This window comes from Phyllobates terribilis, unplaced genomic scaffold (genome assembly GCF_046119375.1).
Source record: "Phyllobates terribilis strain yellow unplaced genomic scaffold, ASM4611937v1 Scaffold_9__5_contigs__length_417890890, whole genome shotgun sequence".
In the NCBI taxonomy this organism is placed as follows: domain Eukaryota; kingdom Metazoa; phylum Chordata; class Amphibia; order Anura; family Dendrobatidae; genus Phyllobates; species Phyllobates terribilis.
The window spans coordinates 69,574,368-69,994,423 of NW_027362769.1; the positions used below are offsets into that span (position 1 = coordinate 69,574,368).

The 420,056-nt window shown below is 44.5% G+C and overlaps 1 protein-coding gene across 13 annotated transcripts; it reads left to right on the forward strand.

The window, feature by feature from the left end:
* The first annotated feature begins 22,590 nt into the window (after positions 1-22,590).
* On the forward strand, positions 22,591-327,353 carry MAP2 (microtubule associated protein 2). 13 transcript variants are annotated; one of them, XM_073646562.1, is made up of 18 exons: positions 22,591-22,703; positions 71,664-71,706; positions 167,325-167,387; positions 205,130-205,205; positions 216,574-216,854; positions 247,250-247,363; positions 261,509-261,586; positions 269,353-269,586; positions 276,507-279,929; positions 282,155-282,361; positions 282,509-282,643; positions 292,884-292,939; positions 300,702-300,840; positions 302,229-302,572; positions 307,058-307,150; positions 308,759-308,840; positions 318,775-318,887; positions 321,693-327,353. In XM_073646562.1, the coding sequence occupies exons 5-18, from the start codon at positions 216,593-216,595 to the stop codon at positions 321,906-321,908; spliced, it is 5,496 nt and encodes a 1,831-aa protein (XP_073502663.1). In that variant the 5' UTR covers positions 22,591-22,703; positions 71,664-71,706; positions 167,325-167,387; positions 205,130-205,205; positions 216,574-216,592; the 3' UTR covers positions 321,909-327,353. The 13 variants fall into 13 exon arrangements, with proteins under 13 accessions (XP_073502663.1, XP_073502667.1, XP_073502670.1 ...); XM_073646566.1 differs by having other exon boundaries at positions 276,519-279,929; XM_073646569.1 differs by having other exon boundaries at positions 321,697-321,903.
* The last annotated feature ends 92,703 nt before the right edge of the window (positions 327,354-420,056 follow it).

Consider the following 420,056-nt stretch of genomic DNA (forward strand, 5'->3'; position numbering starts at 1 on the left):
ACCAGTGTGTCCCTATAGCTGCAGTCTCCTGCTCCTGCTGTGTGCAGAGACCAGTGTGTCCCTATAGCTGCAGTCTCCTGCTCCTGCTGTGTGCACAGACCAGTGTGTCTCTATAGCTGCAGTCTCCTGCTCCTGCTGTGTGCACAGACCAGTGTGTCCCTATAGCTGCAATCTCCTGCTCCTGCTGTGTGCTCAGACCAGTGTGTCCCTATAGCTGCAGTCTCCTGCTGTGTGCACAGACCAGTGTGTCCCGATAGCTGCAGTCTCCTGCTCCTGCTGTGTGCACAGACCAGTGTGTCCCTATAGCTGCAGTCTCCTGCTCCTGCTGTGTGCACAGACCGGTGTGTCCCTATAGCTGCAGTCTCCTGCTCCTGCTGTGTGCACAGACCGGTGTGTCCCTATAGCTGCAGTCTCCTGCTCCTGCTGTGTGCACAGACCAGTGTGTCTCTATAGCTGCAGTCTCCTGCTCCTGCTGTGTGCACAGACCAGTGTGTCCCTATAGCTGCAGTCTCCTGCTGTGTGCACAGACCAGTGTGTCCCTATAGCTGCAGTCTCCTGCTCCTGCTGTGTGCACAGACCAGTGTGTCTCTATAGCTGCAGTCTCCTGCTCCTGCTGTGTGCACAGACCAGTGTGTCCCTATAGCTGCAATCTCCTGCTCCTGCTGTGTGCACAGACCAGTGTGTCCCTATAGCTGCAGTCTCCTGCTCCTGCTGTGTGCACAGACTAGTGTGTCCCTATAGCTGCAGTCTCCTGCTCCTGCTGTGTGCAGAGACCAGTGTGTCCCTATAGCTGCAGTCTCCTGCTCCTGCTGTGTGCACAGACCAGTGTGTCCCTATAGCTGCAGTCTCCTGCTCCTGCTGTGTGCACAGACCAGTGTGTCCCTATAGCTGCAGTCTTCTGCTCCGGCTGTGTGCACAGACCAGTGTGTCCCTATAGCTGCAGTCTCCTGCTCCTGCTGTGTGCACAGACCAGTGTGTCCCTATAGCTGCAGTCTCCTGCTCCTGCTGTGTGCACAGACCAGTGTGTCCCTATAGCTGCAGTCTCCTGCTCCTGCTGTGTGCAGAGACCAGTGTGTCCCTATAGCTGCAGTCTCCTGCTCCTGCTGTGTGCACAGACCAGTGTGTCCCTATAGCTGCAGTCCCCTGCTCCTGCTGTGTGCACAGACCAGTGTGTCCCTATAGCTGCAGTCTTCTGCGCCTGCTGTGTGCACAGACCAGTGTGTCCCTATAGCTGCAGTCTCCTGCTCCTGCTTTGTGCACAGATCAGTGTGTCCCTATAGCTGCAGTCTCCTGCTCCTGCTGTGTGCACAGACCAGTGTGTCCCTATAGCTGCAGTCTCCTGCTCCGGCTGTGTGCTCAGACCAGTGTGTCCCTATAGCTGCAGTCTCCTGCTCCTGCTGTGTGCACAGACCAGTGTGTCCCTATAGCTGCAGTCTCCTGCTCCTGCTGTGTGCACAGACCAGTGTGTCCCTATAGCTGCAGTCTCCTGCTCCTGCTGTGTGCACAGACCAGTGTGTCTCTATAGCTGCAGTCTCCTGCTCCTGCTGTGTGCACAGACCAGTGTGTCTCTATAGCTGCAGTCTCCTGCTCCTGCTGTGTGCACAGACCAGTGGGTCCCTATAGCTGCAGTCTCCTGCTCCTGCTGTGTGCACAGACCAGTGTGTCCCTATAGCTGCAGTCTCCTGCTCCGGCTGTGTGCTCAGACCAGTGTGTCCCTATAGCTGCAGTCTCCTGCTCCTGCTGTGTGCACAGACCAGTGTGTCCCTATAGCTGCAGTCTCCTGCTCCTGCTGTGTGCACAGACAGGTGTGTCCCTATAGCTGCAGTCTCCTGCTCCTGCTGTGTGCACAGACCAGTGTGTCTCTATAGCTACAGTCTCCTGCTCCTGCTGTGTGCACAGACCAGTGTGTCTCTATAGCTGCAGTCTCCTGCTCCTGCTTTGTGCACAGACCAGTGTGTCTCTATAGCTTCAGTCTCCTGCTCATGCTGTGTGCACAGACCAGTGTGTCTCTATAGCTGCAGTCTCCTGCTGTGTGCACAGACCAGTGTGTCCCTATAGCTGCAGTCTCCTGCTCCTGCTGTGTGCACAGACCAGTGTGTCCCTATAGCTGCAGTCTCCTGCTCCTGCTGTGTGCACAGACCAGTGTATATCTATAGCTGCAGTCTTCTGCTCCTGCTGTGGGCACAGACCAGTGTGTCTCTATAGCTGCAGTCTCCTGCTGTGTGCACAGACCAGTGTATATCTATAGCTGCAGTCTCCTGCTCCTGCTGTGTGCACAGACCAGTGTGTCCCTATAGCTGCAGTCTCCTGCTCCTGCTGTGTGCACAGACCAGTGTGTTCCTATAGCTGCAGTCTCCTGCTCCTGCTGTGTGCACAGACCAGTGTGTCTCTATAGCTGCAGTCTCCTGCTCCTGCTGTGTGCACAGACCAGTGTGTCCCTATAGCTGCAGTCTCCTGCTCCTGCTGTGTGCACAGACCAGTGTGTCCCTATAGCTGCAGTCTTCTGCTCCTGCTGTGTGCACAGACCAGTGTGTACCTATAGCTGCAGTCTCCTGCTCCTGCTGTGTGCACAGACCAGTGTGTCCCTATAGCTGAAGTCTCCTGCTCCTGCTGTGTGCACAGACCAGTGTGTCCCTATAGCTGCAGTCTCCTGCTCCGTGCACAGACCAGTGTGTCCCTATAGCTAGAGTCTCCTGCTCCTGCTGTGTGCTCAGACCAGTGTGTCCCTATAGCTGCAGTTTCCTGCTCCTGCTGTGTGCACAGACCAGTGTGTCCCTATAGCTGCAGTCTCCTGCTCCTGCTGTGTGCACAGACCAGTGTGTCCCTATAGCTGCAGTCTCCTGCTCCTGCTGTGAGCACAGACCAGTGTGTCCCTATAGCTGCAGTGTCCTGCTCCTGCTGTGTGCTCAGACCAGTGTGACCCTATAGCTGCAGTCTCCTGCTGTGTGCACAGACCAGTGTGTCCCGATAGCTGCAGTCTCCTGCTCCTGCTGTGTGCACAGATCAGTGTGTCCCTATAGCTGCAGTCTCCTGCTCCTGCTGTGTGCTCAGACCGGTGTGTCCCTATAGCTGCAGTCTCCTGCTCCTGCTGTGTGCACAGACCAGTGTGTCCCTATAGCTGCAGTCTCCTGCTCCTGCTGTGTGAACAGACCAGTGTGTCCCTATAGCTGCAGTCTCCTGGTCCTGCTGTGTGCACAGACCAGTGTGTCCCTATAGCTGCAGTCTCCTGCTCCTGCTGTGTGCACAGACCAGTGTATATCTATAGCTGCAATCTCCTGCTCCTGCTGTGTGCACAGACCAGTGTGTCCCTATAGCTGCAGTCTTCTGCTCCTGCTGTGTGCACAGACCAGTGTGTCTCTATAGCTGCAGTCTTCTGCTCCTACTGTGGGCACAGACCAGTGTGTCTCTATAGCTGCAGTCACCTGCTCCTGCTGTGTGCACAGACCAGTGTGTCCCTATAGCTGCAGTCTCCTGCTCCTGGTGTGTGCACAGACCAGTGTGTCCCTATAGCTGCAGTCTCCTGCTCCTGCTGTGTGCACAGACCAGTGTGTCTCTATAGCTGCCGTCTCCTGCTCCTGCTGTGTGCACAGACCAGTGTGTCCCTATAGCTGCAGTCTTCTGCTCCTGCTGTGTGCACAGACCAGTGTATATCTATAGCTGCAGTCTCCTGCTCCTGCTGTGTGCACAGACCAGTGTGTCCCTATAGCTGCAGTCTCCTGCTCCTGCTGTGTGCACAGACCAGTGTGTCCCTATAGCTGAAGTCTCCTTCTCCTGCTGTGTGCACAGACCAGTGTGTCCCTATAGCTGCAGTCTCCTGCTCCGTGCACAGACCAGTGTGTCCCTATAGCTAGAGTCTCCTGCTCCGTGCACAGACCAGTGTGTCCCTATAGCTGCAGTCTCCTGCTCCTGCTGTGTGCACAGACCAGTGTGTCCCTATAGCTTCAGTCTCCTGCTCCTGCTGTGTGCACAGACCAGTGTGTCCCTATAGCTGCAGTCTCCTGCTCCTGCTGTGTGCACAGACCAGTGTGTCCCTATAGCTGCAGTCTCCTGCTCCTGCTGTGTGCTCAGACCAGTGTGTCCCTATAGCTGCAGTCTCCTGCTGTGTGCACAGACCAGTGTGTCCCGATAGCTGCAGTCTCCTGCTCCTGCTGTGTGCACAGACCAGTGTGTCCCTATAGCTGCAGTCTCCTGCTCCTGCTGTGTGCTCAGACCGGTGTGTCCCTATAGCTGCAGTCTCCTGCTCCTGCTGTGTGCACAGACCGGTGTGTCCCTATAGCTGCAGTCTCCTGCTCCTGCTGTGTGCACAGACCAGTGTGTCCCTATAGCTGCAGTCTCCTGCTCCTGCTGTGTGCACAGACCAGTGTGTCTCTATAGCTGCAGTCTCCTGCTCCTGCTGTGTGCACAGACCAGTGTGTCCCTATAGCTGCAGTCTCCTGCTCCTGCTGTGTGCACAGACCAGTGTGTCTCTATAGCTGCAGTCTCCTGCTCCTGCTGTGTGCCCAGACCAGTGTGTCCCTATAGCTGCAGTCTCCTGCTCCTGCTGTGTGCAGAAACCAGTGTGTCCCTATAGCTGAAGTCTCCTGCTCCTGCTGTGTGCACAGACCAGTGTGTCTCTATAGCTGCAGTCTCCTGCTCCTGCTGTGTGCACAGACCAGTGTGTCCCTCTAGCTGCAATCTCCTGCTCCTGCTGTGTGCTCAGACCAGTGTGTCCCGATAGCTGCAGTCTCCTGCTCCTGCTGTGTGCACAGACCAGTGTGTCCCTATAGCTGCAGTCTCCTGCTCCTGCTGTGTGCTCAGACCGGTGTGTCACTATAGCTGCAGTCTCCTGCTCCTGCTGTGTGCACAGACCAGTGTGTCCCTATAGCTGCAGTCTCCTGCTCCTGCTGTGTGCACAGACCAGTGTGTCCCTATAGCTGCAGTCTCCTGTTCCTGCTGTGTGCACAGACCAGTGTGTCTCTATAGCTGCAGTCTCCTGCTCCTGCTGTGTGCACAGACCAGTGTGTCTCTATAGCTGCAGTCTCCTGCTCCTGCTGTGTGCACAGACCAGTGTGTCTCTATAGCTGCAGTCTCCTGCTCCTGCTTTGTGCACAGATCAGTGTGTCCCTATAGCTGCAGTCTCCTGCTCCTGCTGTGTGCACAGACCAGTGTGTCCCTATAGCTGCAGTCTCCTGCTCCGGCTGTGTGCTCAGACCAGTGTGTCCCTATAGCTGCAATCTCCTGCTCCTGCTGTGTGCACAGACCAGTGTGTCCCTATCGCTGCAGTCTCCTGCTCCTGCTGTGTGCACAGACCAGTGTGTCCCTATAGCTGCAGTCTCCTGCTCCTGCTGTGTGCACAGACCAGTGTGTCTCTATAGCTGCAGTCTCCTGCTCCTGCTGTGTGCACAGACCAGTGTGTCTCTATAGCTGCAGTCTCCTGCTCCTGCTGTGTGCACAGACCAGTGTGTCTCTATAGCTGCAGTCTCCTGCTCCTGCTGTGTGCACAGACCAGTGTGTCTCTATAGCTGCAGTCTCCTGCTGTGTGCACAGACCAGTGTGTCCCTATAGCTGCAGTCTCCTGCTCCTGCTGTGTGCAGAGACCAGTGTGTCCCTATAGCTGCAGTCTCCTGCTCCTGCTGTGTGCAGAGACCAGTGTGTCTCTATAGCTGCAGTCTCCTGCTCCTGCTGTGTGCACAGACCAGTGTGTCTCTATAGCTGCAGTCTCCTGCTCCTGCTGTGTGCACAGACCAGTGTGTCTCTATACCTGCAGTCTCCTGCTGTGTGCACAGACCAGTGTGTCCCTATAGCTGCAGTCTCCTGCTCCTGCTGTGTGCACAGACCAGTGTGTCCCTATAGCTGCAGTCTTCTGCTCCTGCTGTGTGCACAGACCAGTGTGTCCCTATAGCTGCAGTCTCCTGCTCCTGCTGTGTGCACAGACCAGTGTATATCTATAGCTGCAGTCTTCTGCTCCTGCTGTGGGCACAGACCAGTGTGTCTCTATAGCTGCAGTCTCCTGCTGTGTGCACAGACCAGTGTATATCTATAGCTGCAGTCTTCTGCTCCTGCTGTGTGCAGTGACCAGTGTGTCTCTATAGCTGCAGTCTCCTGCTACTGCTGTGTGCACAGACCAGTGTGTCTCTATAGCTGTAGTCTTCTGCTCCTGCTGTGTGCACAGACAAGTGTGTCTCTATAGCTGCAGTCTTCTGCTCCTGCTGTGTGCACAGACCAGTGTGTTCCTATAGCTGCAGTCTTCTGCTCCTGCTGTGTGCACAGACCAGTGTGTCCCTATAGCTGCAGTCTTCTGCTCCTGCTGTGTGCACAGACCAGTGTGTCTCTATAGCTGCAGTCTCCTGCTCCTGCTGTGTGCACAGACCAGTGTGTCCCTATAGCTGCAGTCTCCTGCTCCTGCTGTGTGCACAGACCAGTGTGTCCCTATAGCTGCAGTCTTCTGCTCCTGCTGTGTGCACAGACCAGTGTGCCTCTATAGCTGCAGTCTCCTGCTCCTGCTGTGTGCACAGACCAGTGTGTCCCTATAGCTGCAGTCTCCTGCTCCTGCTGTGTGCACAGACCAGTGTGTCTCTATAGCTGCAGTCTTCTGCTCCTGCTGTGTGCACAGACCAGTGTGTCTCTATAGCTGCAGTCTTCTGCTCCTGCTGTGTGAACAGACCAGTGTGTCCCTATAGCTGCAGTCTTCTGCTCCTGCTGTGTGCACAGACCAGTGTGTCCCTATAGCTGCATTCTTCTGCTCCTGCTGTGTGCACAGACCAGTGTGTCCCTATAGCTGCAGTCTTCTGCTCCTGCTGTGTGCACAGACCAGTGTGTCCCTATAGCTGCAGTCTTCTGCTCCTGCTGTGTGCACAGACCAGTGTGTCCCTATAGCTGCAGTCTTCTGCTCCTGCTGTGTGCACAGACCAGTGTGTCTCTATAGCTGCAGTCTCCTGCTCCTGCTGTGTGCACAGACCAGTGTGTCCCTATAGCTGCAGTCTCCTGCTCCTGCTGTGTGCACAGACCAGTGTGTCCCTATAGCTGCAGTCTCCTGCTCCTGCTGTGTGCACAGACCAGTGTGTCTCTATAGCTGCAGTCTTCTGCTCCTGCTGTGTGCACAGACCAGTGTGTCTCTATAGCTGCAGTCTTCTGCTCCTGCTGTGTGCACAGACCAGTGTGTCCCTATAGCTGCAGTCTTCTGCTCCTGCTGTGTGCACAGACCAGTGTGTCCCTATAGCTGCAGTCTTCTGCTCCTGCTGTGTGCACAGACCAGTGTGTCCCTATAGCTGCAGTCTTCTGCTCCTGCTGTGTGCACAGACCAGTGTGTCCCTATAGCTGCAGTCTTCTGCTCCTGCTGTGTGCACAGACCAGTGTGTCTCTATAGCTGCAGTCTCCTGCTCCTGCTGTGTGCACAGACCAGTGTGTCTCTATAGCTGCAGTCTCCTGCTCCTGCTGTGTGCACAGACCAGTGTGTCTCTATAGCTGCAGTCTCCTGCTCCTGCTGTGTGCACAGACCAGTGTGTCTCTATAGCTGCAGTCTCCTGCTGTGTGCACAGACCAGTGTGTCCCTATAGCTGCAGTCTCCTGCTCCTGCTGTGTGCAGAGACCAGTGTGTCCCTATAGCTGCAGTCTCCTGCTCCTGCTGTGTGCAGAGACCAGTGTGTCTCTATAGCTGCAGTCTCCTGCTCCTGCTGTGTGCACAGACCAGTGTGTCTCTATAGCTGCAGTCTCCTGCTCCTGCTGTGTGCACAGACCAGTGTGTCTCTATACCTGCAGTCTCCTGCTGTGTGCACAGACCAGTGTGTCCCTATAGCTGCAGTCTCCTGCTCCTGCTGTGTGCACAGACCAGTGTGTCCCTATAGCTGCAGTCTTCTGCTCCTGCTGTGTGCACAGACCAGTGTGTCCCTATAGCTGCAGTCTCCTGCTCCTGCTGTGTGCACAGACCAGTGTATATCTATAGCTGCAGTCTTCTGCTCCTGCTGTGGGCACAGACCAGTGTGTCTCTATAGCTGCAGTCTCCTGCTACTGCTGTGTGCACAGACCAGTGTGTCTCTATAGCTGTAGTCTTCTGCTCCTGCTGTGTGCACAGACAAGTGTGTCTCTATAGCTGCAGTCTTCTGCTCCTGCTGTGTGCACAGACCAGTGTGTTCCTATAGCTGCAGTCTTCTGCTCCTGCTGTGTGCACAGACCAGTGTGTCCCTATAGCTGCAGTCTTCTGCTCCTGCTGTGTGCACAGACCAGTGTGTCTCTATAGCTGCAGTCTCCTGCTCCTGCTGTGTGCACAGACCAGTGTGTCCCTATAGCTGCAGTCTCCTGCTCCTGCTGTGCGCACAGACCAGTGTGTCCCTATAGCTGCAGTCTTCTGCTCCTGCTGTGTGCACAGACCAGTGTGTCTCTATAGCTGCAGTCTCCTGCTCCTGCTGTGTGCACAGACCAGTGTGTCCCTATAGCTGCAGTCTCCTGCTCCTGCTGTGTGCACAGACCAGTGTGTCTCTATAGCTGCAGTCTTCTGCTCCTGCTGTGTGCACAGACCAGTGTGTCTCTATAGCTGCAGTCTTCTGCTCCTGCTGTGTGAACAGACCAGTGTGTCCCTATAGCTGCAGTCTTCTGCTCCTGCTGTGTGCACAGACCAGTGTGTCCCTATAGCTGCATTCTTCTGCTCCTGCTGTGTGCACAGACCAGTGTGTCCCTATAGATGTAGTCTCCTGCTCCTGCTGTGTGCACAGACCAGTGTGTCCCTATAGCTGCAGTCTTCTGCTCCGGCTGTGTGCACAGACCAGTGTGTCCCTATAGCTGCAGTCTCCTGCTCCTGCTGTGTGCACAGACCAGTGTGTCCCTATAGCTGCAGTCTCCTGCTCCTGCTGTGTGCACAGACCAGTGTGTCCCTATAGCTGCAGTCTCCTGCTCCTGCTGTGTGCAGAGACCAGTGTGTCCCTATAGCTGCAGTCACCTGCTCCTGCTGTGTGCACAGACCAGTGTGTCCCTATAGCTGCAGTCTCCTGCTCCTGCTGTGTGCACAGACCAGTGTGTCCCTATAGCTGCAGTCTTCTGCGCCTGCTGTGTGCACAGACCAGTGTGTCCCTATAGCTGCAGTCTCCTGCTCCTGCTTTGTGCACAGATCAGTGTGTCCCTATAGCTGCAGTCTCCTGCTCCTGCTGTGTGCTCAGACCAGTGTGTCCCTATAGCTGCAGTCTCCTGCTCGTGCTGTGTGCACAGACCAGTGTGTCCCTATAGCTGCAGTCTCCTGCTCCTGCTGTGTGCACAGACCAGTGTGTCTCTATAGCTGCAGTCTCCTGCTCCTGCTGTGTGCACAGACCAGTGTGTCTCTATAGCTGCAGTCTCCTGCTCCTGCTGTGTGCACAGACCAGTGTGTCTCTATAGCTGCAGTCTCCTGCTCCTGCTTTGTGCACAGATCAGTGTGTCCCTATAGCTGCAGTCTCCTGCTCCTGCTGTGTGCACAGACCAGTGTGTCCCTATAGCTGCAGTCTCCTGCTCCGGCTGTGTGCTCAGACCAGTGTGTCCCTATAGCTGCAATCTCCTGCTCGTGCTGTGTGCACAGACCAGTGTGTCCCTATCGCTGCAGTCTCCTGCTCCTGCTGTGTGCACAGACCAGTGTGTCCCTATAGCTGCAGTCTCCTGCTCCTGCTGTGTGCACAGACCAGTGTGTCTCTATAGCTGCAGTCTCCTGCTCCTGCTGTGTGCACAGACCAGTGTGTCTCTATAGCTGCAGTCTCCTGCTCCTGCTGTGTGCACAGACCAGTGTGTCTCTATAGCTGCAGTCTCCTGCTCCTGCTGTGTGCACAGACCAGTGTGTCTCTATAGCTGCAGTCTCCTGCTGTGTGCACAGACCAGTGTGTCCCTATAGCTGCAGTCTCCTGCTCCTGCTGTGTGCAGAGACCAGTGTGTCCCTATAGCTGCAGTCTCCTGCTCCTGCTGTGTGCAGAGACCAGTGTGTCTCTATAGCTGCAGTCTCCTGCTCCTGCTGTGTGCACAGACCAGTGTGTCTCTATAGCTGCAGTCTCCTGCTCCTGCTGTGTGCACAGACCAGTGTGTCTCTATACCTGCAGTCTCCTGCTGTGTGCACAGACCAGTGTGTCCCTATAGCTGCAGTCTCCTGCTCCTGCTGTGTGCACAGACCAGTGTGTCCCTATAGCTGCAGTCTTCTGCTCCTGCTGTGTGCACAGACCAGTGTGTCCCTATAGCTGCAGTCTCCTGCTCCTGCTGTGTGCACAGACCAGTGTATATCTATAGCTGCAGTCTTCTGCTCCTGCTGTGGGCACAGACCAGTGTGTCTCTATAGCTGCAGTCTCCTGCTGTGTGCACAGACCAGTGTATATCTATAGCTGCAGTCTTCTGCTCCTGCTGTGTGCAGTGACCAGTGTGTCTCTATAGCTGCAGTCTCCTGCTACTGCTGTGTGCACAGACCAGTGTGTCTCTATAGCTGTAGTCTTCTGCTCCTGCTGTGTGCACAGACAAGTGTGTCTCTATAGCTGCAGTCTTCTGCTCCTGCTGTGTGCACAGACCAGTGTGTTCCTATAGCTGCAGTCTTCTGCTCCTGCTGTGTGCACAGACCAGTGTGTCCCTATAGCTGCAGTCTTCTGCTCCTGCTGTGTGCACAGACCAGTGTGTCTCTATAGCTGCAGTCTCCTGCTCCTGCTGTGTGCACAGACCAGTGTGTCCCTATAGCTGCAGTCTCCTGCTCCTGCTGTGTGCACAGACCAGTGTGTCCCTATAGCTGCAGTCTTCTGCTCCTGCTGTGTGCACAGACCAGTGTGTCTCTATAGCTGCAGTCTCCTGCTCCTGCTGTGTGCACAGACCAGTGTGTCCCTATAGCTGCAGTCTCCTGCTCCTGCTGTGTGCACAGACCAGTGTGTCTCTATAGCTGCAGTCTTCTGCTCCTGCTGTGTGCACAGACCAGTGTGTCTCTATAGCTGCAGTCTTCTGCTCCTGCTGTGTGACAGACCAGTGTGTCCCTATAGCTGCAGTCTTCTGCTCCTGCTGTGTGCACAGACCAGTGTGTCCCTATAGCTGCATTCTTCTGCTCCTGCTGTGTGCACAGACCAGTGTGTCCCTATAGCTGCAGTCTTCTGCTCCTGCTGTGTGCACAGACCAGTGTGTCCCTATAGCTGCAGTCTTCTGCTCCTGCTGTGTGCACATACCAGTGTGTCCCTATAGCTGCAGTCTTCTGCTCCTGCTGTGTGCACAGACCAGTGTGTCTCTATAGCTGCAGTCTCCTGCTCCTGCTGTGTGCACAGACCAGTGTGTCCCTATAGCTGCAGTCTCCTGCTCCTGCTGTGTGCACAGACCAGTGTGTCCCTATAGCTGCAGTCTCCTGCTCCTGCTGTGTGCACAGACCAGTGTGTCTCTATAGCTGCAGTCTTCTGCTCCTGCTGTGTGCACAGACCAGTGTGTCTCTATAGCTGCAGTCTTCTGCTCCTGCTGTGTGCACAGACCAGTGTGTCCCTATAGCTGCAGTCTTCTGCTCCTGCTGTGTGCACAGACCAGTGTGTCCCTATAGCTGCAGTCTTCTGCTCCTGCTGTGTGCACAGACCAGTGTGTCCCTATAGCTGCAGTCTTCTGCTCCTGCTGTGTGCACAGACCAGTGTGTCCCTATAGCTGCAGTCTTCTGCTCCTGCTGTGTGCACAGACCAGTGTGTCTCTATAGCTGCAGTCTCCTGCTCCTGCTGTGTGCACAGACCAGTGTGTCTCTATAGCTGCAGTCTCCTGCTCCTGCTGTGTGCACAGACCAGTGTGTCTCTATAGCTGCAGTCTCCTGCTCCTGCTGTGTGCACAGACCAGTGTGTCTCTATAGCTGCAGTCTCCTGCTGTGTGCACAGACCAGTGTGTCCCTATAGCTGCAGTCTCCTGCTCCTGCTGTGTGCAGAGACCAGTGTGTCCCTATAGCTGCAGTCTCCTGCTCCTGCTGTGTGCAGAGACCAGTGTGTCTCTATAGCTGCAGTCTCCTGCTCCTGCTGTGTGCACAGACCAGTGTGTCTCTATAGCTGCAGTCTCCTGCTCCTGCTGTGTGCACAGACCAGTGTGTCTCTATACCTGCAGTCTCCTGCTGTGTGCACAGACCAGTGTGTCCCTATAGCTGCAGTCTCCTGCTCCTGCTGTGTGCACAGACCAGTGTGTCCCTATAGCTGCAGTCTTCTGCTCCTGCTGTGTGCACAGACCAGTGTGTCCCTATAGCTGCAGTCTCCTGCTCCTGCTGTGTGCACAGACCAGTGTATATCTATAGCTGCAGTCTTCTGCTCCTGCTGTGGGCACAGACCAGTGTGTCTCTATAGCTGCAGTCTCCTGCTACTGCTGTGTGCACAGACCAGTGTGTCTCTATAGCTGTAGTCTTCTGCTCCTGCTGTGTGCACAGACAAGTGTGTCTCTATAGCTGCAGTCTTCTGCTCCTGCTGTGTGCACAGACCAGTGTGTTCCTATAGCTGCAGTCTTCTGCTCCTGCTGTGTGCACAGACCAGTGTGTCCCTATAGCTGCAGTCTTCTGCTCCTGCTGTGTGCACAGACCAGTGTGTCTCTATAGCTGCAGTCTCCTGCTCCTGCTGTGTGCACAGACCAGTGTGTCCCTATAGCTGCAGTCTCCTGCTCCTGCTGTGCGCACAGACCAGTGTGTCCCTATAGCTGCAGTCTTCTGCTCCTGCTGTGTGCACAGACCAGTGTGTCTCTATAGCTGCAGTCTCCTGCTCCTGCTGTGTGCACAGACCAGTGTGTCCCTATAGCTGCAGTCTCCTGCTCCTGCTGTGTGCACAGACCAGTGTGTCTCTATAGCTGCAGTCTTCTGCTCCTGCTGTGTGCACAGACCAGTGTGTCTCTATAGCTGCAGTCTTCTGCTCCTGCTGTGTGAACAGACCAGTGTGTCCCTATAGCTGCAGTCTTCTGCTCCTGCTGTGTGCACAGACCAGTGTGTCCCTATAGCTGCATTCTTCTGCTCCTGCTGTGTGCACAGACCAGTGTGTCCCTATAGCTGCAGTCTTCTGCTCCTGCTGTGTGCACAGACCAGTGTGTCCCTATAGCTGCAGTCTTCTGCTCCTGCTGTGTGCACAGACCAGTGTGTCTCTATAGCTGCAGTCTCCTGCTCCTGCTGTGTGCACAGACCAGTGTGTCTCTATAGCTGCAGTCTCCTGCTCCTGCTGTGTGCACAGACCAGTGTGTCCCTATAGCTGCAGTCTCCTGCTCCTGCTGTGTGCACAGACCAGTGTGTCCCTATAGCTGCAGTCTCCTGCTCCTGCTGTGTGCACAGACCAGTGTGTCCCTATAGCTGCAGTCTTCTGCTCCTGCTGTGTGCACAGACCAGTGTGTCTCTATACCTGCAGTCTCCTGCTGTGTGCACAGACCAGTGTGTCCCTATAGCTGCAGTCTCCTGCTCCTGCTGTGTGCACAGACCAGTGTGTCCCTATAGCTGCAGTCTTCTGCTCCTGCTGTGTGCACAGACCAGTGTGTCTCTATAGCTGCAGTCTCCTGCTCCTGCTGTGTGCACAGACCAGTGTGTCCCTATAGCTGCAGTCTCCTGCTCCTGCTGTGTGCACAGACCAGTGTGTCTCTATAGCTGCAGTCTTCTGCTCCTGCTGTGTGCACAGACCAGTGTGTCTCTATAGCTGCAGTCTTCTGCTCCTGCTGTGTGAACAGACCAGTGTGTCCCTATAGCTGCAGTCTTCTGCTCCTGCTGTGTGCACAGACCAGTGTGTCCCTATAGCTGCATTCTTCTGCTCCTGCTGTGTGCACAGACCAGTGTGTCCCTATAGATGTAGTCTCCTGCTCCTGCTGTGTGCACAGACCAGTGTGTCCCTATAGCTGCAGTCTTCTGCTCCGGCTGAGTGCACAGACCAGTGTGTCCCTATAGCTGCAGTCTCCTGCTCCTGCTGTGTGCACAGACCAGTGTGTCCCTATAGCTGCAGTCTCCTGCTCCTGCTGTGTGCACAGACCAGTGTGTCCCTATAGCTGCAGTCTCCTGCTCCTGCTGTGTGCAGAGACCAGTGTGTCCCTATAGCTGCAGTCACCTGCTCCTGCTGTGTGCACAGACCAGTGTGTCCCTATAGCTGCAGTCTCCTGCTCCTGCTGTGTGCACAGACCAGTGTGTCCCTATAGCTGCAGTCTTCTGCGCCTGCTGTGTGCACAGACCAGTGTGTCCCTATAGCTGCAGTCTCCTGCTCCTGCTTTGTGCACAGATCAGTGTGTCCCTATAGCTGCAGTCTCCTGCTCCTGCTGTGTGCTCAGACCAGTGTGTCCCTATAGCTGCAGTCTCCTGCTCGTGCTGTGTGCACAGACCAGTGTGTCCCTATAGCTGCAGTCTCCTGCTCCTGCTGTGTGCACAGACCAGTGTGTCTCTATAGCTGCAGTCTCCTGCTCCTGCTGTGTGCACAGACCAGTGTGTCTCTATAGCTGCAGTCTCCTGCTCCTGCTGTGTGCACAGACCAGTGTGTCTCTATAGCTGCAGTCTCCTGCTCCTGCTTTGTGCACAGATCAGTGTGTCCCTATAGCTGCAGTCTCCTGCTCCTGCTGTGTGCACAGACCAGTGTGTCCCTATAGCTGCAGTCTCCTGCTCCGGCTGTGTGCTCAGACCAGTGTGTCCCTATAGCTGCAATCTCCTGCTCCTGCTGTGTGCACAGACCAGTGTGTCCCTATCGCTGCAGTCTCCTGCTCCTGCTGTGTGCACAGACCAGTGTGTCCCTATAGCTGCAGTCTCCTGCTCCTGCTGTGTGCACAGACCAGTGTGTCTCTATAGCTGCAGTCTCCTGCTCCTGCTGTGTGCACAGACCAGTGTGTCTCTATAGCTGCAGTCTCCTGCTCCTGCTGTGTGCACAGACCAGTGTGTCTCTATAGCTGCAGTCTCCTGCTCCTGCTGTGTGCACAGACCAGTGTGTCTCTATAGCTGCAGTCTCCTGCTGTGTGCACAGACCAGTGTGTCCCTATAGCTGCAGTCTCCTGCTCCTGCTGTGTGCAGAGACCAGTGTGTCCCTATAGCTGCAGTCTCCTGCTCCTGCTGTGTGCAGAGACCAGTGTGTCTCTATAGCTGCAGTCTCCTGCTCCTGCTGTGTGCACAGACCAGTGTGTCTCTATAGCTGCAGTCTCCTGCTCCTGCTGTGTGCACAGACCAGTGTGTCTCTATACCTGCAGTCTCCTGCTGTGTGCACAGACCAGTGTGTCCCTATAGCTGCAGTCTCCTGCTCCTGCTGTGTGCACAGACCAGTGTGTCCCTATAGCTGCAGTCTTCTGCTCCTGCTGTGTGCACAGACCAGTGTGTCCCTATAGCTGCAGTCTCCTGCTCCTGCTGTGTGCACAGACCAGTGTATATCTATAGCTGCAGTCTTCTGCTCCTGCTGTGGGCACAGACCAGTGTGTCTCTATAGCTGCAGTCTCCTGCTGTGTGCACAGACCAGTGTATATCTATAGCTGCAGTCTTCTGCTCCTGCTGTGTGCAGTGACCAGTGTGTCTCTATAGCTGCAGTCTCCTGCTACTGCTGTGTGCACAGACCAGTGTGTCTCTATAGCTGTAGTCTTCTGCTCCTGCTGTGTGCACAGACAAGTGTGTCTCTATAGCTGCAGTCTTCTGCTCCTGCTGTGTGCACAGACCAGTGTGTTCCTATAGCTGCAGTCTTCTGCTCCTGCTGTGTGCACAGACCAGTGTGTCCCTATAGCTGCAGTCTTCTGCTCCTGCTGTGTGCACAGACCAGTGTGTCTCTATAGCTGCAGTCTCCTGCTCCTGCTGTGTGCACAGACCAGTGTGTCCCTATAGCTGCAGTCTCCTGCTCCTGCTGTGTGCACAGACCAGTGTGTCCCTATAGCTGCAGTCTTCTGCTCCTGCTGTGTGCACAGACCAGTGTGTCTCTATAGCTGCAGTCTCCTGCTCCTGCTGTGTGCACAGACCAGTGTGTCCCTATAGCTGCAGTCTCCTGCTCCTGCTGTGTGCACAGACCAGTGTGTCTCTATAGCTGCAGTCTTCTGCTCCTGCTGTGTGCACAGACCAGTGTGTCTCTATAGCTGCAGTCTTCTGCTCCTGCTGTGTGAACAGACCAGTGTGTCCCTATAGCTGCAGTCTTCTGCTCCTGCTGTGTGCACAGACCAGTGTGTCCCTATAGCTGCATTCTTCTGCTCCTGCTGTGTGCACAGACCAGTGTGTCCCTATAGCTGCAGTCTTCTGCTCCTGCTGTGTGCACAGACCAGTGTGTCCCTATAGCTGCAGTCTTCTGCTCCTGCTGTGTGCACAGACCAGTGTGTCCCTATAGCTGCAGTCTTCTGCTCCTGCTGTGTGCACAGACCAGTGTGTCTCTATAGCTGCAGTCTCCTGCTCCTGCTGTGTGCACAGACCAGTGTGTCCCTATAGCTGCAGTCTCCTGCTCCTGCTGTGTGCACAGACCAGTGTGTCCCTATAGCTGCAGTCTCCTGCTCCTGCTGTGTGCACAGACCAGTGTGTCTCTATAGCTGCAGTCTTCTGCTCCTGCTGTGTGCACAGACCAGTGTGTCTCTATAGCTGCAGTCTTCTGCTCCTGCTGTGTGCACAGACCAGTGTGTCCCTATAGCTGCAGTCTTCTGCTCCTGCTGTGTGCACAGACCAGTGTGTCCCTATAGCTGCAGTCTTCTGCTCCTGCTGTGTGCACAGACCAGTGTGTCCCTATAGCTGCAGTCTTCTGCTCCTGCTGTGTGCACAGACCAGTGTGTCCCTATAGCTGCAGTCTTCTGCTCCTGCTGTGTGCACAGACCAGTGTGTCTCTATAGCTGCAGTCTCCTGCTCCTGCTGTGTGCACAGACCAGTGTGTCTCTATAGCTGCAGTCTCCTGCTCCTGCTGTGTGCACAGACCAGTGTGTCTCTATAGCTGCAGTCTCCTGCTCCTGCTGTGTGCACAGACCAGTGTGTCTCTATAGCTGCAGTCTCCTGCTGTGTGCACAGACCAGTGTGTCCCTATAGCTGCAGTCTCCTGCTCCTGCTGTGTGCAGAGACCAGTGTGTCCCTATAGCTGCAGTCTCCTGCTCCTGCTGTGTGCAGAGACCAGTGTGTCTCTATAGCTGCAGTCTCCTGCTCCTGCTGTGTGCACAGACCAGTGTGTCTCTATAGCTGCAGTCTCCTGCTCCTGCTGTGTGCACAGACCAGTGTGTCTCTATACCTGCAGTCTCCTGCTGTGTGCACAGACCAGTGTGTCCCTATAGCTGCAGTCTCCTGCTCCTGCTGTGTGCACAGACCAGTGTATATCTATAGCTGCAGTCTTCTGCTCCTGCTGTGGGCACAGACCAGTGTGTCTCTATAGCTGCAGTCTCCTGCTACTGCTGTGTGCACAGACCAGTGTGTCTCTATAGCTGTAGTCTTCTGCTCCTGCTGTGTGCACAGACAAGTGTGTCTCTATAGCTGCAGTCTTCTGCTCCTGCTGTGTGCACAGACCAGTGTGTTCCTATAGCTGCAGTCTTCTGCTCCTGCTGTGTGCACAGACCAGTGTGTCCCTATAGCTGCAGTCTTCTGCTCCTGCTGTGTGCACAGACCAGTGTGTCTCTATAGCTGCAGTCTCCTGCTCCTGCTGTGTGCACAGACCAGTGTGTCCCTATAGCTGCAGTCTCCTGCTCCTGCTGTGCGCACAGACCAGTGTGTCCCTATAGCTGCAGTCTTCTGCTCCTGCTGTGTGCACAGACCAGTGTGTCTCTATAGCTGCAGTCTCCTGCTCCTGCTGTGTGCACAGACCAGTGTGTCCCTATAGCTGCAGTCTCCTGCTCCTGCTGTGTGCACAGACCAGTGTGTCTCTATAGCTGCAGTCTTCTGCTCCTGCTGTGTGCACAGACCAGTGTGTCTCTATAGCTGCAGTCTTCTGCTCCTGCTGTGTGAACAGACCAGTGTGTCCCTATAGCTGCAGTCTTCTGCTCCTGCTGTGTGCACAGACCAGTGTGTCCCTATAGCTGCATTCTTCTGCTCCTGCTGTGTGCACAGACCAGTGTGTCCCTATAGCTGCAGTCTTCTGCTCCTGCTGTGTGCACAGACCAGTGTGTCCCTATAGCTGCAGTCTTCTGCTCCTGCTGTGTGCACAGACCAGTGTGTCTCTATAGCTGCAGTCTCCTGCTCCTGCTGTGTGCACAGACCAGTGTGTCTCTATAGCTGCAGTCTCCTGCTCCTGCTGTGTGCACAGACCAGTGTGTCCCTATAGCTGCAGTCTCCTGCTCCTGCTGTGTGCACAGACCAGTGTGTCCCTATAGCTGCAGTCTCCTGCTCCTGCTGTGTGCACAGACCAGTGTGTCCCTATAGCTGCAGTCTTCTGCTCCTGCTGTGTGCACAGACCAGTGTGTCTCTATACCTGCAGTCTCCTGCTGTGTGCACAGACCAGTGTGTCCCTATAGCTGCAGTCTCCTGCTCCTGCTGTGTGCACAGACCAGTGTGTCCCTATAGCTGCAGTCTTCTGCTCCTGCTGTGTGCACAGACCAGTGTGTCTCTATAGCTGCAGTCTCCTGCTCCTGCTGTGTGCACAGACCAGTGTGTCTCTATACCTGCAGTCTCCTGCTGTGTGCACAGACCAGTGTGTCCCTATAGCTGCAGTCTCCTGCTCCTGCTGTGTGCACAGACCAGTGTGTCCCTATAGCTGCAGTCTTCTGCTCCTGCTGTGTGCACAGACCAGTGTGTCCCTATAGCTGCAGTCTCCTGCTCCTGCTGTGTGCACAGACCAGTGTATATCTATAGCTGCAGTCTTCTGCTCCTGCTGTGGGCACAGACCAGTGTGTCTCTATAGCTGCAGTCTCCTGCTGTGTGCACAGACCAGTGTATATCTATAGCTGCAGTCTTCTGCTCCTGCTGTGTGCAGTGACCAGTGTGTCTCTATAGCTGCAGTCTCCTGCTACTGCTGTGTGCACAGACCAGTGTGTCTCTATAGCTGTAGTCTTCTGCTCCTGCTGTGTGCACAGACAAGTGTGTCTCTATAGCTGCAGTCTTCTGCTCCTGCTGTGTGCACAGACCAGTGTGTTCCTATAGCTGCAGTCTTCTGCTCCTGCTGTGTGCACAGACCAGTGTGTCCCTATAGCTGCAGTCTTCTGCTCCTGCTGTGTGCACAGACCAGTGTGTCTCTATAGCTGCAGTCTCCTGCTCCTGCTGTGTGCACAGACCAGTGTGTCCCTATAGCTGCAGTCTCCTGCTCCTGCTGTGTGCACAGACCAGTGTGTCCCTATAGCTGCAGTCTTCTGCTCCTGCTGTGTGCACAGACCAGTGTGTCTCTATAGCTGCAGTCTCCTGCTCCTGCTGTGTGCACAGACCAGTGTGTCCCTATAGCTGCAGTCTCCTGCTCCTGCTGTGTGCACAGACCAGTGTGTCTCTATAGCTGCAGTCTTCTGCTCCTGCTGTGTGCACAGACCAGTGTGTCTCTATAGCTGCAGTCTTCTGCTCCTGCTGTGTGAACAGACCAGTGTGTCCCTATAGCTGCAGTCTTCTGCTCCTGCTGTGTGCACAGACCAGTGTGTCCCTATAGCTGCATTCTTCTGCTCCTGCTGTGTGCACAGACCAGTGTGTCCCTATAGCTGCAGTCTTCTGCTCCTGCTGTGTGCACAGACCAGTGTGTCCCTATAGCTGCAGTCTTCTGCTCCTGCTGTGTGCACAGACCAGTGTGTCCCTATAGCTGCAGTCTTCTGCTCCTGCTGTGTGCACAGACCAGTGTGTCTCTATAGCTGCAGTCTCCTGCTCCTGCTGTGTGCACAGACCAGTGTGTCCCTATAGCTGCAGTCTCCTGCTCCTGCTGTGTGCACAGACCAGTGTGTCCCTATAGCTGCAGTCTCCTGCTCCTGCTGTGTGCACAGACCAGTGTGTCTCTATAGCTGCAGTCTTCTGCTCCTGCTGTGTGCACAGACCAGTGTGTCTCTATAGCTGCAGTCTTCTGCTCCTGCTGTGTGCACAGACCAGTGTGTCCCTATAGCTGCAGTCTTCTGCTCCTGCTGTGTGCACAGACCAGTGTGTCCCTATAGCTGCAGTCTTCTGCTCCTGCTGTGTGCACAGACCAGTGTGTCCCTATAGCTGCAGTCTTCTGCTCCTGCTGTGTGCACAGACCAGTGTGTCCCTATAGCTGCAGTCTTCTGCTCCTGCTGTGTGCACAGACCAGTGTGTCTCTATAGCTGCAGTCTCCTGCTCCTGCTGTGTGCACAGACCAGTGTGTCTCTATAGCTGCAGTCTCCTGCTCCTGCTGTGTGCACAGACCAGTGTGTCTCTATAGCTGCAGTCTCCTGCTCCTGCTGTGTGCACAGACCAGTGTGTCTCTATAGCTGCAGTCTCCTGCTGTGTGCACAGACCAGTGTGTCCCTATAGCTGCAGTCTCCTGCTCCTGCTGTGTGCAGAGACCAGTGTGTCCCTATAGCTGCAGTCTCCTGCTCCTGCTGTGTGCAGAGACCAGTGTGTCTCTATAGCTGCAGTCTCCTGCTCCTGCTGTGTGCACAGACCAGTGTGTCTCTATAGCTGCAGTCTCCTGCTCCTGCTGTGTGCACAGACCAGTGTGTCTCTATACCTGCAGTCTCCTGCTGTGTGCACAGACCAGTGTGTCCCTATAGCTGCAGTCTCCTGCTCCTGCTGTGTGCACAGACCAGTGTGTCCCTATAGCTGCAGTCTTCTGCTCCTGCTGTGTGCACAGACCAGTGTGTCCCTATAGCTGCAGTCTCCTGCTCCTGCTGTGTGCACAGACCAGTGTATATCTATAGCTGCAGTCTTCTGCTCCTGCTGTGGGCACAGACCAGTGTGTCTCTATAGCTGCAGTCTCCTGCTGTGTGCACAGACCAGTGTATATCTATAGCTGCAGTCTTCTGCTCCTGCTGTGTGCACTGACCAGTGTGTCTCTATAGCTGCAGTCTCCTGCTACTGCTGTGTGCACAGACCAGTGTGTCTCTATAGCTGTAGTCTTCTGCTCCTGCTGTGTGCACAGACAAGTGTGTCTCTATAGCTGCAGTCTTCTGCTCCTGCTGTGTGCACAGACCAGTGTGTTCCTATAGCTGCAGTCTTCTGCTCCTGCTGTGTGCACAGACCAGTGTGTCCCTATAGCTGCAGTCTTCTGCTCCTGCTGTGTGCACAGACCAGTGTGTCTCTATAGCTGCAGTCTCCTGCTCCTGCTGTGTGCACAGACCAGTGTGTCCCTATAGCTGCAGTCTCCTGCTCCTGCTGTGTGCACAGACCAGTGTGTCCCTATAGCTGCAGTCTTCTGCTCCTGCTGTGTGCACAGACCAGTGTGTCTCTATAGCTGCAGTCTCCTGCTCCTGCTGTGTGCACAGACCAGTGTGTCCCTATAGCTGCAGTCTCCTGCTCCTGCTGTGTGCACAGACCAGTGTGTCTCTATAGCTGCAGTCTTCTGCTCCTGCTGTGTGCACAGACCAGTGTGTCTCTATAGCTGCAGTCTTCTGCTCCTGCTGTGTGAACAGACCAGTGTGTCCCTATAGCTGCAGTCTTCTGCTCCTGCTGTGTGCACAGACCAGTGTGTCCCTATAGCTGCATTCTTCTGCTCCTGCTGTGTGCACAGACCAGTGTGTCCCTATAGCTGCAGTCTCCTGCTCCTGCTGTGTGCACAGACCAGTGTGTCTCTATAGCTGCAGTCTCCTGCTCCTGCTGTGTGCACAGACCAGTGTGTCTCTATAGCTGCAGTCTCCTGCTCCTGCTGTGTGCACAGACCAGTGTGTCTCTATAGCTGCAGTCTCCTGCTCCTGCTGTGTGCACAGACCAGTGTGTCCCTATAGCTGCAGTCTCCTGCTCCTGCTGTGTGCACAGACCAGTGTGTCCCTATAGCTGCAGTCTCCTGCTCCTGCTGTGTGCACAGACCAGTGTGTCCCTATAGCTGCAGTCTCCTGCTCCTGCTGTGTGCACAGACCAGTGTGTCTCTATAGCTGCAGTCTTCTGCTCCTGCTGTGTGCACAGACCAGTGTGTCTCTATAGCTGCAGTCTTCTGCTCCTGCTGTGTGAACAGACCAGTGTGTCCCTATAGCTGCAGTCTTCTGCTCCTGCTGTGTGCACAGACCAGTGTGTCCCTATAGCTGCATTCTTCTGCTCCTGCTGTGTGCACAGACCAGTGTGTCCCTATAGCTGCAGTCTTCTGCTCCTGCTGTGTGCACAGACCAGTGTGTCCCTATAGCTGCAGTCTTCTGCTCCTGCTGTGTGCACAGACCAGTGTGTCTCTATAGCTGCAGTCTCCTGCTCCTGCTGTGTGCACAGACCAGTGTGTCTCTATAGCTGCAGTCTCCTGCTCCTGCTGTGTGCACAGACCAGTGTGTCCCTATAGCTGCAGTCTCCTGCTCCTGCTGTGTGCACAGACCAGTGTGTCCCTATAGCTGCAGTCTCCTGCTCCTGCTGTGTGCACAGACCAGTGTGTCCCTATAGCTGCAGTCTTCTGCTCCTGCTGTGTGCACAGACCAGTGTGTCTCTATAGCTGCAGTCTTCTGCTCCTGCTGTGTGCACAGACCAGTGTGTCCCTATAGCTGCAGTCTTCTGCTCCTGCTGTGTGCACAGACCAGTGTGTCCCTATAGCTGCAGTCTTCTGCTCCTGCTGTGTGCAGAGACCAGTGTTTCTCTATGAGTGTCATCTTCCTGCTGCTTGTAGATGACAGTTCTGTCAGCTCTCGTTCTTTCTTTGGGGACATGGGCGGGGACTATGTGCCGACGTCAGGCTGGTGACACGCTCTACTTTATACCAGCGGGTGGGGTTATGCTGATAGTAGGCGGGGCCTGCTCTGTCCCCAGCTTCTCCAAAGCAGCAGCTGATCAGAGCGATCAGAGCATCACAAGTGCTGCAGCCGGAGACAGCGAGCAGGTGAGTGCTGTGTACTGAGGCTGCTGCCGCCCGGTGTCATCAGCCACATGGTCGTGTATTGTGTGCAGGGGGCTGTGCATTATTGGCTTATACAGCTGTGCAAGGCTGCAGCTGGGCTGTGCTGCACCAGGAGCAACTGCTCTGCCTTCTCCATGTATCTAAATACCCAGGCCTGGGCAATGTGGATGACTGGCCCCCCCTCTCACACCAGCACCCAGGGCGAATGCCTCAGTCACCCACCCTAATCTGCACCCCTGAACCTGTATGAGAGCATAAGGCAGCACCAGAAATACAGCTTCACTCACACAAGCACACTATTATTTATCATCTATCTATCATCTATTTATCAATAATCTTTGTATATATTTTTTTACTATGTAGTATGTATCTCTTAGCTATCTATTTATCATCTATCCACATATCTATCATCTATTAATCATCTAATAATTATCTGTTTATATCTATCTATCTCTTTATCCCATATCAATCTATCGATCTATATCTATCTCTCTATATATCTCTTTATCTATCGATCTATATCCATCTCTCTATATATCTCTTTATCTATCGATCTATATCCATCTCTTTATTTATCCCATATCTATCTTTCTCTATCAATCATCTATGGTTCCTTCTGTCTATCTTATACACACACTTACGATTCTGAATCCTTAACCCTTTCCCACACAGGCTTCACACACGTCTCAATCCTCATCCTGCATCATTTATAAGTCATTTGTTACTGGCTATATGAATGGGCAATGATCTCTCCACACATCACTCTAGGTGCATTTCTAAGCTCCTCTGCACATGATTCTGGATCTCTGGTTCCCACATGCTTTGTGGTACCTACACATTGGCTTTGCATTATGGAAATTACCCTTTTTTAGGACAGTACTCCCCAGTACTCTGAACACCTCCGTTGGCCGATTCCCTGGGCATTGGCTGTCTGCATTGCAGTGCCTAGCATTCCTTTTCCACTATAAATGACTATTGCTGAAATCCGTCCTGATATAGGAGACATCTGTGTGATTTAGAGATTGTGAGTTGTTACACTGCACATACAGATACTTTTATGTCTAACATCCCTGCAATGCATCTACATATCCACCCCAGCCCGGGGCGCATTATGCCTGCAGTGCACCAGTGCTACACACTGACAGGCTTGAGAAATAGTCACAGTACATTGTGCAGAGGAAGGTAATGGGGGCTCTGGGAACAAGTGCAAGTCTTACAGCAGGAGAGTCCAGAATGGCACCTGTAGAAGGAGGCACTGCATGCATGATGGGAAATAACATAGAAGAAAGGATGGCTAAGACCTATGTAGGTGGCACCATTTGCATCTGCCCTCACCCATCTTGGCATACATGCAGGCCGCTATTGCAGGACTCTAGTATTTAATGCCCATCTAATTTAAAGCCCTGAATTTGGGTCCTGCTTAATATCAGCCCCACTGTGTCTAGGTCCTGGAGATGAATTGTTCTCCATGAACCATTTTTTATAAGATTTATTGGCATTAGCGCATAAAGCCAGAGGTTACCTTTAAAACAGATTTCTTTTCATTAGTCCTGTGACTATAAAGGCAGCGATCCATGATAGCGATTCTGGTCTGATTCTTCAGTAAGAAGGAAATGCAGCCTAGATGGTCTGTGCCCATGTGTGACTATACTCTGCCGGTGCCAGCCTGTGCATGGCGTATGTGCCAGTATAATACACAATAACAGGTAATCACACTCTTTTCACCGGTCAGCCACCACAAGCACTTGTTAATTATTAGCTATTGGTACAACTGTAAGTGTGATTCATCCAAAGAAATCTGGGACCTAACAGAGGTATGGGATTGGGAAGAGGCTACAGAATATTCTAGATCAGATAATGATGTTTGGAGAAATACAAGCAGCAGACAAAGGAAGGCTAAGCATCATCTCATGCCTGAACAAAGGCGCATGCTCAGAAAAAAGAAGCTTCATAATCCCTTAGTTAGATGCACATAGAGCCCAGCCCTGCCTTTATGATGGCACCTGCTGGTGTGGGGGTGTCCACATAGCCACTCTGTATACCCTGCAGCATGTATGACACTGACTATGCATGTCATGTGTTGTGTCTGTCTATCTATCATCTGTCTTTCTTTTTTTTCTTTCATCCTTTCTTTTCTTCCTTTCTTTCTTTTTTTTCTTCCTTCCTTTCTGTATTTCTTCCTTCCTTTCTTCCTTGTTTTTCTTCCTTCCTTTCTGTATTTCTTCCTTCCTTTCTTCCTTTTTTCTCTTCCTTCCTTTCTTTTTACTTCCTTTCTTTTTCCTTCCTTCCTTCCTTTCTTTCTTTTTCTTTCCTTTCTTTCTTTTTCCTTCCTTTCTTTCTTTTTCCTTCCATACTTCCTTCCTTTGGTCCCCTCTTTCCTTTGCATCACTTTTTTGTGTTCACCCTTCCACATCCCACCCTTATTAGCTGATGACATCACAAGGCTCCATTAATTTACTATTATGATGAACTGTAATAAAGTGATATTTCATTTACAAGACGTATTTCCAATCTTCCAATTCCCTGATTACGTTTTTATTCTTTGCTCTCCCTATTGTTTCTTCACACCCATAGAATGACACAAATCCTATTACAATGCATAGGATTTAATTAGGAAAAAAATTAGGATTGAAAACTTGATTGTTACTACTGTGTATTATTACAGGGCTTATTTTCTAACAATATACGAAATTTAACTCTTGCCTCCCTGGAAAGAGCATCCTATAATATTTCCATCAGCAATTTAGCACTTTAAAGTCCTTCTAAACCATTCAGTCATGTTATTTTATATTATTCAGATGCAGAAGGCTTTGTATTTGAATTCTTTGTTGCCGTGTATGTGATATGGGAAAAGCATTAGGTCAGGCCTGGAAAGGGTTAGTGTATAGATCCGTAACACTGCCTTGTCTGACAGCTGTAGAGAAGTGATGGTAGATAGTGTGCCCAATCGGAGTGTCATCTGTCCTCTTTTACCTGTGATAAAAACAGAATTATTAAACTGAATGTCAGATAAATATCATCAGTTGAATATGGAGTCCCCGGGGGTTAGCATGTGTGAGATGGCTTGTGCATCTGGCATGGAGTTCTGCTTTGTCATGTTCTAGTAGCAGGAAAGGGTTTATACCGTCAGTGTTGTAGATAGAGAAGGGGATGAAATGAAGAATAAAACGTGAAGAATGATTCACTCACAGAGCATCAGTCCTGTAATACTAACAACAATAATAAAAATAATTATTACATTATTATAACTATTATTATTAGGCAGAACAGCAGTACCATATTGGTAATGCTCAATGCTCTTCCAAAGTGCAGGCTCCATGTAAAAATATTTAGCATTTTATATGAAGAATTTGGTGTCTTAAAATGGTGATAATGCCTATTTTCAGGATATTCGCTTTCGGGCTTTAAAGGGGTTTTCAGGCTTCCATGCTTCATTTCTGGTATTCTGCTGTTGGCACAGTGTAAATCCATCTATGAACTGCAGAATACACTTCCTAACATCTACATCCTATTAGATAAGGTTGCCATGCTACTCATGCTAGTGATACTTCAGATCTGCATCATATTGGTTAAGTCTTTACCTTAACGAAAATAAACACTGATCTAAAGGGTGAAGAAGAACAATTGGCAGCTTCCTTAGCCACACCCCATTGGGATTTTGGAAAGGTCATTCATTGAATACTATTACACTCAGAAGCAGTGGTGTAACTAGAGTCCAATCGGCCCCGATGCAGAATTTGGACCTGGCCCCCCCCTGCATGTTCGTCAGATGTATGGGCCCTTATTGCGTTCTAGATCCTGTGAAGACATACGTGTTTGCTCTCTCATGTAATAGTGTCCCTCTTCCTGTAATAATGTCTCCCATCCTGAGCCTCTCCATCCTGACCCCTTATTGTAATAATGTCCCCCATCCTGGGCCTCTTACAGGTATAATGTCCTCCATCCTGGACCTTTTCCTGGTATAATGTCCCCCATCCTGGGCCATTTCCACTAATACAGTGGTGTGAAAAAGTGTTAAAAGTATTATTAAGGGAAAAAGAAATCCAAACCTACAGGGCCCTGTGTGAAAAAAGTGATTGCTCCCCCCCTTAAAACATAAATTAACTGTGGTTTATCATATCTTTGGGAAGCTGAGTTCAATTTCCCTAGCCACACACAGGCCTGATTACTGTCACACCTGTTCTCAATCAAGAAATCACTTAAATAGGACCTGCTTTACAAATTGAAGTAGACCAAAAGATCCTCAAGCTAGACGTCATGCTGCAATCCAAATACATTCAGGAACAAATGAGAAACAAAGTAATTGAGATCTATCAGTCTGGAAAAGGTTATAAAGCCACTTCTAAAGCTTTGTGACTCCAGTGAACTACAGTGAGAGCCATTATCCACAAATGGCGAAAACATGGAACAGTGGTGAACCTTCCCAGGAGTGGCTGGCCCACCAAAATTACCCCAAGAGCGCAGCGACTACTCATCCAAGAGGTCACAAAAGACCCTAAAACAACATCCAAAGAACTGCAGGCCTCACTTGCCTCAGTTAAGGTCTGTGTTCATTACTCCACCATAGAAAGAGACTGGGCAAAAATGGCATGTATGGCAGACTTCCAAGATGAAAACCACTGCTGAGCAAAAAGAACATAAATGCTCATCTCAGTTTTGCCAGAAAACATCTTGATGATCACCAAGACTTTGGGGAGAATACTCAGTGGACTGACAAAACAAAAATTGAACTTTTTGGAAGGTATATGGCCCATGACATCTGGCATAGAAGTAACACAGCATTTCAGAAAAGGAACACAAAATGGAACTATGAATTCTGCCTACCAAAAAATCCTGAAGGCGAATGTCCGGCCATCTGTTCGTGACCTCAAACTGAAGCGCACTTGGGTTACGCAGCAGGACAATGATCCAAAACACACCAGCAAGTCCACCTCTGAACAGCTTAAGAAAAACAAAATTAAAACTTTGGAGTGGTCTAGTAAAAGTCCTGACCTAAATCTAATTGAGATGCCGTGGCATGACTTTAAAAAGGCCCTTCATGCTGAGAAACCCTCCAATGTGGCTGAATTACAACAATTTTGCAAAGATGAGTGGGCAAAGTTCCTCCAGAGCGTTGTAAAAGACTCATTGACAGTTATCGCAAACGCTTGACTGCAGTTGTCGCTGCTAAGGATGGCCCAACCAGTTATTAGGTTTAGGGGGCAATCACTTTTTCACACAGGGCCCTGTAGGTTTGGATTTCTTCTTCCCTTAATAATAAAGATCTTCATTTAAAAACTGCATTCTGTGTTTACTTGTGTTATCTTTGTCTAATATTTACATTTGTTTTGTGATCTGAAACATTTCATTGTGACAAACATGCAAAAGAATAAGAAATCAGAAAAGGGGCAAACACTTTTTCACACCACTGTATATGTCCCCCATCCTAGTATAATGTCCCTGCTCCTTGGCCCCTTCCAGTAATATATGTCCCCCATCCTGGGCCTTTTCCAATAATATATGTCCCCCATCCTGGTATAATGTCTCCCATTCTGGGCCCCTTCCAGTAATTTTATGTGTTCCATGCTGGGCTTCTTCCAGTAATAATGTCCCTGTTCTGCTGCTCTTCTCCAACACATATAAAAAAATAAACGATACTACTCACCTTCTTCTTGTGCACTGCATTGTGGTAACTGTAGTCTGCTATCCACGTGGTCAATATTATAACTAAAAAGGTAAATGACAACTGTAGTAGTGTAAAGCCTCATTCAGATGTCCATGTAACATAGTTTGTGTAATGCATGGACTGGCCACGGGACTCCTGACCTGATATATGTGGCTGTCAAGTTCAGGTCGCGAGACCTGCGGCTGGTCCAACCTTTACTCAAGTATTTTCACCTATTTCTATACATATGGCCGTCTGGACAGACATATAGGCGTTCAAGAAATCTGAATACTAAGAATTTGTTTTCTGAGGCTATGTGCCCACGATGCGGAAATGCTCCCGATTTTTCCTGAGCGTTTCTGCATCTCCCTGGCAGAAAAAACACATGCGGATTGTACATGCGGATTGTACATGCGGATTGTACATGCGTTTTCCTGCCAGGGACATGCGGATGTGAAGCGTTCTTCACTTGCATTTCCGCATGCGGGTTGACAAGCGCTTTCCAAGCGATTTTAGCATCACTTGGAAAGTGCTTGACAACTTGGTCACACTATATAAATCCATGCAAAAGACATGGATTCATATACAGTAGTGTGACCCCAAAGAATGGTTAAAAATAAAAAAATAAATATATACTTACCTTCCGATGGCCCCCGCCGTCTTGCTTCACCGTCCTGGCTGCCGGCTGCTCGCGGTACACTGAAGGACTTGCCGACGTCAGCATCGCGTGACCCGTCACATGACTATTACGTCAGCGCAGGTCCTTCAGTCCATCGCGATCTGCCGGCATGGGAAGACGAGCGCAGCGGGGGCCATCAGAAGGTAAATATAACATATATTTTTTATTTTATTCTTTTTTTTACAGTTTCTATGGTACCCGGGTCCGGAGGAGAGTCTCCTGTCCTCCACACCCGGGTACCATCCGCACATTGAACGCTTGGATTCCGCATGTGCTTATCTAGTGAAGCGGAATGCATGCGTTCCAATGCAAGTCAATGGCGGCGAAAACGCAGCGCTTCCGCAAAATAATTGGTAGTGCTGCGTTTTATTCCGCAATGATAATCTGCAGCGGAAATTTCCGCAGCATGTGCACAGCACATGCGGATTATCATTGGGGAACATGGCCGACCTTCTACCATGCGTTTTTTAAGCGTTTCTGCAGCGTTTTTGCCGCTGCGGAAACGCTTAAAAAACGCATCGTGGGCACACAGCCTTAAGCTGCGTTACGCCCCAGGGCCATTAATTAGAGCAGTGTGCCATATCATTTCTCCTTTATTGCATATAGTTTATAGACAGGACTTTGTTGTTTTTATTGTAAGTTTGTCAATTAAGCAAACAAATATATGTCACATTGTAAATTGAAATTAATGGAATATAATTCTGTAATGATTTCTCTGGAATTTTCCACAAATGTTTTATACAATTACTAGTCATCCAAGTGTAGGATTGTGATGTCTTGTGCTCCTGTGTAAGCAGGAGGAGGCAGGACCAGTGTCTAGACAGAGATGCCTGCTGGCAGCACCGCTCCGCCACTACCCATAGCTGCAGTGTCGGCTGCCAGCTGGATAGCTTAATTGCCGACTTAGTGGCTGACCTGACGGCTCTGCGGTCTCATTGAACGCTTAGATGGATGTTGTGTACAGCACTTGTTTCACGTGAACTCTGCGTCTTTATCATATGTGGCTTCTAATGTAGAGGTATAATTATGTAGGAGGAGAACATGGGACCTCAGAATCAATTACACGTACATGACGTTTGAATATTTACAAATAACCAGCAAAAGGAAAGAAATGTTCAGAAAAATAATAGATGCAAAATAGTGTAAATGTATGCAGCTCCTCAATGACATGCACAACACAACAATCACAGTATTAGTAACGTTACTGTTTGCCTTTGTTTGTAGTCATCTTCAAACCCTACAGTCTGTAAGAACGCCTTAGCTTCTCGGCCAATGAATTGTACAGTTGGCTATTAGCCAAACAATATCCAGGAGTAGCCGGGCTGAATAGATGATCCCGTTGCTTAGTCTTCAGTTTTGAGTGGCAGATCATCGGAGGGCTTCATCAGATGCTGCCGTCATGCTTTATGTTTTATCACAAGGATACAAATTCATCATGTGAAATGATTTTTAGCGAGGGTCTGCATTTACCAGGCATGCCATAGGCATCTACATCTCCTTAGATGGCTATGGAAATCAGCATGTGCATCTCTGTCATTATGTGATTTAGATTGAGGGGGTGTTTGATGGATCTGACAACAGCGCTTAAAGCTGAGATCTGAGTCAGAGCTGCACAGGCAGATATGGCAATACGTATATTCTCTATGCTCGGGGGTATGCGCTGGGAACTTTATTACACTTCAGGAAAGTGTCTTGTCTTCAAGTGGAGCATAATCTGGGGATATATTGAGACTATTATTAATGGGGTTCTCCGCTCAAACAATATTGATGACTTATATTTAGGGCTTGTGCAGATGCCATAAAAATCGGACAAGTGCTATTTATCTTTTTGATGGATAGCACTTGTCACCATGTTATTCTATGGGGCCGTGCACATGTCCAATTTTTTTTCTTTGGACCGAGGAGTCCGGGGAAAAAAAATAAGTGTGCTCAAGTTGCATCCAATTGGGTCGCACTTGGCCATTCATGTCTATTTGTACATGGAAATAATCTGATGACATCTGAGTGCAGTCTGATTTTTTTACAGACTGACAGAATGGAGAAGATGGAGAACTTTTTTTTTTTATTCTTCACATCCGAGAAAATCGGATCACTGTGATCAGCGTTCGATCAGAGTGTGATTAGCATAATCAGACCGATATTCTCAGATGAGAGATAAACGGTCGTATGGCTCTGGCCACAGGGTCCACCACTCTGTAACCCCACGATCAGCTGTTATTAGCTCCAGCCGGATGTAAACATTGTACAGAACTGCACTGCGTAGCTCCAATCAACGCCTGGCAGCTGCTGCTCTGTACGACATAACAGCTCCTAATCAAGACCGATCCGGTATTGATGGCCCATGGTAAGGATAAGTGATGAATATATGAGTAAAGAATCCCTTTAATGACTCCGAGAGCTCAGTCTCAATCTGTGCCATCGTGCACGAGGGGGCAAATAGGCACTTGTGCCACATAAGTAGTCACCTGTGTTATAAATGATGCATGTGTAGTAGAGGCAAGAGAGCCTTTAAGACAATTCTTACAGGATGCTTCAAAGATGGAGAGAAATTGCCATCTGCTGGTCAGGCACAGTCAAGCGGAACCAAGATGTGCAAGGGAAGTTGAAGGGGGAGCAGATTTAGAAGCTGGACCCAGTCAGGTGACTTCCAGGAAGGAGTTCCTGGGTATAAGAGGCCAGCGCGCCAAGCCTGAGCTGGTTTTGGCGCCAAGCAGCAGAGAGGAGCAGACGTGCTCCCTACGTGCTGAGAAGCCCCTCATGGCAGACCTAATCCAGAGGCCTGCGAGGTGCCACAGTCGGACACTGGTGGCTGAGCTCTGGATCCCTCACAGATGTGTCCCGAGTGCTGTGCCTACTGAGGAGAGTTTGAACCTGCTTGCGGTGCTGAGTGAGTTCGCGGAATCCGACGTCGCTGGACACCCTCTATACACGGCTTGAGAGATTGCCTCCAACAGCCAGGAAGAGAGGAGTTGGGAGACGGCTGCACCAGGAAAGTCACGCCAGTGAAAGCAGAGGAGCTGCATACGTGAACAGGGCCGTCACTTCTACTGTTCACTCACAGTATCGGGGCCAGTTGGGTTTAAGTACTCTGGTTGGGAGGGGAACGGTTGGGGCGGAAGAAGCTAAACGTGATTTAATTGACTTTGGCCGGAAAAGACTTTCAGCCTAGCGGGAATAACCGGTGACCCCCGCTAGGGCCATATACAGAGTAAAAGAACTGATGTGGTGACTCCCATGATTGGGTGCATCACACTACATTGAGAGACTTCGTATTTTATTAATATTTCAAATTACCGTTCATTACCCCTGTTGCCATTCCCTTGTTTAGAATGCCTGTTATATCTATATATAAACTGTTTATATTCTTCTCTGACTGTCCTCGCCTTGTGTCTCTGTGTGTTGCATTCTTGCACCTGCATTACACATGCTTGGTAGGAGGCCTTGTTGCAGACTTTGCTTTAAATTAAAGGCATTTCTGATCATAAGTGTCTTAAAGGGATTGTCTGGTTAAACAAGTTATTACCTACCAGGTGTCTGACCGCTGGGATCTGCACTGATCTGCAGAACGGGGATCTTTTATCCCTTTTGGAATGGAGCGGCGGTGCACATGTTCAACCACTGCTCCATTCATTCCATATTGGGCTCCCAAGCGCTGTATTCAGCTTTTTTTTTACAGCACCATAGAGAATAAACGAAGATATAATTAAGCATCCGACCTGCCGTACCATCTTGTAAAGAGGAAAAAAGTTCCCAGTTGGGGATGAAAATTCCCTGATCTGCTAATCGGTCTGGATCCCAGCAGTGGGACTTCCACCGATCAGCAAGTTACCATCTACCTTGTGGATAGGTAATAACTTGTTTTAACCGGACAACCCCTTTTATGCCTATCGGCTTGTGCTAGGTTAAAATGATAAAAAAAGAGCTATTATGTATCCTCCCTGGGTCCAGCACTGCTTCTCTGCCACTGCTTCGGTCTTTGTTTACAGGCTGCAGTAGTGGCGTCATGACTACAGAGCGCATCACCGCTGCAGCCTATTACTGAGTTCATCAGCGTGTGCTGTCTACATAACTGATTGGCTGCAGCAGTGATGTATGCTGTAGTTGTGACGACACCGCTGCAGCCTATAAACAAAAACCGTAGCAGCAATGGAAAAGCAGAAAATGTGAAACAGCTCTTTTATTATTTTAACCTCGTCTAAACCACTAGGCTTTAGAAACTTATTCACAGAAAAACCCCTTAAGCCTTAACAGACTTTTTTTTTACTAAAATATAAAAAAAATACCATAATATATCCACCTTTATTTGTCACTTAAGCGTGAAGAAAACAATCAATGTACTTTATTTAGGTTTTAATCCCCATAATTCTACAAAGGATGTATCTGTCACAAGACAATCCTGATGGGTTTCTATTAATAATAGCGACATGGAGGTTGACTTTCTACAATATCCCGCACAGGGGCCTACCGTGAAATCCACCTGTTTACCTGTGGGCCAGTCCGAGCCCGGGGATATATACCTTTGAACCTTTGTTAAAAGAAAAACTCTGCTAAAGTAGGATGGGACACACATTTTAAAAATACTGTATTAAGTAAATTATGGTCAGAGTGAAGAACAGATACCGAGAGCATCCGATTCTGTGGAGGGCCTTTCCAGTCCTGCACTTTTAAGAAATGGGTAAAATTGTAAAGTCCGCTTAGTAAACATCCAATCTGTAACTGGTCACCTCTGAGTTTTGTAAGTAAAGAGCGTGTGCTTGCAAGCTGTTTGTTATACAGATTGCAAGCGCTTCTCTGAAGTTGGCCTGATCACTGGATGCGGCCAGATTCAGTGCTTCAGTGCTCCTCTGATACTGAAGAAGTAAAGCTGACTCTGACTGCAGCAATGGAGGCTGGGCAGTTCATGCCAGCAGCTTAGCCATTCCGCCTGCCTGAGCTGCCAATCTTCGGGAGTCTACTGCCCCCCCAGCAAACAGTAAGCTGAGAAGTTTGGGAGCAGTGTGCTCCTGAAAATATGCATTGCACAGTGTATTCGTTTTGCCCAGATGTTGCTGTTCGTTTATATATAAGGAGATGGACATATTGCCTGCGTTTTTGAAGAACAAGTATAATGTTGTATTGTGGAATGTGAACTGTGACATGCGTTAATGGTGTTAATGTTGTATGTTGCCCGACTGTAGGGAGCGTTAAAGTTAAGTTTAGGACTAGCCTAGACTGGGAGGGGATAAGCTGAAGGGACAGAGAAAGGTCCCTCTCAGGATGTCAGATAGGGCCCAGTATGCGGAGAAAGCAGACCGAAGGTCTGGTCAGTGAGCAGTGCCGCATGTCGTGGGTGTCCCTGATGTGAGGAGACCATCACAGAGGATAGTGACTCGCCCCCTGGGCCTGTGCTGTGCAGGGGGATACCCGGAGCCAGATCGCTGGGGGTTGTAGTCCTCCGTGGCGGTGACCCGGTCCGTGCCCAGGGCGGTCAAACCAGTGGCAGTCTTAGGTAATAGCAATGTCCGACTACGCCATCCGTGGATTGCGGTCAGTGGGGACCGCCGCTGCGCTGCAGACCGCTGAGGCTGATGTAATTTGCGCAGCCGAGTATGGAATAACTCCCCACGGGAGAAGTATTGCCTCAGGGCAGCTAGAGTGGATGATGGGAGTGATGGTGTGAGCGTCCCAGTACTGATGGTGCTGGTGCGGCGATGAAACACAGAGACGTGTGGTGCAGTTCAGGGTCTTTACTGATGGTATAACGCAGACCCTCCCGGGAGTACTGGTTAGCAGTAGGGGTCTGGTCAGTCTGTGAGCAAGCAGGATCTCCCCTGGCCAGGTGGAGTTGTAGGCCTCCCCGACTATCTGCACTCTTTCCTGGCTACCTTGCTCTATGCGGGTAGAAGTAGCCCACGTCCCTGAGTATACCGTGTGGTGCTCACCCGTATAGCCGGTGACTTGGGGCCTTCTGTTAGCCTCCGCTTCACGATGGCGGTGCTGGTCCCTTGCTTGTGACCGTGCCTCCGGGCTTCTAAGGCCAGAGGACATGGAATCGCCTGCCGGTTGGATTCTGCTGCTGGACCTGGATGTCCCCACAGCCTCGGACTCCGTGTCCGGGTTAGTGTCTTCAGCCAAGGCGAGCTATCTAGCTTCCAGCCTCTGGCACTCACTCCTGCTCCTACAGAGCTCCTGTTGTCACTTTCCCGGTGTCTGCTGTCCTCCAGACCTGACTGCGTCTCTGTCTGGGACTTCACTCTCTAATCCCGCCCCAGACCCAGTTTATAAGGGCAGATTCCTCCCCTCCCAGGTCTGGGTGGGCCGTGTTGCATGCTTAGGGCTCCTGACGAGAGAAACCTCCCACTTGCTCTCAGACATAATATTCCTATTACTGTGGTAACCAGACCCCTGGGGTGCCACAATAGCAAGATTCTGGTGGAAAGAAGCAGAGAAGTAACCAAAAGATAGAGTGAAAGGTTGGAGACTGGTCCTTGGAGAGGACGCCTAGCGGTACGGCCCAGAGTTTATAACTCAGATAGATAACAGGCCAAGATGAGACAGGATGCGTGAGTCGAAGGGAGTGCCCCGGCCCTACTGGCAATATAGTTCCTTAGAGGGGAAAGATGACGCGGAGCCGTGGGTTGAGAACAGGATTCTTACTAACTGGACTATAGTACTGAGTTGGGTTGTGGTGAAGTAGACTGAAAAAGCGAAGATATTAAAACAAGCGAGTAAAGAGGAAAGAAAAGAAATTGTATGTGAAAAATGCTCCGTATTGTGAAGCAAACGTTCATATAGATGTGTGCCCGCTACCTACTGTATATAATTTGCACAAAGTTATCGTTAAGTAAAGAGTTTATTTTGGACTCGTGGTCTCCCTCATTGAATTCCTCAACATCTGGTCCTGGCCTACCAAAGTCATCGGTTTCATGCGGCCTGTAAGGGGCATAGCGCTCTCATAGTGTAGCGCCCCGAGGGTTCGGCCGCTACAGGGGTATTGCACCTCTGCCAGAGGTGTGATATTCCACTCCCGGGTAAGGATGGGGTATGGACCAGGGCCCAGTTAGCTGCATGCATCACACACACCCCATTTCCGGGGGACAGCTCAACGGTGCTCCCATTAGACAGTAATGCAGGCACGACAGAATCTGTCCCTGGCTGGAGTGGGGAGGGGGGAGGAAAACGCAGTGATGTAGGAGCAGAAGGGGACGGTTTCTGAGCATAGATAGGAGCTCATTGGTTGCTGGTCACCTGGGCTCATACACTAGGGAAGGGTATATAAGGTGGGCACCATCTTAGTTCTGGGAGAAGGTCAGTCAGAGAAGTGAGAGCAGGAGTTCAGTCAGAGAGGGCTGACAGGGAGCTGTGGCTCAGTCTGGGCTCAGCTCCACAAGGCAGGCCTAGAGTGAAGGCCGGAGCCAGAAGAAAGGAACAGAAAGGAACAGAAACAGAAAGGAACAGCAAAGAAAAGAGAAGTACCCAAAGTGCAGAAGGGCTCAGAAACAAGAAGGCAGAAGGGACCCTAAGAGCCCATGAGAATACCGGGTGAAGGGTCAGGCAGATTAAGGGTACCGGATCCCAAGTTGGTGGAGGAGAAACTACCCTCAGCGAAAAACCGGAGGTCGTGATCATTTATTGGTGCGACACCTCACCAAACCTGCTAGTAAGGCACCATATAGGACAGCGGGGAACGGGGCCCACGTTTACCCGCGCAGATCCGCGGTAGCTGGACAAAAGTTGGTCACTGGTGGGGCAGGCCAGAGAAAGGATAGAAGGGGGTCCTGTGCCATATTCCTGAACTGCCTGGGGGTTGACCGAGCCCCTCACCTGGTGGACGCAGCACGGCTCGGGCGGTCATTGCTGACAGAAGTCAGATCAAAGAGCCTCGGCACTCAATCGTCCTTTTGCAAGAGAAAATTTATTGACTTTGTGAAATAAATCTGTACACAGAAATAACACCAAAACGTTTCGGTCTTAGCCACCTTCTTCAGTTGACGGGTAATTCTGCGAGAGATGTGAGCAACAAGTGGGTCCCAATAGGGCTGCCTGCTGAGAAGCGCGTGGGGGCATGGACATCACAACGCGGTCTCCGCGGTGGAGACCGCGTTGTGATGTCCATGCCCCCACGCGCTTCTCAGCAGGCAGCCCTATTGGGACCCACTTGTTGCTCACATCTCTCGCAGAATTACCCGTCAACTGAAGAAGGTCGCTAAGACCGAAACGTTTTGGTGTTATTTCTGTGTACAGATTTATTTCACAAAGTCAATAAATTTTCTCTTGCAAAAGGACGATTGAGTGCCGAGGCTCTTTGATCTGATATACCAGGGTTCGGCCCCTACTCGTGCACACTCATAGGGAGTGCAGTGATTTATATCTTTAATTGCTGACAGAAGTGACTGGGAATATACGAACTGTGAGTAAAAGACCCTGGACTGCAACACGTTGTCTTTGTGCTTTTTGCTTCGCCAGCACTAACGGTACTGGGACTCCCTGCACCATCACCCCCACCATCCACTACATTGCCCTGAGGCTACACTCTTCCCGTGGGGAGTTATACTAACTCAGCTGCACACACCATCAGCCTCAGCGGTCTGCCTTGCAGCGGCGGTTCATAATAGCCGCAATCCACGGGTGGCGTGGTCGGAAATTACCTACAGCACCTAGCGGACTACCACTGGTCTGACCACACTGAGCCACGGAACCGGGTCGCCACCACTACCCCCCATGCGTCTCCCTACTGCCCGTCTCCGAGTGCCCCACAGCCGAGGGGGCGAGTCAATAGGACAAGCCCACACACCCAGCCAGGACCCCCACTCTCATGTAACCTGCCAGGGCATAGAAAACAAGTACTTCGCCCTCAGTTACCGCCCCATGCCACATTACATACAGTTATATGAAAAAGTTTGGGCACCCCTATTAATCTTAAGCTTAATGTTTTATAAAAATTGGTGTTTTTGCAAAAGCTATTTCAGTTTGATATATGTAATAACTGTTGGACACAGTAATGTTTCTGCCTTGAAATGAGGTTTATTGTACTAACAGAAAATGTGCAATCTGCATTCAAACAAAATTTGACAGGTGCATAAGTATGGGCACCTCACCAGAAAAGTGACATTAATATTTAGTAGATCCTCCTTTTGCAAAAATAACAGCCTCTAGTCGCTTCCTGTAGCTTTTAATGAGTTCCTGGATACTGGATGAAGGTATTTTTGACCATTACTCTTTACAAAACAATTCCAGTTCAGTTAAGTTTGATGGTTGCCGAGCATGGACAGCCTTCTTCAAATGATCCCACAGATGTTCAATGATATTCAGGTCTGGGGACTGGGATGGCCATTCCAGAACATTGTAATTGTTCCTCTGCATGAATGCCTGAGTAGATTTGGAGCGGTGTTTTGGATCATTGTCTTGCTGAAAGATCCATCCCCTGCGTAACTTCAACTTTATCACTGATTCTTGAACATTATTGTCAAGAATCTGCTGATACTGAGTGGAATCCATGCGTCCCTCAACTTTAACAAGATTCCCGGTGCCGGCATTGGCCACACAGCCCCAAAGCATGATGGAACCTCCACCAAATTTTACTGTGGGTAGCAAGTGTTTTTCTTGGAATGCTGTGTTTTTTTGCCGCCATGCATAACACCTTTTTGTATGACCAAACAACTCAATATTGGTTTCATCAGTCCACAGGACCTTCTTCCAACAAGAAATTGGCTTCCCCAAATGTGCTTTTGCATACCTCAGCCGACTCTGTTTGTGGCGTGCTTGCAGAAACGGCTTCTTTCGCATCACTCTCCCATACAGCTTCTCCTTGTGCAAAGTGCGTTGTATAGTTGACCGATGCACAGTGACACCATCTGCAGCAAGTTGATGCTGCAGCTCTCTGGAGGTGGTCTGAGGATTGTCCTTGACTGATCTCACCATTCTTCTTCTCTGCCTTTCTGATGTTTTTCTTGGCCTGCCACTTCTGGCCTTAACAAGAACTGTCCCTGTGTTCTTCCATTTCCTTACTATGTTCCTCTCAGTGGAAACTGACAGGTTAAATCTCTGAGACAGCTTTTTGTATCGTTCCCCTGAACAACTATGTTGAATAATCTTTGTTTTTAGATCATTTGACAGTTGTTTTGAGGAGCCCATGATGCCACTCTACAGAGGAGATTCAAACAGGAGAACAACTTGCAAGTGGCCACTTGAAGTAGCTTTTCTCATGATTGCATACACCTGGCTATGAAGTTCAAAGCTCAATGAGGTTACAAAACCAAAAAAAGTGCTTTAGTAAGTCAGTAAAAAGTAGGTAGGAGTATTTAAAACAAGAAAATGATAAGGGTGCCCATACTTATGCACCTGTCAAATTTTGTTTGAATGCAGATTGCACATTTTCTGTTAGTACAATAAACCTCATTTCAAGGCAGAAACATTACTGTGTCCAACAGTTATTACATATATCAAACTGAAATAGCTGTTGCAAAAACACCAATTTTTATAAAACATTAAGCTTAAGATTAATAGGGGTGCCCAAACTTTTTCATATAACTGTATATATGGGAACACATTACCAGTGGTGTGAACTCAGGGAGCCCTAATATCAAACTCCCTGATAATCAATTCAGGTAATGCAATCCGCACTATGATGTGCTTTCAGGCAAAGGGAATCAATTTTATAAAAAAGGTACATACTGTATAGAATTTGATTAACTTGGATATGTGCAATAATGAGTCACCAAGCGATCACAAACTTTCATTGATGTTGGGTTGCCAGGAACTGCTTGAGAGCGAAGGCTCATCATAGTGCAGCAAGTCTTTCTTTTTTATTTGATGTAGATTTTTTTTTATAATATTTAGATATTTTCTAACATGAAAGCTGCATTTTGCCATTGTATATGTCATGCACAACTCGAACTGGGCTTTTTTTTAAAATAAAATTAAAGAGCAGCGGTAACTAAATTGCAGTAGGTAGAGGTGACTGCATCTTTCCCAATGTGTTCTCTGCTACATTTTATTTAGCCAATGGTCATATTTCTTTATGACAATTACCGTACATTATTATTAAAAAAATAAAGTTTCCTTAGGCAATGTTCACATGGAATAAGTGATCCAATGCAACGGTTATGGAAATAGAAGCAGAAGGGCCCATTGGTTATTATGGGATACTTTTGATCAGGATTTTCTTAGGGTAGGGTCACACGACCATTTTCTCAGCATCTGAGAAAAAAGGTCTGATTACTCTGATCAGACTTTGATGAGAGCTTGATCTGAGTGTCCTCAGTTTTTCAGTCCGTGAAAATAGGACCAAGTGCGGTCCAATTTTTTTTGTAGACCCATAGACTTGCATTGCCGATTTTGATCCGACACTTGCACAGCCCCATAGAATGTTATAGGTATAAGATCTATCCGTGAAAACTACATATAGCACTCATCTGTGAAAATCAGTCATGTGCACAAGGTCTACCAATGGAAAAAAAACGTCCCTCATGCAAAACTTCAAAAAAAATTGAACCCTTAATAATCAATGGACCCTCTGCCCACATTTCCATACCTGATGCAATGGATCACTTATTCCATTTGTTTGTTTCTAAATCTGAATAGACAAACTGAAATCCTGAATGGACATGTGACGAGAGTCCTATAGTTGTAGTGCACCATGGACCCTTGCTCCTAAATCAGGTCAACACATGATGTAATAGATAACGGTTTTGGTCAGTTCGGGAGTGATTTATATCTTCAAGTGCTAATCACACTGTACAAATGAACCATAAAACGCTGAACGGTTGGCATAATTTGCTGACACCCTCATGCCACCTAAACTGAAAATGATTAGCCCCTTTGATGTTAATAATTTAATTCAATATTAATGCTTAGTCATTTTAATCATCATCATTTTGTGTGTTTAGCTTCAATACTTATTATGCAATTTATTATGAAGGTTGTAGGTTGCATATTCTACAAAGGCAAACATGTAATTTTCATAGCTTTAACTCTGACACCTCGCTTGTTCTTAGAAGTACATTTTAAGAATCTGCTGGAAGTCTATCCGTATCGTATATGCACACCACGTCTTTTACAGACATATTTAGTCTGAAATCCGCCTGAAAAAGAACTCAGAAAAAGCTCAAAAGAACGAACATATACATTTTTATGTAACAATGACTTACTATTCATGTGTTCAGGTTTTGAGCATCTTTTAACTGCTTCAAAAGATGCCAAGCGGTTAAAAGAAGTGACCAGTCCATTCTTCAGGCACTTTCCGCTCTGAAGATGACCTATACTTAGCAACATAAGTCAATGGGAAGACTCAGAAGACACCTGAATATCTGTTTGAGCATTCTCCCTGTGACCTGTGATTTTGGCTTCAGAAACTGCTAAATTTGAAAACACCAGTAAAAAGACTACCCAAAAACTATGAAAAAACGCTTGTAAAGACCACTGGCGATCAAAAACGTTCAAGCAAGGTCTCGGCAAGCTATCAAAATGTGGTGAATAAAGATGCTTTAGGACAAAATTCCCGACGTGTCCTGAAGTGGCTTCTCCTTGTAAATCCCTGCGGATTTCCTGAGTTTTAACGACATCATGTACAATAGGGATGTGTTAGATGCATTGTATCATGTTACTTCTCCACAAACATGCACGCTTGGTCCATGTACACTTGTATGTTTCTTCAATACGTAGGGGGTGACAAGCCACTGCCAGACCCCTGTGAAATTCAACATGCAAGATTGTTCTTTCCCCAAACATCTGCCATCTTGGTAGAGTTAGGATCCCTGATACACATTTGATGGTCGATCGATCACTTCGGAGTTCAGCCAACATTTATGTAATGTATATGGGCATCCGTAGACAATAGATTGTGGACTTATATTGCTGTGTTTGCACATAGTATAGTAATAGGATATACAGTGGGTACGGAAAGTATTCAGACCCCTTTACATTTTTAACTCTTTGTTTCATTGCAGCCATTTGGTAAATTCTAAAAAGTTCATTTTTTTTCTCATTTTTCTGGAAAAAAAAACTGAAATGTAGAAATTGTTGCAAATATATATATATATATAAAAAAAAACTGAAATATCACATGGTCATAAGTATTCAGACCCTTTGCTCAGACACTCTTATTTAAGTCACATGCTGTCCATTTCCTTGTGATCCTCCTTGAGATGGTTCTACTCCTTCATTAGAGTCCAGCTGTGTTTAATTAAACTGATATGACTTGATTTGGAAAGGCACACACCTGTCTATATAAGACCTCACAGCTCACAGTGCATGTCAGACCAAATGAGAAATATGAGCTCAAAGGAACTGCCCAAGGAGCTCAGAGACAGAATTGTGGCAAGGCACAGATTTGGCCAAGGGTACAAAATAATTTCTGTATTACGCAAGATTCCTAGGAGCACAGTGGCCTCCATAATCCTTAAATGGAAGAAGTTTGGGACCACCAGAAGTCTTCCTAGACCTGGCCGTCCAGCCAAACTGAGCAATCGTGGGAGAAGAGCCTTGGTGAGAGAGGTAAAGAACCCCAAGATCACTGTGGCTGATGCAGTAGGGAGATAGGAGAAAGTTCCACAAAGTCAACCATCACTGCAGCTCTCCACCAGTTGGACCTTTATGGCAGTGTCACCCGACGGAAACCTCTCCTCAGTGCAAGACATATGAGTTTGCTCAAAAACACATGAAGGACTCCCAGACTATGAGAATTAAGATTCTCTGGTCTGATGAGACGAAGGTAGAACTTTTTGGTGATAATTTTAAGCGGTATGTGTGGGGAAAACCAGGCACTGCTCATCACCTGCCCAATACAATCCCAACAGTGAAACATGGTGGTGGCAGCATCATGCTATGGGGGTGTTTTTCATCTGCAGGGACAGGACAACTGATTGCAATTGAAGGAAACATGAATGTGGCCAAGTACAGAGATATCCTGGATGAAAACCTCTTCCAGAGTGCTCTGGACCTCAGACTTGGCCGAAGGTTCACCTTCCAACAAGACAATGACCCTACGCACACAGCTAAAATAACAAAGGAGTGGCTTCAGAACAACTCTGTGACCATTCTTGACTGGCCCAGCCAGAGCCCTGACCTAAACCCAATTAAGCATCTCTGGAGAGACCTGAAAATGGCTGCCCACCAACGTTCACCATCCAACCTGACGGAACTGGAGAAGATCTGCAAGGAAGAATGGCAGAGGATCCCCAAATCCATGTGTGAAAAACTTGTTGCATCATTCCCAAGAAGACTCATGGCTGTACTAGCTCAAAAGGGTGCTTCTACTCAATATTAAGCAAAGGGTCTGAATACTTATGACCATGTGATATTTCAGTTTTTTTTAATAAACTTGCAAAAATTTCTAAATTTCTGTTTTTTTTCAGTCAAGATGGGGTGCAGAGTATACTTTAATGAGAAAAAAATGAACTTTTTATAATTTACCAAATGGCTGCAATGAAACAAAGAGGGAAAAAATTAAAGGGGTCTGAATACTTTCCATACCCACTGTACATATCTGAGGGGGCATAGGTACTTTTTCACTCACTTAGACGTCCTCCTAAAGATTTTAGGGTTTGTTTAGATATCCAAGAATTGGCTCATTAGAGAAACCTCAACCTTTAGAAAAAAATGCTGTGGTATTCTTTAGAGCGGCATGCCCCCTCCCTAACGCTGCTCCTTCCGGAGAGATACAAGACCAATTACAGTATGGTCTTTTCATTCTGGTAATCAATGGATGTCTCAGCATTGATTATATCTTCCATCTTGTCTGGAAGATACAATTTTATGCACAAAGGTTCAAATTTACTTTAAATGCCCTAGAATTATTTTTCAGGTACTGACAATGGGGGCTGTGGCTGTTTTGAGGATTTGAGGAGGGTTACTGTTTGTTGGCATATCCTCACCCTATGGATTCTGTAATTCCTATGAATATGTCTCATTTCTATTGAGAACTCTATTTTGTGTATACATATGTAATATTAAAAGGGTTGTCTGGAACATTTACATTGATGGCCTACCTGTTGGATAGCTCATCAATATCTGATCGGTGGGACTGCAACAGTCTGCACTCCAGCTGATCAGTCATTCCTGGTGCCGACGTCGGCCAGAAGTGCTCAATTTCGGATCAGTATTGTTTGGATATGCAGTACCCAACCTCTATACTGTTGATTTGGCTGTTCAATGCTGCTCCACAACCGAGCACTTCCAGCTGCCGCCAACATCGGGGACAACTGATCGATGGAGGTGCCATGTGTTGCACCCACTGTGATCAGATATTGATGACCTATCCTAAGGGAAGAGATAGATGGCCATGTAACTTGTATGAGGATCAAAATGCAAGGCTCAGACTGACCGGCGGCTCTCCTGACCCAAGCATGACGGCCGCATAGAAATACATGCTGTCACACTCATGCTGTCACACGGGAGAGCCGACGGCCAGTCCAAGCATTGCGTTGCGATCCCCATCCGAGTTATACGGCTTTCTGACTCTTCCCTAAGGATAGGCTATCAATGTAACCCCTTTAAAGTTAATTTGATGTTCTATCAAAATTCTACTTGGTAATAGTCTGGGTATTTAAATAAATAAACTAATTTTGCAGCAGGACCTGTTACCAGCCAGTTACTTATACACATATACACATGTATACACACCCAGAAACTAAGACTGTCTAATGTAACTGTGTCATGTTTGTTTCTCTGTCTGATTAGTGTGAGATAATTAGAGTTGATATAACATTTATAGGGCACAGAATGTGTTTGCAGGTTAACACATGATGCAATGTTTTGTCTTTGTATATTTTCTGATTTCAACAATAGTCTATCTTCAATATGGACATAAATACATTTACCTTTGGCCCATGAAAACTGGCCACATTACCATTCTAGTGAAAATTTGTATTTGCTATGATATTTATTATGCAATGTAGTGAAAGCAAGCAAGTACCTTCCTTCATATACAGTATAAAAACAGGTGGCTGCTTGAGTTGTACCTAAAATATAGCTGTTATTTTAGGTGATAGTTCAAAAGAGTTGTCATGTATATGTGTATGAGGGGTAATATTTCTATGTGCTATATGACTTGTATCCTGGATTAGTTTTCCCGACTGCAGGCTCTACCTCTAATCTTCAGTTATCTCGGAGCTAGTGAGTGGAAACCAGCAGATATGAGGTCCCATATACAGTACAGACCAAAAGTTTGGACACACCTTCTCATTTAAAGATTTTTCTGTATTTTCATGACTTTGAAAATTGTACATTCACACTGAAGGCATCAAAACTATGAATTAACACATGTGGAATTATATACTTAACAAAAAAAGTGTGAAACAACTGAAAATATGTCTTATATTCTAGGTTCTTCAAAGGAGCCACCTTTTGCTTTGATGACTGCTTTGCACACTTTTGGCATTCTCTTGATGAGCTTCAAAAGGTAGTCACCGGAAATGGCTTTCACTTCACAGGTGTGCCCTGTCAGGTTTAATAAATGGGATTTCTTGCCTTATTAATGGGGTTGGGACCATCAGTTGTGTTGTGCAGAAGTCAGGTGGATACACAGCTGATAGTCCTACTGAATAGACTGTTAGAATTTGCATTATGGCAAGAAGAAAGCAGCTAAGTAAAGAAAAACAAGTGGCCATCATTACTTTAAGAAATGAAGGTCAGTCAGTGTGAAAAATTGGGCAAACTTTGAAAGTGTCCCCAAGTGCAGTTGCAAAAACCATCAAGCGCTACAAAGAAACTGGCTCACATGAGGACCGCCCCAGGAAAGGAAGACCAAGAGTCACCTCTGCTTCTGAGGATAAGTTTATCCAAGTCAGCAGCCTCAGAAATCGCAGGTTAACAGCAGCTCAGATTAGAGACCAGGTCAATGCCACATAGAGTTCTAGCAGCAGACACATCTCTTCAACAACTGTTAAGAGGAGGCTTTGTGCAGCAGGCCTTCATGGTAAAATAGCTGCTAGGAAACCACTGCTAAGGACAGGCAACAAGCAGAAGAGACTTGTTTGGGCTAAAGAACACAAGGAATGGACATTAGACCAGTGGAAATCTGTGCTTTGGTCTGATGAGTCCAAATTTGAGATCTTTGGTTCCAACCACCGTGTCTTTGTGCGACGCAGAAAAGGTGAACGGATGGACTCTACATGCCTGGTTCCCACCATGAAGCATGGAGGAGGAGGTGTGATGGTGTGGGGGTGCTTTGCTGGTGACACTGTTGGGGATTTATTCAAAATTGAAGGCATACTGAACCAGCATGGCTACCACAGCATCTTGCAGCGGCATTAGATTCCATCCGGTTTGCGTCTATTTGGACCATCATTTATTTTTCAACAGGACAATGACCCCAAACACACCTCCAGGCTGTGTAAGGGCTATTTGACCAAGAAGGACAGTGATAGGGTGCTACGCCAGATGACCTGGCCTCCACAGTCACCAGACCTGAACTCAATCGAGATGGTTTGGGGTGAGCTGGACCGCAGAGTGAAGGCAAAAGGGCCAACAAGTGCTAAGCATCTCTGGGAACTCCTTCAAGATTGTTGGAAGACCATTTCCGGTGACTACCTCTTGAAGCTCATCAAGAGAATGCCAAGAGTGTGCAAAGCAGTCATCAAAGCAAAAGGTGGCTACTTTGAAGAACCTAGAATATAAGACATATTTTCAGTTGTTTCACACTTTTTTCTTAAGTATATAATTCCACATGTGTTAATTCATGGTTTTGATGCCTTCAGTGTGAATGTAAAATTTTCAAAGTCATGAAAATACAGAAAAATCTTTAAATGAGAAGGTGTGTCCAAACTTTTGGTCTGTACTGTACACAGCACACATAGACATGAGAGATTCCTGCTCTCCTGTTTTTTCTCTTTGTAGAACGGGTTCAAAAGCAGCTGCAGAAAGGTCATCATTAAATAACAGTACTGAGCAGTGTTGCTGTGCATCTAGTTCTTGGGTGAGAAAAACACTTAGGCCGGTTTCACAGTCCAAATATGGACCGCAATGTTAGAACTGGCCACATGGGCCTTCTGGCATAAATTCAGCCTCCTATATGAGGCTATCGATTCAAGATTCGGAGACATGTGACCAATCCAAACATTATGGCCTGTACTCGGATCGTGAATGTCTGATGTGTGAAGCCAGCTTTACTAGAAAGCAGAAACAAGAACGGTCTCTCAGCCTCTCTGTTTCACTCTACTTCTCTTCTGCTTCTCCCTCTACTTCCTCCCTCTTTTCTCCATAGGCTTCAATAGGCTGCTGTAATGTGACACCTCAGTGAGCTGATATTCTATGGATTTTAGATGCTCAGGAAACTTGAGGAAAGAAATGAGAAGTGATTGATAAGTTGAGAAAGAAGCAGATATCTCTGACATGATATATTATAAAGTTTCTTAGATTTATTTATACTATTACTGTATGAAAAGGTTTATTGAAACAGCAGTGGCCAATTAAAGGGAGGGGGGCTTTGCCACCATTTAAATGTATGGCGTATTAATATAATATAGGTATATGTATGACTGACTGCTGGACCACCATGATTTGTAAAATGAAGGTGATGATTTTTGAGGAAACGTCAGGTGGATTATCAATTCTTATGTTGTTGTCCTTTTGTACTAGGGTAAAGGGGGAAGGTTTGATTATAAAGCCCTTCGGAGCGGGTCCCTGCTCTAGGGACTATTTTCCTCCATATAAAGTGAAGGTGCAGATAGGGCCAGTGGTGCATATCAATCATTGCCACCGGCCCTTTTACTTTAACATTTTTAGATATGACCCCATCATCCCCTGGTGTCAGGGTCTGTTAATAGTTACCCTTACTTGTTGAGGTTGTAATGATTAATTATATATGACGCGCCCCTGGGCCTGTGTCGCACTGCGTTGCGCACGCGGGAGCTTACCCGGAGCCGGATCTCTTGAGGGTTGTAGTCTCGTGGCGGCCACCCGGTCCGTGCCCAGGGAGTCAAACTGAGCGGCGATGTACTAGCAGTAGATGGTTGGTGACTACGCCACCCGTTGAATGCAGCTATGGAGCTGCCGCTGCAGGGCAGACCGCTGAGGCCGGTGGAAGGATGGTGCAGCGTGGATGGTATAACCCCCAACGGGAGGGGTATGGCCTCAGGGCAGCCGCCGTGGATGATGGGGGTAGCAGGAACCACTCAGAGACGGTGCGGTGTAGTTCAGGGTCTTTACTGGTGACAAAGAAAGACCCTCCCGGAGTACTTGCTAGTGATAGGGGCCTGGTCAGTCCTTGAGCAGATGGGATTTCCCCTGGCCAGGCGGAGTTGTAGGCCTTCCCAACTAACTGTACTCTTCTGGCTACCTTGCTAGAGGCGGGAATAAGTAGCCCACGTCCCTGAGTGTACCGTGTGGTGCTCACCCGTATGGCCGGTGACTCGGGGCCTTCTAATGGCTTCCGCTCCACGATGGCGGTGCTGGTCCCACGCGTGTGACCGTGCCTTCGGGCTTCTGGGCCAGAGGACCTGAAATCCTCTGCCGGACGGTTTCTGCTGCTGGGTAGGAGTTAGTCCCCACAGCCTCGGACTCCGGGTCCGGTTAGAAATCTTCTCAGTCAGGGCGGGCTCTGCAGCTGCCAGCCCCTGACTCGTTGTAACACTGCTCCCCACAGAGCTCCTGATGTTTCTTGCTATGCTGCTTCTCTTCTCTACTCTTGTTCTGTCTTCTTTCTCACTCACTCTGCCTCAGCCCCGGGTTTATATAGGGGAAGTCCTTCCCCTCCCAAGACTGGGCAGGAGGTGTGGCATGCACAAGATCCCTGACCAAAGGACCTCCCACCTGCTCTCAGACGTAATATCTCTATCACTGTGGCAACCAGACCCCTGGGGTGTCACATTCCCCCCTAGTGAAATTTAGTACTCCAGGACTAAACATATTTTTTTAGAAAAACATAACAAGGTATAGCAATAACAATACAACAAGAAAAACACATAAGATGGTTACGGCGTGTCCGCAACCGGGTGCAGTTTTGAAAAGCAAGGTGTCCATTTCACCAAAACAGGGAGACGTAACCAGGTAGGGGCCTGTCCTGCCCCGAGTCCTTAACAGTCTTTAGTCCATCCTGGGTTACGCTCCAACTATGTAAAAGGATTCCCGGTAAATCCACCAAGGACTCCTAAAAAGAACTAGAAACACAAAATTATACACAAGCAACTATAAACAAGTAAACAGTATAAGATAGCTTAAACATTTAGATCCTCCAACGTGCGGGTAGCTGGCCTCTAGTGGCCCTAGTGGACCTACGGAGCTGACTGTCTGGCCCTGAACTACAGGGTGTAGGAGCTGTCAAGGGTAAACTGGGCAGCTGTCTATGGGCCCTCTGGCTCACTAGGGGTATGGCAGGCTCACTATAAGCAGAGGGTTGACTTTCCGGGTCTGCTTGTGTAGAGTCTTCTGCCTCCTGGACCGGCTGTTCTTCCAGCTCTACCGGTTGCTCCGTAGGTTCTTGGGATGATGGTTGGAGGAAGGTGAGTACGGGTACCACAACTGCACCATTGACTTGAGTCCAAGACCGAGGGAAGTCCCCGAGCACGGTACTAACCATATCTTCCCTTTCCTCTACGGGTCGATGGTCTTCTTGTTCCTCTTCAGGGTTCCTCAGTTGTTCGGGACACTTCTTCAGGTGGTCCCGGGATACAATGGCTGTGGTTTCCCCTCCGTCTTTACTGATGGTACAGACCTTCGGGTTTTCGTGGCTTGAGGGCAGTACGGTGTACGGGTCCTTCTCCCACTGGTCGTCCAACTTGTGGAGCCGTCTCTTCCTCTTCAAGACCTGCTCTCCGGGTACCAGGGGAACAGCGGGAGCATACTGGTTGTAAGTTTTCTCTTGTCTTTCCCTAGCCTGACAGAGACTTCGCTCCACGCTCTCCTGTACTCTCCGGTACTGCTGCTGCCTCTCTGTGTCCCAGTCTGTTTCTGGTGAAGTGTCCTCGGGTGTCAGGACTCCCATTTCCAGGTCAACAGGTAACTTACCAGGTCTTGCCCTCATTAGGTAAGCCGGGGTACAGTTGGTGGAACCTACCGGAATGTGGTTGTATAGGTCCACCAGATCGGGCAACTTTTCAGGCCACAGACTGCGTTCTTCCAGGGGCAACGTTTTTAGAAGATCCATTACCACCTGGTTCATTTTTTCACAAAGTCCATTAGTCTGCGGATGGTAGGGTGTCGTCCTTATCTTCCGGCAGCCATACAGATTGCAGAATTCCTGGAAGACCTCCGCTTCAAAGGCAGGTCCCTGGTCCGTCAGCACTTGGTCCGGGTACCCGTGTGGACGGCAAAAGTGCTGCTGGAAGGCTCTAGCTGCTGTTTGAGCCGTTAAGTCCTTGACGGGGACGACAACCAGAAACCGGGAGTAATGATCCACGATGGTTAACGCGTAGACGTAGCCACTTCTGCTTGGGGTCAGTTTTACATGATCCAAGGCTACCAGTTCCAACGGTTGCCGGGTGACGATGGACTGCAGGGGAGTCTTCTGGCTGGCGCGGTCCTTCCTTCTCAGGTTGCACGGGCCACAGTCTCTGCACCACTTCTCAATGGTTCCCCTCATGCCTACCCAGTGGAATCGCTCGCGCAGCAGGAACTCCAGCTTCTTCCACCCGAAGTGTCCAGCTCCGTCGTGGTATGCCTCCATCACCATAGCTGCGTCTCTTCGTGGCACCACTACTTGCCAGAGTAATTCATGCGTCCGGGAGTTAACCATTCTGCGGCACAACTTCCCTTTGTAAAGGAACAGTCGACTCTTCTCTGCCCATAGTTGTTTGGCTTCCTCCGGAGCGTCTGGTTCAAGGCGAGCCTCCGGCCGAGTCAGCATCTCCTTCACCAGTCGGACGGCAGGGTCGCTGTCTTGCGTTTCCGCCCAGTTGTAGTGAGGTAAGGGGTTCAACGTAGCAGCCTGCTTACTCCTTACCCGGTGGGAATACTGGATAGTCCCATGACGGTGGAACGCAGGGAGTTCAATTTCTTCTAGTCCCTCCGGATCTTCTCCTTCGTCCGGCAGGTTGGGCATCCTGGACAGGGCGTCCGCGTTAGTATTGGAGCGCCCTGCCCGATATTTGATTATGAACTCGTAGTTGGACAGACGGGCCATCCACCTCTGCTCCAGGGCACCGAGTCTTGCCGTGTCCAGGTGTGTCAACGGGTTGTTATCCGTGTACACGGTGAACCGGGAAGAAGCAAGGTAATGCTTAAAGCGCTCAGTGACTGCCCATACCACGGCCAGGAACTCTAGCTTAAATGAGCTATAATTCTCGGGGTTCCTTTCGGTGGGTCGCAGTTTTCGGCTGGCGTAGGCGATTACTCGTTCTTTCCCCTGCTGGATCTGGGACAGTACGGCTCCTAGCCCGATGTTACTGGCGTCGGTGTAGAGGATGAAGGGCTGGCTATAATCCGGGTACGCCAAGATTTCATCCCCCGTGAGGGCCATCTTCAGCTGGCGGAAGGACTCTTCTTCTAGCTCTTCCCATTTGAAGGGCGGCTTCTGGTTCTTGGCCTTCCGGGACTGGCCTATCAGGAGGTCCTGCATAGGCGCTGCCTTTTTGGTGAAACCGGGAATAAACCTTCGGTAGTAGCCTACCAGCCCGAGGAACTGCCGCACTTCTTTTACGCTGGAGGGGCTTGGCCATCCCTTAATTGCGGTGATCTTATCGGGGTCGGGAGCCACTCCGTCAGCGCTCACCACGTGTCCCAGGTACTGCACCTTTGGTTTCAGGAGGTGACACTTGGAGGGTTTCACCTTTAGGCCGTAACTCGCCAGAGCTTCGAACACCTCCGCCAGGTGTTTCAGGTGGTCCTCATAAGTTTTGGAGTATACGATGACATCGTCCAGGTACAACAGGACCGTCTCGAAGTTTCTGTGGCCCAGACAGCACTCCATTAATCGTTGGAAGGTTCCTGGGGCGTTGCAGAGTCCGAACGGCATGCAGGTGAACTCGCTAAGTCCCATCGGGGTGGTGAATGCGGTCTTCTCCCGGTCCGCCTCTGCTACAGGAACCTGCCAGTACCCGCTAGTGAGATCCAAGGTAGAGAAGAAGTTAGCAGACCTTAAAGCAGCCAATGACTCCTCTATCCTTGGTAAGGGGTACGCATCCTTGTGTGTGATACGGTTGATTTTCCGGTAATCTACACACATCCTCATGGTGTTGTCTTTCTTTTTGACTAAAACTAGCGGGGCTGCCCAGGGGCTACAGCTATCCCGGATTACCCCAGCCTCCTTCATGTCTCTAAGCATCCCCTTGGCATGTTGGTAATGTGCAGGGGGTACGGGTCGATACCTCTCTTTTATGGGAGGATGATCTCCCGTGGGGATGCGGTGTTCTACCCCCTTGACTCGCCCGAAGTCTAACGGGTGTTTACTAAACACTCTCTCATACTCTTGAACCACCCGGTAGACTCCCTGTTTCTGGTGGGAGGGAGTGGAGTCAGTTCCCAAGTGTAGTTGCTGACACCAATCCTCCATTACTTTCTTAGAGCCGTTACCTTCCTCCGGGTGAGATGGAGGCAAGGGTTCCACAGACTGTATAGAGTTTTGGTTGATGGTATATAATTTTGCTAGCGTGGCATACCGGGGCAGGTACACTTCCCTCTCCCCGATATTGATTATGCGAACGGGCACCCTCCCATGGCGTACATTGACCACCCCCCGTGCTGTCAAAATGGTGGGTCTACTGTCTGAGTAAACTGGTTCTACCATTGCCTGGTAATCTCTACCTCTCAGACCAATAGCTGCCCGGCACCAAATCATCATTTCACTTTTTGGGGGCATGGCAATAGGGAAAGGGTCACACATTCTTACGCTACCAATCTCACCGCCGGAGAGTTCCACCTGTTGCCGTCGCATCAGTGCCCGGATCTCTTTCTGGAGCACTCGCTGCTCGCCGGAGCTGGCGTTCTTGGCAACCTGCTGTAGAAGGAAAATCACCTCTGCAAGACAATTTTCAATTACATTAGTTCCTAGAGTTATTTTTGGGTGGCTCTCATGTTTGTCAATGTCTACAATGATCAGTCCCTGTGCTGCCAGTTCGACTCTACCGATTTTGATGGTCACCTCTTTAAATCCGATCTGTGGCACGGGCTGGCCATTGCTGGCGATGATACTCAAGTCGTCGTCAGGGTAGCGGGTAATATCCGAGTCATTCCAGTACTGCTTAAAGAGCACGTACGGGATGGTGGTGACCTGTGACCCGGTGTCCAGTAGGGCACTCATGGGAATGCCATCCAGTACCACAGGCAAGACTGGACGTCCTCCCACATATCTGTCGCGCCAGTTCGATGGGCCTGGTGATCTTTTTCCTGGGGGTTGGCCCTCTACCCCAGGTTGTGCCCGTTTAAAGAACAGTACCTTTCCATATGTCCGGGTTGATTGCAGCGGCGGCAGATGGGTCGTCCGTCCTCGCTGTATCGGTCACTGGGTCTTCCTCTGGCCGGTGGGGTCCTCCTTGGTCGACGCCACGGGCTGTCCTCCGGTCCGGATGCCAGCTGGATCTTCCCTGGGGTGGAAACCTGTAAAGACTGCACAGTTCGGGTTAGCGCAGCAACGCTCTTAGCTAGCTCTTGGACCTGATGGCGTAGGTCTGGAGCCGGGTCATTGTCCAAAGCCTGCGCATCAGCTCCCACAGGCCCTGCCGACAAGGGCGCCGCCTCCTGGTGGTAAGTGATAGCTGGGCGCCTGTGGGTCACAACGCCACCCGGTGCCGGTTCTCGGAGCACCCGGATGGCTCTGTCCTTGAACTGTGCAAAGTCCAGATGGGGATCCTGTAAGGCCATTGCCCGCAACTGGGTTCGGTGGGCATTGCAATATAAACCCTCTATAAATTGTTCAGTCAACAGCCTGTCCTCGTTTCCCACCCCATCAGGGTCGGTCTGCTTTATGGCCCTCAGGGCCTCTTGTAGGTTTAGTGCATAGTCCCTTATACTCTCATGCGCTCTCTGCTTGCACCCGTAGAATCTAAGCTTAATCTCGGCTGAGGTGCGGGTATCAAAGGTGTCCTTCAGCCGGGTTAGTATCCCTGCGACAGTCTTCCTCCCAGGTGGCCAGGATTTTACTTCCCTTTTGGCTGCCCCAGTTAGTTGGGCCACCAGGATGCTCACTTTTTGCTCTTCTGTGAGGGGGTACACCTGGAAGAGGCTATCCAGCTTTTCTCTAAAGTCATGCAGGGTATGTGACTCCCCTGAGTACTGGGGTAGCCAAGCTGCTCCCGGGATATAGGGCATGGTGAAGGGCATAACTGCAGCAGCGGTGGCGCTGGCGGGGGTTGAGGCAGTGAAGCTCTCCTCCGTATCCGACATCTTCCTCCCCCCTAGTGGACCGTGGCCTACCTTGCGATGATCCTGTTCCGTAGGCCGCGGCTCCGCAGTGGATCGTCAGGGTTGAGGACCTTCCGTCGCGCTCCGGTGACGTCGGCGTCTGTTGGGCTCCTTCCAGGACCTTACGCAACGTCCGGACGTGAGGCGGGGCTTCAGTTCTCGCGCGCTTTCGGAGTCCACGCCCCTCTTCTTCCCGCGCGGCGTCCTCAAGATGGCGTCCAATGGCGGGAAAACTCCACGGATGGCGGGAAGAAGGTCGAAGATGGCGCCGGATGGCGGGAAAACTTCGCGGATGGCGGGAAGAAGGTAGAAGATGGCGCCGGATGGCGGGAAACCTCCCCGGATAGCGGGAATCTTCACCACTGGTAAGTTTGAACAGTCTTTGCTTTTCAGGCACGCAGTACCCGGTGGTTGCGGGCACGATATCCTGCCGACTACGCCAAATTTGACGCGCCCCTGGGCCTGTGTCGCGCTGCGTTGCGCACGCGGGAGCTTACCCGGAGCCGGATCTCTTGAGGGTTGTAGTCTCGTGGCGGCCACCCGGTCCGTGCCCAGGGAGTCAAACTGAGCGGCGATGTACTAGCAGTAGATGGTTGGTGACTACGCCACCCGTTGAATGCAGCTATGGAGCTGCCGCTGCAGGGCAGACCGCTGAGGCCGGTGGAAGGATGGTGCAGCGTGGATGGTATAACCCCCAACGGGAGGGGTATGGCCTCAGGGCAGCCGCCGTGGATGATGGGGGTAGCAGGAACCACTCAGAGACGGTGCGGTGTAGTTCAGGGTCTTTACTGGTGACAAAGAAAGACCCTCCCGGAGTACTTGCTAGTGATAGGGGCCTGGTCAGTCCTTGAGCAGATGGGATTTCCCCTGGCCAGGCGGAGTTGTAGGCCTTCCCAACTAACTGTACTCTTCTGGCTACCTTGCTAGAGGCGGGAATAAGTAGCCCACGTCCCTGAGTGTACCGTGTGGTGCTCACCCGTATGGCCGGTGACTCGGGGCCTTCTAATGGCTTCCGCTCCACGATGGCGGTGCTGGTCCCACGCGTGTGACCGTGCCTTCGGGCTTCTGGGCCAGAGGACCTGAAATCCTCTGCCGGACGGTTTCTGCTGCTGGGTAGGAGTTAGTCCCCACAGCCTCGGACTCCGGGTCCGGTTAGAAATCTTCTCAGTCAGGGCGAGCTCTGCAGCTGCCAGCCCCTGACTCGTTGTAACACTGCTCCCCACAGAGCTCCTGATGTTTCTTGCTATGCTGCTTCTCTTCTCTACTCTTGTTCTGTCTTCTTTCTCACTCACTCTGCCTCAGCCCCGGGTTTATATAGGGGAAGTCCTTCCCCTCCCAAGACTGGGCAGGAGGTGTGGCATGCACAAGATCCCTGACCAAAGGACCTCCCACCTGCTCTCAGACGTAATATCTCTATCACTGTGGCAACCAGACCCCTGGGGTGTCACATATATTTCGCTAGTTCCTTATAAAGCTTAATTCAGTCAGAAGAAGATCAATAATCCAGACTGCATTGCAGTTCGGCCTGACATGTCTTTAATTAGCAGAGTGATATAAAGAAATGGCTTCTTCAGTGCTGTCCAATGAGCGTCTCCATGCTGCCCTGCATATGGCCGTGCTGGGTACAGGCTGTGTAGGATAAAGCGTCTCTCTCGGGGTGGATGCTGTGAACAGTGTGATTCACGCCTCTGAATCATCCCTTGTCCTCAGGGCTTTCAGTGGAGGCTGATCATGGAGTATGGTGCTCAGCTCAATATATCCCTCCAATGTAGAGCTAAACACCATACAGTTAATAGAAATAATATGCAGCTTCATTTCTCCCCATATAATGCTCTTATTAACACCCCATACATAAAAAAAAACTGTAAATGTATTTTTGTTTTATCTTCATTTTTTAATTAATTGACCAGCAATTCTATGCTAATGATGTACAAATATACCAGGCGTGTATTCTGTCAGGCAGACGGAGCACAGATCCTATGTATACCAGAGCTGACATAGCTAATTCACTTCAGTATTCAGCTCCATAACATACATCAGAACAAGACATTTTAACCAGTCTTACCAGGTCACACCTGATAGTCCTAGCCCAAATTGCTAGACCACGCCATGAATGCATAGGCAGCACCCACAGTTGTCATAGCAACCTAGGCTGATTTATACAAACCTAGAGCTTTTATGTGTGCATAATGCAGAATATAATCCTCCACCATCACAAGCTTCACCATATCTCACTTGTAGCTTCCAGATAATTATAAAGAGAATTAAACTAAAACCGTTTTACCATACAATCGTCTTGTAGTGTTTGCGTTACAGCCAGACCCCTTTAGTGTTCAGCTGAGCCAGCTTTAGATGTTTATAGGGTACTTTGGTGGTCCACATTTGGCCATATTACAGCTTTTAAGATCTAAATAGAATTATGGGGCTTTCGGATGACTACTGCCATAGGCGTCATTAATATTTGGGTATATTAGCTTTGTATTTTATACATATTCCTATAGCCTTTTAAAGGGAATCTGTCACCAGGGTTTTGCTGTTTTTCTGACAGCAGCATGATGTAGGGTTGAGACACTGATTCCAGTTATGTGTCACATACTGGGCTACTTGCTGCAGTTTTGATAAAATCCCTGTTTTCTCTGCTGCAGATCTAGCAGTTCTCTAAATGCTGAGCTCTGTATAGCTCCGCCCACAGCACTGATTGGCAGCTTTCTGTGTACACTGTGCATAGGCAGGAGGACTACATGGCACAAAAAAATAGTCCTCTAGTGATAATCTCCTGCTGATATAACAATGATTTCATTTAAATAACAAGCTGCCTAGCAAGTGATACATCGCTGGAATCAGGGTCTCTGCACCTACATGCTGCTCTTGGATTACATAGCAAAAAAAATATTGACAGATTCTCTTTAAGCTAACCAATATGTTTACCTATGTAGTTTAATTTACTGGTCTAGCTCATATAATCGTGTAATAGAATTTAATGGTTATGAGTCAAATATTAACTGTTGTCACGAGATGTTGCTGATGTTCCTGGAACTATGGAGCTTATATAAAGAGCTGCTGGCTGGAAATGAGTTAGTGCGTGGTCGCATCAGATGCCCAACAGACCTGTGATTGGCATGTGTACTAGTTAGGCCTGGGTTTGTCAGAGAGCTGGTTGTTTATCAATGAGTGTCGTGGACTGGGACATGCAATGGGCTTCTTCATGCTTTTCGAGGTCCATACTTTTTTATTTTTTATTTATCTATTTTGCTCACTTATATAGTGTCATTAATTCCATAGTGCTTTACAGACATTATGGGCACTGTCCCCATGGGGCTCACAATCTAGATTCTCTATTAGTATGTCTTTGGAGTGTTGGAGGAAACTGGAGAACCCAGAGGAAATCCAAGCAAACATGGGGAGAACATACAAACTCCTTGCAGATGATGTCCTTGGTGGGATTCAAACCCAGGACTCCAGTGCTGCAAGGCTGTAGTGCTAACCACTGAGCCACCATGCTGCCCCATATGTGTTTCATTAAAGAGGTTGTCCACTACTTTAGCATTGATCACCTATCCTTAGGATAGGTCTTCAATGTCTGATCGGTCAGGATCTGACACACGAGACCCCCACTGATCAGCTGCTCTCAGTGTCGGCGGCCACCGGCTGGAAATGCTCACTTGCGGAGCTGGCCGTCTTCTGATAGTGGCAGCGGCTGGGTACTACATATCCGTTCCCATTGATTTGAATAGAAGGTGGATGTGTGGTACCCAGCCACGGCCACTATAAGAAGACGGAGCAGTTCCGCAAGTGAGAACTTCTGACACTGAGAACAGCTGATTGGTGGGGGTGCTGGGTGTCAGACCCCGACCGATCAGACATTGATGACCTATCCTGAGGATAGGTCATTAATGTCAAAAGTAGTTGACAACCTCTTTAAGTGTTTCCTTGCAAGATGAATAAGCAGAAGATGAGCTGACCTGGGGAAGAGTTTCTGCTTTAAAATAGGCCAGTGGTTGTGGGTGATTTGTTTGGGCTATCGTGTAGCAGTGTTGAGTGGGTCTTCAGCCAGAGGGAGGATTCACTTCTCGTGGAGCTTGACAGGGTTATTAGAGACCTTAACATGGAAGTGAACCAACGTGGCTGCTTATGGATTGTGGAAGGCAGCAACCATAGAGAGGTTACCGCTAAATCTAGCAGGAAATGTGGGATGTCTTACAGGGAAGGTCTGGTAACCAGTGTACAGAGGGGGGTTGGCTCCTCTAAGACATTTCGTGTGGACAGTTCTGTACTGAAACGCCAATGGCCTGAATGGTTGGATTGATGAGGTTGACTCTAGTGGCTCTAATAATATAGATACAGGCTCTTCTCCTGAGTGTTGTGTTAAATGGTGGATTAAAAGCTAAAATTAAAGGGTTTTACCAAAATTGAAAAGTATTCCCTATCCATAAGAACTGGGCTCTTCTGAGGCCCATCTGAATGGAGCAGAGGTCAAGCATGCACATATCCACTCCATGCATTGTCTATGGAACCACCGGAGATAGCCGAGTACATCTCTTGGTTATTTCCTGCAGCCTCATAGACAATGAATGGAGAGGATGTGCGCATGCTCCAGTGATGCTAAATTGATTTTTGTTAGTTTATATGTGTGTAATCCTTGGACTACATGACTTTGGTCATTCAGCATTAAAGAAGCACTCCTCCTCCTCCCATCAAAGTTTTTATCCTTTTAATATATTGCAGTCATTATATTATATAACACCGTGTACTTACTATTGCTCATTTTGCCTTTCTACCCAGCTAATTCTTCTCTTTTCTCTGGTATATGCAGAAACAGGAAGTCTATTTTCCCTGCATTTATCATCCCCTTCTTCAACTACTGACCCAGCTGGTCCCTCTCCCTATGCCATAGGCTTTTGCAGTGACTTATGACTCATACAGAGAAAATTTACCTCTTGTTTCTACATAGCGCTTAGAAGGATTCTTCTAGTCAGTTTTTAATCACGTGATGTCATAGATCTAATGGAAAACAGAGGAATTACCTGGGTAGAAAGGCAAAATGAGCTATTGTAAGTTCACAGTGCTATATAATGTGATGATTGTAATATCTTAACAGGATAAACATTTTGATGGGAGGAGTGCTTCCTTAATATCACAAGGTCACATTGCACATCTTGTCAATGTGATCATATTGGACATGTAACATAATGCACACCAAAAACCAAACCTGACAGATTTGTGGTCGCAAGTCACATGCAACTTTGCCATAGTAAACTGCACTGTAAATCACGTGCAACTGCATCTCACTTGCAATTTCATTCTAATTAAACTACAAAATCTCAGCTCTAGAATAGTAGCAAATGTTTAAAAAGAATCTGTCACCAAGTTTTTGCCAGCTAATCTGAGAACAGCATAATGTAGAGACAGAGACCCTGATTACAGTTTTGCATCACTTACTGGGCTGCTTAAGGTCGTTTTGATAAAATCATAGTTTTATCAGCAGGAGATTATCAATAGAGTAGAGACTTTTAAACCTACTGCCATGTAGTCAAGTGTATTCATGAGCTCTAGATAACTCTGCCCCACCACTGATTGGCAGCTTTCTGCCTATGCACAGTGTACACAGAAAATTGCCAATCAGCGGTGTGGGCGGGGTTATACAGAGCTCAGCGTTCAGAGAACTAGTTGATCTGCAGCAGATAAAACCGTGATTTTATCAAAATGACAGTGAGCAGCCCAGTAAGTGATACATCACTGGAATCCGGGTCTCTCCCTCTACATTATGCTGCTCTTAGATTGGGTAGCAAAAACCCCAACATTTTTTGCTGTATAGGGGGGCACCTTGTTTTAATGCTCATGCTTATGTAAAGAAGATTACAAGCGAGAACTGAGTAATGAAAATAACTAGAAAATAAAATAACACAGAAGTGGAGCTGGATGGAGATTATGGAGAAGGTTACTTTGTGATAAATTATTGTAATCATTTCCATGAAAACACGTATTGTGCTTTTTGTCAGGCGATAGTTACCTACAAGAAATCCAAGGAATATTCACATTATTGCAGAATGGGGAAATATAGTCTAAATTTAAACCAAGTTGGTAGAGATATCCTGGAATTTCTCTGTAATGCCCGGCAATTCCCAGTGTGGTTTGGGGTTAGCTGAGAATAGTCGTGTTCTCAGGACCTCCAGACGACTTTGTAACCCAGTTTAGCTTCCAGAATAATTACGCTGCACTACAATAAGTCGTCGCTTCTCTTTTGTAATTCACTATTAGTATATGTGCATTGTACTGATCAGTGAATCTGTCCTTATTTTCATATGAAATAAACATGACATGGTATGCAGGTTATTTACTAGGGATGATAATGCCTAAAATCATTTCTGCCATCTATATCATTTAGCCAGGCAGGAGGTCAAGTAGAGATTAGTCCTTGCAGGGGTTGTCCAAGACTATATTATTTTTTAATTTTTTTTTTTACTATGGGCCTGAAAGCTATCAGAGGCAACTACCTGCCTGTTCTTCCTGGCGCTGGCTCAGAGCAGTCACGGGCCGCTCCTGCTGGTGCTTCAGCTGCTTCACGTCAACAGAGCAACTCTTATGGGTTGCTCTGTTGACGGGACGTGACTGTTGACGTCGTGCATATTGACAGCCGGCTCCTCGCAGTTAGGCAGCGGGGAGCCGGCTGTCAGTCAGTATGATGTCGGCAGTCATGCCCCATCAACAGAGCAGAGTGGAAGAGAATCCACTGCCCTGTCGACATAACGTCAGTGGAAGCCACAGAATTGCCAGCAGGAGCGATGTGTGACCGCTCTGTGCCGGCAGGATCTGGCTGGTATCTAACAACTACATGCCTGTAAGTCATTAGGCCCATAGTAAAAAAAACCAAAAAAAACGCCATGGTTAACACCCTTAATCCGTTTGCCATGACACTTGCTTGCTTTCTTGCCTACAATGTTGTGCACTTGAAGAATAGGCAGGACTGTTCTTGGCCAGGGATTGTCCTGTACCCACGCCTGAATGCCTAATTTTCACAGATTTCAGGAGAAGTCTCAAACCAAATACCAGTTTAGAAAAGAACATAAGAATATCTAACAGGATCTGCACAATAGCCGAAGATAATTCATGCAGGAGAAAGGTGACAAATTCAGAGAGTAGAAATAATAATGTTCGTATTAATTCAGCACTATATGATATTATCGTTAGGTGCATTACTGCTACTCTGGGGGGCACAGTCTCAGGGTCCTGGGATGCTTGGCACCCTGTCAACTTTATTTACATCGCTGCCTTTGAAGGATGCAACTTCATGACTTCATTGCACAAGCCTGGCCCTAATGCTGCCTGTAGGGACAATGATGGGACATCGTCACCATGTGAAGCATCATTACTGTGTAGTGAACAATCAGGTGCCATTATTGCCATGTGGGCATCCTTCCTATGAATGGGGTATTCTTACTATGTGAGGGGTACTAAGAAGCTTTTTTACTGTTAGAAAGGAACTAAGCGGGGCTCTGCTTTTTCTACTTACACCCCTTATTGGCCAACACATGGCACACTATGATATGTTTATCTGTACACCACGAGGGATATATATTTTTCTTTTGAGCCTCAGTGAGCTCATAAAAAAGGTTTTAGACCTCTGCCATATGGTGTGCAAATAACCACGTCATTCACCTTCATTTACTTATATGGGACTGACAGAGATAGCCTCTTCATCTGTCCCATGGAAGTGCAGGTCGAGGTAGTTGAGCATGTGCACCAGTGCTTCATTTAAAGAGTGGACTTAGACTTCTGCTCTCACGATTGCTGAAGAACCCAACAGTGGGACACCGGCAATCACAATCATAATCTATCTTGTGGCTAGTAAGAAAACCCCATTAAATGTGAAAATCACCAGGGTATAACAAGTAGCAGGATTTTCATAGGATTTTTTTTATTGCTACATTTGAAGTTCTTTTCCATCCTAATATGAAAAACAAGCAACTGTCTCACATAGAAGGTTTTTTTTTCTCTGGATCAATAATAGGTTAAACAGGGATGTCTGAATGAAACTTTAGATGGTAAGACGCTGCTTTTCAGAAGGACCACAGGACCCTTTTCCTCTTGGCTCCCTTTTTACACAAAGCATCCTCTATCCTTTTTTTTTGCATGGTCTCCATATAGAATTGTACCTTGGAAAATCTGAACTAAGAAACTTTTTTAAGCTTGTCCGATGCATTTTCTGGCCATTTCACCAGATTCCAACAGGGTGGAAAAAATCATCACTAGGGATGCGTAAGTCGAGTTTGTAGAACACTGGTCCAATGACCACAGTTGACGAGAGGCTGCAAACTGCTTCCTAACTGCCGGCATCCCTGGCACCTCTTCTAATTTGTAGGCTTGACGCCATTGTTGCGGAGTGACACAAACATGACGTTGCCCTGGAACTATTACTTAGAAAAGATGCCGGAAGGTAGGAGGCAATTCACTGGATTCCCATCCATTGGCTACGAACAAGGCCACTGGACCAGGGTTCTGCAAACCGATTTGCTCATCTCTGAACTCATTTCATTACCATAGGTGATCAGGTTGTGTGTATGACCGGTAAATATCATTCATAAAGGCCAAAATATCTCCAAGTCTACAGTAGTATTGGACATAAATAAACTGGGGTGAAGGATTGAAGGAAGAAACATGATATGAACATCTTCTTAGTGGTTTGTATTATTCTGTGGCTCCTCAGTGTGAACATTCCTAGTAGCCTACGAACTGAATGTATTATTAACCCAGCATTCTCACTGTTATCTTTCTACATTCATTATGTGTTTGTTTTCCTGATGAAAATTTTTTTCTTGGCCTGCTCACCATAGCTGCTCTTTTTTTTTTTTTTTTTTTTTATAAATCCCTGCAGCTAGCTGCTGCATTGTGGTTGGCAAGATGAGCGGCAATGCTTACAGCATGCATAGTATTGTTCCAGCTCTCAGACTAAATAACAGACATGGCTTATAGAAAGAAGAAATAATAAACTCCTGCAGCGACGAGAACTGGAAGAAAAACAAACTATATCTAATGGTAAGAATAAGAAGAGGTATAACCCGTACAATACAAGGAAAAATATTGCTTCCTGGCACCAGACAGGATGGTATGACATTTCACCATTAGTGAAATTAATGAAGATCATTATCGGTCACCATGAATAAAACTTGTAAAATGGGTAGTAGTAAAAAAAACGGACAGAGCTGCCTATGAAGTTTTTTATTTATTTTTTTGGTTGGATGGTTGGTTGGTACTAATGTTTTTTACCTAGACAGCTGATGTGGGTTGGTCCCATGTTTTGTCGGCCGCTATGCTATCCAAATAACTAACAAATAAAGTAGCACTCTGTAACACTATAGCATGCAAACATGAAATATATGAAATTGGAATTGCATTACTGCTCTAGAAAATAGATTAAAATTAAGATACTTAGCACATAAAATGGGCAATTCATGTGTAACTAGCAACCATGACAAGGCGATCTTCTTTGCTGGGAACCTAACCTAATGTGATTCCTCTCCTGGGCTGATAGCAGGATCCTACCTTCCCATATAAATGTAGGCTGTGATTAAAACCGCCATAGGCTGATGGGTGCAGTGCTCGGTCAGAGAGCCTATATATACAATCATCAAAGACTGACCGTCACTTCCAGAGAACAGGTGTGTACAGGTGCTTACTAAGGGTAGCCACCTCCATATGTATAACTAACAAAGTTGCACTCTGTAACACTATAGCATGCAAACATGAAATATATGAAATTGGAACTGCATTACTGCTCTAGAAAATAGGAAAAAACAAAGATACTTAGTACATGAATTGACCAATTCATGTATGCCCAAGAGCCATGACAAGGCGATCCTCAGCAGTGCAGTTCCAATTTCATATACTCTTAGTAAGCACCTGTTCACACCTGTTCTCTGTTTGGAAGTGATGGTCAGTCTCTGATAATTGAATACAAATGCTCTTCATATAGGCATCATTCACACGTCCAATTTTTTTCACGTACGAGTAAAACGGACCAAGTATTCTGATCAGAGTTTAATCACAGTGTTGTCCGGGTATCATCCGATTTTCTCGTACGCGGAGAAAGGAAGAAAAAAAATTCTCCACCTTCTCCATTCTGTCAGTTCGTAATGTTTTCTGAGTGTGGTACGATTATTTTTTCACAGACCTATTGACTTGCATTACCGGTTTTGATTTCGACCCTCAGATCAAATTCGGACATGTCTCTGATATTTTCTGCAGATCGCTTGGTCCGAGGAAAAAATCAGACATGTGAATTGCCCCATAGACTATCACAGGTACGAGTCCTATCCGTGAAAAACAAAGATTGGACAGCTGAAATGAGGCCTACGTGAAAATCGGACATCTGAATGAGGCCTTAGGGTTGATGCTACAGCCCTATCTGTGCAGAAAGAATGCTGCAGATGAACATGAACATCATTGTCTCGCCTGCATTTATTTGTAGGACGATGCTGTTTTACAACACTGCAGGCTGTATGCAGTCATCTTCTAGCACAAGATAATGGTAGTAATAATAATCTCACGTCTATAGTGCAATAGATTCCGCAGCGCTTTACATATCAGAAGGTAGATGAATAAACCCGGATCAGACAGGAAACAAATAAGATTATAGGAGTGGGGGTCCGGATCACAAGAGCTTAAAGCGTTAGTTTTGTAGCCATAAAATAGCAGCATCGTATGTATAAAGCTGAACAAGTCGCCATCCACTATCTGTGTGTGCATCATGGTGCGTTATGGGGCAACAACCAGGAGGATACTGTTCCATGAGGAATGCTCACACATCTGAAACTGAAGAGACCTGTATGTTTCTTGTGTCCAGACAAGAGCATTAAAGCATCGCTCATGGGACAACCACCCCTTTTAGTCACAACCCTGAATTAAATTGTAAAGATTTGGAACTGTTAATTGTTGCATTTTACACTTTAAATTGAATCTTTCACCAGGTTTTTGTTACCCCATGATGTAGAGTCAGAGACCCGGATTCCAACAATTTATCACTTACTGAGCTGCTTGCTGCAATTGTGATAATAGTGCTGTTTTATCTGCTGCAGATCTACCAGTGCCTGAATGCTGAGCTCTGTATAACCCCGTCCACATCACTGATTGGCAGCTTCCTATGTACACTGTACATCGGCAGAAAGCTGCCAATCAGTGGTAGGGGCGGGGTTATACAGAGCTCATGAATATAGAGGACTACATGGCAGGAGGTCTACTAGTCCCCTAGTGATAATCTTCTGCGAATAAAACAATGATTCCTTCAAGACTACAGCAAGCAGCCCAGTAAATGACACATAACTGGAATCGGAGTATCTACCCTTAAATAATGCTTCTCTCAAATTATGTGGCAAAACCTAGTGACAAATTCCCTTTAAGGAGTGGATAAAAAATAAAGGACCTTTTTCTCTCGATTTTATCAATTGTTTTGTTTGGCTCATCAATTTGCATGTGTGATTTCAATCTAAATGGAACCTGTCATCAGCTTTTGGCTTAGGAAGCCGATGCCATGCTGCTGCAGGTTGTTAAATACTAAATTCCATCATTTTCTTGTAAAAGCATTCCCTTTTGCTATTTTCCCTCATTTAATTTTTAAATGTAAGTCATCGGGGTGTTGCAGTAGCATGGTGGAGTCATTGATCCAAACTCGACCAGTCCATGCCCTTGAGAAAGCAATAGCGAAACACGAATCTGCCAATTATCGGGGGCATCTTTGGTCTTCGTGTACTACTGCACTTTTGATATGTTTTCTCTTCTAATGTTATCATGTTTTTGATGACTACTACTAGTTATCACGAATTGATTCTGTTTTTAGATGATAATATACGTTATGTATTATTATGTATATTGACTCCTTAATTTACTTATTTATTGTTAATTGTGTATTATATCATATGCATCAGCATTTAATGATTGCTGGTATATTAAGAATTTATGGTTATTTATTCCTCATGGATAGCATTAGGGTCTAGATAATGGTTATTTATAATTTTTTGTCATTATTATAATTCCTATATGTATTATTGCACTTGTGCTTCACTATTTTCTTATATATTCTGTGATGGTATGATGATATGAATAATTGATTTACATCTGATAATGGTTTACTTAGAACCAGTTATACCATGCATTTTTTATTAACTTATATGGCGACCAGTTTATTTGTTCAAAATGTTTTTATGATACTTGCATGTATATTCAAAAATAAAGTGATTTTTTTTATAAGCCTCATAGAGCATTTTTTTATGCTCACTTATATAGCGCCATCATATTCAGCAGCGCTTTACAGATATTGTCATCACTGTCCCCATTGGGGCTCACCTAAATTCCCTATCAAAATTACAAACAAGAAGAAAAAACGATCATAAAGCCTATAACTTCGTATATAAAGTATCAAAATTTATTAGAAGTCATACAAAAAACAGACATAGGGGGGAATATAGAAATAGCTACTGTGAACCAGATAGATCCAGCTACACGCAGTACAGCATAATAATCATTTTATGTAGAATAGTCACAAATTTGTGCAGGAACATATACTATATTCCAGTATTAAGTACCAAAGCCACAACATCATCATCAGGTGCCCCTAGATAGTAAGTCCCACTACCAAATAATAATATTTGTGCCCTCCTTCCTGTTGCCCTGTCCTCCTGCCTTTACCTGATGTTGTGGGTCTCACTGGTATGTATATTACTATATTATTATTTGGTAGTGGGACTTACTATCTAGGGGCACCTGATGATGATGTTGTGGCTTTGGTACTTAATACTGGAATATAGTATATGTTCCTGCACAAATTTGTGACTATTCTACATAAAATGATTATTATGCTGTACTGCGTGTAGCTGGATCTATCTGGTTCACAGTAGCTATTTCTATATTCCCCCCTATGTCTGTTTTTTGTATGACTTCTAATAAATTTTGATACTTTATATACGAAGTTATAGGCTTTATGATTGTTTTTTCTTCTTGTTTGTAATTTTGTTGATGTTTGCGATTTAGCCTTTATTGTCTGTAATTTGGTAGTCTTAAATGCAACAATATTGTTATATACATATAAAACCCAGTTAGGGTGTAATATACTACTGTTTCCATGAACTGTATCTGTAAATTCCCTATCAGTATGTCTTTAGAATGTGAGAGGAAGCCGGAGAAAACCCACGCAAACATGGGGAGAACATACAAACTCCTTGCAGATGTTGTCCCTGGTGGGATTTGAACCCAGAACCCCAGAGCTGCAAAGCAACAATGCTAACCACTGAGCCACCATGAGGGCATGAGAGGGATTTCATACAGGTTAGGGCTGACCTATTCATGCTAGGAGGATACAATAACTCTGGACTGGGTGTGTTTGCAGACAATGACTCCACCTTGTTGCCGCAATTCTCCGATGACTTAGGGTAGCTGATTAACATACATGGCACTAAAGTGTTAAAAACGTACCAATGAAATCGGCAAAAGGGTCAGTTTTTACAGGAACACTATAGCATTCAGTATTTAATAACCCGCAGCAGCTTCATATGCTGATGACAGTTTCCCTTTAAAGCAAATCTGTCACCAAATGTCACAATACAAACAGCATCCATTATTAAATAAATCCATGTCTGGTTATATAATCCTTCTATTACAATGAACTTTTTATGAGTCCAACTATAGAATGAGAGCGCTCATGAGTCCAAGTGTATTCAGTCTCTATCCACCCAGCCTCACTATTAGCTGCAGCTTGAACAGAGCAGTGTGAGATCTCAGCAGCAGGGGAGTCACTGAAGAAATGTCGATCAGGCTAGGAGGGAGGAAATTTAGTTAACTTTTCATAAAGAATTATAGAACCATTCTGACATCGATTGTGAAGCACCAACCTCATCAGCTGTTTGAGATTTATTTTTTATATATATTTACAGTACAGACCAAAAGTTTGGACACACCTTCTCATTTAAAGATTTTTCTGTATTTTCATGACTATAAAAATTGTACATTCACACTGAAGGCATCAAAACTATGAATTAACACATGTGGAATTATATACTTAACAAAAAAGTGTGAAACAATTGAAAATATGTCTCATATTCTAGGTTCTTCAAAGTAGCCACCTTTTGCTTTGATGACTGTTTGCACACTCTTGGCATTCTCTTGATGAGCTTCAAGAGGTAGTCACCGGAAATGGTTTTCCAACAATCTTGAAGGAGTTCCCAGAGATGCTTAGCACTTGTTGGACCTTTTGCCTTTACTCTGCGGTCCAGCTCACCCCAAACCATCTCGATTGGGTTCAGGTCTGGTGACTGTGGAGGCCAGGTCATCTGGTGTAGCACCACATCACTCTCCTTCTTGGTCAAATAGCCCTTACACAGCCTGGGGGTGTGTTTTGGGTCATTATCCTGTTGAAAAATAAATGATGGTCCAACTAAACCCAAACCGGATGGAATAGCATGCCGCTGCAAGATTCTGTGGTAGCCATGCTGGTTCAGTATGCCTTCAATTTTGAATAAATCCCCAACAGTGTCACGACCAAAGCACCCCCACACCATCACACCTCCTCCTCCATGCTTCACGGTGGGAACCAGGCATGTAGAGTCCATCCGTTCACCTTTTTTGTGTCACACAAAGGCACGGTGGTTGGAACCAAAGATCTCAAATTTGGACACATCAGACCAAAGTACAGATTTCCACTGGTCTAATGTCCTTTCCTTGTGTTCTTTAGCCCAAACAAGTCTCTTCTGCTTGTTGCCTGTCCTTAGCTGTGGTTTCCTAGCAGCTATTTTACCATGAAGGCCTGCTGCACAAAGTCTCCTCTTAACAGTTGTTGTAAGTGTCTGCTGCTAGAACTCTGTGTGGCATTGACCTGGTCTCTAATCTGAGTTGCTATTAACCTGCGATTTCTGAGGCTGGTGACTCGGATAAACTTATCCTCAGAAGCAGAGGTGACTCTTGGTCTTCCTTTCCTGGGGCGGTCCTCATGTGAGCCAGTTTCTTTGTAGCTCTTGATGGTTTTTGCCACTGCACTTGGGGACACTTTCAAAGTTTTCCCAATTTTTCGGACTGACTGACCTTCATTTCTTAAAGTAATGATGGCCACTCGTTTTTCTTTCCTTAGCTACTTTTTTCTTGCCATAATACAAATTCTAACAGTCTATTCAGTAGAACTATCAGCTGTGTATCCACCTGACTTCTGCACAACACAACTGATGGTCCCAACCCCATTTATAAGGCAAGAAATCCCACTTATTAAACCTGACAGGGCACACCTGTGAAGTGAAAACCATTTCCGGTGACTACCTCTTGAAGCTCATCAAGAGAATGCCAAGCGTGTGCAAAGCAGGTCATCAAAGCAAAAGGTGGCTATTTTGAAGAACCTAGAATATAAGACATATTTTCAGTTGTTTCACACTTTTTTGTTAAGTATATAATTCCACATGTGTTAATTCATAGTTTTGATGCCTTCAGTGTGAATGTACAATTTTCATAGTCATGAAAATACAGAAAAATCTTTAAATGAGAAAGTGTGACCAAACTTTTGGTCTGTACTGTATATATATACCGTATATATATTAGGTTCATTTAAAAAAATATCAAATACAAGCGAAAGAAAAAGATTGTAGCAGCAATTGTTTTCATAGAGCATAATTTAGGAGTACCAGGTAAGACGAGGGGTAGGAAAAATAAAAAGGAACAACAATTACATAAAAAACATAATAGTAAGGTGCTTATGTAAATTACCAAGCTTTTCATATAGAACATATGCCTATAAAAGTAAAGGGAATCTGTGAGTATGAATAACCTCCCCAAACCACATATATGAGCACAAAGGTCTTTGAAATGTAAATCCATCAGCATCTTTATATCTTCTATCTGTTGCTTTTGAGAAATTAGCATTTTCATCCAAATGCAAATGAGGCATTAAGTGCTCTGGACATGACGGAGCACTTAACAAACCGCTGCCTCCTGAGGTTGTTCCCTTCCAGCACCAGCCTCTTTAGCTTGCTTGATAGCTCATTGTCTCATTTCCTTGCCTGATGTCACACAGTGAGTTATCAATCAAGTCGTCATGAGTGAGGGTGGTTCGCGAGACATTCTAAGGGGCCCAGAACTTGTCATTTTTTATGACTATTTCATTTAGTACATATGACTTTTTCATTCCATTGATTCATTTTATCCCTGGAGAACAGGGAGGTGTAGAAGGAGCCTTCCATCTCTACAAATACCTGTGGAAAGCCATGAATAAAGATTCTCGGAGCAAGATTAAGTGGTGGTGTGACCACCGATCAATGTCCTCAACAATGCCAAGTAGACACAGCTTGGGATCTAAAAAACCTGAAGGTGTGAACTGGAACATAAATTGATGTGCATGCAAAATGTAACTGCATGTTCACACAAGGCCATTAGACAAAGAGAAACCAAAGACAAGAAAAATACCCAAATGATTAAAAGTAAATGTAAAAATCGCACAGTGCAAAAATAATAATAAATAATAAAGGGTATTTAGTTAACATAATTTTGATCAAAATAATGTAAAAGCTGTCCCGCCACGTCACGGCATCCCTTGTGGGACAGTCCTAACTATAATATTAAAAACCTTACCATTTGTCAAGTGACATACATATGGACAAGGACAGAGAAACTGGATCCCTAGTGCAAGCATAAAACCGAGGCAGGATCAGCGTCCCAGCCCAGACAAAGGGCGGCCACACCCTTTTATATGCACTCAAGCATACTAACTGCAAAGAAAAAACCTGAAGGTGTGAACTGGAACATAAATTGATGTGCATGCAAAATGTAACTGCATGTTCACACAAGGCCATTAGACAAAGAGAAACCAAAGACAAGCAAAATACCCAAATGATTAAAAGTAAGCTTGGGATCTAGTAGGTGAGCAAAACACATTCCCCAACACACCAACCTCTAGAATGACAGGATTGGAGTACAAGCCCAAATCTGATGTCTGAATTCGCCATGAGGAGATCCATAATCGATGCAGTCGGCCTAGTGAAAACTTTAATTCAGAAGGACCACAAATGATGTTCCTTCTAGGATCCTCATATTTTTAGAACTTCCTATGATTCCTGGTGTCATCTGCAACTTCCGATTTAGTGTCAGAACAGAGAGGACCATGCACCACGTCTATGTTGTTCTTCAGGTTACATCATATCTGTGTGGTTTTGGATTTTCATTTAATCATTTTTAATTGGAGCTTACAGAGATTAGTACTGCGTTGTGTTTGATCATTCTCATCATTACAGCTCTGTCCCCTTTATTGTCCCTGGGGTATCACTCGCTTCCCTAATTACAAAAGGGTAAATTCTGCAGTGTATCTGATGTGTGAGTAATGACTGCATTGTTTTCTCTCTGGTTTCAGATAACTCTCCTGGTCTCAGCGCTGGATGCCTGATTGAACCCTGGTAAGCTCTCCGAGAAGCTTTCTATTGTTATAATTCATACAAAAATTAGGACAATTTCATGTATTCATTAGATGAAAATCAAGCAGAAGAAACATTTTGAACTAATAAAATTAAGCAATTAACAGGGACTCCCTCAATTGATCACAGGATAGCCTGTTAATACAGTGATATTAGTGACAGATAAGGAAAATACTAAAGCATAGTCCTGCTACCCTGATTCTGCCAGAACTATATTATATACCTCACTTCCCGGGATTGCATTGCTCCTACCATTGTTAAAATGGGTTACCAGTAATGATGAGCGAGTATGTTCTGTTAACCCTTTCGGCGACCACACTCGGGTGCTCACCGAGTATCTTCAGTGTGCTCGGCCGTTATGTTTCAGTCATTTCGTGCTCATGATTTGCGACTGTTTGACAGCTTTAATACTTGTGAGCAATGCCTAAGAAACAGGCTTTCCTCACGTGTATTAAAGCTGTCGAACAGTCGCAAATCATGGGCATGGAGTGACTCAAACATAACACCCGAGCATGCTGAAGATACTCAGAAAACACCAGAGCATGCTCGTAAATATCGAGTAACGAGCATGCTCGCTCTTCACTAGTTGCCAGTCCTTAATCTAAACGGGTAATCTCCTTTCAAAAACCTTTTTCCCCATAGGCTCAGCTACCTGTATAAAAACAAACTATGCATTACTCACCCTCACCAAGTCCAGATATTTGTCTCTGCTGCTGCCTCATTCTCTGTTGTTTGGTTTTATAGCACTGCATGCTATAATCACCGAGTTCAGCGGCTCTTCCGATGTAGACTGCATGAACCACTGAGCTCAGTAATTGGCTGTAGCAATGTCAACTTGACATCACCACTGCATCCAATCAACCAACACCAGGACAGCAGGGGAGACACAGTGCTGGACCCCAGGAGGGTGAGTAAAGCTCAGTTTGTTTTATTTACAGATAGCTAAGTCTATGGGACAATGTTTTTTGGAAGGGGACAACACCTTTGAGGCCTGCTTTCTGTTACGTTTGTATGCAGTTTTGAAACACGAGAGAAGAGGAGCAAAGAGACGAAGACCCATTCGATTCAGAGTCTTTGCTGATAGATACGGATTACACTTGACAACAGGCAGTGTTCACCAACTTATCCAGAAAGGAGACCCCTAGTTGCTGAAAATTGGGAGTGATATTTGCATGACAAAATAATGTGAATGCCTAATAAGCACAAGTACAGTTGTCAATTTATCTTCCGAAAGAAAAGCTGTTGGTCTGAAAGTCAAAGGTGACACGTAGATTGAGGGAAAGATATCCACCACCAATAGTGATAATATGCTTCATTTGTCCCCCATTTTACATGTTGGAGGCCTGTTTAATTGATTGCCCACACTAAGGCTATGTGCACATGCAGCATTTTTGCAGTGTTTTTTTTCTGCAGCCAAAACCTCCTCTCTTGTCAGTAAAAACGCTGTGTTCAAAATGCAGGTTTTGCTGCATTTTTGCAATGCTTTTTTATCTTTTGTTTTTTTTCTCTACAGTAAATGTCTAGTAAAGTTAGTTTTGCTAATGAAAAACGCAGCAAAAAAAGCACTGCAAAAACACAGCAAAACAGTTTTTGCAGCAGTTTTGCACTTTCGTACTTTCGTATTGTTTTCTATGGGTAAAAAAATGCTGCAGAAACGCTGAAAGAATTGACGTGCTGGAGATTTAAAAAAACGCTGAAGTTCTGAAATTCAGTTAGGAAAAAAAAAGCGGGTGCATGAGATTTCGGACATTCATAGCGTTTGCTGACAGTAGATAAAAATGCCGCTTCTTATTTGCATAAAAAAGCAGTAAAAAGATGCAGCAAAAAGACTACATGTGAACATAGCCTAATATAGCTTTAGGAGAACACCCTATATGTGCCCTGTGTCTCTTTTGTGACAAAACTTACAACTTCTCTACCATCCACCATTTCCAACCATAAACATTAAATAGGTTTTTGATGCGGATGTCCTACCTACTTCCTCCATACCATAAAGCCATCATGATGTCATAATATGTCATCTGTATGAAAGAATTCCCAGACATTACAGGACCCACAACAGGGAGTATTTATTTCCACAGGCAATTGGGCAGCCCATGAGGGTGAATAAACTAGACATGTAGAAGAGCCCTCTATATCTCACATGTTTAAAGGGGCTGTCCACTACTCAGACAACTCCTTCTAAATCTCTGTTTCCTCCAATAAAATAATAACACCTATACTCACCTCCTGTGGCAATGCTGATCCAGGTGTATCTGCACTGGCTCTCCCAGGGATTGCATGACACTGTTATGTCACACGATCTCTGCGGCCAATCAGCTCTGACTTTACTCTCCTTTGGGTGTAATTAACATCTGGAGGAAGTGAGAGAACAGCAGCAGCTCTGACTTCCTCTGGATGTTTGATTTCTTTTGTCCTAAGGTGGAGAGAGTGAAGCCAGTGTTGATTGGTTCCAGGGATTGTGTGACTTAATAATGTCATGCAATCCCAAGAATAGTTACAGCACCGTAGGTGTGTATAGTTGTTATTATTTTACAGGGAGTAAACATAGTTATTGAGAAAGAGTTGTCCGAGTAGTGGACAACTCCTTTAAATCCCAGATCACGGTTGATCTGGATAATGGCAGGTAGACAATTAGACGTGCAGCTTAGGACACTACATATGTATAATCTTATAGTAGAATTTTTTTCACTAACCTCCCTATATATTCTATGTAATACGTATATTGCAGCGACTGTCTGTATTTGTTACATCAGTAAATAGTAGAAGACGCTGTTCTGGACTGATCTGTATCTGTGACTTGAAGATATGATCTCATTACTGCGCTGTCCACCTCTTGTCCTGATGAGAGTGGAGCGCCTTTGTGACTGCTCGCTGCCAGAATTGATTACTTGTCTTAGACATTGAATTTACTTTGATCCCAGTCTTGTACCTGTGGAGCAGTGAGAAGTGTATGCAACTTGATTCTGTCATCTGATTTCCAGAGGAGATTAATGCTATTCACCTACCTTCTACCCCTATGATATGTCTCCGAGTACAGACTGAGCCGCTGTGTGATTCTGTGTCTGTACTGACCACAATATGTGCAATGCTAGGCTATATTGGTTTGTTATGGAGACATTATATGGCCATTTACTGGCTTTGGGGAAACAATCTGATGACTACAGCGTCACTGTGATTTGACATTTTGCACTGTTCTGATACTAAAATGACACATTGGAATAAAGTCCTCTGTCCACACTGATCTATATCTCTGTGCGTGAATATATTTCTATGTCATATGATGCGATGGAGAATGACATACCATGATGGCACTGTGGCCTTTTTAGTAGCAGTACATTAGTACATTGAGTAAAGGTCTGACAGCGGCTCCGACATAGAGCTGGAAGCACTCAAGAACTAAGTAATGTGTAGGTAATGGAATGGGGCTATTATTTGAATTGTGTTTGTAAGTACTGTAACTGTTGTGTTGTTCCTCTGTTAGCGCATGATCTCACGTTGCATTTTTGCTGTGATTTTCCCTTGCATTTTAGTGCCACGTTTTACAGTAGCAGAAAAATAAATGAGATTTCTATAATCTCATCAACACGGTGCATTTTTCTTATTCTGTTTATTTTTTAGCGTATTTCAAAACACAGCTTGTCCATTCTTCCATCATTTTTGCTGTTTTTTTACCCATAAAAAAGAATAAAAAATGCATGTAATGTGCGCAGCTTTATTCCTGCTAAAAATCTGTGCTTTCCATGCAAAAAAAAAATGCTGCCAAATGCAAATGCCACCCCTGGAATTAGCTCCAAACCTTTTACCTGCTTAACTGATGATGGATTAACTAGGGAATAGCCCATGCAACCTATTAAAGAGCTTTTTAGATAATTGTCCAATTACTTTTGGTCCCTTGAAAAAGAGGCAGCTACATATTAAAGACCTGTAATACCTAAACCCTTACTCCAATTAGGACATGAATACCCTCAATTTAAAGCTGAGAATCTGCACTTTAAGGCCATATTGATTATATAAATGTATATTGAATATGTTTTGGTAAACAGCTAAAATGCCAAAACTTGTGTCTCTGTCCAAATATTTCTGGACCTAACTGTATATATACACATATACTGCAAACTGATAAAATGATGTTCAAGGAGAACATAAGACAAGCTTAATGTGCTTTCAGTGCAGCAGCCAATGACCGAACGGCAGTTTATCTGAATAACAGAGGTATTCAGGCATTGGGATCAGTGATCTGAATCTTATTAAGATCAATGGCTCAGATCCTTGTGTAGTATAGAGTTGCACTTGAGAGCATCCGTCTGACTTTGAAAGCCACCATATTGCTTGTCTATTGCTTCCAACTATGTTATCAAGGGTAACACGTTTATTTCCTATTTTGAGGGTTTATTTCTTGCAGATAGATTAATAGATATACATTTTTTTTTATTTCTAAGCATTCTGAAATCTGTCCACGACTCTTCCATGTCCTGGATAAAAACCTCTTCTGTAATGTTCTGTGAACCAGATGCACACATTAGCGCTATAAATCTGCCCCCCTGAAAGGAGGAATTAATAAGCAGAAGGCGGCATCTTGTTGGTGGCACATTGGCACTCTCATTGAGCTTCTTTGCCCATGTTTCCGCTTTTACCTGAGACAGTATACGTTACTTGAAAGATGTTGTGAATCTTGCTGAGTTGGTTTTCCTACTGTGCTCACATAAATATCTCCCAAGCTGTGCTGAAAATGCAGGTGCCGTGGGGCTCGCTGGGTTGCAATTAATGAGGATGGAAAGGTATTTATTAGAAGAAGAAAGGTAAAGGCGGCAAATCATTAGTCTTGTAGGGAGATCATCCATTTGTGCTCATTACTTCTTTTCCAAACTTTGAAAGATTATTTTGTGAAGTGATGTTATGACATTGTAGCCAAGAAATGCAAAGCGGCAGATAAAGATTTAAAGTCAAAACTTGTATTGTTTAAAGTGTTTAGGCAACAGGGTTAATTGTTTCTGCAACAAAAACAAAAAACATCCCATCTGTCATAAAGCTCGGTGATGTCACCAGCCAAAGGGTGGAGCTGTTTTTTTTGTGAAAGCCAAGAAATGGGGCGAGGCTCTCTTTAATGAAGCATTGCAGACATACATGTCACCTTAGCTTTTGTATTGTGTGCAGAGATTGTATACACCTAGTAAAACCCACTCCTTCTTCATTCTGTAAATATTTTTTGGCAGACACGCCTCAGGGTTATTCACACTTAATAATACCTGCCAAAATGCATGGCTGCATGTCACCTGTTTGTTTCTTCTGGATTATATGTGACGCGCCCCCTGGGACATATTCCTTTTTGAGGGGAATACCCGGCACCGGATCAGATGGGGGGTTGTAGTCTCCGAGCGGCTGTGACCCGGCCCCGTGCCCAGGGCGTCAAGCTCAGTGTTATGTGGCAGTCCTACAGATGTTATTAAGAGTTCTTTTGTGTCGACTACGCCACCCGTTGTGATGCGGTCACTGTGGCCGCCGCTGCAGCAGGGTCCGCTGAGGCTGATGGTGCAGGTGCAGCTTGTGATGATAACCCCCAACGGGAGGGGTATAGCCTCAGGGGGAACAGGTGCAGAGGATGGGGGTTGTGGTGGTGCAGTGCAGACGGCAGTGAAGACAGAGTCGGGTTATGCAGTTAAGGGTGTTTACTTACTGCAGATGTTGTACTGGTCACTCCAGCTCCGAGTGACCACCCGAGCCGTGCTGCGTCCACCAGGTCCTGGATCCAGCCAACCCCCAAACAAGTCCGGAGCGTGGCCCTGAGCTCTCCTTCTGTCCCGTTCTCTGGCCGTCCCCACCAGTGATCCACCTAGGTCCAGCTCCCTCGGGCCTTCTGTTGGGACACCCTTGGCCTTGGGTTCCCTGACCCTTCATGTGGTGTGCCTTCGGGGTGGATGTAGTGGGTGACCGTGGCAAACGCTGCCCACGGTCTCCGGTCTCTGGCTGGGGAATGTTTTTACCCCCACCAGCTTGGGTTCCGGTACCCTGATGCCGACTCTTCACCCGGGGTTTTAATTTGGGATCTTAGAGTCCTGTTCTTCTGTGCCTCTGGGTCTCTCTCTCTCCTCTCTCACTCTGGGTCTTTCCTTCTCCTCTGCTCCTGACTTGTTCTCTGCATCTGACCCTGTTCTTAGTTGGTGCCCACCTTATATACACCCTCTATGTGTGAGCTCAGGTGACCAGCACCCAATGAGCTCCTAACTTTACCCAGGCTGCTCCCCCTATCTGCCCCTACACTACTTAGGATGTACCACCCCCCTCCCACTCCAGCCAGGAACAGACTCGGTCGTACCTGCACATTTCTAAGTGGGAGTACCGTCGGTCTGCTCCTCGGAAATGGGATGTGTGTAGTGCATGCAGCCTACCGAGCTCAGTTCCACACTCCATCCTTACCCGGGAGTGGAATATCACACCTCTGGATTGAGGTGCAATACCCCTGTAGCAGCCGAATCCTCAGGGTGCTACATTCCCCCCTGGTAAATCACAGCACGTCCTCGGGCTGTAAGACAAAAACAACACCAAAACATACAAATTTTTATAAACATATAAAACATATAAAACATTATATATATATAAAACTTTTCATATAACATTCTCGTCGTCTCTTGTTTCTGGTTCCTCCTCCGGACACTGTGCAACGTGTGTCCGGGAAAAGTGCGACAGTCTCTTAGAAAAACAGGTTTTCTATAAAACCGGTAGGGGCGCTTTAGGACGCGCAACTATATACAGCGGAAGTTGGCCGCTCTCAGTCCTCGGCCAGGTAAGGAGGGAAAGGGAATGGCTGCTCACAGTCCTCAGCCTGTGGGATTAAGGGGTAAACGGGTAAACAGTTCACTCAGCTGGTCCCAACGGGGACTATATATATGTAGCAACAGTTTCAGTTTCTTTATACCCCGATTGGGTAACTTATTTACAGCACCTGCTCTGCCGCACTCAACGGCGTCTTCCTCCTGCTCTTTGCTTATAGCTGGTGGTAACTTCAGACCCGTCCGGGTACGTATGCTGGGCAAACAGATCTTCTCCCAGATGCGGCACTTTAGGTTTTATGGGCGCGGTGGTGTTAGCGCCCGGGTTGCCCGGGCCTTGCGGCCAGGCCTGGGGTATCTGGAAGGTGAAGGGCACCGTAAGGACAGCGGCGCCCTGGGCTACTTGGCCCTGCGACCAGGCCGGGGGCTCCGCGGAGGTAGGGGGCGCTGTTGGTATTGCGGCGCCCGGGGGTACTAGGCCTTGCGACCAGGCTGGTGGTACTTCCTGCTTGGTCACGCTCGGGGTCGAGGCGTGTGACGTCACAGGGGTCGCGGCGGCGGCTTCCGGTTGGGGCCTAGTCTGCGTCGGTGACATGGCGTTTTCGGGCACAGCAGGGGGACTTTCGGGCTCTGCGACGGGGAGCTGGGGCAGGTAAGCGGTGTCCCGGCTTGGGGTGTAGACGTCCCCTTTACCTGCCTCCATGCGTTCGGCTCCCTTCTCGGCGCCGTCTCCGGCCTTTGGTCCTCCCGCGCCATCCTCAGAGGCAGTCTGTTTCCTCATCTTGGCTGGCGTGCTCCGGGTCTTGGTTTCAGCTTGCTGGGCCATCTCCCGGCTCCATTCCGCCAATATCTCTCGCTGTACCCGGGCCATCCTCCGTGCGAGGCCCTCCAGGGCAGTTTGTGCACACTCCCGGTCTCGGGGGAGCTGTGCAAGGACCTCCACTAGGCCTAGCGGGGTCGTGGTGTCTAGCAGGCTCCTGACCAACGGGTCGGTGCTGCTCTGCTCTTCTTCCAGCAGGCTCCTGGCCAGCGGGCCGGTGCTGCTCTGCTCTCTGGACATCTCCGGGTGAGCTTCTTTGCTGCTCCTCTCCAGGCTTCTTGCCTCCGGGTGCGCTCGCTCTAGACTGCTCCAGGCGGCACCCATCTTTGTTCTCTCCTTTCGTCTCCTCCCACTTCGAGGGCGGTCCCGGGGCAACTCGGTGACTGTCAGCTCCAGGGGTAGTTCTTTCACGCTGACAGACACCTCCAGCATCACAGTCTCTGTTGGTGGGGGCGGTTTCCACTTTTGGCGCCATTTTCTGTCCCGGCCCACGATGGGAGGCAGCCTCTTGCCCTCCTTTGGCACGCCCATAATGGCGTCCGCTGCTCTTCCAAGGCGGGAAATCTTCGGATTTGGCGGGAAGCGTCGCCCAGTGGCGGGAAACTCTGCAGATGGCGGGAACAAGCTGGAAATGGCGGACAATCGGCGGGACACGACCTGTGATGGGGTCCGATGGTGTGGACCCTCCGGAACCGGCGGGAGACTTCTTTCTAAGGTAAACTTGCACTTTTCTTCAGGCACGCAGTACCCGGGTGTTGCGGGCACGTAATCCTGCCGACTACGCCAAAGTTGACGCGCCCCCTGGGACATATTCCTTTTTGAGGGGAATACCCGGCACCGGATCAGATGGGGGGTTGTAGTCTCCGAGCGGCTGTGACCCGGCCCCGTGCCCAGGGCGTCAAGCTCAGTGTTATGTGGCAGTCCTACAGATGTTATTAAGAGTTCTTTTGTGTCGACTACGCCACCCGTTGTGATGCGGTCACTGTGGCCGCCGCTGCAGCAGGGTCCGCTGAGGCTGATGGTGCAGGTGCAGCTTGTGATGATAACCCCCAACGGGAGGGGTATAGCCTCAGGGGGAACAGGTGCAGAGGATGGGGGTTGTGGTGGTGCAGTGCAGACGGCAGTGAAGACAGAGTCGGGTTATGCAGTTAAGGGTGTTTACTTACTGCAGATGTTGTACTGGTCACTCCAGCTCCGAGTGACCACCCGAGCCGTGCTGCGTCCACCAGGTCCTGGATCCAGCCAACCCCCAAACAAGTCCGGAGCGTGGCCCTGAGCTCTCCTTCTGTCCCGTTCTCTGGCCGTCCCCACCAGTGATCCACCTAGGTCCAGCTCCCTCGGGCCTTCTGTTGGGACACCCTTGGCCTTGGGTTCCCTGACCCTTCATGTGGTGTGCCTTCGGGGTGGATGTAGTGGGTGACCGTGGCAAACGCTGCCCACGGTCTCCGGTCTCTGGCTGGGGAATGTTTTTACCCCCACCAGCTTGGGTTCCGGTACCCTGATGCCGACTCTTCACCCGGGGTTTTAATTTGGGATCTTAGAGTCCTGTTCTTCTGTGCCTCTGGGTCTCTCTCTCTCCTCTCTCACTCTGGGTCTTTCCTTCTCCTCTGCTCCTGACTTGTTCTCTGCATCTGACCCTGTTCTTAGTTGGTGCCCACCTTATATACACCCTCTATGTGTGAGCTCAGGTGACCAGCACCCAATGAGCTCCTAACTTTACCCAGGCTGCTCCCCCTATCTGCCCCTACACTACTTGGGATGTACCACCCCCCTCCCACTCCAGCCAGGAACAGACTCGGTCGTACCTGCACATTTCTAAGTGGGAGTACCGTCGGTCTGCTCCTCGGAAATGGGATGTGTGTAGTGCATGCAGCCTACCGAGCTCAGTTCCACACTCCATCCTTACCCGGGAGTGGAATATCACACCTCTGGATTGAGGTGCAATACCCCTGTAGCAGCCGAATCCTCAGGGTGCTACATATGTGTTATATTTTACTAACAATCAGTGATATTGAAAAACACCATATTGCAGAACCGGCAACCTGCAGCACTATACATAGACGAGTGCTGCTGGTTGCTGACCCTGAAATGTATAACACTATCATAGCAATAGTTATACCTGCCAGCATCGCCAGAGCCTCTTCTGATTAGCAGGCCTGGCGCTATGTCGTGTCCACTTTAAAAAATCCAGCAATTTAAATAGCATTGTGTTGCCGAAATGCAACACAGACTTGTAATAATATCTGAATATGACAGCTATGGTTAATGTTACTCCAGTATTTGCTGTCATTTAATTAAAATATTTCATCATTTTGTTTAAAAAAAGTCGTGACTTTAAGTTGAGAATTCAAGTTAATTCTATCTTCCAAATAGCATTATGTTAATGATCAATGCTTAATTTAGGCTGTTCTCTCATAAAGACATAGGGGGGGGGGTTCTCCTGCCCAGGACTCCCCACTATGAGCCAGAAATGGCACTGGTAGACTGAGCCCTTTAATGTAATAAATGGTCATAAATTCATTGTATCACTAATGGCTTTTCTGTGCATAACTGCTGACCACTGGGAGTTAGAAAACCAGACCTGCAACAAATAACTAATTACTGTGCCAGATCTATATAAAAAGCAGTTGTCATTCTAAAGCACCACTCCAGCTTTTTATTTTATGTGAAATTGGTACTGGAGTGGTGTCATTAATGTAAGTTCCTGACCCTAGTATTATACGTACCAGGCGCCGTCTTCAGCTCTCCCCAGAGCCGCTCTCTTCCCACTCTGCTACTTTGTACTGCAACTTCTGACTGACCGTAAGTCAGAGGTAATGGTCACAAACCCTCAGTGTAAGTCTACGAGAACCTCCTTCTGACCTCATACTGGCTCTCATAGACTTACATTGAATAGTGACCTCTGGCTCGTCCAGCAAACACTGGAGCGATCCGGCCGGTCACCACCTGCAAAAGGTGACCGGAGTGGCGCAGAGAACAGATGAAGATGGCGGCTTATAAGTATGACACTAGGGGCAAGGAACTTAAATTAGTGATACCATTCCAACGCTGAAATACAAAAACTGCTGGAGTGGAGCCTTAAGAAGTCAAAATGTATAGAATTAACAAGTCAGTCTACTCATGCAAATACATTTTGTTAGTGTGTCACGCCATCATATTTTTACAACCATAATGCTTATCCCCCAGCAATAGTCTAGCTGTGTAAGTTTCATTCCAGCTCACTTGCATTCATACATTTTACACCCATCACATCATGAGCAGCTGTGTAATGTGATTTTCAGTCTGACCACCCGCCCAGTACATGCTCTCCTGTTGAGAGAGGATGTTAGTTTCTGACTTCCTGTGAAGTAGAGGATGACATCATCACCTATTAAATCCTTTGTGGGAGCACTCATACACCCAGTTCCACCCTCCGTGATCCTTCTATATTATGTTTGCCTTGCAGCTGAAGATATAATTTCTGCCGTCTATGACAGAGAGGTGATATAGTACATCAGTCTATACGATGATTAGCTGCAGAGGTAAAATATAAAGAAAAAAAGCTATTTGAGCTTGGTTGAAGATGGTATACATGCAGCACATAACTGCATGTTTCACAATGGCCATGAATCAGAAAAACCTACAGGAAGCAAAATGAACAAAAAACCCTGCTGTAATTAAATAAAAAACAAGTGCATTTAAATAAAATAGGGTTCACTTCTTAGTAATACTGTCTTTGATCAAAAGCTATCCCACCAACGACAAGGTGAACCCATTTGGGATAGAACCTACTCTGTCTAATATTAAAAACCTTACCATGTGTCAAAGTTGACCTCAGTGTGAATAAGGGCAAACAAAGTCCAAGGCCTCAAACTGTGAACACCAGCCAAGGGAAGCTTTTTAAGGCTATGTGCCCACGATTCGGAAATGCTCCGGATTTTTCCTGAGCGTTTCTGCATCTTCCTGGCAGAAAAAAACACATGCAGATTGTACATGCAGATTGTACATGCGGATTGTACATGCGGATTGTACATGCGTTTTCTTGCCAGGGAAATGCAGCAGTGAAGTGTTCTTCACATGCATTTCCGCATGCGGGTTGACAAGCGCTTTCAAAGCGATTTTAGCATCACTTGGAAAGTGCTTGACAACTTGGTCACACTATATAAATCCATGCAAACAGCATGGATTTATATAGTGTGACTGTAAAAGAATGGTAAAAAATAAAAAAATAAATATCATACCTACCTTCTGATGGCCCCCGGTGTCTTTATCTGATTCGTCTTGGCTTGCCGGCAGCTCGCGGTAGACTAAAGGACCTGCCGACATCAGCGGTCACGTGACCTGTCACATGACCTGTCACATGACTAAATGACGTCATGGCAGGTCCTTTAGTCCACCGCGATCTGCCAGCAAGCCAAGACGAGGACACCGGGGGCCATCAGAAGGTAAGTATAATATTTATTTTATTTTTTTTTTTACAGGTACTATGGTACCCGGGTCCGGAGGAGAGTCTCCTATCCTCCACACCCGGGTACCATCCGCACATGGAATCCGCATGTACAGATGCAGTGATGCATAATCCATGCATTCCAATGCAAGTCAATGGCGGCGAAAACGCAGCACTTCCGCAAAATAATTGGTAGTGCTGCGTATTTTTCCGCAATGATAATCCGCAGCGGATTATCATTGGGGAACATGGCAGACCTTCTACCAAGCGTTTTTTAAGCGTTTCTGCAGCGGAATGCCATACCCAGGTTTGCACAGAATGCAAAAAAATACAAAGAAAAAAAAACACAATTTGAGCTTGGTTGAAGATGGTATACATGCAGCCAGGGGTGGATTAAGAGTAGCAAGGGCCCCGGGCAGTTTAGAAGCCGCGGCCCCCCCCCCCACACACACACACACCTGATTTATCATGTGACATGTCACATGATCCCCTGTGATAGATCATGTGATAGTTCACGTGAAATTAATTTGGCACAATATTAATTATAATATTTTTTTTTAGGCTGTGTGCCCACTATGCGTTTTTTAAGCATTTCCGCAGTGGCAATTCCGCTGCAGAAACGCTTAAAAAACGCTTGGTAGAAGGCCTGCCATGTTCCCCAATGATAATCCGCATGTGCTGTGCACATGCTGCGGAAATTTCCGCTGCGGATTATCATTGGCGAAAAATCCGCAGCATTACCAATTATTTTGCGGAAGCGCGGCGTTTTCTCCGCCATTGACTTGCATTAGAACGCATGGAATCCGCATCCCTGCATCTGTAGATCCATGCGTTTCAATGTGCGGATGGTACCCGGGTGTGGAGGACAGGGGACTCTCCTCCGGACCCGGGTACCATAGAACCTGTAAAAAAAGATTAAACTAAAAAATAAATATTATACTTACCTTCTGATGGCCCCCGGTGTCTTTATCCGATGCGTCCTGGCTTGCCGGCAGCTCGCGATGGTCTGAAAAGGACCTGCCGTGACGTCATTTAGTCATGTGACAGGTCACGTGACCGCTGACGTCGGCAGGCCATCAGAAGGTAAGTATATATTTTTTATTTTTTACCATTCTTTTACGGTCACACTATATAAATCCATGCTGTTTGCATGGATTTATATAGAGTGACCAAGTTGTCAAGCACTTTCCAAGTGATGCTAATCGCTTGGAAAGCGCTTGACAACCCGCATGCAGAAATGCATGTGAAGAACGCTTCACATCCGCATGTCCCTGGTAGGAAAACGCATGTACAATCCGCATGTACAATCCGCATGTAAAATCCGCATGTACAATCCGCATGTAAAATCCGCATGCGTTTTTTCTGCCAGGGAGATGCAGAAACGGTCAAAAAAAAATCCGGAACATTTCTGTATCGTGGGCACATAGCCTTAAATTAATTGTATGACTCAATATTGAGCACACGTAGCCATCTATACACAGCGGGAGGTTGCACGGTGCCATCTATACACAGCGGGAGGCCGCACGTAGCCATCTATACAAAGCGGGAGGCCGCATGGCGCCATCTATACACAGCGGGAGGCCTCACGGCGCCTCCCCCAGAGACAGCAGGAGGCCGCACGGCGCCATCTATACACATCAGGAGGCCGCACGTAGCCATCTATACACAGCAGGAGGCCGCACGGCGCCATCTATACACAGCGGGAGGCTGCACGGCGCCCCCCCAGAGACAGCAGGAGGCCACACGGCGCCATCTATACTCAGCAGGAGGCCGCACATAGCCATCTATACACAGCAGGTGGCCACACGGCGCCATCTATACACAGCAGGGGGCCGCACGGCGCCATCTATACACAGCAGGGGGGCGCACGGCGCCATCTATACACAGCAGGGGGCCACACGGCGCCATCTATACACAGCAGGGGTCCACACGGCGCCATCTATACACAGCAGGGGGCCGCACGACGCCATCTATACACAGCAGGGGGCCGCACGGCGCCATCTATACACAGCAGGGGGCCGCACGGCGCCATCTATACACAGCAGGGGGCCGCACGGCGCCATCTATACACAGCGGGGGGGCGCACGGCGCCATCTATACACAGCGGGGGGCCGCACGGCACCATCTATACACAGCGCACGGCACCATCTATACACAGCGGGGGGCCGCACGGCACCATCTATACACAGCGGGGGGCCGCACGGCGCCATCTATACACAGCGGGGGGCCGCACGGCACCATCTATACATAGTGGGAGGCCGCACGGCGCCCACCCCCAGAGACAGCAGGAGGCTGCACGGCGCCAACTATACTCAGCAGGAGGCCGCACGCAGTCACGCATGCAGTCACGCACACACACAAACATATACAGACATATACATACACGCATAAACACATTTGAAACACAAAAATACATATAAACAGACATCACACAATGATATCTGCCTACACACACATACATACATACACACACACACACAGACTCACCATCCCCCAGCTCCATTCCTCCTGCCTGCTCTGACTTCTCCGGTGAAGCACTGCAGGCCGGGCGCGCACTGCGTGACGTCACAGCTAGGAGACACGGCCACGCACAAGGCTGTGTCTCCTAGCAGTGACGCGGCCGGGCCAGCACAGGGAAGTTAACTGCTGCAGTGCTGGCCCGGCCGATGAAGAAGTAGTGGCGGCCGCTGCTGGGGGAGCGGGCCGGGGCCCCCCATCCCGCCACTGCTACCGGTATGTGCCGCGGCGGTCCGCACATATAATGAGGGCAATCCGGCATTAGACACCCCGCCCGGAGCCGCGGGCCCCCTGCAGGCTAGGGGCCCCGAGCGGTAGCCCGGATTGCCCTCATTATAATCCGCTTATGCATGCAGAACATAAATGCATGTTTCACAATGGCCATGAATCAGAAAAATCTGTTTTCTGTATTGCTGCCCTTTGATAGTTTTCAGAGCAGAACAAGTGCAGTGTGATGAAAACTAGAGATGAGCGTTGTTCTACTCGAACTGTTCGCCAATCTCAAATTCGAGCTGTTTTGGGCGGTGTTCGAGCCGTTCGGCGAACACGAACGATTTGAGAAAAATTCGGCTGTTCGAGGTTATGTTCGATAACTGTTCGTGCACCAAAATCATAACTGGATTTTTTCTCAGTAATGATGAAAATTAATGTTAATACGCAGTTTGAGTGTACAGCGGGGTGGGGGGAGGGGCAGGGGATGGATCTCTGCAGGAATAATGAAGATCTCCATTTTTTTTTCTCTTTCCCGCATTTGCAGTGGGGAGGTGCAGTCTGTCAGCCTATCAGCAGCGCACACACGGAGCGAACTGCTGATTTTCACACAAGCAAGGGCATGTGTCATTGGCAGTGTATGTCACATGTCCTTGCCCTATAAGACCAAGCCATTTTCCCCGTCGCCACCATTTTCTCACTGCTGCAGCTGCGTGTTAGACGGCACCGCTGTTGCTGTGTGCGCTATACCTTGTTAATTTCAAGCCAATTTTCGCACAAATCTACAGATAGCTTGGGAGTAGGGAATAGTTGTGATTGCAGTCCTTTTAAGGACTAGGTTACAGCATTTCCTACGACTTTTATCAGGCAGGTCTGTGCTCTTAAATAGATAGATTGTGGGAGTAAAGACTAATTGTAATTGCAGTCCTTTTCAGGACTAGGTTACATCAGTTCCTATCAGTTTTTGCCAGGCAGGTCTGTGCCAGTGCTGTGCAAGTTTTTTTCACAGCATTTGGCTGAATCTAGCAAAGCTAATCCTTTTTGGCCTATTGCAGAGTGTGTTAGTCAGTGGAGTAGCCTATCCGTGTTGCAAGATATACCACCTGTGTATAGAATACCAATTTTTTTACTGCACCTAGTGAAGTAAAATCTTTTGGGCATAGCATCATTCTATTAGTCCATCTATACTGACCTCCATCAGGTTGCAAATTGAATATAATTTTTTTCTGCATCTAGCTCTGAAAAAATATTTGGGCTTCTAGCAGTGTGTGGGACTTGTTCTATTAGTCCATCTATACTGACCTCCATCAGGTTGCAAACTGAATATAATTTTTTTCTGCATCTAGCTCTGAAAAAATATTTGGCCTTCTAGCAGTGTGTGGGACTTTCTCTATTAGTCCATCTATACTGACCTCCATCAGGTTGCAAATTAAAAATAATTTTTATCTGCATCTAGATCTGAAAAAATATTTGGCCTTCTAGCAGTGTGTGGGACTTTCTCTATTAGTCCATCTATACTGACCTCCATCAGGTTGCAAATTAAAAATAATTTTTATCTGCATCTACCTCTGAAAAAATATTTGGGCTTCTAGCTGTGTGTGGGACTTGTTCTATTAGTCCATCTATACTGACCTCCATCAGGTTGCAAACTGAATATAATTTTTTTCTGCATCTAGCTCTGAAAAAATATTTGGCCTTCTAGCAGTGTGTGGGACTTTCTCTATTAGTCCATCCATACTGACCTCCATCAGGTTGCAAACTGAATATATTTTTTTTCTGCATCTACCTCTGAAAAAATATTGGGCTTCTAGCTGTGTGTGGGACTTGTTCTATTAATCCATCTATACAGACCTCCATCAGGTTGCAAACTGAATATAATTTTTTTCTGCATCTAGCTCTGAAAAAATAGTTGGCCTTCTAGCAGTGTGTGGGACTTTCTCTATTAGTCCATCTATACTGACCTCCATCAGGTTGCAAATTAAAAATAATTTTTATCTGCATCTACCTCTGAAAAAATATTTGGGCTTCTAGCTGTGTGTGGGACTTGTTCTATTAGTCCATCTATACTGACCTCCATCAGGTTGCAAACTGAATATAATTTTTTTCTGCATCTAGCTCTGAAAAAATATTTGGCCTTCTAGTAGTGTGTGGGACTTTCTCTATTAGTCCATCTATACTGACCTCCATCAGGTTGCAAATTAAAAATAATTTTTATCTGCATCTAGCTCTGAAAAAATATTTGGCCTTCTAGCAGTGTGTGGGACTTTCTCTATTAGTCCATCTATACTGACCTCCATCAGGTTGCAAATTAAAAATAATTTTTATCTGCATCTACCTCTGAAAAAATATTTGGCCTTCTAGCTGTGTGTGGGACTTGTTCTATTAGTCCATCTATACTGACCTCCATCAGGTTGCAAACTGAATATAATTTTTTTTCTGCATCTAGCTCTGAAAAAATATTTGGCCTTCTAGCAGTGTGTGGGACGTTCTCTATTAGTCCATCTATACTGACCTCCATCAGGTTGCAAATTAAAAATAATTTTTATCTGCATCTAGCTCTGAAAAAATATTTGGCCTTCTAGCAGTGTGTGGGACTTTCTCTATTAGTCCATCTATACTGACCTCCATCAGGTTGCAAATTAAAAATAATTTTTATCTGCATCTAGCTCTGAAAAAATATTTGGCCTTCTAGCAGTGTGTGGGACTTTCTCTATTAGTCCATCTATACTGACCTCCATCAGGTTGCAAATTAAAAATAATTTTTATCTGCATCTACCTCTGAAAAAATATTTGGGCTTCTAGCTGTGTGTGGGACTTGTTCTATTAGTCCATCTATACTGACCTCCATCAGGTTGCAAACTGAATAAAAAATTTTTCTGCATCTAGCTCTGAAAAAATATTTGGCCTTCTAGCAGTGTGTGGGACTTTCTCTATTAGTCCATCTATACTGACCTTCATCAGGTTGCAAATTAAAAATAATTTTTTTTCTGAATCTACCTCTGAAAAAATATTGGGCTTCTAGCTGTGTGTGGGACTTGTTCTATTAATCCATCTATACAGACCTCCATCAGGTTGCAAACTGAATATAATTTTTTTCTGCATCTACCTCTGAAAAAATATTTGGGCTTCTAGCTGTGTGTGGGACTTGTTCTATTAGTCCATCTATACTGACCTCCATCAGGTTGCAAACTGAATATAATTTTTTTCTGCATCTAGCTCTGAAAAAATATTTGGCCTTCTAGCAGTGTGTGGGACTTGTTCTATTAGTCCACCTATACTGACCTCCATCAGGTTGCAAATTCAAAATAATTTTTTGTCTGCATCTAGCTCTGAAAAAATATTTGGCCTTCTAGCAGTGTGTGGGACTTTCTCTATTAGTCCATCTATACTGACCTCCATCAGGTTGCAAACTGAATATATTTTTTTTCTGCATCTACCTCTGAAAAAATATTTGGGCTTCTAGCTGTGTGTGGGACTTGTTCTATTAGTCCATCTATACTGACCTCCATCAGGTTGCAAATCGAATATAATTTTTTTCTCCATCTAACTCAGCCAATAGTTTTGGCCTAATACCACAGTTTGGCCACTCAGCTCTGCTCGGTTCCCATCCATTGTTTTTTTGTGCAAACAACTCCAGAGTTGTGAATTAGTTAACCACCAAAATGAGTGGAAAAAGGCCTGCTGCTGGTGGAAAGGGGAATAGGCGTGTTGGGAAGGGGAAAAAAGGTTGTGTCCGTGGGGTAGGTGTTAAAGCAACAGTAACATCTGCAGAAGAAAGACCATCTTCCAGCCAAACTAAAATATCTACTTCTTTTAGCGGACAATGTGATAAGATCCCTTTCTTATGGCCACGCCAATCGCTACAAATTCCAGATGAGGCACAAAAACAGCAGGTGCTTCAACGGATATCAAGTGCTCCTTTAAGTGGGCTCTCCTCCACATCAACTTCAACATCACAAATACTCCAGTCCTCAAAGGTGTCACCCCAATCGCACTTGCTTCCTCACAGCTCCCAAATCTCCAGCTGCCCGTCTGAGTATGAGGTAGAACAGATGGTTGAGTCTGCAGAGCTGTTTACTCATACTATAGCCTGGGAATCAGAGGTCGACTCCAGCGCTTCTGTGAATCCAGACGAGGAAATGATCTGCACTGATGCCCAGAATCTTTATGAGTCGGATCCAGGACCAGACGCAGAAGGTTCTGACCATAATGTAGACCCTCATTCCCAAACTGTAACTCCTGTTGGTGGAGACAATGAGGAAGACGATGATGAGACTCAAATACCTGATTGGAGCGACAACTTTAGTTTTTTGTCAGGGCAGGAACAGGTTGGCTCTGAGGACGACGGGTGTGATAACGCACAGGGTGATGATGATGAGGTTGGAGATCCCACTTACTGTCAACCCACAGTCAGCCAAGAGATGAGGTCAGCAGAGGAGGTGGAGGAAGATGCTAGTGACGACGAGGTCAGGTTGCGCCTTCCTGGACAGAGACGTAGTACTGGAAGCACGTCAACAACTGCATCCTCAAACACAACTCTGCCTCTCACCACAAGTCGTGGTGGCTCTTCAGGTCGCATGGGTGCTAAGCCTTGCATAGCCTGGGCATTTTTTCAGATCGATAAAGATGACCCAACTCGTGTTATCTGTAACATTTGTCAGCAAAAGCTAAGTAGAGGCCAAAAAATACATAGTTTGAGTACTTCATGCATGAACCGGCACATGGACATGAAGCATAAGTTGCAGTGGGAAGCTCAGTGTGCTACAATGCGGCCTAGCCGGCCGGGTCAACCACCGTCTGCCATATCTTGTGCATCCGCGGCCTCTTCATCCTCTGTGACTGGGGGGACAGCAGTCACACCTGTTTTGGGGCGCAGACCTGCCACCTCTTTACCCGCAACAGCCAGCGTGATTGGCAGGTCATCATTTTCTTTGGAGGTGGTAACACCAGCTGGTGTTGAGCGCTGTCCGACATCGATAGCACCACCTTTGGATCAAGGCAACCTAACATGTCCGCCTGCATCTTCCTCACAGACCGGCAGTTTGCCGGGGACACCCTTATCAACCCCGTCTAAGCACAATAGCCAGCCCTCGGTCCCTCAGATGTGGACAAGTATAAGACCATTTCCTCCTAGCCATGAGAAAGCTAAGAGGTTGAATTTCACCATCTGCAAGCTCTTGGCTACAGAAATGCTGCCTTTCCGCCTGGTGGACACAGAGGATTTTCGAGACCTTATGTCCGTCGCAGTGCCCCAGTACCAGATGCCCAGTCGGCACTACTTCTCAAAGAAAGGTGTGCCTGCGCTCCACCAGCATGTCGCACACAACATCACCGCTTCTTTGAGAAACTCTGTGTGTGACAGGGTGCATTTCACCACAGACACTTGGACGAGTAGGCATGGACAGGGGCGTTACATGTCGCTGACTGGGCACTGGGTAACTATGGTGACAGCAGGACAAGGGACTGCTGTCCAAGTCTTGCCGTCCCCACGAGTTGTGCGTCAATCCTCTTTATGTCAAAGTTCCTCCACTGCTTCTGCCTCCTCAACCTCCTCTCGGTCTTCCACCTGCACCCAAAGCCTGTCTGGTCATGCCACAAGCTTTCTAACTGTGCAGAAGGGATCCTGCACACCTCCTTACTATGCTGGCAGTAGGGCTCAACGTCATCAGGCGGTTTTTACTTTAAAATGTCTGGGAAATGTGAGTCACACAGCTGAGGAGTTGTGGTCAGCTCTGGAGAACCAATTTCATGAATGGTTGTCTCCACTGGACCTGAAACCAGGGAAGGCCGTGTGCGACAATGCTGCAAACCTGGGTGCGGCCCTTCGCTGGGGCAATGTCACACACGTGCCTTGTATGGCTCACGTGTTGAACCTGGTTGTCCAGCAATTTTTAGCCCACTATCCCAGACTAGATGGCCTTCTGCAGAGGGCACGGTCGCTGTGTGCTCACTTCCGCCGTTCGCATCCCGCAGCTCAGCGACTTACATCTCTACAGAAGTCGGCAGCACCAAGGCGGCAGGCATGTGAGGGTGGGGGAGATGGTTTTACCAGGGCGCATGGTAGCAGCCAAACTAGTGAGGAAGGTGCAGGAGCCCAGGAAGAAGTGGAGGACGAACTGATGGAAGACTCATCAGATGAGGGAGACCTTGATCACATTTCTGTTGTGCGAGGTTGGGGGGAGAGGACAGAGGAAGGAAGCATGATTGTTACCTCGCCACCAACACAACAGGGACTTGGTGCTCCTGGATGCGCAACACACATGAGTGCCTTCTTGCTGCACTACCTGCAACATGACCCTCGAATTGTGAGAATTAGAAATAATCCTGACTACTGGGTTGCCACACTGTTAGATCCCCGGTACAAAAGTAAATTTGCCGAAATTATTCCTGCCATAGAAAGGGATGCACGCATGCAGGAGTATCAGCAGAGACTGTTGCAGAATCTTACATGTGCTTTTCCACAAAACACCAGTGTTGCACGTAGTGAATCTCACAGTTCCAACTTGCCAACCGTGGGACCGTCAAGTGTTCAGCACTCAAACCGTAACAGAACCACAGTATCTGCTGGTAACATCAATTTTGCGGAATCATTTCACCACTTTTTTAGCCCATCCTTTGCAAGGCCACAGGAGACAAGAAGTCTGACACATAGTCAACGCCTAGAGACGATGGTACAAGAGTATCTCCAAGTAAACATTGAAGCCATGACTGTGTCACTGGACCCTTGCTCTTTTTGGGCTTCCAATCTGGATAAATGGCCGGAGCTAGCCACTTACGCCTTGGAGATCTTGTCATGCCCCGCAGCCAGCGTTCTGTCTGAACGTGTGTTCAGCGCTGCTGGTGGTGTGCTGACAGATAAGCGCACGCGGCTCTCCACTGATAATGTAGACAGACTCACGTTCATAAAGATGAACAAATCATGGATCCGAAACGACTTTTCTACCCCTGTGTCATCCTGGGGAGAGTAAAAGCTTGATGATTGGTTAAAATCACCCTACCAACCGTTTTAAGCTTTCAAATTACTAATCATGTTTATCTGTATCTTGGCTGGAAAATAATTTGGGCTTTGTAGCAGTGTGCAGCACTGATTCTATTAGGCCATCTATAATAAGCTCCACCAGATTTAAAATTACTAATCATGTTTATCTGTATCTTGGCTGGAAAATAATTTGGGCTTTGTAGCAGTGTGCAGCACTGATCCTATTAGGCCATCTATACTAAGCTCCACCAGATTTAAAATTAATAATAATTTTTAGCTGCATCTAGCCCGGAAAATAATTTTGGGGCTCCGAGATGCGCAAGGCACATAAGTGCCTTCTTGCTGCACTACCTGCAACATGACCCTCATATTGTCAGAATTCGAAGTAATCATGACTACTGGGTTGCCACACTCTTAGATCCCCCAAACTTTTCGATCAACCTTTTCATTTTAATAAAGACCAAAAAAATGGTAATTTTTGAAATTATAAGCATTAGCAGGTTATTAGAAACTGAAATCAAACAGTTTTCAACTCCAAACTTTATTCTAGGTGATGTTACATTTTCACATAGGACCCCTTGTTCGAAAGGAGCTTCTGAACTCTCTCGTCCATTGAATTTGTCAGGTTTTGGATGGTTTCTGCTTCAATTGTTTTGCATGAGGACAGAATACCCTCCCAGAGGTGTTTCTTAGATGTGAACTGCCTCCCGCCATCATAGACACTCCTTTTGATGATGCTCCAGAGGTTCTGAATGGGGTAGAGGTCAGGGGAGCATGGGGGTCACACCATAAGTTTGTCCCCTTTTATGCCCATATCAGCCAGAGATGCAGATGTTTTATGTGCAGCATGAGATGGTGCATTATCATGCAAAAAAATGATCTTGCTGTGAAATACACGGTTCTTCTTCTTGAACCATGGCAGGAAGTGCTGTTTGAGAAAATCCACATACATTATGGAGTTCTTCTTTAGCGCCTTCAGGGATCCTAAAGGGGCCGACAATCTCTCTCCCCATGATTCCAGCCCAAAACATTACTCCACCTCCTCCTTGTTGGCGCTGTAGCCGTGTTTGCGTGGGGTGTCCATCAACCAGCCATCCTCCACTCCATCCATCTGGACCATCGAGCGTTGCACGGCACTCATACGTGAACAAAACAGTTTTGAAATCAGTCTTCATGTAATGTTTGGCCCACTGGAGCTGTTTCTGCTTGTGTGAAGTGGATAGAGGAGGTCTACAGGATGGCGTATGCACAGCTGCAAACCTCTGAAGAACCCTGCATCTTGTTGTTCGGGGGACGTTGGAGGCACCAGCAGCTTCAAAAACTTGTCTGCTGCTATGACAAGGCTTTTTTGCCGCTGCTCTTTTAACCTGACGTAATTGCCTGTAGGAAAGAGTCCTCAATTTGCCTTTATCAGCACGCACACGTGTGTACTGTGAATCAGCTACATACTTCTTGATTGCCAAGACACTTCATCCTGATCATCGCACAATGTTGATTGTAGTCATGCCTTGACCTAAACACTCCACAATTTGTTGCTTCTCAGCAGCCGACACATCCTTTTTCTTTCCCATTTTGGCAGAAAATGTAGGCTGCTTAATAATGTGAGACAGCCTTCTTAAGTAGTCTTGCCTTTCATTGGACACACCTGCCAAACTAATTAGCACAGGTGTCTGCAATTGCTTACAGTGATATAAAGAGCCCTGACACACATCACCATCAATGAGTTTAACTGACAAACAAACAAATTCTTCCCTTATCACTCCTAAACACTTTTTGCATAATAATTTGGAACACAGTGTACATGTGCTTTTCCACAAAACACCAGTGGTTCACGTAGTGAATCTTACAGTTCTAACTTGCCAACCGTGGTCTGTATGGAGTTGTTCAATAAAGGGCCCAAAATTAAGATAACATAGATGGGAGAGGTCTCTATGAATAGGAATTCCTAAGTATTTGATACCCTGTGAGGGCCAGGCAAAGGGAAAGTTGGACTGGATGGAATCCTATATGGATTTGGGGAGGGAGACATCGAGGGCCTCAGACTTCGCTGCATTGATTTTAAAATTTGACCATGTAACAAAGTGATCTATTTCAGCCATAACAGCATGGATGGATATATGTGATTGAGTGATATATACTAGGACATCATCAGCAAATAGAGAGCACTTGTACTCGGTGCCTCCCACCTCAATCCACCTAATATTGGGGTTATGGCGAATTGATGAGAGCAGGTGCTCCGTCACTAGGATGTATAAGAGAGGGGACAGAGGACATCCCTGCCTTGTCCCATTGGTGATTGTGAAAGGTGATGAAAATGTTCTGATGCACCCCCTGGGCCTTGGGACACCCGGAGCCGGACCCTTTTTGGTGGATGCTGGTGGTTGTAGTCTTCGTGGCGGCGACCCGGTTCCGTGGCTCAGGGTGGTCAAACCAGTGGCGGAACTATTTATGTGGTTTTGATGTTTAAATGTCCGACTACGCCACCCGTGGATTGCGGTCAGAGTGAACCGCCGCTGCAGGGCAGACCACTGAGGCTGGTGTTTTGGGTGCAGCAGAGCGTAGCATAACTCCCCACGGGAGGAGTATAGCCTCAGAGCAGTGTATGTGGAGGATGGGGGTGATGGTGCAGGGCAGCAGCAGTAACGACACGGAGTCAGTGATGCAGTCCAGGGCCTTTACTCACAGTTCTTATTATCCAGACCACGTCTGCAGGTAACGGCTGCCCACGTCGTACTGTGCTCACCAGGTGAGGGGCTCAGACAACTCCCAGATAACTTTGGAGTGCTTCACAGGACCCCCTTTGTGTGTCCTTTGTCTGGCCTTTCTTACCAACCCTTCTGTCCGGCTGCCTCGGGCCTCCTCTTGGTAAACTTGGCGCCAGTTTCCCTGACCCTATGTGGTGCCTTCCTAGCGGGTGTAGCGAGGGGCTGCGCCACATAAAATGTCAGAGCCTCCGGTTTCTAGCTGAGGGTCGTTTCCTGCCTCCACTAGTTTCGGGGACCGGTCTCCCCCTTTGGCCTGACCCCTCCACGCAGGTGGATTCGGGCGTGCGGTGGCGACTCGCCCGTCCGCACCCCTGGGATCCCTTCATTCCTCATTCCTGGAGCCTTCTCCACTCCTCTTCCTTCCTTCTCCCTCTTCCAGGCCTGGGCCTCTGTTACTAGGCCCGCCTCTGGAGCAGAGCTCATGCAGAGCCCCTGCTCCCTGCCACTTCTGCTCAGACTTCTCTGCACTGAACTAAGATGGTGCCCACCTTTTATACTCCCTTCTCAATGCACCCAGGAACTGCTTCCTCCCTGCTCCTGCACTACAGGGTTCCCCTTCCTCAGTGTTCCCTCCCCCCACTCCAGCCAGGGACAGGGACTGTCGTGCCCATCTGAGAGGCATATTGGTCGCCCTGCCCCAAGGCAATGTGGTGTAATGCATGCAGGTGTCGGGTCCTGATCCACACTCCATCCTTACCTGAGAGTGAGATATCACACCTCTGGGTGAGGTGCAATACCTCTGTAGCAACCGAGCCCTCAGGGTGCTACAGTTCCATTTATCTTCAGCCTAGGTGACGTATTGTGATACAGGGCCGTGATTTTGGCTATAAAAGGGTCCCCTAGACCCCTACCCCAAGCTTTTTAAGAGAATCATATATGGCGTGCCAGGAGACTCTATGGAATGCTTTCTCAGCATCCAACGAGAGTATCTAATTACAAATTTTTAACTGCATCTAGCCCAGGAAATACTTTGTGCCTAGTAGCAGTGTCTGCTAGTCAGCGGATTATCCCGGCTGTTAAGCAAGCTACACCACCTGTAGTTTGGACACTTAATTTTTTCAAAGGAAATGCTTCGGGACCACGGGATACTCAGTGAAGAGCATCAGGAGGCACCCCAAGGCATAGGGGCTGGGACTGGCAGTAGGATGCCTTGCGGTGGACAGCCGAGCTCGATCCTTATAAAAGCTTTTTAACTGTAGCAGCTTTAGTGGACGCTACTGGAGCTGGAATTACGCGGCTGCTGGCATGAGACTTGACCTCCAATAGATCCTTGTAAATGGATTTAAAGTGTATTCATTCAAATTAGAGAGACAATTTAAATTAAAAAGCTTAGAGCTGCCTCCACCACAGGGGGGCTCGCTCGACCCACCAGCGGACAGGCACCAGTATTGGGAGAGGGGGGCTGGCCGTCAGGGTTCACCGCGGCTCCGGCACAAACCCGGCGACACGGAGGTGGCACGGGCAGGAGCGGACTGAACGTGTCGGCTTCTCACTTTTTGGATTTTAGAAGGGCATGACATGCCTATATTTGTGTCTCCCCCTCCTTTTACTCCTCCACCTCTTTTCTTTTCGCATGACTATATGTACTTGTCACTTTTCCATGTGTTAGTTGTGTCTTCTGAGCAGTTTGTCAGCTTTTGGACACCTTTGAAGGTGTTTTCTATGTGTTTCTATGTGTTTTTGTTTGCCTGCCATTGGTTTTAACGGTGTTCGAAGGTGTTCGACGAACAGTTCGACGAACAGTTCGGCGAACACACGGGTGTTCGACGAACCGAACCGAACTCGAACACTACGGGGGTGGCTCAACACTAATGAAAGCCCATCTCCTTCTGCAAAGCCACAGGAATGACGGAAGTGTACTCAAGGGGGAACCATATCGGAGCGCAAAAAGGGGCAAGGTGGCAGACAACCCAGACAAGGCAATAAATTAAAATTAGTATAGGCAAGACCCTCTACATTATTTTTTAAATGCTGCTATAGGCAAGAAAATAAATTGGTAGAGTCCTGCTTTAAAGTCATAACTAGAGACATATGCAATATGTGTGATTACACTCTAACTATAAATGAGGGGACATAATTTTAAAAGCGAGCCCTGGAAACAGCTCTAAATATGAGCTCTTTCTTGTAGATGGCTTTTATTTGTTTAATGGAATTGGTTAAATAGTATTTTGTTATGAAGCTTGTTTTCGCAGAGATATTTTCACTCGGCTTCCATGGACTCGTTGTATGACGCCCCCACCTCCTGCCTCTTTTCTTAGGGAGCTTTTAGGTTCTCAAAGTCAGCTAAGTGGTAAGCGGTTCCATGGAAACTAGAAGAGAAGCAATTTCGATGCAAGCAAGTCAGTCTTTTTTACCCTTTCATTTCCTATTCTACCTCTTTCTATAAATTGTATTATGATATGGAATAGTTTAACACGCGACAAAATATCCACATGTTCTGATACGTGGCACACCGGCTCAAAAACAAGAGTAATATCTACCTCAGACACCTAAATTAGTTATGTTATGAAAGAACTAGCCATAATTAAGTTTTATGTTATCATTCGAGTCAGAAGATGGACTCACAAATGAAAGATTGCTATATGTGGTCACATTTATGAACAAACTCAGGGAATAGTAAATCTACTCATAATTTTCTATATGAGTAATCAAAGTGTTCAATAAATCGGTTTTGCCTTTCTCTGGCCAACACTTTAGCATAGTAGGTTGAACATGAGGCACCTGTCTTTTTGTCCTATATTCTGGTACTTTAATATGATATTGGTTGAAAAATGGGAAATTCAGTCAGCGGACAATGAAAAAGTATTCTAAAATGTAACAAAAGCACTAGAACTGTTTCTGATTTTAAAACATTTCTAGGTCTACCCCAAATTAGTTCAGTGCAAAGCAATTCCTTACTTTAATACCAGGTGAATATGTTGTGAGCTTATGTAGCTTCATGAGATAGATTGCTCCAGATCCAGCATTGGGAGTAATCATTTTGACCACATTAATAAGGAGCAAAGTCAATGGTTCATGACCACCAAAAACATTTCAAAAGAAGCAAATGTATTCTTTAAATTCATTTTAAAATATCAAATCACAAATACTGCAATATGGATATTTCATCATGACACAGTTCTTTAAATTCAGTAATACACAGTGTGAGGATGCACAACCTTTGTGTTTGAGTAGACTGGGGGTAATGAACTGCTTTGAGCGGAACTAATTCTGAATTGACATATTGATCTTTTGTAATGAGAAACTGTTGTATTGTTTCAGTTAAAGGGGTTACGCACTTTCAAAATAAATCAAGAAATAAACTGCAGCAAATGCTATAAAAAAAAAGATCTCTGTAGTTTGTCCTGAGTAAGAATCAGGTGTGCTTCGAAACGCGTTGAATAAAAAGCGCATTTGAATTTCTACGTTCTCTTTCTGCATTTGATACAGTTGGCAGCGCGGATTTACCTCCACTTTTCTCCAACTTCTACATAAAAAAGAGAACTGTACTCACCTATTTAAGAGGTAGTCCACTACTCGGACAACACCTTCTCAATCCTCATGTCTCCTCCTTGTAAAATAATAAAACTTATATTCACCGCTGGCGCAGTTCCAGATGTGTCGGCACTGGCTCTCCCAAGGATTGCGTGACACTATGTCACGCGATCCCTGCTGCCAATCGGCGCTGGATTCATTCTTCCTGCCTTCAGACAAATCACATGCATCGGGAGGAAGTGAGCTGACAGAACAATGTTATGCAACCTCTGAGAGAGCCAGTGCCAACATTGCTGGAATGGCGCCCGCATCGGAGGTGAGTATAGGTGTTATTATTTTACAAGGGGGTAACATAGGGATTGTCAAAGTAGTGGACAACCCCTTTAAATATCACACATAGGTTGCAGACATTTGCAGCATCCCTCCTAGTGTTGTTTATAAGGGGCCAGCACTTGACTGCTGCAGTCAATCAGTGACAACGGTACAGTACTTACTGGTAGCTGGCTCAGTGCCGAGCAGTGATACCAGTTCTACGGCATGTGACAACGTCAGCCACTGGTTCGCCTCTTGAGAATGAGGGTCTTTTTTTTATAAAGGTGTGTGTATATATATATTTTGTGGTCAGGGTACTGGAATCCTTACTAATGCCATAATCTATGTGTAGTCCCAACATTTGTTACAGCCAAACCTTTTAACCTTTTTGTATTGTTCAGTTATGAACCGCTCATTGCATATTGGCTTGTTATTATGTAGAGTTCACATTTAAGGTACTGCATGATAGGGAATCTTGAATCTGTGTTGTTGCTCCATATTCCTGGGACTATGATTATTTTCTACCCTAAGTAATGAAAAAATATTATTCAGTGCAAATAGCAGCTAACAATAATAATTATTACTGCAATTACACAAAGTACGGTTTAGAAAACCATGTCTGGCGGTTAGGATTTAATCAGTTTAAATCAATGTTTTAGAAGAGCATTTTAGTTTTTTTTTTGCAATTATAAATTAGTTCCAGATTCTTCAACATAATTACTCCAACAACCTTGTCCAGAAATACTATGTATGTTTTATTACTATTCTGACTGCTTACATATCTCATAATTCAATTGGCACGCCTTTCTTTTAGTTGTAGATTATGGGGTACATTTAAAGGGAATCTGTCAGCAGGTTTTTGCTACCTCGCCCGAGAGCAGCATAATATAGGAAAAGAGACCCTGATTCCAATGATGTATCACTTAGTTTATTGGGTCTCAATTCCCAAGTAAAATCTGTATTCAGTGAATACAAATTGTTACATTACTGAAATAGAAGATGGAAGGTGCTAATGGTATGATTCTATAAAACAAAATGACAATGGAGAACGAGACCTCATGGGTAACAAGGGGCATACCACTAAATATCAATTAAGCAAAACAAGGACAGGCATAAGTGTTTTAACAACCCCAGAATATAACATAATTAGGACACAATGTGATAACTAAAAAGACTTCATAATTTATTAAATATATTCAAAAAGACACACATTGTATAAGTTCCATATAATACGAGACATAACATGGGTAGGTGAGGCATCAGAGGGTAGATAGAGACACAGTTGGTATCAATTATAAACCAAGGCTACAATATATGAAGTCATATAGCTTAGCCAATACAATTCTTTGGTAACAGTAACATGTGTGTTGAAAAAGTCACAATAACATTAGTCATATGACCTATGTAAAGTCAGTACAAACGACCAAAGGTCATACACTTCAACACGCAATAATGCAAATATCACATAGGTTAAGCTGAATAGGACATACTTAGTAATGGTAGGAGATAACCAACAGTGTCAGGGAGGCCCCGACACGTGTTTCCATACTTCCTCAGGGGGCAGTATGGAACTTATACAATGTGTGTCTTTTTGAATATATTTAATAACTTATGAAGTCTTTTTAGTCATCACATTGTGTCCTAATTATGTTATATTCTGGGGTGGTTAAAACACTTATGGCTGTCCTTGTTTTGCTTATTTAGTATGATTCTATGTTGAAGAGAGGGGGAAGGAGGAGGGAGGAGCTAGAAGCAGAGCGCCTCCTTCCTTCTCCATCTTCCACCTACATAGAAACTTATCAGTAACAACTGCCATCTTCTATCTCAGTAATGTAACAATCTGTCTTCACTGAATACACATTTTGTCTGTGAACTGAGAATTTTGAGAATGAATGATCAGTCCTGGAGGAGAAAGAAGATAAATTGTCTTTAAGGTGTTGGGAAATAGCATATGAGGTTACAATGTGAAGTTCAAATCTCTGAGTGAGCAAGATTTAAAGCGGAACCATCATTTAGATTTTTATGCCCTAAATAAATAGTTCACATGAAAACAAGCAACTTTATAACATATCTTATCAGAGAAATCTGCTTCTTTCTCCTCTTGTGCTATTTCCCAACATCTTAAAGAGAATTTATCATCTATGTTATTTCTAATAACTATAACCATCTTCTGAGAAACATATTCTCAATTGTTTTTGTTTTTATAGTAGAATTTGTATTGTTTTTTTTTGTACAAGGAAATGGTGACTCCCGTCGCTCCTGAGCTTCTGTCAGCGGCATTTAAAATTCTGTTTTATAGTAGCCACATGGACCATAGATGGCTATAGGCAGGCACTATCTCATTGACTTCTATGGGCATGTTTTCTATCATCTGTACAGAGTTCATTGTGAAGGACAGTCCATAAAAATATGCCACTTTTTTGCCCTGTCTGTAAAAAAAATTGTAAGGTGGCCGTAATTTTTTGAAGCTAAAGAACCTTATACAGATTATTTTGATTGTAATTTTCAACATTTTACAGTGAATGCAGCTGATGTTCTCATATCAGAATTATGGCCTGTAGACAAATATCACTTATCATAATGATTTATTATGGTTTTCCAAAATGTGCGTAAAAAAAGTATTGTCCATCTGATTTTTTGTTAAGTTGCCCAGAAAAATAATAAGTCAAGTTGGCATCCATGGTGAGCTGTGACCATCGCCTAACGAGAAATAGTGTGATCCAGTGTTATCTATATATATAGTTGCTGTCTTCTGTTATACTCCTGCCTGTAATAATAATAATGAGACTACAAAAAAGTGATCAGTGAAAATTGCATGCATATATAAAAGTGTAAGTTAAATTTAAAAAAATGTTAAAACTGGTAAATATTGTTAAAACTGTGTTAAATATAGAACTTGATTTAAAGAATTTAATAACTTTATGATGCCCATTCCCCATTGGTAAGATTCAGTAACACAGGTACTGACAGTTATTTAGATAGCGCCACCTATAGGTGTCAGCCAATGACTCTTCTTAGCCACCACTGTATGATATTATTCCATTCTGCATTATACTTAGGTTTCCAGTTTTGCATTTGTCCCTCGCTTTCTCTAAGGCTCTTCCTTGCAGCTACAGTGGGATATTATGTGATTCAGCATATAAAATTCTGCTTCAAACAGCAAAAGTATAAATTTTTCAGATCATTGGATGGCAGCCCATTGTCACGTCTAGTTAATGCAGCATTAGGTTTATTTTTACATCAAAAATGAACCTAAACAGAAAGCCACCACCACAACAGAGATTCTGTCCTGTGCAGAAATATTTCATAATTTTAACTTTTTTTTATGCAAAATTCTAATTTCAACTTTCTGAACATCTATTAAAAAAGGTTATCTTCTTTAGGAGATTTTTATTTGTGAGAAGGGTCACTCAATATTAAGATGATCAAAGAAGACTCCAATGAATTGGATATAAACTGTACTGAAACTTGGCAGCAAAGTTTCAATGTTCCACACAGGGTAAATGATGTATGTCTGTTCCTAATGTAAGCCTTCCTCATCCTTGTATAGAACTCTAAACTCTTTAGCCAAGAAGGCAGGATCCTCAAGAGGAAGTTCAAAGAGAAGAGTTGATGGTGATGCCTCCTTGGCTAACAAGACTAGATGCCCTATCTTAGGAATGAGGAGGCGCAGGAAAGAAAAAACACCAGATTCAGGAGAACAGTGCCATTTTGGTAAAAAAAAATAATTGCATATTAATGGAAAGTGACAGGTTCTCTTCAAAGGCGTTACCAAATCAGCTCAACACGCCACCCGGCTATTCCCATCATGGAAAGTTATGGCATATTACTAAGAAAGTCCATAACATCTTGATCAGCAGGGAAGGGAGCCAATGTATATAATTCTGAGTTTTATTAAACTCATTATTTCTTTGGCACAAGCCATACGAGTCACGAGCCATTCTTTTTAAGGATGTATATTTCTAGAAATCGAACATAAACAGTAGACACATAAACACAATAAGAAAATAAAATGATCATCTTTCTTTTTCTTCATGTCCTCCTCCCTTTAAACCCGCTCTAATCCCAACCCACATACTAAAAAGAAAAAACATGAATCAATTAGAAATTTCTGCCCATTTTTCAAAGACTCTTTACTCTTTGCTTATATGTATTTTTCTGGTTATTAATATATTGAAACCTATAATTTAGATTATTACCAGTGTTTGGTCAATGTTTCAGTGATTTAAAAAAAAAAAATAATTAGAAAAAGTTCTTGTACCCTTTAGGGCACATTCATACATCCGATTTTTTCATGTATGCATCTGATTGAGGCTTTACAATGTTAAAAATGGACATCACACGTACTTCACTCTGATGCCATCCGTGTGCTGTCTGATTTTCTTGGAACAATAGACTTGTATTGGTAATTTTGATCCATGACATGGACCAAAAACAGATATCCTTGTGACTTTTTTTTTTTTGGGCCACAAAAGAGAAAAGCTATGTGAACACCGCCACAAATTATAATAGGTATGTGTTAAACCACAGATAGAAAATATACATGAGAAACTGATGTCTGAATGAACCCTAACCCGTTGTTTCCGTGTAATAAAAGAGGGTATTTCTAGATGTTATTCAGTTCTTAGCCATAAATAGTAACAGCAAAGAAATAAGATCCTTAGCAGGAGAATCCATCTTCACCCCACCATCACTAAAAAAAACCATAGAATTAAATGACAAAGCTATATTCAGCCTCTCAGCCACAAATGAAATTACCTGTTCTCAAAATTCTATAACAAATGGTCAATCCCAATACATATGGAAGAGATCTGCTGCCTTTGACTTGCAGTTCGGTTATTTAGGGTATGATCACACTTTGCGTTTTTGCTAGTTTTTGCTTACGGGGTTTTTTTTTGCGCGTTCTATTGTCCCAGCAAAGTAAATACGTTTTCTGAAATCTCATGCACATGCTGATTGTTTTTATCCTGCAGATTCGAAGCAGTTTTTGCAGTTTATCAATTCTTTCAGCATTTTTGCAGTGTTTTTTATCCACGACTGCAGTATTGTAGAGGCTTCCCTTCAAATGTCCCCTTACTACCACCCAACCATTTCATATCACCACCCTACTCCCACGGATCCCAACCCAATAAACACTCGTACCACCTTCTTCTTTGGATTAATTGGCCAAATCGGCCTTTTATTATACAATAAATAACTTATCGGTATGGAGGTTCTTGTAGCTCCAAAACCTGGCGGAAACCAATAAATAATAATGAACCATCCAGCATTACGCCCAGCTGCGACCAAAAAACCTTTTCTATAACATTGACTTCCAGGGAACCCACCCTGAAGAGTCACAAAAAACCATCAGGCAATCAACCAAAATCCAAACATAAAGGGGAGGTTACCATCCACTCGATGTGCAACCCCCCCCACCACCCTACCACAATTTTGCCACCAACTCCAAGAACCCCCTCACCACCGCTTACCGAAATGACCCAATGATGCCCCCATCCCCCATTCTAGATAATTCAACCTTACTTGAACCCCCAAATTAAAGGACTGGACTTTACTCTTGTTGCCTCGTGCCGATTGATAGCCCCCACCCCCTCTCAGATTATATATAGGTCTGCTCTATTGTCAACCCCCCCCTCCTTTACCAACCGCCGTAAACTTTTGAGCCCACCTGTTTTTTCTACCTTTATTAATTTAACCCCTGCTTGCCTTACAAAGCTGTGTCATGGCTCACTGCACCCATGGCTCTGCTGTGGGCTTCGTTTTTCCTTTCTGATTAATGGAAAAAAGGCGTGAAAAAGCATCAAAAATACATTTTTTCCAGCCGAAAGATACATTTTTGATGCAGAAATGTTTGCATCAATAAAATAACGTGTACATATACCCTTTGGATTTTTAATTTATCCAATCGTATGCATAAAAGCAGCGGAGCGATGTAACCCCCGGATGTCCTTTGCTATATAAACTGTAGCCGTATATGTGAGAGAGTGACAGAATATTGGAGATGTGTCTGCTGCTGAGAGCGGAGCTCAAGCAACATGTTTTGTATGAGCTGGTGTCTATTTAAGTGGTGAATTTTGGCACAGATCTCGTGAACATATGTACTTGTTCTCTACCACGTGTTGCTGTTGTGCCATATGCTCCTAGAATTTATTCAGTGTATTTAAACAATACAAAAGTTTCTGAATAGGAAATTGTAGAGTTTATGCACAAGGTTAAACACCCACTTCTTCAGGAATGGACTGGATGCCGTCGTATATCCACATGTCCTCATAATAAAGATGATCAAACTGGGAAAGCAATGTATTTACTGTTGGTACTAGGTGTACTATGTTTGTTTTACCCCTCCATAATTATTGCTTATGGCTTTTTTGAGTGTTATTTTTTAATCTCTGGAACTCAAATTTTTTGTGGGTAAGAAAAGAAATTATAACTTTTGCATTGATAAAGAAAATAAAAATGGAGGACTGTTGTGTTAACAATGACACAACTAAAGAGGTTGTAAGCAATCAACATCTTTTTTATGCTTATTTATTATTCCAGAGGGACTGTGGATGGCTTTGAGGGTGACACAGCTTGTCCAACCTTAGGCTAGCAGAAAACTGTCACATCTAATTGACATTTCCATGTAAAATAATGAAGTTGAAAGTGATTGCAAATCTTGTGCGCAAGAAAAAAAAAAGAGAAAAACATTACTGAAGCCTTGTTCATGAAAAACAAAGATACCGCTGTAACGTCATAAAGTATTTTACCTTCGATTACTTTTTTTAGTTGGGAACTATGGCATAATCACGGCCTTATGATTGTACGTTTTCATGTTGGCGGAGGTCTATGTATCACTATGGCAACTGCAGTTGAGAATCGAGTTTTAGGATTTTAAGAGTCAGGACTAACAATTTATCTTAAAAATCAGCGGCTGGACCTTAAATCTAAAGATTAGCCATCAGGAAATCAAGCCGAATTTTAACCCCTTAATGACCACCAATACACCTATTTACTGCGGTCACCGATGGGCTTTATTCTGCAGCACTTTTTTTTACACCGGTGCTTCAGAATAAGGCCACGTTCATACATCCATGTGTTATCTTACAGCCGGGGCATGGGCGAAGGCTGTGATAGACATATCATAGCTATCATTGTTGTGATAAGCCTATCGCAGCGGTCACAGCATGGCTAACAGGCCGAACCCGAGCTGTGCTCGCCCGCAGCCCCCCACCTTTCCTTTCACCAGGCCAGGGACTTGCTGGCTCAAAAGTAAAAAAAAAAAAAAGTGTCCTCTGGAAAAAATATATATATACAGTGGTATGTAAAAGTGTTTGCCCGCTTCCTGATTTCGTGTTCTTTTGCATGTTTGTTGCACTTAAGTGTTTCAGGTCACAAAAAAAAATTAAATATTAGACAAAGATAATTACAAGTAACCACAAAATGCAGTTTTTAAATTAAGGTCTTTATTATTAAGGGAAAAAGAAATCCAAACCTACAGGGCCCTGTGTGAAAAAGTTATTGCCCCCCCCCCCCTTAAAACATAAATTAACTGTGGGTTATCACATATTTGGGAAGCTGAGTTCAATTTCCATAGCCACAGACAGACCTGATTACTACCACACCTGTTTTCAATCAAGAAATCACTTAAATAGGACCTGCCTGACAAAGTGAAGTAGCCCAAAAGATCCTGAAAAGCTAGACATCATGCTGCGATCCAAAGAAATTCAGAAAGAAATGAGAGACAAAGTAATTGAGATCTATCAGTCTGGAAAAGGTTCTAAAACTATTTCTAAAGCTTTGGGACTCCAGCAAACCACAGTTAGAGCCATTATCCACAAATGGTGCAAACATGGAACAGTGGTGAACCTTCCCAGGAGTGGCTGGCTGACCAAAATTACCCCAAGAGCGCAGAGATTACTCATTCAAGAGGTAAAAAAAAACCACAACAGCATCAAAAGAACTGCAGGCCTTACTTGCCTCTGTTAAGGTCTCTGTTCATGACTCCACCATAAGAAAGAGACTGGACAAAAATGGCATGCACAGCAGAGTTCCAAGACGAAAACCACTGCTGAACAAAAAGAACACAAAGGCTCGTCTCAGTTTTGCCAGAAAACATCTTGATGATCGCCAAGACTTTTGGGAGAATACTCTGTGGACTGACAAGACAAAAGTTGAAGTTTTTGGAAGGTATATGTCCCATTACATCTGGCATCGAAGTAACACAGCATTTCAGAAAAGAAACATCATACCAACAGTAAAATATGGTGGTGGTAGTGTGATGGTCTGGGGCTGTTTTGCTGCTTCAGGACCTGGAAGACTTGCTGTGGTAAATGGAACCATGAATTCTGCTGTCTACCAAAAAATCCTGAAGGAGAATGTCCAGCCATCTTATCGTGACCTCAAGCTGAAGCGCACTTGGGTCATACAGCAGGATAATGATCCAAAACACACCAGCAAGTCCACCACTGAATGGCTTAAGAAAAACAAAATTAAGACTTTGGAGTGGCCTAGTCAAAGTCCTGACCTTAATCCGATTGAGATGCTGTGGCATGACCTTAAAAAGGCGGGTTCATGTTCAGAAACCCTCCAATGTGGCTGAATTACAACAATTCTGCAAGGATGAATGGCCAAAATTCCTCAGAGCGTTTTAAAAGACTCATTGCCAGTTATCGCAAATGCTTGTTGCTGCTAAGGGTGGCCCAACCAGTTATTAGGTTTAGGGGGCAATCAATTTTTCACACAGGGCCCTGTAGATTTGGATTTCTTTTTCCCTTAATAATAAAGACCTTCATTTAAAAACTGCATTTTGTGGTTACTTGTGTTATCTTTGTGTAATATTTAAATTTGTTTTGTGATCTGAAACATTTAAGCGCGACAAACATGCAAAAGAATAAGAAATCAGGAAGGGGGCAAACACTTTTTCACACCACTGTATACAAGATTTCCCCCTTGTAATAAATATTTAAAATGTTGACTCTTTTTCTACCCCTAAGTTGATTAAAAGGTAAAGTTAGGGTTAGGTCTAGGGTTAAGTGGAATCTGTCAGCAGATTTTTGCTGTGTGATATGAGAACAGCATGATATAGGGGCAGAGACACTGATTCCAACGATGCTTCACCTACTGGGCTGCTTGCTGTCTTTTTAATAAATTTGGTGTTGCTAAGCTTGGTGTCAGATTGTTGAATTCATATGAATAATCCATGCTGTAACAATAATTTTGATATATTAGAATAAGTATTGGTATTTTTATGTAATTCCTCGATAATAGAGTAAGTTGAAAAGTACAGTCTTGTGCTACAAAGATCCATTTTATGGAGCTCATGCCTTAAAGTAGGCTTATGCTACTCCTCACATGCATCTGTAGCAATACAGGTGCTGTATCACAGGTATTCGTCCCTAGAAATTTTGCCTATATAGAGGGCCCATACAATGGAAAATAAAGGGCTTAAAGGGAATCTATCAGCAGACTTTTGCTATTTAACCTGAGGGCAGTATGAGGTAGGGCCTGGGACACTTATTTCAGTGGAATCAGGGTCTCTTTTCCTACATTATGATGCTCTCAGATGAGGTAGCAAAAACCCAGTAATTGATTCCATTTAAAGGTCCATAATCTTCTATCCCCTGTGCCGCCTTACTGACTATGTTGTGTGTATAAACCCTACAAGAAAATGATCTCTAGTGCAATTATATCTCTTACCTGGTGTTTTTTTTCTAAAGATATTGGATCTTTTTTGCATGCGTGCTGCACACAATGGATTACTATGTATACTTGGTGATTGACTTTAGTGTGTACATTTCCAAGCTTGCATGGTACAATCTGTATCCAGCAATGTACATGGGTTATACAAGGGTAGCTGTGTAACCCCTTCCATTATCCATACAGTAGTAGCATTATTTGCTTTCAGATGAGGACACAGAGATAAACTTTTTAATTAGACATAACAATGTTGGTTGGGTTAACCACTGTGTCTTGGGGATTAGAGAATAACACATTAGACCACAGCCCTTACAGTGACATAGGATTAGTATGGTAATAATATTATTCCGCTTTGTTACTAATTCTAAGACAGCAGCATGTCGTCCTGGCACACGCCAGCAAGTAAGCAGGAGGCAGGTGGTGTTCAGGAATTCGACATCATTGCAGCGTTACTGCACCGTGCTTATAAATAGGAAAGAAAGGGTTATTCTGGAGTATTGGATTTTAAATCGGCAAATTTTGTGCACTACTTCCAATATTCCAAAATAATACAATAGTGTGTGCTACTTCTAATAATACAACATTGGCATCTCTACTGTGCAGTCACAAGTGTAGGAAATGTTCTACCTAGTGTTACGCACCTGTCTCGACTTCAGTACCGGACATTGTTTTTTTTCCCAATAATACAATAGTGTGTGCTACTTCTAATAATACAACATTGGCATCTCTACTGTGCAGTCACAAGTGTAGGAAATGTTCTACCTAGTGTTACGCACCTGTCTCGACTTCAGTACCGGACATTGTTTTTTTTCCCAACTTTTTTCAGAGCTACCACTTTAAGATCAGCACCTTCATAAGTTCTGTCATTTGTTTGGAACTCCATCTGTTCATTTTAAAAGCGGTCATCAAGTTCCCTCTCTCTGAGGCTAATATAGCAACCTGGGCTTCCATAACACCTCAGCAGTGCCACAGGCTGATCGCCTCCATGCCACGCCACATTGATGCAGTAATTGATGCAAAAGGAGCCCCGACCAAGTATTGAGTGCATTTACTGAACATACATTTTGGATTTTAAAAACATTTTTCAAGCTGTTGTTATAAAGTATTCTACTTTACTGAGATAATGACTTTTGTGTTTTCATTGGCTGTAAGCCATAAACATCAACATTAACCGAAATAAACACATGAAATAGATCATTCTGTTTGTAATGACTCTATATAATACAGTTATATGAAAAAGTTTGGGCACCCCTATTAATCTTAAGCTTAATGTTTTATAAAAATTGGTGTTTTTGCAACAGCTTTTTCAGTTTGATACATGTAATAACTGTTGGACACAGTAATGTTTCTGCCTTGAAATGAGGTTTATTGTACTAACAGAAAATGTGCAATCGGCATTCAAACAAAATTTGACAGGTGCATAAGTATGGGCACCTCACCAGAAAAGTGACATTAATATTTAGTAGATCCTCCTTTTGCAAAAATAACAGCCTCTAGTCGCTTCCTGTAGCTTTTAATGAGTTCCTGGATCCTGGATGAAGGTATTTTTGACCATTCCTCTTTACAAAACAATTCCAGTTCAGTTAAGTTTGATGGTCGCCGAGCATGGACAGCCCTCTTCAAATGATCTCACAGATGTTCAATGATATTCAGGTCTGGGGACTGGGATGGCCATTCCAGAACATTGTAATTGTTCCTCTGCATGAATGCCTGAGTAGATTTGGAGTGGTGTTTTGGATCATTGTCTTGCTGAAAGATCCATCCCCTGCTTAACTTCAACTTTGTCACTGATTCTTGAACTTTACTGTCAAGAATCTGCTGATACTGAGTGGAATCCATGCGTCCCTCAACTTTAACAAGATTCCCGGTGCCGGCATTGGCCACACAGCCCCAAAGCATGATGGAACCTCCACCAAATTTTACTGTGGGTAGCAAGTGTTTTTCTTGGAATGCTGTGTTTTTTTGCCCCCATGCATAACGCCTTCTTGTGTGACCAAACAACTCAATCTTGGTTTCATCAGTCCACAGGACCTTCTTGCAAAAAGAAATTGGCTTCTCCAAATGTGCTTTTGCATACGTCAGCCGACTCTGTTTGTGGCGTGCTTGCAGAAACGGCTTCTTTCGCATCACTCTCCCATACAGCTTCTCCTTGTGCAAAGTGCGCTGTATAGTTGACCGATGCACAGTAACACCATCTGCAACAAGTTGATGCTGCAGCTCTCTTGAGGTGGTCTGAGGATTGTCCTTGACTGATCTCACCATTCTTCTTCTCTGCCTTTTTGATGTTTTTCTTGGCCTGCCACTTCTGGCCTTAACAAGAACTGTCCCTGTGTTCTTCCATTTCCTTACTATGTTCCTCACAGTGGAAACTGACAGGTTAAATCTCTGAGACAGCTTTTGGTATCGTTCCCCTGAACAACTATGTTGAATAATCTTTGTTTTCAGATCATTTGACAGTTGTTTTGAGGAGCCCATGATGCCACTCTTCAGAGGAGATTCAAACAGGAGAACAACTTGCAAGTGGCCACTTTAAGTAGCTTTTCTCATGATTGCATACACCTGGCTATGAAGTTCAAAGCTCAATGAGGTTAAAAAAACAAAAAAAGTGCTTTAGTAAGTCAGTAAAAAGTAGGTAGGAGTATTTAAAACAAGAAAATGATAAGAGTGCCCATACTTATGCACCTGTCAAATTTTGTTTGAATGCAGATTGCACATTTTCTGTTAGTACAATAAACCTCATTTCAAAGCAGAAACATTACTGTGTCCAACAGTTATTACATATATCAAACTGAAATAGCTGTTGCAAAAACACCAATTTTTATAAAACATTAAGCTTAAGATTAATAGGGGTGCCCAAACTTTTTCATATAACTGTATATGAGTTTCACTTTTTGTATTGAAGAACTGAAATAAATTAACTTTTTGATGATATTCTAATTTAGTGAGATGCACCTGTACATCGGTTTGTGTGCGGCATATACTTTTCTGTTTCACATAGTTGCTTGGTGGTTATAGTTTCATTGCAATGAAAACCATCTTTCTACACTCAGCTTGTGGTGGGCTTGTGCTTAAAGGAAATCTCTCAGCATGTTTTTGCTACGTAGTCTGAGAGCAGCATGATGCAGGGGCAGAGACCTTGATTCCAGTCATGTGCCACTTATTAGACTGTGTGTTGCTGTTTCAATAAAATCAGTGTTTTATCAGCAGGAGATAATCATTACAGGACTAGGTGTCTCGTGCCTCCTAGTCAACTGCTCTGTTTAACCCCACCCCCACCACGGATTAGTAACTTTCTGCCTATGCACAGTATTATTGCTAGTACTAATGTTGCTTTCACGGGCTGCATTCTCATGACTGCCTACCTACAATTGGCTGATCAGTATTAGGGCTTGTGCACATGACCGATTTGTATCGGACAAGTGCTATCTGTGGTTTTACAGATAGCACTCGTACCCATGATATTCTAAGGGCGGTTTTACATGTTCGATTTCTTCCTCGGATCGAGTGGTCCAAGGAAAAATTGGAGACATGTTCGATTTTGATTTTGAACCGAATGTCGGATCAAAATCGGCAATGTAAGTCCATGGATTCTTGAAAAACATCGGACCGGACTCTGATGAAATTCCAGTGCGGTCTGATTTTGACGGACTGCCAGAATGGAGAAAGTGGAGAAACTTTTTTTTTTCCCTCTCCACTTCCAAGAAAAACTGATGCCACTCAGATCAAACTCTGATCAAACTCTGATCTGACTGTGATCAGAATAATCGGACCATTTTTTTTGGAAGGAGAGGAATCGGTCATGTGCTCCTATCCTGTATCATTTCTCATAAAGACAATGACAGTATTCCAAGTGTTTCTTCTGTTTCCAAATAAGCAAAAAAAAATGTAAAAAAAGTAACATTTTCTCAGTTCATAGGTTGCCAAACAACGTCACACATGCAAATAACAATGAATAAAGGATTAATGAAGTAGTGAAAAGCATTTAGCAGTTCATAGTTTGTCCATATTACAGTTTTCCTGCTACTCTGGCTTTTTTGTAGCATATTACCGTGTGATAAGATTGACTCATAGCATTGCCTGTCACGTGACGTATTAATTTAGGCGCTTCTGCGGGAGAATTGCTGACAATTCGGTCATGATGCTCTCAGCCATTCGCACTCTTCAGGCACAGTGTATTAATCCTAAGAATCACTTGTATAGTGTCTGCTACAGAAGAGGAAGGAATAGACCAGGTTAAAAGATGCCCTGAGGATTTGGGAAATTATAATTGCAGTAGCTAAAGCGTTTATTGCATGTTTCAGCCGATGCGATGAAATCAACACAATGGAAAGTAACTCTGAATATCAGCTCACCCTCGGCTTACCTAAGCAGCCCACGCACCAGGGATCCATTTGACTCCACTTGCCTTTTTTTTCCATCACGAATTAAATTAAAATGCCAGATACAGTCAGAAACCTGTATGCCCACACACAGAGAACCTAAGATAATGCCTGTGAAGCTGCAACAATCGTGTAGATGCTGCTATGTTTGCCAGCACAGCCTTTTCTTCAGTTCTTCTTGAAACAAAGCTACAATTTCTTTGCTCCCCTTCCCGCAGCCATACAGATAAAAGGGGCTGTCCACTACTGGACAACCCCTGCCTAACCAAACTGGACAACCCCTGCTTAATAAAACTGGACAACCCCTGCAAAAGGAAACTGGACAACCCCTGGGTAAGCAAACTGGACAATCCCTGCCTAACCAAACTGGACAATCCCTGCCTAACCAAACTGGACAACCCCTGCTTAAAAAACTGGACGACCCCTGTCTAACCAAACAGGACTACCCCTGCTTAACCAAACTGGACAACCCCTGCTTAATTAAACTGGTCAACCTCTGCCTAACCAAACTGGACAACCCCTGCCTAACCAAACTGGATTACCTCTGCTTAATCAAACTGGACAACCCCTGCTTAACCAAACTGGACAACCCCTTCCTAACCAAATTGGACAATCCCTGCTTAATCAAACTGGACAACCCCTGCTTAACCAAACTGGACAACCCCTGCCGTTCCAGAAATGTCAGTGCCCCTGTTCCCAGAAGGTGACATGACATTGCTGTGTTACGTGCCTGCTGCAGCTTTTACTATTTTGTCAGAGCAGAGGTCGCCCTGATGGAATTTTGATAAGCTGCAGCCAAACATATTATTCATATTGCAAGATGAACACCATAAAAAAAGAAAACCCCAAAAAATAATGGAAGAAAAACTCCTTATATGTTTAAAAAAATGTAAACCTTATGACTTTCAGAATGTGGAGATGAAAATGCAAAAAAATCCTGCCTACTTATACCCATACATAATATAATTGCTCACAAAGAACATGAAAAAAGTACATCCTGACCAAACATTGAGTAGTCTAGAGCCTAGGAAAAGCAATTCTACCATTCCTTCTTTCAACGGGATTTTGAAAAGTGACCTAAAGGCTAATGAAGGTTAAAGGAGTTTTATCAAGTAATTAAAGGGGTTGTTCCTTTTCAATTAATTTTCTCCTTTGGCTGCAATTTGCTATAAAAAACAAACAAACAAACTGCGCTGTACTCACTTTCCCTAGATCCAGCGGGACTCTCCAACGTGGTTCCTGTTGTCTGTCATTGGCTCGACACCAGCGTGGAAACCAATCAGTGAGCACAGCAGCTCTGAATGGGGTTTTTTGTCTACACTGTCAGAGCCGCTGAGCTCACTGATTTGCAACTGCGCTGTCTAATTGATGTCTGCACCGCAAACCATGCCCAAAACTGGGAACAGCGGCGGAGACTCAAGGAAGCGCAGTTTGTTTGTTTTTTTAATAGCAAACTGCAGTTGAGGGAGAAATTAAATTGAAAGGGAAATATCCCTTAAAGTTTTTCCGCTATCGAAAAAACTTACTACCAATATGTCTGGAGTGTGGGAGGAAACCGGAGAACCCGAAGGAGGAAACACTAATCTGATTAGTGTTCATGATTGTGGGACAACCAGAATAGGATTTTAAAATTTGAAATTCCCTAACATTCAAAACATTACATTATTGGGTTGGTTCAACAGTTAAAAATATTACCGATATTTTAGGGAATTACTGTGTAAGCAATTATATTTTCTGAACAGTACAGTAGGTAAAACCTGCACTTAAGAGAGAATTATTTATCATGTTGCCATTTACAACTCCTGCGTGAATCACCTTAAAAAGTGGTTTTACTGTGTACACATTCGGAAAACTCATTTCATGAAGTGCCACAGTGCTGATGTCTCGTGATGCTCTTGGCAGGTAGTTATTAGAATAATTAGTCAGGGATGGTGGTACCCTATAGAAAACCCTACTCAGAATAGCATCAAACATTCAAGTTCACTAATCATTGGTTTTCTCTTTTCCTATCGCAGATTATGTCCTCCAGGTCTGATGTTGTTTTGCTAATCTCTTACAATGACCATTTCATGCATATGAAGACCATGAAAGAGTCCCAATTAGCGATGAGCGAGTGTATTCTGTTAACCATTTAGGCGAGCATGTTCGGGTGTTTTCCGAGTATCTTCGGCGTGCTCGAATGTTATGTATAACATACCTGGCGGCGTCCTTGCATAGTGGTCCATCTCCCACTGTGCAAGAGCGCGCACTTGATTTCCAGTCCAGACTATCACTTTGGCTTCTTTCCATATTGTCTGCTCTGCTCTGTCTGCTTAGGGCGACGCCCGCTGAACTTCCTGTTTCTTGTAGCTGCTGCAGACACACCCCTAATGCGTCCTCAGCCTATTGCTGTCTGTCACCTGGTATTTAACGCAGCTCCTCCCTGGAATCCTTGCCTGAGCATCTTGTTCTGTCAGTTGGCTTCTTGTCACTGATGTGCCTGGTCCTGTCTATGTTTCCTGCCTTGCGGTATCAGTTCCCGTGTCTGAACTGAGTCCTGTCTGTGTACTCTAGCCAGCTGCCTTTCCTGGAGGCTGTATTTCCAGGCCCGTGTGAACACGCTCTTAGCCTGTTCCTTCTGCCCTCTAGGGGCCGTATACCTAGATCTGTTGTCTGTGTCTTTTCCAGTGTCTGTTCCTGCCCTAACCATCTTCCAGCCTGTTTCCCGTTTCTCTCTACGCCCATATCTTCCCTTTTTCTGCAGAGTCTGTACTCGTACCTAACTCCTGCTCGTTGTCACTGTACTTCCGTTTGTGAGTTTGTGGTCCACTCGCTACTTCACTGCAAGTACCCTGTGGGTATCTGGTTCTGCCTTTCCCTTCCTGTCTGTTCCGTCTGAATAGAGCCCTGTCCCCTCTGCGCTGCCTTGCTCGCCGCTCCGGCGGTTTCTGCCTGCTCTGCCTTGTTCACCGCTCTGGCGGTTCTTGCCTGCTCTGACCCTTTGCTCACTGCTCTGGCAGTCTCGCTCTGCTCTGACCCTTTGCTCACTGCTCTGGCAGTCTCACTCTGCTCTGACCCTTTGCTCACTGCTCCGGCAGTCTCGCTCTGCTCTGATCCTTTGCTCACTGCTCCGGCAGTCTCGCTCTGCTCTGACCCTTTGCTCACTGCTCAGGCAGTCTCGCTCTGCTCTGACCCTTTGCTCACTGCTCCGGCAGTCTCGCTCTGCTCTGACCCTTTGCTCACTGCTCCGGCAGTCTCGCTCTGCTCTGATCCTTTGCTCACTGCTCCGGCAGTCTCGCTCTGCTCTGACCCTTTGCTCACTGCTCCGGCAGTCTCGCTCTGCTCTGACCCTTTGCTCACTGCTCCGGCAGTCTCGCTCTGCTCTGACCCCGTGCTCACTTCTCCGGCAGTCTCGCTCTGCTCTGACCCTTTGCTCACTGCTCCGGCAGTCTCGCTCCGCTCTGACCCTTTGCTCACAGCTCCAGGCGGCCTCGTCCTGCTCTACTCTCGCTCACTGTTCCAGGCGGTCTCGTCTAGCTCTGCTCGCCGCTCCGGGCGGCCTCACTCTGCTGTGTTTGTCCACCGCATCTGCGGTTCTGTTCCTGAGTCCCAGTCTGTGCTGGGACCTATCCACTCTGTGCTCCAACCTGTCATACCTGCCAGTACCTCCCTGCCTGCATACCAGTCGTGCTTACCAACATCCACCTGCTTGCATACCGGCCGTACCTGCCAGTACCTCCCTGTTTGCATACCAGTCGTGCTTGCCAGCATCCACCCGTCTGCATAACAGCCGTGTCTGCCTGTACCCACCTTGGTCGGATCGGGTGGATACTTATTTACGCCCCTCCAGGCATTCACTCTCCGGTACGGTCCAGTGGAATCACTACATATATACGCACACGCCAGTCAGTCCAGGCGTGTGCATTACATTATGTTTGAGTCACTTCGTGTACATCATTTGCGACTGTTTGACAGCTTTAATACATGTGAGGAATGCCTAACAAACAGGCATTCCTCACATGTATTAAAGCTGTCAAACTGCTCAGTCATCCAATCTAGTGCAGGGCCGTGCTGAGCTGTCAGTATTTTGATAGACAGTTCAGCCATCCAATCTGAGACTGAGAGGTGCTGAACTTCCTTCAGGTGTTCCCTGTTCTAAGTGTTTACCGGTTACTTAGCTAAGCTGTCAGTCCCAGATCTCTGCCAGTCATAGCATTTACTTGGTGGTGTATTTTTGTCTTGTATTTCTGTGCTCTCTTTGTTGATCTATTGCTGCCTGACCTTGGACCTTGTTCTGAACATCCGTTTGACTAGCCCCTTTGCTTTGATCCGCTATCTCCCTGGTATTCTAACCTCGGATCATTGTCTTTTCCATTTAGTGTATGACATGCTCTCTTAGTATCTTACATTTGACTATCTTACCTCACGGCTTGTCCATGAGTAGTGACTAGCGTCACACAATACATTTCTCTTTAGGAATATGGCTGCAGGGATAGAGGGATACAGCGAATAATGATTGCTTACATACATTGCTTACATACTCTATAAGATTACTTAAGTTATGGAACATAAGAAACTTCTGTTTTCTTCCTTGTCCATGATTCCAGAGTTTTCAAGAGGTTTCTGGTAGGTGTTTATCACTATCATTTTTAAGATATAACATGCAAGCTCAGCCTAACTGGCATGTGAAAGTATACCTGTCGTTTCAGAATAAGCTGTCATGTGTGTGTACAAAAGGAATAATACAATTTCTGGTCACATGAATTGTGTCCTACATTTTTAACCAGTTTTCTCTTCTGCAGGCTCAATCTCTAATTTTCACTTTTTCTGATCTAGTGGGTGTAGACTATCTGCTATGATGTCTTTCATGCACAGTAAACACAGATAAATAGATTCCTGCTCCTCTTTCTCTGTGGCACACCTTATACAGCAGTAATGAGCAGTGTGGCTGTGAATCCAGCTCTGATTTGAAATACATTTGCTTCAAGCTGCAGCAGGATCTGGTTGAGTCTGCTTGGACTCTGATTGTGCTTAGTGTTTCTCCTTCCTCCTCCTTCAACTCTCCCCTGCCGATCAGCTGTTCCTGTTGTCAGTAGCATTCAGAGCTGCTCAGTTTTGGAGCTGCACAGCACAGCTCCGTCAACTATATAGTGGCCAAGGCTGGGTCCTTCACATCCCCCCCTTTTTAAATCAATAGGTGGAAGATGTGCAGTACCCGCCCGCTGCCACTATTTCGTCGAAGGACCTGTCCTTTGTAGCTCAGCAGTACCAGCGGACACCGGGAACAGCTGATAGCTGGGCATGTCGAATGTCACATCCTGAATGATCAGATGTTAGATGAGGTATATCATCACACACACATATTAAACCACTTTAACCCCTTTAATGGCTGCTGATTTACCTCTTTACAGTGTCATTAATTGGCCTTATTCTAAAGCACAATGTGATTTACAATGCTCCACAACTCCAGTCGCACCGGTATTTGCAACAAAATTGTCATAACTTTAGAGGTAACTAAAGGTAAGAATGCTTACATGGGAAAGTGATTAAAAAATTCCGTATTAATAAGAGCCCTTGAAGAGAACACTAGGAATCCACTAAAAATAATTGGATGAGTATTGATTGAAAAATGCACTATTCCAGCAGTAATGAAAAGTGGGCTGTTTTTATAATCATAAAAGGTCAAAATTGCAAAGTGTTTGACAAAAACAAGGAACATTGCAATTTACTTGTTATTAAAATCCTCTCTGTTCTCAACCTTGGAAGGTTTTTTAATTTTATTGTTTACTTATTGCCTAGATTAATGGCCTCCTCTGGAGTCTATTAATGGTGGTTGGTCTCCTAGGCAATGTGCTCAGCACGGTTGTTTAAGAGCTGTGCTCGGCCATTCTCAATGAGTCCTAATTTCTGTTCTGTACAGTGAAGTGGTGGCACAATACTTTTTGGGGAGAATATCTTAGTAGGAACATGCCGCAACTTAAAAAATCTCCGTATGAAATCAAAGGCAAATGGAAATACAGGTAGGGCCCATAGACTTGGGATATGTTGGTGCACTGGCGGACACAGTGTCGGGCTGGGCTGCCAAGGGCCCACCAGTAACCAACTCCAGAGCCCCACTTTTCAGCTACATGCAAATGTGACATTATTCTCAATCACAAATGTATATAACAATGATCTGGGTAGATTGTTAAATGAATAAGATGCTGCCTTTGTCTGTACATAGTATATTGTGCCAAGTACTGCTCATATAAGAGGATCGTGGCCCACCGGAGGATTCTCCTGTTCTCCTGTGGGCCAGTCCAAGCCTGACAGACAAAGAAGGGCCCCAGAGCAAGAACAGTATATGGGCACTTTCCAGTTCAATAGCTCATCATAAATGACCCCAAATTGTTCCTAACAACCAGAGTAGGGTATTGATTCTTTATTTACAAATTGCCATAAGGCAAATAAGCCCTAACTAAAGGTTCTGTGATTATTAAAAAGCTAATCTTTATTATTTATTTATCACCTTATCGACTTGTGTAATATTAAAAACACTAGTTTGTGTTGGTTCTTCCTTGGAACAATTTTCAATTACTGAGTTAGAGCTTTAGATAATACTACCAATACCAATGAAAGGGGAGGCAGCTGATCAATTTTATTAGCAATGTTTTATAGTTGGTCCACACTATTCAATGAGGTGTTGGTCCGTGGCCACACCAATCACTGAGTTGCTTTGTGATACCATAATCATAGTGAGTTATATAGAATAGGGGAAACTATTGACCAGCCAGTTGTCACTTGGCCAGATTATTTATGTCACTTCTTTATGCTGGTTGAGGAATTATATAGGATCAAAAAGTCAGTATGATTGAGATTGCTATTGAGGTTTAGACTCAACTACTAAAGGGAGCCAAATCTTTGTGGGACATTTGTACGTTAGGAGTTATCCCACACCAGTAATATCTCTCTCTCTCTTCCTGGTGGTGAGTTTCCCCATTGTCATTGGTATTGGTAGTATTATCTAAAGCTCTAACTCAGTACTTGAAAATAGTTCCGAGGAAGAACCAACACAAAGTAGTGTTTTTATTATTGCACATAAGTCGATAAGGTGATAAATAAATAATAAAGATTACCTTTTTAATAATCACAGAACCTTTAGTTAGGGCTTATTTGCCTTATAGCTCATCATAATTCACAATTCCTCCTGCGCTGGAGGTGGAAATGGATCCCCTTACCTATTAGACCCCTCTGCGGCTGCACAGGTTGCACCAATGATATGTATATGCTATATAAAGATTATAATAGACTTCTGTGGGTGCCATATTACAGCTCTACACAACAGTGAACGTGTACTGAACAATAATACGGCCATGTTCATGAAGCCTTAGTATCCAGAAAATTGGATAATTAATTTACCAATAACACGGTCGTATCTAATGCTGGAATTGCAGAATTTTCCCATGACTAAGCAGCATAACATTGTCTAGTTGATTGTCCATAGAGCTTCCAGGCCGTGTCATATTAGCTGTCCTCCCATGCCAGGAGCTGTTCTGAGATTTCAGCTGTCTGACATGATCTCTCATGGACAGCAGACCTGGACGGACCATCTTAGGTCCCTGCTTTCTTCCCTACGTTATTGAAGCTGCCCAAGCTCATTTAAATGCTATTACACAGCCATCTGCTTCTTTAGCATGACTATGCACTGGGCCATGTGACATCAATTAATATAATTGTGAGCTTTTCATCAGCTCAGCCACAGTGTCACACAGACAGAGCAGCATCTGCTCCACTTTACCCTCAGCCTTCTCCATAATGCTCCCCTTTGACCAGTATAGTTTGCTTTGCAGTTGCTTTTATAGTTGGCGTAAAATATCCTGGAACAATGACATAGACTTGCTGTATGCTGCAGATCTTGATGTTTTCCATATCTGAGAAATGTATAGTATAATAAAAGAACTAGAGGATTTGAATTTGAAGGTATAAAAAGCAAATAACATTGGGGCAGATTTACACATTTTTAGTGAGTGTAAACTTAGACTATAAAGCCTTAAAGGGAACCTGTCATGTAAAACAAAGCTATAAACCTGCAGATATGGGATTAATCTGTAGGATAATATCGTTCTGAACCTGTCCATTGCCCACACTGAGAGCCCTGCTGCCGGGAGGAAATTAACTTTATTCCTTCCGGCAGGCTCGAGCTTTCAGTCATAGGGGAGGCGCCGGCGCTGGTTCAGTCACCGCTCAGTGTATAAAGAGCAGCTTCTGTAACCGTGCCACCAGCACTGACTGATAGCAGCTCATCATTAGGGCGAGCTGTCAGTCAGTGCTGGAGGTGAGGTTACAGCTGCTACTCTCTATGCACATAGTGGTGACTGAACCAGGGTCAGCGCCACCTCATATAACTGAAAGCTCATGCTTACCGGTAGGAATAAAGTTTATTTTCTCCTGGCGGTGGGGCTCTAAGTTTGCGCACCGTACGGTATCAGAACGATATTAGCCTGCAGATTACCCCATATCTGCATGTTAATGACATTTTTTACATGACAGGTTCTCTTTAAAACACGACATACTTATCACAATGACTCATGCTGGGAGATAAATATGACACATCTGTACACGCTTTCGCCCCGATTCATCAAGACCAGTGATTTTCTCGCCGGTATTGATGAGGGGGTGTATAGGAGTCAGACGCTCCTGATTCATTAAGAGGCATACGTCTCCATAAGACATGCCACAGCTTGTCATGAATTAAATTTACTGTGCCGTCGTGCCCCCGTCCGTCCCACCCCGGCTCCTCCAATTTTGGTGGAATTGGTAGAAACTAGCATAAGAACGCCAAAAGTCACTAAATTTTTGCGCAACTTCAAATTGCGCAATAGTTTTGCTAATTTTTAAAGCGATTTAAGCCAGAATTCAGGCAAAATTGCTTTGATGAATCAAGTATTTTGTCTAATTTTACACAGCCTATTGGTTGGCCTATGTTGCACCAATATTTTTTGCTAAAATTTTGCATGTCAACTTTTGTAGTGGTATTGCGATTTGATTGACTTTTCTGCTCTGATTACCTGTTGTGCTGCAGTCCTATAGTGGAGTTCACATGGTAAACCATTGTACTCATCGTTGAATGGTCTTTTGTATCTTTTGTTTGCTCAATTCTAATAGTATTTGTATGTGCGGCTTCATCATTTTTATACTACATTGCACAGCACCCATAGTTACCAACATCAGTGTGGGCAAAGTAGAGACGGTTTAGTTACGCACTTGATCCCAATCCGGATTACACCAACACGGGACAGAAACGATCATTTGATCTGAAGTTTGTATAAACCTTCCATGATAAATACAGTTCTTTGCCATAAAGTAACTTGTCCGTGGATGGTCTACATAGACCTGTAGACCTATAACGTCCCGGATGTGTTCATTTGGAAATAATCAGCACTGCCTTAATTAATTAACATAAATCATAAAGTAGAAGCAAATTCTTTGGTATTTTTTTTAAATAAACGTTATTTCAAAACACCTTGACAACACCATTTACAATAAGTAGAAGCATTAGTTTGCTATTCCATTTAAAAGCCTTGTCCTTCAGTTGCTCACCCTTACATGATGCCATTAAATTATTGGATCAGCACAATCAGTTGATCTCATTAGTGCGTGTATTTAGTTGTCTACTGCTTGTGTACTACTTTGCAGATGTAAGGAATTATTTTTGGTATCTTTTTGATTTATGACGTGTTAATTAATACACTGTGTACACAATTATTAGGCAATTTGTATTTTTGATGATTAATTTTATTATTGAACAACTCCAGTGCTGTCTGTCAATCCAAAACCTAAAACCTGAATATTTAAGAAAGTAAAAGTGAGGTTTTGTCTTTCTTCGGGGAATTTCTTTGGGTGCAGAATTATTGGGCACAATTATTATTCAATTAAATTAAAAACATAATTTTCTCATCTCAATTGTTTATTTTCATCTGTTACAGCGAGAATAATAACCAAAGAACTCAAAATGTACAAAAATATATTCCTGACACTTAAAAAAAATGATCAGTGAGCAATATAGTTGACCTTCTTTACAATACCAGTCATAAGTCTTCCACCCATGAAGTTTGTCACTTTCTTAATCTGTTGACGATCAACTTTTTGGGCAGCACCAACCACAGCCTCCCAGACACTGATCAGAGAGGTGACTGCTTTCCTTCACCTTACATTTCCCTTTTAACAAGGGCCCACAATTTCTCAATAGGGTTTAGGTCAGGTGATGATGGGGCCATGTCATTATTCTTTCATCTTTAAGGCGTTTATTGGCAGCCAAACTGTGGATGCTGCGATAGAGCATTGCCCTGCATAAAAACTATGGTTTACTTGATAGATGCAGACTCTTTCCTGTATCACTGCTTGAAGAAAGTGTCTTCTAAAAACTGGGAGTAGGTTTGGGAATTGATTTTGAGTCCATCTTCAACGTAAAAAGGCCCAACTAGCTCATCTTTAATAATATCAGCCCATAGCAGTAGCCCACCTTCATCTTGCTGGGGTCAGAGTCAAAAAGGGGGTCTCTGCCCGTTACTGATCCAGCCACGGGCCTATCCATCTGGTACGTCAACAGTCACTTTCAACTCATCAGTCCATAAATCCTTTCAAAAATCTGTCTTGAGATATTTCTTGGCCAAGTCTTGGTGTTTCCACTACTGTGCCTTACTCAGTGGTGGTCGGGTTTCAGCCTTCCTTACCTCGGCCATGTCTCTGATCACTGAGCACCATGCAGCTCTGGAATATGATAGCACTGGAGGATAATGAGTTCCTGGTCGCTTCACATTTGATTCTTCTCAAATCTTTAGCAGTTAATCTGCTTCTTTTTTTCTCAACACGTTTTTTGCGACCCTGTTAATTATTTGCATCTAAACTTTTGATGGTTCTTTGATCACGTCACAATATTTTAGCAATTTCAAGAGTGCTGCATCCCTCTTTAAGACTAGTAAGAATCTCTGCCTAATAATTCTGCATACCATGATGAAGGGTGTTGTATCCTTAGGCCTCATCCTACCTCATTACATAAATACACATCATCTGACCAGCTTCATCCAATAAGCATTCACGTTTATACAGAGCGGAGTTGGAAAATCTGCAAAAAAAATGATGATATGGTCAAAATACTCACCTAATAATTCTACACACAGTGTAACTATAATTTACATGAATTAAAACCACACTTCATACAAGTTAAGAAATCTATTGATTGCAAGTTACCAAGGAAATAGCATTTGTGTAAACTATCACCTATCCACAATATAGATGATAACTTAAAGATTGGTGCAGGTCCGACCAAATGGACCCACAACGACAGGCAGAATGGGGCACTTTTATCCCTGTTAAAATGGAGCAGCAGTGCACATGCTCGACCGTTGCTCCATTTATTCCCTATGGAGCTGCCAAGCGCTGCACTTGGCTATATCTGGCTGCCCCTGTTTTCTGGGACTCCCACCGCTCCATACCAATAGGGAGCTATATAATCGCAATGTCAAGGAAAAGGGAGTCCACGGCCTTATTTGCACAGAGCGCTAAAAAACTGGAACAAAAACCTAGAGATGAACTAGAACATAAGTTGGTGTGCATGCAGTGTGTACGCGCATGTTCACATTGGCCACTAAACAGACGAAACCTAAGATAAAAACAAAATAAGCAAACTTTATAGGAGAGGAAGCAAGAGAGGACCCTGCTGACCATAAGAGCTTACACTCTACAGGAGAGAGAGAGAGGACAGCGGACACCGCTGACCAAAAGAGCTTGCACTCTACAAGAGAGAGAGAATGCGTGAGGCCCTTGCTGACTATACCAGCTTACACTCTATAGGAGAAAGCGAGAGACTACACCGCGGACCATAAGAACTTACACTCTGCAGGAGAGAGAGAGAGGACCCTGCTGACCATAAGAGCTTACACTCTACAGGAGAGAGAGAGGACCCCACTGACCATAAGAGCTAACACTCTACAGGAGAGAAAGGACCCCACTGACCATAAGAGCTTACACTCTACAGGAGAGAGAAGACCCCACTGACCATAAGAGCTTACACTCTACAGGAGAGAGAGGACCCCACTGACCATAAGAGCTTACACACTACAGGAGTGAGAGAGGACCCTGCTGATCATAAGAGCTTACACTCCTACAGGAGAGAGAGAGTATCCTGCTTATCATAAGAGCTTACACTCTGCAGCAGAGAGAGAGGACCCCACTGACCATAAGAGCTTACACTCTACAGGAGAGAAAGGACCCCACTGACCATAAGAGCTTACACTCTACAGGAGAGAGAAGACCCCACTGACCATAAGAGCTTACACTCTGCAGGAGAGAAAGGACCCCACTGACCATAAGAGCTTACACTCTACAGGAGAGAGAATACCCCACTGACCATAAGAGCTTACACTCTGCAGCAGAGAGAGAGGACCCCACTGACCATAAGAGCTTACACTCTACAGGAGAGAGAGGACCATACTGACCATAAGAGCTTACACACTACAGGAGTGAGAGAGGACCCTGTTGAGCATAAGAGCTTACACTCTACAGGAGAGAGGTAGAGGACCCCACTGACCATAAGAGCTTACACTCTACAGGAGAGAGAGGACCCTGCTGACAATAAGAGCTTACACTGTGCAGCAGAGAGAGAGGACCCCACTGACCATAAGAGCTTATACTCTGTAGGAGAGAAAGGACCCCACTGACCATAAGAGCTTACACTCTAGCGGAGAGAGAAGACCCCACTGACCATAATAGCTTACACTCTGCAGGAGAGAAAGGACCCCACTGACCATAAGAGCTTACACTCTACCGGAGAGAGAGGACCCCACTGACCATAAGAGCTTACACATAACAGGAGTGAGAGAGGACCCTGCTGATCATAAGAGCTTACACTCCTACAGGAGAGAGAGAGTATCCTGCTGATCATAAGAGCTTACACTCTGCAGCAGAGAGAGAGGATCATACTGATCACAGGAGCTTACACTCTACAGAAGAGAGAGAGGACTCCGCTGACCATAAGAGCTTACACTCTACAGGAGAGGGAGAGGACCCTGCTGACCATAAGAGCTTACACTCTACAGGAGTGAGAGAAGACCCTGCTGATCATAAGAACTTACACTCTACAGGAGAGAGAAAGAGAGAAGACCCTGCTTATCATAAGTGCTTACACTTTAAAGGGGAGGGAGAGAGAGAGGATTCTGCTGACCATAAGAGCTTACACTCTACAGAAGAGAAAGGACCCCACCCACTGACCATAAGAGCTTACACTCTACAGGAGAGAGAAGACCCCACTGACCATAAGAGCTTACACTCTACAGGAGAGAGAGGACCCCATTGACCATAAGAGCTGGCACTCTACATGAGAGAGAGAGAACTCCACTGATAATAAGAGCTTAAACTTTAAAGGGGATAGAGAGGATTCTGCTGACCATTAGGCTGCGTGCACACGATGCGTTTTTCATGTGTTTATGCTGCGGAATTTTCGCAGCGGACACGCATCAAAAACACATGGTAATCCGCACCCCATGGTCCCCAATGGCATTCCGCAATGTCAATGCACATGCTGCGGATTTTTCCGCAGCGTTTCTGCAGCGCAAATAAATCCGCAGCATGTTCATTAATTTTGCGGAAGCGCCGCCATTGACTTGCATTGAGACGCATAGAATCCGTGTCTGTACATTTGTACAAGCGGATTATATGCGTCTCTATGTGCGGATGGTACCCAGTTCTGGAGGAGAGGAGACTCTCATCCAGACCTGGGTACCATTGTACCTGTAAAAAAAGGAATAAAATAATAAATAAAGTTTATATTCACCTGTCCGGCGGCCCCTGCAGCGCTTACCTTCCCGGACCTGAGATCACGTCGCGGTCATGTGACCGCAGGCTGTCTCGCGAGATGCCGGCAACCCGGAAGAAGCCAGGACGAGCGCGACAGCACACGCGGCGGGGGATCGGAGGTAAGTATAGCTTTTATTTTTTTATTTTTACGGTCACACTATATAAATCCATGCCTTTTGCATGGATTTATATAGTGTGACCTAGTTGTCAAGCACTTTCCAAGTGATGTTATCGCCTGGAAAGTGCTTGTCAGTCCGCATGCGGAAACACATGTGTAGCGCCCCGAGGGTTCGGCCGCTACAGGGGTATTGCACCTCAGACCAGAGGTGTGATATTCCACTCCCAGGTAAGGATGGAGTATGGACCAGGGCTCAGTTAGCTGCATACAGCACACACACCCCATTTCCGAGGGACAGCTCAACGGTGCTCCCACTAGACAGAAGTGCAGGCACGACCGACTATGTCCCTGGCTGGAGTGGGGAGGGGGGTGGAACACCCAGTGCTGTAGGGGCAGATAGGGGTTGGTTCCTGAGCGTAGGTAGGAGCCCATTGGTTGCTGGTCACCTGGGCTCATGGTCAGAGGGAGGTATAAAAGGTGGGCACCATCTTAGCTCTAGGAGAGAAGAGAAGTTCAGTTCTGTCCAGAGAGGAGAAGACGGAGTAGAGGCTCTGTAGGAGCTCTACTCCAGGAGGGCCTAGTGAGAGGCCGAGGAGGAGGTGAAGGGGAGCTGAGATTTTGGCTCATCTCAGCTCCAAGAGAACGGAACAGAAAGGAACAGGAAGGAACGGAAAGGGAGAAGAAGAGTCAGAGAAACAGAAGGGCTCAGGAACAAGAAGGTGGAAGGGACCCTAAGAACCCACGAGAATCCAGGGTGAAGGGTCAGGCAGATTAAGGGTGTAACGGGTCCGGGAGGCGGAACCTCTGAGCTACTATACAAGGGGGCGGCCCTTGTAAGGGAGCGGGTGGCAGTCTCTGGGTGAACGGACAGGGAGTTACGGCAAGTGATCAGGGCAGTCTCTGGGTAAGGGGTAGGTACGACCTGTGATGGCAGAGCCTCCGGGTAGGCTAGCAGGCAGATGAAGAATGTGTGCTCCCAGGTGAGCAAGCGAGAGTCTCTGGAATAGCAGGTGGTCACGGCACGTGACAGCGGAACCTCCGGGCTGGCAGGCAGGTAGGTAACGGAGAAGCGCTCCCAGGTGAGCGGGCAAGAGTCTCTGGAATAGCTGGTGGTCACCGCACGTGACAACGGGACCTCCGGGCTGGCAAGCAGGCAGGTAACGGAGATGCGCTCCCAGGTGACCGGGCAAGAGTCTCTGAGATAGCTGGTGGTCACAGCACGTGACAACGGAGCCTCCGGGCTGGCAAGCAGGCAGATAACGGAGAAGCGCTCCCAGGTGAGCGGGCAAGCTGGTCCATAGACAGACTGACCGGAGTAGTAAGGCAGACCGTCGGACCTCAGGCAAGCAGGCAGGTAGCTGATATGCGCTCCCAGGTGAGCGGGCAAGCTGGTCCTTAGACAGACTGACAGGAGTAGTAAGGCAGACCGTCGGACCTCAGACTGGCAGACAGGTAACAAGTATTCAGGCAGGAATCAGGCAGGTAACTGGCAGGTAACTGGCAACGGGACCTGAGGGCTGAAGCACAGGTGAGACACAGGTGCAAACAACATTGCTCGGGCACCTCCATTTTGGAGGAGGTGCCTTATATATGATGAAGTCCTCCGGCCATTGGCCGGGGACTCTTTAGGGCGGCGCGCGCGGCCCCTTTAAGAGGAGGGAAGCGCGCGCGCGCACGCCCTAAGCACAGGGGCCGGGAAGGAGCGCGCGCTGAGAGCAGAGCAGGAGGAGGACGCCGGGACGGAGCGCGCGCTGACAGCAGAGCGGGGGGAGGATGCCGGGCACGGAGCAGAGCGGTGAGGGGAGCAGCGTCCCTGCCTAGCAGAGGGCAGGGACGCCGGCACTACAGTACCCCCCCCTTTAGGCCCCCCCTTTTTTAGGCCAGACAGAAATTTAGCTAGGATGAGAGGGGCATGGATGTTCTCCCGGGGCTCCCACGTTCTCTCCTCAGGACCAAACCCCTTCCAATCTACCAGGAAAAAGGTCTTTCCTCTTACCCTTTTGGTGGCAAGAATGTTCTCTACCTCAAACTCGTCCTCAGCAGAAACCGGAGCAGGAGGCGTACCTGTAGACTTGGAAAAAGAGTTAAGCACCACAGGTTTGAGGAGAGACACATGGAAGGAGTTAGGGATCCGTAAGTTGGCCGGGAGTTTCAATTTATAGGCCACCGGGTTGATCTGACTGATGACCTCCAGTGAGCCGATGAACCGAGGCCCTAACTTATAGGAAGGGATCTTGAGCCGGACATATTTGGACGAGAGCCAGACTTTATCCCCAGGGCGGAATTGAGGAGGGTCCAGACGTTTTTTGTCAGCGTGTCTTTTCATACGCTCGGATGACAGAAGGAGTGCGGACCGGGTACTCTCCCATATGGAGGAAAATTTGTTAACAAGAGATTCCGCAGCCGGATTGTCCGCCGAGGTGGAGACGGGAAACGGGATCCGAGGATGCTGACCGTAGACTACAAAAAACGGGGATTTGGAGGAAGACTCGCTCTCGTGATTGTTGTACGAGAATTCGGCCCATGGCAGGAGATCCACCCAGTCAGAATGGTGGGCATTAACGAAGTGCCGAAGGTAACTGGTCAGGTTCTGATTGATCCGCTCCACTTGACCATTAGACTGTGGGTGGTAAGCGGAGGAGAAGTCCAGGGTGACGTCCAGCAATTTACAAGTGGCTCTCCAGAAACGGGAAGTGAACTGTACCCCACGATCCGACACGATGTGACGGGGCAGGCCATGAAGACGGAAGATGTGGCGGATAAAGTCTTTAGCCAGCTCGGGTGCAGACGGAAGACCTGGCAGTGGAATGAAGTGAGCCATCTTGGAGAAGCGGTCAGCGACCACCCAAATGACCGTACAACCGGCAGAGACGGGCAGATCAGTAATGAAGTCCATCGCTATATGCTGCCAGGGGGCAGCAGGTACTGGCAGAGGTAGGAGGCGGCCGGCCGGCAGGTGTCTCGGAACTTTGTTGCGGGCGCAGGACACACAGGCAGAAACAAAGTCTATTACATCCTTGTGCAGGTTAGGCCACCAGTAGTGCCGGGTAATAAGCTGGAGGGTCTTTTTCTGACCGGCGTGGCCAGCTAGTTTAGACGAATGACCCCAGTGTAGGATCTTCTCCCGATCAGGTACTGGTACGAACGTCTTACCAGGAGGAAGACGATTTAGACTCACGGGAGCCACCTGCATTACTCTGGCGGGATCGATGATATGTTTCGGATCCTCCTCGAGATCAGACACCAGAAAGGATCGAGACAAGGCATCCGCCTTGACGTTTTTGTCAGCCGGGCGAAAATGAAGGACAAAATCAAAACGAGCAAAAAACAAGGACCACCGGGCTTGGCGCGGGTTAAGTCTCTGGGCATGCTGGAGGTAAGCCAAGTTCTTGTGGTCAGTGTAAATTATTACCGGGTGAAGAGCCCCCTCGAGCAGGTAACGCCACTCCTCCAATGCCAGTTTGATGGCCAATAACTCTCGGTCTCCTATGGAATAGTTGCGCTCAGAGGAGGAGAAGAGTTTAGAGAAGAAGCCACAAGTTACCATCCTCCCGGAAGATGATTTTTGAGTAAGTACCGCTCCGGCTCCAGAGGAGGAGGCGTCAACTTCCAGGAAGAACTGCTTGTTGCCATCTGGGCGATGCAGCACCGGGGCGGAAGAGAAGGCCTGTTTAAGGGAAAGAAAGGCCTCCTCTGCTTCGGGTGGCCACTCTTTGGGATTAGTACCTTTACGGGTGAGCGCAGAAATTGGGGCCGTCCGGGAAGAGAAGTGTGGTATGAAGAGGCGGTAGTAGTTGGCGAAGCCCAGGAATCGCTGAATGGCCTTCAACCCCTCCGGTCGGGGCCATTTCTCGATGGCAGACAGTTTCTCAGGATCCATTTGTAGGCCGGTCTGAGAGATAATGTAGCCCAGAAACGGAAGCGAGGTCTGCTCAAAGAGGCACTTCTCAAATTTAGCGTAGAGATGGTTCTGCCTTAGCCTGAGCAGGACCTGACGAACGTCCCTCCGGTGAGTCTGGAGATCCGGAGAGAAGACCAAGATGTCGTCCAGGTACACCACTACGCAGGAGTAGAGAAGGTCCCGGAAGATGTCATTGACCAACTCTTGAAAGACGGCAGGAGCGTTACAGAGACCAAAGGGCATTACCAGGTATTCATAATGGCCGTCCCGGGTGTTGAATGCCGTCTTCCATTCATCCCCCTGACGAATACGAACCAGGTTGTATGCCCCACGAAGGTCCAGTTTGGTGAAGATCCTAGCCCCCCTCAGACGATCAAATAATTCTGGAATGAGCGGAAGGGGGTACTTATTCTTCACCGTGATCAGGTTTAGGCCTCTATAGTCTATACAGGGACGGAGAGAGCCGTCCTTCTTTTTGACGAAAAAGAAGCCTGCTCCCGCCGGGGAGGTAGATTTCCGGATGAATCCTCTGGCCAGATTCTCCTCAATATATTCGGACATTGACCGGGTCTCAGCAGCGGATAAAGGATAGATACGCCCACGGGGAGGAGTAGTACCGGGTAGCAGATCGATGGGACAGTCGTATGGTCTATGTGGTGGTAATGTCTCTGCCTCCTTTTAATTAAAGACATCTGCATAAGACCAATAAGGAATCGGAAGTCCAGGTAGATTAGCTGGGGTAGGAGAGGGACGGACGGGATGGACGGGAACCAGGCAGGTTTTATGACAGTCTTGTCCCCAGCGAAGGACCTCTCCGGTTTGCCAGTCTAGCACGGGTGCATGTCTCTGGAGCCAGGGCAGACCTAGCAAGAGGGCGTGAGAGAGTCCAGGCAGAACATGAAAGGAGATACTTTCAGAATGCAGCATTCCCACCTGCAGGGTAATGGATTCGGTGATGAGTTGAATGGGGCGAGGTAAGAGGCCCCCATCCACGGCAGCGACAGACAAGGGTACAGCCAGAGGTTTGGTGGGGATGCGGTATTTCTCAACCAGGGACTGTGAAATAAGGTTCCCGGCTGCTCCAGAGTCAAGTTGGGCTAGTTCGAAATAACGGTTCTCCCCGTAGATGATCGAAACTGACAACAGCAGGGATGGAGAGGATTTATTCTTGTCTAGGTGGACCTCTCTGAGCGAACCTAGACACAGGCGTTTCCCGACCTCTCCGGGCAGGCACGGATCCGGTGCTCCTTACTGCCACAGTAGAAGCAGCTCCCCTCGGCACGGCGTGAGTCCTGACGGGTTTTGACCATCTTGGTCTGGTCGACCTGCATAGGCTCAGGAGAGTGTACCTGGGGAGAGATGGAGGGAATGACGGGTTTCTGGAAAGTAGGAGCTAAACGTGGAATCCTTCTCTCACGGGTGACCTCTTTGGCACGCTCCTGGAACCGTAGGTCAATCCGGGTGGCAAGGGTTATTAGATCATCGAGAGAGGTAGGAATGTCCCGACCAGCAAGTTCATCTTTAATACGACCGGACAGACCCTCCCAGAAGACGGATACCAGAGCGTCGTTATCCCAGGCCAGCTCCGAGGCAAGGGTGCGGAACCGTATGGCATATTGGCCCACGGTGAGACCCTCCTGACGGAGGCGTAGCAGAGAGGATGCGGATGAGGTCTTCCGTCCGGGTTCGTCGAAGACTTTCCGGAAAGCCGAGAGAAAAGCAGGCAAGTTGGACACCAGGGGGTCTCCTCTCTCCCATAGAGGATTTAGCCAGGCCAGGGCCTCCCCGGTGAGATGGGACATGATAAAGGCAATTTTGGCCCGGTCGGAATTAAACTGATGGGACAAAAGTTCAAAGTGCAGGGTGCACTGATTTATGAAGCCCCGAGCCTGGACGGAGTCGCCTCCGAAGCGAGGAGGTGCAGACAGCCGGGGACCGGGATAGGTTACCATGGTATTAGTGGGTAGCGGAGCTGCCGGGTTGCGAGTCATGGTACTGGCAGTGGCTGCAGGTGGTGCAGTCAGAGTGTCCAGGCGAGTATTGACATTCCGCAGGTGACCCAGGATGGACTCCTGTTGGGACCTTTGACGGGACAGTTCATGACACAGGTCCGTGAGCGAGGGAGCTTGGGTGCCACCGGGTTCCATGGCCCGAGCAAACTGTAACGGGTCCGGGAGGCGGAACCTCTGAGCTACTATACAAGGGGGCGGCCCTTGTAAGGGAGCGGGTGGCAGTCTCTGGGTGAACGGACAGGGAGTTACGGCAAGTGATCAGGGCAGTCTCTGGGTAAGGGGTAGGTACGACCTGTGATGGCAGAGCCTCCGGGTAGGCTAGCAGGCAGATGAAGAATGTGTGCTCCCAGGTGAGCAAGCGAGAGTCTCTGGAATAGCAGGTGGTCACGGCACGTGACGGCGGAACCTCCGGGCTGGCAGGCAGGTAGGTAACGGAGAAGCGCTCCCAGGTGAGCGGGCAAGAGTCTCTGGAATAGCTGGTGGTCACCGCACGTGACAACGGGACCTCCGGGCTGGCAAGCAGGCAGGTAACGGAGATGCGCTCCCAGGTGAGCGGGCAAGAGTCTCTGAGATAGCTGGTGGTCACAGCACGTGACAACGGAGCCTCCGGGCTGGCAAGCAGGCAGATAACGGAGAAGCGCTCCCAGGTGAGCGGGCAAGCTGGTCCATAGACAGACTGACCGGAGTAGTAAGGCAGACCGTCGGACCTCAGGCAAGCAGGCAGGTAGCTGATATGCGCTCCCAGGTGAGCGGGCAAGCTGGTCCTTAGACAGACTGACAGGAGTAGTAAGGCAGACCGTCGGACCTCAGACTGGCAGACAGGTAACAAGTATTGAGGCAGGAATCAGGCAGGTAACTGGCAGGTAACTGGCAACGGGACCTGAGGGCTGAAGCACAGGTGAGACACAGGTGCAAACAACATTGCTCGGGCACCTCCATTTTGGAGGAGGTGCCTTATATATGATGAAGTCCTCCGGCCATTGGCCGGGGACTCTTTAGGGCGGCGCGCGCGGCCCCTTTAAGAGGAGGGAAGCGCGCGCGCGCCCTAAGCACAGGGGCCGGGAAGGAGCGCGCGCTGAGAGCAGAGCAGGAGGAGGACGCCGGGACGGAGCGCGCGCTGACAGCAGAGCGGGGGGAGGATGCCGGGCACGGAGCAGAGCGGTGAGGGGAGCAGCGTCCCTGCCTAGCAGAGGGCAGGGACGCCGGCACTACAAAGGGTACCGGATCCCAAGTTGGTGGAGGAGAAACTACCCTCAGCCAAAGACCGGTCGTCGTGATCATCTATTGGTGCGACACCTCATCAAACCTGCTAGGAAGGCACCATATAGGACAGCGGAGGACGGGGCCCACGTTTACCCGCATAAGTCCGCGGCAGCTGGACAAAAGTGGGTCACTGGTGAGGCAGGCCAGAGAAAGGATTAAAGGGGGTCCTGTGCCATGCTCCTGAACTGCCTGGGAGTTGACCGAGCCCCACACCTGGTGGACGCAGCACGGCTCGGGCGGTCACTGCTGACAGAAGTGACCCGGAACAAATGAACTGTGAGTAAAGACCCTGGACTGTAACTTGTTGTCTGTGTGCTCCTTCGCGCCTTCAGCACTACCGGTACTGGGACTCTCACCACCATCACTCCCACCATCCACTACACTGCCCTGGGGCCGCACTCTCCCCGTGGGGAGTCACACCATCCCAGCTGCATTCATCATCAGCCCCAGCGGACTGCCTTGCAGCGGCGGTTCCTAATAACCGCAATCCACGGGTGGCGTAGTCGGACATTATCTGAAGCACGGAGCAGACTACCATTGGTCTGACCACCCTGAGCCACGGGACCGGGCCGCCACTACTACCCCCATCGTTCCCCTATCGCCCGGATCCGCGTGCCCTACGGCCCAGGGGGCGAGTCACATGCGTTAACACATGTTGGTACGCATGTGAATCCGCATGTATTCCGCATGTATTCTGCAGGAAAAACGCATGCACAATCTGCATGCATTTTTTCGGCCAGGGAGATGCAGTAATGCTGCAGAAATTTTCTGCTTCATTTCTGCATCGTGGGCACATAGCCTAAGAGCTTGCAATCTACAGGAGAACAAGAGAGGACACTGCTGACCATATGATCTTACCCAGTGACTCTGTATATGGAAAAAGACTGTGCGGTGCAAACTGCTCCAGTGGGAACCACTGATCTCAGGTGGCCCAGGTACTGACCACCACTGTACAAGATATGATAATCTATAAAATGCCATAACTGCCGGGCATTATGAGTAGGCAAGCACGGCAATGCAAAATGTTGTTAGCCTACTCTCTGGTGCTTGCACAGTGTGGGAAATGAAGATGAGCATTTTTTTTTTTTGAAAACTGTGAATCGAATCTCAAAATGTTCGAATTCAGGAAATTCAATTCGAACTCAATCCTTCGTGGATCAATGCACTCATCTTTAGTCTCCATAAGACGTGCACCTAAATGTCCTGGTCCTCATAACAGCATCCCTACTATTATTCCAGGCCGGGTTGGACTGGCCCACCAGAGAACTCCGTTGGGCCCTGGCTTCTCCTTCAGGAGAGTTCATAGTGCAAACCTTGCAGTTGCTATGGGGCTCTTCAGTGGCGGAGAAAGATGGTCCCTCAGAATCAAATGCTCTGGTGGGCCCAATGTTCTTCAGTCTGGCACTGATTCCAGGTCAGGGGCATGAAGATCCCCATCAGCTCCCTTGTTGTGCAGCATAGACTCATGACTACAATGTCCAGATCACCACTGGTGTATATACTTTCACCTCTTCTATAGGTTACAGTATGGTTCTTTCGTTATGTTATGTAGCGTGCTGGAGAATATGCTGATATTTCATTTATAACTGGAAACTATGAAATGAGGAATGATCCACTTCATTGTAATATATAGTAATATCTGCATGATGACAGATAACTGTCCCTTTTTGGCTTTTAAATCGAGCAGCAATTCTACCACAATAAAGTGTGTCAGGCTGCAGCCACAGATTGCTTACGAGCTTTAGGGAGTTATTACATTTAATTAAAACTTGAAGAAAAAAAATATTTCCAAAGTCGAATCAGCAGAAGGTGAATAAAGGAAATCTCCAGGGACAATCCAGGATCTAAGAGGGAGGTTACTATCCTGGAAGCTGGAAAAACAAGCTGACCGCTCAATTAGTGAATTATTAACTCTGTAGTAGGTCACTAGCTCTGCGCGGGCAGCAATTGTCTTTGTTCTGTGGAAAGATACGGTAACTACTGTATGATATTATACTGGTATATGGAAATCTATAGGAAACCCTATGTGGCATAAGTCTGCTGACAGATCCAACAAAAAAATGCAATTTCCAGCATATCAATCCACATTGTTCTTGGGATTAGGATATAATTTGTAAATCATATGACCCCAGTGTGCTAGTAGTATACATTCGTTATTCGATAGCACATGGTCGTTTCCTATTTTTGAGCCGTTCTAGCGACCCATAATAATGTTGGTACAACAAACGGGAAGACTCAAACCTCCTGGGCCCCAGTGGAAAGTCTGTAACAAGGCCCCCTACCGGCCAAGTGTCTTTAATAATGGTATCACTTGATGTGCCATATGGATCTTTGGGTCGCTTTTGCTTCCCCTATAGCTATGCCACTGTAATAATGTGTGATTGCAAAAAAGTAAAAAAAATGTGTGCCCATGCACTGATCTATTGGATGAATATTCTGTCTTGGGCTCAGGTTATATAGTTATCGACTGGACATTCTGCTCGGAGATACTTAAAAAATTCTAGTTGTAATTGTACTAGCAAAAAAAATTAAATATACATTATATGGAAAAAACTATTAGGACACCATTCCAAATCCATAGACATTAATATGGAGTTGGTCCCCTAATGCCGCTATAACATCTCCCTCTTCTGTGAAAGCTTTCTAGATTTCGTTATGTGTCTGTGAGAATTTTTGTTCATTCATCAAAAAGAGCATTCATGAGGCCAGACACTGATGTTAGATGAGGGTGCCGGGCTCACTATCTCCATTCTAGTGGAATGGTGGTTGTGAGGTCACTGCTCTGTGTGGGCCAGTGAAGTTCTTCCACACCATTATGGACCTCGCTTTGTGCATCGGAGAGCACAGTCATTTTGGCCTTCCCTAAACTGTTCCCACAAAGACTGAATCATATAAAATTATTGTCTGATTGGTGTTGATTTGCTAAAGCATTGAGTTTTTCCTTCTCTGGAGCTAAGGGGCTTTGCCCAACCTCCGATAAACAACCCCATAGAAATATCCCTCCTCCACCAAACTTTTTTGTTGGTACCAACCCCAGACTCACCCATCAGACTGCCAGATAGAGAAGAAGTAGAACATATTTCCACTGCTCCATAGTCCAGTAATGACGCGCTTTACAACACTCCATCCTACGCTTGGCATCATACTTGGTGATGTAAAGCTTGTATGTAACTGCTCGGCCATTTAAACCCTTGTTATGAAGCTCCCATCACACAATCTTTGTGCTGATATTAATTCCTGAAGAGGTTTGGACTCTGCAGTTATTGAGTCAGCAGAGTGTTGGCGACTTTTATGTATTATGTAATTCCACAATCAGCAACCCCCCTCTCTAAGTCACTACTATATGGAAGAGTTGCTGTGGTTCCTAAATGCTTCCACTTTGCAATAATGCCACTCAGAGATGATCCTGAAATATTTAAGAAGGAAGAAATTTCCCAAGCTCACATATTACCATAGTAGCATCCTAATACAAGGCCAAACTCGAATTCAGTGAGCTCTGTAGAACAGCCCAGCCCATTCTATCACAAATGTTTGTAAAGCCAGACTGCATGGATATGTGCTGGATTTTATATATCCGTTGCAGTAAGTCTGAAAAATCGGAATTCAGTTTTTAAAAGGTGTGTCCCAATACTTTAGTCACAACATGACAATAGAATGTAGAACACATATCAAAAGTTGAACGTTAGAATTCTTTCCATTTTATTTTAAATAATTTGGAAATTGACTGCACCAGCACATCTCAAAATTTGGGACATAGTTATATAAAATGGCTGGAAAAGTAAGTGATACTAATGAAAAACAGCTAAAGGGTCAGTTTTAAACTATGTCAGATGACTGTGTATAAAAAGAGCATGTTAGAGAGGCAGAGTCTCTCCGAAACAAAGATGGTCGGAGGTCACCAATCTGTGAACAATTGCGTCTAAAAATTCTGGAACAATTTCAGAAAAATGTTCCTTAATTTAAGATTGCAAAACTGTAAATATTGGGCCATCTGCAGGACATAATATCATCAAAAGATTCAGAGATGCTAGAAATATCCATGTGCACAAGAGACAATGCTGATGGTTAATATTGAATGCCCATGGTCGGTGACTTCTCAGTGTGTGGGCTCAGGAATACGTCCAGAAATTACTGTGAACACAGGTTCCCGTGCAATCCTCCAATCCAAGTGAAAGCTCTAAAGCCATAAATCAACACAATCCAGAAATGCTGCCTTCTTCTTTGGGCCAAAATGCATTCAAAGTGGACTGAGGCAAAATAGAAAACTGTTCTATGGTCCAATGAATCAACATTTTAAATTCTTTACGGAAAACACAGATGTCGTGTCCTGCGGACTTGAGAGGGACCATCTGGCTTCGTATCAGTCCACAGGTCAAATACCTGCATCTCTGATGGTATGGGGCTGTATTACTGCCTATGGCATGAGCAGATTATACATGTTGATAGGCACTATCACTGATGAGCATTATTTGGAGGTTTTAGAACGACATATGCTCCCATCCAGACAATGTCTATTTTAGGGAAGACCTCGCATATATCAGCAAGACCATGCTAAACCACATACTGCATCCATCACAGCAGCATGGTTTTCAAGAAGAAGAGTTTGGGTGATGAACCGGCCGCCTGCAGTCCAGACCTTTCACTAAGAGATGACATTTGGCGCATTTTGAAACGAAAAATCCGGCAAAGACCCCGGAGTGTAAAGCAGCTAGAATCCTATATCCGACAAGTATGGGAGAACATTCCTCTCCCACCACACCAGCAATTGGTCTCCTTACTTTCCAGACGTTTACAGACTGTTTAAAATTAAGAGGGGGTGCTACACAATGGTACAGTAGGTAGACATGGCCCTATCCAAACTTTTTTGAGATGTGTCGCTGCCATTCATTTCAAAATGAATTATTTTTTGCAAAATGTGTAACTTTCCACTTCTGGTCTCTGCTTGAAGTTCTGTTGTTATTTCGTCCCTATTTTTTTGGAACTAAGGTTATTTGCATATACAGTACAGACCAAAAGTTTGGACACACCTTCTCATTTAAAGATTTTTCTGTATTTTCATGACTATTAAAATTGTACATTCACATTGAAGGCATCAAAACTATGAATTAACACATGTAGAATTATATACTTAGCAAAAAAGTGTGAAACAACTGAAAATATGTCTTATATTCTAGGTTCTTCAAAGTAGCCACCTTTTGCTTTGATGACTGCTTTGCACACTCTTGGCATTCTCTTGATGAGCTTCAAGAGGTAGTCACCGGAAATGGTCTTCCAACAATATTGAAGGAGTTCCCAGAGATGCTTAGCACTTGTTGCCCCTTTTGCCTTCACTCTGCGGTCCAGCTCACCCCAAACCATCTCGATTGGGTTCAGGTCTGGTGACTGTGGAGGCCAGGTCATCTGGCGTAGCACCCCATCACTTTCCCTCTTGGTCAAATAGCCCTTACACAGCCTGGAGGTGTGTTTGGGGTCATTGTCCTGTTGAAAAATAAATGATGGTCCAACTAAACGCAAACCGGATGGAATAGCATGCCGCTGCAAGATGCTGTGGTTGCCATGCTGGTTCAGTATGCCTTCAATTTTGAATAAATCCCCAACAGTGTCACCAGCAAAGCACCCCCACACCATCACACCTCCTCCTCCATGCTTCACGGTGGGAACCAGGCATGTAGAGTCCATCCGTTCACCTTTTCTGCATTGCACAAAGACACGGTGGTTGGAACCAAAGATCTCAAATTTGGACTCATCAGACCAAAGCACAGATTTCCACTTGTCTAATGTCCATTCCTTGTGTTCTTTAGCCCAAAGAAGTCTCTTCTGCTTGTTGCCTGTCCTTAGCAGTGGTTTCCTAGCAGCTATTTTACCATGAAGGCCTGCTGCACAAAGTCTCCTCTTAACAGCTGTTGAAGAGATGTGTCTGCTGCTAGAACTCTGTGTGGCATTGTCCTGGTCTCTAATCTGAGCTGCTGTTAACCTGCGAATTCTGAGGCTGGTGACTCAGATAAACTTATCCTCAGAAGCAGAGGTGACTCTTGGTCTTCCTTTCCTGGGGCGGTCCTCATGTGAGCCAGTTTCTTTGTAGTGCTTGATGGTTTTTGCAACTGCACTTGGGGACACTTTCAAAGTATGCCCAATTTTTCGCACTGACTGACCTTCATTTCTTAAAGTAATGATGGCCACTCGATTTTCTTTACTTAGCTGCTTTTTTCTTGCCATAATGCAAATTCTAACAGTCTATTCAGTAGGACTATCAGCTGTGTATCCACCTGACTTCTGCACAACACAACTGATGGTCCCAACCCCATTTATAAGGCAAGAAATCCCACTTATTAAACCTGACAGGGCACACCTGTGAAGTGAAAACCATTTCCGGTGACTACCTCTTGAAGCTCATCAAAAGAATGCCAAGAGTGTGCAAAGCAGTCATCAAAGCAAAAGGTGGCTACTTTGAAGAACCTAGAATATAAGACATATTTTCAGTTGTTTCACCCTTTTTTGTTAAGTATATAATTCCACATGTGTTAATTCATAGTATTGATGCCTTCAGTGTGAATGTACAATTTTCAAAGTCATGAAAATACAGAAAAATCTTTAAATGAGAAGGTGTGTCCAAACTTTTGGTCTGTACTGTATATAGATATTTATATATCAAGATATATATCTATGTATATAGATATATATCTTCACGCCTAGGTAGGAGTGGTACAGACAGAGGAACCTAAACTTTAATATTTTTCAGTCTGGATGTTTGGAAGTCACCACAGTTTTGGGTGGAGTTGGACTTTACTGCATCGCTATCATCATGGCATATTTTTTTGTATACAATAATATTTGTTTTATTGACCATAGATAGAAGACAGGATCTTTTAAAATACCCAGTCTGCAGGTTTACATTCTTATGACCATTCCTATTCTTATGATTAATCATTAAACAAAGCATGAATAGCTGTGACTCTCCAGCTGTTGTGTAATTCTTGGTACACACACACCCTGATACCTGGCATATGTTAGATGCATGCTATATTCTTCTATAGTAAGTATACTAAATAGAAAAAGCAGTGTGAAAAAAACAATGGAATAGTAACACATAATTCAATTAATTACTTAATATAATGGAACATTTCCATTTAATAGTTTCCCGTGATTCCTATCTTACATTCATGTTTTGTTCCAGTAAAATTGACCTTTTTCCACACCCATATCATCGGTGCAGGTTCAGTTTTTAATTTGTTAAAAAAGTTTCAAATATCCAATAAATTTTGTTCCACTTCATGATTGTGTTCCACTTGTTGCTGATTCTTCCCCAAAAAATTAGAATTTTATATCTTTATGTTTGAAGCCAGAAATGTGACAAAAGCTAGAAAAGTTCAAGGGGGGCAAATACTTTCACAATGCAATGTATATGGGGCTGTGCTACATGTCCGATTTTTTTCCTCGGACAGGGTTGTCCGTGTAAAAAATTAATCATGTCAGATTTTGATCCGAGTGTCGAAAAAAAATCGCAGCATGCATGATTTGCCTATGAGAATTAGATGTCTTGTCCGTACTTGTCCATTCAAGTCTATGGTTTATTGAAAAAAATTGGACCATACTCTGATGACATCCGAGTGTGGTCCAATTTTCACAGACTGACATAATGGAAAAAGTGGAGAAACTTTTTTTTTATCTCTCTACCTCCGAGAAAATCAGATCCCTCTCTAATCAAACTATGATTAGCATAATCCATAATCTGACTGTTTTCCTTGGATGGAGATAAAACGGTTGTCTGCTCCTGCCCTTATGGTTACTTGTATTGTTCCTTTCTCAGTTTAGTGTTCCTTTAAAGAGGATCTGTCACTACTTCTGACATGTCTGTTTTAAGCCTTATTCAGACATCTGTGTTTCTCACAGATAGAACATGTACCCATCATAGTCTATGAGGTTATTCACATGCCAGTGTTTTTTGGCAGACCGAAAGGTCCGCAAAAAAATTACAGCAACATTTCAGTTTTTGATCAGAGTCACGGATTCTACCTACCCGTACAAGTCTATGGGTCTGTGCAAATCATGGACCGCACTCCGATGGCATCCATGTGCAATCTGTATGCTGTCTGTGATTAACATTGCAAAGTATGAGAAGTTTTGTATTTTATTTTTCCATCAGTGAAAATCACGGATAAAACACTGATGGTAAAAACTCACAGAATGCTAGAAAAGTAAAAGTGCTCAAAGAAGAGTAGCGTCTGAACCAAGAGGTATATCCCCCTACAACAGTAAGTACGCTTACCTTGTGATGTGTGTAGGACACAACGCCTCATAGAGCCGAAGTCCAAAAACCAGCTGATGTTGCCAATCCTGGGAAGGCAATGAATAGGTCTCATAAGAAGTCTGGAACTGTACAGGATAAATTCCCTGTGCTGCTTGGTAGAATACAATATGATTCCACGGAGGTAGTAGGTATAGGTTTACTGGTGTGTAATGCGCAACGCGTTTCTGGGTCCGACTGGTCCCTTTGTCCGGAAAAGCACAGCTACAATAGATCTATGAATTTTGCTGTTCCTGTTATTCTTCCTAAAAATGTATGAATAAATTTACAAGTGGGTGTTACTTTTCCCTTTGTTATAGGGGTGTGTACTACACAGTCCGCACTGGTTGGATATTGTCAGCTTTAGTAGGGACACTATTGAACTAGTAATACCCAATCATCAGTTTTAGGACAATGTTTTAATACTAGGATGTACTACTACGACTTCAATAGAGCTGGCATGCACGCTTTTGCTTTCAATGATATGCCATAATTGTACATAACAATTAATATTCCTTTAAAAGAGCAACTAGACTTTATTTAACTTAACTATTGATTGGCCTTTCAATGTTTGCTTTTTTATATACAGTATTGTGCAAAAGTTTTAGACAGGTGTGAAAAAAATGCTGTCAAGTAAGAATTCTTTAAAAAAATAATATTGCTAATAGTTTATTTTTATCAATTAAAAAAATTCTAAATGAATGAACAAAAGAGACATCTAAATCAAATCAGTATTTGGTGTGACCTCCCTTTGCCTTCAAAACTAAATACATTTTTCTGGGTACACTTGCACACCGTTTTTGAAGGAACTCGGCAGGGAAGTTGTTCCAAACATCTTGGAGAACTAACCACAGATCTTCTATGGAGGTAGCCTTGTGCAAAATGTTTCTGTCTCTTCATGTAATCCCACACAGACTCGATGGTGTAGAGATCAGGGCTCTGTGGGGCCATATCATCACTTCCAGAACTCCTTGTTTTGCTTTATGTTCTAGACTGTTCTAAATTACAGAGAATGTATAAGTTTTGAACTCGTCACCAATTTTTTAAGGAAATATATTTCTAAGGGTGCTATTCACATGAAATTCTCACCAGATGTTGGTAAAAACCCATCCAATCCACATGGGCAAAGAAATCATACCAAAGATGTCCATAAATTAAATTATGTGTAATAATGAGAAGTGACACAGGGAAAAAGTATTGAACACATGAAGAAAGAGAGGTGCAAAAAGCCATGGAAAGTCATGAGACTAGCTGAAATCTATCAGTAATTAGAAAGCAATCCTGCCACTTAGTGAAAAATAATATTAGCTGGTTCATCTGATGGCATATAAAAAGGGGTCTCACTACCAATGTGCCACACAAAAAAAAACATCTCATGATGGGTAAAACCAGTGAGCTGCCTCAAGAGCCAATAACTACTTGTGGAGAGCTACAGCAAGACCTGGAATCAGCAGGTTCAATTGTTTCAAAGAAAACAATAAGTAATGCCTTCATGCACGCTCACCACGCAAGACTCATTGTTGAACAAAAAGCATTTTTAAGGTTGTTTAAAGTTTGCTCAGCAACATTTAGACAAGCCTGTGAATTAATGGGAGAATATAGTCTGGTCAGATGAGACCAAAATTGAACTCTTTGGATGCCATAATGCACACCATGTTTGGAGGCCAAAAGGCACTGCATATCATCCCCAAAACACCATACTAACAGTAAAGTTTGGAGGTGGGAACATCATGATGTTGGGCTGTTTTTTTGCACTGGAAAACTTCATATAACACAAGTCTGCAAAAAATAAAATTTCAAGAGCTGTTTTGGTTATTCCACATAATCTTTGTTTTTTGGTGGACTGAATCTGAAAATGACATCCGTTTTGTCCTAGGACATCACATTTCCTGACAATTTAGGTAACTATGTTAACTAAAGCAATACTGCAAAATAAATGAAAATAGACTTATAAAATTATTTTTTTATTACAAATTTTTCATAAAAATCATTTTTGAACTGAAATGAGCTCAACAACACTCACTAAAATTGATTTTTGTTTCCCTGTGAGGCTCCTCTTGGTACATTTACGCTTGTGTGTAGCATCTGGAATGTCTCTCTGAAGCATCCAACAGTAGTCTGCCATCATTGTAATGCTCCATTTTCCCTGGTATCTTCTTTCCATCTCTTTAATGTCCTGATTCACCTTGCTCTTCACTCACAGCTCCCAAATTTTCAGGAAAGTAGTCAAGGTGGGAATGGAGGAAATGCACTTTCAAACTCATTAGGCAACCTAAAGTTTGAAATGCTTTCAGCATTCGTCCTATGATCTTTTTGTAGTCAGGTTCTTTTTTATTGAATAAAAATTTCTCTACAACCTCTTCAAATGCAATCCACCCTTCTTTTTGAGGATCCGTCATGGTATTGACAAACTCTTTATCAGCTATAAGCCTTCTAATGTCTGGTCCGACGAACACACCTTCCTTCAATTTTGCCTCTGAGAGGCTTGGAAACTTGGTGACTAAGTATTTGAAGTATTCCTCATCTCTTGGAAGTGATTTTACAAATTGCTTCATCAAGCCCAATTTTATGTGGAGAAGTGATAGAAGAACTTTATAGGGAGGTACCAAAGTTTCACGGAGGACATTTTTTTCACCAACTGTGAGCACCTTCGGCTGCCAACTCTTGTTGGTCCAGTGATTTTGTCAGTCTCGACTGTCCCACAGACACAGAAAACAAGGGTATTTGGTAAACCCAGCTTGTTGCCCAAGCAGCATGCACAAGACCCTTCAAATCTCCACACATTTGCCAATAGTGGTCTTCATATTTAAGTTTACGAAGAACCAAGTTCTCGTAGGTTTCCTTCAAGTGTACGGAATGACCTAAAGGGATGGACGCGTAAAAACCACCGTTGTGGAGTAAAACTGCTTTGAGACTTCTTTTTGAAGAATCTATAAAAAGACGCCATTGCGCTGAATCATATTGGATTTCGAATTGACCCATCAAACCTTTGATATCAATGCAATAAACCAACTTGTCTTCCTGGGCAAAGTAAGGAACGAACTCCTTTTCACGATGTCTGAGCCATGAAAAAGACAGTCCTGGTAACAATAAATTCCTGCTTTTGAGCCTTGATCCGAGTAACTTAGCGGCATCTTTGCGAAGATTCAAGTCTCTTACTAAATCCTTCATCTCCTTCTCGAAAAAAAAATTTGGTCTTCTATCATCTGCAAAGTCAGAACTTGATTCGTTATCTGGTTCAGGTATGATTCCACCTTTATCAGAGCTAGGTATCTCTTCCAAGGTAGCAGGGGCCTTGGGTACTGGTATATCTGTGCCATGGGTGATGGGACGAATTGCTGAGTGAAGATTCGGGTATGAAATGGAATGCTTCCATTTGGAATTAAACCCTTTCACATTGCATGAACAAAAGTAACAGTTGTCACTATAGTTCTTTTGCTCTCACCATACCATAGGAATCCTACAACGGAAAGCTTTTTTCTTACCCTTGAATCAATTTCGGAGGTCCTCAACACACCATTTGCACACTTTGAGGCGCCCAAACTTTATCTTGATCTCCAAGTTTTAGTCCGAAGTATGCAAAGTATATTTTTTTCACAAAATCTGTAATATTCAGCTGTTGATTCAACACTGTATATTCCCCACAGATGAAACAGAAACAGTAAGGCAAATTAATACACTTCCACAAATCCATAACGTTAATTTGGGGAAACGCGGTTGATGAATGCAATTCCAATGCAAGTTTCTTGAAAAGCATAAGGACCTTTCATTATGCCACTAACCACCTGACTGCTACCAGCCAATCACGCAGTTCCAATTGATGTTAATGGGGAAAGAAAATATGCTGCCTGCCGATGATCCACATCAGAGTTTGCAGGAGAACCTATAGGTTTGTGGCAAGTCCTGACGTTTAGGATTTTTTTCAATATTTTTTTCGTTAGCAAAACACCAAAATACATGGAAATTATATGAAGTAATCAAACAGCTTTTTAGTTGCAGACCTGTGTAGTTGAAGGAAGGATGAATGGACAAATGTGCCGACACATTCTTGATAAAAATCTGCTGTCATCCACCAGGATGATGAAGATGAAACAAGGGTGGACATTCCAGCAAGAATTTCTTTGCTTGTGTGGATTAGATGGGTTGTTACCCACATCTTGTGAGAATTTAATGTCAGTAGCAACTTTAGAAATATATTTACTTAGAAAATTGGGGACATGTTCAAGTCTTATTTCACCCGCTGTATATTATGTGTATATTTGGAGTTGTTGTCCTGCTGAAGAATAAATAGGAGCCAATAAGATGCCTCTCTGATGGTATTGCATGATGGAGAACACAATTCACCCTGACCAAATCCCCAACTCCATTTGCTGAAATACAACTGCATATTTACAAGGCACCTCCCACATGCTTCACTTTTGCCTGCAAACACTCATTATCTTAACTCTCTCCAGCTCTTTGGCGAACAAACTGCCTTCTGTTACAGCCAAATATTCGCCATTTTGACTCACAAGTCCAGAGCACTTGCTACCATTTTTCTACACCCCAGTACCTATGTTTTCGTGCAAAGATGAGTTGCTCGACTTTGTTTCCTTGTCAGAGGTGTGTTTTTTGGGGCTGTAATTCATTCATAAAGACCACTCCTGGACACATTTCTCTGAAAAGTAGATGGGTATAGCTGGGGTCCACTGGTTGCTGCAAGTTCTGAACTGATGGCACCTTTGGACATCTTTTGAACGGAAGCATATGCTGAGCTAAGTTTCTTTGGCAGACCAATGTGTCTACGACCCTCAACGTTGCCAATGCCTGTTAGTGCTTAGGCACATTTTTTTTTTTTAAAGTCCCAGATATCCCCTTTAAGGAGCTTGAGCTAGACAGTTAAAACAGCACTTCTCGATAGTGTTTGGGAGAGAAAGAGGAAAAATAACGTAATGAAGTCTATTACAAAAATGTATAATTTTGCAAAAGCTGATCAATAATTAAATTTTTTTTAAAACGTTTAGCCACTCTTTAAAAAGGTTATCTCATTTTCAAAAATTGGTAAAATTACAAAGTGCTTATGACGCGCCCTGGGCCTATGTGATGTAGCGTTGCGCACGCAGGGACTACCCGGAGCCGGATCTGATAGGGGTAGTAGTCTCGTGGCGGTGACCCGGTCCGTGCCCAGGGAGTCAGACTAAGTGGCGGTATATTAGCAGTAGATGTAGGACGACTACGCCACCCGTTGAATGCAGCTATGGAGCTGCCGCTGCAGGGCAGACCGCTGAGGCCGGTGGAAGGATGGTGCAGCGTGGATGGTATAACCCCCAACGGGAGGGGTATGGCCTCAGGGCAGCCGACGTGGATGATGGGGGTAGCAGGAATCACTCAGAGACGATGCGGTGTAGTTCAGGGTCTTTACTGGTGACAAAGATAGACCCTCCCGGAGTACTGGCTAGCGGTCGGGGCCTGGTCAGTCCTTGAGCAGATGGGATCCCCCTTGGCCAGGCGGAGTTGTAGGCCTCCCCAACTAATTGTACTCTTCTGGCTACCTTGCTAGAGGCGGGTAAAGGTAGCCCACGTCCCTGAGTGTACCGTGTGGTGCTCACCCGTATGGCCGGTGACTCGGGGCCTTCTAGTGGCTTCCGCTCCACGACGGCGGTGCTGGTCCCACGCGTGTGACCGTGCCTTCGGGTTTCTTAGCCAGAGGACCTGAAATCCCCTGCCGGGCGGTTTCTGCTGCTGGGTCTGGGTTAATCCCCACAGCCTCGGACTCCGGGTCCGGTGGTAACTCTTCAATCAGGGCGAGCTCTACAGCTGCCAGCCCCTGACTCCTTTTAGCACGACTTCCCCAGAGCTCCTCATCTCTCTTTCCTATAGCTGCTTCTCTTCTTCTCAGCTCTACTCTTCTCACTAACCCTGCCTCAGCCCCAGCTTTATATAGGGGAAGTCCTTCCCCTCCCAGGACTGGGCAGGAGGTGTGGCATGCATAGGATTCCTGACCAAGAGACCTCCCACCTGCTCTCAGACATAACATTGCTGTTACTGTGGAAACCAGACCCCTGGGGTGCCACATTCCCCCCTAGTGAAATTTAGTACTCCGGGACTAAACATATTTTTAGAAAAACATAACCAATACAAACAGAAACGGTACAATAATAAAAAAAAAACATATTAGAATGGTCACGGCGTGTCCGCAACCGGGTGCAGTTTTTGAAGAAAAGCAAGGTGTCCATTTCACCAAAACAGGGAGACGTAACCAGGTAGGGGTCTGTCCTGCCCCGAGTCCTTAACAGTCTTTAGTCCATTCCTAAGTTACGCTCCAACCAATTGTACAAGGATTCCCGGTAATCCACCAAGGACTCCTAAAAATAACTAGAAACACATAATTATTTACAAGTAACAGACAGGTGACCACAAATAAAACAATTTAAACACTTCAAATCCTCCAACGTGCGGGTAACTGGCCTCTAGTGGCCCTAGTGGACCTACGGAGCTGACTGTCTGGCCCTGAACTACAGGGTGTAGGAGCTGTCGAGGATAAACTGGGCAGCTGTCTACGGGCTCTTTGGCTCACTAGGGGTATGGCAGGCTCACTATAAGCAGAGGGTTGATCCTCCTGATCTGCTTGTGTGGAGTCTTCTGCCTCCTGGACCGGCTGTTCTTCCAGCTCTACCGGTTGCTCCGTAAGTACTTGGGATGCTGGTTGGAGGAACGTGAGGACGGGTACCACAACTGCACCATTGACTTGAGTCCAGGACCGAGGGAAGTCTCCGAGCACAGTACTAACCACATCTTCCCTTTCCTCTACGGGTCGAGGGTCTTCTTGTTCCTCTTCAGGGTTCCGTAGCTGTTCGGGACACTTCTTCAGGTGATCCCGGGATACAATGGTTGTGGTTTCCCCTCCGTCTTTACTGATGGTACAGACCTTTGGGTTGTCGTGGCTTGAGGGCAGTACGATGTACGGGTCCTTCTCCCACTGGTCGTCCAACTTGTGGAGCCGTCTTTTCCTCTTCAAGACCTGCTCTCCGGGTACCAAGGGAACAGCGGGAGCATACTGGTTGTAAGTTTTCTCTTGTCTTTCCCTAGCTAGACAGAGACTTCGCTCCACGCTCTCCTGTACTTTCCGGTACTGCTGCTGCCTCTCTGTGTCCCAGTCTGCTTCCGGTGAAGTGTCCTCGGGTGTCAGGACTCCCATCTCCAGGTCAACAGGTAGCTTACCGGGTCTTGCCCTCATTAGGTAAGCCGGGGTACAGTTGGTGGAACCTACAGGGATGTAGTTGTATAGGTCCACCAGGTCGGGCAGCTTCTCAGGCCACAGACTGCGTTCTTCCAGGGGCAATGTTTTTAGAAGATCTATCACCACCTGGTTCATTTTCTCACAAAGTCCATTAGTTTGCGGATGATAGGGTGTCGTCCTGATCTTCCGGCAGCCATACAGAGTACAGAACTCTTGGAAGACCTCCGCTTCAAAGGCAGGTCCCTGGTCCGTCAGCACCTGCTCTGGGTAGCCGTGTGGACGGCAGAAGTGCTGCTGGAAGGCTCTAGCTGCTGTTTGAGCCGTTAAGTCCTTGACGGGGACGACAACCAAGAACCGGGAGTAGTGATCCACGATGGTTAATGCGTAGACGTAGCCACTTCTGCTTGGGGTCAGTTTTACATGATCCAAGGCGACCAGTTCCAACGGCTGCCGGGTGACGATGGACTGAAGGGGGGTCTTCTGGCTGGCACGGTCCTTCCTTCTTAGGTTGCATGGGCCACAGTCTCTGCACCACCTCTCGATGGTTCCTCTCATGCCTACCCAATGGAACCGCCCGCGTAGCAGGAACTCCAGCTTCTTCCATCCGAAGTGCCCAGCCCCGTCGTGGTATGCCTCCATCACCATAGCTGCGTCCCTTCTTGGCACCACTACTTGCCAGATCAGTTCATGCGTCCGGGAGTTAACCATTCTGCGGCACAACTTCCCCTTGTAAAGGAACAATCGACTCTTCTCTGCCCACAGTTGCTTGGCCTCCTCCGGAGCGTCTGGGTCAAGGTGAGCTTCTGGCTGAGTCAGCATCTCCTTCACCAGCCGGACGGCAGGGTCACTGTCTTGCGTTTCCGCCCAGTTGTAGTGAGGTAAGGGGTTGAACGTAGCGGCTTGCTTACCCCTTACACGGTGGGAATACTGGATAGTCCCATGACGGTGGAACGCAGGGAGTTCGACCTCTTCCAAGTCTTCTGAATCCTCACCCTCGTCCGGTAGGTTTGGCATCCTGGACAGGGCGTCCGCGTCGGTATTGGAGCGTCCTGCCCGGTATTTGATTGTAAACTCATAGTTGGACAAGCGGGCCATCCATCTCTGCTCTAGGGCACCGAGTCTTGCAGTGTCCAGGTGTGTCAACGGGTTGTTAGCCGTGTACACGGTGAACCGGGAAGAAGCGAGGTAGTGCTTAAAGCGTTCGGTGACTGCCCACACCACTGCCAGGAACTCTAGCTTAAATGAGCTGTAATTCTCAGGGTTTCTTTCGGTGGGTCGCAGTTTTCGGCTGGCGTAAGCAATTACCCGTTCTTTCCCCTGCTGGATCTGGGACAGTACGGCTCCTAGCCCGATGTTACTGGCGTCGGTGTAGAGGATAAAGGGCTGGCTATAATCAGGGTACGCCAGGATTTCATCCCCCGTGAGGGCCATCTTCAGCTGACGGAAGGACTCTTCTTCCAGCTTCTCACATCTGAAGGGTGGCTTCTGGTTCTTGGCTTTCCTGGACTGGCCTATCAGGAGGTCCTGCATAGGGGCTGCCTTTTTGGTGAAACCGGGAATGAACCTTCGGTAGTAGCCTACCAACCCAAGGAACTGCCTCACTTCCTTTACGCTGGAGGGGCTTGGCCATTCCTTAATTGCGGTGATCTTATCAGGGTCGGGAGCCACTCCGTCCGCACTCACCACGTGTCCCAGGTACTGCACCTTTGGCTTCAGGAGGTGACACTTGGAGGGTTTCACCTTTAGGCCGTAGCTTGCCAGAGCTTCGAACACTTCCGCCAGGTGTTTCAGGTGGTCCTCATAAGTCTTGGAATATACGATGACATCGTCCAGGTACAACAAAACCGTCTCAAAGTTTCGGTGTCCCAGACAGCATTCCATCAATCGTTGGAAGGTTCCTGGTGCGTTACAGAGCCCGAACGGCATGCAGGTAAACTCACTAAGTCCCATCGGTGTGGTGAATGCAGTTTTCTCCCGGTCCGCCTCTGCTACAGGAACCTGCCAGTACCCGCTAGTGAGATCCAAGGTAGAGAAGAACTTAGCAGATTTTAAAGCAGCCAAAGACTCCTCTATCCTTGGTAACGGGTACGCATCCTTGTGTGTGATACGGTTGATTTTCCGGTAATCTACACACATTCTCATGGTGTTGTCTTTCTTTTTGACCAAGACTAGTGGAGCTGCCCAGGGGCTACAGCTATCTCTGATTACCCCAGCCTCCTTCATGTCTCTAAGCATCCCCTTGGCGTGTTGGTAGTGTGCAGGGGGTACGGGTCGATACCTCTCTTTTATGGGAGGATGGTCTCCCGTGGGGATGTGGTGTTCTACCCCCTTGACTCGCCCGAAGTCTAACGGGTGTTTACTAAACACTCTCTCATACTCTTGAACCACCCGATAGACTCCCTGTTTCTGGTGTGAGGGAGTGGAGTCAGTACCCAAATGTAGTTGCTGACACCAATCCTCCATTTGTTGTTTAGAGCCGTTACCTTCCTCCGGAGAAGATGGAGGCAAGGGTTCTACGGACTGTATGGAATTCTGATTGATAGTATACAATTTGGCTAGCGTGGCATACCGGGGCAGGTACACTTCCCTCTTCCCGATATTTATTATGCGAACGGGCACCCTCCCATGGCGTACATTGACCACCCCCCGTGCTGTCAAAATGGTGGGCCTACTGTCTGAGTAAACTGGTTCTACCATTGCCTGGTAATCTCTACCCCTCAGACCAATAGCCGCCCGGCACCAAATCATCATTTCACTTTTTAGGGGCATGGCAATAGGAAAAGGGTCACACATTCTCACGCTACCAATCTCACCGCCGGAGAGTTCCACCTGTTGCCGTCGCATCAGTGCCCGGATCTCTTTTTGGAGCACTCGCTGCTGGCCGGAGCTGGCGTTCTTGGCAACCTGCTGTAAAATAAAAATCACCTCTGCAAGACAATTTTCAATTACATTAGTTCCGAGAGTTATCTTAGGGTGACTCTCGCGCTTGTCAATGTCCACAATGATCAGTCCCTGGGCTGCCAGCTCGACTCTACCGATTTTAATGGTCACCTCTTTAAATCCGATCTGTGGCACGGGCTGACCATTGCTGGCGATGATACTCAAGTCGTCGTCAGGGTAGCGGGTTATATCCGAGTCATTCCAGTACTGCTTGAAGAGCACGTACGGGATGGTGGTGACCTGTGACCCAGTGTCCAGTAGGGCACTCATAGGAATGCCATCCAGTACCACAGGCAAGACTGGACGTCCTCCCACATATTTGTCACGCCAGTTCGATGGGCCTGGTGATCTTTTTCCTGGGGGCTGGCCCTCTACCCCAGGTTGTGCCAGTTTAAAGGACAGTACCTTGCCATATGTCCGGGTTGATTGCAGCGGCGGCAGATAGGTTGTCCGTCCTCGTTGTACCGGTCGCTAGGTCTTCCTCTGGCCGGTGGGGTCCTCCTTGGTCGACGCCACGGGATGTCCTCCGGTCCGGATGCCAGCTGGATCTTCCCTGGAGTGGATGGAGTGGAAACCTGTAAAGACTGCACAGTTCGGGTTAGCGCAGCAACGCTTTTAGCTAGCTCTTGGACCTGATGGTGCAGGTCCGGAGCCGGGTCATTGTTCAAAGCCTGCGCGTCAGCTCCCACAGGCCCTGTCGACAAGGGCGCCGCCTCCTGGTGGTAGGCGGTAGTAGGGCGCCTGTGGGTCACAACGCCACCCGGTGCCGGTTCTCGGAGCACCCGGATGGCTCTGTCCTTGAACTGTGCAAAGTCCAGATGAGGATCCTGTAAGGCCATTGCCCGCAACTGGGTTCGGTGGGCATTGCAATATAGTCCCTCTATAAATTGTTCGGTCAACAGCCTGTCCTCGTTTCCCACGCCGTCAGGGTCGGTCTGCTTAATGGCTCTCAGGGCCTCTTGTAGGTTTAGTGCATAGTCCCTTATACTCTCATGTGCTCGCTGCTTGCACCCATAGAATCTAAGCTTAATCTCGGCTGAGGTGCGGGTATCAAAGGTGTCCCTCAGCCGGGTTAGTATCCCTGCGACAGTCCTCCCCCCAGGTGGCCAGGACTTTACCTCCCTTTGGGCTGCCCCAGTTAATTGGGCCACCAGGATGCTCACTTTTTGCTCTTCTGTGAGGGGGTACACCTGGAAGAGGCTATCCAGCTTTTCTCTAAAGTCATGCAGAGTATGTGACTCCCCTGAGTACTGGGGTAGCCAGGCCGCTCCCGGGATATAGGGCATGGTGAAAGGCATGACTGCAGCAGCGGTGGCGCTGGCGGGGGTTGAGGCAGTGAAGCTCTCCTCCGTATCCGACATCTTCCTCCCCCCTAGTGGACCGTGGCCTACCTTGCGATGATCCTCTTCCGTAGGCCACGGCTCCGCAGTGGATCGTCAGGGTTGAGGACCTTCCGTCGCGCTCCTGTGACGTCATCGTCTGCTGGGCTCCTTCCAGGACCTTACGCGACGTCTGGACGTGAGGCGGAGCTTCAGTTCTCGCGCACTTTCGGAGTCCACGCGCGGCGTCTTCAAGATGGCGTCCAACGGCGGGAAAACTCCACGGGTGGCGGGAAGAAGGCTGAGGATGGCGCCGGATGGCGGGAATCTTCACCACTGGTAAGTTTGAACGGTCTTTTTCAGGCACGCAGTACCCGGTGGTTGCGGGCACGAAATCCTGCCGACTACACCAAAAGTTGACGCGCCCTGGGCCTATGTGATGTAGCATTGCGCACGCAGGGACTACCCGGAGCCGGATCTGATAGGGATAGTAGTCTCGTGGCGGTGACCCGGTCCGTGCCCAGGGAGTCAGACTAAGTGGCGGTATATTAGCAGTAGATGTAGGACGACTACGCCACCCGTTGAATGCAGCTATGGAGCTGCCGCTGCAGGGCAGACCGCTGAGGCCGGTGGAAAGATGGTGCAGCGTGGATGGTATAACCCCCAACGGGAGGGGTATGGCCTCAGGGCAGCCGACGTGGATGATGGGGGTAGCAGGAATCACTCAGAGACGATGCGGTGTAGTTCAGGGTCTTTACTGGTGACAAAGATAGACCCTCCCGGAGTACTGGCTAGCGGTCGGGGCCTGGTCAGTCCTTGAGCAGATGGGATCCCCCTTGGCCAGGCAGAGTTGTAGGCCTCCCCAACTAATTGTACTCTTCTGGCTACCTTGCTAGAGGCGGGTAAAGGTAGCCCACGTCCCTGAGTGTACCGTGTGGTGCTCACCCGTATGGCCGGTGACTCGGGGCCTTCTAGTGGCTTCCGCTCCACGACGGCGGTGCTGGTCCCACGCGTGTGACCGTGCCTTCGGGTTTCTTGGCCAGAGGACCTGAAATCCCCTGCCGGGCGGTTTCTGCTGCTGGGTCTGGGTTAATCCCCACAGCCTCGGACTCCGGGTCCGGTGGTAACTCTTCAATCAGGGCGAGCTCTACAGCTGCCAGCCCCTGACTCCTTTTAGCACGACTTCCCCAGAGCTCCTCATCTCTCTTTCCTATAGCTGCTTCTCTTCTTCTCAGCTCTACTCTTCTCACTAACCCTGCCTCAGCCCCAGCTTTATATAAGGGAAGTCCTTCCCCTCCCAGGACTGGGCAGGAGGTGTGGCATGCATAGGATTCCTGACCAAGAGACCTCCCACCTGCTCTCAGACATAACATTGCTGTTACTGTGGAAACCAGACCCCTGGGGTGCCACACTTATATAAACAGATGACTTTACATTTTCCTCTTATTAGAAATCTTAAAAATTTCAGCTCTGAAGAAAAGAGGGATTTTTAATATTATAGATTACTGCTCATTGCCTAGGTTACCAGCCACCTCTCCAATCAGCAATCCGGCCAGCTTCATGCGCTACTATGAAGCGGCTGAATTGCTCTTCTCCTTAGATGCTGCAGAGGCAAAGCTGCCTAGCCTTGTGGCATCGGAGAGAGCGCAGATTGGACTGTCAATTATCAGGAGCGCACTATAGCTGAGCAAGCAGGGAGTCGGGAGTCTGGGGAGCAAGTAGCTCCTAAAAACACATAATGAGATCACCTCGTTAAGTAAAATTATCTAAAATTTAATGTGTGCATGTTTTTATAACATAGTAAAGAGAAATTATATAGACCTGTAATAAATAAAATTAATAAGAATAAATAACCTGCTGATTCTGATGTATTATTGATGGGGGGCTTTATGTCATATGATGAGATGTAGGATTCTATAAAGGGTCCAGATGCATGAATGATCACTATTTTTCTATAACCAAATCCAATGTGTGTGAATTCTATAAAAACACACAGTTGTGTAGAATAGATAGTCTAATAATTAGTAACATTAGAAAAGATGCTATAGGAAGAGCAGAAGATGGAGAAACTATCAGAAGATGGTTTGGGTGCAGCCGCTCTGCTCACTAATAGGGCCAGACATGAAAGAAGATTATATAACATTTTTGTAGATTGCTAGAAGCTGGGATGGTAAAAAAAAAAATCACCATCTCAGCTATATCTTTGATCATAGCACTAGCAATAGAGATTTATTTGGAAGTATTAAATCCTATGTGTGGGTTGCACTGAGCAGGATGAAAGTTTCTCTAATGTTTTTATTGTGGTTAACACTTTTCTGCATTCATGCCAGTAGACAGGGGAAATACATAGTTAAAAATTAAAACCTAGTCAAAATAAAAGCCTGAAAAACCACAGACTGGCAGTCCATGCTGAAATGATGTGTGGGTGTTTCGCAGAGGGAGCCAACCATGGCAGGGCGGGGTGCTAAAACCTAACACTGCTGCTTTGAAGGTATCACGGCTGAAAAGTTTTATTCTTATTAGGACAAAAGGAAGATCCAGTTCATGAATGTGCATATCGACACCTGTGTTTAGAAAGATGTATGCGGAAAGCGCCTGACCCTAAATAATGACTTATTATTCTCACTGAGTCTACTATGTTAGTCTATTGATGACTTGTTTTATTTTCTGTTCATTCACTATAATGTCATCAATTCACCACCATGGGAATGCAACAGAATTTTTCAACTTAAAAAGGCATTCCCATCTTGTACGTGTGTATAAATGAAGTTGAAAAATTCTATAAAATATATAAATCTCAATGGGACTCATGTCTACCTTGATGGATGGGCCGTGACGTGAACCAATGTCAGTGCCGAGGTGGTCAGGATGCCCATTCATTTGAACCACATTCTTGAGATAGATGCAAATCCCACTGGTGGAGCCCACATCTACTATACTTTTATTTCTCAGCAAGAAAATTTATCAGCACGAAAAAATAGGGAAAAGCGGCACATCCAAAATCCTTAAAATAAATCTTCTTTATTGATTCTTCATAATTGTATGTTAAAGCTTATCCTTCAAATGATGCAAAAAACGGACGCATTTCTAGTGCTATGATTAAGGGTGTTGTAATTCCAGAAAGGCGGCAGTTTTCTGCATCATTCGGATGATAAGTTTTAACATACAATTATGAAGATTAAAAAAAATATTTATTTTAAGGATTTTGGATGCCCGGTTTTTCCTTTTCTTTTCATGCTTATAAATTGTGAGTTGGTGTCTGCAATGTGATCTGGCAACAATTTCCAATAGGATCTGGAGTCATTAGATCATTTGCAAATACTGCAGATGTGATTAGCCCATTTCCTATTCAAATATACGGTATACTTTTATTGCATATCCTGTCGCTATGCCATAATTATATGATATGTGAATACCCCCTTTAAAGCCTAATTCCACAATGATTTTTAAAAAATAGTATAAAATCGCTATCCCTTTTAGCCACCTTGTTTTACTCATGTTAGCTTTCTTCTCTGAGTCTCATTTTACTATGTCCTTCTTGTATCATGGACAATTGGAAATTGCATTGTGCTGGTTACTACTGGTGACCACCTCCATTGTGTGCATTGCATGAGAGGGTGCTCACTGATATAGGACGTCAATCACAACTGAGCAAGAAAGAGGCATCAGACTGGAAAATGTAGTCAGCATATCGAAAAATGCTTTATTATTAGCAAATGACAAAAAACATTTTCCAGGTGGAATAACTGAAAAATGAAAATTGTGTCATTATGGAGTATCAAGTATTCTACTTAAAATAGCGGTAGCTATTTTTTTTTTCCTAACAGTGAATGAAAGTCAATGTTGTATCATTGTTGGTATAATTGCAAGAATAGACAATGCCGAATAGACCCCCTTTAATTTAGGAAAGATGCCGTATCTATAACAGACCAGTAGGTTTTCCACCACTCTTGAAGAAGAGAAGAAGAGCAACCTGTGTTGTAAAGGATCATTGGTTTAAAGTGTAACTGAACTTTCAGAAATCTTTTGACATGGCATAACGACATGGTAGAAGTATTAATCATTGGGAGTATGGGAGCTGAGACTACCACCAGTCACTAAATTGAAGGGGCAGAAAATTAAGGGGGAATCAGTAAAAAGTCTGAGTCTATTTTTTTTATATATATAAAAAAAATATTGTATATGTTTTTGAAACTATTTACTGCATTTTTCTTTTATTTCCCACATATTCTATACTTTGGACCAGCTTTTAGAGAACCCTGCTGCAGTATGATCAGTGCTTTTCTGAAATGGAGCATATTTGCTAATTCAAGTATATTAGCAAACGTTCTGTAAAGGCATCCTTACCTTTTCTGCCAGATTATCAATTCACCAAGGAGACACCGGTTAATTCAATTAAACATTCTAAGATTCAATTAGTCTGGATTTTGTAAAGGGTTGTGCCATTTTACTTATTGTTTTGTCACTAAGGGATAGCGTTAGTAAATTTACTATATTACGTTACAATTGGGGACAGGAGAAAATGTTTAAATTTCCAAAGAGTAAATGTCTAATTGAGGGAAAGGAGAATAGCTGGTGCCAGATTAGAGTAGGATGCCTGTTCTGCAATCAGTTCTGTGTATAGACAGGTCAAGGCATCGAATACTACAATATACCAGTAGTGTACTCTGATTTTTTTTTTTTAACAGACCTGAAGTGATGCTACTAATCTAAGGTCCCTGCCCCAAGTCTTATACTTACCAGTCACTGTCAGAATATTTTACCGCCGCTGCTCCTGCCGGTCTCCATCAGTTTGTGACCTGCCGTAACACTCCACTGTTTGCTGGGTGATCTGGAGGTCGCACCTCAATGTAAGTCTATGAGAGCTAGAACGAGGGTCTCACAGACTCACATTGATAGCTTGTGAACGTTACCTATGACTTCTGGTCAGTCAGAAATTGTGGTCACAAGATGGCGGCACCAGGAAGAGCTGAAGACGGTGGGTGATGAGTAGAATTCTAGGGTCAGGGAACTTAGATTAGTAGCACCACTCCACTGGTGAAATAAAAAAAAGTCTGGAATGTGCTTTACTATAATACACTACATTGCAATATGTGAAAAAATGTTAGTATCTGTTTTGTTTGGATATGTTACAGTCATGACCAAAAGTGTTGGCACCCTTGGACTTGTTCCAGAATAAGAAGTATTTCTCCCACAAAATTATCGCAATTACACATGTTTTGTTATACACATGTTTATTTCCTTTGTGTGTATTGGAACAACACAAAAAAAAACTGAGAAAAAAAGGCAAATTGGACATAATTTCACAATAAAACCCCCCAAATGGGCCGGATTCAATTGTTGGCATCTTTCCAACAATGTGGGTAAACAACTTTGTTTCAAGCATGTGATGCTCATCCAAACTCACCTGTGTCAAGTAACAGGTGTGGGTAATATGAAAATCACAGCTGAAACCAGATACAAAGGGGAGAAGTTGACTTAATTTTTGCATTGTGTGTCTGTGTGTGCCACACTAAGCATGGAGAACAGAAGGAGGAAAGGGGAACTGTCTGAGGACTTGAGATCCAAAATTTTTGAAAAATATCAACAATCTCAAGGTTACAAGTCTATCGCCAGAGATCTTGATGTTCCTTTGTCCATGATGCACAATATAATCAAGAAGTTTACAACCCATGGCACTGTAGCTAATCTCCCTGGATGTGGATGGCAAAGAAAAATTGATGACAAGTTGCAACACAGGATTGTCCGGATGGTGGATGAGCAGCCTCAATCAAGTTCCAAAAAAATTCAACCTTTCCTGCAGGCTCAGGGTGCATCAATGTCAGCTCAAACTATCCGTCGACATTTGAATGAAATGAAACATTATGGCAGGAGACCCAGTAGGACCCCACTGCTGACACAAACTCATAAAAAAAGCTAGACTGCAGTTTGCCAAAATGCATATGAGTAAGCCAAAATCCTTCTGGAAAAGCATCCTTTGGACAGATTAGACCAAGATAGAGCTTTTTTTGTAAAGCACATCATTCATCTGTTTACCGAAAACAGAATGAGGCCTATAAAGAAAAGAACACAGTACCTGCAGTCAAATCTGGCGGAGGTTCAAAGATGTTTTGAGGTTATTTTGTTGCCTCTGGCACTGGGTGCCTTGACTGTGTTCAAAGCATCATAAAATCTGAAGATTACCAAAGGATTTTGGGTTGCAATGTAGTGCCCAGTGTCAGAAAGCTTGGTTTGCGTCCTAGATCATGGGTCTTCCAGCAGGACAATGACCCCAAAGATACTTCAAGAAGCACCCAGAAATTAATGGAAACAAAGCATTGGAGAGTTCTGAAGCTGCCAGCAATGAGTCCTGATCTAAATCTCATTGAACACTTGTGGAGAGATCTTAAAATTGCTGTTGGGAGAAGGCGCCTTCAAATATGAGAGACCTGGATCAGTTTTCAACAGAAGAGTAGTGCAAACTTCCAGATGAGAGGTGTAAAAAGCTTTTTGATGGTTATAGGAAGTGATTGATTGCAGTTATTTATTCCGAAGGGTGTGCAACCAAATATTAAGTTGAGGATATCAACAGTTTTGTCCAGCCAATTTTGGGGGTTTTGTGTCAAATTAAGTCCAAGTTGCCTTTTTTTCTCTGTTTTTTTTGTGTTGTTCCAATACACAGAATGGAAATAAACATGTGTATAACAAAACGTGTAATTCTAATAATTTTCTGGGAGAAATACGTCATTTTCTGGAACAATTTCAAGGGTGCCAACACTTTAGACCATGACCATATACTTCACTGTTCTGTAGCATAGGGGAAATTTGTCCCCAACACATCAAAGCCTTTTCGCCAGAATTCTATAGTGAAAAGCTGTCAAGAGTCACACAGTTTTTGTGCAACACCATTTTTTGCCCAGCTCTAACAAAGTAGGTGAAGTTGAGGCTTAATGGGGGCATGACAAGACGTGGAGATTCCCACTCATCAAATTCATGACTAGCAGCAGTGTTCATCCCTGACTGGAGTAAGATTTGTCGCGAGGCACACACAATGGCACATGCCACATTGTTCCTCACATGTGCCTCTTAATGAATCAGAAACTTTGCTCTCCACTAGTGTTGAGCGAATTTGTTCGGCATTTCAAATTCGTGTTTATGTTCGGGGTTCCGGCTTGTTCGCGCCAAAAAATCGGCTCCTCCCACAAACATCCCTGATTTGTCACGCAGATGTTATCTGCGTGACAGCATGGCAAATCAGGGATGTTCGTGGGCAGAGCCGATTTTTTTGCGCGAACAAGCTGGAACCCCGAACACGAATTTGAAATGCCGAACAAATTCGCTCAACGCTACTCTCCACTTTGCGTCCTCATCAAGTGAAAAACACTGGTCTTGATGAATCTGGGCTTTTTTGTTAAATGCACTGCTATATGTATGCCATAAGGTTGGGTTGCCATCATGCATGTGCCCCAATTCAGGACTTCTGTCAAACAAACGTGATTCAGACAAGATCCATTGGAACCATGGACACAAATGAGGCAAAAAGAGTCAAGAACATACATTTTGGAGGGATTTTAGACATTATGGGGAAGCCCCTGATGGAGTCATGGATACGATACAGATATGATGTGAACCCAGCCCTAAATGTAAATGATCTCAAATTGTTAATTACGGTACTGCTGTTCTAGCCTTTCTACAGATGTTGCTCCAACTACCAGTAATGACTTAAGGCTTACTAGCATTTATTCTGTGATGCCACCAGGATCATCTCATCCATTGAACCCTAAAAGTGTTGTACCTTATTTTTATTATCCAACACTTCCAAACTGTTTGTTGTGATTTTCTAGTGATGGGTTCATTCTTCTGCAATGTTTTCCCTCATTACACAACATTAGCTCCTTTTTCACAGATGGTGATGGTGTGTGCAGTTTAAAGCTAAACCTTCTGCTCCCAGAGATGCCTGGAGTGCACTAGAAGTCAGAGAGTTAAGTCTTCAACAGAGAGTTTACCTGGCTGTAATTCTCGGAGTAGACGCTAACTCCATTTGAACATTGATCCAGATTATTAAAGGGGTTTCTGTGACATTTCAAAAGTTGCATATGAGTATGGAATATTATAAATATCCATTACTTACCATTCCAACGCCACGCTAGTCCTGCAGTAATTCCAATGGTGCATCCATCAGTCACCCAAAAGCTTCCTTTTGTTTTGTTTCCTTTAGTCATATATTAGCTCATTGTGTAGTCAGATGGTTATAATCACATGTATGTAATAGTTGGGAAATCAATAGGTAGTATATAAAAAAGGTCTTTCCATGGAATAATATGCAATAATTAAGAAAGAATGTAAGCCGCTTTATTTTCTGTGATCTTGTTGGAGTTCTGGACTTTTGCTACTAATCTTAAAGTAGTCCAATTTATTATCAATTTGTATTCCATTTCATCATTGAATGACCTTTTTACCATACTACTTGCCACAAATTTGGAAGAGCCTGTAATATCCCCCAAATATATAAATTATTTTCTTATTGCTCTTGATCCATTACATTGTTACATATAACCTGCAAAGAAAGGAGGCTGTTTGAAGGCAAATGTCAGGTTTCTCTTAGGTACTTGTATACTATTCATATATTATTAGGTGCTATTGTTATTTTGTCTAATCCCTCTATATAACTACTCACAGCAGACAAGGTAAAACCATAAATTACACACAATATAATCATTGCTGATTGTCTGCTCCACTTCAGCAAACTCGCACAACTTCATCTCTGAGCACAGCTTGAAATTAGATCCTGAGAATTGCTTTCAGAATAGCAGGAATTGAGAACAAGATGTTGGGAACTCAACACTAGCTAGAAATTGTATCAATAATTCAAATATGGGAAGAAGCCCAGAATAACTGAGTCCATATGGACTTGTTCAGTAGGTTTATGTGGAATCAAGGTGTGGACAAATTATTGGGGAAACCTGTGCAGCCACTCAGGGGCCCAGGAGGTAGGGGGCCACTTCTACCTCTAAAGCATGTGGAAATGTGCATTTTGATGACTGCAAAGGTCCCATGTAATGTTGGTTCTCTTCTCTCTTGTGTCCACCAGTACATGATAATAAAATCATAAAATCAAGACAGTTTAGCTATATCCATGCCCCCCCCCCCCCAACATTACCCAAATTTGTAAGGCTCTGTTCACATGTCAGTTTATCTTTTCCATTGGTCTGTTCCGTTCATAGCAGACAAATGGAACAGAGAAATGGAATTAGCATCCTATGCATTCCTATGTCCCCCATTGATTAATATGGGGTCCCTATGCTTGTAGTTTATTTTTAGGAAGGAAGAAAAAAAGTTCTGCATTCAGAACTTTATTTTTCTGCACTAAGTATAAACAACAAGCAAAAAGCAGACGAACCCCATATATATTAATGGGGACACAGAAATGCACAGGATGATAATTTATTTATCTGTTCTGTTTGTGTGTTCTAAACGGAACAGACAAATAGAAAACAATCGGAAATGTGAACTGAACCTAACTGCCTTTGGCAGAGATTCACCTATTCTACGAAGTAGCTCTGCCATAAGGGTTGTGTAAATTATGACATCCTTAGTAAAAAGGGAATTCTAAGCATATTATGTAGGCAGTCCCTTAAAGAAGCACTCCTCCTCCTATCAAAGTTTTTATCCTCTTAATATATTGCAGTCATTATATTATATAGCACTGGCTCTATGTAGAAACGGGAAGTCTCTTTTCCCTGCATGAGTCATCATTAGAACTATAAGGCTATGTGCCCACGTTGCATTTATGAAGCAGAAAATTTCTGCTGCATAAATGCAAGTCCTCTCCCGGAAAAACGCATGCGGAATTCCGCACGCGTTTATCGCGCTTTTTTCGCGCGTTTATCACGCGTTTTCCACATGCGGAATTGCCTTGCGTTTTTTATGCATTGAACAAAGGCAATTCTGCTTGCGGAAACGCAAAATTAAATGACATGCTGCGGATTTTTGAACGCAGCATAAACGCTGCGGAAAAATCCGCAGCATGTGCATAGAACTTGCGGAATCCCATTGGGGACCATGGGGTGCGTGTTACCAAGCGTTTTTCAAGCGTTTACGCTGCGGAAATTCCGCATCAAAAACGCTTGAAAAATGCTACGTGGGCACACAGCCTAATTCTATGTCAATGACAAAAGGAAACAAGGAAGAGAGATCAAAGCAAGGCGTCAGGAGCAGCTTGATCAGGAGTTGAAGAGGGAGTGGAGCTGGGCCGCCAGGGACTTTGCAGTGGTGTAGAATTGTAGTTCTAATGATGACTCTTGCAGGGAAAATAGATTTCCTGTTTCTACATAGAGCTTTGAAGGATTCAGCTAATCAGTTTTTAATCACTTGATATCATAGACTTAGTGGAATAGAGAAGAATTAACTGGGTAGAGGGGAAAAATTAGCAATTTTAAGTACACAGTGCTGTATAATACTGTATGATGACTGCAATATATTAAGATAAAAACTTTGATGGAAGTGCTTTAATTATTTTTTATTTTACTATAAAGTAACCCTACTATTTAAAGAACTCATATAATGACCTATCCCACTATGTAGAATATATTTTAGTATTTATATATACAGTAGATTGTAGTTAGGAAATCATTGATGACATAGAAGACAAGTTACATGTTAAAGCACTGCTTCTATTTCTCCAGTGTAGTAATAATATCTACAGACCTGGCCAATGCGCCTTCAAACATTAGTGCAGTTGCCTACTTATTAAAAATCTACAATTATTTGTAAAAGGGAATCTGTCACCAGGTTTTTGCTACCTCATCTGAGAGCAGAATAATGTAGGCAAAGAGACCCTGATTCCAGTGATGTATCACTTAGTTTACTGGGTGCAGCAATTGTGATACAATCATAGTTCTTCAATGTAGCATGAAGCAGAGCTGAGAAAGCTGACTCCAGCCACACTACAGCTTTCTGTGTACATTGTAAGTGAGCTGCTTATCAAAAAGGGGGCGTGGTCGGACTACGGCTCACAATTCAGCTAGTTACCGCAATGATAATGTCCTAGTGATAAAACCTTCATTGTAAGTAAACAACAGCACACAGCGTGATAAGTTACACATCACTGAATTCAGTGTTGAAACCCCTACATCATGGTGTCCTCAGATTTCACATCAAAAACCTGCAGACAGATTCTTTTTAATGTCTTGCTAATTTATAAATGTATGCAATCTCCTAGGGTGGTCTATCTGGGACCTAAAACCTACAGAAATGCGTCCAATCCTATAGTAGTATATCAATAATAAGTGTTACCACCAGGGGCTGGACACATACAGTAGAAGATGCCAGGGTACTGTTAGCCTTTCAGGGTTGCCAACTCCCAACCAGTGTCACATCTCAATAATCAACGGTGGTCCATAGGTCAATTGACTGCTTTCCAGCCCATGGCTAAGTGCTGATCAATAGTGTGAAAAGCTGATCGTAATTGACAGGCCAGACTTTCCAGAGTAGCTGTGCACCGGCTATTGTAGCCTGGTTCAGGGGTGTGTGGTAGAGCGCTTTGTCTTGTGACTCCCGATTAGAGGAGGAGGCACCGAGACCCCGTGCGCCTGAGACTGCATGACCGGCTTGATGCAATTAAAATGCTTGTCAGGTAGTTGACGCTGGAATCTTGTGACAAGACGCTCCGTGTAGACACCAGGGCAGCTTTTCAGTGAAAGTGAGCGATGACGCGCCTCTTGTCTGCTCTTCCTTCTAGAACGTTCCAGATCTAGAGGCGAGCCTTCTTCTTATTCCTCGATTTCCATCATCATTTTATCTGCTTGGCATCGATTAACCATTAATTCACTGACTGTCTTTTTTTTTCTTTCGACTACCTTGTTTTTTTTTATTTATTTCCCATTCTTTGTTTCCTTCCATCTTAACACCTGCTCATTTACCCATCATTCACCCCTTTCTCTCTTGTTCGTAGGTCCCTCCTCCTCTTCGGGAATAGAGGGTTTTTTTCTTCTCTCTTTCCTCCACTGCTTCTCCTTTTCTCTCCCACCCCCTCCTCTTTTTTTCCACCCTCCCTCACCCCCTCTCTTCGGTACCACTGCAGGCTTCATAGAGACAGGCTGGTGGCTCACACAGTCCTGGGCAGCGAGCTGGTGGAGAGGAAGGGAGGGAGTGCGGAAAGTGTATTGTAGCCCCTGTATTTGAGGCTATTAGCCAGTTCTGCCAGTACCTTCTTCCTAAGCATCAGCTGAATTAAAACAAAGAGCATTATGCTGCAGTGCCAGGGAGCAGAAGGTGTGTTGTTAAAGCCACATCGTTGCTGTCTGTAGAGCTTCTCTTAGCTCGGGGAGTGCATCTTCCCAAAGCTTTCATACGAAAAAAAAATCATAAAAACAAAAAAATCTAACATCTCGTCTTCTTGTCCCCTCTGTTTTATTTCTTCAGTTCCTGCCTGATTCATCCTTTTGTTCCTGCCTCTCAATCCTGCTTCACCATCCGGATAAAGAGGTATTTATACCAGCGCTTAAGTATCTTTGCAGCGTGCAAAATGCTATTGTTGTTGTGTAGAAAACAGGCAGCCCTATGCCGCCACCTCGACAGGAACTTATTTCTGCAGGAATCTATTAGCCGCCTTGCAGCTTCGAGGCCTTTTAAATGCCTTGTAAAAATCTAATGAGTGCTGCAGCCATATGCATTAACATGTTCAGCTCCCAGTGGAAAATACAAGCAAGGGGTTGGGATGTCAAATTTATTATCTTGCGTCGCTTTAACCCTTGCGTGTTAACCCTTTCTGCATTCGGGTGTTGCTAGGAGTCACGGGGTTAACTGATATGTATCCCAGTTGTAATTGATAATTGCGCTGTCACCATTGTAGGCAATTTTTTTTTTTCGCTGCATCATCCATGTATTGCAGGACTAGTAAAGGTGCAGACAGAATTGCCTGCTGAATCAGCAGCTCACACTAGGCCTTTAACTATCGTTATATGTAAAATATGCCCATTTCTCTGGTCATTAAAGCTTAATTAGGATTTTATGTGACGATTCCCAACCTACCGCATATAACATTATTAATGATTTGTATATATCTATATATTATGGCAGATATGTATATGCTCTTGTATTTATTTATATATTACGGCAGATACATAAATGCTCTTGTATTTATTCATATATTGCGGTAGATACGTAAATGCTCTTGTATTTATTTATATATTACGAAAGACATGTAAATGTTCTAGTATTTATCTATTACGTCAGATATGTAAATGCTCTTGTATTAATTTATATATTACAGCAGATATGTAAATGCTCTTGTATTTATTTATATATATCGACAGATACGTAAATGCTCTTGTATTTATTTATATGTTATGGCAGATATGTAATGCTCTTGGTTTATTGGATGCTAGTGCTTTAAGTAATTTGGTATTCATCATAGTAGTCATGGGTTTGTAGTAAGTCTCCATCTTCTTATTTTGCATTTCTATACTGTAAAGAATAATAAATAATGCATTGAATATTGTTTGTGTAGGCTTACCCCATCCATTGCTGGTGTCCTGCCCAGTCATAATGAAATATAGTAATATTACTTAGGATGATAACTGCATCATCTATGAGATCATGGCTGTAATGTTCAATAGCTGCTTTATTCTGAAGCACACTGTGAATCACAATGCTGGTCAGGTACCCGTAGTTCAGTTTTTGATTAATCTGGTTACTTATACAATATTAATGACATACTGTAAATGAAGCTCTGTAGAAAATAATGAAAAAGCATTAGCCATACAAGAAACCTACAACAAATATTTCAAATGTTTGGAATTAGGCTGATCCGGATCTGACTTAAGGTTCATGTGCACAACCAATTTTCTCATACGAGTGCTATCCCTAGTTTTCACGGGTAGTGCTCGTGGTCTCAGAGCAAGTGGTCCGCGAAAAAGACATGTCTGATTTCGATTCGCGTGTCGGATCAAAATCAGCAATGCGAGACTATGGATCTGTGAAAAACATCATGCCGTACCCTGATGACATCCGAGTGAGGTCCGATTTTCACGAACTGACAGAATGAGAAAAACTGATGTTACTCTGATCAAATTCTGATCAAAGTCTTATTGAACTCTGATCAAAGCCTGATCAGAATAATCCGACTGTTTTTCTCGGATGTTGGGAAAATGGTCGTATGCATCTACCCTTACAAATTCTAAAGCAGGACATATGCCTATGTGAATATTATAATTATTTCATCAGACTAGACATGTAATTATAGTTCCATGTACACAAGGTGATGATGGCCAAAATGAATGTTTGCCATCAATCTGTGCCCGACCTATCCGACGATCAAGTAACAAATGAGAAAACACTTGTTTGTAGTTGATCGCATGTTTGTAGTTGATCGCATGTTTGTAGTTGATCGCATGTTTGTAGTTGATCGCATGTTTTACGTGAGCATAAAATTATCGTTGGTTGGCAGCACGTTCTCTTGTGAAAGCGGGTATGCAACTATAATGGAATTGTGGAGGAGAGAATTATCACATGAACGATGATTATTGTTACATGAGAAAAGTAAACCAGCGCCAATCAGCTTCCTATCTGATGGATGGTTAAGCTCTAACAGTTTTGATAAAATCACTGTTTTATCAGCAGGAGATTATTAGTAGAGTACTATCAAATCTACTGCCATGTAGTTCTCCATATTCATGAGCTCTATGTAAGCCCATCCCCACCACTGATTGGCAGCTTTCTGCCTATGTCCAGTGTACACAGAAAACAGCCAATCAGTGCAGTGGATGGGGATATACAGAGCTCAGCATTCAAAGAACTGCTAGACCTGCAGCAGATAAAACAGGGATTTTATCAAAACTGCAGCAAGTAGCCCAGTAAGTGACACATGACTTGAAACAGGGTCTTTTCCCCTACATCATGCTACGCTCACATGGGGTAACAAAAACCTGGTGAGAGATCGCCTTTAAAAAACCTTTCCACATAACTTAAGGTATAAACATAAACAATAATTTCCATTTACATACAGCTGTTTCAGGGCTTTTGCTCCTCTTCAGTGCAAATTAGTAGGACTAATTAGACCGCGAAAGAGGCTTTTGACCCAAATGCCATCTAAAAATATCTTTTCCCACAATGTTAGTTGGCTCAAAGTGCTCATCTATCTTAAATAGCTTTTAGCTATTCCAACTCTTCCATGCACATGCATAGTCACTTCGGCTGTGCATGCATGTGTTGTCGATAGGGAGAGGAAGTCCACAACCGGCAGTGGCTAATCTCCATGCAGACCGAAAGGATTAGATATTGAAAATCAATACGACTGATCTTTATTTCCCCAAACATCATCTGTTGGAGACAGGCAGTAGACCCCCATGCACATCACATGGTCAACTCTTCTGCCATGATTGACATCACTGAATGAATTTTCTCAAATGTATATGGTGTACAACACACATTCTATCGTTTGCCCTAAGTTGTCATAGTAAACACTGTCTGTAGACATGGGGATAATATGTAAAGGAGAACTTCCAAAATATAAAAGTCTTATGACAGAGCTCCCATTGGTTAGCATTATAAGAAGGAACTTTGTGCGAATGAAAATCTTAATCTGCAACAATGTGTATATGATAATTGTGATTATTATATATTTTTGTGGCCAGTGATTTTGATCCACATAATGTTCATCAAGAATTCTGACTAGAGGAGAGTCAGCGCCAGAAGCATTGTTGTCGAAACCAGAAGGATAGACATAATTCACACAACCATGTAGACTTTCTTGTAAGATGGAGCTAAGCTATTAAAGGTTAATTAAACCTAAAATAAGACAGCTAATTATATAATTCATTGACTTGTATGAAAATGTTTTTATAGGTTCCCATAATTAGAGATATTGTGATAAAGCAGTGATGGGAGCGGACATGTTTTAAGATCTTCTGGCAGTAGTCCCATTGATGAAGAAAACAGTTTCTGCCCAGCCCAATATGGCTATTTATATGAAACAATAGGTTGTATTTAACTTTATAACCAAATCATAAACAATAGGCTGTAAGGTTAGTGTCCCTTGGAAGAATTAACTATGTGAAAACACACCACTTGAGCTTTTATTTCAGCTTTTTGGAAGTTCTTCTGTTACGAGCTAGTGCATAACTCTAGGCAAATATTGAAAGTTCAAGAATGTGTACTCCCAACCACTTATATTAATATAATAGCTACTAGGCAAACAGATTGATAAATGTGGCTTTGAAACAAGAATAACTTCTTCTATAATTTGTCTGCAAGAATAATACTTATTATTTACAATCAACTTTTGACCAACAAAACTATACGTTCTTCTTGTTCTTCTTCGAGATGTCCCTTGAATCGGATGCTGCCATACTGAGCCTTGCATCCAATGATAATTTACATCAGATTTCTTGAGTCTGCAGTTGGCACCTCTTAGTGGCAATTTTAACACAACCACAAGTGTCTGAGTGAATATATTCACTGTGGAAAAGAAAGCAGATGACGTGTTAATTATATCCAACACTAGCAGTTAGTAAGAAATAAAGAAGCGGTTCTGTATAGCTGTCATCTATGTACAAAACCACATCTAAAAAGAATTTTCATCTTCTTTGATAATGAATAGCTGACACAGTGTTGAAGAAAACAATAGTCCTTCAAGTCCAACCTACAATTCTAGAGTTTTGACCCAGATAAAGCTGACAACCTTTGTAAAACAGGTGCCAATTGTCTTATACTAGGGAAATAAAACATTATTTTCAGACTCAAAATATGGAGATCACAGTAAATGCCGGATTAACATACCATCTCCTTTACATATAGGTCTTCTCATAACTGCACAGTCAATGGACCATCCCCTTGTACGAGCATCTTCTTATCCTATAATATTGAGAAAGACCTATTTTCATTGTCTAGTATGTACACTCATGTTATGTACTCTAACATCTTAATTGCAAACTGGTGTAAACCTTTCATAAAGACAGATAACACAACTGGTTTGGAGCCCCTGGAGGGCACTTTATTTATTCTTCCTCACACCTATTTTTCTGTCTCTCACGTTTCACCATTGTGTCGCTCACCCCTACTTATATTGTACGTATTTATACAATGCATTATATAATATTCTGTTGTCTACTGTTGTTTATTTTGCTTTGTTACTCGGTTCCTTTTCTCTCCTATTTGATTTGCTTCAGTTTCTTGCAATTAGATGACTTTTTCTTTCTTTTTGTTTTTCTTTGTGCTTCTCTTATGTCAAACCTCCTGGTTTGACTGGAGAGTCACAGAAATATCAGCATAGCATAACAATGGAAATCCATTAAATCAAAAGACTAATGTCCAACACAGTGTACATGAATACAAACGCAAAGTGTTTACTGCGAGCGCCCATGTCCATGGCTATCTGAAGCAATATTAATATCATTTTACAATGTTACTTATGTTTTATAATGTGAGGTTCTTTTTTATCATATTATGTGTCTATCTACTACATCACACAGACCTTGTACAATTCACTTAATGTTTTTTTTCATACTGATTAAAAGCAAATTTCAGTTATTCTTGCCTATTGGGTCTTAAAAATAATTTCTATTCTGTTCTCATTATGTAACTGGGACTAATACTGGGTGCAATGAAGCTTAGATGTCATACAAAGTCAATGATAAACGTCTGTAACAAAGAGTTTTGTAGAAATCTTACAGAAAATACATAAGTTAATTTCCTTCTCATTTCTTACTTTCTGTCCGTTAGGTGGTTGAGAGAGGAGGGGCTTATTAAAATGGAGGAGCTTGGCATTTGTGGTCTTCTATTAGGGACAGAAAAGTTAAGGACGGCTGGCATTTTTTGTTTATATTCTTAGATTACAATAGCAGATAGGATAGGCTCCAAAGTTATCCAAATTAAAGTGAATCTGTTAACCGAATATGTTGTTCGGGCAGCATAAAACTACTCCTAGTAGTAGAGATAAGTGGATCAGGCAAAATTCTAATTTGCGTGTTTGTGTTGATTTTTCTGGAAAATTCGATTCGCCGAGAAGTTTTCTCCATGAACTCCATGAACTAAGTTTCCCTTATTGTGATCGGAACTCTCTCCAGACTCCAGAGCATAAAAAATGGAAGATGTAAAAAATTAGAAAAATACTTATAATCACCTTATCACTTACCTCTCCGACCCCTCTGCTCCTCACCATTACCCGTCCAGTCCTTGTCGCATCTACTTATCACCAACGCAGGTGCTGAATCCAAGTGTCTCTTCAAGCTAAGCAGGGAATTCAGGCTCTGATAAGGCCCAGGACGGTTCTGTGCAAGCGCAAGCAAGTTCACAATGTCATGATGTGGGGCAAATACATGGGAACATCCTGGCCTCATCAGACCTGGTAGTCCTGGCCTAGCGTCAGAGAGGATTTCAGCACTTACGGCGGTGATAAGATGTGACGAGGATCGGAGGGACTAAAGAGATGAATGGTAAGGTGAGTATAAGTATTTATTTTATTTTTTAACCTTTTAATGGTCTTTTTCGGTTCAGCAAAAAGATGGCCAAAATTTGCGAATTACAAAAAATTGGCATATGTAGATTTTTTAAATATTCAAGTAGAATTCAATTCCACTTGAATATATTCGCTATTCTCTACCTAGTAGCCAAGATGGGCATGTAAAATATGTTGTGCCATTTGGCTACTGGGAGTGCTGAAAAAATAGTACCTAATGCACAATTTATGAGTCTTTTCATAAACTATTCTCCCCCATCATTCCTACATCCTCGCCCACCAATCTCATCTCTTAGGACAGTGATTGGTTGCTGTATTTGCATATTAATCTAGTAGATCTACTTTAATGGACAAATATTTATGGAGATATAAAGACATTTTAACAACATTTTAAAATAAGCAGCACTTTTCTATGTAACAGAGCACTCTTAATTAACCCTCTTTTCTGAAGCTGTTTGGTTGCACAACCCAAATATGAACCCGATAGTTTGGTTTAGTTTGAACTTCGATTTCAGTCACTTTCTGTACCTATACCCTTATCTGTAATACTTTAGTACTGTTCACATAAAACACAGGTTGAGTTTATGCAGCTTAGAAAGGACCTGTCACTTGCCATAAATATATATTTTTTTTACCTGTTGACTTTTTGTTCCTGTTCATCTACATTCCTGATATATGACCCTCTCTTCCCTGTATATAACTATAGTATTTTTTGCCAACTGGGTTGGCCCTACTGAAAACTCCCCCAGAGAAGAGTTGAGGACCACACCCTATTGGACAAAATCACAAGATTTACATACATAGAAGAGTGGGCCATACCTCAGGAATGAATAGGCGCAAGAACAAAAAAACAACACCAAATTAAGGAGAACAATGGCATTAACACCAGGGGAAAAATACATATTTATGGCAAGTGACAGGTCTTCTTAAAATTGTAACAGGATGTACTCATAAGATCATCACTGGACCGCCACTAGGCAACTCCCTTTGCTGCAATCAGTTGTTGTGAACAGATGTCAAGGGAAGTAAAAGTAGTCAGTGAGGTGAAAAGAATTATGGATGCTTCATTTGTGACTCGCCTCAAGGACCTAACAGCAGATAAAATGTAGCACCTTACTCTCTCCTGAGAACTAGGAAGAAACTGAACTATGTACATGAAAAATGTGTAGAAAAAATATTTGTAACATCCATGTCGGCTCCCTCTGTTTCTTCTTCTTTTGCAGGCTATAATTCAGAAGTCCTGTTTAGCTCCAACAGTCATGGAGCTTGTGGATTAATTCTTATCTTTGGTTTAGTATTGACACCCTGCTGTCATCTCTGGGTGGGTCTGCACACTATATAAACTCCTAACTCTCTGTCTTCCACTACCAGTTATAAGTACTGCTTTACCTGGTTCACACCCTTATTCTCTGCTCCTGCTGTATTAGTACTGATTCCTGTTTCTGACCATGACTTGTTTTCTGACGGTTCTTCTGCCTGACGTTTTTTCCTCTAATCCCTTTCTTCTTATTCTGACCTTGTAGACATTTCCTACCAGCCTGCTCCATTGACTAGCAGCTACTCTATGGTCTCAACCCTGTAAAGTTCCAAGTCCCTGTACAGAGTTCAAAGGGTGGAGGCCAGGGTTCTCCTGAGTCCTGATAGACCGAGTAGCTGGTGCAAAGCTTGTCCGTGGAAGCTTTATGTAGAGCTACCAGGCTACCACATATAGATCAACTTTACAATGTTATTTCATTACTCCCTGAATTAGACTCTATTTATATCATGTTTATAAGTTAAGTAAGAAAAATACATTTGGTTTGCTTAGAAAATGGCCAAAGATATCAATGAGAAACCGAAAAGAGTGTCCTTTAATTATATTAATTCTTATCTTGTTGGTATTTTAAAAGTGACATCCACTAACAACCATTATTCAGCTAAAGTAGGGGTTGTCACCCAACTTGTCCAATCTGCTCAACAGCAAATTTACATAATGATACAGTAATACATTGGTATTATGGAGTTATCATTTTGCTTTCATTCTAGTGCATGAGACCTTCAATGTATCTCCATTTACCTCTAATTTCATTCAGGGGTATTCAGTTTATTCTGGCAGATTTCATCAGATGGTGTTTCTACAGAGTTGTGTTTCTATGGAATGCTCCTTGTTACATATGGTTCACAACAGAGTATATATGACTCCACATAGTGGACGTATGGCTCTGTATACCTATGTAAGCTGCTGTACCGACCCCATTTCACGCGACTATGCAAATGCACATTTGACCTTAGTAGATGTAACCCAGCTTTTCCGGAACAGATACAGTATAACCAAGAAAGCACTCAATAGAATTTTTAACGACTTGATGGAAGGGAACAATTGACCTTTTATTTACTGGTATATTTCTATTTTAGGGAAAAATGTTTAAGATAATGCTTTGTGCAGAGTCTCCCTACTTTGTGGTCAGTAACAATACATAGTGCAGATCAAGCAGTATGAATTTCACCGGAGGGAAGAGTTGTCCTTTTTACATACACTGCACGAAATACTCAGATACATTGGAAAGCTTTGCTTTTTTTTATCTGAGGATGTTATCAAATGAGCTGTGAAATGGCACAGTTTTGTATATAAAAGATAAGGAGTTGTTGATCTGTATAACCTTCTACCCACTAAAAATGTAGTTCTTGGTTCTTATCACACTCCTTGTGTTAAAGGGAATCTGTCAGCAGGTTTTTGCTATGTAATCTGAGAGTAGCATAATATAGGGCAAGTGAGCCTGATTCCAACGATGTATCACTTAGTTTATTGGGTGCAACAGTTGTGACACAATCAGAGTTTTTAGATTTAGCATGTAGCAGAGTTCAGAAAGCTAACCCCGCCCACACCAGGCTCTCAGTGTGCATTGTATATTAACAGTAAGCTGCTAATTAGAGGAGGGGGTGTGGTCGAACCAGGGCTCGCACGCACTGTGGTCAGGGCAATGATAATCTCTTCATGATAAAACCTTCATTGTAAGTAAACAACAACACACAACCTAATAAATAACACATTGTTGAATTCAGTGTCTCAGCTGCTACCTCATGCTGTCTTCAGATTACATAGCAAAAACCTGCTGACAGATTCTCTTTAAGGCCCCCATACACATTAGATAAAAGTTATTAGAATCCTTCTGCCATATAATGTGAATAAGTGGCTCCGAGACAAAAAAAAAAAGAATAATAATGCAGTTTTCACACTGACCACTGGGGTTATTTTAGATGCATACTTCCAGTCCTTTCAGGAGCAGTTTACAGAAGTTTCCTTATCAGCAGAGGCAGGATTAAATGACAGGTAACACCTCTATACACAGCTGATACAACAGGATCCACCAAACACAATAGATCCTCAAAGATCACTGTGAAGCATCTTCATTTCACAGTGACCTTAGAAAAAGACAGGCTCTGAGCCTCTTCATTGACTCTAAGGTACATATGAATTCCCTGAAACAACAGTAAATTTGAATCTAAAAAAGCCCCAGTGGCCAGTGTGAAAATTGCAAGATTACTCATTTTTATTATTAATAAAAAGTACAATATAGAAAAAAAAACTATTGCCAAATTTGAAAAAAACCTTTAACACAAGAACCCAATTTAAACTAGAGGTAATTTTCTGATGACACATTCCCTCTCCGATTCCTTTCTCCCAGTATACAAGTCAGAGGACCGCTGGATTCTTTGCAGGCACTCCCCGCACTATGTCACAGCTTCCCTTGCATCTCAAGCATCTTACCAATATAACTAGGTTTTGATTTCATTCTAGATAGAGTCATCAATATTCTGTGTTCTTTTCTACTCTTTATTCTGGTCTAACCTAATTTAAATAAGACCTGACAGGGATAATGGTGTATATTTATTTCCTGGTTTTCGTATAGTCATTAGCTACTGACTAGATCATTTATAAAAGGTGAAAGTTATATGCAGTTTTTTAAAGGGTTATTAATTGCTGTACTTAAAGATATCTTAAAGGGGTTGTTGAGCCTTAGGCCACGGCCCCACTATCAGTATTTGGTCAGTATTTTTTCTTAGGAGTGGGAGCCAAAACCAGGAGTGGGTGATAAATGCAGAATTGGTGACTTATTTCTATTATACATTTTCTCTGATTGTTCCTCACCTGGTTTTGTCTCCCACTCTTGAGAAAAAATACTGACTAAATACTGATAGTGGGGCCGTGGCCTTAGGCTGTAAGTCAGCAGTCACTCTATGTGACTGCAGACTTGTGATCCACACTGCGCGCTGTCAGGATTCTCCGGTGTGGGGAGTGGGCAGTAATGTGGCCTCAAGTATGCCATTTGCATACCTCCATCCACATTCCGACTAGTCTTGTCCGTCCTCGCTTACTACACTTGCATTGAGCGCGGCTGTGCACGTCTAGTCAACATGTGACCGCATGCAAATCGCATACTTGCGTTCACGTTCCCACTGCTGCCGGTATTGGAGAATAGTCACATAGAATGAGTGCAGAGTTGTACCCCAAGGCTGGACAACCTCTTTAAAGGGGTTGTCCAGTCTAAAATTAAAATTCTGCACTCTGTAACTGCAGACTTGTGAATCCTCCTACGGCATGGACTGTGCGCTGCAAGGATTCGCCATTCTCTGCCCTGGGACATACACTTGTATTGGCAAGGCCTCACACACTAGACAGGTCTTGGCCTCACTGAATACAAGTGAATGGAGACACTAGACGGGTTCTACCAGAGAGTATGTATTTCGCATTCCTGACTGCCGTTCCCTGCTCAGAAACCGGTGAATCCTCACAGCGCATAGTGTGTGTGCTGTGAGGATTCACAAGTCTGCAGTCACAGAGTGACTGTATACTTTTAATTTTAGACCAGACAACCCCTTTAACTATATTGTCAGTCTGTCTGTTATTTCCCATAGGTTTAATATATTATAAGAAATATACAATATGTTTTATATGAATGTGATATCTTTGGGATTTAATACTTTGTTTAAAGGGGTTAATATGTACCACACTATAGCACTGTTCAATTAAGAAGCAATAAACATCCAAAATAGCAAATAATGAAAACCTCTGACAATGTCATAAGAGGTAAGAGGACCGACACCCTAAAATGTTACAATCTAATGGGAAATATAGAAAGGCTTTTGTCCAGCGGTGTTGTACTGTACCTAGAATAGAGACATATAACTGATGCATCATGAACCAGACACTTGTCAGTATTTGGCCCACAGATACATTGTTATGCTAAGAGTCAATATATGGAAAGTTTAGTGAGTTCATGTCACTGTTCCAGTAGCTGCCGGACTGCTGCGGCCTGTGATTGGCTGCAGTGGTCAGGTGATTTTGGACAGCGCATCACCATAATACATCCAATGACGTGCTTCTCAAGTCACCTGACTGCTGCAGATCATGGCAGCCAATCATAGGCCGCATTGGTCTGGCTGCTTGTGGAACGGTGACATCACCACTTCCTGTACCAAATCGGTCAGCGCTGGATCTAGTGGTAGATGAGTATAACTGAGTTTATTTTTTTTTACATGTCCCGTCTCCTTTGCAAAGTGTTATTTTGTCCAGTCAACTCCTTTAAGGAAGCTATGGGTAGTTGCCAAGGTAAGAGTAAAGGAAAGGATCTAGGAAGGTGTCATCATAGTGAACAGTTATGTTATAGCTAATTCTAGAACAAAATATAAAACTTGGTCACTTATTACTATACAAATAAAATAATGATCAATCATTTCATAACGCGGAATTGTATAAATCAAACATATGACATTAGACGGAATATCAGAGCCACCATGTACACAAAGTCACTTTCTGAATAAACTTTTAAATCCCATTCACATAAAGGAATATTCCTTCCATGTCAATATCAGTGTGACAGGTCACATATCACAATTTATGATCGCTGCTTCCCTGCTCAGGTAAATTGAGCGTAAGCTAGGAAGTCACACAGGTTGTTGGAGGTAGAAGAACATGTTCAGGTCACATTGCAGACATTTACAGTGGCATGTAAAAGTTTCTGCACCCCTGGCAAAAAATTACTGTTATTGTGAACATTCAAGCAAGTTGAAGATGAAATGATATCTAAAAGGACTAAAGTTAAAGATGACAAATTTCCTTTGTATTTTAGGCAAAAACTAAAATTAATGTTTTACATTTTAAAAATTGCAAAAAATGAAAATGCTCAATTCAAAAGTTTGGGCACCCAGCATAGTTAGTACCAAGTAGCACCCCCTTTTCAAAGTATCTCGGCTTGTAAACGCTTTTTGTAGCCAGCTAAGAGTCTTTCAATTCTTGTTTGAGGGATTTTCATCCATTCTTCTTTGGAAAATTCTTCCTGTTCTGTGAGATTCCTGGGTCGTCTTGCATGCACTGCTATTTTTAGGTCTAGACACAGATTTTCAATGACGTTCAGATCAGGGGACTGTGAGGGCCATTGTAAAACCTCCAGCTTGCTCCATTTGATGTAGTCTATTGTGGATTTTGACATGTGTTTTGGATCATTTTCCATTTGTAGAAGCCATCCTCTTTTCATCTTCAGCTTTTTTACAGATAGTGTTATGTTTGCATCAAGAATTTGTTGAAATTTTATTGAATCCATTTTTCCCTCTACCCGTGAAATGTTCCCTGTGCCATTGCATGCAACACAACCCCAAAGCATGATAGATCCACCCACATGCTTAATGGTTAACGTGATGTTCTTTTCCTGAAATTCTGTGCCCTTTATCTCCACACATACCTTTAATCATTGTGGCTAAAGAGTTCTATTTTAACCCCATCGGTCCACAGGGCTTGTTTCCAAAATACATCAGGCTTGTTTAGATATTCTTTTGCATACTTCTGACGCTGAATTTTATTGGGAGGATGCAGGAGAGGTTTTCTTTGGATGACTCTTCCATGACGGCCACGTTCAGGTCTCTCTGAACAGTAGGACAATGTACAACTCCAGAGTCTGCTAAATCTTTCTGAAGGCCTTTTGCAGTCAAGCAGGGGTTCCGATTTGCCTCTCTTGCAATCATGCGAGCAGCTCTCACTGAAATTTTGCTTGGTCTTCCAGACCTTATCTTGACCTCCACTGTTCCTGTTAACTGCCATTTCTTAATTTCATTTCGAACTGAGAAAAGAGCAACTTGAAAACACTTTTCTATCTTCTTATAGCCTTTCCCAGCTTTATGGGCCTCCACCATTTTCACTTTCAGAGTGCTAGGCAGCTGCTTTGAAGAACCCATGTCTGCTCTTTTTTGGCACAAGGGTAGAGGAGGCTGGGTTTTTATAAAGCTGGGAAATTTGCATCACCTGGCCTTTCCTAACGATGATAGTGAACAAGCCATAACCCTAACAGGCTAATTAAGGTCTGAAACCTTGGTCAAAGTTATCTGACCACACAAATCTCCAAGGGTGCCCAAACTTTTGCATTGACCCATTTTCCTTTTTGTAATTTTCATAATGTAAAAAATGGCCATATTTTTTTTTTCTTAAAATATAAAAGGAAATGTGTCATCTTTTACTTTAGGCCTTTTAGAGACCATTTCATCTTCAACTTGCTTAACTGTTCACAATAACTAATTTTGACCAGGGGCACCCAAGATACGGTATCACCTACATCCACAGGACAAGTGATAACTTACTGATCGGTGGTGGCCCAAGTGCTGGGTCAACATCAATCTTTTATCCCCTTTAGAATGGGGAAGAGCATGCATGCCGACCAACCATCGCTCCATTCATTCTTAATGAGGTTGCAAGTAAAAGCCGAGCACTGTGCTCTGTAGTCCCACAGATAATACTGCTCCATTCAAACGGGAATAAAAGTGTCCTGTTCTGAAAATTATCGGGCATTTCAGCGGCTGGACCTCCACCAATCAATAAGTGATCATCTATCCTGAGTATAGATATTTTTCTTCACCAGAAAACCTTAGACGGGGTATCTGTATCAGAGCACTGCCATCTTCTTCTGAAGTTCTATGGTAAAAACTTTCACTACGTCAGGAAAAGTACCTTTAAAGCCTACTGTAAAAACACTATGCAGCAGACATAATTGGTTGAATGTATTCTTAAAGGGGTTGCCCACTACATTTATATTGATATCCATCCCTAGTTTAGGTCATCATCAATATCAGATCAGTGGGGGTGCAACACCCGGCACGCTCATTGATAAGCTGTTACTAGCTCGGATGTGAACAATGTACAGAATGAAAAACCACAGCTTTGTACTACTGTTCCAGGAGGAACAACTAAGTAGTGCTGAACACTTGATCTTTTGAAATTCTTTCTAAAAAATGTTATTATACGAAGCTCTTCTGTTAATATATTTAAAGGACACTTACAAGAGCCTGATTGCAATACTGCTGCATTATGTTTGCTCTGCAGTATATACAGTGCAAATATCTTAGGGACATATGTATAAAAAGCTGATGTATGTTCTATTCTGGATCTGTGTAAACTTTACATGACTTCGAAATGTGTTGACTATAGGCCCATTTTTACCATTTTATAACCCATCCTCTTATCTAATAAATAAAGACACGCCACACTGCGTGACATTGGAATGTAAAGGCCACAGCAGCCTCAATTATTCAATAAACAACAATAACAACAATCTTTAAATAACCGACAAAAGGATGGGGGGAATTGAAGGTTCAACACCTTTCAAATGTGCTACAACAACAGCTACTCCACATTACCCCCAGCCGCACCGCACCGGCTCGGGGGCACCCAACTGTATGCTGCCCAATCCAAGTTGTCCCTCTGGGACCTACCCCTGTAGGGACCTGATTCGACTTATATAATAACCTTCAAAAGATCTAGGGAGTCAATCTCGGCACTGGACCCGCCTCCCCCGACCTTCAGTGCAACCACCACCTTCTAAACGCCCCTCCTTTTACGCCAAATGCTGTGACAATTATAAACAAAATAACATTACAAGAAAATTAAGAATGATAGGGTGGGCCGGACGTTCCGGATAGCAGTTTACAACGGAGAATGGACATCCCACTGCAGCACAACCCTTTTATTTGGCTCCTAACGAAACCTCCTATCAGCCAATCAGGTAAGCCCTTTCCAACCATTTGCCCTTATACTCCTCCCATAAAACTCCCCTTCAAACCCAAACTTCTGCACCTTAACCCCTACCTGACAACTATTGAGGCCTAGCAGACATACTAAGTCATGCGGCCCTCCCTTTTAGTCCCCTTGTTAACGGGGGTGCAGTCCGGGCCATTGCTTTACAGCTTCTCTAGCATTATAATTTCCATGAATAATTATTCTCTTTGGAAATGTAGAAGCTGTAACGTCAAAATCAGTCTGAAATGGGGTAATGCTCTAAAGGGGAAACCTAAACCAGTTTCATGCTTTTATATCCAACAGTAATAGTAAGGTAACAGTATAAGCTTCTGAAGATGCTCCTGTATAAACTAACCTCTGCAGCATAGCATAGCCTAAAGTTAGTATGTGCAGATAAGCCCAGACCAATATACTTCACTGTAAAGCGCATGCGCCAGATGTTCTGGGGCCGGCTCATAATAATGTATCCTGACTTGTAGGATGTCAATCAAGCCAAAAAGGTCATGCTAAGAGCCGGACTGCATGACTTCTCAGTATTGTGCCACCACCCAGATGACTCTTCAGTAATTATCACGTAGTGCTTGTTATTTTATACTTTATGATTTCATAGGTGATCTTTACAGAGGCTTCTTTAGAAACATATTTCTTTCAGGTATCATGGCATGGGGACAGTTTTTGGTCTTTAAATATTGGTGGCAGGTTTCCTTCAAAGGGAACCTGTCACCGCAGTGATGACGCACATCTGACAAGACCATACTATGTATATAGTACATATCCATGTTATATAGAGTAGGCACTTCTGCACATAGGAAAGCAGCTGCAGTGTTATTTCCATGGTCACATGCATCTTCCTAGATATGTATAGCTGCTAAATGGCGTAATTGGGCATCTCATTGTGCAGTGTACAAACAGGACTAAGGGAAGCAACAAATTTGTTTCCAACCCACTAGACAGATGTTGGGCTGCCGGACAGTTTCACACTTTCAGGATTATGACACTTGTAACTCTGATGAGCCACAGGCTGCAGAACTAGCGGACTCAACCTCATGCGGGATGACATACTGGTCTGCAGGCTGATCGTACAGGTTGTTCTAGTCACTGCTTCATTCCTCAAGAAGATCTTGGGGATTGAGTCTGTGATCTGCTATTGTTTTCTGGCCTTTTACGGGTATTCCACTCCATGGAGATGTTTACTGGATGATGTTGTACACACAGGTCCAGCCATGATAAAGATTTTTACTGATGCTCAACATTAAAGTGCTTGTCTAGGACCATTTTATTTTTTTTTACTATGGGCCTAAAAACTAGCAGGCATGTAGTTGTTAACAGAGGCTACTCCCTGCCTGTTCAACCAGGCACGATCTCAGAGCGGTTACTGACCGCTTCATCTGTTCCACATTAAGAGAGCAGCTCTTATTCTTCTGGGCTGCTCTGTCGATGGGGCGTGACTGCCGACTCCCCGCAGTAAGGCAGTGGAGAGCCAACTGTCAATCAGCATGACGTCAGCAGGATCACCCCGTCCACAGAGCAGAGCGGATGAGAAGCCACTGCTGTGTTGACATCACGCCAGCGGAAGCCGCTGAATCGCCGGCAGAGATGGCAGAGAGCTGGCAGAGATCGACACAGGGCAACTACGTGCCTGTTAGTTCTTCGGACCATAGTGAAAAAAATGTAATAGTCCTGGATAACCCCTATAAGTTTAAACTATGCTGTTTCAAGATGGATAAGTCCCTGTACCTGCTTTGTGACTTAGGATTTGTAGGAAAATGTATTCCTTGAACTAGGACCTTGCCATAAGCCACTGGTGAAATGGACGATTTAATGGTAAAATCTATTAGGTGTGTATTTCCTAAGGCTAAAGAAGATATTTGCACTTTTGTTGGCACAATGTAGGTAAATAGGTAAAGCCGGACTGTCATATCTGCAATGCCACCCTATTAGAAGACAGCTAAAGATGCTGGGGGTCAATGCTGAGCTTAGAAATCAATAGAGGGGAAGAGGCAGAGGTCAGGAACATATAGTTTTGTATGAAGTTGACGCGCCCCCGGGGCAATGGGGTACTCGGCAGCCGGGCCTATGGATGCTGGGGGGGGGGTATGTCACAGTGGCTGGCCCGGTCTATGGCCCAGGGCGGTCAACCAAAAAGGGGATTGTAACTTGGATAGAAAATAAAAATAAAGTAAATAGTTTGTGACGCCACCTGTGGTACCTGGTAAGGTTTACCAGCGCTGCTGCAGACCTCCGGGGGATGATGGGATGGCAGCTAAGGTGTTTCTGCTCCGCACAGGTGGAGCGGGCCCCCGGGGCAGTGTGGAGTTTGATGGTGGGTGGTGATGCTGGGACTTGTAGTGCAGGCGGATGGCGCAGCAGAAGTAACTGACAGAGGCAGGGGATTCGCTTCAATACTTTTACTGGTGCGGATGTCAGGTACGGTCGAGGGTACTCAGTAGGATGGGTGCACTTCAGGACTTCTCCCCAGTGAGCCGGTATAAGGCCTTCTGGTCCGTGTCTGCCTCTCTGTATGCTCCTGGCCAGCCTGCAACTGGGCCTAGCTTATGTGTCGTGCTGTTCCTTCACCTGTCGCTCGGTAGTAGGACCTTCTGCTGGCAACCACTATCCCTGGGCGTCGGGGCCTTAATGGTTCCTGGTCCTGTAATGGGTCTAGCTTCAGGTCTGACAGGGACTTGTAGTCCTCCTGGTATGCCGGTGATCCCTACTGGGTATAAAGGACCCTGTAGGCGCGGACCCGGTGTCCGGTTTGTATCTTCGGGGTGAGCCTTATGATGCTCCTCTGCCCCTTTCAACTCCTCTCTCCTCTCCTCCTTGCCGTCGGCCACGCTCGGGGCCCTCAATATGGCAGCAGACGTGCTGCGTCTTCGCTGCTCTCAGCGTCAGCACGCTCTCAGAACTACTAACTAAACTGACTGACTGCCTGGCTCCACCCTCCATATATATATCCCTATCAGGGCTCCCACTGGTGGTATGAGGTGGAAGGGTGGAGGTGTTTGTATGTAATGAGGGCCTCTTGTGGAAATGTCCATCCATGCTCCCTTGGTCCTGTGGTACCTGTGCACAGGAGGGTGCCACAATATGATTTAGTATCTGTTTAATGCTTTCTTTACACATAGAGGCCGATTAATAAATAATGGTGTGTGTCTTAATCTAGGGTACGCTGGAGTAAGATACATCAATTTCATTTGAGACGTGCACTTCTTAATGAATTTTGTGCATCATTCTGCTGTCGTGCATAAGCATTGGAAATGTACAGCAGGTGGACTAGGAATACATTTCTTTTGAGATTTTCTCTACTTTTTCAGCATAAAGTATGATGAATTTGTCTGCCCGCGCTCGAACACGCCCTCTTCTGCTAAATTCCATCCACTTTTCAAAAATTTGCCAGAGTTGGCGTAAACCGCTAAAAGTCACAAAATTAGCAACCTTCAAAGCAGTTTTATACCAGATTTATGGTTCAAGCTGTTTTTGAATTAAATCCATACTTTTTTTACACCGTTTTTCTCTGGCGTGTAAAAACAATGCCATCAATAGTAGGCCTTTTTTGTGACATTTTTTAAATACACATATGCGTTGTTTTTCATATTTTTTTTCCTATAGAAAAAACCTATGGGAAAATCAATGAAAAAAAAGACCACACCCAGAGCATGGAAAGATTCACAGACTTTTAAGAGATTTATATATGTAAATATACTGAATTAAATGGAATCTGTCAGCAAGTTTTTTGCTATGGAATCAGAGAGCTGCATGATGTAGAGACAGAGGGGCTGATTCCAGCGATGTATCACTTACTGGGCTGCTTGCTGGAGTAGTTATGATAGAATCCCTGTTTTATTTGTTGTAGATGCAGCAGTGCTCAAATGCTGAGCTTTGCATAACCCCACCCACACCACTGATTGGCAGTTTCCTGCTTCAAGCTGGCAATCAGTAATGGGGGCGGGGTTACACAAATTAGATGGACTGGCTTGCACGTGACTCTAGTCCGGCAGTGATAAACTCTTGCTGATAAAACACTGATTTCATTGAAACTATAACAAGCTGCTGAGCAAGTTACACATTGCTGACATCAGAGTCTCTGCCCCTACATTATGCAGCTTTCAGCTTAAATAGCAACAACCTGCTGACAGATTTCCTCTATTATATGTCACCAACGGAGACTTGACAAAGTTAATTCATAATCACATATTTTGTTTAAACTAGAATATTTTTCCATCTTAATAAAATATTATTAGTACAATGTTCTACTCCAATATACAGTACAGACCAAAAGTTTGGACACACCTTTTCATTTAAAGATTTTTCTGTATTTTCATGACTCTGAAAATTGTATATTCACACTGAATGCATCAAAACTATAAATTAACACAAGTGGAATTATATACTTAACAAAAAAGTGTGAAACAACTGAAAATATGTCTTATATTCTAGGTTCTTCAAAGTAGCCACCTTTTGCTTTGATGACTGCTTTGCACACTCTTGGCATTCTCTTGATGAGCTTCAAGAGGTAGTCATCGGAAATGGTCTTCCAACAATCTTGAAGGAGTTCCCAGAGATTCTTAGCACTTGTTAGCCCTTTTGCCTTCACTCTGCGGCCCAGCTCACCCCAAACCATCTCGATTGGGTTCAGGTCTGGTGACTGTGGAGGCCAGGTCATCTGGCGTAGCACCCCATCACTCTCCTTCTTGGTCAAAGAGCCCTTACGCAGCCTGGAGGTGTGTTTGGGGTCATTGTCCTGTTAAAAAATAAATGATGGTCCAACTAAACGCAAACCGGATGGAATAGAATGCCGCTGCAAGATGCTGTGGTAGCCATGCTGGTTTAGCATGCCTTCAATTTTGAATCAATCCCCAACAGTGTCACCAGCAAAGCACCTCCACACCATCACACCTCCTCCTCCATGCTTCACAGTGGGAACCAGGCGTGTAGAGTCCATCCGTTCACCTTTTCTGCGTCGCACAAAGACACGGTGGTAGGAACCAAACATCTCAAATTTGGACTCATCAGACCAAAGTCCAGATTTCCACTGGTCTAATGTCCGTTCCTTGTGGTCTTTAGCCCAAACAAGTCTCTTCTGCTTGTTGCCTGTCCTTAGCAGTGGTTTCCTAGCAGCTATTTTACCATGAAGGCCTGCTGCACAAATTCTCCTCTTAACAGCTGTTGTAGAGATGTGTCTGCTGCTAGTACTCTGTGTGGCATTGACCTGGTCTCTAATCTGAGCTGCTGTTAACCTGCGATTTCTGAGGCTGGTGACTCGGATAAACTTATCCTCAGAAGCAGAGGTGACTCTTGGTCTTCCTTTCCTGGGGCGGTCCTCATGTGAGCCAGTTTCTTTGTAGCGCTTGATGGTTTTTGCAACTGCACTTGGGGACACTTTCAAAGTTTTCCCAATTTTTCGCACTGACTGACCTTCATTTCTTAAAGTAATGATGGCCACTCGTTTTTCTTTACTTAGCTGCTTTTTTCTTGCCATAATACAAATTCTAACAGTCTGTTCAGTAGGACTATCTGCTGTGTATCCACCAGACTTCTGCACAACACAACTGATGGTCCCAACCCCATTTATAAGGCAAGAAATCCCACTTATTAAACCTGACAGGGCACACCTGTGAAGTGAAAACCTTTTCTGGTGACTACTTCTTGAAGCTCATCAAGAAAATGCCAAGAGTGTGCAAAGCAGTCATCAAAGCAAAAGGTGGCTATTTTGAAGAACCTAGAATATAAGACATATTTTCAGTTGTTTCACACTTTTTTGTTAAGTATATAATTCCACATGTGTTAATTCATAGTTTTGATGCCTTCAGTGTGAATGTACACTTTTCATAGTCATGAAAATATAGAAAAATCTTTAAATGAGAAGGTGTGTCCAAACTTTTGGTCTGTTCTGAATATTCACATTAATCAGTCTGTGTACGAGCCGTTCTGGCCCTGGTTGGTTTTCCTCGGGTTTGGTAAAATGCCACTAACACTGGTAGAGCGCGGATTTCATTCTTGCTTTCTTTCTTCGGTTCCATTTTTTTGCACTGTCAGCCAGAACACTTTAGTAACTGTTTGGCAGGAATAAACTCTCCTCTAATCTTTCCTAAAAGCATTTACAAGTATTTTTCAGTATAATTTTCCAGTTACTACATAAATTAGGTATAGTCTAAAAATGTCACCTAACAGCAAAGTACAAAGAATTGAGAAGTGAAAGGCAGTGCTCGTTGTAACAGCATGCTCGCACAGCAGGATCTGTCCTGTGATATACAGTAAGTACTATCTCATATAGTAATTAATTTAGATTTAAAGGTTCAACATTAAAGGGGTTGTATACTACTGGACAACCCCTTTTAAATGTCTCCAGTATGCTAAGTAAAATGAAGAAAAAACATACCTTCTCCCAGATTGGTGTCACTCCTCCACTCCGAGCGCTGTGCCCCACGGCAATCTCATGACACTGGCGTCTGATGGGCTACAGGCTACACAGTTCTGCCAGACAGATAAAAACATAGCGGTCAAGCAGTAAGCCAATACTAGATACAGTAGATAAATACCATTACATACCATTTGGGGCATGGGAGATTGGTGGTGATGTCCATTTTTATTAGTGTAAATAACTATACATTTTTGAGGATTATCTTTTTTTCTCTGCTACTCATCTAATATTGAATTGACATTCATTTTTATCATTCTTCTTACTGTGTCACCAATTAACCGTAACTAATAGTAACAAGCATAAAAAATCGTCATAGCAGAACTGGTTATTATGCATCTATGGCAAGACCAATGAACTTTAGTGTCCATTGTGTCTCTAAAGATAATTAGGATGTGTCCACTGATCTGTCAAAGTCTATTTTTTAAACAAATACATACTGCCTTACAATACGCATATAACTACATAGGATGTGAATGGGATATTTGAGGTCACTTTAAAGAGCTATTGCTCTTCTTAGTAGGATATATTTGCATAGTGCTTGTTAAAACAAGCAAGGGGCTTTGTATTAAAATTTGCCCCTGCTCCCATTATTTCAAGTTTAATATTCTATTGTTTACTGCATGTTACAGAGGAAACCACCCACCGCTGTGGGTTACCATCCATGGCCAAACATGTTCAGTGCTTACAAGTAGGGATGAGCGGACCCATGGAAGTTCAGGTTCTGGTATTCGACCCAAACTTTTTTCCAAAGTTCAGTTCAGGTACCAGAACTGTACCCGAACTTGAACCAGAACTCCATTGGATAGCATGGGGACCCAAACTCTCTCTCTCTGAAACACCTTCCCCAGGAACTCTGAACGTTGCAACGGACTTCTGGAGAAAGTCCATGTTCAACGTTTAGCACCGGACACTAACTGTCCAGTACGAACTCTGAACACTTAAGTCCGGGTTCGCTCATCTCTACTTACAAGCTCTTTCTTACTGAGCTTGCAAGCACTGCACTGAGCCTGCCTGGGGTCTCCGGAGCTGACAATTTGATCCTGATCCTGGCCAGCTTTAGCGCCACTGCACTTCCGATACTACATAAGCAAGGCTACGTTATACAGCAGCATTGGGCATATACAGTTCAAGCCAGAAGAGTGAAGTGTCATTCACACAGCATTCCAGAGCTCCTCTGGCTGGGGGGGCAATGCATTACTGAAAAAAGAAGACAGGAACAACCCTTTAACCATAGGCCAAATGAATCTATGAGGAAGAAGCTTATCCCCCAAAAATGCATCTCAAATAATCTAAGTAAAAGAAATCAAACATATTGATGATTAGAAATGAGCGAATCTTTTGAAGTTCAAATTTTCCAGATTCTAAAGTATTCTAAAGCCATCAGTTACCCTGAAAAACATATGTGATGCTATTCTCTTTTCTCACATACAAATCTTTCCTTCTTTCCTACTTTGCTGTCACACACTAGTTGTACAGGTGATTTCAGTATTTTATGGCTTTTTCTCCCTGTGCCTATGGCTAAGCTATGAGCTGTCACATCCACTAACTATCCATGTTCACTATAAAATGGCTGCTGAATTTCCTGCTTATGCTTTTATGCAAGCTATGATATCTCTCCTGATTGGCTGTACCATGCCATATGATGTGCTAGTGGCAAGGCATTATGGGGAAGGCAGCCTGAGGCTATGTAACCCTTCTGTGGCTAATGCAATTTTCTACAATATGTAAAGTAGGGCCTTTTAGGCAAAGTAAATCACAAATTATTCAAGTTGGGGTCAGCAATCACACAAATTTGATTAGCATCAAATCGATTCACTAATCTCTATTGATGACTATGGCCTTTCTACTTCCTGATGAGTGGCCCTACAGGAAGGTCTTCTTTTTCCTATCCTAGGTTTATCATAGTAACGCCTGGCACTCTGAGGGGGTGAGGGCATTTGGGGCAAATACTAAGGGTGAAGTATGTGGGAATGGTATTTATTTTTGTAACTCTGGGGAGCATATGGACTACTCTCTATAACATGGGGAAAAAGCATTGCTATAACTCTGGTTTTTGGGGTATAAATGTACAGTGCAGGTTAGGGTAGGGTTCACTTCTAACATTTTTGCTTTGGGCCCACCAATGGATGAAAACACCTTGGGAGTGCTACAAGTCTTATTAATGGAAAAGTAGCATTTGGGTTTGGCATGTAGAGAAAGCTAAAGTTACCTCCCTAGGGTCCTACTAGTATAGTATAATTGCGATATATTCAGTGTTGACACAGCAGGCCTCCTAAAGCACTAGACATGTAAACCCTCGATGAAGGTATAAATTACAGCTACTTCTTTGTTTTGGTTAAATTCCTAAATACAGTAATAGATTCCTAATTTTCTGCCAGCCTGAAGCTATGTGCATTGGATATTCTCTGCTATACATAGCAGGCAATTTTGGCACTGGAAATGATAACACATTCTCGGTGTCTCTACTGCTGCTTATCAATATTTATGGAATCAACTCTGCAAATGAGGAAAATTATGTGATAACATTAATGACGAAAAATCTTGGTTAAGAAGGCTTAAGGTGTGAGGGTTCTGCCGCGGTGTGATTTTGTGACCTTTCCGTTTATCACACCTTACCTAACACAAAGGCCACAGCTCAGAGTATGTCTGCTGAGCCCAGATTCAATTTGGAAGAGATTAGCTAAATGTAATAGGAATTATAGGTAATGCTATGCAAATGAACCAAAATCCAGAGAAGGTAATTGGTGCCAGTATTAACTTTAGAAGCTTAGCCACATAGATTCCAGGGAGAAGTTTGGACTGTGAAAAACCTTCTAGGGAGAAGTCTAACTTTTATTAATAGGGGCCTAAAGAAAGCAACATATACAATAAAGAAGAAAAGTCTGCACACCCACAATATAAAAAAAAATACAAAAAGTGCACCGAAAAAAACACTGTATAAAAACAAATGAAAATGTTATAATTTACTCAAAAAGATCACAATTCTGTGATCTCGCTATGGTGATGGACTCTAATAAGGCAAAATCAGTACAGGCAGCTCAGACCATATATACGGTGCTCCTAGATATACAGAGTATAAAGCTATGACTAAAAGAATGGAAAATGCACCTGAGCTGAGCTTTAGCAATTGAGAACGACCACTACTTAGTACTTGGAGCTGCGGTGCTGGACCCCCACCTGTCTTATATTGATGACCTATCCTAAGGACTGGCCATCAATATCTAAGTGGTGGACAAATCCTTCAATATCAATGCAACATCAGATATTCAATAACCATAGCGTGAAGCATAATGCAAGAGGAGAGAAGACGCCAAAACAGCACAAAGAGAATAAGTTGTAGCTATTAAAGGATGTCTGTCAGCACAGAATGACTGATCAAACCAAGCACAGGTGCTCAGTGCACCCTTGGTGTGGCCAAACAGTTAAGTGCAGCTTCCAGCCTGCTTGTTTTCCCTCTGTCTTTCAAACCTCTCCCTCTCTTCTTTGATTGACAGTTCTGGCTTTATAGAGCTGGAGAAGGATGGAGATAGATGGAAAACAAGTAGGTGGGAAGATGCACTTAAATGTTTAGCCCCGCTAGGGGTGCACCTGTGATTGGTGCGATCAGTCATTCTGTGCTGTCAGACTCCCTTTAAATCTATCTGTCCAATCCACACTCGCCTGTGGAGGTCAATGGCTGCACAATCTACCTGAAAAATTGTGCGGTAGTTGGCCACTGTGGGTGGCTGTAGTTTGGCCATGTGCGTTCAGCCATGCTTATTAACACTAATGTTAAGGCTGATGCTGGGATATGTGAGAGAGGGAAGGGGTATAGATAGCTAATAAAAACAGTCCTACACTACAAAAGCCACTCGTATCACTGCCCATAATGCATCTGGTGCACCATTTTCCAGGAAACTGTTCATGTAGGAATGCTCGGACCTGACACCCATAATGTGGCGGTGCACCATCTTGTTGGAAAAACTCAGTTTCCTGGAAACAGTTTCCTGAAAAGTGGATGGGTCGTCTTGGGCCAGTTGAATGGCCACCAAGGTCTCCCGATCTGACCCCCTTAGACTTTTATCTTTGGGGTCATCTGAAGGCAGTTGTCTATGCTGTGAAGATACGAGATGTGCAGCATCTGAAACAACGGATACTGGAAGCCTGTGCTAGCATTTCATCTGCAGTGTTGCTATCAGTGTGTCAAGAGTAGGAGAAGAGGGTTGCATTGACAATCCAACACAATGGGCAGCACTTTGAACACATTTTATAAGTGGTCATAAACTTGTAAAAAACTAATGAAAGAATAAAGTTACGTTACAACCAAGCACATCATTGTGTTTTGTGTCACATGACCCTCTTCCCATTGAAAAAAATAAAGTTGGATACAAAATGGCCAACTTCAAAATGGCCGCCATGGTCACCACCCATCTGGAAAAGTTTTCCCCCTCCCATATACTAATGTGCCACAAATAGGAAGTTGATATCACCAACCATTCCCATTTAATTTTGGTGTATCCATATATATGGCCCACCCTGTACATTGCCTTGTTCCTCTGTTATTCCTTCTGGTTTTGTGTGAATACATTTATAGCTGGGAGTTACCATGTTTTATTTAATACAGCGTGGCCTTACTCACTTTGAGACTCCTTATTGATGAAGCAAATGATAACAAAAGTCGGTCAAACAGGCCAATATCGATGATGCCAGGGAAAAAAAGTAACTTCAGTGGTCGTTTGTCAGTGGTTTGTTCTCCCTGGAGATAAGCGACTGCTGGGTTCTCTCAGGAGTGCCTGGCCAAGCATTCCTGCATATAGGAAATTCGGGAGAGATATCTGTCAGCAATTATTGTGTCGACAGCTATTTAACATGTATGGGGGTGTTACGCTTCTTTGAAGGAACAATTGTTGCTCAGCAAGACAGTAGATAATCAGAAATTAGCATAAGATTGTGGCCTCGATTCATCAACATGTTTATGGCAGAAATCTGGTGTAAATCACTTTTGAATAGTTATTTTTTCATAGTGCAAGGTTGCATAAAAGTTTTGCAACTTTTGGTGTTTTCACTTCATTTAGACCAAGCTCCTCCAAAATGAGAGGAGCCATGGTGGGACAGGGGGGGCGTGGAGATGCCCCATCGTCTAATTCATAATGAGTTGTGATGTATCTTACACCAAAAATCTTACTCCAGTCTCTGCCTGGAGTAAGCTTTGTGGTGAGGTGCACAGAGGCACATACCACTTTTCAGACATGTCTGATTTAAGGCGAGCACCTCTTAACGAATCAGGCTCCTCTGACTCCATCATACCCCCTCATCAAGACTGTATTAAATTAATTGGAACCCATGTGACTCTAGTATTTGCGAGGTTCACATTATTTAGTAAATATTGTTAAATTACAATAATTTAATGTCTTTTAAAATCACTTAATTTCCATATTCAGACGATCGTTTTTCACGTACATGTTCTATCCGTGGTTTTCATTGTTAGAATATATCCCCATTATAGCCTATGGGGCTGTTTACATGTCTGTGGATTTTTTTTGCAGACCATGCGTCCATGCAAAAATCATGGAGAAATGTCTGTTTTTTACCAGCTTCACGGATGAGAATTGCCCATAGAAGTCTATGGGTCCATGAAAATCATGGACAACACACGGGTGGCATCAGCGTACAATCTATGTGCTGTCCGTGATTAACATTGCAGACTATAGAAGTTCTTTCATTTATTTAGTTATTCTTCCCTATAAATCATTGATGGTAAAAACTGAACAAACACTGATAAAACTTGGATCCAAATCACTGATATGACACCCGTACTATTTTTTTTGTGTGCGTGAAAAAACACTGATGTCTGAATGAAGCCTTATGATAGTCGTCAAATCGTCCAGCTCGGCTGACTTTATTCCTATGTGTAATAGCACCTTTAACCATCTGAAAGGAAATACTTTTGTTTCCAGGAAAGAAATAATCAGCTAGTATTAATTAAACCATTAACAGTAGTTAAAAAAGACAATGTTTGGCCAAGGGCTAAAATAACTTCTGCTAGCTAGTTCACTTTTATTAGCCTCTCGGTTAATTGCCAATTATTCCCCATCCGGACATAAGGCTGAAGCAGCAATGTTAAACTTAGTTTACCCGAACCATAAGAGCTTTTTGTAGACTCCTCATAATTCCTCTATAAATGAGCAGTTATTGAGACATCATTTATATTGATTAATTTTAGATATTTTTTCTTTTATATTCACATAATAAGTAAAATATGAAATCGTGTGTAGAATTCTGCCTGAGCAATACACTACTGGATCTTTAATATCTAGAGACGGAGCTAATTAGATTTTAATAAATGTAGTTGCACAAACTGGAAATAATTAAGAACAGATTCATGATTTTTTTTTACCGTATATATTTCTAATTGTTCCCTGTACAGTACAGATAAAAATATCTATTCCATGATTCATGCAGAGACAGAAAGCTCTAGTTGTTTTGGCAAAACACCAGCATTTAGGGAACATAATGGCTAGAAACATAATTGTTATAAACAAATGAAGACAAATCCCAAGGTTTTTCATACAGGTTCTTCAAATGGCATGATTGTAAATGGGAAAGCATCTTCCCATATGGCATAACTTGCTGATCAGTGAGGTCTGATCTCTTGGAAACTTGGTAGGAGAGCAGACCAGCTCAACTGTCCTATGTGTGGATAACTCCGAAGCCCCGAACAGCCTACCACCTAATGTGTTGGAAACGCCAGAGAGATTAGAAACAAAAAATTCAGCTTCAAGGATGAAATCTTCAAATATTAAAACCCATGTTTTATTGGTTCATTTAAAAGCAAGGTGGATACAGTGCACCAAGGAAAACCAACGCGTTTCAAACATGGCATTTTTCTTAGTCTTGCAACTAAGAACGTTGAAACATGTTGATTTTCCCTCGTGCACCGTATCACCATGATGTTAAATGAACTGATAAAAAATGGATTTTAATATTTGAAGAGTTCATCCTTGAAGCTGGATAATCTGTTTCTACTCTGATCTCTTGGACCCTATAGTTACTAGAATGAAGGGTATAACCCACAGCAACGTTTAAATGTTATGACTGTAATGTAGGTAGCGCCTTACTTTTGTCTGTATGTAGGTCTGACAATGTAGTCACAATGTAGTCTGGAATGCCCCCTTATGATATTAAAATAGGAATCACTGTCAACGTTTATTAGCACATCTCACAGTTCATGAAAAAAGGACAAATACAGCTAAAAACATAAAAAAAACGACCCCTCACAACTTTTCTAAAATTTTTAAGGAAGACTGTCCAGAAGGCTGAAGGCTGTGCTACAACCATATAATTCTTTTTCTAACTAAACAGAGGTCAAAAAGTTATAAAAGTAAGTTTAACCGTGCAAAACTGCTTTTGGCTTGGGAGGCCTGAAAATATGTTTAAATAAACCTATGTGGATGTTCTTAGTATCAGGAAGACCAAGGAAGGCAAGTTTTAATCCCCTCCATGTAATCTCAAGTGCCCTAAAAGTGGTCCCGTCATGTGCAGTGCCCTAGGCAGTGGCGTAACTAGAGTCTGATGGGCCTCAGTGCAAGATTTGGACCTGGGCCCTCCCACCGCATGTTGCTCAGATTTAATGTAATTGTAGTTTTCTAAATCCTATAAGGACATACAAGTTGCACCTCCTCCCCCACTATGTAGTAATGTCCCATCCTGGGCCCATTCTAGTATATGTCACCCATCCTGGTATATATGTCCCTCTTCCAGGCCCATCCTGGTATATATATATGTCCTCCATCCTTGTATATATGTCTTTCATCCTGGTATATCTGCTCTCCTTCCTGGCCCCATCCTGATATATATATCCCCTATCCTGGTATATATGTTCCTTATCTTGTGCCCCATCCTGCTATATATCCCCCATCCTGGTATATATGTCCCTTATCCTGGGCCCCATCCTGGTATATCCCCCATCCTGGTATAGATATCCACTATCCTAGTATGTATGTCCCTTATCCTGGGCCCCATCTAGATATATATATATATATATATATATATATATATATATATCCCCTATCCTAATATAGATATCCCCATCCTGGTATTATGTCCCCCATTCTGCCGCTGTTCTTTAATGCATAGAAAAACAATATTCTATTCATCTCCCCTCCTCTCTCCCGCCATGTGGTGTCCTCTTCTGAAGCCGGCAGCTGACCTCAGCATGCAAGTGACAGGAGCACATGACATCACTGCCACCAGTCATGTTCTCGCTGACGTCAGCTGCTGGCCTCTGATTGGCTTCCAGCGTGTATTACCGCGCACTGACCTGGCAGGTCTTTGTGCCGCAATACACTTCAGCTTCAGCTGAATGTGCATCCAAGGAGGCACATCCAGTTGAAATTTGAGGTGGCGTTGGCGGGTCCCTCACCCGCATGGGCCCGGTTGCGGTTGCGACCTCTGCAACCGCGATCTTTATGCCCCTGGCCCTAGCCTCCCTGCACTGAGTTTTCCCCTCTTTCAGTGCCCAACCAGGATAGCGTTAGAGCCAACACTCAAGAGCAGAGGGCAGAATTTTTATATTTATAGGTTTAGGTTGTATTTCTGAAAATCCATTTTTATGGTAAACCAATAATTAATGTGGATGAAAGTGATACTTGAGATTGTGAAGAGATGCTGCACATGACTAAGTGTATGGATAAGCCGGCCTGCAGTAAGTGGTTGTAACTCAAGCTGTATGTAGGGGGCCTTCAATTTATAATGAGGTGAAGATAGTATTTAAGGGTTAGAGCTCATATTACAGAGTAGGATAGTATCAATATTAACAACCTACTTGTTCTTCTAGTATGTTCCTGAAAGTGAGACCTACATTTTTTGGTTCCCTCTGGTGTCATCTTAATACCCTGTATAGTAGATAAAACAGACTATACTGTATATATAGCTCAGAGGTATAATAATCCCAACACAGGGTTTAGTGGACTCATCGGAATTAGGTGTTAATGGAATTCATGGACTCGAATAAAATAGACTGGATTAGGTTAACGGAAAATATGGTGGCCGGCTATAAATATTCTGCACTAAACCATTCACTCTCAGTAAGATCTGTGTGAGACATGATACAAATCTATGGAATCACAAAGTACAGTTTAGACCACTAAATAAATGCCGAGAGAACTAACAGATCTTCCATATTCCTTATCTTCGTTTTAGGATTTTTTTTTTTTTTTTTTTAACGTAAAGTAACAAATCATTTCTTAGAAATCTGCCTTTCATTCTTCCTCTGTTCTTCCTCCCAAAAATGTACAAAAGAACTGACAAATAACTTTTACTTCCACCTTGTCAATGTGCCGTCCCCCTGCACATTCTGACATTTGTGTTGACCACAAACCCAAAAAACAAGGAGCGTCAGCCAAACAGTGTGAGTAGCACTTACTAAGGGGGGAACCGTTCCCTCTTAGTAAATGTCATTCCGGTCCCTCTTAGTAAATGTCATTCCGGTGCCCCTTAGTAAGTGTCATTCCGGTCCTCCTTAGTAAGTGTCATTCCGGTCCCCCTTAGTAAGTGTTCTTCCGGTCCCCCTTAGTAACTGTCCTTCCGGTCCCCCGTAGTAACTGGTGGACTCACTGCTTGCTCTGTTCGCTATCCTTACTCAGTCCAGTTGTCTGGTGCTCCTTGTTTTTATTTGTTTGGTTTATAGATTATACGGGATCTGGTTCTTAAGGATTTATATTTGAGATATTATAACAATCATTTATGACATACTTTATTTGCTGTGTTCAGTATTTATTTTATTTCTTTAAGATTTTCCGGCAATGGAAACTGCAATCTGATATGAGAGTGGGGAGAGTTTTGTTTTTTTAAATGAGTGGCTGTTTCGTCACTCACAGAGTATTAATTTGCTCATTTTATCTCTAATTTGATACCATCTAATTTTCCTTCAGCATCTGAAGCTCTTAATTTCAGACCCTTTTTTATTCAGTTTTGTTTTTTTATATATTCTGTTGACTATGTCAGACTGTGGGGAGTGGGAGAAATCCTTTTCGTAAGAGGCTAAGTACCGCCCTGTTGTCAATTTATCCATACATCTCCAGGAGGAATAACAGAGTAATGGCATGAAGAGTTTTTAAAGGAGTTGTTCAATACTGGCCAATCCCATAAAGGGAATGTGTCAGCAGGTTTTTGCTATGTAAACTGAAGACAGCAGGCGTTAGGGACTGAAACACAGAATTCAGGGATGTGTCATTTATTATGCTGTGTGTTGTTGTTTACTTACAATGAAGGTTTTATCACCAGGACATTATCAGTGCTGGGACCACAGTGCACGTGAGCCCTGGTCTGACCACACCCCTCCTCTGATAAGCAACTCACTGTCAATAGACAATGTACACAGAAAGCTGTGGTGTGGGTGGGGTTAGCTTTCTCAGCTCTGCTTCATGCTACATCTAAGAACTCTGATTGTATCACAACTGCTGCACCCAGTAAGCTTAGTGACACATCGCTGGAATCAGGGTCTCTTTTCCTACATTATGCTACTCTCAGATGGGGTAGCAAAGACCTGGTGACAGATTCCCTTTAACTATGGGCCCATGGAGGTGAGAACAGGTGAAAAAAAAAAGGATACTCACCCCCTGACTGACGGCACTCCCCTGTACTCAGTGCTGTGTCTCCTGGCGGTCCTCTGGCATTAATATCTGTCAAGGGCTTCACAAGAGCAGCCGCTGGTTGCCCGCAGAGTTCAAATTTCATGTGAGCTGGAGAAACTGAGAAACTAGTAAAGTTAATGACATTAAAGAGAATATGTCTTCAGAAAATGACCTATTAAACAGAACCTGTCACCAGGTCAGAAGTGGACAGGTTTTGCTCTTATTTTATTCCCGCTCTTCCCCTGAGTATTCAGTTTTTTTTGTTTGTTTTTTTCAAATCCACCATACTGATCCAGAAATATGGTCCTTTTTATTTAGTGCTAATTTTTATGGCCTTCACCAAGGGGACTAACTGTGACGTTATTTGCTTGTATAGAAGCATTATCTGAGTATCCTAAAATTGGGGTAAATGTTATTGTGAAGGTAGGGGGAGGAGGTGAGCTGTGACAAAAAGTATTGTAAAAAGTGGATCCTGTGTTATCAACTGTGTATTTAGGCATTACTTTTCATTACCTTTCATTTTAATCCTGTCTGTGATGACAATGAGACAGTGGGAAAATTGCAAAATTTCAGATTTTTCTTTTTCATACAGTGATATGGAAAATTGAAAAAATACATAAAAACCTGATTTAAACAATTAGCCATTTTTTGATTATTACATTCCCTTTAATTCTTCCACTTCCTTAAATCACCAGGGAAGTTTTAATTAGTTGGAAGGAGTCTTTCTTTCTATTTTCTTTTCACTAAACCTTGGTGCATCTTAGTGCAGTCTGAAGTACATGTTTTATGTTTTTTTGCTACGCTCAAGCACTCGACTCATATGGCCGAGGAACCAAGGTGGGATCAATAAACACATATTAAGATAGTTAAGGTCAGATAGTTGATTTTATTCTACCAGAAATTAAATTAATGATTGCTGTTATTTGCTGACGAAAATAACAAAAATAAACAATTAATTTTTAAAAAATAACAAGAATAACCAGTATAAACTCAAAGCCACAAACTGATAGAGTATCAACCAAGGATCAATACAAGTAGTATCAGACTGTCCTGGACGTAGCAGTAATAAGAATTCTGATGTTCAATCCTCGATCTACGCACAACAGACCTACACTTAGGACAAATCACCAATAAGTGGTTCAACCCATAAGAAGGTGACCATTGGGGCAAGTGATTGGCTGTGAAGTTAGCTGCATATAGAGTTGTCTTCTTCTGGACTTTTAGGCCCTATTATTTATTGTAAACCCTTGCTCAGCTGGTGGAACCTTTATTGGGCGAACCTGAACCTGAATAAACAAAGCCATGCAATGAACTATCCATATACCCTAATGCATCCACAGCAGTTTGCTCATGATTTTTGAGTCACATACATTACTTGTTTTTTTTTCAATATTAATTTAGCTTTTGTTACTTTTGTTGTTGTCGGCATTGGCCTTTTCTCAGATTTCTGTGAAAAAAATAAATAAAAACGAAGCATATTTTCAGTGCATGAATATTTTGATGTAAGATTATTGCATGGCACCTGCTTAGATTTGTGTGACCAGCAATGACATTCTTTTAACATTCTGCACATACCAACCTGAACAGGCTAATGTAACCCTGGGTGTGAACTGTACTTTTAAAGCTCATATAGTAGGGTTTTCTTAGTAGTTAACTTTCATTAACAAAATGCAACTTTGTGTTCGGGGTGTTGGATCATATCTTGGCCCGCTTCTTTGGATACTTTGGATACTGTGATACTTGTATATATACTTTTATGATCTATTCACTCAGTGTAATGAAATGTTCTTTACAATGGACACTATGGTATCCAGCTACTGTATTAGGGCTCTTGCACACGACATTAACCCATTCACAACATTGCGATTTTCCTTTTTTTTCTATTTCGTTTTTTCCTCACCTTCTTCCATAACTTTTTTATTTTTCCATCCACATGACCGTATGAGGGCTTATTTTTTTGTGGGACAAGTTGTACGTTTGAATGACATCATTAATTTTATCATGTGATGCATTGGAAATAGGGAAAAAATTCCAAGTGCGTTAAAATTGCAAAAAAAAGTGCAATTCCACAATTTTTTTTTTGTGTTTTTATTTACCATGTTCATTATATGGTAAAACTGACCAGGCAATATGATTCTTCCAGGTCAGTATGAGTGTGCCGATACCAAACATCGACATATTTTATATTTTTTTGGTACAAAAAAATGTGGAAATTTGCAAGAAAATTTTATTTGCTTGTATAGCCATTTTCTGAGACACGTAACGTTTCCATTTTTCGGGATATGTGGCTGGGTGATGGCTTATTTTTTTGCTCCCTGAGCTAAGTTTTTATTGATACCATTTTGGGGTAGATACAATGTTGTGCTATATGTAGCAGAGCATCAGCACTGCTATGTATAGTGAAAATCACAATCTCCTATGAACACTGGGCACAGGCTGGCTTTCACAGGAGGATTGTAATGATAGGCATAAGGGTCATCAGCAGACCCCCGACTGTCATGGCAACCCATCGGCACCCCGCAGTCATGAGCGCTGATGGGAGTGTGGAATGACGCACCCCCTGCCGGAGCATGTTAACTGTTTCTGTCAGACATTGAAGGCAGTATTTCATAGGTTAACAGCTGCGGGCAGAGCTTCATCTGTGGCTGGTAGGGGCACATGATGGCTGATTAAATCAGCCATCATGTGCAGGGGATGATGCGGGCTCACACTTTCAGAGTTTGATCAAAGTGTGATTTGCCTAATCGACCCAATTCTCTGATGCGAGAAATTATGGTCGTCTGCACTTAGCCTAAGAGTGGATGTTGGTGACATGAGGCTATCATCTAGCTACATGTTTGATTAAGTTCAAATCAGACAAGGGTCATTAATTCCCACCGTGTTCCTCCAGAGTCAGGCAAAAACCTCTATAAAGCGGATGCAAACTGCACCATATAAGCAGGGCTGTGGAGTCGGTAAGCCAAACCTCCCACTCTGACTCCTCAGTTTCCATGACTGCAACTCCGACTCCGACTCCCTTATAAATGTGTCATATTTAAGTGGTAAATTTACTGTAGCACAGATTCATCTCAGCTAAAAGTCTAGACCCTTAGATCAGGAATAGGACAGACATTTATAGGACATTTCATAACTTTCCCAAAGTCTTATGAAAAAATATTCCCCATAAACTGCATTGAACTACTGTACCCAATTTATTATATATTTTAGGAGTCGGAGTTGATCCATTTTACTACGACTCTGACTCCACCAAAATGGACTCCAACTCCACAGCCCTGCATATAAGAAGTAAAAATTTATTCCCCGTCCACATTTTTCAGAATAAATCTCTGGAACAGCATCCAGTTTCTAGTAATCTAGTACCCAAAGCTAATACTTTCACCATTCTGTGATGATAGTGGAACCTTCTTTTCTCTAAATATAGAAGTTCCCCTAGTGGAGAAAAACACCACAAAAAAACTTCAATATGTAAGCGGGTTGTGCAAGTTAAATAAAATGTCTCTACAGGCTAGTAAAAAATATTAAATAATGCTATGCTCACCATTTTGAATCCCCTTTGAAAACTCCAATGCTCTCCGCTGGGAATAGAAATTGTGACATCCTATTTTTCGGTCACTTGACTGCTGAATCCTGTGATTTGCCCCAGCAGTCAGGTGATTAGACAGTGGATGACATCCCTTTCCAGACAACTGGTGAACCCCTGAAGAAGAGGCTGTCATCACTTCCGGCCATAGTGGAGAGCACAAGATTATCCATTAACTGCCTGTAGAAGAATTTTTATTTTAAGTGGACAACCCTAACCTCCAAAGTTAGTGTGTGTCAGAGATTACTATCTCCACCTTCATTATCTTCTAAGTATTAACAGATGTGTAAACAGGTTTTCACTTTTATTTAAAAAAAATTATCTCTGTGTTTCCATTCTTTATCATTTGAAGATATTCGCTCGTTGTAAATGGACATGGTACCTACTTTTTTTTTTACCGCTGAGAGTTGGCCACAATTGTAGTCAGTTTTTTTGTGAGCTAAACACGGTAGGACAAAACTCTCTTCTGTCCTAATACTTCACCTCTGGTTAGATAAAATGTAATAGCCTGAAGTCCAGGTTATGCAGCTCTTATGGGATTGCCGAGACTGCAATCAACAGTAGGAAACACTTAGCTGTGAGCAATATGTACAGGTTTATAGGATTTGTAGATAAAGAATAATTCTCACTGACAACACTGGGAGAGTCTGAGAACAAAAATGAATATCAGTATTTTGATAAGAATAATAGTATATTTTCTCACAAGAAAAATTCTCTAGCTTTTACATTCTGTATTAGGACATACAGATACCATACAGGAGAACTCTGCTTGGATTCCTTCTCTGTTGGAGTAAATCAGTAGTAAATTCAGAATGGTCAGCATGTAATATTATATTTCCCAAATGTTAATTCAATTCAATTTCATGTCAATGTTAAGAGTCCTCATGAGACATCCCTTTATTTCTTACAAGGATCTTACAAAGAACTAGGGGACACTCATTATGTGTAGAGAAAAGGCAATTTAGACATCAAAATACTGTAGAAAGGGATTCTTTACAGTTGGAGTAATCGGACTATAGGATACCCAGCTACAAAAGGTAATAACAGCAAGTACTATGTCAGCATTTAGAAAAGTCTGTCCATTTTCTGAGTCTACACGGTTATCACTATATTAGAGGTAACAGGTCTTTTACAAAAGGACAGGGCTTAGGAAAGTGAGAGGAATGTGATTAGGAAAACTGCTCTAGAAACTGTCGATGCTGGGGGCTGGGGGATTTTGATTCTACAGGACTCGGAAGAGCACCTTGGTCAGGAGCTAAGAGGGAAGGGGAGTAAGATGAACAGGGCTCAGGCAAGTGAGAATAATGTGATTAGGAAAACTGTTCTAGAAACTGTCAATGCTGAGGGTTAGGGGATTGTGTTTCTACAGGACTGAGAAGAGCACCTTGTTCAGGAGATGAGAGGGAAGGGGAGGAAGATGAGCAGCTACCTTGGTCAGGAGCTGAGAGTGAAGGGGAGGAAGATGAGCTGAGCAGGGCTCAGGAAAGTGAGAGGAATGTGATTAGGAAAACTGCTCTAGAAACTGTCAATGCTGAGGGCTTGGGGATTCTGATTCTGCAGGACCAAGGGGAGCACCTTGGTTAGTAGCTGAGAGGGAAGAGGAGGAAGATGAGTAGCTATCAGCTGTATAAAAATCAATGGGCTTGAGAGTGCTGACTGGGATGTTAGGAGTTAACTCCTCTCTTGGAATATAACTATTGCGGACACTTGGAAGGCTCTGGTGGCTGAGCTGCTTGAAAACAAGCTGTACACTATGTAAGATAAAAGAATGACAGCAGATAGAAAAATCAAGTCAACTTGCAAACTTGCTTATTTTCACACTGTATAACAAACTTAATAAATGTAATAATATGAGAATACCCCTTTAGCAAAGGCATTGATGGGTACAAATAATCTAGAGATAAAAAATGGATCATGATTGAGAAAGGTTGAACTTGATGGACCTGTGTATTTTTACAACCTACATATCTATGTAAATCTTCCATCTTTATTTATGCAAATTAATGAACCTGAAATGTTGTACCTGATGTATATGTAGTAATGATTTTAAGATGAAAGATTATGAATCCTACAAATTAACTAATAAAAGTTCTTTCTCATTCTGGTTTTGCTAGGTGACATATTTCTGATCTGCACTCGGACTGATCTTTGCTCTTCAAGAGAAAAGAAGGACCCTGACTACCACAAGGGGTAAGCTGTGCATCGTATTACTGACACTCAGACCGCTGCATACTCACGCTTACTTATATAATGTTGTTCTGCAGATGCTGTTCATTTTTATTACTTGTAGCACAGGATGAATACTTATAGAATGTTTTGCTTATATTCTGCCCCCACTTGCTGTGTCTTTAATGTCTATCCCATTGACATCTATTAAGCACGGTGACATAGTTCTGATAATAGCTGCACATATACTATAGGGTGGTTGCACAATGCTGAACTTTGCTATATCCTGACCTCCTGCCCCATGCTGTATTTTATGACACACCAGACTCAGGTTACACCTGGTGCTTGACTGCAGGTATTCTGCTCATAACCCAGACACACATCTGCTGAGTGGACCCTTTCATAGCCTAATTATTTTAAGATATATAGATGCCGTTTGTTTGCCCTGGGTGAATAAATTGCCAAAATTTATTAATAGCATATATTGCCTTTCAATTTTTGCATTCACTAAGCGAGAGGTCTCACTGCAGAGCTCAAGTAAGCTAAAATACTGCATTGCAGTCACTTTACTAAGCCCTAACTATTTAATTGCTGGCTAGAAAAGCAGTGATGAGAATCGCCTCTCCCAGGGCATATCTTGTACCGTGAATCTGATAGCTGCATTCAGGGTTTGAATATTTCTTATAGTATTACTCCGGATGTAAGAATTTGGATGCAGTTGCTAAGCTGAGTCTCCGTTTTCTTCTGTTATCCACTTTGTTGAATATCTAGTTAATTACCATCATTTATGTTTTTATTTCAAATATGGGCAATTTAAAAATAAATATACATGTTCACATTTTTTTATCAAGAACATATTTTTGGATATATTCATGCTTATCATTCAGGAAATATAAGAAAAATGTAGGTATCTTCATTAAAACAGTGTTGTGGTCTTATAGGGGTGGTCCAAAATTAAAGTTGATTTTAAATGTCTATTTATTTAATGTAATAAACTAATTGGTTTACTAATTTGCTTCAATTAAAAATTCCCCACTGTTCCCTTTTTACTCTAACTACTTTATTCTTTTTTTAATATATGTATACTTCTATTTTGATAACGTTTTGTTTTGACGTCATCAGAGGGCAGACGCTGCGGTCACTGCCTCAGTCTCTGCCCCCACCATAAAACAAAGCGTCTTCAGTAATGTCCATTACAGGGGCTGGACTGGTCTCTGCATGCATCGTTTGTCAATTCCTACACATGCTCAGTATGAGCTCCCTACTAACTGTGTGATATTCTTTTTCAATGCACAGTGACAGTGCGCTCCCTTGCCAACTCTAATGAGAAGTGACGAGCTGGCAAGAGAGGGCACTGTCAGTGCGTATTGTAAAGGAGTGAGTAGAGACCAGAACAACCCCAAAAACAGACGTCTGATGCGCTTTGTTTGAATGTGGGAAAAGCAGTGACCGCAGCGCCGACCCCCTGATGATGTCCCGTTTGAGTATCACAATGCACTAGTGTATTCTCAAACAAAATGTAATCTAAACAGAAGTAAAAAAATAAAAAAGCAGGTAAAATAGAGATGGAATGGTAGGAACTTTTTAATTAAAGTATATTAAAAAAGCGATTTAGATATATAGACACTTAAAATCAACTTTAGTCCCTCATAAAAACTCTTCTTTTTCACATTCTTAAAATTATCGTCTGTTGGCCAGATGAGAAAAAGTATCATCCTATAAAACAATATTTTTTCCTGTTTTGTTTGTCATATTAGCTTGATGCTAAAGAAGTACATAAAGGTAAAGAGGGCTCATCGCAAAAATTACAATTGGGCTACCATGTGGGGCTCATTAATGTTTTTTTTCTGCTCCTTAACCCGATACATGCATATCACATGTCAGGTGCCAGTGTATGGGGAAGGCTCAGAAGCTGCTACAGCGGTTGCTTCTGGCTGTGTTATACAGCCAGCGCTCATCTGTTCCTGCAGCAGATGAAGCTAGCTAGCTCTCAAATAAAGTTAACTTGTCATTTTTACCTTATAATGAACACTGTAAAAAACAATACCTGAGCAGCAATGGCAGAATTGCTATTTTTCTCCATGGACCCGTACAAATATTTTTTTTCCTATTTTTCAGTACGTTATATGCTAAATGATTCTCATGTTGATAGAAAAAGAAATAAGTTCTGCCTGTGAAAAAAATAAAGGATCGCTATGGTTGTCTATACAGTGCAGGGTGTCAAAGTTCAAGTACCCACAGTTACTTAAAAGAACAGCATAACACTCCTGTGCTTTTGTAGCCTTTTAATGTTTACCAGGCACAGCTCTGAACTTTTACTTGTGGCTGTTCCTAAGTATTACTGTTCAGTCATATTTGCTGCTTTTTGGCCCCAATCTCTGTTTCATGACCTTTAGGTTAAATGCCAGTTCCCTTGATTGCTTTAGCTGTAGGGCCTGTCTAGTAAGAATCCCACTAGTGATGAGCGAGTATGTTTTGTTAACCCTTTCGCCGAGTATGCTCGGCCAAGCACCGAGTATTTATAGCTGCTCGGTGATAAGTTTGAATCACTTCCTTGTGCATGATTTGCGACTTTTTGACAGCTTTGATACATGTGAGGAATGTGTAAGAAGCAGACATTCCTCACATGTATCAAAGCTGTCAAAAAGTCACAAATCATGCATACGGGAGTGATTCAAACATATCACCGAGCACGCTGTAAATACTCGGTGCTCGGCCAAGCATACTCGGCGAAAGGGTTAACAAAACATACTCGCTCAACACTAAATCCCACCAAAGGTTCACGCCAACCATTATACCTTAGGGCTAATTGGGACTGGGATTGGAAATCTTATAGGAACTATGTAGGCTGTCTTTATGGTATGTTCATCCTAAAGATTAAGTATTTGTGTTAAATAATAATTATGGTTTCCCAATTCTATACTGGATAGATTGCATTAGCCTCGTGGTAGGTTTAAGCTGACATGACATTCAGGCTATTCTTGTACATTTAGCTCAGGGTAGAAGTAAGGCCATAAATAGAAAACATATGCTATGTGGGACCTATATAACACACGTGAGACACAGGGAGGGGGCCTTCAACTTCACACTACACCAGGCGGAAGATCTACACTCTTAAAGCAGATGACATGTAGGCCCGAAAACGTGCTCAACAAAGACAGACGAAAACTACCATTAAGGACCCAGGGAAATATGGACACTCATGAATGAATCTCTTTGTAACTGCTTCACCTACTTTATATTTTGCTGCAATTATTCTTTTTAATGGACAACCCAAGAATAAACCGCTACATTTAAGATTATCATGATATGTTCTTTTAAGAATTGCATCTGGTAACAAGTCCTGTATAAATAAATATACAAAAATAAGTATATTTAATATTTAACAATTAGAATCAGAGTTTTGAGCTTTCATAAACTGGTTCCAAGTGAGTAGATGAATACATTTTTGTACATTGCACAAGATGTTATGATGGAATTTTGGGATCTTGTTAAAAAAAATGTATTTACTGAACTCTTAAAGATTGGTCTTAGGTTAAATCCTCTAGTACCGAAGACTATTTCTTTTTATTTTCTTTATCTCCTTCCTCAGTTGAGCTTTATAATTACAGTATATAGCCTTGCTATATTAAAATCTGAATATTACATTTTTATAATTACCTCCAAATAGGCATTTATAGATATAAAGAGCAAGTGGGTATTCGATTTAAGGATGAGTAAAAAATCCAAGCGGTGTCTTTTGCTGAACAGTGGGAATGCATCTATCCATGTGCAGCCTAGCATATCAGCTCGGAGATATCATTCCTGCAGGTGTCATATGTTCAGCAGAAGCCAGTAGTCAGCAGCAGTGATTAACAAGATGTAAAAATTGACCTGATTTCTTTAGACTCATTCAACTGTAGCACCAGGCCTTGAGGTAGAAGACACTGCTGATAGCCAGTGACCTCGACCTGTCTGGACACAGAGTGCCCAAGGCTCATGTAACCAAGTACAACGGAGAAAAGAATCTACAATGTTCCAATTTATGTAAGAATATTAGAGTTTTGAATTAGCTTTATAGATCTTTTATTGGCATTTATTTAAACAATCAGCATTAGATTCCTGGTAGTTATAAAGCATTTAATAGGAGGAAACTTTTTATTCCAAAACATCCCTACATTCTTTAAACAGGCATTATTGAGAACTTGTTATAGGATAACCAATTAAGTACTAGTAGAAGTAGTAGTTCTAGTATTGATCTTCTGATATGTAAAGATTATGTGTCCAAACGTCAAAGCATAAATTAGATACCCCCAATATACAACGAATAAATAGGATAAAAAATGTAATACAAAAATTTCATGCATATAAGGTCACATTAGGCCTCATTCAGACATCCGTGTTGCATGTACTTGTTTGATTCATTTTTTTTCACTTACCGTATATTCCGGCGTATAAGACGACTTTTGAAGACTGAAAAATCTTCTGTCTAGTCTGGGGTCGTCTTATACGCCGGTAATGCTTTTGAACTTTCAGAAATTGACATGCGGGGATACTCTGGGGGTGTTAATAAGCTGCCCTGGCCGTATCCCTGCCATGTCGGAGTTAATATAAGGTGGAGGGAGTTAAAATACGGCGGCGGTAGGTCCAGACAGTCAGCGCTTCTGTGCTGAAACTGACACATCGCTGCGTATTCCCAGCTCCGGACACAGCGCAGGGCTTCTGTGCCGACAGCTTTCACTTGTCACAGAAGCGCTGCGCTGTGTCCGGAGCAGGGAAGTTCGCATCGCTTCTGTGACAATATATGAAAAGCCGGCAATTCAGCAGTGGCATAAGCCGGCACCCGACAATTTAGAATAGAAAGAATAGAGAATCACACATAGATTAGATAGATAGAAACATGTCAGTCACATATATATGAAGTACAGTGACAGTGCTGCTTACTGTACTTGTCATTTAGTGTAAAGGATTTATTAAAACAAATATTAGTGTTTTCATGCACCGTCTCTTTAAAAAAGCCGGCCGGCAATTCAGCAGCGGTACCCGACAATTTATAACCGAAAGAATAGAGCATCACACATAGATTAGATAGATAGAAACATGTCAGTCACATATATATGAAGTACAGTGACAGTGCTGGTTACTGTACTTGTCATCTAGTGTTAAAATAACGGATTTATTTAAAAAAAAATTGGCGTGGGGTTCCCCTTAATTTTAGTCTCTAGCGGAGGTTAAGCAGACAGCTGGGGCAGATGTTTGAAGCCTGGGAAGGGGGTAATACCCACGGAGCTCCCCAGGCTACTAATATCAGCCCCCAGCTGAATACCTAGCCTTTACTAGCTATTAAAATGGGGGATCCCAAAAAAATGACGTGGGGTCCCCCCTATTTTAATGGCTAGCAAAGGCTAGGCAAACAGCTGGGGGCTGATATTAATAGCCCAGGAAGGGTGCCATGAATATTGGCCCCCTCCCAGGCTAGAAACACCAGCCGTCAGCCGCCCCAGAAATGGCGCATCCATAGGATGTGCCAATTCTGGCACTTAGCCTCGCTCTTCCCACTGCCCTGTAGCGGTGGCAGTGGGGTAATAGGGCTGGGGTTGATGTCAGCTTATAATGCCAGCTGACATCAAGCCCAGGTTAGTAATGGAGAGGCGTCTATAAGACACCCCCATTACTAACCCCATAGTCAAAGTTAAAAAAAAACACAAACACCCAGAATAAAGTCCTTTAATTGAAATAAAGACACAATTCTTTATTGTTCTAAATTAAACCATACTTACCATCACGCCCATTCCAGCTGAAGCCAACGATCTCCTGCAATAAAAGTAAAATAATAAAGCAACCTCATCCTTACCTCTCCATGGTTCCCAGGACGGGTCCAGCTCTGCTACATCGAGATGACAAGCGGGACCGCAGCAGAACGCTGACATCCAGCATGTCATCCCGCAGACACTGAGAAGCGCAGGCATGCTTGCGCTCCTCAGTGTCTGGCTGTGACGGCATAAAGATGAGCCGACAATGAACTCAGCTCACCTCCTGGACGTCCATCACTGACAGCGTGGGAAACTTCTACTGCGCATGCGGGGAGCAGGAGAATTTTCCCACGCTGTCAGTGACGTGCATGAGGTGAGCCGAGTTCATTGGACATGATCTCGGCTCATCTGGATGCCGTCACAGTCAGACACTGAGGAGCACAAGCATGCCTGCGCTTCTCAGTGTCTGCGGGATGACAGGCTGGATGGCAGCGTTCTGCTGCGGTGCAGCCTGTCATCTCGATGTAGCAGAGCTGGACCGGTCCTGGGAACCATGGAGAGGTAAGGATGAGGTTGCTTTATTATTTTACTTTTATTGCAGGAGATCGTTGGCTTCAGCTGGAATGGGCGTGACGGTAAGTATGGTTTAATTTAGAACATTAAAAAATTGTGTGTTTATTTCAATTAAAGGACTTTTTTCTGGGTGTTGTGTTTTTTTTAATTACTTTACTAGAAATTCATGGCGGTCATGTCTAATATTGGCGTGACCCCATGAATTTCAGGCTTAGGGCCAGCTGATAATGCCAAGCTGGCCCTAACCCCTTTATTACCCAGTGAGCCACCGCACCAGGGCCCTGGATGAGTTGGGTACAGCGCCAGAAGATGGCGCTTCTATGAACGCGCCATTTTCTGGGGTGGCTGCGGACTGCAATTTGCAGCGGGGGGGGGACCCAGAAAGCTTGGGCCTCCCTGCGCTGCAGATTCCAGCCCCCAGCTGCCTAGTTGTACCTGGCTGGACACAAAAATAGGGCGAAGCCCCACGTCTTTTTTTTTTTAATTATTTCATGAAATAATTTAAAAAAAAAGGGCTTCCCTATATTGTTGTGTCCGGCCAGGTACAAATAGGCAGCTGGTGGTTGGGGGCAGCCCGTTCCTGCCTGCTGTACCTGGCTGGACACAAAAATATGGCGAAGCCCACGTCAACATTTTTGGGAAAAATTAATTACAAAATTAATAATAATTTAGGGACTGCATCTTTATTAACCCCTCAATTGTCATTTAGTGTTAAAATAAAGGATTTTTTAAAAAGAAAATTGGCGTGGGATCCCCCATCATTATAGTCTCTAGCGGAGGTTAAGCAGACGGCTGGGGCAGATGTTTAAAGTCTGGGAAGGGGGTAATACCCACGGAGCTTCCCAGGCTACTAATATCAGCCCCCAGCTGAATACCTAGCCTTTACTAGCTATTAGAATGGGGGACCCCCCCAAAAAATGACGTGGGGTCCCCCCTATTTTAATATGTTTATGAGTGACAGTTTTCCTGCTATATACCTGCATGTCATAAGAATTTAAATTAAAAAAGGACCATGTTAAATTCAAATCTGTTTTTTTTTAATTTTTACCGGTGTTTGGTATGCGTTGGAAAAGGGGTAGTCTTATACGGTGAATATATCCTAAACTCTATATTTTAACAGGAAAGTAGGGGGGTCGTCTTATACACCAGGTCGTCTTATACGCCGGAATATACGGTACCCATTTTAACCTATGGGGCTGTTCACGTGTCCATTCTTCTCTGGTATCGCGGATGAAAAGTGCCAATACAAGTCTATGGGTCAATGAAAAGCATCAGTGTGCCATCTGTGTTTTGTTAATATTTACCATTGTAAAGGATAGGAGAAGCTTTGTAATTTATGTATCCATCTGTGAAAAACACTGACACACTGATGGTAAATACAGACCATACACTGATGACACCGGTACCATTTTTTCACATTTGTGTTTAAATGTTTAAACATGGACGTGTAAAATTAGGCTAAAGGCCACATTCACACGTTTAGTTTTTGGTCAGTGTTTTACATCAGTATTTGTAAGCCAAAACCAGCAGTGGGTGATAAATACAGAAGTGGTGACGTGTTTCTATTATACTTTTCCTCTGATTGTTCCTCTCCTGGTTTTTGCTTACAAATACTCTTGTTAAATACTGAACAAATACTGAATGTGTGAATGTGGCCTAATACATAATATAAAGTTATCAGGACTAAAAAATATATAAAAGGACACAAAAATCACAGATAAGTATCACATATATAATATTGTTTTGTGTGTTGGCTCCATTTTACGTCTGTCTTTCCTTTAAAGCAGATCTATCATTTCGTGTGACTTTTCTGATAAAACAATTTATGGCCAAAATTCAACAATTTTTTTTCACCAGAAACCTGGCGTAAAACACTTTGAAAAGTGACAAATTTTAGTGCAACTCGAAGTTGTGCAAACATTTAGTGGCTTTAGGCATTTTCACACTAGTCTCAGGCAGATGCACCACAGTGGGGTGAATTTGGGTAGGATGGACTTTGGCGGAGCCTGCTTGGCAAACTTTTTAAAAGTTATTCCAAGTGGCATAACTTATGCCAGATATGTACTCCAGTCCCTAACTAGAGTAACATTTTTGGCGAGGTGCACACCACTGGAAGCACACGTCAGGGTGTAAGTCTGATTTTCAGTTGTTTGAGTGGATATTAGCTGCATATGCACACATAAACATCAGGGATTCCTTCTCTCCAGTCTCTATATAACACATGTTAACACTCATCAGTAACAGTGGATGATATCATGCTAATGAGCTGAGCAGTGTAGCTGTGAATCCAGCGGAGTTGATATCAACACTTACTAGAAAGTCTCAGCACCTCTCTCTTACTCTGATTCTCCTTTGCCCTTCCCTTCCTAAAGACTTCAATAGTCAATAGGATCCTGATGAGTTACGGAGGCAAGGGTGAGCAGAAAATGTTGCTCATAGGTGGAATGAGAGGCATATTTCTCTGATAAGATATAATACAAAGCTTCTTATATTTGCCTTTACTATTGATTTATGCAAAGTTTGTTGAAATGAAAAAGAAGTTAAATGTGATTATACAGCATTTGTATCTGTAAATACAATTTGCAAACCCACACAGTCATGAGTAATCTGTCCCTAAGCTTTTTAAATGTACTGTCATATCTTTTCTGTGATCTGATGTACTTATGTTCCTGTCGCTTTTTTTTCAATCAAAGAAGTCTTTTGATATGTCAATTTGTTGATCTGCCGTCAAGAGATTAAAAAAATAGTTCATGGGTAGGTAATGCGTGAAAATAACAAAGTTATTTCTTCCCTGTTAAAAGCCCGCGAGCTCTGCCTCCCTACTGCTGCCTAGAGTTTTTTGTTGTCTGGACTCAAGTGTTGAAGTCCCTTCTGCAAGATGTGGCCGCTGCAGCCATTCACTGACTTCAGTAATCTTATGCTGTCTACCTCAGCATGAATGTTGACCCCAGTGATTGGCTGCAGCTGTCATCTACTGCAACACTTAACCAATATGCTGCCCAGAGTTTGTCATTTTCAAGGAATACAGATCTTTCCTGGTCATGATGATCGCACAGGTCCTTGGCTTGTTACAGTTCCAATACAATTATCAGATCTCTCTCTTTTAATGAGCTGTGCACCAATGTCATCTTTACATGTCCAGGACAGATTTCATCCCTTTGGAAGTGATGACTGAAAGGAGATAGTCTAAAATTGTCAGTGATTAAAGGGAATCTGTCAGCAGGATTTCACACTCCAAATTATTAATATGTGCATGTAGCTCTTTCATAGACAACTCCAGCAATACCTTTACATGGCCAGTCAGTTCCTCTGCATTGATATTTAAATGGTTATGGTAGACCTGAAGCCTCTGTCACTCCAGCTCTATTCCCCGCCCAGCGCCCCTCCTCCTGCTTGACTGACAGCTCCTTTGCCTCAAGTCACACAGCACAGAGGCTGTCAGTTTAGCGAGAGGAGGCTATACTGGGCGAGAAACAGAAATTTAAATAGAGCTGGAGTGACAGAGGCTTCAAAGCTACCATAGCTCTTCAGCCTCATTTGTATATCAATTTAAATTCTGATTTCTCAGTAACAGATGAACGGACTGGCCAAGTAAAGGTATTACCGGAGATGCCAATGACAGAGCTATACGTGCATATAAATAGTTTAGGGGGTCGAAGTCTTGCTGACAGATTTCCTTTAATATAGAAAAAGTAAATTAGAAAATTCTATATTAATACATGATATTTAATTATAAATTATATATTGTAGCTTTATTATACGGACAATAACTTATTTGCTAAAATAATTCTCTAAACATGTCAATGAGAATATTATGTTCTGTTCATCCTTTATGTATTTTTTAGCCAGAGCCTTCCTTACCATACTTTAATTGTATTCTTTCCTGTGGCATAAATTGCTTTTTTTGTCCAATTTAATGGTCTGTCAATGTATGTTAAGCATTGTGTAACAAGAGGAAATTAATATTTTATTAACTCGCTGAATGGAAGGCTGTGTCCAGAAAAGATTAAAGGAATCGGTTTAACCAACAATCATTGACTTTAGATGGAGTAGTGGTGTCTGGCCTTTTCTTTTCTTGTCACACAATGCGACCCTTTCACTAGTCCACGACGTCTTTTCTCATTGCAACTAGCTTTTCAGACAAGAAAAGGGGCATTTGTTAAAACCCTGTAAGAAGCAATTGGAAAGATTTATGTGAATATAACTGGAACAATGATAGTCTGTTGTAGATCACAGTTGCGCTTCTATTTGCCAAACAAGAGTCCGCAGATTTAAGGTAAAGAGGGTTTTACTGGTTTTCACTGTAGTTTTATGCAGATAGTGTTTTCCCAAGGTAACCGCCACAATTTTTCGTTTTTCTGTCAAAAATTTATGATATATTGAAGTATTGTTGGTCCATGTCTAATAAATGTGTAAATCGGTGTCAACCTCTATAAAAAATACAAAAAAAAACCCCAAACCCCAAAGATTATATAACCATTTAAATCAAGATTTTATAATCCAGAATATGTGCTAAATCCAGAACCTGCTGATTAAATCATTCCTGCTGTGGCCAATTTTAATTTTACCCTTTTCATTTTTTCCTCCCTATTTTTCAAGAGCCATTCTGTTTTTACTTTACAGTCAATATAGCAGTAGGGGGGCTTGCTTTTTTGAGAGTATATCGGTAGTTTTGAATGTCACCATTCACTTTACTATATAATGTACTGAAAAATAGGAAACAAAAATGGGAAAAAAAATCTATAGTTGGAAGAAAAATGTAGTTTCAGCTTTGTAGCTCCTTTTTACATTTTTGGTGTTCAATATTCAGTAAAAATGACCTTCTAAGTTTATTCTGTAGATCAACCCAATTACAGTGATTCCAAATCTATATTACTTTTTTAGGTTTTACATTTTTCTGGTACGGGAAAAACAACCTTGCTCTTTATTCTGTAGCGTAGTACAACTACGATGATACCAAATTTAGGTTTTTTTATGTTTTATGACTTTTGTAACATAAAAATAAAAAAAATTAACTTTTTTTGTTATTTTTTTAAGACTCATAACTTTTTTTTATTTTTTTTGAGCTATGTGCATTTTGGTTTCAGGTTTCTGGCTGGAGGAAGTATGACGGATAACAGGCAGGATGAGCCCAAATCATCCCACTGGGCACCAGGACAGCTCAGTGAGGCTTCACCTCTCCCGCACGCAACAGATATGAAAGAGCAAGGGGGAGCAGGAGATGGAATGGTCCACAGCTCCAATGGCATTCCCTTCAGAGGAACAGAAGGAAGAGGGTATGGGGAGAGGGCCCTCCAAGAATCCCATCCTACAAGCAAGGAGAATGGCATCAATGGAGAGATGCCATCTGGAGACTCAGAGACTGCAGGTAAGAGTGTGTATTCAGGCAACACAATTTTCTATATTGTTGTATCTTTGCGGTTTTGTTCACATTGCATTGCTTATTAACATTCGACACATACACCATAACAAATCTTACAGTGATATATACAGTACGTTGCCATAGGCTTCCATGTGAAAAAGTTTCCTTGCTCAACCAGATAGCTGTCTAGAGCAAGGTCTGGCAGTTCTGTAATCTTGAATAGTATAGATTGGAGAGCCATGACCCTTTCATCCATGAAAATGGAACTGTTTATTGATGGAAAAGTAGAAAACTAATTCTTCAATGTTTGAAGAAATATTATTTACTACAGGAGGACAATGCTGACAAGTTGTCAGTATTGTCCTCCTGTAGTATGTAATATTTCTTCAAACATTGAAGAATTAGTTTTCTATTCTTTAATCAAGAAACAATTCCATTTTCATGGAAGAAAGGGTCATGGCTCTCCAATCTATTCTATTACCACATGTCAGATAAGATAAACCCTACGTATGCATTGAGCATATTGGGCAGTAGCATTTTAGCTGTATACGCCAAATGTAAAATTAAAATGCTATGTGAACATAGCCTTAGGCATACAGTACAGACCAAAAGTTTGGACACACCTCATTTAAAGATTTTTCTGTATTTTCATGACTTTGAAAATTGTACATTCACACTGAAGGCATCAAAACTATGAATTAACACATGTGGAATTATATACTTAACAAAAAAGTGTGAAACAACGGAAAATATGTCTTATATTCTAGGTTCTTCAAAGTAGCCACCTTTTGCTTTGATGACTACTTTGCACACTCTTGGCATTCTCTTGATGAGCTTCAAGAGGTAGTCACCGGAAATGGTCTTCCAACAATCTTGAAGGAGTTCCCAGAGATGCTTAACACTTGTTGCCTTTTTTGCTTTCACTCTGCGGTCCAGCTCACCCCAAACTATCTAGATTGGGTTCAGGTCTGGTGACTATGGAGGCCAGGTCATCTGGCGTAGCACCCCATCACTCTCCTTCTTGGTCAAATAGCCCTTACACAGCCTGGAGGTGTGTTTGGGGTCATTGTCCTGTTGAAAAATAAATGATGGTCCAACTAAACGCAAACCGGATGGAATAGCATGCCGTTGCAAGATGCTGTGGTAGCCATGCTGGTTCAGTATGCCTTCAATTTTGAATAAATCCCCAACAGTGTCACCAGCAAAGCACCCCCACACCATCACACCTCCTCCTCCATGCTTCACAGTGGGAACCAGGCATGTAGAGTCCATCCGTTCACCTTTTCTGCGTCGCACAAAGATACGGTGGTTGGAACCAAAGATCTCAAATTTGGACTCATCAGACCAAAGCACAGATTTCCACTGGTCTAATGTCCATTCCTTGTGTTCTTTAGCCCAAACAAGCCTCTTCTGCTTGTTGCCTGTCCTTAGCAGTGGTTTCCTAGCAGCTATTTTACCATGAAGGCCTGCTGCACAAAGTCTCCTCTTAACAGTTGTTGTAGAGATGTGTCTGCTGCTAGAACTCTGTGTGGCATTGACCTGGTCTCTAATCTGAGCTGCTGTTAACCTGCGATTTCTGAGGCTGGTGACTCGGATAAACTTATCCTCAGAAGCAGAGGTGACTCTTGGTCTTCCTTTCCTGGGGCGGTCCTCATGTGAGCCAGTTTCTTTGTAGCGCTTGATGGTTTTTGCAACTGCACTTGGGGACACATTCAAAGTTTTCCCAATTTTTCAGACTGACTGACCTTTATTTCTTAAAGTAATGATGGCCACTTGTTTTTCTTTACTTAGCTGCTTTTTTCTTGCCATAATACAAATTCTAACAGTCTATTCAGTAGGACTATCAGCTGTGTATCCACCTGACTTCTGCACAACACAACTGATGGTCCCAACCCCATTTATAAGGCAAGAAATCCCACTTATTAAACCTGACAGGGCACACCTGTGAAATGAAAACCATTTCCGGTGACTACCTCTTGAAGCTCATCAAGAGATTGCCAAGAGTGTGCAAAGCAGTCATCAAAGCAAAAGGTGGCTACTTTGAAGAACCTAGAATATAAGACATATTTTCCGTTGTTTCACACTATTTTGTTAAGTATATAATTCCACATGTGTTAATTCATAGTTTTGATGCCTTCAGTGTGAATGTACAATTTTCAAAGTCATGAAAATACAGAAAAATCTTTAAATGAGAAGGTGTGTCCAAACTTTTGGTCTGTACTGTATATCAAAGCTACACTAAGGGATAATTTGAAAAAAAGCCACCAACTACATTTCAGCTATCATTATTTGCAGTCCCTTGGGAAATATCGGTTGCTAGATTTATCCATTTTCGCCTTACACTAGTTTTGATGAATTTTCTCCATTGTGTTCATCTTTAAAACAATCCTAGGCGGTTGTGGGTTTAATTAACTAGATAGTTATGGCTGGAAAGAAAAATGTTTTACATGATATGTTTGCCAAAGAGGGATCTGTAGAATGACTTATTAAAATCACAATAGAAGCATAAGTGTATGTTCACATGTGGCGTTTTTGTTGTATTTTTACTTGAGATTTTGCATGCGTTTTTGCAGCATTTTTATTTGTGTTTTTCAACCATTAAGTTTAATGGGTAAAAGCATCACAAAAAAACCTTGAAAGAATTGAGTTGCTGTTGCACTGTGGCTCAAAATACAGTGCCTACAAGTAGTATTCAACCCCCTGCAGATTTAGCTGGTTGACACATTCGGAATTAACTTGGCATTGTGACATTTGTACTGTAGATCAGCCTGGAAGTGGGAAATGAACTGCAGCAATTTTTTTTTTTTTTTTTTTTTTTAAACGTAAAAAGTTAATTCAGAGTGTCATTTATTATTCAACCCCTCAAAACACAAGAATTCTGTTTGGTCCCCCTAAAGTATTAAGAAGTAGTTCAGGCACCAAGAATAATGAGCTTCACATGTGTGGATTAAAGATATCTTTTGCCAGCCTTTTCTGACTATTTAAGACCCTCCCCAAACTTGTGAACAGCACTCAGACATAGTCAACATGGGAAAGACAAAGGAGCATTCCAAGGCCATCAGAGACAAGATCGTGGAGGGTCACAAGGCTGGCAAGGGGTATAAAACCCTTTCCAAGGAGTTGGGCCTACCTGTCTCCACTGTTGGGAGCATCATCCGTAAGTGGAAGGCTTATGGAACTACTGTTAGCCTTCCACGGCCAGGACAGCCTTTGAAAGTGTCCTCCCGTGCCGAGGCCAGGCTTGTCCGAAGAGTCAAGGCTAACCCAAGAACAACAAGGAAGGAGCTCCGGGAAGATCTCATGGCAGTGGGGACATTGGTTTCAGTCAATACCATAAGTAACGTACTCCACCGCAATGGTCTCCGTTCCAGACGAGCCCGTAAGGTACCTTTACTTTCAAAGTGTCATGTCAAGGCTCGTCTACAGTTTGCTCATGATCACTTGGAGGACTCTGAGACAGACTGGTTCAAGGTTCTATGGTCTGATGAGACCAAGATCGAGATCTTTGGTGCCAACCACACACGTGACGTTTGGAGACTGGATGGCACTGCATACGACCCCAAGAATACCATCCCTACAGTCAAGCATGGTGGTGGCAGCATCATGCTGTGGGGCTGTTTCTCTGCCAAGGGGCCTGGCCATCTGGTCCGCATCCATGGGAAGATGGATAGCACGGCCTACCTGGAGATTTTGGCCAAGAACCTCCGCTCCTCCATCAAGGATCTTAAGATGGGTCGTAATTTCATCTTCCAACAAGACAACGACCCAAAGCACACAGCCAAGAAAACCAAGGCCTGGTTCAATAGGGAAAAAGTCAAGGTGTTGGAGTGGCCTAGTCAGTCTCCTGACCTTAACCCAATTGAAAACTTGTGGAAGGAGCTCAAGAATAAAGTCCACATGAGACACCCAAAGAACCTAGATAACTTGGAGAAGATCTGCATGGAGGAGTGGGCCAAGATAACTCCACAGACCTGTGCCGGCCTGATCAGGTCTTATAAAAGATGATTATTAGCTGTAATTGCAAACAAGGGTTATTCCACAAAATATTAAACATAGGGGTTGAATAATAATTGACCCACACTTTTATGTTTAAAATTTAATAAAATTCAACTGAGCAACATAACTTTTTGGTTTGTAAGATTTATGCTTCTGTTCATAAAACCTACTCTCGTTTGCAGTTTGAAGGCTCTAACTTATTTGCATCTTATCAAACCAGCTAAATCTGCAGGGGGTTGAATACTACTTGTAGGCACTGTATGTGCAGAAATGAAACGCAGTGTATGCACGAGATTTCAGAAAGCTCATTGATTATGCTGGTATTGTAAAATGCTAGGAGAAACAGGTGTAACCAGCTCACCGTGTCTGCATCCTGCCCCCTGTTTTCTATTTTTAATTTTGCATTTCAATGATGTTTGAAATAAAAGTTTTGAATTTTTATACTTACCTGAAGCTGGATTTTTTCCTTCTCTATTGTAATATGCTGCATATTTTAGACATCAAATGTACTCCGTAAAATACGCTACAAAAATGCCACATGTGAACATACCCTAATTGTGCAAACTTCATGGAACCCTAAATCTTCAGAAGGATAGGCTAGATGAGTCAAGCCCTCTGTACTACTCCATCCTGACCTATGTATACAGGGAAGTGGCTCAAGTGTCCCCTCTTGGTTCTGACTAAAAAATGTTTGCAGGAAAAAGGAACTTTTTGGGAAACCTTTTTACTAGAAGAATATATTGATAACTGCCGATCCTTCCCTCCTAATTAATTGCTTACACTATGATTTACCAATTACTGTAAGGTTTTTCTTGTTTTTAGGATTGCTCAATTTTTTTCCTGAAGGATTTGACTTCTTAGGTTACAATTAGTCATCTGCAGTTAAGTTTTTTTCTCTGAAGCTCCACGTGTAGTTTGATGTGGACATATTGGTAAAATGAATCTTGTGCTGGAGGCATGAAATTACATTGTTGAAATTCTTTGAAGTATGAAAAGGTCAGCCCTGGTGCCATTTAGATTTTGTTATGATGTTTTGGCTGGAGGGAATGTGTTATTCTAGGTGCAAATATGTTCTTTTTTGCCATTTGGTTATCGTAAATGAGTCGGTGGCACTCGTAACGGATGCCTGCACAATAACGCATCAAGACTTGGGCTCTAACAGTGTCACATTATGGCTTTGTTTATATATTTTGAGGCAGTGTGACACTGGGGTAATATATTTGTTCTTTAATTCATACTCTAGTATAAAGTGACCTTTTACACTTCAATAATCAAGATACATTTCTTTTGAAAACTATAAAAAAATACCTTAAAAAATGGCAAACGAAGTTCATTTGAGCGCCGTTCATCTCATAGTAGTGTATGGCACCATCGCTGGTTTCCATCTAAAACCAATTTCCATCTAAAACCAATTTCTCATGGATTCAGAGAGAATCCCGGCATGTAATACAGAATGGCAGTGTGAACAGAGTCTTATCAAAATTGTATTTATTCCTATGTGCAAAACTTTCAAAAATTATAATTTCACTACAGTATTAGAAAATCTAAAGGCCCAACATACTGTGCCTTGAAGCATAATTTTCTAGCAGGCATTTTTCAATTCAATTTTCATTTCAGGCATTTTTCAATTTTCATTGGGGTATTAGCAGCCAACAGAGTGTGTGTGTTTTTTTTTTCCTAATTTATGTGTGCCTCAAGGCAAACAAGCGAAAGCTTATGAAACAAAGGGGAAGAAAGAAGCGACAGTAATTCAGTTGTGTGCTGCTAATCCATGACACCTGCTCCCTCGTCCGCTCTGTAATGAGAGGTGCCTCAGAGGTTGGAGCAGCCACATTTACACACGGCATATTTATTAGTAGTTTTTGGTTGTTTTCTTATTGTTATCAGTAAAATTCAGCGTGGACAAGAGCATGGTTTTTGGGAAAATAAAAGTAGATTACTATGAAGATCTGAGATTGTGGGTTTTAATAATCACCTAGACAGGTTAACAATGCAACAGTATTTTATTCCTTACATGCATAGTAATCCAGCAACTACAGGTAAATGTCCAAAATACAATATTCTCAGTCCACAAGATCCCCTCCCCGGGCCTTTAGTTCCACTGCCTTTGTGCCAGGTGATACTCAATGTCCCCCAACTTTTGGTTGGCCTACAGATTTCATATCTCCAGCCAGTATAGTCCGTAGTCACAGTCCACAATCCTCCATATGACAGATAAAATGATAGAAGCAAAGGTATCCAGTAGCAACAGTCCTTGTCCATGTCCTCAGACTAGATCCTATCCCTTCGACGACATTCCACCAACTCTCCACTAAACATGTGGTTTCTTTCCTTCTTCACTGGGATCAGCCCCCTGAATGGGCAGAACTGCTCTCACCCTCACTAAGTGTGCATTAGTGGAGGTATTTTTCTCAGGTCGAATCCATCACCTAGGTCTGCATGTGAGACTCCCTGTGGTGACTACTCCACCATATCTACTTTCAACACTCACACAATGGGCCGAATCGCTGTTTGAACAATGGTTAGAGGCTCCTGAGATACCAATGAGATTACTGGAATGCTGGACACTTTACAAGTGAAATTAATGCACATACTGACGAGCAAACAGAACAATAAAACACAGCAAGAAATCACTAATAAAACACTACAATAATATTGACGAAAATCGGTGCTCCGTGCTGGAAAAGTCTTTAGTAAATAGGCAGTTCCTCACAACCACATGTATTATATGGTCACACTCTATGCTATATTCTTAACTCATGGCACACTAGACTCGCTTATCCATGCTACTTCGAGGAATGGTTCTAAAACTTGACATACACATGTGAATGATGTTGGCTGAACCCCTCCTATACTCCCCACCCATCGCACATGAGCGCTCATTTTCTACTGAGAGAGAGGTGAAAGCCGCTGCCAGACACACCTGGCAGTGGCTAACCTTCCCTAAAAACAAATGAAATTCCAACTGCCCGATCCTTCTTTCTCCTGATATCATCTAATAGTGGGAGATTTGGGAGGCCCTTGTGCACATCAGATGGTCTTCCAGTCCCGGTGAAATGTAATTTAGTCTCATCTTATGTGTATGGGGGTGCCTTAGACTAGGGCTGTTTTAAGGTACTACAGTTTGGGGCAATTGCCGGGGGTCCTTGTTTCCACGGAAGTGCCTGATAAAAAACAAACACTTTGAACAACTGGGGAATGGAGCTTCATGGTCATTTCCAGTACTCTAGCAATCAACTTTAAGATTAGATTAACGTAAATGTATTACAAAGTAAATACACAGACAGCAATGCTTGGACGCGACCGCGGGTCTCCTGACCGGTAATAACAGTGATATGTATATGAGGCTGTTAGTTTGGGTCAGGGGACCCATGGTTATTGCAGGCATTGAGTCCGTATATGGACCATCTAATATGTTCATAATATGTACATTTACACTTATCTAAAGTCCTTAATTGACTATTATTGAGATATTGTATATTTTTAGGCACTATTTTATATGGACTGTAATGATAAAAAGTAAACGTGGTATAAAATAATTGAACAAATACGCACAGGAGTACAAGGCCCCTGACTGCTGAGACTAGTGACTGGTGGCAGCAGGATGTCACCACTGATGCCAAGTAAATAGAGATCAACAGGGAGCACCAGAGCTGTGGCTCTGCAATAATGAGGGATATAACTGATCAGCAAACTTATTTTTGTTATTTTTTTATTATTTTCTGCATTTGTCCCATTTTTTTTATCTTGGAAAACCCCCTGTATATGTAATATTATGGGGACACTATATCAGGGTTTTAATAAATCATTGTACGATGGCAAACCTGCCTTAAAAGAACGTTGTTCGAACATAGCCTTATGCAGCTTTTTGCCTGCCACAAGGACGCCATTCAGCAGTCCAATCTTCATGATGGGAGAAGTGCATACAGAGTTGTGCTAGGAATAAATAAATGAAGTTCTTCTGCCATGACTATGTAAAGAGGCTCGAAACTTTCCTTCAGTAAAGTTCCTGACAGATAACCTTGGGGACCTGTATATGGACGCACATCATGTATTTACTTTTTTCTCTATAAAGAGCCCGAGAACTGTGCTCTATACCCGAGTGCACTTAAAAAGTGACTAAAAGTGCCACAAAAAGGTGCACTAGGATGCGGTCAGTTGTAGCCCTCTCCAACAGGAGAAAGGCCCCCAATAACTGATCCCCATCCCTCTGAGCCAGAAGGGAGACCCATTCTTGCTCTCAGCATCCGCCCGAGCTGCCACCCAAGCAGAACTGGGGGCCACCTAGATTGGCTCCCCTCCCAAGAGGAGAAAGTCAGTGGTTTTGAGTGCAGAGTGGGACCTGATGGCCACACACTCAGAATTGCTCAGGAGGGAACCCATAAGGGAACCGCACCCTGAGAACATCATGGATTTACTGAGTCACTTGGATGTATGGATATGCCAAACTGGCATATGGAGATGTATAAGCCATGCAATGCTCCTGTGGGAAATTAATTATGCAAATAACCTCTTCAGAGATAAAGACGACAAGAACTCTAGTGCCCCCTATTGGGGGTAGCAATCATAAAAGTCAATATCAGCCTTGTCCCATGATTTAATGAACTGGAAACGATATATTTTGGTGTTAGACATGCACAGACGTACATGTAGTACCTTCAGTGCCACGGGGAGGCGTTTGTCCAGCACGCCCCTGCTTTTGATCCCACACATGTACATACACACATATCAAGTCACAGAATCCGAGCAGCAAAGAGAAGGGCTTTCCGTGTCTCTCACACGTGATAACCCCCTCAGGGGGTGTTGTTTATTCTGGCTGCCACCATTGTTTAGAGCATGAGATCTGAAATTTGGTGTACAGTCGTACAGTACAGACGTCCGATGGCCATAACTGCCAGTGTTTAATGCTACAATCCCCCCCTGCCTGATATATGTTATCAGGTATAGTCATAGCGTATAGAACAATATAGGCTTGACCTTTTATATTTGCTCATTTTTGGGATGGATACTGTATATCTGAGCACGAAAGCTTTGTTGTTAGGAAGATAATGAGTTATGATGAAACAGTTTTCTCTGTTCCTGGTTACAGGCCTAAAACCAGCTGCTTCCCACCACTGTTGTCATGACAACCGCTCAGCCAGCGCAATAGTATCCACACAGTCTCCGCATTCAGTATCCCTAGAGATAGACAGATAATTAACCGTATCTCTGCTGGAGAAGCAAGTCAGTGACAGCAGAAGTGGACTGGAGGCTATTGGACACCGCGGTCATTACACAATGAAAATGTCGGTATACTTCCCCATTGGAGACCCTCAAATTCAATGAATAAAGATACATTCTTATTGCCTATGAGTCCTTGTAATTTCTGCTCACTTTTTAAGAAAATGAAATTAATACAAAATGTTTGTATAAAAATATATGAGGATAGTAGGTTATATGAAAGTAAAATAATAAAAAAAGAAAAATATGAAGTTGAAACTGATTGCTGCCTAGTAAAGGACCCCAAACACCTTAGATAGCTGCCAGCCGAATGATCGGCAGTCGCCAGTTAGAGATGAGAGAACAGGTTCGAAAAACGTTCACCAATTTCAAATTCGGCACGAACGTTGCACATTCGGATTCGTGATCGGTCACCCGAGAGTTTTTACTTTAAATCGGCAAAATTTGGTAAAAGTGCGGGAAATGATTGCATTTCCACTATAGTATTTTTATCACTTTGGCTAGGATAGTGGTACTGTATGATGAGCAGGGGAGAATGGGACATGTTTGATGAGGGTAGGGGGTGGGGAGAGGTCAGAGGAGCGGCATGCTTGTAATTTAATTTTTTTCCCCTAACTTTTTGTGTGCAAATTGCGGCTAGCCAGTCACGGCGCAGGAACCATCCATAATGTGAGGTTGCCCCGTTGTAGGGCCGCCACCATGTTTACACCGTTATCGCACACGGCTTTCCCTTGGGATTCCAAGACTTGTGGAACAGCCCATTCCCCTCCTGCCCCCACAGCCACCAGAGTCACCCAGTGCCCAGTCAGTGATATGTAACGCTCCTGGCCATACTTGCTCATCCAGGTATCAGTGGTGAAATGCACCCTGTCAGACCTAGATTTTTTCAAGGAATGGGTGATGTTGTCTGCAACATGCTGATGTAGCGCAGACACAGCTTTCTTAGAAAAGTAATGGCGACTGGGCAACTGGTACTGGGGGACTGCGCCGGCCATCAGCTTTCGGAAATAGTCTGTATCCACCAGGCGGAAAGGCAGCATTCCCGTGGCCAACAAATTGGAGATGGTGAAGTTCAAGCTCTTTGCTTTGGCATGTGTAGGATGAAACAATATAGTACGTGACCACAACTGTGGGATTGAGGGCTGGCTGCTGTGCTGAGAGAGGGTGGAGTAGGGTAAGTACGACAAGCTGCAGGACTGTGAGAGAGGTGCAGACGGAGATGGTACGGTGGATTGAGAAAGATGGGGTGTGCTCGGTGTCTGAGATCAGTCAAAAACAGCAGGCATGTCCACTTCCATAACAGGTGACGAGCTCTCACTCACCGCGTGAGTCAGACCTGTGTGAAAACACTTGCCATGGTGATGAAGGAGAAAGAAGCAGAAGATGCGGTTAGCGGGGCAGCCAGTGGTTGGCGAGGCATGTTAGTCTGCATTTTAGCACAGTGAGATTCCCAGATTAACGCATGTTGATCACGAATGTGCCAGTTCATGCATGTAGTAGTCAAATTATTGCGTTTCTTTTTACTCTACTCTGTCGTTTTTAACAAAGTTGGCAGATAATGTGAGTTGTGTCATTTTTTGCAATCTCGAAAAAGACCTGCGAACGCTGCTGGCCACTGCCAGAAAAGTCCAGCGTTAACTTGAATTACCTATATATTTTTAACTCTTTTGAGCTCTGTAAAGCAATTTTCACAAAAATCAGACAATACAACTATGAAAATAATGCTATATAAAATAAACTTCCATTGGTTGCAAATTAATTTCAATGGTTAATGAAAGAAACCTGAAAGTGATTGTGTGGTTAATATTTAAAAAATGGTAAATGTATGTAAACTGGAGTTAGGGGTAAGTCAACATGTGATATCATACCCATAAGAGCAGCTTCTTATATGTCATTTAAAAGGGACCATTTTACAAATTTTGTTGCCGCCTAATTTTTTATAATCATTTACTTCATTCATTTTTAACATTTTTCTAGTAATGTTATTCGACTTTAATGTTTTTTTGTAACCATACTGTGCTGTCACATATTTATATGACATTATTGCCCTAGCATTGGCATCTGTTGCCTAAGGTATGCCCTAACACAGACTACTACTAGACAACCCTGGGGGCTGTCATTAGGCCCTGGGCTGTCTGGAGTTCCTAGCCAGCCTCAGTCATTGTATCATAAGACCTGATACAGAAAGGACAAAGGAACTTTCTTATTTTCAGTCTGAATTGAGATCAGTGAGATCCACATTTTCTCACGTTACACCCACAAACTTAAATGTTTTTTATTTGGATTTTATGAGATATACCAACACAAAGTAGCAAGTATTTGTGAAGTGTAAAGAAAATGACACATGGTTTTCTAAATATTTAAAAAATATAAATCTGAAAATTGTGACATGTATTTGTATTCAGCTGCCCTGAGTCAATACTATATAGGACCACCATTTGCTGCAAGAATATATCCAAATCTTTTGAGGTATGTCTATACCAGCTTTGCACATCTAATAGTTGTCCTGAGAACAGATTCTCCCACCTGAGATCTGCATCCCTGCCGCTCTTCCAGACTTACCATGGGTCTCTTCACTGCTTTTCTTAGTGCTCTCCTTGCTTTGGATGTCAGTTTAGGTGGACGGACATGTCTTTGTAGGTTTGCAGTTAGGCTATACTTTCATATTTGGATGATGGATTGAACAGTGCTCCGTTAGATGTTCAGAGCTTGGGCTATTTCGTTATAACCTAACCCTACTTTTCTCTTCTCCACAACTTTATCTCTGACCTGTCTGATGTGTTCCTTCTTTTTCATGATGCTGTTTGATCCCTAATGTTCTCAAACAAGCCTCTGAGGCCTTCACAGAGCAGCTGTAGTTATATGTATTATAAATTATACACAGGTGGTCTCAGTTTACTAATTACCGTATTTCACGGATTATAAAATGCATCGGATTATAAGATGCACCCCAAATTTTGGGGTGCAAAATAAGAAAAAAAATGTTTTTTTTTTAAATAAAATGGTGCGCCTTATAATCCTTTTTACCTGGGGGCGGCAATTGTGGAGCGGACTCACAGGAGCCAGGGTCACAGATACAGGAGATTGGTGGCAGAGGTGGCTGCGGCAGGAGTCAGGCGATGCTGCGGGCCCCGTCCTCAGAAGAAGTCGGCAGTGAGCGGAGGTTTCCTATCCCTTACATAGCCCTGCGGTGGGCTTAGGAAAAATGGCCGCTGGAGCATGGACAGATCGAGATCTTGAGAGACAAGATCTCAATCTGCCCATGCTCTGGCGGCCATTTTGCCGAAGCCCACCACAGGGCTATGTACGGGATAGGAAACCTCCGCTCACTGCCGACTTCTTCTGAGGACGGGGCCCACAGCATCGCCTCACTCCCGCCGCCACCACTACCGCCTAGGTCATCCTGAATCAGCGACCCTTCTTCTGAGGACGGGGCCCGCAGCATCGCCCGACTCCTGCCGCCGCCAACCTCCTGTATCTGTGACGCCGCCCCCCTGGTAAAATACCGTATCTTTGCATTATAAGACACACCCACTTTTTCCTCCCAAAGTTGGGGGCAAAAAAGTGCGTCTTATAATCCGAAAAATATGGTATGTGACTTCTGGAGGCAATTGGTCACTCAGGATTTTATTTAGGGTATCAGACTATCGGAGGCTAAATAAAATGCTCGTCACAATTTTCAGATTTATATTTTTCAAATATTTAGAAAACGACGTATCATTTCCTTTACGCTTCACAAATACTTGCTACTTTGTGTTGGTGTATCGCATAAAATCCCCAAAAAATAAATTTAAGTTTGTGGGTGTAACGTGAAAAAATGTGGAAAAGTTCAGGGGCATAAATATTTTTTCAAGACCCTAAATCTAACCAGATTCCTATTTTTATTTTCCAGTATAGATTAGAAAATGCTTTAAAGGGAGTCTGTCAGCAGAAAATCACTGTTCAAACCAAGCACACTTTCGGTGCATCCTTGACATGGTCGAGCAATTCAGTGCCCCTTTCCACCTAAATGTTTTCCATCTATCCCTGCCCTCCTCTGGCTCCTGTAAAGTCATAACTGTCAATCACATAAGAAGAAAACCGAAATAAATACAAAACAAGTAGGAGGAATGAACTGCTCGAACATGCCAAGGATGCACTGAGCACCTGTGCTTGGTTTGATCAGTCATTTTGTCCTGACATTATAATATGATTTTTTTTTAATATAGACATTATTTTCATTATTTATTTTTATTATTTGCACTTACCTATTTTCTAGGTTCTGACCTCTACTATAGGAAGGAGCTGTTGTCTTTTACATAAGACTTTTTTTTCTTTCCTCTCTTTTGAAATCTCATCAACCAGTCTCTCCATGTTAAACAGTTCATAGAGCTCATTGTGCTTCTGTCATGGCAGCTTGTCTGCCCCCTTTAATCTGGTAATTGAATCTTCTACTATTAGTTGTATGACCTTTTTCACTTATGGAGATCCAAATTGGCTTGTGTTTTAGTGTCACGTTCAGTTTGGAATACCTTTAATGATGCATAGTGTAGATTAAATCTCCTTGGGAAGAATGTAAAAGCTATACTGGGCACTACACCTAGCTGGCAGTGATGTCATGTAGTGCCGTGTAGTAAAACCATGACATCATATTGTTCATAATAAGATTGCTCCATCCTGCTCCATTACATCACTGTTCAGGTTATCCTCATGCCCATCTACTCAAAATGTACTTCTGTTGCTGAACTAAACTGGTTCTGTAACCAGATTCTACAATACAAACTGCATATTTATTAATTAGATCTCTTAAACCTGATGAGGCTGGTATACTTATTTTAAAAATCCATATCTGGATGGCTGTATAATCCTATTTTGAAAGTTTTTCAGCCCAATATTAAAATAGAGCTAGAGTAAGGAGTGGGTGATAAATGCAGAATTGGTGACTTGTTTCTATTACATTTTTTCTCTGATTTTTCCTCACCTGGTTTTGGCTCCCACTCCTGAGAAAAAATACTGACCGAATACTAATAGTGGGGCCGTGGTCTTACACTCATAAAGTTAAGGCCCCGTCACACTTAGCGACGCTGGAACGATCCCGACAACAATACGACCTGTCAGGGATCGTTGCTGCATCGCTTTGTGGTCGCTGGTGAGCTGTCAAACAGGCAGGCTCACCAACGATCAATCTTTCCACGATGTCCTGCTCCTGGTTACCAGCCTGCTGAAGCACGCGCACCTAGTAACCCGTTGTTTATCATGGTTACCACTCTGCTACGGTGAGCAGGAGGTTACCGCTCACTTTAGCAGGCTCGTAACCATGATAAACAGCGGGTTACTAAGTGCGCGTGTGCCCCTAGTAACCCGATGTTTATCATGGTTACCAGCCTGATCGCTGCTCCCGCTGGTCACACACAGCGATGTGTGCTGACCAGCGGGAGGGCAACGACCAAAAAATGGTCCAGGACACTTTGCAGCGATCAGCGACCTCACAGCAGGGGCCTGATCGCTGCAAAGTGTCACACATAGCGACATCGCTGGTGAGGTCGCTGTTGCGTCACCAAAACCGTGACACAGCAGCGATCTCGCTATGTGAGATGGGGGCTTTAGAGCTGGCAAGAAAACTTTTAAAAAGGATTAAACAGCAATTTGGATCTGGATTTTCAATGTAAGTCAACCGGCCTCACCGGGTCTAAAAGATCTCTTTACAAATATAGACAGCTTGTTTTGTAAAATATGGTAACGGATCCTTTTCAAGTGGATAACTGTTATTTCTGCCCTATTGTCAGTGATATTGCCAGGAATAAAATAGTTGTTTTTTTTCTTACAACCTCTTGAAAATACCAATTATGTTCTTGTCAATACATTCAGGATGGCTTAGTAATCAGAAGAACTGTATTTTTATCAAGGCATTTATATATGGCAGTCTATAAATGTATATTATTATGTGTTGGTAATAAAGCTTGCTGACTGAAGTGCACGGTGTATTGATCTTTTTTGCAGTAAATCTATGGATACGTTGTTTTTGTCTTTGGAAATATAGCATATTATATTTATCCTTTTCTTATATATTTCATATACCGTATATGTTGTTAATATTGAAAATACGACTGGACCCTGCCGACCGTCTTATTAGATTAAGGGTTTTGGAATTCTGTTACCAGATATCCCAGTCATTACTTATTCCATTCACGTCCTTGTAAAGCTTTAGCCATGTTCATGTTCTTAAATTGAATTTCTTTTTTTTTTTTATTCTGGTCATGTAGTAAATCTGGTGATGCGTTACAGGAAGGACAAATTGCACTGATCCGAGCTAGAAGTTCCTGTGCAGACAGTGGTTGAAAGTGATCATCCAAGTCCTTGTGATAGAAATTATGATAGTCGCTGCAGCTCCATGGATGGTGCTTCAGGATAAAGTACTTGGAGAAATGTCAGTACAAAAACAAATCTTTAGCGATAATTGCTGGGTACTCACATAGACATGGAGAGGAGTCTGGAAAAGGGCAGCCAATATTTTGTAAAAATAGAATTTGTATTGATTTCGGCATAAAACAGCATGGGAGACTTTAGATGATGGGACATAGTGTCGCTTTTATCCAAATGTGCATTTTTCATGCCATCTTGCATAGGAAATACTGTAGTTAAAGGGTTTATCCAAGATTTTTTTTACTATGTGCATAAAAACCAACAGGCAGGCAGTTGCTAACTACCTGCATGTTCTACCTGGCACGGAACGGTGATTGACTTCTCCTGTCGGCGATTCAGCTGCTCATCGTCAACAGAGCAGCTCTTCTTCTTCTGAGCTGCTCTGTTGATGGGACATGACTGCCAGCATCATGCTGATTGACAACTGGCTTCCTGCATTTAGGCAGTTGGGAGCCTGCTGTCAATCATCATGACGTCGGCACTCAACCCCGTCAACAGAGCAGAGTGAAAGAGAACTTGCTGCTCTGTCTACGTGACGTCAGCGGAAGCCGCAGGACTGGTTCGTGCTTGCTCTTTGCCAGCAGAGACTGGCGCGCGGTACAACAGGCTGGAAAGTAGCAGCTACCTGCCTGTTAGTTTTTAAGTCCATAGTGAAGAAAAAAATAGTCTTGGATAAACCCCTTAAAGTGGGGTGCACAAAGGACAGCTATTGATTTTGACAGTACAAAGACATTGTACTCTCTGACAAGAGATGGCACTTTCATCGCTGCTGTCCTCTAGTCAAAATGAGACATCTGTCCTCATGGAATGGCTACAATTTACGAATGTTTAAGACTATTCTTTCAATATTCAGAACTTGATAAAAAACAAAAGCGCAATAGGGTCTTAACTTAATATAACCAAAAACAAGTATGAGTAAGATACGCTCACCTTACAAGGTGACACAACCACTGAAAAACCAGATGTTGCAGCTTCCATAAAATATCAGAATTGAGATTGCCAGGGAAATGGAAGTAATCTGCGCTTGCTTGAAGAATGATATCCACACTTGGATATAGTCTGATGGTTTGTTGTCAACGCGTTGTCATACAGTAGGATTCTCCTGAGGAAGGAGTCTCTGTGACTCTGAAACACGTTGTCATACAGTAGGATTCTCCTGAGGAAGGAGTCTCCGTGACTCTGAAATGCGTTGTCGTACAGTAGGGTTCTCCTGAGGAAGGAGTCTCCGTGACTCTGAAATGCGTTGTCGTACAGTAGGGTTCTCCTGAGGAAGGAGTCTCTGTGACTCTGAAACACGTTGTCGTACAGTAGGGTTCTCCTGAGGAAGGAGTCTCTGTGACTCTGAAACGCGTTGTCGTACAGTAGGGTTCTCCTGGGGAAGGAGTCGCTGTGACTCTGAAACGCGTTGTCATACAGTAGGGTTCTCCTGAGGAAGGAGTCTCTGTGACTCTGAAACACGTTGTCGTACAGTAGGGTTTAACCTGAGGTAGGAGTCGCTGTGACTCTGAAACGCGTTGTCATACAGTAGGGTTTTCCTGAGGAAGGAGTCGCTGTGACTCTGAAACGCGTTGTCATACAGTAGGGTTCTCCTGAGGAAGGAGTCACTGTGACTCTAAAAAACGTTGTCGTACAGTAGGGTTCTCCTGAGGAAGGAGTCGCTGTGACTCTGAAACGCGTTGTTATAAAGTAGGTTTCTCCTGAGGAAGGAGTCTCTGTGACTATGAAATGCGTTATCATACAGTAGGGTGCTCCTGAGGAAGGAGTCGCTGTGACTCTGAAGCGCATTTTTATACAGTAGGGTTCTCCTGAGGAAGGAGTCGCTGTGACTCTGAAACGCGTTGTTATACAGTAGGGTTTTCCTGAGGAAGGAGTCTCTGTGACTCTGAAATGTGTTATTATACAGTAGGGTTCTCCTGATGAAGGAGTCGCTGTGACTCTGAAATGCGTTGTTATATAGTAGGGTTCTCCTGAGAAGGAGTCTCTGTGACTCTGAAACGCGTTGACAAACCATCAGACTATATCCAAGTGTGGATATCCTTCTTCCAGCAAGGGCAGATTACTTCCATTTCCTTGGCTATCTCATCATTCTGAACTTGACAGGGCAAATACTTCCTATGTTTGGGGTTCAGTAAAGATACGGATTGGTGATTTTCTGGGATTGGCTTGCTTATATTTGTGTGGCTTGAATGCTCAGCCTGATTTTCATTGGAGAATTAAAGGCAATATTAAAATTTCCATTTAACAACTATTTATTTATTTATTTCAGAAATACAGGGTGAAATTTGTTTTATCTCAGAATTTAATGCCTAAATATTGCAGAAATCATCTATCTGATGGAAGGAATGAAACTTGAAAGACTGATTTGAAAAAAAAAAGCTAAACATGGAAATGTATGGGCTATTTTAGATTTGACTCTCCTAAGGATATTAAAGAGAATCAGTCACCTGGTTTATGCTGTCCCAAATGAGGGCAGCATATTGTAGGGGGAGCGATCCTGATTACAGCAATGTGTCACTTGCTGGGCTTCTTCTGTAGTTTTGATAATCGTACTGGAGCTCTGCTAGTCTTCTCAGTGATAAGATCTTGCAGTTTAGCCCTATATTAATTAGCTCTTTCTATCCCTGCCCCCACTATTGATTGGCTGCTTTCTGCCTATGCACAGTGTACACAGAAAACTGTCAATTATTGGTGTGGGTGGGATTATACAGAGCTCGGCATTGAGAGGACTTATGGAGCTGCAGCAGATAAAACAGATTTTATAAAAACTACAGCAAGGAGTACACAGTATGTGACACTGCTCTCAGATGTGGCAATACAAACCTGGTGACAAATTCCCTTTAATCTCAACTGTCTAGAAGAAAAACTATCTTTGTTCCCAACCAATCACAGCACAGCTTTCATCTTGCTAGAGTTATTTAAGCAAATCTATGCCCTCAAGCAAAAAAGGTTTAGCAGCACTCACCGGAAAGACAAAACAAGTATTCTTTATTCCAATCCTTAAAACATAGCAGCGAGGAGAGGGGCCGCGAGTGGCAGCTGTACAGACGACGGATGTTTTACATCTGAGTAGCGGTGAGTGCCGCTAAACCTTTTTTGCTTCGGAGACTCTTCTTGCTTTTTCCTGTTTGGGACTTTTAGCTGAGCACCACCAGATTTTTGGCTTACACATATGTCAGACCACAGTGTTTACAGTCCCTCGCCCCATTTTAATGATATTGCCGAGTCAGTTCATTTCTTTTTCTTGTATAAATCTACGTCCTCTTTGGTTCCTACAGCCAACAAAGGCCATCTGTCCAGTGGACAATTTTTATTACTGATCTGTACCCTTCCTGTATTCCTTGAACTATGAATGAACCCTTAGAAGAAAAGTACAGTTAGAGGAATCTTGGTAATAAGCCTTCAAGGGTGAATTAAAGTGGCTGGCTCTGCTATTTATAGAGGACGTCCATTAGTTCAGAGTGTCTGTCCCTTTTTCAGCATCATTAATAGTAAAAACACAATTTCCGCCGCAGTGCTCCTTTCTCTTGAAATAAGCATCAAAGTGGAAGATATGAAGCAATGTTGCTCTTGAGGAAGTCCCTGGAGGCAGTCTGGTTACTTTTAGCCAGTGCGAATATTTGTGTAGTCTCATAAAGTTACATGCTTTCTATTGTTATAGTTGGGTTTATATTATTATAATGTTTTTTTTTAGTGTTAGTGGCACATGCGTCAAAAATGACCTGATGTACCTCTTGAGTGTCTTTACAGAGGTATACTTGTGTGGGCTTCTGATAATAGTGTATTTAATCTTTTATAGTAAGAAACAATCTCAATTTTAAAGCCCGCAAGATTTCGTCAATATGACCATGCCAACAGTCGTGTCTTCTTAAAAAGTACAATAAATGTAACACAAGACAGTTTGGATGAAATAAATTAATTTGAGTGTGTAAGTACTTGCTGATAATTCAACTGCACAGAGTGAAAATATTACGATATACTCCAATACTATGATATACTGTGCTCCAATACTATGATATACTGTGCTCCAATACTATGATATACTGTGCTCCAATGCTATCATATACTGTGCTCCAATGCTATCATATACTGTGCTCATACTTTACCTACAAAATGCAGTACATTAATTATTCTGCCTTCCAGTGTGCCTAGAACATGCTGCCATACAGTGCCCAAATAAATATCCTAATAGTATAATAGTACTATACCCTAATGTATTATATAGTACTCCTAAAATTAGGAGTGAAAAAGGGGTACTGTGCTGATCTCTTTATTAAAGACATAGACTTACAATTCAGTTGGTTTCTATTCTTCAGGACAAGTTATCAGTTCTCACCAACAATAGTCAACATGTCCCATTACTGACTTTTACCAAAATTATGATAATGTTACATTTACAAGTCAATACTAACACAATTGTGTATTTCTCTTGGATTAACAAATCTAAACATCTGGCTAATTAAGATTATAAGCTGTATCGTCACAATGTTCAAAAAACAAATATCTTCCCTGATAGCACCCTCTCCTTTACAACCAGGGTCGGACTGGGGTGTCTGGGGCCCACAGGGAGAACTGACTCTAGGGGCCCACCTACAGCCATATGCAAATATCTGTTATTCGCTATCCCTGTTATAGTGGAGCATTGACTGGCGACTCCTGCACATCTACTGTGCGACACTAACTGGGATGTACAATTACGGTAGTTTGCATTAAAGGGCTTCTTTGGTTAAAACAAGTTATCACCGATCCATGGGCTCTACAGGATAGGTAGTAACTTATTGATCGTTTGGGTCCGAACATTGGAAAACGCACCTATCAGAAGAATGGGGAAGTTTTATCCCTGACAGGACACTTATCCCCATTTTAAAATGCAGCGGCAGGTGGGACGTCTGACCGCAGCTCCATTCATTCTCTTGGGGGCTTCCAAAAAAGAGCAGTGCTCACAGCCACTTTAGGAATGAATGGATCAGTGGTCGCATCTCACATGCCGCTCCAGTCTAATGGGGAGAAAAACTCCACATTCTGCCAATTGTGTCCCAGCAGTCAGACCCCCACCAATCAATATTATCACTGATCCTGTGGAGAGGTGATTACTTGTTTTCCCTGGAGAACCCCTGTAAGTGCATCTCTGCCGCTCTAGTCCAAGTATTTAATCTCTAAGGCCACGGCCCCACTATCAGTATTTGGTCAGTATCCGGTCAGTATTTTTTTTTTCAGGAGTGGGAGCCAAAACTAGATGAGGAACAATCAGACAAAAGGTATAATAGAAACAAGTCACCAATTCTGCATTTATCACCCACTACTTGTTTTGGCAGCGACTCCTGAGAAAAAATACTAACCAAATACTGATGGTGAGGCTGTGGCCTAATGGAAAAAATCTTTTCCTAGTTAATATCAGCAAGAACAAAATGACCGCCATACACAACACAGTTCACTATATCAACACCAATAATACCACATACAAAAGGGACAAATATCGCCACACCATGACTAGATCACATATTACCACCACATAGTGACTGAATAATACCACATACAAGGAACAAATACGGCCACACCATGACCAGACCACATATTACCACCCCAAAGTGACCCAATACTACAATACTGATCATGAATACAAACCACAATACTAACAACACTGTTATTGCCACCAGCGACATTATACACAGGAGCTCTGTATATAGTGTTAGTGTACAGGTAACACAGTGATCACCAGTGACATTATACACAGGAGCTCTGTATATAGTGTCATTGTACAGGTAATACACTGCTCACCAGTGATATTATACACAGGAGCTCTGTATATAGTGTTCGTGTACAGGTAATAAATACAGTGATCACCAGTGATATTATACACAGGAGCTCTGTATATAGTTTCAGTGTACAGGTAACACAGTGATCACCAGTGACATTATAAACAGCAGCTCTGTATATAGTGTACAGGTAATACAGTGGTCACCAGTGACATTATACACAGAAGCTCTGTATATAGTGTATACGTAATACAGTGATCACCAGTGACATACACAGGAGCTCTGTATATACTATACACACAAGTGATCAGAATTGTTGGTACCCCTCGTTTAATGAAAGAAAAACCCACAATGGTCACAGAAATAACTTGAATCTGACAAAAGTAATAATAAATTTAAAAATCTATGAAAATGAAGAAATGAAAGTCAGACATTGCTTTTCTGCTTCCACAGAATTAAAAAAAAATTAAACTCATGAAATAGGCCTGGAAAGAAATTAAGGTACCCCTGAAAATAATGTGACAAAAGGGACATGTTAAATCAAGTTGTGCCCACTAATTAGCATCACAGGTGTCTACAATCTTGTAATTAGTCAGTGGGCCTGTATATAGGGCTACAGATACTCACTGTGAGGTTTGGTGACATGGTGTGTACCACACTCAACATGCACCAGAGGAAGCAAAGGAAAGAGTTGTCTCGGGAGATTAGAAAGAAAGTTATAGAAAAGCATGTTTAAAGGTAAAGGTTATAAGACCATCTCCAAGCAGCTTTATGTTCCTTTGACTACAGTGTCACATATTATTCAGAAATTTAAGATCTATGGGACTGTAGCCAACTTCCCTGGACGTGGCCACAGGAGGAAAATTGATCACAAATCAAAGAGACGGATAATATGAATGGTAACAAAAGAGCCCAGGATAACTTCTAATGAGATTAAAGGTGAACTTCAAGCTCAAGGAACATCAGTGTCAGATCGCACCATCTGTCATTGTTTGATCCAAAGTGGACTTCATGGGAGATGACCAAGGAGAACACCATTGTTGAAAAAAAAAATAATAAAAAAGCCAGACTGGAATTTGCCAAACTACATGTTGACAAGCCACAAAGCTTCTGGGAGAATGTCCTATGGACAAATGAGACAAAAATGGAAGTTTTTGGCAAGGCACATCAGTTCTATGTTCACAGACAGAAAAATGAAGCATATCAAGAAAAGAACACTATCCCTACTGTGAAACATGGGGGAGGCTGTTATGTTCTGGGGCTGCTCTGCTGCATCTGGCACAAGGTGTCTTGAATCTCTGCAGGGTACAATGAAATCTCAAGACTATCAAGGGATTCTAGTGAGAAATGGACTGCCCAGTGTCAGAAAGCTTGGTATCAGTCACAGGTCATGGGTCTTGCAACAGGATAATGACCCAAGAATGGCTAAGAGGAAAACATTGGACTATTCTGAAGTGGCCTTCTATGAGCCCTGACCTAAATCCTATTGAGCATCTTTGGAAAGAGCTGAAACATGGAAAAGGCAACCTTCAAACACGAGACAACTGTAGCAGTTTGCTCATGAGGAGTGGGCCAAAATACCTGTGGAGAGGTGCAGAAGTCTCATTGACAGTTACAGGAATCCTTTGATTGCAGTGATTGCCTCAAAAAGTTGTTCAACAAAATATTAAGTTAAGAAGAACCATCATTTCTGTCCAGGCCTATTTCATGAGGTTAATTTTTTTTTTAATTCTGTGGAAGCAGAAAAGCAATGTCTGACTTTCATTTGTTCATTTTCAAAAGTTTGTAATCTATCAGATTCAAGTTATTTCTGTGACCATTGTGGGTTTTTCTTTCATGAAACGAGGGGTACCAACAATTTTGACCACGTGTGTAGTGTAAGTGTACATGTAATACACTGACTCACCAGTGACGTCTCTAGGTGAAGTCCTTCATCTTCGCTTTTCTTCTTCATCAGGCACAGACGGCCATCACTTCTTCCAGCCAGGAATCGACTATGCAGAAAATAACACACAGTTATCAATAACTGATCTCTTCTAGAGAATATTCCCACTCCCCCCCGACTTTTACACTACACCAGTTGAAGAAAAAAAGCAACATAGTGCCATCCTGCACAGTAACAGGACTCCTCTTTTGTCCCATCCCATGGAAAACAGTTTCCTAAAAAGTAAATTATATTACTGAAGTAATAATGTAATAATAATAATTTGAATCTAAATTAATAATGTTCCCCACTGGCCACCATAAACTAATAAAGTATGTTCCTCAATCTGGCCCCCAAACAGTAATTAAGTCCCTTGTCCAGCCAGGCACCCCCATATGTCCCTTCTGGCCCCCATATGTCCAGGGTGGCCTCTCCATATATTTATCCTAGTCCACATGTATCGAGCCTGCCCTCCCCCCTCCATATATCCATCCTAGTCCCCATGTGGCCAGACTGCCCCCCCCACATATCCATCCTTGCCTCCATGTTTCCAGCCTGCCCCTCCATATATCCATCCTGGACTCCATGTATCCATCCTGACACCCCCCTGCATATATCCCTTCTGGCCCCCATTTGTCCAGTTTGACCCCTCCATATATTTATCCTAGCACACATGTATCGAGCCTGCCCCCTCCCATATACCCATCCTAGCCCCCCATGTGGCCAGCCTGCCCCCCCCACATATCCATCCTGGCCTCCATGTTTCCAGCCTGCCTCCCCATATATCCATCCTGGACTCCATGTGTCCAGCCTACCCTCTATATATCCATCCTGCCCCCCCCTGCATATATCCATCCTGACACCCCCCCATATATCCATCCTGCCCCCCCATATATCCATCCTGGACTCCATGTGTCCAGCCTGCCCCACCCATATATCCATGTGTCCAGCCTGCTCCCCCTACATATCCATCCTGGCCTCCATGTGTCCAGCCTGCCTCCTCATATATCCATCCTGACACCCCCCATATATCCAGCATGCCCCTCCATATATTTATGTTCGCCCACGTGTATCAAGCCTGCCCATCCACATATCCATCCTAGCCCCCCATGTGTCCAGCCTGTCCCCCCCCTTCCATATATCCATCCTGGCCTCCATGTGTTCAGCCTGCCCCCCCCATAGATCCATCCTGGCCTCCATGTGTTCAGCCTGCCCCCCCCCCATAGATCCATCCTGGCCTCCATGTGTCCAGATTGCCCCCTCCCATATATCCATCCTGGCCTCCATGAGTCCAGCCTGCCCCCCCATGTATCCATCCTGGCCTCCCATGTGTCCAGCCTGCCCCCCCATATATCCGTCCTGGCCTCCCATGTGTCCAGCATGCCCCCCCATATATCCATCCTGACCTCCATATGTCCAGCCTGCCCCCCATATATCATCCTGGCCTCCATGAGTCCAGCCTGTCCCCCCATATATCCATCCTGCCCACCCCCCCTTTGCCTGGGTCCAGCCAGGGTCCCCCTTTGTGTGTCCAACCAGGGTCCCCCCTTGTGTGTCTAGCCAGGGTTCCCCCCTTGTGTGTCCAGCCAGGGTTCCCCCCTTGTGTGTCCAGCCAGGGTTCCCCCCTTGTGTGTCCATCCAGGGTTCCCCCCTTGTGTGTCCATACGGGGTTCCCCTTTGTGTGTCCAGCCGGGGTTCCCCCCTTGTGTGTCCATCCAGCTGGGCTTCCCCCCTTGTGTGTCCGTCCAGCTGGGCTTCCCCCCTTGTGTGTCCGTCCAGCTGGGCTTCCCCCCTTGTGTGTCCGTCCAGCTGGGCTTCCCCCCTTGTGTGTCCGTCCAGCTGGGCTTCCCCCCTTGTGTGTCCGTCCAGCTGGGCTTCCCCCCTTGTGTGTTCGTCCAGCTGGGCTTCCCCCCTTGTGTGTCCGTCCAGCTGGGCTTCCCCCCTTGTGTGTCCGTCCAGCTGGGCTTCCCCCCTTGTGTGTCCGTCCAACTGGGCTTCCCCCTTGTGTGTCTGTCCAGCTGGGCTCCCCCCCCTTGTGTGTCTGTCCAGCTGGGCTTCCCCCCCTTGTGTGTCTGTCCAGCTGGGCTTCCCCCCTTGTGTGTCTGTCCAGCTGGGCTTTCCCCCCTTGTGTGTCTGTCCAGCTGGGCTTCCCCCCCTTGTGTGTCTGTCCAGCTGGGCTTCCCCCCTTGTGTGTCTGTCCAGCTGGGCTTCCCCCCTTGTGTGTCTGTCCAGCTGGGCTTCCCCCCTTGTGTGTCTGTCCAGCTCGGCTTCCCCCCTTGTGTGTCTGTCCAGCTGGGCTTCCCTCCTTGTGTGTCTGTCCAGCTGGGCTTCCCCCCTTGTGTGTCTGTCCAGCTGGGCTTCCCCCCTTGTGTGTCTGTCCAGCTGGGCTTCCCCCCTTGTGTGTCTGTCCAGCTGGGCTTCCCCCCTTGTGTGTCTGTCCAGCTGGGCTTCCCCCCTTGTGTGTCTGTCCAGCTGGGCTTCCCCCCTTGTGTGTCTGTCCAGCTGGGCTTCCCACCTTGTGTGTCTGTCCACTGTCCAGCTGGGATTCCCCCCTTGTGTGTCCAGCCAGGGGCCCAGACCATTACATACACACATACACACACACACACACACACACACACACACACACACACACACACATACACCTCTTACCTTCCTGCGATCCCGTGCGGCGTCCTCCTTCTCCGGAGTTGCGCGCCTCCTTCACAGCAGGCGCATGACGATGACGTCATAAGCCGGCCGGCGAAGGGAGACGCGCAGCTTCAGCTGCTTCACAGGGACGTGCGCCGCGGTGGTTCAGGTAATGAACGCCGCGTGCGCGCGTCCCCGCATACACTGTGCCTGCGCTTTTAAAGGGCCCGTGCCCCTTAAAACCGCAGGATTTTTTTTTTTGCTCTCTTCTCCCCCTCTCCTCTGCAGCAGGGGGCGGGGCCCACCGGGAAAATTCCCGGTATCCCGCCAGCCCAGTCCGACCCTGTTTACAACAATGTTTACAACTTCATTATGTTACAATGTACCAATCTAGACTGTGGGTATCCAGACATTGGGATGTAAGTGTTTAGGTACATCTACAGCCTCTTTAGGGTATGTTCACACTTCATCTTCTCCGAACGTTTTTTGATCAGCTCTGCTTCTAATTCAGGATGAGCTATGCGTTTCCTATGTCAGAAATCTTACTCCTGAAAACGCCAGAGCCCCCAGTCTTGGACGTGGGCAGAGTCCGACATGACAATAGGTTGGAGGGAAGGTGGGATTACTATTAGTCGGGAGGAGTAGTGTTAGTGGTGGGGGTTTATAAGGTCAGGTAGGGGCGGGGTTTTTCTTTATTCCCGCTCCTAGGAACAGATTTAGAGTCCCGCCCGCCCTCCTAATTGTTTTGAGAATTCAGGAGGATTGGGAATTAATAAGGGTCAGTTTTATCAGGTCATAATGGCTATTAGTGCTTGGGGGTCCTTGAAGTTGGTTCTATATTGGTATGGGGGATTCATCAAGATATAGATTCCAGAATTGTAAAAGATTGATTAGTTGGTCTGGTGATTCTTGGGACTCCCAGCAAAGGAAGGTTAATGGAAAAAGGAACCCTTTGGGTTATGGTGCCCGAGAATGTGTGGTTTACAGCTGGGACTAATTGTGGTTTATTGTTTGGTGATCACCAAAGTGCTTTGTAGCTTCAAGGACCTTACCAAGCTTATGATATTGTTCAAGCTGATAAATTGCGATATATTTGTTAAATAAAGGTTGCTGTGGCCAAGTTATCCAATCTGAACTGTCAGAGTTTTTATTAATGGAGGGAATTCGAGGAGTAATGGGTTGGGTTCGACCCCCAGAATCTGCCATACCAGGGTCAAGTACTTGACTAGAGTAAGATTTCTGGTGTGGCGCACAGAGGCACGCGCCACTTGTGAGACACTCCTGATTCATGAAGAGGCATGCACCTCTTCATGAATCAGGAGCATCTGACTCCAGCAGCCCCCTCATGAACAGCGCCGGTCTTGATGAATTGGGCCCATAGTTTTTGACTGCAAGACAAAAACTCAATGTGAAGATATCTTTAGATAACCCTCTGCCTCTTTAGATAACCCATTGGCCTCCGCCCAATCTTTGCTTTGTATATTTTTCCATAATTTATTTTTTATGGTTATAGAAAAATGTCTCCAATGATTTTCTGACATGTAAAATATATCAAAAACATCTAGACCAATAGTAGGAAAATGTGAGAGTATACAAATAAAATTATAGCCTCCACTCATAAATATACAGAATGTATAGCATACTAATGTTCTTCCCAGAAACGTATTATTCCTGATGTTACATTTCATATGTCACAGATGAATTGTGTTGTGGATTAGGAGATTCCTGCTGTGAATTATTATATGGATAATTGTGCTACCTGGCAGAAACAATGAGAAGTGTTTATGATCCATTTGCAGTTCGCGTTCTGTCAGGCTCTCATTTCGGTTCTATGATTGTGCTTTTGAAATACATTCTCAATGAGAAGATTTAGACTCCCCTGTGCACACATAAAACTGTCTTCTTAAAGGCAATCTGTCAGCAGGTTTGTGCTATGTAATCTGAGGACAGCAGGGGCTGAGACACTGTTTTCAGCGATATCTCACTTATTAGGCTATATGCGATTGTTTCCATACAATAAATGCTTTATCACCAGGAGATTATCACTGCCTAGACTAGCTTCCTCATACCAAGTGGTCCTATTACACTACATTCTCTGAAAAGCAGCTCATTGTCAATATACAATGTACACAGAAAGCTGTGGTGTGGGTGGGGTTAGCTGTGCTATAGGTGGGGGCAGCTTTCTCAGCTCTGCTTCATGCTACATCTAAAAACTCTGATTGTGTCACAGCTGCTGCACCCAGTAATCAAAGTGATACATCGTTGGAATCAGGGTCTCTTTTCCTACATTATGCTGCTCTCAGATGAGGTAGCAAAAACTGGGTGACAGAATCCCTTTAACACATGCTCAACATTTGAATAACTTTATCCTTGTTACTAGCTTTGCATGAATAATTGCTTATTATTCCCCTTCGTCTTTATCATGATTTAGTCTTTTACATATTCAAGTACTTCCTAATATATCTATAATATAATCTGTGTTATATACCTCTCACCTGTGCACAAAATCTTAGGTTTTGTTTTCTTGTCCACTCACTGTTCCATTTTAGGAATAGACAAATGGAGTAAGTGATCTGTTGCATCATTGTTAAGCATGCAGAATTATTCTTCAATTCTTAAAAACTGATACCAAATGGACCCCAAAAAAATCTACGGGGTCCCTTTGCTTCCATTTGCAGAACTGGTGCAATGGATCACTTATTCTGTTTTCTTTTTCTAAATCAAAACAGAAATGCAGAATTTCCAAGCGGACTTGTGCACGGAGCCTTACTTATCTGGGCTCTTATATCGTTGAGCTATCTGGGTGCTCTCTCTTTTTCTACCCTATCAAACACTATGGGCAAGAGATGACAGGGAACCTGCATAGGAACTCTGCCTGACTGCTCATAAAAAACTGCTTTGATCTAATGCATCTATGTAGTCATTCACTTCTCTGAAAGACAGAAGGAACTTTGCATGTCTCTGCAGTACCAGAACCCAGGTAACCCTTTAGGCGATGAGAAGGAGGTATAAAACTAGTCTAAATAAAAAAAATATTTTTTTTCAAAACTATATTCCAGTAGTAAAAGGTCTGTCCGCTACATTGTTACTGATGACCAATGATTTAATAGAAGCTGAACTGCAGTTCTCAGCAATAGCCACTAAACTGCTGTCCTGACCCATGACATTGCGGAGGAGCTATAAGAGATGGTCACTTGTAATAGGCTAAAAATCTTTCATCTTCCAGTGTCCTCATGACAACACTTCCTGTCTGTTGCTCTGGCAGTTCAACCTTGTCATAATTACTTCAATTACCATCTGTAACAATTTCACTGTTTCATATATTTGGATTCTTGTTTCATATTCATAATACATGAATTTTTCATTTTTCTTAAAGGGAATCTGTCAGCAGGATTCCACCCCCCCAAGCTATTTGTATGCACATGTAGCTCTTTCAAAGACAAATCCAGCAATACCTTTATCTAGACAGTCCATTCCTCCGTTACGGAGAAATCAGTGTTTAATTTATATGAAAATAAGGCTGTAGATCTAAAGCCTCTGTCACTCCAGCTCTATTCCCTGCCCAGCTCCGCCCTCTCCTGCTAAAAGGCACACAGCATAGAGGCTATTGAAAAAAGCCCAGGAGGGACTGAAATGTCTGATGACTTGTATGTTGAGACAACAATAAATGGCTAGCTATTTCACATGTGAGTGCCGAGATCCTTCCTGGTTTGATTTGCACAGCGTAGAGGCTGTAAGGCAAGCAGGAGGAAGTGCTGGGTGGACAATAGATCTGTAGTGTCAGAGGCTTGGGAAGAGCTTCCACCTGCTGAAATCACTTCAGCCTCATTTAAATATCAATTGAGATGCTGATTTTCAGGAATGGAGGAACAGATTGGCCATGTAAAGGTATTGTTGGATTTGTCTTTGAAAGAGCTACATGTGCCTAGAAATAATTTGGAGGAAGAGATCTTGGTGACAGATTCCTTTTAAAGCAAATCTGTCATTTTGAACATAGTTTCTTATTTGCCAGCATCATGTTATATAATTTGGTCAGTTTATCAGATTGATATATAGTTATTAGCAAAAAGATTCAATATAGCTTATAGCTTTTAATCATTTAAACCATAGTTGTTTTCTATGCTTATTTGTCCAGTGGGCGGACTTATTCCATGATTGACAGCCTTCTCTGTGTGACTGCCTACTGGATTTCTAGAAAGATTAAATTAAGTATAAGTTATACTACATAGTTCCCCCTCAAACTATATACTAATCTGCTGTATACAATGCTGTCCACAGATAGGACTGCATGTGCAATGTGACAGATTACCTTTAAGCAAAACATCAGATTTTTTAAAAATAATCTGCTTATTGTTCCTATCTCCTAGTGTAGTACTTTCCACTCTTAATATTACTTTGTACCCTCCCTGCCCATTTATATTAACGATGTCTGTATTGTTTGCTTGTCTTGTTTTGCCCATTTGGTGCTTCGGCAGAGGAGGTATCTGCACGCATAGTCCAAGTAGTAACTGCTGATGCTGTAGCGGTCCTGAGAGGTGAACAGGAGAAAGAAGTCCAGCTCAAGGGCCCGCCAGGAGATCTGCCATTAGGTAAATCAGGGTGTATTGGGATGTGAGTGCGGTTTGTACTGTCTTGCAGAGTCTTTTCCAGCAATGGCTATGGTGCACGATTTCTTCTGCACCATGAGCCATTTAAACCATCCCTGCTTCCCTCTCAGTTTTATTAAACAAGTAAGACAATTAGAACTCATTTTGTTATTTCATTGTATTGACATCAGTGTTTGCAGCCATAACATATGTCAGTTTCCTTCTTCATGTACATCATCCACTGCCGACATTATCTAAAATCCATTGGCCACCTAGTAATAACTACCATATGATACCTTTAATTCTTTTATATGTCTTTATAAACTATTTTGAAGATAACTTCATAAATTCAATGGCCCAAGTAGGTACACATATATAGTATGTGGTATTCAAGCTCCATAAGAGATCCCTTATATGTGAAGAAACATCCAAAATGGATGAAAAGTGACAAGGCAACTTACATGTCCAAATGGTAGATATGGGATGTGGTCCTGTGCCCCTACTCACGTTTTGCCCTCGCTTCCTCAGGTGGAATCATGGGTGGTAATTTTTGTTTTAAGTATTATATTGATTTAACATTATTGGTTATATTGGCTTAAAGGGTTGTCCAGTGAAAAAAAAGTTATCACCTATACAAACTCCAAAGGATAGGTGAATACTTTCTGACTGGTGCGGCTTCAACAGCAGGGACCTGCACCGATCAGCAGAACAGGGAACTTTTATCCCTGTTAGGGTGAAAACCACGGAGACTGCTCTTACAGGAAAATCGGTCGCGTGCACGAGCCCTTATAATGGAGCTGCAGTGCACATGCTCGATCAATGCTCCATTCATTTCCTACATGGCTTCCGAGTGCTGCGCTTGGCTTTTTCCGGAAGCCCCACTTAGAATGAATGGAGCTGTTGCGTACCGATGGGTGCAGACTCAAGTAATGGATCACCCAATGAGCAGAAAGTTATCACCTAATCACCTATTTTGGATGGGAAAGAACTTGTTTTCACAAAACAAATCCTTTTAACAGCTGCTGGATTTACAAAGGCGAGGCAAACAACAATCTAAACCACCTAAAATATTAACGTTGCCCGCTATAGTTGTTAACCAAGAAAAGTATGATGGCCAGTTACATCCCCACCACAATCCCCGTGCCTTATGTGCTGCTTCTTTTGCACAGCCCTGCTATCTAGTGCATCATAGGTTTTGCAGGTAATAAATTGAATAATGTAACACTTTGGTTAAATCTAACATTTTGTTCTAAGTTGGCCATACACATTGGATAAAGTCTGCCAAAATGATAGATTTAGACCAATTCAGCTGACCCTCATTCAGAAGTGTTACTCAAACAACGAATTGTGATGGGCAATGATAGATGTCTGTCTCACAAAAAATGTGATTTGTCATGTTGGAATAATTCCAGTGTTGTTAATTTGAGACTTTTTGTATATGGTAGGATCAGCTGTTTACAGCTGAACACTTGCTAGTCTGCACAAGGGCATTGAATTATTTTTTAATATGCACTGAATATGACAGTTTAGTTTGTTGTGTTGTTGCTGAGATCGTTCGTATGAACAATCCGATGGTTATTTACTAAATTGTTACCACTTGTAGTTCGGTAGGTATGGCCGGCTTCATGCCACGTGCAGGGTCTTAGGAGGGCCTTAGGAATGACTCGTTGAGTCTTCTTCTTTGATGTTCTTTGAATCCCAGTGTGCAGATTAGCGCTCCTCTAAGAGGATGAAGGGAGGCTCTCCAGTGCCACTGGTTGGATATACAGTAGACACCTTATACATCAATGTCTGATTCTTTAATTATCCTTGCAACATGACAAAGGTTATTTAATCAAATCAGAGTCATTTACAAAAGGAAAAGTCACCCATCTGCAGACAGCTGTTTATCCGATATGTGGCGCTAAATAGATTTCTTCCTCATTTGCATCTTTATCCAAGACAGCATTGTGTGGCCTATAGTTCTCCTTACATTATTTGGTGCTTTCCTCAAGGAGAAAGGGTTTCTCCTAAACCTCTTTCAAAGTCCTCCCACCAAGCTACCCAATACCCTTGTTCTGCACTGACACAAGGCAATGACCATGATGAGTGCTGTTTAGTTTTGGAGAAAACTCAAATTTGGCTGAATAACCTTATTCATGTTACAAGTCTTGCTTAAGGGTTAGGCATTGACTTCTAGGGTAGAGAGCCAACTTTCTTCTAGATGTATAGCTGTCCCAGCTGGCAGTCTCCACAAGCAGACACAGTACCCCATAAAATATGTCCATCAGATAGAGGATAAATGCAGTGTGTGAATAAAGAAAAATAAAACAGAATTTAATTTTAAACGACATTAACAAAAAACATAAAAAATAGAAAACAATCCTGTTCTTTTCAATGAACGCTTATTACTACAGTATGCAAATCTGTTTATAAATAAAGTAGAAAGATCACACCAACCTTTCCTTTATCTTCATATATTTGTACCTTTGTCCCTGGGGTACTAAAATATGGATTCCATAATAATGGTTGCCATATTTATGGCATATATTAGCAGCATTTTTACTTTTTCAGTGTATAAACTATGTTAAATTTAATATTAATTCCCATTTATAGCCGACAACCCCATATGATACTGTCCAGGTAATTACTGAGAGCATAACACATGGCTGACGGCGCTTGCTGGTCATTTATCACGCCCTGAATCCACGAGGAACTCATTCCAGTGTTACATGCTGAGCGATCTCTGGCTCCTTCATGGAAAATGAAGTCATCCCCCCCCCCCCCCCAGGGCTGATGGCAGACTTCTCTACACAAGAAATTACAACAGTGCAATAGCGCTGGTTACAGCTAAATGAGATGCATTCTAATTAGTGATGAGCGAACATGTTCTCTTAACCCTTTCGGCGAGCATGCTTGGGTGCTCGCCGAGTATCTTCAGCGTGCTCAGGTGTTATGTTTTAGTCACTCCGTGCTCATGATTTGCGACTGTTTGACAGCTTTAATACATGTGAGAAATGCCTAAGAAACAAGCATTCCTCACATGTATTAAAGCTGTCAAACAGTCGCAAATCATGAGCACGGAGTGACTAAAACATAACACCCGAGCACACTGAAGATACTCGGAAAACACCTGAGCATGCTCGTAAATCTCGAGCAACGAGCATGCTCGCTCATCACTAATTCTAATTTTATTCTATTCCAGATCTCATGATTCTAGTTGCATATTGGCCAATACCTGTTTTCCAGAAAATAAGCACATTTCATATTTCTTCCATTATTCATAACATATGTATAGTTCCTTTGGTTCTGTGACAGCTATTCCTTGCCTATTGAGTATGTCGTAAATCAGTGTTCTCCAGCCAGTCGCTCAGTAGTCCCACATGGCTCATAGCCCTCCTGCTCGTGGCTTCTGAACTGTTGGCAACTACAGAAACTATTTTGCGATAGTGGCACTAGGAAAAGAGACAGCATTACTAGAACTTGGTATTAGAATAAAAAGCGTATCACTGGCAGCTTACATTAAACACCATATCTCATTGATCATATGCTTTATAGGCTTCTTTTTTTTTTCATTTTAATATTCCATGTGGCTGAACATCACTTGTCAAATTTGGAGGTGTCTCACAAAATTGGGCATCTCTGTGTAAAACGCCAATCTGTTCATGTTAGCCAAAATAATGGCTACCTGGCCTTCTGGAGCCCGGAAGCATAAAAGTGCACAAGAGACTATAAACTGCCTCTTACTTACCATTCATGGAATAGATAACATTAGTTATTTATTCTCTTCTTAATTAATCTCTATGGGATTAGGATTACATAACTGGTGCATTTTTTTTTTATTAAATCCCTTTCTGCTAAAATATGTCTTATTAAAAGTGAAAGCCTTAACTTTACTCTCCGAGATGTCGTACTATATTTATGTTTTTATTTATTTTATTCTTTTATGCAGCACTTTACAGACATTGACATTGTCAGACATTGTTTTCGCTGTCCGTACTGGGGTTTACAATCTAAATTCGATATCAGTATGTCTTTGGAGTGTGGGAAGAAACCACAATACCTACGGGAATCCCACGCGAACACAAGGAGAACATACAAACTCCTTGAAGATGTTGTTTTTGGTGGAATTTGTAACCAGGTCGCCAGCGCTACAATGCTAACCACTGAGCCATGGTGTTGTCCATAACATATATGGCTCCAGCTTCTTCAACGCAAAAAATAGGCACTATATTGAAGACATTCAGATAGTCATCTAAGGGTGGCCATACACTATTCTTCCCACCACATACAAAGTCAATCATGTATGTGTTCCCAATGGGGAGACGGGAATAAGCTGCTGCCAGACATATATGGCAGCAACTTAACCCCCCTTGAGAACAAAAGGATTGAAAAATTTAAATTCAGCATGGCTGAGTGCACATTAGTTGTACATCCACCATTAGTCTAATGTGTATGGCTAGTCTAACGGTAAAGGAAGATTCTACTTTACCGATGCCAGGGAGGGCCAGAAGGCGGAAACTCAATACAGGTGAAGTACAAGGAGTCCAAAATAGTTGTCTGAGCAATCAACCTTCATCCCTAAGCAATAGGTCATTTATAGAGCTTTTTCCCCAATACCGATGGAGCTTCTGGTGCTCCAGACCAATTACAAGAGTCCAGGATGCACAGTGAATGATCTATAATGTCTCTTTCCTGTACTATCCATATATGAGGTTCTATTATAATTTATTTTGTTTTCTTTTGTTGCAAAATTAGCGATGGACATCAATTGGTATGATAAAAAAGAGTATACATTCAATAAATAGATGCGGAGGAGGTTAGCATGATCATCAATATCTCCAGGCCAGCTAGACTTGGTTGTCACAACTGGTATACATGAGCCTGTTGTGTCTCGTTTCTTTGACTACTTTAATATTTTGTCTTCATTATTATTTTTCTCAGTAGAATTGCAGCTCTGATTCATTGAAATGTGTTCAATAACAAGTTTTCCTTTTGGGAATTTGTTTAAGCAGATTTTATGAGAAATCCTTTGAAGGGTAGCTTTACTGCCACTCAGTGGCAAAATTAGCTGGCATTGAATGCAAGAGATCATGGAGTGGCACACACAGAGAAAATGGCTTTTTAAGTATTTTTCTCTATAGGAGGAAAAGCTGAAAAATGATAATAGTAAGGCTGTGTATTTTGAAAGGCCATTGAATGAATAATATTAGCTTGTTATGTGATCACCTGCAGGGCAGAAACAGGGAAACAGTAATATTTATAGATATGGACCATGAAGATTGGATGAAAATCTTGCGACATTATACAGAGCATAAGCAATCCTCAACTTTTTTTTATCCTGAACTTAATATGATGTTGTTCTTAATAGATTTAGTCTTCCAGTATAATAACAAAGGATTTTATTAATTATGTATTATTACAGTGGTGCTTAAAAGTTTGTGAACCCTTAAGAATTTTCCATTTGTCTACAGCAGTGTTTCACCAAACACCAGTCCTCGCGGCCCTCAACCGATCATGTTTTCAGGATTTCCTTAGTATTCCAAAAGTGGGAGAACCTGTGGCATTTTTTGATGCCTTGATAATAATTCCATTATCTGTGCAATATTAAGGAAATCCTGAAAACATGACATGTTGAGGGGCCATGAGGACTGAAGTCTAGGAAACACTGAAAAAAGGAAAAGCAAGAGTCAGCTCACCCACTTGCAAAGACCGATGCACGGAGGCCGGCAGTGCCGCAGGGCAGATGAACAGAGAAAAGAAGGAGAATTTCCAGCGTCAGGATCTTCTTATAAAAACTCTAGTTTCTTAGGTACTTATAAAAACACCAATGTGTATATTTATATACAAAAAAATGTCACAACTATCCATGAATAATAAGGGGGAAATTATTCACTGGCAAATGCGTTTCAAACTGAAGTGCTTAATCATTGCATACCAATTCAGTGTATCAGACAGCGTTTTATTATTCATGGATAGTTGTGATATTTTTTTGTATATAAATATACACATTGGTATTTTTCTAAGTACGGTACCTAATAAACTAGAGTTTATATACGAAGATCCTGACCCTGGAAATCCTCCTTCTTTTCTCTGGGAAACACTGGTCTACAGCAATTTGATCTAAAGCTACTTCAGGTTTTCAAACAAGACCAAAAAAGTAGATCCAAATCAAACAAATGAGTCAAAAATATTAAACTTTTTAATTTATTAGTGAAGAAAGTTATCCATTATCTCATTCTCATTCTATTTGGGATGCATGTTTTTTGGTAGCAGGTCTAAGGCTTTCTTAGCCCAAAGTAACCATATTTTGAGGAACTGTGGATGTGTGTAAGATTCCCCACTACAGAGTTCTTCAAGGTGGTGTATCGAGTGTATTTTAGTCAACCAATCTGAGTGAGTAGGGGGTGTTGATTGTTTCCAATGTAGAGGGATTAGATGTTTTGCAGCTCACAACAAAAATGCTAGTAAGTCATGTTTTTTAGGTTTAAAGTATTTAGAAGGGCGAGATAGTAAGACTTATGCAGGTGTTGAAATATATTTATTAGGCTTAGATCTTGTAATTTCAACTCTGTCTCTGCCCAAAATGTTTTTATTTTAGAACAGAATCAGAATATATGAGAATCTGTGCCTTCGTGGGTACCACATCTCCAGCATAAATTTGATTCTGTTAAACCTAAGTGGTGTAGGAATTCAGGAGTTCTATACCAGAAAGGATGATATTTTATAGGAATTTTCTTGTAAAAGTATACATTTGGAGAAACCATGTGAGTTAGACAGGATAGCTTAAACTTTAGAGTCAGATAAGCTGATGTTTAACTCTTTTTCCCAAGAAATCAGAAAATTTAGCTTATAAGGATTCGTTGGGAAGATTAAGTAATTGTATATTTTTGAGATCCCTCTGGAGATAGGAAAGGGAAGTCATAAAAGTAGGTAAAGCCAGGACCATGCTCTAGTTGTCTGGAATTTTGTTTTAAAGAGAGTAAGAATATGGGAGACATGTTGTAGTTGTTGGAAATCACACGGGTGACTTGTGCCTCTTCTGGCCAGGAATCTACCTTAGTGATTTTATTGGATAAGAGTTGGGAAATGTTCTAATTCGGTAAATAGGATCATAAACTATATCTTGGGTTGTAAAAGATATGGGATGGTAGAAATAGGAGCTAACGCTGAGGAAGAATTTGAGACAGTCAAAACTTTTTCTATAACTCGTTTTATGGATAGGTAGCAGAAGTAATGCTATCACAGGATATGTCAGATGATGGGAAGGAGTTGGTCCACATACACTGTGTGCCGAATTATTAGGCAAATGAGTATTTTGATCACATGATGCTTTTTATACATGTTGTCCTACTCCAAGCTTCATAGGCTTGAGAGCCAACGACCAATTAAGTAAATCTGGTGATGTGCATCTCTGTAATGAGGAGGGGTGTTGACTAATGACATCAACACCCTATATAAGGTGTGCTTAATTATTAGGCAACTTCCTTTCCTTTGGCAAAAAGGGTCAGAAGAGAGATTTGACGGGCTCTGAAAAGTCCAAAATTGTGAGATGTCTTGCAGAGGGATGCAGCAGTCTTGAAATTTCCAAACTTTTGAAGCGTGATCACCAAACAATCAAGCGTTTCACGGCAAATAGCCAACAGGGTCGCAAGAAGCGTGTTGGCCAAAAAAGGCGCAAAATAACTGCCCATGAATTGAGGAAAATCCAGCGTGAAGCTGCCAAGATGCCATTTGCCACCAGTTTTGCCATATTTCAGAGCTGCAACGTTACTGGAGTATCAAAAAGCACAAGGTGTGCAATACTCAGGGACATGGCCAAGGTAAGGAAGGCTGAAAAATGACCACCTTTGAACAAGAAACATAAAATAAAACATCAAGAATGGGCCAAGAAATATCTTAAGACTGATTTTTCAAAGGTTTTATGGGCTGATGAAATGAGAGTGACTCTTGATGGGCCAGATGGATGGGCCAGAGGCTGGATCAGTAAAGGGCAGAGAGCTCCACTCCGACTCAGACGCCAGCAAGGTGGAAGTGGGGTACTGGTATGGGCTGGTATCATCAAAGATGAACTTGTGGGACCTTTTTGGGTTGAGGATGGAGTGAAGCTCAACTCCCAGACCTACTGCCAGTTTCTGGAAGACAACTTCTTCAAGCAGTGGTACAGGAAGAAATCGGTATCGTTCAAGAAAAACATGATTTTCATGCAGGACAATGCTCCATCACATGCATCCAACTACTCCACAGTGTGGCTGGCCAGTAAAGGTCTAAAGGAATAAAAAATAATGACATGACCCCCTTGTTCACCTGATCTGAACCCCATAGAGAACCTGTGGTCCATCATAAAATGTGAGATCTACAGGGAGGGAAAACAGTACACCTCTTGGAACAGTGTCTTGGAGGCTCTGGTGGCTGCTGCACGCAATGTTGATCGAAAACAGATCAAGCAACTGACAGAATCTATGGATGTAAGGCTGTTGAGTGTCATCATAAAGAAAGGTGGCTATATTGATCACTAATTTTTTTGGTTTTTGGTTTTGCATGTCAGAAATGTTTATTTCTGAATTTTGTGCACTGATATTGGTTTACCTGGTAAAAATAAACAAGTGAGATGGGATTATATTTGGTTTTTATTAAGTTGCCTAATAATTTAGCACAGTAATAGTTACCTGCACAAACAGATATCCTCCTAAGATAGCCAAATCTAAAAAAAACCCACTCCAACTTCCAAAAATATTAAGCTTGGATATTTATGAGTCTTTTGGGTTGATTGAGAACATAGTTGTTGATCAATAATAAAAATAATCCACTAAAATACAACTTGCCTAATAATTCTGCACACAGTGTATATCGATGAGTGTTTTTACCTAGTAGTAGGAATTCTATGTCTTATTTGTTGTTTTGTTTTGAAGAGTTAGCGACTAGCTAGTTTCAACCATCTACTTAAGTGAATTGCTTTGGAGTGTAGATATCTGGAATACCAATGCCTCCATGTGGTTTTGGTTGGGCGAGAAGTCTACATGATAATCTTGATTTTTTAATATTTCCAAATATATTGAGAAATAAGTTGTTTGATCGTAGTAAAGAAGGAATTAGTGAGATCGATGGCCATTATATTTAATGTATATAATATTTTAGGAACCCAGAACCATTTTACAATGACCACCATGTTCCACACATAGTATGAGATTTTTATGCTGAAATGCAGTGGTTTTTATTTCTCTCAACTTAACGCTTCTCATTTATCCAAACAGAGTAATAATGCTCTTGAATTTCCTCCATTTGTATACAACCTGTCTGAATTTGGATTGGTGGAGTCCAAACGCTTTAGATATGGTTTTGTTACCATTTCCAGCTTGATGAGAATCAACAACTCTTCTTCTGAGGTTCTCAGGAATGTCCTTTGCTTGCATTATGATACACTTCCACAAACATGTGTTGTGCAGATCAGATAGATCCCTGATCTTTAAATAAAATCAATCGCACACCCACATCTGATTGTCATCCCATTGATTGAAAACACTAGACTCTATTTTCACCTTCACATTGTCTGCTAATCCTAAAAGTTCACATGCTTTTGCCAAGTCTACTATTTTTGACTTTGATTGATTTGTTTCTCTCTATCTACTTTTATGACTCGTGTGAAAATCGAATGTAGTTTTAGGTCTAACTTATGCGGAAATGTGGAAAATTCTAAAGGGTTTCTCAAACTTTCAAGCAACATTTTATATGTCTACATTCATTTTAACCAGTGGTCAGGTGATCTGCAGGGGTCTGTCTCATGGAACATAATTATCTGTACTGCCATACATTTCTCTAGCAGGTGTTACTATATGCTGACTATAATAATAATCTTTTTTTTTTTATAATAATAATATTTTTATTTATATAGCGCCAACATATTCCGCAGCGCTTTTCAATTCAGACAATTTACAGACATTATCGGCACTGTCCCTGTTGGGGCTCACAATCTACATTCCCTATCTGTATGTCTTTGGAATGTGGGAGGAATCCGGAGAAAAGCCACGCAAACATGGGGAGAACATACAAACTCCTTACAGATGTTGTCTTTTGTGGGATTTGAAGCCAGGACCCCAGCGCTGCAAGGCTGCAGTGCTAACCACTGAGCCACTGTGCTGCCCCTATTTAGCTGGATGGCAAAGCATGTAGTACATGGTTGGCATAGTACTCAGATGACATAGCAGCTGCTCTTAATTAATCTCCAACTCTGGATATAACAGCCTTTTTAAAAGTATGTTGTGTATTTACTAGCCTGTGGTCAGTGGCGTAGCCTGGATTGCTATTGCCCAGGGCATGGCTAGTATGTCGCCCCCTATCCCATTAGTAATGTTCCCTGAGTGCCCCCTTGAAGCAATACTTCTTGAATGCCACATTTAGAAAGTATTAGTGCCCCATTGAAAAGTAATGATTCTTAGATGGCCCCGGCAAAATTAAAAAATCCCTCCATTGTTCCATAAAACCCAAAAAAATAAAGGTTATTCTCACTCAATTTGAGCAACCGAGTCTTCTTTTCCCATGCACAGTGAGCATGCTGGCAATTTTGTGCCCAAGAAGAACCTCCCCTGTTGTCCCACCTCCACTTTACACTACTGCTGATGGCAGCCTGTTTATTTGCAAAAAATATAATCGGGAAATGATGTTGATATTTTCTTGATTAATTTAGTATCTTTTACATGTTTTTCTTTTTATGTTTAGTAATAAAGTGGCATCCACCTGTAACTTGCTCATACATTTCTGTTCTTGCGGTCCTCAGTCAGATCACCATGTTAAGACTAAGGACCGCACAGTGAGTCGCGTAAGCAAGTTACAGATGATTGTCTCTTAAATGATTCTTGGCAAAGCGAGAGCTGCATCTTTTACTATGGACAGTTATAAAAATGTTATTTGTTGTTATGCGATAAAACACAATGTACGATATAAGTACAGAAAACTGTTCAAAGAAAAACCACTTGGACTAGAGCACCGATATTATTTAATGGATTGTGTCCAACAAACCACCGATGTACAAATTCCTCTTTTGTCCATCGATTTTTGCATAATTAAAGGGGATAGCTGGGACTTGAAAAAAGAAAGCTATGTAGTTGTGAACTACCTGTCTGTTGTCCCCTGCGTCGGTCATTGACCTCTCCTGCCAGAGATTCATCTGCTCCTTATCAACAGAGCAACAGTTTCTCTTCCTGTTGACAGGGCGGGAATATATTGGTGTCATGCTGATTGACAGCTGGCTTCCCCCAATTAGGTAGTGGAGAGCCAGCTGTCAATCAGCATGACACCAATATATTTCCTCCCTGTCAACAGGAAGACAAGCCTCCACTCTGTTGACGTGACATCAGCTGAAGTCTGTGATCTCTCTGTGCCAGCGGAGAACGGCACCGGTCACCACAGGCAGGTAGGTAGCAACTACCTGCCTGATAGTGCTTACGCACATTTTTATTTATTTTTTTTAAGTCCCGGATATCCACTTTAAGCTATTTCGCCACGCAAACCACCTATTGCTGTTGTCAGATCGGTAGCGTGTTCGTGTATATTTCGAAGTTGAGGCTTGCTTATCTGCGTACTTACAGACAAACAGATGGATAACACTTCTGCTGTATAATTTATGGTCAAAATGTTCTGTTATAGAGAGCGGTGTAAGGGAACCCAGAATATGCATCTTCATTTACAAATCTCCACTAATTGACAGTGACAATAATACTGCATTGTTCATCATGCTGGCTCAACTGTTTTCTGTATTATACAAAGTCAGAAAACAAAAAAGACATTGTCTGCATGGCCAAATATTGGTGGCACTTTGAGAGTAGCTCTTCTTTTTTTTTTAAACTGTAATTTGTATTGAATTATAAAATATAACAAACATCTCAAAACATATCAAGCTTTTGAGTTAGATGATTTGAAAACACGCATGTAAATATACACACGTGAAAATTGCAATGAGTCCATCCAAAGGAATAAACCTTGCTTCCCACCCTCCCAAAATTCCCCGGCAGTCAATATGGGTTTTTACCCACCATCCAACACTTTAATAGTATAAATCTTCCTAACACAAGAAATATTAGACTAAACACAAGGTGGGGGGAGGAAGGGGTAAGACAATGTAAAAATCTCAGCTATTATGTTGTGCCCAGAAGTAGTCCAAAGGGGCCCAAATTGTGTTGAATAGAACCACTTTGTCATTTAATATAGCTGACATGTACTCCAATCTCCTAATGGCGGAGACTCTTGCCAACAGTTTCCGAAAGGAGGGAGGACAGTTCTCCTTCTAATGGAGCGCTATTAGACATCTGGCCGCTGTTAACAAATGAAGTAGCAGTTTAGCAGAATTCTTGCCCATTCCCTTAGGGGTTATTTTCAATAAATATAATAATGGATCTAATGGGATATCTGCAAATATTACTTTTTGAAGGAGAGATTTAATGGATTCCCAGAACCCTGTGATCATCGTGCAAGGCCAGAAAATATAGAATTGAGAGTCCCCTGAAGAGCCGCAACGCCAGCAGATATCAGGAAACCGGGGATCAAATTTATGTAATAGTTCCGGGGTATGATACCAGAACATCAAGATTTTGTACTGGTTCTCCCTATACAAAGTGCATATGGAGGTTTTAGCCGCCTTATTTCAAATGGTCTGCCTACATTGAGGTATGATATCCCTATTCAGCAGAGTCTCCCATCTAACCATAAAGAAGTGCTTGGGAAATGAGTTTTTTTGGGGAGAATTAAGGATACTGTAAATGTTAGAAATCAGTCCCTTAGTTGATGGTCCCCTCCTACTCAGTATTTCAAATTCAGTTGGAATAGAAACTTTCATAGAGCCATAAAGGGTTGACACAAAGTGTTTGAACTGTAGGAATTGAAAAAATTCCCGATTGGTTATTGGGAATTTAGATTTGATTTGATCAAATGGGAAAATTTCCCGCAGAGATTCCATTCCAGGGTCCAAACTATTAAGTAATAGAGGTTGGAAAATGAAGGCGATCATTGGTGAGTTTGGACAGGATAGATCAAAGCATTTCCTGCAAGTTATCCATATATCTCTAGTGAACTGGATGAGACCCAACAATGGGACTGACACCTTAGTAGGGTTAGTCGTCCATAATAAAGAATTTGGGTGAGCAGGTGCTATCCACAGTTTCTCAGAACACAGATTATCACCAATACAAAGTGCTCAAGAGCCACCGAGAGCAGACCTTCGATTCCTTTATTGCATCGAGCAGCTGTCCTGGCTACCGCCGACAGGATGACTCGAGCCGCCAGCTCTCTGTAGTACTCTGTCCTGATGATCTTGCAGCCATAATGCCGCTTTGCCACATGTGTGTTCTTGGCATAGAGAGAGCTTGTATCAGTTGATGTGATGGATACGATGCCCAAGTTCCGAACATTCCTGAAAGTTGCATCCAGATAGTTCACAGTCGTTCCAAAGGGATCCAAGTGTATGAAATCAAATGAGCGCATGTGCGTCAAGATGTTGGCATCCATGTTCGTAACTACTACAGTGCCCACAAAGTCTTTATCACTTATTTCAGGCATCGCTTCAGGCATCTTGTCCGCCTGTTCTATTGTCCTTATCCTGTTAAGGTCGCAATTTTCTCGAATGCGAGCTACTGAACTGTCACTGATGTTATTGATGGTGACTTTCACAGAATTACCTAGATCCACTGCAATTCCATGATGCCAGTGGACCTAAAGGCGTCCAGACACTCTCATGGTTTCCTTTCTTCAGTCAGTACCGCAGGAGCACAAAATATCAGCTGCCTGTTAGTTTTCAATACAGAATTAAAAAAAGTATTGGATGTCTGTGTAGTGGTAAAATTTGGAAGAACCTGAATCTCAGTGTTGGCCTTTTGTAAGTCACTTCCTCAATCGGGGAAGAAGTCCCTGAGAGGGGCCCCTTCTGACTGGGTCCTGGGTGGGACCACTGATAAGTGGTCTGCTTCGGGGGTAACTTGAAAGAAGAAGATAAAAAAAGAAAAGAATCAATAAGGAATGATGTTGATTTCATGATTTTAGGAGAAACAGTTTTTTATGGAGCAATCAAACGTTCATGATGTTTGTTCTTAACTACATATTGACCATAGATCTCTCCTATAGGTTTTATATTCAATGAATTTTTTATTCTACTGACGATTATTCCTTTACTTTCTATTCTAGCTGTAGAAGATACAACTAATCTTCCTCCTTCTCCTCCTCCATCACCAGCTTCAGAACAGATGGGAACAGTGGAGGAAGGTAAGGCCATGTTGTCACATTAGAGACATGTGAATTTGGAAATTGGCAAAGTTTAAGAGAACAGAGCATAAAGGGGAAGAAATGCTCATAAGATCTCATAAAAACTAGTGGGCAAAGTTTAAGAGAACCAGGCCCTCTTCTCATGATGATATTTTCTTCTTTTTTTTAATTGTATCCCCAATATAAATATCCACCATATCATCCATGCATTGACTGTGTCTTGGCTAAATCTTATACAGAAAAATTATCTTGCTAAATTGATTCATGAGACCCTAACGTCAAATGTCTGATTTCTCGATTATTTTTCCTTACAAAAGAGTCATCCATAAGTATTTTTCATCCCCATCGAAAACAAGTCATGTTTTCCAGATGCTATATACAGTATATGAAACATATCCAAGCTGCACACACTCCCTTACTCACGTAGACTATTTCTTATGACAGTGTGATCTCCAAAAATCTCCAGACCCGTGAACATATTGGAACAGTTTGTTAGTACAACCATTGTTTAGGCAAATTAACTGATTGCAGAAGTCACATGTAATCTGAACATTTGAACTGAGAAAACAAATCTTATTACATTTTTGGTAGTGAACCATTCTTTCCCTTTAGGAAAACCTCATTAGAAATGTCTGTGTCTGGCATTTGCCATTCTGAAAATGGGTTGTTATAAATCTGATAGATGTGGGTTTCCTTTACTGGTGGTGACGCGGCCCCTGGGCCGTGGGGTACTTGGTGCCGGGCCGGTCGGTGCAGGGGATGTCACAGTGGCAGTGACCCAGGGCAGTCAATAAAAGGGGATTATAGTTTAATGCTCGTGACGCCACCTGTGGTATGCGGCTATATGGAGCTGCCGCTGCGGTGCAGGTCCCCTGGAGCTGTTGTTAATGCAGCAAAGTTGTTTCAGCTCTCCACAGGTAGAGCTAAGCTCCAGGGCAATGTAGGGATGATTTGATGAGGTAGCTGTTGCTGTGCAGTGTAGTGCAGGGGATGGCGCCGATAATAATTCTAGGCCACAGTGGGGTGCAGTCTTCAAGGTTTACTCACAGTTGTTGAACTTCAGGTTACCAGGACAAGGGTAACCTCCCATGCCGTCCTGTGTTTACCAAGGCAGGGGTTCAGCAAACTCCTAGGTGTTTCAGGAGTGCATAACGGGACCCCATTCTGTGTGCCTTCCTCGGTCATCTTCCTGCGCTGGCTCTCACCCTCCTCCCTTGCTCCTCGCAACCAATGTCCCAAGCCGGTAACCTCGGATTTTGGCGGGCAACCTGCAGTCCCCTGAATCCTATGTGGCTACCTTTTTACGATGTAGTTGCGGTTGCGAGCAGCTGCACCTTGAAAGTACAGAAGCCTCCAGTTTCTAGCTGAGCCTTGTAGTTCTCCACTAGTTAGGGGCCGGTTCCCTTTGCGGCCTGATCCCTCCACTTTCCTGCAAATTCGGGCGCACGGGTGGCTTCCTGCACTTCCCGTTCCCCTGGAAGCCCCTCACTTCTGCAGCCTTCCTCTGCTCCCTTCCTCGTCCTGCCAGTCCTCCTGGGCCTCTCACTCTAGGCCTGCTCCTCTGAGCAGAGCTCCTACAGAGCTCCTGCTCCCACTCCTTCTCCTCAGACTGTCTTCTCTGACTGGACTCATCTGTCTCTCCCAAGATGGTTCCCTCTTTATATACTCCTTCTGAAGTGCTCCCCTGTACTTGTTCCTCCACCCACACCCACTACATGGTTCCACCCTCCAGCTACGGACCAGGGACTGTGCTCTCCCTTAGGAGCAATCTCGCCCTTCCCTCTGAAGTGGAGTGTAATGGATGCAAGTGTGTGGGTCCCGGGCAGTACTCCATCCTTACCTGAGAGTGGGATACCACACCTCTGGGTGAGATGCAGTACCTCTGTGGCGACTGAACCCGCAGGGGCGCCACAGTGGCATGCGACCAAGTCCTATTCTTGACATAGATGCAAGTCCCAATAGTAATTCCCGAATCAACCAGGAATTTAAAGCCTATCCTGTGATATGGTCAAATATATGATATGGGACCAGCAGCATTCTAACAATGTCAGCAGACATGTGACTGCTATAGCTATGAGCTAGGAGGTCTTGCTGCCAAACAACCCTACCCCCTGTCTGGTGTCTGCCCACTTCTCATGACATCCACAATATATGTATGGCAGAAGTCAGGAGGATTTGTATGGTGTGGCTCCAGCGCTTTGCCTGCACCATACCCAGCGGGTGCTGGCTGTTTGACGCCGCATGCACTAGCTGGCAAATGCTGAGATTGAAGCTAGCTCTGATTGCAGCAGTTTAAACCCTTAGAAGCTAAGATCAACAGTTACAATGGCATCTAAGTGGTTAGATTAGGGGAAACTTTGTCACTCACCTTGGGCCTTAATTGGACCTTTGCTGTGGGACCCCCATATTTCTATGTGTGTCCTAACATGGGACAACCCTTTAAACTCCAAAAGACAGAATTACTGAACAATTTAGTGTCAACAATTGTCCACCAGAATTTCCAGTGGAAAGATTTTTTGGTAAGTGGTTAAAAGATGTAGTTTGTTCTACTTAACTTTCTGCAGAGTCCAAAATGAATGGAATCTGACAGGTATTTCTGAAAAATAGTGGCATCCTCACAGCCTATGGAGATTTTTCTGCTTCCTAGTAATACATTTCTTGCAATGACAATTTTTCACTTTTGAAAGAGTCATCAGGAATGAAGTTGAGTAGGCATTTAGTAAGGACTATCCACATTAAGGGAAACAAGGAAATCGTAACACAATATTGGCTGTCTCTGTCATAAACATATATTATGTTCTTTGGTCAAATAATTTTCAATTCTACTTTCCAGACTGAGAGTAGCCAATAAAAAAGATTTATTCAAACACAGCAGCTGATAAATCAACCTTTTTCGCCAAAATTATGGCGTAAAACAGCTTGAAGTGTCACATAATTTTTGAGCAACTCCAAGTTGCGCAAAAATGTTGCAATTTTTTAGCATTTTTATGCCATTCCTTTATGAAAAGTGGACCGAGCCCGAGCAGATCAGAGCGCCTCGCAGTTGAAAGATCCTCCAAGTTTATTAAGAGGTGCACTCCTCTTAATTACTCCAGTGCTCTCTATATTAAGACTGGCATACCAAATACCAGTCTTAATGAATTGGGGCTAGAGTGTTTAAAGCAGAAGTCTAGTAAAGCAATATATAAGTGGAAAGAACATGTCTTCTGAGCAAGAAGACATAAAGGTGTTGTCTACTGTGTATAGTCTCTTCTTAGATGGGATCCCTAACAATAAGATGATCATAGGGTGTCCTGCTAGTGGTGCCCACCAGTGATCAGTTGATCTGTGGTGGGGCACAACAGCAAATATTTAGTTTATTTATTACACATTTACTTTTATACTCAATGTGCTGTCCGAGTACTGTATACACATGGCAGGACATACAAAGAGAGGGATTGCTTTGAAGCCCTTCCTAACTAAAGAATCCTAAATGAAATTGACCCTCTATTAACTCAAATTGACCTAATATGTTATATTAAATGCATTTTTTAAACAGACAACTCCTCAAAGTTACTAATAGTCATTAGATATCTTTATACAATTTTACTATTTAAAAAAACAAACAAAACTAAAAATAGATGTCACAAGTCTCCCATGATCACACAATCTTGTCTGGAATTTTCCTCTTACAATTAGCATTATTTTCTTCAAGTAAAGATGGTCTAGAGGCTTCATGCTTGCCTTTAATGTGCATCCTTAGTTTACATGAGGTTGAATGTTTATGATCCGACATTAGATCTTTTAGGGGACACCGAATTGATTGCTGCGTAAGGGAATACCTGTGGGATTCAGAACTACACGCAAACTAATCCTTATTGGAGGAAAACAAATATTCTTCTTGATATACAAACATGAGCTTTTAGCCTTATTAGATTTACAAATGTAGCACCCCGAGGGCTCGGCTGCTACAGGGGTATTGCACCTCAAACCAGAGGTGTGATATTCCACTCCCGGGTAAGGATGGAGTGTGGACCAGGACTCAGTTAGCTGCATGCACCACACACACCCCATTTCCGAGGGACAGCTCAACGGTGCTCCCACTAGACAGAAGTGCAGGCACGACAGCATCTGTCCCTGGCTGGAGTGGGGAGGGGAAGGAAAACCCAGTGGTGTAGGAGCAGATAGGGGTGGGTCTCTGGGCATAGGTAGGAGCCCATTGGTTGCTAGTCACCTGGGCTCACACAGAGAGGGAGGTATATAAGGTGGGCACCATCTTAGAAGTTCAGACAGTCAAAGGAGAGGAGTGAGAGAAGGAGTTCAGCCAGAGAGGGCTGACGGGGAGCTGTGGCTCAGTCTGGGCCCAGCTCCACGAGACAGGCCTGGAGTGGAGGCTAGAAACAGCAGAGAGAACAGGAACAGAAGAGAAAGGAAACAAGGAACAGAACATTAAGAGAGGTCCAGAGACACGAGAGAAGAAGGAACCCCATAGGCCCAGGAGATTGCGGGTGACGGGTTTGCAGAATAGGGTACCGGATCCCAAATTGGTGGAGGCGATTAATCCTCAGCCAAAGACCGGCGGTCGTGACTATATCTCGGTGCGACCCCTCACTACACCTACCAGGAAGGCACACCACATAGGGTCAGGGACGCAGAAATCAGCATACCAAGAGAAGGCCCGAGGCAGCCGGACAAACGTAGAGTCACTGGTGGGGCACGGCCAGAGAAGGGAAGAGAAGGGAGCCCTGTGCCACGCTCTGGAATTGCCTGGGAGTTGGTCGAGCCCCTTTCCTGGTGGACGCAGCACGGCTTGGGCAGTCGCCGCCGTTGCCGAGTTGACTAGGACCAGTAAAAAAATGTGAGTAAAGCATTGGAAACTGCAACCACACGTCTCTGTGCTTCTTCGCCGCACCAGTACCACCAGTGCTGGGACGCTCGTGCACCATCACTCCCATCATCCGCACTAACTGCCCTGAGGCTATACTTCTCCCGTGGGGAGTCATCCCATACTTGGCTGCGCATACAACATCAGCCTCAGTGGGCTGCATCGCAGCGGCGGTCCCCACTGACCGCAATCCACGGGTGGCGTAGTCGGACAATTATAATACTACTAAGTCTGCCACTGGTTTGACCACCCTGGGCACGGACCGGGTCATCGCCACGGAGACTACAACCCCCAGCGATCCGGCTCCGGGTATTCCCCGCATACACGTGCACGCACAACACAGGCCCAGGGGGTGAGTCACAAACACTTTGGCCCTGATTCATCAAAACCGGCGATTTTCATAGTGGTCTTGAAGAAGTGTGTTGGAATCAGGCGCTCCTGAATCATTAAGAAATAATTATATAGCTGAGGGCACTACCAAATATGTATGTGGGATTTACCAGTAGCACACAAAACAAGGTAATAGGAACAAAGAGGAAGAAGTGTGCACAGAACTACTGGGATCACCAAGGTAAAATACAAAGCAGTTTTATTAAACAGAAATAATGAACAAAGACAAAAAATATAAAAACATTTAAAAATTGATAAAATAGTAGCTTTCCACCAGGTGTGACAGAAATAAGACAAACACCTCTCCTCCAGTGTCACCTCAAGCAAAAAATACCTAAATGGATGATGCAAGGGTAAAGTATAAGCTAGGCACATAAGATATGATAAAGAAACTCCCTATATAAGAAGTGACAAATGCACTTATCAAATAAATACGAACAATAAGACAATGGATGTTCAAATACGCAAAAAAATATATATAAATCATGCACTGATGATGGAAGAGGTCACAAAGACATGAGGGAGAACCTGAGGGTAAATGAGACCAAATAATAAGGAGGAGCTGGAGACCCCACGCGTATCGCCACGTCTAGCGTGGCTTCATCAAGGGTGAGTGTCTGAGACTGGGGTAAGATTTCTGGCATAAGGAACGCCACAGCCTTGTCATGAATTAGACAAGCTGTGGTGTTACACCCCTGTCGCGCCCCCATCTTGCCCCAGTTCTGCCCATTTTGGCATAGCTGGGAGAAACTGGTGTGAAAACTCCAAGAGAGGCAAAAATTTTGCACAACTCTGAGTTGCACAAACATTTTGCTTTGATGAATTTGTGCCTTTAAATTCTTTAAATAAAAGAGTGCTGTCACATTCATTAATTGATGCCCAGGCAAGCTAAGTCATGCCTGCAAATGGCAATTTATGCCAATGTGTTTTAGTTACATGTCTGCCCAGCCATACTTGCTTTCTCACTGTTTAATACTGTACCTGCTGCAGGTCATGAATATTTATTAGACAAAACAATGAAACAATGAAGATCAGGTATATTTACGTGTAGCAGAAGTAAATGATTCATCTTTCTAATGAATAATTCTTATTTTAATGTAAAATAGTAACATAGGTGTGTCATAGGCCTGAATTTAACTAATGTAGTCTCTATGTAGACAAATTTATTTTTTTATTATCATTTTGTAAAATTCTAACAGGCTTTCTAGGAGTCCAGAAATCTGATAAAAAAAACACATAACCTCTATTAAACTGGTAAATCCCCTACAGTTTCGGCACGGATGCACTGGAGCTCCCTACTGGTCTTTGTCTGTTTGTCCACAAGTGATGATCCATGCATTTGACCACTGCAGCCAATCACTAGTCACAGCAGGCTCAGCCGTAAAAGTAAGAAATAATTGGCCTTACCAGACTCATGGATGACCAGCATGTCATTACTGCAGCAAAGATAACAAAGACCAGCTGAGAGCATCAAAGTGATAGTACTGGAATGGCGGGGATTTAACAGTAGAGTATTTTGCTTTTGTGTTTTATTATATTTCCTATTGCTAGATTATTTTTTAAACTTCTCCAAAAAAATCTTCCTGGTGCTTACGTAACCTGTGAAATCAAAGCTGATATCACAATATGTATTAAATGAACCAAAGCCAAATATCCTTTTGAAGTGATGAGAAGAGTAGAAATTAGAGTTTGTAAGCCAACATAAGTTATGATAGGACCTTTAGAGTTTGTAAGCCAACATAAGTTATGATAGGACCTGAAAGCCCCAAGTGGTGATTTAGAAGTGGCATCAACAGTTCCACCGCTGTCCTCCTGAATAAGCATATGAGCAGGTAAATGGGAATGGACTATGTATGGACTTACAAGGCTATTGAAGTACTGCAGAATCACTACTCGTTTAAAAAGATGTTAAGTTTAGTGTAGAACATTAGCAGTGAGATAACGTCTTGTGTACATATCTTGTACCGCTTTGATCTACAGAATTTAGGTAAACATTTAAAAGAGCTGTAAGAATGCTCTATTTTTTTAGCTGAATTTAGCTTTTAGTAGTGAAACCTGTAGAATTGCAGTCTATGCATCAAACATTAGTCTATTTCAAGGGGAGGTATCCCCTTCTATGTAGTGAGGGGCATGGAAGATCAACTACGTTTCGAAAGGCATATTTACTCTAGAGTCTTCTCAGTGCTGAATCTGCATTCTTATTCTTTAAAAACAGATCATAACTTTAAATATTTTCCTGTTTAGGACAATGCAAACATTAAACTAGAAATAATATTACTCTGGCTAGAATAAATGTCTGATTGGTCCTGTTGTAGCAATATTACCTTATTTGTCATAATGTCCATACTTGATGGACTCTTCGGTGGGAAGTGTTGCTAGATAAAATGAGTCCAAATACAATATATGAACACATTTAGAGTCTCACTAATGAAGTGCGGTGTCACTTGCATATTTTTTCCTGTCGATTTCTTGTCTGTTCTCTCTGTGTCATCTTGTTTTTCAATCCCTTAAGAAGAGAGAGTTAAGGGTCCTCTGCCTGAGAAAGAAGAGGAGGAAGCACAGGGGGGAGAAAGCAAAACTACAGAGTCATCCATCGTGGGTCTAAGCGAGGTCCAATCAGATTCAGGCTCTGATGAGACACAAGCCCATGAAGAACATGTTGTTTGCAAAATAAGCGATGACCATAATATTGCAAAACATGAGAGTGACTTCTCTGCTGTTTTGTTGCCTTCCTTACCAGGGGAAGGTGTGTCCTTTGTATTATCTGCATGTAGCTCTCCCCCAGATCAAGCTCTTAAGTGCATATCCAAGGCTGTTCCATTCTTACATGTGCTCATTATTATTGGCTTTGTCTTTCTGCTAAGCTGACTGCAATCTGTTACTGTGTATGCCATAAAGAGGGCGTTGATGATACCTTGTCCTTCCTCCGTAGCTGGCTGCAAGTTACTTTGCCATGATACAAATATGCTTTGCTGCTAAGCTGTTGCTTCATGTTAGTTTTCCTTTGCCATCATAGACGTGTTTGCCAGTCACATTGCTGATAACTGTACAGCTCTCTGTTTTATTTGTTTGTTTTTATTTAAGTTACTATTTCAATCGATTCTAACTATTTTCGTATATATGCTCTAAAACGTGTTTTATTTCATTTGTTTGTGTTTTTTTGTATTGCTTAGTTAACTTTTTTTTGCAGCAACTGCTATTTCCTACTTCTTTATAGCATGTCCTTTTCCATTCATTGCAGTCTGCGGCTGCCCATTAGAAAGCTATAAGTTAAACTGTGTATCTTTCCTTGTTTCTTTTTTCTGTTTGTATGTTTTGTTGCATTTACAGATATATAGTGTTTATCTGAGAAAACATTAAATAATGGATATATAACTTTATGCAGAAATGGGACATATATACCTTATAGATCCTCTGGAGAGTCACTTACAGGATAGTATAACGGCCACCAACAAACTAACAGAACACCCAAATTGTCCCCTAACATCCCTAATAGGGGAAATAGCAATTGGACATTGTCACCTGTTGATCGAACTGGTGTTCGCCAGTCTCTCTCCATCTATAAAAAATAAAATAACATAGTTTTCAGCCAAGCCAGAAAGGACAATTTATTAGAAAAGTTGAAGAAGGTGGCTATTAGCCAATCTGCTTTTTTATGCCGGTGGTCATTTAGGTTTTTGCAGTTAGAAAAGACTAAGAAACCTGGAAAGTTTTATTTTTATTAAAAAAAAAAAATACATATATATGGAAAGTGGATATTTCGAGGGGATCTTTAATGATGAACTTTATTAAAAATGCACAAGTATAAGTGAAGCTGGAAAAGTCAAGAGACCATATACAGTGTTCCTCTAAGGGCCCTTCACATTCAGTGCTTTACCGTGGTTTGCCTTGATTTTTTTTAAGAGCATAGGAAAAATGAATAAATTCTAGAAGGGGATCATGATGAAAGCTTTTCTTTCTCAAACGTCATATGTCTTGATTGTTTCCTTAAAGTGTCCATCTATAAAATCTCCAACTCTAGACCTAATGCTGAACCCGCACACAGTGCATCACATGTGTGAATCCATCCAGCAGTGTCTTATTCAGACAACCTGGCAAAAAAAGATTTGGAATGATATATTGCATGCAAGTTTATGTTAGAGTTGTCCCTGAATCCATCCTCTAAGGCATAATTTCATTATATAGAACCAAGAAGTATGCAAGGAGTATTAAAAAGGATCTGTCATAATGAGCATGCTGGCCTATCAGTAGTAGGAGATGAGCAAATCGATATGGTTTAATTACTACTCACTCTGGGCTAATAAGTCTGTAGGGTGGGCACACTTAATGACTGACAGCCTTCTCTGTATGGCTGATGATGTAACTGTCAGACATTGAGTGATACTACCCCTTATGCACTTGACATAGCTGTTGGCCTAAGGTTTGGCTCTCTCCCGACCTCCCCATACATGTGAACGGTATTTTTGGCTCTCAACAGGGAGAGAGGAGAAAGCTGCTTCCAAAAAGATCTGCGGCTTATCTCCTTTGTAAACTAAAAGATCAGGCAATGAAATTCCATCTGCCCAACCCTTCTCTCCCCCAACAGAGTCGGGAAGCCCCCATACAGATTATAAAGTTGGCTGGTTTGGCTGAATTTCATCTAATGTATATAAGGCCCATCAGGGTGACAAAATATTTTTAGCAATAAATTATTACTTATACTAAATAAAAAAACACAATATATCCACTTGCTCAGTTCCTACCGCCTAATAGCATGCTGCCCACAAATGAAGCAATGTGTTTAAAGTGACAGATGTTTTAATGCCTCAGCACAGACAGTGGGATGTAGCTCATCATCGTAGAATTTTTAGATCTTTGGGCACATGTGTTTAAGGCTTTTTTAATTCAGTTAGTCAATGCTAACATTAATTCAAAACAAATTACTTATTTTACAATTTACTGATGCATCTAAATTTGCTTTGATTTTTTTTTTTTACTTGATACAGTGTAACCTGATTCATTTTAAAAATGAGAATTTTTTAAATTTGCTAGCACATTTAAAGAAAATTAATCTCTTAGGTTAAAGGGAATCTGTCAGAAGGTTTTTGCTACCTCATCTGAGAGCAGCGTAATGTAGGTAAGGAGAAGCTAAATTCAACGATGTATCACTTAGTTTACTGGGTACAGCCATTCTGACACAATCAGAGCTTTTAGATTTAGAATGAAGCAGAGCTGAGAAAGCTAACCCCACCCACACCACAGCTGACCCCGCCCACACAGGCTCTCTGTGTACAAAGACCATAGACAGTGAGGTGCTTATGACAGGAGGGGGAGTGTCGGACTCATGTAGTCCAGCAATATTAATCTCTTAGTGATAAATTTTTCACAGCTAGTAAACGACAGCACGCACTGTGACAAGTGACACATCCCTGAATTCTGTGTTTCAGCCTCTATGTCCTGCTGCCTTCAGATTACATAGCAAAAACCTGCTGACAGATTCTCTTTAAGTTTGATGAAAATACTTTAACAAAAAGTTAACAAAAATTTAAATTTCATTGTTGCCTATAGCAAACAATCAGATTATTTATTTTCCCTGGCCTAAGCCAAAAAATGCTAAAATCTGATTGGGTTCAATTAGTTTTTTTCCCATTCATCCCACTAGAAAAAAATACAAACTTCATGTGTAGTTTCTGAAGCTGGTCATAGGGATACATTTTTCTTTGTAAAAGCTGTAAAAATTACCAGTTTGATCTATATAGGAAGTGGCTGGTGATTTCTTTCCCCTACGTTTCCTTTGGGGAAAACTATTAACTGGTTAAGTCCTGTTGGTTATCCCAAGCAGAATTTTATCATTTAAAGAAAACCTTTCACCAGTGTTTTGATCACTATACCAACATCATAATGTTGGAGAGCTTGTGCATACCTTTTAGACATGATCCTGTCGAAATTGCCTGTTTACAATGAGGGAAAAAAGAAGATATAAAGTGACGTAAGCTGTATTTAAATAGCTTACCAGGAGTCATCTGGGCAGGGCTGCTGTGTTTTAGTATCTCAGTCTACTTGCTGTTATCACAAGCATTTTATCATTCATTGACATGTCTGTAAAGTCAGCACTTGTTGTGTCCGTTGGCGTGTCAATGAAGGTTGACGAGCATGACCGGGACACCATGATGCCTCATCCCTCCAGCAGAGTACTCATTTATAACCTTTTTTTGACGTCATTGTAAAATGAGTGATTCCAACAAGGACATATCTATCAAGATATTTACAAGCACTACAGCATCATGGTATTTGTTTAATGGTCAAAACTTTGGTCATAGGTTCCCTGTAGTGATGATCGCAAGTGCTCATTACTCGAGTTTGCCAAGGGTGCTCGGGTATGCCCGAGTATCACGGGTGCTATAGTGACATGTTCTCGTCCCCGTGGCCACATGTTTCGCGGCTGTTAGACAACCTCAAAACATGGGGGATTGCCCATGTTTGTCAGGCAATTCCCGCATATTTTGTGGCTGTCTAACAGCCACGAAACATGCGGGGTGGGGACATGAACATGTCACTTGAGCACCCACGATACTCGGTGCATACCCGAGCACCCTTGGCAAACTCGAGTATCGAGCACTTGCGCTAATCACTAGTTCCCATTAAAAAGTATCAATCAAATTTCTGCTTGGAACTCGTAGCTTGAAGTCCGTGTTGCTCTTTAGTAAGGGGCATCCCCTGATACCGAGCACCACTGCTTTCTAGTGGCAATCAGAAATTAGTTTCATCACTCTGTAAAAACTATATGCATCATATTTTATTGCTCTAATGCATCTAAAATAAGAACATATAACAGAAAAAAATGGAGAAAAAAGGGATCCAATGAATAAAAAATGGCAAATATTATTTAAAACCTTTTAAATTTACATACGTGGTGGCGTGGTTCAATTCCTACAGCCGCATTACAGGTCAGTTCATTTTTTCTACTTATTACTAATTTGGCATTTTTGTTCTCTAATCGTTGGTATTTCATTTAAATAATGATGGTTTATTATCTGAATTATCTTCTTGGATAGATATTGCTATGTTAATTACCAGTATTTGTTTTTTTAATAATACAGTTCAACTATGTCATTTCTTGCATTTCACCATGGACAGAGCTAATATTTACACTGCTCAAAAAAATAAAGGGAACACTCAAATAACACATCCTAGATCTGAATGAATGAAATATTCTCATTGAATACTTTGTTCTGTACAAAGTTGAATGTGCTGACAACAAAATCTCACAAAAATTATCAATGGAAATCAAATTTATTAACCAATGGAGGCCTGGATTTGGAGTCACCCCCAAAATAAAAGTGGAAAAACACACTACAGGCTGATCCAACTTTGATGTAATGCCCTTAAAACAAGTCAAAATGATGCTCAGTATTGTGTGTGGCCTCCACGTGCCTGTAAGACCTCCCTACAACTCCTGGGCATGCTCCTGATGAGGTTGAGGATGGACTCCTGTTGGAACTCCTCCCAGACCTGGACTAAAGCATCCACCAACTCCTGGACAGTCTGTGGTGCAACATGAAGTTGGTGGATGGAGCGCGACATGATGTCCCAGATGTGCTCAATCAGATTCAGGTCTGGGGAACGGGCGGGCCAGTCCATAGCTTCAATGCCTTCATCTTGCAGGAACTGCTGACACACTCCAGCCACATGAGATCTGGCATTGTCCTGCATTAGGAGGAACCCAGGGCCAACCGCACCAGCATATGGTCTCACAAGGGGTCTGAGGATCTCATCTCAGTACCTAATGGCAGACAGGCTACCTCTGGCGAGCACATGGAGGGCTGTGCGGCCCTCCAAAGAAATGCCACCCTACACCATTACTGACCCACTGCCAAACCTGTCATGCTGAAGGATGTTGCAGGCAGCAGATCGCTCTCCACGGCGTCTCCAGACTCTGTCATGTCTGTCACATGTGCTCAATGTGAACCTGCTTTCATCTGTGAAGAGCACAGGGCACCAGTGGCGACTTTGCCAATCCTGGTGTTCTGTAGCAAATGCCAAGCATTCTGCACGGTGTTGGGCTGTGAGCACAACCCTCATCTGTGGACGTCGGGCCCTCATACCACCCTCATGGAGTCTATTTCTAACCGTTTGTGCAGACACATGCACATTTGTGGCCTGCTGGAGGTCATTTTGCAGGGCTCTGGCAGTGCTCCTCCTGTTCCTCCTTACACAAAGGCGGAGGTAGCAGTCCTGTGGCTGGGTTGTTGCCCTCCTATGGCCCCCTCCACGTCTCCTGGTGTACTGGCCTGTCTCCTGGTAGCGCCTCCAGCCTCTGAACACTTCGCTGACAGACACAGCAAACCTTCTTGCCACAGCTCGCATTGACGTGCCATCCTGGATGAGCTGCACTACCTGAGCAACTTCTGTGGGTTGCTACCACGAGTGTGAAAGCACAATCAACATTCAAAAGTGACCAATACATCAGCCAGAAAGCATTGGTACTGAGATGTGGTCTGTGGTCCCCAACTTCAGAACCACTCCTCTATTGAGGGTGTCTTGATAATTGCCAATAATTTCCATCTATTGTCTATTCCATTTGCACAACAGCATGTGAAATTGATTGCCAATCATTGTTGCTTCCTAAGTGGACAGTTTGATTTCACAGAAGTTTGATTTACTTGGAGTTATATTCTGTTGTTTAAGTGTTCCCTTTATTTTTGAGCAGTGTATATTATCTCTATCTATGATCCATGGTCCCAATTTTATGCATTTAACAAGGTGTCTTTTGTTTTTTTCCTTTTTACTATCTCTACACATGATGAATTGCTGTTTTAGGCCAATTTTGGTACATATTAACTCAGACTAATTTCCGTATGTGAATAGGTATAATTTACCCGGCTGATTGCATACATACATCTGGTTTTCTTGTTGTAGTTTTAATTATTTTGGACTTTTTATATGTTTTCAATAAAATTTGCCATTTTTTATTCATTGGATCCTTTTTTTCTCCATTTTCTGTGGTTATGTATGCTATATGTTTTTTAAGGGTTCTCTTAGATATTTGCTGGATGTGAGTAATTCTATAATAAGAACAGGATCAAATAAGCAAATATTTTAAATATTTTCCGTGGGTTCTTGCAGCAAGGTGCCCAGAATTTCCCATACCTGGTCGACAACTCAATTAGCGTCTCAATATCTGAAATGTAATAAGCTTAAAATATTTTTTTAGGCTCATAAATGACCACCCTTTTACCTTCTAAACAGCATCAATTCTTCTAGGTACACTTGCACACCGTTTTGGAAGGAACTCGGCAGGGAGGTTGTTCCAAACATCTGAGAAAACTGACCACAGAGTCCTGATCTCAACATCGAGTCTGTTGATTACATTAAGCAACAGAAGATTTTGTATAAACCTACATCCACAGAAGATCTGTGGTTAGTTCTCCAAGATGTTTGGAACAACCTCTCTATCGTATCAATGAGACATTAGTACTAGTACTTCTCCGAATGAAATATATTATTTGTATTATACATGTTGTAATCAGGTTACAATGTGTGTGGCATTTCCTTAAAGTTACCCTATTTTACAAATGTGTTTGTATTTTCGACTTTTTTGCATTGGCTGATTATGCTTCTGTTTTCTATGGTTTCTATTTGTTTTTTTTTAATTGTATTGTGAAAAACAAAATCAAACTGCTTTAGATTTACTTTCAGCCTCGAAGATGGGGGCACAAGGACAGTTGGATTCTCTGCCGTACTCTGTGGAAGCTGTAGACACTGGTGAAGATATTCAGAAAATCAAGACTGAAGAAAAGACTAAGCAAGATGCCATGGGACTAGGATCTTCAGAGAAGGATGAAAAGAAATCAGAGAAAGAAGATGAGAAGTTTCCATCGGCATTACAGATGTCTAGTACTGATGTCATGTTTGCAACGCCACACGTTTATTCATTTTCTGTAGAGCCTTGTACTCCAACATCTCCGGAAGCTGAACAACTTGACTTTAGCAGGGTTGAGGTTGAAAGCAAAGACAATCTTTCAACAGACCACTCAACTAGCGACAATGAAAATATTTTTTCTAGTTTTCCGTCAAGTCATATTGAAACGTCTTTGCAACATTCTCCTTTATTAGACCAGACTGTGACAGAACCGGTTGAAGAAGATATTAGAAGTACCACTAAGCCAGATATTTTAGACACAACCAAAGATAGAGCAAGTGATAGCTACCAGGGAGAGGCAGACAGCATTAATGTTACAAGTGTTCAGAAACAAGAGGATGTCCCAAGTTCAGATGTATCTAACATTGTACTTGAGAAAGAATCTGATAAATATATTGAGGACAGTGGTGATAGTCATTCCAAGTCAGATATCCTTGGTCAATCAGACATTTCAGTAAAACAAGACGAGACAATTGCTAACAAATCTAATGATAACGCCGAGCAACTGAAAGACATTTCTAATAAAGAGTCCAGCATAAAAGATATAACCAGTAGTCAAGATGAGCTGATAAGCTCAAAAGCTACCGGTCACCTTGAGATGCACGATACAGAGAAAATGGATGTGCCACTGGTGAGTAGTGCAGACCCGTTTGCACATGAGGAAAAGGAAACTGTTGTATCTGAGATAAGGAATGACAGCAAAACTCCAGATGATCCAAAAATTAAACTGGATGAAGATAAGTCTGGAATGTCTACATATTTTGAAACGTCTGCATTGAAAGAGCAAGCCTTAGGGAGTAATGTCCAACAGAGCAGTGATTACTATGAGCTGACCGATGTCAAAGAACCACAATATGAAGCCTGCTCAATACCACATATAGCCAAAGGTATTGATGATGATGATGATGATGATGATGATGAAGAAGAAGACTTAGCCTCAATGCCTGAAGAAAAAAGCAGTTCTACTGCTCAAGATGTTGGTTATAGCTCACTTACATCTACGAAACTTCAGTCAACTATATCATCAGGAGATCGTCTTTTTACAATTGATCCAAATATTTATTCTGACAAATCACAATTCCTTAGTAAAAATAAAGATGATCTAACCCTGAGCCGCAGTTTAGGACTTGGAGGTAGATCTGCGATTGAGCAGAGAAGTATGTCTATAAATCTCCCTATGTCTTGCCTTGACTCCATAGCACTAGGCTTCACTTACGCACGTGCCCACGATCTCTCGCCACTGGCTACTGATATTCTTTCTAACACAAGTGGAAGTCTGGATGAAGATGATGAAGCTGATTTACCAGCAACCACTCCTGCATTAGAAAAAGCGCCTTCATTCCCAGAAGAACAGGAACAGGAGGAAGAGCAGGAAGAGAAAGAAGAAACAGTTAAAGACACAGGAAAAGAACGATTTGAGCTAGAGCCATTATGTGAATCCCAGTACCCAACAAAAGAGTACTACAAAAATGGTACAATTATGGCACCTGACTTGCCAGAAATGTTAGATTTAACAGGCCCAAGGTCCAGATTAGATTCAGGTAGTATAGAGTCTGATGCTGCTAGAAGAAAATCTTCAAGCTCTGAAATCACTATAGATGAAAGTAACTTAAGCCAACAAGCAACTGTGATAGAAGGTACCAGCCTTCTTGTAAAGACAGATAGCCAGCAAGAAGAATTGGGCTACTGTGTTTTTAATAAATACACTGTCCCTCTGCCATCCCCTGTACAAGATAGTGAAAATCTAAGTGGTGGCATGGCTACCCTTTATGAAACTCTTGCTGTAGATCCATCCATCATTCAGATAAAACTTGCTGCTGCAGAGAAGCTTGGAAAAGAAAGACAGGACTCTACCGGAGACACTGTGGCTGTGGGATTGGAGTCTGAGTCTGAGAAAACAATTTGTGACATTAAGCTTGACAGTGTGGGTGAAAAGGTTGAGGAACAGATTGATTTAAAGGAAAGTCAGGTTACAGTTGAGCAAAAAACGCAACTGGACGATGCTGAAGCTGTAATAGTAGAGAGAAAAGATTCATTCTCAAAGACATCAATTGAAAAGGATGACGAAGTAAATAGAGATGTTAATATATCTGTTCATGCCTCAAAAGAAGAATCCGCAGCTAAAGAGTCTGAAATTGATACATGCCCTATAACTGTGTCGGATCTGGAAGAAACAAAGTTGTCTACTGAGGAAACATTTAGTCACCAACAGGTGACCGAATCAACCAAAGCTGAGCCACAGGCACAAAAGGAATCTGAGGGAGAAAATAAAACTCAAGAAACTAAGGAATCCGATTCTATTTTGTTGAAAGAAGAAGCTGAGGAAGAAGTTTCCCAAGTTAAAGAAGTCTCCAAGCTTTCTGAATTGGACTTGAAAGAGAAAGGTGCAAAACCCGACTTAGTGCATCAAGAAGCTGTTGACAAAGAAGAATCTTATGAATCTAGTGGAGAGCCAGAACAAGCCCCAGATTCATCTCAAGATGTAACCACCACTGATGTACAGAAACCAGACAGCGGGGAAGCCACAACAAACATCACAAATGAGCCATTAGAAACTATTGTTACATCAGCACCTGAAACTAAGGAAGATGGCACAGAGGAAGTACAAATTGAAAAATTGTCTGAACCTCAAGAAGAACAAACTGTTGAAGCAGTAATAACAAAAGATGAAATGGACCAGGAGATCCAGGCTGTAGGTGATCAAGAAGTGGTTGTAGATGATAAAGAGGACCTTGAGGTAGAAGTGATAGAGGAGTGCAGCAAAGATATACCACTAGAAATACCACAACAGTCTGGAGAAGAAGATAAAGAGCCATCTGCAGAATATTTGGAGGAAGCGACAGCTATTATTGAGTCAGTAGTCACAGTTGAAGATGACTTTATTCAAGTAGTACAAACTGCTACAGATGAGAGTGAAAGTGTGACTCAAAATGTCTGCTTTGCAGCATCCGAGCCTTCTGAAACAGAAGAAAGGCCCCTGACAGAAGAGGAGGAAGAAGAAGAAGAAGAAGAGGAAGAAGTAATAGAAGAAGAGTCTCATGAAGAACCCAGAGAAGGTTCACCTTGTATGCTTGCCTCTCCAGAACAAGAAACAGAATACAAGACAGAAACTCAGGATGATTACAAAGATGAGACCACCATAGATGATTCAGTATTGGACACAGACAGCATCTGGGTAGACACACAAGGTGGGTAACATTTCAGTAATGTATTATTGAGTAATCAGTGGAACCACTACATTCCTCAACACTATGGTCTATGGATAACTGTGTCTTAATATAAAATGTTACTGTGTGTTAATATACTCACATACCACAATCTTCTCCGGGATCCAGTGCCACTCTGCTGCTCGTTTGATAGACATCACCGCTCTAAAGACTCTGTGGATCACACTGCGCTCTGCTTGACCCGGAAGGGCGTTTTACAATGTAAGTCTATGGAACATCAGAACGAGGTTCCTTAGGATTATATTGTAAAAGAGGCTAAAAGAGGCTCACACATAGAGTGTAGCAGTGTCGGGATTCTCCTGCTCTCCTGTGGGCCAGTCCAAGATTGGAGTGTAGTATGAACCAAATAGTCTGAAGAGCGGTGACGTCACTGAGAAGAGGAGCCGAACAGTGATGGATACTGAAGAAGATGGCGGTAGCTGAGGACTTTAACACACTGACACTACACTACATATACACTGATTTAGAGAGAAAAAAAGTTTATGGTAGTGCTTTTTTAAAATCATTGATGTTGGTTTTACATTTGGATGTGATGTGCTTGTTAACTTCAATGAAAATAATGCATCAAACAGATAAGGCCACCTTTGGTTTGAGAAAATACAAGGCTTTAAAAAAAAAAGTGTGACTTTCAAAAGAAAAATGCAAAAGAGAATTTTTTCAAATCAGGATTCAAAAAACACAGTGTAAAAAACTTTTGCAAAACTTCAAGTGTAAATTAAGACTATACTTGACTGCCTATTTCAGTGCTAGAGAATCCAGACATTTGTCTTGATAACTATATTTTTCAGAGTAGCAGCTTTTCCTGCTGAACCTCCCTCCGTGAGAATATTCTGTCTTTATTGCTCATAAAGCTACAATGAATTAGGCACAACAGCTACCAACAATGCAATGATTCTACCAGTTAACGGCTGTCAGCAATCAGAGACGACAACTATATAATTACTACTTTATTAAGGAGAAGGGGCGTATTGGGTTACCCAGCAGACACATCCACTGCTTCTATTTCTACAAAATAATTTGTACTTTGTTATTTACATTTCAGTGAATCACTAAATTCAAATGAAGAATCTCAAACTAGCTAAAATATAAAGGGAAAATGTATATCACAAGATATAAGAATGCTCTCTAATTGGGATGTAGCAGTTAGTTAGAGTTATGCACCAAAGTAACTCACTGGGTTAAGGCTTTATGAGTGCAGTTTTGATCCAAAGACAGGAATGGATTCAAAGAGTGGGAAATATAAAGTTTGGACTTATACTTCTCCTTTCTCCTTCGTACACTTATGGCTTGGGCTCAAGATGCATAACATTTGAAAACTTATATGCATTTTCAATATACCTTATGTTAATATTTTTTTTTTGACCCACTGCTAGTCTCCTGCATCCCCAATGATATGTTGATATGCTATTCATAGTGACAAAACATCACCGCTGAAGACAATGATTGGCATATGCCATCATGTGAAGTTTTGTCACCATGGCGTGTTATCGCACAGCATCTGAATCAATGAGTATGGGATGCAAGAAACGTGGCAGGCAATCAGAAAAAAAATCAGTAAGTGTATTGAAAAGTTTATTATTTCTTTAAATTACTTTAAAACAAAGAACATTTATTTAAATTCACAGAAAAACCCTTTATAGGGAACCTGTCACCATGGAAAAGCTTTCCAATCTGCAGGCAGCATGTTATAGAGCAGGAGGAGCTGAGTAGATTGATATATAGTCTAGTGAGAAAAGATTCAGTATAACTTGTGTTTTAATCATCTAAACCTCTGCTCCTTCAGGGGGTTCGACCAAGTGTGCAGTCCTATCAGTGACTAACATCTTACTTTGTATAAGTGTAAAAACTGCCCACTGGACGAATCCCCCTGATGGAGCAGAGGTTTAGATGATTAAAACACAAGTTATACTGAATCTTTTCTCATAAAACTATATATCAATGTACTCAGCTCCTTCTGCTCTATTACATGATGCATTCATGGCATTTTCATGGTGACAGATTCCCTTTAAGAAAACTGTAGATAGACTTGTAAATGTGGGAAAAACTGCAGATCTCTAACGCATCCGATGACCTACTCCGCTCTGTTCCCACTGATAGACTGCTGTAGACTGATGCTGCTACTTTTCATGGATAAATTTTGTATATGAAATCTTCTGCCGCTGTCCTAACTCTTCTCATGTGCACAGATGAGGACAGGAGCCTTATGACTGAAGCAATAGAACCCATTCCTAAGGAGGAGAAGGTTGAGCGAGAATTACAGAAGGTTCCTGTTGAAAGACACAGGAAAGACAAGCCTTACAAGACTGGCCGAGGTCGCATTTCAACACCTGAAAGGAAAATAAGTAAAAGGGATCTTAGCGCAACCTCCAGAGATGAAGCGAGAAGGAAAAAAGGTCCATCACTTACTCATCTTTTGCATCCAAGTACAGCTTGGCAACACTGCCAGGGAACCTAACTGTGTAATCTAATGATAACTAGCTATGTGTTAACTTCCCTGACTATGTGCTTCTTTCTTTTCTTCCCATCTTCTCTGTCTATAGCAGTCCTAAAGAAAGCAGAATTTGGTAAAAAAACAGATGCTCAGCCCCACTCTCCCTCCAGGAAAGTAATTTTAAAACCTGCAGTCAAGCAGTCTAGACCGGCCCATCAGGTCTGCGTGAGGAGGAAGCCGGCAGGTGACTCCTTTGTTCCGTTGTTTTTGCAAATGTGGCTGGCAAACATTGTTTTGGATGGTTTCATGTTATGTGACTTTCAGATTTCATCCCTGCAGACTTTCTTATCTTTTATTTATTCATTTTCTTTTCTATCCCAAATTTCAGTATTCCATAATAATGAAAGTCCATGTCAGAGGCTTGCAGACATTTTATTTTATGTTGCTTCTTATTTATTTTTCCTATTCTATTTGTTTATTTATGGATTCTTGTTCATTTCTTTGCAGAACTCATGATCACATTCGCTTGCAAGAGCCATAAGCGTGCATTGGTTGTATCTTGGCATAGTGACTTAGTGCTTTCTTAGAAGTTTGTATATCCATGTCTCTGTTCTGGTGGAAACTTCATGATCGATTGCAACCATGGTACACATTTCCATTGATTTGCCTCCGTTTCATACATTAACTACATCAAATCTATTTTACATTACTGTACAGATCAGTGTATTGAAACTGTTGGCGTCTTCAGCTTAAATATCTTGTAAATGCATGCCTGTGTTCATTTTTTCCTACTTCCAGATCAAAGCTAGCAAAACATTCAAAATATAAAGTTTTGTTAAGGGCATTTAGATCATATCACAGTAAAGGATGAATATAATTAGGCAACAAAACTAATTATTTAGCAGTTCTTTGCAAAAAAATGACCACCAAGCAAGAAGGCTTTGCCAAATATTCTGGGCACGCTCAGGTCAAGGAGATGGGAGTGATCAGCCAATGTTTGCTCTCTTCCAAACCCCGAGATGAAATTAAACAAAACTAAGAATTCAGGATATGTGACATTGGCCGAGTCAGCATGAAAGCAAAATACGTGTGTGTATATGTAGTATATATATATATATATATATATATATATATATATATATGTATTTTTTATATATGTACAGTACAGACCAAAAGTTTGGACACACCTTTTCGTTTAAAGATTTTTCTGTATTTTCATGACTTTGAAAATTGTACATTCACACTGAAGGCATCAAAACTATGAATTAACACATGTGGAATTATATACTTAACAAAAAAGTGTGAAACAACTGAAAATATGTCTTATATTCTAGGTTCTTCAAAGTAACCACCTTTTGCTTTGATGACTGCTTTGCACATGTAGCACCCTGAGGATTCGGCTGCTACAGGGGTATTGCACCTCAACCCAGAGGTGTGATATTCCACTCCCGGATAAGGATGGAGAGTGGACCTGAGCTCGGTAGGCTGCATGCACTACACACATCCCATTTCCGAGGAACAGACCAACGGTACTCCCACTTAGAAATGTGCAGGTACGACCGAGTCTGTTCCTGGCTGGAGTGGGAGGGGGGTGGAACATCCCAAGTAGTGTAGGGGCAGATAGGGGGAGCAGCCTGGGTAAAGATAGGAGCTCATTGGGTGCTGGTCACCTGAGCTCACACATAGAGGGAGTATATAAGGTGGGCACCATCAAAGATCAGGGTCAGTCAGCCAGTCTTTGCAGAGGAGAGGAAGAGGAGCAGAGCAGCCTGAGCCAGAGTGAGAGAGGAGAAGAAAGAGAGACCCAGAGGGGGTAAAAAGAAAGGACTCTAAGAACCCAAATTCAATCCCCGGGTGAAGAGTCGGCAATTGGGTACCGGATCCCAAGCTGGTGGGGGCAAAAGCACACCCTAGCCAGAGACCGGAGGCCGTGGGCAGCGTCTGCCACGGCCACCCACCACATCCACCCCGAAGGCATACCACGTGGAGGGTCAGGGAACCCAAGGCCAAGGGTGTCCCAACAGAAGGCCCGAGGGAGCTGGACCTAGGTGGATCACTGGTGGGGACGGCCAGAGAACGGGACAGAAGGAGAGCTCAGGGCCACGCTCCGGACTTGTTTGGGGGTTGGCTGGATCCAGGACCTGGTGGACGCAGCACGGCTCGGGTGGTCACTCGAAGCTGGAGTGACCAGTACAACATCTGCAGTAAGTAAACACCCTTAACTGCACAACCCGACTCTGTCTTCATTGCCGTCTGCACTGCACCACCACAACCCCCATCCTCTGCACCTGTCCCCCCTGAGGCTATACCCCTCCCGTTGGGGGTTATCTCACCAAGCTGCGCACCCACCATCAGCCTCAGCGGACCCTGCTGCAGCGGCGGCCACAGTGACCGCATCACAACGGGTGGCGTAGTCGACACAAAAGAACTCTTAATAACATCTGTAGGACTGCCACATAACACTGAGCTTGACGCCCTGGGCACGGGCCGGGTCACAGCCGCTCGGAGACTACAACCCCCCATCTGATCCGGTGCCGGGTATTCCCCTCAAAAAGGAATATGTCCCAGGGGGCGCGTCAACTTTGGTTTAGTCGGCAGGATTACGTGCCCACAACAACCGGGTACTGCGTGCCTGAAGAAAAGTGCAAGTTTACCTCAGAAAGAAGTCTCCCGCCGGTTCCGGAGGGTCCACGCCATCGGACCCCATCACAGGTCGTTTCCCGCCGATTGTCCGCCATTTCCAGCTTGTTCCCGCCATCTGCAGAGTTTCCCGCCACTGGGCGACGCTTCCCGCCAAATCCGCAGATTTCCCGCCTTGGAAGAGCAGCGGACGCCATTATGGGCGTGCCAAAGGAGGGCAAGAGGCCGCCTCCCATCGTGGGCCAGGACAGAAAATGGCGCCAAAAGTGGAAACCGCCCCCACCAACAGAGACTGTGATGCTGGAGGTGTCTGTCAGCGTGAAAGAACTACCCCTGGAGCTGACAGTCACCGAGTTGCCCCGGGACCGCCCTCGAAGTGGGAGGAGACGAAAGAAAAGAACGAAGATGGGTGCCGCCTGGAGCAGTCTGGAGCGAGCGCACCCGGAGACAAGAAGTCTAACGAGGAGTCTGGAGCGAGCGCACCCGGAGGCAAGAAGCCTGGAGAGGAGTGGCGGAGGAGCTTGCCCGGAGATGGAGAGAAAGCAGAACAGCACCGGCCCGCTGGCCAGGAGTCTGCTAGAGACCGAGGAAGGAGAGCAGAGCAGCACCGGCCCGCTGGCCAGGAGCCTGCTGGAAGAGGAGCAGAGCAGCATCGACCCGTTGGTCAGGAGCCTGCTAGAAACCACGACCCCACTAGGCCTAGTGGAGGTCCTAGCACAGCTCCCCCGAGACCGGGAGTGTGCACAGACCGCTCTGGAGGGCCTCGCAAGGAGGATGGCCCGGGTGCAGCGAGAGACGTTGGCGGAGTGGAGCCGTGAGATGGCCCAGCAGACCGAGACCTGTCAGCGGAGCACGCCACCCGAGACGAGGAGACAGACCGCCTCTGAGGATGGCGCGGGAGGACCAAAGGCCGGAGACGGCACCGAGAAGGGAGCCGAACGCAAGGAGGCAGGTAAAGGGGACGCCTATACCCCAAGCCGGGAAACCGCCCACCTGCCCCAGCTCCCCGTCGCAGAGCCCGAAAGTCCCCCTGCTGTGCCCGTAGCCGCCATGTCACCGCTATGGACTAGGCCCCGACCGGAAGCCGCCGCAGCGACCCCTGTGACGTCACGCGCCTCGACCCGGAGCGTGACAAAGCAGGAAATACCACCAGCCTGGTCGCAAGGCCTAGTACCCCCGGGCGCCGCTTCACCAACAGCGCCCCCTACCTCCGCGGAGCCTCCGGCCTGGCCGCAAGGCCAGGTAGCCCAGGGCGCCGCCGTCCTAACGGTGCCCTTCACCTTCCAGGTGCCCCAGGCCTGGCCGCAAGGCCTGGGCAACCCGGGCGCCACCACCACCGCGCCCGCGCCCGTAAAACCAAGGGTGCCACACCTGGGGGAGGACTTGTTCAGCCAGCTCACATGGCCGGACGGGCGGCCCTTCATCTGGCCCGAAGAATTCCATGAGCTGGAACGGCAGCAGAGACTAGGGCCCTTGTGTGAGCCCCTGATTCCGGCTCCGACGCCCGTGGCACGGATCTCGCCCCCGCTTGAAGAGGCCCAATTTGAGTGGGACCCCACCGGAGAAGACCTAATGGGGTTCACTCAGGAAACCAGGGCAGCTGCAGCGGAGCGTGCTGAGTGCTGCCGACAGCAGCTCGAGGAGTTTGCGAGGGAGCGGAGAGAGAGGCGGGTCCGGGAACAGCAGGCCCAAGTACGGAGTGCCGAGCAGAAGAGCCGGACCAGGAGGGACCCCCGTGCAGCGCATTGTCCCCGCACCATCGGGACAGTGATCAAGTTCAACCAGCAGCATGGGTGGGGCTTCATCCGAGACAACAACACCCCCGGCGACGTCTTTGTCACGCGCAGAGATGTGGAGTCCCATCTGCCGGAGGGGCACAGAGGTCGTGACCTTTATATCGGGGACGAGGTCACCTTTACCCGGCACAAGTGTGCCAAAGGACCTTACGCCCTCCATGTGCATCGCCTGACAGAGGAGGAGCTGCGATGTGAGGAGGAAGAGCAAGAGGATCCGGACGGGTCTGAAGCTGAGATCCCCAAAGAAGGAGCAGGAGGAAGACGTTGTTGGGTACAGCGGAGCAGGTGCTGTAAATAGTTACCCGATCGGGGTATAAAGAAACTGTTACTGCAAATATAGTCCCCGTTGGGACCAGCTGAGTGAACTGTTTACCCGTTTACCCTTAATCCCACAGGCTGAGGACTGTGAGCAGCCATTCCCTTTCCCTCCTTAACTGGCCGAGGACTGAGAGCGGCCATATCCCTGTATATAGTTGCGCGTCCTAAAGCGCCCCCTACCGGTTTTATAGGAAAACCAGTTTTCCAGAAAGACTGTCGCACTTTACCCGGTCACACGTTGCACAGTGACCGGAGGAGGAGCCAGAGGCGACGAGAATGTTTTATATATATATAATGTTTTATATGTTTTATATGTTTATGCAAAAATTTGTATGTTTTTGGTGTTATGTCTTACAGCCCGAGGACGTGCTGTGATTTACCAGGGGGGAATGTAGCACCCTGAGGATTCGGCTGCTACAGGGGTATTGCACCTCAACCCAGAGGTGTGATATTCCACTCCCGGATAAGGATGGAGAGTGGAACTGAGCTCGGTAGGCTGCATGCACTACACACATCCCATTTCCGAGGAACAGACCAACGGTACTCCCACTTAGAAATGTGCAGGTACGACCGAGTCTGTTCCTGGCTGGAGTGGGAGGGGGGTGGAACATCCCAAGTAGTGTAGGGGCAGATAGGGGGAGCAGCCTGGGTAAAGATAGGAGCTCATTGGGTGCTGGTCACCTGAGCTCACACATAGAGGGAGTATATAAGGTGGGCACCATCAAAGATCAGGGTCAGTCAGCCAGTCTTTGCAGAGGAGAGGAAGAGGAGCAGAGCAGCCTGAGCCAGAGTGAGAGAGGAGAAGAAAGAGAGACCCAGAGGGGGTAAAAAGAAAGGACTCTAAGAACCCAAATTCAATCCCCGGGTGAAGAGTCGGCAATTGGGTACCGGATCCCAAGCTGGTGGGGGCAAAAGCACACCCTAGCCAGAGACCGGAGGCCGTGGGCAGCGTCTGCCACGGCCACCCACCACATCCACCCCGAAGGCATACCACGTGGAGGGTCAGGGAACCCAAGGCCAAGGGTGTCCCAACAGAAGGCCCGAGGGAGCTGGACCTAGGTGGATCACTGGTGGGGACGGCCAGAGAACGGGACAGAAGGAGAGCTCAGGGCCACGCTCCGGACTTGTTTGGGGGTTGGCTGGATCCAGGACCTGGTGGACGCAGCACGGCTCGGGTGGTCACTCGAAGCTGGAGTGACCAGTACAACATCTGCAGTAAGTAAACACCCTTAACTGCACAACCCGACTCTGTCTTCATTGCCGTCTGCACTGCACCACCACAACCCCCATCCTCTGCACCTGTCCCCCCTGAGGCTATACCCCTCCCGTTGGGGGTTATCTCACCAAGCTGCGCACCCACCATCAGCCTCAGCGGACCCTGCTGCAGCGGCGGCCACAGTGACCGCATCACAACGGGTGGCGTAGTCGACACAAAAGAACTCTTAATAACATCTGTAGGACTGCCACATAACACTGAGCTTGACGCCCTGGGCACGGGCCAGGTCACAGCCGCTCGGAGACTACAACCCCCCATCTGATCCGGTGCCGGGTATTCCCCTCAAAAAGGAATATGTCCCAGGGGGCGCGTCACACACTCTTGGCATTCTCTTGATGAGCTTCAAGAGGTAGTCACCGGAAATGGTTTTCACTTCACAGGTGTGCCCTGTCAGGTTTAATAAGTGGGATTTCTTGCCTTATAAATGGGGTTGGGACCATCAGTTGTGTTGTGCAGAAGTCTGGTGGATACACAGCTGATAGTCCTACTGAATAGACTGTTAGAATTTGTATTATGGCAAGAAAAAAGCAGCTAAGTAAAGAAAAACGAGTGGCCATCATTACTTTAAGAAATGAAGGTCAGTCAGTCTGAAAAATTGGGAAAACTTTGAAAGCGTCCCCAAGTGCAGTTGCAAAAACCATCAACCGCCACAAAGAAACTGGCTCACATGAGGACCACCCCAGTAAAGGAAGACCAAGAGTCACCTCTGCTTCTGAGGATAAGTTTATCCGAGTCACCAGCCTCAGAAATCGCAGGTTAACAGCAGCTCAGATTAGAGACCAGGTCAATGCCGCACAGAGTTCTAGCAGCAGACACATCTCTACAACAACTGTTAAGAGGAGACTTTGTGCAGCAGGCCTTCATGGTAAAATAGCTGCTAGGAAACCACTGCTAAGGACAGGCAACAAGCAAAAGAGACTTGTTTGTGCTAAAGAATACAAGGAATGGACATTAGACCAGTGGAAATCTGTGCTTTGGTCTGATGAGTCCAAATTTGAGATCTTTGGTTCTAACCACCGTGTCTTTGTGCGACACAGAAAAGGTGAACGGATGGACTCTACATGCCTGGTTCCCACCGTGAAGCATGGAGGAGGAGGTGTGATGGTGTGGGGGTGCTTTGCTGGTGACACTGTTGGGGATTTATTCAAAATTGAAGGCATACTGAACCAGCATGGCTACCACAGAATCTTTCAGCGGCATGCTATTCCATCCGGTTTGCGTTTATTTGGACCATCATTTATTTTTCAACAGGACAATGACCCCAAACACACCTCCAGGCTGTGTAGGGGCTATTTGACCAAGAAGGAGAGTGATGGGGTGCTACGCTACGCCAGATGACCTGGCCTCCACAATCACCAGAACTGAACCCAATCGAGATGGTTTGGGGTGAGCTGGACCGCAGAGTGAAGGCAAAAGGGCCAGCAAGTGCTAAGCATCTCTGGGAACTCCTTCTAGATTGTTGGAAGACCATTTCCGGTGACTACCTCTTGAAGCTCATCAAGAGAATGCCAAGAGTGTGCAAAGCAGTTATCAAAGCAAAAGGTGGCTACTTTGAAGAACCTAGAATATAAGAGATATTTTTAGTTGGTTCACACTTTTTTGTTAAGTATATAATTCCACATGTGTTAATTCATAGTTTTGATGCCTTCAGTGTGAATGTACAATTTTCATAGTCATGAAAATACAGAAAAATCTTTAAATGAGAAGGTGTGTCCAAACTTTTGGTCTGTACTGTATGTGTGTGAAAATACTCATACACAGCTGGGAAAACTCACTCCTTGTCCCTTTAGACTTTCTTTTTTATAGTAGGTTGCTGTGTAAATATAAAATTAATTAACCCTCTTTTAAATGTAATATGCAATATACTTAGTTAAACATTGTTCAAACTTGCAGCTTAATAGATCTGGTATACCCATTAATATCTTGGCAGTATTAATCTCTCCTGGTTTAATAATTTTGGATGACATTATACATTTTCACAAATGCTATACATCACCAATTCCAGATCCAGATTACATTTTTTTAATTTTTGTTTTTGTGGATCTTAATTTATGAAAGTAAAAAACAATTCTATTATTCACATGAACATCCGTATGTGATTTTTTGGATATTGACTTCGGGAGCAATGTGACTATTCGTTACCTATGAACATTCTGGAGTTCATTCAGAAAAACACTTTGGCAGAAGATATAATCACTGATAAGATATTGATAATTAGTGTTTCATTTTTCGTAAAGCTTCCATCTCATATGTTCAGTTGTTAAGAAATCAGTAGTTACTCTTTTCAGGACTAGAAAATGACTAGAGGATTATCAGCTGGCAATCTTTAGGTGCCTTACACATTAGACAGAAGATACGTGAATGGGAAACAACCACAGAGTGTCAAGCTAGGTGGTATTGCAGCACAGAGGGAAAAGGGAAGAGGAGCCCAGACACTAGGGAAAGGGGGAAGTGGAGACCTCTTAGTCTGGTCTAGCATCATCCTGTCTCAACTACCATCCCTATATTGCCTCTTCAGCAATCGCCGCACGCGTGCCTCGCCCTACTTTTCCTGGCGAAAGGCTACGGCAAGGGATGGAAGGAGATAAGCACTAGTCAACCTCCACTAAACACTATAGACAACAAGGGTAGACAAAACAGGGGGAAATTGCTTAGCTTTAGATGACTTCAAATATGCACACGGCCTCAAGCTCCAGAGAGGACGAAGTACTGCTCCTGCTAAGCCTCACAAGTAGAAATGAATATAGCCAGCGACTCCCTCTCAGGCACACCAGGTATATATTCACCCAAGCTAGAGAGCTAATTAGCAAGAGAGAGGTACCTGCTCGGGCCTAAAGACCGCCTCTTATCTAAGAAGCTGTCTGCAATGCCAAATGTATAGATCTCCTGCAACCCACTGCAGGGCGACTGTCTGTCACCTCTGACACACATGTGACACAGAGCTCACGTTTGTCTGGTGAAAAATACACATTTTTCTTGATATTAGTCATTACATTTATTCAAAGCAGCCGTACATGTTGAATTACACTGGACGAGTGATGGTCGATGTATTGTCGATAACACTCTCATTTTAATAGATATTTCACAAAACAGTTTTTGCGTTGGCCATACAAGCCAAATACAGTCAACTATTAGCCGAAAATTTCAAACATTGTCAGCTCCTTTTCCGACAACCACATGGTGTCATCAGTTGGCTCAAATCAAATTTGTTGTTAAATTTAATTCGATGAACCATTGTTGTGGTTAAACATTAAACAATTTTTATCACTTTTACGGTTGGCTCACACGACCATTTTCTCTCCATCTGAGAAAAATGGTTCTATTGTTCTGATCAGAGTTTGATCTTGAAGGTTGAGAGGGAAAAAAAAAGTTTCTCCATTCTGTCAGTTCGTGAAAATTGGACCACACTCAGATGTCGTCCAAGTGCAGTCCGATATTTTTCATGGACCCATAGACTTGAATTGCCAATTTTAATTCGACACTTAGGTCACAATTGAACATGTATCCTATGTTCTAGTGGTCCGAGGAAAAGTCAGACATGTGCACCGCCCCATAGAATATCATAGGTATGAGTGCTATCCGTGAAAATCATGGATAGCACTCGTCCGAGATAATCAGTTGTGTGCATGAGCCTTTAGTCTTTAGAAGTACTGAACACTGAAGATATGCAGATATTCTAAGTATTAGCTGGTAAGGTTGATGAGCCGGCTGAACACACAGTCTACCTTCTGGCTATAGTAACATTGTGTATTTACCGGAGCGAGCAGCTGCACTTGCGGAGTTACCACTGGGTGAGAAGGCACTGAAGACTAGTCTTGATTGTCAGGTCACCAAACATCATTGTGACATGGAAGGTTGACTGTGTCCAGTAACCACAATAGTTCCAGGCAGATGTGAGCCCAACTTTTCACTCTGTTTTGAAGAGAAGATTGTTTTCTATCATAATTTTAGTGAATAATAAGGAGTAGATATCAGATTCAGTAATGATTAAAACATACTATTCAAATCATGGCGTGATTATTCTCACCGGTGAGTGTCCAAAAAGTGTTAAAGAAAAGAAGACCTTTGTTTGAAGCCTGTTATTTTTTACAGAACACACAGAAACATTAAGTCACAGGTCATGTAATCCAAACCTGCATTCTGCTCCTTTCTACAGGATACCCATGTCTAAACTTTACTGTTATCCCAAGCGATTTGTAGGCATGGTCCTGTGATTTTCACTTCTCATTATTGAATTTTGACTGTAGAGAATATGAAATGTATTCTAAGTAAACTGTGTCATACATAAGACATCATATTCAAACACTATAGTAAAATGAGTAGTAGCGTGTGCAGCCATAGATAGCTATCTATGATCTAAATGATCAAAGCGATCTACCCCTGGTGGTTCCATAATATCTTGCTTATAACCATTAAGTTTTTCTTCTCCTTCTTTTCTTTGCTGATATCTACAGGGGGTGATTCCCAACAAGCTCCTGGTGGCATTCGGCAGTCCAGAGACAGAATTACTGTAAGTAAAAGAGTTTTTTTCTCTATACTTTTAAGTGACTTAATTAGAGTCATGTATACAATATATATATTCACTTACTGTACATATATATATATATATATATATATATATATATATATATACATATATATATGCTGTTTTTATAAATTTGCCCACTGACAGAGACATGAGCAGTCTATAATTTTAAGGGTAGGTTAATTCTAACATTGAGAGATAGAATATCCAAAAAAAAAATCAAGAAAATCACATTGTATGAATTAGATAATTTTTTTTTGCATTTTGCTGTGAGAAATAAGTATTTGATCCCCTACAAACCATTATGAGTTCTGGCTCCTACAGACCAGTTAGATGCTCCTAATCAACTCGTTACCTGCATTAAAGACAGCTGTCTTACATAGTCACCTGTATAAAAGACTCCTGTCCACAGACTCAATTAATCAGTCAGACTCTAACGTCGACAACATGGGCAAGGCCAAAGCGCTTTCTAAGGATGTCAGGGACAAGATCATAGATCTGCACAAAGCTGGAATGGGCTACAAAATCATAAGTAAGACGCTTGGTGAGAAGGAGACAACTGTTGGTGCAATAGTATGAAAATGGAAAAAATACAAAATGACTGTCAATCGAAATCGATCTGGGGCACCATGCAAAATCTCACCTCGTGGGGTATCCTTGATCATGAGGAAGGTGAGAGATCAGCCTAAAACTACACGGGAACTTGTTAATGATCTCAAGGCAGCTGAGACCACAGTCACCAAGAAAACCATTGGTAACATATTACGCCTTAAAGGTTTAAAATCCTGCAGTGTCCCCCTGGCTCAAGAAAGCACATGTGCAGGCCCATCTGAACTTTGCCAATGAACACCTGGATGATTCTGTGAGTTATTGGGAGAAGGTGCTGTGGTCAGATGAGACAAAAATGGACCTCTTTGGCATTAACTCAACTCGCCGTGTTTGGAGGAAAAAGAAGGATGAGTACAACCCTAAGAACTTTGTCCCAACCGTGAAGCATTGTGGGGGAAACATTATACTTTGGGGGTGCTTTTCTGCAAAGGGAACATGACGACTGCACCGTACCGAAGGGAAGAAGGATGAGCTCATGTATCACGAGATTTTGGCCAACAACCTCCTTCTCTCAGCAAGAGCATTGAAGATGGGTCGTGGCTGGGTCTTCCAGCAAGACAATGACCCAAAACATACACCCAAGGCAACAAAGGAGGGGCTCAAAAAGAAGCACAGTAAGGTCATGGAGTGGCCTAGACAGTATCCAGACCTTAATCCCATAGAAAACTTATGGAGGGACATCTGCTCAAACCTCATCATCAACTAGAAAAAACGTCTGACTGCTGTGCTTGCCAACAAGGGTTTTGCCACCAAGTATTAAGTGTTGTTTGCCAGAGGGATCAAATACTTATTTCTCACTGCAAAATGCCCCAAAAAATATCTAATTTATACAATGTGATTTTCTTCATTTTTTTGGGATATTCTATCTCTCAATGTTAAAATTAACCTACCTTTAAAATTATAGACTGTTCGTGTCTTTGTCAGTGGACAAACTTACAAAAACAGCAAGGGATCAAATACTTATTCCCCCCACTGTATATATACAGTGGGGAAAAAAGTATTTAGTCAGCCACCAATTGTGCAAGTTCTCCCACTTAAAAAGATGAGAGAGGCCTGTAATTGACATCATAGGTAGACCTCAACTATGAGAGACAAAACGAGAAAACAAATCCTGAAAATCACATTGTCTGATTTGGAAAGAAATTTTTTTCAAATTTTGGTGGAAAATAAGTATTTGATTAATTACAAACTAGCAAAATTTCTGGCTCTCACAGACCTGTAACTTCTTCTTTAAGATGCTCCTCTGTCCTCCACTCATTACCTGTAGTACTGGCGCCTGTTTGAACTTGTTATCAGTATAAAAGACACCTGTCTGCAACCTCAAACATAGTATAGATAGATTGTGGTCAAATTCGGGCGCCAGGAACTGGATAAAGACAACTGGAAGGATATTTAAAAGAAAACGAACCTCTTTATTCGACAATGTTATGCCCACAACGCGTTTCTGCAGCGATCTGCTGCCTTCATCAGGTGGAATTACAAGGAAAAAGGTAAATTAGGGCACTTTTATACAAAAAAGGAGGAACTAAGTGGGAGGATTTAAAAAATCAATCAATTCACCTTAACCCCTTGATTGCTATTCACCAAAAAGACAATGTGAATTAGCAATCAAGAGAACCAAAAGGGCCCTATAAAAACCAACAATAATCCATTAAAAATATACTAATAACAACATAAAAAAAGACGATGGTAACAATCATGATAAAATATAATACTCAATCACAAAAATAATTAAAAATGTTAAAAAAGGAATAAAAGAACTCATTGATAAATCATACATGTAAGATTCTGACAACTTCACTTATTTATAATACAGATAGTGCTCATACATCACCTGCAAACGTTGTCAATCGCTAAATTTAACCCTTCAGGATATAATGTACCTAATTTGAAGATCCAAAAATTTTCTCTCTTCATAAGGTATTTATACCGATTCATCATATTTTCAGAAATTTGTTCCAAAATTGTCACTCTCAGATCACTCGGATCCTTCTGGTGAGTAGTCAAAAAATGTTTGGATACACTGTGCTGTAAATAACCCTTCTTGATATTGGAACGATGTTTATTGAGGCGGGCATGCATTCTTTGTATAGTCCGGCCCACATATTGCAAACCACATCCACATTGTAACATGCAGATCACGTAATCAGAATGGCAACTCACCCTACAAGAAATATAAAATTGCTCCCCCGTGGTCTGTGAGGTAAAAGAGGTGACACCATTAGTGATAGCCCTACAACATAAACATCCAGGGGATCCGCAGGCAAAACAGCCTATTTCTATCTGTTTTTGTTTCTCATATTTTTGTGTTGAGGCTATAGATTTCAGCGTCGTATTGCTGGGTGATATAAAGGACCTTAGATTCCGATTTTTTCTATAAATAATCCTAGGCTTATTTGGTAGGTGCTTATGTAGGATCGGGTCACCTAACAAGACACACCAATAACGATTTATCAATTTCTGTATGTTCATTCTAGATTTATTGAAAGTGGTCACTAGACTCCAATCTCTACATCGTGTGCTGGTGTTCTCACATTCCTGTTCAGAGACCTGTGCCAAACATGATTCTTGACTGAGCAGCTTAGTTCTTTTATACGCATCTCTAATCAGTTTCTTGGGGTATCCCTTCCTCAAAAACCTTTTTTGAAGAACATCAGCCTCATGGACAAAGTCACCATTGTGTGTGCAGTTTTTTCGTATACGCCAATACTGGCCATACGGAATGTTCTTAATCCACCTAGGAAGGTGGCCACTGTCAAATCTGAGATAACTATTCACGTCCACAGTTTTGAAATGAGTGGAAGTGAAAAAATTCCCCATGTCATCCAGTTTCAACATAAGGTCAAGGAACTGTATGGAACTACATGACATGGATAAGGAAAACTTGAGACCCCATGGGTTATGGTCCAAGGAAAAAAAGAAATCCCTGGCTGATTTCTCTGTACCCTCCCAAATAAAAATCAAGTCATCAATATAACGGCGGTAGAGTAAAATATGAGCCTGGGCTAAGGGTGAGGACATGATAAACAAGGATTCAAAGAGTCCCATGAAGAGATTCGCGTAGCTGGGAGCTACCCTCGTCCCCATGGCACAGCCCTTTATTTGCTTATAGAAATTGTCTTCAAACATAAATACATTATTATTTAATATGAATTCAGTTGATTTTAAAATGAATTCTTTTTGGGAAAGGAGGATGCTGTTATCCTTCATCAAGTAATGGCGTACTGCTCCTATTCCCAAGTCATGGGCGATGTTACTATAGAGAGCCGTAACGTCTGCTGTGATTAGAATACAATTTTTTACAGATGGTAGGTTCCTTATTATGGTAATCAAGGAAGTGGAATCTTTGAGATAAGACTCCAATTCACACACACAACTGATTAGAGATGCGTATAAAAGAACTAAGCTGCTCAGTCAAGAATCATGTTTGGCACAGGTCTCTGAACAGGAATGTGAGAACACCAGCACACGATGTAGAGATTGGAGTCTAGTGACCACTTTCAATAAATCTAGAATGAACATACAGAAATTGATAAATCGTTATTGGTGTGTCTTGTTGGGTGACCCGATCCTACATAAGCACCTACCAAATAAGCCTAGGATTATTTATAGAAAAAATCGGAATCTAAGGTCCTTTATATCACCCAGCAATACGACGCTGAAATCTATAGCCTCAACACAATAATATGAGAAACAAAAACAGATAGAAATAGGCTGTTTTGCCTGCGGATCCCCTGGATGTTTATGTTGTAGGGCTATCACTAATGGTGTCACCTCTTTTACCTCACAGACCACGGGGGAGCAATTTTATATTTCTTGTAGGGTGAGTTGCCATTCTGATTACGTGATCTACATGTTACAATGTGGATGTGGTTTGCAATATGTGGGCCGGACTATACAAAGAATGCATGCCCGCCTCAATAAACATCGTTCCAATATCAAGAATGGTTATTTACAGCACAGTGTATCCAAACATTTTTTGACTACTCACCAGAAGGATCCGAGTGATCTGAGAGTGACGATTTTGGAACAAATTTCTGAAAATATGGTGAATCGGTATAAATACCTTATGAAGAGAGAAAATTTTTGGATCTTCAAATTAGGTACATTATATCCTGAAGGGTTAAATTTAGCGATTGACAACGTTTGCAGGTGATGTATGAGCACTATCTGCATTATAAATAAGTGAAGTTGTCAGAATCTTACATGTATGATTTATCAATGAGTTCTTTTATTCCTTTTTTAACATTTTTAATTATTTTTGTGATTGAGTATTATATTTTATCATGATTGTTACCATCGTCTTTTTTTATGTTGTTATTAGTATATTTTTAATGTAATATTGTTGGTTTTTATAGGGCCCTTTTGGTTCTCTTGATTGCTAATTCACATTGTCTTTTTGGTGAATAGCAATCAAGGGGTTAAGGTGAATTGATTGATTTTATAAATCCTCCCACTTAGTTCCTCCTTTTTTGTATAAAAGTGCCCTAATTTACCTTTTTCCTTGTAATTCCACCTGATGAAGGCAGCAGATCGCTGCAGAAACGCGTTGTGGGCATAACATTGTCGAATAAAGAGGTTCGTTTTCTTTTAAATATCCTTCCAGTTGTCTTTATCCAGTTCCTGGCGCCCGAATTTGACCACAATCTATCTATACTATTTCTGCATTCCCCGAGGGGATTTGTGGCTCGGAGCTGCAGGGAACTGTATGTGCTCGCTGGAACCAGGACCTTGATGACGTCACCATCACGTGATTCATAGCCGGTACCACGTGACTGGCAGCAGACAGCGGTCATCAGAGGCCACGCACCATAAGCGGCAGCTACCACCTTGTATACCAGAGGCTTTCACACCTGGGTTGTGCGGTTTGCACAACCCCCCTAAGGTGAGCAGCCTACCATTATTTGCACAGCCAGTTCATTATCTATCAGGTTCACACAGGCACAGCGCTTCTCCCCCCCACCCTTTCTTTGTTTCACAACCTCAAACAGTCACACTCCAAACTCCACTATGGTGAAGACCAGAGAGCTGTCGAAGGACACCAGAAACAAAATTGTAGCCCTGCACCAGGCTGAAAAGACTGAATCTGCAATAGGCAAGCAGCTTGGTGTGAAGAAATCAACTGTGGGAGCAATAATTAGAAAATGGAAGACATACAAGACTACTGATAATCTCCCTCGATCTGGGGCTCCACACAAGATCTCACCCCGTGAGGTCAAAATGATCTCAAGAACGGTGAGCAAAAATCCCAGAACCACACAGGGGACCTAGTGAATGACCTGCAGAGAGCTGGGACCAACGTTACACAGGCTACCATCAGGAACACACTACACCGCCAGGGACTCAGATCCTGCAGTGCCAGATGTGTCCCCCTGCTTAAGCATTACATGTCCGGGCCTGTCTGAAGTTTCCTAGAGAGCATTTGGATGATCCAGAAGAGTATTGGGAGAATGGCATTTGGTCAGATGAAACCAAAGTAGAACTATTTGGTAGAAACACAACTTGTTGAGTTGGGAGGAGAAAGAATGTTGAGTTGCGTGAGTTGCATCCAAAGAACACCATACCTACTGTGAAGCATGGGGGTGGGAACATCATGCTTTGGGGCTGTTTCTCTGTCAAGGGACCAGGACGACTGATCCGTGTACATGAAAGAATGAATTGGACCATGTATCGTGAGATTTTGAGTGCAAACCTCCTTCCATCAGCAAGAGCATTGAAGATGAAATGTGGCTGGGTCTTTCAGCATGACAATGATACCAAGCACACCGCCAGGGCAACAAAGGAGTGGCTTCGTAAGAAGCATTTCAAGGTCCTGGAGTGGCTTAGCCAGTCTCCAGATCTAAACCCTATAGAAAACCTTTGGAGGGAGTTGAAAGTCCGTGTTGCCCAGTGACAGCCCCAAAACATCACTGCTCTAGAGGAGATCTGCATGGAGGAATGGGCCAACATAACAGCAACAGTGTGTGCCAACCTTGTGAAGACTTACAGAAAATGTGTGGCCTCTGTCATTGCCAACAAAGGATATATAACAAAGTATTGAGATGAAATTTTGTAATTGACCAAATACTTATTTTCCACCAAAATTTGAAAAAAAAAATTCTTTCCAAATCAGACAATGTGATTTTCAGGATTTGTTTTCTCATTTTGTCTCTCATAGTTGAGGTCTACCTATGATGTCAATTACACGCCTCTCTAACCTTTTTAAGTGGGAGAACTTGCACAATTGGTGGCTGACTAAATACTTTTTTTTACCCACTGTATATATATTAATGTCTCATATATTGTGTCACTCTGAAATAACAATGACAATGTCCTCAGTCTCCAAAGAAATATTGATGTACTTTTTCCTATCTAGGGTTATTGTCTCACCCACTGAGTTATTATATATTTCAGCTATAGAAATCTTGTACTGTATTTGGCATTAATTATCCATCATCTCCACAATGAAGGTGTTTTCTGGGAATAGAAAAAAAATTAATTCCTAAATACCTTAAATTAGCAAATCACTTGTTTGGTCTAGGGACAGGAACCTGTCTTAGGATGTTAATAGGACAGATGCTTGTGAGCATGTGGAATAGGAAGCCACAGTGCAGTGAGCTTTTTGCAGCGATGTGCCACTTACTAGGCTTCAGGCTGTAGTTTTGATAAAATCAATGTTGTATCAGCAGGAGAATATCACTAGAGGACTAGTAAATCTGCTGCCATGTAGGGCTCCACACTTATGAGTTCTGTAAAACTCCACCCCCACCACTAATTGGCAGCTTTCTGCCTATGCACAGTGTAACCAGAAAGCTGCCAATCAGTGGTGTGGCCATGGTTATACAAAGGTTAGCATTCAGTGAAACGAAGATCTGCAGCATATTAAACTGTGACCTTATCAAAAACCTGAAGAGGCAATTTGCTTATTTAATTCCCCAGAGGAGCATTGCAAGGCTTAAAAGCCTTGGCATGTCACTCTCCACAAGGAGAAGTGTTACCCCTTGGATCCCGGTCAGATGCCTCTCACCCAGCCAAACCAGATCTCACACTTTGCACTGATGAGGGGCAGCGTCCTGAAACAAGATCTGCTTTCATTAAGAGAATGCTTGTATATTCTGATAGACTGCCTTCATCTTCACTGTTTTTTTTTTGTTTTTAGGATGGAATGTCCAAGAGCCCAGAGAAACGTTCCTCTCTGCCTAGACCTTCCTCAATCCATCCAACTAGGAAAATTATCCCTATAGATAAAGAAGAAAACTCATTGTCCACCAGCACTTCCTCTGTGAGACGCACCACAAGTATGTCCGTCATAGTCTGTATTTGAAAGACGATTTTACTGAACTAATAATTTAGTCTAATATATGATTTGCAAGTTCTGAGATACAAATCAAATGGTCATAGTGGGGGAAACTATCTTACCATGTAATGGCTTCTTGTTTAGGATTGCACACTCTTTGAAAATATAATTAAAAAAGGATGTATATATATACAATGCACTCAATATTTTTATTCATATTATTTATATATGACCATTCATATGGTCTATTTTCATCTGATCAACCAGATAATGTTAAAAATATTGATATAAGCATTGCTAAGAATCGATATAGGTTAAAAAAGAGCTCTTTTGTTAAAAGTAACAAATCCCGATTTCTGAGAATTCCTATTTGTAATAATTCTACCTATCAACAAATTAAAGGAAGACTTAAAGGAGTTTTACCACGAAAAAAGTTCATTTTAAAAATTGTCTGTCAATGGCATCATTGTCTTTGTCATCCAGAAACTGCCTACACACTCTGGCCACATGAGGACAGACATTGTCCTGCATTAGGACAAACCCAGGACCTAATGCACCAGCATAAGGTCTGACAATGGGTCTAAGGATTTCATCCCGGTACTTAACAGCAGTCAGGGTTATATTGGCTATCACGTTGAGGTTTATGTGGAACTCAAAGGTTGTTTTGTTCTCTAGCTTGTGCTGAGCTGTGAGCACAGGTCCCACTACAGGACGTCAGGCCCTCATCCCACCATCTTGTAGTCTGTTTCTGTCAATCTGGTCAGAAACGTTCACATCAGTATCCTGCTAGAGGCCATTTTTTAGGGTTGTGGCACCGCTTTTCCTGTTCCATTTCGCACAAAAGAGTAGATACTGGTCCTGCTGCTGAGTCAATATCCTTCTTTAGCCCATAATATTTTCTGTATATTTGCTTTCGACAGCCCGCGTCCTGATATGCTGGGAGACAAAACAAACTTTTTTATGATGACTCATAATGTTGTGCCATCCTGGTTGAGCTGGGTTGCTTGTGCAACCTGAATGGACTGCAGGTAACATCTCATGCTACAAGGACATCTGCAAAATTCTAAACTAGAAAAGAATCAATCAGGAAGGATAAGGAAAAAGTGATTGTCTATGGCTACCACATGTAAACCATTCCTTTTTTGGGATTGTCTTGCTGTTGCCTTTTCAGTGCAGTTTTTTTTTTCATTTTTACTTGCACCAAAACAGGTTCACAATTACTTACGCATCTTAACTGGATAGGTTAGTATCCTTGATGTTTAATTAACTTTAGGTTATACCATGGTGCTCAAATGTTCCCTTAGTTTTTTGAAAAGTGTATTTGGGCAATATATTAATTATAATTTTTAATTTCTCTTTCTGTACCATTTTGTCTCAATTATTACATAGGATCTGAGCCAATTTGGAGTCGAACAGGAAAGAGTGGGACGTCTACTCCTACCACACCTGGGTCCACAGCTATAACCCCAGGAACACCACCAAGCTATGCTTCTCGAACTCCTGGTACACCAGGCACACCAAGTTATTCACGTACACCCCGCACTCCAGGAACTCCAAAATCTGCCATATATGGAATGTCTGATAAGAAAATTGCTATCCTACGAACACCTCCCAAGTCTCCTGCTACTCTAAAACAGCTGCGGTTAATGAATCAACCACTCCCTGACTTGAAGAATATAAAATCCAAGATTGGATCTACAGACAACATTAAGTATCAGCCTAAAGGTGGACAGGTAAGAGCATCCGCAAAGAGAGAAAACAAAGATCTGCATGGCCACCATAGGTAGAAGGTAGAATATCCCAAAAATCTGCAATATACATCTGTGTGATGGGTTATAGCTCGGTAAAAACTTTTGTGATTGACAGTGAGTCCACACATTCCAAGAAGTCAAACACATTTTAAGATTTACTTCTATAGGATGACTTTCATTTTTGCAGCCACAGACATACCGGTTTTCTATTTCATATGAATTTTACATGTTTTTTGCTTGCACAGTTTGTTGAGCATGCAAATCTGAGATTTACAATAAGTACATTAAGATAGATCATAGATTGAATGATGGCATCTACAAACACCAGAAGGACACTTTTATATAGTTACCGCATATAGTCTTAAGAGACAAAGACATAAGCCTAAGTGTGGCCTTATGGAAAATTTCAGATAACTGATAAGACTTATCTTAGCCTGAAGTCACATCTTTTCCAGCATAGGAGCAAAACATCTAAAATTATCCAGATTTATCACAATATACACCAACAGGGACGACTTACCCACTTGACTTATTATAGGCTCTGTTGGGTTCCACCTTGGAATCTGTCACTTTGATGGGAAAGACAACAGTGTTTTCTGTGCTATTCTTTCCATCAAATACAATGTAATCTACACTCCACAACATTGAAATTGCAACACCAAAAAGGAAAAGTCATGGAATTACGGAAATCACAGGATATTCATGTTAATGATATGCAAATGATGAAAAAATAGAAACAAAGTTTTCAAAACATCTCGATTTATTCAGTATCAAGTATGAGCGCCACGTGCAGGAATACCTGCATTTACAAACCTTGGCTGCTATCAAAGAGGTTATTATAGGGGTTGTCCACCTTGTTGGACAGTTTGGTTTTCTTACTTAAATGCATGCAACTGGAGCTAAAAATCTATTTTACAATTGGGTTTCATTAAAATTATTTCACCATTTGCCTCCTACAGGCTCTGTATTACACTGTCTATTGCTGGCTGAAGAATGGGTTGACAGGGTCGGCCACATAATCTTTATTTTATCAGATATATTGGGGACATTATTTTGTGGCACTTACTATTTTATAGGTGTGACAGGTTCTCCTCCTGCTTTTATTAGTCTTGTTGTTGCCTTCCTCACAGACTGCACAGTTCTAAAGCCCACAAAATGGCTGCTGGCGGAGTAGCAGTGACCAGATCTGTCCATTAGTCTACTCCTATAGAAAACCTAACATGAGAAAACTTTTCTGTTGAAAGATTTTCTATTGGCGGAGGCTCATGAACAGGTATGGTCATTGCTCCTCTACCAGCAGCCATTGTATGGACTGAAGAGCTGTGCAGTCTGTGAGGAAGGCCACAAAATTATCTTCTCAACACGTCTGTTAAAATAAATATGGCCGACCCACATAACTCATTCTGCAGCCAGCAATAGATCTTATAATACAGCGGCTATAGGAGGCAAATGGTGCAACATTTTTAATGAAACTGAACTGCAAAAATTATTTTTAGCCCCAATTGCATGCATTTAAGTTAGAAAACAAATTGTGCCCAAAGGTGGAACACCCCTTTAATGGTTGTGTGAGGAATGTTCTGCCACGATGAATGCACTTGGACAGCAAATCATCAAGATCTGTTGCCGACCAGTGATGTCCCAGATGTCATGTTGAAAAACAGACAATTGTAACACTTTCACGTTCCCTGCTGATGGCCTCTTCATGGAGTTGCCAAGACGCGTAAGTGCGGGGATTTCTGTATATGGTGCTTATACTCAATACTGTATAAATCGAGAGGTTTTGAAAAATTTGGCAAATATATTGACATGTGGCCTAGCAGCTTAGTTGTGGCTTGTGTGTCAGTCGGGTCTCCCATGATAGCCCATTGGCTAGCCTCTTTGTGATGGTAAAATCATGAACACATTGTTCTAGGACACTATATCGTAGGACTGTACTGCTTAATTTGTCCTTAGGCTACATCCACACTATCAATATTTTGACAGTATTCGGTCAGTATTTTTCCTCAGTATTTGTTCCTCGCTTGGTTTTGGCTTACAATCAGAGAAAAGGTATAATAGAAACAAGTGCACCAATTCTGCATTTTTGATCCAATCCTTGTTTTGGCTTACAAATACTGAGGAAAAATACTGACCGAATACTGACGAAATACTGATAGTGGGGCCGTAGTCTTACAGTCTTCCTACCCTTACTGATTTTACATGTTTAGTTGACCATGTGGCTGACAAAAACGTGAGAAAAAACTGCTACAGACCGATGTTAGTCATTTTCAATATTAGAATACCCAGATTGTAGTCCACTAAATTAACTTCCTAATATCTGCCAATACTCCTTTCATATTGGCTGTTAAAGGGGTTGTTCGGCCTTAGGCTACAAGTCTACAGTGACTCTGTGACTTCAGACTTGTGAATCCTTACATCGTGCGCACTGCTCACTGTGAGGATTCGCCGACGCCGGGAGCGGCAGACGAGTGTCCGCAAGTATGTGATTTGCATACATGTGGTCACTTCCTGACTAGATGGGCACAGCCTCGCAAGTGAATTAAGCGAGGCCGGACACAGTCTAGTCGTAATGTGTCACATGACTGCCCGCTCCAAGGCGCCGGAGAATCCTCACAGCGCACAGTGAGCGCGTTGTGAGGATTCACAAGTCTGCAGTCATGTAGCCTAAGGCCGGACAACCCCTTTACAGGAAATCTGTCATGTCCCCAAATTGTCCCCAACCGCTACTATAGTGATATAGGTCGATTTCATTAATCTCTTAAGGGCATTTATATTGCCTAAATAATGGATTTTCCAATTTTAGAAAACCCCTGTTCCCGGCTGCAGTTTGTTTTAAGTAAACCAACTGTGTTTGACTCACCCTTCCCAGGCTTTCAAAGCCTGAAGTAGTTAAAAAAAAGCTAAAAAAGACTGAACATATGCACAGCAAGTCGTTTTGACATTGCAGTGCATATATTTATTCTTTTTAGCATTTCTAAAGCAATTTTTTTGGCGAATTTCATGCGGAATCCGCCTGAAAAAGTTGCCGTGCGCACATACCCTTAGCGTTGCCCTAGCAACAGCCCATTTTATAGTGACACACATCAAAATGTTTTAGCATATATGAATATACCAATTACATTATTTGGTGTTTTTTTAAAGAAGATGTTAGATAGTAGTCCTTTAGTTGGATACAAAAAAGTAATAAAAATACTGAGAAAGATTTTTAAAAACTGTCTAAAAGAAAGACCATCTTTAATGCCCATAGTAACCAATTACAGCACAGCTTTTATTTTTCAAGAGCAGAATACGTAATGTAAGCTTTATTGTGATTGGTTGCTGTGGGCAACAAAGACCGTTTTTTACACTGTTTTATAAATCTCCCTAAAATGTAAAAATAAAATTCTTTTTATGCGCATATAAACAAAAAACTATACTTATTAGGTATCTAGATAACTGTTATAAAGTAATGAATGACTTATCAGGTAATTCAGAGTGAAAAGGTAATAGTATGAAAGATAAACAAAAAAAATACACACATCTAGCTGTGGGAAAAAAAAAGCGTTTTTTTTTAGTGCTGTTTGGTTGTAATTTCAATAGTTTTCTTAACTCAAATATATATATAAATATTATATTCAATATAAAATATTGAAATTACAATCAAACAGCTCTAAAAAAATGCAATTTCTCTGCCACATAACCAGCTAGGTCAATGAATAAAATAAGCTGAAATGCTGAGAGACAAAAATGAAAAAAAAAAGGCTAGTCATTAAAGAGGACCTGGCACGACAAAAAAAGGTGGTCAGTTTTTGCTCTTATTTTTTTCCCACTGCTCTCCTAAAAATTAATTAATTTTTTTATTTATTTTTAAATCCGCCATACAGTTCCAGAGATAGGGGCCTTTTTAGTTTGTGCAATTTCTTTTGGTCTTTACCAAGTAGGCATGGCTCCCAGGATAATAATGCAGAGCGGCCTAAACACATGCCCGTTTATAAAGACCATAAAAGTTAGCACTGAATAAAAAGGTCAATATCTCTGGAACTGTATGGTGAATTTTTTTTAAAAAAATGAATACCCAGGGAAGCATCGAAAATAAAATAAGAGCAAAAATTGGGCACTTTTGACCCAGTGACAGATCCTTTGTTGAAGCCTAAACCAGTTTGGCCATTGAGAGGTTAAGGTGAACATTGCACCTATGGCCCGCAAGAGCTGTGAAGCCGTGTTATAATCTACCACAAGATCTGGTTTCAGCAGAAACAGTAAATCACTTTATATGATTTTCGGAGACAATACAGTACAAAGTGTGTTACTATGTAAGATGCACATTCATTGACTTACAAAACCACTAATATTGTGCATCATAGAAAGCTTATGCTAGAAGCCCGTGGATTGCTTCCTATGTTTAGGACCACCCTCTGGTAGCAAAAAGTGTTTTGGTGCTACCCTTTGTCATTAGAACACGCTTACTTTGCCTCCTGTTCCTTTTAGGTAAAAATCTTAAATGAGAAGACTGATTATAGTGGTGTTCAGTCTCGTTGTGGTTCCAAGGATAACATCACTCATAATGCTGGGGGAGGTGAAGTAAGTAAGGGCACACTCTGTGATGGGATCTCCTCCAACACTTCCTTGGTGCTCCTTCTGAAGGTCCTTTAAGACTCCACCCTTTTGAACCACATTTAACCTTTCAGCACCCGTTCTGTCCTTTGTCTGTCTCTTTAATGTTCACCCTTTAGGGTATGTTCACACAGAGTTATTCATGTGAATTTCGCCATGCATTCCAGCTAAGTAAATGTCAAAAACATCCATAGACCGTCTCGCCTCGCATTCAGTGGGAAATCTGCATTGCCATTCATACAGGCAACGATTATTCCATCAATGTATTCGAAAATCGCTTAAGAAAGTGACGTGTGATTTATTGCAGTGGTTTCTACTCAGAAACACCAGACGGTAGCCAAATGTGGATGAGCCCTATTGAATGAGGCTATGATCGGATCTGTGGCAATTCACACTGCAATCCAGCGCAGAAATTGAATTTTTTCGCTACAGATATCTGCAGATTTTAAGTCAAATCAGCATCGGGTATTTCCAACCGTAAAAACCTCCTGTGTGCACGTGCCCATATAGTTGGCCACATCTAAAGGGCTAATAGGAATTGTGTATTTGTCAGGTAAAACTAAAAATAAATATGTGGCCATCTTTGCTTGACTAGAAGAATCAGTAAAAAGGTAATCTGTGGTGATCAATTGATTGCCATGTATCAGGTTGGTGAAATGCTCATTAAAGAGAACACCTACATGAGCAACTAGGAATGGGAGTCCAAGCCTACCAGATTAGCAGCTGCTTTTTGGAGAGCTTCCCATAAGGGCTCGTACAGACGACCAAATATCGGATCGCCCTCAGTTCCAATTTTTCCTCAGTCCAGAGTCTGTCCGAGGAAAAATTCACAGCCTTCTCCATTTGCATCCAATATTCGTATCGCAATCAGCCATGCTAGTCAGTAAGTCCGTGTAAAAAATCAGACTGCATGCAGATGACTTCTGAGTGCAATCCGATTTTCACAGACTGACAGAATGAAGAAGATGGAGAATTTTTTCCACCATCTTATCCTCATCTGAGAGGATTGAATCACTCGAAGATCACACTCTGATCAAACCATGATCAGAGTGTCTTTAGCAAAATCAACCCGAATCTCTCGGATAAGAGTATATATACTCGTGTGATTCTAGTCTAAAGAAGAGGCTTCGAAGTAGGAAATGCTGATATGTCCTAATCCAACATCTGGAAAAGGACAACCCCATACACAACCACAGTTAGAAGTACAAATTTTTCCTATACACATCATTGGGTAAAGAGGAATTTTAAAGGAAGAGGTAATGGGAAAGAAGAAGGTCCATCCACAGTCGTTTACTTTGAGGACATTGTCCTCCAAATAGAATGATGGCTGAAGGTCAGATGAATCCCTTACTCCTATATTAATAATGTGTATTTAAATCACTTTAACTGATGTCTTCTGAATATAATGTGACTACTTGTTTCATTACTTGCTGCACCTCTGACCTCTGTCTGTATTCACTACCACTATAGCATGAATCAATTCTTGACTCTGTAATTCCTTGTCTAATCCTCTCCGGGGTCATCCAGATTCACTTTCTATATAACTAACTTTGTTTCTCAAATCTATTGTTACAGATACAGATTGTTAGCAAGAAGATTGACCTTAGTCATATAACATCAAAATGTGGATCTCTGAGGAACATTCGTCATAGACCAGGTAAAAGATTCTCATTTTTTGTAACGATTAGGCAGGTTCACACATTGCGGAAAATCTCAGCTGGGAATTTGGGTATAAATCCGTGACAAATCCTTATGTGTATCTTGCGGATTTCCTTGTGATTTGGCTGTGGATTTCACCCTACTCCATTTTCTAAGCATTGAATAATGTGAAAACTGCAATGGAAATCAGCATAATAATGAGTGTGCTGCAGATTTGAAATCAGCAGTATGCTTTCATTTTCATGCAGATTTTTGAAAAACCCATTTACTTGTATTGTACTGTAAATTGCTGCAGATTTGTGCTGTAGAATCCGTACCGCAAATCCATGTCAAATCCACAATGTGTGAACTTGGCTTTAATGTAATAATAATGTAAACACATTAGACAAACACACAATTTAGAATTTGTCAAATATGTTTCCTCACATTTCAAATGTATTAACCAGAAGTAAAAATATAACTTGCCTGTATAGCTCAATATGTGTTGGATATGGCACTTTAGAAAAATGTCTCAGTGGTTAGCAGTGTTGCTTTTGAGCACTGGGGTCCTGGGTTTGAACAAAACCAAGAACAACACCTGCATGGAGTTTGTATGTTATCTTTAGATATTTTTTCAATCGTCTTTATACGGATTGTGTCATCTGAGACATTTTTGGCAATCAAATGGTTTTCCTATAAATGTCCAATAGTACAGTGTCCATTTTAGGACATGATCAGATATCAAAATCAAACATCAGAATGATGTCAGTTTGAGGCTAAATACCGTGTCTGAGAACTGATTTTGATAAGTGATTCTGACAAATGATTTTGATGAGTGATTTTGACGAGTGATTCTGACAAGTGACTTTTACAACTATAATAATAATAATAATAAAAAAAAAAAAAAAAAACTGTTCACTGATTGGACTTGAACCCAAAATTCTGTATCCCAAAGCCAGTGCACTAATCTCTAAGCTATAAACTCAATTGTTAAAAGCTAGCAGTTCTATTTGGTTATATGATTTTCAGTGCAAACTTGTCTATAAATCATTGGGACTTATGCACACACTGCAAGCAAGCCAAATTCAAATGATGTTTGATTTTGATGCGTGACGTTCTTCAAACATCAGAATCGGAATCACAATGACTTTTAGTCACCCTGAGTATTTTCACGGTTGATGTTATAAGACAAGAAAAGCTGCCAGGTACTGTCACTTGACTGGAAAGCACAATGGTAAGGCATCTTGGAGTCTCTTGGAAATAGATATGTAGTAAATTAGTGCCCCCAATTTACTTTGGCTGTGTAATTTACCATGCAAATAGACAGCGTGTCTGAAACTCTTAACACATCAGGATGACAATCAGAGTGTCAGATATTAAAAGTAAAACACCCCTGTAGTTTGTGTGCTAAATAGGCATAATTAAAAAACATATATATATTATTCCTATTGGGATTTGAACTCTAACACTGTAGCTTCAGAGGCTGATTCCTTACCATTGCACTATCCAGTCAAGTGGCAGCTTTTCTTGTCTTATGACATTCACCATGAAAATACTCAGGGTGACTAAAAGTCATTGTGACTGATGTTTGAAGAAAGTCACACATCAGACTCGCACATCAAAATCAAACATCATTTGAATTTGGCTTGCTTGCAGTCTGTGCATAAGTCCCAATGAGTTATAGACAAGTTTGCAATGAAAATCATATAAGCAAATAAAACTGCTATGTTTTAACAACTGAGTTTATATCTTAGTGGTTAGTGCACTGGCTTTGGGACACAGAATTTTGGGTTCAAGTCCCATCAGCGAACAGTTACTTTTTTTTTTTTTTTTTATTATAGTTGTAAAAGTCACTTATCAGACAGGGTATTTAGCATCAAACTGACTGACTGATGTTTGATTTTGATATCTGATCATGTCCTAAAATGGACACTGTACAATAGACATGGGTCCATTCTCAAAGACCCACTTTTATCTTCAGAATGGTGGGATGGAGAGCATGACTTGCTCTGTTCATGCTCTCCATGAACCTTATTTATGTTACTCACTTGCATAGCACCATTAATTCCACAGAGCTTCACAGACATCATCATCATCCCCATTGGGGCTCACAATCTAAATTCCCTATCAGTATGTCTTTGGAGTGTGAGAGGAAACCAGCATAAACATGGGGAGAACACACAAACTCCTTGCAGATGATGTCCTTGGTAGGATTGAACCCAGGACCCCAGCATTGCAAGGCTGCAGTGCTAACCACTGAGCCTTGTTCATATGTTATATATATCCCTGACGGATGCACCCCTCAAGAGAGCTATTTCAAAGGGGTAATGACTGTTAACACCATTATTATGTGGGTATGTAGTCTGGATGGCTGGAGAATAGTGAGTTTGCAAAGATAACATAACGGACTGCCCGTATGTAGTTATTGACTTGGTGACACTCTGGAAATTTAACTTAGGCATCTCATAAAAATACCATAAGAGCATCCAAAGTCCGTTATATGCTACACATCTCAGTCTGTACTCTGTCACTCCTCTCACCTGATGTATATGCTACACATCTCAGTCTGTACAGTCATGGCCAAAAGTATTGAGAATGAGACAAATAGTAATTTTTCCAAAGTTTACTGCTTCATTTTTTGTAATGGCAATTTGCATATACTCCTGAATGTCAAAGAGTGATCAGCTTAACAGCAATTACTGTACTTGCAAAGTCAATATTTGCCCAGAAAATGAACTTTAACCCCCAAAACACATTTCAACATCATTGCAGTCCTGCCTTAAAAGGAGCAGCTAACATCATTTTAGTGATTGATCCATTAACACAGGTGTGGGTGTTGATGAGGACAGGGCTGGCGATCAATCAGTCATGATTAAGTAAGAATGACATCACTGGACACTTTAAAAGGAGGCTGGTTCTTGGTATCATTGTTTCTCTTCAGTTAACCATGGTTATCTCTAAAGAAACACGTGCTGCCATCATTGCACTGCACAAAAATGGCCTAACAGGGAAGAGTATCGCAGCTACAAAGATTGCACCTCAGTCAACAATCTATCGCATCATCAAGAACTTCAAGGAGAGAGCTTCCATTGTTGTCAAAAAGGCTCCAGGGCGCCCAAGAAAGACCAGCAAGCGCCAGGACCGTATCTTAAAACTGTTTCAGCTGCGGGATCGGACTACCAGCAGTGCCGAGCTTGCTCAGGAATGGCAGCAGGCTGGTGTGAGTGCTTCTGCACGCACTGTGAGGCGGAGACTCTTTGAGCAAGGGCTGGTTTCAAGGAGGGCAGCAAAGAAGCCACTTCTCTCCAGAAAAAACATCAGGGACCGACTGATATTCTGCAAAAGGTACAGGGAGTGGACTGCTGAGGACTGGGGCAAAGTCATTTTCTCTGATGAATCCCCTTTTCGATTGTTTGGGACATCTGGAAAACAGCTTATTCGGAGAAGAAGAGGTGAGCGCTACCACCAGTCTTGTCTCATGCCAACTGTAAAGCATCCTGAAACCATTCATGTGTGGGGTTGCTTCTCAGCCAAGGGAATCGGCTCACTCGCAGTCTTGCCTAAAAACGCATCCATGAATAAAGAATGGTACCAGAATGTCCTCCAAGAGCAACTTCTCCCAACCGTCCAAGAGCAGTCTGGCGCCCAAAAATGCCTTTTCCAGCATGATGGAGCACCTTGCCATAAAGCAGAGGTGATAACTAAATGGCTCATGGAACAAAACATAGACATTTTGGGTCCATGGCCTGGAAACTCCCCAGATCTTAATCCCATTGAGAACTTGTGGTCAATCATCAAGAGACGGGTGGACAAACAAAAACCAACAAATTCTGGCAAAATGCAAGCTTTGATTATGCAAGAATGGACTGCTATCAGTCAGGATTTGGTCCAAAAGTTGATTGAGAGCATGCCAGGGAGAATTACAGAGGTCTTGAAGAAGAAGGGGCAACACTGCAAATATTGACTTGCTGCATTAACTCATTCTAACTGTCAATATAACCTATTGGTACTCATAATATGGTTGCAATTATATTTCTGTATGTGATATAAACATCAGACAAACACTAATAAAAACCAGAGGCCAGCAGATCATGTGAAAATATAATTTTGGTGTCATTCTCAAAACTTTTGGCCATGACTGTACTCTGTCACTCCTCTCACCTGATGTCATACAATGGGGAATCCTCCTGGCTGCCACGGCCATAGTGTCCATCACCTATTCTTCTCGAGCCAGGGACCTCAATTTTCCTAGTTTGCTGATCTGGTCATCTTGAGCCTAGTTGCTAGATACTCAGCCTGGTCGTCATGGCTCATGTGCTGGTCAGAGTCTTCATCTCCTTATCTGCTTTGGCTGAGGCCATATATAACCACAGCCATGGTGCTCAACTTAACCCTAGCGGCCCCAAATGTCATTGGCTGCTGTATGAGGAATTGAGCACAATGCAAACTATCGCTCAACGTGGCAATTTAAGGGGTTGGCCACCTTTTACAAATGTCCACAAAATGTAAATTTAATCTGCTGACTCACAAAATGTATTACATGTATTAACCGCAGCAGCGCATATGTCCTAATTTCAAATGTGCTGCCCCCTCGCGGTGCAACTCTTTGGTCCGGAACATGAAGGGGCATATGCCCAGCGACCTCTACTAAATAACACTGCATATGGTGTTAGAAACTAGTGCATGCACAGTGCCTCGTTGGAGGTCGCCGGTGGACATCCATGAGCAGTCCTGTTCGGAGTGGCACAGTGTGATGCTGCTGTGGTAAATACATTGTTTGAATTACTGGAATTAATGCACTGAATGTGTCTTTGACATTTCTAAAAATGATTACTAAAATGATTAATATTAACAGTCCCTTTTCTTATCATCATTATAAGGTTAACGAGAACCTCTCGGCACAGTTTTGTAATGTAAAGTAAATATATGGCTGTACTGGCGCTGTAATAATGATTACATTGTTACCTTTTGTGAAGAAATCTGCTTTGTGCTTCTTTGTTAATCACCATTTGAAGTTTTCTGCTAATTAGATTTCAGTGCACAGGGGCTGGACTGTATAGGGTCTTCTCCTCCCTGTCTGTGATTCCCCAACCCCTTCGCTGCCTCCGGTCTTTGAATGTAAGAAGGATGGTAGAACAATAGTGCAAATAGGGTCTTATTTGAATAAATTGGAATAGGAGTAAGATAACACTGCTCACCTTTTGAGGTTGTGTACCACAACCATAGACTGCTGCAGACCCAACAGAGGAAAAACAACAATTGCAGGAATAATGGGTTAAATTCTGCCACACAAAGGATTAAGGATGAATGGAGCCAAGGATCCAGGAGATAAATATGTGGTTTGTCTATGCATTTTGAAGTAGCAAAACTTCTTCTTCCGGACAACCAGCGCAGAATTTAACCCATTATTCCTGCAATCATTTTCCAGTCTTTGGATAACAGGTCACTGCTTTTTCAGTGTCCTGCCTCCTCTGTCACTGAAGGCCGGAGGGGCCGGGAAATTACAGACAGGGAGGAGAAGACCCCGCATACAATCCGGCCCCTGTGCACCGAAATCTAATTAGCAGAAAACTTCAAATGGTGATTAAAGAAGAACCACAAAGCAGATTTCTTCACAAAAGGTATCAATTTATTCTGTGTTACAGCCAAGTCTTTCCTTTACTTTTCAAAATCATGCTGACAGGTTCTCTTTAAAAGCAACAGTACCCTGCAAAGTAAATAGCATGTTTAACAGTAAAAAATAGTCATAAATGACATGCAGTTCCCTTAAAAAGGCGGTAGCATACTCTACATAAATGTTTGATTTGGATTCTTTAAGAACGGGCTCCGGCCACATAAGGAAATCACTTCAGATTTGAAGGTGATTACATTCATAACTACGTATAGCAAATGTTGCATGATCTTAGACATTTTGTTGTGTGACCCTATGGTTTTCTAAGTCTAGGCGCAGCTATATAGTACAGGATCGAGCCGCTGATTGGTAAATCATGTTACCTCACATATAGTCATGGCCCTGTACCAAGGTAACTAGAAGGAATATAAAGCGCTCATAGGGTCTTATTACATAGTTTATAAGGCCGAAAAAAGACAAGCGTCCATCCAGTTCAGCCTATTTCTTGTGCACTGCAGCTATTCCGCAGCGTTGATCCAGGGGAAGGCAAAAAAAAAACATGCGGTATAGGCCAATTTACATCATTGAGGAAAAATTCACTTCCCGACTCCAATCTGGCAGTCAGATTAAATCCCTGGATTAATTAACTATCACTAAGCATAAGATGTAATTTTATTGTTCTCAAGAAAGGCGTCCAGGCCTCTCTTGAACTCATTAAGTGAGTTGGACATCACCACTTCCTCTCCCAGAGAGTTCCAGAGTCTCATGGCTCTGACCGTAAAGAATCCCCTTCTATGCTGGTGCAGGAACCTCCTTTCCTCCAGATGCATAGTGTGCCCCCTCGTCTTTGTCACCATCCTTGGTATAAACAGGTCATGGGAGAGATCTCTGTACTGCCCCCTGATGTATTTATACATGTTTATGAGGTCTCCCCTAAGCCTTCTCTTTTCCAACGTAAATAGGCCTAATTTTGACCTATCCGAGATAAAAGGAATATTCGTGAGAGATAATTCAAATTCACTCACCTATTAGGGTTGTGTAAGACACAACCACTGTACTTAGCATTGGCGACTGCTGCAAACCCCGAAGCAATGATCCTTTGTTGGGTGAAGAGAATGGGGCATCAGACTGCGCTGCTCGCCTGTCAGAATAATGTACCAGTGGAATCCAAGTCGATGTAATGATGAAATAGACTTTACTTCTACGCGTTTCGTGGTGATCACACCACTTCCGCAGGACAGTCTATACATATACACATACAGGGTCTGTTACTTATAGCAAAAGAATGCACATGGAGACGCCTCCCTTCAAAAAAATCACCACACCCAGTGGACGGGGAATCAGACTAAACGCATGTATACACCGTAAAGCACACACAAAACAATCATAAAGCATAATAGAGTATATCACTTAAAAACATTACTCATACATTTAGAAACATAAATGCAGATTTATTTTTTTTTTAAATATATTAAAAAAGTAGTTAAATGAATAAATAAATTTTACAAGCTAGTGGAGTGCTTGAACCTATGATGTTGACCCATTCGTTCTTTGTCAGGAGCAGCAGCCGGGTGCTGACAAAGAACGAATGGGTCAACATCATAGCTATTTCATTACATCGACTTGGATTCCTCTGGTACATAATTCTGACCGGCGAGCAGCGCAGTCTGATGCCCCATTCTCTTCACCCAACAAAGGATGATATAGTCATGGCCGAAAGTGTTGGTACCCTTGAAATTGTTCAAGAATGAAGTGTCTCTCCCAGAAAATTATTGAAATTACACATGTTTTGTTATACACATGTTTATTTCCTTTGTGAGTATTGGAACAACACAAAAAAAACAGAGAAAAAATAGGCTAATTGGATATAATTTCACACAGGACCCCAAAAATGGGCCAGACAAAATCATTGACACCTTCAACTTAATATTGGGTTGCATACCCTTTGGAATAAATAACTGCAATCAATCGCTTCTTATAACTATCAATAAGCTTCTTGCACTTCTCAACTGGAATTTTGGGCCCCTCTTCTTTTGCAAACTGTTCCACGTCTCTCATATTTGAAGGGTGCCTTCTCCAAACAGCAATTTTAAGATCTCTCCACAGGTGTTCAATGGGATTTCGATCCGGAGCCATTGCTGGCCACTTCAGAACTCTCCAGCACTTTGTCTCCATTCATTTCTGGGTGCTTCTTGAAGTGTGTTTGGGGTCATTGTTCGGCTGGAAAACATAAATCCAGCTTTCTGACACTGGGCACTACATTGCGACCCAAAACCCTTTGGTAATCTTCAGATTTCGTGATGCCTTGCACACAGTCAAGGCACCCAGTGCCAGAGGAAGCAATACAACCCCAAAACAGCTTTGAATCTTCACCATATTTGACTTTAGGTACTGTGTTTTTTTTCTTTGTAGGCCTCATTCCATTTTTGGTAAACAGAATGATGTTTTTACCAAAAAGATCTATCTTGTTCTCATCTGTCCACAAGATGCTTTCCCAGAAGGATTTAGACTTGCTCATATAAATTTTGGCAAACTGCAGTTTAGCTTTTTATGTCTCTGTGTCAGCAGGCAGTGAGGTCCTCCTGGGTCTCCTGCCATAGTGTTTCATTTAATTCAAATGTCAACGGATAGTTTGCACTGACACTGATGCACCCTCAGCCTGCAGGACACCTTGAATTTCTTTAGAACTTGATTGGGGCTGCTTATCCACCCTCCGGACTTTCCTGTGTTGCAACCTTTCATCAATTTTTCTCTGCTGTCCACATCCAGGGAGATTAGCTACAGTGCCATAGATTGTAAACTTCTTGATTATGTTGCTCACCGTGGACCAAAGAACATCAAAATCTCTGGAAATGGAATTGTAACCTTGAGATTGTTGATATTGTTCAACAATTTTGGTTCTCAAGTCCTCAGACAGTCCTCTTCTCCTCTTTCTGTTCCCCATAATTAGTGTGGTACACACAGACACAAAATGCAAAGATTGAGTCAACTTCTCTTTTATCTGGTGTCAGGTGTGATTTTCATATTGCCCACACCCACAAGTGAGTTTGAACAAGCATCATATGCTTGAAACAAAGTTGTTTACTCATAATTTTGAAAAGGTGGCAACAATTTTAACTGCTGAACAACACTTAATCTCATTGGCTGAGCGGTCAACGAACCTATTGAAAAATTGAAAAGTAAAACATAGCATGTAACCGAATACCCACAAGGGAATAAATCATAAAGTAACACTGATTACATCCCCCATAATAACTGTATTTTGTCAAACCTCAGCTGACGTTTGATTTTTTCAGACTTTAAGTAAGAAGGTTAGAAAGACAATTGATCAAGATTTTAAATTTGACCACAAGAGACCAATTTATACTGGGATCCATTTTCAGCAGAGAAAAATTTGATTGACACAGCACAAATACAATAGCACAGCGATGGCTTTTAGCCTTTTGCTATGGTTGCTGGACAGAAAATGAAATGATACTTTGGGGTCTGACTGACAGCAATGGTAGTAAAGAAAGAATTGTATTGAGCTAATTTACTTTGGACACTCAAGTTGCCCAAACAGCAATAGCATACATTTTATTTAGGTATCCTAACTTGGACAATTATCATTATAAGTCTCTAGTGTTTGAGAAATCCTACAAATATTTAATCAGACTAAATAAAGGAAAAAATAATAAAGGTTAAATCTTTCATTTTGCATTGATCTCCATCAATAGTGTGTAAGAATTAGTAATCATAAATGCTTAGTTGCTGGTTTGAAAATTTGGAGTGAGTCAAGCAGACCATTAATAAAGTATTTAAATAATCCACATTGTATAAATATGTATCTGAACCACTGAATAATTTGTGTAATTCGTAAAAAAAATGTTCTAATTTGCTATGGGAGGAAGAACGGACTCCATGACATATAATGGGGTTTGTTGAATTGGAATTTTTTATGAAACCTGTCGTACCCCATTATTATTAAACAATGAGATCCATCAGTGTAAGGCAATGTTCACACGTTCAGTATTTGGTCAGTATTTTACATCAGTATTTGTAAGCTAAAACCAGGAGTGGGTGATAAATACAGAAGTGGTGACGTGTTTCTATTATACTTTTTCTCTGATTGTTCCACTCCTGGTTTTGCTTACAAATACTGATATAAAATACTGAACTTGTGAACGTGGCCTTATTCATTGAATGGTGATGTGAGCAGAACCTTACACTTAGCTGGTCGTTTAGCAAAATATATTACAACAGAATCCTTTTTTTTTTGTATTTTGCCTCGTGTCTATATCAGTGACAGATCACGGGCATTATTTTACCTCAATAAGTTAATCTCATTCTTTATTCTGTGCAGGTGGTGGAAATATTAAGATTGAAAGTGTTAAACTGGATTTCAAGGAAAAAGCCCAGTCAAAGATCGGCTCACTAGATAATGCTCACCACATTCCTGGTGGTGGGAATATCAAGGTGAGAAACTAAAATTGTTGCCTAAAGAGTTACTAAACATTTATTTTTTTCTCCCCATAAATCAATAGCACAAGTGAAGATAAAAACTTTGTGATATATCTTATCACAGTATAATGCCTCTTTCCCCAATGATCAGTCATTTCTTCCCACTCTCAAACGGCACAAATCTGACCTCAGTGCTGTTTTCAGTAAGGGATCAAATTACAACTGCTGCCTGTAGAAGTCTATGGAGTAGGAAGATTCTGGAAGAAGAAAGAGGCAGAACATACACAAAATGAAATTCTAGAGAATAAAATCTACAGATTCAAAACTCTGTCCCCTTCACTCCATCATAAAGGTTTTTTTGTCTGATGATCTTACACAGTTGGGTTATTCCCAAGATAATAAATTATCTTACTGATTTCTAGGGGTCCAACTGCTGGGTAGTGTTGAGCCACCCCCGTAGTGTTCGGGTTCGGTTCGGTTCATCGAACACTGGCATGTTCGTCGAACACCGTCGAACGCCGTTAAAACCAATGGCAGGCAAACAAAAACACATAGAAACACATAGAAAACACATAGAAAACACCTTCAAAGGTGTCCAAAAGCTGACAAACTGCTCAGAAGACACAACTAACACATGGAAAAGTGACAAGTACATATAGTCATGCGAAAAAAAAAAGAGGTGGAGGAGTAAAAGGAGGAGGAGACACAGATATAGGCATGTTATGCCCTCCTAAAATCAAGAAAGGCTGGAGTAAAAATCTAAAAGCAGCCTACCAACACCCAGACGTCGTGAGAAGAAAATTAAAAAAAGAAATATCTTTAGGTAGAATGGCGGTTCCATTCAGAACACTTTCCTTACAAGACGTAGTGGTATCCGCGTTGGGAGTCGTGCCAAAAACGGAACCCAATACATTCGGACTAATCCACCATTTGTCATATCCAAGGGGCAGGTCAGTAAACGACAACATCGACGTGGAACCAAGTGCAGTAGTATATACTGTACCTCCTTTAACAAGGCAATCAGGCGGGTCAAGAAGTTGGGAAGGGGCACCCTAATGGCCAAAACAGACATTGAGGGGGCGTTCCGGTTACTTGCTACTAGAGATGAGCTGTGTTCAACTCTAACTGTTCGCCAATCTCAAATTCGAGCTGTTTTGGGCAGTGTTCGAGTCGTTCGACGAACTCGAACGATTTGCAAAAAATTCGGCTGTTCGAGGTTATGTTCGATAACTGTTCATGCACCAAAAGCGTAACTGGATTTTTTCACATTAATACTATTAATTAGTGATGAGCGAGCATGCTCGCCATTGCTCGGTACTCGCCCGTGCATCTCAGTACTCGAGATGCTCGGAGCTCGCCGAGTACTTTCGAGATGCTCGGGTGGGAGCTCGGGTCCCCGTCCTGCATGTCTGGCGCTATTTAGAGCACCAATCATGGAGGGATTGTCTGCCACTCACTGTAATTCCACAGCCATGGTGGTTGTGGCATTACTGTGGTTGCCCAAATCGATGGGAACAGTGCTCACAGTGAAACATGAAAAGCCGGCAATTCAGCAGCGGCATAAACCGGTACCGACAATTTAGAAAAGAGAGAATAGAGCATCACACATAGATTAGATAGATAGAAACATGTCAGTCACATATATAATAAGTACAGTGACAGTATTGGTTACTGTACTTGTCATTTAGTGTTAAAATAAAGGATTTATTAAAAAAAAATTGACGTGGGGTTCCCCATAATTTTAGTCTCTAGCAGAGGTTAAGCAGACGGTTGAGGCAGATGTTTGAAGCCTGGTAAGGGGGTAATACCCATGGAGCTTCCCAGGCTACTAATATCAGCCCCCAGCTGAATACCGCTCATCTCTACTGCTGGGTCCCCCAGTGATCCCAATAACTGGAACCCTGTATTGAATGGATCGAAGGTGTGCATGGTCTGCCGCCACTTCATTCATTGTTTATAAAACTGCCTGCTATATCCATCAGTCCCATTGAAAATGACTAGCGAGAATGTGCACCACCATTCTATTAAATATGGGGCTATGCAGAGCACGGTTCCCTGGTTCCAGAGCATTGTGGATTCATTGGAGGTTCCCACCAGTCAGACCCCAGTGATCAGTAAGTTATTCCCTATCCAGTAAAATAACTTTTTAATTAATTTTATTAGTGTGGTTTATTTAACCCCTAAATACATGTGGGCAATTACCCAAGCACTTAATGGGAATCTGTCACCAGGTTTTGACTACCCCATCTGAAAGCAGCCCGATGTAGAGGCAGAGACCCTAATTCTAGAGATGTGTCACTTTCTGGACTACTTGCTGCAGGTTTGATAAAATCACTGGTTTATCTGCTGCAGATGTAACAGTTCTCTCAATACTGAGCTCTGTATAACCCCGCCCACACCACTGATTGGAAGCTTTCTGTGTATACTGTGCATAGGCAGAAAGCTGCCAATCAGTGGTGGGGGCGGGGTTATTCAGAGCTTGTGATTATAGAGGACTCTATGGCAGCAGGTTTACTAGTCCTCGAGTGATAATCTCCTTCTGATAAAACAGTGATTGAAATTACAGCAAGTAGCCCAGTAAGTGACACATCGCTGGAATCAGGGTCTCTGTCTCTACATCATGATACTCTCAGATTAAGTACCAAAACCTGGTGACAGATTCACTTTAACAGTACTAGGGTTGCCAGTGCAATGTAATGGCTTTTTATCTATGGAGTTAAATCTTTGTAGGTGTTAAAAAATCCTTTGAAGATTAAATCAGAGTATAGATTTCTGCACTGGTAAAAGAATATACTGATAACTTTTCTTTTTTTTTGACAGATAGACAGTCAGAAATTGCATTTCCGAGAGCAAGCCAAGGCCCGAGTTGACCACGGTGCTGATATAGTGACAGAGTCTCCAGGTCCTTCTAGCATTGCCTCTCCACGGCGTCTCAGCAATGTGTCCTCTTCTGGAAGCATCAACCTGCTAGAATCACCACAGCTTGCAACCCTAGCAGAAGACGTCACTGCAGCTCTGGCCAAACAGGGCTTATGAATGTGTTATACCTTTAGCAGTGTATGAAGCTAATCTTAAATAATAATAATAATATTAATAATGAAATTATTTACGCATGAGCTCTTGGCAGGATTTGGGCTCAAAGCAGGTGTCACATTCATTTTTCAGATCCTTTTACACTACGAGCAAATATCACATAATGCCAAACCTATACGCAAGTAGGTTTTCATTGTATACATAACTTTTTGAGTGAAGTTGCCAGATTTTCCCATTATGTTACTGGCAGTAAAAAAAAAAAAATCCTAGGATAACAGTAGACAGATAGTAACTGGTCATACTTTGTCATCTACCACAGGAATTAGAAGACCAAACGTCACATATTAGGATACTTTCCAAGCATCACCCAAGTCCTTATCACTGCTCTTGACTAGTCTTGCATGGAGCCCTACAATACTTGGTGTTATTTCAACATGTGCCTGCCAGCCACCCGAACAAAGTTTGCGTAAGAGCCATGTCCTGTTAGAGTGGCTGCTCATCTTCCCGTTCAGTTCAGATAGTGGTCAAGCTCTTTGTTCTATCAAAACCCCAGTCCCCCAAGCTAACAACCCCATTGAAGCTTTCTGCATTGCGAAAGGCCGAGGTGCGAAACGTTTCATGAAGAAGACACGATCCAACATTAATAAGCAATTCTTGTTAGCGTCTAGACGGTCATGCTGGTACAGTGGGAGAAATGCTCCCTATTGGAGGAGAGTGCTTTGAAAAAAAATGGGGAGCAGCATTGAAAGGGAGCAGCTGTTAACGCACTTATTTTATGACTAGTACCTGTATATTTAACGGTCTTTCAGCTACTAGAATGCCTGCTTTGCTTTGTAATATTGTGCATCGCAGACCTTACGAGCAGCAGAGGCCATAAACAGAAAACTTTAGCTTTGTGCATAGGCAAAACATTTCCAACACCTTTTTTCCACCCGTTTGATACAGTATTATTAATCTAGATGTATATATTTCTCTGTGGCCATGTTTTCATTCATTCTCCCAAAAACCTTTTCATATACTTGAACAAAAACAAAAAAAATCCATTTCTTACTCACAGTATCTGTGTCTATTGCACCATTTGGTAAAGCAGTTTTAGGTAGGCATAATTTAATATTAGGAAAGCTTCTTTTTTTCCTACGTAAAAAATGCAAAATGTAAAAAAAAAAAAAAAAATGTGTACTTAAAAGAAACTCAGAAAAAAAACACAGCAAAGCTCTTTAGCATGAAATTGCTCTGTTTGGGGTCTTAAGAAGCATTGGCTGTTTTAATTTTTCTTTTTAAGCTGGATTGCTCCAAAAAAAAATGAGCTGTTTTTGTCAATGACTGCTTTTCTCTTGCTCCTCATTTCGAAAGGGCTGAAGTGTGAGTTGATTTTTAATCCTAAAGGTTCCTGTTTTCTTTTCTATGTGCAAAGATCCAGTCACAAAGTGTTGCTGATTTTTTTATTTTTCTACTTGCTAAAGTTGAACATCACTCTGATTCTGGGTAGAGAAGTGTGAAGACCTACAAACGTTCTAAGATGGTAACTAAGTGAACTCACTACTTTAACACATTGCTCCGATCTGCAGCAAAGGGCTAGTAAGAATATACTAACGAACCCAAGAAGACAGAGGCCAAGCATATTTTAATTCTAGTGTCAGCTACACATGATCTTAAATATGAGAACACCAAATCATCGTAAATTCTAAAGTCTGAGTTTAAGATGATTACTCATTTTCAAACTGTGTAAGACCTCCCATAGGCTTCCTACTGCCAAAACCAGAAGTGGTAGAATATACAGTATGGCGGCTAATCCACTATTATTCAAGGACTAACGTAAATAATTTAAAATATGTATCCAAGTTTAGTACCTAGAATATACAGAATGCTACGAATACTACATAAATCAGAATTTCCAGAGACCGATTTAAAAAATCAGTGAAAGAAAAAAAATCTAAGAAATTAGATGAAAGGTCAGTACTAGAGATGAGCGGATCAATTAGCATAGGATCAAGTTCGAGATGAATTTCCTGAAATTAGCGGATTCATGCGAATTTGAACATTTTTATGGTACCATTTCCCACATTGCTGAAGCATCGGAGAGCAGGCTGATGTTATTTTGCATTGCCACATGGGCTTACCCATAATGCCCTGCAGCTATGACATCCTACTTATTATCATACTTTGTGTAGTGGTGGTCAGTACCTGGGCCATCACAGATTAATGGTTCCCAGAGGAGTACGGATTGTACAGCAGAGTTCTTTTCCATCTCCAAAGTCAATGGGAAGTCTCTCCTGTAGAGAGTAAGCTCTTGTGACCAGCAAGGGCCTCTCTCTCACTCTTCTGTAGAGTTTAAGCTCTTATGGTGAGTGGGGTCCTCTCTCTCTTCTGTAGAGTGTGAGCTATTATGGTCAGTGGGGTCTTCTCTCTCTCTGTCTTGTCTGTAGAGTATAAGCTCTTTTGTCCGCAAGATCCTCTCTCTCATTTGTAGGGTAGAATGTAAGCTCTTTTGGTCAGTTGGGTTCTCTCTCTCTTCTCCCCCACGTGTATTTTCCAGGCAATTACAAGCTTTCCAGTATTGAGATTTGCAAAAATATATTCAATGTAAATTAAATTTTTTGAGAAATTCAAATTTCGGCAAATTAAAATTTCAAGAGATTCGCACATCTCTGGTTAGGAATCTGAGATAAATATTTAAATGCAGGTAATAGTTTTTTAGTGGTTAGATAAATGTAAACAATTATCATTTAAATGCCTTTGCAAAGTAAGGAAAAACAGTAATTTGTAGTAATTAAGATAGCCACTTTCCTCATTTAAGTACTAGAATGTAGTTCCTTACTTTGCCAAATGAAAAATTCCAAGTAAAATAAAGTATTTTTAGACAAAAGTAAACCACCAAATTGTAGCGTAAAATCATATCTTTTGGGATGATGGACCTATGTAGGGGACCTTCATCGGACTCTTTTACCATTGCATTATGCAGTGTGTGTTGGAGGTATTCTCCGGAGGATCTCCTAATACATTCCTTAGACGGATTCCATTGTATAGGCATAATCACATTACCCATAGGCTTCCACTATAAATTAAAATGTACATCAAGTGATATTTACATTTTTTTTTATCAATATGCAGTCTACCTACATAAAGCAAAAAATGGTATCCCTGGTTTATACCTGTCTGACAGAGGCCAAATGAACACTCTTTTTGCCTTCAACACAATGGAAGCCCATTGGTAAGTTTGACTTATATGCCGGGAGCAGGGTGAAGATGGCCTTCGTTATTCTCTTAAACTATTTTCATAGCGCCATGTTTGTTAGTACAGACTTGTTTTAATTGTGCCATTAATCAGATTTTTTTGCAGAAGTTAAGTTTTTTTGGCCTCATCATAAAAATCTGTTAATGGTAGCAAAGGTAGTTTTGATATAAGGCCCATTGTACAGTTTACAGTACCAGAAGACTAATGAAGTTTACTTGGCCAGGAACCCTTGTAGAACTCTAATTATGTAGTGTTACAGGTTATTCTGGTGACTGTCAGCTTTACATAAAAATCTGAGGGTAAAAATCAATTAATCTGTACAATAAATTGGCACAGTGGACAACAAGTTATATTAATATGGATCCCTGATGAGGTGGAGAATGGATGGAGAGGGCTCATGCTTATGGCTCTCTCTTCTAAGTACTATGAAAGTTACAGAAAAAGTCCAGCGTGCTTCAGCCAACTACTGTTCCTCATATAGTTGCAGGCCCCATAGGTGGGACCTGCTGTATATCTATAAGAAATGGAAGACATATCCATAAAAGTTTAATTTGAAAATGTCTCTTTTAGGTAGTAACCCATGTCTGGTTTTGCTGCTTGTCTTTTATCTCCTCATTGGTCTTCGAAGCAGCAATGTGATAGTGATGTATCTAATGTTTCCGGTTTGTAAAGTCTTAGTTCTTGATGATTAGTTAGTTACCAGAAGTTCAAGAGCTTCTTTCTTTCCCTTTTTACTGATGAAGAAACATTGAATTGAATGCTCCTGTTCTGGTTGGTCAGCCTGCCTTTAACAAATTAATTTTGTATAGTAGCAGAGAGTAACAGGGTATTGTTATGACGTAGAGTTTATAGCAAAAGCCTACATGATGATTTATGTCTGGTCTATAGGGTTAGAGGGTATAAAGCATCGAATATAGAACTGGGCAGCGTACAAATAAACTATTGAGAGGCTTGTCCGCTTTCAACAATCCTTTTTGTTAGAATGGTCCCTTGATAATAAACTGATCACAGCACCCTCAACTCCGGAGCCCCCAAATAAACAATTGTAAGAAGTAACATAAACTGAAAAGAGGGGGCCCCATAACTAGATCAAATTAGACCCACCATTATGGTGCCTTTTTTTAGCACCCAGAACAGAATGGCCTGTTTTTTCTCCCTTTGTACTTTTATTATGAAACTTGGGCCAGTCCCTCAACCACTCGTTGACTATTGGGTGGCAAAAACATGTGCAGGACTCCCCTCTTAAATTGAGTTGCATTTTTAGAAAGATGGACCAAGTTCCTTTTTCTTTAAGTACCCTAAAACAAATGATTGGGCTCCTCTGTGGTTCAAAAGTCCATGGCTGTATTTGTTTTGGAACTTAGCATCAAGTTTTCAATTACCCTCTTAGACCCTGACTGGGGCAACCTTAGACCCCTTTAACATGGCTGATTAACTTAGTTATTTAGTAGTTTACATATTAAAGGTAGTACAGTGTACTAGTAAAGGAATCACAATACTTTAGGACAATGTTCATAACAAGTGGTGTCAAAGCATTTTGTAATTGTGTTTGCGGGCCAAATACCATTAAATGAGTCCATAGAGACGACAACCTAGTTTTAGGTGTGTAAAGCAGAGGGCTTTAGAAAATAATTTTTTTTTTTGTGTTTAGGTACAGGAAATATTTGTACTTTTCTACTTTATTGAAGTAGAAGACCTTTGTAAATGATTTGTCTGTTCTGACTCATGGGCTCCATGAATGCTAGACACCCTGCAAAATGAAATGAAAGCCGATACTTAATATACATCTAATATTAGCGCAATTTGCCTTTAGACAGAAGATGAAAATATATTTTAATAGCAGATAACTTTGATAAAATGATCAAAAATGTATGGCAAGTATGTTAAAATAATAACTGAGCATGGCGTCAATGTGACAACCATAGACTTACAGGGTAAGAAGTTGAGGTCTTAAGTATGCTGTACCAAAAAAAAAAAAAAAAGTTCAACTTTAGCAATGGGATAGAAAATTCAGTCCATCACTTCTGTCTTGGATTGTGAGGGGTGTGATTTACAAATCTGTGCATTTACCTGATACCTTTAAAGCCCGTAAACATAGGGAGGTGTTTATTGAATGGCTGGTGGTAGTTAGTTCATGTTTTTTCAATCCAATTTGCAATTGTATTTGTTGCTGTATAGTGATTGTTTTGCAAAATAAACCGCTTGTCATGGTCTGTACTTTATTTATTTTGTGTTTTTCAGATGCAAAATTCATTTTTAACATTTTAAGGGAATCTGTCACGATTTTGCCACTTAATCTGAGAACAGCATAATGTAGAAATAGAGACCCCTGATTCCATCAATGAGTCAATTACTGGGCACATTTCTGTAGGTTTAATAAAATCATTATTTTATCATCAGGAGTTTATAACTGGAGGACTAGTCAGTAGGCATGAGTGAACATGTTAATGTTCAGTTCGGAAAAGTTCGCCAAACAAATTGATATTCGCCGAATTCAACCTGCCTGTCTCCCCCAATCCTTGTATGTATGCTGCTCCCAATCCATGTATGTATGCTGCCCCCAATCCTTGTATGTATGCTGACCCCAATCCTTGTATGTATGCTGCCCCAATCCATGTATATATGCTGCCCCAATCCATGTATGTATGCTGCCCCCAATCCTTGTATGTATGCTGCCCCCAATCCATGTATGTGTGCATGCTGCCCCCAATCCTTGTATGTCTGCCTCCCCCAATCCTTGTATGTATGCATGCTGCCCTTAATCCATGTATATGTCCCCCCCCCCTGCCGACACCGCTGTTCATCGCATATAGAAAAAAAAACTCCTACTCGCCTTCCTTCCTCTCCCGCACCACGTCCTCTCCTGTAGCCGGGAGCTGATTTCAGCGTCCTAACGACGGGAGCGTATGACGTCACTGTTACGCGCCTAGTCGTATGTACGCTGACCTCAGCTGCTGGCCTCTGATTGGCCAGCAGCGTGTATTGCGGCGCACGGGCCTGGCATTTCGTGCGCTGCAATACACTTCAGCTAGATGTGTGTCAGAACACACATCTAGCTGAAGTAGGGGCTGGCATCGGCACTCGGCGGGTTCAGAGTACTCTCCCGCCGGGCCCGATACAGGAGCGCAAGTGCTGCGGCAATGGCGTGCATGTTATGTTCTGCAACTTAGAACTAAGGATTAGGAGGGAAAAGCTGTCCCTGCACTGAGACTCAGCTTTACCCTACGCTGGGGTGGGTGCCCTATTCCTTGTGAATAGCCCCACCAGTACTCCTGCACTGAACTCAAAACGAAGACCTGTAGGAAGGGGAAAGGGGTCGCTAAAAGATCTAAGGACTGGGAACAAAAGCAGGAGACCTCCTAACAGAAAAGTTAGTTGCAGAAACGAAAATTAAAGGAAACAAAACTGGTGGAACAAGAAGTCCCAGGATAACAATAGTCCAAAGCAAGAAAAACTAAACAAGGCAACTGAGCCAGAGCACGAGCGTTACAACACTGATGTCCAGCGGAGAATGAGAACCAGGTGCTGAGTAATAAAGGGTGCAGAGATCAAGTGACCAAGAAACCCAGCACCAGAGGAAAAGACTAGAAGCCAGCAAACCACAACAAGATGGCCGATAGTAAAACAACATAGATTCTAACAGTACCTCACCTCTGGATCCTCTAGGCCGAGCCTTACCAGGAAATCTCCTGTGAAAAGCCTTAATTAGCCTTGAGGCCGAGACGTCCTCAGCCTTCACCCAGGAATTATCCTCGGGGCCGAAACCTCTCCAGGACACAAGATACTGTAATCTTCCTCTATGCCACCTGGAATCCAAAATGCGAGAAATCTCAAATTCACCGTCCTCATCAACAGGAGGAACAGTAGGCTTCGCTTGCTTATCAGGCGTGTCCGCCTTCTTAAGTAACGACGCATGAAACACAGAATTAATCCTCCAGGATGAGGGAATGCCCAACCTCACTGCTGCCGAGTTGACAATCTGAACCACTTTGAAAGGACCCACAGATTTAGGCCCCAGTTTTTTAGAAGGAATTTTCAAATGAAGATTCCTAGAGGACAACCAAACAATATCCCCAACAGCAAACAAGGACTCCTTTCTTTTTTTGTCAAAATACCTTTTTGATCTCCTGTTAGCCTCTTTAAGGTTCAGACGTACACTGGTCAAAACCCTCTCCAAATCACCAGAAAAATTGTCCTCCTCCGGTACAGCAGCCCCAACTTTGGAAAATGGACCAAAAGATGGATACCTGCCAGTACAACAAAAAAAAGGAGAACAACCATCCGAGGAAGAAGTATGATTATTAAGGGCAATCTCTGCAAGTGGTAGAAATTCTGACCACATTTACTGATTGTCTGCCACAAAACATCTCAAAAACTGCTCAACATCCTGGTTCTTCCTTTCAGTCTGTCCATTGGACTCTGGATGATACCCCGACGAAAATGACAAATTAATTTTCAATCTGTCACAAAAAGCACGCCAAAAGCGAGCCACAAACTGTGGTCCTCTATCGGAAACAATGTCCGTGGGAACACCATGAAGCCTAACAATCTCCTTCACAAAAGCCTTAGCAAGAGTCTTGGCGCAAGGTAACTTGTTGAATGGAACCAGATGAGACATTTTACTAAACCGGTCCACAACAACCCAGATGACAGAAAAACCCTCCGACAAAGGCAGATTGGTGATAAAATCCATGGCAAGGTGCGTCCATGGCGAACTAGGAACTTCCAAGGGGCATAGCAACCCCGCAGTTGGAGCGTGAGAGGCCTTCGACCTAGCGCACACAGAACACTTACGCACCCACTTGATGACTTCCCTTTGCCACCCTGGCCACCAGAAATTCTGACCGATAGACTTCCTAGTTTACGAAATCCTTGGGTGACCCGCCAACTGAGACTCATGACATTCAACAAACAACGCTCTCCTCAAGGCTCTAGGCACAAACAATTTACCACACGGAGTGTTAGTTGGTGCCGCACTCTGAGCTCCTAGGATGCTATTCTCCAACTCAGAATCCAATACGGCCACCACCACCCCTTTCTGCAAAATACACTCATCCCTCTCAGTATTCACCGCTGGAGAGAAACTACGAGACAAAGCGTCAGCCTTAACATTCCTTGTCCCCGGGACAAAGGTTACGGAAAAATTGAACCGGGCAAAAAACAGTGCCCACCTAGCCTGACGGGCATTCAAACGTTTAGCAGCGTCCAGATAAATCAAATTCTTATGATCAGTGAAAACCTGTATAGGATGTCGAGCCCCCTCCAAAAAATGTCGCCAATGCTCGAACACGAGTTTAATAGCCAACAACTCACGATTCCCAACATCATAGTTGAGCTCTGTCTCACAAATTTTTTTTGAAAAGAAAGCACAGGGATGCACCCCATCCTCACCCTCCTGGGACAGAACTGTCCCTACGCCTATAGATGAGACATCCACCTCAACAAAAAATGGCTTGGTCTCATCCATCTGGATAAAAACAGGAGCAGAGCTGAACCTCTCCTTGAGATACTCAAAAGCTTCAATAGCCTCAGTGGATCATTGGACTGTATTAGCACCCTTCTTGGTGAGATCAGTAATGGGTTTAACGATGACAGAGAAATTCTTTATGAATTTCCTGTAATAATTGGCAAACCCCAAAAACCTCTGTACGGACTTCAAACCCTCAGGCCTCGGCCACTCCAGCACAGCCTGAAATTTCATCGGGTCCATCTCCAAACCATCACAAGAGACAAAGTAACCCAAAAAAACTAATTTTCTGAACAGCAAACTGACACTTCTCCAATTTAGCAAAGAGTGTGTTATCTCTCAGAATCTGAAGAACTTTGCGGACTCTCTGCCAATGAGACTCAAGATCCGATGAAAAAGTCAAAATGTCATCCAGATAAACAATAACACTCCTACCGATCAAGGGTCTCAGAATGTCACTGATGAAATTTTGAAAAAATGCAGGAGCGTTAGTAAGCCCAAAAGGCATCACCAAACACTCAAAATGACCTTCCGGGATGTTAAAAGTTGTCTTCCATTCATCTCCGTCCTTCACCCACAGCAAATTATATGCCCGACGAAGGTCAATCTTAGAAAAACATTTAGCTCTGGTCAATTGGTTAAACAAATCTAGAATAAGTGGTAACGGGTAAGGATTGCGCACAGTGATCTTATTAATCTCCCGAAAATCCAGACATGGCCTGAGACCCCCATCCTTCTTTTTGACAAAAATGAACTCAACCGCCACAGGAGACTTAGAGGGTCTTATGTGACCTGCAGCTAAACTAGTCTGAAGGTACTCCTTCAAAGCCTCCCTCTCGGGAATTGTCAGATTAAACAACCGACTCTTTGAGAGCTTAGCATCAGGGACGAAGTCAATAGCAAAATCGTAATCTCTATGAGGTGGTAAAGCTTTTGACTCCATCTACGAAAAAACCCTCAAAAAATCCTGAATGGGTTCAGGCAACTCCCCCTTCACAACAGCCGCAAAGTGAACATTACAACACTTACCATAACACCCCTGACCCCAGGATCTTATGGAATCAGACGACCAGACCAGCAAAGGATTATGCACTTTTAACCAGGGCAACCCCAGGATGACCGGGGAAGGCAACTTAGCAAGTACAAATAAGTCAATCTGCTCCTGATGTTACATATTCATAGGAAGAGGAAACCCAGTGACCTTTTGAAGAATGCTCCCATGCTCCAGGGGAGTATTATCAATCGCCACCACAATAAAAGGAGATGACAAAGGTTCAGAATCAAACTTATACTTTTCAAGAAATTGTTGATCTATCAAATTAAGTGCAGAATCACAATCCACCATAACCTGAAACTCAATTAACACCTGACAGGTGGTATTACCAGGAAAAAACACCCCAGCAGAACGTAAAAACGCAATGCGAACGAGAGTGTTATTTCTACTGACCATTTTTTTTTTCTTTCCTTAAGCGAACCTCACATTACTTTAAAAAATGATCAGCCTTACCACAATACAAGCAAATTCCCTCAGAGAACCTCCTGTCCCTATCCTTGGAACGGGATGACATTTCCCGACCTGCATAGCTGCCCCAGTGTCGGCAGGAATATCGTGAGAAACAGAATCCAGCAATACAGGAAACTTCTCATTCTGTCTAGCCCTCAACCTTCTATCCACACAGATAGCTAACTGCATGGCAACTTGGAGAGTATCAGGTGCAGTGAATGCAATGAGCAAATCTTTAACCCTTTCACTCAAGCCTGCCAGAAACTGAAACTTGAGTGCAGGGTCGTTCCACCTGACCTCTGCAGACCATCGTCTGAACAGGGTGCAATAACTCTCAGCATCAAGAGAACCCTGTTTGAGATGACTGAGCTGTGCCTCAGCTGATGTAACCCGATCAGGATCATCATATAGCAAACCCATGGCATCAAAAAATGCCTCCACAGACCTCAGACAATGATCATCAGAAGACAAGGAAAACGCCCAGATTTGAGGTTCCTTACGCAATAGAGACATAATAATTCCTACACGCTATAGTTCACTACCAGAGGATCTAGGTCTGAGCCGAAAATACAGCAAACAAGCATTTTTAAATGAAAGAAAATCCTGTAGTTTCCCCGAGAAACACTCAGGTAATCCTACCTTGGGTTCTTCATAGCGTTCTGCAGGGTATTTACTCACGTACTGCTGAAGATCGGCAACCTCCAGAGTCAACCCTTGCAAGCATTGAGCAAGCCCCTGGATGGTAACCATACTGAAAAAAATCCAGGAAGAGGAGAGGAGAAAAAAAACAACTTTTTTTTTTTAAACGCGGCTGGACATACTGTTATGTTCTGCAACTTAGAACTAAGGAATAGGAGGGAAAAGCTATCCCTGCACTGAGACTTAGCTTTACCCTATGCTGGGGTGGGTGCCCTATTCCTTATGACTAGCCCCACCGAAACTCCTGCACTGAACTCAAACGAAGACCTGTAGGAAGGGGAAAGGGGTCCCTAAAAGATCTAAGGACTGGGAGCAAAAGCAGGAGACCTCCTAACAGAAAAGTTAGTTGCAGAAACGAAAATTAAAGGAAGCAAAACTGGTGGAACAAGAAGTCCCAGGATAACAATAGTCCAAAGCAAGAAGAACTAAACAAGGCAACTTAGCCAGAGCACGAGCGTTACAACACTGATGTCCAGCGGGGAATGAGAGCCAGGTGCTGAGTAATAAAGGGTGCAGAGATCACGTGACCAAGAAACCCAGCACCAGAGGAAAAGACTAGAAGCCAGCAAACCACAACAAGATGGCAGATAGTAAAACAATATAGATTCTAACAGCCGCAGGCAGAGTCTGTATCAAAGTGCAGCAGGCAGAGTCTGTATCAGGAGTGCAGCAGGCAGAGTCTGTGTCAGAGTGCAGCAGGCAGAGTCTTTATCAGAGTGCAGCAGGCAGAGTCTGTATCAGGAATGCAGCAGGCAGAGTATGTATCAGGAGTGCAGCCAGCAGAGTCTATCAGGGGTGCAGCAGGCAGAGTCTGTATCAGTGCCGCAGGCAGAGTCTGTATCAGAGTGCAGCAGGCAGAGTCTGTATCAGAGTTCAGCAGGCAGAGTGTATCAGGAGTGCAGCAGGCAGAGTCTGTATCAGGAGTGCAGCAGGCAGAGTCTGTATCAGGAGTGCAGCAGGCAGAGCCTGTATCAGAGTGCAGCAGGCAGAGTCTGTATCAGAGTGCAGCAGGCAGAGTCTGTATCAGGCGTGCAGCAGGCAGAGTCTGTATAAGGAGTTCAGCAAGGACTGGTACGCAACCTTACACAACTTAGACTGCAGAACAGGAAGGTTCCACTTCAGCCAACCCAATAGATGGAGACCCAATCAGGATTCCCCACATTTAAAATAATTAGTGGCAGACGCCAGCAAAGTGGCATCAATTTCACTACTGTAGAAATAGTGTAAATAAGACCCACACCTCTTCCAGTACAGCCAACCCAGGAGATGGAGACCTAACCAGGAGTGTTCACATTGCCCTAAATGAGGGTCTAACACCACCAAAGTGGCATTAATGTCATCATACTACCCAATGAATGGAGACATAATCAGAATTCTCCACATTTCCCAAAATTAGGGCCTAAAACCTGCAGCAGCAGCAAGAGCAGGCACAAAAGCCATATCACAGACTGCAATTTCAAGAGATCAATGCAGCTCACTCAAAACGACAACATCGCCTACTCTGTACAGTCTGCAATTGGGGTGCAAAAGTCCTTGGAGATCCATGACTTGTTCATCTTGATTAAAGTTAGGCGGTCTACACTTTCAGGGGACAGCTGGGTGCTCTTATCTGTCAAGACACTACCAGCAGAGCTGAAGACACGTTCAGAGAGAACGCTGGCTGCCAGGCATGATAAAACCTCCAAGGCCTGAGAAGCGAGCTCAGGCCATTCATCCATTTTTGAAGATCAAAATGTAAAACAGTCCAAACCCTCCCTGATGGTATTGATATTGAACTCTAGATACTCCTGCACCATCCTCTCCAGTCGTTCACCACGTGTCAGACTTGTACTCTGTTGTGCTGGTGCACGAGCTGGTGTAAAAAATGTGTGAAATGACTCCCAGAAATTGCTTCTACCACTTACTCTGCTGCTGCCAATGTTTTGGCGTTGACGAAGTGACGTGCCGGAGGTTGAAAGACTACATCTGCGATGCACACTGAGTGCCTCACTGTTATCTTGCGGAAAACCTCTATTAAGGTTGCTTAAAAGCTTGTTTCGATACTCCAACATAAGCGGGTCCCTTTTCAGGGCGGGAAGCATCTGGCAAAATTGACTCTTATAACGTGGATCTAACAGAGTGGCAACCCAGTAGTCAGCATTATTTCGAATCCTAACTATACGGGGAACATGTTGCAGATCAAGAAGGCACTCATATGTCGGGCTCTTCCAGGAGGTCCAAAGCCAGGCTGAATTGTGGGCTGCGTAACACTGATGCTTGTTCCCTCCGTCCCCTCCTGCAAACAACGTTCAAACAAGAGGGGATGATTATCCTCTTCATCCTCCGACAGTTGCTTCCCATCACCTCTTCCTCCTCCATTAGTTCCTCGGCTCTTGCACCTTCACTAACAGTTTGCCTGGTATTACCAAACCCCCTCGATCGCTGTAATTCACCGTCACTTGGCATCTGCCTGTGTGACGACAGTCTGGAAATTTGAGACATTGGTATCCCTTCCGCATTCTCCTCTTCTTCTGGGGTCACCACCTCCTGCCACAGGTTATTCAAAGTTTGCTCCAGCATGTATATGACCGGAATAGTGATGCTGATGATGGCATCATCAGCGCTAACCAGTTTAGTAGCCATTTCAAAACCGTGCAGAAGGGTGCAGAGGTCCTTAATTTGTGCCCACTCTGCAAACGTGATATGCCCCAAGCTATATGTCATGACATGCTGTGTCAGAGCTCATTGCTGCTGGCACAGTCGCTGCAACATGCGCAGAGTGGAATTCCACCGTGTCGGCACATCGCAGATCAACCTGTTAACTGGCACGAACAAAGACCTCTGTATCGATGCAAGTCGATGACATGAGGGGTGTGAACGGTGGAAGTGAGCACACAGCTTCCTTACTTTGTGAAGCAGCTCATCCAGGCCAAGATAGTGGCGGAGAAATCACTGTACCACCAGGTTGAGGACGTGAGCCATGCAAGGCACATGTGCGAGCTTGCCTCGACCCAGGGCCGCTAACAGGTTCGCACCATTATCGCACATGGTCTTCCCTGGCTCTAGGTTCAGCGGAGACAGCCATTGCTCAAACTGAGCCTGGAGAGCTGCCCACAACTCTTCACCTGTATGACTGCAATCTTCAAGGCATGTTAGCTTGAAGACTGCCTGATTACTGTGATCCCTGACTGCGCAGTAAGGAGGTGGAGTGTATTCGCTCCGCTCCCTTGGAACGTGTGTCTCGTTAAGGCAGAGGTTGAGTGCGCAGGTGGAGGCCCTAGGGGAGATGGAGGACACAGAAGCCACGGAGGGATGGGAAATACTTGTGCAAGCCTTGGGGATTCCAAGATTTGTGGAACAGCCCCTTCCCCACCTGCCTCCACAGCCACCAGAGTCACCCAGTGCCCAGTCAGCGAGATGTAATGCCCTTGGCCATGCTTACTCGTCCAGGTGTCTGTGATGAAATGCACCCTGGCACATGTAGATTTAGACTAGGAATGGGTGATGTTGTCTGCGACATGCTGGTATAGTGCAAGCACAGATGTCTTAGAGAAGTAATGGCGACTGGACATGTGGTACTGGGGGACTGCGACGGCCATCATTTTTCGGAATCCGTCAGTATCTACTAGGCAGCAAGGCAGCATTTCCGTGGCCAACAGATTGGAGGTGGCGGAGTTCAACCTCTTAGCTTTGTCATGCGTAGGTTGAAACAATATTTTACGTGACAACAACTGCAGGACCAAGGGCTGGCTAAGGTGCTGAGAGAGGGTGGAGTATAGTGAACCGGAAAAACTGGTGGAGCGTGAGTGAGGTGCAGATGTTACGGTGGATTGCGAAACATGCGGTGTGCTCAGTGAAACAAACACAGCAGGCGTGTCCGCTTCCGTTACAGCTGACGGGCTGTCACTCAGCCTGACTGGGGCGGGCAAAGAACCAGAGTTTCTGCGATGGGAGACCTGCGTGACAATACTTGGCATGGTAACAGAGGAGGAGGAAGAAGCAGCAGATGCGTTTGATGGGGCAGCTGATGGTTGTTGAGGTGCGCTGGTCCGCATTTTAGCGCGGTAAGATTCCCAGTGCAAAGAATGTTGTTTGAGCATGTGAACGTTCATGCATGTAGTAGTCAAATTATTGTAGTTTTTCCCTCTACTGAGTTTTTTATCTCAAAGTTTGCAGATAACGTGAGTTGGCTCATCCTTTGCAGTGACAAAAAAGGCCCATGCTAGGCAACCCTTGCTGCCCCTGCAAGCTGCAGACCCGTGACCGCTGCCGACCACAGCCACGGTTGTGGCTATGGATGCAATGCTCCTCGTGCTTGCATCACTCCGTGTCTGTGTCGTAGGGCAAAATGTAACCTCCTCGTCTTTCTCCTCCACCTCCTCAGATGAGCTACTCGGCTGCGTGACTTGTTGCTCTGACAGCACAGTACAGTCCGCTTGAGCCTCAGGTATCTGAGTCTCATTGGGATCACCTTCCTCCCCTGCGGTTAACGTCTGGTGACAAGGGTCAGGAACCTGCTGGGACCCTACTTCGTCCTGCCCCGAATCCAAGCTAAAAAAAATTTGGGGCATCGGTGCAGATGCTTTCCTCCCCTTGACTCTGTGACTGTTTGGAGAACATTTCTGATGCCCATGGTGTAGAATGGGTGAAGAGTTCTACAGACTCACCCATCTGTGGTTCGCTACAGTCAGTTGGGCAGTTGTGATGTGGGGGGAAGCATGGGCAATTGCGGTGCCACCTCTGTGGACTGTACTGCGTGTGATGTTGAGGTGGAGGAAGAAGAGGAGAGGGCACTGGAAGCAGAGATTGCCATCCACTGGAGCACCTGCTCTTTCTGGGCCTTATCAACAAGGCGTATCGCTGTGCGGCTGCCAAAGGAAGGGAGTGCAGTAGGCCGTCCACTAACATAAGTTGTCAGTTGTCTTTGGATAGGACCTGTTTGTGTTGGTTCACTAGTGCTTTCACTAACATTACCACGTACCCCACGTACACCTTGAACACCAAGCCTATTCCCCCTTCCACCACGCCCTCTCTTTTTCCCACTCATGTTGGTCAGATACAGTGGTAGGAGCACGCAATTAACTAAAGAAAAATAAGTTTTTTTCCTGTGCAATAGCACAGCACACACCTGAATTTCAGGAACACTAAATGACAAGGTAAAATATGGCCTGCCGTATAACGTTACTAACAGACAAAATAAATTTGTTAGTATGTATGAGGCAGACAAAACCTACAAGATATTCTCCAAACAATTTCAAACTGAGATGTCCCCTGCTATATTACTTTAGGAACAGAAGAATTTTTTTTTCAATGTGGATGAGGCCAGTATGACATAGAATGTATGCTCTAAAATATTTCAAACTCAGATCTAGCCAGCTGTATCACTTTACTCAGAGCAAAAAATATTTTTGGGTTACTCTGCATAAGCTCTGCGTCCAGCTGACTTTGACCGCCACTGACATAGTAACTGGCTTATAGCACTGTATGACTTTTGGAACAGGAAAAAATATTTTTTGGACTGGGCCTAGTAAGAGAAGTTTGTTTTTTTCACTGTGAAACCAGGACAAGTTCAACACCACTAAAATAGGATCTGCCTTTTAGTAGACTGGATCAACTTTGCCACAGTAAAAACCTTTGGTGGACTCTGCCTGCCAACCAAAAATATATATAGGTTTGACTGTGCATACAAGCTGAATTTGACCGCCACTGACATAGTAGCTGGCTTATAGCACTGTATGTGTGGCACCCCAGGGGTCTGGTTACCACAGTAATAGAAATATTACGTCTGAGAGCAAGTGGGAGGTTTCCTGGTCAGGAGCCCTTAAGCATGCAACACCTCCTGCCCAGACCTGGGAGGGGAGGAATCTGCCCTATATAAACTGGGTCTGGGGCTGGGTTAGTCAGTCAGAGCCTGGAGTTAAGTTCCAGACACAGGGCAAGAAACAGCAGGAGCTCTGTAGGAGCAGGAGCTGAGTGCCAGGGACTGGAAGCAGATATATTGCTCGTCCTGGCTGAAGAGACTACTACCGGACAACGGAGTCCGAGGCTGTGGGAACCTCTAAGTCCAGCAGCAGAACCCAGCCGGCAGGGGATTCCAGGTCCTCTGGCCATAGAAGCCCGGAGGCTCAGTCACAAGGAAGGGACCAGCACCGCCATCGAGGAGCGGAGGCTATCAGAAGGCCCCAAGTCACCAGCCATACGGGTGAGCACCACACGGTATACTCAGGGACGTGGGCTACTTCCACTCGCTTACAGCAAGGTAGCCAGGAAGAGTATAGATAGACGGGGAGGCCTACAACTCCATCTGGCCAGGGGAACTCCTGCTTGCTCGCAGACTGACCAGGCCCCTTATGCTAGCCAGTACTCCCGGGAGGGTCTGCCTTAATATCATCAGTAAAGACCCTGAACTGCACTGCAAAGACTCTGAGTTGTTCCTGCTTTCTCACCGCATACAGCACTACTAGTACTGGGACACCCGTGCACCATCACTCCCATCGTCCACATTCCCTGCCCTGAGGCCATTCTCTTCCCGTGGGGAGTTATCCCATCTTTAGCTGCGCACACCACACCAGCCTCAGCGGACTGCCTCGCAGCGGCGATACACCCTGACCGCAATCCACGGGTGGCGTAGTCGGACATTAAACCACAAAAACCCTATAAAGACTGCCACTGGTTTGACCACCCTGAGCCACGGGACCGGGTTGCCGCTACGGAGACTTCAACCCCCAGAGACCCAGCTCCGGGTAACCCACACACGTGCACACACGGCTCAGGGGGCGCGTCAACTTTGGCATAGTCGGCAGGATCTCGTGCCCGCAACCACCGGGTACTGCGTGCCCTCAAAAGACTGTCATACCTGCCGTGGTGAAGGTTCCCGCCATCCGGAGCTGTTTCCCGCCATCCGCAGCTGTTTTCCCGCCATAGGACTCCATCTTCGGGACGCCGCGCGGGAAGAAGAGGGGCATGGACGCCGAAAGCGCGCGAGACCCGAAGCTCCGCCCCACGCACCGACGCTACGCAAGGTCCTGGAAGGGAGAGAGAGCGACACTGACGTCACCAGGACGCGACGCAAGGTCCTCATCCAGAGCAGCACCAGCGGAGCCACGGCCTACAGAAGAGGATCGTCGGAAGGTAGGCCACACTTAACTAGGTGGGGGAGAGATGACGGACATGGAGGGACCCTCTACCACCAGCGCGGCCACTGCCGCAGTAATGCCATTTACAATGCCTTACATCCCCGGAGCGGCCAGGCTGCCCCAATACTCAGGGGAGTCGCATACCCTAAGCGACTTTAAAGAGAGACTGTACAGCCTATTTAAGGTATACCCCCTGACTGAGGGCCAGAAAGTGAGCCTATTGATAGGCCAGCTAACCGGCGCAGCCCAACGTGAAGTAAAGTCCTGGTCAGTCCGGGACAAGGAGACCGTAAAGGAGATCTTGGCCCGTCTGAAGGACACTTTTGATACCCGCACCTCAGCCGAGATCAAAATGAGATTTTATGGGTGCAAGCAGCGGGCCAAAGACAATATAAGAGACTATGCTTTGAGTTTGCAAGAGGCCCTGGGAGCCATTAAACAGGCAGACCCTGACAGTGTGTGGAATGCAGATGAACTGTTAACTGAGCAATTCATTGAGGGTCTGCTGTCCAACGCCCACCGAACCCAGTTACGTGCAATGGCCTTGCAGAACCCTGGTTTAGACTTTGCAAAGTTCAAAGACGGGGCCATCCGGGTGCTCAGGGAACCGGCACCGGGTAGCGCTGTAACCCACCGGCGCCCTGCTATTACCTATCACCAGGAGGCGGCGCCCTGGTCTGCAGAGCCTATAGGAGCTGGTGCGCAGGCATTGGATAACAACCCGGCTACAGACCTGCACCATCAGGTCCAAGAGCTAACTAAAAGCGTAGCCGCGCTAACCCGAACTGTACAGTCTTTACAGGTCTCTCCTCCAGGAAGGATCAAGCTGGCCACCAGTCCAGAGGACGTCCCGTGGCACCGACATAGGAGGATCCCATCGTCCAGAGGAAGACCCAGCGACAGATACAACGAGGACGGACAACCCATCTGCCGCCGCTGCAATCAACCCGGACATATGGCAAGGTACTGTCATTTAAACGGGCACCACCTGGGGCAGGGGGCCAACCCCCAGGCATAAGATCATCAGGCCCATTGAACTGGCGTGATAAATACGTAGGGGGACGTCCGTTCTTGCCTGTGGTACTGGATGGCATTCCTATGAGTGCCCTACTAGACACTGGGTCACAGGTGACTACCATCCCGTACGTGCTCTTCAAGCAGTACTGGAATGACTCGGACATAACCCGCTACCCAGATGACGACCTGAGTATCATCGCCAGCAATGGTCAGCCCGTGCCGCAGGTGGGATTCAATGAGGTGACCATTAAAATCGGTAAAGTCGAACTAGCGGCACAAGGACTGATTATTGTGGACATTGACCGTCATGAGAGTCACCCTAGACTAACCTTGGGAACTAACGTGATTGAAAATTGTCTTGCAGAGGTGATTCTCATTTTACAGCAGGTTGCCAAGAACGCCAGTTCCAGCCAGCAGCGTGTCCTCCAAAAAGAGATCCGGGCACTGATGAAACGGCAACAGGTGGAATTATCTGGTGGTGAGATTGGTAGCGTGAGAATGTGTGACCCGTTCCCTATTGCTATGCCCCCGAAAAGTGAGATGATGATCTGGTGCCGGGCAGCTATTGGTCTAAGAGGTAGAGACTACCAAGCAATGGTAGAGCCCGTCTACTCAGACAGTAGGCCCACCATTTTGACAGCACGGGGAGTGGTCGATGTACGTCATGGGAGGGTACCTGTCCGCATCGTAAATATCGGGGAGAGAGAAGTACACCTGCCCCGGTATGCCACTCTAGCCATATTGTTCACCATAAACCAAAATTCTGTAAAGGCCATAGAACCCTTGCCTCCATCTCAACCAGAGGAAGGTAACGGCTCTAAGAAATAAATGGAGGACTGGTGTCAGCAACTGCATTTGGGTACTGACTCCACTCCCTCACACCAAAAACAGGGAGTCTACCGGGTGGTTCAGGAGTATGAAAGAGTCTTTAGTAAACACCCGCTAGACTTCGGGCGAGTAAAGGGGGTAGAGCATCACATCCCCACAGGAGACCATCCACCCATAAAGGAAAGATACCGACCTGTACCCCCTGCACACTATCAGCATGCAAAGGGGATGTTGCGGGACATGAAGGAGGCTGGGGTAATCAGGGACAGCTGTAGCCCCTGGGCAGCTCCACTAGTTCTAGTGAAAAAGAAGGACAACACAATGAGAATGTGTGTAGACTACAGAAAGGTTAACCGTATCACACACAAAGATGCGTACCCGTTACCTAGAATAGAAGAATCTTTAGCTGCATTAAAATCTGCTAATTTCTTCTCCACTTTGGATCTTACTAGCGGGTACTGGCAGGTTCCTGTAGCAGAGGCAGACAAGGAGAAGACTGCATTCACCACCCCGATGGGTCTCAGCGAATTCAACTGTATGCCGTTCGGGCTCTGCAACGCACCAGGAACCTTCCACCGGAATTTCGAGACGGTCCTGTTATACCTGGACGATGTCATCGTTTATTCCAAAACCTACGAGGACCATTTGAAACACCTGGCAGAAGTATTTGACGCCCTGGCAAGCTACGGCCTAAAGGTGAAACCATCCAAGTGTCACCTGCTGAAACCAAAGGTGCAGTACCTGGGACACGTGGTGAGTGCTGACGGAGTGGCTCCTGACCCCGATAAGATCACCGTGATTAAAGACTGGCCAAGACCCTCCAGCATAAAGGAAGTGCGGCAGTTTCTCGGGTTGGTAGGCTACTACCGAAGATTCATTCCCGGTTTCACCAAAATGGCAGCTCCTATGCAGGACCTCCTGATAGGTCAATCCAGGAAGGCCAAAAACCAGAAGCCACCCTTCACATGGGAAAAGCTGGAAGAGGAGTCCTTCCACCAGCTGAAGATGGCCCTCACGGGGGATGAAATCCTGGCGTACCCTGACTACAGCCAGCCCTTTATCCTCCACACGGACGCGAGCAACATCGGGCTAGGAGCCGTACTGTCCCAGATCCAGCAGGGGAAAGAACAGCAAATTGCTTACGCCAGCCGAAAACTACGGCCCACGGAGAGAAACCCTGAGAATTATAGCTCATTCAAGCTAGAGTTCCTGGCAGTGGTGTGGGCAGTGATCGAACGTTTCAAGCATTACCTTGCCTCTTCCAAGTTCACCGTGTACACGGATAACGACCCTTTGACACACCTGGACACTGCAAGACTTGGTGCCCTGGAGCAGAGATGGATGGCCCACCTGTCCAACTATGAATTCACCATCAAATACCGGGCGGGACGCTCAAATGCCAATGCGGATGCCCTGTCCAGAATGCCAAACTTACCGGACGTAGGGGAAGATCCAGAAGAACTGGAAGAAGTCGAACTCCCTGCGTTCCACCGTCATGGGATTACCCTGTATTCCCACCGTGTGAGGGACAGGCGCTCTGCCACGTTCAAACCCTTACCCCACTACAGCTGGGCGGAGACACAAGACAGTGATCCCGCAGTCTGTCTGGTGAAGGAAATGCTGACACAGGCTGATGCCCGTCTTAACCCAGACGCTCCGGAGGAGACCAAGCGACTGTGGAAGGAGAAAAGTAGACTGTTTCTTTACAAGGAGAAGCTGTGCCGGAGAATGGTCAACTCTCGAACACATGAGCTGACCTGGCAGGTAGTGGTCCCAAGACGAGACGCGGCTATGGTTCTGGAGGCATACCATGACGGAGCAGGACACTTCGGATGGAAGAAGCTGGAGTTCCTGTTGCGTGGACGGTTCTACTGGGTAGGCATGAGAGGAGCCATCGAGAGGTGGTGTAGAGACTGTGGCCCGTGCAACCTAAGAAGGAAGGACCGCGCCAGCCAGAAGACTCCCCTGCAGCCCATCATCACCAGACAGCCACTGGAACTGGTAGCCCTGGACCATGTGAAACTGGCTCCAAGCAAATCTGGGTACGACTACGCCCTCACCATCGTAGATCACTACTCCCGGTTCCTGGTGGTGGTCCCTGTCAAGGACTTAACGGCTCAAACAGCCGCTAGAGCCTTCCAGCAGCACTTCTGCAGTCCACACGAGTATCTGGAGCAAGTGCTGACGGACCAAGGACCAGCCTTCGAAGCGGAGTTCTTCCAAGAGTTCTGCAATCTGTATGGCTGCAGGAAGATAAGAACAACGCCCTATCACCCTCAGACCAACGGACTATGTGAGAAAATTAACCAGGTGGTGATAGACTTGCTAAAAACGTTGCCCCTGGAAGAACGCAGTCTCTGGCCTGAAAAACTGCCTGATCTGGAGGACTTATATAATCACATCCCTGTAGGTTCCACCAACTGTACCCCGGCTTACCTAATGAGAGCAAGACCTGGTAAGCTGCCTATTGACCTGGATATGGGAGTCCTGACACCTGAGGACACCTCGCCAGAGGCAGACTGGGATACAGAACGGCAGCAGCAGTATCGGAAAGTACAGGAGAGCATCGAGCGAAGTCTGTCTCAAGCAAGAGAAAGGCAAGAGAAGACTTATAACCAGCATGCTCCCGCTGTTCCCCTGGTACCTGGAGAGCAGGTCTTGAAGAGAAAGAGGCGGCTCCACAAGTTGGACGACCAGTGGGAGAAGGACCCGTACACCGTACTGCCCTCAAGCCATGACAATCCAAAAGTCTGTATAATCAGTAAGGATGGAGGAGAGACCACAGCCATTGTTTCCAGAGACCACCTGAAAAAGTGTCCCGAGCAGCTGCAAAGCCCAGACGAAGATCAAGAGAACCCTCAACCCGCAGAGGAAAGGGAAGAAATGATCAGTACCGTACTCGGAGACTTTCCCCGGTCCTGGACTCAAATCAACAACGCAGTCGTGGTACCCGTCCTTACCTTTCTCCAGCCAGCCCCTCAAGGGCCTACAGAAAAACAGATAGTGTCAGAAGAGCAGCCGGCCCACGAGGCAGAAGAATCCATACCAGCAGCCCAGGAGAATCAACCCTCTGCTAGTAGTGAGCCTGCCGTGCCCCTAGTAAGCCAAAGAGTACGCAGAAAGCTGCCAGGCCTACCCGCAACACCTTCTACACCCTGTAGTGCAGAGCCAGATAGTGGGTTACGTAGGTCCACCAGGAGCACTAGAGGACAGATGCCCGCTCGCTGGAGAATCTAAACTGTAATGTGAATTTACCTGTAAACTGCAAATGTTGAAAATGGTTTATGTTTGTTGCCTGTTTATTAATTATGTTTCTCTAGTTACCCTTCAGGTTTATTTGGACTGACAGGTTATGGACGCTGAATAACCGGAACTACATTGTAGATAGTTGCACCTTGGTGCCTCTTGCGAAGATGGCCGCGGAAGAGAAAAACCTGTCTGGCGTGGCCTCCTTGTGGCCCAAAGTAGCTAGCCTCAGCCTTGCAGCCACGCCCAGGGCCAACGTTTGGGGTTTGCTTTGGACAGGTCCCCTACTCTGTTCCAAGACTTCACCTTGTTGAGTGACATGGACACCCGGTTACGGACTCGCCGTGACCTCTAAAGACTAAAGCTTCTTGTGCATATGTTGTTGTATTATTGTTTATACCCTGTACTTGTGTTTTCTTAAAAATGTGTTTAGTCCCAGAGTACTAAAATTTACTAGGGGGGAATGTGGAACCCCAGGGGTCTGGTTACCACAGTAATAGAAATATTACGTCTGAGAGCAAGTGGGAGGTTTCCTGGTCAGGAGCCCTTAAGCATGCAACACCTCCTGCCCAGACCTGGGAGGGGAGGAATCTGCGCTATATAAACTGGGTCTTGGGCGGGGTTAGTTAGTCAGAGCCTGGAGTTAAGTTCCAGACACAGGGCAAGAAACAGCAGGAGCTCTGTAGGAGCAGGAGCTGAGTGCCAGGGACTGGAAGCAGATATATTGCTCGTCCTGGCTGAAGAGACTACTACCGGACAACGGAGTCCGAGGCTGTGGGAACCTCTAAGTCCAGCAGCAGAACCCAGCCGGCAGGGGATTCCAGGTCCTCTGGCCATAGAAGCCCGGAGGCTCAGTCACAAGGAAGGGACCAGCACCGCCATCGAGGAGCGGAGGCTATCAGAAGGCCCCAAGTCACCAGCCATACGGGTGAGCACCACACGGTATACTCAGGGACGTGGGCTACTTCCACTCGCTTACAGCAAGGTAGCCAGGAAGAGTGCAGATAGACGGGGAGGCCTACAACTCCATCTGGCCAGGGGAACTCCTGCTTGCTCGCAGACTGACCAGGCCCCTTATGCTAGCCAGTACTCCCGGGAGGGTCTGCCTTAATATCATCAGTAAAGACCCTGAACTGCACTGCAAAGACTCTGAGTCGTTCCTGCTTTCTCACCGCATACAGCACTACTAGTACTGGGATGCCCGTGCACCATCACTCCGATCGTCCACATTCCCTGCCCTGAGGCCATACTCTTCCCGTGGGGAGTTATCCCATCTTTAGCTGCGCACACCACACCAGCCTCAGCGGACTGCCTCGCAGCGGCGGTACACCTTGACCGCGTAGTCGGACATTAAACCACAAAAACCCTATAAAGACTGCCACTGGTTTGACCACCCTGAGCCACGGGACCGGGTCGCCGCCACGGAGACTACAACCCCCAGAGACCCGGCTCCGGGTAACCCACACACGTGCACACACGGCCCAGGGGGCACGTCATATGACTTTTGGCACAGGAAAAAATATTTTTTGGACTGGGCGTAGCAAGAGAAAAAATTTTTTTTTTTTTACTCTGAAACCACCTGAAGTTCAACTCCACTAAAATAGTATCTGACACTTAAAAAAACTTTAGTGCACACAGATTTCAATATCACAATAGCAACAGAAAAAAAACAGATTTTGTGCTCTGCAATAAGAAGCTCTGCAGACTGTGCAGAGCACAATTTCAACCCCACTAAATGAAAAGATGCACTGCGCTTGCTTGATCACATTAGCAAGTGCAAAAAAAGATTCAAGGTATACTGAGACATGGAGCTCTATACCAGCGGTGCACAGCACTATTGTATGGCATGGAACCTCTGTTTCTGTCAGAATCTCAGTACTTGCACAAGAACTACAAAAATGTGCTGCACCAGCGGTTACAGAGGTACACAGACCAGGAATTATCTACACTATCTCACTACCACACAAGCGCCCATCTATCTAGCTAATATCTCTCATTACACAGGAGAACACTGAGCTGCGTCTGTCTCCAGCAGTGACATAGATATAATGGCGCTGAGGGAACATGGCTGCTTTTTATTTTGAGAGAACATTTGATTTCTGCAGCCAATTGCAGAAGCCCTTATGTCTGGACAGTGTAGATGCTTCCTGCGCTATGATTGGCTGGCCGCGCTTTCCTCAGTTAAAGTTACCGCCACAGGAAAAATAAACAAAAACAGTGCGCCGCTGATCTGACCTGTTCTAAGCTCTCCAGAGCCCCCACACTCACCTGGCACGTGTCACCGCTCATACATTTGCACTATGCTAACAAAACTGTTCAAAACGTCGTGGTTACCCCGTATTCGTCGAACTTTTCAGATTTTAATAAAATTTGCTCGCCTTTGCGATCACAAATCCGAATGTGCCATATTCGTGCTGAGTTTGAAACTTTCGAACATTCGCCGAACAAATTCTCTCAACACTACTAGTCAGCAAGCAGCCCAGCAGGGGCGGACACAGACTGTAGTGGGCCCCTGTGCAAGAATTTTTTGGGGGCATGAAGGGCCCCCCCCCCCCCCGTGCATCTCTGATTCCTTCCCACTCCTAGTTAATTAATTGTATTTTAAAAAAATAAAACTTGTTATACTTACCCCCAGGGCCGGCTCCAGGTTTTTGTGGGCCCTGGGCGACAGAGTTTCAGTGGGCCCCTTTAACACATACCATGATTCATGATGCAAAGATACCGCAGAGAAATATATATATATAGTACAAGGCCAAGGATTTCACTTACTACATTACATGAGCGATATCTATTGTAAATTCTACAATAGCTCAGAAACCGGCGAATCCTCACAGCGCACAGTGCAGACCGGACAGTATAGTCCTCCAAACAGTATTATGGGCACCATATAATGCTCCATACAGGATACTGACCTCTTATAATGCTCCATACAGGATACTGGTCCCCATATAATGCTCCATACAGGATACTGGTCCCCATATAACGCTCCATACAGGATACTGGTCCCCATATAACACTGCATACAGAATACTGGCCCCCATATAACGCTCCATACAGAATACTGTCCCCCATATAACGCTCCATACAGAATACTGTCCCCAATATAACGCGCCATACAGAATACTGTCCCCCATATAACGCTCCATACAGAATACTGTCCCCCATATAACGCTCCATACAGAATACTGTCCCCCATATAACTCTCCATACAGAATACTGACCCCCATATAACGCTCCATACAGAATATTGGCCCCCATGTAACGCTCCATGCAGGCTGTTCCCCACTTATAATGCCCCATGCAGGATGACGCCCCCCTTTTTATGCCCTATGCAGGATGTCACCTCTACCCCCCATAAAATGCCCGATGCAGGATGTCACCTCTCCACCCCATATAATGCCACTTGCAGGATGTCACTTCCCCCCTTTTCAATGCCCCATGTAGTATGTCAGACCACCCCCTCCCTTATAATGCCCCATGCAGGAGGTCACACACACCCCCCTCCTTATAATGCCCCTTGGAGTATGTCACACACCCACCCTCCTTATAATGCCCCATGCAGGATGTCAATTCCCCCCTCCCCCTCTTATAATGCCCCATGCAGGATGTCACACACCCCCTCCCTTATAATGCCCCATGCAGGATGTCACTTCCCCCCTTCCTCTCTTATAATGCCCCATGCAGGATGTCAATTCCCCACTCCCCCTCCCCCATATAATGCCCCATGCAGGATGTCAATTCCCCCCTTCCCCTCTTATAATGCCCCATGCAGGATGTCACACCCCCACCCTTATAATGCCCCATGCAGGACGTCACTTCCCCCCTTCCCCTCTTATAATGCCCCATGCAGTATGTCACCCCCCCATATAATGCCCCATGCAGTATGTCACACCCCCTCCCTTATGCCCCATTCAGGATGTCACCTCTCCCCCCATATAATGCCCCATGCATGATGTCACCCCCCCATATAATGCCCCATGCAATATGTCACACCCCCTCCCTTATAATGCCCCATGCAGGATGTCACCTCTCCCCCCATATAATGCCCCATGCATGATGTCACCCCCCCCATATAATGCCCCATGCAGGATGTCACATCACCCCCCCATATAATGCCCCATGCAGGATGTCACCCCCCCATATAATGCCCCATGCAGGATGTCACACCCACTCTCCCCCCACCATATAATGCCCCATGCCCCCATACATAAAAAAAAAAAATCAAATACTCACCTCACTTCTCACCTGATGCTGATCCGGACTCCAGCGTTGCGCGCGTCTTCCCGCTGTGACAGCTGAGGAGAGATTGCGCGCGGTGTAAACATATCTCCGGTCATGTGATGGCGGGGGGTCCTGCAGGGGGGGCCCCATGAGGAGACGCACAAGAGGGGGGCCTCGAGGGGGCCCCGACTGGCCGGGCCCCATGCTGGAGTCAGGGCAGTCATGCCCTGATGGCGGCCCTGCTGGAGGCTGGAGGGGCCCCCTCTCCCTCGGGGGCCCCCGTTCAATGAACCAGCTGCACGGGCGGTAGGTCCGCCCCTGCAGCCCAGTAAGTGATAGATCATTGAAATTGGTGCCTCTTCCCCTTCATGCTGCTCTCAGATGAGGTAGCAAAAACCTGGCGATAGATTTCCTTGAAACAGAAACAAAGACAATACTTTTCAACACATGGTAATGACATGATCAAAATATTAAAACGAGATCCTATTTTGTTAGTTGCACCTACATAAATTCGTCTTAGCTGGGTGTCCAGTGCATTCCAAAATGTGAAGAATCTTTTGTAAGGACTTCCTCTACAGATTGTCTCAAATGGGTGATGCCCAGAGGAGGAGACCATGTTTAGGGACGGGTTGACCTTAAAGAAAGAAAAGATGAGAACGAGAAAGAAAAAAGTGAGGATACTTTGAAGTGACTTTTTCATTCATTTACTTTAACCAATTGCATATTACTTATTACTGTACCATTCTGTCAGTTTTAGACACTTTCCCAGTGTTACAAAAAGAAAAATTACAGGACAAAACAATTGCTTTATTTTATTCCAGTTCCCTGTCAACACAATGCATGTCATGACTTGTTCAGGAGCACTGCACCTTTTTAATGCCTATCATGACCTATCCACAAGGACTACACCCTACTATTGTCTACTATGACCTACCATTAGAATCGCACCCTCCTAATCACTTCCATGAGCTGCTCATGAAGATTGCACCCTTCTAATACCTACATTGACCTATCCATGAGCTCTGCACCCGTCTAATGCCTATCATGACATATTCACAAGGACTGCACATTTCTAAAGCCTATCATGACCTATCCAATGAAAACTGCACCCTTCTAATGCCTGCCATGACCTATCCATGAGAACTGCGGCCTTCTAAAGCCTATCATCACCTATCCATATGTATTGAGCCCTTCTAATGTTTACCATGCCCTATCCTTGAGGACTGCAGTCTTCTAACATCTTCCATGGCCTATCCATGTAGACTACATTCTTCTAATGCCTAGCATGACTTATTCATGAAGACTTCATCCTTCTAATGCCTACCATGACCTATCCATGAGGACTGCACCCTTTTATTGTCTACCATGACCTATCCACGAGGACTGCACCCTTCTATTGTCTACCATGACCTATCCATGAGGACTGCACTCGTCAAACACATACCATGACTTAGCCATGTGAACTACATCATTCTGATGCCCGCTATGACCTATTCGTCTGGACGGCACCCTTCTGATGCCTACCATGATCTATTCATGAAGACTACATCCTAATGAATACTATGACCTTTCCGTGAGGACTAAAGCCTTCAAACATGTGCACTCTTGAATATTAAAGAGGCAATGGCATGGGCATATCATAGATTATCGGTCTTGCAAATATTCTAAAATTAAGGCTGGCAGCATTAGTGAATCCACCATACAGGCAGTGCTTAAAACGGCTTGTTTACGATCAGACAGTAACAGTAGCTATCTGGAGTTGCCACTAGTGGGAGCATACTGCACACATATTTAGGTTACATCCAGATGATGTGGTCAGATGAAGTATAAAATAAATGCACTTCACTTTTAAAGATTCAACTGTATCATAAACTGTGCCAAAACCATGTGCATTTTAAATGGTGTGTTTGATGTGTTTCCACTTGTACTTCATTGTTTGAATATATCCTTCTACAGCTTCAACTGAGATCAAAAACCACATGAGCTATTTTTCTGTTTTTGTCTACACACATTCACAATTGTAGAATTTATCAATTCATAAAAATTAGGCTCCACTGAATGGACATGAATACACTGAATTTGGGTCCTAACTTTCATAAAGACGATGTACATTTTGAGGCTTTTACAGTGGGGAGTGAGGCTCACCACGAGTCTTGCTAGAGAACGATGTGATTTTCGAGTATACCTCTCATACTCCAAAGTATCTAAAACCTGAGTCAATTGACAATGTTTTCACATTTTTATTGGATTAAAAATGCATAGAAAGAAGATAAATTACTAAACTAGCTGAATACACCAGTATAATTAAATTTTTTATATACTAGCGTGTCAAGCAATCCTCCCAAGCAATGGGCAAAAATGAAGGTTTTAAGAAATTTTAAAGACATAGAAGAGAGCCTTTTTTTACAAGGTACAGTACTGGACAAAAGATTTAGGGTATGTGCCCACAATCCGGAGCCCCCTGCGGCCCTGACGCTTCAGAACCGCCACGCGGCTTCCGCCCTCATTATGCAGATGAGCCGCCACAATTTTTTTTTCACATGCAGTCTTTCTTCATTGATGTTAGTCTATGGGGAAAGTCCACATGTGGACCCGCAAGAGAAATTGACATGTTGTGGGTCTGAAAGACGCGCCGCATGCCAGTTTCTGCGGGTGACCTGCAGATGCACAGAGACGCATAGTGGACATGGGATTTCTAGAAATTCCATTCACTATGCTGTATCATCTGGCTGCTGCGGGTTTGACGCTGCATAAACACGCAGCTTCAAAGCCGCAGAGGCTCCTGATCGTGTGCACATTCCCTTAGGAAGGTGTTGAGAAAATACTGAAAAGTAAAAATGCTTTCATAAAGAGAAGTGTTAATAGTTTATTTTTATTAATTAACAAAATGCAAAATGAACGAACACAAGAGAAATCTAAATCGAATCAAATTAATATTTGATGTGACCACCCTTTCACTGAAAACAGTGTAAATTCTACTAGGCACATCTGTACACAGTTTTAGAAGGAAGTCGGCATGGCAGTTGTTTCAAATATCTTGGAGAGTTTCTGTGGATGTAGATGTTACGATACTGGCGTAGTACTACTGGAAACCAGTGGCCGAAGGAGCACGAGCAGAACAGCAAGCAGTAGTAGAAGTTGTTATAGTTAGCAAAAGGAGTTGTAGGAAACAATCTGTAGATAGGTGAGAACAATCTAGGTAAGAATGTTCAGGAGCTTGGAGACGGAAACCTAGGCTGACAGCTAGCCACAATACTCAAGCAATGAGTGAGAGATCCATGTGGCTTTAAGTAGGCCCAAACAGGAAACAAGATGGATCCCAAAGGTTCAGAATCTTCCATTTTAGTAATTTCAGCTGGATGTGTGTCTAAGGATACTGAAAAGTATTGCGGCTCCAAGACCTGCCAGCTCCCTGCACAGCAATACTCCCTGCTGCTCAATCAGCTGCCAGCAGCTGATGTTGGTGTGCCCATCACAGGTCATGCTTGGATGTGATTTCATGTGCTGCCTGAGGTGAAGTCAACTGTATCCTCTGCGATGGCTACAGTAGATGATGCCGTGCATCGTGGGAGCAGAGGAAAGTAAGAAGAATTGTTTATTTTTTTAAATGTGTTGGAAAAGAGTGGCAGAATGGGGAACATTGTAACAAGAAGGGGCTCAGGATGGAGGTCATTACTAAAAGGGGCCTAGGATGGAGGACATTATTACTGGAAGGGGCCTAGGATGGGGGATATCATGCTATGGGGGTGCAAACACGTATGTTTTTATAGGACCTAGACTGCTACAAGGGCCCTTACATCTGTCCAGCTTGCAGGTCGGGGCCCAGGTCCAAATTTTGCACTGGGGACCATTGGACTCTAGCTATGAAAATGATCGAAGGGCTAGAGAGTGGTACAATTATGAGTACCTGCAAGCAACTGTGAAGCATGGTGGAAAGATGTTACAAGTATAGGGTGGCCTTCAGCAAATGGATTTGTTAATTTAGTAAAGGTTATTGGTGCCTTTAATGCTAAGAAATACAGGCAGATACTTACCCATCATGCAATACCATCAAGGAGATGTCTGATTGACTCCAAATTTATTCTGCAGCAGTACAATGATCCCAAATGTATAGCTAATGTCATTTAGCACTATCTTTAGCATAAAGAAGAACAAGGAGTCCTGGAAGTGATGCTATGGCCCCACTGAGCCCTGAATTGCACAGTCCTACATCCATGGAAGATCTGTGGTTAGTTCTCCAAGATGTTTGGAACAACCTCCTTGCTGAGTCCCTTTAAAAAACTGTGTGCAAGTGTACCTTGAAGAATTGATGCTTTGATGCTAAGCAAATGGACATCATCACACAAAATATTGATTTGACTTGTATTTCTTTTGTTCACTCACTCATTTTTTTTTCAGTTAACAAAATGCAATCAACATTTCCATTTTTTAAAGTATTCTTACTTTGCGGGATTTATTTCACACCTTCCTAAAACTTTTGCACAATACCGCAAGTCAAATTCAGCCCATTGTTTTCAATATTCTTTTCTATAAATGAACAGGTGATTTCATCCAGAACAATACATCTGTATTTGAAATTCCATGCACTTGGCCTCTGGAAAGGTCAGGTTGGCTGTAGCAATTGCCCTTTTACTACATGTATTGCCAAGTTTTTAGCAATAAGGTTCGGATACGGCTTTAAAGAAGGCAACCACTTGTAATATAACGCAATTTTATTTATAATAGATAATTTGAAAGATAAAATACAGAATCAAAGGAATAGTATGATATTATGATATTGCGTACACTTTTGTAGATTAAAGGTTACTAAGGTTAAATACTTATAAAGGTTACATACTTACTATTGGATAGAAGAAGAAAAAGATTTCCTTAGTAGCATATACATCATCTGTCCGGAAACTTCAGCTGGAGAAGCCTCAGCGATGGACAGAGAATGCGTCCTAGGTCCCGATAGAAGAAGAAAAAGATTTCCCTAGTAGCATATACATCATCTGTCCGGAAACTTCAGCTGGAGAAGCCTCAGCGATGGACAGAGAATGCGTCCTAGGTCCCGATAGAAGAAGAAAAAGATTTCCCTAGTAGCATATACATCATCTGTCCGGAAACTTCAGCTGGAGAAGCGCTCAGCGATGGGCAGAGAATGCGTCCTAGGTCCCCTACACTTTGAAGAGCGTCCTCTTCAAAGGTCCACAATGCTTCTGCCATAACTGAATTCTTCAACAGCTTTATACTTTAGAAAAATACTTACCCAACCTAATATTACGTAAGCATGAAAGTTCATAGGTTGTTGTCCAGCATTCCAATCCTGTGACAGTGGCCAGCTATCACAGATGAGCAATACTGGACAAGACCTGTTCACGGACCATTCTACTTCTGTCATAATGTTTACATGATAAGAGTAAATTCTACACTGGGTTATAAATCAGAACAAAGTTTTCTTCCCAGACAGTATATTGTGTTAAGAAGCTATGTATCAGTGAGATACATTCACAGATAAAGTATACCTTAACACAGAATATATAATCAGAATATTGATTAATGGTTGGATACATCATAATGGGTTTCAGATAGCCACTTATATTTTTGGTCCTACAATAAGGTTCTCCATCTTAAATCATATGTCTGTAGTTTTATTTACAATTTTGTGCAATCATCTGTCTCTGGTTCTACATCGCCTGACAAACACAGAGTATACAAAAGGCTAATTCCCTTCTGTAATAAAGATTAAACCTCAGACTTAGCAAACTTAGCCTAATGTTTTAGTATGTTTGGACTAATGACCCCTAGTCTATTTGAGGTAAGACACCTACAAATGCTGATGTCTGGTTTATATTTCAATATGGATTTGAAATATAAAATAGCCATTTTTCATGTTCATACTACACTACATTAATGACAAAATGACAACTCATTATGATGGAGTGGGGAGATATTTTGTTGTGAACTTCATGATTAGTGATAAGGCAGAGGTACACAGAGTCTGAATTGTGTAAAGCCCCCGTCTCACATAGCGAGATCGCTAGCGAGATCGCTGCTGTGTCACGGTTTTGGTGACGCAACAGCGACCTCACCAGCGATGTCGCTATGTGTGACACTTTGCAACGATCAGGCCCCTGCTGTGAGGTCGCTGATCGCTGCAAAGTGTCCTGGACCATTTTTTGGTCGTTGCTCTCCCGCTGGTCAGCACACATCGCTGTGTGTGACCAGCGGGAGCAGAGATCAGGCTGGTAACTATGGTAAACATCGAGTTACTAGGGGCACACGCGCACCTAGTAAACCGTTGTTTATCATGGTTACGAGCCTGCTAAAGTGAGCGGTAACCTCCCGCTCACTATAGCAGAGTGGTAACCATGATAAACAACGGGTTACTAGGAGCGCGTGTGCCCCTAGTAACCCGATGTTTACCATAGTTACCAGCCTGCTCCTGCTTCAGCAGGCTCGTAACCAGGAGCAGGACATCGTGGAAAGATTCTTTCCACGATGTCGCTGCTCCCCTGATCGTTGGTGAGCCTGCCTGTTTGACAGCTCACCAGCGACCACCTAGCGATGCAGCAATGATCCCTGACACGTCGTATCGTTGTCGGGATCGTTGCAGCGTCGGTAAGTGTGACGGGGCCTTTACTCTCTGTACTCTACCCAGTCATCTGGATAAATAAATACTGGATATACTGGTATTATGCAACAAAGGTTGCATTACAAACAATAGATGCCTCATTTCAACAACATGGTAAATCATTTTTGCATATGAGCATAACCCCTCAAGACTGCATTAGACATGGACAAGTTGGAAGAAAACTTAGTGACTTTTTTAAGGATTCTCAAAATATAGAGAGTAAGCATACAAAAGTAATATCAAAGTAAAGACTTCATTGTGACTAATACTTAATCATCCCATATCAGTAACGGCTCTTTCATGTGTCAGCATTTTGATAAGTATTTGCATCCATGCACCTGTTAGACAAGGTTCTGAGCATTTGTGTGGCATTTATGGGGTAGTGGTGTGCCGCACTGCCAAAAATTGCAAATGTTAAAAGGCTCGGATGCCGCACACAGCACGCAGAGAGTATGGCAGAGGTTTAATTCAAGATTTGGTTTCTCCACGCAGGGAGTGTAAATTTAAGTAACACAACAATGAAACAGTAAAATCGGACAATAAACGATTGTGGTTTAACTATAACACGGAAAGGATGAACAATACGGCGCAGTCCCAAAAGTTCAGGCTGAATAAGAGAAGGTAGATTACTGGAGGCTTGCACTTATCTGTCCTTTAGCGATAACTACGTCCGTCTTCAGACACTCACTCCGGAGGGTGTCCGTCTTCTGGTGGCAGTGGGCGGTCTCGGGTCTCACCCACTGGGCCCCCAGTCCTTTTGACCACACGACAGCGGTCACGACTCATTTAAGAGCCGTAGCAATCTCCTCCGGCGTACAACAAACTGCGTTAGGATCACTAATCCCGGGTGCGTCCTCATCCGTAGGTCACCGTCAGATGTCTGGAAAACTGTGGTGATGCAGGTAACTGTACGATCACTTTCTGTAGGCCCGGTACAGACCGCACGCCCCTTGTTTTGCGTCAAGCTGTGTCATCCGTTCGTCCCTCACCGCAGAGAGGTCAGCACGTCCCTATTTCACCGAGGACAGGGCAGCACGTCTCTCTCTCATTGTCGGCAGGTCAGACTGTTTCTCCCCAACTGCCGGTCTGCTCTCCACAACCAACTGTCTCTTTCGCGCGAGCCCAGTCACCTGACTTCCTCCCTTCCGTCCCTCTCCTCTGTCCCCAAGCACTGTCCAGGAAGTCCCCCGTGCACTCTTAATCACGTCCACTGGCAACACTGGGCAGGACCCTGGCAGTTCCGGCGCCGGAGCTCCGCACCTGTCCCTAGGCAAGTCTTCCTTCTTACACAAGTCACCTGAATTTTTATTGTGCAGTTATTGACACAAACCAACATTCCACAAGCGGCCAGTGAAAACCCAACTCAACTGTATTAAAGTGGTTGTGATGGAATTGTAAAGGCTGCACCCCATCAACAACCGCTGATAGGCTGCAGCGCTCACGTGACATAAACAATGTCACAAGATTGCCAGGAGACACAACGCTTGGAGTGGAGGAACTGCACCAGTCCAGGAGGTGAGTATATTTTTTTTAATTAAGCACACTGGGGGCACTTAAAATGGGTTTCCCAGTAGTTTTTAAATAGAAGTTGTGTCCTGCCAGTTGAGGGTTTACAACCAATCTGGTTCAACTGATAAGTTGAATGCTGGTAAGAAACCCATAGAGAACTATGAAATCAGTTCTGCAATCAGTTTCCTCTCTGGTGTATTACTACCAGGTCAGAGGAAAGAAACTACAGTAGCTGGATATGCAGAAACTAGTCCTAAGACTGTCTTACAAAATAACAGACAAGCCAATCTTACATCTACTGTATAAATAGTTATATAGTATAGTCCTCTATGTGTAACTCATACTTCACAGGATACTACTCTGCAAAGATCCACCTTTATGCACCAACATCTTTATAATATAATTCTCTCTTATTACCCAGGAAAAAGAACATCCTACTGTCATATAGCCACGCTGACCTAAATGCTGAAGCATTAAGATTTCTTTCACTTCCTTGCCAAATTCTTGAAACACAACCCCATATCATTATCCCTCTGCCATTAAACTTTATACTTTGCAAAGTGTGATTAGTCACTCTGTGTCACCCCAGGTCTGGATGCCACAAACATTAAAGGCTGTGTCTGAGAGCAGGAGGGAGGTTCCCTGGTCAGGGACCATTAGCATGCAGCACCTCCTGTCCCAGGCCAGTAGCGGGAGCAGGCTGCCCCTATAAAAGCTGGAACTGAGGGCAGGGTTAGTGAGACCAGGACCCACTTCTGAAGCTTCCAGAAGGGTTCCCAGAGGAGAGGGACAGGTCAGCCGCAGCTGAGGAGTCCGGGAGGCAGAGGAGGAACAGCAAGCCAGGGACAGAGGCGACGAGAGCCGGTCCTGGCTGAGAGAGAGCTACACAACCGGACACTGGGGTCCGAGGCTGTCAAGGTTGCAAGCCCGGCAGCAGATAACCAACCCGCGAGGGATTTCAGGTCCCTTGGCCTAAGAAGCCTGGAGGCTCCGCCACACAGAGGGACCGGTACAGCACGGAGAAGCACAGGTACCTAAGGCCCGAGTCGCAAGCCATACAGGCGTAGTACACGGCCAGCTCAGGGACGTGGGCTATCACACCACGAAAAGGGGGATAGTCAGCAAGGGCAGAGAGGGAACGGTAGGCCTACCCACTCACCCTGACCAGTGGGGCTCGCCCGAATGCCCTCAGACACCCAAGCCCTTTCCTACTCTGTACTCCTGGTGGGTCAGTGATAACATCTGCAGTAAAAGACCCTGGACTGCATTATTGGACTCTGTGTGATTTCTGATGCGCCTGCACCATCACCCCCAGCATCCTATTACACTACCCTGAGGTTACACTCTTCCCGTGGGGAGTTATCCTATCCCTGTGCTGCAAACCAACATCAGCCTCAGCGGTCTGCCTTGCAGCGGCGGTCATCCCTGACCGCAATCCACGGGTGGCGTAGTCAGACATTCAAAACCCTTCAAATAGACTGCCACAGCATTTGGTCTGACCACCCTGAGCCACGGGATCGGGTTGCCACTACTACCCCAAACATTGCACTGAAGCCCGGTTCCGGGTGCCCCACGGCCCAGGGGGTGAGTCAACTCCACTGCACCAGAGTCCAGTGTCAGCATGCTGTACACCTCTGTATCCAATGCTTGGCATTGTAACTTGTGACGTAAGGCTTGCATGCTTTATTGTATGTGGAAATGTAGTAGTGGGGAAGGGCGTAGCTTCCCTAAGGCACTGAAAGAGTTAAAAGTGAATGTTTCCGGTAGTTAGATCTCTCTGAGCTGCAGTTAGGTCCAGTTAAGGGGTTAGCTGTGATAATCCAGCCAGTAGAATAAGAGGGGAACCCAGTGCTTTGATTAGGCATAAGATGTGAATAGATGCCTTGATGATAATATGTTTCCTTGTGGGCTGTAGTATTGGTAAACAGCCACAAGATGCCATTGTCCCGGGTACAGTTGATAGATTAAGTCTGCCAGTAAGATTGCAGACACATATGACAGTGAAGGGTTAATTGTGTGTGAGGACAGCCCATAGAGGGTGGGCACTTTAGGAAACCTGTGGTGAGTTTTCAGAAAGAGTCAGTGAGAGTTTGGGCTGGAAACAGTACGGGCAGCCTGAGTATAGTGGCTGCTAGGGCAGACGTGAGCCCCATACCTCAGACAGTAGGATCACCAGAGTGAAGATTCCCTAAAAAAGAGTCTGATTAGCCGGCCGGAGAAACTCAACAGAGGTATTGAGGACCTGGGGGCACATTCTGTCTGCAGTCTGCAGAAGAAGCTAGCACTCAACGCTAGAACATGGTGAGAACTAGGAGCTGGATATACTGGTGGATATGCTGGATATACATTGGTGAGGAAGATTCTCTAGGACTAGAAAATAGAGCAACAGAGACGCTTCACTTAAAGAGGGAACCAGGGCTGAAGTTGTATCAAGTACCTGTGGGAAAGATGTCAACCAGTTGGGCCTTATTCATTACATCTGCCTGTAAATATTGTACATATTCCTCTTCCCCAAGTAAAGTCCCAGTTATGGTTATGAACCTTGTGTCCTACGAATTTATTGCTGCCCTGGTTCCAGAAGAGAAATGCCTGGAAACAGACGCGACCGGATGGTCTGAAGTAAGTGGAAAGCACTACATGTGCTGCAGCACATCAGAGGTAGGACACACCTTGTCTGTAGTTGTCTGTAGGGTGCCAGAGCGGGCAGGGGCCACAGCTTGCCCACGACTACCTCACTGGGGCACCTTACAGAAACACATGCCATAAAGCTTTCAACACAGTTTTTGTGCTGATGGAACTCTTCTTAGATCCTTGTCTGTGCTTGCTCCCCCTGCTTCTGTCATCAAGAGCTGTCACATCTTATATTCAGGTGACGCGATCAACAGCACAGCAACTCTGTTGTTTCTGGGACTTGTTGTCTTGTGTCGATTAATTCCTGAACATGGTTCTCATTGAGTTCCTTTCGTGAGCCTTGGGCGAGGCTCTTGCTAACTAGATCTCTAGCTCCCACCCTCCAGTGGCCAGTTATAGGTTATATCAGACCCTGGTTCTGTCTCTATAACTATGCTGCCCTGATCCAGATTAAGTTGCTGACTTTGGATTGCTTTGATCTTTGCCTCTGCCTGGCAATCCTCCTGTCTTGGTTTTCTGACGTATGTGGTTTTGACATGGCTTTTAAGATCCTTCTCTGCCAGCCCACTCCACCGACCAGCTACAAATTTGTGGACCAAACCCAGGGGACCTTTTGTAAGTCCAGATCCAAGAACAGGGGTTAAGGGGTGAACACCAGTGTTTGTTTGAGACCTGATAGATGGAGTGCCTTACACAAAGCATGTCTATGGAAGCCTTAATAACAGCTGCCAGGCTACCATGAACAGCGTCATTTTAACACTCTGTCATAATTGTGTCAGAAGAGTGTTGGAAACTTTTATGCACTATGCGCCTCAGTACTCGACAACCCCTCTCTGTAACTTTACATGGTCTACTACTTTGTGTTTGATTTGGACCCTAAACACTTCTCAATAAGTTTCAATAATACCACTCAGAGTTGATCATGCAATATTTAAAAAGTAAGAAATGTCATGAACAGATTTGTTACAATGGTAGCATTGTATTACAGAACTACATTGGTATCAGTAAGCTCTTTACAATTAAATATATTTTCACAAATGTTTGTACAGAAATACAGAATGGCTATGGGCAGCACAGTTACAGCATTAGTATCCTAGGATCAAATCCCACCAAGGACAACATCTGAAAAGAGTTTGTATGTTATCCCCTTGTTTCAATGGGTTTCTTCTGAGTCCAGGATTGGACTGGCCCACAGGAGAATAGGAGAATCCTCCCGTGGTCCCTTGTGCAAGAGTGAAGAATCTTAAAAAAACATCCAGAAAATCATATTGCATGACTTTAAAAATAATTAAAATGCATTTTATAGCATGAAATAAGTATTTGATCACCAACCAACCAGCAAGAATTCTGTCTCTCACAGATCTGTTAGTTTTTCTTTAAGAAGCCCTCCTACTCTGCACTCATTATCTGTATTAATTGCACCTGTTTAAACTCATTACCTGTATAAATGATACCTGTCCACACACTCAATCTTTCACACTCCAACCTCTCAACTATGGCCAAGACCAAAGAGCTGTCTAATGACACCAGGGACAAAATTGCAGACCTGCACAAGACTGGGATGGGCTACAGGACAATAGGCAACAAGCTTGGTGAGAAAGCAACAACTGTTGGCACAATTATTAGAAAAAAAGAAACACAAGATGACTGTCAATTTTCCTCGGTCTGTGGCTCCATGCATGATTTTGCCTCATGGGGTAAGAATGATTCTGAGAAAGGTCAGGAATCAGCCCAGAACTACATGGGAGGACCTAGTCAATGACCTGAAGTGAGCTGAGACCACAGTCTCAAACATTACCTTTAGTAACACACTACGTCGTCATGGATTAAAATCATGCAGGGCAGGTAAGGTCCCCATGCTCACGCCAGCACATATCCAGGCCTGTTTGAAGTTCGCCAGTGATCAACTGGATGATCCAGAGGAGACATGGGAAAAGGTCATGTGGTCAGATACGACCGATATAGAACTTTTTGGTATCAACTCTACTCGCCGTGTTTGGAGGAAGAAGGATGAGTACATGTCACGGGTGTGTCAGAGGTGACAGACAGTCGCTCTGCAGTGGGTTGTAGGAGATCTCCATGTTTGGCATTGTAGACAGCTGCTTAGATAGGAGGCTGTCTTTAGGACCGAGCGACTACCTCTCTCTTGCTAATTTGCTCTTTGGCCTGGGTGTATACATACCTGGTGTGTCTGAGAGGGAGTCGCCAGTTATATTCATTTGTACTTGTGAAGCTTAGCAGGAGCAGTACCTTGTCCTCTCTGGAGCTTGAGGCCATGTGCACATTTGGAGTTCATCTAAAGCTAAGCCATTTTCCTCTGTTTCGTCTACCCTTGTTGTCACTTTTCCTCCAGGGGTCATAAATGTCAAGGCTGATGCTTTGTCCTGGAGCTCCTCTGGTGGTGGTGACCATGAGAACCATTGAGATCCCTGCCCGGATATTACAGAAAGGGGTAGTCTTTTCGGCTCTTTATCCTGAACTGGAGGGTGAGGTGTTGGAGGCTCAGGGGGATGCCCCTGCCTCCTGCCCTTCAGGAAAGATATTTGTACCATCTGATCTGCGCCACAAAGTAATCATGGAACATCATAACTCTGTGCTTGCTGGGCATCCAGGTGGTAAGGGAACCGCGGACCTCCTCTCTCGTCGTTTTTGGTGGCCGGGTTGCATTGGGATGTAATTGAACATGTAGCTGCATGTAGCATTTTTGCACGCTCAAAGGTTTCGCATTCCCGTCCGTCTGGTACTCTTCTTCCGCTACCTATCCCTAGTAGGCCATGGACACACTTGTCCATGGATTTTATTACTGACCTACCAGTTTCTGCAGACAAAATGGGGGTTTTGGTGGTAGTAGATAGGTTCAGTAAAATGGTTCACTTCGTTGCATTACCTGCGCTTCCCAATGCCAAGACACTTACTCACGTGTTCATAAGTGAGATTGTGAAACTTCACGGGGTTCCCTCCGATGTGGTGTCTGATCGGGGACCCAGTTTGTTTCCAAGTTCTGGAAGGCATTCTGTTCTCGACTGGGGGTGCAGTTGTCCTTTTCCTCTGCCTTCCACCCTCAGTCGAATGTTCAGATTGAGCGTGTCAATCAGAACTTGGAGACATACCTCAAGTGTTTCGTCTCCGAAAATCAGGAGGATTGGGCATCCTACTTACCTTTGGCAGAATTTGCCATCAATAATCATTGTCATGAATCCACTGGCAGATCACTGTTCTTCGGTGCATACGTTTATCATCCATAGTTTGGTACCTTCAGTGGGGGAGGAGCTTCAGGAGTTCCTGATGAAGAATGGTTTGCTTTGTCGCTCTCCTTGGTATGGCAGGGTGTTCTGTGTAATTTAAAGACCATGGAAGACAGGTATAAACGTATGGCTGACAGAAAACGCTTGCCAGGTCCGGACCTAAATGTGAATGACTGTGTGTGGTTGTCTACCAGGAATATAAGATTGAAAGTTCCTTATTGGAAGCTGGGACCTAGGTTTATTGCGCCCTATAAAATAACCACCATCATTAACCCAGCAGCGTTTCGTCTTGAACTTCCTCAGGCCCTTAAGGTCCACAATGTGTTCCACAGGTCCTTACTCAAAGGTATGTGGAACCTCATGAGCCCTCACCACCACCCCCAGTAATGGTTGATGGTAATCTGGAGTTCCAGATTTCGAGGATTGTAGATTCTCATCTCCAATGTCGCTCTCTACAATACTTGGTGCACTGGAAAGGCTATGGTCCAGAGTAGAGGATGTGTGTTTCAGCGTCAGAGGTGAACGCTCCCAGATTGGTTCACTCATTCCACACCTCTTTTCCTGAGAAACCCGGTCCTGAGTGTCCGGAGGACACTCTTAGAGGGGGGGGGGGTACTGTCACGGGTGTGTCAGAGATGACAGACAGTCGCCCTGCAGTGGGTTGCAGGAGATCTCCTTGTTTGGCATTGCAGACAGCTGCTTAGATAGGAGGCTGTCTTTAGGGGCGCGCCGCCACCACCTCTACCTCTGCTGGGGGGTTCCAGGGACTGGAGAGCTTTTCGGACACTGTTGTGGGTGAGTTGCATATTTGATCCTGATATAGGGGGGTGGTCTGGACACCAATCGGGATTACCCATATAATCTGATGCAATCGTGCACTGATATTGTATGCAATATAATATTGAATCTCCTATAACCACCTCCTCTATGTATGTGCAACCGCCCTTATTTACATATTTATATGTTTATATATTTTGTTTGCCCTGTCACCCTTGTGACCCCCCAACACCAGGCACCATGCACTTTATATCCTCCTTCATGTGATGTTTCGTACTTGCTATTATGCAATTTCTATGTAATAAAAACATGCTCTTTATGCCACATTACTCATTTGTTCTCCTTTTTCAATATATTAAATATGTGAGTAGGCAATTATCGGCCCAGGGTTTGACAATTTTGTCTAGATACCGTGGTCCGTTATGCTCTACATGGTGGGTCACTGTTTGTTCATTAGATAGGAGGCTGCCTTTAGGACCGAGCGACTACCTCTCTCTTGCTAATTTGCTCTCTAGCTTGGGTGTATATTAGAGATGAGCGGTGTTCGACTAGAACTGTTCGCCAATCTCAAATTCGAGCTGTTTTGGGCGGTGTTCGAGTTGTTCGACGAACCGAACGATTTGCAAAAAATTCGGCTGTTCGAGGTTATGTTCGATAACTGTTCGTGCACCAAAAGCGTGTCCTGCATGTCTGGCACTATTTAGAGCACCAATCATGCAGGGATTGTCTGCCACTCACTGTAATGCCACAGCCATGGTGGTTGTGGCATTAGAGTGATTGCCCAAATCGATGGGAACTGTGCTCACAGTGAAACATGAAAAGCCGGCAATTCAGCAGCGGCGTACACCGGTACCCGACAATTTAGAACCGAAAGAATAGAGCTTCACACATAGATTAGATAGATAGAAACATGTCAGTCACATATATAAGAAGTACAGTGACAGTGTTGATTACTGTACTTGTCATTTAGTGTAAAGGATTTATAAAAAAAAATATTAGTGTTTTCATGCACCGTCTCTTTAAAAAAGCCGGCAATTCAGCAGCGGTACCCGACAATTTAGAATAGAAGGAATAGAGAATCACACATAGATTAGATAGATAGAAACATGTCAGTCACATATATAAGAAGTACAGTGACAGTGTTGATTACTGTACTTGCCATTTAGTGTAAAGGATTTATTAAAAAAAATAATAGTGTTTTCATGCACCGTCTCTTTAAAAAAGCCGGCCGGCAATTCAGCAGCGGTACCCGACAATTTAGAATGGAAGCAATAGAGCATCACACATAGATTAGATAGATAGAAACATGTCAGTCACATATATATGAAGTACAGTGACAGTGTTGATTACTGTACTTGTCATTTAGTGTTAAAAAAAAGGATTTATTTAAAAAAAAATTGGCGTGGGATCCCCCATAATTTTAGTCTCTAGTGGAGGTTAAGCAGACGGCTGGGGCAGATGTTTGAAGCCTGGGAAGGGGTAATACCCACGGAGCTTCCCAGGCTACTAATATCAGCCCCCAGCTGAATGCCTAGCCTTTACTAGCTATTAAAATGGGGGACCCCCCAAAAAATTGACGTGGGGTCCCCCCTATTTTAATAGCTAGCAAAGGCTAGGCAGACAGCTGGGGGCTGATATTAATAGCCCAGGAAGGGTGCCATGAATATTGGCCCCCTCCCAGGCTAGAAACACCAGCCGTCAGCCGCCCCAGAAATGGCACATCCATAGGATGCGCCAATTCTGGCACTTAGCCTCGCTCTTCCCACTGCCCTGTAGTGGTGGCAGTGGGGTAATAGGGCTGGGGTTGATGTCAGCTTATAATGCCAGCTGACATCAAGCCCAGGTTAGTAATGGAGAGGCGTCTATAAGACACCCCCATTACTAACCCCATAGTCAAAGTTAAAAAAAAACACAAACACCCAGAATAAAGTCCTTTAATTGAAATAAAGACACAATTCTTTATTGTTCTAAATTAAACCATACTTACAATCACGCCCATTCCAGCTGAAGCCAACGATCCCCTGCAATAAAAGAAAAATAATAAAGCAACATAATCCTTACCTTCCCATGGTTCCCACGACAGCTTCAGCTCTGCTACATCGAGATGACAGGCTGGACCGCAGCAGAAAGCTGCCATCCAGCCTGTCATCCTGCAGACACTGAGAAGCGCAGGCTTGCTTGCGCTCCTCAGCGTCTCTCTGTGACGGCATCCAGATGAGCCGAGTTCATGTCCAATGAACTCAGCTCACCTCCTGCACGTCACTGACAGCGTGGGAGAATTCTCCTGCACTCAGCGCTTCAGCGTGAGAATTCTCCCACGCTGAAGCGCTGAGTGCAGGAGAATTTTCCCACGCTGTCAGTGACGTGCATAAGGTGAGCTCATGTCCAATGAACTCAGCTCACCTCCTGCACGTCACTGACAGCGTGGGAGAATTCTCCTGCACTCAGCGCTTCAGTGTGAGAATTCTCCCACGCTGAAGCGCTGAGTGCAGGAGAATTTTCCCACGCTGTCAGTGACGTGCATGAGGTGAGCCGAGTTCATTGGACATTAACTCGGCTCATCTGGATGCCCTCACAGAGAGACACTGTGGAGCGCAAGCAAGCCTGCGCTTCTCAGTGTCTGCGGGATGACAGGCTGGATGGCAGCGTTCTGCTGCGGTCCAGCCTGTCATCTCGATGTAGCAGAGCTGAAGCTGTCATGGGAACCATGGAAAGGTAAGGATGATGTTGCTTTATTATTTTTCTTTTATTTCAGGAGATCGTTGGCTTCAGCTGGAATGGGCGTGACGGTAAGTATGGTTTAATTTAGAACAATAAAGAATTGTGTGTTTATTTCAATTAAAGGACTTTTTTCTGGGTGTTGTGTTTTTTTTAAATACTTTACTAGAAATTCATGGTGGTCATGTCTAATATTGGCGTGACCCCATGAATTTCGGGCTTAGGGCCAGCTGATAATGCCAAGCTGGCCCTAACCCCTTTATTACCCAGTGAGCCACCGCATCAGGGCCCTGGATGAGTTGGGTACAGCGCCAGAAGATGGCGCTTCTATGAACGCGCCATTTTCTGGGGTGGCTGCGGACTGCAATTTGCAGCAGGGGTGGCCCAGAAAGCTTGGGCCTCCCTGCGCTGCGGATTCCAGCCCCCAGCTGCCTAGTTGTACCTGGCTGGACACAAAAACAGGGCGAAGCCCCACGTCAATTTTCTTTAAATTATTTCATGAAATAATTAAGAAAAAAAGGGCTTCCCTATATTGTTGTGTCCGGCCAGGTACAAATAGGCAGCTGGTGGTTGGGGGCAGCCCGTTCCTGCCTGCTGCACCTGACTGGACACAAATATAGTGCGAAGCCCCACGTCAATTTTTTTTTAATTATTTCATGAATTTCCTGAAATAATTTAAAAAAATTGAAGTGGGGCTTCCAACTATATTTGTGTCCAGCCAGGTACAGCAGGCAGGAACGGGCTGCCCCCAACCACCAGCTGCCTATTTGTACCTGGCCGGACACAACAATATAGGGAAGGCCTTTTTTTCTTAATTATTTCATGAATTTCATGAAATAATTAAAAAAAATTGAAGTGGGGCTTCGCACTATATTTGTGTCCAGCCAGGTACAGCAGGCAGGAACGGGCTGCCCCCAACCACCAGCTGACTATTTGTACCTGGCCGGACACAACAATATAGGGAAGGCCTTTTTTTCTTAATTATTTCATGAATTTCATGAAATAATTAAAAAAAATTGACGTGGGGCTTCGCACTATATTTGTGTCCAGCCAGGTACAGCAGGCAGGAACGGGCTGCCCCCAACCACCAGCTGACTATTTGTACCTGGCCGGACACAACAATATAGGGAAGGCCTTTTTTTCTTAATTATTTCATGAATTTCATGAAATAATTAAAAAAAAAATACGTGGGGCTTCGCCCTATTTTTGTGTCCAGCCAGGTACAACTAGGCAGCTGGGGGCTGGACGGTAAGTATAGTTTAATTTAGAACAATAAAGAATTGTGTGTTTATTTCAATTAAAGGACTTTATTCTGGGTGTTTGTGTTTTTTTGTAACTTTCACTATGGGGTTAGTAATGGGGGCGTCTTATAGACGCCTCTCCATTACTAACCTGGGCTTGATGTCAGCTGGCATTATAAGCTGACATCAACCCCAGCCCTATTACCCCACTGCCACCGCTACAGGGCAGTGGGAAGAGCGAGGCTAAGTGCCAGAATTGGCGCATCCTATGGATGCGCCATTTCTGGGGCGGCTGACGGCTGGTGTTTCTAGCCTGGGAGGGGGCCAATATTCATGGCACCCTTCCTGAGCTATTAATATCAGCCCCCAGCTGTCTGCCTAGCCTTTGCTAGCTATTAAAATAGGGGGGACCCCACGTCATTTTTTTGGGGGGGGTCCCCCATTTTAATAGCTAGTAAAGGCTAAGTATTCAGCTGGGGGCTGATATTAGTAGCCTGGTAAGCTCCGTGGGTATTACCCCCTTCCGAGGCTTCAAACATCTGCCCCAGCCGTCTGCTTAACCTCCGCTAGAGCCTAAAATTATGGGGGATCCCCACGCCAATTTTTATTTTAATAAATCCTTTATTTTAACACTAAATGACAAGTACAGTAACCAACACTGTCACTGTACTTATTATAAATGTGACTGACATGTTTCTATCTATCTAATCTATGTGTGATGCTCTATCTTTCTGTTCTAAATTGTCGGGTACCGCTGCTGAATTGCCAGCCGGCTTTTTTAAAGAGACAGTGCATGAAAACACTATTATTTTTTTAAATAAATCCTTTACACTAAATGACAAGTACAGTAAGCAACACTGTCACTGTACTTATTATATATGTGACTGACATGTTTCTATCTATCTTATCTATGTGTGAAGCTCTATTCCTTCTGTTCTAAATTGTCGGGTACCGCTGCTGAATTGCCGGCCGGCTTTTTTAAAGAGACGGTGCATGAAAACACTAATATTTTTTTTAATAAATCCTTTACACTAAATGACAAGTGCAGTAACCAACACTGTCACTGTGCTTCTTATATGTGTGACTGACATGTTTCTATCTATCTAATCTATGTGTGATGCTCTATTCCTTCTTGTCTAAATTGTCGGGTACCGGTGTATGCCGCTGCTGAATTTGCCGGCCGGCTTTTTTAAAGAGAGTGTCTTCTGAGAAGTTTGTCAGCTTTTGGACACCTTTGCAGGTGTTATCTATGTGTTTCTATGTGTTTTTGTTTGCCTGCCATTGGTTTTAACGGTGTTCGACGGTGTTCTAAGGTGTTCGACGAACAGTTCGACGAACAGTTCCTCGAACATCCCGGTGTTCGACGAACCGAACCGAACCCGAACACTACGGGGGTGGCTCAACACTAGTGTATATATACCTGGTGTATCTGAGAGGGAGCCACCGGTTATATTCATTTCTACTTGTGAAGCTTAGCAGGAGCAGTACCTCGTCCTCTCTGGAGCTTGAGGCCTTGTTCACATTTGGAGTTCATCTAAAGATAAGCCATTTTCCCCTGTTTTGTCTACCTTTGTTGTCTTTAGAGTTTTAGTGGAGGTTGACTAGTGCTCATCTTCTTCCATCCCTAGCCGTAGCCTTATGCCAGGGAAAGTAGGGCGAGGCACGCGATGGGTGATAGCTGAGGAGGCTATATAGGGACGTTAGTTGAGACAGGGTGAAGCTAGACCAGACTAGGAGGTCTCCACTTCCCCCTTTCCCTAGCGTCTGAGCTCCCTCTCCCTTTTCCCTCTGTGTTGCACTTACACCTGGCGTGACAATACAACCCCAAGAACAGCTTTCCCAATTGTGAAGCATGGAGGGGGAAACATCATACTTTGGGGGTGTTTTTCTGCAAAGGGGAAAGTACGACTGCACAGTATTAAAGGGAGGATGGATGGGGTCATGTATCGCGAGATTTTGGCCAACAACCTCCTTCCCTCAGTAAGAGCATTGAAGATGGCTCATAGCTGGGTTTTCCAGCATGACAATGACCTGAAACACACAGCCAGGGCAACGAAGGAGTGGCTTCGTAAGAAGCATTTCAAGGTCCTGGAGTGGCCTAGCCAGTCTCCACATCTGAACCCAATAGAAAATCTTTGGAGGGAGCTGAAACTCAATGTTGCCCAGCGACAGCCCCGAAACCTGAAAGATCTGAAGAAGATCTGTATGGAGGAGGGGGCCAAAATCCCTGCTGCAGCGTGTGCAAACTTGGTCAAGAACTGTAGGAAACGTCTGACCTCTGTAATTGCAAACAAAGGTTTCTGTGCCAAATATTAAGTTCTGTTTTTCTATTGTATCGAATACTTATTTCATGCAACAAAATGCAAATTAATTATGTCAAAATCATACAATGTGATTTTCTGGATTTTTTTTTAAGTGAACCTATGATAAAAATTACAGACCTCTCCATTCTTTGTAGGTGGGAAAACTTGCAAAATCGTCAGTGTATCAAATACTTATTTTCCCCACTGTATATGAATCCTAGAATATGCTGTCTCATTATGGGTTATCATTGATTAAAGTGTGTTTTAGAACATTGGTGTCAGTCTTAAACTGTATTAACCTAAAATGTGACCGCTTATTAACCACCGTGTGACCGTTTTCTGTATGTATTAGGGAATTAAGGACATCCAAGCACGATGCTCAGTTATTCTAATTTGATATTCCTCACAACACCCATGCAATATATACATTTTGCTTTCTCACATCCTGAAGCCTTTGGTTATAGTATTAACTAAGCTTACCAATGCAATTGAACCCTTGACAAGAAAACCAGCACATATAGATAATGCTTCGCCATATAAGGGCTAAATTGTATTGCAGGTTAAAAAAAAATAATATAATGGACGTTTCACTGTAACTATGGCAACAGTGCAGCCAATGGTAGTCACTCCTATACTAGACCATTGTGCGACATGATCTGCAGAATTGATAATGTGCAGGAAAAAGCTGGAAGAAAGCAGAATAAACAGCATTAGAAGGAAGTCATTGTAATAGGAAATCTGTTGTATGTAGGAACGAGTTTGGGAAAGGAAGAAAAAACGGCAAACCTTAATGGACGAAAATCATTTCCTACGATTGTTCTGAAATGTTATTTGAATTAAATTCTATCAGCAATGGTTTTGAAGATAGTTTATGGGCAAGTAATTTCCAATAAAGGTTCTACTTTGTTTATATGTCATCGATTTATTGCCATCGTATACCGCTATATATGTATAATCATCAGTTACTCTATTCTAATCATTCTGCAACAGTTAGAAAACACAAGACAAAACTAAGAGGAGGCAGCTGCCCTGTCAGTATGCGCTCAAATGTGAGAATATAGGAAAACATGTAAAACGCCAAGGAATAAATGGCACTATAATAATAAATGATAATAATAATGTTATCCTGGGGAGCTTGTAACCCCTGAATCAATGGTTCAAGCTGCCAAGGGAACCCACTGCTGCTCCCGCTATATCTGTCTATTACTATCATCATTATTAGCTGCCTATGTGTTTATGTGCATTGTAAAGCTTTAGTATTTCTTTTGAAGCATCATCAACATTCGTGATAATCTTCTTTTATTTTATACATTTTCTCCGAAAGGCATGTTGAAGACTAACAACTAGGATGTCAAATGTTAAGTATTAGCATGTTAAAGGGAACCTGTCACTAGGTTTTCCCAATAAAAACTATAGTGGGGAAAAAAAAGTATTTAGTCAGCCACCAATTGTGCAAGTTCTCCCACTTAAAAAGATGAGAGAGGCCTGTAATTGCCATCATAGGTAGACCTCAACTATGAGAGACAAAATGAGAAAACAAATCCTGAAGGACAGAGGAGCCGCTTAAAGAAGAAGTTACAGGTCTGTGAGAGCCAGAAATCTTGCTCTGTCATTGCCAACAAACGATATATAACAAAGTATTGAGATGAATTTTTGTAATTGACCAAATACTTATTTTCCACCAAAATTTGAAAAAAAATTCTTTCCAAATCAGACAATGTGATTTTCAGGATTTGTTTTCTCATTTTGTCTCTCATAGTTGATGTCTACCTATGATGTCAATTACTTATCTTATTATGGAAAACTTGCACAATTGGTGGCTAACTAAATACTTTTTTCACCATTGTATGGCCACTAGCTTTAATGCCTCTTGTACAGCAGTCTAGCAAGCTGTATATAAGTCCCCGATCCCCTCTGACTAGCCCAAAAAATACCTTTTATAATTGCTCCATATAGCGCAGTCTGGTCTTATGGGCGTCACTGGTCTCGCTTTGGAGCCTCATCTCTCATCGCAATCGTCATCCTCCTGCTTGCTTCATGTGGATGACGCGTCCTACGTCATCCATACAGTGCCCCCCAATTGTGCTCCTGCGCAGGAGCACTACGCACTGCCCTGCTGAGGTCAGAGCAAAGTACTGTAGTGTGCATGTGCCAGCTCTACTTCTGGGTGATCAGCGCTCTTTGGTCTCACCCGGCGCATGCGCACTACAGTACTTTTCTCTGCCCTCAGCAGGGCAGTGTGAAGTACGCCTGCGCAGGAGGATTTTGATTTCTTATTTCTTCATTCACTTTGAATTTTGTTACTTGCTAAAAATTATAAACTATCAACATTTCTATTTTTGAAAGCATTTTTACTTTGCAGCATTTTTTTCACACCTGCCTAAAACTTTTGCAAAGCGCCATAGCTGTTTCACATCACTGTAATTAAGTCCAACCACATGTATAAAATTAGTAAGGTGCAAAATATTTACACGTTCTGATGAAATGCAGAGTATTCATAATCTGTATGCAGTGTGAAATCAGACCTGCGCATCATGACCCAGAAACTGAGCAGCAAACCTGCTGGTAAAAATAGCCATGGGCTTTTATGTGATCAAATCACAAGCTGAAATCAGAAGAAAATCGTACCAGTTAAGATATAAACAAGTAGTGTTGAGCGAGTATGTTCTATTAACCCTTTGGGCGAGTATGCTCGGGACAAGCTCCAGTATTTACAGCTGCTCGGTGATATGGTTGAATCGCTCCCGTGTGCATGATTTGCGACTGTTTGACAGCTTTATTACATATAAGGAATGATTGTTTCTTTTGCAATAATTATTTTTTCTTTTTAAGTCCATTATTACTGGAAAAAATACACATATTTGGCATTGCGGCATCTGTAGCAACCCAAGCTATAAACATAGCTCTATGGTGAAAGTACTAAAAATAAAAGAAGTAAGAATTTTTGGTCACTTCGCCTAAAAAAAAATTGAATAAAAAGCAGTTAAAAAGTCACAAGTTCCAAAACTATACCAATTAAAATTACTGTTCATCCCAAAAAAAAATTTATTTATTTTTGTATGGGATTTTCTTGTGCAGAAGTAATAAAGTATAGATAAACTATAAATATTTTGTATCGCCGTGTTGATAATGACCCAACTATAAAATGAGCACACTATTTATCCTGTGCAGTAAACACCATAAAAAACAACGTTTTTTATGAATTTTATGAATCCTAAAATGGTATTAAAAATACTACAATTTACCACCAAAAAAAGCAGCTACAACAACAAAAATATAAAACAGTTACAGTATGGCAACACGTAAAAACTTGTCTTGCAAAAAATAAACCCTCATGTAGCTCCATCAATAGAAAAATTTTAAAAAATATGTCTCCCAGAATATGGCTACACAGAAATATTTTTGTTTTTTACACAGCATTTTTTACGTTCAAACATAGTAAAAAAAAAAAAAAACTATAAACTGTACATCTAGAATCTCATTAAACATACTGACCCACAGAATAAAGTTAAAACGTCACTTGCACCACATAGTCAACAATGTAAAAGGTATAGTTTCCAAAAATGGGGTCACTTCCTAAGTATCCTTGGGGCTCTGCAAATGCAATTTGGTGACAGGACATTTCATCAATATTTGAGCTCCAAATAATGCCCCTTCCCTTCTGAGCTGAATTGTGCACCCAAACAGTAGTGTATGACCACATATAAGACATTTCCATACTTGGGAGAAATTGTGGGGTGTTTTTCTCTTATTATTCTTTTTGAAAATTAAGATTTTGGGCTAAAACTGCACTTTAATGCATAAAATTGTTTTTTCATTTATTCATTCCACTTTGCATTAGATCATAGGAAGCACCAAAAGAGTTAAGAAACTTACTAAACACTATTTGGAATACTATGAGGCATGCACATTTTAACATGGTGAGATTTGTTTGTGGGAGGGGTTAATATAGAGGACCTCAAAAGCATTTGTTTGATTTCTTAAAAAATTGGTTTCTGAAAGTCCCTTGAAAATTTTAAAATTTACTGCTAAACTCATAAACCATCTAAAATCCCCCCCCCCCCAAATGTATGAATCAAAAATGATGGCAACATAAAGTACATAGATTAGAAATGTGAATTATTAACTAGTATTTTGGGGGTATGACTAACTGCTTGAAGGGCAGACACTAGTGTTGAGCATTCCGATACTGAAATATCGGGTATCGGCCGATATTCACTGTATCGGAATTCCGATACTTAATTCCGATACTTTTATAATATCGAATACCGGAATCGGAAGTTCCCATAATGCCTGCGCTCTGCAGTGTCTGTGAAGGATGACAAGCTGGATGGCAGCGCTCAGCTGCGATCCAGCTTGTCATCAGAATGCCATCCCAGCGTGGGAGAATTCTCCTGACTGTTTAAAAGCCGGCGCGCGGTAAAAAGCCGCCGGCTTTTAAACAATCACGCAGCCCCATACTGCTTCCCCGCAGCCTCCCACCCCGATCCTCCGCTCCCCTCGCCACCTCCAATCCCAATCGTAAATTAGGACCGGGCGGGGAGTGCAGCACCAAGGAGCGAAGGACCCGGGCGGGGAAGCCGGCAGTGAAAAGACTTCACCGCCGGCTTTCCCGTTCTGTGCTGCGCTTTCCCGCCGGTTATTTCAAATGAACAGCTGAGGTATCAGGTGATGCCGATCAGCTGTTAATTTGAAGTAGCCGCGGTGCCCTCAGAGGGTTCATGTGAGTTCATGCTTGACTGCATGAACTCACATCAACTTTCCCACGGCCGCACAGGTCAGCCACTCCTCCCAAACCCGTCATGATTAGTGTGTGCGGGGTGTGTGTGCGGGGTGTGTGTGTGTGTGCGGGGTGTGTGTGTGTGCGGGGTGTGTGTGTGCGGGTGTGTGTGCGGGGTGTCTGTGCGTGCAGGCAGACATAGGCCGATGTGACACTACTACTCCCATCGGCCTATGTCTGTCCCCCGTCCACTCCTGCCAGCAGGATCAGCTCGATGGGAGCAGTAGTTCCCATCAGCCTGATCCTGCTATTTAAATTGCCCTACTGTGTCCCCAATAAATTTTAAATACATGTCATTGGTGGCCAGTGGTTACCTAAAAGAAATTAGTTCATACATTACCTGTCCCCGCCGATCGCCACCTAAAATAAAGTAAAAAATAAAAAACTACACCTATACTCACCTAGACACCTAATTCCCCGAAGCCATCGATCTCCTGTAATAAAATATAAAATAATAAACCACAACCTTATCCTTACCCCTCCGTAGCAGTCCACGAGTGTCCCACGAAGATCTCCAGTTCAGAGCAGCCACATAGAATGTGACCGCTCTGAACCGCTGCCGCCGCTAGAATGACGGGGCCGTAAGGGTTCACCGGAGTTCAGGCAGCGCTGCTCCGGTTAGCTCCTTTACGGCACTGCTGTATCGTGAGAAATTCCCACGGTACAGCACTGCCGTAAAGGAGGTCTCCGGAGCTGCGCTGCCTGAATGCACTCCGGTGACCTCAGTCAGTGGCTCCCGCTGCCGGGAGCGGACGTGTTCCCGGCAGCGTGAGCTTACAGCAGCCATGCACAGCTGTCACCATCTCCAGATGTGACAGCTGTGCATGGGAGATGAGCGCAGGAACGTGGACAGGTAACTATTTTTTTTTTAGTAAACTAAGAATTAAATAAAATGGTGTTTTATTTCAAATAAATTTTTTTTTTCTGGGTGTAGTGTGTTTTTTCTTTTTAACACTTTGTAGGTTAGTAATGGGGGTGTCATATAGACGGCCATCATTACTAACCTGGGCTTCATGGCAGCTGGCGCTGACATGAACCCCACCACTATTACCCCCTGCCACCGCACCAGGGCAGCGTGGAAGAGCGAGGCTAAGTGCCAGAATTGGCGCATCCTATGGATGCGCCATTTCTGGGGCGGCTGACGGCTGGTGTTTCTAGCCTGGGAGGGGGCCAATATTCATGGCACCCTTCCTGAGCTATTAATATCAGCCCCCAGCTGTCTGCCTAGCCTTTGCTAGCTATTAAAATAGGGGGGACCCCATGTCATTTTTTTTGGGGGGGTCCCCCATTTTAATAGCTAGTAAAGGCTAGGTATTCAGCTGGGGGCTGATATTAGTAGCCTGGGAAGCTCCGTGGGTTTTACCCCCTTCCCAGGCTTCAAACATCTGCCCCAGCCGTCTGCTTAACCTCCGCTAGAGACTAAAATTAGGGGGGCCCCCACGTCATTTTTTTGGGGGGGGTCCTCCATTTTAATAGCTAGTAAAGGCTAGGTATTCAGCTGGGGGCTGATATTAGTAGCCTGGGAAGCTCCGTGGGTATTACCCCCTTCCCAGGCTTCAAACATCTGCCCCAGCTGTCTGCTTAACCTCCGCTAGAGACTAAAATTATGGGGGATCCCACGCCATTTTTTTTTTAAATAAATCCTTTATTTTAACACTAAATGACATTTGAGGACTTAATAAAGATGCAGTCCCTAAATTATTATTTATTTTTTAATAAATTTTTCCCAAAACTTTTGACGTGGGCTTCGCCATATTTTTGTATGCCAGCCAGGTACAGCATCCAGCTTCTATGAACACGCCATTTTCCGGGGCGGCCGCGGACTGCAATTTTCAGCGGGGGGGGGGGCAGAAAGCTTGGGCCTCCCTGCGCTGCAGATTCCATCCCCCAGCTGCCTAGTTATACCTGGCTGGACACAAAAATAGGGAGAAGCTCCACGTTTTTTTTTTTTTAATTATTTCATGAAATTCATGGAATAATTAAGAAAAAAAGGGCTTCCCTATATTGTTGTGTCCGGCTAGGTACAAATAGGCAGCTGGTGGTTGGGGGCAGCCCGTTCCTGCCTGCTGTACCTGGCTGGACACAAATATAGTGTGAAGCCCCACGTCAATTTTTTTTTAATTATTTCAGGAAATTCATGAAATAATTAAAAAAAAAAATGTGTGGCGCTTCGCCCTATTTTTGTGTCCAGCCAGGTACAACTAGGCAGCTGGGGGCTGGAATCTGCAGCGCAGGGAGACCCAAGCTTTCTGGGCCCCACCCGCTGCAAATTGCAGTCCGCAGCCGCCCCGGAAAATGGCGCGTTCATAGAAGCGCCATCTTCTGGCGCTGTACCCAACTCATCCAGGGCCCTGGTGCGGTGGCTCACTGGGTAATAAAGGGGTTAAGGCCAGCTTGGCATTATCAGCTGGCCCTAAGCCCGAAATTCATGGGGTCACGCCAATATTAGACATGACCGCCATGAATTTCTAGTAAAGTATTTAAAAAAAACACAAACACCCAGAAAAAAGTCCTTTAATTGAAATAAAGACACAATTCTTTATTGTTCTAAATTAAACCATACTTACCGCCACGCCCATTCCAGCTGAAGCAAACGATCTCCTGCAATAAAAGTAAAATAATAAAGCAACCTCATCCTTACCTTTCCATGGTTCCCAGGACAGCTTCAGCTCTGCTACATCGAGATGACAGGCTGGACCGCAGCAGAACGCTGCCATCCAGCCTGTCATCCCGCGGACACTGAGAAGCGCAGGCATGCTTGCGCTCCTCAGTGTCTCTCTGTGACGTCATCCAGATGAGCCGAGGTCATGTCCAATGAACTCAGCTCACCTCATGCACGTCACTGACAGCGTGGGAAAATTCTCCTGCACTCAGCGCTTCAGCGTGAGAATTCTCCCACGCTGTCAGTGACGTGCATGAGGTGCGCCGAGTTCATTGGACATGACCTCACCTCATGCACGTCACTGACAGCGTGGGAAAATTCTCACGCTGAAGCGCTGAGTGCAGGAGAATTCTCCCACGCTGTCAGTGACGTACATGAGGTGAGCCGAGTTCATTGTCGGCTCATCTGGATGCCGTCACAGCCAGACACTGAGGAGTGGAAGTATGCCTGCGCTTCTCAGTGTCTGCGGGATGACAGGCTGGATGGCAGCGTTCTGCTGCGGTCCAGCCTGTCATCTCGATGTAGCAGAGCTGGAGCCGTCGTGGGAGCCATGGAAAGGTAAGGATGAGGTTGCTTTATTATTTTTCTTTTATTGCAGGAGATCGTTGGCTTCAGCTGGAATGGGCGTGACTGTAAGTATGGTTTAATTTAGAACAATAAAGAATTGTGTGTTTATTTCAATTAAAGGACTTTTTTCTGGGTGTTTGTGTTTTTTTTAAATACTTTACTAGAAATTCATGGTGGTCATGTCTAATATTGGCGTGACCCCATGAATTTCGGGCTTAGGGCCAGCTGATAATGCCAAGCTGGCCTTAACCCCTTTATTACCCAGTGAGCCACCGCACCAGGGCCCTGGATGAGTTGGGTACAGCGCCAGAAGATGGCGCTTCTATGAATGCGCCATTTTCCGGGGCGGCTGCGGACTGCAATTTGCAGCGGGTGGGGTCCAGAAAGCTTGGGCCTCCCTGCGCTGCAGATTCCAGCCCCCAGCTGCCTAGTTGTACCTGGCTGGACACAAAAATAGGGCGAAGCTCCACGTTTTTTTTTTTTAAATTCATGAAATTCATGGAATAATTAAGAAAAAAAGGGCTTCCCTATATTGTTGTGTCCGGCCAGGTACAAATAGGCAGCTGGTGGTTGGGGGCAGCCCGTTCCTGCCTGCTGTACCTGACTGGACACAAATATAGGGCGAAGCCCCACATCAATTTTTTTAAATTATTTCATGAATTTCCTGAAATGATTTAAAAAAAATTGACGTGGGGCTTCGCACTATATTTGTGTCCAGCCAGGTACAGCAGGCAGGAACGGGCTGCCCCCAACCACCAGCTGCCTATTTGTACCTGGTTGGACACAACAATATAGGGAAGCCCTTTTTTTCTTAATTATTTCATGAATTTCATGAAATAATTAAAAAAAAAAAAAATACGTGAAGCTTCTCCCTATTTTTGTGTCCAGCCAGGTACAACTAGGCAGCTGGGGGATGGAATCTGCAGCGCAGGGAGGCCCAAGCTTTCTGCCCCCCGCTGAAAATTGCAGTCCGCAGCCACCCCGGAAAATGGCTGGATGCTGTACCTGGCTGGCATACAAAAATATGGCGAAGCCCACGTCAAAAGTTTTGGGAAAAATTAATTAAAAAATAAATAATAATTTAGGGACTGCATCTTTATTAACTCCTCAAATGTCATTTAGTGTTAAAATAAAGGATTTATTTTAAAAAAAATTGACGTGGGGCTTCGCCCTATATTTGTGTCCAGCCAGGTACAGCAGGCAGGAATGGGCTGCCCCCAACCACCAGCTGCCTATTTGTACCTGGTTGGACACAACAATATAGGGAAGCCCTTTTTTTCTTAATTATTCCATGAATTGCATGAAATAATTAAAAAAAAAAAATGCGTGGGGCTTCGCCCTATTTTTGTGCCCAGCCAGGTACAACTAGGCAGCTGGGAGCTGGAATCCGCAGCGCAGGGAGACCCAAGCTTTCTGGGCCACCCCCGCTGCAAATTGCAGTCCGCAGCCGCCCCAGAAAATGGCGCGTTCATAGAAGCGCCATCTTCTGGCGCTGTACCCAACTCATCCAGGGCCCTGGTGCGGTGGCTCACTGGGTAATAAAGGGGTTAAGGCCAGCTTGGCATTATCAGCTGGCCCTAAGCCCAAAATTCATGGGGTCACGCCAATATTAGACATGACCACCATGAATTTCTAGTAAAGTATTTAAAAAAACACAACACCCAGAAAAAAGTCCTTTAATTGAAATAAACACACAATTCTTTATTGTTCTAAATTAAACCATACTTACCACCACGCCCATTCCAGCTGAAGCCAACGATCTCCTGCAATAAAAGTAAAATAATAAAGCAACATCATCCTTACCTTTCCATGGCTCCCACGACAGCTTCAGCTCTGCTACATCGAGATGACAGGCTGGACCGCAGCAGAACGCTGCCATCCATCCTGTCATCCCGCAGACACTGAGAAGCGCAGGCATACTTCCACTCCTCAGTGTCTGGCTGTGACGGCATCCAGATGAGCCGAGGTCATGTCCAATGAACTCAGCTCACCTCATGTACGTCACTGACAGCGTGGGAAAATTCTCCTGCACTCAGCGCTTCAGCGTGAGAATTTTCCCACGCTGTCAGTGACGTGCATGAGGTGAGCTGAGTTCATTGGACATGACCTCACCTCATGTATGTCACTGACAGCGTGGGAGAATTCTCACGCTGAAGCGCTGAGTGCAGGAGAATTTTCCCACGCTGTCAGTGACGTGCATGAGGTGAGCTGAGTTCATTGGACATGAACTCGGCTCATCTGGATGACGTCACAGAGAGACACTGAGGAGCGCAAGCATGCCTGCGCTTCTCAGTGTCTGCGGGATGACAGGCTGGATGGCAGCTTTCTGCTGCGGTCCAGCCTGTCATCTCGATGTAGCAGAGCTGGAGCTGTCCTGGGAACCATCGAAAGGTAAGGATGAGGTTGCTTTATTATTTTTCTTTTATTGCAGGAGATCGTTGGCTTCAGCTGGAATGGGCGTGATGGTAAGTATGGTTTAATTTAGAACAATAAAGAATTGTGTCTTTATTTCAATTAAAGGACTTTACTCTGGGTGTTTGTGTTTTCTTTTAACTTTGACTATGGGGTTAGTAATGGGGGTGTCTTATAGACGCCTCTCCATTACTAACCTGGGCTTGATGTCAGCTGGCATTATAAGCTGACATCAACCCCAACCCTATTACCCCCTGCCACCGCACCAGGGCAGCGTGGAAGAGCGAGGCTAAGTGCCAGAATTGGCGCATCCTATGGATGCGCCATTTCTGGGGCGGCTGACGGCTGGTGTTTCTAGCCTGGGAGGGGGCCAATATTCATGGCACCCTTCCTGGGCTATTAATATCAGCCCCCAGCTGTCTGCCTAGCCTGTGCTAGCTATTAAATTAGGGGGGACCCCACGTTATTTTTTTGGGGGGGTTCCCCCATTTTAATAGCTAGTAAAGGCTAGGTATTCAGCTGGGGGCTGATATTAGTAGCCTGGGAAGCTCCGTGGGTATTACCCCCTTCCCAGGCTTCAAACATTTGCCCCAGCTGTCTGCTTAACCTCCGCTAGAGCCTAAAATTAAGGGGAACCCCACGCCAATTTTTTTTTAAATAAATCCTTTATTTTAACACTACATGACAAGTACAGTAATCAACACTGTCACTGTACTTCATATATATGTGACTGACATGTTTCGATCTATCTAATCTATGTGTGATTCTCTATTCCTTCTATTCTAAATTGTCGGGTACAGATGCTGAATTGCCGGCCGGCTTTCTTAAAGAGACGGTGCATGAAAACACTATTATTTTTTTAAATAAATCCTTTACACTAAATGACAAGTACAGTAAGCAACACTGTCACTGTACTTCATATATATGTGACTGACATGTTTCTATCTATCTAATCTATGTGTGAAGCTCTATTCTTTCTGTTATAAATTGTCGGGTACCGCTGCTGAATTGCCGGCCGGCTTTTTTAAAGAGACGGTGCACGAAAACACTAATATTTTTTTTAATAAATCCTTTACACTAAATGACAAGTACAGTAAGCAACACAGTCACTGTACTTCATATATATGTGACTGACATGTTTCTATCTATCTAATCTATGTGTGAAGCTCTATTCTTTCTGTTGTAAATTGTCGGGTACCGGTGTATGCCGCTGATGAATTGCCGGCTTTTCATGTCATTCTACATTATTCTTAGTTGTTTTACTTCATGTAGAATTAACCTACAAGGAAAGAAAGGGTTTATTTTCATTCCGATATTTGTGTCCCATTGACTTGCATTGGTTTCCGGTATCGGAATCGGCGATATCCGATACTTTTTGGGTATCGGCCCGATCCAATCCGATACGATATTTCCTGATATCGGAAGGTATCGATCAACACTAGCAGACACATTAAAAGTTTGAAAGTTTTTTGTGTCATAAATTCAAACCATAGTGATCTAAATGTACTATTAGAGTGAAGTACAATGTGTCATGGAAATTAATATATCAGAGCCTCAGTGATACATAAAGGCATTCCAAAGCCATTACTAGGTAATGTGACACATACCAGACTGGCATTTTCCAGCATAATACTAGATTTTTGGTATTTCCAGTTCTAAAGATTTTATAAAGGTATATGAAATGTTGACATAGGCCTGGTAGTATGGATCAGTGTTGGATTGGGGTGCCAAGGGCCCACCAGTAACCAACTCAAGGGCCCCACTTTTCAGCTACACACAAATGTGACAATTTCCTCAATTACAAATTTACCATATATAACAATGAACTGGGTAGATTGTTAAATGAATAAGATGCTGCCTTTGTCTGTACATAGTGATTTAAGTACATTGTGCCAAGTACTGCTCATATAAGAGGATTGGTGGCCCACCGGAAGATTCTCCTGTTCTCCTGTGGGCCAGTCCAAGCCTGCCTGCATATGATAATCTTTTATTTTAAGGATGTGCAGTGTATCTAATATTCTGTTTGAATTATACTTCTAGCCACCAATATCAATTTTCATGCATTTTTTACAAAACATGTCACTTTGACACAGAATTGCAAGAAGTTGCTTTTGTATATAAAGTGTTTTGTTACATTTTGACATTGTAATTAATAAGTATTGTGGTAGATTGACTCGCTTGGCTCTCACAGAAGTAGACATGAGAACTGTTCTTGGGGTAAGCTCCAGCTGGTTTATTAGGACATGGCATAAACCACTGCGGGGCTCCAGAAAATAAACACGGCCTTTCGGCATAATGAGAAACAAAAATAAAGTATAGTACAGTTCATAAGTGAGCAGGGCTTCGCCCACTCCTGGTAGCACAACATAGTTTCACCAAAGTCCTTCTGTGGAGCTCTCTGACTTCCACACACACAGTCTGGAGACTTCCTTCTCTAAACCACACCAGAGAGAAAAAAAAACTGTAGCTGAACATTTAACTCTTCCAGCCACATCCTTGAGGTCCAGATATAGTAAGTAGGCGTCCCGCCTATCTCACACCTACTCACAAAAATCCCATCCCAAGATGGCTGATTAACCTCTTCAGCACCTAACATACTGGAGAAACTTCTAGGTTTAGTTCACTGAAGCTAACAGCCACAGTGAAATATATCTCACATACATCACCAATGATTCTGTCACAGTATATAGATAGTAAAGCCGTTGTATACCCATAGGGAACATATAAACTTATAAATATGGTATACAACCAAAATATATTCAATATACAATCTTTAATTTATTAATACATTAAATATAAACAGAAATATAAAATTAGCTCAAGTAAGTCAAAAATTAAACAAAAAAATATGTTAAAAACTCATGATGTGGGAATGAGATAAAAATGTATAAGTGAATGATTGTATGATAATATAGAATGATAAAAAGAACTGTCATGTATAGCACAGATGAAATGTTCAAGTCTAAAGCAACTAATTTATGAAAAGATACATCATGCCTAAACCAATAGATAAAAGAATCAAACAAGTAATATTGATTATGATAGTGTTTCTTGATGGAAAACATAAAAATATATAATATTGATAAAGTGACATGCGCCTATACATAAATGAATAAGAAAAGTAAAATTTAATAACTAAATAACTTAATAATATAAAGGAATAACAATAGTACCTGAAATATATAGCTACGTAGGATAACCTCCAGATATCTAAATATTATGGTCATGAAGGCATAGGTATTAGTGTTGAGCGAGTATGTTCTGTCTGAGTACGCTCGGGCCGAGCTCCGAGTATTTATAGCTGCTCGGTGATAAGGTTAAATCGCTCCCGGCTGCATGATTTGCAACTGTTTGACAGCTTTATTACATGTGAGGAATGTGTAAGAAATAGACATTCCTCCCATGTAATAAAACTCAAACAGTTGCAAATCATGCACACGGGATCGATTCAAACCAAGCAGCTATAAATACTCGGTGCTCGGCCCGAGCGTACTCGGACAGAACATACTTGCTCAACACTAATAGGTATACGAAAAAGACATATGTTGCACCCTAGAAGTGTAAATATAATCATGCAGTATCATTTCAACATTTAACAACCTGAACTGTAAATGCAACCTAAATATTTCTGCGTAATGGTGCAATATGTTAGCATTTGGGGCCCCACTTTGAACTTGTGCACAGGGCCCCACTTTGTCTAAAACCGGCCATGCCTTTAACAATAATAGCAATACCAAACATGAATAGTTATTTTGCTATTTCAGTGGCTTAATACAATTCTGAACTTTGTAAAAAAAAACTATGTTTTGATCACTTTTTATTGCATTTTTTCTGGGTTGATCGTTGACCAAAAACATGGCAATTTTGGCGTTTTGCTATTTTTTTAATCATAACTTTTTTCATACAGGAAAAAACTATTTTATATTTTGATAGATCTGACATTTACAAAGTTATTGACTTAAAATATGTTTGTTGTTTAAAATTCCTTATTTTTAACTGGGAGAGGTGATTGTTACGCTCACGCCCGGACTAACTAGCGTGAGTGTGGTTAGTGATCCCACTGGACCATAAACCGAGAAGTGCCTGGAGGGGCGTGACTAAGTATCAACTTGGTATGCAGACAGGCGGGTACTGGCAGGCACGGCTGGTATGCAGACAGGCGGGTACTGGCAGGCACGGCTGGTATGCAGACAGGCGGGTGCTGACAGGCACGGCTAGAATGCAGACTGGCAGATACTGGCAGGTATGAAAGCAGGCTGGATAAGGACCAGTACAGACTGGGATACAGGAACAGAGCCACGGGTGCGGTGGACTAGCAGAGCGAAACCGCAGATGCGGTGAACAAGCAGAGCAGAGCGAAACCGCCGGTGCGGTGAACAAGCAGAGCAGAGCGAAACCGCAGGTGCGGTGGACAAGCAGAGCAGAGCAAAACCGCAGGTGCTGTGAACAAGTAGAGCAGAGCAAAACCACAGGTGCTGTGAACAAGCAGAGCAGAGCGAAACCGCAGGTGCGGTGAACTGGCAGGCATGGCTGGTATGCAGACAGGCAGGTACTGGCAGGCACGGCTAGTATGCAGACAGGCGGGTGCTGACAGGCACGACTGGAATACAGACTGGCAGATACTGGCAGGTATGATAAGTCTGGATAAGGACCAGTGCAGACTGGAATACAGGAACTGAGCCACGGGTGCGGTGGACTAGCAGAGCGAAACCGCAGATGCGGTGAACAAGCAGAGCAGAGCGAAACTGCCGGTGCGGTGAACAAGCAGAGCAGAGCGAAACCGCCGGTGCGGTGGACAAGCAGAGTGGAGCGAAAGCGCAAGTGCGGTGGACAAGCAAAGCAGAGCAAAACAGCAGGTGTGGTGAACAAGCAGAGCAGAGCGAAACCGCCGGTGCGGTGAACAAGCAGAGCAGAGCGAAACCGCCGTTGCGGTGAACAAGCAGAGCAGAGCGAAACTGCAGGTGCGGTGAACAAGCAGAGCAGAGCAAAACTGCAGGTGTAGTGAACAAGCAGAGCAGAGCGAAACCGCAGGTGCGGTGAACAAGCAGAGCAGAGCGAAACCGCAGGTGCGGTGAACAAGCAGAGAAGAGTGAATCCGCAGATGCGGTGGACAAGCAGAGCAGAGCGAAACCGCAGATGCGGTGGACAAGCAAAGCAGACAGAGCAGAAGGTGCAGGCAGACAGGACAGGGGTCTGTTCACATGGAACAGACTGGAAAATACAGGAAGATAGTTAGAACACAGGAGGTAGATATGGAGGCAGGGAAATGAGACAAGCAGAACCAGATACACACAAGGTACTTACAATGAAGTAGTGAGTGGACACAAGACTCACAAACAGAAGTACAGAGACAACGAGTTGGAGTTAGGTGCAGGTTCAGACACTGCAGGAAAAGGGAAGGTTTGGACATAGAGACAAACAGGTAACGGGCTAGGACACAGTTCAGACAGGAACTGAACCAGGAACAAGATACAGGAACGAGCCTGGGAACTCAGCCCCCAGGGTGGCGGAAACAGACTAGAAGTCACAGATACAGGCAACAGGCCTGGGTATACAGCCCCCAGGGTGGCGGAACAGACTAGAAGTCACATATACAGGGAACAGGCCTGGGTATACAGCCCCCAGGGTGGCAGAAACAGACAAGATACAGGATAGGACCTGGCAACTCAGTTGCAAGGAACACACTGAAGGAAAGTGTTGCTTAGGCACCTCCTACTGGGTGGAGGGGGTTTAAGTATCCAGTGACTCACAGCAATAGGCTGGGGAGGCATTAGGAGTGCACACACAGTAACTATAAGAATCAGGCAGTAACAGCGCCGCATCCCTAAGCAATCAGACAAGAGACACAGCAGGTACTGGAGCAAAGTGTGAAGCCTGGACTGATAGGTAAGATGGCGGTCTTGCTGGGTGGGAGGTGGTAAGCCATGCCAGCATGCCGCCAGGGATGTTAAAGTGATATTGTGTATTTTTATGGTTTCTTTTTTTTTAATTTTTGAAATATTTTTAAAAATTAATTTACCATTTTTTATAATCTTACTTGGGGGCTTGAACCTGCAGCCGTTCAATCACTTTCACTATGTACCACATTACCACAGGCTGACAGGCCCCCAGCCATCATGGCAACTTGTCAGCATCCTATGATCACATCGCAGGAGGCCGATGGGTGCCTGTAGCAAAAGCAGGGCAGGACCGTGTGGTTTAAATGTCACTTTAAGAAATTGATGGGAGCTCCCTTCGGCCACTGCTGCTAAAGGCAGATGCTGACTAGAGATGAGCGGTGTTCGACTAGAACTGTTTGCCAATCTCAAATTCAAGCAGTTTTGGGCGGTGTTCGAGTCGTTTGACGAACGTGAACGATTTGCAAAAAATTTGACTGTTCGAGGTTATGTTTGATAACGGTTCGTGCACCAAAAGCGTAACTGGATTTTTTCACATCATGCAGGGATTGTCTGCCACTCACTGTAATGTCACAGCCATTGTGGTTGTGGCATTACAGTGGTTGCCCAAATCGATGGGAACAGTGCTCACAGTGAAACATGAAAAGCCGGCAATTCAGCAGCGGCATACACCGTTACCCGATAATTTAGAACAGAAAGAATAGAGCATCACACATAGATTAGATAGATAGAAACATGTGAGTCACATATATAATAAAGTACAGTGACAGTGTTGGTTACTGTACTTGTCATTTAGTGTTAAAATAAAGGATTTATTAAAAAAAAAAATTGGCGTGGGGTTCCCCGCAATTTTAGTCTCTAGCGGAGGTTAAGCAGACGGCTGGGGCAGATGTTTGAAGCCTGGGAAGGGGGTAATACCCACGGAGCTTCCCAGGCAACTAATATCAGCCCCAAGCTGAATACCTAGCCTTTAGTAGCTATTAAAATGGGGGACCCCCAAAAAAATGATGTGGGGTCCCCCCTATTTTAATAGCTAGCAAAGGCTAGGCAGACAGCTGGGGGCTGATATTAATAGCCTAGGAAGGGTGCCATGAATATTGGCCCCCTCCCAGGCTAGAAACACCAGTCGTCAGCCGCCCCAGAAATGGCGCATCTATAGGATGCGCCAATTCTGGCACGTAGCCTCGCTCTTCCCACTGCCCTGTAGCGGTGGCAGTGGGGTAATAGGGCTGGGGTTGATGTCAGCTTATAATGCCAGCTGACATCAAGCCCAGGTTAGTAATGGAGAGGCGTCTATAAGACACCCCCATTACTAACCCCATAGTCAAAGTTTAAAAAAAACACAAACACCCAGAATAAAGATGTAGCGCCAGCGTCCCTGCCCTCTGCTAGGCAGGGACGCTGTTCCCCTCACCTCCCTGCTCCGTGCCCGGCGTCCTCCTCCCGCTCTGCTGGCAGCGCGCGCTCCTTCCCGGCCACTGTGCTTAGGGCGCGCGCGCGCGCTCTCCCTCCCTCTTAAAGGGGCCGCGCGCGCCGTCCTAAGGAGTCCCCGGCCAATGGCCGGAGGACTTCACCATATATAAGGCACCTCCTCCAAAATGGAGGTGCCCGAACAATGTTGTTGCACTGTTCACTACTCTTCTTCAGCCCTCAGGTCCCGTTGCCAGTTACCTGCCAGTTACCTGCCAGATTCCTGCCTGATTATCTGCTACCTGCCTGCTAGTCTGAGGTCCGACGGTCTGCCTTACTACTCCTGTCAGTCTGTCTAAGGACCAGCCTGCCCGCTCACCTGGGAGCGCACATCAGCCACCTGCCTGCTTGCCCGAGGTCTGACGGTCTGCCTTCCAACTCCTGTCAGTCTGTCTATGGACCAGCTTGCCCGCTCACCTGGGAGCACTCACCTGCTACCTGCCTGCTAGTCTACCTGGAGGCTCCGCCGTCACGTGCTGTGACCACCTGCCTGTCCAGTGACTCCTGCTCGCTCACCTGGGAGCGCTCATCTGCTGCCTGTCTGCTAGCCTACCTGGAGGCTCTGCCGTCACGTGCTGTGACCACCCGCCTGTCCAGAGACTTCTGCCCGCTCACCTGGGAGCGCTCATCTGCCGCCTGTCTGTTGGTCTTCCTGGAGGCTCCGCCGTCACATGCTGTGACCACCCGTTCATCCAGAGACTCTCGCCTGCTCACCTGGGAGCTCACGTCTATCATCAGCCGCCACAGGTCGTACCAACCCTTTACCTAGAGACTGCCCCGGTCACTTGCCGTGACCATCTGCCCGTTCATCCAGAGACTGCCCCGGTCACTTGCCGTGACCATCTGCCCGTTCATTCAGAGACTGCCCCGGTCACTTGCCGTGACCATCAGCCCGTTCATCCAGAGACTGCCCCGGTCACTTGCCGTGACCTCCAGCCCGTTCACTCAGAGACTGTCCCGGTCACCTGCTGTGACCTCCTGCCCGTCTTCCCTGGTCGCCACCCGCTCCCTTACAAGGACTGCCCCCTTGTATAGTAGCTCAGAGGTTCCGCCTCCCAGACCCGTTACAGTTTGCTCGGGCCATGGAACCCGGTGGCACCCAAGCTCCCTCGCTCTCGGACCTGTGTCATGAACTGTCCCGTCAAAGGTCCCAACAGGAGTCCATCCTGGGTCACCTGCGGAATGTCAATACTCGCCTGGACACTCTGACTGCTCCACCAGCAACCTCCGCCAGTGCCATGTCTTGCAATCCGGCAGCTCCGCTACCCACTAATACCATGGTATCCTACCCCGGACCCCGGCTTTCTGCACCTCCTCGCTTCGGAGGCGACTCCGCCCAGGCTCGGGGCTTCATAAATCAGTGCACCCTGCACTTTGAACTATTGTCCCACCAGTTTAACTCCGACCGGGCCAAAATTGCATTCATCATGTCCCATCTCACCGGGGAGGCCCTGGCCTGGCTAAATCCTCTATGGGAGAGAGGAGACCCCCTGGTGTCCAACTTGCCTGCTTTTCTCACGGCTTTCCGGAAAGTCTTCGACGAACCCGGACGGAAGACCTCATCCGCATCATCACTGCTACGCCTCCGTCAGGGAAGTCTCACCGTGGGCCAATATGCCATACGGTTCCGTACCCTTGCCTCGGAGCTGGCCTGGGATAACGACGCTCTGGTATCCGTCTTCTGGGAGGGTCTGTCCGGCCGTATTAAAGATGAACTTGCCGGTCGGGACATTCCTACCACTCTCGATGACCTAATAACTCTTGCCACCCGGATTGACCTACGGTTCCAGGAGCGTGCCAAAGAGGTCACCCATGAGAGGAGGTTACCATGTCTAGCTCCTACTTTTCAGAAACCCGTCACTCCCTCCGTCTCTACCCAGGTACACTCTCCTGAGTCTATGCAGGTCGACCAGACCAAGATGGTCAAAACCCGTCAGGACTTACGCCGTGCCGAGGGGAGCTGCTTCTACTGTGGCAGTAAGGAGCACCGGATCCGTGCCTGCCCAGAGAGGTCGGGAAACGCCTGTGTCTAGGTTCGCTCAGAGAGGTCAACCTAGACAAGAATAAATCCTCTCCATCTCTGCTGCTGTCAGTCTCAATCGTCTGCGGGGAGAACCGTTATTTCGAACTAGCCCAACTTGACTCTGGAGCAGCCGGGAATCTTATTTCACAGTCCCTGGTAGAGAAATACCGCATCCCCACCAAACCTCTGGCTGTACCCTTGTCTGTTGCTGCCGTGGATGGGGGCCTCTTACCACGCCCCATCCAACTCATCACTGAATCCATTACTCTGCAGGTGGGAATGCTGCATTCTGAGAGTATCTCCTTTCATGTTCTGCCTGGACTCTCTCACGCCCTCTTGCTAGGTCTACCTTGGCTCCAGAGACATGCACCCGTGCTTGACTGGCAGACCGGAGAAGTCCTTCGCTGGGGACAGGACTGCCATAAGACCTGTCTGGTTCCCGTCCATCCCGTCCGTCCTTCTCCTACCCCAGCTAATCTACCTGGACTTCCGATTCCTTATTGGTCTTATGCTGATGTCTTTAATAAAAAGGAAGCAGAGACACTACCTCCTCATAGACCATATGACTGCCCTATCGACCTGTTACCTGGTACTATTCCTCCCCGTGGGCGTATTTATCCTTTATCCGCTGCTGAGACCCGGTCGATGTCCGAATATATTGAGGAGAATCTGGCCAGGGGATTCATCCGGAAATCTACCTCCCCGGCGGGAGCAGGCTTCTTCTTCGTCAAAAAGAAGGACGGCTCTCTCCGTCCCTGTATAGACTATAGAGGCCTTAACCAGATCACGGTGAAGAATAAGTACCCCCTTCCGCTCATTCCGGAGTTATTTGATCGTCTGAGGGGGGCTAGAATCTTCACCAAACTGGACCTCCGTGGGGCGTACAACCTGGTTCGTATCCGTCAGGGGGATGAATGGAAGACGGCATTCAACACCCGGGACGGCCACTATGAATATCTGGTAATGCCCTTTGGTCTCTGTAACGCTCCTGCCGTCTTTCAAGAGTTGGTCAATGACATCTTCCGGGACCTTCTCTACTCCTGCGTAGTGGTGTACCTGGACGACATCTTGGTCTTCTCTCCGGATCTCCAGACTCACCGGAGGGACGTTCGTCAGGTCCTGCTCAGGCTCAGGCAGAATCACCTCTTCGCTAAATACGAGAAGTGCCTCTTTGAGCAGACCTCGCTTCCGTTTTTGGGCTACATTATTTCTCAGACCGGCCTACGAATGGATCCAGAGAAACTGTCTGCCATCGAGAAATGGCCTCGACCGGAGGGGTTGAAGGCCATTCAGCGATTCCTGGGCTTCGCCAACTACTACCGCCTCTTCATACCGCACTTCTCTTCCCGGACTGCCCCAATTTCCACGCTCACCCGTAAGGGTACTAATCCCAAAGAGTGGCCGCCCGAAGCAGAGGAGGCCTTTCTTTCCCTAAAACAGGCCTTCTCTTCCGCCCCGGTGCTGCATCGCCCGGACGGCAACAAGCAGTTCTTCCTGGAAGTTGACGCCTCCTCCTCTGGAGCCGGAGCGGTACTTACTCAAAAATCATCTTCCGGGAGAATGGTAACTTGTGGCTTCTTCTCCAAACTCTTCTCCTCTTCTGAGCGCAACTATTCCATAGGAGACCGAGAGTTATTGGCCATCAAACTGGCATTGGAGGAGTGGCGTTACCTACTCGAAGGGGCTCTTCACCCGGTAATAATTTACACTGACCACAAGAACTTGGCTTACCTCCAGCATGCCCAGAGACTTAACCTGCGCCAAGCCCGGTGGTCCTTGTTTTTTGCTCGCTTTGATTTTGTTCTTCATTTTCGCCCGGCTGACAAAAACGTCAAAGCAGATGCCTTGTCCCGATCCTTTCTAGTGTCCGATCTCGAGGAAGAACCTAAACATATCATCGATCCCGCCAGAGTAATGCAGGTGGCTCCCGTGAGCCTAAATCGTCTCCCTCCCGGTAAGACGTTCGTATCAGTACCTGATCGGGAGAAGATCCTACACTGGGGTCACTCGTCTAAACTAGCTGGCCACGCCAGTCAGAAAAAGACCCTCCAGCTTATTGCCCGGCACTACTGGTGGCCTACCCTGCACAAGGACGTAATAGACTTTGTTTCTGCCTGTGTGTCCTGCGCCCGCAACAAAGTCCCGAGACACCTGCCAGCCGGTCGCCTTCTTCCGCTTCCTGTGCCTGCTGCCCCCTGGCAGCATATTGCTATGGACTTCATAACTGATCTCCCCGTCTCTGCCGGTTGTACGGTCATTTGGGTGGTCGCTGACCGCTTTTCCAAGATGGCTCACTTTATTCCCCTGCCTGGCCTCCCGTCTGCACCCGAGCTGGCTAAAGACTTTATCCGCCACATCTTCCGTCTTCATGGCCTGCCCCTCCACATCGTGTCGGATCGTGGGGTACAGTTCACCTCACGTTTCTGGAGAGCCACTTGTAAACTGCTAGACGTCACCCTGGACTTCTCTTCCGCTTACCACCCACAGTCCAATGGTCAAGTGGAGCGGATCAATCAGAACCTGACCAGTTACCTCCGGCACTTCGTTAATGCCCATCATTCTGACTGGGTGGATCTCCTACCATGGGCCGAGTTCTCCTATAACAATCACGAGAGCGAATCCTCCTCCAAATCCCCGTTTTTTGTAGTCTTCGGTCAGCATCCTCGGATTCCTTTTCCTGTCTCCACCTCTGTGGACAACCCGGCTGCAGAATCTCTCGTTAGCAAATTTTCCTCCATTTGGGAGAGTACCCGATCCGCACTCCTTCAGTCGTCCGAACGGATGAAAAGACACGCTGACAAAAAACGCCTGGATCCTCCACAATTTCGTCCTGGAGATAAAGTCTGGCTCTCGTCTAAATATGTCCGACTCAAGATACCTTCTTACAAGTTAGGGCCTCGGTTCATCGGTCCTCTGGAGGTCATCAGTCAGATCTACCCGGTGGCCTATAAATTAAAACTCCCGGCCAACTTACGGATCCCTAACTCCTTCCATGTATCTCTCCTCAAACCTGTGGTACTTAACTCTTTTTCCAAGTCTACAGGTACGCCTCCTGCTCCGGTTTCTGCTGAGGACGAGTTTGAGGTAGAGAACATTCTTGCCACCAAAAGGGTAAGAGGAAAGACCTTTTTTCTAGTAGATTGGAGGGGGTTTGGTCCTGAGGAGAGAACGTGGGAGCCCCGGGAGAACATCCATGCCCCTCTTATCCTAGCTAAATTTCTGTCTGGCCTAAAAAAGGGGGGGCCTAAAGGGGGGGGTACTGTAGCGCCAGCGTCCCTGCCCTCTGCTAGGCAGGGACGCTGTTCCCCTCACCTCCCTGCTCCGTGCCCGGCGTCCTCCTCCCGCTCTGCTGGCAGCGCGTGCTCCTTCCCGGCCACTGTGCTTAGGGCGCGCGCGCGCGCTCTCCCTCCCTCTTAAAGGGGCCGCGCGCGCCGTCCTAAGGAGTCCCCGGCCAATGGCCGGAGGACTTCACTATATATAAGGCACCTCCTCCAAAATGGAGGTGCCCGAGCAATGTTGTTGCACTGTTCACTACTCTGCTTCAGCCCTCAGGTCCCGTTGCCAGTTACCTGCCAGTTACCTGCCAGATTCCTGCCTGATTATCTGCTACCTGCCTGCTAGTCTGAGGTCCGACGGTCTGCCTTACTACTCCTGTCAGTCTGTCTAAGGACCAGCCTGCCCGCTCACCTGGGAGCGCACATCAGCCACCTGCCTGCTTGCCCGAGGTCCGACGGTCTGCCTTCCAACTCCTGTCAGTCTGTCTATGGACCAGCTTGCCCGCTCACCTGGGAGCACTCACCTGCTACCTGCCTGCTAGTCTACCTGGAGGCTCCGCCGTCACGTGCTGTGACCACCTGCCTGTCCAGTGACTCCTGCTCGCTCACCTGGGAGCGCTCATCTGCTGCCTGTCTGCTAGCCTACCTGGAGGCTCTGCCGTCACGTGCTGTGACCACCCGCCTGTCCAGAGACTTCTGCCCGCTCACCTGGGAGCGCTCATCTGCCGCCTGTCTGTTGGTCTTCCTGGAGGCTCCGCCGTCACATGCTGTGACCACCCGTTCATCCAGAGACTCTCGCCTGCTCACCTGGGAGCTCACGTCTATCATCAGCCGCCACAGGTCGTACCAACCCTTTACCTAGAGACTGCCCCGGTCACTTGCCGTGACCATCTGCCCGTTCATCCAGAGACTGCCCCGGTCACTTGCCGTGACCATCTGCCCGTTCATTCAGAGACTGCCCCGGTCACTTGCCGTGACCATCAGCCCGTTCATCCAGAGACTGCCCCGGTCACTTGCCGTGACCTCCAGCCCGTTCACTCAGAGACTGTCCCGGTCACCTGCTGTGACCTCCTGCCCGTCTTCCCTGGTCGCCACCCGCTCCCTTACAAGGACTGCCCCCTTGTATAGTAGCTCAGAGGTTCCGCCTCCCAGACCCGTTACAAAAGACATGAAAGACAAAAAAGGGGGTGGGGTGGAAAAGCGCAGTGCTTGTGTGAACCTGTATGGAACGTAGAATATACGTGCAGATACAGTGGTCTGCTCGCCTGAGTGGGTTGTGCAGACCGCACAACCCAGGTTAAACAGCTACTAGCGCTGATAGCGCTGCCACGATGCCTTCAGTGTCTCCTCTGGATTAGCAGATGGAGCTTCCAATCATGTGATTCCGGGTGGGGTCACATGGGTGATGACATCATCGCAGTTCCTACAGGTCCTGCAGCTGAAATTGTATCCAGTTCTCTGCAGCCTCCAGCCACAACTCCCAAGGGAAAAGTGAACAGTGTGCAAATTGAAGTGGTCATTGGGGCGCTAGAAACTGGATAAGGCGCTGGAAAAGGATAAAACAAACCTCTTTATTGAAGTTCTATTGAACCATCTTTTATCTCCCGATGGCGGGGGTGGCCTCTTGTCTTTTGATGGGGTTTTACAAGGAAGAGAGTTTCATACATGCCCCGAACAATCCCTTTAACAATTGACAAGGAAACTGTAAAGGAAACAGATGAAACCTATCCCAGGATCCCATGATGATTACTATTAAGTGATGATAATATAAGACACTGCCTATTTTGGGTCACCTTACTTTTATACTACATACATTAATACTGATTGTATCTTCTTATTCATTTGATACAGTTTAAGGCAACATCCTGAGCATTGACATTACATTGAGATGTTTGACAAGCGCCGTCTCAGAGATCAATAGAATCATTGTGGTTGCTAGGTTGTCTCCATCGGTTTATGTTCCGTCCGATTCCTCTTGGGATCACATGACCAATGGTTTTGCTGATTAGACTTGCAATGTATGGAACCTTTGATTCTTTCAGTTGGTGACACAACAATATTTACCCAGGATCCAGAATCTAAATTCACATCATCAAAGCCCAGGCATCAGGAGTCCAAGTGGATTGGCTAACTTATAAAAAATTCTGGGACGAATTGTAACAATACCCATAGAGTCCATAACCCCACACAAACTACAGAGAAAAATGCAAATAATAAGTGTTCCTCACTTGCCATTAGTCATCTGAACCCAGAGCTATATCAAGACTCTAGTAGTTGGTAGATGTCCCATGACACTTATTGCATAGTGACTCCAGAACACTTTCATTTTTCCACTGCTGTAGAGGTCTGGTGAAAAAGAACCACAAACGTGCATCTGTATATATATATATTTATTTAGTGGGAACAGATGTGCACTTTGAAGTAGTAGTAGTAGCTTTCTATAGACTTTAAATTAACATCTGGCTGCAGCATTTCTGACTATTGAAAAAGATTTCACCTTTAACAGTGCTGTATAGAGCGTTAAAGGTTGATCTCAACATGAGTCTTCAGGAACACACAACTCCCCAGCCTCTTGACTTCCTTGTTACTGGTGGGGAGGGGGTGTGGCAGCGTGCCTTCCTCCTTGAGTGATGATTCTGGTTCAGCAGCTGCTGCTGATCTGAATGTGCTACTGTGACTGTTAAGCCCCCATACACATTAGAATAATGTCGGACAAACTCGCCAATAATGATGGATTCAGCTGACAGTCTAATGTCTATAGGGGCTCCTGAAAATTGATGACCCTCTAAAAATTTGGAGCGAGTGCAGCATGATGACCCACTAAAAATGTGGAGCAAGTGCTGCATGATGACCCTCAAAAAATTTGGAGTGAGCGCTGCATGATGACCCTTTAAAAATTTGGAGTAACCCTCTGTAACACAAACAACCATCTCCTGTTGATCCTCCTCCTCAGTTTCCTCCTCACTATCATCAAATCCACACCGAGAAGATGAGATGAGGCTGGGGAGTATCACCCTGTGTACTTTCTTCCTCCATCTTCACCTGGTCCACATACAAAGCTTCCTCTTTAATTGTGAGCAGCGAACATTTGAGTAGACACAGCAGCGGGATGGTTATGCTGATTATGGCGTCATTGCCGCTCACCATCTTGGTTGATTCCTCAAAGTTTTGTAGAACCTCACAGATGTCAGAAATCCACAAGCAACGTACCTTTACAAGTATCTCAGGCAAATCTGAGTAGATTTTCAGAAACTGCTGAAACACTAAGTTGAGCATGTGGGCCAGGCATAGTACGTGTGTGAGCTTGCCAAGCTTCAGAGCTGCCACCAGGTAACGGCCATTATCACACACGACCATGCTTGGTTGTAGCTTCAGCGGCGAGAGCGACAGATCTGTCTGGTTTGTTATACCTTTCAACAACTCTGCAGAGGTGTGTTGTTTCACCAAAGCAGTGCTGCAGTGCTTCCAGCTTGCGACTGACATGGATGTCGTGCTCCAAGATGACAATGGAGGATAAGGGGATGTAGGAACTAGTGTAGGAGGTAGAGGAAACCCTGATAGAACTAGGGTTTGCAATCCTTGGCGTCAGCAGCACATGTGCCGGCCCAGGGTCCGCCTTGGTCCCAGCCTCCTTAAGGTTCACCCAGTGTGCAGTCCTGGAAATGTAGTATTCCCGGCCACAAGCACTTGTCCCCGTGTCGATGGTTAAGTGGACCTTCCCAGTAACTGCATTGGTCAGAGCACGCGTTTTGTTATGGGACATGTGCTGGTGTAAGGCGGGGACGGCACACTGGGAAAAATAGTGGCAGTTGGGGACCGAGTACCGAGGGACGGCTGCTGCCATGAGATTGCGGAAAGCCTCCGTATCCTCAAGCCTAAACAGCAACATTTCCACAGCAAGCAGTCTGGAGTGTGCCCGTTCAGTGTTTGGGCCTGTGGGTGGATGCCTGAGTATTTCCATTTGCATTCCAAGGCCTGGGGTAGGGACAGCTGAATGCTGCGCTGGGACAAAGAATTGTATGTGACTGCTGATGGTGCTTGCGAATGTGCAACGATAGATGCAGGGCGGAAGGCATCTACGCCTGCATCCTGGACAGGGTATTGGCAAGTACATAGCACAGGGGAACAGGCAGTGGTGTCACCTGCAGACAATGATTGTGCACCCAGGTGTTCAGCCCACCTAGTCGGGTGCTTTGATGACATGTGCCTGAAAATGCTGGTGGCGGTCAGGCTGGTAATGGTCAGGCTGATCTTGGTATGGCACAGATTGCAAATGGCAGAAGAAACGTAGACCATTTCCAGCATCCGCTTCATGTGTGGGCATTAAAACATGAATTTTAATGGAAAAAATAAAAAAATGGGATAAAAATTACAGGACTGGCAGGACTAAGAGCATTAAAGCTACAGTAGAAATGCGTAGACCTGTGTCCTTTTATCTCCCCCTCCTTTCCCATGTCCACCCCATTACCTCTTCCTCACCATTCATGTAATTTTTATCCCATTTTTTATTCTTTTTCCATTAAAAGTCATGTTTTAATGCCACACATCAAGTCGATATGACTGTTCTTTTATCATCCTCACTTTCTTAAAAAAAGTGCCAGACTGGGGAACACCTAACCATTGGCCTGGTAACTTGACACGTGTGGGTGCTCTGGGGAACAATTGCCGCCTTCTCCCTCTGGCCACCCCACTGCTTCTTTCTGCCAGTTGTGGTGCTGTGAATACCCCCCCACACACACACACTCTGCGCTGTTGTCCTCGCTCTGCCTGGCACCTTCACAGGTTGGCCAGTGACTTCATTGTCCACCACATTGTCTTCCACTTCCACACTCTGGTCCTCCTGACTTGTTGACTTAACAACATCACTTGTTGGTAACTGTGTTTCATAATGGTTTACCTCTTGAAAAAACAATTGGCATTCCCCACTGTCATCTTCTTCTGACTGTGGCTGCTCAAATATTTGGGCATCACAACACATGATCTCTTTATGTCCCTCTTGAAACGTGCAGGACGAGAGGCCAGAATCAATAAATGGAAAAGTAAAGAGATCTCCTTGGAGTGTCCGCGTGTGGGATCACTTGTCTCCTGGGATTCGCCATGGTGGGAGGAAGGGAGATCAGGGTAAGGATTATGTGGTCCACACTCTTGGCTAATGACAATGGACCGTGTGGAAGACAGGGTGGTGCTGCGAAACCTACTGGAAGCATTAGCTGCCATCCAACCGACCACCTGTTCCCACTGTTTTGGCTTCATGAGTGTTTTTCCGCACCCCCTGCAAAGTAGGACAGGAAGCTAGGTCTTGTGGATGAGCATGTTTGCTGTGCTCCCGCAGCAGGCACAGTTACACTTAGCCCACGGCCTCTGCATGCACCATCAGCAGCACATCCACTTCCCTGAAAAGGACTTTTGTTTTTAGGTTGCAGCAGCAGTATACCTATAGAAGGACTGTAGAGCATTAAACCCTGCCTATATGCCTCTAATCCAAAACTATCCCTCCTCCACCAGATATCCCTACGCTGAATGCAGGTAACTGCAGTTTTACTAGAGAAAGGACAGTATGTAGCCCTGAAACAGACTGGGAAACAGAAACCTTTAGATCTCAGAAAGGAAAAAGGTTCTTGACAAATATTAAGGATAATTATCTCTCCCAACTAGTGCAGGAACCAACGAGAGGGAAGGCCGTGTTGGACTTAATATTGACTAATAGGCCTGATAGAATAACTGAGGTACAGATAGGGGGGCACCTAGGTAATAGCGACCATAATATTATCGACTTCAAAATGCCCTTCAGTAGGGTTATCAATAAGGGAACAACAAAAACATTAAACTTTAGGAGGGCGAAGTTTGATCAGCTGAAAGAAAACCTTCAACTTATTGACTGGGACAAAGTTCATAATCAAAGGAATACGAATAGTAAATGGGAAACCTTCAAAAGAATTCTGAATACTCAGTGCGAGAGATATATACCGTATGGGAATAAAAGGGCCAGAAATAAGAGGAAACCAATATGGTTGAACAAGAACGTAAAAGGGGCGTTAAATAGCAAAAAAGAGGCATTCAAGAGATTAAAACAGGAAAACAGTAAGGAGGCACTAATGTGTTACAAGGAAAAAACGAGAACCTGTAAAAAACAAATAAAAATAGCGAAGGAGGAAACAGAGAAACGTATTGCTAGGGAAAGTAGATCAAATCCCAAACTGTTCTTTACGTATATAAATAGTAAAAGGATTAAATCGGATAATATTGGACCGATAAAAAGTGAGGAAGGCAAAATCATAGAGAAAGATGAGGATAAAGCTAATCTATTAAATAATTTTTTTTCGACAACTTTCACAAAGGAAATCGAACTAACAGGAGAAATGAGAAGTGACAAACTTAATCCTCCACTAAGTATGACAAATCTAACCCAAGCTGGGGTACAGAAACGCCTCAGTAGCATTAAAATAAACAAATCACCAGGACCTGATGGCATACACCCACGGGTACTAAGGGAACTAAGTAATGTGATAGACAGACCGTTATATCTTATATTTAAGGACTCTGTTGAGACTGGGTCTGTACCACTTGATTGGCGACAGGCGAATGTAGTGCCAATATTCAAAAAGGGAGCGAAAAGTGACACCGGAAACTATCGGCCGGTGAGTCTGACGTCCGTTGTGGGCAAAATTTTTGAAAGCTTCATTAAAGAGGCGATTACGGAGCATCTTGATGCTAATAATCTTTTAATCCCGAACCAACATGGTGTCAGGATGCCAGGTTTAATTTTACTTTGCCAGTAGTTTTTCCCTTAGCCAAGATGGCTTCCACTGCCTCACTGGGGTCATGTGATTCCTGCCTGTGGATCTACTTAAACTGCATGTGTTGCAATCATGCCTTGCCTGAGTATTGTGTGCCTGTAGCTTGCTACTCACCTGTGCTAGCCCTCTGAATAGAGTCTTGCTGACTTTGTGTTTACTCCTAGTCATCCGCTGAAAGGATTGCTGCCTGAATCCTCCGCTAAAGGGACTTCTGCTGAAAGGAACTGCTGGCTGTTGTTTCACTCTCTCTGGGATCTCAGAACTTTTGTTTTCCTGAAGTGGACTTCTCCTGGATCTTCACATTTCCGGTAAAGTCACCATCTTTGCTCCTTCATCCTAATCAGATTGTACGCCCCCCTGAGATCCAACTTAGAGAACCATTTGGCGCCCACGATCTGATTAAAGAGATCGGGAATAAGTGGGAGTGGATACGGATCTCGGACCGTAATCCGATTAAGTTCACGGAAATCCAGGCAAGGGCGTAGGCCTCCATCTTTCTTCTTAACAAAGAAGAACCCCGCAGCCACCGGTGAAGATGAAGGTCTAATATGCCCCTTAGCCAGACTTTCTGAAATATAATCCTTCATGGCCTGCCTCTCAGGACCAGAAAGGTTATACAACCTAGCTTTAGGTAACTTGGCCTCAGGGAGCAGTTTTACAGAACAGTCATACTCGCGATGAGGAGGTAGTTCCTGACACCCTTTCTCCGAGAATACATCCTCAAAGTCCGCCAGAAATGGAGGTAAGACCCAAGGAGTAACCGCACTGATGACCGTGTTCATGCAGTTTATATTACAGAATTTACTCCATTGGCTTATCTCTCTGGTTTGCCAATTAATAACCGGGTTATGCTTAGTTAACCAAGGAAGGCCCAACACTATAGGAGCGGGAAGACCCTCCAACACGTAGCAAGACAACAGTTCTTTATGTATCGCCCCCACTTGAAGTTTTACGTCATGCACAGCTTGCAAAAAACTTCCCTGACCGAGAGGCCTGGCATCGATCGAGAATATGGGGATGGGTTTAGCCAACTCACTCAATCGCATACCTTGAACCCGGGCAAACCGAGCATCAACCAGATTAGCCCCGGCCCCACTATCCAGAAGAACAGATATCCTCTCAGTTCTCGTACCCACCACCACCTCCGCCGGTACGAGAAACTGAGACGAACCAAGGGACGAAATACCTACTCCCAGATTGCCGTCCACCACACAACCTGGGATCAACAGTTTTCCGACGACTCTTCACTCTGCAAGGGACGGGATGGACACCCCCCAATAAAATGTCCCTTTCTCCCGCAGAAGAAACGCCTTCCTGTCTTATGGCGCACCACCGGTCCCCTCCCCCGAAAAGATGTCCCTCCTAATTGCATAGGCTCCTCTGGACTGACCAGGGGAACCACCATATGAGGGGACCTTGTAGGAGGTGGAGTCATCACAGGGGGTCGAGTTATCCCGCACCTCTCCCGAAGCCGTCTGTCAACGCGAATAGCCAGGGCCATAGCGGCTTCCAGTGACACGGGAGAGTCATACTGTGCCAACACATCCTGTAATTTGTCGGATAAACCTTGACAAAACTGGCTCCTAAGAGCCGGGTCATTCCACTGGGTGTCCGTGGCCCACCTACGGAACTCCGAACAGAATTCCTCCGCCGGACGATCTCCCTGCTGGATCCTACGTAACTTAGACTCAGCAAGGGAGATCCGATCTGGGTCATCATATACGAGTCCCAGAGCAGCAAAAAACCTATCCACTGACTGGAGAGCCGGGGAGCCCGGGGGAAGAGAGAACGCCCAAGATTGTGGGTCCCCTTGTAGGAGCGAGATGACAATTCCCACCCTTTGTTCTTCACTCCCCGATGACCGAGGCCGCAGCCGAAAGTACAATTTGCATGCCTCCCGGAAAACAAAAAACTTGTCCCGCCCCCCAGTGAACCTGTCAGGGAGAGCTACTTTAGGTTCTGGTCCGGCTTGCTCCAGAGGATGCAAAACCTTGGACCTAACGTCCGCCAGCTCCATGGACAAACTCTGCAACTGCTGGGCTAGACCGGCTACTGGATCCATGGTAGCTGGAGAAAAACTAAGTGGGTCGGTGAAAATGTCACGCTGTCTCTGTATACTGGAGGTAGGGAGCCTAAGCTGACCCTAAGCTGGGGCCCTGACTAATCCCTCAACCTGGAGGTACTGTTAAAGGTACAGAGGTCCAGGCCGCCAGCGTAACCCCTACCTCCTGAGGATCCCTGCACCTAAGTAATCTAGTCCTGAGAAGGACCCCGATCACAACAAAAGAGGACAAGTAATAATATGCCCACACACAGTACTTAGATGAACGAGACAGTACAAGGGAAAAACCAAAACCACCTTGCATACAAAAACTACACAACTACAACAGAGGGAACTCCAACGGGAAAGGAGATAAATGATAAAGCGAGGAAGGGAAAAAACACTCCAAATACACTTATTTCAGAATCTCCAAATACAACGATCCGCTCTGTAAGTCTGTGTGAAATGCTTTCACCGACACTTCCCAAACAGACCAGCAGGCATATGAAGGAGTCTCATTACAGCAACATTGATTGCAGCTGGGCGAGGCTGGACCTCGTCTAGCACAGAGAGAGAGAGAATTAACTCCCTCACTGCCGAAAACACCAAGCACCAAAAAGTCAGCTGCGAGAAGTCAGGCTGTGTAATCGTGACGATCTTCGTGGCGACACACCCGTGACAGTACCCCCCCTTCTACGAGGGGCCTCCGGACCCTCAGGGCCAGGTTTATCCGGGTGAGTCATGTGGAAGGCCCGAACTAATCGGTCTGCGTTAATATCCGACGCAGGAACCCACATCCTCTCCTCAGGACCATACCCTTTCCAATGAACCAGGTACTGAAGGGACCGGCGATTAAAACGTGAATCGATGACCCTTGATACCTGGAACTCCAAGTTACCATTGACCACCACTGGAGGGGGAGGTAAAGGTGACGGTACCACCGGCGCCACATACCTCTTAAGCAACGATCTGTGGAACACGTTGTGAATTTTAAACGTAGGGGGGAGGTCAAGACGGAATGCCACCGGATTAATAATAGAACTGATTCTGTACGGCCCGATGAACCTGGGACCCAGTTTCCAGGAGGGAACCTTAAGTTTAATATTCCTGGTAGACAACCATACCCGATCGTTCACACTTAGGTCCGGACCAGACACTCTCCTCCTATCAGCCATACGTTTGTATCGGTTCCCCATAGTATTCAGATTCTTCAGCACCCCTCTCCATACTGAAGCGAGTGATGAGGAAAATCGTTCCTCCTCAGGAACCCCCAAAGAGCCCCCCCTACTGAAAGTACAAAACTGGGGGTGAAAACCATATGCCCCAAAAAACGGGGACTTACCAGTGGACTCGCTCCGCCTATTATTAAGAGCAAACTCTGCCAGAGGTAAGAAAGAAGCCCAGTCCTCCTGGTTCTCTGACACAAAACACCGGAGATATGTCTCCAAGCTCTGGTTCATACGTTCCGTCTGACCATTGGTCTGAGGGTGAAAAGCCAATGAAAATGACAAATGCATCCCCCGCCGTGCACAAAACGCCTTCCAGAACTTGGACACAAACTGAGACCCCCGATCAGACACCACATCGGAGGGTACCCCGTGAAGCCTCACAATCTCCCCAATGAACACCTGCGCAAGAGTTTTAGCATTAGGGAGAGCCGGAAGAGCGATAAAATGTGCCATCTTGCTGAACCTGTCCACTACAACGAGTATGACCGTTTTACCCGAAGACGGAGGGAGGTCCGTAATAAAGTCCATAGACAGATGAGTCCAAGGACGCTCCGGGATCTTCAAAGGTAAGAGGGCCCCAGACGGACGGGTATGTGAGGTCTTAGAGCGCGCACAAACCCCACAGGACGCGATAAAAGTTACCACCTCCTTATGTAAGTTAGGCCACCAAAACCGATGCGAGAGGAGATCCACAGTTGCTTTACTCCCCGGGTGTCCTGCCAAAACTGAGTTATGGTGTGCCTCGATCACCTTTTGTCGCAACTGATCTGGAACAAACAGTCTCCCCGGAGGTCCAACAGGGGCGTCCCCCTGAGCCTCCAATACCTCCTCCTCCAGCTCAGAGCATACTGCCGAAACCACCACCCCCTCCTGAAGGATAGGAATCGGGTCGTCCGTATTCCCGGCCCCAGGGAAACTACGAGATAAGGCATCCGCCTTTACATTTTTTGACCCAGGACGATATGTAACGACAAAATTAAACCTGGTAAAAAACAATGACCACCTAGCTTGTCTGGGATTCAGACGTTTCGCGGACTCCAGATATAGCAGGTTCTTGTGATCGGTGATGACGGTGACCGGATGGACTGCCCCCTCCAAAAAATGGCGCCACTCCTCAAAAGCTAACTTAATGGCCAAGAGTTCCCTATTGCCGACATCGTAATTCCTCTCAGCGGACGACAATTTTTTAGAGAAAAAGGCGCACGGATGCCACTTACCAGGGGACGAACCTTGTGACAATACTGCTCCCACCCCTACCTCGGAAGCGTCTACCTCTACAATGAATGGCTGTGACGCATCAGGTTGAATGAGTATGGGTGCCGAGGCAAAACATTTTTTCAAGGAGGAGAATGCTTGACAAGCCTTGTCAGACCACCTAGAAAAATCCGTCCCCTTTTTAGTCATGTCTGTGAGAGGCTTAACCATGGACGAGAAATTACGAATGAACTTCCGGTAATAATTAGCAAACCCCAGGAAACGTTGTAGTGCCTTAAGATTCTCTGGCCGATCCCACTCAAGAACTGCCCGCACTTTCCCAGGGTCCATACGAAAACCGGACGCTGAAACCAGGAAGCCTAAAAACTGGAGTTCCTGTACGGCGAACACACACTTTTCCCATTTGGCATACAGTTTATTATCCCGCAAGATCTGTAACACCTGCCTAACGTGCTCCTGATGAGACACCAGATCCGGCGAGTAAATTAAGATATCATCCAGATATATGACAACAAACTGTCCCACCAGGCGGCGAAAAATGTCATTAACAAAGTGTTGGAACACCGCCGGGGCATTAGTCAGACCGAATGGCATGACAAGGTTCTCATAATGCCCCTCCGGAGTGTTAAACGCCGTCTTCCACTCATCCCCCTCCTTCATCCTAATCAGATTGTACGCCCCCCTGAGATCCAACTTAGAGAACCATTTGGCGCCCACGATCTGATTAAAGAGATCGGGAATAAGTGGGAGTGGATACGGATCTCGGACCGTAATCCGATTAAGTTCACGGAAATCCAGGCAAGGGCGTAGGCCTCCATCTTTCTTCTTAACAAAGAAGAACCCCGCAGCCACCGGTGAAGATGAAGGTCTAATATGCCCCTTAGCCAGACTTTCTGAAATATAATCCTTCATGGCCTGCCTCTCAGGACCAGAAAGGTTATACAACCTAGCTTTAGGTAACTTGGCCTCAGGGAGCAGTTTTACAGAACAGTCATACTCGCGATGAGGAGGTAGTTCCTGACACCCTTTCTCCGAGAATACATCCTCAAAGTCCGCCAGAAATGGAGGTAAGACCCAAGGAGTAACCGCACCGATGACCGTGTTCATGCAGTTTATATTACAGAATTTACTCCATTGGCTTATCTCTCTGGTTTGCCAATTAATAACCGGGTTATGCTTAGTTAACCAAGGAAGGCCCAACACTATAGGAGCGGGAAGACCCTCCAACACGTAGCAAGACAACAGTTCTTTATGTATCGCCCCCACTTGAAGTTTTACGTCATGCACAGCTTGCAAAAAACTTCCCTGACCGAGAGGCCTGGCATCGATCGAGAATATGGGGATGGGTTTAGCCAACTCACTCAATCGCATACCTTGAACCCGGGCAAACCGAGCATCAACCAGATTAGCCCCGGCCCCACTATCCAGAAGAACAGATATCCTCTCAGTTCTCGTACCCACCACCACCTCCGCCGGTACGAGAAACTGAGACGAACCAAGGGACGAAATACCTACTCCCAGATTGCCATCCACCACACAACCTGGGATCAACAGTTTTCCGACGACTCTTCACTCTGCAAGGGACGGGATGGACACCCCCCAATAAAATGTCCCTTTCTCCCGCAGAAGAAACGCCTTCCTGTCTTATGGCGCACCACCGGTCCCCTCCCCCGAAAAGATGTCCCTCCTAATTGCATAGGCTCCTCTGGACTGACCAGGGGAACCACCATATGAGGGGACCTTGTAGGAGGTGGAGTCATCACAGGGGGTCGAGTTATCCCGCACCTCTCCCGAAGCCGTCTGTCAACGCGAATAGCCAGGGCCATAGCGGCTTCCAGTGACGCGGGAGAGTCATACTGTGCCAACACATCCTGTAATTTGTCGGATAAACCTTGACAAAACTGGCTCCTAAGAGCCGGGTCATTCCACTGGGTGTCCGTGGCCCACCTACGGAACTCCGAACAGAATTCCTCCGCCGGACGATCTCCCTGCTGGATCCTACGTAACTTAGACTCAGCAAGGGAGATCCGATCTGGGTCATCATATACGAGTCCCAGAGCAGCAAAAAACCTATCCACTGACTGGAGAGCCGGGGAGCCCGGGGGAAGAGAGAACGCCCAAGATTGTGGGTCCCCTTGTAGGAGCGAGATGACAATTCCCACCCTTTGTTCTTCACTCCCCGATGACCGAGGCCGCAGCCGAAAGTACAATTTGCATGCCTCCCGGAAAACAAAAAACTTGTCCCGCCCCCCAGTGAACCTGTCAGGGAGAGCTACTTTAGGTTCTGGTCCGGCTTGCTCCAGAGGATGCAAAACCTTGGACCTAACGTCCGCCAGCTCCATGGACAAACTCTGCAACTGCCGAGCTAGACCGGCTACTGGATCCATGGTAGCTGGAGAAAAACTAAGTGGGTCGGTGAAAATGTCACGCTGTCTCTGTATACTGGAGGTAGGGAGCCTAAGCTGACCCTAAGCTGGGGCCCTGACTAATCCCTCAACCTGGAGGTACTGTTAAAGGTACAGAGGTCCAGGCCGCCAGCGTAACCCCTACCTCCTGAGGATCCCTGCACCTAAGTAATCTAGTCCTGAGAAGGACCCCGATCACAACAAACGAGGACAAGTAATAATATGCCCACACACAGTACTTAGATGAACGAGACAGTACAAGGGAAAAACCAAAACCACCTTGCATACAAAAACTACACAACTACAACAGAGGGAACTCCAACGGGAAAGGAGATAAATGATAAAGCGAGGAAGGGAAAAAACACTCCAAATACACTTATTTCAGAAACTCCAAATACAACGATCCGCTCTGTAAGTCTGTGTGAAATGCTTTCACCGACACTTCCCAAACAGACCAGCAGGCATATGAAGGAGTCTCATTACAGCAACATTGATTGCAGCTGGGCGAGGCTGGACCTCGTCTAGCACAGAGAGAGAGAGAATTAACTCCCTCACTGCCGAAAACACCAAGCACCAAAAAGTCAGCTGCGAGAAGTCAGGCTGTGTAATCGTGACGATCTTCGTGGCGACACACCCGTGACAGTACCCCCCCTTCTACGAGGGGCCTCCGGACCCTCAGGGCCAGGTTTATCCGGGTGAGTCATGTGGAAGGCCCGAACTAATCGGTCTGCGTTAATATCCGACGCAGGAACCCACATCCTCTCCTCAGGACCATACCCTTTCCAATGAACCAGGTACTGAAGGGACCGGCGATTAAAACGTGAATCGATGACCCTTGATACCTGGAACTCCAAGTTACCATTGACCACCACTGGAGGGGGAGGTAAAGGTGACGGTACCACCGGCACCACATACCTCTTAAGCAACGATCTGTGGAACACGTTGTGAATTTTAAACGTAGGGGGGAGGTCAAGACGGAATGCCACCGGATTAATAATAGAACTGATTCTGTACGGCCCGATGAACCTGGGACCCAGTTTCCAGGAGGGAACCTTAAGTTTAATATTCCTGGTAGACAACCATACCCGATCGTTCACACTTAGGTCCGGACCAGACACTCTCCTCCTATCAGCCATACGTTTGTATCGGTTCCCCATAGTATTCAGATTCTTCAGCACCCCTCTCCATACTGAAGCGAGTGATGAGGAAAATCGTTCCTCCTCAGGAACCCCCAAAGAGCCCCCCCTACTGAAAGTACAAAACTGGGGGTGAAAACCATATGCCCCAAAAAACGGGGACTTACCAGTGGACTCGCTCCGCCTATTATTAAGAGCAAACTCTGCCAGAGGTAAGAAAGAAGCCCAGTCCTCCTGGTTCTCTGACACAAAACACCGGAGATATGTCTCCAAGCTCTGGTTCATACGTTCCGTCTGACCATTGGTCTGAGGGTGAAAAGCCAATGAAAATGACAAATGCATCCCCCGCCGTGCACAAAACGCCTTCCAGAACTTGGACACAAACTGAGACCCCCGATCAGACACCACATCGGAGGGTACCCCGTGAAGCCTCACAATCTCCCCAATGAACACCTGCGCAAGAGTTTTAGCATTAGGGAGAGCCGGAAGAGCGATAAAATGTGCCATCTTGCTGAACCTGTCCACTACAACGAGTATGACCGTTTTACCCGAAGACGGAGGGAGGTCCGTAATAAAGTCCATAGACAGATGAGTCCAAGGACGCTCCGGGATCTTCAAAGGTAAGAGGGCCCCAGACGGACGGGTATGTGAGGTCTTAGAGCGCGCACAAACCCCACAGGACGCGATAAAAGTTACCACCTCCTTATGTAAGTTAGGCCACCAAAACCGATGCGAGAGGAGATCCACAGTTGCTTTACTCCCCGGGTGTCCTGCCAAAACTGAGTTATGGTGTGCCTCGATCACCTTTTGTCGCAACTGATCTGGAACAAACAGTCTCCCCGGAGGTCCAACAGGGGCGTCCCCCTGAGCCTCCAATACCTCCTCCTCCAGCTCAGAGCATACTGCCGAAACCACCACCCCCTCCTGAAGGATAGGAATCGGGTCGTCCGTATTCCCGGCCCCAGGGAAACTACGAGATAAGGCATCCGCCTTTACATTTTTTGACCCAGGACGATATGTAACGACAAAATTAAACCTGGTAAAAAACAATGACCACCTAGCTTGTCTGGGATTCAGACGTTTCGCGGACTCCAGATATAGCAGGTTCTTGTGATCGGTGATGACGGTGACCGGATGGACTGCCCCCTCCAAAAAATGGCGCCACTCCTCAAAAGCTAACTTAATGGCCAAGAGTTCCCTATTGCCGACATCGTAATTCCTCTCAGCGGACGACAATTTTTTAGAGAAAAAGGCGCACGGATGCCACTTACCAGGGGACGAACCTTGTGACAATACTGCTCCCACCCCTACCTCGGAAGCGTCTACCTCTACAATGAATGGCTGTGACGCATCAGGTTGAATGAGTATGGGTGCCGAGGCAAAACATTTTTTCAAGGAGGAGAATGCTTGACAAGCCTTGTCAGACCACCTAGAAAAATCCGTCCCCTTTTTAGTCATGTCTGTGAGAGGCTTAACCATGGACGAGAAATTACGAATGAACTTCCGGTAATAATTAGCAAACCCCAGGAAACGTTGTAGTGCCTTAAGATTCTCTGGCCGATCCCACTCAAGAACTGCCCGCACTTTCCCAGGGTCCATACGAAAACCGGACGCTGAAACCAGGAAGCCTAAAAACTGGAGTTCCTGTACGGCGAACACACACTTTTCCCATTTGGCATACAGTTTATTATCCCGCAAGATCTGTAACACCTGCCTAACGTGCTCCTGATGAGACACCAGATCCGGCGAGTAAATTAAGATATCATCCAGATATATGACAACAAACTGTCCCACCAGGCGGCGAAAAATGTCATTAACAAAGTGTTGGAACACCGCCGGGGCATTAGTCAGACCGAATGGCATGACAAGGTTCTCATAATGCCCCTCCGGAGTGTTAAACGCCGTCTTCCACTCATCCCCCTCCTTCATCCTAATCAGATTGTACGCCCCCCTGAGATCCAACTTAGAGAACCATTTGGCGCCCACGATCTGATTAAAGAGATCGGGAATAAGTGGGAGTGGATACGGATCTCGGACCGTAATCCGATTAAGTTCACGGAAATCCAGGCAAGGGCGTAGGCCTCCATCTTTCTTCTTAACAAAGAAGAACCCCGCAGCCACCGGTGAAGATGAAGGTCTAATATGCCCCTTAGCCAGACTTTCTGAAATATAATCCTTCATGGCCTGCCTCTCAGGACCAGAAAGGTTATACAACCTAGCTTTAGGTAACTTGGCCTCAGGGAGCAGTTTTACAGAACAGTCATACTCGCGATGAGGAGGTAGTTCCTGACACCCTTTCTCCGAGAATACATCCTCAAAGTCCGCCAGAAATGGAGGTAAGACCCAAGGAGTAACCGCACCGATGACCGTGTTCATGCAGTTTATATTACAGAATTTACTCCATTGGCTTATCTCTCTGGTTTGCCAATTAATAACCGGGTTATGCTTAGTTAACCAAGGAAGGCCCAACACTATAGGAGCGGGAAGACCCTCCAACACGTAGCAAGACAACAGTTCTTTATGTATCGCCCCCACTTGAAGTTTTACGTCATGCACAGCTTGCAAAAAACTTCCCTGACCGAGAGGCCTGGCATCGATCGAGAATATGGGGATGGGTTTAGCCAACTCACTCAATCGCATACCTTGAACCCGGGCAAACCGAGCATCAACCAGATTAGCCCCGGCCCCACTATCCAGAAGAACAGATATCCTCTCAGTTCTCGTACCCACCACCACCTCCGCCGGTACGAGAAACTGAGACGAACCAAGGGACGAAATACCTACTCCCAGATTGCCATCCACCACACAACCTGGGATCAACAGTTTTCCGACGACTCTTCACTCTGCAAGGGACGGGATGGACACCCCCCAATAAAATGTCCCTTTCTCCCGCAGAAGAAACGCCTTCCTGTCTTATGGCGCACCACCGGTCCCCTCCCCCGAAAAGATGTCCCTCCTAATTGCATAGGCTCCTCTGGACTGACCAGGGGAACCACCATATGAGGGGACCTTGTAGGAGGTGGAGTCATCACAGGGGGTCGAGTTATCCCGCACCTCTCCCGAAGCCGTCTGTCAACGCGAATAGCCAGGGCCATAGCGGCTTCCAGTGACGCGGGAGAGTCATACTGTGCCAACACATCCTGTAATTTGTCGGATAAACCTTGACAAAACTGGCTCCTAAGAGCCGGGTCATTCCACTGGGTGTCCGTGGCCCACCTACGGAACTCCGAACAGAATTCCTCCGCCGGACGATCTCCCTGCTGGATCCTACGTAACTTAGACTCAGCAAGGGAGATCCGATCTGGGTCATCATATACGAGTCCCAGAGCAGCGAAAAACCTATCCACTGACTGGAGAGCCGGGGAGCCCGGGGGAAGAGAGAACGCCCAAGATTGTGGGTCCCCTTGTAGGAGCGAGATGACAATTCCCACCCTTTGTTCTTCACTCCCCGATGACCGAGGCCGCAGCCGAAAGTACAATTTGCATGCCTCCCGGAAAACAAAAAACTTGTCCCGCCCCCCAGTGAACCTGTCAGGGAGAGCTACTTTAGGTTCTGGTCCGGCTTGCTCCAGAGGATGCAAAACCTTGGACCTAACGTCCGCCAGCTCCATGGACAAACTCTGCAACTGCCGAGCTAGACCGGCTACTGGATCCATGGTAGCTGGAGAAAAACTAAGTGGGTCGGTGAAAATGTCACGCTGTCTCTGTATACTGGAGGTAGGGAGCCTAAGCTGACCCTAAGCTGGGGCCCTGACTAATCCCTCAACCTGGAGGTACTGTTAAAGGTACAGAGGTCCAGGCCGCCAGCGTAACCCCTACCTCCTGAGGATCCCTGCACCTAAGTAATCTAGTCCTGAGAAGGACCCCGATCACAACAAAAGAGGACAAGTAATAATATGCCCACACACAGTACTTAGATGAACGAGACAGTACAAGGGAAAAACCAAAACCACCTTGCATACAAAAACTACACAACTACAACAGAGGGAACTCCAACGGGAAAGGAGATAAATGATAAAGCGAGGAAGGGAAAAAACACTCCAAATACACTTATTTCAGAAACTCCAAATACAACGATCCGCTCTGTAAGTCTGTGTGAAATGCTTTCACCGACACTTCCCAAACAGACCAGCAGGCATATGAAGGAGTCTCATTACAGCAACATTGATTGCAGCTGGGCGAGGCTGGACCTCGTCTAGCACAGAGAGAGAGAGAATTAACTCCCTCACTGCCGAAAACACCAAGCACCAAAAAGTCAGCTGCGAGAAGTCAGGCTGTGTAATCGTGACGATCTTCGTGGCGACACACCCGTGACAGTACCCCCCCTTCTACGAGGGGCCTCCGGACCCTCAGGGCCAGGTTTATCCGGGTGAGTCATGTGGAAGGCCCGAACTAATCGGTCTGCGTTAATATCCGACGCAGGAACCCACATCCTCTCCTCAGGACCATACCCTTTCCAATGAACCAGGTACTGAAGGGACCGGCGATTAAAACGTGAATCGATGACCCTTGATACCTGGAACTCCAAGTTACCATTGACCACCACTGGAGGGGGAGGTAAAGGTGACGGTACCACCGGCGCCACATACCTCTTAAGCAACGATCTGTGGAACACGTTGTGAATTTTAAACGTAGGGGGGAGGTCAAGACGGAATGCCACCGGATTAATAATAGAACTGATTCTGTACGGCCCGATGAACCTGGGACCCAGTTTCCAGGAGGGAACCTTAAGTTTAATATTCCTGGTAGACAACCATACCCGATCGTTCACACTTAGGTCCGGACCAGACACTCTCCTCCTATCAGCCATACGTTTGTATCGGTTCCCCATAGTATTCAGATTCTTCAGCACCCCTCTCCATACTGAAGCGAGTGATGAGGAAAATCGTTCCTCCTCAGGAACCCCCAAAGAGCCCCCCCTACTGAAAGTACAAAACTGGGGGTGAAAACCATATGCCCCAAAAAACGGGGACTTACCAGTGGACTCGCTCCGCCTATTATTAAGAGCAAACTCTGCCAGAGGTAAGAAAGAAGCCCAGTCCTCCTGGTTCTCTGACACAAAACACCGGAGATATGTCTCCAAGCTCTGGTTCATACGTTCCGTCTGACCATTGGTCTGAGGGTGAAAAGCCAATGAAAATGACAAATGCATCCCCCGCCGTGCACAAAACGCCTTCCAGAACTTGGACACAAACTGAGACCCCCGATCAGACACCACATCGGAGGGTACCCCGTGAAGCCTCACAATCTCCCCAATGAACACCTGCGCAAGAGTTTTAGCATTAGGGAGAGCCGGAAGAGCGATAAAATGTGCCATCTTGCTGAACCTGTCCACTACAACGAGTATGACCGTTTTACCCGAAGACGGAGGGAGGTCCGTAATAAAGTCCATAGACAGATGAGTCCAAGGACGCTCCGGGATCTTCAAAGGTAAGAGGGCCCCAGACGGACGGGTATGTGAGGTCTTAGAGCGCGCACAAACCCCACAGGACGCGATAAAAGTTACCACCTCCTTATGTAAGTTAGGCCACCAAAACCGATGCGAGAGGAGATCCACAGTTGCTTTACTCCCCGGGTGTCCTGCCAAAACTGAGTTATGGTGTGCCTCGATCACCTTTTGTCGCAACTGATCTGGAACAAACAGTCTCCCCGGAGGTCCAACAGGGGCGTCCCCCTGAGCCTCCAATACCTCCTCCTCCAGCTCAGAGCATACTGCCGAAACCACCACCCCCTCCTGAAGGATAGGAATCGGGTCGTCCGTATTCCCGGCCCCAGGGAAACTACGAGATAAGGCATCCGCCTTTACATTTTTTGACCCAGGACGATATGTAACGACAAAATTAAACCTGGTAAAAAACAATGACCACCTAGCTTGTCTGGGATTCAGACGTTTCGCGGACTCCAGATATAGCAGGTTCTTGTGATCGGTGATGACGGTGACCGGATGGACTGCCCCCTCCAAAAAATGGCGCCACTCCTCAAAAGCTAACTTAATGGCCAAGAGTTCCCTATTGCCGACATCGTAATTCCTCTCAGCGGACGACAATTTTTTAGAGAAAAAGGCGCACGGATGCCACTTACCAGGGGACGAACCTTGTGACAATACTGCTCCCACCCCTACCTCGGAAGCGTCTACCTCTACAATGAATGGCTGTGACGCATCAGGTTGAATGAGTATGGGTGCCGAGGCAAAACATTTTTTCAAGGAGGAGAATGCTTGACAAGCCTTGTCAGACCACCTAGAAAAATCCGTCCCCTTTTTAGTCATGTCTGTGAGAGGCTTAACCATGGACGAGAAATTACGAATGAACTTCCGGTAATAATTAGCAAACCCCAGGAAACGTTGTAGTGCCTTAAGATTCTCTGGCCGATCCCACTCAAGAACTGCCCGCACTTTCCCAGGGTCCATACGAAAACCGGACGCTGAAACCAGGAAGCCTAAAAACTGGAGTTCCTGTACGGCGAACACACACTTTTCCCATTTGGCATACAGTTTATTATCCCGCAAGATCTGTAACACCTGCCTAACGTGCTCCTGATGAGACACCAGATCCGGCGAGTAAATTAAGATATCATCCAGATATATGACAACAAACTGTCCCACCAGGCGGCGAAAAATGTCATTAACAAAGTGTTGGAACACCGCCGGGGCATTAGTCAGACCGAATGGCATGACAAGGTTCTCATAATGCCCCTCCGGAGTGTTAAACGCCGTCTTCCACTCATCCCCCTCCTTCATCCTAATCAGATTGTACGCCCCCCTGAGATCCAACTTAGAGAACCATTTGGCGCCCACGATCTGATTAAAGAGATCGGGAATAAGTGGGAGTGGATACGGATCTCGGACCGTAATCCGATTAAGTTCACGGAAATCCAGGCAAGGGCGTAGGCCTCCATCTTTCTTCTTAACAAAGAAGAACCCCGCAGCCACCGGTGAAGATGAAGGTCTAATATGCCCCTTAGCCAGACTTTCTGAAATATAATCCTTCATGGCCTGCCTCTCAGGACCAGAAAGGTTATACAACCTAGCTTTAGGTAACTTGGCCTCAGGGAGCAGTTTTACAGAACAGTCATACTCGCGATGAGGAGGTAGTTCCTGACACCCTTTCTCCGAGAATACATCCTCAAAGTCCGCCAGAAATGGAGGTAAGACCCAAGGAGTAACCGCACCGATGACCGTGTTCATGCAGTTTATATTACAGAATTTACTCCATTGGCTTATCTCTCTGGTTTGCCAATTAATAACCGGGTTATGCTTAGTTAACCAAGGAAGGCCCAACACTATAGGAGCGGGAAGACCCTCCAACACGTAGCAAGACAACAGTTCTTTATGTATCGCCCCCACTTGAAGTTTTACGTCATGCACAGCTTGCAAAAAACTTCCCTGACCGAGAGGCCTGGCATCGATCGAGAATATGGGGATGGGTTTAGCCAACTCACTCAATCGCATACCTTGAACCCGGGCAAACCGAGCATCAACCAGATTAGCCCCGGCCCCACTATCCAGAAGAACAGATATCCTCTCAGTTCTCGTACCCACCACCACCTCCGCCGGTACGAGAAACTGAGACGAACCAAGGGACGAAATACCTACTCCCAGATTGCCATCCACCACACAACCTGGGATCAACAGTTTTCCGACGACTCTTCACTCTGCAAGGGACGGGATGGACACCCCCCAATAAAATGTCCCTTTCTCCCGCAGAAGAAACGCCTTCCTGTCTTATGGCGCACCACCGGTCCCCTCCCCCGAAAAGATGTCCCTCCTAATTGCATAGGCTCCTCTGGACTGACCAGGGGAACCACCATATGAGGGGACCTTGTAGGAGGTGGAGTCATCACAGGGGGTCGAGTTATCCCGCACCTCTCCCGAAGCCGTCTGTCAACGCGAATAGCCAGGGCCATAGCGGCTTCCAGTGACGCGGGAGAGTCATACTGTGCCAACACATCCTGTAATTTGTCGGATAAACCTTGACAAAACTGGCTCCTAAGAGCCGGGTCATTCCACTGGGTGTCCGTGGCCCACCTACGGAACTCCGAACAGAATTCCTCCGCCGGACGATCTCCCTGCTGGATCCTACGTAACTTAGACTCAGCAAGGGAGATCCGATCTGGGTCATCATATACGAGTCCCAGAGCAGCAAAAAACCTATCCACTGACTGGAGAGCCGGGGAGCCCGGGGGAAGAGAGAACGCCCAAGATTGTGGGTCCCCTTGTAGGAGCGAGATGACAATTCCCACCCTTTGTTCTTCACTCCCCGATGACCGAGGCCGCAGCCGAAAGTACAATTTGCATGCCTCCCGGAAAACAAAAAACTTGTCCCGCCCCCCAGTGAACCTGTCAGGGAGAGCTACTTTAGGTTCTGGTCCGGCTTGCTCCAGAGGATGCAAAACCTTGGACCTAACGTCCGCCAGCTCCATGGACAAACTCTGCAACTGCCGAGCTAGACCGGCTACTGGATCCATGGTAGCTGGAGAAAAACTAAGTGGGTCGGTGAAAATGTCACGCTGTCTCTGTATACTGGAGGTAGGGAGCCTAAGCTGACCCTAAGCTGGGGCCCTGACTAATCCCTCAACCTGGAGGTACTGTTAAAGGTACAGAGGTCCAGGCCGCCAGCGTAACCCCTACCTCCTGAGGATCCCTGCACCTAAGTAATCTAGTCCTGAGAAGGACCCCGATCACAACAAAAGAGGACAAGTAATAATATGCCCACACACAGTACTTAGACGAACGAGACAGTACAAGGGAAAAACCAAAACCACCTTGCATACAAAAACTACACAACTACAACAGAGGGAACTCCAACGGGAAAGGAGATAAATGATAAAGCGAGGAAGGGAAAAAACACTCCAAATACACTTATCTCAGAAACTCCAAATACAACGATCCGCTCTGTAAGTCTGTGTGAAATGCTTTCACCGACACTTCCCAAACAGACCAGCAGGCATATGAAGGAGTCTCATTACAGCAACATTGATTGCAGCTGGGCGAGGCTGGACCTCGTCTAGCACAGAGAGAGAGAGAATTAACTCCCTCACTGCCGAAAACACCAAGCACCAAAAAGTCAGCTGCGAGAAGTCAGGCTGTGTAATCGTGACGATCTTCGTGGCGACACACCCGTGACAGTGGACTTCTCCTGGATCTTCACATTTCCGGTAAAGTCACCATCTTTGCTCAGTGTTTAATACCCGGCTCCAGCTCTGCCTAAGACATCGCTGCTTCCACCGCTGCACCTCCTGCATTCCTCAGCATCAAGGTCCATATTCCAGTTTGTCTTCTCTACTTACTACGTGAGTCCACAATCAACTGAGGAATACCTACGCCTGCTTATTATCCTTATTTCTGCTTGCATATTACTGTACCTAAGTAAACTTGGACTATTGTTAGCGTTTACATTCCACAAAGTAAGGAAGCCTGTGCCTTACAGATTATGTTCTGAGAAGTATTGTTTGGAATGAACTTACCTTCATAAACTGTTTGCTGTGATCCCTTTTGCACTTACGTTTAAAATAGACCTTCACACTACTCTTGTCTCAGTCTCTTCCTTGGCCCACGCCATTGGACTTCAGGGTATCTACTAACATCGTAACACATGAATTCATGAGGAATCGCTCCTGCCAAACAAACCTGATTGACTTCTACGAGGAGGTTAGCTCTCGAGTAGATCAGGGGGAACCAGTGGATGTCGTGTATCTCGACTTCTCAAAAGCGTTCGATAGCGTGCCACATAATAGGTTGGTATACAAAATGAGAATGATGGGGCTGGGGGAAAATGTCTGCAAGTGGGTAGCTAACTGGCTAAAGGATAGAAGGCAGAGGGTGGTTATAAATGGAATATACTCAGATTGGGTAAGCGTCACTAGTGGGGTACCACAGGGGTCTGTACTAGGCCCAATGTTATTTAATATCTTTATTAACGACATAGTCAACGGGATAAATAGTAAAATATCAATATTTGCAGATGACACAAAGTTATGTAAAACAATTAATACAAAAGAGGACAGTGCAGACCTACAGAGGGATTTGGATAAGTTGGGTAGGTGGAGCATTAAATGGCAAATGAGGTTTAACGAGGAGAAATGTAAGGTCATACATATGGGAAGGAAAAATGGAAGTCACCAGTACTCACTGAATGGGAAATCATTGGGGAATTCAGAGATGGAGAAGGACTTGGGCATCTTAATTGATAGCAAAGTAAATTGGAGTGCCCAAAGTCAGGCCGCTGCTGTAAGGGCCAACAGGGTAATGGGATGTATCAGAAGAGGTATAGCTGCAAAGGATGAGAACATTGTTCTTCCACTGTACAAAGCACTGGTCAGACCACACTTGGAATACTGTGCTCAGTTATGGGCCCCAATATATAGAAAGGATATAAATGAGCTTGAAAAGGTACAAAGGAGGGCAACAAAATTAATAAAGGGAATGGAGGGACTGCAATACCCAGAGAGGTTGGCAAAACTAGAACTATTCAGCCTGGAAAAGAGAAGGTTGAGGGGGGACATAATAAATGTGTACAAATATGTTAGGGGACAGTATAGAGATCTTGCCCGGGATTTGTTCAAAAGGAGGGATATTACGGTAACAAGAGGGCACTCACTAAGACTGGAAGAGAAAAGGTTTCAGCACCAGCATAGGAAGGGGTTCTTTACGGTAAGAGCAGTGAGAATATGGAATTCACTGAGTGAGGAGACGGTAATGTCGGATTCACTACACCAGTTCAAGCGGGGACTGGATGCATTTCTAGATACCAGGCAGATATCAGCATATACTTAAAAATAAAATAAAATAGTAGGTTGATACAGGGATTTATTCTGACTGCTGGTTTCCGAGTCGGGAGGGAATTTTTCCTCAGGTGAAGATTGGCCAAATCATTTGGGGTTTTTGCCCTCCTCTGGATCAACTTTAGCAATTACAGAACTAACAGGTCGAACTTGATGGACGCAAGTCTTTATTCGGCTTTACAAACTATGTTACTATGTTACTATGAAAAGGACTTTTGATTTAATGGTGCAGCAGCAGTATATAAGTACTGCAATAGCAAAATTAAACCCTGCCAATATGCCTGCTCTAAAATAAGCTATCGCTCCTATAACAACTCTCTCTGAACTGCTTCCAGAGGAGAGGGTGCAGACCATCGAATCACCGGGTCTTACATAAGACCCAATGACGCAGTGCAGCTGGCCAGTCACAGTAATGCCTCAAGCCAAGATAGCCACAGCATTACTGTGTATGGCAGGAAATCCCTGCATGTTTATTGGATGTCTGACAGCTGCAAAACATGTGGGGTGGGGATTCGAGCATGGCGCTTGATAACCCTCGATACTTGATTGCATAACGAGCGCGCCCTGATCACCCCGATGTTCAATTAAGTATGCGCGCTCATCACTAGCTGAGATGAAATGCCTAATGCTGAAATAAGTATGAATAAGGACTTAGATTAGGTCTCAAATGCATAAGCAGCTTTTCCATTCATTTTTAGTGCACCATAAAAAAGTTCTGGTTTTATTAAGATGGCTGTGCTAGATTTTTCCATTCTGAGGAAATTTTTAGTGTTTCTAACTGATTATATCAGAGAGAATTGGATGATAGTCAATATGAACTTCTATAAAGCTCTAATGGAGGGCTCAGTTTCTTGAATGACTAATTTTTCTAATTAAACGGCAATGGGGAAGGTTTATTAGGGGTCAAAAAAGCTGGGTGACAAAAAAAATTCTTACTGAATGTTTCCAGGAAAGCTCTGTGATAACACTTCCTGTACATTAAGATTGTTACATTGTAAATATTTCTACTGAGATTTGATAATGCCATAACAAATCTTGTGATGTGCTACCTTCTTCTAGCCAAAATCTCTGGCCCCAATAATGCCCATAAG

What these genes read in the sequence shown, in the direction of transcription:
- MAP2 (XM_073646562.1), top strand. Translation starts at nt 216,593, where the DNA reads ATGACGGATAACAGGCAGGATGAGCCCAAATCATCCCACTGGGCACCA. An exon ending in GATGGGAACAGTGGAGGAAG is followed by an intron (nt 261,587 to 269,352) that starts GTAAGGCCATGT and finishes CAATCCCTTAAG; the next exon opens with AAGAGAGAGTTAAGGGTCCT. An exon ending in TGAAGCGAGAAGGAAAAAAG is followed by an intron (nt 282,362 to 282,508) that starts GTCCATCACTTA and finishes CTCTGTCTATAG; the next exon opens with CAGTCCTAAAGAAAGCAGAA.